Source organism: Sarcophilus harrisii, chromosome 1 (genome assembly GCF_902635505.1).
Source record: "Sarcophilus harrisii chromosome 1, mSarHar1.11, whole genome shotgun sequence".
In the NCBI taxonomy this organism is placed as follows: domain Eukaryota; kingdom Metazoa; phylum Chordata; class Mammalia; order Dasyuromorphia; family Dasyuridae; genus Sarcophilus; species Sarcophilus harrisii.
This window is the reverse complement of record NC_045426.1, coordinates 87,704,010-88,262,121: the sequence shown is the minus strand read 5'-3', so window position 1 is coordinate 88,262,121 and position 558,112 is coordinate 87,704,010. Positions and strand designations below refer to the sequence as shown.

The 558,112-nt window shown below is 39.6% G+C and overlaps 5 protein-coding genes and 1 long non-coding RNA gene across 23 annotated transcripts; 4 read left to right on the top strand and 2 right to left on the bottom strand.

Annotated features, from left to right (window-relative positions):
- Positions 1 to 12,381: 12,381 nt before the first annotated feature.
- Positions 12,382 to 41,110, top strand: IBA57 (iron-sulfur cluster assembly factor IBA57). Its single transcript, XM_003762225.4, has 3 exons — positions 12,382 to 12,817; positions 31,435 to 31,781; positions 36,331 to 41,110. Exons 1-3 carry the CDS (start codon positions 12,477 to 12,479, stop codon positions 36,720 to 36,722), a joined length of 1,080 nt encoding a protein of 359 aa, XP_003762273.1. The 5' UTR covers positions 12,382 to 12,476; the 3' UTR covers positions 36,723 to 41,110.
- Positions 41,111 to 45,190: 4,080 nt separating this feature from the next.
- On the top strand, positions 45,191 to 72,701 carry LOC100915924 (meiosis-specific coiled-coil domain-containing protein MEIOC). Of its 3 annotated transcripts, none has more exons than XM_023498007.2 (8): positions 45,191 to 45,571; positions 53,022 to 53,147; positions 64,113 to 64,276; positions 67,782 to 67,883; positions 68,089 to 69,862; positions 70,283 to 70,417; positions 70,530 to 70,707; positions 72,365 to 72,701. In XM_023498007.2, exons 1-8 carry the CDS (start codon positions 45,503 to 45,505, stop codon positions 72,613 to 72,615), a joined length of 2,799 nt encoding a protein of 932 aa, XP_023353775.1. In that variant the 5' UTR covers positions 45,191 to 45,502; the 3' UTR covers positions 72,616 to 72,701. The 3 variants fall into 3 exon arrangements, with proteins under 3 accessions (XP_023353775.1, XP_023353776.1, XP_031816105.1); XM_023498008.2 differs by lacking the exon at positions 45,191 to 45,571 and adding an exon at positions 50,778 to 51,391; XM_031960245.1 differs by lacking the exon at positions 45,191 to 45,571 and adding an exon at positions 52,118 to 52,805.
- A 21,726-nt stretch (positions 72,702 to 94,427) lies between these two features.
- On the top strand, positions 94,428 to 418,754 carry OBSCN (obscurin, cytoskeletal calmodulin and titin-interacting RhoGEF). Of its 12 annotated transcripts, XM_031960222.1 has the most exons (121): positions 94,428 to 94,666; positions 110,542 to 111,568; positions 123,505 to 123,774; positions 123,889 to 124,149; positions 125,716 to 126,021; positions 127,101 to 127,367; positions 128,312 to 128,587; positions 130,827 to 131,099; positions 139,486 to 139,761; positions 141,127 to 141,402; positions 142,756 to 143,031; positions 146,132 to 146,407; positions 147,766 to 148,041; positions 152,359 to 152,634; positions 155,437 to 155,712; positions 158,582 to 158,857; positions 162,378 to 162,653; positions 164,677 to 164,952; positions 169,629 to 169,904; positions 172,664 to 172,939; positions 176,223 to 176,498; positions 178,885 to 179,160; positions 180,897 to 181,172; positions 181,274 to 181,540; positions 183,446 to 183,715; positions 185,462 to 185,728; positions 187,944 to 188,210; positions 189,101 to 189,213; positions 190,723 to 190,876; positions 192,849 to 193,010; positions 194,692 to 194,796; positions 195,550 to 195,816; positions 196,427 to 196,696; positions 198,435 to 198,701; positions 200,496 to 200,762; positions 201,585 to 201,851; positions 203,039 to 203,311; positions 208,393 to 208,659; positions 210,498 to 210,764; positions 211,603 to 211,875; positions 217,276 to 217,542; positions 222,692 to 222,958; positions 238,949 to 239,212; positions 239,531 to 239,794; positions 240,664 to 240,927; positions 242,823 to 243,086; positions 245,220 to 245,483; positions 245,777 to 246,040; positions 246,325 to 246,588; positions 246,886 to 247,149; positions 250,815 to 251,078; positions 251,373 to 251,636; positions 251,920 to 252,183; positions 254,917 to 255,180; positions 255,479 to 255,742; positions 256,338 to 256,601; positions 259,128 to 259,394; positions 260,558 to 260,824; positions 262,369 to 262,635; positions 266,572 to 266,844; positions 268,903 to 269,169; positions 270,216 to 270,482; positions 271,683 to 271,955; positions 272,845 to 273,114; positions 276,111 to 276,380; positions 280,074 to 280,346; positions 287,488 to 287,754; positions 296,910 to 297,182; positions 298,114 to 298,386; positions 301,014 to 301,301; positions 303,016 to 303,282; positions 307,919 to 309,214; positions 309,893 to 310,171; positions 312,567 to 312,645; positions 313,769 to 313,893; positions 314,639 to 314,836; positions 315,368 to 315,400; positions 316,541 to 316,639; positions 317,593 to 317,811; positions 318,887 to 318,953; positions 320,236 to 320,303; positions 324,591 to 324,713; positions 327,859 to 327,998; positions 329,123 to 329,323; positions 329,770 to 329,852; positions 331,021 to 331,194; positions 331,947 to 332,106; positions 333,914 to 334,030; positions 335,273 to 335,437; positions 337,367 to 337,525; positions 339,642 to 339,819; positions 340,925 to 341,038; positions 341,716 to 341,883; positions 343,229 to 343,331; positions 344,782 to 344,911; positions 346,276 to 346,381; positions 372,594 to 372,723; positions 373,637 to 373,758; positions 377,418 to 377,530; positions 380,686 to 380,854; positions 382,780 to 382,861; positions 385,195 to 385,395; positions 387,978 to 388,038; positions 391,329 to 391,406; positions 393,332 to 393,504; positions 395,073 to 395,099; positions 395,982 to 396,134; positions 397,349 to 397,394; positions 398,419 to 398,499; positions 400,114 to 402,943; positions 405,072 to 405,152; positions 406,422 to 406,532; positions 407,070 to 407,237; positions 408,554 to 408,676; positions 409,506 to 409,673; positions 411,328 to 411,445; positions 413,160 to 413,399; positions 414,285 to 414,508; positions 415,047 to 415,122; positions 415,364 to 415,513; positions 417,465 to 418,754. In XM_031960222.1, the coding sequence occupies exons 2-121, from the start codon at positions 110,551 to 110,553 to the stop codon at positions 417,640 to 417,642; spliced, it is 29,613 nt and encodes a 9,870-aa protein (XP_031816082.1). In that variant the 5' UTR covers positions 94,428 to 94,666; positions 110,542 to 110,550; the 3' UTR covers positions 417,643 to 418,754. The 12 variants fall into 12 exon arrangements, with proteins under 12 accessions (XP_031816082.1, XP_031816011.1, XP_031816003.1 ...); XM_031960151.1 differs by lacking the exons at positions 246,325 to 246,588; positions 246,886 to 247,149; positions 254,917 to 255,180 and having other exon boundaries at positions 276,114 to 276,380; XM_031960143.1 differs by lacking the exons at positions 246,325 to 246,588; positions 246,886 to 247,149; positions 254,917 to 255,180.
- A 10,252-nt stretch (positions 418,755 to 429,006) lies between these two features.
- Positions 429,007 to 465,456, bottom strand: LOC100916708 (zinc finger protein 445). The gene is made up of 8 exons (XM_023498009.2): positions 465,044 to 465,456; positions 461,313 to 461,454; positions 460,500 to 460,576; positions 460,137 to 460,263; positions 459,396 to 459,494; positions 455,595 to 455,710; positions 436,470 to 436,662; positions 429,007 to 430,605 (listed from the first exon to the last, which is right to left on the bottom strand). Exons 1-8 carry the CDS (start codon positions 465,434 to 465,436, stop codon positions 430,466 to 430,468), a joined length of 1,287 nt encoding a protein of 428 aa, XP_023353777.2. The 5' UTR covers positions 465,437 to 465,456; the 3' UTR covers positions 429,007 to 430,465.
- Positions 465,457 to 487,743: 22,287 nt separating this feature from the next.
- On the bottom strand, positions 487,744 to 524,413 carry LOC100933293 (zinc finger protein 420). Of its 5 annotated transcripts, none has more exons than XM_031960108.1 (7): positions 524,194 to 524,413; positions 519,864 to 520,347; positions 509,740 to 509,908; positions 508,898 to 508,983; positions 508,535 to 508,661; positions 507,843 to 507,944; positions 487,744 to 488,540 (listed from the first exon to the last, which is right to left on the bottom strand). In XM_031960108.1, exons 2-7 carry the CDS (start codon positions 520,272 to 520,274, stop codon positions 488,503 to 488,505), a joined length of 933 nt encoding a protein of 310 aa, XP_031815968.1. In that variant the 5' UTR covers positions 520,275 to 520,347; positions 524,194 to 524,413; the 3' UTR covers positions 487,744 to 488,502. The 5 variants fall into 5 exon arrangements, with proteins under 5 accessions (XP_031815968.1, XP_031815952.1, XP_031815960.1 ...); XM_031960092.1 differs by lacking the exon at positions 487,744 to 488,540 and adding an exon at positions 497,436 to 500,234 and having other exon boundaries at positions 524,194 to 524,411; XM_031960100.1 differs by lacking the exons at positions 487,744 to 488,540; positions 524,194 to 524,413 and adding exons at positions 497,436 to 500,234; positions 523,006 to 523,894.
- LOC116422422 lies at positions 507,884 to 509,600 on the top strand. Its single transcript, XR_004233048.1, has 2 exons — positions 507,884 to 507,954; positions 508,584 to 509,600. It is a non-coding gene; the product is annotated as an uncharacterized LOC116422422 (long non-coding RNA).
- Positions 524,414 to 558,112: the final 33,699 nt, after the last annotated feature.

Sequence of the window (558,112 nt, the reverse complement as noted above, 5' to 3'; positions counted from 1 at the left end):
GGCCATCAATGGGGGTATGATATATGAAAATAAGGGAATATTATTGCTATATAAAAATGATAAATAGGTTGATTTTAGAAAGGTCTGGAAAGATTTACATGAACTGATGCTGAGCAAAACAAGCAGAACCAGGAATACATTACACACAGTATCAGCAAGATTGTGTGATGATCAGCTATGTATGACAGATTTAGTTCTTCTCAACTAATCAGTGATCCAAGGCAATCTCAATAAACTTTGGATGGAAAACACCACTAGCATCAATAGAGAAAACTATAGAGACAATATAAATCAACACATGTTATCTTCAGTTTTTTTTTTTAAAAAGTAATTAATTATTTTTAATTAAAGCTTTTTCTTTTCTTTTTTCCCCCTGAAGCAATTGGCATTAAGTGACTTGCCCAGGGTCATACAGCAAGTAAGTGTTTCTGAGGTCAGATATGAACTCCGGTCCTGCTGATTTCAGGGCTGGAGCTCTATCCACTGTGCCACCTACCTGCCCCAAGCTTTTTAATTTCAAAACATATGCATGGGTAATTTTCAACATTCACCCTTGCAAAACCTTGTTTTCCAAATTTTTTTCCTCTCTTCCCCCACCCTCTCCCCTAGTAATCTAATATATATTAGACATGTGTAATTCTTCTGTACATATTTCCACAATTATCATGCTGCACAAGAAAAATCATATCAAAAAGGGAAAAAAAATGAAAAAGAAAACAAAATTCAAGCAAACAACAGCAAAAAGAGTGAAAATACTAAGTTGTGATCCACATTCAGTTCCCACAGTTCTTTCTTTGGGTGTAGATGGCTCTCTTCATTACAAGATCATTGGAACTGGCCTGAATCATCTCATTGTTGGGAAGAGTCATGCCCATTAGAATTGGTCATTACATAATCTTGTTGTTGCTGTTTACAAAGATATCCTGGTCCTGCTCATTTCACTCAGCATCAGTTCATGTAAATCTCTCCAGGATTCTCTGAAATCATCCTGCTGATCGCTTCTTATTAGGATTCTTACAAAGTGATAAGTCAGTTGTCTAATTTTAGCATCATGCTTAGCAGTTCTCTAGTTCAGAGTTCACACCTTTCACACCTTTAAGAGTTCACACATTAGTTCACACATTAGCATTCGAGATTCACAAGTCAGGATTCAGCCGGGAGATTCACAAGTTAGGAACCCACAATCCCACTCTCTCGGAGGAGGAGTCAACCTTTGAGTTCACCCCTCTAAAAGAGCATATAAAAGGATGAGACTCACTCAGGAATCAGTCAGTTGGGGAGATTCAGAGCCTGGATTCAGAGAGAGCTGGAGGCTAAAACTGGCAGAGGCAAAGGACTAGCAACAAGAGCTCTCAGAACTAAGGAAAGCTAACCAGGCTATTTTGGAAGAGACAATAAAGGATTGGATTTTAACTCCTGGCTGCGTTTGAGGTGATTATTACTCAGAACTGAAACTAAGGCTGCCTCCAAAAGCCCCCGCAAGAAATCTGCTTCCAGAGAACGATTATATTTTAGAAAAGAACACTACAGTTTCTTATAGAACAATAATATTCTATAATATGTTCACTTTTTTTCTTCTATTTTTTCTCTTGTGCTTTTTCCTTTTTGTTCTTATTTTTCTCTCCCAACATAATTCATAAGGAAATGTTTTTTAAAAGAATATACATATATAACTTAAAAATTGTTTTTATATGCAACTGGGGAAAATAAAAATAAGTAAAAGAAAGACAAGTTATTTGTCAACCCCCAAAGTTAAATTTCCCTTATAAATTTGTCCATGATCTATATCATCTTTGCTGAATCCTTTTTAGATTAGCCCACCATGGTGTTCTGCTTCAAGGTATCTTTCTTCTCATCCCTTCCCCCCATGCCTCATGGTATTTTTTCCCTCACTCTTTTAGGGTGCTAAACTCCCTTATGAATTTAGCCGGCAGTCAATGGTATATTCCTATCTCATGGTGAATTCCCTTTCTCCTGATTTTGAGTTCCACTGGGGAATTTGTCTTTTCCATTGTTAATTGTTAAAGCCCCTTTCCTTGCTAATTGTATGCTCTCCCAAATCTATTTCACATTTACTACTTTTGGTGCTTATTTTACTTCATTTTGACTGTTAACTTCTCATAAATGTACCTTTTGGCAAAAGAAAAAGCCATTATGAGTTCTTCACATGTGAACTGCTATAGAACTTCATCATTTGGTGCAAGATCTCATCATTTGGGATACCTTCATCCCATCTCATCACCCAGACTATGTAAAAAAATTTCTTGGATTGGGTTGAGAATTTAAGAAGCCCTGTATAATGGACAGAAGTGGACAGAGCCAAAAAGATCCAGGATCAAATTCTACTTTCAATACTCATTGTATTGACCTCTCAGAGCCCTCAGTTTCTTCACCTATAAAGTGGGGATGATAATTATAAGCAAAGTGCCACACAAGGTCATTGTGAGGTTGATGTATTCAAGGGGCTTCGTAAACCTTGTAAATGCCAGATGTTATCATACATCTGCTTTTACCCATCTCAAGGCCAGATGCTGGCCTTCTGTCCTGAATGCTCCCATCCCGTTTTTACTGATCCCACCCCATAAGGCTCCATAAGGTAATTGCTGCTTTCTCCCAGCTCTGCTGAGACTCCAGACCTATTCTGTGGAGCTCAGAGGCTCTGGATAGATCTCCATTCTGTCTCATCACCAGCCTTTCCAAGACCAAGCTAATCACAAGCAATGGCCATCGTTTTAAGATATTAAGTGCTGTATATATGGCCTGTTTCTTTATTTCCAGAGTGCAATGGTTAATTGCAAAATCACTTATTTAGGGAACAATTACTTTTAAATATGAAAAGTATTATGGACAAGAAAAGCTAGTAGATTAAATAGAGCATATATTAAGCAATTGCTTTGTCCTAGCAACTATAGTAAATGTTGAAGATACATATAAAATCAAACAAGATGGTCTTTGCCCTCAAAGATCTTATTTCTAATGGGATAACATATAAAGGGGTTCTGGAAAAGGGAAAAAGGGAACCCACATCAATTTTTTCCCTGTAGATCCCCAAAGTAACTACCTCATTTGGTGAGAATGGGGCACTGAAACTTACTGTAAATCCAAAGTGCTCATATTTTTATTTATGAAAGAAAAAATTAACATATAAACCCAAAATAATTCATTTAACATACTTCTTCCCTCCCTTCCCATATAAAATATACCTCTTTTCTCTGTGCTTACAAAACTTGTTGGAGGTTGGTTTATATAGTTCAGCCCAGGGATTTCACTGGTATAGGGACTTCTCAATGAGGAAAGTTGCTCTATGATGCTACTTGGCAACTGTTTTAAAATTAATAGTCTTACACAATTGTCTAGTGCATAGAGAGGGTAAGTGTGTCAGAGGTGAGACATAAACCAAGGTGTTCTTGCTTCCAAGGCCCCTTTCTATCCCACAATCTCATACCACCATTTGTTTTGGTTTTTTAATCTAGCAATGGGTCATAGGATATTGTTAGTATTCTAATTCTGCTCTCTTCTCTTTGCATTATTTCATATAAAGCTTTCTATATGAAGAAATATCTCGGAGCTTGCATATTTGTCATTTGTAATGATACAATAGTACCCCTTTGCATCCATAGAATTTATTTTGCCTTTCCCCTGGGATTGGGATATGTCTGAGGCTGGATTTGAACTCTGGTCTTCTTGACTCAGGGCCCAGAGCTCTCTGGAAGTATCTAGTGTATGAGGAAAAGAGATAACAGAGTCTGGCTGATAAGACAGTGGACATTTTCCAAGCAGAGCCAGGAAATGTTTTGGGATTTTCTTTTTTCCTCTACACCATACTGCCTCCCTATGGTGGGATCTGAGTAGATTGAAGTTTCTGTTAAGGCAGAAGGAATACATGAGATAAAAATTCAAGATAAAAGGCAATTTTTCTCTTGTGTACTGGAGAATCCAAAGATTGTAGAGGAAGGAAGGGCTAGTGAAGTGTATATATTGGGGTGGCGTTTCCTATTTGTCCTGCCAACACCCTACAAGAAATTCTTGGTCTGTGACAACAATCTACTAGTTTTTTCTTTAGCTCAATAGTTTCCAAAGTGATTTTCAAAGTGAGGTTATCCAGAGGCATGTGGGATGAAAATGGAATTTGTTTTTATTTATTTTATCTAAAATCTAAAATTTATTTTATCTAAAAAATCTACTTTACTAATGTTTACTATATGGATTAATATTTACTATATGAAGTATCTATTACTGATCCATATATATCTGCATTATATTACATACAATATTCAAAATTTCTTTAAGGAGAAGGGTGGCCATTTCACAATATAAAGAGTATCATAATGACATCCTCATTCATTTGTTCACCTTCAGCATAATATAACACATTCAGCTGTAATTAGATTTATGAGTTATTATATAATCTAGACTAAACTATAGTAACTTTCATAAAATGAACAAGTCATTTAAAGCAATTCCAGCAAAGAACAGATTCAAGATAATACTAATAATGCTTTATGCACAATAGATAATATGAAAATGGCAAAACTGGCCCCTGTCCAATTCTTAGTACGAGTTCTTGATCAGCCTCATCACAAGGCAACAATAAAGACAATTTAAAACAGTCATATAAATATCTTTAAAAAATCAAGTATTAATGGACATATGAATTCATATACAACATTATTATCAATGAACCTCACCCTAAGTGTATATTGTGCCTTGCTATTTTATCTAAAAATTGAATGAAGTCATCTCAATTAGCCAAGACACTTAGAAACCAGACATTTGTTGCCAAAAATTGTCAGTTATGAAAACTAATACCTATATACTTTAAAATCATGGAAAGAGAATTTTAATCTGTTTTAAAATGTTATTTAAAATGTCATTGAATTTTGAACCCATTTGCTAAAAATGCAACTGATTAGTTGCAAAAACAAACTAATTGATATGAAATCTTGGAAATTTGTTAAATTACAAGAAAAATCTTTGCATAATTGGTGGATAGGACTGAAAAATGAATTTCGTTATTTATTCATTACAGCCAATAAGTCACTTCTCCCATTTGGAACAGTGAATCTTTGTGAGGTCTTTTTTTTTTTTTTTTTTTTTTTTTTTTTTTTTTAAAGCTACAACAGTCATTAAATATGAGCCAAAAAAATTTTAAATGAACTGATGTTAGTAAAATGAACAGAATCAAGAGAACATTGTATCACAGTAACAACAAAATTATGTGGCAATCAACTGTCATGGATGTGACTCTTTTCAAGAATGCGGTGATTCAAGGCAATTACAGTAGACTTGGAATGGTAAGTGCTGTCTGTATCCAGAGAAAGAGAATTATGAAGACTGAATATGGATCAAAACAGAGTATTTTCACCTTCTTAAAGCACAATAATATTCCATCATATTCCATTTATATACCATAACTTGTTTAGCCATTTCCCAATTGATGGACATCTTCCTAGTTTTCAATTCTTTACCAACATGAAAAAAGAGCAGATACAATTATTTTTGTACACATTTTTTCTTTTTCCTTTCATCTTTGTGGAATATGTGTCAAAAAATATACATAGTTTTATAGACCTTTGGGAACGGTTCCAAATTGTTCTAGAGAATGGTTGAAATTCATAACAAGAAGTCTTGGTAGGAGTGAAAAAAGCTGATAGGTCTTAAGGGTGGGGCAGAAACATTACAACTGGCTATATTAAGAAAGGTGGGCATTCAGATTAGGCTAATCACTATTATAACAATTTGTTGTTACTGAACCATGTCCAGCTCTTGGTGACCCCATTTGGGGTTTTCTTGTCCCAGATACTGGAGTGGTTTGTCATTTTCTTCTCCAATTCATTGGACAAATGAGTAAATTGAGGCAAACAGGGTTAAGTGACTTGTCCAGGGTCACACAGCTAGTAAGTGTCCATGAGATTTGAACTTATGAAGAAGTGTTTTCCTGACTACAGATCTGGCATTTTATTCATGGCACTACCAAGCTGCCCCTCTAACAATTAAGGAATGTTCATTGTTTTTTATGGTATCCATCTGTATCTTGTGGTCTTTGTTAGGGGATTACAAATACCAGACTTACTGCCTTGCTGTCTCCTTAGATTAAAATCTCTGCTAAATACCCAAAGACAGGCAAGGATGTGACATATTTTTGGGGGGATGGCAACAAGACTTGTTAAGCTTGAGAAGTTATAGATACCCAGGAAATATTGGAGGGGGAGTAGGCAGGGTATTGACATAACTTTTCTTTTAAACTAAGCTAATTCAGAGGGAATGCTAGATTTCTGAGCTCAACTCAAAGATATAGAGAGGTGGCTTCAGGCAGATGCAGACTATTATTAAAAAATTAATACAGAATAAAAGCAATTACATTACATTGTCAATATAGTAGAAACATGAGGAGATATTAATTTTGATCTTTTAATGTTTGGAAGAGAGATGGGTTATAAGGAAAAGATGATGCAGTGAGATCTGCAACGGGATATGCAATCCATCCATACCTCTCATTTTGGCCAAAAGGATGGTGAAGCTCTTTACCATCACCACCTGGAAGTTCAGTGCTTGCCTCCCAAGGGGTGCTGGTTACAGGTACAGTACGATCTGCTGGGCATTCTATAGGGATGTGTACATAAAGGGTAGGTATGCTCCAGGGGTGTGTCAAAGAAAAAAAATAATTCTAATACTGTATTCTATAATTCTGGCTTATTTGCATGAAACAATTTTATTTCATTTTTCATTAATCCATGGCCAAGCCATTTTTAGTCTGGATAGAGAGATGTCCAAATTGTCATCATCTCCTATGCTCTTCATAATGACTCTCTATGTAAATAAGATTTTAGTTAACATTTATGGGAATCTTGAGTTAGATAAAGATCACAGTATGTAAAAATACAATCTGGGGTTAAAATTCAGAATTCTTAAGTGACTATGTCACCATCTTATTCTCTCTTGGACCATTCGTTATTCCTAGAGTTAAACAAAGGGGCCACCTCTCCTTCATCAATATAGTTTCCAGAAGTTAATGATCCCTTTTTAAAAATCCCTTTTTCAGGTGCTCCAAATCATTATCGATCAGAAAAATGCAAATTAGGACAACTCTGAAGAACCATTACAACCTCAGAGATTGGCTAGAATGACAGGAAAAGATAATGCTGAATGTTGGAGGGGAATGTGGGAAAACTGGGACACTGATACATTGTTGGTAGAATTGTGAATACATCCAACCATTCTGGAGAGCAATTTGGAACTATGCTCAAAAAGTTATCAAACTGTGCATACCCTTTGATCCAGTTGTGTTTTTATTGGGCTTATATCCCAAAGAGATTATAAAGAAGGGAAAGGGACCTGTATGTGCCAAAATGTTTGTGGCAGCCCTTTTCGTAGTGGCTGGAAACTGGAAATTGAACGGATGCCCCTCAGTTGGAGAATGGCTGAATAAATTGTGGTATATGAATGTTATGGAATATTATTGTTCTATAAGAAATGACCAGCAGGAGGAATACAGAGAGGCTCAGAGAGACTTACATGAACTGATGCTGAGTGAAATGAGCAGAACCAAGAGATCATTATATACTTCAACAATACTGTATGAGGATCAATTCTGATGGAAGTGGCTATCTTCAACAATGAGAGGATCCAAATCAGTTCCAATTGATCAGTGATAAACAGAACCAGCTACACCCAGAGAAAGAACACTGGGAAATGAATGTGGACTGCTTGAATTTTTGTTTTTCTTCCCAGGTTATTTTTATCTTTCTAAATCTGATTTTTCTTGTGCAACAAGAGAACTGTATAAATATGTATACATATATTGTATTTAAGATATACTTTAACATGTTTAACATGTATGAGACTGCCTGCCATCTAGGGGAGAGGGTGGAGGGAAGGAAGGGAAAAGTTGGAACAGAAGTGATTGCAAGGGTCATTGTTGAAAAATTACCCATGCATATATTTTATCAATAAAAAGCTATAATAAAAAAATCCCTTTCTCTAAGAAATGCTTTAACTTTTTGTTCTGTTGACTTTCCTAAGAGAAGTATAGAAAGTATCTTAGGAGAAAATATTTTAAATAATTTCAGTTTTAGTAAAAAAAGGATGTTTTAAATATATATTTCCAGGGATTAGGGAATGAAATTTTCCAAATGGAACTTCCCCAAGTGCTGACATGAATGACCAGTAGTGTTTAGGCAATAACTACTCTTTGGGAATAAAGGTTTTATAGTTTAAGGGGTAAAAGACTGATTCCTTAGATAATAGTATTTATGTAGAACTTTTAAGGTTTGCCAAGCAAATCAATTGATCTTTATTACTCTGTAAGGTGAGTACTATTGTTAGTTCCATTTTATAGATAAGGAGTTGTGCTCTCTGCAGTTGAATTTGAATGCTTGGTAAGTTTAGTTTGGGAAAGGACTTCAATATCTGGTATTTTATCCTGCCAGGTGATCTTCAGAATCTTCCTAAGACCATTTAAATGGAAGCAATTCAGTTTCTCGGCATGGTACTGGTAGACTGTCCAGGTTCCAGATAGTTAGTCTAATACATCTCCTCTTCCCCACTTTCCTTCAAAGCCTCCCAAACATTGACTTAGTTCTGGCAATGTGTGTGTCAACCTCATTATCAATGTATATTTTCCTGGAAAGTGTACTGCCAAGATAAGTGGACTTATCAACAGTGTTCAAAATTTCTCTTTTTGCTGCAACTGATGGCTCCACATACAGATGGAATGGTGCTGGCTGATGGAGTGCCTGGGTTTTCTTGTGTTGGTACGCCAAACTATCATATACAAACAAAAAATCCTGCGCCTACACTCCCTCCACTTTAATTTTCGCTTGTAGCCTTTTCAACCTAAAGAATTTACCATGAGAGCAGTAGCTGACTTGGATGCCATGTCACATTGTTTGAATGACAAATGTATATTTATCAAAAAAGACTATTTTATGGAGAACTCACACAGGTTAAGTGCTCACAAGGTGGTCAGAAAAAGTAATACAAGGTATCTAATGCAAGGACAATCTCAAGGTATCTCTTAAGAACTTTAGAATTGATTGTATGGCATGGGAGACATTGGCACAGGATCGTCCAGAATGGTGTGCCCTCATCAAAGAAGGTGCTGTGCTCTATGAGCGAAGCAGAATTGAATTAGCCCAGAAGAAACGTGAAATGTGCAAAGTTAGAGAATCTACCCCAAATGTTCATGGGGACTATTTGTGTCCAACCTGTGGCAGAGCATTCTGAACTCATATTGGTATGATCAGCCAGTCAGACACATTAATTGACTCTAACAATGATGTAATTTTGATCCTTTTCAAGAACTCATGATAAGGAAACCAGGCTGAGCAAAAAAGTAAACTGAAGCAACAGCAAAATTAACTATCTCTGAGGGTCACCAGCTAGTATCTGGTACAGAATTCAAACTCAGGTCTTCTTGACTACTTGCTCTTCATTCTTATTTATGAGACCACTAAGATGCTTGATAAATAAGGAAATCAAAACAACCTATTATGTTGCTTAAAAGGGTTTGAAGTTCAGTTAAATTTAAAACTACTTATTTATGGATTACAAGGGCTTCTGCTTAGGCTAAGGATCCAAAGAATAAATTTTTTAAATATTACTTTTCTCTGACCTCAAACAATTTAGTGGGAGTGAGGGTGAGAATGACATGGACAACTAACTGGAAGAGTACAATCCAAGGAGGTCTATTTTGATGGTGATCAAAGGATTAATCAAGACAAAGTATCAGTTTATTTTACATAAAATGTTTTTTATGTTTTATATATATATATCTCTCTTTATATAGATACATGCATATATGTAGCCATATATATGTATATATGTGTGTATATATACATATAAGTATATACACATATAAAAAGAGAAAGATGGAGATACACATTATAAACCCCAGAAGAAAAGGGAGTAGTTTCAAAATTTTAGCCATGTCATCATTTGCTTTCAATTCTGGGGAACTTTTTTTTTTTTTTTTTGCTGAGGCAATTGCAGTTAGTGACTTGCCCAAGGTCACACAGCTAGGAAATGTTAAGTGTCTGAGACCAGATTTGAACTCAAGTCCTCCTGACTTCATGCACCTAGCTGCCCCAATTTTCAGAACTCTTAATGTGAAAAAGAAAGTTATGGAACTGAATTCAGAATTCCTTTTTACCATTATTGACTGAATTCATCCTGAGTCAAAGGAATTGATGAAATTTGGTAATTCCTGCCTTCTAAATTTATTTATTTTTTTAATTTAATAGCCTTTTATTTACAGGTTATATGCATGGGTAACTTTACAGCATTAACAATTGCCAAACCTCTTGTTCCAATTTTTTACCTCTTACCCCCCACCCCCTCCCCCAGATGGCAGGATGACCAGTAGATGTTAAATATATTAAAATATAAATTAGATACACAATAAGTATACATGACGAAACCGTTATTTTGCTGTACAAAAAGAATCACTCTGAAATATCGTACAATTAGCTTGTAAAGGAAATCAAAAATGCAGGTGTGCATAAATATAGGGATTGGGAATTCAATGTAATGGTTTTTAGTCATCACCCAGAGTTCTTTTTCTGGGCATAGCTGGTTCAGTTTATTACTGCTCCATTGGAAATGATTTGGTTGATCTCGTTGCTGAGGATGGCCTGATCCATCAGAACTGGTCATCATCTAGTATTGTTGTTGAAGTAAATGATGATCTCCTGGTCCTGGCCTTCTAAATTTATTAAACTATATAAACTCACTAGTCCAATTATGGTCATCTGTAGAGGCAAGGTATAAGAGGACAAGGGAAATTCCTGTTCTTTTAACATCTCTGGAACCATATAAGTTGATTTACATTTTGGAAAATGTCAGATCACACATATGTCATTAAGAGCTCAAACTATTGTTTTCTATGGAATGATATCCAGGCCAAACTGCCTAAGACTCCCTGGAGACAGGGAAAGATGTTAAAGGAGCAGAAAGTCCTCTAGGTATGCAATCCTTGACTTCTCTTACACGGCGATCTTTCCCCTCCGTGGCAAGAAATAGTTAATAAGACTTTTCACATTAAACATTTTAAGAAGAGCTGATTTAGTGCTACAGATATATAACACCACACAAATCTTATTTGCACACTGCAGGAATTCATTACAAATACTTGGGCATGGCAGTTTAACAGCCAAAATAGAATTTTAAATGTTCAAAAGTGCTTAAACAAGATAAAAAAAAAAAAAAAAACCCAACAACTTGGCTATTTAAGAAAATCGATTGTAAAGACAGTAGGGCTCTTACCTAATTTTGCAGATTATTCTTGACAACTAGATTCCATTCAAATTAGCAGCCTTGCCACCTCTTTCCTCTGAGCTTTGGGTTTATCCTATAGACCGTATCATCTGTTTCTCTTCCTAGCTTCATTCAATGCTCAGCCCATGTAGTGTTATTTTTTTTTTTCATTTTTTCATTTTTTATTTATTTATTTATTTATTTTAGTTTATATCTGCTTGGTTGTAACTCTCTCCCTCTTCAAAAAACACCTCTTTATCATCTAGAGATAGTATCCCACCTCGCTATGCCCGGGTTAGCGCCCTGAGGGCAAGCTCTGTGGCTCATTGTCCTTCTATGGCCACCATGTAGTCCGGTGTCCTGTCTTCCACTTAACAAAGGCTTTGGAACTGAATCTACTGGAACTTGGGACTTGGAAAGCAGAAGAGGAAAACGGCAGCTTTTCCAGGCCTTGGAAACAGACTGCAAGAATACGACTGGGAAAATAACGGTTTGGTCATGTATACTTATTGTGTATCTAATCTATATTTTAATGTACTTAACATCTACTAGTCATCCTGCCATCTAGGGGAGGGGGTGGGGAGGTAAGAGGTGAAAAATTGGAACAAGAGGTTTGGCAATTGTTAATGCTGTAAAGTTACCCATGCATATAACCTGTAAATAAAAGGCTATTAAATAAAAAAAAATAAATTGTCAATAAAAAAAGAAAAATATCTTTGCACATATTTTGAAAAATAAAAAGCTATTATAAAAAAAAATAAAATAAACTTTCACATAAAAAAAAAAAAGAATACGGGCTGGGGAACGACGCGCGTTTCTAGGACTGGAACCACAGTTCAAACCCAGGTCTTTCTCCGGAGACGCGCTTCTCTCTCACTCCGGTAGGGGGAGAATGAAATCAACAGGTGTGACGTCAACATAAACGCCGCGGGTGCTGGGCAGACAGGAGAAACGGAGAAATCCTGCTCAGCCACGGAGGTCAAGGAAGGCTTAGGAGGGGAGAGGGCTTGGGGACACGCTGTTCCCCAGCTGAGGGGCAGGAGCGCCCGGAAGCTTAGCCGGCTGACGTGGTGTACACGATTGGCTGGAGGTTTGATTGACAGCGGTAACGATACCGCCCCTCATTGGGCGCCCCCGGCGGGTGGGCGGGCCAGGGCGGTGGTGGGGGAGGGGGAGGAGTGCGGTAAGCTTCTCCCGTAAAGGGCACGGCATTACTCTTCAAGATGGCTGCGGCGGCACTGCTCCGCTGGGCGGGTACGGGCCTCTGCAGTTCCGTGTGGGGACAGCCGTTTGGCACTGGGCTGAGACGCCGCCTGAGCCTGGGCGGCGGCAGTGACGGGGAAGGCAGCGGCACTTGGTTGTACTTCCCGCTGCGCGATCGCGACGCGCTGCGCGTGCACGGACCCGATGCCGAACCGTTCCTCCTGGGGTTGCTGACCAATGAGCTGCCGCGACCGGGCCCTGGGGGCGGGACGGCGTCACCCGAGGCAGCCTCAGCGCGCGCGCACTACGCTCACTTCCTCAACGTCCAGGGCCGGACGCTCTATGACGTCATTCTCTATAGGTGCGATGGGGTAGGCGGGTAGGAACGGACGAGACCATTCGTGCGAGTGGGACGGGGGAGGGGGCAAAATCATTGCATCTATCCTGGGGGGGGGGGGGAAAGAAGGGTTATCGGCGCCTTTTATTAATATCAGAATAATAATAGCTGGCATTTATCGCTTCTGGAGGGCGTCACGCACATTTCATTTGACCTTGTAACAAACCCGCGAAGTAAGGAATCCCGTCCGCATTAATAACGTGCATTTCCTCACACCGATGAAAGGACAAATCTGTCTCCCTAATAATGACCTTAATCACTAGCATTTCTACAGAGGTGACCTGTGCCAAGTCCTGCGCTATAAGCTTTACAATGTCCTCTCATCTGATCCCCAAATTGTGAGGGAGGTGCTGTTATTATCCCCATTTTGCAGATGGGGACGCTGAGGCAAACAGCGGTTTAATGACGTAATGCAAACGGTGAGGGAGGTGCTGTTATTATCCCCATTTTGCAGATGAGGATGCTGAGGCAAACAGCGGTTTAATGACGTAATGCTTAGGGTCTGCCTAACGACATTCTCTGTCAGTAAATATTCTGGTTTAGGGGAAACTGAGACTTAGAGAGGGGAAACGGCTTGGGACCAACGTGGCTCTAGTGTCAAGCCTGGGCGTCCTGACTGGAAGACGCCATGCTGCCAGAAGCGGCAAAATCGTTTCTGTATCATGTTGCGTTCTTATATATATTATCACATTAGAACTCGTAGGTAAAGTATTCGGGATCCCATTTTTCGGATCAAGAAACTGAGTCTCAGGTGAAATGGCTCGCTTAAGGCTCGTCATTGTTACAATATTGTAGCAGCGATCTCATGAATTGCCATTGTTTATTGTTTATATGTTACATCTCGTTTCATGTTAATTACATTCTTCCGAAGCATGTAAGTCATTGTCACTGTATCTTAAAGATCATCCAGTCCCCTTATTTTACAGAGGCAGTGGGGAAGGGAGCTAGGACTTATTAAGGACAATCGGTGAGCCAGCCGCAGTATTATTTCATCCTCACAAGAACCTTATAGGGGAGGTGCTCTTAGCTCCATTTTACAGATGAGGACACTGAGGCAGAATAACTTGCTCAGTCTCACAGCTGATCAGTGTCTGAGGATGAATTTGAACTCGGGTCTGCCTGACTTTAGGCCTGACTCACTGTCCGTTGTACCTCCTAGGAGAAAATCAGAAAAGGTCAGAGACTTGCCCAGGTATCGTGACTAGAACTACAGTTCGGCTTTGCGCTCAGATTTTCCGACATTAGGTTCAGCTAATTCCACTGCACCAGGGGCCAAGTCATCCCAAGTTAATTTTGGCTCTACCCTGGGGTGTGCTGGTAAACTTTAACATATTGAAAAAAAAATGCCCACATCCTACTTTTAAGTTTAGCCTGCATTATTAACATTTCCTCCATCACTTTCTTAAGTTGAATCAAGTATTGTTTGCTAGTTTCCAACATATTAGTGCTCATACTGGAAATTCAGCCTAGGAACTGGCTCCGGCACATAGCAAACTGACTCCCCACAGGACTTGATAAAGCATGGAGATATGAGGCTTGCCCTGAAGTTTCTTATTAATCCAAGTAGCAAGCTTTAATGAATGCCCTCTGTTAGGTCCTTTGAAGTTCTTCCAGCCGAGATTCAGTGATTATGGCCTGAAAAGTGGCCAAGAGGAGGTGAGTCATAGGCAGAGCCCAGAAACAAGAGGGAAGATAGTATCATCCAATTTTGGAAGCAGGGAGGAGGATGTTCTACGTGTGGGAAACTAGAGGAGTCTGCTCTGCGCAGGGGCCACAGGGCAGGGGGGGGAAGGCTGACTTGCAAGCTGGAAAGATGCTGGGGAGCAGGGGCTTGGACTTGGGCTAATGACTGGACTTCTAGTCAGGAAGGACTTGGTGTAGGTTTTGAGGGGCTGTGATAGATGTTAGCTGCTCAGTCGTTCTGCAAATGTCTGTCTAGCGTTTCGAGATGTGCTGGCCACGTGTCCGGCTAAATTCACCGTTCTCCCATCTCTCTTTGGTCTGTTAAATCATCCCCTGGGTCTGATTGCCTGTTTTCCTTTCCTTTTCCTTCATGAAAGTTTCTCTGATCTCCCCAGAAGAAAGTGGTCTTTTTTTTGTGACATCTGTCTAGCACAGCTTATCTGGATCTCTCCTTTGTACCTCTCACTCTTCTCCTTTGTCACTTTGTGACCTCATTTTGGGGTGTTCTTGGCAAAGACACTGGAGCAGTTGGCCATTTCCTTATTGAAATCATTTTACAGATGAGGAAACTGAGGTAAACAGGGTAAGGGACTTGCCCAGGGTTACACTACTAGTAAGTCTCTGAGGACAGATTTGGACTCAGGAAGAGGAATCTTTCTGATTCCAAGCCCAGTGCCACACAGCTGCCCCAGGGGTCTTAGGATTGGGGATTGGACCTTGGACTTTATTCCATTTATTGGCCCTGAGTTTTGTGGTTTTCCCAAGGTCACCCTGCTCATTAGCGTGTGCACACTGTATCCTCAGACCATCCCATCCTCCAATCCCACACACACTCCCCCACTTCCCTCATTGGTGGCCAGTTTTCTTTAGTCCCCAGTGTGAGCGCTTAGGGGCATGGGGAAGGGCTGTGCATATTGAGCATCAGCAAAGTTCAGGGGTTTATCAGTCAAGCACTTATTAAGGGCCTGCTGGGTCCTGGGCACCAGGCAGCTAGGCACCTGTCTGTGCACACTCTTTTAGGGCAAACACCATATGTGCATTTGCTGACGCACCACATGCAGGAACTTTATCTGTAGCTGTTCAGAGCAGCTCCTCCATAATTGTTTATCAGCCAGGCCCAGGCTGGACCCTGGCTCTGATGGTTTAAAGAGGCGCCATCCTTCCACAGGCCTTTTTGTCCACTCAGACTCAGAGCAGTTTTATTGAGCACCCCTGTATGTGCTGGGGAAATAGGATGAGAGAGGATTCTGCCCCAACCCAGAGGCACTGATGATCCCTTTGGGGGAGTAGGAAGAACACTGAATGTAGAAATGTGGATTCCCCTTGTCGCTCTCATGCCCTGTGTAATCATGGTTCCTGAGGCACTTCATCTCTGGACCTCAATTTCATCATCTGTTAAATGGATCTCTCCTTGCTTACATAATCAGGTCATTTATAACAAAAGCTTCTCTTAAAGCTCAAAAGGCTATAGAAATGAGCTCTACTATCAGTATGAACATTATTGCCTTTATTGGGGAAATGGGGTTCATAGATATTGGAGAAAAAATTGCCTGATCAAGGAATAACCCAGATATAGCCTAAAGTCAATAATAGAGTAAGTGCTGGGAGCAGCAAGGATGGGCTCAGAGTTAGCAAGAAAGGCTTCCTGGAAAAGGGGGCTCTGAAATATATGTGAGAGGACTGGGGAATTTACTTTTTACCTTTATAAAGGTTGCTTATTGTCAGGGCCTGATAATTGAAGTCCAATCCCTGTTCAAAACTTTTTCAAGCCCCAATAAAGGGGCTTTTTTTTTTTTTCATCCACAGGAAAAATTGTTTTTTTTGTTTTTGTTTTTTTGTTTTGTTTTGTTTTGTTTTTTTTAGCATTTTTATTGTGTATATTGTGCATTTTATTGTTCTTATCTTTCATTCAAGGGTTTTTTTCTTTTTTCTTTTTTTTAAATTGAAGCTTTTTATTTTCAGGACATATGCAAGGATAATTTTTCGCCATTGACCCTTGCAAAACCTTGTGTTCCAATTTCCTCCCCTTCTCCCCATCTCCTTTCCTAGATGGCAAGTAATCCAATATATGTTAAACATGGTAGAAATATATGTAAATCCAATATAGATATACATACTTATACAATTATCTTGCTGCACAAGAAGAATCTGATCAAAAAGGAAAAAAATGAGCAAGAAAATAAAATTCAAGCAAACAACAGTAAAAGAAGTAAAAATGCTGTGCTGTGATCCACACTCAGTTCCCACAGCCCTCTCTGGGTATAGAGGGCTCTCTTTATTACAAGATCATTAGAACTGATCTGAATTATCTCATTGTTGAAAAGAGTCACATCCATCAGAACTGATCTTTAAATAATCTTGTTCTTATTGTGTATAATGAAATCCTGGTTCTGCTCACTTCATTTAGCATCAGTCCATGTAACTCTCTCCAGACTTCTCTAAAATCATTCTACTGATCATTTCTTATAGAAAAATAATATTCCATAACATTCATATATCATAATTTATTCAATCATTCTTTAATTGATGAGCATCCACTCAGTTTCCAGTTTCTTACCACTACAAACAGGGCTGCCACAAACATTTTTGCACATGTAGGTCCCTCCTTTATGATCTCTTTGGGATACAAACTAGTAGAAACTGTGCTTGATAGCCTTTTGGATATAGTTCCAAATTGCTCTCCAGAATGGTTGGATCTGTTCACAATTCCACCAACAATGTATTCGTGTCCCAGTTTTAAGGGTTTTTTCTTATCATGAAACCAACAACCTTGAATAAGTCAATGCATGAAGAATATAGAAAGAGAATAGTATGTGAATCTCTGTAAAACTTAGTTGTCCTTTAAAAATGTATATTAAATTTATCCAAGTAAGCATCAAACTACACCACTTGTCAATGTCCAGTTCTGAACTTCCTTCTTTTCTCCTCTGTATTTTTTTTTCCCTCTGTATTTGTTAATTGTTTTAAGTTTTTTTCTTCCTCATGAATTGATACACCTTCCCATTAGATGCTTGCCTTTCCTTATAACAAGGGTCCTAGTGATGAGCAAAAGCAATTCATGGGTTAATCTGATTTGCTGATGCCTCCAGTGAGCCCTGGTCCTCACCTCTGGGCCCACAAGTGAGAAGCAGGATTCATTATCCCTCTTCTGGACCGGTGACTGGATGGGCCCTACTTGGAGTGCTTAAGCCTTGCACAGCCATTTCCCTCTGGGTTCTCACACTTATTGTATAAGTTGGTCTTGCGGTTCCACGGACTTTCCTCTGTGCAGATGTTCTCCAGGGGTGATCACTAAGGTCTTGGCTTGTGCCACACAAAACATGAGGGTCCTGGAGTGATAGTGATGGAAGGGACCTTGAGGAAAAGAGGGACAACAGCACAAATAATTAGGCTTGAAAAGTACCAAAGAGAGGCAGCTCCTATTGGTGGGAAGCCATTCTCTTTAACTTTTACCAGTTGTTCCTGTTGTAGCCTCAGGGTCCATCTGATCCCTCAAATGCATAAGTAATCTATAACAATAACATAATCTCCTCTACACATAACGATTCTTCTGATACTTAAAGAAAGCATCAGTTTTCTTCTTCTGTCCCCAGGCCCAGACATTCAGACAAGAGAGATCATTGGAGGGCCAGGCCAGTCTAGGATAAGGCTTCAGTGAAGAGATGGGATTGGAGCTGACCATAGAGAATGGCAAAATGGATAGATGGGGGGTGGAAGAAGTCTTCTTGAGGGAGGAGGAAGGAGAAAAGCCCCATGGAGGAGGGAACACTTTCAGATGTGGTGGGTGCACAAATTAAATTTTTGTAAATATGGTATTTGTTTGTTACAAAGGAAGGCAAATACTAGGAGATAGTAGTGCAGGAAGCAGAAAACTTTGGGCTTTACAAGAAGAGGTATTGGGGACAGGCGAGGGTTTTGAGATAGGAGAAGCTGGGATGGATGAGAACAACAGAGAATGGACTGCTGTGGAACCAGATTGTAGGGAACCTCAAATGCTGGGATCAGGAGTTTATACTTTATTTGCTAGACAGTGGGGTCCACAAAGTTTGAGGAGAGGAATGACGGATCATAACTGTGTTAGAAGCATGTGGAGGGTGGGAAAAAAAGAGGGACTAGAGGCAGGAAGACCAGTTGGCTGTTAGCACGGTCCCCACCAGTGGTACCTGCCAGGGCCGAGACGATAGATGGAAGACATGTGGAAGAAGGAGCCCTGGGCCTGGTCAACTCCCCAAGGTCAGCGCTCAGGCTGTGGCTGACAAAAGAGGCCATTCTGTGGCCAGGATTAGGAAGTTGTGTGCTTGTTTTTTCAACCAGACCCTTGTACAAACTTGTTTTGTTGCCATTAGCTTTATGACTTATGTTTTACTTTTTCCTCCAGGGAAAGTTGAAATTCACTCTTCCCTTGAGCCAGTTAGTTACACTTGGATAATCAATTCATCAACTAGCACATAGTGAATTCCTGCCTGATTGTAGTGATTAAACGGGTCGGACAGTGTTTGATGTGAATAGACCACAGTGAGCCCATGAAAGGAAATGATCAGGGGGCCAGTTCACCATGAGGCAGAGCTTTCTAAAAATGAGAATCTTCCAACCAGAGAACCACAGAAAGTAACTCATTACCAACAGGCTTTATCCTGGGAAGGACCTTAGGGAACTTCTAATCCCATGTGCCCCACTTTAAGTGGCTGAGTTGGGGTCCAGACTTGGATCTTCTGACTTAAAATACATCGGATGATTCCTCTAACATCAGACATACTTATGTTTCTGAATGACTCTGTCAGAAATGCCATGAAATGTCAGGGAAAAAATGGTGTTTTTTCCCACCTTCTCACATATGATTCCTATTCACATCTTTCACTCCAGCCTGGCCAGGCTCAATGTCTCCTCCTGCCCCTCTCTGCCCCTGCTCTGCTTCCAATCCCCTGAAATAGTTGGTCTCCTTTACCACCTCTGCTGGTTGAAACCCTTGCCTTTTTTTGAGTGACAAATAAGATGCCATCTTCTACAGAAAATGTCTTGATTTCCCCAAGCTGTAAGTGATTTTGGCTTCCCTCTCCTTAGATCTCTCAGATGCAGATGCTTTGTGCATCTCCATAGATGAGGATTTCTTATTTCCTTGATTAGAGTTTAAGTTTCTACAAAGTCTTTGAGGAAAGACCTTCAAGTACTTGGAGACAACCCTCAGACTGGCCCTAAATTTCCTTTACTCTGGTCTCAATTCCGTATGCCATAGAAGACATAACATGGTACACTGGGAAAACCTAGAGAGAGGCAGTTCTGAGGAGGGAGGGAGGAAAAGGGGAAGATATCTAAAAAGGCTGCTAGAGATTCATGAAGGCCTCATTAAGAATTTAAATTCCTTAAAGATATCTAGAGAAAAGGATTTCAACACAACAATAAATCGGGATTAAAAAAAAAAATCTAAGGTTATAATGTTGCACTAAATTTAAGATTTTAACATTTAAATATAAGATTTTATGCTTGGGCTAAAAAAGCAGTTTTCTTAGTACAAGATCAGGGTATAGCCATCCATTTGGGCTAGGAAATGTCAAAGTTGTCTTCAAGAATCTGAAAGATCTTCATGTCCAGAAGAACTAGACTTGCTCTTCTCAGCCCCAGTGGGGACAAGGAGGAGCAATGGTAGATTTTTGCTGATGCAGATTTTATTTTTTTTTTATTTTTTTATTTTTATTTTTTTTTTACATGACCAAACTGTTATTTTGCTGTACAAAAAGAATCAGACTCTGAAATATTGTACAATTAGCTTGTGAAGGAAATCAAAAATGCAGGTGGGCAAAAATATAGGGATTGGGAATTCAATGTAATGGTTTTTAGTCATCACCCAGAGTTCTTTCTGTGGGCGTAGCTGGTTCAGTTCATTACTGCTCCATTGGAAATGATTTGGTTGATCTCATTGCTGAGGATGGCCAGGTCCATCAGAACTGGTCATCATCTAGTATTGTTGTTGAAGTATATAATGATCTCCTGGTCCTGCTCATTTCACTCAGCATCAGTTCGTGTAAGTCTCTCCAGGCCTTTCTGAAATCATCCTGTTGGTCATTTCTTTTTTTTTTTTTTTCAAAGTTTTTGTTTTTATTATAGTCTGGCCCTCCAACAGTCTGAGGGACAGTGAACTGGCCCCCTGTTTAATTTTTTTTCCTTTCTTTTTTTTTATTTTTATTTTTATTTAATAGCCTTTTATTTACAGGTTATATGTATGGGTAACTTTACAGCATTAACAATTGCCAAACCTCTTGTTCCAATTTTTCACCTCTTACCCCCCCACCCCAGATGGCAGGATGACCAGTAGATGTTAAATATATTAAAATATAAATTAGATACACAATAAGTATACATGACGAAACCGTTATTTTGCTGTACAAAAAGAATCAGACTCTGAAATATTGCACAATTAGCTTGTGAAGGAAATCAAAAATGCAGGTGGGCAAAAATATAGGGATTGGGAATTCAATGTAATGGTTTTTAGTCATCACCCAGAGTTCTTTCTGTGGGCGTAGCTGGTTCAGTTCATTACTGCTCCATTGGAAATGATTTGGTTGATCTCATTGCTGAGGATGGCCAGGTCCATCAGAACTGGTCATCATATAGTATTTTTTTTTAATTTAATAGCCTTTTATTTACAGGATATATACATGGGTAACTTTACAGCATTAACAATTGCCAAACCTCTTGTTCCAATTTTTCACCTCTTACCCCCCCCCTCCCCTAGATGACAGGATGACCAGTAGATATTAAATATATTAAAATATAAATTAGATACACAGTAAGTATACACATCATATAGTATTGTTGTTGAAGTATATAATGATCTCCTGGTCCTGCTCATTTCACTCAGCATCAATTCATGTAAATCTCTCCAGGCCTTTCTGAAATCATCCTGTTGGTCATTTCTTACTGAAGAATAATATTCCATAATATTCATATACCACAATTTATTCAGCCATTCTCCAACTGATGGGCATCCACTCAGTTTCCAGTTTCTAGCCACTACAAAGAGGGCTGCAACAAACATTTGTGCACCTACAGGTCCCTTTCCCTTCTTTATGATCTCTTTGGGATATAAGTAACACTGCTGGATCAAAGGGTATTCACAGTTTGATAATTTTTTGAGCATAGTTCTGCTCTCCAGAATGGTTGGATTCGTTCACAACTCCACCAACAATGGCTGATGCAGATTTTAGCTTAATTCAGGAAATTCTGCCTGGCTTAGAGAGCTAGACTGAAGTGAAGTGGGCACCATGAGAGCTGGAGCTTTGCCTTTCTCATCAGAGATCTTCAAGCAAAAGCTGCAAATCCAGCTTGGTATATTGGAGAGGGAAATTGTTTAGGTATGATACTAGAATTAGATCATCTTTGCTGTCCTCTGAGGTCCCTTTCCAACTCTGAAGTGATTCAATCTTTGTGATTCCAAAGACCTGGCTGATTGTGTGACTGGATCACCTTGACTCAGTTTTTTCATCAGTAAGATAGAACAGGACTTCTTAAACTTTTTCCACTCACGACTCCTTTTCACTCAAGAAATTTTTATGTAACTCTGGGTTTATAGGTGTATTAAATAGGCATACAAATAAAATATTTATTGATAATAAATCATAATTTTGTGACCCTCACATTCAGGTACACGACTCCATATGGTGTTGTGACCCAGTTTAAGAAGCTTTGACTTAAGAAATTATATACCATATAATTCATAGGCTTGTTGAAAGGGAAATATTTTGTAAATCTTGAAGTGCTATATAGATATGAGTTAGACCATGCTGATCAGAGAGGGAGCTTCCTATTGGAGCTAGAGCTTGAATGGACAGAGAAAATGGGAGGGCCCTTGAGGCAAGAATAATGGGGTATAAGGAAGTTAACTTGTCTGGACTGGAGGGTACCTTGGAGAAGGGGACCTGAATGTCCCCTTGGAGAAGGGGACTCAGAAGGAACTTTGTTATCTGGTCCTACATTCTCATTTTTCATGTGGGGAATCTGAGACTTAAAGAAGACACTTTTCAGAGTTCCTTCAGCCAATTATTGGGTTTATCTCTGGGTTTTAGGAAGGGCATTAATAAGATATGGAGTAGGTAGAAGAGCACCCCCAAGATGGTGAAGGTCTTATGGTTATCAGAGGAGGATCAATTGAGGGGACTGGTCACTTTAGCCTGGAGAAGAGAAGACTTGCTGGAGGGGTTGTGGTAGGCAGGAAAGAGAGTGTCCTTCAAATATTCAGAGGGCTCTCTCCTGGCAAAGGGGATCAGATCAGACTTGTTCTGCTTGGTCCAGAGTGCCAAAGATGCTCTCAGTGTAGCCTTTGTTTCTGATTGTTAGTGGCGGCCCAGAGTAGAAGGGCAGGCTGTGGGTTTCCTCATCCTGGAGGCCTTTAACCAAAGCTGGCCGTTCACTTGTTGGAGATGCCATGGAGTTACAGTCCCTTCAGTCTACTAACTGCAGTTAGTCTGCCTTGCACCCAATGATGGGTTCTTCAGGCATTCTGGGGCACCAGTGCCACCCAGTGGCAGATCCCTGCTTGTTGTTCCTCCTGCTTTGAAGACTGTTGAGCTTTGTATCCTCCATTTAGAATTGCAGCCCTAAGGCCATACTGCTGGAAGGGTCAGAGTATGGACTGGAGCCCTATTTTTCTGACAACAAATCCAATGGATTTTCCCACCACATTATACTTCCTCCCCTAAAATTTTCAATAGCCCGAGGCAGCATACTAAGAAGGGAGCACTCACCAGGAATTTTGGCTTGGAACATGATAAACTAGTCTGTGCCATAATAATAATCATAATAGTGGTGATGATGATGATAATTTTAAATTAAATTAAATTAAATTTAAATTTAAATAGCACTAAATTTAACATTTGTAAAATGCTTTACAAAAATTATCTCATTTGAGTCTCACAACAATCCTGAGAAGTAGATACTATTCTTACTCCTATTTTACAGGTGAGGAAACTAAGGCATGCAGATTTTAAGTGATTTGCCCAGCTAAGTGTCTAAATTTAGATTTGAACTTGGGTCTTCCTGATTCCAAGTCCAGTGCTTTTTCCACTGTCTTGCCCAGCTTTCTTTAATTTTATAACCCTGGGGCAGCTAGGTAGCACAGTGGGTGGAGCACCAGCCCTGAAGTCAGGAGGATCTGAGTTCAAGTTTGACCTCAGGCACTTAACACTTAATTTATAACCACCATTTCCACCTAGGGGAAAATCTTTTTTTTTTTTTAAATTTTATAAGTTTTTATTCTCCATAGTAGCAATGTATAAGATAAATCTACATCCTTTTCCATTCATTTAAAATTTATTATTAGTTTACATGGATTTTATAGCTTCTGTAGATAACTCAAACCCATGTCTTATGTCATATTTTATATCACATTTATTTGTGCATATGTCTTCTTTGCCCCTTTTGTGTTCCGGTGGGTAAAATAAGTATTTCTGTGAATGACTCATTTTTTTTTTAATAACTTTTTATTGACAGAACCCATGCCAGGGTAATTTTTTTACAACATTATCCCTTGCACTCACTTCTGTTCTGATTTTTCCCTCCCACCCTCCACTCCCTCCCCTAGATGGCAAGCAGTCCTATATATGTTGAATATGTCATAGTATATCCTAGATACAATGTATGTGTGCAGAACCAAACAGTTTTCTTGTTGCACAGGGAAAATTGGATTCAGAAGGTAAAAATAACCCAGGAAGAAAAACAAAAACGCAAACAGTTTACATTCATTTCCCAGTGTTTTTTCTTTGGGTGTAGCTGCTTCTGTCCATCATTGATCACTTGAAACTGAATTAGGTCTCTTTGTCAAAGAAATCCACTTCCATCAGATTACATCTTCATACAGTATCATTGTTGAAGTATATAATGATCTCCTGGTTCTGCTCATTTCACTTAGCATCAGTTCATGTAAGTCTTTCCAAGCCTCTCTGTATTCATCCTGCTGGTCATTTCTTACAGAACAATAATATTCCATAACATTCATATACCACAATTTACCCAACCATTCTCCAATTGATGGGCATCCATTCATTTTCCAGTTTCTAGCCACTACAAACAGGGCTGCCACAAACATTTTGGTACATACAGCTCCCAGGGAAAATCTTTTTTGAATTTGTCAAAAAATCTAGTAGAGAGAAAGGTAAAATATCACATCATCATCATCATCTAGCTCTAATTACTTTAGCACCTTTACAGCATATACTATATTTACCTTTAGAAATCTGCATAAAACAGATAGTGCAGGGATTATTATCTTCCTTTTACAAATGAAGGAACCTGAGGCAAAATAGAAATAACTGGCATTTATGTAATTCTTTACAGTGTATAAACTATTTTTATATAAATTGTCTCATCATGGTGAGATAAATAGTTGTTTTATTTTCTCTGATTATAGATTTTTAAAAAACCCCAAAACTTGATAACTGAAAAAGTTTTTAGGGTTGTCCAAAGCCACCCAATTTAGGACTTCTACTTTTAAGAGTCCTTGATTTGCCCAGTGGGTTTTCTCTCATAGAACATTATCCCTGTAGCCCCTGCATTATTAGTAGGTTGTTCATTGAAAGCTGCCATGGTTAAAAAAAAAAAAAAATCATCCCAGCTGGGTAGTTCTCTAATGACATCCCCCTCATATCAAAAGAGGATACCCAAGGAAACCTGGGGACCTTTGCTGCATAAAGTAACTTAGTGACATCCCAAAGATGCCTTTAGCCCATGAGGTTGTGTTCAGAGAAAGAAAGAATCCAAAGAAGGGCCAAAAGGTGATCAGAAAGATTCAGAGTGAGGCCTTGAAAGCTGGGAGCCAAAGAAACAGAGAGGGACAACCCAAGCATCCAGGGGATTTCGAGATCCCTCACCTTCTATCTTGAAACCTAGGAGAGGAATCTGAAGATACAGACCTGTGAACCTCATTCTTATGTATGTATGTATGTATGTATAAAAAGCCCAGGAGGTACAAGTCAGTGCAGACACCCAAGGGACTCGGAGTAAGACCAAGCCGAGACAGAGCTTAGTCCTAGCAGGAACTAAAGCAAAAACTATGAGTACATCAAAGAGAACAATCACTTGGATAAAAATTTACTGTAGATTTAGAGATTTCCTCAACCTCCAAAGAAAATATAACAACTGTAAATGAAGACTTAAAGGGGAAAAAAAAAGATTTTCCACAAGGACTGCATGAATATCGAAAAGAAGAAATTTAAAAATTAAATAAAAGTACTCAATAATAAAAGGAGACTAAGTAAGTTTGAAGAAAGTAGTAAACCCTCCCCAAGAAATGGAATCCCTGAAAATTAGAACACAATAAGCAGAAACCAGTGACTCCATGAAACAGCAAGAAACATTAGAACAAAATCAAAAGATTGAAATAAAAGCATCTAAGGTATCTGTTATAAGAAAACATGTATAATGCAGATTAAGGAGAGATAATTTTAAGAATCAATGGAGTTGGGGCAGCTAGGTAGCATAGTGGATAGAGCACTCTGGAGTCAGGAGGACGCAGATACAGACATTTGATAAAGGTTATACATTTGCAGTTATACAAAACACGTTTCCATATTGGTCATATTGTGAAAGAAAACAGACAAAAAATTAACCCAACAAGAATAATAAAGTAAAAAAAATTATACTTCAATATGTATTCAGATTCCATTACATTATTCAGATTACATATTGAAGTATTCAGATTCCATTAGTTCTTTCTCTGGAGATGAATAGCATTTTCTATCATAAGTCCTTCAGAATTGTTTTGGATCATTGTATTGCTGAGAATAGCTAAGCCATTCACAGCTGATCATTATACAATATTGCTGTTACTATGTACAATATTTTTCTAGTTCTGCTCATTTCACTTTGCATCAATTCATATACGTCTCTCCAGGTTTTTTTCTGAGAACTTCCTGTTTATCACTTCATAGAGCACAATAGTATTCTATCACAATCATAAACAACAGCCTCTTCAGCTATTCCCAGTTGATGAATATCCCCTCAGTTTCCAATCCTTTGCCACCCAAAAAGAGAGCTGCTAAAAATATTTTTGTAATGTAGATCCTTTTTTCCTTTTTATCTCTTTGGGATACTAATAGTGGTATTGCTAAGTCAAAAGTTATATATGGTTTTATACTCATTTGGGTATAATTTACCAACCATACATTAACGTCTCAGTTTTTCCACATCTCCTCCAACATTTGTCATTTTCCTTTTCCGTCATATTAGTCAATCTGATAGATGTGGGTTGGTAGCCCATAATTTTAATTTGTATGTCTCCATTCAATAGTGATTTGGAGCATTTTTTCATATAAAAAGCTTTCATTTTGTCATCTGAAACCTCCATTGTAAAAATTTTTTTGCCTTTTTTATGTCATGTAATTTACCCCATTCTACATCTCCCTTTTCCCTTCCGCCAGTGTATTCCTTTTTCTCTTCCCTTAATTTTATTGCTTAAATATTCATCCCATTATATTCAACTCCATCCCATGGCCTATATCCATATATACTCTTTCTAATTGCCCTAATGATGAGAAGGTTTTTAGGAGTTACAAGAATCATCTTCCCACGTAGGAATGTATACAGTTTAATCTTATTGAATCCCTTTTGATTTCCTTTCCTTTTTATCTTTTATGTTTCTCTTGAGTCTTGTATATGAAAGTAAAATTTTCTATTCAATTCTAATCTTTTCATCAGAAATGCTTGAAAGTCCTCTATTTCATTTCTATCTACTTTCCCCCCCTGATTATAATTTCTTTTGCTGGGTAGGTGATTCTTGGTTTTAATCCTAGGTCTTTTGCCTTCCAAAACTTCATATTCAAGCCCTCTGATCCTTTCTTGTAAAAACTGCTAAATCTTATATTATTCTGACTGTGGCTCCATATTTGAATTGTCTAATTTTGACTAATTGCAATATTTTGACCTAGGAGCTATGAGATTTGACACTAATATTCCTGGGAGTTTTCATTTTGGGATCTCTTTCAGGAAATGATGAATAGATTCTTTCAATTTCTATTTTGCTCTCTGCTTCTAGAATGTCAAGGCAGTTTTGGAAAATAATGTGTAGGCTCTAGGCTCTTTTTCTGATTTATGTTTTTGGGTAGTTCAGTGATTCTTAAATTACTTCTCCCAGATCTATTTTCCAGGTCAGTTGTTTTTCCAATGAGGTATTTCATATTTTCTTCTATTTTTGAAATTCTTTTGATTTTGTTTTATTGTTTCTTGATGTCTCATGAAGCCATTTGCTGCCATTTGCCCAATTTTTATTTTTAAGGAATTATTTTCTTTGGTTTGCTTTTGTACCTCCTTTAGTCTAATTCTAATTTTAAAGAGTTCTTCAATGAATTTATGTATCTCTCTTTTTTTTTTTTTTTTCCAATTTGGCCAATTCTGCTTTTCAAAGTATCCTTTTCATTGGATTTTTGTGTGTGTGTGCTTCTTTTTACCATTTAGCCTACTCTGTTTTTTAAGATACTATTTTCTTCAATATTTTTTGTGCCTCTTTTACCAAGCTTTAATTCTTCATGATTTTTTTTTTTTGCATCACTCTCATTTCTCTTTTTTATTTTTGTCTATCTTTCTGACTTGTCTTTTAATATTCTTTTTTAGCTCTTCCATGGCCTGTCACATTTTTTTTTTTTTTTTTTTTTTTGAGCTTTGGCTGTAGCAGTATTGACTTTCTTGTTTTTTTTCTGAGTTTGTGTTTTGGTATTCCTTGTCACCATAGTAATTTTTGGTAGTCAGGATCTTTTTTCTGCTGTTTGCTCTTTTTCCTGCCTATTTCTAGAACATTTAATTCTGTGCTAAAGTGGAGCTGTACTTCCAGAGTAGATAGGGCACTGTACCAAGTTTCAGGTTTTTTTGTGTAGTTATTTTCAGAGATAATTTAGGAACCTATAAGTTTTAGATTTTTCCAAGATGGTGTGATCTAAAGAGATGTCTGTTTACTATTTTCCTCCCAGCTCTTCAGTGGTTACAAGTTCTGATGTACTAGTATTTCTTCTCACCTGAAACTGAGACTTGGGACTGTGATGCAGATCTGCCTATGGTCAGTGTAACAGTCTTGCCCTGAGTGCCAAAAAAGGGGAATGCTGTAATCTCCTTCTGAGCAGTTGTGTGACCCCTTCCTGTCGGTGGGCAGAAAGGTCCAGAAACTATCACTGCTGTCACTGATTCAATCATCCCAAACCTTACTATTGGTTTAATGGAGTTCAGCTGGCACTGGACTGTGCTCCATTTTCATCTGGTACAACAGACCTTTCCTGCCATCCTTCTTGGAAAATTGTCTTACCCTGTTCTTTTATGGGTTCTGCTACTCCAGAATTTGTTATGAGACATCATTATAAGCTTTTTTTTTGGGGGGGGGGTAGGGAGAGTTTAGGTGAGTCCCTACCTTTTCTCTGCCATTTTGGCTCTATCCCCACACCTACTTAATAAGTTCAGAATTTTTTCAAAAAAATTAAGAAAGAAACCAAAAAAGTTGATTGACTGGAGTGACCAATTGTTATGAAACACCAGAGAGGTAGTAATCTATGAGTTGCAGAATGAGGCACAAATTTTCAGAAACGGCCAATGTGTTTGCTTTTGCTTGACTAATCATGTTTTTTCTTTTAAAAATTGATTTAGTATTTTGTTATTTTACAATTATATGTAACAATAATTTTTAATATTCACTTTTAACACTTTAAGTTTAAAATTCTCTTCCTTTCTCCTTCTTTACCCTCCTCATTGAGAAAGCAAGCAATTTGATGTAGTTTATATATGTGTTGTCACAGAAAACACATTTCCATATTTTACTACTTATTTGTTATATGTGATTGTTCTGTTGATTAAGACTTTTTTAAGGAAAAGCTTTTTTATTAATCATTTTCTTAATTTAAATAATTTATTAAGTTTTTATTAATTTTAAAAATTAGCACATTTTAGTTTTTAGGAAACCTGATTTCCTAATGTTAAGGAGATTATTAAATATAAAAAGAAGTATTATTTCTTCTGTCTTCACTCTTTATTGTTTATAAAGTGTCTCAAATCACCCCAAACCAGCCTTCTAAACAACCATGACCTTTCCTTTATGGTGCAGAAAGGTCCTAAGAAAGTTCAGACTCTTTTGTTTGGTCTCCAAGACCCTCCACAAGCAGGCTCCATCCTATTTGTTCATGTTTAACTTCTCCACATCTTCTCCATGCACTCCTCATTCTGGCAAATTTTGCCGATGCTGCTCCCAAACACACCCTGACCTCTCCCACCTTTGATCCTTTTCTTTTGCTATTCTGTGTGTCTTAAAATACTCTCACTCCCAGGAGGACTTCTTTCCTCAGATTCCAAGTAACTAGATGATACAATATGACATGAAGACTGCTGTCTTGGGATGGGCCTTCTCTCGCTACTCTCAAGGATACTAGCTTGCCTGCTTTTGGGGGGGCAGAGAATTGTATTTTATCTCAGCTCCATATCTTATCTCAGCATAGTGATTTGCAAACACCACGTCCTTATAAATGCCTGCGTGGTTGATTGGGTCAGGGTACAGCAGTAATAAGGTCAGGGAACCTTGCAGGGATGTGTACAGCCAGTTCTTTCCCCTGACCCAGCTCATTTACTTAGAGCAGGCTGTGTACTTTCTGAATTGCCCAGTTTGGTTGGGCTCTCCAGACCACTAGCAGAGAGGAGGGTGGGAAAGGAGTGGGAAGAAAGAAGTGGGTTGTTTGGTATTATGCAGTCAGTTTTCACAAGATAATGAATAGGTAGGCGTCACAGCCTAGAGACATGGCTAACTTCTAAAAGTTCGCTAAGATCAGTCAACAGGTTATTTAAGGTCAAGTAAGAATCCCAAAAGACCAGATATATGGCCACAAAATCAGGCTTGGGCTTCATGGGAAGGCTATTTCCCAGTTTGACTTGCTTAGGGTTCATTTCATCTTGTTCCCCAATGTTTGTGGCTAACCTCTTTCCTCTGCATAGGTTTCACCATTGGACAGCTACCAGTCAATTGCCACCATATCCCACAGAAAAGAGAGCTGAGTTTGAGACATGAGAAATTTTACCTAGCCTCAGACCATAATCCTATCCCAGGCTACAAACTGCATTTCTGATCTTTCCCCCAGGCAAAGGTATTTGTACAGCCCAGACAAAATCTAAAAATTACATTCTTAGAGCTCTTTGAGCCCTTACTATAGTATATGTGACTATATTTATGGCAAAAATCAATCCCTGTGGGTTATAGATCTAGAGCCTGATTTTTCTGGCATTAAAAGTTAGGTACATTTATCAAAAAGAACAACACGAATAATTTTTTAAAGTGCTCGCTTGCATGTTATACTTTGGATAGCTGTCTACCTACTTGTCCGTTTGGTTGTGTGGCTCTGGCCCTGTCCAAAGACTGACTCCTGACCCCATCTCCTAGACATGTTGTTGGTTAAAAAGATCAGATGTTGATGGTTTAGTGCAGTCCATCCCCCTTGCTGGAGTCACTGTTCAGAACCCACATTATACCCACCAGTATGGTGATGGAAATGTCTCCTAATTATGAGGTTGTGTATGTGCTTTATTGATCATTTCCTCTTTGATCACTGCTGAAATCTCTCTCACATTCCAGATATCTGGAGGCAAAGACAGACCTCTGATTCACTCCATACTGAAAACCTCCTCTGATTCCACATCCAGCTGAAAATGATTGCAACATTTTCAGATTTCTGTTAATATTTTGGATGAATGGTACTTTTATCCTGCTCATGTTCTAAAAGCTGATCACTAAATCACCCTTGAAGGCAGGAAGGGTCTTTTTGGTTCACCATTATATGTACTGTATCTTGCACATAGCCATAGCTGCTTAATATCCACTTACTGATTCCTGATTTGAAGCTAGATTATTTTTCTTCACCTTACTCAAAACCTGGTTTCTCTTTTTTTCTCAGACTCCATGAAAGCCAAGAGGAGGAGCCAAACTTTCTACTGGAGTTCGACAGCTCAGTGTCTGGCGCCTTTCAAAATCACCTAAAACTATATAAGATCCGAAGGAAAGTCAACATCAGCCTGTGTCCCAATCTTTCTCTCTGGGCTGTTCTCCCACAAACTGCAGCTGAGGGCCTGCCAATGCCCTTGTTACAGAAAGGGAGCAAACCTGTGGTTCTTACCCCAGACCCCAGAGCAGCATGTATGGGCTGGAGGTTAATCATCGAGAAGGAAGATATGGCCCAGAATGTGGTTCCAGCTACCCAAATTAGAAGCACTAAGGATTATCATAAATACAGATATCAAAAAGGTAAATGAGAACTCCCTACTGGGACAGGAGGAGACTGAGCAAAGGAAAGGGAAATCCTGGCCCACAGTAGCTGAGGGGTCACTCAGACCAGGAACTCTGAACTTTTTTGGTATCAAGGACCTTAGGAAATCCCCTAAAGCCTAGGGTTTCCTTCTCAGAATGATATTTTTAAATAGAGAAAATTGCAAAGGAAACCAAGTATACTGAAATAAAGTTATCAACGTATTTAAAACAAGAACATGAACCCCCAAGTCAGGAACCCTGGACTAGTGGTTAAATAATGATAATCATGATAACTGTGATGATCATGATAAGATTTCTAAAGGCCTTCCTAGCTTTGACATGATGTATTCTGCATTTCTACCCCCAACCTAGCTTCCTCAGTCTTATGTAACCTGATAAAGGAGTTGCATGCCATTTTTAAATTTCTCAGCCATTAGTAATTAAGGGAGGGAAAGATAGAAGGGTTTAATAGATGAAAGCTAATGGGTATAGAAGTCAAGAGCCCTGAATTCTAGTCCCAGCTTCTTGTTTCCCGGTTTTGTGACCTTCACTGTCCCTGTTTGTAAAATGGGAATAATATTCTTCATACCATCTACCTCAGTTGTATTACCAAAACAAGAACACACCCTAAAGATGGCTCATGAAATGAGTTTTTTAGACCTAAGCTGCATGTAACCGCATCTAAGGAGGTCACAAAGTTCCTGCTGCTGTCATTCTAGGAGCTGCCTGCAAGAGCTGGGCGGCCTTGGGGAAGAAGGACACTGGGGACTGGAGTCAGAAGCCTTGGGTTGGAGGCCCATCTGTGCCATTCCCTCATTCCCTTGTCTTTGGGCAAGCTGCTGCCTCAGTTGGGAAGGGGTCCCACTAAACCATTCCTCAAGTCGCTTCTAGCTCTAGGTCTGTTTGCTGGTGCTTGGATAGACTCAGCAGCCCCAGGGGCTTTTTTCCAGAAAGTCTTCCTAGAGACAGACTGTGAGGAAGGCTTAAATCTCGTGTCTAAACCAAAAATAATGAAATGGAAATCATCACATCCTGAAATTGTAAAAGCCTAGCAGTGAGGAGTCCTCAGGCCTTCCAGGGGCATTGGCCCTCCCCCAGGGCCTTCTTGGAGATGGCACCTTAAAGCAGGGCTCTGTGGGGCAGAGTGCTGACAGCACCTGTGCTCTGTTGCCTAAATCTCTGAATATCCGAGCGAAATCTGACCAAGGCCAGAGGCTCTTATTTCCCTTTCCATCATGGACACTGGGCTCGGCGACCCACAACTCCCCCAAAGTTGCACTGGACCAAAGCTGCTCTTCTCCCTTCTCTTGTTTGGGGCACTGGCAGGTAGGCCAGAAGCCCTGCTTTGTACTCTCTCACCCTCTGTCACAACCACTGGCAGCACTGGCATTTCCCAAACCCCTGCTGTGTCTTCTCCATCTCTCTTCTGCACAGTTCCCAGTGACCAGGCTCACTCCAACATCTCCCACTTCTTGCCACATATCCCAATATTCTCCCTGCTTTGTACTGAAACTAAATACCCACCACAAAACTGCCATCAAGCAGGGCGTCAGAGATGGGGAGGTCACTGTCCTGCATGAGATTCAGTAGCTACTGCTTCAGCCATGCCTTTTCAACCCCCGACATCCTGAGCTCTTTTATGATGCTTACTTTGGAAGCATTAGAGTTTCCCCTTAGTGATTATTCTGGATAGTTGCTATTGTGGATGCAGAACTGGACTTGGAGTCAGAAAAATCCTGCCTCAGACATTGACTGTCCCCCTAGGCTATATGTAACCTTACCCAACCTCAGTTTCCTCCTCTAGAAAATGAGGATAGTTTCTGCTCCCATTCTCACAGGGTTATTGAGAGATTCAAATGAGACACTATTTCTAAAATGCTTGGCAAACCTTACTATGTGCATGTTAGCAGTGATGATGTTGTTGTTATGTGTAACACTTGATAGTTTTCAAAAACCCCTTCACCTTTATTTACTCACTCGATCTCACCGAATGGATTGGAAAATTGCTGTGTTGCCTCTGAACCTCTGCTGACAAGAAGACCTAGACACTTGGGGCCCCTTGCTTCTCTAGGATTGCCTCCCACAGTCAGAAGGACCTTCAGCCAACAGAGCTCTCTGCTCCTGAGTCCTGGCAGCTTGAACTGGCAGGGAAACCACAGGCCTAAAGTCCAACGACAGTTTCTGGATCTCAGGCTCCAGATAGAAAGCTGTCTGAGGTAAAGGCAGGGCAAGGGCCAGGCCTCCCTGCCAGTCAAGGGGCAACCACAATCTCCTTTCCCCTTTCCTGTCCATCCTAGAAACACTTTGTCTGTGGGATCAGAGTGATTGCAGTATTTCCTCCACTCAAGTCCCTGTGCCCCACTTGGCCATATACAGATTGTGCCTGTCATCTTGCCTCTATCTTGGAGAAGAGAGAACTTTCAGGGGCCACAGTCTCTGTCTGGCAGTGTTGGAAAGGCTGCTGTGGAGGATGGATTTGCTGTCCTGGCACTTCCACGAGGGCAGAAGGAGGTGGCAGGTGTTGGAGGCAGGAGCCTTCCTAATGAGATCTGAGCTGGGAAGGTGAATGGGGAGTTAGGGGGTTCCCTTTCATGGGGAGACTGGAGAGAGAGGTGAGAGGAGCACTTGTTAGTGGGATGATAGAGAGGATCCTTTTAAAGGCAGAGTTTAAATGAGAGACCTTTGAGGTTCCCTAAAACACTGAGATTCTGCCATCCCTTCTGTGTCTGTAAGCTGTATTTGAGATCTTGAGGTGGCGCAGTGGAGAGAGTGGAGTCTGGAAAACCCAAGCTCAGATATAGCCTCAGACACTTCCCAACTGTATGACCCCAGGCAGGTCACTTACTCCTGTTTGCCTCAGTTTCCTCAAATGTAAAGTGAGTAGGGAAGGAAATGGCAGCCTACTCCAGTATCTTTGCCAAGAAAAGTCACAAAGAGTGACCAATTTAACAATGACAAAAGTTATATGTAATTATAATAATGAATGACTTACATATACAGCTAGATTGTGATTGATGTAAATAATGAATTTCCTGAAGTAGTTGCATTATTTGAATTAATTGCACATTTCCACTGAATTTGAACCAATTACCATATTTTACATAATTATAACTGCAAATAGTGTGGATTCAAATGCGACTCTTTTGAGGGTCCCACTAATCAGGATCAAGATGTATAGGCAGTGGGAGATGACTAAAAACTATTACATTGAATTCCCAATCCCTATATTTATGCACACCTGCGTTTTTGATTTCCTTCACAAGCTAATTGTACAATATTTCAGAGTCTGATTCTTTTTCTACAGCAAAATAACGTTTTGGTCGGGTATACTTATTGTGTCTAACTTATATTTTAATATATTTAACATCTACTGGTCATCCTGCCATCTAGGGGAGGGGGTGGGGGAGGGTAAGAGGTGAAAAATTGGAACAAGAGGTTTGGCAATTGTTAATGCTGTAAAGTTACCCATGTTTATATCCTGTAAATAAAAGGCTATTAAATAAAAAAAAAAAAAAAAAAAAAAGATGTATAGGCAGTACTTACCTTAGGTATCATAAGTATTCATGAATACTTAAAATTGGAGTCGATGACATTCATCTTCTAGAACAGTCTTGTTTGCTAATTGTTTCATATATATGACATTTCAGTAATATGTTTGTATATACATGTGTACATATTAAATGTCTTATCTCCTTTAATATGTGCTTCTCCCAAGTAGGGACAATGTCCTAGACTAATGTATCAAATTTAAATAAAAATAGCTCCCAGTGAGCCACATATTGGCTTAGAAAACTACCAATTAGCATTATCTATGTGGTATTATATTTTTAGTTATTTTGTTGAACGTTCCCCAAATATATTTTCATCTGCTTCAGGACATACTTGGGAGTGTTCCAGGCCATGCTTCAGGCAAGCCTTGAGTTTGACACCCCAGTCCCAGAAACCTCTTTTTTAAAAATCTCATAGATTGAGCATTATGCTAGTCAAACAGTAATAGTAATTCACTCTTCTCTAGCATTTCATCCTCACCAAACGCTTTCTCAGAACTCTAAAACCTCAGGATGTCTCTTTATCTCCGTTACACAGATGAAGAAGCCAAGGCAGGGACAGGGGCAGATAAAATAATTTGGCCTGAGCTGGTAGGAGATGAGCCAGGGTTCAAGTCTTCTGACTCCAACCTTAGTACCTGCTGCTCTCAAGGAGGCAGGGAGGTTTTGGATTTCTGGATTGATGGTCACTCCCTGTGGCCTGCACCATTGTCTAACAGGGCCCTAAACTCTGAGGCTGGGATTTCTCACTCAACTTGAAGGTATTTCTTCCCTTTTAGCTTTTTATTTCATTTTGATCAAAGGCAGCAGGGCAGAGTGGAAAGAATGCTAGATTTGGAAATAACATTATGACTTGTTTGGGAGCTAGGAGCAGCCTCTCTGCCAGCTGGATGGAAGGACCGTGCCAGCCGTGCCTCAGAGGGTGGGCAAAGGGCTGTTCCCAAGGCCGAAAGAAATGGGCTTGTCACATGACTTGGCTTTCTCCTTTGCCTCAATAGGAATTCCTGAAGGGATCAAAGATCTCCCTCCTGGTGTGGCCCTGCCCTTGGAGTCCAACCTGAGCTTCATGAATGGGGTCAGCTTCACCAAAGGCTGCTACATCGGACAGGAGTTGACTGCTCGGACCCAGCACATGGGAGTGATCCGAAAACGCCTTTTCCCTATTAAGTTTTCAGCCTCCATCACAGCAGAAGGCATCTCTTCCGGGGCCACCGTCCTCACCGAGTCAGGAAAGCAGGTTGGGAAGTACCGGGCCGGGGAGGATGACGTAGGAATTGCTCTGCTTCGATCGGAGAAAATCAAAGTGCCCCTTTTTATCAAGACCTCTGAAGGTCAACAAGTGAACATTGTTCCATCTGTGCCAGACTGGTGGCCAAAAGCTAACAAATAGTCCCAGTCCCCGGGAAGCACTGATCGACTCTGGCCCGTGTATGTCCACTCTCCCTCCTGACTTTTTGGTGGTGGGGAGGGAGAGTGTGTCGGGGGGGCTGGCCTTGCTCCTGCAGTGATATCCCTGCAATAATCACAAAACAGGGAACACCATGTGAGGCTCCTCAGGACAAGAGCCAGGGTTCCCCAGGTGAGGACACCAGGGGGATGCTGGCCTGGGCGCCAGAGACATCAGAAAAGCCAGGTAGAATTTGCTGCCAGAGAAGCCCTGGGTCCTGACCACTAAGGGTGGGCAGGGGGAGAGGCCACAGCCCAGGGTTTTAGCTGCAGCATAAGGAACCCCAGCTCAGGGAATGCCACGGGGCTGAGGCTTGCTCTGCATTCTAGCTCCTTCCTGGAGCTTTTAGTTTTATTGTTGTAGAGACCTGCTTGCCCCTCCTTTCCCTGCTGCTGCTGATCAACTTCTGGTTTTCCAAGTGAGTCCCATGGCCTCCGAGGGGCTCAACCAAGTAACCAGGCCATTCACCAAGGGCCTGGGTAAAACTGAATTTTTAGGTAGAATTTGACTAGCACTTGACTCTTGTGTTCATTCTTTGATGAGAAATATCTTCCCTTTGGAACAAAAACAAATAAAACCCCCTCTAGTCCCCATATCTTTGCTGTGGCTCCCAGCAGTTTTGATCCCCCTAGCCAAAAGAGTCTCTGACAGTGAGGTTTCTTTAATGTCTCCTGCTTCTGCTTAATGTGGATTTTTTGATATCCTGGACTCAGGGGACAAGGCAGTGTCTGTCATGGCTGAGCCCAGATGTTACTGCAGACTGAATGGCATAATGGGGATACATCAAACCTGTGTCCTACTTTGGCCAGAACAGTCATCATTTGAACAAAGAAGGAAGAGAAAGGAGGAGAGATATCATGGAGGCGCTAGAGTGTTGTCAGAGTGAAGCCGGGGATAGGGTCTGTTGCCCAGACTCAGTAGGTCAAGAGGGAAATCTGGGCTTGTTTCTTGGAAAGGAATAGACGGAAGCATCAACCAATTTGCTAAGCTATCACCAAGTAAACACAGGAGATAGCCAAGTGGAGCTCCTGGCAACAACAGGGAAGATGCTTGTTTGCCTCAGTTATTGGAAGCCATCTTCTTCTTCATCACATTTCATCGGCAAGAGGCTGAACCTTCTTCATTTGGGGCTGCCTTGGGACAATTCTGCAGCTCTACAATGGTAACTCTCTCCGCTCACCTCAGCATCAGGTGTGAATGGTGGAGCCAGATCAAAGGGTAAAAGATCATCACAGGATTTATTCCAAGCACTTGTTACTGCTTGAGCAGCCCAGAAAGGGGCCTCAAGTCTGAGAGACCTGAATCCAGTCTTTGTTCACTATTTGTGACCTTAGCCCTGTCTCTCCTCTCTGTAAAACAATCCACATTCCCTTCTATCTCTGCAATGGGAGTTCTGAACTTTGTCAGTCTGGTCAAACCTATTATCCCTTCAGAATGTTTTAACTGCATAAAATAAGGAAAACAATTATATTGAAATAGAGTTATCAAAATATTTTTAAAAGAAACCTCAGGTTTTAAAAACCCTTGCTTTAGCTCCAAGTATCTTGTGACATTGAAAATAAGGTTCAGGTATAGTGAATCCTACCAGGAAAGTCCTGAGACAAGGCTCTTGTCTGTCTGTCTGTCTCTCTCTCTCTCTCTTTCTTTCTCTCTTCTCTCTCTTCCCCTTCCAACCCCCCTCCCTTTTCTTTCTGTCTCGGGAAGCTATACAGAAAGAAAACTTCCCAAAGTCACTTCCCATTGGAATGTTCCTCACCTGTTGGGTAGCTCTACTGAAAGAGCTGCTTTCCTAAGATCATCTTCTCTAAGAAACCTAAAGTTTTCTGAGTAGTTTTCCAGGTTTGGAGTTTGCTGGGAAACTTTTGTTCCTTTTCTTTCTGTTGACAACTTCATGATCATCATAAGACAATGATTTAGATTCAGTTGTTTTTTCCATTTCCAGTCTAGAACCTTGAGTTCCTCTGTAGGACACACATACACATGCAGTTTACCCATGAATAAAAGTACTAATGCTTTTTGAAAAAGTTAATTCCTCTTCTTAAGATTAACTTTTATGGTAAGGAGGGTTTTTTTTTTTTTTTTTTGGTCTTTTTTTAATCATTAATCCATGTCTCCTCAAGGGAAAATCCTAACTGCACTTAAAAGTTCCTTGCAGATTGTTTCTTGCCAAAAACTGGGTAGGTCAGCCCAAAACTTTGGAAATCCTTACTTTGATGTTGCTTCCTGCTCAGAAATGATAGAAAAATGGGCAATTTAGAAATGACTTTAGTTATTTCTCCTCTACCCCAGGTGAAATGGGATTTTCATCACCACAAAACCAACTGGCCAATTAATGGCACATCTTCATTGACTCCAGTAGGAGCCCTGAGTCCTAGAGCAGGCCTTCCTCTGGAGGTGGGGACTGGTTTCTTCCCCAGAAATTTGAGAGCGGCTACATTGGACTTTGGATTTAATTTATTTTTTATTTAGATATGGGTGTTTATATTTATATATATGTACATGTACACACACGTATATGTATTATTCATCCAAATGGCAATTTAAAAATATCATTATTTTGAGTCATTTTTTTGTGAAGCAACTTTCTTATATCTGTGAGACTCTCTTGGTGAATGCTCAGTTGTTAAAAAAAAAAAAAAAAAAATCATTTTGTTTGCCTAATAAAAAGTAGTTCTATTAGTAATCTATGTGGACTGACCTGGTGGGAATGGGGTGGGGTTCACCATTCTAGGTTAATTGAGTTAAACAAACACTACATGCCTAAGGTATACAGTAATTAAGCCCTGGAATAGATACAAAGATGAGATAGGACATGTCTCTTGCCCTTCCAGAGGTCACAGTCTGGAGGGGAGGGGGAAAGGAGGAGAGAGGGAGAGAAAGGCTGAAACATTCTATTAAATTCAAGTATTTATTAATGTGCCAAGCATCGATTAAAGTGGGCACTATTGATGCAAATACAATGAATGGAACAATCCCTATTTATTAGGAGGTACACACACACACACACACATAAATACCTCTATATGCCTTTGTAAAGCTCAGTCTATAAGATGTTAATTTTCTGTTCAACAAGTATGCATTAAACACCTACTATCTGCAGAGCCATGTTGAAAATCCAGAATTTAGATAAGACATTGATCCGACCCTCATGGAGTTTAGAGGGAGATAAACAACTATAATATGTAAGACTGGACCTCTTTGATGCAAGTGTGAGGTCCATAGAGGGAGAGGGTTTATTATTGACCTGGGGTAGAGATAGGAAAATGAGGGAAGACTTCCTGGAGTGGGTGACATTTAATTTGGACTTTAAAAGATAGTCAGGAATTCAATACTATATTCACTTTGTGGTATTGTCAGTGCAAAAAGTGAACCAATTTAGCTGGGAAGGCCTGGCAATGGACTGTCATCCCAAGACCATTTTAGGAAATGTCAGTCAACAAACATTAAGCACATTTACTGTCTGTGACAGCACTGTAGATAGAAAGAGAGCAAAAGCATGGAAAAGTGAAGTGTGAACAAGGATCAGCTGAGGAGCTTCTATATAAGTTCCTCCCCATCACTTGCTTTTGTCCATAGGCACAGGCCAGTGCTTTAGCCTTCTGGCATAATAATGCTTAATTAACATTAATTATTAGCTAGTAGGAATAAGCAAGAGATTCAGGTAAGATACAGAATAGAGAGAAATCTTTGGCCCCCATGGGAACCTGTACTTGGAGGTCTGTTGAGTCTCAATTGGGTCTAGAGGGAGAACTAGCTTCAAATCCCAGCTTTGTCCCTTACTAAGTGTGTGAGCCTGACCAAATCACTTTCTCTATGAGTCTCAGTTTCCTTATCTGAAAATCAGGAAAGTTGGAATATATATTTTCTAAGACTCCTTCCACTTTCAAATCTGCAATCTGGCCTGTCCAAGAGAGCGATAGCTATTCCATTAAAATTTTTTTCAAGAAAAATTTTCTAAGTGCCTATTGTATGTGGTACATTGTACTAATTGCTGGGGGAGACAAAAAAGTTTAGATGAAACATAATGCATGATTCATGGAACTGACAGGGGTTAATGAATGTGCCTGGAATATAATAAAGGCTTAAAATTTTTTTTTTAATTAACAGGTTTCCCTGATCTTTAAAATCAACAAAAATATTTAAATGAGGGATCACAATGTATCTATCACCAGAATTCTTGTCTTTATATTTGTGCCACTATCTATTTTCTGTTCCAGCCACTCAATCCCATCTAAAAACAATTTCTTTCGTCATGCACATATTTTAGCAACATTTCTTTTTTTAATCTTTATTAAAACTTATTTTTAAAAATATGCATAGATAAGTTTGCAACATTAGCCTTTGCAAAACCTTGTGTTCCAGTTTTCCCCTCCTCCCATTCCCCTCCCCTAGATGGCAAGTAGTTCAATATATGTTAAACATGGTAGAAATATATGTTAAATTCAATATATGCTCTCATATTTATACACTTATCTTGCTGTACAAGAAAAATCAAAACAAACCGGAAAAGAAAATGAAAATAAAATGCAAGCAAACAACAAAATAAGAGTGAGAATGCTATGTTGTGAATCACATTCAGTTCCCACTGTCCTCTCTTGTAGATGGCTCTCCGTCACAAGATCATTGGAATGGTCTGAATGACCTCATTGTTGACAAGAGCCATGTCCATTAGAATTGATCATCGTATAATATTGTTGCCATGTACAATGATCTGGATTTGCTCATTTCACTCAGTCTCAGTTCATGTAAATCTCTCCAGGCTTCTCTGAAATCATCCTCCTGATCATTTCTTACAGAACAATAATATTTCATAACATTCATATACCATAAATTATTCGGCCATTCTCCAAATGATGGGCATCCATTCAGTTTCCAGTTTCTTGCTACTACAAAGAGGGCTGCCACAAACATTTTTGCACATGTTGGTCCTTTTACCACCTTTAGGATCTCTTTGGGATATAAGCCCAAAAGAAATACTGCTGGGTCAAAGGGTATACACAGTTTGATACCTCTTTGGGCATAGTTCCAGATTGCTTTCCAGAATGGTTGGATCTGTTCGCAGTTCCACCAACAATGTATCAGTGTCCCAGTTTTCCCACATCCCCTCCAACATTCATCGTTATCTTTTCCTGACATCTTAGCCAATCTGAGAGGTGTGTGGTGGTACCTCAGAATTGTTTTAATTTGCATTTCTCTGATCAATAATGATTTAGAGCACCTTTTCATATGATTAGAGATGGTTTCAATTTTTTCATTTGAAAATTGTTCATATCCTTTAACCATTTATCAACTGGAGAATGGCTTGAATTCTTATAAATTTGGGTCAAGCAACAGGATGATTTCAGAAAGGCCTGGAGAGACTTACACGAACTGATGCTGAGTGAAATGAGCAGGACCAGGAGATCATTATATACTTCAACAACAATACTATATAATGACCAGTTCTGATGGATCAGGCCATCCTCAGCAACGAGATCAACCAAATCATTTCTAATGGAGCAGTAATGAACTGAACCAGCTATGCCCAGAAAAAGAACTCTGGGAGATGACTAAAAACCATTACATTGAATTCCCAATCCCTATATTTATGCTCACCTGCATTTTTGATTTCCTTCACAAGCTAATTGTACAATATTTCAGAGTCTGATTCTTTTTATACAGCAAAATAATGTTTTGGTCATGTATACTTATTATGTATCTAATTTATATTTTAATGTATTTAACATCTACTGGTCATCCTGCCATCTAGGGGAGGGGGTGGGGGGTAAGAGGTGAAAAATTGGAACAAGAGGTTTGGCAATTGTTAACGCTGTAAAGTTATCCATGCATATAACCTGTAAATAAAAGGCTATTAAATAAAAAAATAAAATAAAAATAAAAATAAATAAATAAATTTGGGTCAAGTATCTATATAGTTTAGGACCCTTGAATGGTAAAATGTTTTCCCAGTTTATTGCTTTCCTTCTAACCTTGTTTGCATTTGTTTGTATAAAACCTTTTTAATTTAATATAATCGAAATTATCTATTTTGTGATCAATAATGATCTCCACATTTCTTCCTCCTCCACAGGTTTGAGAGGTAAACTATCCTATGTTCTTCTAAATTGTTTATGATATCATTCTTTATGTCTAGATTATGAATCCATTTCGACCTTATGTTGATATACAGTGTTAGTTGTGGGGCAATGCCTAGTTTCTGCCATACTAGTTTCCAATTTTCCCAGCAGTTTTTGTCAAACAGAGAAAGATAAGATCAATAAATTGTGCTTGCAATTTAAAAAGCTAGGGAAAAAATATATTAAAAACTCCCAATCAAATACCAAACTTGAAATTCTAAAAATAAAAGGGGAGATTAATAAAATTGAAAATAAAAAACTATTGAATAAATAAAACTAAGAGTTGGTTTTATGAAAAAAAATAAACCTTTAGTTAATTTAGTTAGAAAAAAGAAAGAGGAAAATGAAATTGCTTGTCTCAAAAATGAAAAAGGAGACTTTCCACCAATGAAGAGGAAATTAGAGCAACATTTCTTAAACCAACATTTTTTCTCTACTCCTTTTAGGCACCAAAATGGCCATCTATGACAGAGGCAATTCTTACATCCTTTACCTGCAGATTTAAATCTTTTTATTTACAAAAAAAAAAAAACAAAAAAAAAAAAACTACTTTTTTGTTGTCCCTTTTTTCTATTTGAATTGGTTAATACCCTTAAAGGGACTGCCTTATACTAGGAATTATCTTCACCTTTCCCTTTTTTTTTTCACTTTCCATATGCAATCAGTTGACAAAAATTGTCAGTTCTGCTACTTCAACATCTCTCTCATCTGCCCCCTTCTCTACTCATATTAGGTCCCCCATCACCTTTAGTTTCAGCTTGCTTGGAGTAGAGGAATACTTTAATTATTTGGATTAATTAGGATCAGTATGCATAGTGAAAGCTCATTCATCTAACTCTAAGAGTTTTGAAAAGTTGTAGGTCCAGGCACTGGAGTTCATGAGAGAGTTGCTGGCAAGAAGTGAAGTTCTAAGGAATGACCTGTGGAACCCAGCCCATTAATGGATCCTCCTGGTAACCATGAGGCAAAGGAAGCAAGCAACTCATCCAGCAGCTGTGCCATACATGGCAGGGAATGTGGGGCAAATGTTAGTAGTACCCGGGACAGAGATGATGGAGAGGAGAATTGGGGAATATGTTTTACCTTGTGTTCTTAGAAGTTTTATCTTTTCAGTAAATTTCTCTTTGTAACAATTGTTACAAATGTTGTTAAGATGTAGCAATCATCTGAGGACCCAACTTACCCGGTGCAAGTGAGAGGTGAAATTAGGACCCTCCGAGTCTGTTTCATTTTTACTGTATCATATTTTCTATTTTCTAAAAATATATTTCATTATACAGATACAAATTATAATTTTACAGAAGTTTAACATTTTTTTAAATTTCAAGTTCCAAAATTTCTCCTTCTTATTCCTCACCCCTTGAGAAGTCAAGCAATATGATACATTGTAAATGTGAAATCATTTAGTATCAAATATAAGCTGGTATTTAAAATTCTTCACAATTTGCTTCCTCTCTCTCCAGTCTTACTATATACCTCACTCTTTTCCAGGCGCACTACAGTCAAGATGTAAGCGCCTATTTCATTTCTTATGGATGCAAGCATCTTATGCATGACGTCTATCTCCCATCTCCTTGAGAAAACTAAGACCCAGAGGTTGATTTGTACCCCGGGGCCAAGTCACTAACCTGTCTTTTCAGTTTCTTTATAAAATGAGACTAACAATAGGACCTACCCCTATCTCGGGGTTATTGTGAACACGAGAGAATATAAAGCAATCTGCAAAGAGCTTTGTGCTAGCTATTACTGCCAAATTATTAAGTCACCGTATAAATGTTAACTCTGCATTGCCCGGCACACAGTAAAATGTGAATCAGTTAATTGAATGATTAAGCCATTAAGTTGTGAAAATCAAAACTAAAACCAAATCTTTGTCAGAGTTTGTCAGTTGCTAAGGCAGAGACAATAGCTTAGGACGTCAGCTCCTCCCCTTTCGGTTGTAATTGTTTAGCGGGGTTGCGTGTGGAGGCTCCCACCCTATGGGCAGAGGGGGAAAGCCCAGGCTGGGGCTCCGACTGCATCCTCTCTCGGTCTGTTTACCTATCCGGACAAAGGGAGGGTTAAACCGCCTCTAAAGTTGTTTCCCGCCCGGAGCTATCAAAGTCCGGCCCGCCTGCCGCTTTCCCGGGGGGCCTGGCGCACTCCCGACCCCCGGGGCTCCAAAGCCTCGGGCTCCAGCCCAGCAACCGCCGAGCTCCCCGCGCAGCCTCGGGGACAGGCGCGCGGGAGGGCGGGAACTTGTGTCCCCGCCTGCTTCCCCGCCTCCTTCTCCTAGGCAACGGGCAGAAACTGACGGGGGGATTCAGTCTAAAGCAAAAGTTGGGCGGGGTCAAGGGAAGAGGAGGTGCGCGCGCAGCCAGACACGCTTCTGCTCCCCCGCCTCCTGGTCCTAGTGGCAGGCAGACACTGAGGCCAGATTGGAGGACCCGGACTGAAGTGACAGGAGCAGGGGTGGGCCGAACTGGGAGAAGAAACGTGCGCGCATCTCCGGAACCGAGTGGGTGGGACTTGAGGCTGTCTGGTCCACGACTTCCGAGGGTCCGCTAGAGCTGGCGGCTGGGGGGCCGGGGCTGATGCTCGGGGCAGGAGGTCGGGGCGAGGAGCGCGATGGTGGCCAACAGTGCGGAGACCGTGACTTCGCCTGCTAGCCCCGCCGCCGAGGCCTGCCGCCCCGAGGTGAGGAAGAGCAGCGGCGGCCGGGGCGGGCGGGCTGTGCGGGTCCTGCGGGCGCCCCTTCCCGGCGGGGATGAGCTGCCCGCTGCCCCCGGTGGCGCGCGGAGGGGGAGGAAAGGAGGGAGGATGCTCCGAGGCCGGCGTGGGCTCCCAAGGTCGGGTTTTGCACCCCGGGTTCGATCTCCTTGAACTTCTGTCTCCTGAAGAATGAACTTACTAATAAATGCACCTGCGCTGTGGGCATTTCTTAAGTGTGTTCCCGGGACTGTGCAAGGTGTGAATTCGAAAACAAAATCGCGAAACTAGCGCAGCCCACGAGAAGTCACGCTTAATCCTCTTTGCACTCCATGAGGCAATTCACCCCCGCTTTGAGACCACTTTTAATTTTTAGCAGGTTTTTTTCATCTCCAGTATAGTATTAGTACAATTATCAGTACATATTCAGTACAAGACAAGAAATCATCAGAGGACTGATGATGAAAAACTCTGGCTGCCTCCAAAGACAGAACTAATGGAGAACTTTGAGTGCATGTTTTTTTTCACTTTATTTTTCTTACTTTTTTGGAGGGGGGGGGGCAACGTGACTAATACGGAATTATGGGAATTATGTTTTGCATGACTTCACATGCATAATTGCTTCTGAAACTTTCATCCATTATCCCTGGCTCTGCCTGCTAGGGTCAGGCAGAATAAGTCTAGTAACTTCCCTATGACAGCTCTGTAACGATCTTTTAGATGAAGGATACTTCTTGTTAATGAAAAACTCTTTCAAAGCAATAAAAGACAATTATGGAATCATAGAGTATCAGCCGGAGAAGCTGATCAACCTTTCTACTCCCATTCCCTTTATTTTACAGAGAAGTCTGAATCCCAGAGTAGTAAAAGTACTGAATATGTACTGATAATTGGATTCAGAGACCTTGGTTTTAAATCCTATCCCTGAGACCCTGATTTTTCTCATTTAACCTTGTTGGGCCTCACTTTCTGCTTCTATTAAGGGAGTTGAACTAGATACCTGAAGTCCCTTCCACTTCTAACTGTATGATCCTGTATGATCAGGCTCTTATTTAATACCTTTGTCATGTCTGGCAGGCAAGCTGCTTCCCCTTTTTGAACTCATTTCCTCACCTGAATAATGAGGGTAGTGATACTTGCCTACTTTACAGGTTTGCTGGGAGAAGCAAATGAGATCATATGTATAAAATACTTTAAAAGCTGCTGCTGTTTGTGTTCTAACAAGAAGGGAGCTTGCCTTAGGTCTCTGAAATTCAGTCAACCACAAATTTCTTCCTGCTTGAAGATTAGGTGTCAGGCTAGTCAGAGCTACAGTGTGATGTTGTGGAGAGAATGCTGGATTTTGGAATCAGGTCTTGGTTTGCCATTTACTAAGACCTGAGTTATTTTGGTAAAAGTTACGTAAACGTCTCTGTCCTAAGGGGATTTTATGAAATGATCTTGGAGGTCTCTGCTCTAAATCTGTCATTGAATGACCTTGCCTTTGTCAGGAAGATTTCTTTTGGTTTCTATGTAACTCCTCACATATCAGCAACATTGTACAAGATTAAGTGAGAGGGGACAGTTGGAGAGGAGTAAGGTAGGAAGTATGCCAGAATCTCTATTTTGCTATCTTTTGGTTAGTTTGTAGTTAACTTTTACATGATCCTTTCTGCAGTTAGGACACATTCCTCTAAGGGTGTTATTATCAGCTTAACAGTTTGCATTTAGGAAAGAAATTGTATCTTTTGAGAATTTCTCCTGCTTGTCTTTATTGTAGACCTCTTGGCTATGTAAAAACTCTTATATTATTACATAGTCTGAGTTAACAGTGATTTTTGAAAGCATCTAGTACAAATGTACTTGAAAAGGAGTCCATTCTGTCACATCTCAGACAACTTATAGTTCCACTGTTACTTGAATACCTCCAGTGATGGGAAATTTACTAAGGCAATTTAACATTTTGACACAACTTAAATTTTTGGCAAGTTTTTTTTTTTTTTTTTTTCCACATGTAGAGCTGAAAACAGCCTCTGTGCAAAATTCACCCAGTATCCCTGGTTCTGCTGGCTAGAGTCAAGTAGAGTAAATCTAATACTTCTTTCATAAGATAGCCCTTCAAATAATAACTATCAATAATAATTAATAACTAACAGTGATTTGCCCTTTAAAACTATATAATCCTAGACAATCAGTCAGTAAACATATATTAAGTGCCTACTGTGTACCAGGCTCTATGCTAAACATTCAGGATATAAATAGATATAAAAGACAGCCCCTGCCCTTAAGGGGCTCACAATTGATTGGGGAAGACACCAAGCGAACAAAACATGTATAGATAAGCTATATATGAGATAAATAGAAAATAAATAGAGAGAGAAGACATTAGAATTACAAGGCCCTGGGGAAAACTTTCTGTAGATCAGTTGTAGTTGGATTTTTAAAAATCTAGGCAAATTGGAAGAGAGAGATGAGGGCATACCAGGCAAAAGGGGCCAATCACTAGATTAAAAACAGTAATTAGTAGGGATTAAGGTGTAAAAAGACTAGAAAGATAGAGATGAAGGGACTGAATTGTGAAGGGCTTTGAATGCCAAACAGGATTTTGTATTTTGAAGTATTATAGATGGAGAAAAGAAGAGGGCCCAGGACAGAACCCTGAGAGACACCTCATGAGGCCATGATCTGGAAGAGGATCCAGCAAGAGGATCCCAGACTGGGAAGGAATGGTCTAATAGGTAGGAGGAGAACTAGGAGAGCTAGATGAAAAATGTCAAAGGTTGCAAAAAGGTGGAAGAGAATGGGGAATGAAAAAAGGCCATTGGATTTGGCTACTAAGATGATCGCAAACTGGTCAGAATGGTTAGTGTGGAATGGTGAGGACAGAAAATAAAGTGGGGTTAAGAAGAGGGTCAGGAGAGAAAGTAGAGGCATCTACTGTAGATGGCCTGTTTGTTGAGCTGCAAAGAGCAGAAGAAACTTAACAAATCTGTGCTTGGAGCCTTTAGGTCACCCTTTAAAACTCATTACTGGAAACAGGTACACATTGGTGAAGGCTCCCTTTAGTACATCCCTTTTTGGGGGACCATGTGACTAGAGGGAACTTACTGTTCTCTACTACCCCTCCTATCCATGAAGACCTCCCCTTGATTCTATAGCCATTTCTTACCTGGCTCACAGGCGTGGTTGCAGATAAAGGTTATTGTAAAGATAAATACCTGCTGGATTTTGCAGTGTTCTTTGTAATGTCGTTATCTTTGATATATTAATAGTTATCTGAGTAAATGAATAAATATATGGTTTTTAGAATTTTAGAAACCTTACAGATCAGGTTTAATTGTGAAAAGTTGGTCTGCTATGGAAGATGATGCCTTTATCCTTTTGAAGGATTACTTGTTATATGACCTTGAGCAATTAACCCCTTTTTTTTCTATCTCTGTAAATAGGGTTAATAATGTCTCTGCTGCTATCTACACTAAATTGTTGGAGTGGTCTAAATGAGAAAATATTAGAATGTGAAAGCAATAAATATCAAAGGATTAGGAATTTTCACACTAATGTAGTTTTACACTTCCTTTGGAAATTGCTTGTGAGGACAGAACTTTATTGGCCACAAAAAATAAAAACCTAGTCCTTTGAATCAGCAAAACTATAGTGATTGGAAAATAGTAGGCTAATACAAAAACAAACTGTTATCTTCTCATTTCCCCAATACAAATCCATCTTCCCTAAGCTCCGGTTTTTACAGTGATTTAAAGCTTATAAAGTACTCCTTTTTCTTGTGCACATCTTATTATCCTTATTTTTCTATGAAGAGACCTGGACTCAGAGTCATCTTGCACTATCAGGATCAGAGATGGGCTTCAAACTGAGGCTTCTGGATTCTAAATTTGATGCTTTCTGTTATATTACACACTGCCTCTCACCATAAGGAATCTACTAGGTTGTTTTTTCTTTATTTCTTTTTTTAGTAGATAATTATCTAGGAGAAACTTTGGTATATGTGTTACTTGGTATAGAAAAATCTCATCCTTTTGAATCTTTTAAAAACACAAATCCATATACATATACTTGCAGGAGCAGACAAGACCGAAGAAAGCATTTAAAAGGAAAGTTGAGCCAATACAAGTTCACTGCTTTAATTTAGAACTTCAGTTCCAGGCATATCTAAAATTAGGTTCCCCACAACATCTGTGGTGGTTGGTAATCCCCTAGCAGCAGTGTTGGAAAAGGAAAGAAGAGGCCCTTTGGGATTTGTTGACATTTCCTTGAGCCTGGTCAGCAATCTTCCTGATTGTCCATAATCACCACTCTTCATGGGAGGTTGGAAGGGAGGTGCTCCTAGAGACAAGCTGATCCTGGTATTATCTGAATAGGGTTACACTGTTTCCTAGAGACTTTACTGAAGTTTGGTATTAATCTTGGATGGGATAACCATGTTGGGCAGTGTGCCTGTATTTGATAGTGTTAAAGGTAAAATGGAGCTTCTTATGCTCTCCATCTCATCACCTTTATATAGTTCTAGGTGTCAGTGCCCCTGCTATTAGATGACTCTGATCAACAAACATTTGTTGCTCTCTGTCCCTTTCCCCTTTGCTTTTTCTTTTTGAGCTGCTGATGTTATATTAGGGAATATTTGTTACAAGGGAAAAAAGCAGGGGGGGGGGGACGGGAATTTATGGCCTTTTTTGTTCTTTCTCACTGCTGCCACCATTTAGGCTTAGTTCCTTTTTACTCTTCTGGAATTCTTCTGGAATATTGAAATAACCTTCAAAACAATTCCCTTGTCCCTCTCTCCCAACTCCCCATCCTATCCCTTCAGCACACACAGCTACCCTGTTTTCTTTGTAATACACAGCCCCAGTCACATATAAAATTCTAGTAGAATCTTAAAAAAAAAAATGCCTTGGCCTTTGGTTCAGAAGTCTCTTTTCCATCTTCTCCAGTCTGATTTCACATTAAGGAAGAGCAAAGCACTCAGAGCCGCTTTAGAGATGAGAAAAGGGAAGACCAAGAGAGGAAATGATTTGCACCTAACCACTATAGAACAGGTTCAGGGCATCTGTGCCAGTACCCATGGTTTTTTCTGCCATGACCAACCTACCTTTATACCCTTGTCTTATGTTGGTGCTCGTGCTGTGGCTAGATTTCAGGTTGTCTTAGGCTGGACTTTGTATCTGGTCCTTGCTAACCTGAAGCCCTTGAGAAAACAACTGAATTAAAGAATTCACATTTTGAGCACTTTTCTTTATATTCAGTTGTTGGATCCCCCTCTGGAGAGGAGAAGACTCCTGGGTCTGCAGGGTCAACTTTAACTAGCCACTTCCTACTAATGTGATTTGGCTTTTGAGCTCTCTGGGCCTCAGTTTCCTCAGTTGTAACATGGGTTCTATTTCTTCTTTGTTCCTATGAACTTGACTGTTGAAGCAAACCAAATAGATAGCCTGCTGTGAGGCCATTTCCCGAGCCTTGGGAATGGCTTGTAGTGCTGATAGCCGTCCTGGGGAGGGGGAGTTGCTGCAGCTCCCAGGAGTAGCCCGGGGCCCGCCCAGTGGCAACGTGAGGGGCAAAAAGCCAAAGCGGGCTAGCCCTTGGGGCCTCGCCGACGGTCTGGGGCGGGGGCCGGGCGTGGTCCCGGCAATAAGGTTCCCCACCGAGAGGGAGCCCCCTGCACTAAGCCACGGTGGAGTCTTGAGTCCTCGCGTGCTTCCTGTTACTGCACTTCTAGGGGACGGCTGGAGCCAGAGTGGAGGCACGCCGACCATAGCCTGGCAACAGTTTCTATAAGCGGAGCCTCTGGCTTGGGGCCGCCACCGCCGCTGCTTCCTGGTATGGTTGTTAGGAAAACCCGGGAGACCCGACCACTGACCCCCGGGGCCAGCCCAGCCCACTCTGCTTGGTCCCCAGAGAGTCGGCCCGCCCCGGACCGGGCTACTGGGAGCCTGCGAGGCGGGAGTCACGGCTTGTTTTGCTTTGAGGTCCCGGCATTTTCGGTGGAATCTTGGTAGTGATTATTTTAGGAAAGAGGAAAGGAAGAGGGAAGCTGTTATGAATGCTTTACAAATATACCATCCTTTGTTTGGGCTTTTGTCCCTCTTAAATCCTGCTGCTGTTTTCTGATGACTGGGGCATATCAAAAGTTTGTCTTCCCCTTGGTACCATGATGGAAGCTGACTAAGTGGCGTGTTGGGCTGCTTTTTAAAAACTCCTTTGGCTGCCAGTGTTTCCTTGCCCTAGGATTTAATGGGTTTACTGGACTTTTGGAAGTCCAAAGGAAGCTAGAGAAACGACTTAAAGCACCTCTTGCTAAATGTATCTACTTTACTTTTGCAAATGTATTCCATTTGGTTGTAATATATTTTTCTATATTTGTGCTGCCAAACTTAATTTGTAGCTTGTTAATTTGCAGGCAAAATTTTTATATTCTCTGGTTTAAAAAAATTAAATATAGTCAATATGGAAATGTGCTTTTTGAATTTAATGCTATTGGGATGGTTTGTTTTTTGTTTTTTTAAAGTAATGCCAAAGAGGCTTTGGCCCAAAACAAAAAAAAAAAATTGCATTTTAACTTTTTGTTATATAAGCATTCCCCTCTTCCCAGGGCATAAATTTGATAATAGCTTTTATTTTCTAGCACTGTTTGCTGAGCTATTTGCAACAAACATGTGAGATAATAAGCATAATAAGATAATAATAGTAAGTTTTCCCTCCTTGGACATTAATGTTATTTTGTTTACTCTTAAGCTCGTGTAAGCATAGAGTGAACGGCCTTGGAGTTATGAAACCCTGGTTTTAAACCCTGTCTTTGGCACGTACTACTCGTTTGGCTCAGGCAGAGATTTCTGTGTGACCCTATACATTGCAGAGCAGAGATAGTTACTACAGGTATTAGGCAGATGGAGGAATTGAGATTTAGCTTGGTTGTGCCTTGGATAAATTCAGTTCAGCAAACATTAATACAAAGATGAAAAATGAAAGAGCTCTTGCCGTCAGAGAATTTAGATTCTTCCAGGTCAAACAGCCCAGAAATCTTAGAGCTTAGTCCCAAATCCCAGAAGTAGAGCTAGATTGCATTTCTCCCATCGTGTTATTTATCATTGCTACTTAGTGCCTCTTTGAATTCTAAACTAGGAAAAAACTTTGGGAAAATTGTTCAGCTTTCTAGAGCTTGGAAACAGGTGGTTGAGAAGATAAAATTTGCTATGAATAATGTACCTGTTAACCTTGAAGTGCTTCTTTTGAAGTGAGTATGTTTAATTGAAGAAAAGAATATGGTGTTCTTTCTGTAATGGTTGAAGTGTCCTGCAGCTTCCTGAAGGTAGGAGGTTGAACTGATGATTTCTGTTCAGGTGACTCCCCATGTTCTTTTTTAACTGCTGTAATTTGATCTTAGGTGATCAAAGTAATCTACATTTGTAGCTGTGCTTCTGGGTTTTGATAGTTGCTTGTTTTTAAACAGGTCAAACCAGGGCTCACGACCTTAAATTCCTATTCATATGGCAATGACCAAAGCTTGTGGAAAGAAACCATGCTGAGTGAGGACATGGTCCAAACGGGGGACTGTTTCGATCTTTACAAATCACAGGTGAGCAAAGACTAATGATATATTTTCACAAGGGTGAAAATTGGCTTTAAAATGTTTATTATGAGCTGTCTAATCTCATAAAATCATTGGAGTTTTCTGTGCTTTAATTGTTCCACTGTATAATCAGTATTATCAGTAAGGTTCCATCTGGCTTTATAACTTCCATTTTCTGATAATCCATTGTGAAATTATATATCTTTTCATCCTGTCTTTTTTAAATTAGGAATTACCTCCTTAAGTTCAGTTACTTTCCTTTGAACTCCTTTTTGCAGTGCCTCATTGTATATTCTAGGAAATTTTATTCACTTAGGGTCATGGATTAAGAAGCTCTCACCTCTTAATTTTAAAATTGTATGATAAACACCCAGGTAATTTTTATATGTAAACATTAACACGTAACCTATGATCTTTCTAATTTTTCTCTACAATATGTATAGACATACGTATTTCAACCTTGAGTATATTTTTGCCCATCTTTTAAGAATTCTAAGGTAGTAATTTAAATATATTTAAATCAGTATGGTGCAATAGAAAGAGCCTTCCCTGTCTCAGTGATCTGAGTGCTTACTTGGCAGGACTTAGCCATGTGAGTCTTTGAAGCCTTAGTTTCTGAATTTGTAAACTGAGGGAACTGAACTTGGATAATCTCTGAAATCTTTTTTTATGTTCATACGTCATTCAAGTTTCCATTTAGTAGTTTGTGTTTTTATGTCACAACTTTTATCATTTTTTTCAGTCATAAGTTTTTCCTGATACCTACCCTACCTATCTCCTTTTTTTCCTCTTATAACAAAACAGAATGTTAGCAAGAAAAATAAATACAAATAACATTTATTAAGATTATCATTTCTTATTATTATTATAAATAAATCTTAATTATTGTTTAATATTTAGATATGTTAAGTACTTTCCTAACAACAATCCTATCACAAGATAGTAAGAGCATTATCTCAGTTTGCAGAGGAAAATGTTTAGGCATATAAAGTTTATTATTTTTCAAAAATTTTGATTTTTTTTTTGCTGAGGCAATTGGGTTAAGTGACTTGCCAGGGTCACACAGCTAGGAAATGGTAAGTGTCTGAGAGCATATTTGAACTTAAGTCCTCCTGATTTCAGGGCTGGTGCTCTATCCACTGTGCCACCTAGCTACCCTGCCATATAAAGTTTAAATAAATATTTGCCTGTCGTCATAAAACTTAAAAATTCCAGAATTAGGATTCAAGTTTAGGTCTTCTGAATCAATAATCAATGCTCTTTTCACATTACTGAGCTGCCTTCTGAACATATTTTTGAACATGTTGGGTGGAGGAAATTGGGCTTAAACAGATAGGTTTTTTTGGTTGGTTTTTGGTTGGGCTTTTAGATTTTACTACTTACCATCCTGGATGTTTACTACTCTGACTTCTGGTTCAGTTAAGTCAGTAAATCTGTGGAAAGTCTTAGATTTGGGAGAATTTATTTTAAAGTTGTGTCTTCAGTGTGCTTAACTTATTTTCTTGGTTTGAATAAAGATTTTTTTGGGATGGGAATTTAAAAGTTTTCTTTACTTAGCCCTATAATCCTCGTACATTCCTTAAAAGCAATGAGCATATTGGTCTTTTACAGCTAAATAATAACTTCCAGCCATTAATTCTCTGGACTTGATCCAGTTTTCTATGGCATTGCCAAGAATATTTGAGAAGATCCCTTAGCAAGAACGTTTACCACTTTAGTATTCATAGTAAGGCTTTATATTTAAACTTTACTTAATAATATTTTATATTGAAACTATGATTTCTGCATTGACTTTAGTTACTTAGCTAATAACTTAGTTTTAGATTTAGTTTAGACTAAACTAAACTATTATGGATTTTTCTCCGTGTGGATATTTCTCTGTTACATGTATATGATTATCTGGAAATAAAAATATATCAGCCTAAAATTAAATCTGGTGAAACTTGGAAAAATTGAAATTTGTTGTTTTCACTGACTTTTCCTTCTCTTTATAAAAAGGGAATCGGCAAGCTTTTGGAAAAAGATTTTCTGCATCAGATCCCATCTTTACAGACACCTGGTCGACTGAACTGTATAGAGAATACAAGCCTATTGTCCATGTTCTTCATTTATTACCGAAAAGGCAGGGGGGGAGGGAAATAGGCATTTGACTTGATAGAGCAAAATTCAACTTTAAGGGCTATTCCCTGACCAGCCCTTCTCTTGAACTATGACTCTCCAATGTAAGGCCCAAGTGGAAGAGGAGTTCCTTATTATTGATGAGACCAGATGATCCTGGGTATTTTTATGTGTACATGATGTGCTGTTCTCATCGAGGCCCAAAACATTACAGAACCTTTTCAGTGAAGTGGTTTTTTTATACATACATACATACATAAATATATATATATATATATATAATATCAAGCATTCAGCCTAACAATCCATATAGGATAGTTAAAATGGATGGAAAATTATGGTGGTGAGGGGGAGTCATGTCATGATAAGATTTATCTAGATTATGATAAATAGTTGGCTAATCATTGAATTACTGCAGCAGTACATATATCTGGGACAGACATAGCAGCCGGACAAATGAAGACTGATAAATGGGAGGGAGAGAATGGGCTGGGTTTTATTTGAAGGACTGTACAGTACTTTTAATCAGTCTGTTTTCTTGTTCTCTAGTACAGTGTCCCACCTTTTTTAACATAAATGTTCTCTTGATAATGTTGTGGACACATTTTAATGATGAAGAAACTTGATCACACAAGTAGGAAGTAAAAGAGCTGGAATTTGAAACTGTCTTCTGACCTAATCCTACATTCTTTCCATTGTACTGAGTTCTAAAGAAGACTCAAAGAACAATAGCAAAGTGCATGGTAGGTGCACATTGGCTATCCCATATTGCTGGTTATTATTGAAATGCAGGAAGTGTTGAAAGAATATAAGAAATGGAGGGAAAGAGGTGGGTAAGTCATAGGATGTGAAAGAGTAGAACAAATGAGATGGCCAGCTTGAGTACCCAGTTGGTTCCTTTGACCTTAGGGAGGACCTCCCTCACTCTAGTAATTGAATTCTTTGAAAAAGGGCTATATATAACATTGCACAAAAATAGTATGAAATGAAGGCGTATATGAGTTCCATGTGCACAAATATGGAAATACCTGTATCAGTGAGAACACAGAGCCAATGAAATATTGAAGAAATTCCTTCCATTTTTATTTATACTAATACAAAATTAGTATAATGTTTTACCATTTTCTTTTTTCCCCACTTAACAGTTTTTAATTTTTTTCAATTACATGTAAAGATAGTTTTCAACATTCATTTTTGTAAGATTTTGAATTCAAATTTTTTTTCCCCTCCTTCTTTTCCCCCTCCCCAAGACAGCAAAGAATTTGATGCAGGCTATACATGTACAGTCACTTTAAACATATTTTCATATTAAGTCATGTAGTGAAAGATAAATCAGAAAAAAAGTAAAAAACCACAAGAAAGAAAAAAGACCAAAAAATTGAAAATAGTATGCTTCATAGTTCTTTCTCTGTTTATGGATAGAATTTTCCATCATGAGTCCTTTGAAACTATCTTGGATCACTATATTGTTGAGAAAAGCTAGTGGATCATCACACAATCTTGCCGTTACTATATGCAATGTTCTGTTTCTGGTGATTTCATTCAGCATAAGTTCATGTAAGTTTGTCCACGTTTTTCTGACATCTGCCTCCTCCTCATTTCTTATGGAACAGTAGTATTCTATTACATTCATATACCACAATTTATTCAGTCATTCTCCAGTTGATGGATAGCCCCTCAACTTCTAGTTTCTTTTACAACAACTATACAAACTATACAAACATTTTTGCACATGTGGGTCCTTTCCCCTTTCTTATGATCTCTTTGGAATACAGACCCAGTAGAGACACTGCTGAATCAAAGGATATGCACACTTTTATAGCTCTTTGGGCATAGCTCCAAATTGTTCTCCAGAATGGTTAGATCAGTTCACAACTTCATCAACAGTACATCAGTGTCTCAGTTTTTTCCCATATCCCTTCCAACATTTATCATTTTCTTTTCCTGTCATCTTATGCTTTATCATTTTCAAAATATTCATTTACTAGGAGAGACAGTATGGTGCATTGGAAAGTTCCTCACTGGGATTGGGTTGAAAGCCTCAAATCCTGTTTGTTTCTTCTAGGACCTTGGACAGGCCAGTAAACTAAAAGCTTGTTTGCATTGTTCTAAATTTGGAGTAGATGGTCTCTAAAGTCATTTCTAACTCTCTGTAAATCCTCTTGTAAACTTAACATCCATCCTTAGGACAGTCTGTGGAGCAGGCAGAAGGTAGACATTCTTCCAATTTATAAAAATGGAAACCAGCTTAGAGGCTAAAAGTGGTAGAACTAGGACTTAGAACCCCAGGGGTTCTCATTCCATAATACCATGCTGGCTTTCAGTAGCTATATAAAAACATAGTCTTTCTGAATGTTTTTTAAATAACCTTTTTCCTTTTTATTCTGCTCTAATCAATTATTTTATTTAATTTAAAAATAATGAATTTGAATAACAAACTAAACTTTATAACTGTTTGATGTTTAAAAAACAATTTTGAACAAAAAGTTATTTGTAACATTAATTTCTTTACTGATTTGATTTGATGTATTGTTAATGTTATATATATATATTTTTTTTAATTGGAGCAGGACTTTTGTCTTACTGAATGCATATTGATGCATATCTTAGACTTGAGAACTCAAAAAGGCCATTCAGTGAATGGAGAAAGGATATAGGCTAGTAAGAAGAAACATCAGTACATTATTGTTTTACTATATACCTGTTAGATGGCGTTGGTGGGCTTGTCCAAGAGCAGTCTCTATGTTCTCAGTGAAGTCATGAGATGTAACACTGTAATTAAAAAGCAACCCAGTCTTAAAGAGAAGTGACAAGAGTCTGAGCCTTTTATATCTTGTCTTTTAACTGATGCCCCAGACAGAAAATGTGTCAGGAATATCTAAAGAGTTTCTAGAATCAAGCAGAACCTCCTCATTTGAGGGTAGAAGCATCACTGACCTGACTCATCCTCTGGGTAGTTCACTAGCTTTACACTCCCTTCTTTATGCAATTACATTGTTAGTGACTGATTAAAGTATAGAGTTCCAAAAGGTGCTAATGGCTCTAACTCTGTTGGCCTTGGCAAACTGTACTATGCCTTCTCCATATCTTAGACACACACCAGTGCCAGCTTAATTTAACCTAAAATACCACTTTCATTTTATCATTCTCCTGCTCAGACCTTGGACGGTTCTCAGTTCCCTACAGAATAAAGTCCAGACAACCTTAATTCAGGACACTTCAAGGCAACCTAATCCTTCCTCCTTCCTTCCCTCTCTTCTTTTCTCTCTACTGTCATTCCTTCCTTTTTAATTTTTATTTTCAGTTCAAAATTCTCTCCTCTCCCACCCATTGAGAAGGCAAGAAAGATGATACCAGTCATACAAAAATTTCCACATTAGCCATATTGTGAGGTGGAAATAAGCAAGAAAAATAAAAGAAAACAATATGCTTCAGTTTGCAGCGAGTCCTTCAGTTCTCTCATTGTGATGGATAGCATTTTTCACTATGAGTTTTTTGGAATTGTCTTGGATCATCACATCTATGGTATCCCTCAGAGCAGCTAATTCTTTCACGGTAGATTATCATCCTAAACTTTCTGTCTCCTACTTCTCATTTTATATTATTGTTCTGTTCAAGCTGGTATATTTACCATCTCCCAAACAAGCCTTATATGTTACTACCTCAGTGCTAAGGCTTCGAAGGTTCCCCTGATCTAGGCTATATATATATATATTTTTCCATTTACTCTTTTTCCAAATCCTATTCATCCTTTAAGGTTCAGCTTCTCATCCTTGATATTTCCTTGTACCACAATATTTATAGAAATATCATGCCATTTAACACTTACTAACTAGTAAAACTCTGGAATGATAGATGTAAAAGGATTTGCTAATCTAATCCAACTCCCTTATTTTGAAGAGGAAGAAACTCTAAATACAGAAAGATTAGGTGGTGATCTGTCCAAGATCTTACATTTGGTGGCAGAGCTCAGACTAATCTGTTTTTTTTTTTTCAGTTCTTTCAGTTGTCATAAAGTCCTTGAAATTAGGGATTATGGTTTCCATACCTCATGTAACCTGAAGAATAAGTAGCATAGGGCTAGGGATTATGGCAGGTCTTTAGTTAAATTCCTTGATTGGCTGATTTTTGTTGGATATTTGACATAACCAGCTTTTTAGTATGGGAATCAATTAATTATTCTTGCAGTTTTATTACCTTTTTTTTTTTTTAAACAGATTTATGTATTGACCGAGGTGGCATAGAAATTCAGCTTTGTTATTAAATACCTTTATTGATAGCTTATAATTTACATCACCTACATTTCCCAATGTGCGCTTCTGTTCCTTTCTAACAGTGAATTAAAAAGAGTAGGAAAAACATTTCAGCAAAACTAAGCAACACATTGCCCAAATCTGACATCACATGCAGCATTCACCACTCATAACCCTGTCCCTTTAGAAAGACAGGTGGAAAGTCCATTCTCATCTCCTTTCTTTGGGGCCAAGCTTGGTCACTCTAGCATTTCACAGCATCCAGTTTCCATTTGTTTGTTGTTCTTTTTGTTTATGTTGCTTGCTATTTATTATTTCTCTGCATTTGTCACATTTGTTTCTCTCTGCATTTGTCACATTCATTGTTTCTGAAATCAAAGTAATTTTCCATTTCATTCATGCAATTTGCTTTGTCTCCAGGTATTTGCTACTGCAAAAAACATTATTTTGGTATCTATGAGAGAAATTTATTTTTTACAAATGGAATCTATTAGAACTGGGATGATCTGGCCCTTAGTTCTACTCTTTGATAGACTCTCCTTAAAATATGTTTTCCAGTGGGATTGTACTTTGTGCAGCCATCCTGTGATTCTTACTTCTAGGTGCTGGTGCCTGCCAGAATCCTCTTGTCCCTGTTCCTTCATCTCTTGTGGAGGTGAGAAGAAGCAGCCCTTTTTCTTTCTAAGGACAAATCTTTGTATAGAGTTTTGATCTGTATTCTTTAACAGATTACACCCACAATCAGCACATTCTTTCTCTACTCTTTAGTCTCTCCCTCTCTACTGTTTCTTTCCCTGGGGAAGGAAAACACAATCCTGTCTCCTTCATTCTTACAATCTTTTATTAAGCTCTGTCTTCTTTTCAGACTATCATTATTGTTTCCCTTTTCCTAGAATTCCTAGAAAAAGCTGCTTCTACTTGTTGCTTCCACCTTACTCTTACTCAGTTCTTTGTAGTATTTTCAAACTCACTTCAATTGAAGCTGCTCTCTTCAAAGGAAACAGTGATCCCTTCTTAATTGCCACATCTATTAGGAGCACTCTCTCTCAAAAGCAGAGCAACTAATAACTTCTTAACTTGGTGTAGTGATGATTTCTCTGCCTTTTGAAAGTCAAAAATTACAAAGAATTCTCTTCTGGGTATGATTAATGGTGACAAAGATGAATTGATAACTGATATAGATAGAAATGATAGGAATCTTTGGGGGAAATGATCATTCCTTCTAAGACTTTGTGGTAAAGAGGGAAAGCTGGGTATAATCTGACATGCTTTCTAGATTTTGGGAGAGCCGATTTCAAAAATGTAGTACTATGTTGAATACCATTTGTAAAAACCTTACTCATTGAGAAATATCCTTGATTCATTTATAGGTGACTCTTATCCAGATTTTTTTTTGTATTTGTTACAACCTAGCTGCTCTCTTTAACCATCTTGGCTCTCTTTAATGGAATTTTTTTTTTCTTCTTTATAATCATCATCTTGATGACCGTGATGTTATGGTCCAGGTATAAGTAGTTCCACTATTCTTGACAGAGGGGGAAAAACAATTTATTGAAAAAGGTTTTTTTTCATAATCTTTTTTTGTTTTTTAAGTCTGTAGTATTTTCATTTTCATCTTTAAATGTGCCTGGGATAACTTTGCTTATTTAGTCTTGCCAAGCTTTTAAAAAATTAATTTTAGGGGCAGCTAGGTGGTACAGTGGATAGAACACTGGCCCTAAGTAAAATCAGGAGGATCTGAGTTCAAATCTGGCCTCAGACATTTAACATGTCTTAGCTGTGCGACCCTGGGCAAGTCACTTAACCCCAATTGCCTCAGTGCAAAAAATAACAATAATAATAATTCATTTTACTTTTTATGGCTTTCTCTTTTTAAACAGTATCCTGTTCATAACTTTCTATCTTTTATGGTAAGATTTTACAGACAAGTTTATATTCTAGCTCAGCTTTTTTTTTTTTTTTTAAATTATTTCCAATTACACATAAAACCAGTTTTTAATGTTCATTTAAAAATTCTTTTGAGTTCTAAATTCTCTTCTTTTTTTGCCCCATTGTTATTTAGGCAGGCAGTTTGATATAGGTTATACACATGCAATCATACATAATTTCCATTAGTCATATTGTGAAAGAAAACACAGGTACCCCTTCCCCCAAATAAAACCCTAAGAAAAATAAAGTTTAAAAAGTGTGATTCAATCTGCATTCGGACTCCATTAGTTCATGCTCTGAAGATGGATAGTATTTTTCACCTGGTTCTTTAGAATTGCTTTAGATCGTTATAATGCTGAGAATAGTCCACAGTTGGTCATCATACAATATTGTTGTTACATATATAATGTTCTCTTGTTTCTGCTCATTTCATTTTGCATCAGTGTCATGTTAGTCTCTTCAGGTTTTTCTGACAGCACCGTGCTCATCATTTCTTATAGCATGACAGTGTTTCATCAAAATCACATACCATAACTTATTTGGGTATTCCTTCAGTTTCCAATTCTTTGCCTCCACATAAAGAGTCTAGCCTAGCCTTGAGTTAGGTAGTTACTTCTCTCCATTTGGCAAGTAAATCACGTGTTTACTGACTGATACTTTTTGGAACCACGTCTTTTTTATCTCAAAATTACCTGAAAGTGATAAAGAATCTAGCTTATTGTTGATTATGGAAAAGACTTTGATTCTGTAGAACAAAACACTACCTTATAGGTTTTTACAGTAACATATGTTATGTTATACATCAAGACAATTCAAGATTCCTTGAAAGATTCGATAGAAATAACATAATAATGATGGAGGAAGCAGATAGTAGAGACATAATCCATAATTTAGTAGGTATGATCAATTGAGGGAAAGGGGAGGGAAGAAATTGTAGAAGAAGATAGTGTAAAAGTGAATTGTTCATCAAATAGGGAAGAGAGAAGAGGGTATTCAGTGCAGAATGAATAGTCCTGGTAGAAGAGATGGAGGTCACTGTGAGGTTGAAGAAAACAGGGTTAGCAGGCCTAACGCATGTGCAGAGATGGGATGGCAAATGATTAAGGTCACATAAAAGAATTTCGGAGTTTATGAAGGAGGATATATTCTCATGGATGATGTTGAGATCAAGGATATGATCTCATGTGTGTGACTGAGGTAAAGTGGACACAGACTGTGAAAATTGAGTAAACTGAGGAGCTGGTAGTTAGAGGGATTAAAGAGAGCATCAGTATGTCAGAGGCCCCTACTCTGCAGGTAGGAGTTGGGGAGGAGAGAATGATTGGAGCCTGGCACACTGGAGGGATATTCCCCAAACATCCAGCAGCCAGAATCTGGATTGGGAGATTAGTTTGCAGAGTAAACTTCAGGCCGCTGAGTAGTGGTGGTGAGTGGAGAGGAAGCAAGGAGCATTCCAACTCCTCTAACCACTGAGCTGCAAATTTGGGGGAGGGGAGCAGATCCACTGGGATGAGAATATCTCAGGAGGGAGTCGGGTCAGGGAGTGCCAGAGCATAGAATTCCTGTCAGGTAACATTCTGGAGGACACAGTGGAAGGGGTAAGCAGATTTGGAGTATGGTGATGAATGGGGTGGAGGCAGGATTAAAGAAATGGTAATAAGGGAAAGGGTAATTGGGAATAGACCACAGGATTAGAATATTGGCATTTCACAATCACTGGGATGAGGAAAGTACAAGGAGTTTTGCAGTATGAGTGTTAACCATTAAAGAATGAATCCAAGCAGAGTATCCTTGGTTGCAAAGGTTCATGAGGAAAGCATATGATTAGTCATAAGACTTGGTTGAAAGAACTGGTTGATATTTAGCCTGAAGAAGAGAACTCAGGGAGTACATGTTGGCAATTATCAAGTATTTGGAGGGCTGTTGATTGAAGAGGCCCCAGAAATTAAAGCTGGGAGCAATGAGAGAAAGTTGCAAAGAAGACAATGTAGACTTGATATTAGGAAAATCTTCCTAACAATTAGAGCTTTTTAAAATTGAGAGATGGAGTCTGAGGAGGGGTAGAAGATTGGAGATTTTTGAGTAAATATTGGACATTCACTTGTTGGATATGTCATAAATTCTGACTTTGTCTTACTGCTCTGAGACAAAAGAACTAGGAATTAGGTTTTGACTCAAAACGAGGAAGAATTTAGTAATGATTAGAGCTATCCAGATACAGATTATGAAAGAATAAATTCTTCTTTAGAATTGTTTGAGTAAAGGCTACATCCCCTTTCAGAGATAATGGAGGTTGGTTGGGAGGTTTGACTCATAACCTCTCACATACCTTTCAACCCTTTGTATTCTGAGTCTAAAATAGGTTCAGAGAGGTCTGGAGAGGATCACTCATGAATGTGTAGATATTAGGATGCAAATTTTGAGTTGTGTGTGTAGGCCTTTTTTGTTCTTTTTGGTTTTTGGCCGTGTGCTACTTAGCTGAGGTTGTAAGGTAGATAGTTTGGATAAATGAAGTGTTATAAATTATCAATGGAAACTTTTTTTAAAAAGAAAAATGTAGTCAATTGCTATAAAGTTCTTTAGTCATCTAAATTAAAAACTAAATTTTCTTTGCCTTTTTAACAAATATAATTTTTTAATCTGCTTAATTTATTTTTTTGTTTTCTTTCAGGCAAACTACAAGAAACAAGGAATGGACACCCAGTTATTCAGTCCTTTGCTGGGTGAAATTGCTAATACACCACCTCTGGAATCTTCAGGTTTATATAGTAACTGGTCAGTTTATGGAGATGACACTAGCCCACCCACCGCCTTTCAAGATTATACCAATAAAAGGTATCAAGTAAATTTGTTATTTGCACAACTGTCATTTCAATTATTAAGTTTATAACTTAGGAGTCATCCTTACCCCTCATATTTAATTATTTGCAAGGCTTGTGAATTCTATTTCTATATCATCTTAATTCAGATGATCACCTATGTAGTTCAAACCCTTGTCACCTCTTGCCTGATCTGTCATCAAAGTCTCCTAATTGGTTTCCCTATTTTCAGTCTTCTTTCCAATCCTTCATATAGATGCCAAAATGACAAAAAACTTAAAGACTCTCTTTTGTTAGAATAAAATAGAAGTCTTGGCCTGGCATTTAAGGCCCTGTACAGTCTAACCCACCACTTCTCCAGCCTTAAAAGTCCTACTATTCCCCTTCATGTGCTCTATGTTCTGATCAAATGGATAGCTATCTGTTTTCTAAATTCAGCATGCTATTTGTTTCCTGCTTTCATGCCTTCACATACAGCATTTCTGCACATCATGTGCTAGAGTGCATTTCCTCCTTCCCTCAGGACCTTCCAGAATCATTCTTTTCTTTCAATCAGCTCCCTTCTCTTTCTGGGATTCCCTGACTTGTGGTGTTCCCTCCCTCCTTGTTTGGATGCTCCATGAGGGCCAGGACTGTTTTGATTTTGGTTTTGTATCTGCAATGCCTTGCACATAGTGGGAACTTAATAAGTATTTGCAGACGTAATAATTGAATTATAATACATCTTTCAACTGGGAATTCTAAAACCTAAGAGAGTAGCCAACAGCCCTTTTAAAATAAAGCCCACTTTTATACCTGTTCTACTTTTATAGTGTTGTCTCATGTGCTAGCAAAGTAGGATAAGTATTTATAGCTGATTGAAATATTAGAAATCATTGTCATCAATGAATTCTTCATTTTAGAAGAAAAAAATTAAAGCCACTAAAGGTGAGGTTATTTCTCAGGGGTCTTACCTACACCACGCTGCCTCAGAAGTGTGCTATTGGTAGACCTGGGGTCATCATGTGTCATCATAATATGTCAGTAACTGTATTCACTTTTTGCATGACCTATGGAACAAAAGGTTATATTTTAGCTTATTTGCTAAGGATATTTTGTGTCTTAAGACCAAAGATTCTGTTAGGCCCAATACAATGCATCAAATTGCTTTGGCTCTTTTGTACCTCTTGAATATTTTTAAACAGCTGTTGTTTTAAAGAGTATTATTGTCCAAATAAAAGTTTGGTCAAATGAAATTGCTTATGTTCTGATTAATCCTTTTTTTTTTTTCTTGCTCAAGCACCATTAAATCTTGAGGATGATCACCTTTTGTGATTGAATACCATTGTATTTTATTGTCTATCAGTAGATGTTAGAATTTAGATAGAGTTTTGGGAGCTGCTGTTGGAAGGCCAGGCACCTGCACGCCCTTTAATTCATACACAAACCTGTGCAGGGTCTTACCTTCTGGGCAAAAGAGAATGCAGCCTTAGACTATTTGAGGTTTTTGAGAAAACACTGGAACCTGAGCTGCTTATTTTTCACGACTGGCTTTGGAGCTGGAGTCTTTTGCTCTTTATCCTGAGGCTGCTTAATTTGTGTTGCCCTGGTCTTCTAAGCTTAGAAAGCATGAGACAGCCACCTTCTTGGGTAGTGTGGTTGTTAAAGGAGTAATATGATTGAAAAGAATTTCTGGAGTACCTGGAGTTCTTAATAGAAACTTCAGGAAGTCTGGGGATTCAGCAACTGAGAGTTAAGTATAGTTGAGATAATGTGGCCTGATTTGAGAACACAGCTAGCATTTTACAAAATAGTTTCTATTTATATCATTTAGTAACTTTGGAACTGACCATATTTATCAAAGGTTAATCTTTCAAGTTGTTTATTAGTCGAGTCATTCAGTGTTACTGACTCTGAATTGGGAGGGGACTTTAGTGCCCACCTAATGTAACCCATTACTGAAGAGCAATTCCCTCTATGACGCACTTCCTGCATAGCACTTATTCCTTTCTCTCCTCTGTTTTCTTCAAGACTAGGCTCCACTACCAGCATCTCCCTTTGCCTGTGACTTGCTTAAACTCTGTACATCAGTCCCTGTCCCTACCCCCTCCCCAGCAGCTCAGTGTTTTCTCCCTTTGTAGATATTTTAAACCTATAGCTGTACCTTGGAAAGATAGCTTTTGTATATCTCTTCTGCCTCCATTACAGCCTCCTTTGTGTTAAACTTGTTTGAGTAAATTATATCCCTCTATTTGAATGTAAACTCCTTAATGTGAAAGACTGTTATTTTGAATCCTTGGTTTGCATGTAGAAGAAATGTAATAAATGGTGGTTGTATTTTTAATTGGGCTTCCCAATCTCTGCTTGAACACTCCAGGGAGGGAATGATCACTACCTTCATGGGTGTCCACCTTGGACAGGTTTTATTGGGATAGCAAACTCACATCTTCCACCTTGTAGTTTCCACTTGTTGTCTCCACTTTTTTCCTTGAGGGATCAGATACAAAAGTGACCTACCTGCCATGTGATAGCTCTTGAAGGACTTGGACTTGCACCGGCTCTCCTGGCTTTTCTAAGTCTTCTGTCCAGGCTTAGCATTCACTTTCCTTCTGCTGGCCCTCACTGGTATGGTCTTGAGACCTTGGTAATCTGCAAACATTTTGGGTACCACCTTCTGGACAGGCTTAAGCTTCGCCCCCTCTCCTCACACCGCTTAATGTTTTTCACAAAATAAAGCACCTAGAACTGAACATGGTAATGCAGATCTGATAGACCTTGAGAAGAGCACCATAGAATTATCGCCTCCCCCTTTTTTTTTTTTTAAAAGATCATCACTTCTCTTAAACCTAAAGTTCTCTCTTCTTTGACTTCTGTGTCACACTCAGTTTGAGTCAAATAAGTTTTGCAGAACACTAAATCCCCCAGCTCTTTTTCTCACAGACACTGTTGTCTAAATATGTCTTCCTCTTATATTTGTGACGGTTTTTAACTCAAGTATAGGATTTTACATTTATTTCTGTTAAATTGCATCTTTCTTGATTTTGGCTCATTTTTCTAGTCTGTCAGGATCTTTTGGGCTTCTGATTTTCTTGTCCAACTTGTTTGCTATTCCTTCCAGGCTTGTGCAGTCTGCAAAATTAGAGCATGCATGTATTGATGTTTTTCTATACGTAATTGATAAAAACATTAAACAGCATAGGGGAGAAGACATATTCTTGAGATACTTTATTTATTAATAGACTTGCATCCAAAATGGATTAATCTATTGATGACATTACTTTAAATACTGGAAGATGGCATGCCTATTTGCTCAGGCAAAACATCATAAGTTTCTTCAACCAAGCCTTGTATGATCCAGTCTCTAGTGCTTTTACCATCCTATATTGACCTACCTTTTGTCCCCTAGAAGTCTTGTGTTTTGTCAGTAGTTTATTAAAAAATATGTGGTATATACTGATGTAAAAGTAATTGATTGTTAGTGATGGTATAGTATTTTGTTTATGGATTATTTCTCAAAATTATTTGGTGCATGTATTTTCCAGGGCACAGATCAATTTATCTTATTCCAAAAATGGCCCTGACACATTTGGATTGGTTTCAAGCATTTTGGAAGAGCCAAATAATTCAGAGCCTGTTACAGACTGGTAAGTTTACATAGAAGTCCTGTTATTAAAGAGATGTTCTGCATATTCTTTAAAGTAATAATATTAATTTCCTTTAGAACTTGACTAGGATATGGATTGGAAGCATGTGGACTTTGATATCTTTTTATAGATGATTGTAACATTTTAGTTGTAGCATATGTAGAATGGTGGATATTATTATTAATAATCATGGTCTTTGTTATAGGAATTCTTTGTCCAGACTCCTTCCTCCCACATGGACACCTACCTTTGATGGTAATTATTCAGGATATCCTCTCAAGAACTCTGTTGAAGATTTTCCAAACTTCATTGAAACACAGAATTTCAATCAAGGGCACTTTCAGACCTCACCCGATATAGAAAACTTACAAAGCGCATTTGATGACCTTAGATTGGTAGAGTCTTGGCTTTCTCCTTCAGACTATTCTAATCAGCTACCTGATAATATTTTCAAAAGTTCTTACGTGGATAATTCAACTTTTAAAGCCAGTACTGTTATTCAACCAAAAGGATTCCCTTTGCAGAATGCAGAATTTAGTCAAAGTGAGACTAACTACAAGAAAATGAAATTAAATAATGATTATGAAAAGAACTGTTCTGATCTTAATTCTTATTTTCAAAGTAAATATAAAGATGATGCTGGTATTCAAAAGGAATCCTGGACACCAGATAGAGCAAATGAGAAGGTAATGAAAATTAATACACAGGAACAAGTGAAGTGCTCCAATGATTTGGACAGTCCAGGTGCTGAATCATATATATTTCATGAAAGCCAATTGCTTCCTAAAATAAGTGAAGATATGATACCTCCTCAGCAAGTACAGTTGTCTATTCCATCTCCCCTGTGCTTTGTCAATCAACCATTTTCTGAAGGAAATTTGTCAACAGTAGTCAACAGAAAATCCCAGGAAACCAGCTCACTGAATGATCCCAGCAACTTCAACTTTATGAGCAGCTTTGAAGATAATGGTTGCCAATTTCCCATAAATTCCAGAGAAATTCCCTTGAAGCCCCTTGACTATGATATGTCTATAAGTGCTGCTTTACCGAATGGAAACTGTCAATCGTTCTTCAGGGAGCATGTTTGGGTGGATGGCAACATGTTAAATCCACTTCCTGTGGCAAATTCTGCATTTGTGAAGCCAATAGTGTCAAGCTGTCAACCTTCTTCTGGAGTGCCAGTTTTGTCTGGTGGCACTCCCATTCACCAGCCTTTGATTTCTCCTTCATATTACCCGCAGACACCACCAGTACCCTTTTTCAGGACGGAAGAAAGGTTACAAATACCAAATGGTGTTCATAATGGTTTGAGATTTCCAAATCCTGACATTAAAAATCAGAAGCCAAATATACAAACAGGATGTTTCCCTCATGATCCATTGGCTCCCAAGGATCATCATTATTGCAAAATTCCTGCTCATTTGTCATCCAGCTGCATGTCGCAGCACAGTGCTGCTAGTGAACCTCCTGATAGGTACAGAATCCGCAAAAAACAGAACCTAGATGATAGAAAAAGGAAGAGGAACTTGATTCCCCAACCTAGCTATGCAGGTCAGAATCGTCAGCAGTTTAATGTTTTCCGAAAGAAACAAGAAAAGAGTAGCGTTAACGTGTCAGATTTTGTCAATCCTTCCTTCCTTCCTGCTTTCCCTTTAGTGTCAGAGCTTAAACAAAACCCTAATTTTACCCCATTTAATCCTCCTCCTCCCTTTATGCCAACAGCTAACTTTACTTTCCCACCATCAGCATTTCCCTTTTCAGAGCTTGTTGATGTTTTTCATTATCGTGACTTTAACAATTTGAATCCCTTCGCTAGTGACTTGTTTTGTAGGGAAGTAACACCACCATGCTTTGCCTTTCCACCACCTTTTAACAAATACCGACCGCCAAGAAATCGGAGTGGGCCTGCCAATGAGCTTCATGCCCAACTGGATGAGTGCTGTGAGCAGTGGAGAGCTCTAGAAAAAGAACGGAAGAAGGTAATGGTGGGTCTTACAGGGATGGATAAGAGTTCGGTCTGCTTTTGTACAAATTGGAACATTTCATATCATGATTCTGCAATCTAGCTACATAACTGATGTGGAAATAGGAAAAAATCCAAAAGAGCATGCCTAATAGAATTTTCCAGTGTCAGGATATATTTTCTAAGATGGGGGGGAGGGGAGACAGACACGTATTCTTTGAATTTTTCCATTTCCATGAAAGTTATGTGTTGTGATAATGCTGAACAAATCTCATCATCTATATCTATCTATATATGATAAACTATATTGCTATAGTTATGTGTCTTTGTCTCTTTGTATATAAACATATACACATCTCTCTGTCTATATTTTATATGTATATGATTTTTTTTCCTTTCCAAATCTCACACTTTAACTATGATCATATTTTCTTAGACTGAGGCAGATCTTGCAAGAAACTTTCCAGGAAAAAGGGTCTCTAGTTCAAATAACACTCCTGTTTCCCGACTTCCTGCCAATCCTTCCCGAGTCGATCGCTTAATTGTGGATCAGTTAAAGGAACAAGCCAGAGTAAGTGTGTACATATATTGATTCAAGTATGTTTTGAAGGAATAGTTGTGGATATTGAATTTAAAATATGTATGATTTACAACCAATTGAACATATACGTATTTTTTTTAAGATTTTGACCTTACTAAGAAAGATGGAAAAGCTTCGTGGTAGCCCTGTCCATGAAAATATATCTATTACTTTGGAACGCCATTTAGAAGCCATTCATGCTACCCAAGCCAAGCGTAAAGATGAACTTATTAATGCTGCTAACCCTCCACCACAAGGAATTCGTTATAATAATGAAAAAGGCAAGTATTCCTTAAGTGTGTGTTTTTAATCTCTTGAAGTGAGCTTGGAATTTTGTCAATTTTAAGGAGTTCCTGGTAGTAAACTTGCTCTCCCAGTACAGATCTGCATTTTATAGTATTGGAAAGTTACCTGGGGCATTTTTTGAATGAATGAAGCTGATTGAATTGTTTCTGCATAATTGCTTAAAAAAAAAACAACAAACATATCTCTGTATCTCAAGGAAATCATAAAAGAGGGGAAAGGACCCACATGTGCAGAAATATTTATAGCAGCCCTTTTTGTAGTGTCAAAGAATTGGAAAAATGAACAAATGCCCATAAATTGGAGAATTGCCAAATAAGTTATAGTGTATGAAATTAATGGAATATTATTGTTCTATAAGAAATGAACAACTTGATTTTAGAAAGGCCTGGAACAAACTGATGCTGAGCTAAATAAGCAGAAGCAGGAATACATTGTATACATTAACAGCAGGATTTTGCAATGATCAATTATAACAGACTTGGTTCTTAGTGGTTCAGTGATCCAAGGCAATCTCAATAAATTTTGGATGGAAAAAACATCTGCATCCAGAGAGAGAGATGTGGACAGTGAATGTAAATCAACACATGCTATGTTCATTTCTTTCCCTTTTTTTTCTATTTTTTTTGTTTGTGGTTTTCCTTATTTGCTCTGATTTTTCTCTCCCAATATTATTCGTAAGGAAATGTATTTAAAATGAAATGAATATACATGTATAACCAGGGTATGTGGGGGAAACAGCCACATCTTTGCTTTCTGATCAAGCGGCCCATTATTGAAAAGTATCAACAAAATCCGGGAGGAAAAAAAAACGCAGAGAAAAATACTTAATGGGCCCCCAAAAAACCCAAGATATGTCTGTTATTATCTTGTTGAAGTACTATGTTGTTGTTTTTACAGGATTTGAGATTTCAGCTTTTAGAAGAAGACTTCCCCTGTTGTTATTGTAGGAAGCAGCTAGGTGGCTCAGTGGATAGAGTGCTGGACTTGGATTCAGTGAGACCCGAGTTTAGATGTGGCCTTGAGCATAGCTGTGTGATCCTGGGCATCTAACTTCTGTTTGCCTTCATCCATTGAAGAAGGAAATGGCAAACTAGCCCAGTATGTATGCCAAGAAAACCTCATGCACAGGATTGGTGTCCTGTGACCCTTTGGATCATGAAGAATAGTTGTTCCTTCAAGTACTCTATCTTATGTTAATCTTTCCCTTCTCCAAACTTATATTGTAACTTAGTCATACAGACTTTAGCCCCTAACTAGTTTTTAATTTCCCTGTGTTAATTTTGTCTCTTTAATTAGATTTAAAGTTCTGTGAGGGCAGAAACAAAAAATTGTGCGTGTGTGTGTGTGAGAGAGAGAGAGAGAGAGAATGTGAGAGAGAATGTGAGAGAGAGACAGAGACATAGAAATAGAGAAAAAGAGACAGAGAGAGAGACAGGGAAAGAGAAACAGAAAGAGAGACAAAGAGAGAGAGAATGTGTATTTATCCCCTATAATATATATATTACTTTACACCTGGGATTTATAACATGGCAAAAAAGTGATGAGAAGGTATTGATGTGTCTTCTCGCTTTAAACATTGCATGGTATATCTCTGGCCTATGGTTCTGACTGGCACTGTCTCTCTGGTCACAGATCTCCTGGCTCTGGCATTGGTCATTAAAGAACTTGCCCTTGCTACAAGGAAGACACGGACTGCTTTATGGTGTGCATTGCAGATGACTCTGCCCAAAACTTGCTTCAACCTGCCCGTGAAACAGGAAGAGATTGAAAGAGTGTTACAGGAACTGTGTCCCCAAAATACTGGTGCCCAGGAGAAAATAATTGTTGAGCTTGAAAGTCATAGAATAGAAAAGGGAAGCAGAGAGCACAAAGTAAATTCTTGAGCTTAAAAATCCTGGAGACAAAAGCACTTTTTTTGTAATTATGAGAGTTTCCAGGTTCTCAGAAAAAAAAAAAAAAAAAAAAAAAACTTAAAAATAACTGATGGATACAATTTGGTTACTGTGATTTCAAAATGCATATTTCTAAAAAAAAATGATGTGGCATTTCTTGTAATATTTCAATGTATTCTCTGAAATGTTGGAACACTTAGGGAAGGTGGAAATGGCTGAATATTTCTTTATTTTCTGATCCAAAATTAATTTCTCTAGCTTTAATCATGAATTGGGGAAAGGATAACTAACCTTTGTAACTGACAGATGATGGCAAAATATCTGAAAAACAGATTTTTCCCAGAATGTCTACAAAGGGTACATTGAGTTTTTAAAAGGTTCTTAAAAATCCATTTGGTTGCCAAAGTAATTTAAGTTTTTAAAGAGATTTTTGCCCTATTGTACCAGAGCAGAAAATTGAAAAATTTTCACATTTTTCCAAATTGATTAATTTTTAAAACTATAAAATGACTCAATTTGAGAAAACGTTTCATGTAATTATGTGGTCAGTTCAGAATTTTTGGCTAGATCATGATCACAGCTGAATCTCTATTTTAACTAGTCCCAGGAAAACAAAAGGATTGAGAAGTTTTGGTATTTTAAGTAGCTTGTTAAAGTTATTATTAACAGGTGAATTAAAGTACACTCAGGATTTGAAATAAAATTTACTAATTCCTTATGATGGATTTTAAAGTAATTTTAACTTAGTATGCACTTAATCAAAAATATGACTATATGTATTAATTTTTGGTACCATAATTTCATAAGCATTCCATGTTTATTTAATGTTTATTTAATATTTTATTTTAATTATATGATTTGTGACTTGTGTTGGTCCCCATTCTCCTCCCTCCCCTTGTTGGTTAAACGTTCCTAATCAGATTTAATGATTTACTCAGGAAATAAATTATTATATGCCTCTACATAATATTGTACACATATACACGTACACACACAGGTATGTGTGTGTATGTATATATGTGGTATCCCCCAAGTCTTAGTGTAGTTTAAAACCTTAATACACTTAAAACTGCATTAAAATTTTGAGAATCCCCTGGTTTATTTTGCATATATATGAACACATATACAGAATACATGGTTTTTTGGGGTGGGAAGAGATAGTTGCAAAATATTTACACAAAGCTAGCGCTGTACTAGGAAACCAAAGTTAACTGATTTGTTTTAAGCATGAGAAGTCATATACTCTTAACTAATTCCCCATATTGTGGCTCAGACAATCAAAAGTGTTATGTTGATACATGTTAATGTGAGTATACAGAATGAGAAATTAGAAGTCTTGTCTACTTATACTATTTAGAACTACTTTAGTGCTTTAACAATCATGTCTTAATATTTTGTTTTCAAAATGCATTTAAAAACCAAGACATATTCATAGCGATTAGAGCATTGGTGAGATTTGGTGATAGACGTTCCAGTTTTTTTTTTTTTTTTTTTAAGTTTTTAAAGGAATTACATTAACTAGTGTAAAGATTTAATTACTTAAGTAAGAGTTCTTCATAGATCTTTGTAAATTTGACACTTTGTGGATCAATGCAATGTTTTTTCCATGTGCTTTGACAAACAGTGTAGTTTTAGATTTGTGAATGTTTCCAAACCAGATGCTGTATGTTTAATAGCAGTGCAGCTGCTAAAGGTCTTGCAAAACAGTTATTTGTGAACTAAGGGAATGTAAAATTCATTATGACTTAGAATACAATTTTAAAATGGTCTTTGAAGTAAAAGCCAATTTTTATAGGTATTTCTGATCACAAATATAATTAATTTTTCAATCTTAGTCCAAATTTTTTTTAAAATGGTGTTGAAGAGAAGTGTTCTAATGTTGTCTATATAGTTTTTTGTGTCCATTTGTGTGTATGTTTATAGTTTTCTGTGTGTCTTTGTATATGTGTGTGTGTGCAGATTATTTGCACTATTTTAAAATTTTCAGAAGGTGATTCATGAAACAGATGAACTATGGCATTCAGTGTTTACAACATTTTATTTTAGGATGGAATTGGTCTTGGAAAATAGCTAGAAAACCGGAAATTCAAAGCAGTGATTTTTCATTTTTATCCAAGATACCTTTTACAGGATACTGGTAGTCAAAAGAGATTGTGGTAATGAATGTATGAGCAAATTAAGACTGAATTGTGATAATTGTTGAAGGAATGTGCTTCTTAATATCTTTATAATATGGTTAATGTGCCTTTGTAATCTAATTTTTTTTTATAAACAAGTGCATTCTTGCTCCTGCTTTCTATTGCTATTTAAAAATATATTTAAAGATATTATAGTGTATTTGCTTTGAATTACATCAATGAGCATATTGGAGTGCACCCTCATTGTGTCTGGTTATAAGCTCTTTTTAACCAAGAGAGGAGATCCAGAGACACAATAGAATTTCAATTGGCTTTGCTATATTGCCTCTTTATGCAGCAAGATAATGAATATGCATGTTAATCGCTATCACTTAATATTTTGAAGCTGTAACAGACTTGAGAATCTTTAGAATTAGTGACTGATCTTTGGTATGCAATGACCCACTTTTGGGGTGCTGGTAACTATAATATGGTCTTTATAATTCATTAGTGCTCAATAATCAATAAGCTATCATAGAATACAGTATATACTCTGTTTGGTTTTTCACCATATAGATAAACATTTGTTTTTGTATATTAGGTAGCAGTGTGGAAAAAAAAACAAAAGTAACTATATATACTCAAGTGGTTTTTTAATCTTTAAAAAGTATAGATTAAGCTGAAACTCTGCATGTTCTGAATTTTTTTTTTAATTAAAAGATATTTCCCTTAAACTGAAAGGTTTTCTCGGGAATATCTTTGCTTACCCTTCATATTCCTCTTGCATTTTGAGAATTGCCATTTATACATAATAGGATTTGTGTCATTTTAGTTACCTTCTTTAAGAGCAAAGATTCTTGGTGCTTGGATTTTACAAACTGAGCTTGAATTTTCTAAAGCATTTTTATAAGTTAGAAATGAAATAAATAATCCAAAATACTCTTGTGGTGACTAATCATAAATATAAATGTTGAACCTCTTTGGAACAAAAGTACCAGTAAATCTGTGATGAAGCCAGAGCCAGTCCAGCAATAATATCAGGAAATGCCTGGCAGTTTTCTTCAGGTTTATTCTAATACCGAGGCCTGTAATCTCAATTACTGAAACTCCCTGCAGTAATGCTCTTCACCCCCCTCCCTTGCTTTAGGAGATGGTTTCATTAATTGTCCTGGCCAAAATACTCCACCCTTGCTATCTGCATTGGGAGGAGGAGACTCTGCATACAGCCAAGTTGACCCTCATCCTGCCCCTGTGCCCGTGAGCACCTGCCAGAGCTGCCATTGTGCCTGCTGGTGCCTAGGAGAACCCAGGGCCCCTTTTGCTTCCTGGGGAGGCCTTAAAGCCTTGGAAACATGAATAACAAAGGTGGGATAATACCTCAGTAGACATGAAACTGGTAAAGATTTCTCCCTACAATTTGTCCAGTTACGTATACTGCTGTAATTAAGCAGTTACTGTCTGTCTGCATCTGACTTGAGATGAGAAATCCTTGGCTTCCACCTGGTGGAGGGGAAAGAGGCCCCAAAGGCCTTTTAGTCCCCTTGCCCAGGAGCCAGCAGCAGAGATGGATTGAAGACTTTCAGTGTTGGGTTTTGGAAAAACTTTAAGAAAAAAAATGGAGCTTATCCCAACTTGTGAATGGATTTCTTCCTGTAATTATGATTTGCAGTGGTGAGGCTTTTGGGCTTTTTCCCTCTTGGACAGCAGTTCTCAAGGTGTGGTCTGGGGATCCCATCACCTTTGGAGGGTCCCAAAGTTGTTTTCATCATAGCGCCCCTAAAGATGTTTTAATTACCATTCTGGCTAATATCAGTAGATAAAACTCACCTAAACGGGAGCTCTTTGTTGGGGGGGGGGGGGTGTCCTCCATTTGTTTTAAAACACGGGATGGATTTCCTGATACCAAAAGGCTAGAGAACTGTTGCTGAAGAACTTGTGAATGATTTGGGGCCTGGAACCCTCAGTTTTCAGGGGGAGAAAATGAGACCTAGAGAGGTTGAGTGGCTCTCCCAAATCATCTGCTAGTGAGAAGCAGGGCTGGGATGCAAACCCAGAAACCTCATGAGCCCTTCTCAGCCATGCCCTGCTGCTTCCTGACCGAGGCCTGGTTTCTGAATGTTTTACTTGGAGAGAACTGTAGCCCTGAGCTTGTTAAGATCTTGATGCACCACTTGGCCTCTGGGCAGCTTTCTCAGTCCCACTTACTGCCATCTGGTCTTTGACAATTAGTATGTCAGTCAGCTTTAAGCATTTCTTAAATGCTCATTGTGCTAAGTACTAGGGAGAAAAGTTGTCAACATGAAACCATCCCTACTCACAAGCAGCTTATACTCTAGTAGGGAGACATATACACTTTTATGTGTGTGTGTGTGTGTGTATTTGTATATGTACCAAGAAATATCTGTGTACGTAGAAATACATGTATGTATATGTTATAAAAGGAGAGGCGGAGAATTTATCCACAGTCACATTGTAATCATTCCCTCTCCCCCCTTCCCTCCACACATGTAACTTAATAGCTGCATTGCTTCTGGTTTGGAGCTTGACTAGATGTGCCCAACTATATGATAGTGACCTCTGTGGATAGTGAATGTGGTGTAAAGCTTTAAAAGCAGAACAGAGCCTTTGATACACATTGGCTGTGTGGTCCTGAGCAAGTCATGTGATTTTTTTTTGGTGGTTGAGATGGCTCTCTGAGAGCTCTAACTAGTCGACAGCTTGCCAGACTGCATTGGCACAAAGGGAGTTCCTCAGGCCAATGATAGCACATTCTGTGTTAAGAGTCAGAATGCAAAACTGGAAAAAACAAAGAAAGCACTGAGTCTTTTTGGGCTCTTAATAATGACAGTGTAAAAAGATAAGTACATTAGGGGCCATTTTTAACAATAATCAATGGAAACTTGGTACCAAGGTTCCTCCTTATTGAGAAGTTGAATTTGGGATGTTTTGAGATGGGAAAGGATTTTAGTGAGGTTAGCTTGGCCAGATTCTCATTTTGTTTGCTGAACAAGCTTTTAAAAACTATGTATGTCATATCTTTGGGACTGAAAGAGATATCAAAGATGCCCCTCATTTTATAGATGATGAACTGTGGTCTAGAAGCTCACATCCATGTAGTAAGTATGTAGCTGACTCAGACTCCAAACTCAGAGTTTGAATCCAAATCATGTTAATTAAGTTATATATGACAAGAGAAACAAATCTGCTTGAGGTAAAAAAGAAAAAAGAAAGTTATGCTGTATGGATTTTAATTCCCAATGGTTTCTTTGTGCATGTTAATAACTGAATAGTTAGCCCCACAATCTGCTCTTCTTCTCCTCCAAAAATCAGGCTATTTCTGGATTATGTGGAAAGAAAGTTAGTGTTGTTTTTATTTTTATGATATATAAAGATTTATTGTGTCTAGCTTTAATAAGTTATTTGTTACAAATATTTTACACCTATTTTGTTAATCTTATTTTATCCAAATAGATTTTACAATGCTTCATAAATATACTTTATAGTACATTTTGAAATTGAATGTTTACTTTGCACTAACAGAAACATGAAGGTATTTAATATAAAAATAAGGGATAAAATTTGTCATCTCCTTGTGTGTGTCTGTTGTTGTTGTTGTTGTTGTTGTTTAACAACCTTAAATATATTATTGAAATTTGAAAAAAAAAATCTTACTACTTCTACCTCTTCTTACTGTTTTCTAAGTAAGTTCTCATGCTATACTGAAACAACACTCTATTCAAATTATTCCAGCGGTTGTTAAAGCAATATCACTTTGGAATGAGTTGCCTTGTCCATTATGTTCATGGCCTTGATTGTAGGAATTCTTTTCCATTTAGAACCTCTCATTTTAACTAGTGAAGCCTTATTTTAAAAAATATAGACTTAATATGATATAGCTTGTCATATATTATGTTATGCTTCTGTAAGTGACAGACTTAAGAAGATCTGTAAAGATGCATCAGTGTAATCTTATCACATTTTTGAATTGATAACTTTTCAGATTTAAATTTGTTCCATAAGTATCCGTGCCCAGTTAATGCAGCTATTGTTAGGGTCCATTTGATTTTGATATTTTATTCTCTGCTATTGTTTCTTATAAGGTTTTTTGAGAATATTTATCATAGAAGTTATGTTTTTGTTAACTTGGCAGTCCTTTAAATTAAAGTATTTCATATCATTAAATTGCTTTGTTGTTTTTTTTTATTGAAAATAGAACAATATTTAAAATAAGAAAAATCAAGAGAATAAATACAATTTAGAAAAAATAATACCTGTCTTTTAGGTATTTTTCTTTTCCTCCACCTCATCTTTAAAATGCCTTCATTTTGAAAATATTTAGGCACAGTTGATTGTGAAGGAAGGGTTTTATAGTTGGTGTTAAACAAATCCATTGAAGCATCTGTGATCTCATGGCAGGGGTCCTCAAACTACGGCCTGCGGACCAGATGCGGCAGCTGAGGATGATTATCCCCCTCACCCAGGGTTATGAAGTTTCTTTATTTAAAGGCCCACAAAACAAAGTTTTTGTTCTTAATATAGTCCGGCCCTCCAATGAGGGACGGTGAACTGGCCCCCTATTTAAAAAGTTTGAGGACCCCTGTCTCATGGTATCCCTTCACCTGTACCTTCGTCCTCCCATCCTGGGTGATTTCTTGTCCAAGTTTTCATACATCTCTTACAGAGGATCCATATGATGCACTGGAGGCTTTCCCACGTATACCTGTCTAGTCCTTGGGTTTTCTAGTCTCTCTCATAACGTATCACATCAATAATCCTTAACAATTTTAGGTTTCAAGATTATGACAATAACCTCTACTTAATTAGCAATTTCATAATTTTCATAAATTTCAAATAAACATAATAAATAAAAATGGATAGAAATCTCATGTAATTTACAGTTGTTTCCAATTTTAACATATACACCAATTTAAAAAATCATTACCTTGTGATATTCTAACTGGATATTCGATTCAAACTATCAATTGCTTTTGCAAATCAATCTTTCTTGTCCTTTGTTTCTAAAATCACCTTTTAAAAAAACTAAGATTCACAATATAGCTAATATCTAAACTTTGGATCAAATTTCATTAAACTTATACATATGTTCAGCAGAGCTGACAATTTTTTCATAGCTCATAATTTTTTCAAATTACCCAAGACACGTTTTAGAAAGCAACATATTTAATCTAATTAGGCATTACAAACGTGATCTTTTAAGCTAAATTACCAGAACTTTGTTTAGTAATTGCAACAAACAATTTAAGAGGAATTCCAGAAAAAGACTTCACTTCCTGCCTGTTTATTTTCTTTGATTGACGTCCACTTTCTTTGTTTTCTTTTACCTCCCCTCAGTTCAGAGTTGCATACTCTCAGGTCTCCAGGCTTTTAAAGTGCAGGCCTGATCTAGATAAAGTTTAGCTTTTTTTCCCCAGCAACAAGCCAAATCTCAGTTCTGCAATTTTTGAAAGAAACCATTACCTTTTGATTGTTTTTCCTAGTTCACACAAATCTTTTTCTCTTTCCTTTATGAATCAGAAAAGGCTTGCAGAATAGGCTGTTTGCTGCCAGGTTTTAAAAGCAGCCAACTGTTTTTCTGTTTTCTCTAAAATTCCCACTCTAAGTCTTGTTAACACAGTACAAAGAGATTACAATTTACATATTCCTTTAATGGGCTTTGATTAGAGTGCCTTTAAAACTGCTTTTACTATTATATCCTCAAATAACAAATTTCACTAAATTGAGGAGTTTATTTTCTTTATCTTTCTCTCACCCCTTTGTCCATGTATCCCTGCTGCAGTCAGGGAATGGAGGAAGAGAGAAGAAAGAGAAAGAGATTCTTTTTATTCTATATACTATCCTTGTTCTAGGGAGGCCTTAATTTAGTTGAATTTGCTTCCAAATTACTTTACACACATACAAATAATTTATCTCAACATTGGCATTATATGTTGGCCACGTCTAAAAACCCATATGAAGTTATCAAATGTGAGGCAATTAAATCCAGTAAAGAAGTTAACACTCATATAGAATTTGTTTCCTGTTAAGCACTTTTGTGATCTTGAAATGACCAAACTTCCTAATCATTGCTCTGAAAAATTAGCTAACCTTATTTCTGCAGCCTCCAACTTGGCAAGAGCTGGGATCCACAGGAAAAAGTCAGGCTTTTTTTTTTTTTCTTTTTAAGATGGGAGTTAAAGGTGTTAAGAAATCTTTCCCAGTGTTCTAACTGCAGCATAGAAGTTTTTCTTTTTGCTGGTTGTATTTTAAATCTTTCCAGGTAACAAAATCTAGCTCACAGAACAGACACGTTGCAGATATTCTGCATAAAGACACAGACATAGACAAAAATGACACAGAAAAGGACCATCCCTTCCCCACACAAAACAGCAATATCTCATCAAGTGCACTCTTTGGTGATATTTTAGATTTTTGCTCCAAAGATTTGGGTTTGGACTGTCCTTCCCCTTTCCTTTATGGGGAGAGCAGCTTCAGCATCATGGCTTGTGATCCTGTAAACCACAGAGCTGACCTCGTCATGCAGAGCGTCCCTGCTCTGTGGTTTCCTTCTAGCTTACTAGGAGTCACCCCTTTCCTTGGATCACTGAGATGATTCCAGGGTCTCCTTCAGACTGAGGACAGTCCAAGGGCACCCCTCCTTTATGTGCACAAATTACCTGTCTCTGCTTCTTTGGAGACTTTACTTCTGTTTCTATTTGAGTCAGGCAGGGGAGAGGGAGACTGAAAGTCTAATCTCAAGGACTGCTGAACCCAGCCTGGCACCTGTCTCATGTCAGAATCCCATCCATCTCTCTGGGAAGTCACAGATCCCTGATAAGTCCCCATAAACTGTATGGGGAGGGTGCTAGACTGACTACTCGGGGGCAACTTCAGACACAAACAGAAAGCCTTCATTCCATCCTTGCAAGGAGAGGGCCAAGCAGCCCAGAATGGTCTGTGGCACATGGTGAAAAACGGAGTGAATTATAAAACAGAAAAAAGACTTGGGTTCAGTTCCCTTCCTGTTGATTTTTAAATTCATTGAATGGACTGAAAAGGAAGTAATCATTGATCAGTGGTCAACAACACTGAGGGTCCTACAGTCTGAGAAATCTTTACCTGGTCCCATTCACATCTGTTAGGCTAAACCAGGCCAAACACCTCCTGATTTGTACCCAGGCAGCCTGTGATCAGACCACAAGGAACAAGGCCAGACCAGCGCTCAGATCCACATCAGGAGGAAGGAGCAGGGCAGTACCTGGCAAGCTGAGTACCTGAGGATTTTTAGGAAGCATAAAGAAAGCACCTGGTTGGGGTCCATCAAAGTCAGAGTTAGAAAGAAAGGTAAGCCTGGGTTTAGAGCTACAAGGAGGAAATGGAACAGAAGGGGCAAGGAGTAAAACTTAAGTCAAGCTACCGGAGCCAACCTAGGAATTCCTACAGAAGGTGAGATCACTTTTTACTGATCATGCCATTCAGAGGATGGAGATTGGGGGAATGGCAGAGTCTGATCGAAGCACAATGTTGCCAGCCTGAAATTAAAATGGAATGTGGTGGTAGACAGAATAAAATGTCATATAAATGATGAAATGTTATGGATTGAGAGAAATCCAGGAAGGAAACTCCAAAGAAGAGAGTAAATCTACAAGTAGAAGTAGAGCATCGGAGAAAGGAATGACCTGGTCACAAGGAATGAAACAGGTGATACAAAATGTAATGTTAAAGGAAATTATAACTAGAGACAAAGACAGGTAAGAAGAATTAATTACCAGCTTAGAACAGAAAGTAATGATTTTTAGCCAAAAATAGACTCCCTGAAATCTGGAATGGGTCAAACATAAGCACTGATTCCATGAGAATAGATTATTTTAAAATACAACCAAAAGAACATGTAAAATGCATACAATGTCAAAAACAACCTAGCAAACAAATCAGTGAAATGAGCAATGAATCGTAAGATTGCCAGGGGGCAGCTGGGTGGTGTGGTAGATAGAGCACCAGCCCTGAAGTCAGGTGGATGTGAGTTCAAATATGGCCTCAGACACTTAATACTTCCTACCTGTGTGATCCTGGGCAAGTCACTTGATCCCAATTGCCTCAGCCAAAAAAAAAAAAAAAATTGCCAGGAAAAAAAAAAGCTTTTATCAGTGTTCAAGAAATAAAAATTTACCAAATCTTTTAGAACTGGAGGGCAAAGTAAAAACAGAGTGTACCAGTCGCTTTCTGAAAGAAAAACTCCAGGAACACCATACTTTGAAGCTAGAGGTTCCAGATCAAAGAAAAAAAATTAACAAATCATCCAAAAAGAAAGCATTCAGGGATCAAAGAGCCACAATGAAAATGATATAAGTCTTGGCAGCTAGCCACTGTACAGAAGATAACAGTTTAGAATAGGATATCCCCAAAGGCAAAATAATAAAGGCTTAGAACCAAGAATAACTTACCTGGAAAAACAATATAATTCTACGGGGGGAAATAAATCTTTAATGAGACAGGATTTCCAAAAATTCCTACTGAATAGAAATTTTGAAATACAATTACAAGAATGAAGAGACAAACACATTTGATCAATTGGAAGTGCCTAGGCAATGATTAATTGTTTCCATTTAACAGTGGGTAGGATGGGGTGAGGAAAAGAAACAAATGTTCTATCAGAAGTTTAATGTTTTAAACAATCATAGAGGAAGTAAAATTAGAAAGAAAGTTATATACTGTTTCCATGGTCTTGGAAAAAGCAGGAAATTAAAGGGAAAGGTGGGGAGAAAATATCCTGGAAAGGAAAAGGAAAAAAAAAAGTGGGGGTTGGAGAATTTATTAATTCATAGTAAGGATGCATGAGATTAAGTTGAACAATTTGTGTGTGTGGGGGGAAACATTCCAGAAACCTCAATTTCATTTGAACCAGATAAAGAAAATTGAAAACACACACACACACACACACACACACACACACACACACACACAGGATTTGGTGCAGAGCGAAAGTCCTCAACCTTTTTTGACATTCTGGTGGAGCTTATGAACCCCCTTTAACAATGTTTTTAGATGCATAAAATAAAATATATAGGATCACCAAGGAAACCAATTATAATGAAATGAAGTTATTAGAATATATTTACAAACAGGTTTATAGACCCTAGGTTGAAATCTCTTGACAGAAATAAATGGAAAGTAATAGGGATATAGGCAAGGATTGGGAAACAGGTCAAGTTGGGATATAGTTAGAAAACAGACTCCAACATGAGTTGGTGGGGCATAAAGCTAGGACCGAAAGGAAAGAAAGAAGGGCAGAAGCCTTGTAAGTAGTGTAGGATGAAGGGGAAAGAAGCAGGAAAAGGAATGGAAATATTTAAATCACAGATCTCAAGTGTTAAACATACTTTCTTTTCATCACCATATTATCTATCTTAAAGGACAATTAATTGCCAAGAGAAACAATAAAAGTATAATAGTGGAAGACATCAATGTACCCTTTCTAGACCTATGCAAATATAACAATGTAACAAAAAGATAAATAAGAATGAAATTAAATTTTTTTTCAAATTTATTTTATTTAAAGAAATAGAATAAGAAGAAAAGAAAAGCAGAAAAAAAAAATAAAACAAAATGAAACAAAACAAAAGAGAACACTGTCATGTGCCCAGCAGAATATCAGGGAGGATTCAAAATATAAAGCAACAAATACAGTTCAAGAAAATATACATGTTAGAAGAAATTATATTCATGATTGTCAGTCTTTAGTTCCTTGTAAATTGTTCTTTTGTTCTCTGCCCTGCACTTTTTTACTTTATCCTTTTCCCCCCTTTTGTCCTCTCTACTATCCCTACTATATTTATATGTACATATGTAGATATATACATACATGCATCTATCCTATCCCTGCTGATTATCTTCCTAACTTTCCATTTTATTACTTAACCTCCCCTCACCCAAGGATCCCTCCCTTGTCTTCTTCCCTCACCCTTTGCTTCCCTGTCTGCCCATCTATCCACCCTTAATTCCTTATAGATTTTGGAGGGTGCTATACCCTTCATAGTATATATGTAGTGTTGCCTATTTAATCCATTACTGATGTGAATAGGTTTCAGAATCACAAGCCCTCCTATCCCTGTATATGCCTTTGTGCCTATTCTTCTTGTGCATCTCATTTGTATGATATAATTACTATTTTTACCTTAACTCTGGCCCCAATCTTTCTTTTGAGCTGCCCTATTCTTGGTGTAGATCTTGAGCATATGCTATACATTTATTCATGTAAAAAAAAACCATAAACAATTCTTTGAAATTGACCTTTGATGTTGGCTCTTATATGATAAAATTTTCTCTTTGATACAAGAGTTTTGAAATTTGGCAATAATGTTCCTATGGTTTTCCACAAAGAATATCATTGAGATGATGATTAGTGGGTTTTTAAAATTATTATTTCTATGTATCCCTCATGTTCTATTATTACAGGACACTTTTCTTGAATTATTTCTTGCATTATTGTGTCAAATTTCTTTTTTTTTTTTTATCACCACTTTCAGGCAGTCCAGTTATTCTTATATTTTCTCTTCTTGATCTGTTCTCCAGATCTATTGTTTTCCTTATAAGACATTTCACATTCTATTCTATTTTTAAATTCTTTATAATCTGTTTTGTTATTTCTTGGTCTCTTATAGCTTCACTGGCTTCTCCTTGCCCAGTTCTAATTTTCAAAGAGTTATTTTCATCTTTGAGACTCTCTATTTCATTTTCTAGTTGGTTAACTTTTTTTTTCATAATCTTCTTATTTTTCTTGGATGACTTTCATTTATTTAATTAGTTTTCCCTTAATGATTCCTCTCATTTGATTTTTAAATCCTTTTTTGAGTTTTTCTATAAATTCTAGCTGGACAGGAGCCATTTCACATTATTTTAAAATTAATTATTTTTAAATATCTTTTAAAAGAAGCTTTTAAAACTAAACTAGTGTTTAAACTTTTTAAACACTAAAGTGTTCTCCTCTGAAAATGAACTCCAATCTTCCCAGTCCCCATACTTTCTGTGATGGGGTTCTTCTTTGCTGGCTCATTTTTTTTTAAAATTATAGCTTTTTATTGACAGAACATATGCTTGGGTAATTTTTCAACATTGTCCCTTGTAATCACTTCTATTCCAACTTTTCTCTTCTCTCCACCCCCTTCCCTGCCTGCCTGAGATGGCAGGCAGTCTCATCCATGTTAAACATGTTAAAGTATATCTTAAATACAATATATGTGTACATATTTATACAGTTCTCTCGTTGCACAAGAAAAATAGGATTCAGAAGGTAAAAATAGCCTGGGAAGAAAAACAAAAATGCAACTAGTCCACATTCATTTCCCAGTGTTCCTTCTCTGGGTGTAGCTGATTCTGTCCATCATTGATCAATTGGAAATGAATTGGGTCTTTTCATTGCCAAAGATATCCACTTCCAATAGAACTGGGATCCTCATACAGTATCGTTGTTGAAGTATATAATGATCTCCTGGTTCTGCTCATTTCACTTAGCATCAGTTCATGTAAGTCTTTCCAAGCCTCTCTATATTCATCCTGCTGGTCATTTCTTACAGAACAATAATATTCCATAACATTCATATACCACAATTTATCCAACCATTCTCCAATTGATGGGCATCCACTCAGTTTCCAGCTTCTAGCCACTACAAACAGGGCTGCCACAAACATTTTAGCACATACAGGTCCCTTTCCCTTCTTTAGTAGCTCCTTGGGGTATAAGCCCAGTAGTAGCACTGTTGGGTCAAAGGGTATGCACAGTTTGATAACTTTTTGGGCATAATTACAGATTGCTCTCCAGAATGGCTGGATCCGTTCACAACTCCACCCACAATGCATCAGTGTCGCTGGCTCATTTTTTTCAAATATTCTAATCATATTATGGAGGATGGGTGCCTCAAGTTTCCCTTCAGCTCTTCCCTCTGACCAGGAACCTCAAACCAAGAGCTCCACCTTCCAACAAGTACCCGAAACCTATCCCTACTGCCTCTGCCCTCCCAGTGCGCTGGCTCCTTCTCACCCAGGGAATGAGAAGCATAACTGGATCTGAGTTCCCAATCAGCGGAGGTCCTCTGTCTTCCCAGAGGCAGAGCCCAACTCCACAAACAGTCCAGGAGGTGAAAGTGTCTGTGGCTCCTGCAGAACCTCCAGTAACACCCAGCTCGCCCCAGGGCTCTCCATCTGGTGTTTCTACCTAACTAGCCTGGAGATGTTTACACTTTGGACAGGTTAATCCCAGCCTGGAGACCTTTTCCTGAACTTCAGGGCCTGCATCAGGAAGCCCCTTGTTCTGTCCCAAGTCGTCTTGATTAAGTTATGTAGGATATATCTCTGTGAAGAATCATGAACGGGAGCAGCATTGAGTTTGTATACTGTTGTTTATAGTACCTTTACAAAAACTGACCAAATATCTGAGAACAAAACCCTTGTAAATGCAAGAAAGCAGAAATATTGAACCCATTTTTATTAAGCACCATGCAAAAAAAAGGGGGCCTTTGAAAAAAGGATTAAAAATTAATCAGAGACCATATAATTGAATCCTAAAGTATTGATGGGTCAAAGAATAAATCATGGAAAATTTCATCAAAGCGAAGAAAGATGGAGACAATATTTAAAAAAAAAAAACTTTTGGCAAAAAGCATTTCTGTATATTACCAACAAAGGCAAAATATAAAAATTCCATTCAAAATAACTACAAAATGAATAGAGGATTTAGGAGTTCACCCATACCTTTCTATACACATGAGAAGCATTTGTTGAATAAAGATGTAATTCATAGGATGACAGATTCGGAGCTCTTAGACACTATTAACTTTCATTTTATAGATGAGGAAAATGAGGATCAGAAGTACAAGTGACTTGGCCAACAACTAGAAAGTAGATAAGGCAGGATTTTTGATTTTCCTGAAACCGAGTCTAGCTCTCTGTTCACTTTCCTGAAGCTTTTCCTGAGCCCCTCCAGCCAAAAGTGCTCCTTTTCCTCTTGGGTGCTCAAATAATGCTCTGTAACTTATATACTCATATTCTATTTTGTATCATAGTTGTTGAGTGCATGTCATCTCCCCACTAGGCTATAACCTCCCAGAGAATACTGATTGAATTGCATCCTTTTTTCTGTATTTCCCTCAGCTACTTTTTGTTTTTTGAGGGGAGAGGGTACACTTTAAGTGACTTGCCCAGAGTCACACAGCTAGTAAGTGTCAAGTGGGTCTGAGACCACATCTGAACTCAGGTCCTCCTGACTCCAGGACTGGTGTTCTTCTGACCACTGCACCACTTAGCTGCACCCCCACCCCAGCCCCCTTTGGCTCTCAGCATTGGACGTTGGCCCTTCTCAGTGGGGTACTATCAGCTGTTTTTTCCCACCCATATGCCTGTTTTTCCCCAGTTGTATTCCAAGTTCTCTGAGGCAACATATACTTATTTCACAGTCTGAGGTATTCAGGGCTTCTTGGTCTAATGTCTATGTTCAGTGTCTGAGTTAGCAATTTGTCATCCACAAATTCGATAACGATGCAATCTGTGCCTTTGCAAAAGGCACAGACCAAATGTCTGAGGCAGTCAGCAATTCCCCACTGTATCTGAGCCTCGAAAAGCCATGAGCCTGCAGTGGAAAGATTAGTCTCTGTCCCATCCTAAGGGAGGGAGGAGAAGTCTCATGACAGGAGCACGCAGTCTGGGTGCCCCAGTACTACTACTGTATCACAAGCATGGAAACTCCCTTGGAGCTCCTACTGCTGGAAGGACTGGCAAGGATGGGAAGGTGGAGGACCAGTCTGTTCCGAAGCCGCAGAGAACAGAGGCAGAGGAACTGGAGCTCTCTGTGCTGCTGGGAAGGGATCTGGAGGATGCATCTGTACTGTTCCACCTTTTGCTTCTCCTCCACTGTTGTTCTCTCTCAGGAGCTAGGGGATGCAATGTATAGAGGTCTGGCCCTGGAGTCAGGAAGACCTGCTTAGCCATTTCCCAACTGTGTGATCCTGGGAAAGTCACTTTAACCTTGCTCTGCCTCAGTTTCCCCAACTGAAAATGAGATAATAAAGGCATTACCTCCCAGGACTGTTGTGAGGACCAAATGAAATAATATTCGCAAAGCACTTAGCAATGGTGCCGGAAACATGATAGGTGCTTAATAAATTTGTTCAGTTTACACATTTTCATTGTTGCCCAGTTTCTCTGAGATAAAGAGTAAACTATGGAATTTCTGCTTTCTATATACATTCTTTTTTTAATTAAAGATTTTTATTTTCAAAATATATGTATGGATAATTTTCAACATTAAACCTTGCAAAACCTTGTGTTCCAAAGTTTTTCCTTCCCTTCCTCTCACACTCTCCCCTAGACGGTAAGTAATCCAACATATTAAAATATCTACATATACATTATCGTAGAAGGGGATAAAATGTGCCAGGGAAAGCTGGGATTTTTAATTACAGCTGGGATTTTTCCTGACCCAGTAGGGATTTGGAGCTTTACAAAAGAAAATTTGTTGATTAATATTTTTATTATTGATTAATTAATTAAATTATTGATTAATTAATTAAATATTATTAATAATTAAATATTAAATATTAATAATAATTAAATATTGATTAATAATATTTATTATTCTATATAGAATAATATTTATTATTCTATATAGAAATGATACATTATATTAATGATTAGTATTAAATAAAGTATTAACAATAATAAAAAATATAATAATTAATAATAAATAACATTTATTATTAATACTTCCCAAAGTAGAGAAAGAAAATATGAATTCAGGCTGGGCCTAAACATGAAAACAATACTAGTAGTTTCTGGGATGTGTTGGGAGGAGATGGGAGAGAAGTAGGAATTAGTCTTTCTGAAGTGATCACTTTAGGCATTTTCAGAAGTTGGTTGATAATTCTCTGGTGGAAAAAATATAACAGTGTACTCACAACACACTTTTATGTTTAATTTCTTTTATTAACATTTTCTCCATCTTTTTTCTCAGTCTAGACAATCAACAAAATAATAAATCAAGCCCCGATTTGTAGTGTTTGCCTATTTCCAAAGTATAAATGCTCCCAGTGAAAACTGGTTACCAGCTCACCACTGAATGTTTTTCTTTTCTCATTGTTTCTCATGTCAGATTTTGAGGAGAATGAGTTGCCCCCAGGAACAAGAGCATAAGGAGTAATTAGAGAGTAGTCTATGCCCAAGGGAAGGCTGGAGGAAGGGGCTGGGGAAGAGTGGAGCTGTCCACAGGAGGATGGAAGTAATCATCTCTCCTCAACAGCCAGTACCTTCACCCTGCCACACATCCTAGACTTTTATCTAAATCATTGATTAAAATACGGAATAGTTCAGGTAGAGCATGCGTCCATAGAGTGTTACAATGGATATCTACTTACAACTTGACTGACCTCTCCATCACTGTACTTTGAGTCTGCCTGTTCCACCCAGTTCCAATTCCTCTAATTATCCTCTCACCCAAGTCTGTGTCTCTCTATCTTTTCAACAAGAATATCATGAGACACTTTACTAAATACTTCGCTAAAATCTGGGTAAAATAGGAGCAGCTAAGTGACACAGTTTTGGAGTCAGGAGGACCTGAGTTCAAATCCAGCCTTGGATATTTGACACTTGCTAATTATGTGTCATTGGGCATGTCATTTAACCCGGATTGCTTTGCCAAATATAAAAATATTATAAAAATTATTATTACAAATAATAATATAAAATAATTATAAAATAATATTATAAAAATAAAATCTAGGCAAATTTTTTATTTGACATCCTCTGACCTCCATTTTACTATGTCAAAATATGAAATAAATGTAATTTGAAACTTGAAATCTCTACAAATCTCTCTGACTCTTCCCTGTGACCATCTCTCCATGGGGATAGGCAATCATCATCAAAGTCTGCCTCTTCGACTTAGTTCCCAGCATCCATTTCTTCCTCTGCTTCCGTCCTAGGGCTCAGCAGCTTATAAATCTTCCTATGATGGCTGTTTAGTAAGTGCTTAGTAATCAGTACGATCACTGTGGTGGGGACCTGGACCCTGGAAGGCTGGACCAGAGGAACCTGAGCTTTGGCAGGACCTGTCTGTCCAATCTTTGAGAATGAGCCTGGACAAGTTCAAAGAGACTCATAACTAGAAGTTGGAAACTCTCCTTTAATCACGACTCTTTGGAAATATAAGATATTGTCTCTTCCAGGATGGAAATTTAGAGGATTTGTATTCAAAGAAAGGGAAACTGAGACCCAAAGAAACCTTGCCCAAGTCCTCCTCACACTGTATCTTGTGCCATAACCCCATCACCTATATCATATTCTAATATAAAGGGGGCTGTTTTATCAGTGCCGTCTTCCTCTTCTTGCCAAGGGACACCTCCTTATCCCAGGAGCAGTGCCAGGGGCCAATCCTTCAATATCCTGGCTCTTTGCTGACAGGTTTATTCTTCCATGGAGTATGGGAGTCAGGCAGGGGCTGGGGAGGAGAATGCGCAGGTGCATGATGTCACACACACAGAGACATACACGAGCAGACATGCTAGTATATATATCCACCTAACAAGCACATTTGGCACTTGGCCTAATACAAGCAGTTGATGTTTTTTGATTTCAGTTCATAAATCTATAGAATATCGGAGCTGAGGAAGGAGATGTTGGGAAGGGGGGAGAAATTGGAGATCTCTAATTCAACCTCCTCTTTGGACAAAATTAAACTGAAAGAAGGGACATAATGAGCTAGAAGGAGAGCATGTGTGTGTATAAATATATTTTATATTCTTATAAATACTAAATATATTATAATATATGACATTATATATGCATAGAAATATAAGAATATACATATGCTGAACATATATATGTTCATACATAAACATGTTTATAAACAATTATGTACATAATATAGTGTGATGTATAGTATGTAGTATGTATTTACATATTAAACTATATATTGAATATATTATAATCTATATTTAACATATAAAAAAGCAATGCGTGATTACATACTGAATAAAACGTGATATATGCTGAATATTCACAGTATATGCAATGTAAGTACATATATATTTTACATTCTGAATGTATTCTAATATATACATATGTATATATGAATAGAAATGTGACAATATATAAGTGCATAGTGTGAGATATATACTGAATGTATACAGTATATGCAATATATATACACACATATATTTTATATTCTAATACGTACTGAATATGTATTATGTATATATGAACAGAAATGTATAAATATATACTGAATATATATAGTGTGATAACTATGCTGAATATATACAGTATTTGTAGTGCATGTAGTCATTTCAGGGATTGAAACACATGTGTGTACCAGAGACACTGCAGATTCATGTCAATCTTTTTTTTTTCCACACTCTCACACAAATCTGAGCCCCTGTTTGGATGTGCTCCATTTAAGATCTTCTTTTCCTAAAGCTCTCAGCCTTCCTTCTGCCTTTCTCCAATCCAAAAGGGCTGTTTAATACCCATCATATCTTGTGTGCCTATATAGGACTGGGACTCCATAAATTCTCATGTATGTGTGAGCTATTCACCACTCAGAGACTTAAGGCAAACTCTGGGTTTGTGAGCTAAAGAGATCATGAGATCATAGGCTTGGAACATAAAAGGAGTTCATCTAGTCTACCCCCCTCATTCTAAAGAGGACAGTTGAGATCCAGAGAGATGAGTTTTGCCCAAGGTCACCCTAAAAGTGAGAGACAGAAATGGGGCTTGATTCCACGTCCCCTGACTCCTAGCCTGATGATCTTTGCACTCTACAGATGTTGATCCTTTGGGTTAGTCCCCAAGATTGGACCTGGGAGCCTTGACTGGTTACATAATAATCCTCCATGGATTTGAGAATGGCTACCTCTACTAAGTAAGAGTTGCCTGAAATCACCATGTTAGTATACATCAGAGGAGGCACTTGAATCCAAGACTTGTCTTGACTCTAAGATTAGCCCTCTATCCACTAAGCTAACCTGTTGCCTCTCCTGAAATGCATAGTTTGATTTGGAAAATTAAAGCCTCTTTCAAATGTAAGTTACTATTATTTGTATAGGTGATGGATTGGAGAGAGAACAGATTTCACAACTTTGTGAACTAATGAGAAGAACCTAAAGCATCTCCTCATGGAGGCCATGGATGTGCCCATTTGAAGCTCTTTGAGAGAACTAGGGGTCTAAGGATATTTCCTGGAATCACACTGAGTCCGGGTCTTCACATCATTTCCTGATCATCTCCAGACCATACCATATTCCCAAATCTGCTTTCCAACTCCCTAGTGTGACTCAAACCATATTCAAATATAATTGAGAAATAGTTAACTAAATAAATCAAAATAAAGATGATGTTGATCTGAGTCACTATGCAGCCCACATGGATCCTTATTATGGTTTAGTGATCACGCATTTCTGTTCGAGTTTGACTTTATTGGTCTATCCCCCAGCTTCTTACACTGTGGCCTGCAATGCCATATGGGGTCTTGTAACTGAAGGTGGGCATCATAAAATTATGATTTGTTATCAGTTATCAGTAAATATTTGATTTGTCTAGCTATTGTGTATACCTATATATATCTATGTAAAAATTTCCTAGGTGTTAAGGGATCAGGAGCGGAAAAAATTTAAGGAGACTGGTCTGGACTATGTTTCAGGGGCAAGGCTTGACCAGAGTCTTTTTGGTTCACTATCCCCTCTCCACTATCCCCTGCTGCTCTTCATAGAAAGCACTTAGTAAATTCCTGTTCATTGATTAATCAATTTACCCTGTCAGAGGATTCCTTGCCATTGATGTCATAGGTCTGGACCAGAATGTGAACATCAGTAATTTCATCTGATTTTTACAACGACTTGTAACATCTTGAAAAGAATATTGACTTTGGGGTCAGAACACCTGCTTCATATTGGGTCACTTCCTAGCTGTGAGACACATCACTTCCCCTCCAAGAGCCTCAGTTTCTTCCTCTATAAAATGGAAGTATCATTGCCTGCCCTGTTTATCTCTGAGGGTTGTTAAGAGGATCAGTGCTGAGCATTCACGCAAAGCCTATCTAAGCCAGAGGTATAATATAAATGTCAGTCCTTACTATCATTTAGGTGAGTGAAGTATCATAAACTCCATTTGTTGGATGAGTAAACTGAGACTCAAAGACAGAAACGGCCTTTCCTAAGCTCACATGGTCTCTTAGGGTTGGGGTTCTTCTAAATCGCCCTGTATCAATCTGTGGTCTAGGAGGACTTCTAAAATGTTTATTAGACTAAAAAAAAAAACCTTTTGAGATATCAGTCTAATCTCCTCCTGTTGTGGATCAGAATTTGAAAGAGAATGTTACTTGGCTAAGGTCACACACAACCAGTAAGAATGACCCTCCAGGCTAGGATTTCTGACTTCAGGTCTCTTGCCTTTTTAACAAGACATCTGGATGACTCACTGGTCTTCTTTCTCCTGCAACCCTCTGGGCTTGGTTCTGAGGGGACCCCTTCTCCCCGCTAGCCCCCATGCTTCTCCCTGTACCCACTGGAACCTCCCCCACCCTCTGCCCTTTTGCCTCCCTCTGTCATTCCTGTGAGGGTGAAATTGGATCCCCCAGTAAGTGACACCCTGGGCTATTTTGGAGCTGGGCACTTGAGGTGGGGAGGGAACACGTCATCCGTCCAGCCCTGCAAGGCTGGTGGGAAGGGGAGGGGTGGTCTTCGCTGGAGCCCTCGGCAGCGGAGCCACTGCAGGGGCTCCCCAGTACAGCTCCCCCATTCCCCGTGTCTCCACTGGGTCTGAGGGAGAGAGGGAGGAGGGAGAGACCCCAGCCCTCTGCTCCCTCTCTCTCTCTCTCCAGCTGCTGCCCCTTTCCCCAAATCCACCTTGGGACAAGCCTCCAGCCCTGACCATAACCCAGACTCCAGGTAAGCAGGGACAAGGAGCGGTCCAGGGAGACCACTGCTATTACAGTAGAAAGAACACTGGGTTGGACTTACTCCTAGAATTCTGCACTTACTAATGGTATGACCTTGAGCAAATGCCTTTTTTGGGGAGGGTTCAATTTCCTCATCTCTATAATGAGGTACTTAAACTCCCCGCTTTTCTAAGGAACTGAGTTTGGCTCTTTGTGTTTGCGAGGTGAATAAGAGGGTTGGGGAAGGGAAGGATTTCTTACATTTGGGGAAACCAAATTGGTCAGAATCTGTAACTTGGGAACAACTGAGAAAGTTCTTGGGACCAAAGTGAGTCTTTTGGCTGTCCTGAGTGTCTGAAGGTCATTGAGGTCTCTCTGAGGGAAGGAACGGAAGTCTTTGGGGGTTCAAATGGGCTAGATTTCACCCTACAATGTGGGACCATCCACACTGGAGCTCTGAGCACAAGAGGGGATTGGTTGACATGTGTTCATGGGACAGGACCAACATATAGGGATTCCCACTTCCTAAGCTTCTGGGGGCAACTTGGATCTTGGCTATTCCACCTCCTTCCTCGCTACAGCTCCCCTCTAATCAGAGAACTGATCTCCTCTCCCCTCTCCCCCATCATTATATATTTTTTCCTCTCCTGAACAAGGTACCTCCCTCCATTTCTGCCTCACTAAACCTTGCCCTTCAGAGGACAGTATAGTCATTCCCATAAAGTATATCTCCGTCCCACACCCCAAGCAGGTTTGGGGAGACTTTGCTGGGCCCTAGACTTCCCTGGTTGGGAGTAGACCTGACAGCTGGGGCTATTTTAGGCATGTTGTCCGGAGAGGGCTGGGGGGGAGTTGACATACAACTCCAGGCAAGAATTTCCTGGCACTTGAGGCCAGTGTTGGGGCTGGGGAATGTTTAGAGGGGCCAGCCCAACCCTTTTCTCCTGAAACTCCCTCCCTTGGACTCCATCCCTTAAAGCTCCTGGGGAAGAAGGGGCAGTGGTCTCAGCCTTTGGCTAAGTTCAGGGATAAGAGATTCCCAATTCTCCATATTTTCAAGGTCTCAGGTCTGAGGTAGGGATCAGTATGTTGTGGAATCTCAGATGGGGGAAAGGATAGTCAGGAAGGTGATGGATATCTATATATAGGAGAATGAATTGATACGATCCAGAAGAGAAGGGTTATGGTTGCCATAATTTTGGAAGGACATTGACGAATGAGCATGTCTAAAGAATAGTGATGAGAGGACTGGCAATCAGATCATAGAAGGGGGGTTGGTTGAAGGGACTCAAAGACAGGGGGAAACAATTGTTTTCAAGTATTTCAAGGATTGTCAGATAGAAGAGGGATTAGACTTGTCTCCCTCGGAAAGCAAAACTAGGAGCAATGGGAAGAAGTTTTAGGAAGGTAAAAGTCAATTCAAGGTCAGGAAAAATGTCCTAATAGCCAGAGCTGTCCCCAAATGGCTGCCTTGGAAGGTCTTCAGGGGGAGCCTAGAGGATCATGTGTCAGGGACGCTTCTGAAGGATGCCTCTACCCAGAGGAGGTGGACTTGATGACTCTGTTCAGGGCCGAGGGTGTCAGCGCCTCATGAAGGTCCCTTCCCAGCAAAGGAATGAATACCTGAGTTAATGCCATGAGACAGGGATGAGGGGAGGGAGCAGATGCAAGTCTCTTCACTGGGGGGAACCACTAAGATGGTGATTTCAGTGGGGAGTTCAAGGGGCCAGAAGGTTGGGGACAGAGGGACACAATGATCCCACCTACTACAAATTGCCCTTAATGCTAATCTTTTCTCCGTGTCAATTGTCTCCAATTTATTTTGAATACACCTTGTTTGCACAATTTTTTTGGCCTGTCCTCTCCCATTGTGGGTCTCTTCTATATTTTTTGGTGTCCCCAGCACTTAGCATACTATCTGGTACATACTAGGTGTGCTTGTTGCCTGACAGACCAATGACAGAGATTGACCTGGGCCTTTGGGTACAATTTCTGGTCTCTCAGTTTTTGTTAGAACTCCAAACTGCTCTTGGACAGACTTGAAGTTGTATGTATAGCAGTATCCAGATGTTGACCTGGTTACCCTATATCCTCCCGGGGCCCAGTACAAAACCTTTTACACAGAAAGCACTTAATGTTTGTTAAATGGAATGGAATCAGTTGAGTTGTTTGCATGTGGATGCAGAAAGAGAGAATGCTTGAAGGCTGACATCAGTCCCTACAGGTGGTGATGCAAACTCTGAACCTGGCAAAAAGGTGGGATGCTCAGAACTTCCAGAGAGAAGAAAGAATCTTCTTGGTGCCTTTGGGCCAGAAGGGAGAGAAGTCTGATAGAGTAAAACAGCACAGATTTGTACCCATGGGACATCACAGACTCATTTTAAGCCCCATCTTACTCCCTGGCTCTGAACAATTCATTTTGCATTCTGGGTCTCAGTTTCCTGATCTGTAAAATGAAGAGCTGAAAGTTAATGGTCTGAAAAGTCCTTTACAACTTGGATGGAAACTATGTGCTGGTACTATGAAATGTGGAAGGTCAAAATGAAGTCAGTATTTCTAGATGGCGTAGGCTGCTGGTTCAATTGTGCCCAGCTCTGTGTGGTTGCTATGGAAGGAAGGAAACACCAGTTTTGTGCCAGGCACTGTGCTAAGCACTTTGCAGATCTCTCCTTCGAGCCTCACAACTACCCTGGGAGCTAAGTGCTATTATTGTTCCTATTTTAAGCTGGAGGAAACTGAGGCAGATGCAGGTTAAACACCTTGGTCAGGTAAATGTGTAAAACTAGATAGGAACTTGTGCCTTTCTGAATCCAGCCCTAGAGGCAGAGCTATCTATGGGCAAAGCAAGAGAATTAACTTTCATTCAACACCATTTATTAGGTACCTAGGATGAGCAAGCCCAATGCTGGATGTGTGAGGGTACAAAGACAGAATCAGAGGTAATTTTCCCTACCACCATCCCTAACCCAGCATATCCACATGATCGTGAATATTAGATCTTCCTTAAGAAGTCTGTATTATAATAGGTTGTAGGGTGTGTGTGTGTGTGTGTGTGTGTGTGTGTGAAAGACAGATAGGCAGATCTAAAGAGACACAGAGGCAGAGAGACAAAACAGAGACACAGAGAAATACACATACAAAGGGGGAGAAGGAGAGAGAGAGAGAGAGAGAGAGAGAGAGAGAGAGAGAGAGAGAGAGAGAGAGAGAGCAGAGACAGGCAGACAGGAGAAGGAGACCATCCTCCTTCTCCAAGCACCAGTGATTAGGGCACTCTGAGGCAATGTTGGTGCACATGTCTTGCTCAACCATCTTTTCTAATATACTGGTTTGATTCAAAGTTCTGTGAACAAAGAGACCACATTCTGATGATTATCATGTTCCCACTCTCTAGCATAGTGTATCTACATATTTGTTGGTGAGTTAAGTCATATCCAATTCCTCGTGAACCCATTTCAGGTTTTCTTGGCAAAGATACTGGAGTGGTTTGCCATTTCCTTCTTCAATTCATTTTATAGATGAGGAAGCTGAGGCAGTAATAAATGGTTGAATTAGGAGTGAAGGGATCCAAAGGAGATGGATTGGACATCTCATGTTAAACTTGATTCTATGGCCTTAGGACAGCAGGTTCTCACTCTGGGTCTGGTTTTTCTATCTTTGTAAAGTGAGGGGACTGGATTGGGTGATTCTAAGGCTTCTTCCAGTTCTAACATCATATAAGTCAATGTACCCTAAAGGGGACAAATGTTGCTTGGGAGCTGGGAGTTGGGAGAACTCAGGTCTATAAGGATATCACTGCGCATCCTCCCCTGAGGATTGAGTTTCCTACTCCAAAAAAGGACTAACAAAGATCACTAAGGTCCCATTCAGTCTAAAGTTCTGGATCCCATGGCCATTTTACCAAGATGAAATCCAAGATCTCTTCCTGCTTAAAAATCTTCTACTCCTATGAGACTTGGAATTGTGTCTTCTATTTCCTTGTTTCCCAAGTTCAGGCTCTGATTACAAATATTTGTTGATCTATGGAGGGATTGCTGGTTCTGATGGACAGATGGATAAACTAAGACTAAAGATGAGTGGAATGGAGTGAAGCTAATCTGGAAAGGCTTCTTAGGGTGAGTTTTTAAAAGAGTAAGAATATGGTTTGATTGAGAGAAAAATAGTATGCTAAATTTTGTGAATTTTTTTAAACCAAGGCAGGATGGATTTTTTAAAAATTAAGAATAAAATCCTTATAATAAGTATACATTATCAAGCAAGATAAATTCCTAAATTGGTCATAACCAAAAATAAATGTCTCATTATGTACTTTAAGTACATCATCTGTCCCCACCAGGATTCATCATTAATCTTCTTGAATCATTGTTAGCCATTGGATTGCTCAGAGTCCTTAGGTCTTTCAAAGGTATTTTTCTTTACAATGTAATTATTGTGCAAATTGGTCTCTTAGTTCTAGAAGTTTACTTCATTTTGCATCAGTCCATACAAGTGTTACTAAGTTTTTCTGAAATTTTCATTTCTTATGTTTCAAAGATATTTGATTATATTCACTTAAATAATTCATTATATTCACATGCCATAATTTGTTCAGCCATTTCTCAGTGGATGAGCACCTCCTTCCTCTCCCCCCATGTCCAATTCTTTGTTAAAACAAAAAGGAATTCTAAAATAGGTCTCTACATCTGGGTTCTTTCCCTGTTTCTTCAGTTGCTTTGGTATGTAGCAAGGTAGAGTTGTCATTACCAGTGTTTTTTTCCATTCAGATTTGGTCTCTCAATGCTTGAGTTTTAAATATGATCTAATGGTTAAGAGAGTCCTGTATCTGGGGCTCAGATCCTGACTTACCAGCAATATGATCATGACAAAGTTTCTTCATCTCCTTATATCTCAATTTTTCCATCTGCAAAGTGACAGATTTTCCACACGGATTTATCAATGAGTTCTAGCAAATATCTAAAGAGAAGTTAATATCCATTCTATATTAATTGTTCTCAAAAACTGAGAAAGGACACATTCTGCTAAGCTTTTATGAGAGAAATAACATTTTAAATAACAAAAACAAGGAAGGATAAAGTAAAGAAAGAGATGAAGGCAAAGTTAATATTAAGAAATGGGAGATGTAGATCTAGGGCGCATCTTGGGGCAAGCTTTCAATTCATGGGCATAATGAGCATGGTAAGACAATAAGGGAAGCTAAGAAGGCACAGTCAGATAGGTAGGAAGAGAACCAGCAGAGGACAGCACCACTGAGACACAGAGAGGAAAGCGGGTGGAGGAGGAAGGGCAGTCAACAGTGTCAAATGCTGCCAAGAAGTCAGGAATGGTGAGAATTGGGAAAGAACCCTTGGATCTGGCGATTAGATCATTGGTAATTCCATAGAGGGCAACTTCAGATAAATGACGAGATTGGAAGACAGATTTCAAGTAGCTGAGAAATAAGAGAAGGGGAAATAGCAAGTGTAGACAGCTTTTTCCAGGTGCTTGGCTGTGAAAGAGAAAAGAGATATATAGAGTGATAGACTGAAGGGAATGATAGGGTCAAGTGAGGATTTTTTAAAGATGGTGGAACCTGAATATGTTTGTGGGCATCAAGGAAAGAGTCAGCAAATAGAGATGAGGGAGAAACAGACAGACAATCAGACAGAGACTAGGGTAAAGAGAGGGAGAAAGAGAGAGACAGACAGAGAGAAGGAGAGAATGAGACAGAGAGAGACAGAGAAATAAAGAGAAAGAGACAGAGAATGAGAGTGAGAGATAGGGAAAGAGAAAGAGACAGAGAGAATGAGAGAAAGAAAGAGATGCAGAGAGAAAGACAGAGAGACAGAAAGACAGAAAGAGAGAAAGAGAGACATAGAGAGAGACAGTGAGGGAAGGAAGAGAGAGAGTGAGGGAAGAAGGGAGAGACAAAAAAGAGATACAGAGACAGAGAGACAAAGACAGAAAGACAAAGAGACAGAGAGGATGATGATTGGGACAATCTTGTAAAGCAGAAAGGAAAGGATGAGGTCAAAAATAGGGATGCTTTATGGAAATCAGCACCCAGGTTCAAATCTGGCTTCAGCCCCTTATTGCCTAAGTGACCTGGCCTAATCCTGGGATTCAGTTTCTCATCCATAAAATTATCTCTAAGGTCCCTCCCAACTCGAAACCTAAACATATGAACTGTAGATTATCACTACTAATGAATATTGATACAAAAGCTTTATTATTGTTCTCATTTTACTGATGAGAGGACTAAGGCTCATTTTACTAATGAGAGATGAAATTTGTTCAGGGTCACAGATATCAGGGCTGGGATTTTAATCCAAACCCATTTTGGCTTCAAGTCCAGTGCCCTTTCCTGGGCTGGAGATGTCTGAAACCTCACAAATCACTTTCCTGGTCCTGGGTCCTGTGAGTCCAGGCTGGAGAGCTCAAGAGCAGCAGGCAGAAGCTGAGCCACATTTCTAATCCAAAACTGTTCATTTGGACTACAAAAATCAGCTGCGGGGGGCAGTTTCAGGGGTGGAGACGTGGTGAGAGCAGCAGCCTGAATCAGGAGAACCTGAGTTCGGACCTAGCCTCAGACACTTACTAGTAGTGTGACCCTGAGGAAGTCACTTAACCCCAATTGCCTAAAAAAACAAAACAAAACTGCACAAGCACAGGACGAAGAAGATGTGGCTAAATGGCCATTTGAGTGAAAATGATCAGTATCTAGTGAACTACAAACTTAGTGCGGATCAGCAGTGAGACATGTCAGTCCCAAACTAGCACAGCCATAGGCTCCATTAATGGAAGCATTTCAAGGTGCAGCAGAAGTAGCGCGAGAATTAATGTCAAGCAATATGGGTTTGAATCCTGCTTCTGTCACTCATTTCCTGTTTTGATCCCTCATTCTTCTCATCTGTAAAATATAAAATTGGACTAAATCACCTTTAGTGTCTCTTGTATTTTTAGCTCTATGAGGGGGAAGGGAGCAAGCATCTATTAGTCACCTACTATTTGTCAGACACTGTGCTAAGTATTTTACAAATCCTATCTCATTTAATTCTTCCATCAACCCTGTGAGGTAGGTTAATTAATTAATTTATCACTATTTATATATTTATTTCATTACCCTTTATCTATTTTATAAGTAAATTATAATTTATTTATTACTATTATTAGCATACCAATTTATGGTTGAAGAAACAGAGAGAGAGAGAGAGAGAGAGAGAGAGAGAGAGAGAGAGAGAGAGAGAGAGAGAGAGATTTCAATGACCTGTCCAGGGTCACACAGGTAGGAAGTATCTGAAATTGCATTTGAACTCAGGTCTTCCTGATTTCCTGTCCCCAGGCTGCTGGGCTGGGACCTTGCTGTCTTTTGTCCGGAAAGCCATATCTGAAGGACTGTGATCAATTCTGGGCATCATATTTTAGGAAGGGTGTTGACAGCTGCTTTATGTTCAGAGGATTGTGACCCAGATGGAACATTCTGTCTGAACACTGGTGGAAAGAACTGGATCTCTTCAGCTTGGAGAAAACTTAGGATGCATAGGGAAGCTTTGGAGGCATCTGGAAGGCAGACATATGCAAGAAGAAACACGTTTGTTTTGTTTGGCTCCAGAAGATGGAAGTGACTTATGAGAATAAAATAAAGATCAGATTTAGATTCTATTAAGGGAAACTTCTTCTAAGCTATCTCCTAGCACTCAGATATTTATGATTTGTGCATTCAGCCATCCTTGTGACTAGGGGCAGTATGATATAGCGGAAGGAGGGCTGGCTTTGGAGACAGCAACGCCCGAGATCAAATCCTGACTCTGAGATAAACTGGATGTGTGACTAAGTTTTTGGTACCCTGGAATCTCAGATACTAAACGTTATAGACAATTTGCTGATCTGTATCGGAGGAGGAAGTTTCCACAATAGTAGTGTGCAGACCAACGAGGAAAAAAAATCCTGCTAACAGATCCCTGCCTCCCTCCTCCCTGCTGAGCCTGGGTATCCCCATTTGCTCAGAGCAATCATACTGAAGAGACTGAAAAGTTTCCCCGATATTACAATGAATATGAAATGATTCATATTTGAAATCTCACTGCTTATGTTTAATAACACTTCGTATAATCATTGGGTAGAGTAGTGGGAGGCTGAAAACCTGGGTGCTAGCGCTGGCTTCTTCAGGAACTAAGTAAGTGGGGTTTTGAACAAGTCTCTTTCTTGGAGGGGATTTTCATTAGTAAAGGAAGGGTTTGGACAAAATGACCTTGAAGCTTCACCCCTTGTGACTTTAATGTGTTCTTGGGGTCATAGAGCTTGAAGAAGCTCAGTCACTGTTTAATTAAGTTTAATACCTGAGCAGAAATCTTCTCCATGACAGCCTGGACAGGTCAAACAAACTCAGGAATTCTCTGGGGCTGGGTAACATATTTTCCAGTCTGTTCTAGTGATAGGAAACTCTCTCCCTGACAAAGGAACACACTTTCTGGATGGGTGGTTTTCATCTTCAGAGCCAGCATGGTAGGGGAAGGAAGGACCCTCCGGGAAGAGGGGACCACAGGAGCATAGCAACAGCAAGAAGCAGGGCGTGAGGGGATGGCAGGGGGTGCAGACTGACTGGAGCATGAAGCTCACAAAGTCATGGGATATGAAGCTGGAAAGGTAGACTGGCACTAGGTGGAGGAGGGCCATGAATACCAACCTGAGCCTGAACTTTATTGGTTAGCCAGTAGGAGGCTGTTCAAGGGTTTTGAGCAGCGTTGAGAAAACAGTGCTGAGGGAAAGGAACTGGCTTTTTGTTATTGTTGTCGTTGTTTGCCTTGAATGTTTTGGCCAAAATGTTCGAATCCTAGTTTTGCCACAATTAAGAAACTATAAATTTTTTTTCACTCTCTAGACTTGGCCTTTTCAATAGCCTTGGTCTTCAAGCCTTCTTCCCCACTCCTTTTATGTTTTATTCTCCAGTAGAATGGGAGCACTTGAGGTTGGAGACTGTTGGGATTTGTGCTTCTATTTGTATTACCAAGACTTAGAACAGTGTCTGGCACATTGTAGGCACTTAAATAACTCTCCTTTTCTCTCTCTCCTCTTTGTCCCTTTCCTTCCCTCTTTCTTCCTCCCTCATTCTCCCTTCTTCCCTTCCTCTCTTGCTCTTTCTCTGTCTTCTTTCTCTTGCTCTCTCCTTCCCTTCCTTCTCTCTCTCTCCTCTATCCTTTTCCCTCCTTGCCTCTCTTTTTCTCTCTCCTTCACTCTGTCCCTGTCCTTCCTTTTTCCCCTTCCTGTCTCTTTCCCTTTCTCCATCCCTATCTCTTTTTCACTATTTTCCTCCTCCTCTTTCTTGTTCTTCTTCCTTCTCGTTCTTCTTCTTCTTCTTCTTCTTCTTCTTCTTCTTCTTCTTCTTCTTCTTCTTCTTCTTCTCTTCTTTCTTCTTCTTTCTTCTCCTTTTTCTCCTCCTCCTTTTCCTCCTCCTTTCTTCTTCCTCCCTCTTTCCTCCCCCCTCATCTCTATGGCATAATTATTTTACCTCCTCATGCTCCAGTATCCTCCTCTACCCAATATGTGTTGATGGAGACATTGTGTGATGATGAGGTCTGTGCACAGGCAGTTTAGTGAAAGGAGGGTATCAGTAGTAAGTTGGCAAGGGGAAGGAGTGGAGGCCTTGGCAGATAGATGAGGGTAGAAGAAGGCCTGCTGGGAGTGTGCTGCAAACCAGGCCCATCCCAATCTGGCAGCTGCCCCATCCCTCAGCCCTGACCATATTCCATCCCCATGCAGGTGATGGATGTCCTTGCTCTGGGTTCAGGTCAGGGGTGCAGAGGCTCAGTATAGCCTCCTGTCATTGGGCCCTGCAGCAGTGTCCAGCCTCCTACTGAGAGCAGAAGCTCCCAGAAGCATTATGAGTCAGCAACCCCTTTTTTAGCCAGCCCAGCACCCCCACTGCAAAGAGCTCAGCCTGCCTCCTCCCTTGAAGGATTAAATAGGATTAGAATGATATGGGAGCAAGCTGTTCTCCCTGCCCTTCCTCCTCCTGCCCAGAGCCTAAAGCTCTAAGCTTTGGTTCTTTAGTAGCAGGGATGGATCACACCAAATCATCCCCACTCTTACCCATTCACCCTCGGGACCCCCAACATGTTACTATGTTGACTGACTCAGAGTTCAGTTTGTGATCAGGATTCAGACTGTATTTGAGATTTTAGAGATCACCTGGAATCACATTTATATTCGTGGCTTCTTCTCTAAACCATGAGCTACATGGATGCTTTTCTCAGATGCCAAATTGGGTTAATTGTGGGTGCTTCAATCAACCAGGCCAGCCCTTCTCTCCAAGGAGAAAGCCAAGGCACAGTCACCCTGGCACCCAGTGGTGTTTGATGTACCACGGCCCTTTTAGATCCAGGGGGGTTTGAATTTCCTAACTTGCCTCTTCTAGCCCCCACATTCCTTCAAGAAACTTCTTCAGACACTGTTTGGCTCTCCTAGTCCCAAATATCTGATATGGAGGCAAGGAGGGAGAGAGGGAAGAACAGAGAAGAGAGGAAAGGAGAGAAAAAGAGAGAGGGAAGGAAGGGATAGGACAGAAAAGAAATAGAGGGAGAGGAGAAAGGGAAGGAGAAAGGGAGAGAAAGAGGAGGAGGGGAGAGGAAAAGAAGAAAGGAGAGAGAGAGGGAGGGAAAGGACACAGAAGAGAGAAGGAAGAAAGGACAGAGGGAGAAATGGTTCCTGCACTTGGGGGCTCCCAATCTGGCGTGGGTTGTCTTTAATAAAGGTAGACTGAGGCACAGACTGAGTAAAATGAGTTAATTCATAGTGATGCATATAACTATTAACAAAGAAGGTCAGTAAAATCATCCACCTCAAGGAGGAGGAGTCCGTCTTTATTGATATACAACAAAAAGGGGTCTTCGTAGATATGTGGCTTTTTGATTGGCTGTATTTAGAAAGATGGGCTGGCAGTCAAATGATTCTGAAAAGCTAGAGGTCAGTGTGGATTTGGGTACTCAGAGAGGCTCCTGAGAAGAGGCACAAGGAACGGGGCGGGGGGGGGGGGAAGAAAGAGAAAGGAGAGGACAGCCTGGAGGACCCCTGGAGAGACTATATGAGTTAAGTCTGGAAATGGATCTGAAATATATTAGCGACCCTGAATGGAGCAGATGATTTGTGATGAAGAGGTGGGGGGAGGGGGCTTCTAGTGGTGTCTCTTCCTCCCCTCATCCCATTTTGGATTGGTTTTGTTTATGGACTTGTAGCCCAGAAGCCCTGAATGCTGATGGGAAGGCCTGAGACAGATCATGAGTCCTCTCTGACTCTAACTTCCTCATCGACAAAAATTTAGATTAAAAATAAGCCCTAAACAACCTACCTTAAAGGGTGATGGTAAGGAAAGTCTTGTACAAGTGGACTTGTAGACTTGTCAAGATGTAAGCTGTTATTCTTACTCCCTTATTAAAGGAATGGTTAGTGACATTTAGCAAAGGCAACTGTGATTATCTAGAACCCCGGCAGGGCTTCATCTAGACAAGGTCATGCCAAATGAAATTCATTTCCTTCCTCTTAACAGGGTTACTGGATCAGTGGATCAAGGCAATGCCGTGCTTATTCATTTTTTAATGAGGCATTACAAAGTATTTCATGATTGTCATGGCCAAGGCTGAGGGATGTGGGCTGGACAATAGAGGCTGGATAAATTTGGAACAAATCTGTCGGCCAGGACTAAAGAATCACAGCTCAGACTTTCAGAATGCCAAGAAGCCCCAATATTGTCTTGTCCAGCCCATACCCAAAAGAAATCCCCTCCACACTATATTCAGCAAGTTACCATCCCATCTCTGCTTGGAGACCCATTGCTTCTCCAAGAGGGCAATTTACATTTGTGGGAATAGCAAGCCTAAATCTGCACCTTCTTCCCATTGCTCCTGGTTTTATCCTCCAAGACTAAACATAATCAGTGAAAATCCCTCTTCCTCCTGATTACCCTTCAAATATTTGAAGATTGTTATTGTGCCCCTCCCTCCACCTTCTCTTGCTTGTGCTAAAAATCTTTTTGGTTTCATCAACTAAATTTCATAATAAATTTCATAACGTAAGGACTTTGCCATCCCTGATGGCACTCTCTGGATGCCCTCTAGCTCAGCAATGTTCTTCTTAAAATGGGATGTCTTGAAGTGAATACAATGATCCAAATGTGGTCTGACTATCAGCTCCCTCTTACTAAAAATTTTGTCTGTTTTTTATGCAATCTAAGATCCAAACTAGCTTTTCTGGGTGCCATATCACATTGCTGGGTTCTGCCCTACTTGTAGTCCACTAAAACTCCATGATCTTTTTCATTCTCTCCCACCTTGAACTTAAGAAGCTGATTTTTTTTTAAAGTAGGGGTTTTGGAGGGATATATTTTTGTTGATACCTTTCCCCCCCACATCATCAGCATCCTTTCTCCTCTGCCTTCCAGATAGCCATTCCATATAATGAATAGCATTTTTTAAAGAAGGAAAAAAAAAAAAAAAAGAAAAAACAGAAACCCATCCAAAAACCAGCAAATGAACTAACACATTGAAAAAGTCTGAAAATATATGTAATGTTCCCTTACCTTCTTCCTCTGCAAAGGAGTGGAGTGGGGACATCTTTTCATATCTAGAGGAATGATTATTAGAGGCTTCATATTATCTAATATATGTATGATGTATCTAATGAAATATTTCAGGTTTTGTTCTTGTATTATTCAACTTTTTGATTGTGTGTGTGTGTGTATGTGTGTATGTGTGATTTGGATGAAGATAAAGATCTATATTTATTAACTTTACAGAAATACACACTTGAAGGGATAGTCAATACCCTGGATGATAGAGTTAGAATTGATAAGAGATCTCAACAAGTTTGAATGTTGAGTTGAATCTAATAAGATAAAATTTTTAGGGATGAATGGAAGGTTTTATTCTGGGTTTAAAACAATAGAATCCACATGTACAAGACTGGGAACTGGCACCAGACAATCTTTCCTCTGAAAGGAAAAAAGATCTGGGGGTCTCAGTGGATTGCAAACTTAATGAAAGTGAACAGTATAGCATGGCATTTTAAAAAACCTCACATAATCCTTGGCTGTAGTAAGAGAACATGGTGTCCAGGATAAAGCATGTTTGAAAGTTTTGCTGTATGCTGGTATAATCAAATCCGCATCTGGAGTACTGGGTTCAGTTCTGGGTGCCACATTTAGGGAGAATCTTTTTTTTTTAAAAAAATAAAATTCCTTATTTATTTATTTAATAGTTTCCCAGACATTTTTTTTTTACAATTTTTTTTAACTTTTGAGTTCCAGGTTCTTTCTCTTTTCCCCACCCCCAGCCCCCATTAAGAAACTACATGTGAAGTTATACAAAAACATTTCCATAACAGTCATGTTGTGAAAAAAAAATTGATATCCCATCCCAATTTTAAAAAGACTTAAGAAAACTCAAATGAGAGAGAGAGAGAGAGAGACAGAGAGACAGAGAGAGAGAGAGAGAGAGAGAGAGAGAGAGAGAGAGAGAGAGAGAGAGAGAGAGAGAGAGAGAGAGAGAGAAAGAGAGAGAGAGAAAGAGAGAGAAAGAGAGAGAATGATTCAATCTGAATTCAGATATAATCAGTTTCTTCCCTGGGTATGGATAGGATTTTTCATCATAAGTCCTCAGGGTAGGCTGTGGATTTTTGTAATGCTGAGAATAACAGTCATTTACAGCTGGCCATCCCAGAACATTGCTATTACTTTGTATACAGTGTATTTCACTTTGCTTGAGTTTGTTGAGAACTTCCCATGTTTTTCCCCAACAGAATTCTGTACATCACTTCTCATAGAACAACAATATTCCGTGACACTACAATTTATTCAGCCATTCCCCAACTGATGGGCATCCCCTCCATTTCCAATTCTTTGCCTGAAAAGAGAGCTGTTGCAAACAGTTTTGCATGTATAGGTCCCTTTTCTTTAGGGAGGATCTTGATAAGGTCCTTGGCTTAGGGCCACACAGCTAGTAAGTATCTGGGGCTGGATTTGAATTCCAACCTTTTTGGCTGCAGACCCAGGGTTCTATCCACTGTATAGTGCACACCCACCATCCTGCCCCCCCCCATTCACTGCATATCTCCCCCAGTTTCTTCAGGAAGAAAGTTGGAGAGGGGTAGATTTAAATTCCATGTAAGGGAATTCCTAACAGGAGATGGATTCTCACAGTAGGATGGGTTGGCTGTGCTGGGGTGTGGGTGAAGACACCTTCACTAGGGTTTTCAAGTGAAAACTGAGTTAAAGATACTCAGCATTGTAGAGCTGACTTGTGGTTTCAGTTTCATTCCATATCCAAGATATAGATAATTCTAGATCACTTTCTAGCTTTGAGATCCTGGGTAAATAATGTTATCCACTGTTTGTTGAGAATGAGAGGAAGGAAAAGGAGGAAGAGAAGGAGAACAAGAAGAACAAGAAAAAGAAGAAGAATAAGAAGAGAAGATGAAGAAGAGAATGAGAAGAGAAGAGAAAATGAAGAAGATGAAGAAAAGATAGAAAATGAAGAAAAAAGGAAGAGGAGGAGGAGGAGGAAGAAGAAGAAGAAGATGATGATGATGATGACAATGACACTGAGGTAGTTGATAGAGAGCTGGCTTCAGAGTTAGGAAGACCTGAGTTCAGATTTGACCTCTGACATATCCTGACTATTGTGACCCTGCTCAAATCACTTTCTCAGTGCCACCCCTCCCCTTCCCCGCATAGGCAATTGTTTAAGATTAAAAATGGCAGAACATTTGCTGATTTGGTTGGTAAAGAGAATTTGCTTTCTTGGAAGCTCCCTACATTGATGAAGTCTAAATTTAAAAAAATAAACTCCTGAAACTCATGCCTCAAATGGAATTCATTATCTTTTCCTCTAATTCCTAATCCCCCACCAATTATTAGTGTTTTCTCAACACCTCAAATGGCCTTATATTTACTTATCTGTATGGAGAATGAAGAATGAAATGGAAGCTGCAAGAGGGCAGGGAAGTTTTGTTTTTTTGCTTTGTATTAGTAGGTCCTAACAATGATGGTATCTTGCGCATATAATTTAAGAATTTTTATAGAATTGAATTTATATAACTTTGAGTTTTACAAAATACTTTGCATTCATTTCATCATTTGAACCTCACAATTAAATCACTTTCAAATTAAGCACTAGCGATATTAATTATTCTTCCCCCTTAATACACGGGGACATTGAGATTTTAGGAAGGTTAAGGGACTTCTTTATAGTCACAAAACTGTCAAATGTTGGAGTCAGAATTCAAACCCAGGGCTTTCTAGACTCTACACCTAGTATTCTTCGCACTGGTCTATCCAACATAGCCCTTGTGGGATTGTCCTGAGGAAAGAAGATTGTAATTAAAGAATGGGTGACAAGCAGAAGGAGTAAATTTGGGTTCTTTCCATTAATCAGGCCAATGTCTCAGAGAGGGATTTAGAAAGGGGGGGAGGAAGCAGGGGAGGGGGGAAGGAGGAAGGGAGGAAAGAGGGATGTATAATTTACTGAAGAGGGCAGAACTTCGTAAAGAAAGAAGGTAACTGGGGGGGAGGGGGGGAGGATTCCAGAGATTGACTTTGCATGATGTCATCAGGAGAGAGAAAAGAGCCTCCCTCTCCGCCCACCCCCATCTCCTCTAATCCTACTCTAGGCTATTGGGTAAACATCCTCTGGGCATCCCGATTAGGGAGATTTGACGTTGAAAGGACCCCGAATTCAGACTCACCTTTCTGCGGCCCATTAACTGAGCTACACAGCACCAATTCTTTCCTTTCTCTCAGTTACTTCACCCCGAAAAAGAGGACGTCGGGCTTGGCTATTGCTGGGGTCCCCTTCTAGCTCTGAGGCCCGTGGTCAGACGTGTCACTTCGTCCTCATATTCACTGCTGCTTTCCTCTTGTCCCAGGAAGCCAGGATGGATTACACCTCCTTCAGCGGGGCGCCCCGCTTCCTCACCCGGCCCAAGGCTTTCCTGGTGTCCGTGGGCAAAGATGCCACCCTGAGCTGCCAGATCGTGGGCAACCCGGTGCCCCTGGTGAGCTGGGAGAAGGACCAGGTGCCCGTGGCGGCGGGCGGGCGCTTCCGCGTGACTGAGGAGGGGGAGCTCTATCGCCTGACCATCGTGGACCTCACCCTGGAAGACAGCGGCCAGTACGTGTGCCGGGCCCGCAACTCCATCGGCGAGGCCTTCGCCGCGGTCAGCCTGCAGGTGGGCGAGGACAGCATGCGGGCGGAGCTGGCTCCCTACTTCTTGCTGCGGCCGACCTCGATCCGGGTGAGCGTGGGAGAGGATGCCACCTTCCGCTGCCGGCTCCAGGGCAGCCCCCCGATGTCAGTCAGCTGGTCCAAAGACGGCCGGCGGCTGGGCGAGCCGTCGTCTCCCGATTTCCACCGCGTGCAGGTGGAGGCTCGGGGGGAAGACAGCTCCCTGAGGATCCGGGGCGCCCGTCCCCGAGACGGCGGCACCTACACGGTCTTGGCCGAGAACCCCATCGGGTCCGCCAGCGCCGCTGCTGCCCTCGTGGTAGATGAGAAGGCCCTGGTGGGGCCCCGGGCTGCGGAGGCCGCGTCTGGAACAACGGCCCTGCTGGCCCACCTGCAGAGGCGGAGGGAGGAGATCCGGGCCGAAGGCACCGGCTTGAGCTCCAGCTTGGGGCGCTGGAGCAGTGGGGGCACGCGCACGTGCACCGTGACTGAGGGCAAACATGCACGCCTGAGCTGCTATGTGACTGGGGAGCCCAAACCCGAGACTGTCTGGAAGAAGGATGGGGAGGTGGTCGCTGAGGGCCGGAGGCACATGATATATGAGGATGAGCAGGAGAACTTTGTTCTTAAGATACTCTTCTGCAAACAGACGGACAACGGACTCTATACGTGCACAGCCTCCAACCTGGTGGGGCAGACCTATAGCTCTGTGCTGGTGGTGGTGAGAGGTGAGTGAGTGGGCTTTCTATACCCCTCCCCTTTCCTTTCCCCCCTACACCCCCATCTTCCCATCCTCCCCTTCCCTTCCCCCCTCTCCCCTCCCCTGCAGCCAGGAAAGAGTCCTGGGCTGGGACTGAAGGGTTAAGTCCCAACTCCGACACTTAACTTCCCATCCCTTCTTTGATTTCCTCATCCAACAGGCTGGATTCATAATACTTATGATATCTCCATCACAGAGTTGGTAGTTGCCTGGCAAAGTTGAAAGCCCCAGAGAAATGGGAATGATCCTTGTCATTTTTATTCCCCTGTCCTTACCTCTTTGCTCTTCAAGCCAAAGCCTCTCCTCTGATTCTCCTCAAAGTCCTTGGTTCCCCTATTCCCAAGTCTGTCCTTCTCCTTAGAGAGACAGAAGAACTGATTCTCTTCAAAGTCCTTGGTTCCCCTATCCACAAATCTGTCCTCCTTAGAGAGACAGAAGAATTGATTCTCCTCAAAGTCCTTGGTTCCCCTATCCACAAATCTATCCTTCTCCTTAAAGAGATAGAAGAATTGATTCTCTTCAAAATCCTTGCTTCCCCTATCCACAAATCTGTCTTTCTCCTTAGAGAGAAAGAAGAATTGATTCTCCTCAAAGTCCTTGGTTCCCCTATTCCCAAGTCTGTTCTTCTCCTTAGAGAGATAGAAGAATTGATTCTCCTCAAAGTTCCCCTATTCCCAAGTCTATCCTTCTCCTTAGAGAGATAGAAGAATTGATTCTCCTCAAAGTCGTTGGTTCCCCTATCCACAAATCTGTCCTTCTCCTTAGAGAGATAGAAGAATTGATTCTCCTCAAAGTCCTTGGTTCCCCTATTCCCAAGTCTGTCCTTCTCCTTAGAGAGATAGAAGAATTGATTCTCCTCAAAGTTCCCCTATTCCCAAGTCTATCCTTCTCCTTAGAGAGATAGAAGAATTGATTCTCCTCAAAGCCCTTGGTTCCCCTATTCCCAAGTCTGTCCTTCTCCTTAGAGAGATAGAAGAATTGATTCTCCTCAAAGTCCTTGGTTCCCCTATTCCCAAATCTGCCCTTCTCCTTAGAGAGATAGAAGAATTGATTCTCCTCAAAGTCCTTGGTTCCCCTATTCCCAAATCTGTCCTTCTCCTTAGAGAGATAGAAGAATTGATTCTCCTCAAAGTCCTTGGTTCCCCTATTCCCAAATCTGTCCTTCTCCTTAGAGAGATAGAAGAATTGATTCTCCTCAAAGTCCTTGGTTCCCCTATTCCCAAGTCTATCCTTCTCCTTAGAGAGATAGAAGAATTGATTCTCCTCAAAGCCCTTGGTTCCCCTATTCCCAAGTCTGTCCTTCTCCTTAGAGAGATAGAAGAATTGATTCTCCTCAAAGTCCTTGGTTCCCCTATTCCCAAGTCTGTCCTTCTCCTTAGAGAGATAGAAGAATTGATTCTCCTCAAAGTTCCCCTATTCCCAAGTCTATCCTTCTCCTTACAGAGACAGAAGAATTGATTCTCCTCAAAGTCCTTGGTTCCCCTATTCCCAAGTCTGTTCTTCTCCTTAGAGAGATAGAAGAATTGATTCTCCTCAAAGTCCTTGGTTCCCCTATTCCCAAGTCTGCCCTTCTCCTTAGAGAGACAGAAGAATTGATTCTCCTCAAAGTTCCCCTATTCCCAAGTCTATCCTTCTCTTTAGAGAGATAGAAGAATTGATTCTCCTCAAAGTTCCCCTATTCCCAAGTCTATCCTTCTTCTTAGAGAGATAGAAGAATTGATTCTCCTCAAAGTCCTTTGTTCCCCTATTCCCAAATCTGCCCTTCTCCTTAGAGAGATAGAAGAATTGATTCTCCTCAAAGTCCTTGGTTCCCCCGTTCCTAAGCCTGTCCTCCTTAGAGAAATAGAAGAATTGATTTTTTAAAGTCCCTTCTCAATCTTAAGAATTTAGAACCACTGGGTTTCATTTCACCCCATCTTGGTTCCCCACCCAAGGAGTTCTCATGCCATAATTGAGATAAAGAGATAACATGATATGACAGGGAAAGCTGCTTATTTGGGAGCCAGGAATACCAGCATTCAGCTCCTGGTGCCTACAGTGGCTAACCATGTGACCCTCGGCCAATTACTTCATCTAGGATTTCTTCTCTATGAAGTAAGGGCAATGATATTTACACTAAACACCTCACAGGGTCATTATGCAGAAAAGAGTATTGTATAAATCTAAAAGAAATGGAAGTTATCATTATTTTTTTTTAGCCCTGTGGGTCACATATCCTGACCAAATATGGGAGGCAATGTAGGGGTGACACTGTTCACCACTGCAGATTGAGGAATCAGGCCTCCCCTCTGCAGATCACATTGTCTGGGGACTATGAGTCACCCTGATGACAAGGGAGTTATTCCCATTCCTCAGGCTGGGATAGGTATTAGGAATGGAGAGGATGAGCTGTGGGTTATTATTAGATAGGGATAGATTCTCTCAGCCTCATATAGAACAAAGAATGTCAGAACTGAGAAAGATCTCAGAACATAGTATATCAGAGCTGGGAAAAATCTTAGGACAAAGAAGGACAGCTTTAGAAAGCATTTTCGAACAGAGAACGTAGAATGTCAGAGCTGGAATAAACCAGAGAACATAGGTCAGAGGGCAGGGCTCCAGAATATAGAACATAAAATGCCCAAGATGGGAAGAGGTCTTGGAATATTTAAGAAACACAGGGCACAGAATGGTTGAGCCTTTGCTTCCTCTGTGTTCCTGGTGTCCTTTTACTGGATTCATCCTTTTTTTCCCCTAGAACAGTGCTATAGGTCTCTTTTCCATAAAATCTTTCCATTTAACCAAATGTCTGTATAATTTTCTGACTTCAGTTTTCATTACTGGTAGTAGTAAGAGGGAAGTAAGGTAATAGAGAAAGAAAGAGAAATCTAGAGTCCTAGACTGGGAGGCAGGAGACCCAAGATCCTGGTTGTATCCCTGATTCCTGGGAAAGTCTTCCTCTTGTTGAGGCCCCAGTTTTCTCCATCTGCCAAATGAAGACTATTCCTTTCACCTTGCCTACTTCTCAGTAATTGGATGAAGAGTATAGTTGAAATAGGGCTTTGAAAAGAACAAAGTGTGGAAAGTACATTAAGAAAAGAAAAAAAAATATTCTTTGGGCAGGGATAGGGTCTGAGGCAGCCTCTTGGATCCTAATTCCTTTTAGCAATCACTCACCAAACCTTAACTATGAGCAGCCATCAAAGTCCATAATCTTGTCTCTATACTATACCATCCCCTGTTCTCTCTCAGTGCTAACCTTCAGTATTTTATTTGCCTAGAGGTAGGAATAAACATAAAGGTGAATAATCAGCCCTGGAAGACCAAGGAACTCTTATATGTCATAGAAAGGAGATAAAGGATAACAGTAATAATAACACATTTTTATGATCTTTTACCCACAAATTGCCCCATGAAGTCAGTTTTTCCCCCCAATTTAACAAATGAAGAAACCGAGGTTCAGAGTGAATTTTTATTAATTTTTTAAGTGTCAGAGCTGGGATTACAGCTCAGGCCTCTGATATGAAGACGCCTGCTGTTACTGCAGCCTCTTTCTCAGTGCCTCTTTGTGCCTGTTTCTCCTTTTCTGCCCCTTCCTCTTCCTCCCTTAGAATGTAGAATGTCAGAGTTGGGAGAAAACTTAGGACACAGAATCTTGGAACTAAAAAGGACCTTAGAATCTAGAATGTCAGAGCTGGCAAGGGCCTTGGAGATCATCAATTATAGCCGCTTTATTTTATCAAGGAAAGCTTCCTGGAGAAAGGGAGTTTTGAACCTGGTCTTAAAAGATGGGTAAGAATTAGTGAAGAAGAAGGGGAGGAGGCAATTCAGAAAAGATGGGAGATACACATAGTGTGTGTTGGGAGACTCATTGGGAGCTTCACTAGAGTGAAGGCTTCTGGATCATGGGGCCTGGAGAAATAGGAAGGAAAGGCTGGATTTTAAAGGGCTTAGAACTCCAAGATGAGACTTGCAGGCTAAGACATTAGGCTCCCCTAATGGGGAGGGGCTTTTTGGCTTATAAAAACCAGTTGTTTTCCAGGGTCCAGCAGGGCAGTAGAAGAAGAGACTGGACTCCAGCTGCATGGGGAGGGATCTAGGTAACAAGCCTCAGTTTAGGCTGAAGGGATGGACTGGGCTGTTGAGGGAGAGAGTGAAACTTTCCTTTCCTGGATGGCCTTCTGACAAAGCACTGTGGGCATCCAGTGTCCCAGGCAGTAGCAGGCAGGAAGGAGGAGCAGTTTAGGGAGCTATGCTGGCAGCAGCACCTGCTTCAGGGAGAGATGAGCTCAAATGCCAAGGGTCGGGGTGAATTTGTGTCTAGAAGAAGGAAAGAGAGATGGGGAGGAGGAATGGAAAGGGAAGGGCCATCTCAAACCGACAGGCACAACCCTGGGCCCAAATGTTTAGGGGCTCAGATCATTACTTCCTTCTCTCCCCCCCCCCTTCCCCCGGGGAAAGGACCCACAGACCAGGGTTTCTCCTGATTCCATCTTCTCTCAGAATGTCCTCTATAATGTGGTTCATTACCCTGGTTTACCTGGGACATGGTCACTCATGAGAAAAATGCATTTAGCTGTTGTCAAACTATTAAATATACATGCAGTAGGGGGGAGAGCCCTGGCCTAAGGGCCAGAACATCTAGGTTCTAGTTCTGATTCTACTCTGTGACCTTCTTGGGGAAATCATTGCAATTTTCTGGACCTCAAATCTCAAGATATCATGCTGGATTAAATCAGGACTTTTTAATGTTTTCTGTGTCCTGGACCACTTTGGCTATCAGGGAAAGCTTATGGGGCTCCTTTTCAGAATCACATTTTAAACTAATTAAATGAAAGGCCAATTTTAAGTTAGAGGTTAATGAAAATAAAGATGAAATTTTTTCCATTCCAGTTCATAGACCCCCTTTGGGGAAGGGGGTTGTCTATGGATTACAGATTAACATCTTCTGGACTAGATTATCTCTGGATCCTTTCTAGCTCTAACATTCTATGTTCTAGATTCTGAGGCCCTTCTTAGGTCTAAAAATCTGTAATCTAAACTCAGATTATCAGTTTTCTATGTTCTAACATATCTTCCAACCCTGGTGTTTTAAATACCCTCTAACTCTGAGAATTGAGTCTAGGGGATGATGTACTCGAATTTTCTGTGCAGGTTTTTAGTTTCTATGAAAGTCATCACAGCTAAGTGAAGTGACAATAGTGGTAGCTAAATTACTAAACTTCAACACACTCCTCTTTGGAACTCTTAGTCTATATATGGCAGCCTGACATTCTGCCATTGTGGGGAAGGGCCCTCTGCCTAAAAGGTAGTTCCCCCCAGAAGCTGGTTAGAAATCAGCAATCACTTGTTATGATCCAATTGCACTTTGAGGTAGGGTTGGATTCCAGCATCCTGCCTTGGGTCTCTAACCTTGATGAAATATTTTCTTTCTGGGCTACCACCATCTCTTCTTGAAATTAGTTTAGGGGTCCTGGGTATTCAGATGCAGGACTCTTTTTCCTATTTACTTTATTAAAATTAATCGTTTTATTTTTCTAGTTATTCATGTATGTTAACTTTTTAATATACATCTCTTTACAAATCATGTTAGGAGAGAAAAATCAGAACAAAAAGCAAAAACCATCGGAGAGAAAAAAAACAGATAAAAGAAGTGAATATAGCATATGTTGATTTACATTCAATATCCATAGTTCTTTTTCAGGATGCAGATGGCATTTTCTATTCAGAGAAAAGATTAATCTAGGTTTGGAATTTGCATTCAACAAGCATATTCTTAAAGAGGGTAGCTACAAGTTTATTACTGCTGAGAACCTTGATTTAAATAAAACATAAGAGAAAAGAAAACTTTTAGTACAAAAGAAATACACAATTAACAAACATAGTAGCCACTATAACAAACAAACAAAAAACATGCAACATACATCATCATCACTCTGAGAAAGCACCAACATCTGAATTCCTTGGCTGGGAGGACTCATGGTTATATAGCTATATAGAGTCTCAAGTGGGAACCATTGGTAGACAAATTTGTACAAGTCTTTCTAGCCCAAATCCTCAAAGTTCCTTTCCATTAAGGAGTTTTTATAGGTTGAGAACAAAGAAGGTAAAATACTAAGTATTCTCATTTGATCCGTGACTCTTAAGATATAGCAACCTCCCAGGTACAAGTTGCTTCATCACAAGAAACCCACCAAAGAGAATATTTATTCCTTCCTTTAGGAGGACTGTATTTTACTCAAGAAACTTGTCAGGTTTCTGAGGTGAACACAGACCTGCAATAAAGGATACTCATTAATTAATTAAATAATAGATGCACTAGAATAGTAGCTTTTCAGCTTCTTTGTGCTTTCCTGCAATTCCTTCAGATATTTGCAAGTACATTCTCATGTTCTCAGCAAAAAGTTACATAGAAGACATGGCTAAGACACACTTAAGATTCCTTACTCACTAAGATTCCTTACACCAGAATTTATTGGGATTGCCTTGGATCTTTTCTCTATTTACTAAATAAACTGTCCATAATTTCTGATTCCTGTTGGGGTTTAACACTTCAGGTTTTTTTTTAAGACCTTTCTGGATTCCTGAGCCTATTTGGCATCCTGGTTTTAGAGACCTCCTGCACCTGATTTCCAATTACTGGTCCTATTTTCTCTGTCTTGCCGTCCACTGCCACCATTGATGGATAATCTACTCTGGTCTCTGCTTCCCGTTTTCCTCCACTCTGAATCTGCACAGTCCAGAATGTGAATGGGTGTTTTTTTGAGCTTTGTTCACAAGGGGCTAGAGAGCATAATATATTAACACACAAGAGGAAGGTCATTAAATGTGGATGCATGAGAAGCCATCCAAATCATCGTCAGGAATCAGCTTTCAAACTAGAGGCAATATCATATGGTGCTTAGAATGCTGGATTTGGAATTAAGGGTTCTGTCAAACCCCTTCTCAAATGCTCAAACATTTCTCAAACACTGATACCAGAACAGGTATCACTTACCCTTTCTATGATTTGGGTTCCTCCATTATCCTCAAAAAGGATAATATGAACATTCACCTCTCAAGAGTGTTGTGAGATAACTTCTGTCAGGTTCTTTGCCAACTTTGAGGTGCTTTATAAATGTGAGCTACTATTATAAAATTAGGCTAAGGACCTAAAAATTGATTTTCCTTTCTCTTGGACCACCAGTTTTTTTTATAACACTGAATATAAACCCTCTTCTCCTCAGAATATCCCCATGTTAAATTTTGGATTCATCCTACCCTGACTTGAGCTCACTGATCTATTCTTCCAACTCCCAGGTTCGTTCTCAACCAATCCAAAGGCCTTCTGACTGACTGGTTGGCAGCTTTGTAGGTTCCATTCATACCACTTCTAATCCCTTGTCAATTTAGAAACAGGAGATTTTGAGTTGGGAGGGAGCTCAAAGATCATCCAATCCAATACCTTCATTTTCAGCTGACAGAGATCTAATTCCACCTCCCCTTCCAGCAAGATATAAACAAGGAAATATAAACAAGTACCTAGAAAAGTTTAGGTCACCTCAAAATCAGTGATTTAAGCTGATATCCAGGCCAGTTCCCTTCACCTTCCTTCCCTGTGACTACCCCATTCCTGAGAGGCTGTAGTCAACATAAGACTATGGGGAAGCTAGAGTGAGGAGTCCAGGAAAGCTTTCTGGTGAAGGGAAATTGATTTTAAGGAGAATTTAAAAGAGAAGGAAAAGCAGAAGCTGTGGTAGGAGTCTGGGTAAAGAGATGGAGGGACCTGAAAGGAAGTTTGCTTAGGGTGCCTAGCCTTGTCCAAATATGAAAGAAAAAATTTGAAACCATTGGAAAAATCAACTAATAGAAGTCTGATGCAAAGGTAGAGCCAATAAGCATTTTAAAATCATTAATTAATTACTATGGGTATTATGCTAAGCAGTGGAGATACAGAAGGAAGACATAAAATAATCCCTCCCTCTGAGGAGCTTACAACCTAACAATTATCACTTGCATGAATGGGAAATAAGATAGGCAGAATAATATATATTTGAAGATCCTTAGGAGACATTCATAGAATTATAGGATTTCAGAGGTCAGAAGGACCTTAGAGATCTTGTTGCTCTTCAGTTGTGTCTGACTCTTGGGGATTCTATTTGGGGTTTTCTTGGCAGAAATACTAGAGTGGTTTTCCATTTCCTTCTCCGGCTCATTTTACAAATGAGGAAATTGAGCCAAACAGGGTTAAGGGATTTGCTCCGGACCATGCAGTTAGTAAGTGTCTGAGGCCAGATTTTTAGCTCACAAAGATGAATCTTCCTTACTCCAGGCTCTATGCTCTACTGCTACTGACCCAAGGATCTTATAGACCAACCCTCCATCTGAACAGAAATTCCTCCTATAATATTCCTGACAGGCTGACATATGATCTCCGGTTGTAGATCTGTTTTGATGGAGAACTTATTACATCCTTGATTTAGTTATTTTCATAACTATTAATTTCATGACTGATCAGTAAGTTTCCTTTCTTTTGAGCTGAAATCAGTCTTTCTATAATTTAATAGCTAACATAATAACTGATATTTAAGGTTTACAGAATGCTTTACATATAACTCGTTTGAGCTTTATAACCCCATGAGAGAGATACTATTATTATTTCCACTTGACAGTTGAGAAAACTGAAGCAGAGTGGGATTAAAGAACTTGTCAGGTGACACAGTCTCTGATTGAGGACTTAAACTCAAGTCTTTCTTATTGGAAGTCCAGTGCTCTATCAACTATATCTAATACTACTTGATATTTGTCCAATTCTTATTTTAGAAAAAGTTTGATTCCTTTTCTATGCAATAGTATCTTCAGATACCTTAAGAGAGTTAATAACAATCTTTCTTTTTGTTATTTTTTCCCCTCCAGTTTAAAAATTCCCTGTTCAATCAATATTTTCTTAGAAATCCTCTAATTAATCCTGGTCATCTACTTCTGGCCACAGCTTGTCAAAGTGCTTCCTAAAATGTGGCATTCTAATTGAATATAACATTCTAGAGTCAGTCTCACCAAGACAAAAGACCAGCATGAGCTCTTTTGGCTGCCAAATTACACAATTGACTCATATTGAGATTGAGGTCCACTTGAATCCTTCACTTAAGATCATTCCATTAGCTATTCCTTCTGTAATTGCAATTGAGTTTTTGGATCTGAGGGCAGGACTAAACATTTATAATAAGAATTCCTATTTCTGCGGCTCTATAAGGCTCATGAAAATTTTTCTTCTTTACAATTCTGTGAGACAAGTAAATGAAATATTATCATTTTACAAAGAAGGAAGAAATATCTCAGAGAAAAGAAGGTATTTGCTGTGGTCATCTCAATAGTACATGTCAAAGCCAGAATTTGAATCTAGGTCTTTTGATTTTAGACTTAATGTTCTTTCTATCGCATCCTGTTCTTTTCTTTCTTTTTTCCCCCTGTCTGGTTGACTCTAGCTTCCTAGTCCAGTCTGTTGAAATATGTTTTGGGAGCGTGAATCTCTCATTCATGAATGAGTAATCCCACTTCTGACTTTATAGTTATGACTAGAATGCTTCAGAAAGATAGTCAAATTGATCCCTATGTGAAGTGTAAGTCTCAGTGCAAAAAGAGGCAATGGTTTGGATTATTCTAAGGTACTGGGCTCAACCAGGAACAGCAGTCAATGTCTTTCTGCAGAGAAGTTGGAATCCACTTTCTAGATACATCCTACCAACAGGTAGCTCCTTCAACATATTTTTAGTCATCCAGCATTTAGTAGGAAAGGATAAAAAATAAAATGGTGGGGTGGGGGAAGAATCATTCCAACAATTGGGGTGTCTCAAAGTAGAATGGGCTGCTTCTGGAGGTAGGGAGTTTGTTCCCCACTTGTGGAAGTCTTTAGGTGGGGGTGGACAATCACTTGGTAGGGATATTGCAGAATGGATTATTGTGTCATTAAGGATTGGACTGGATGACTTCCCAGGTTTCTGCAAGCCCTGAGATACTCTGAGGGCCTGAACTGCGGTGGCATTTGTGGGTGTGGTGCCAGGAATTGAGAGCGATCCTTCGAAGTCATTTGGGACACGGTGCCCTTTGGGGCACAAGGGAAGAAAATCTAAAGGTCATTCAATTGAGAATGGATTTTTCCTTCTCTTTTAAATTCTCCTTAAAATCAATTTCCCTTCACCAGAAAGCTTTCATGGACTCCTAAATGCACCAAGCACCAGTCACACCATTCACTCTAGCTTTCCCCTCCAGACTCTAGGCATTTCTCCCCTACTTATTATCTTCCCTGTTTCATAATCTGTATGACTTTCTCTCTTATATTTCCTTAGTTTCTTAGGCTTTAAGCATCCCTCCCTCTCTTTCTTTGCCCTAGTCCCAACATCTCCCCTCCCCTCCCGTTTTTAGTCTATCTTTAGTCTGTCTCTAACTGGGTGGGCCTCTCTCTTATCTCTTCTTGGCTCTGGGCATCTCTCTCTTATCACCTCCTTCTTTCCCTTTATACTCCCCTCTGTCTCTCAGGACCTGAGAACTTCTCTCAGCGTCTACCTCTGCCTCTATTCCTTCTCCACTTTCTAGCCACTCACATCCCCTTTCGGTTTCTGAGTATCTCCAACATAACTTTCCCAGCTCTCACTCTGAATGTGCATCTGTTTCCTGGATATTCGGTTTTGAGCATCTCTCACTTCCCATCTCCCTATTTTTCTCTGTCTCCCTTCTCCAGTGTCTTCAGACTCAGATTTCTCTCTTCCTCTAATCTCTCCTGTCTCTAACTAAAGGAGTCCCCTCCCCCCCCCAATTTCTCTCCTTTCAGGCTCAGGACATCCATCACTCACCATCCATTTTTATCCTCCCAGACTTCCCCTATTGTCTCTCTTACTCTAGACGCCTTCGTCTTTGATGCTCTCTTCTCTTTTCCTGTCTTCCACTTTTCACAGGGGGCGATGTTCTCCCCCATTTTTTGAGGCTCTTGTCATCTCTCTCACTGTCCATCCCCCAGGGTCTCCCCTCCCTCACTTTAGTCACTAGATACTTTTTCCCTATTTCACTCTGCATATGTGAGATTCCTGACACTGGGGGTGAACTGAACAGAGTAACTCCCCAAATACCATCGTTAGCTGAGTTTAGCAATAATGATTCACGTCTGAGAGAGAGAGAGAGAGAGAGAGAGAGAGAGAGAGAGAGAGAGAGAGAGAGAGAGAGAGAGAGAGAGAGAGAGAGAGAGAGAGAGAGAGAGAGAGAGAGAGAGAGAGAGAGAGAGAGAGAGAAAGAGAGAGAGAGAGAGAGAGAGAGAGAATATCATAGAACTAGCTGGAAGGAGCCATAGAGGTCAGCTAATTTAACCTATTTTATTTAGCATAGCACGAAACTGAGGTTGCCCATGGAATATTCTGTATCTTTTTTCCTGTCTCAAATGAAAAAATAGGACAATAACAACACCTATCTCCCATGTTTGTTATACAGATAAAATTAAATATTTGTAAAGCATTTAGCACAATGTCTGGCATATAGTAGGCCCTTAATAAATCCTTCCTCCCTCCCTCCTTCCCTCCTCTTATCTCTTTTCCTCCCTTTTCCTTTCTCTCTCTTTTTTCCTTTCTTTTTTCTCTCCCCTCCTTCCCCTTCCTTTCCTCCCTTTCCCTTCCCTCCCCTCCTCTCCTCCTTTCTTCTCTGCTCTCCTCCCCTCCCCTCCCCTCTCCTCTCCTTTCTTTTCCTTTCTTCTTTGTCTTTTCAGTTCTGGGGATTCTTCTCAATCATCTGTCTTTTTCTCCATTCTGACTTTACTGACTCCCCAAGCTTCATCACACCCCTCCCCTGCCCTCATTTTGTGTCTCTTCCCCCATCTCTCCCAAGCTGTCAGTTTCCAGGCATCCCCCTGCTTCCTTTGCAGTCTCAGTCTGAAGCTCTGCCTCCGTGTCCTCTTTTCCCCAGAGCCCATTGTGCCCTTCAAGAAGAAGCTGCATGACCTGGAGGTCCGGGAGAAGGAGTCTGCCATGTTCCAGTGCGAGGTGCCCCTGCCGGCCACGGAGGCTTCTTGGTATAAGGAGGAGACCATACTGCGGCAGAGCCACAAGTATCACATCGAGGAGGAGGGCACGTGGCGCCGGCTGACTGTGCAGAACGTCACCACGGACGATGACGCCGTGTACATCTGTGAGATGAAGGAGGGCAGTAGGACCATTGCTGAGCTTTCTGTCCAAGGCAGGTCCCCTCGGGCTGGGGCAGGGGCCGGGGCTGCACTGGGGCCTCCCAGAGAGTGGGCAGCCGGCTTATCAGAACACCCCTCCTCTCCCTAATCCCCTTCTCTCCCTCCAGGCAACATCACCAAGAAGCTCCCAAGGAAGACCATGGTGCTGAGCGGGGACACAGCCATCTTCTGCGTGGAGCTGGCAGACCCGGCTGAGCCCATCCAATGGCTGAGGAACCAGGAGGAGGTCAAGGCTGGGGACCGCATGACCATCACTTCCACAGGCACCTGCCACACCCTGACCATCAAACAGTGCCGCCAGGAGGACGCTGGGGAGGTCGCCTTCCTGGCTGGCGAGTGCAGGACCTCCACCCAGTTCCTTGTGTCCGGTGAGACCTGCAGCAAGGACCTCAGATAGGGGCGGGGAGAGTTGAATCCGGGCGTGGTCTGGGTGGTGGTGGGGAGCTGACTCCCCAGGCCACAGAACAGATCCTGAAGCCAAAGGGAAAAACTCAGGGCTCAGGTTTAGTTCTTGGGGATCATCTGCAGTGTTAGGTTTTTCTGGACACTGATCCCAGAATCCCGCTCTGGATTTGGAGAAGGAAAGACTGAGTTCAAACAGAATCCTGGCTATTTGCAATCTGGCAAGCCTGGATGAGTGACTCTTGGCTTCAGTTTCTCCATATGAGATGTGAGGGGTTTGGATTCAATGGGCTTTAAGGTCACCTTCAGTCCTTGATGACTGAGTGGCACATTGGAAGAACTCTGGCTTGGGAGAAGAGCCTTGCTTTCCATATCTGTAAAATCAGCTCCGAAACTATAATCTTCCATCCGATCCCAGGTCCTACAATCCCACAGCTCCCATCTTTCATCTTCTCTGCTCTTGCTTAGGACAGACAGGATCAGTCCCATGCATTGACGACTAGACCTGGCCATCTACCTGGTGTGATGTGGGGCCTCCCACCCCAACCTAACAACCCTGTTACCAAGGGGTTACCTCCCAACAGGCCTGTGAAGGAGTCAGACATATTTTACAGATATGGAATCAAGCTCAGAAACTGACTCAGTCAGAGGCACATTGCTGTCAGACCTGAGATTTAAACCCTTCTCAAGGGGACAAGCACTGTACTATATTATATATTATTGTATTCCTACTGTACTATGTTGCCTCCCTAGAGCTCTACACTGGCTCCACATGGTTCTTGATGCGACCATTTTGGTTTGGGGCCACGACATTGGTCTCTCCATGTTCCCTTTGGGAATGAGCATATATTAGACTCATTCCCACTAAAATTTTAGGTACTGCTCAGTAGGACAGCATGAGAGTATCAGGGGGATCGTTCAATTTAATGGAAAAGGCAGAAATGTGGGAATAAGGATACTGTGTTTGATCTCAATTTCTTATAACCTTGGGCTTTTACATGGGATTCAGTCTTCTTTGTCTATAAAATGAACAAAGCTTATCATATAGGAGGAAGGTTTGTCATATAGAAGAGGAAACAGATTCATTCTGTGTGGCCACAGGACAGAAGTAGGACTGAGGAGTGGACATCATAAAGAGAAGAATTTGGGGTTAATAGCAGAACTTTTTAATTGTGAGATCAATTCAACAGTGCAATGAGCTGGCTGTTTTAGGAGGTAGTAAACTCCCTATCCATGGAGGTATTCACATACAAACTGGAGGCCCTTTGGGGAAGCTATAGAGAAGATTCTGCTCAGGAGTGGTTTAAGTCTGGTGGTTGGTGGTTGGATCTCCTACTTTGAGACCCTTGGATTCTTCTTTCCATTTCATCCATTAAACATCCCATGGGAATTCCTAAACTGTAAGAAGGGCCCCCTTGTCTCAGTCTCTGGAGCTGATGTGGGAGGGAGTGGGCTGGGGGCTTCCCAGAAGTGACTATGCTTTACACATTTCCTTTCTTTCCTTGTTTGTATGTGGGTGCTCCTCCCTCTAGCTCCCAGGAAGCCTCCTCCACAAGCCCCCTCCGAACCCGTGGTGAAGGCCAAAACAGACAGCTCTGTGACACTTGGCTGGTCCCCACCACAGCTAGATCGGCCTATTGGCATTGATGGCTACCTGGTGGAGAAGAGGAGGCTGGGCAGCCAGCGGTGGACTCGGTGCCATGAGGCAGAGAGAGTCTCCACACTCGAAGTGACTGTGAGTGGTCTGCTCGAGGCTGGAGCCTATCAGTTCCGAGTGGCGGCCGTCAACAGCTTTGGCCAGGGCCCCTACCTTGAGTTTCCAGGAACCATCCACCTGGGTAAGAGAGTGTGGTAGTCCATCATGAGGGGTGCTGGGGGGGAGAAGGGGAGAGGGACAGAGGAACAAAAAGAACATTAAACTTGGAGGCTTGAGCTTCTGGCTCTGTGACCCTGGGCAAGGCGCTTCTGTTAAATGGGGATAATAATCCCTAGCCTGCCTATCCCACAGAATTGTCATGATGAACTTGCCTTGTAAGCCTTATAGAGGCTAAGAGATGGGAGATGGGATTTTTGTTCCTTTCTTCCACCTCTCTACAACCTCAAGTAACATCATACCAAATGCCCCCAAGCCCCCACAACTTCTTCTCACTCACTCCTTTGGCAGCCTGGATATTTGTCAGGTACCCTGGAGCAAAGGCAATCCTACTTTCTCTCTGAGCTGAGATAGGAGGACAAGGGGGGCCTTCTCCATCAGGGGAGCCAGAGGCTGGAGATTGTGCCTAGTCCTAAAGGGGATAAAGAAGAGAGCCCCAATTGAGGTTCTCCCTGTGTTGTAGAGGGTGACTTTAGCCTTCTGAGGGCAATTAGAGAGGCTCGCTTCTTTTAGATTGGGGTTCTTAGCATTTATTACGTCCTAATCCCCTGTGACTGTCTGGTAAAACGTGAGGATGCCTTCTCAGAATCACATCTTATTGCTTATATTGAGAATGGAAGGAAATGCTAAATTCTTATTTAGGGGGCAGTAATTAAGTAAAGAGAGACTTTGTTTCCTATCCAAGTTCACAGGCCCCTTGAATTTATTCACGGACCCTTTGGGAGGCATGATCTACAAGTTATAACCTCTGTTGAAATCTTATTGTGGATGTTCAATAAATAATTAATTCTGTTGATTGTTAAGAATGGAACCTTGCTTTTTGTAGGTGGGGGTCATAGTGGCTTGGATCCAGGTTTTGAAGGTTGGGAAAGGATGTAAATTAGCTGAGATTAGGTAGGAAGAGCAGGATGGGTATGGAGGAGTGAGTCTTACTCAAGAGGACCATTGGTTCTCTGCTTTCCCTGTGTCACCTTTTTGTCCACAGTACCCCAGATTTGGGGTCCTCCCCAGGATTGACCTATGGTCCCTCTCATTTCCCCTCAGAACCCCAACTGGCTGTCAAGACACCCCTTCGAGCTGTTGAAGCAATAGCTGGTGGGGAAGTGACTTTCACTGTGGACCTCACCGTGGCATCTTCTGGTGAATGGTTCTTGGATGGGCAAGCCCTGCCAGTTAGTGACATATATGTGATTCGTTGCAAAGGCACCCAACACTCCCTAACTATCAGTCCTGTTCCTGCCAACTTGGATGGCGCTCAACTCAAATTTGTGGCCAATGGCATAGAGAGCAGTATCCGGATGGAGGTCAAAGGTAGGACTCAAGCTTCCTTCCCAACTCACAGACATACCTGACCTCAGGGAGATTTGCTAGCCAGGGCCTGTGGATTCCTTTTCTTGAACCTCCACTGGGACCTTAGGATCTTCCTGTATCCATTCATTCAAAAGTATTTAAGTGCCTCTTGTGTGCAGACTACAGCTCTGGATGAATAAGGGCATACAGTGCTGTAGTGGAAAGGCCCTTGCATTTGGAATCAGAGGACCTTCTTTGAATTCTTGTTTTAAACTCTTGAGGTTCAGTTTCCCATCTGTAAAATGGGAGTAAAAGTATTTTATTCCACAGACCCTCTGAAGAAAGCATTTTATTAATCTCAAAACAGTTTATAAATGTGAGCTATCACCAGATAGACTTTATCACTTGAGAGACTTTAAAGTTGACAAAATTGAAACTGAGACATGAGGGAGAGGAAATGATGAAAGATATTTCTTATGCATAGGTGTAATGCTCAACTGTGTGAAAATGACCAAAAACTGGCTTTAGTTCAAATCTAATAGATTAAATTTAATTGGGAGAAGTCTCTTACACTTTGAATAGCTGGCTTCACAAGTACAAGATGAGGGTGTTATAGCTAGAAAGCAGTTTGTCTTAAATCCTCCCTCCTTCCTTTTTTTCCTTCCTCCCCCTCTTCCTCACTTCCTCCTTTCCTTCTCTCCTTTCTTTTCTTTCCTTTTCCTCCTTCCCTCCCTTGCTTCATTTCTTCTTACCTGCCTCCTTTCCCCCTTCTTTTCTCCCTCTCCCTTTCCCCTCCCCTTCCTCTTGCCTTTCCCCCGTCCCTCTCCTTCCCCTGTCCCTCTCCCCTTCCCCTTTCCCTCTCCCCTTCCCTTCTTCCCTGACCATCCCCTCCCAACTCTGCCCATGCCCGGCCGCCCCCCCATTCCTAACTCTGCCCATCTTTCGTCTCCCCCGCGGTGTTGCAGCCGCGCCGGTGCGCATCACCAACAAGTCTGCGGCCGTGCAGAAGATCTCGGCCCGACTGCACGAGGAGGCCCGGCTCTTGGCCGAGCTCTCGGACCAGGCTGCGGCCGTGACGTGGCTGAAGGACGGCCGGGCCCTGCCCAGCGGGCCCAAGTACGAGCTCCAGGCCTCCGAGAAGCGGCGGGTGCTGCGGGTGCGAGACGTGGCCAGGGACGACGCCGGCCTCTACGAGTGTCTCAGTCCCGGGGATCGCATCGCCTACCAGCTCTCCGTGCAAGGTGCGCGCGGGGCGGGACGGGCACCGGCTCCGGGATCGCCTCTGAGGTGCGGGCTCCCGCCCTCACCCCCCTCCCCATTTGTGGGAGATCGAGTTTTCCAAGTGGACTCACAGTTGTTTAGGGTGAGAGAGCGCTCCGGACTTGGAGTCGGGAGCCTTGGGTTCGAATCCCAGGTGGGAGACCTTTTTGTAGTGAACGAGGTATTGGTTTTAGGCAAGTTTCTCATCCTTTCTGGACCTCAGTTTTCTCCTCTATAAAATGGGGTTAATAATCCTACGTCATATAATGGGGAGGATTTTATAATAACAATAGCTAACATTTAAATAGCACTTGGTAGGTGCCAAGCATTGACATTTATTATCTTATTTGATCTTCCCCACAAAGCTGGGAGGTCGGTGCTATTATGATCTCCATTTTTACAAATGAGGAAACTGAGGCAAACCACATCAGTCAGATAGTAAGTATCTGAGGCCAGATTCTGGGGCTTGCTGACCCCGGGCTCCCTGCTCAGTCCACTGCCCTGTCTAGCAATCCATGGATTTATTAGAATCAAAGAAAACAAACAAACATGGTGGCCTATATTTGGAGCACAACCCTGATCAGAAGTAATTATATTGATTAAATTGATATCCACTTAAAGAGAGAAATGTCCAAACTGACAGTCTCCTCATGTCCTCAGCCATCCCTTGAATACAGATCATTTTGAAGTCATGTTTTATAGGATTCTTTGAGAAAGAAAATTTCTCCATTGAGCTTGAGCAAGAATTCAGAGTTTGGAAAAAAGCTCCGGGAATAGTTGACTTCATCAAACAGCATAATCTCTTAAAATGGCCAGTCATCCTAGAGAATCATTTTCTAAACCATCCATTTAGGTCAACACTGAAGGCAATGACTAAGATACTTCCTGTTCTAAGCCTAATCTTTTGCAGAAATTCCTATAAGAAAGTCGTAAGCTTATTGGGGGCAGGAAGGTAGCAGGAGTGGAGGTGGGGTGGTAGAGATGGGTAGTGAAGGGCATTATTTCCAAGAAGAATTGGATATAACTGAACATCTCTAGTGGATTTAGACAGGAGAAATACTTGCTTCTCAGTATTTTTGTTGAGAGGCTGTAATATGCTCACACAAGAAAAAGTGACTGAAAAGATACACTATGATATTTTACTTAAGTGGAAATAGTTGCAAAATTAGTTTAATTGAGCATATGGATGCTTAATAATTAACTTCATTCAAAAATAATAATAAGAAGAAAGGAGTGGAATTTTTGTTGCCTGTCAGTCAATAATGTGAGCCAGCTGCTAAAAATAGGATTGAGATCTTAGGCTACTATGGCAGCAGCATCATGTCCAGAGCAGAAGGTGGACTGAAAGACCACCTTCAAATCTGGGAGCCACCTTTTCAGAAGTACATTGAGAGAGCAGAACATGTCCAGAGAAGGGCAACCAGGATAGTAAAGGGGTCTTTCTTATCATTTTGCTTTTTTAAAATTATTATTATAGCTTTTTATTTACAAGATATATGCATAGGTAATTTTTCAGCAAATCCTTTTGTTCCAACTTTTTCCCTCCTTCCCCCCACCCCTTCCTCCAGATGGCAGGTTGACCAATACATGTTAAATATTTTAAAGTATAAGTTAAATACAATATATGTATACATGTCCAAACAGTTATTTTAGTAAAGGGGTCTTAAGCCATATCATATGTTTTGGTTGAAAAAGCAAAGGATATTTAGCCTGGGAGAGGGGAGACTTTGATGGGACATGATTGCTGTCTTCAAGCAGTTGCAGGATTTATCTTAAGGATTTTATCTTAAAATTTATCTTATTAATCTTATCTTTAATCCTTAAAGACAAAGGATTTATCTTTATCTCTTATCTGTCTAAGAGAGAGTAGATTGTTCTGCTGGGTCCCACAAAACAGAATTAGGAGCAATGAAGATGTTACAAAAGCAAATTTCCAACTCAGAATAAGAAAACTTTTAAACAGTTGTTCTATGAGTATGGAAGCACAAGAGATTGCTGCTTTGGGGGAGACTTGAAAGCAAGATTTTGGGCAATCAAGATAAATGAGAAATGCTTCTAACTAATGAGACCATCATTTGTAGTGACTAATCTGCCTGTATCTTTATTTATTTATATTTATATTTCTCTATTTTATTTATCTTTTATATTTATTTACATTTATCTAATATTATCTAATTTCAATTTCTCAGGACACTTACCTTGTTGACCATATGGTTTCAGATCTCGTCCATTTCCTACACAAAGATGTAGCAGGAGGCTATGTGGAAGCTGTGTTGGGGGGCCAGGCCCAGTTTGAATGTGAGACATCAGAGGCCCATGTAAGAGTGTGTTGGTATAAGGATGGCACTGAACTCAGTCGTTCCCAGCGCCTCTCCCAAGAAGACAAGGGAACAAAACACCGGCTGGTGGTGGGCATGGTCACCAGGCAGGATGAAGGCACATATGCTTGCAGAGTTGGTGAAGACACATTAGAATTCAAGCTCAAGGTGTCTGGTGAGTAGTGGAAAAGGAAGGAACAATCTGGGTGAGAGAGCGGGCCCTGAGTATTGCATGCAAGTAGTTATTATAATAGTGCATTAGAAGCTGGCTCATAGAAAAGAGTCCCATTGTCTTTGGTCTTCCTTTCCCTTCCTTTTTCTATTCTTAACTCTTCTCTTCTGCTTTAATTTTCTGCCAGTGTTTTCCTCTGTTTCTCCTACTTCTGTTCTCTTTCTTCCTTTTCTTTCTAGTTCTTGTTCACAGATTCTTATTTTTTAGTATATCCCATTCTGGTGCTTACTATCATTACCACCATCACTACTCCCGCCATCATCACTATCACTACCATCAGCATCCACCTCCTAGAAGTCTTTTAAAATCTTGTAATATGGCACTAAAATAGGCATGATAAAGAGAGCCAAACACAGAGCCTGCCCTTATCCTAGGAGGACTCAAAATTTGAGTAGACCTACTGATTTGGGTATGTTGGGGATCACAGAATTTGAATAATCACTTAATTTTATTTTTAATGGTATTTTATTTTTCCAAATACATGCAAAAAGTTTTCAACATTCACCTTTGCAAAATCTTGTGTTTCAATTTTTTCTCCCTCTCTTTCTCTCTTCCCAATCTGACATAAGTTAAACAAATCACTTAATTTTATAAACTTAGCTCTCAAGAATATTTTATCTCAGACATACTTTTGCTAGTATTTTTGGTATACTGCTATCACAGAACCAGTTATGTCATTATTATCCAACTAGCCATGATTATACTATAAATAGTTGCCTTTCTGATCTGATCTGATTTTGTTATAAAAATAAAACGCCTCTTCCTTATTAATTTGGTTAACTTGGGGAACCCCTGATCAGTAGATTACTATTTTATGTAATGGGGTGGTTATGAATAGAACTTCTGATCAATTAATTACATGCCCCATTCTTCTTGGGGAGATTATAGAGTCTGAAACTTTGTCAGAAAGGGGTACCCCTCATGGAGTTGTCTAATTGTAATAAAACTGTAAGTCCTGATTGGTTCCTTAAAGTCCCTTTATCTTTTTTTTTTTTAAGGTGTCTTGTTTTTATTGTACTGGTACATACTTAGTTCAAGAAAATCAAAGAATAAATCAACAAGACATACCTTAGAAAACATTGCTCAACAGGAACCAAACTTAGCTCTTAAGGCACCCATTTGCAAACATGTTCTTTTTATCATGATATGTAGTTTTCAGTGGTATGCATGTCCCAGATCTAATATTTAAATAAATTTTATTATAATACTCAAATGAGACAATAGTTTTTATATAAATTCTGTTATTTAAAATTACTTTTCCAATGCAAATCATTTTCCTTGTAGTGCAAGTACATAATTAACTGCTTATATAGAAACGATTTTATTTAGAAATTATGTTAACCATATGCAAGAGGTAGCAGACATCTTAGTTTCAGTAAAAGTTCTTGGAGTTCCTTTATCATGGTGTTTCTGTTGAAGTATGAGCGTGGACTTTCAATTGAGTTGTAAAAGGCTCAGTCTCTTTTTAGAGTCCTTTACTTCTGAGATTCTTTGCCAGGCTATTCTCTTCCTTGGATTTCCAACAAGGTGAAGAGAGGGTTGGAGTTTATGGCTTCCAGCAAGGATTCAGAGCCCCATATCCAGCTCCAGGAGAGGTGGCTCTTTCTGACAAAAATATCATATATCCTGAAACTTCCCTAATCACCACCCTGCAATGTTAAAACAGCAAAGTCTAACAATGGTACAGAAAATATAATTTAAATAAACATACCCATGGAGCAAGATTTAAAGAAATCAAACTCAAGTTGATAAAGCCATGATTCAGTGCTTTTTCCCTCATTATTCTTTAAACAGAACAGTTTAATTTTACCCTGATTCTTCTCTCTCCCTATTCCTCCAGGTTTCAGTAAAATGTTTCTTTCTATCTCAACCAAAATGCTGACTATGCTTGGGATTTAGAGTTAAAATACTTCTAAACTTTTTCCTAGCTACCATGATGCAACAACTCAATTGGGTAAATAGATCTGTTGTCACTCTAAAAGAATTGCAAATGTCAGCCACAAGAATTCCAAGGTAGTTAGATAGCTTAGTTGAGTGGGTGCTAGGAGCTGGCTGACACTAGCTAGGTGTGTGAGACCCCTTAGCAAATCCCTTCATTTCTTCCTTAGTTTTCTTCATGTCTATAATGGGGATAATATTCCCATGGTTTTTGTGAGGATCCATTGAGATAATATTTGTCAAGTGCTTTTCAAACCTTAAAGCTTTATACACATTTTTAGCTACTATATTTATACAGTTAATTAATAAACTATCCTGGAAATTACTTTTGTAATTTCTGTGGGCTCTCCTGTTCTCTCTTCTCCCTTGCTTCTCTCCCCACAAATGATTAAATCTGTATTCTGTGTTAGTTTTCTATCTGACAAGTTTCTCTGCCAGGTGACTTTTTTTCCCAAAAAGGGGAAAGTAATTTTATTCAATTTAATAATTAATTTGAAAATTAAATTTGAAAAAAAATTATTCATTTAAAGGAAGGAGAAATCGTCCCATTTTTCAATGGCAATCTAACTGCTATTTCTGCTATTTCATGGAATAATCTCTCTCCCACACAGAATTTGGAGAGTTTCAGAAGCTTGAATTTTGATCCCAAATTGCTTTTCAGAAAGAAAAAATCAACTAGAAACCAAATCCAATATAAAACTTGAGCAGAATCTTAAATACACAGAAAGGGCTTTTAAACATGGGATGCCATTTCCCATCCTCCTCCCCCACTGAAGGCAATATTGACAGCTCTCTCAGGCCCTCAGAGTGGGCCACCAGGGCTCCTGGTTCTTAATTCCTCAGTCTCCCAGACCCAAGACTGCAACTTCCAGCTCATCCACCTTCTTTATAGTCAGCTCTGTTTTTTGGTCCATCCCACCTGTTACTTTGTGTCATCAAAAGTCTTTTCCCAGGACAGCTGAGAAGGCTCTAGAGGGAATAAGAAAAGAGAAACCATTAGAAACATGATCCTATCAGCTGACTGACCTGTCACCTTGGAGCCAGGCTTGGGGGTGGATTGGAAGGTTGGGAGGGTAGGATTGAAATAGAAGGAACTTGACAGGATTGTTTTTTTTAAAGGTAAATGGAGAGCAGCTGTTTTCAATCTCCATGGGAGTCTCAACAAAGAGAAAAAGGGTTTAGGATACAGCATAAAAGACTGAGGTTAGACTTGACTTGAAAAAGGGCTTCCTGGTGGAGGAGATTTTTAAGGAGAAGTGGAGATGATGGAGGAAGGCTGTCAGAGAATTTTCACTGGAGATGAAATAGACAATCAGCTTTCTCATTCTCCATCAGAATATGTTGATTGATTAAATATATTATTATTGACATAGAGGCAAGAGGATGAGCTAGGTGACCTTAGGAGGTTTCTTCTAGTAAGGGTGATGATGGATTGGATGATCCATTTAAAAGAAGACTCAGTTCTCTTGCCTTGTCTGGCTCTGGTTTAATTATTTCTATTCAGTTTGACACACGATAAATGTTTATATAAAGAGCACTGTGACATATATTGGGCAAGCAGCAAGTGCTGAAATAAAAAAGCAAATAATCCCTGACCTGATGGAGCTTGTAGTCTAAGGGGAGGTAAGGATACGACATATATGCAAGTAAGGATGGTTCGAGACAAGGTAGACTAGGAAAAATACAGAACTGACAGAATCAGAATTCCAAAAGATTAAAACAGGCTGGAATGATGACCTCAATCTGATGAAATGAAAAATGACTGGAATAAATGCAAAGTTCTTCACCCAGGGTCCAAAAAGTCACTTGGATCAGTACAGAATGATAGAAATATGGTTAAAAAGTGGTTTAAAAGAAAAAGACTCGAGTGTCTGAATGATCAGCAAGCATGATATGATGTGATATGACATGGCATAATATAATGCAATATAATATAATGTAACATAATATGATATGAGATGACATATCATATCGTACCATAACATAGACTCAGTACTCAAGTGAGTGTGAGACATCAGCTAAATAGCAAATGTTATCTTGGCCTGCATTGACATAAGGCCATGGGATCATAGATTTAGAATTGGGAAGGACCTTTGAGTTATTGATAACAACAAACTCCAGATCAAAAGTTCTATCCATTACACTCCTTGGTCCCCATCACTGGGGTCTATGTCAAAGATGATTCACAACTGAACAGGAAAAGTCTCCCAGTCAAATAGACTTCCCTTTTTTTGCTTCGAGGCAATTAGGGTTGAGTGACTTGATCAGAGTCACACAGCTGTTAAATATCTGAGGTTGAGTTTGAACCCTGGTCCTCCTGACTCCAGGGCTGGTGCTCGATCTTTTGCACCACTATGTGCTGAATTGGAATTTGAACTGGAATCCTCTCACTCCAAATCTGTGGGATCTATGTCATTCTCAAGTACCAGATTATAGTGATTTAAGTTGAATTAACTGTTTTTTTTCTAATAAGCACATTGCTGGATGGTTGTGTTTAGTTCTGGGCACCACATTTTATTTTGTTTATTTTGAATGAAGAAAAAGGCATTTATTAAGCATTTACTGTATATTAAGCTCTATACAAAGTGCTGGGATACAAATAGAAAAAAGCGAGACAGGCTTGGTTCTCAAGACATTTACCCTCTAACTGGAGGCAACAAGGCATGAAAGAAAGTTCAGGCAGATAGGAAGTCCTGGAAACTTTAAGGATGCAGTGGTGGGGTGGATAATGATGATGATAATAATAGCTAGCATTTATATAACACCTACTATAGGATTTGAACTTGACTCTTTTTAACTTCAGTCCCAGTGCTCTATCCTATATACTAGTTGTAAGCCTCAGAGGATGCTACATTTTATGAAGGAGTGTGACAAATTAGAACATGTCTATAGGAAATAATGAGAAGAGGATCGGATCCCATGTTACCTTCATTTTAGTTTAACAAGAATGTATTAAATGCCTGCTATGTGCAAGGGAAAGAAAGAGTAAATGAAAAAGTCTCTGCCTTCAAGAAGCTTGCATTCTCTTGGGGTTGGAGGTGGTTTATAACATTTAAAGAGCTAAATAAATACACTATATTTTGAGGAAGGAATAGCTCATCCAAGAGGAATAGATTAATTGATTTCCCATCATTTTCCAGCAGATAAAAGAGAATCATTAATTTTTTCATGTCTAAATTCTATATTTTATTGTTATATCCCTAAACACAGCTAGCCATAGCTTAGACATTTAGATTCTTATTCCTTGACCACAAAGTCACCACCTAAGTAATTGGGATGTCCTTAGGAGGGAACTGGACAATAGCAATATAAATATTGGCAGATACCCAATGCCTTCTTGGTTTATCCTTGCTCCTCAAGGAAAACAACTCCACTCTATGAGGATTTGTTGACAAAACTGGGGTGTTTAACCTGGGAAACTAAAGGCTTCTTTTGATTTGGGGATCATGATTTCTGTCTTCAAGTATAAAAAGATCTGTTGTGTAAAACAGGCATTATATATATATATTGAGCTGGGTAAAAGATATAGAAAGGCAGAATCGGGCTTGATATAATTGATCAATTGGAACTGTCTACAAATGGAAGGGGCTGTCTTGTGAGGGAGTTAGTTGTCCATTACTGGAGGTATTCTAGTAGATTTTCAGTGAAGATCATTTGTGACTAGGATGTTGAGAGGAGGTTGCTGTCAGAGGTCTCAGAGAGCTCTTCTAACATAGAGATTCAATGATTCTATGAGGGGTCAGACAAAATGCAGGAATTGCATACCTTGAAGTTTTTTACAGTTTTGAGAGGCAGCTTGCATAGTTGATAGCCAGTTGGCTAGGAATAACTGCCTCTTGCAGCTGTGTGATGCTAAGAAGGTTTCTTAACTCCAATGCTCCTAGGCAATCTCTAGACCACAAGCAATATAGAGCAGGTAAGAGGGAGTAGTTTTCTCATAGGTAAGTTCCCTATATGTGTAAAATTGCATTTAAAAATAACAACAACAAAAACCCATATTCTAGGTAATTGTTAGCATTTATCATTATTACTGGGGCAGCTAGATGGCACAGTGGTTAGAGTGCTAAACCTGGAGTAAGGAAGCCTCATATTCCTGAATACAAGTCTGAACTCAAGTACTCACTAGCTGTGTGCAATAATTTAACCCTGTCTGCCTGTTTCCTCCTCTGTAAAATGAACTGAAAAAGGAAAGGGCAAACCACTCTAGTATCTTTGCCAAGAAAACCCCAAATGAGATCACAAAGAGTCATACATACCTGAACAATAACAATAGCATTTAAAAAAATTATTTATTTATTACTATAATGAGCTATTAATAAAATTATTAAAATAAAGTCATTTACAGTTTATTTTATTAAACATTATTTAAAATTATTAAAATAATTTATTTTTGGTTGATTATGAAATGATCATTATTATTTAGAATAACATTATAATGCTTTTTTATTATTATAAAGGAAATAGAGATGGGCAATATATTAGGAAGGACAATGGTTTGATATAATAATAATACCTAGTATTTATATAGTACATCCTTGGGAGGTAGTTCTTATGATTATCATCATTTTGCAGATGAGGAAACTGAGATGCAGAAGTTAAGACAGGTAGCTAGTATCTGAAGCTCCATTTGAACTCAGGGCTTCCTGACTGCATGCCTAGCACTTAATCCATAGTTTTGGCTTTCTTTTATAACTATATATATAAAATAACTTTGGACTAGTGATAAAAATGACCTTTCTGGATCTTGGTCCAGCAAAATGAGGGAATTGGTGTCAAATAGGACTTCTTACTTTTTGTGTGTCATAACTAATTCTTTTTTTTTTTTTTTTTTCCTAAGGCAATTGGGTTAAGTGACTTGTGCAGGGCCACAGGAAATGTTAAGTGTCTGAGGTCACATTTGAACTCAGATCCTCCTGATTCAGTCCTGGTACTCCATTCACTGCGCCACCTAGCTGCCCCATCATAACTAACTTTTGATCAGTCTAGGAACCCCTTTTCTGAAGAATGTTTTTAAGTATATTAAAAAATTACAGAACATCATAGGAAAGGAAGGAAACCATCTTTATTGAAAAAAAGTATCAAAACATTTATTTTATTTTTTTTTATTCTTTTTTTATGCATGGGTAATTTTACAGCATTGACAATTGCCAAACCTTTTGTTCCAATTTTTCCCTCCTTCCCCCATCCCCTCCCCCCGATGGCAGGTTGACCAATACATGTTAAGTATATTAAAGTATAAATTAAATACAATATAAGCATACATGTCCTAACAGTTATTTTGCTGTACCAAAAGAATCGCAGTTTAAAATAGAGTACTATTAGCCTGTGAAGAAAATAAAAAATACAGGCGAACAAAAATATAGGGATTGATTTATAGTCATCTCCCAGAATTCTTTCGCTGGCTGTAGCTGGTACAATTCATTATTTCTCTATTGGAGCTGATTTGGTTCATCTCATTGTTGAAGAGGGCTACATCTATCAGAATTGATCATCATATAGTATTGTTGTTGAAGTATATAATGAAGTATATATAATTGTTGTTGAAGTATATATAATGGTCCTGCTCGTTTCACTCAGCATCAGTTCATGTAAGTCTCTCCAGGCCTTTTTGAAATCCTCTTGCTGGTCATTTCTTATAGAACAGTAATATTCCATAACATTCATATACCACAATTTAGTATGAAAATATTTAAAAGAGCCAAGATCATAGACTCCAGGCTAAAATCCCCTGGGACTCCTAGAACCCTCCTAGCATGAAAGCATATGATCTATAATAATATAGAGATGGAAGAGCCCTGAGAGAGGGTTTAGATTGATTCCTTTGTTTTGGAGGAGGGAACGGAAGCTAGAGAAGTTAGAACTTTCCTGTGATCGTTTAATAGACAATTTAGAAGAATATGAGGGAAACCACTGGAAACTGAGCTAGGCTTATCTCAGCATCTGGCACTTAGTTGGTGCTTCATAAATATTTATTGATTGACTGACTGAGGCGCAGAACATTTGATGAGTGGAACAAGAGTTGAAGACACTGGTAGGAGTTTGAAGATGGGGGCAGTGCTGACTATGATAGCTGTTTTAGGGTTTCCTCTTCCTATTATGTGTGCTGGAGAGAGAAGTGTCTTGGTCCAGGCTGTTGATCCTGAGTCCTCATCCATCATGTAGTGGGATGAGGAATAAGTGAGAAAGAAGCTTTGAAATCAGATCCAGCCTGGTTCTGATTATCTCCATGGTGCCCGCTGGGCTTGCTTTGGCTCCTATCCTAGAGAATGGGGCTGGAGCCACTGCCCTACCTAACTGTCCCAGCTCCTGTGACTGGGAATGATGGTCTAGCCGTGAGAACCACCTCTGGACCTTTCTATAGCAATGACACCTCCTTCCTTTCCTCCCATAGATAAAGCAGTGACGTTCATCAACAAGCCAGCATCACCTCCCGAGGTGATTGTCAGCCCTGGGGGGCAGCTGGAGCTGGCCTGTGAGGTGTCTGAGGCTGGTGGCACTGTAGTGTGGAAAAGGGAGCAGAAAGAAGTGAGGAAAGACCAGAGGACCGAGATCCACACGGAAGGCACTCGGCGGACCCTCATCCTGCACCGGGTGACCCAAAATGACCAGGGCACCTACAGTTGCCATGCTGGGGATGACCACGTCACTTTCAACGTCCGGGTACAAGGTAAGAGGGGGACATAAGAGTCCTGGTTGTTGCTCTTCCTTCCCTCCGGGAAAAGGATCAATCTATCAATTAATTGATAAGCATTGATTAAACCTTTACTCTGTGCTAGAGGTAGTATGGTCCAATAAGAGCTATCCTTGAAGCCAAGCTCATCTCTGGTACATACTGGCTGTGAGATCCTGAGCCAATCGCCTAACCTCTCAGTACCCTGGACAGCTCCCCAAAGACTAAGGTTCTGAACCACATTGGTAGAGGGAGTTTCCTCACTTGAGAAAGTCCTTATACCAACAAAATCAAATCAAAGATCAAAGAAATGAACACAAAGAACTTTCTGTGTTCTTTTCCAAGGAGCTCCCATTCTAATGAAAAGTTCTAGAAACAGGACTCGTTTTGGGCACAGGGATCCTACTCATGGTGAATCTCTTTTTAATCAGGGCTTTCTCAGCTTGTTGCCCTCCTGGGCCAAATCATTCCAGGAACTGAAAGCAGGGAAACCAGGTATTACTGAGAGCGATTAAGCAGGCAATAGGTAGATAAGCATGTGAATAGACACGAGTAGCTCTGGAGTAGGCTGAATATTAAATTCCTCTGAAGAGTCTAATGTCTTTCCTGTCTTGGAATTTCATTTAGCTAATAACTTCAGCAGAATATGCTTCCTTCTCACCCCTCAAACCAATGAAACCCCAATCTGAATGGGAGGAAAGAATAAAAGCAAGGGATTCCATTCCTTCCAGACCCAGTATGTGAGGAGTCCTCTTACACTATTTGTTCATGCATAGCTATGTAAAGTCTTTCAAACATGGTTCTAGCGCTGCCTCTGATCCCCTTTCATTTGTCTCTTTCCCTCTCTGAATTTGTTTCCTCATCTACAGAATGATTGTTGGACTAGCAGGTTGCTAAGTTTCCTTCTGGATCCGACATTTTATGCTCTAGGATCCAAGATTTCTTCCATTTCTAACAATTCTATGTGTTAAATTAAGGTTCTTTCTATTTACATTAAGTCCTTCTCTATCTCTATGATTCTTACTATTTATTGAGATCAAAATGAATAGAATGTAATTATTCCTGTGGATACAACAGGAATGTCCAAAGACATAAGGAAGAGGTGATGAGTACTATAACTCATTATAGAGTTATTATAGAGAGGCAGAGATTAGGAGGCTCAAGCTTCTTTATTCTCCCCTTTCCTATTCTTGAGAAGAGTTTAAGAGTGGGGATTGGCTGGGGGGCAATCTGCTGGATCTTATTGGAAGGACATGAAACAAGAGTGATGTAGGGGGAAGAGGACAGGTAGAAATCTGAATTTTACCGGCTTTCAGGACATTTAGTGATGTTGCCTTTATTCTTTCCCTCATCATCCTCTAGAACCTTCATCAGTATTTTCCAAGGAGCAGCAGGCACAGAATAAAGTGCAGGTGGTGTCTGGGGAAAGCGTTACCTTGAGCTGTGAGGTGGCTCAGAACGAGACAGAAGTGACCTGGTACAAGGATGGGAAGAAACTCAGCTCAAGCCAGAGGGTTCATCTGGATGTCAAAGGCAAGAGCCGGCAGCTGGTGGTGAAGCAGGTGGGGAAAGCAGATGCTGGAGAATACACCTGTGAGGCCGGGGGCCAGAAGGTCACCTTCCACCTCAGCATCAAAGGTAAGTGGACTTTCAGAGTTGCTGAATGCATCTTGTTGCTAATGGCAGCAGTGGGTGATGGATAATCTGGAAACTCCAAGGCTGCTCATTGGAATGCAGCTCTGGGACCACCACTAGGTCCAACACTCTTATTTTATAGATGAAGAAACAGAGTTTGAGAAAAGTGCCTTACCCAAGATTACACAGCTAGTAAGTATTAAAAGCAGAATTTGAATTCGGGTCCTCCTGATTCCAAACTCAGCATTGTGTCTGCTTCCCCACATAGCTATGTCTTCATCCTTTGTACCTCTTTTGCCTTTCCCAACCTAGGCATTTAACCCATTATTAACACAGTCAGCAGCTTCTCTATCCCTTTCATGTCAAACAAATAAGGAAGATAGTACTGAGAATCTTTGCTTTATGGAACACATTTATTCAAGCAAAGTTGAATTCAGTCTATGAGAGTGGAACCAATTTTCTTATTGCCTCCTATTATAAAATTATTAATAATAATATTAATAAAATCAAGTTCCCACTACAATTTTTAAAAACTCCTATCTATTCATTTGAAACTTTCCATATAGAAGGAATTAAAACAATATATAATCTTATGTCACTTCGTCTTTGTATATCCAAGAACTAGTACCTTTCCTGCACATAGTAGGTGTTTAGTACACATTTGTTCTTTTGACTGAATTATAGTTTATTAGCAACCTTCTGATACAGAATGTCCATTCTGGAGAGGATCTCAGAGATCATCTGGCCAAATTTTTTCCTTTCACAAACCAGAAAATTGAAGCAGTGAGATGGTACAGGGGATAGGACCTGCAGTCAGGGAAACCCAAGTTCAAATCTGGTCTCAGACATTTATTTAGATGTATGATACTGAGCAAGTTGCTTTGCCCCATTTTCCTCATCTATAAAATGGGGAATAGCACCTACTTTCCAGGGTGGTTGTGAGTATAAACTGAGATAATATTTATAAAGTCCTTTGTAAACCCTTAAAACACTGTAGAAATGCTAACCATTACAATTATCATCATAATGAATCATTCCTATTAGCCTCTTACTTTTTAACATTTTTAGAATTTTGGGCATAGTTCTGACTCTGAGATTCTCCCTTTCTTTCTCTTATCCAGCCCTTAAAAAATTCTCCCACATCAGGGGGTCCCTCTGATTCCACAATTGTAGTCTGCAGAACTCATTTTTTTAATCTAGATACTGATAGCAGATTTATAGTCTCACATTTCAGCAGGAGGTACCAATTTCTACCATCAGGGCATTAGGGTCTGAAAACTAATCTCTACAACTTTGGTTTCTGTGAAATGAATTAGGATCCTGTATCCCTGATGCTATGTTTCATCCCTTTCACAGAATCTGTGGCTGTGTTTGCCAAGGAACAGCAGATAAAGAATAAGATGGAAGCTGTGGCCGGCAGCAGTGCCATCCTGAGCTGCGAGATGGCCCAGGCCCAGACGGAGGTGACCTGGTACAAGGATGGGAAGAAACTGAGCTCTAGCCAGAAGGTGCACATGGAGACCAAGGACCGGAGTCGGCAGCTGGTGGTACAGCAGGTGGGGAAGGCTGATGCTGGGGAATACACCTGTGAGGCCGGGGGCCAGAAGGTCACCTTCCATCTGGATGTCAAAGGTCAGCCACTTTTGGGAGAGGGAATGGAGTAATGTCTTCTGATTCAGGTGTGTGTGTGTGTGTGTGTGTGTGTGTGTGTGTGTGTAGTTCTACACTAAGATTTTTAGATTATCTTATGTATCTTCTAACTACCACATCTCTGCACACACTTTTACCTATCATGTTTCTTTAATTTATCAAAGCTTAAAACTGCACTAAGACTTCTAAAACGCCCTATTTATTTTATATGAGAAAATCTGATAATCAAAAAAGACAGATATGGTAGAGAGATTTTGGTTGAAAATCTGTGGGGACAGAAGCAGGAGTATTTTTGTCTTCAGAGTATGCTCTAGACCACCTAGACATAAGGGGGATATAGATAAAGAACTGGCAAACAACCAAAAGTCTGGCACAGAGAGAGGCATGTTATGGGAGTTATGGAAGACTTCAATTATCCATACATGTAATGGAATTCCTTCTCTGCTAGAAGAAAAGCCAATCATTTATTGAAAAATTTTTTTTATTTCAGAGGTAGCAGAACCACAAGGGGTAATTTTTCTTGTTCTGAGGTAGAAATGAGGAGAAACTTTGGAGAAAGTGAATATTACCTCTGAGAGTTTATGAAAGAGTAGGAAGAGAAGTTGGGCAAAATGCGAACTCGACTTTAGGAGAATTGATTTCAAAGGGTTCAGAGAAAGCATCCCATGATTAAAATGCTATAGGAAAAGTCAATCCTGGACGGATGAAAAGCATTCAGGACCAAAATTCTGAACACAGACACACTAGAAATGAAAAAGAAAAAAGGGAATTATCAACCAGCCATTAAGCATTTATTGTATATTTATATAATAATTATTTATACAATAAGCATCTACTATGTGCCACTCACTATGCTGTGCTGAAAAGGTTAATGTGGATGCCCAGGGAGATCTCCAACCACCTTAGGTGATAAGAACCTTTATATGAATGAAGGAGGCAAAGGCTTGTAATAAAGGATGACTAAAGAATATTACTGTAAGAACTATGTGCTAAAAGCTCACAATGAATTTTTTTAATTTATAATTTTTACTTTCAGTTCCAAATTCTTTACCTTCCTCTACTTCCTTCCCTACCCATTGAGAAGGCAAAAAATATGACACTTATTATAGCATGAAGAAATATTTATTACAGTATTATACTATGAAGTAATATTTCCATATTAGCCATGTTGAAAGTGGAGCAAGAAATATGCTTCAGTTTGCATTCAGTTCATCATTTGTCTCTCTGGGAGTAAAAAGCATTTACTCACAATAAGTTAAAGCTGATGAGGAACACTAAGAACAAAATAAAGTACTTTTTGGTTTTTTTAGTTGCTCTGTGGAAAAGACTTGGTGGTGTTGGGGTAATAACTGACAACAGAGAGAAGGCAGAACAGATAACATCTTATTTTGATTCTCTTTTCTTTGCCAAGGAAACTGTCCTTTGAAATGGAAAGGACAGAGCAAAAGTTGTTAATAAAAAAATAATAAATAATCAAATAAGTAAACTTTTATAAAAAGCTGAATAGGCAGAAAGAGTGCATATGTCTGTTTTTAATGAATTCAAATTACCTGGAACAGATGAAATATTTTTTCTGGTACTTGAAATACTTGTTAGATATGATTGTTAAGCTGCCATTAATGAAATTTGAAAAGCTGTGGGAAACAGAGAATGTACTGGAGAAGGAATAGAGAAGGGCAAATGGGATTTCAGCAAAACATTTGATAAAGTGTCTCTTGATAGTCTGTATAAAAGATGGGAGAGATATGAATTAGGTATTAATATAAGAAATGGAGACAAACCTGGTTGAATGGCAGGATCTGAAGAGTAGCCAGTATTGATTGATTATCACTTTGGCAGGAAATATTTAGTGGAGTTCCCCAGGGACCTGTGGTTGGCCTTGAACTGTTTAATATTTTTATTTATGACTTATGTAAAAGCATTGATAGCATGTTTATTCAATTTACAAATAAAATCTGGGAAAGATAGTGAACACACAAGATGACAAAGTCAGGTTTCAAAAAAGATTTTGATAGGCTAGAATCATGGGCTAAATCTAGTACATCTTTAAATGTAAAACCTTATCCTTGGGTTCAAAAAGACAAATCCACAAGAACAAGACTTTGGAGGCATGGGAGATAGAGATGAGAGAAAAGTTTAGGAGAAAAAAGATTTAGGGATTTTGATGGGCTGAGAGCTCATTAGAAGTCAGTCAGCAGTGTCAGATGGTAGCTAAGAAAGCTAAATCAATCTTGGGGTGTGTTAAGAGCACTGTATCTCTCAAGAATAAGGAGGTAATATTCTGTCTGCCCTGCCCTGCCCTGTCAGACTATCCTGGAATATTGCATTCAGTCCAAGGTATCACATTTTAGGAAATATAAAATTAGAAGAAATCCATAAGAGAAAACTAGAATAGTGAATGGTCTTGAATGCATTCTATATGAAGATGATTGGAGCTAAATATTGGGATATTTAGCTTGGAAAAGAGAAAAATCTGGAGGAGTCTTTCCCTCATTGTCTTTGACTATTTGCAAGCTACTCAAGTGAAAGAAGAATTAGACTTGTTCATTTGAACCCAGAGGGAATAGAACTAGAAATAAAGAGTATAAGCTGCAAAGAGATAAATTAGAGTTTGAACAAAAAAAAAGTTCCTGAGCACTCCAGTTATCCAAAAGTGGAAGGTGCCATCTTGGGAGAGTGTGGGTTTTTCCTCATTGGAGGTCTTCAAGCAAAGATGGGGTGACAACTTCTTGGTTATGTTGTAGTAGGGATTGTTTTTTTTAGATCTCAGTTGTAGTCTCTGAAATTCTGTCATTCTGTGATTTATAGCTCTGGATTTCTTCTTGTTCTCATCCCACCACCTTAGGGAATTCTGCTGCCCAGGGAATCCCCCTGATCCTACTCATAGAATTTCTAGAACTCAGCTCTTCCTTTTTCATGTAAATATTCATTGTCTGGTAGAGCAGGGCTGCAGTACCCCGGCCCCAAGGTGTCACTCAGGGCACTCCGGCCTGATTATGATTTCTAAAATTTCTATTTCCATAAAGTGAGCCAGTTTCCTGTGTGGTGGGTTCTGGACTCTTATGTTCATCCTTTTTTCCAGAGAGTGTGTCAGTCTTTGCCAAGGGGCAGCAGACAAAGAACGAAGTAAAGGCCATGGCCGGCAGCAGTGCCATTCTAAGCTGTGAGGTCGCCGCGGCTCAGACAGAGGTGACCTGGTACAAGAACGGCAAGAAATTGAGCGCCAGCCAGAAAATATGTGTGGAATCCAAGGACCGGGGCCGGCAGCTGGTGGTGCAGCAGGTGGGGAAGGAGGATTCTGGGGAGTACACCTGTGAGGCTGGGGGCCAGAAGGTCACTTTCCGTCTGGATGTCAAAGGTCAGTAAACTGGAGTAGAGGATGAAAATGAAAATGTCTTCTGATTCAGAGGGTGCATGTATGCATGTGCTTGTGTGTGTGTGTGTGTGTGTGTGTGTGGGGGAGAGACAGAGAAAGAGAGACAGAAACAGAGACAGGGACACAGAGAGAAACAGAGACAAAAACAAGATGAGACACACAGAGACAGAGAGAGAGAGAGAGAGAGAGAGAGAGAGAGAGAGAGAGAGAGAAAGGGAAAGAGAGAGAAAGGGAAAGAGAAACAGAAAAAGAGAGAGGTGAGGGGAGAGGCAGACAGACAGACAAATAGATAAAGAGACAGAGATAGCTGCTGTGAGGAGATTCAGAGGCTCCTTGTGCTGGTCATCTGGCTGGCACAATACCTTGCCAGGCATTCAGTCCCTTGGAAACAGCCCTGCTTCTTTTCACCCCTCCCCACCACAGCCCTGCCTCTAGCCTTAGTATCCCCAGTCTTTCTCTGCCATTATCTAGAAATCCTTGATGCCATGGCTGTGGAAAGGTGAGGAGAAGAAACCATAAGCCAAATGAGGGTTTATTCTAGGGTCAAGTTGAATAAATCAGAAAAATGTAGCAGTAGAGCCTTTTGGCTTTATGGAACTGATGTGCACAAAGATGGAGTCATCCTGTAGAGTATGTCAAGTTGTTCTGCTGTCTCCTATTAGAAAAGCAGATTGTGTTGCCATGCCAAACAATTACTCCCTAGTCCACTGTGTTCTAGTTTTTGATAAGGAATGATGATGGTAGTCTGTTCTGCAGCATGCTGGGTATTATAGAATGACAGTGATGTTCTGTCTACTAATAGTCATCATAAATTCATAGAATGTCAGAACTGTAAGGGACCCTACATTAGTGAATCTTGAGAGAGCTTAAGTGACCAGGGTCACCCAGCTAGTAAGTGTCTGAGGCTGGATTTGAACTCCAGGCCCTTCAATCTAGGCACTCTGGCCACTTAGACATTTATAATGTAGCACATAAGACCTCAAACCTGGGAAGGCTTAAAGAAGTCAGCTGGTCCAGTGTCCTGCTTTTACAAAGGAGGAAACTCAGTAACTGTATCTCTTGTCAGTTTGCCATTTTTTTATGGTGTTTCTTAGAGGGTTATAGAGCATTCTCCCCAACTTCTTTGCATCTCCCTCATCAGAAGGTTCCCCTGATTTGGCTCCCTGTGTCTTCTAGAGCTCACACCTTCCTTCTTTCATCAGAACAACTACGCTGTCTGAGGGAGCAGAATCATAGTCTCGCACTTTGGCGGAGATTACGTGACCTCCAAAACTTCGCTTTCTGAGAAATGACACAGTGACTGTCGTGTGTTTTGACTTTATGTGTCTTCCCTTCCCCAGAGCCCCCAGTGGTCTTTGCCAAGGAGCAGCAGACTCAGAACAAAGTGGAGGCCGTGGCCGGCAGCAGCACCACTTTGAGCTGTGAGCTGGCCCAGGCCCAGACGGAGGTGACCTGGTACAAGGATGGGAAGAAGCTGAGCTCTAGCCAGAAGGTGCACGTGGAGGCCAAGGGCCGGAGTCGGCAGCTGGTGGTGCAGCAGGTGGGGAAGGCAGATGCTGGGGAGTACACCTGTGAGGCTGGGGGCCAGAAGGTCACCTTCCGTCTGGATGTCAAAGGTCAGCTGCTCTGGGTGTTGGGGATCTGATTCAGGTGTGTGTGTCTGTGTGTGTGTGTGTGTGTGTGTGTGTGTGTAACTATACTTGGAACTTTATGCAATTCTTTACATTTTTGTGAAGTGAAGAATTTGGATTATAAAGCTCTCAAATCTCAGTTTCCTTTTCTGTAAAATGGGGATAATAATAACATCTGCCCCACAGAGTTGTGAAAATCAAATGACATAACATACATGAAGCATTTTGCAAATATCAAAATGATATATAATTGTTAGTTACTATTATTATTATCTTTAAGGTCTTTTCCAGCTCAAAATACTATTGTCACCTGAGACCCAATATCCTTATTGACTCTGGGCTCAAACCAACCAGGTCTAATCCTAAAGGCATAATCAAAAGAGGCTCAATTTCTTTCTTAGCTCATCATGTCCCCACCCCAGAGTTTTACTGCAGGAAAGTCTCCAAAATGAAGCTTGTGTTAGATTTCCCCAAATATGGAGAACAGGGTTCCTGACAGCCCCAAGGCACATAATATAGATGCTGGTTTTGGGAAAACAGCAGTCCATGTAAAGATCCAGAAACAAAGTTTTCATCAGCTGCTCCTCTAAAGATAAGCACTTTGCAGGACTGATGGACAGCCAACAGTATGTCCCAGGCCAAGCCCCACAGGGTTATTGGGTTCAGAGTGAATGTAAATAGCAGTTGTTTCTATTCTGGTCAGAAAGTCTGAGGATCTTCCCCTTCTAGATTGACTTTTTTTTGACTAGGTAAATAAGACCATTCATTGCCTCATTTCATACCTAGCCATAATCACTGATTGGACATTTCCTCAAATTGAGATCTGTTAAAGACCTTATCTTAAAAAGACCAAGCTCTTCCACTGCATCCATGGCCAACTCCAGTTTTCCTGATTTTTCTCTGGCCACTGGACCCAGATGGCTTCCAAGGAAATAAATGAGACTGGTGACTTTGCACAGTCCTCCCTCACTTCAGTCCAATTAACTTACACTTCACAGCGTCACCTCCCTGATGTCATGATCACCTCTGAGAAAGAAAGGCAAAGAACAACAACTTGAGCTCAGGAATTCTGGAAATTGTAGTTGCTTCTGGGGCAGTACCATCCTTGAGGGTGGTGCTGCCAAGAAATCTTCCTTCTCTGTCTAGAATATATTAGGAATCAAAGTGCCTAGGGTATTGAAAAATCTCTCTTCTGCAGAAAAGTTTGGGGTTCACATTGTCCTGATATCTCCTGAATCTCATTCTGCCATATCCTCTATTATATGTCACCATTAATTGCCTGGGGAGGGGAAAAGAGAGAAGGACAAGGAAAAGAGAGCATCTTTCCCTCATTTCCTTAATGTACTCCAAAAGAAAACTCTCAAGAGCAAGAGAACCCCCTGAATTGCCTCATAGCTCAAAGGGGCCACAAAGGAAGTGGCAGCTCCTCCAATAAGTCCCTAATGCTTAGTTGCCAATCAACTTCAAAAGAATCTCAGTCATTGGGGACCAAGCAGAAGAGTTCTGGGGTGAGGTGGCTCTCAGTTAGGTCCCAGTATACAGGTCTATCTTCCCTGAGATGTTGAGTCTCAAATGCCTCCAAACAAAGAGACACACTGGATAATCTCATGAAGTTGATACAGGGCTCCCCACCAATTCCACTTACACTATAAGTAGTTGTTAGTCCATATTTTAGATTTATCTTTCTTATGGTTTTCATGCAAAATAAATTAGAGAAAGGAAACTATGTTTTGCCTTTTATAATAGATAAGTAGATAGATGTGTTCAAGCAACATCTTGTTCAAGTTCAAGAAACTGTAAAATGTGGTTAATAACAGCACTTGCTCCCCTGTTGTGTTATAAGGATAAACTATATGTAATACACTTTGTAAATCTTAAAGAGCTGATATTAATGCTAGCTATCATTATGTATTTTACATGCTGGTACATAACATGAGAGGCATAGGACCATTCCAGCATGAGACATCAGCATCAAAGAAGATTTTGTGCTCTAGGAGCAAAGCAGAATTGCAGTAGCTCAAGAAAAATGTGAGACGCACAAATTTAGAGACATCTATTCCAGATGTTCACTATTTGTGTCCAATCTGTGGTAGAGCCTTCTGAACTTGAATTGGTCTGATCAGCCACAGTTGGACACATTGTACATTTACCCTGACAAAATAAAGTCATTTTGGTTCTTTTTTAGAGCCAATCAAACCAACCAACCAACCAATCAACAAAAAAGCAGGACCTCATCTGGAGTGTTCTCTTCTTTTTCTAAAATATGATCGTTCTCTGGGAGCAGGTTTCTTGGGGAGGTTTCTGGAGGCAGCCTTAGTTTCAGTTCAGATCAATAATCACCTCAAATGCAGCCAGCTGTTAAAAGTTTACATCCTTTATTTTCTCCTTCAAAATAGCCCAGTTAGCTTTCTTAGAGGCCTATCTCTCTCCTTGGTTCCGTAGTCCTTTAGCTTTTCCAGCTTCTGCCTCTAGCTCAACTCCGACTCCTGACTCTGAATCTCCCGACTGAATTCTGGCTCTCAATCTCTTCAACTGACTTCTCACTTGTGAATCTCCTGAAGTCTCCTCCTCTTCCTGGAGGCTTCTAGCTAATATAAACTCTCTAAAGATGTGAACCCAAAGATATGACTCCTCCTCTGAGAGAGTGGGATTGTGGGTTTCTGACTTGTGAATCTCCCAAACTTGTGAACTCTAATGTGTGAGCTAATGTGTGAACTCTCAAAGGTGTGAGCTCTAATGTGTGAATTCTTCAAGATGTAAACATAAGCATTGTTTCTACCAATTCTAGTGTCTTAACACCTTGTTTCAAGTTCTGGCTCATAACACTCGTCATCTCAGGCTTTGACTATTGCAACAACATTTTTGTCTCCTTGCCTTAGGTCTCTTCCTTCAGCTCGTCCTCTATTCATTTGACAAAGCAATCTTCCTAAAGCTGAAGTTCTATCATGTTATTTCCTTACTCAATAAACTCCAGAGAGTCCTTATGACCTTTATTCCTATTTGGCTTTTCAAGCCCCTCACAACCTGACTCCTTCCTACCTTTCCAGTCTTCTTCATTCTAGTCCCTCCCCTTCATTTAATCTACAATACAGCGAGTGACACTATACTCGAACCCTACATTTCACCTTCAACTCTGTGCTTTATCACTGGCTGTGTCCCATATCTAAAGTATTCTCCTTCCCCATCTCTATTTCCTGGTTTCTCTCATTTTCTCTAAGACTTAGTTCAAAACCTAGGATTTTCTCAGATTTCTCACAGCTCAAAGGGACCACAAAGGTCCCTATAAAAAGATTTTCTCAGACTTCAACTCTAGTGCCTTTCCTCTGAGATTACCTCTCATTTGCATTGTAAATATCTGGGCTTAGCTATTTGCATGTTATTTTCCCTATTAGAACATAAACTCCTTGAGGGTAGGACCTATTTTTTGCCTTTCATTGTATCCCCAATGTATAATACCTAGTAAATGGTGAATAAATACTGGTTGACTTAATTATAAAACCAGACCTACATAAATTTTTACTGTAGAAGAATACTATCTTAGTGCCTTAATTTAGAGAATTTGAAAAAAAAAAGGACAGAGACAGTTCCAAAACATGTTGGATATCACATAATAAGGGCAGTATTCTTTCTATTAAAAGTAGACATAGAATCATAGAACAAGAGAATGAGGAAGAACCTTAGAAAATATGTAATACAACGACATCATTTTATAGAGAAGAGAACTGAGTACTGGTCCTACAAATAGTTCAACTTCTTTTTGCAGCCTTTTTTTTTTTTTTTTTTTAGAAGTTTATAGCTATTTCCCGCCCTTCTGTGCGACTCCTACCAGCCTACAGGATACTCTTTTAAATCAAGGACATGCCCTTGATCATGTTCTTTCAATCCCCAGAGTTGTAGCAGAAAGTGTCATGGACTTGGACTCAGGAGATATTGATTCAAATTCTTGTCTTTTATACTTACAAGCTATGTGGTCTTAGGCAAAATGATTAACATCACTGAGCCTCTGTTTTCTCATCTGTAAGATGAGGATGCTAAGGGAATGCAGTTAGAACAGTGTTATATAAACTTTAAAGCACTTTAAAGTGAAAATGAGAATTATTATCTTTTTTTGTCCTTTTGTCTGCAAACGATAATAGTCTAGTTCATAAATTATAGCCTCAATTACTATACAGGGTGCAAGTGTTTAATATTGTATTCTGGTCTAAAAATTACTTCTCTACAAAATGTCTATTTCTGGAAAGTGAATTAGTGCTCTATCTGGGCTGTATCTCTGACTCCTGTGTGTTTTGTCTTTTTTTCCAGAATCTGTGGTAGTGTTTGCCAAGGAACAGAAGACTCAGAACAAGGTGGAGACCATGGCTGGTAGCAGCACTACAATGAGCTGTGAGCTGGCCCAGGCCCAGACGGAGGTAACCTGGTACAAGGATGGGAAGAAGCTGAGCCCCAGCCAGAAGGTGCATGTGGAGGCCAAGGGCCGGAGTCGGCAGCTGGTGGTGCAACAGGCGGGGAAGGCAGATGCTGGAGAGTACACCTGTGAGGCCGGGGGCCAGAAGGTCACCTTCCATCTGGATGTCAAAGGTCAGCTGCTTTCTGAATTGGGAAAATCATGCTACTTTCTATTCTAGGGTGCATATGTGCTTGTGTGTGTGTGTGTGTGTGTGTGTGCATGTGTGTGCGCATTTGTGCCTGTGCTAGGGATCTGTATGCATGAGTTAAAAGGTTTAATTATATCCTAGAAACTCTGGGATTGTTAATGTCCCTTCATCCTATAGTTTTTCTCCCTGTCCCCTTATGGTACAGTGAAAAGAACATGAAAAGAACACACTGGATTTACAATCAGAGTATGTAAGTTCAAATCTCAGCCCTGCTTCTTATTGCATCTATAACTTTGGGTAAGACCTGCCATTTGTCTGGACCTTAGACCTGAGTTTCCTCATTTGTACAATAAAAGAATCAGATGAGGTCATCTTTCATGTTCTTTTTGGCTCTACATCCTTGGAACTCTTGTCAATCAAGCCCAAGTCCAGATGCAAATTGCTATAGTGTCCATGCAAAGAAAATCAGGAAAGCAAAAGTATGTGCATAATTTGCTTCATCAATCAATTAACAAATTCTTTTTAGGTGCCTACTATGTTCCAGAAATCATGCTAGATATTAGAAAGACAGAAACAGTTCCTATCCTTTGGAAGCTTACTCTCTGCCAAAGGAGGCCTATATATATAAAATTACATACAAGGGACAGCTAGGTGGGGCAGTGAATAGAGCACCAGCCCTGAAGTCAGGAGGATCTGAGTTCAAATGTTGCTCAGATTCAGACACTTAACATTTCCTAGCTATGTAACCCTGGGCAAGTCACTTCACCCCAATTGCCTCAGCAAAAATAAAATAAAATCACATACAAATATTAAAAAAATAGATACGAGAGAATTGGAGTAGGGGGAGCAAAGGTACTAGTGGTTTTGGGGAAGGCATCAGGAAAAACTTCACATAGAAGGTAAGGATTGGACTGAATTTTCAAAGAAATAAGGGATTTTAAGAAACAAGAATGAGGAGGGAGAGCCTTTCCAGGTTTGAGGGGATATAGACCCAGTTAAAATGCATGGGAATAAGAGATAACTATAGAATGGATGAAGGGGAATATTATAGAAAAGTGGGCAGGGGGAAGAACTACAGCCAGGCGAATGCAGGAGGCAGCTCAAATTGGTTTTGAAAGTCAGTATTAAAATTTCAAGATGAGTGTTTACACTTTGGAAATTGACAATTGCTACAAATCAAGATTTAATTTATTGTTCTGTTGATTTAAAAAATTGATGGAGAAAATGATGATAATACAGATTATATTAAAAGTTGTGTAATTTCTTTCCCTAGAAAATCCATTTGTGCTTTAAGCACATGAAACTTTGAATGCCAGACGAGTTTGTATTTTATTTCAGAGATAATAGGGAGCCACAGGAGTTTATTAAGTAGAGGAGTGACTTGGTCAGGCTTTGCTTCAAGAAACTCAGTTTCAGAGGTGTAAAGAGTATGACTTCAAAATAGGGTCTCTGTCAGAGGTGATGATGGGCCAGGTTTGGTGGCTTTGGGAGCAGAAAGGAGGGAATAAATGGGAGAGATCATGTAAAGATAAAATCAGTGCAACTGATTGGATATGTGGAAAAGATGTTGGGGGCTTTCTGTATATCCAGCTTTCCAGTTGCCTCCTATGATAAAATCAGGCATATATTCTCATACTTGAAAATAAAATGGAAATAGACATCCTTAGGTTTCCTTAGGCAGTTAGGTAGCTTAGGGAATAGAGCACTCATCTTCCTGAGTTCAAATTTGTCCTTAGACACCTGGGTAAGTCATTTAACCTTGTTTTCCTCAGTTTCCTCATCTATAAAATGAGGTGGCAAAGAAAATGGTAAGCCACTACAGTGTCTTTGCCAAGAAAACCCCAAATGGAGTCACAAAGGATCAGACACAATTCAAAATGTATGAACAACAACAATGGATTTCCTTAGAAATCCTTCAAACTTTTTACTAAGAATGGTTGAGAGGAAATAATCACATAACATGCAAAGTGATGTTCTGCCTATTAAAAGTAGACAGAACACAGAATGGCAGAGCTTAGAAAAAAGAGTATTTCTACAAGAGTTAGAAGTGATCTTTAGACATACAATATTAAATTTGGAAGGGACATAAGAACATAGAACTTAGGATATCAGAGCAGGAAAGGATTTTAGAACATAGAATGAGATTGGAAAGGACCTTGGAACATATAACTTAAAATGTCATCTAGAAGTGGCCTTAGAATATGGAATATTAGATCTGGGAGGGATCTTAGAACATGGAATGTTAGAATCTAGGAGGGATCTTAGAACTTAGAGTATTAGAACTGGAAGGGACCTTGGAACATGGGATGTTGGAGCTGAGAGAGACCTTAGAACATGGAATATTAAAGCTGGGAAGCATATTTAGACATGGAATTTAAAATGTCAACACAATGAAAGAACCTTTATTATTTAATGAAACTGCATCTAATTGTACAGAATAGAAAATTTTATAGTTGTTGCTACTGACAGTTCATTTTTTCTTGGAAAACTTTTTTTTAGACGTCTCTAGGGCAATCTTGGATCTGAATTTCTCACAGTGTTCCTCCCATCAGCCTTTGGGAAAATTCTGTGCAGTGGGGAGTCTCATATCCTACCCTTGCAGTCCTTAGAACTTAACTCTTTCTTGCGGCTTCTTTTGTTTGTAGACAGATAACAGAGACAGCTATAATCTCACACTTCACTAGAGAGTGCCAGAGTGTAATATCTGGTCTAAAATTTACATGGAGTTTCTGGAAAGTGAATTAGTGCCCTGTGAATTGACCCCTTGTGTTCATCCCCTTCCCAGAATCCGTGGTGGTATTTGCCAAAGAACAGAAAACTCAAAGCAAGGTGGAAACAGTGACTGGCAGCAGCACCACCCTGAGCTGCGAGGTGGCCGAAGCCCAGACGGAGGTGACCTGGTACAAGGATGGGAAGAAGCTGAGCTCCAGTCAGAAGGTGCACGTGGAGTCCAAGGGCCGAAGTCGGCAGCTGGTGGTGCAGCAGGCGGGGAAGGCTGACGCTGGGGAGTACATCTGTGAGGCCGGGGGCCAGAAGGTCACCTTCCATCTGGATGTCAAAGGTCAGTTGTTCTGGGAGGACCAAGAATTTTAATGTGTTCTGATCCAGGGTTTTGTGTGTGTGTGTGTGTGTGTGTGTGTGTGTGTGTGTGTGTGTTTGTGTGTGTGTTAAGACAGATAAGCCAAGATACAGACACAGAGACGGGGAGAAGCTCAAAATTTTGACTCTGGAGTTACTTATATCCTTTCTTCCCCTCCATTTACATTGTCTATTATTGATTCATTTTTTCTCATTCCCAGGCCTGGACATTCTCATTTTACTATCTGAATTTTTTTCTGGTGTTCTTTCTTGAGTAGATTAGAGTCCAGACTCATAGATTAAATGGGATCTGTTCTACACTGCACCTAGTAGAAGCTGGGCCCTCAGGTGCTAAGTACCCATTACCTTCTAAAGCCCTATCTAGTCCTTCATTACTGAGGCTAATGGGAGGCTAGATTACAAAATGGATCTAAATTACACATTCAGTCAAAAAATATTTAAGTATCTTCTATTTGCCAGACATCATGTTAAAAGCTAAGGATATAGTAGGGGGGGGGGAGACTATACCTGCCCTCAAGAAGCTTACTTTTTTCCCCCCTGCCCAGGGTCACACAGCTAGGAAGTGTTAAGCATCTGAGATCAGATTTGGACTCAGGTCTTCCCGACTTCAGGGCTGGTGCTCTATCCACTGCAGCCACCTAGTTGCCCCCAAGAAGCTTGCATTCTAATGGAAGAGGCAACATATACATAAATAGGCACATACAAGATACAAAGTAGATAGCGACATTTTATTTTTCCATGTGGGGATTATATCTTTGTTGAAACATGCTGTTTGGTGAAACAAACTAAACCATTTGCTTCCAGGGTGGTTATCTCTGACCCTAAGCATACTTCTGGGCTGCCATTCAAAGAATAGCACTTTAATATTGATCTAAGAAAAGACTGAATTGAGTGAAATCTAGTCCAAACCAACAAACTACTATTTACAAAGCCCACACTAGGTATTGGAGATACATAGATAAAACAAAAAGTAACTTTATGCTATATTTCAAAGCCAAGTAAAAGTAGATTTTGAATTCCTCATGGTTTTAAATTTTCTGTACTGTTTTTATATTCCAGTAATTTAGGAACAGGTAAAACTATTATTACTTTTCTTAAAAAAATGATGTTTTGAGAAAATTGGAGAATTTTTATAGAGGAAATCTGATTTTTCTATTGAATTTCATTATAAGACTGGAAATATGTTCCAACAAAATAGACTGAAAACTTTTGTTTAGGAAAAAAGAGGTTAAGCTAATTACCAGCTTACAGACATGCTAATCATTAGAATTTTGCCTATTGAATTCCATATCTCTTATCATGAATTCATATTTTCCTTAAGGGATTTTTTTGGAACTTAATATTTTTAGAATTCTTCATGATTCAACTATTCTGGTTGTCCTCTAGCTTGTCATTGAGGTACCGGTGACCAGGATTTTCTAGAGCAACTTCAAACTCATGAAATCTGATTGTTAAATTTTCATTATGAGTATTTACATGTTGTTGTTGTTCTATAGTTGTGTTTGACTCTTCATGACTCCATTTAGGATTTTCTTGCTAAAGACATTAAGAGTGGTTGGCCATTTCCTTCTCTAGCTCATTTTACAGATGAGGAAACTTGCCTGGGGTCACATAGCTGTGTAAGTATTTGAGGTCAAATATGAACTCAGGTCTTCCTGCCTCCAAGCCTGGCATTCTATTCAATGAGCCACCTAGCTGCCTCTAAAAATTTACTCATTGGAAGTAGGCAAGTGTTGCAAATCAAGGCTTGATTTATTGTTTTGTTGACTTAAGAAGGCGAGAAAAAAGTATTAAGGATGAACCTTTGTATTCTGAACAAATTCAACATAGGAAGCCTTGGCATAATTTAGTAAAAGGAAAGAATTAATAATGCAGATGAACCTTGAAAGTATATTCTGAACAAGTACAGCATAGGGAGCTTTAGCATAATTTAGTGAAAAGACTTGGGTATTTTAGGAAACTGACAATTCAGTATGGGTCAGCAATATGACAGGGAAGCCTACAGAACTAATGCAAGCATAGGCTATATTCTTCACTATTAGAAGCTTAGTATCTAAAATCAGGAAGGTTACAGGGCCCCAGTCCTCTGCCCCTGAAATGTTGGAAATATGTCTAATCTGGGGCAGAGAATGGTACTGGTTATTGTCAGTAGATGGTTTTGAAGCTCTGCTTTCTAGAGCTATTTGCAACAATAGATTTAGGGCACAGTAATCCTTTTTGTACCTGAAGTCTGCGACCCAAAGTTTTATAACTAAGTAATTTGTTTTTGTTAATGTCATGTATTATTCACTCCATTAAAAAACAAAACAAAACTTATTTAGAATATCCTGACAATGAGTGATGTATACATTTTCATACTTATCTCATGCTATTCTTCTTTATTTATTCTATTCTTGCCACTGAAATGGCTCTTTCTCCTGTCTCCATCCATTTCTTTGTTTATTCCACCTCCCTTGCCTAGAATGAACACCTCCCTGCCCCATCTGTTAAAGCCCAGTTCAGGTACCATTTTCCCTGATCCTCTCCTCAGGGGAGGATCTCTCCGTCTGGAAATCTCCCCTAACACTTCCTACAAGCCTTTTCTTTATACTTTGCTCATGTTTTTCTATCAATTATTCCTGTGTCTTCCTCTCCCTGCCATTCTCTCCCTAATTAGATAGCTTTTTGAGAGAAAGAAATATGTTTTATTTATCCCTAGCACCAAGCTACTTAATGACTGAGTGTTTTCCTTTAGAACCCAAAGTTGCCTTTGTTCCAACCAGTGCTACAGATCTAGACATAAGCAATCTGATAGTTCATTTGGATTCTCAGACCTTATCTTTTTCTTTTAGAGCCCCCAATGGTATTTGCTAAGGAGCAGCAGACTCAGAGCAAGGTGGAGGCTGTGGCTGGTAGCAGCGCCACTCTGAGCTGTGAGGTGGCCCAGGCCCAGACAGAAGTGATCTGGTACAAGGATGGGAAGAAACTAAGCTCCAGCCAGAAGGTGCATGTGGAGGCCAAGGGCCTGAACCGGCAGCTAGTAGTACAACAAGCGGGGAAAGCTGATGCTGGGGAGTACACCTGTGAGGCCGGGGGTCAGAAGGTCACTTTCCGCCTGGACATCAAAGGTCAGTCCCTGGACAGTTCTGATGTTTTAATGCTTATTGAATAAGGTGTGGGAGAGGACATAGATCTCTTCTTTAAAAGATCATTTTCACTGCTGAATAGAAGATAGACTGGCTTGAGAAAAGACGTGAGGCGGAAAGATCAGCTAAAAGACTACTGCAATAATGCAGATGTGAGGAACAAGGGTCGATTTTCAAGGTAGGTAGTATAGGAGAGAAGGGAGCATATGTGAAAGATGCTGCAAATGGGAAATTGGCAGGCATTGGCAACAACTTGGACATGGGAGGGAGAGATAGTGAGGTATTGAGGATGATACCCAGGTTGTGAGTGTGGGTGACTGGGAGAATTGTATCCATAGTAATAGAAATATTTGGAAGAAAGGAGAGCATTTTTTGTGGGGAAAGGGGGAAGGTGAATAATAATGAATTCAGCTAAGTTCTTTTATAATGATTATTGTTAAATCTTATGTGATCCTCACTATGACTCCATGGTATTTAAGAATCCTTTCTTTCTGATTACTTGCAATATGTTTTCCTTGATCTGGGAGCTTTGGGTTTTGGCCACAATATTACTGGGAGTTTTCATTTTGGGTTTTTTTTTAAGTAGATGATGAGTGGATTCTTTCCATTTTTGCTTTGCCCTCTGGTTCTAAGATATCTGGGCAGTTTTGTTTTATAGTTTCTGGAGATATGATGTCCAAGCTCTTTTATTATTGTTGTTTATGGTTTTCAGTGATTCTTAAATTATCTTTTCTTGGTCTGTTTTCCACATCAGTTGTTTTTCTTATCAGATATTTCACGTTTTCTTCTATTTTTCACTTTTTGACTTTGTTCAACTATTTCTTTATGTCTCATAGAGTCATCAGCCTCCATTTGAACAATTCTAATTTTTCTATTGTTTTGCACCTCTTTTCCCAAGCTGTTCCATTCTCTTTTTATAAGTGTATTGGACAGTTTTAATTTCTTTTTGAAATTTTTCCTCTACTGTTCTTTTTTGTTTTCTAAAAACTTTTTTTTGCTATTAAAAAATCTTTGACTCTTCAAGGAATTCTTGTTGCGTTTGTGTCCAATCTGCATTTTTTTCTTTGAGAGTTTGCTTGTGAATGTTTTCAAGTAATTGTCTTCTATGTTTAGGTCTTTAGCTTCCCTGTCATCTTGTAACTTTTTATGATTACCTTCCTTTTTTAAAACTTGTTTTCTAACCTGCTTCATGACTTTTTATTAAGTGTTGAGCTCTGCTCACTTCTTCTGGTGGGGCGGGCCAGGAGTGGAGAGGAAATGTCTGGCCTGAGTTTCTGCTTTTTCTCAGCTCTTTTGGGGAGCCTGCAAGTTTTTAATGCTTCCAAAGTAATATAATACAGGAAGAGATCTCTTCACTATCCCTTCTGGCTTGTGCTCTGCAAGTTTCTCACCCAGGTTTGGGTATGTTGGCTTCTGTGTGGTTGAGTTTTAATAGATCATTGCTGCACACAAACAGTGAGAGTCCACTATGAGGTTCTACAAGTTCAGTGTCACTGAACTACTAGATTCCCTTTGGTCTTTGTCACCTGTCTTATTTTTTTTCCACTTCAGGCTTATGTGCTGGACTAAAGGCTAGAACTGAATCTCTATTCTATTTCTGGGTTCAGAACCCCACAACTAAATTTATTTTGTGTCCAGGAGACACGATGTGTGCTTAATCATGGTTACTGTTTCTATATTGGATCTGTGACCTAGGACTGGGTAATGGGTGATAGAACTGCCAGATGGTATCTATACATGCTCTGAGCCAGCCATAGTTCAGAGATCCCTTTCTGCCCAGTGCTTCCTGCCATAGTACTCTCTGTTACCTTTGTGTCCCTAGGCTAGTAATGCTTCTGATCCACCCATTGCTACTGCTGCTGCTTCTACTACCATCATGCTTTGCTCCTGGTCAACTTCTACCCTATTATCCACAGGCCTCCACTGATTCACTGACTTTTTTTCTTGGTTTGCCCATCAGAATTTGATCTGTGCATTTTTAAAGTTTTTATAGAAGAGATATGTTGGGTGAAGCGGATAAAAATGCTGACTCTCACTTCATTTTGACTTCACCTCTCTACTCCCCACATGTTAAGTTTAAAATGACTATGAGACAGCTAGTTTGAGATGTCTACTAGATAGTTGGACATACAAGGTTGGAAGTTAGTAGATAGTTCAGGGTTGGATATGTGGATCTGAGAATCATCAGCATCAGAGATGACAATTGAATCCATGGGAGCTGATGAGATCACCATCGGAAATAGTATAGAGGGAGAAGAGAAAAAGATTCAGGATAGAGCCTTGCAGGGACTTATCCCTAATGGCATGAACTAATTCAACAAAGGGGACTGACAAAGAATAGTTAGGTAAGAGAAAAAGGGAATGATTAATAATGTCAAAGTCTACAAGAAGTAAAAGTTCATTAGATTAGCCCAGGACTTCTTCAACTTTCCCCATTTCCCAGCTCTTTTTCCCCTGAGAAATTTTTATGTGATCTTGAATATATAGATATATAAAATAAGTATACAACTCACACATTTACTGATAAAAACCATAGTTTTGCACCCCCACATTCAGTGACAAGAACATATATGGGGTTACAACTCAACTTAAGAAGCTGGGGATTAGACAATTAGACCATTGGAAACTTTGGAGAGAACAGTTTCAGTTGAATTGTGAAATGAATCACTGATAAAATGAATTTATTTGAATAACTATAGAGAGCTAAGAAGGAGTAAGAAGAGGAAAGGAAGCAGAGACATCAGTTAAAGATGGCCTTCTCATGGAGTTTAGCCACAGAAGGGAGGAGAGATATGGGATGATGTCTAGGAAGGATGGATGGATCAGATGAGGATTGCTAAAGTGAAGAACTATCTAAAGTACTTTGTGGACAGGGAGGGTTTGAAGATACGAGAGAAAGTGAGAATGATGGCAGGGACAGTGTGCTGGAGCACACAGATAGAAAGTATCACTTGTGAATGCAGAGGGCAAGCTTTAGCAAGGAGGACTATCTCTTTATGTGAGATGGGGTGAAGGAAGAGATAATAAATTATGTGAGATGAGGAGGAAGGGAGAAGAGGAACCTCTCACACATCTGTGTGATGAAGCTGATCTCATTTTTCAACAAACCTAGAGAAAATGCCCAACAGATAAGGTGAAGGTCAGTCAGTACATCTGACTCTCAGCCTCTCAAACTCTCAGCCTCCCCTCCTCCATACTTCAGGGGATCACACTTCTCCTCTACAACATTTTTAGAACTGTTCTGATTCTGAAAGGTTTCCTTGTGGCATTCCCATTGGCTGCTGGGAAATTTCCCTACCTCCAGGGGTCCCTTTTTCATATTTCTGAATACATATTTAGAGCATCTAATAGACCGGGGCTGTGGTCTTGCCCTTAAACAGCAGGTGCCCGTTTCTAATATTGGTATAGTCTGACTTAAAAATTATTCACCTCCACAATTTAGTTTTAGGTGACTCAGTGCCCTCATAGAGTGTCTTTGACCCTGTGTTTGTCATTTGCCCAGAGCCCCCAGTGGTGTTTGCCAAAGAGCAGAAGACACAGAACAAGGTGGAGGCCGTGGCTGGCGGCAGCGCCACCCTGAGCTGCGAGCTGGCCCAGGCCCAGACAGAGGTGACCTGGTACAAGGATGGGAAGAAGCTGAGCCCCAGCCAGAAGGTGCACGTGGAGGCCAAGGGCCGGAGTCCGCAGCTGGTGGTGCAGCAGGCGGGGAAGGCAGATGCTGGGGAGTACACCTGTGAGGCCGAGGGCCAGAAGGTCACCTTCCACTTGGATGTCAAAGGTCAGTTCCTGGGCAGTGGACATTGTCTTTTGGGATGAAAAGCAGGGTGTCACTTCTAGGCCTGGAAAGGGCAGCAAATGCTTCATGATACCATTATTTCTGTGCCATATCCTGGGCACTAGGGATCATCTCCTTCTTCCCTCATCCCCTTCCTTTCCTTACATCTCCATCCCTCTGAATCCATGAGAAGATGGCAGCATGATAGAGTGCCAAGAATACTTGGCCTTAGAGGCCCTAGCAAATCGATTCCTTCTGTGCTCTTAAAAGTAATTAGGTGACACGGATTGAGGGTAGAAAACTGGATCTGAAATCCGTAAGATATGATCAAATCTGGTCTCAACACTTATGACCTACGAGACCTTGGACAAGTTATATAACTGCTCATTTTTTCTCAGCAGTAAAATGAGGATAATAGTATTACCCATCTTCTAGGGTTGTAGTGAGGACCAAATGAGGCAATATTAATAAATGCTTATTTCCTTCTTACCTCTTTTCTGAACTGCCTAATAAGCAATGAGGCAACAAGAGCAAGGTCCCAAGAAGCTTAACTCTAATTATGCCATAGAAAGGGGCACTGATGCCCAGCAGTCTCTAGGGCATTTAAGCCTTCTCATCCATGTATACTAGAGAAGTGGGACCATGCCTCTTAAAAAGGGTTTGCCCAGCTCTCAACACATATGATCAAATTTGAATCTTACACATGAGGTACAGTGAAGGAGGGTTCACAAGTGAGAAGATCAACAGAGGCTTCTTAGAGGAATGGGCATCTGGGAGGGGCTCTAAAGAATAGGTAAGCGCCATAAGGGGGTGGGGTGGGGAGAAGCAGGGGATAATTTGGAATAGAAGGCTTTGCAAGGGTCAGTGTGGAAAAATTATCCATGCATAGGTTTTGTAAATAAAAGGCTTTAATAAAACAATTTTTTTTTTTAAAAAAGGATAGGTAAGAACTTAACCTTCCAGGTAGATGCAAAAGCCAGGAGCCCAGGGGACATTTGGGTAGTGTGAGAAAAGCCTGGAAAAGGAGGGTAGCTTGAGTGAGCTCATTCTAGACCATTATGGCCTTTTCTTATAGTGGCCTGAGCCTTAAATCTCTTTCCACATCCTCCAGCTAGCTGCCAAAATTAATTTTTCAAGCACAGACCACTAAATTCCAGTGACTTCCTATTGCTTCCATATAAAAGCTACCTGCCTTCCTACCTGTCCAAAAACACACTCTCTCCATGGTCCAATCACCTTGGTCTACTTGCTGTTCCTCAAACACAAAATTTCATCTCTCATCGCCAAGCCTTTGAACCTTCTGTTCCTCATATCTGGAATGCTTTCTCTCCCAACCTCTAACTATTAGAGTTTTTTTTTTTTTTTTTTTTTTTGCCTCTTTTAAGATGCAACTCAAGTGCCACCTTTTAAGAGGCATTTCCTGGTCCTCCCAACTACTAGGGTCTTACCTCCCCACCCTAATCCTCACCTCTATTTCCTCTACTTATCTGATATGTTATAACTGTGATTTATTGTCCTCCTTCTTCTCCTTTCTCTCTATTAGAATGTTAGCTCCTTGAGGAGAGAGACAATTCTGTAAATAAATTCTTCTTGAGTGATACACTGATCGATCTAACACTTTTAGGCTTCCAGAATATTCTATATAGGTTATCTCATTTGATCTTGACACTCACCCTATTAGGTATGGAATTGCAAGTATGATCATCCCCACTTAATAGATGAGGAAACTGAGGCTCTGTGAGATTCAGATCTCCTCCTACTCCCACAGTCTTTCTGAATGAGAAGAAACTTTCTTCTCTAGAACTCTGTCCTCCAAAAATTATAAAACAAGGTAAAGCAAGAACTATGCAAAGGAATGGTTTTACAGGCATAAGAGATTATAGAAGCAAGGATCTCCTCGGTGGGAGGAATAAAAAAGAGGACTCAGTTTTTCATTATCTCAAATCAGTTTTACTGATGGAGAGGGAAGTAGCCTGTCTCTAAGCTGTTGTCTCTAACTCTGTGTATGGGGTACCTCTCCTCCTAGAACCCCCTGTGGTGTTTGCCAAAGAGCAGAAGACTCAGAACAAGGTAGAGGCCATGGCCGGTGGCAGCGCCACCCTGAGCTGTGAGCTGGCCCAGGCTCAGACAGAGGTGACCTGGTACAAGGATGGGAAGAAGCTGAGCCCCAGCCAGAAGGTGCACGTGGAGGCCAAGGGCCGGAGTCGGCAGCTGGTGGTGCAGCAGGCGGGGAAGGCAGATGCTGGGGAGTACACCTGTGAGGCCGGGGGCCAGAAGGTCACCTTCCATTTGGATGTCAAAGGTCAGTTTCTTTGAATCTGGGGAATCACAATTCCTTGTGATTTAAGTATATATAGATAGATGTGTATGCTTGTGCTACCAAATAGTCTGGAAACTCTGGAGTTGTGAGGCAATTTAGTGCTTTGGAAAAACTAGGAAAAACCCAGGTTTGTTTTTTACAATCTGAACAAATTGATTGATTTCTCTGAATTTCACTTTCCTTTTCTTTAAATCCAGAAAGTTGGACCAAATCACCTAAATCCTAATGTGAATATTAGGCAGGAGCATCTAGGATTTTTTTCTTTTTCAAATTGTTCTAACTTTAGTAACCACCAACAAAACCAGTATTTACAAAAAAGGATTTTTAAAAAATTCTGTATATATATATATATATATATATATATATATATATATATATATATATAGCATGGCTGATCTAGTCCAGTCCCCTCATTTTGCTTGTTGTCGTTCATGGTGTTCAATTCTTTGTACGTCCATTTGGGGTTTTATTTCAAAGACACTGGAGTGGTTTGCCATTTCCTTCTCCAGCTTATTTTTACAGGTGTGAAAACTGAGGCAAACAAGATTAAGTGACTTGCTCAGGATCACATAGTTAGTAAGTGTCTGGAACTGGATTTGAAACCTGGCACTTTATCTGCTATGCCCTCTAGCTGTGCTCCTTATTTTGCAACTTGTGAGGTGATCAAGACCCAGAGACTTAGATGACATGACCAATGCTACCAAATACTAAGGAAGGATTTGAATCTCTCACTCCAAATCCCATGCCCTTTCCACCAAGCTAGGCTTCTTTTCATGAAACTGTTAAAATAAACTCAAAACTTTGTTATTGTAGCATGTTGTAATGCCTGAGGCACTGAGATATTGAGGTAAATGGATAGAGAGCAGAAAGACCTGGGTTCAGGTTCTACCCTTGACACATTCTGACAATGTGATTTCAGGCAAGTCTATTAATTTCAGTACTCCAGAGAGCTCTCTGAGATTGTCACGTGCAGAATAGCTTCTGTCTTGATAGAGGAAGTTTTCCCTTGGAAGTTCTCTACACCAATGAAATAAAGTATGTCAAAACAACAAAAAATTAACTTTAATAAGATAGAAATAGGTCATCTTGTTTGCTTCTTCTCTCCCTTCTTAAGCAGTTTTCTAGGATTAAAAACAATTGTTGCTACTTTTCAGTAAAGGGACAACTAATCAGAAAATCAACTCTGGACATAACACCTATCAAGCTATTACAAAAATACAGGATTTTAAATGAATTTTATTCAATATTTTCCCCAGTTACATTTAAAACAAATTTTATACATTTGTTTTTAAAACTTTGAGTTCTAAATTCTCTCCCTTCTTCCCACCCCAGCTACCATTAAGAAAGTACAAGTAAAATTATACAAAACATTTCCTTAAAAGTCATATCGTGAAAGAAAACATAGATTTCCTCCTCCTAAAAAAAACTCTCAAGAAAAAATAAAGTAAAAATAAATAGAGAAAGGATGCTTCAATCTATATTAAGACACCATCAGTTCTTTCATTGGGTGTGGATAGGATTTTTCATAATAAGTCTTTCAGAGAGTAGTTGTGGATCATTGTATTGCTGAGAATAGCAAAGTCATTCACAGATGATCATGCCAGATCTTGTTATTATGTTGTTCTTAGTACATTTCACATTTCTTGAGTTCATGGATAACTTTCCAGGTTTTTCTGAGAGCATCCTGCTCACCTTTCCCATAGAATAACAATAATAGAACCATATACCACAGTTTATTCATCCATTCCCCAATTGATGAACATCCTTTCAGTTTCTGATTTTTTGCCCCGAGAAAAGAGCTGCTATAAATATTTTTGTACATGTAGGTTCTTTTCTTTTTAAAAAAATATCTTTGGGGATTCATGCCTAGTAGTGGTAATGTTAAGTCAAGCCTAACATGATTTTATAGCCCTTTTAAAATGTAGATTTTTTTTTTAATAGCCTTTAATTTACAGGATATATACATGGGTAACTTTACAGCATTAACAATTGCCAAACCTCTTGTTCCAATTTTTCACCTCTTACCCCCCCCCCCCCTCCCCTAGATGGCAGGATGACCAGTAGATGTTAAATATATTAAAATATAACTTAGATACACAATAAGTATACATGACCAAAACATTATTTTGCTGTACAAAAAGAATCAGACTCTGAATTTTTGTACAATTAGCTTGTGAAGGAAATCAAAGATGCAGGTGTGCATAAATATAGGGACTGGGAATTCAATGTAATGGTTTTTAGTCATCTCCCAGAGTTCTTTTTCTGGGTATAGCTAGTTCAGTTCATTACTGCTCCATTAGAAATGATTTGGTTGATCTCGTTGCTGAGGATGGCCTGATCCATCAGGACTGGTCATCATCTAGTATTGTTGTTGAAGTATATAATGATCTCCTGGTCCTGCTCATTTCACTTAGCATCAGTTCGTGTAAGTCTCTCCAGGCCTTTCTGAAATCATCCTGTTGGTCATTTCTTACAGAACAGTAATATTCCATAATTTTCATATACCACAATTTATTCAGCCATTCTCCAACTGATGGACATCCATTCAGTTTCCAGTTTCTAGCCACTACAAAAAGGGCTGCCACAAACATTCGTGCACATACAGGTCCCTTTCCCTTCTTTATAATCTCTTTGGGATATAATCCCAGTAGTAACACTGCTGGATCAAAGGGTATGCACAGTTTGATAACTTTTTGAGCATAGTTCCAAACTACTCTCCAAAATGGTTGGATTCGTTCACAACTCCACCAACAATGAATCAATGTCCCAGTTTTCCCACATCCCCTCCAACAATCATCATTATTTTTTCCTGTCTAAAATGTAGATTTTTAAAAGAAATAATGTAGAAGCAGTTTTATCAATTTTCTTCATCAATCAATAAGCATTTATTAAATACCTACTGTATGACAGGCACTATGCTAAGTGCTCAGGATATAAAAAGAGGCAAAAGATGGTCCCTGCCCTCAAAGAACTTACAATCTAGTGAAGCTTCATTCAGCATCTTTCTTACAGAAGTGCCATTCTGAATCTATTGGTAAATACACTGATCAATTCTGACTGAGTCACAGAATCACAAGATAAGATCCCAGGTAGAAGAGCTCATATGTATCATCTAATCTGGTTCTTACATTTTAAATAGGGAAAACTGAGATCCAGGAAGAACTTAAAGTCATATTGATACTAGGTGGGCAGTGAAAATGCTGGTATTTAAAACATAGAAGTATTTTTTTTGGCTATTTATTCTTTTAGTATTTTATTTTCAGTTCCAAATTCCCTTCATTCCACTCCTCCCCTACCTATTGGGAAGGCATGAAATACTATATCCATATACATGTGAAATCATGCAAAGCATATTTCCTCATTAGTCATGTTGGGGGGGGGGAAAGCAAGAAAAGTTAAAAAGGAATATGTTTCAGTCTGCACTCAGGGATCCTCAGTTCTCTCTTTGGAGGTAGAAAGCATTTTTCTTGAAATCTTTGGAATTGTCATGAATCATTGAATTAATAAGAGCAGCTAAGTCTTTCACGATTGATTATTGTTAAAGTGTGTGAGTATTCTTGAGGAATGTGTAGGATGTTCAGCTATAGTACAATTTCAGTTCTGATGCCAGGTTTCTATCACTGATATTCATCCTCAACAATCCCATGTATATTTTTTCTTTTACATAGTCAGGGGAAAACTAGATATTGATCAGAATTTGGCCACATAGCCAGAAATTGCAGGTGACTAGGTCCACTTATATTATTTAATAAATTGAGTTTTTTTTAATTGCTAAATATCTCAGGTGAGTCACAGCTTTTGGTTAGCCACACCCTACTTGGCCTGCAGATTACTGTTTGCATTGATACTTGGAGTCTAAAGGACAGAGAAATCGTTAATTCACAGCTCACATTCCAACACTGTATTCAAGTGAGCTTTGGAAGGCAAAGTAACATCGCTTTCCTTCAGTGAGTATGAATAATGGAGTTCCCCATATATAGAATGTCCCAAAAGTCTTAGTGCTCTAATAATAAATAATAAATTAGCTTTAATAGCTGAAAATTGCCTAAGACTTTTGGGTTTCAATAGCATAAAATTGCCTAAGACTTTTGGGACAGTCTATATAGTTAAGTATGAGAGAATGATAGGATTATAGTATACAGAACTAGAAGAGACCTCAGCAGTCAGCTAAAATGAATCCCTTTATCAATTTGCCTAATGAGGATATAGACTTTTTTTTTTTTAAAGATCACCAATGAAGAGGAATCCACTACCTTTCAAAAGCAACCTATTTCACATTTGGATAGCTTTGGGAATATTTCCCAACATCTAAATCTACCTCCCTGAAACCTCTGCCCATTGCTCTTAGTTCTGTCCTCTGGGGCCAAAAAGACTAAGATGGACAAAGTGAGATTTAAGTATCTTATATCTCTAACCTACAATCCTATATATAGAGTGGACTCTTCCAAATTATAGCTACTCTAATACTTGTTGACTCCAGAATTTCCTAGAATTCCACTGTCCTTCTTTTGTCCACTTATTGCCAACAGCTTGTCAGGCTCAACTATAATTTCATATTTCATAGTTCCATTATCTAATAGGATGACTTTTATTCAAGCTTCCAATTTCTAGAAAATTAATTAGTTTTTTGATCTGCTGTATATTTATTTCTCTCCCAGAGCCCCCAATCGTGTTTGCCAAGGAGCAGCGGACTCAGAGTAAGGTAGAAGCTGTGGCTGGTAGCAGCGCCACCCTAAGCTGTGAGCTGGCCCAGGCCCAGACGGAGGTGACCTGGTACAAGGATGGGAAAAAGCTGAGCCCCAGCCAGAAGGTGCACGTGGAGGCCAAGGGCCGGAGTCGGCAGCTGGTGGTGCAGCAGGCGGGGAAGGCAGATGCTGGGGAGTACACCTGTGAGGCCGGGGGCCAGAAGGTCACCTTCCACTTGGATGTTAAAGGTCAGCTTCTTTAGGGGTTCATGAAGCATTCTAATTCCCTTTTGGTTCTAAGTGCCATTAGTTCTAAGTTCCATAAACCTGTCTCTCAAGTCCTGCCTGGCCCTTAGTGTTTCCCTCTCTCCCTCTGACATGTATTCTTTAATTTTTAAAAAGGTTTTTGCTCTTTAGCTTGGATTTTTTACACTCATTTTTTTAATCAACAAAAATCTATTTTCTCTCCTTCCCCCTTCCACTCTATCCTGATCCATACTGGAAAAAAGAGTAACAAAATCTTTATAACAAATAGGTATAATCAAGTAAAACAAATTTCTGCATTGGCTATGTCCAAAAAGTTGTCTCATTCTGCACCTTGAGTCCATCCCTTCTCTGTCAGGAGCTAGAACGTTCATCATCCAACTACTGGTATTATGTGCTTGATTCTTGTTTTGCTCAGAAGACTTTCCATCTTTCAAACTTGCTTGACTTTAAACACAACATGTATGTGTCTTCTTCTTATCTTGCTACTTAAAAGTCTTTGTAACTTTGGTTGTGCAGGGAAGGGTTATATATGATTTTCTGGACTGTACCTAGTAGTATGTGGATACTCAAGACTATTCCAACATAATCTCCAATCCAACACAAATATCCAAGATTTCCCTAATCTTTGCCATCACATATGATGGAGATAGAAAGACCTATTATGGTCTTTCTAATGGAGAGAATGCTAGCAGGACATGCTGGACAGAGTTTCCAACTTGGAGGATCTGGGTTCAGATTGTGCCTCTGGTATTTAATAATTGTATAAACCTGGGCAAATTAAATCAAAACATATTTACTAAGCTTTTATTATGTGTCAGGAACTGCATTAAAAAACTGATTTTTACCAGTGGGGAAAGGCCAAACAAAGATCTCTGATCTCAGAGATATCCCCCCCTCAGAGGGAGGGGGAGAAAACATACAAATAACAAATAGGATATAGACAGGATAAATTGGAACTCATCAACAGAAGGAAGACACTAGCATTTTATAAAGAAGTTTGGGCAGGGGGTTTTGAAAAAGGTGGGATTTGAAGGAAGCCTGGGGAAAAAGTCCCCCTGGCAGAGCCTTGGAAAACCCAGAATCTTCTCCACAGCACAGAGAGATGCTCGAACATTTGAATGGAAAGCAAATAATAATTATTACTTACTATAGCTAGGGAGAGAATTTCAAACATGGGGGATAGCAAGAGAAAAAACCAAAGTCAGAAGTGTCTTGTGTAAGGAGCAGCAAGGACACCAGTGTCCCTGGATCATGGAGTATGTAGAGGTAGTAAGGCATAGGAAGAATGGAAAGGTAGAAAGTTATCTAGCCTCTATAATCCTTAGTTCCTTTATCTAGGAACTAGATAAGGAGGGGAAAAGGAGGGGAAAGAATTTAATTTTTTAAGTCTGTTCCAACTCTAAATTTATGGACCTGATGAAATAGAGCTGAAGTTAGGGAATACTTGTGTTTAGTCTGAGTTCTATACTTATTAGCACCTCCGTCCGTTCTATACTTATTATTATGTGTCTTAGGTGAATCTCTGAGATTTTCATCCTTACATAGGGTAATTGTCAGGAAAGCACTTTATAAAGAATTCATTGTATAAATAAGTGTGACCTTTGATACATCCTGGTTATTTCACCAGAAAAAAGGCACTTAAATCTCATTTTTTCAAGCAAAACTGGACAGCATCTTACTTGAGGCTTCTAGGTAACCTTGGCAACCATAGTGAAATTCTTTCTTCTCACATTTCACCAGTAGATGTCATTGTTTGATGTATTTTTAAGACCTTTAATGGCTACAGGTTCTCACTTTTTCTAGTTCTGTATGATGCCTAATGTCCTTCCATAAACTCTCCATAAAAGAGTCCACTCAATGCACTGGAGTCCTTCTCCTGGTTATTCCAGTTACTAGTGTACAGGGCTATATGAAATGTATCCACTCACATTTTAAAGTTTAATTTTTATTAATAACACCTTCTGATTTGTATTTCTGAGATTTTAATTCTCTTAATAAAAATTGCCGTGTACCCCTGTCAGTATATCAGTACCTATCTATCTCTTCCATGTATTCTCCCCACGTAATCAGTTCACCTTGTAGCTGTAGATATGAGTTAAAATCTTGGCTTCAAATAGACATAAGTTATATGATCCTGGGTAAATTAGATTTGGTTTCCTCATCTCTAAAATGTGCATAATAATAGCACCTGTCTCACAGGTTCAGTGGGATGCTTAAATGAGACAAAGTAAATATAATCAGTAGAGTGGTGTGTTGATGAATTATTAAGATTACTTATTATTCACATGTCTTCAATAATATCAGAGTTCTTCTCTGCGTATAGATCCTTTATCCTCTGCTGATGAATTTCTTCTCATTTACTTAGGTTAGTTGTTGGGTTATGGACACTGTGATAGTCTATACTTCTGACTCAATCAGGTATTCCAGGGTTATTGCCCCCCTGGCAGAGCCTTGGAGAACTCAGAACCTTCTCCACAGCACAGAGAGATGCTCAAATGTTTGAATGGAAAACAAATCATAATTATTATGATTCCTTAGCTTTGAGATCTCATTCTCCATAAAAACAACCAATACTTTGCCATATCCAGACTGTATAGTGAGGATACCGAGAATAAGGGATGCCCATGTTTGGGGAGTCTAGTACTGCCTTTGTTCTGCTCAGGGAGAGGGGACCAGAGGGAAGGTTTTTTCCTCCTAGGTATAATGTTATATTCTGAGGCTTCATGTTCCTCTCCTCCCAGAGCCTCCAGTGGTGTTTGCCAAGGAGCAGAAGACACAGAGCAAGGTGGAGGCTGTGGCCGGTGGCAGCGCCACCCTGAGCTGTGAGCTGGCCCAGGCCCAGACAGAGGTGATCTGGTACAAGGATGGGAAGAAGCTGAGCCCCAGCCAGAAGGTGCACGTGGAGGCCAAGGGCCGGAGTCGGCAGCTGGTGGTACAGCAGGCGGGAAAGGCAGATGCTGGGGAGTACACCTGTGAGGCCGGAGGCCAGAAGGTCACCTTCCGTCTGGATGTCAAAGGTCAGTTCCTGGACAATTTTTATGTTTCTTGGAGACATTTAATCCACCTGGTCTAGTCTTGTCTCCAATTTCTGAAAGACTGGTTTCCATGATATGGCCACTTCTTTCATTAACCCAGACCATAGACTCTATCTCCTTATCTCAAGAGATGGTCTTCAGAAATTGGGATACCCCACCCCCAGTTTCATCACTTTATACCAGTCTCCTGGTGATGAACCCTTCTGAATCTTATTTGGCTGGTCCTTAGAAGTTACTATGAGGTGGTTTAAAACTTTTTAAGTTTGCCCATCATAATAATTTGCTTTTATATAGTACATCAAGGTTTGCAAATTCCTCATGACAACCATGTGAGGTAGGCAGTATAAATACTACAAACGAGGAAAGAGAAAACTGAGATTTTTAATATGTCTGTATCACACAGCAATATGGACTTTATGGTTACAAATCTTGTATTTTTTCTATACTATGTGAGGGTTTTCTGTCCTTACAGAACTGCCTTTGTCTGTGACCTTCAAGAGCTATCTTTTTAAATCCAAGATTATCTCCATGCCATAGTGAGGTATTAGAGGGGAAAGTATGGCATGACTCAGGAAATTTTAGCTCCGAGGCAGATCTGCAAATGTTCATTCAAATAAGGAAAATTTTCCATAGCCCTTGTGTCAGAGGTCTTCAACCCAAAAGGCCTGAGTACACTTTGGGAGATCTCTCAATTATTCATGTGAAGAAAGCATGTGTACAGAAGGGAAATGAACAGGGAAAGCTAAGGTTTAAGAAGGGGGAGACTCATATTTAACTATATATACATTTACACTGAGCTAGGACATATGGGAGAGAAGTGAAGATTAAATTTTGGTTTTTTATTAAAGCTTTTCATTTTCAAAACATATACATAGATAATTTTCAACATTCACCCTTGCAAAATCTTGTGTTCCAAACTTTTTTCCTCTCTTCCTCACCCCCTTCCCTAGACAGGAAGTAATCCAATATGTTAAACACGTGCAATTCTTCTATATATACTTCCACAATTATCATGCTGCACAAGAAAAATCAGATCAAAAAGGGAAAAAAATGAGAAAGAAAACAAAAGGCAAGCAAACAACAACAAAAAAGTGAAAATACTATATTGTGATCCACTCTCAGTTTCTCTCTCTGGGTACAGATGGCTCTCTCTATCACAAGACATTGCAGGGAGGCTGACTGTAGTAACATTCCTGCAGCAATAAAGATATCTTTCTCAGAGTCCCCAGACTCTCTAAGCTAGATAGAGTTAACTCTCAGAAAGAGAAAAAACATTCATAATCATGGCCAACATTTATCTAGCACTTACTATATGCCAGACTTTGTGCTAAGCACATTACAATTATTATCTCATTTGCTCCTCATAGCAACCCTGGGAGATAGGTACTATTATTATTCCCATTTTACAGAAACAGACAAATAGGAGCTGTGTTTTGCCCAGGCTTCCACAACTAGTATCTGAGACAAGATTTGTATTCAGGTCTTCCTGGCTTCAGGTGCAGTGTTTACTCTACCACCTTCTAACTGCTTTTATAAACCCCATACCTTTAAAGAGGGAGGGGAAAGAGAGACAGAGGAATAGACAGACAGAGACACAGAGACAGAGACACAGAAAGAGACACAGAGAGAAGCAACAACAAAGAGACAGAGACACTCAGGGACAGAGATAGAGACAGAGAAAAGGGGAGAGAAAGTCCCTTGAGACAAGACAGAGACATAGAGACACTTGAGAGAAGCAGAGAGAGAGAGTGTGTGTGAGAAAGAGAATGTGAGTTTTCTGTGAGAGATCTACACAGACAGAGACCCAGCAGAGAGATGTAGACCGAGGCAACCAGAGCACAGTGCATCTCCTCAACCCCCCCAGAGAAAGAGAGAACTTTCCGTACTGCTTTCCTTCAGGTTTCTATGCTTTTCCAGACAACAATAGGAATCTGTTAATGACAACCTACCTTTTTATGGCACAAATATATAGTTTGTTCTTTGCTGTTTCACAAATACCTAATTTAGTATTTGATTGCATCTTATTTCACATACTTAACTGAATAATTTTGAGCAATGGGTGGTACATCAATTATTGTCCCCTTTTTTAGATGAAGAAACTGAGGCTCCAGAGAAATAACTTACCAGGGATGCGATATTTAATATTTCAGGGCTGGAATTTGAAATAAGGTCTTCTCATTCTAATCTCTATACTTCTTATAATACATTTCATGTTTTGACTCTAACTGAATTATCTGCTTTGTCCTTTTCATACTTTGGAGATCATATCTACAGAGAATTTCTATTCAAGGAGGGGACTAAAGCAAGTTTCTTACATTTTTCCACTCTAATACCTTTGTTATTGTTTTAAAAAAATAATAATACCTTCTTATTTTCAAAATACATGCAAAGTTAGTTTTCAACTTTCACCCTTGTGTTCCAAATTTTTCTCCCTCCTCTCCTCTTCCCTAGATAGCAATAGGTTAAACAATTTTTCTGTCTCTGTCTCTCTGTCTTTGTTTCTCTTCTCTATCTGTGTATCTCTGTCTGTGCCTGTGTGTGTGTGTGTGTGTGTGTGTGTGTGCCTGTCCGTCTGTCTCTTTCTTCTAAACATATTTCCACATTTATCATGCTGCATCAGAAAAATCAGATCAAAAGGAGTAAAAATGGGAAAGGAAAAAGCCAAGCAAAGGGGCAGTTAGGTGGAGTGGATAGAGCACCAGCCCTAAAGTCAGGAGGACCTGAGTTCAAATTTGACCTCAGACACTTAACACTTCCTAGCTGGGCAAGTCATTTAACCCTCAGCAAAAAACAAAAACAAACCAACTCCTTCCCCCCCCCCCCCCAAAAAAAAACCACAAGCAAGCAAACAAACAACAACAAAAATGTGAAAATACTATGTTGTGACTTTTCACATTCAGTCTCCTTAGTCTTTCTGGATATAGATGCTTCTGTCCATCCCAAATCTCTTAGAATTGGCCCAAATTACCTCATTGTTACAACCCTTTTGTGCCCAACAAATGTTGACGTGACCCTGGGTATATAGGTATCTAAAATAGATATACAAATCAAACATTTACTGATAATAAACCATCATTTTTTGACCCTAACATTCAGCTACACAGCCTCATAAAAAGTTGTGGCCCACAGTTTAGAAGCTATGGATTTAATGACCTCAGAGATTCCTCCCAAATTTTAGATTTTGTGATTTTTCTGAACTGTTTCTTCCTTATGACAAATGCAAGAGAAATTACTTTGTGTTTCAATATTTTTTTTTCCTCCCCAGAGTCTGTGGTGATTTTTACCAAGGAACAAAACATGCAAAATGAAGTACAGGTAATATCTGGGGCCAGCGCCACCCTGAGCTGTGAGCTGGCCCAGGCCCAGACAGAAGTGACCTGGTACAAGGATGGGAAGAAGCTGAGCCCCAGCCAGAAGGTTCATGTGGAGGCCAAGGGCCAGAGACGGCAGTTGGTGGTGCAGCAGGTGGGGAAGGAGGATTCTGGGGAGTACACCTGTGAGGCCGGGGGCCAGAAGGTCACCTTCCGTTTGGACATCAAAGGTTAGTCACTTCAGTGTTTAGGTATGGCTGGAGAGGACTCAATGTAACTCTGAGCTTCTTTTTGTGATTACTAGTTTATCATATATGTGTGCCCTGGAGTTAATGGTCAGAGATTAGAAACAGATTGCAGAAATACTTAGTGGGGAAAGAATAGCACAAGATTGTGGCTATTGTGATAAAAAAAAAAAGGATCTGAGTGTCTGAGTGAATTCTCAGCTCATTAAGCTTCATTGATAGCTATTCTGTCAATCCCATTAAATGGGATAATTGGGAGACTTATTAGGGACAAAAGAGACAAATTTTCTTTTCTGTTGGTTGTACCATTTAGCAACAATTGCTCTCTAAGTGGGGGATGTGATGTTAATGACCCACAAAGAAGATGAAGGAATATCTTTGCATAAAACTTTTGCATCTGAAACCTCATTTATTGTGATGAAATTTGGGGCGAGAGTACAGTAGCTGTCCTTTGGTTTCAGTATTAAATACTGGTACAGGACAGTGGGCCCCAGGACACTTAAAGGAGTGTTCCAGGTCCTGAGGGCAGGGTCCTTGGGCTTCAGGCTTTATACTGTAAGGACTAAGCTGGGATCCCTGATCGTTCATTATTATATGACTGAAATAAATTATTCAGTAGTAAAATTTACCTTCAATTATTCTTGTTATTGGAGGAGAGCTAGGTGACACAGTAGATAGAGCATTAGATCTGGAGTCAGCAAGATTCAACTTCCTGAGTTCTGTGTCGGGTCTCAGGCATTTCCTCAGACATTTCTGTGATGCTGAGCAATTTTGTCTAGTTTCCTCATCTGTAAAATTAACTGGAGAAGAAAATGGAAAACCACTCCAGTTATTTTTGCCAAGAAACTCCAAATAGGGTCATAGAGAGTCATACATGACTGAAAAACAACTGAACAACAAATTGGAAGGGAATTGTGCCACAAATAACTGAAATCAGTAGATAAAAATCCTATTTTAATTTTGAATATATACCACATTACCATATGACAATAATAATGATAATCTCTTATAATATTATTATAATCTATGAAGGCCAGGTGGTATACTGTATAGATAGATAGCTTCAAAGTCAGGAAGATCTGGTTCAAATTCTGCTTGGATACCCATACTAAATGTGCTGGGTGATTCTCAGTGCCTTAGACAACCCAATAAGTTGCAGAGAAAGTGCCAACCCGCATTGTAAAGGCATTTTTCTCATCTGTGTATTGCCTATGTCAGTGAAATCCCAAGCGTAGTTCCTATCCTTTATCTCTATCAGACTTCATAAGCAGAGCATTTTCATTTGTACAATTTCATTGTATCCGCTTGATAGTCCCATGAGATAGACAGGACAGGGTTTATTATACCTATTTGAAAGATGAGATATCTGAGGACAAGAGTGTTAAATGACTTACCTACAGTCACCCTGTTAGTATATGTAGGAGGCAAGCTGCGAGCCCAAGTCTCTTTTGACTTCAAATGGAGTCAACACCATGTTGCCTCCCTTGCCAAAGGAGAGTGATGGCAATCAGAGCCCTAGAAGCTTAAAGGAAGGAGACAGTGTAGCCTGGGGTGCATAGGCAAGGTTTCATAGAAAAGAAATAGCTCTTAGACTTAGAGCAAAGGAAGAAGGGAGCTGAGAGTTCATCCAGTGCCATGCTTGTGTGAAGAGAAAATACCTCTGGTGAAGCGCAGAGATTTACTGTCTAGAGTACTTTGTAAACTCTGAAGTATCACATAAATGTCAGATAGCATGATTATTTAAAAGGAGCCCTACAAAGCATCGTGTGCTACAGTGAGAGCTTTGTCTCTGTGTGACCTGGGCAAGTTCCTATACTCTGGGAACCTTGGTTTCTTCATCTATGAAGTAGAGGATTTAGACAAATTGAGCACTGAGGTCTCTTCCAGTTCTAAACCTATGCTCTCCTGACTTAATATATCAAGAAATCCAGAAATCCTTAACTCAATATTAAGGTCAAGGGGAGCTGGTAAGTAGATTGCAACCAGCAGCCTTGTATCCCGTGCTCTACTTCCAGCCTGGGTTCTAATTCTGGGTGATTTATTGCTCACTCCCTGCGGGACCACAGACGTGGGTTAGCCTCAGTTTCCCCCTCTGTAACATGGGAGGGTTGGATGGATGATCTTTAGGGTCCCTTCTGGCTGTAGCCAGGGGAGTCCCAGATGGTCACCTTGGGCAGCGGCGGGGGGAAGGTATCTCTCTTCTAAACTTCTAAAGTTGGAGACCTTTGACTTCCTGATCCATATGAATTGGGCTGCAGGCCTTCAGGATAGGTCCAGAAAGGTTATGAAAGCAAGAATTTAGAGAAGGAAGACTTTCTTAAAGAATGTTTTCCCTCCTTCCCTATCATCCTTTCCCTTCATATTCCTTCAGATTCTGTGGCTGTCTTTGCCAAGGAGCAGCAGACTCAGAACCAGGTGGAGGCCATGGCGGGTAGCAGTGCGACCTTGAGCTGCGAGGTGGCCGAAGCCCAGACAGAGGTGACCTGGTATAAGGATGGGAAGAAGCTGAGCCCCAGCCAGAAGGTGCACGTGGAGGCCAAGGGCCGGAGTCGGCAGCTGGTGGTGCAGCAGGCAGAGAGGACAGATGCTGGGGAGTACACCTGTGAGGCTGGGGGCCAGAAGGTCACCTTCCGTCTGGACATCCAAGGTTGGTTCCAGAATTGCTCATTGTGGGAGCTTAGGACTGATGAACTTGGAGATGGATGACCTGTATCTTGAAGAACACTGTGATTGAGGAGTGGAGGGCATTTGTATCTGGGTTCCTTGTCCTTGATAAGAGGGACCCAGAGACTCTGGCATTTCCCTCATCACTGGGAACTGAGGCCTCTGGGCCCCAGCTCCTGGGGTGGGGGGGAAGCATCTAGAATGATTATGGTAAAAAACACATTCCCTAAATTTTTAAAAATTTATTTTTTAAATCTGCCAGCGCGAATTTCCTATATAAGATCATGTGCCCCACTTTTGTTATTTGGAAAACTTGGTCATCTTAGTGGCGACTGCTCCATTAACCCTCTTCTACAAGGGAGGAGGTTTCTGAGTCTCTCTTCCTGGTTGCCCTTAGAATGAGCTTACAGAAGGAAGCCACCCCTACTTTCTGGCTCCTAATACTAGGTCAAGGTGGGAGAATCTCAGCTGTTTGTTAATGTATCTCCATGATGTATGGAGATTGCCCCAAGCCTTCCTCCTAGGCTATGGATCCCCTGGAAAGACAACTGGTGTCATTTCTTTTTTTTTTTTTTTTCAACTTTTCTTCTTTTTTTTAAAATTTTTATTTATTTATTTATTTATTTTATTTTATTTTTTTAATTTAATAGCCTTTTATTTACAGATTATATGTATGGGTAACTTTACAGCATTCACAATTGCCAAACCTCTTGTTCCAATTTTTCACCTCTTACCTCCCACAGATGGCAGGATGACCAGTAGATGTTAAATATATTAAAATATAAATTAGATACACAATAAGTATACATGACCAAACTGTTATTTTGCTGTACAAAAAGAATCAGACTCTGAAATATTGTACAATTAGCTTGTGAAGGAAATCAAAAATGCAGGTGGGCCTAAATATAGGAATTGGGAGTTTAATGCAATGGTTTATAGTCATCATCCAGAGTTCTTTCTCTGGGTGTAGCTGGTTCAGTTCATTACTGCTCCATTGGAAATGATTTGGTTGATCTCGTTGCTGAGGATGGCCTGGTCCATCAGAACTGGTCGTCATATAATATTGTTGTTGAAATATATAATGATCTCCTGGTCCTGCTCATTTCACTCAGCATCAGTTCGTGTAAGTCTCTCCAGGCCTTTCTGAAATCATCCTGTTGGTCATTTCTTACAGAACAATAATATTCCATAACATTCATATACCACAATTTATTCAGCCATTCTCCACCTGATGGGCATCCACTTATTTTAACTGGTGTCATTTCAATAGCCTAACTTTTTTAAATGTCAGGGATGGAGACCATCCAGTATGATTTGCCCCTGACCTCCCATACCTGCATCAATGGCGAGACCCCCGTTGTTAAGTTGTGCTCTAACAGGGAGACTCCTGCAATTGTTCCTGAACTGGCCCATTCCCAGTACTAGTGTCCCTTGTCCAATAATGTCGGAGTCAGGGCAGGATCCGTGTGGGCCAGGGTCCGGAGCAGGGGCTCTGAGTCAGACACCTGGGTTCTAATTCTGGGTGATTTATTGCTCACTCCCTGCGGGACCACAGACGTGGGTTTGCCTCAGTTTCCCCCTCTGTAACATGGGAGGGTTGGATGGATGATCTTTAGGGTCCCTTCTGGCTATAGCCAGGGGAGTCCCAGATGGTCAGCTTGGGCAGCGGCGGGGGAAGGTATCTCTCTTCTAGCCTTCGGCACTGTCTCCCCCCCGCAGAACCAGAAACAAAGGCCCCCGAGAAGCCTGCTAGGCGGGAGCCGCTGGTGGTGCGGGAGCACGAGGACATCGTTCTGGCGGCCACGGTCTCGGCGGCCGCGGCCGCGGTCACATGGCTGAAGGACGGGCTGGAGATCCGGCGCAGCAAGCGCTGCGTGTTTTCCAGCGAGGGAACCCGCCACACTCTCACCGTGTGCGGCGCTCAGACGCAGGACAGTGCCGTCTACACCTGCAGAGCCGGCAAAGAGAAGCAAGACTTTTCGGTGCAGGTGGAAGGTGAGGCGGGGCGGGCCGGGCCGGGGCCGGCTCTGGGCCCTCCTGGCGGGGCGGGGCGGGTCCGGCTCGCGCCTCACGCCCACTCTCCCACTTGTCCGCAGAGGTCCCTGTGAAGTTTGCCCGACCCCTGGAGCCGGTGAGCGGAGCCGTGGGGCAGACGGTGGTTCTGTCCTGCGAGCTGAGCCACGCGCTGGGCGACGTGGTGTGGCGCTGCGGCGGCAGGGAGATCCGTTCTGGCAAGCGGTTCCAGCTGGAGGCCGAGGGGCCCCGGCGCAGCCTGACCATCGTGGGCCTGAGGGCTGAGGACGAGGGCGAGTACTGCTGTGAGAGTCGCAACGACAAGACCACCGCCCGGCTCAGCGCCGTAGGTAGGGGGCCTGTGGGGGGAGACCCCGTTCCCGAGGGAGTGTGCGTCCTTAAGGCTCCTTGGGGGGGCCGCTGGGGGCGCAGGGGATAGCGCCTCAGCCCTGAAGTCAGGAGGACCCGAGTTCAAAGCTGGTCTCAGACACTTCACACTTGACGCAGTGGCGGGGGTAGGGGGGGTGGGAAGGGGTGGGGGGTATCTCTCTTCTAGCCTTTGGCACTGCCTCCCCCTCCACCCCCAGAACCAGAAACAAAGGCCCCCGAGAAGCCTGCTAGGAGGGAGCCGCTGGTGGTACAGTGTGACCTGGGCAAGTCACTTAATCCCAATTGTCTCAGGGGGAAAAAACTTCTCGGGATCCACGGCTGTGTGTGATGTTTGTGAGATTGTACCAGTCACATTATAGGCAAGAAGCAATGAGCACAAGGGAAACTAGGTGGAGTCAGGAGGACCCAAGTTCAAATTCACACTAGTTGTGTGACCCTGAGCAAGTCACTTAATTCTGATTACATTAAAAAAAAAAAAAAAAAAAAAGAAATGGAAGGCACAGGTCACCAGCACCAGGGGTGCCTTGTAGCTTGAGGTATTGAAATGTCCGCAGAGCTTTCTTGGATCTGGCTCCAGCTGCCGCAGGGAATGATGAGAACTGAAAGGAATTCACTCACCACAACCGAAATACCAAGTGGGGTTAGGTTAGGTTAGATTAGGGTAAACTAAGTCACTCCCTTTCGGTCCTGTTATCCCTTGGCAGCAGTGCAAGGGCCATGCATATTACCCCGGGGGTTCAACGTCCCTCTAGGAGGCTCTCAGGACTTTGGGCAGGCTGTCTTCCCCCAGGTGTGCGGTCTGGGCCCCTCTCTTCTACCCAAATGATGAGTGAAAAAATGTGTCGAGGAGTGAAAGGAGTCTCCGATTTGGATCCAGAATACTTGGATTCATCCTGTATGTTTTTGTTTATTCTCATTCTCTGGGCTCATTTTCCTCCTCTGTCAGTCCTATGAGCACATAAAATGTGACTTAAGTTTAATGTAGGTGTGTGTGTGCTTACATGTATGTGAGTGTCTGTGTGTGTGTGATTATAAGTATGTCCTTGTGGGGGACTGCAGGAGAAGGCCATGGCAGCAATGCTTAGCTTTCTCACCCCTTTCTTTCAACCTGAGTTTTAGACCAAGCCCTTCATTTGTTGGCTGGGTCTACCCTTGAGGGGTTGGGATCTCAGGCTGGTGCAGACACTCAGGATGCACAGATGGTAACACACATTTGTGTAGTGCTTAAAGATCTATAAAGCCCTTACATCACAACAGCCTTGTAAGCAACTTTGTAATACAAGGGGTCTTATCTCCAACCTACAGAAGAGGAAACGAGCTCTGGAAGTTGCAATGGTTTTTCCCAGGATCACCCTGGTGATCACCTGTAGGTGACTCAATGCTACTCCAAATCACTGGGCAACACTGCTTTTCCTCCTTGTGTCCTTCCCCTGTACCACACAAAGAAGTGGACAGAAACGGGGCACAGTTTCTTGGGCAGGAGTGTGGAACACATAGACTTTACATCATCCAACTTTCTCATTTTATGTGTGGGAAAGACAAGGCCCACCAAGGTTAATGAATTTGCCCACGATCCCTTCACTGTTAAGTAGTGGAACCAGTTCTCGGAGTCTAAATCCACTCTTGTTTCCATACTAAGACACTTATTTGGACAAGAGGAAGAGCAGTTAGATTTCCCTATTCAAATGGAAGTCACTAGTGCTCAACTCATTAGTTTGGGAAGACCCCATGGAAGCAGTAGCATGTTGGAAATTGATTAAAGGGCCAAAGAGGACCCGTTTCTCTCCCTGTCCTCTGCCCTACTTGTTCCCATTGCATTTGCCTTTGCTCTCCATCCCCTCATGGAAGATTTGCTATTTCTCTAGTCCCTCGAATGGTCAAGTTCACATCGGGCCTGATCAACATTGTCTCGGAGGAGGGCCAGGAGGCTACCTTCCAGTGCGTGGTTGCCCCCAGCAATGCTGTGGTGGTCTGGAGTCGGAATGGTGTGAAGCTGGAGCCTAGTGCCAAATATGTCATCTCTCAGAGCGACGCCAGCCACAGCCTCGTCATTACCGCCCTGACCCTGGAGGATGCCTGCCAGATCACGGCCGAGGCTGAAGGGGCCACCACAACGGCCAGCCTCAGAGTCCGAGGTGAGCGACCAGGGGTGGCTTGGTCTGGATGCAGCCAAGTCCTGGGGTGGAGGTGGGGGTGGCTGTTGCTGCTCTTACCCATGACCACTCTCTTTGTAGGCTGATTGAGAAGCTAAGCCAAGCTGCCTGACATCAAGTCTCTCTTCCTCCCCAGTTTGTCAGTCTAATGTAGTCAAATCAGATTAAGGTTGGGCCTAGGGACCTAGATAGGGCGTAGGGAGAGACAGATGACTTAGACAGGACATAGGGAGAGAGAGATTTGTTTTGATCAGACTTTTAATGTATTTAATTCACCAAGTTAATATTTAATAATCATCTTCTGTGTGCCAGGTTTAGGGCTTAATTCTGAGGATACAAACTGAAAAAGGGACATAGTTCCTGCCCATTCAGGAGTTCACACATATGTACAAAATTATCCACACAGTAAATACAAGTATATTTTGGAAGATGATGAAGGTAGTAGTAGGTGGAAGAAATCCAGAAAGACCTCATGGAGGAGGATGTTCTCCAGCTGAGTTCAGTTCTCCTTTGGTATTCCTTCATGGCATGGAGGGCACCCTGAGCCTTTGAAGAATTAGTTTAGTGGATTGTAAACTCCAGCAAAGTTTCCTAATTATCTGGCAATTTGGCAAAGTAGAGTAATAGTTTGTTTCTGGACTTAAGGTAGGAAGAAAATGAATGGAAAGCTTTTATTAAGCATTCATTGTAGACCAACATTGTGATGGAAGTATAAAAAGAAACACAGTCCCTGTCCTCAGGAACTTATATTCTAACTGGAGAGATAGCACCAATAATGAAATGACTGCCAGGAAAGGGAGTTTTGCTTTGGGAAGTCACATGGTGAGTAGAGCATTAGGGGAGTTGGATACATTCTTTCCATTAGCAATGGCAATATTAATTTTATCAATTCTTAGAGCTAGAAGTAGAAAGCAGGATGGGGAGATAGGAAAGCAACTGGAATGTGAAACATGGCTGGGGTTTTGGTGGCCATGAGGATTTATACTAGTTGATTAACAAATCAGAATAACTTGACCCAAGGGCGGGAGGTCCCATATGTAATTAAGCCCCTCCAGGCCTGGTCTGCAGTCACTGGTTGGGTAGAAGGGCAGAAGATGACTTGGGTGGATGACTGCACGGGAGTAGAAGCAGAGCTGGAATGGTTAGATACAGCAGGGAACTTCCCTATCTAGGTATGCTTCAATCTGACCTTGGCCTGGGCAAAGTATGTTGAGCATAGGGGTGACCTCGTCAGAGCTTCATACTGGGTAAATTAACTTGGCAACATTTGCAGGGAAGGAGGGAGGGATTAAGCATGTATTAAACACTTACAATATACCACACACTGTGCAAATACAATCTCATTGACAGAATGGATTAGAGGGTAGGAGCCCAGATACAGAGAGATCAGTTGTGAGAAGTAGTGCAGTAATATAGCTGTAATGGGGGAGAACCTGAAAGAGGATGGTATCGTACATGTCAAAACAGAGATACTTAGGAGTATCCCCTGTCCTCAAAAGGAGTACAGGAGTGGAATAGGGGTGTCTTTAATCGGAAAACATCTTCTGAGTTTCAAGTTTTCTTATCTGTTAAACTGAAATAATTGGACTAAATGATTCCAAAAGTTAGTCCTAATTCCAAATCATTCCTCCTCCTGTAAGTCTGGTTCCCTTGGTATCAGGTGGATGCTTGAGATGACCCCCTTGGGCATTGCTCACTTGACACTTTTGGCTTCCCTCATCCTCCCAGAGGCTCCAATTTTGTTCAAGAGGAAGCTGGAACCCCTGACCGTGGAAGAGAAAGGTTCAGTGTTATTGGAAGTGGAGCTGACCAAGCCTTGTTCTTCTGTGAAGTGGACTCGGAACACCGCGGCCTTGGTGCCTGGGGAGAACGTGGAGATCCGGGCCGAAGGCACGCGCCATAGCCTACTGCTTAAGAACGTCAGCTTCTCTGACCGGGGATTTTTTGGCTGCGAGACGCCTGATGACAAGACGCAGGCTAAGCTCAATGTGGAGAGTAAGTGAGACTAGCTTGGGGGAGGGAGGCTACAAGATGGGTCTGGGACGGAGTAGAGCTACAATGTCTTCGCCTAGGTAATAATGGACTCTGTCTCCTTCCTTCCCGCCTTTCCTCCTTTCTTCCCTTTTTCCATATAGGGTATCCTACCCTTATTTACAGATGCTCTTAAAAGCATTTTTCCCCTTTTCTTTTGCACCTCTGAACCCTCCCAAGATATCTTGGAGTTGACTGGCTAGATTTCTTAAGAATCAGGCCTTAAACCAAAACCAATTTGATTCTTACTGGCTGCCAATAGGTCCTAGTCTAAACCCCATTTGGTCAGAGCAAACTGGGGAGGTCCTGACTGACTCGGATTGAATGTAAATAGCAGTCATTTCTGCTTTGGCCAGAAACCCTGGGGGTCTTTCCTGCCCAGATTTATTTATTTAGATTATTTTCTTTAGACTAGGTGAAAGAGGAGATTCTTTGCCTCAAATGCTACCTAGCCTTAATTACTGAATGGGTGCAGCCTCAGTCAAACTGAGACCTGTTAAAGATCTGAACTCAAAAAGACCAAGGTCTCCCACTGCCTCCAGGGCCATCTCCAGTCTCTTGATCTATATCTTGCCACTGGACCTAGATGGCTCTGAAGGGGAAAGTGAGGCAGGTGCCCTCGCACAGACCTCCCTCACTGAAATTCAACTCACTTGCATGTCATGACATCATTTCCCTGATGTCCTGGTCCTCTTCAAGAACAAAGGACAAACAGGAGGCAATGATGCTTATTTCTCTGGATAATGAGGCAATTGTCATGACCCTAGAGGAAAAGAGCATCTTGTGGGGAAAAAGTCCAACCAAAGACCAGGACAAGTCAGACTAGTTTGGCTCCATAACCAAGGAAGACAGGGAAGAAATTTCTAGTAGTGGCCCAACTCAAGGATGTTGGAACAATGAGAAAGAACATATCTTGAAAGTATTGGCAAGATGAGATGGTTTATGAAACTTCTGTGAGCATTCTAGTCATATACCTTCTTCCATATAATGTGTCCAGGATCCCTCTTCACTTTTTCCACTTAAGGGAAAAAAATGTAGACTTTTTCCCACCCAAAAGACAGGTCTCTCAACTGTTTCCATCCTGAAAACACCACATTTCCCTGACTTTGTTCTCTGAAATCTAGCACACATACACTACCAGATCAAGAAAAACAAAAAATGGAAGCATCCAAAATATATGTAATCAGTCCTTTTATAGTAAATCCCATCACTTCATGATACCCCGCTATAGGAGAGCTATTTCTTATTGTTCAATTGGAGTGGTTTTGGTTAGGACCCATAATTTCATTGGCATGGGGGAACTCCCTATATGGAAGTTTTTCTTACTGAGGGAGACCAGCAACTTGTCTGTAACTTAAGAGTCTTGTGGAGTTGTCCAGGGGCCCAAGGAGTGAAGTGAAGCAGACAACAGCTAGCATGTGTAAGGGGTAGGACTTGAACCTGACACGTTCCATATGCTGCCTCCATAGAAGTTTAACTCAGTTTTAAGTCATTCTGTATTATGGCTATTGCACCAAAGAATGCTGTCTAAGTACCGTCCTTTAGCTATGTAGACTTTATTCTAGATGTCATCTTCCCCATGAAAACACTAGATGTCCTCCAAGTCACAGAATCTCAAAGTAGGAAGGGATTAGCTTCCATCTTGTCCAACTCATATGTGATACTTCCAACAAATGGCCATCTAATCTTTGCCCTATCTTCTAAGGCTGTTCACATACTTCAAATTGTTAGGAAATCTTTCCTTAACCAATTGAAATTGTTTATTATATTACATTTACAAATTTAAGTTAATATAATTATATTTATCATATAGATACTATTAATTATGAACTAAAACAAGCTACCTGTAACTTCCCCCTATTGTGTTTAGAATCTTCTGATCACTTTTGATGAGAACTCTCTCTCATATGCTAGCTTCTTTTTTTCTTTAATCCCTTTACATCCCCCCATTATTTTCCAAATTGACCAGCTCTCCATCTCAAAACTGGTTGTAATTTCTTCCATTCAGTCTTTTGTAATGTGCATCTGTATGATCAAGACAGTTCCCATTGGTTTCCAAGGACAGACAAGTCATACCCAATTCATTTGAAAATTCAAAAGAACCTTTTCCTTCTCAGGGAATTCTCTTTGTGATGTTAGGTCTATCTTTATTCTTCCTCTCTCCTCTTTTCTTATATAGTGCGTCAGATCCGGCTAGTACGAGGTTTGCAGGCCATAGAGGTGCGGGAGCAGGGAACAGTGACCTTGGAGGTGGAACTCTCACACAGTGATGTGGAAGGCAACTGGACCCGAGATGGCCTGAAACTCAAGTCTCAGGATAACTGCTCTATCACAGTCCAGAGTGTGATCCACAAATTGATTCTATCCAACCTGAGCCTAGAGGATGCTGGACTCATAGCCTTCAAGGCAGAGGGTGTCCACACATCTGCAAGACTGACAGTCATTGGTATGGCCATTAGTGATCTTGGTCTTGGGGAGGGATGGATGGTAATGAAGGGGGGTTGTCCACACATCCAGGCCACTTATGGTTATTGGTTAGATGGAATGGAAGAATGTTTCCACACATCTGAGCAGCCCATAGTCATATTTTCATAGCCTTGAGGAAAGGTGTCCCCATATTTATTTTTCTGGTAGTCAAGAGAAATTTTAGGTGATTTGTCTTCAATTTATGGATTAAAAAAAACTGGGACAAGAATGGTTTATGGGACTTTTCTAAAGAAGTTGGGCTGGGTTGGGGGAACTGGGTCTTAATTATAGGAATAGGGACAAATACCATTGGACCCTTTATTTCCCCTAACTTCTTTGGGGGTAGAATAGGGGAAAATATCTACCGAATCATCATTTCTTCCCCACCCTATCTCAGATAATGAGTTGTTATTCTAGAAGCTGGAGTCTTTCAGTTTATCAAATACTAGATTATTATAGTCATTGACTATTGTGTCTTGTGAAGTTAACCTATTCCACTGATCAGCTACTCTATTTCTTAGCCAATACCAAATTTTTGTTTTGATGACTTCTGCTTTATAATATAGTTTTAGGTCTAATACAGTTAGGCCACCTTCCATTGTATTTTTTTTCCCATTAATTTTCATTAATTTCATTGAACTCTTGACCTTTTGTTTTTCCAGATGAATTTGTTATTATTTTTCTTAGCTCTGTAATTTCTTGGCAGTTTGAGTGGAATGGCACTGAATAAGTAGTCTAATAATTTAGATAGAATTGTAATTTTTATTATATTAGCTTGGCCTACCCACGAACACTTGGTATTCTTCTACTTGTTTAGATCTGACTTTATTTGTGTGGAAAGTGTTTTGTAATTCCTACCTTATCTCTCAGAGCTTCCTGTGAAGTTTAGCCACCCCTTGCAGGATATTGTGGCTACGGAGAAGGAGAAGGTCACTTTGGAGTGTGAATTATCCCGGGCCAGCCATGATGTTAAGTGGTTGAAGGTATCTTATGATCCCTGGACATGTTTCTTCCAAAACTCCCCCTAAATTCCTAGCACTAATCATCTACAATGCTCTCTCCCACTGGTCAAGACCACCTTTCTAGCTCTTCCTGGCACTGAATCTCAGGCACCTTAATTAGTTTTTTTAGTTACTTCAATTCTCTTTTAAAGGTCTTTTCATTTATATTGTAGAAGTCATCATCATAATAGTAGATAGTTTTTGCATATATGTGTATTAATTATATATCTATGATATATTATTTAATTCTCACAACAATTCTGTGAGGTAGGGGCTATTATTGTACCCAGTTTACAGTGGAGGAAACTGAGGCAAGTGCAACTAATAAGTGTCCAAGGTCATGCAAGTGGTAACTGTCCAAGGTTGGATTTGAACTCAAGTTTTCCTGACTCCAAGCCCAGTGCTCTATTCCAGGAGTGCTTAAACTTTTTCCACTCATGATCCATTTTTGCCCAATAATTTTTTATATGACCCTGGGTATATAGGTATATAAAATAGTTATATAAATCAAACATTTACTGACAATAAATCATAATTTTGTAACCCCCACTTTCAGTTACACAATCCTATATGAGGTCCAATCTATAGTGGGAAGCTTTGCTCTATTCCCTACATCAGCTATCTCTATTATTATTGTTATTGTTATTATTGTACTACATACTAGGTGGCAAGGAAATATGGGGTGGTGAACAGAGGGCTGGGCTTGGAGTGACCCTGTTCTGTTTGTGTCAGAGGGAAGAACTAGGAGAAATGGGAAGCAGTCAGTTAGTATGTAAGTTTTTTCAGTAGAATGTAAGCTCCTTGAGGAGAAGGCCCATTTTAGTTTTGTCTGTGTATTCTTAGTGCCTGATACAGAGTAGCCACCTTGCAAATGTTTATGAATTGACACTGGCATTTCAAAGAAGCAAATTTGGTATAAGGATAAACTTTCTAACAACTAAGAGTTAGCCAACATTTGATTTAACTCATTAAACATTTTTTATTAAAATTTATTACATTTTTTATTATTTCTTTAAACATTTATTAAGTGCACACATTATCTAATGCTCTGGGGATACAAAGACAAGACTTTTGAAATAGAGCCTGCCCTCAAAGAGTTTCCTTTTTAATGGACTAGGATGATCCTGGAGGTAGGGAGTTCCATCTCACTGGATGGCTTTAAGTCAAGTTTAGTTGACTATTCATTGTAGAGGGGCCATAATTATGTAGGGGTTGGTCTGATGGGCCTTGAATTCTCTGCTAACTCTGGGATTATCTGAGTCTATGAGAAAAGCCAACTGAAGGCCAGCCCTGAGCCCAAGAGTAAGGTGTAATGCTGAAGATAATGGTGGTTGGGAGAAGCTATGTCAAGGAAAGAAGGCTTAACCTTCAGGAAGGTGGGAAGCAACCCGAAGGAGGAAGCGCCATTGGTGGGGTTGGAGCAGGGGACCTGAGTGTTCTGGCAGGTTATGCCTCTCCTTGGTCTAATGTTGATACACCTCTCTCCTCCAGGACGGAGTGGTACTTCGAGCAGGGAAGACACTAGGAATTGTTTCCCAGGGGACCAAGAGGAGCCTTGTCATCCACAAGTGTGAGTTTGGAGACCAGGGTACCTATGTATGTGATGCTGGTGATGCTAAAACTTCAGCCACACTGCAAGTGCAAGGTAAGGCTCTAGATAGGTGACTGTGAGCAAACTGTCTCTTCATCTTCAAAAATAACTGCTTGGGAACAGTGACCCTGTGTCAGGAGGACTTCAGACACTGAACACTTATTAGTATGTGACCCTAGGCAAGTCATTTAACCCCCCAAAATACAGGTAGCAGAATTTATACAAATCATCCTTCTAGGCTTATTGTGATGAAATGCTGAAGAAATATAAGTTGCCTTATTATTATTAATAATAACTACTATAACAATAATAACAGATATGTAAAATTATATATTTGCTTATGGAAACAGAGGCAGTTTATGATAGCAATTTGTAATAGATCACTGCTACCAGAAATTAAAAAGGATATCTTTTTTCCTACTTAGTAGTATTTTATTTTTTCCAATTACATATAAAGATAGTTTTCAACATTTACTTTTATAAGATTTTGATTTCCATTTTTTCTTCCTCTCTCCCTTCTCTCCCCACTCCAAGACAATAAGCAATCTGATATAGATTATACATATACAATTGTATTAATCATATTTCCACATTAATTGTGTTGTGAAAGAAGAATCAGAACAAAAGGGAAAAACCACTAGAAAGAAAAACCCCACAAAAGCAAAAATCATATGCTTTAATCTGCATTCAGACTCCATAGTTCTTTCTCTATTATGAATGACATTCAGTCTAAATAAGAAGAAACCCAGACTTACTAATTAATGCAGATTATGTAAGGAAATGATAGAAGTGATCTGTTCACATAGATCACTGCATATTGAAAAAATGTAGCATTTACAGAATACCTAGAAAGTTACAATCAGGTGGCTAGCATTATACAAAGAATCCTCACACTGGCAGTATAAACCATGAAAATTCAACAAAGAACTTTTGTTGGAACTAGAACATTGTTGCAAAAATAATTAAAGAGGGGGCATGAATCAAAATAGCCCAAACTCTGAGGTTTGAGAGGGAGCCTTGTCCATTGGGGTGGAGCAGAAGACTGTCCAGTCATGCAGAAACAAACCACATCTGAGAAGGGCTTAGGCCAAACTAGGTTCTTGGCCACAGGTGTGTGGCTAAATTCTTCACAGTTGGACATGAAGCTTTCCCTCTGTTTCTGGCTCTCTCATCGACAGCAGCTCTTTCTGGCTGGAGCCATACAAGCACTATCCATGATGGAGAAAGGAGAGAAAGGGAGACCATGTGGTCAAGGAAGAGCATGGAGTCTAGGTTCAGGGAGGGAGAGAGGAGTTGACTTTCAGTTCTTTAACTAAACAACCTAGATGACTTCTAAAGTCCCCTTCAGCTCTGACATTGTGTTCTAATATCCCTTCTGATTCTGATAGTCTATGTTCTATGGTCCCTTCCAGCTCTAACATTCTATGTTACAAGATCATTTCCAGTTCTGATATTCCATGTTCTAAAGTGCCTTTCAGTTTTAACATTCTGTTACAAGAAAAAAAAAAAAAACATAATGACCAACCACAATTCCACATGATTGATGATGAAGCAAGCTAACCATGTCCTGACAAAGAGGTGATGGATTTGGGTGCTGAATGCATTTTTTTTTAACATAGTCAATGTCTGAATTTGTATATTTGCATATTTGTTATGAGCTATCTTTTTCCTTTCTTTCTTTTTTCAATAAGAAAAATGAGAAGAGGAGAAAATAGATTTTTGTTAATTGAAAAAATAAAGCTCAATCTTTAAAAACAAAACAAAAAAAAAACAAAAAAAAACATTCTGTTACAAGATCTTCCATGCTTTCCAGATCTAATATCCCATGTTCTAACTACCTGTCATTTCTGATATTGTGTTCCAAGGTCCCTCTGCCATTTTGGACACTCTGTGTTCTAAGGTCCCTTGCCATTTCTAATACCATTTTCAAAAATCCTTGCAGTTTCTGACATTCTTGGTTCCAACGTCCTTTTCTTCTCTGAAATTCAGCATCTGTGCATCCTTCGTATTCTTATTCTTATTTCAGGGAGGAATATACAGATCGTGAAGCCCCTGGAAGATGTGGAAGTGATGGAGAAGGAGAGTGCAACTTTCACCTGCCAGATCTCCCATGATGAGGTACAGACCCAATGGTACAAGAATGAAGGCAAGATCCGGCCTGGGGATAACATCAGGATGCGACAGGAAGGTAGGGAAAAATTGGGGGTATGAAGTCACTGGGCAGGTGTGGAGGATAAGAGATGGGAAGCTAGAGAAGGTAGGAAGGGGACCATTTCTCAGCTTGTCCTTAATGAGAGGAGGATGAATTTCTTATATCCTCCAACTCCACATCCATTCTTTTCTGCATGAGGGTTCTTAGAACCAGGGTGAGAATATAATTGTTTAAAACCTTAAAATTCCCATTACACCAAGTTATTGGGCAGTCTGGAGAAGAATGAGGGACTGATTCAGGGAATAAGACCAAGAGAGAGGAACCCTCTAGTCTTTTGGAGAATTTGAGGGGACTCTAAATTCTCCTGCAGTACTTTCTGTCACTTACTAATGGGAGATGGGAGCCATTGTAGAAGGATGTTCCAGAATGAAGAGGCAGCTGGATCATAGTGGTAAAATCTGAGGAAATAAAAGCAGAAGAGGAAGGAAACATATATGAAGGGTTTACCATGTGCAAAGCAATGTGCTGGGTATGAAGGGAGAAACCAAACTATAATCCTCAAAAAGCCCACATTCTAAATTAGGGAGATAAGACCTATACCCACACAGCCATACACATATACCCCCATACACAGAAACACACACACACACACACACACACACACACCCCACCATAATCAAAAATAGAACTGGAAATGTGCTGTGAGAGCTCTTAGCAGGACAGATCATTTGTAGCAGGTGGAAGTGGAGGGGTGGGAGGGCTGGTAGTGGCAATGCATTGACAGCTTCCTGGAGGAGGCATCTGAGATGGGTCTTACAGTATTTCTACAGGTGGAGATATATAAGTAGAGAAAGGGGTAAGCATTTGAAACATAGGAAATGCCATGAACAAAAAGATTCATGGTGAAATGGAATGAATAGTTTTGCAGTAGCTAATAGTCCTGTTTAGTTGGAGTGTGGAATATTTGAGAGTGAACAGTGGAAGAGAAGACATAAAAAGCAGAGGAAGAGAAGTTCTAGGTTATGGAGGACTTGGAAGATCAGACTGCCTCATTTGGGCTTTATTCAGTAGGCCCTGGGGAGCCATTGATGGTTTTTGAGTAGAAGAAGAAAAATAAAAGAGCTTCCAATCTTTACCTTTTTATACAAGAAAGATCTCATTTCTGATTTGTGTCAGTGAAGTTTCACTAGTTTTCCCTGTTTTTCAGGAGTCTACTCCAGTGATTGGGTGGGTGGCTGATTAGAGAGGAAGGAGAAGCAAAGGATCTATTATTTCTCTTGTGAACTTTGAATTATTATAATTGATTGTAGAAGTCAAGGAAAGGAAAAGGGTAGTGAGGTAGATTCTGATTGACTCCATGACCCCTTGATTCAGTAAAGTTATTGAGCCCCTTCTTCATAGAGTCAGCCATTTGCTAATATCACCTTGGCTGGACTCTATAAAACCTTAACATAAATTTCCTAGAGCTCTCATAAGGACTTCATGGCAAAACAAAAAAGTGCCGTTAAATCTGCTTATGAACTAAATTTTCAACTTAACTCTAAACTCTTTTGGGCCAGTAACTGGATCTTAAAGTATATGCTAGATGCAGCAAACAAGCTGATATGCACTCAGTCTTTTTTAGAGTACTTTATATGCTAGGGTATCATATCTGTGAGCTGAGGCAGCAGGCAATTACCAAGGCTAGCCTGGACTCTAATATAGTCTTTGTCTCTAGGAACAACCTACACCTTGCTCTACCGGAAAGTTATGGTAGAAGATGCTGCAGAGATCAAATTTGTGGCAGAGAACGCAGAATCTCGAGCCCAGCTGAGAGTAAAAGGTAAGGAGTGGAATCAAGGCAGAGAGCAGACCAGTGTTACAGAATATGTGTCCAAACTAAATCTCTGTGAGTCTACATATGGAGAAGTGAAAGAAATCTACTACCATCCTTAAGTAGGCAATATGTGCCAGGAAAATATCCTGGCAGAACAGATATACTCAAGTGAAATTGGACTCAAGAAAACCCAGATTCAAATCCTGCCTCTGACACTAAGTATTTTATGTAGCTAGTTAAATTAAATTCCTCAACTGGACAACTCTAAGACTACATATATTTTAAAAATTAAATGAATAATTTTCACAGAACAAAAATTTATTTTCCTATCTCCTGCCTACTGAACCCATAAAAAAGAAGACAAAATAATAATAAATATTCATAATCAAATAAAACAATGATTATATGTTATAAATGAGTCACAGTGGAGGGACTTTTCACATATAAAATTACAGGTTTTTGATGTATGAATAAATCTCCCAAGGTAATTGCCAGCTACAAGGAGGCTGTGGGGAAGACCACAGATAAGGAAGAAGATAGAATAAGGAGAGATAGAAAAGAAACTAGAAAGAAAAGAATTTTTGCCATAGTAGTAGGGACTGAAGAGGGAGAAATTAGGAAATGTGAAGTTCTGTGTCCATTGGAGAAATAAGGAAATTGGATGGATTCGTTGAAGAAATTAGGAAAGTGAATGATTTGCATCCAAAGGAGAGAAGCAGAGCTCCCTGAATTCTCCTCCTCTCCCTTTCCTTTCCTTAGAGCTGCCAGTGGTAATTGTGCGACCACTGAGGGACAAAATTGCCATGGAGAAGCACCGGGGAGTGCTGGAATGCCAGGTGTCAAGGGCTAGTGCCCAGGTCCGATGGTTTAAGAAGGACGTGGAGCTCTGTGCTGGACCCAAGTATGAGATAGTCAGTGATGGTATCTATCGGAAGCTGATCATCAATGATGCTCAACCAGAAGATGAGGATACATATACCTGTGATGCTGGTGATGCTAAAACCAGTGCCCATTTCTTTGTGGAAGGTACTAGGGGAAAGTATTGGGCTCAGGTGGTGGGAGGTGGGGTAGGATGAGCTTTCCATTGGACTTTGGGTCTTTGGATGTTAAATAGGGAGGAGTTCCAAGCAAGGCTTGATAAGTATGAGTCTTTTTTTTTTTCTTTTGAGTCTTCCTTTCCTCTCTCTTTCTCCTTCTCCAATGCTTTACCAACCACTCAGACGTCATTGTCAGTACCTGATTTCCACAATTTGCCTCCTTTGCTCCTTTTCCCAACGCCGCCACCAAAATTACCATTTTCTTAGTATGTTAATCTCACCTGTTCAAAGTAACCTTCAGGAACTAAAGTGTTCATGGCTGCTAATTGTTTAATATTTATACTTTGAAAGAAGATGTCTGTCAGCAAAACTTTAACCTAAAGGAATGAATCTCTCAAGGTGGAATTTCAGGCACAATGGTAGTTTAGGGAAGGGTTTTTGTGTTGGGAAAAGAGGAATGTCTGTGTGAGTGGCCATTCTCCTCATTTACAAAGCCAGTCTCATTTCTTAATGTTGACTATGGGAAGATGGAAAACTGTTTCTAGAGAAAGTAAAGTTTGACTCCTCTCCTTCCTTTTCCCTTTTCTTTTTCCCTGAAGAACAATCCATTACCATTGTACGGAACCTGAAAGACATGGAAGTGATGGAACCGGCTCCAGCCTGGTTTGAGTGTGAGACCTCCATTCCATCTGTTCGTCCCCCCAAGTGGCTGCTGGGCAAGACAGTGCTGCAGGCTGGGCGAGATGTGACGATTGAACAAATGGAGACGGTCCACCGCCTGACCCTGCACCGCACCTGCTCCACCATGACGGGCCCTGTGCACTTCACCATTGGCAAATCCAAGTCCACAGCTCAGCTCATCGTCTCAGGTAAGTCCCTCACTTCTTTCCATGTCCCCAGGTCAGTTGGCCCATGCTTGAAGATAATCTGTATCTGCCTTGACTGTCATTCCATTCCAGGCTTACAGAGAGGGGACTTCTGGGAGTTTATATTCTTCTTTTCTTCTGCTTCCTCCTCAGTAACAGCTTGTGAATGTCAGGTCACTCTAATGTTGGGTGTGTTTAGTATAGAAAATCTCCTTTATGCCAGGTGTGGGCATAGATCAATATTAAGTTTCATTCCAACTCAACATTAACACTCTCCCTGCTTCAAGTCTTTCTCTGCTCCAATTTATCCTCCACTCAACTGTCATATTGATTGATCTTCCTAAAATACATACCACCTTAAATAAATTCCCTTTTACCTCCAGAATCAAATATAAAATCTTCTGCCTGACATTCAAAGCCCTTTTTCACTTTGCTCCTTTCTACCTTTCCAATCTTCTACTACATTTTCTTCCTTCACGTACTTCCACATGTTTTGTGACCCAGTAACACTGGCACTCTTGCCATTCTTCAGATATAATACTCCATCTCCTAATTCTGGGCATTTCCCTAGATTGTAGAGAATGTTTATTACAACTGCTTTTTGTAGATTAGAAAAATGAAGCTCATAAAGTGAACTGACCTACCTAAAATTGAATACACAACTTGTAAGCAGCCAGACTTGAACCCAGACCTTGAATCCAGGTTCCATATAATGGTAATGGATTGTTCTTCAGGGAAAAGGTAAGGGAAGAGAAAGGAAAGGAGTCAAACTTTATTTTCTCTAGACATCTAAGCACCAGAATGGCTAAGATGGACAGAGATGAGTGGATGAATAATTAGGAATAGCACTGCCCTCTAAGCTCTTCTTCCTAATTCCCCTCAGACTTCTGTCCCTCTCCTTTTGCTGTAAGATCTGATGTTCTATTTTGAGGTCAACAGAGGAGAATGGTTAACTCCATGGGACTAATGAGGCTCAAATCACAGGCTTAATTTCCTACCTAATTAAGTTAGCTCTGAGCAGCAGCAACAGCAGCAAAAACCAACCAAAAACCCCAGAAACTATTTCCTGACCATAGCCATGATAGGGACATTATCTTTCTAAGGAATAAATGTTTCAAAGTAGTTTCTTCAGTGGGAGTGCTTTTACTACTGATATGAATTGTAGCTTCCTATCTCACTGCAAAGTCTTTATGATGTTCCTTACCCAAAACAATCCCTACCTCACTCCCAATGGTTTTAGAATCAGGGCATCTGGATAAAATACTGACTCTGATGCTTACTATGTAAGTCAAATCATTGAAATTCCCTCGATCTCAGGTCCCTAAGATGAAATACAAGAAGAAGAAGAATGTGATGATCTCCAAGAAACTCTTGATCTTTAGGTCTGAGATTCTATTTCCTGTGAACCTGCTGTGACAGTTACTTAGCTAGGTCGATTCTTAGAATGCAAAGACACAGTCCATTACCAGGTCTTATACAAAGCTTTTGCCTGTTGCCAATAACTGCTGGAATCTATGCTCCTCTGGCATAGTTTTTCAAGAATGTATAGTTTTTAGCTCTAGGTCCCAAGGAGAGTTTGGGAATGACATTAGTGGAGACATAGAATGGGGAAATGGAAGATCCAGAAGGTTTGATGATTTGTCACAGTTATCCAGGTGGATTCTCTCCCCTGTGCCCAAAGGGAGGTGGGTGCCAGGGTCAGGTTCCGAGCCATCTTCATTTCTATCTGGTATGTCTTTAGATATTCCTGTTGTGCTGATCAGGAAGATGGAGGACAAGACTGGCCGGGAGAAGCAATCTGTGGTCCTGTCTTGCGATTTTAAGCCTGCTCCTAAGGCAGTGCAGTGGTACAAGGGGGACAGCCCTCTTGAACCCTCTGACAAATACAAAATGAAGCTGGAGAATCACATGGCAGAGCTGCGGATCCTGAAGCTCACACCTAACGATGAGGGTCTCTATCGGTGCCAGGCTGGTAACACTGAGAGCAGCGCCACAGTCACTGTGGAAGGTGCGCACGTGGTGGGGACAAAGGTACCGGGGGAGGGCAGAGCGGGATGGGCAGAGGACACCCTCATTGGCCACATGCCCTATTCTTCCTGGGGACTTTGGCAGAGAAATTGAACCATCTTGGCCATTTTCCACATCTGCCATCCTGAAATCAAGAGAAGGGTGGCCTTCTAATCTAATAAGCAAGGCTGGCATCCTTGCTTGATTGCACAGTGTCTATATATGGGATGCAATAGCCTTTTGGGCACTTCACTGTTTATATACCAAACTAGGAGTGTCCTACCAGTGTCTGAATAAGTATTTACCAGCATTAGTCAGTTATTTGTCTGGGTTCATGACTGATAATTGCATTAAGCTCAGTGTGGAATAAGCCTCTCTCCATTCCTGCCATGGGTTGCTGATTTCTTGCATTTACAAAGCTCTGACTTGAAGAACCCAAGGAATTTTTGTCCAAGTTCTTTTTCTGATGAGATTCTGTATGTTCTTGCTCCTTGGGCTACTGGATTCCTAGCTTGCTTTTTTTTTAAAAATTTTTTTGTTGATGAATTTTCTTTTCTTTTCTTTTTTTACATCCATGTTTTTTCCCCAGTGATTCCCCCATTCCCCACCTCCAATAGAACCTTTTATTGTGATAATTAAGTTTAGTTTAATGCTTACCTCATTCCATGCCTGGAGTTCACTACCTTTCTGCCAGGTGGCAAGAGGCATTTTGACTTGATTTTTAGAATGATTTCTGATCCCTTTCACTGAAATGGGGTATAAGAGGCTGGACTATGGTAGTCTTTGTATCCTCTGCTTATTTTAGTTGACTTTCCTTCTGTCTGATCCCAGTCTGATTCCTACCTATTTAGAACTTAGGATAGTTCTAAATACTATTTGGATAGTTTCCAAATACTAATTTTGTTAAAACTCTTATTATATCAACCCAGAGATGGAAAAATGAATTTAGGATCCACTGCTGCTTCTCCCATCTCCAGAGTAAGAAGAGTCTTGATATAGATCCCCTAAGAGCTTATTTCTTTTGGGAAAATGCAGGTGTGCCCTCTCTGTTAAGAAGCAGAAAAGGCTAATACCTCTTTTTCCCTTACTTTAAACCTCTGAGTCTTAAACATTCTGAAGAGAGCTGGAGTCCTATCCTTCTTTTTGCAACGCCTCCCTCCTCCAGAATATGGATCTGGATGTCAGTGGCTTCTGAAACATTAGTATGTTATTTTAGCCATAAGCTTAATTATGTAGGTAACCTGTAGTATTGTACCTTCTTCCACACTGTTGTTTATTACAAGGTAGCATTTTTAAGAACTGCTCTCTCCCCCAAAATCCATTGCTTTGAAGCCAACCTGATGATAAGTGTCTGAACTTAGCTTGACTGATCCTCAAGTGAAAGACATATGGTCACAGAACCACAGAACGGTTGGATCTGGAACCTTAAGGAGTCATTAAATGCCAACTGTGCATTTTATAAAGAAGGCCATTAAATTGCAAAATAGTTAAGTAACTTCCCTAATGTTACACAGTCAGTCAGTGTCTGAGTCAAGACTCATTTTCTGATTTCAGATATGGTTCTTTATCCACTATGTCATCTTCTTTGTCCCTCATCACCAGGAACAAATTTTAAGTCTTTGCCCTGAAAGGCTTTCCCAGTGGGTTATCTCTGAAGCACAATGAGGTCTCAAGGAGAACTTGGCAACAGAGGCTCATGAGTCTCTCCAAATTGTGATCTCTGCCCCACTCTAATTTTTTTTTAACTTATTTGGTTTCTGAGTGTCTTCCATGTGTCTTCTCTAACCCTGAATAGCTCGAGAAGTGTCAGTGGTACAGCCCCTTCAGGATGTGGAAGCGACCGAGGAGAGCTCTGCCAGATTCTCATGTGAGCTGTCTCATGAGGATGAGGAGGTGGAATGGCTATTGAATGGAACTCTACTCTATAACGACAGCTTTCATGAAATCTCCCACATGGGAAGCTGCCATACGTTGGTGCTTAAGCGTGTGAGCCTGGCAGACACAGGCACAGTGAGCCTCAAGTCAGCCAAAGTATCACAGTCAGCCCAGCTGATGGTTAAAGGTGAGAAGGAGCTTGTGAGTAAAGTAGGAGAACTACCTCCTGATGGAGCAACTCTGCAAATCTTTAGAACTTTGTCTCCAATATGGCCCCAGCATGCTTTGAGGAAGGAAAGAGTCCTCATGGGGCAGAGATGGCCAACAACCTCTCCTTGGCACAGCTCGAGGGAGGTTCCCCTCACTGTAAATGTGAGATAGCTGTGATGTGATAATTGACATTTATATAGTGTTTTAAGGCTTCTCATTTGACATAACAACCCTGTGAGAAAGGAGCTATGATTATGGCCCATTTTATAGAAGGGGAAACTGAAGTTCACACAGCAATTATTATCAAAGTTAGGATTCGGATTCAGAATTTTCTCACTCAAAATCAGTGATTCTCTTCACTTTTCCCTCTCAGAGGATCTGAGTTTGAACCCTGGCTCCACTACTTACTTACTCTGTGACTCTGGGCAGGTACCTTTCTCTTTTTGAACCTTAGTTTCCTCATCTGTTAAGAATGTGGCTCATTAGCCTTAAAACACTATAGAAATTGGGGATGCTATAATGGATTAGTGAGACAGAGGTAAGAGGAATAGGGGCTGGTAGGGATAGTTTGAACAAGAGTTTGGAGATACAGCAAGAGACTATAAGGGGGGGTGTACTGAATAGAGCAGAAAGGCTGGGTTCCTGGGGGGATGGGCCTGGAAAAGCCTTGAACATCCTCCTCTGTTCAGAGAACCAGGCAAATCCTTTTGTGGATGTGGAGGGAATGGGGAGCAGGGACTCTGATTCAGACTAGAAGGGCAGCAAGCATTTGACAGGTACTCTTTCTCTGACTCTCCAGAGAAGCCTATGGTGTTCCTCAAGCCCCTGGATGACATGGCAGGTGAAGAGAAGGGCACTCTGGCTCTGGAATGTGAAGTCTCCCACCCAAAGGCCCAAGCCACCTGGAGAAAGGACGGCGTGGAGTTGGGCCCCAGTGACAAATATGATATCCTGCACACTGACCGAACCCGGGGTCTTGTGGTACATGACCTTTCTCGAGATGATGCTGGACTGTACACCTGTGACATTGGCACTGACCTGACCCGCTCCCAAGTCAGTGTGCACGGTAAGTGACCCTCATGTGAGACGAGTCAGAAGACCTGAGTTCAAATTAAAAACTCAAATTCTGAGTCTGTCTCTTCATCTGTAAAATGGGAAGGCTATTTACCTGCCTTTCCAACCTAGAGGATGTTACAAAAGCTCTAAGAGAATCAAAAGATCTGGGCTCTAGTCTCTATTAAAATATGCATTAAGACAGACTCTTGAGTGTCTAACTCAAGAGCAATGGCCCCCAAACCAGCCAGGCAAAATATCACTAGAAAATGTTTTAGCCAAAAAAGTACAATGCAATTTAGTCAATGTTAATTTGTGGTTTTCTGAGTCAATGTGTCACCTGTAGGGATCCCCTTTTATTTGAATTTGGCACCACCAGTATAGGTCATTCCTTGTTTCTGGGTTGGTTTCCCTTCTACTTCACAGGGGTAATAGAATCACAGATTCTGTGGAAGGGACTTCAATAGCCATTTGGCTTATTTCAAACCCTTTACTCTGTAACTGAGGAAAGCTAGGTGGTACAGTGGATAGAACACTTGGAAGCAAAAGTTCAAATCCTTCCCCAGACACTTAGTAGCTGTGTGACCCTAGGCAACTAAGTTTCCTCATTTGGAAAATGATCTGGAGAAGAAAACCCCAAAAAGGATCAGGAAGAATTGAACACAACTGAAAATTCAATAACAACAACAAAAGTGCCCAAAGTCACACTAGCAATGCATAACTGTGCTAGAATTTGAATCCAGGTCCCTTGTCTTTAAATCCAGAGATGTTTGATTTTATAAATATTAAAGTAGTATGTAAAAGCTATTGCCTTTATGAGGAAGAAACCCTGCAACATCTGAGTCAACAAATCTTTACAGCTGACACATGAAATCGATGAAGTCTCTGGAAACTGTCATGTTTTATGTTTGAAAGTTTTTAGAACATTGGGTTGAGAATCAGACCATCTGGATTTAAATCCTAGCTCTGCTTCTTGAGTGATTTTAAGTAAAACACTCTTAGGACCTCAGTTTCCCACTGTGCATAAAATGAAGATGGTGTCTCTTTCGGCTTATGATCCATCCTTTGAGGGTCATTTTCAAGTGCTCAGGAAATCCTTTGTTCATTAGGAGAGAGAGCAAAGGAAATCCAGCTAGATTCTGTTTGGGGGCTGGCCCGGCTTTCATAAGTATCTTATGTCTTTTCACCTTGTTCCCCTAGACCTGCACATTGGAATCACTAAACGATTAAAAACCACGGAGGTGCTAGAGGGAGAGAGCTGCACCTTGGAGTGTATCCTGTCCCACCAGAGTGCTGGTGATGTGGGCACTTGGACAGTTGATGGAAAAGAGGTGGGTGGCTCTGGCCGCTTTCGGGCCTCATGCCAGGGTCGCAAATACACCCTCACCCTCCGAAATGCTGCGATGACAGATGCCGGCGAGGTGGTGTTCACTGTCCGTGATCTCACTTCCAAAGCCTCCTTGATCATCAAAGGTAGAATGAGGGGCTCTCTCCTAGAGTCTCTTCTTGTTCTGTTTTGTCTCTTCCCTTACTTTCTCCCCTCTCTTCCTTCACCATTCCTCCCTTCCTCTACCCTCCCAGTCAGCATTTTGTGTCCCTGGTGTTACCTGATTCATTCTCAGGTACAACTTTATCCTTCATGTTTTGAGCACGTGAATTGTGCACTGAAGTGAGGTCCTTGAGGCAGTTGGGATGGAGGCTGGGGCTGGGAGTAGGAAGGTGGACATCTGTGAGCATCTTCATAGGAAACCCTTGCAATAGGTCTTTCACCCACCTTCTCATTCCCCTCCTCAAAGTTTTCTAGAGCTCTTTGGCTGAACTCCAGAATGGCCCCTATCCCATTCTCCTGGCTATTATTATCTAAGATTGTGTTATATCATAAAATCATATAGATTTAAAATTGGAAGGGATCTTAGAGGCTCTCAAGTCCAACCTTTTTACTTTATAGATAAGGGACAGAGAAATGAAGTGTTTATCCAGGATCACACAAGCTAGTAAGTGTCTAAGGTGGAATATGAATCCAGGGCTTTTGTCTCTAAGCCCAATATCCTGTCCACTATAGCAGACACAGTCAAAAGTAATAGTGAAGAAGTTCTCTTGGATCTCAGATTGTCTTGAGTTTGAAATCCTTGATGAGATAATTGTGATTGAGAAAACTGCAAAATATAGAAGGAACTGCTGGGCTAAAATTGATCTATCAATCCCCTGAGGGCAGCAACTCTGACTTGTTTCATTTTTATATCCCAACCTAGCACCAAGTCCAGGCCTATGAACACAGTAGGTTCTTAACTGGCTGTTTTTTTTTTTTTAATTGTTGAGTGATTGAGGATTCAGGCCAACTGAAACAAATACTAATCTTGTAACCATCGTTTCTCCTTACTATAAATAATTCGCAATAATCACTCCTTAAGCTTGTAAATTGGCAAATGGCCATCACTTATCAGTAGATGATGGTTCACAGGGTGATGCTTTCTATCACATTCCCACACTGCAACCTTAAATTCCATGTTATTATAACAGCCCCAAAGACGAAGTGAGAAAGTCAGCCTCCCTTCTGTGCCAAAGATTCTTTCTTTTCCTAATAGTCTTTTATTCTTCCAAACCCATGTAAAGATAGCTTTCAGTATTCATTTTTGTAAAATTTTGTGTTCTAAATTTTCTCCCTCCCTCCCTTGATACCCCATCCCACCAAGATAGCAAGCAGTCTGATATAGATTAAATACCACAAAAAGTCCTAAAGGAACTGAGCATAAAAGATCTATTATGATGATTCCTTCAAAATTATTATTATTTATTGTTATGACTCAAAATTATTTTTCTTTGATTTAAAATTACATTGCTTTTATTTTTATGCATCTTCACTTCTGAATATGTCCCTCTCCTACCCAAGTAATTATCCTTTATAAAAATGAGTAAAAAATGGGGAAAAAACCTAAACTAAATTAAATAATACATCAGCAGTATACATAGGGCTCCACATTCCTAGTTCTGAACTTTGATAAAGAGGAGAGGTGATTTGCTCACTTCTTCTTTAGGGCTCTTATAATTACACAGAGTTCAGTTTTTTCTTTGTTTCCATTTTTATTAATAAGCATTTATTAAGTGCCTACTATGTGCCAGATGTTGTGCAAAGCACTGGTATATAAAAAGAAGCAAAATCAGGGCCTGCCCTAAAATAGCTTACAAAATAATGGGGAAAATAACAAGCGAGCAAACAAATATAAACAAACTATATACAAGATAAGTGATAAATAACATAAGAAAGACACTAGAATTGAGAAGGGCTGGGAAAGTCTTCTTGTTCTGTTTATTTTCCTCTGCATCAGTTCACATAAGTCCTGACTTTCAGTCCATTGCTCTTACCACTCCATCACTCTGCCAGGGATGCAAAGACCACTGGTCCCCTACCAAAGGCACCCAATGGCAAGCTATCCAGGGACTGGTAAGGTGTTTAGCATCGTCTCCTGTGTCTGTGCCAAGGTTACTTGGCAGAGATAGCACCTATGTCAGTGAATGAAGGGGCGGAAGTGTAGAAGAATGATTCTCTTTGCTCCCCAGAGTGATGTTTATTAATACTTTTCTTCTTAATTACATGGTATGCCCATTAGCACATCAGAGTGGCTTTTCTAATAGCAATGAATTGTTTTTGTTTGTATTTTTTATTTCATTCTTTAAAGAAAACTGGGCTGTGCTAATCCCCTAATTAGTAAGTAAATCTAATTAAAAGAACCTACCAGTTTGAAAATGGAACTATCAACATAGGCATAATCTGATTTCTTGGCCATTCCTTGGCCCTACCTGGGTCACATTTACCTCTTCAGTAAACAAAGGCCTTGGGCTAAGGTCCTGTCCAACTCTGAGATCTCTGATCTGAATTCTCTGATTCAGACTTGAGGGACATGAGCTTAGTTGGACTTAGTTGGAAAAGGGCAAGTAACCACCAGTGCTAGCTCTTCCATCTGATATCCAGAACATGGTTGTGCGCCCCAGCCCCAGAGCTCCTTGATTGGCTTAAATGTAAGTCACTCCGGTTGTACCAGATCTTTCCATTCAGATTTATCCTCCTCCTTCCTGCACATATCATAGTTCATTCACCACTTTCTATCTTGTATCTCAGAAAAGACAAAAAGGCATTTGGTGTCATCCTCAAGCTTGAAAAAATTTTCATTTTGACTAGAAAAAGAAGGAAAGGCTTATAACTTATTGGGTGTCAAATGTTTATGTGTCAAATTCTTGGGAGGAATTCTTGGGGAAAAACTGAACAAGATGGTCAGGTGTAGCCAGGCTGTGATTTATTTTGTGGGGCAGAATATGCACGTCAAATAAATCTTGGATTTTGAGTGAAGTTGGAATGACTACCTGCTTGAGATGTACTGATGAACCTTTTTAGATAGAGATCAGCCTAAAGAGCTTCTCAGCTCTCTTCTAGATCTGAGGTTGTGTTGTTCTTTGTGATTTTGGGATAAGATAGTGAATGAAAGACATGGCAACTTCTCAGTAATTCAAGGGCAAAGAAAACTGATTAGTTAAGGCAGAAGTTGGATAACACAGTTTGGGAGCTAAGTGGACATAGTCCACAAAGGAAAAGCATCTCCTCTGAGTCTTAGGAAGCTTTCCAGAGAGGACAAATTTGTAGGCTATACTTAGAAATGAGTCTCCAATGGAACGCTAAAACAGCTGAGTTGTAAGGGTCTAACTGGTCTAAAGGCAGAAGCAAAGTGGAAATAGGAAAAAAGATCCTTCTTGGGAATCCAGGCAAGAGAAACTGGGAGTCAAGAGTCCTGAGTTCTAGTCCCAGTTTTTGAATAAATTGTATGACCTCAAGCAGTCACTCTTCTCCAGGCTTCTTTTTCCTCATCTGTTGTTTGAGGAAACTGGATTGGTTGATCTTTAAGATCTGTCAGTCTGGATTCTGTGTTCTTTAACTGGGGTACATCCCAAACTGTACCTAGAGATTCCTCACATTGAATTGAGGTAGGTTCTTGTACCTTAATACAACATTGTAAATGATTCATTGTCAAGGAAGGGGACTTAGCAGCTTAGTCTCCACTGAGAGATGAGTAAAGGCAGAGAGAGCTCTCAGCTTATCTACACCTCAGCAAGCCCAAGCATAATTCCCTGACATTTAATTCAATTCAACAAATACTTAGTAGAAGTCTGCTCCTTATAGGACTCTATCTTTACTTAGTTCTGTGGTTACAAATATCTGTATCTATATATAGACATTGATACAATGTACCTTATACATTGTACAAAGACAATGATACAATGTGGTGATCCATTTGTTTCTGTTTTGGCCAGAAACCATCAGGGTCTTATTCTCCCAGATTGACTTTTTTTTTTTGGACTAAGTAAAAGAGGCTATTCTCTGTCTCATTTCTTACCTAGCCTTTATCACTAAATAGATGGTTATCTCAACCAAACAGACCAATGAAAGACCTTAGCTTAAAAAGACCAAGGTCTCCCACAGCATCTAGGGCCCTCTCTAGTCTGAGCTGATCTATATCTCTGGAGGAGAAAGTGAGACTGGTGACTTTGCACAGCCCTCTCTCACTTAAATCACCATTTGACTTGCATGTCATGGCATCAGCCCCTTGCTGTTGTGGTCCTCAGAACCAAAGGACAAACAATAACTATATATATATATATATATATATATATATATACACACACACACACACATATATATAGATACATCTGTATGTATACACACATATATACATCCATTTATATACATGTATATTTATGTGTCTCTCCAAAGATACATACATGTATAAACACAGAATTGAGTTATAATCACATAGGCTTATTATCTACATGTAATATACCTAAATGAATATTTCTATATAATCTATAACATGTATGGATGTTTATATTACATGGCAGCAGAGGAGAAATCCAGATAATGTACTCCAGTAGAATTTGGGGAGAGAATAATTTCAGCTGGGAGGATGAAAGAAGGATTTCTGATAGATATAGGGTAGGAATTGAGCCTTGAAGAAAGGGAAAGCATCTAAAAGGAAGAGAGGAGAAGAGAATATGTTGCAAATGGAAGAATCAGACTGGGCAAATTCACCAAAGCTGAAGCAGAAAAGATGAGACTGGGAAATCACTCATCTGGTTTGCCCAACATCTACAATACAAGAAGGGGGATAATGTATAATCAGTGGAGAAAGAGAGGTAGGAACCAGATTCTAGAAGCCCTTAGGGAATTGATAGTTTATCGTCTAGGCCAGGGGTGGATAGCCACTTTTCTGCCAAGGGCTATTTGCCAATTACTTGGGCCTTTCCAGACTAAGGCCAGACATTTCTCACCCCTGCTCTCAGCAATAATGGGCCACGGCAGGACTCAGAGAAGGAAAGGGAGGTAGGGTAGGGTGACATGGTTAGGTCTAGCTAAACTTAGGTAAGTCAGAGGCCACCTGTCCTCTCCCCCTCTCCCCCTCCCCCCCATTCCCCATCTTCTCTTAATAAACTTAGGAAAGTATCTAGCACAGGAAGCCTGAGGCTCAGTCTCACATCTGGTTTCCCACACCCTATTCCATCTCCTCCAGAAAAGCCAGCATCCATCACCAAGCCCCTGGAGGACCAAAGAGCAGCAGCTGGGGAGGACGTGAGCCTGAGCTGTGAACTCTCCAAGGCCGGTGCCACTGTGAGGTGGATGAAGGATGGCAAAGCCATCAGGAAGGGTCCCAGATATGATCTACGCTATGAGGGGTCCCAGGCTATTCTTGTCATCCGCAGGGCCTCCCTCAAGGACTCTGGCGAGTACACATGTGAGACTGAGGTCTCAAAGAGCAAAGCCACCCTCAGAGTGGAAGGTATGTTGCCAAGACTATGGGATAGTTTTCTTCTCTCTTTAAAAATAATGTTTTAGTGGTCCCTTTTGTATTGACCCTGTGTTGTGATATACACCACTCGCCTTTGCTGCCACTCCCACTGGGCTTTCCTTTGTTAAAAAAAAAAAAAAAAAGTCGAAACAATTTTGCTCCACTAATTTGTTCTAGCTTTTTTTTTTTTTTTTTTAATTGGAAGGGAAATAAGAGGAGAGAAACTTGTAATAAAGTCACAAAAGAAAAAAAAGAGGAAAAGGTTGTCACTGAAGCATTTTCAATGCTTAGAAGGGAATTGATGGAAGTTGAATGAACAGCTTTGAAAGTAACATGTTGAACTTATTATATTTATATATACATCTATGTATGTGTGTGTGTGTATATGTGATAAGGTCAGACAGTATCGAGTTTGAAATGAACGTGACAAATTCACAATGGCCATTCTCTTTGCCAAAAGGAAGGTTTATTTCAGAGAATTTACAGACAAAATGAAGAGATAAAATAAATACTAGGAGTGGCAAATATGAACGAATTGGGAGAATATATAGTTAGAAAGAAAAGGAATTTGAAAGAATCCCTTAAAGGAATATACCATGAGGCTGGGTATGCCATTGACTGACAAGTTAGATTCATAGAGTTTAGCAGATTAACCAGAGTAAGGTAGAGTAAAGAGAAAGGCGCCATTAAAGGGAAGGCACTATGATGGAGAGAGAGACAGAGAAAGAGATTACCTTATAGTGGACTTGGTCCTGAAAAGAACTTAACAAAAATCTGCATCATGAGTAAATCTTTTTTATAAGGAAATATAGCCTTGGGGTTTCCCAGAAGGGAATTCAGAGGAAAGAGAGAGGAAGTGCTAAGGAGCTCAAAGTTAGGGGAATCAAGGAGCCAGATGGGGTGCATCTGGCAGACCTGGTCCCAGTTTGAGGGATAGACAAAAGTATTCCATCCTCAAAGTCACATTATACAAACAGAACAGTCTGAGAATTGGCTATTTATGATAAAAGCTGGGTGGGCTTCTTCCTGGTAGGGGAAGAGAATGTCACATCGTGTGTGTGTGTGTGTGTGTGTGTGTGTGTGTGTGTGTGTAGGACTTTGCATTTTTATCTATCATCCTTTATTTACTCTACTTTGTATATGGAAATTTGAGGGAACATTCATCAAATTCAAAAGATTTTGAGTCTATCTGTGATGCAGGTAAGCCTCTTTAGGAAGAGGAAAGATATGCAATCTATACATGAAAGCTCCCATGAGAGAAAAAAATGAAGGGATTTTACTAAATAATATGTAGGAAAGAGATATGTTTTGTCATATGTTTTTTGGGACCAAGATTGGTTATTCCAATGAATTGAAGAGTGCTCTTTAATGTTATTTTCACTTACATTATTAAAATCATTATATTATTCTAATTCTACTTACTTCACTCCGAATCAGTTCTGACAAGTCTTCCTATGTTTCTCCAAATTCCTTATATTCAATTCGAACCTTGTTTTCTGGATGAGAAAATCGAGTCCCAGTGAGAGAAAAGGATTTGCTCTCAAGGTGACTTAGGGTGACTGGCCCAGTATTAGAACCTAGGTCTCTCATCTCTTGTCCACTACAGAGATCTTTTTCCTGGGACACGCCAACAAAACAGTTCCCTTGGCTGTAAAATGAGCGAGTTGGCTAGATAATGCTCAAAGTTGCCTCCTGTTCTATGATCTTTCAAATGAATTATTCTCTAAGATCTCTTTCCTGAGTCCTGGTGGATACAGAAGGATCAGGGAACAAGTAAGGGAGAATGGAGTACAGTCCCCTCAGAACTGCGTCTTGCCTCTCATTTCCAGAGAAGCCCAATCGCTTCACCAAGGAGCTGGCCGATGTGAAGGGCGAGGAGAAGGGCACGGCGGTGTTTGAGTGTGAGACGGAGAAGCCAGCCTCGGCTGTGACGTGGCGGAAGGGCATCATGGAGCTGCGTGCCACCAAAAAGCACGCGCCCAGCCAAGCAGGCACAGCCCTGAAGCTCACCATCTCCCCTCTGGAGAAAGGGGACGCTGACACCTATACCTGCGACATTGGTGACGCTCAGTCCCAGGCTCAGCTTACAGTGCAAGGTGAGAGCGCAGAAACTCGCACTCGTGGCCTTCAGGAGGTAGGCTCTTCCCCAGAAGGGACTCAAGGAGAGCCTGGCGCTCTGCCGCCGTCCTCTGGACTTTATTGTAGCATCCACACAGACACACCATTCTGTGTGGTCACCTGCATTCACATATGTGTTTGTAAATATATATATGGCACCTGAGGTTATAATCATTTGTCACTGACTAGTATTATTAAAGTTTATTAGATCACAGGCGAAAAATCTCTGAAACCTTAGGGCTCAGTTGCAGTTTTCTTCACTACTCATTGAAGGTCTTCATGAGGGAATAGATGATTTGGAAAGTGAAAAACCTGGCTAAAAAGATTGTACCTAAGAACTGAGTTTTAATTTCTGGACCTTGACTTAAAATACAGCAATAGTCAGCTCTTGGGCATGCTTAGAATGCAAACAAGTGTGGATCTGTGCACGCCAGAGCATATTTCTGTAGAACCCCCCTCAAGGTTTGCCTCCTCCAGGCAATCTTTTTGTGTTTATCCTCCCTGAACCAAGCTGATTAGCAAAGGCTACAGACTGGAGAGACTTCACTTCACCATCCACTGCCCATAGCCTATCAGTAGTGCTCATGGCCTTCCCAGGTCAGTTTAGCACAGCAGAAAAAGTGCTAGACTTGGACTCAAATCCCAGATGTAGGGTTGTAGCCATTTCATTTCACTTCCTGAAACTGTCACCTTATCTATAAAATGGGATAAGACCTCCTACCAAAATCAAAGGATTATTTTGCAGAATTTAAACAGAAGAGAAATTATTAATTTTTATTGTAGTTATACTGATCTTCACCATCATTATTATTTTAGGACAAAAAATCCTCATTACCGAGGACCTGGAAGATGTGGAAGTTTCTGAAGGGTCCTCAGCCACATTTCGATGCCGGATCTCACCTGCTGACTATAGTCCTGTTCAGTGGTTTCTGGATAAGACCCCACTACACACAAATGAACTCAATGACATTGATGTGCAGCCAGGGGGCTACCACATGCTGACTGTGAGGCAGCTTGCCCTCAAGGATTCGGGGACAATCCACTTTGAGGCAGGTGACCAAAGGACATCTGCTGCCTTGAGAGTCATAGGTAGGTTGTCCTTGGAAGCCTAGCCTCCAAGACTCATAGCAAATGACCTGGTTGTCTTCTGTGAATCATTATTTCTCTATAGAGACTTTACTTCTTTCCTTAACCTCAGCCTAACCTCAGGATAGCTCTGTGCCATGTCTTCATACTAAGGTCAGACTGTTCTGAGACAGACATGTTTTTTTCACTATACCTAGGATAATCAGTCCTAATAGATTATATTGATTATTTTTTCCCAGGGCCAACTAGCTAAGTATAGACGAGCTTGGCTATTTGGTGGTGAGTTCTTTAGCTATGGGAACTCAAGAAATAAGTCAACAAGCATTAGTTACACACCCGCTATGTGTCAGAAACCGTGTTAAGCGCTGAGGGTACAAAGAGTGGCAAAAGTAGTTTTTGTCTACAAGGAACTTTGTCCATTGGAGGAGGTGAGGGGCCAACCACTATGAACCAACAATCTATAAAATTGGACATAATCTCAGAAGAAAGGCATTATCATTGAAGGGGAGGAGAAAGCCTTCTTGTAGAAGGCAACATTTTAGCTTGAGACTCAGAGAAAACAAAGGAAGTCCAAATGGTCCTCAGCATGACAGTGGCAGAAAAGGGGGGTGAGGAGGCAAAGAATAAGGTAGGGGTTAGCCTGCTTATAAAGTTTAACTGCAATTTGCTATTGTTTATGCTAGTTCCTTGTACTGTGTCCAGTGAGTAGAAACTCTGCTGGAGGAATAATTGCTGTACCAGGAGATAACATGGTTCACTGGTTCACTGAATTTGGAGTTAAGGGAGTTGAATTCAAAGACTAGCTCTCCTTACCTCCGAACTTAAAACAGTTAAATGGTGTAGTGGATAATGCTAGGAAGAGCTGAGTTCAAATCCATATTTAGACACTTATTAACTGTGTGATCTATGTACATCACTGAATTTTCTTTGCCTCAGTTTCCCCATTTATAAAATGGGGATAATAATAACACCTCCTAGTTTTGTTATGAGGATAAAAATGAGATATTTGTAGCAGGCATTACAAATCTTAAAGTATTATATAAATGTTGACTATGGGAGAGAGTTTTCAAAAGATCCAAAGAGATGATATTTATAAAAGCTTTGCAATTAATAGCAATTGTTATTATCCTCAGTTCCATCTATTAATTGAGAGGGATTATATTAGATGATCTCTGATTTTCTCCTGCTGAGATTTATTCAATTTATCCCAGAAATTGAACCAAGTCAGTCTTGATGTATTCATTATTACAAAGGCAAAAAATAAAAGAAAATTAGCAGCCAAATGGAAGTGATAGAGTACAAGAAGTCATGAAGGTAGGGAATCATCCAGAAACTTCATTCAATTTGCTAAATGTCAAGACAAATTCGGATTCTACAATCTCAGAAAGAATCCCTTATTGATAAATTACTTTATCAAGTTATTATTTAATGAGTCTCATCATTCACTAGTCAAACTGGTAGGACTTTCTTTACTTTTCCCAAGCTACTGCAGCTCTAGAGTTCTTGGGAGGGCTTGGGCTTCCTCCTCCAAGTTTCCCTTTTATTATGGGGAGAAAACAAAACAATTCTTAAAATTTAGATAAAACATAATCTATCACAAAATGGGTAGTAATTATATAATTTACAATCATGTTTTCAATTTTAACACAAAACATTTAAAAAGATTATAAAGATTCCTAAATTCTAGCTAAACATTCTGATCAAACAACCTTTTGATTGTTTCTCAATTCACACAGACCTTTCCTCTTTTTGTAAGTCAGGAAAGATTTGAAGTGTCAATTCTTATTTCAGAGTGAAAGCCTTCATCCTGGAATTGTCACTAACACATCCCCTTAAAACTGCCTCTTGAATTTCTTTCTCTTTCCCATCCACCCACCCCTGTTGCAGTCAGGAAGGGAGAGAAGAAGAAAAAGAGGAGACTATCTTTCTATGCATTGTACTCCTATTCCTCAGGAGACCAGATTTTGGGATCCCATTAATTACTAATCAGGTGATTTTTATTTGGTTGAATGCATTTCCAAATTATCTTATACAGAAAATCATTCATCTCAGTATTGGTGTTATATGTTGGTCACATCTACAAGCCCATATAAAATTATCAAGTATGAAGCAATTACATCCAATAAAACAGTTATCATTCATATAGCCAAGCACTTTTACAGTCATGTGATCCTCATAACAATCCTGGGAGGTTGATTTAATTATTATCCCCTTACATAATGTGGTGGCTTTTGTTCTATTGGAACAGGAGTGGGGTTCTAGCTACTTCCAAACCCCCATTAAAAGATTACAAAAGGCTTGACTGCATATTTGCTACATTTTCCCAACCATTTTCCAAATTAAAAATCATACTCAACCTTCTTTTTGTTCTTTTTACCTTTTAGAATCTGGAAAGTGTTAATACTTAATAATTTACAAATCAAGAGAGCTGAATTTCTCTCACAATTTTCATCAACATTATTTATTAAATAAAAACAGCTTTTACAATGTTAATATACATTTTAAACAAATTATTGAAATCCTAAGGTGATTGCATTTAAGCTATGATATAAAAGGCCTGATCATAGTGTCTTAAAGAAAAAAAATGTTCTCTACCTACAGCCTTTAGAAGTTTCTTGTTTGCTTTTTTTTCCCCCTTTGGCTGGCTGCATTTTAAATCTTTCAGAGTAATAGATTCTATCACAGCACAAGCACGACATAGATATTCTGCAAACACAAAGCCATGGACACTGACAAAACAACAAAGCACACAATTAAAATACTATTTTAAAAAGAAAAACACGAAAGACCTACTGACAGGTCATTTTTCATGATCCTCCAGGGTACTGAGGCCAGGCATTGTTTCAAGAGAAAATTCAAGACTTTGCTTTTTGAGATCTTGAAGACCAAACTTTTTCCAGTTATGCAAAAAGAAGCCGAGGGGTGAATCCTGGGTTATAGAAAGAAACTGCCCCAAAAAGCAACAAAGTCACAAAAGGAGAAGAGAAGGGGAAACCAAAATAACTTTGGGGGTTAATATCTGTAGTTTGGTATCCTATTTGTATAAGTAACTATGGGCTTCAGTTCAAGATAATCCTGCTAATAAAAGAAATTCCATAAAAGCCCACTTAAGGACAAGATAATTCTGCCAGTATCTTTCTTTGGGGTCCACTTAGACACTGGATTGCTACCAGGGATATGACCTTTTGCTGGGGTCTATTTACCCCATCAGAAGAATGGCAAACAGATTTTCTATGGAGAGAGAAAGAAAAGATTTGGAGGAGTCGATTCTATTGTGTATACAAAGACAAATAATTTGGTTAATTGATATTGTGGTGATAAGATTTGTAAAAAGACCACCTTGAAAATAATTGCATTTTTATGCTGATATTTATTATAGAAAATGGAAAAAATGGAGAAAATCTATGAACTTGATAAATGAAATTAAATTTATCAACATATTAACATATCAATAAATTAAATTAACATATTCTTTAATGCTTAGTGACTTTAATATGGACATAGTTAAGAACTGTGAAAAATGTGCTAGAAAATGTAATTCAGGAATAAGGAATGAAAGAGAACAATAACTACACAAAAGCCTCACACCTGTACATCATGAATACCTTTTCTTACCGAAGAAATGAAAGGTGTTGGACATAAGTTTTGAATAACATCATAAAAATAAAGTTAATTGTATTTAAAAAATTGGGAAATACATTACTGGTAATATGGGAGCCATTCTTGAATCATCTTTGTATAATAAGAACACTGATTTCTTAGAGCAAAGATAAGATTAATAAAAAATGAGAAAAAGACATGGCATGTAATTTAAACAACTCTGACTTGTTTAGACAAATTACTGATGTTGAAAATGAGAAATGGATGAAGGAAAGGATACTAATACCAATTATAGAAGTTCACACAGAAGTTTAATGGATATGTCAATTCAAGAAACTAAAGGAACTAAAAACCAACTTAGTCATAGCAAAAACTTGATTCACTTGCTAAATAGAGAGATGGAATGGCAAATGAATGGCAATACCAGTTTAGAATAAAACTTGTTTATGAAATCTAATGAAGAAAGATTGTGGAAGATTGTCAGCAGTGCTGCCTTGTAAAATAATAAAAAAATCAGTGGAGTTTTATTGTAAAACAATAAAAAATCAGTGATTTTTTAATCACTAAAAAATTAGTGAGAGACCATACCCTAAGTCATTTAAGGATGAAAATGAAAGGAGAAAAATTGGCAGAAGATAGGAAAGATCTAGATGTGGAGTCTGGAGGATCTGAGTTAATATCATGCCTTAGGCACCTACTAGTCTAATATTGAGCAAGCTACTTTAATCTTTCCTAACCTGTTTCCTTATCTGTAAAATGTGGTTATTAATAGTACCTACCTTCCAGGTTTGTTGTAAGGATAAAAACGAGATATTTATGAACTGTTTTAGAAGCCTTAAAGTGCTTTATAAATGCTGGCTAGTCATGGGAGAAAGTCTTTCCTAATCCTGCCAATAGTTCATGCTGTGTCCTTCATCAAATTATTTTATATTTCCTTATCTATGTAGCAGTAGTAAACCCACCCCCAGGCTACAGCTAAGAGAATATAAAAACTCTTTCAGTCTTATTTCTATGTGTCCCCCTTGAACATATAAGTCATTTAATAAGAGTTTGATGAATTGACTCAGTGGGTCCTGAGGGGTTTTCTATATTTTCAAAAATTGTGGCTATATCTAATTAAGAAAAGTTTAAGTTAGAATAGTAATTATGATGACAGCAAATTATGCCCTCTGCTCTGTTTAAGGTAAAGAAGATGACACTTCTAGAAAAGATTTCCAATCCAATGATTAAAAATAATTTGCGCACTTAGAAATAATCATCAGTTATCTGGAGGATTCCCTTTTGTGGAGCACTTTCTTCTCCAAAGATGATGTATTGCCTGAGGTGTTACAATATTCACAAATGGCTTTCCTCCCTAGTCCCACCAAAGGGGAAATATGTTGAGATGACTTTTGGTCAGTTCTACAAGGTCCTTAAGTGTTTATCTTAATCTAATTTGACCTGAATAGTGCAAGAGAGCCAACTGGGAAGTTCTCTGGACCACTCCCGTCCCCCAACTAAGGACTTGCTCTGCCCAAGGAAAAGGATATCCACTCCAGTTTCTTTGCCAAAAAAAAAAAAAACCCAAATGGGGTCAGCTGAAACAACTGAGAAACAATAATAACCTTTTCAAGATATATAGACAGTGTTCAGTGTGTCTCCAGAATTAAATTTATAAGCTGGGTCAAAGCTCTTAAGGTCTGTGGTCTGGTATAGGGATCAAGATAGGATTAATTCTATCTCTGTAATTCCACAGCCTCCCTGAAGATCATAGGCCAGATGTGATCCAGTTATTATAAGATGTTTCCTTCCTTGTCTTGACAGAGAAACCCTTTGAATTTTCCCGGGAGCTTACTGATGCTACAGTTATCGCAGGGGAGACTGTGACCCTGTGCTGTGAGACCACAATCCCAGACAACCCAGTGCGCTGGACCAAGGATGGGAAGGCCCTGCGGCCCTCAGCCAAGTGCCAGATCAGTCGCGAAGGTTGTGAAGCTCGACTGGTTATCACCAGTGTCAGAGAACAAGATGGCGGGCGCTACGTGTGTGAATTTGGCAAGGCCCGGACCAGTTCCATCATCAGGATTCAAGGTGAGCTTCCCATGAAGTCTGGGGCTAACAGGGCACTGGGGAGACCTGTAAACTGATCTGTCCCATTCATCAAGCCTTCAGAAGATAATCATTTTTTCTCTGGTGCAAAGACTCCAGTCATTTATAGATAATAGGCTCAGTTATCTGAGTGCTTTTAATCAGTGACATGGATGAAGTTATAATGGAGAGAAACATGATGTTTAAAATCTAAAGACCTGAATTTGAATCCCAGCCCTGCTATTAATTCTTTTATGAACTTGTACATAAAAGTTATGTCACTTAACCTTTGTACACTTCAGTTTCTATGAAGTGAGAAGGTTGAACTGGAGGATCTGTACAATTCCATAGAGCTCTCAGGTCCTTGAACCCATGATTTCACTCCATCTGTTATCCCTTAATTCTTTCCTCTTTGGTACCTCCTTGCCTATAAACAGAGTCAGTTCTCTCCTAGCTCCAAAAAACCTACTTCTGAGCCTGTTACCTTCTTCAAGTTATTTTTGTAGTTTTTTTAAAAGGGTTTTACAAGGAAATTGGAGTTAAGTGACTTGCCCAGGGCTACATAACTAGTAAAGTGTCAAGTGTCTGAGGTCCTCCTGACTTCAGAGCAGGAGCTCTATCCTGTCCCTCTTCCCCCAAATTATAAACTTATCTTTTGCTGTGTAAATGATGAAGTCAGAGCATCATTCCTTGTTTGAAGTAAACATGTGACAAATTCACAATAGCCAGTCTCTGCCAAAAGGGATATTTATTTAGGAGAAGAGATTGCAGACAAAATGAAGAGTAAAATAGGCACCAGGAATAGCAAATGTGAAATAAAGTTGGGAGAGCAATAGGGTTACCAAGGAATGGAGTTTGGAAGAATCATTAAAAGAATATGCCATGAGATGGGAGTATGCCATTGATTGGCAGATTTAATTCATAGAGGACTTTAATAATCTAACCAGAGTTAGCTAGAGTAAGGAGAACGGTGCCAGTAAAGGGAAGACACTATAATGGAGAGAAAGACAGAGAGACAGAGACAGCGAGAGAGACAGACAGACAGACAGACAGAGACAGAGAGAGAGAGACAAAGAGACAGAGACAGACAGACAGACAGATAGACAGAGACAGAGAGAGACAGAGAGAGAGAGAGAGAGAGAGAGAGAGAGAGAGAGAGAGAGAGGGGGGGGGGGGGCTCATAGTAGACTTAGTCCTGAAAAGGACTTAGCAAAGATCTTCTTCATGAGCACATCTTATATAGGGGAAATACAACTTAAGGAAGGAGGGGAAGTACCAGGGAAGAATCTGGTAACTTAGAGGAAGAGATCAAGGAGGAGCCAGATGGGAATGGACGTGGCATTAGAGATTACAGGGAGAAAAGCTAATAAAGAGTCCATCCTTACAAATCATTCCATGCAAACAGGATAGTCTGGACTTGGATATGCCGGATAATAACCAAGTGGACTTCTTCCTAACAAGGGAAGAGAGTAAACTCAAAGTTCACATCATAACCCCAGATGAGTAAAACTCAACTGCTCTCAGCTTCAGTTTTCTCATTTATAAAATGGTATAATGATATCACTTACCTCTCAGGATTATGTGTGAAGATCAAATGAGATGATAGCTAGGGTATCCCAAAAGCTAGCTAAATTTTACTGTAATATTTTTGAGACACCTTGTATTTATAGCATTTTGCAAATTTTAAAGCTAAATTACCCTCCTTATTATCATTATTTCCCTTCCACATTCAACTTCTATATTCAGCCTCTCCATTTAATCATTTATTTGGAGTCAGAAGATTTGGGGTCAAATCCTACTTCCATCTTGTGCTACTCATGAGATCCTGGCAAGTCACTTTAAACTCTCTGAATCTGTAACAGTTAGAGATGGGAATGGATGTTTCATCTTGCAAAGACTTGCAAATTCTCTTCTCAACCTCCCCGCACTCTGGCTCTACCCCTCTACTGAGGTACTCCTAACATCATCAACAATTTCCCAATTTCTCAGTGCAGCAGCCCTTTTTCTGTTATTCCCTCTGAACACACTGTTGCACTTGCCTCTGTGAATCGCCCCTTGTTTCTACATACTCTCTCCTTCCATAGCTTTGTTCTTTTCTGTCTCATCCTACCTCCGAGAACATTCTTCTTGGTCTCCCTTCCAGCTCCTTTTTCTCTAGTCCCCTAAATGAGTATGTTTTCCAAAGCACGGGCTTCCATCTTCTTTGCAACCACTCAATGTTTCTGGGGGTGGGCAATCATCTTTGAATAAAGAGAGTCTTTTAATACTTTTGTTGCTTTCTTTCCCTTTCCCTTTCATGGAATTTCAGGGTTTTAATTAGATTGCATCTTCTGTGAGGTGAACTTTGAACCAGGTTATTCTGTCCCCTTGTCAAGAATTGCTAAAACGAGCTCATCCAGTTCCTATTATCAGTCACATGAAAAGAAGGTCAGTTTCCCCAAATTGTCCTGTTAATACGGAATTATGTGAAGCTGAAACTCTTAATCAGCTCATCTGGCCTCCATTGTTAAGTCTCCAGCCTCTGAGATTGTCTTGATTAGCATATCTTTAGACAACCAAACTCCTTGTTTCCTCCACTTGTTCCCTAGACTCAGTTTTCACTCTTCCTCTCCCCTGAGATTTTAAGTCATCCTCCCTAGAAGTGTAATCATCATGATTCTGCTTTGTTCAGTCATAATTGGTTAAGCTCATGAGCTATTTCATGTAATAAATGGCAAGTCTTTGTAACCTGTGATGAATGTCTGACTTAATTGTTTCATGTCAAAATGAAACATTATGCTCTCCCAAATCTACTTCATATTTCTCCTTCATACTACCACTTCACTCAGTACTTTTGAATATATCTTGATCCTATATCCCACAATATTTTTTTACTATATTTTCCCCTGCTTTTTCTTACCCTTCATTGTGAGCCAGATTCATAATCTGCATCCTCTGCCCCAAGCTTGATCTCAGCTATGTCTTATAGATTTACACACCATTGTAGCTGGAAGGCATTTTAGACATTATCTAATTAGACCTCTTCATCTGGCAGATGAGGAAATTAGCTCAGAGAGGGAATATTACCTACCCAAACAAAGTACTGGCAGCATCAAACTAGGACCTGTTTTCTTCTGAGTTCCCTTCCAATGTTCTTGTCCCTACCTTGGCTATAACTTGATGATGTGAAGGGGGATTTGCTGGTTGGGGGGGGGAAGCTCAGCTGGACAGAGATCTTAGACCCCTTGCTGGGGGATCAACCCAGGGAAACAAAGACCTTTTTTATTTTTTTCACTTTTCTTTTAAAAATTTAAATAGGTTTATTAAGGGATGTTTATAAGAAAGTAACAACTATTGATTTGTCATTAAAGAAAAAGGCATGGTTCTGCATGCCATGTAATAAAGATGATGTAAAACATTGTAAGTGTATGCTTTTTTCCACTAGGATTCATAATTTAGTATTAGGGAATCGATCCAGGCAAACAGGAACTGCTTTTATTTCTTTTCCCCTTTTCTTTAAAAAAAAAAAGTATATTAAGGTATATTCACAAGAAAGTAACTACTGTGGATTTGGCATTAAAGAAAAAGGCATGGTTCTGCATGTCATATAATAAAGATGATGTAAAATATTGTAAATGTTTGCTTTTTTCCACTAGGATTCTTAGCTTCAATTTAGTGTTGGGGGATCAACCCAGAGAAACAGGGACCCACATTTCTTTTTTCCTTTTCTTTAAAAAAATTAAAATAGATTTATTAAGGAATATTCATAAGAAAGTAACAACTGTTGTTTTGGCATTAAAGAAAAAGGCATGGTTCTTCCATATAATAAAGATGATGTAAAACTCTGTAGATGTGTGCTTTTTTCCACTAGGATTCTTAGATATAATTTAATGTAGTCATGTCTGCTTTGCTAGAATCAATTAGCTTTCTTTCACAAATGCTGTAAAGAAACAAAAAAATTTGGCATTTTTCTATTCATTCTATAAAAGTTAGAGCCAGTGTTTTTATCATTGCAGGTGACAGATTTTTTTTTTTTAACTTTCCCACTTTAATTAGCTCTGTGGGTCTTTGAATTCAACATCATCGTCTGACACATTGTTATGGAATCTGTCAGTCTTTAGAGACCCAGGAGTTGGCCCTAGTTGCTGCCTGGCTGATTCTGCAACTTGTCAAGGGGAAGTGGGATTTGAAGGGCCAGCGGGGAGTGGTCTGATTGAGCTCTTGAGACTCCCATGGTTGTTCCCCACGATTATTTCTTTCTCTGTAATTGACAGGCTATGGCTTAAGTAAGTTTTGTTTTTTCCAACCATCCAACTTGGAAACTTCTGTAAACTTTCAGGGTTTTGCAGAAATTATGCTAGCTCTACTTCTGCATCTCCAAACTTATTCTTTAGAAACCTGGGCATAGGACTGGGACTCCCTTTCCTCGGATTTTCCCCCAAAGGACTGGATATTCTCCTAGGGATGCCCAGAGTTTTATTCTAGGCTAAGCAGGTTCAGCATATCTTTCAGGGATCCAGCTGGCTAAAGCTAAAATGACATTTTCCTGAGGGAAGGGTATTATAATGCCCAGTCTCTTAAACTAGAACTGCTTTTATTTCTTTTTCCCTTTTCTTTAAAAAAAATTACAGTAAGTTTATTAAGGAATATTCATAAGAAAGTAATTGTGGATTTGACATTAAAGAAAAAAGCATAGTTCTGCATGTCATATAATAAAGATGATGTAAAACAATGTAAAAACATTGTTTTTTTCCACTGGGATTCTTAAATTCAGTTTAGTGTTGGGAGATCAACCACCTTTTATGGGAATGACTGAATGTGAGGGTCAAGAAATTATGATTTATTATCAGGAAAGATTTGATTTGTTTACCTATTTTCTATACCTATACTCCCGAAGTTGTGTGAAAATTTCTCTCACAAAAAGGGATCGTGAGTGGGAAAAGTTTAAGGGACCCTGCCCTGTGCAGCCTTTCTTGGGGGCCTAAGGGATGGACATGAAGTAACAAAGGGGAGTATTTCCAAATGAGAAGAATGTTGTCAGCAAAGCACTGGTAGTGAGAAAACACAGGGCACGTTTGGGGGACGGCGACTATTTGGACAAAACAGCTAGGAGCTAGGAGCTGTTCTTTCTGGGTTCTGATGTCCCCCTTCTCTCCCCTTTCCTCCACCTCAGCTGCACCCATCCACTTCAAAGAGGGGCTGAAAGCCATAGAAGTATCTGAGGGAGGAGCTACCACTCTGCGCTGTGTCCTCTCTGCGGTGGCTGCCCCCGTGGAGTGGCACAAGGGGAGCGAGGTGATCCAGTCGAGCAGCAAATATCATCTGCGGCAGGAGGGAGCCACTCTCGAGCTGATCGTCCGGGACCTGGAGCCTCAGGACAGCGGAGAGTATTCCTGTGTCTTCAAGGACCAGAAGACCACTGCCACCTTGACTGTCAAGGGTAACATCTCTTCAGATAGTTTCTTTGGTAGTGCTGATCCAAGAGCAAAAAAACAAGGGTTCTCTCTGTCTTTCTCTATATATCTCTATCTCTATGTCTCTGAATCAGTTTTTATCTGTCTGTCTGTCTGTCTCTCTCTGTATGTCCCTTCCTGCCTCCATTCCCTCCATTTCTCCCTCTCTCCCTCCCTCCCTCCTTCATCCTTTTTGTCTCTCTCTCCCTCCCTCCTTTTCTGTCTCTCTCTCTCTCTTCTGTCTCTCTGTCTCTTCTCTACTTCTCTTCCCTCTCTTCCTTCCCCAAAAATTTATTAAATAGTTGTACACAGAACACTCTTCTCAGCCCTGAGCAAGATCCAAAGTCTGTATCAGGTATTATTCCTGCTCCCATGAAGCTTACAGTCCAGAAGCATGACACAGATATAAGTAACTATAATAAGCCATGCTCTAAAGAGGCAGCTGGCTGCTGTGAGTGCTACTTGAAGTCAGTAAAACCTAAGTTTGCAAGTCTCTAAATCTCCTTCAGGTTCCTCATCTATTAAATAGAGTCAGTGATAGAACCCACCCCACAGGATTGTTGTGGGAATCAGATGTGACTGCACATGTAATGTGCTTTGCAAACTTCAAAAGCTATATAAATAAATGTTATTAGTTATTATGGGCTCCTTGGCCAGTCCAGGGAGGAATTTTCCTTTGTGGAATGAGGAACTGAATGACAAGGAAACTTTTAGTTCTCTTAGTCTATAAAACTGGCATTTTTCCATTAACTGTTAGCTTAATATGAACCAAAAGTATGAGTGACTGAAAGAGGTCTTATGTCCAGATTATGGAAGGTAATCATCTCTTTATTCTCTGCTCTAGTCAGAAAACTTTCCATAGTATATTTTAAGGGAACATTGACAAATCAAGGCATTTCCAAAGAAGGTTGATTAGGATGGTGAGGGGTCTGAAGACTGTGTCATATGAAAATTCAATCAGGGAACTGGACAGAAGACTTGGTGGATAGGGCAGGCTATGATCCATGTTTTCAAATATCTGGGAGGGCTGTCATGTAGAAAAAAGAGCAGATTCTTTCTGTATTGATCCAGAGAGTTGAACAAAGACTTTTTTTGGGACAGGATTTTCTAACAGAACTGTTCCACAATTGAATTGTGTATCAATAGAACTATCTTTAAAAACAGAAGGGACCTGAAAGATCATCTAATCTAGGCCTTCTTAAATTGTTTCCACTTGTGACCTCTTTTCACTTGAGAAATTTTTATGCAAAGCCAAATATATGGGTATATAAAATAGGTATACAAATCAAACATTTACTAATAATAAATCATAATTTCATGACTTCCACATTCAGTTACATGACTTAATATGCAATTTAAGTTTAAGTTTATGAAGCTTTGATTTAATCAAGCGTCCTTATTTTACAGATGAGCAGAGTTAGGTTAAGGGTTTATCCAAGATCATATAGAAACATTATAGGTGATAAAGAACCTCTTGGACTGTGACAAATCACTTAACCTTAGTCCTGTCTTACAGAGGTGCTATGAGGATCAAATGAGATATTCTATATAAAGAAACAATATACTTGAGATGTTAGGAGAATAACATCTCAAACTGTATAAAACAGTTTGTAAACCTTAAGATACTAGACAAATGCTAATTATTATTATTATTACTGATTTTGTTGTTGTTATTATTTGGGACAAAGATTGGATTGGATCTCTGAGATGCCTTCTAACTCTAAGAAAATGAAAATAGATAAGATGATAGAGTTAATTCAATTTAATTCTACAAACATTTCCTAAATGCTTGTTCTATGTGGAGTGTTATGCTTAATGTTCCAATACAAAGATCTCTTTGACCCAGGTCATGTTCTTAAAGAGCCTAGAATATAAGGAGGGAAAGGATATCTACATAAATGCTCTTGGTACACAAAGGAATCAGATGAGTGCAAAAGAAAGGACCAGACAAAATACTGACAGACTTGAGGAGAGAAAGAGAGACCACTACTAGCTGGAGATATTATGAACATTGCTGCAGGGGAAGATTTCTTTCCCAGCCAGCAATTTTTGGACTCTTCATGTAAATGCCTGATAGTTATAGTAAGTGACACTCTGCTCAATAAGAAATAAGATTAATAATTAAAGGGATGTTCACAAGTGAAATAATGTATTTGGCAGTATTTACTGGTAGGGGGACACAGCAATAATCTTGGTTTTTGCCAAAAAAAATGGGTATGTGGAGGCCCCAAGCAAGTTATCCTTTATTTCCACTGAGAACTAAGCAAGAAGAAACAAATTTATATTATAACAAGATGAAATTCAGTTAGACATCAGCACAAACTTCTTCACCCCTCCAAGGAATTCATCACTAAAAAAAGTAACCTAGGGGAGCTATGAAACCTCTTTTTTTTATTTTTAACAAAGGAATAAAACACTGTTTAAATATCAGGCAATATCCTGAGAAAGCCAGTAGAAAGTTTTGGCAGATCTTTACCTCTTGACCATATTGCATATGTGGCACCTTTCCCTTTCCTGTGATCTGTCTATAAAACTCAAATATGTCAGAAATCTTTCCTCACGTAATACAGTGCCTGCTCCATTGTAGATACTTAACAAGTGCTTATTGACTGGTTGACTGATTGCATTGGATCAATCCATCTTATTAGCCACAATAAGAATTGACACACTAAATATTGCTTCATCTGTCATTAATGCAGTGAGTTCAATTAGTGCAGTGGATTCCATGAGGTGACGATGATCTACCCAGTTCACCAGAAAAACAATCCCATTATTTGCTGATGGTTTTTTTGCCTTCCAAAACTGATTTGTGTGCCCATGTCCACCAAGATCAAAGGCTGAAAAAAAATCAGACCTGTAATCATCAGCTCATCAGAGGTTGGACGTAGTACTGAGACATGTTGGCCCAATTTGTCATCTGAGCAGGTGCAAAAGATTTTTCTACCTGTTTTGTCTAAACCCAAGAGCACAATTTTTCTGGATTTTTTTGAGTAGTCCTAAAAACTGCAGATGACTAAAGCCATTACAGATCCACTCAAAAATGAGTGACATTGTCTTAGTTTAATCATGACTTGATTGAGGCTCCTGGGCAGCTGCTTCCAGAGATGGTATTGCTGAGCCACCCTCTCCATCACTTAGGCCAACAGAACAGAAGAACCAACAACTTCCAGCCTCTTTCCATAAAAACCATTTGGACAATCTGAGTCAGCTGTCTGCCTGGGCTAGTTTGAGGCCTCCCTCTCCATCCAGGAAGCTAGCAAACTTCTTTGAATCGAGATTCTGTGACTGACAATTTCTGTGACTGTGCAGTCTTTGGAGGGGAGACCACAGGGCAGTGATAGTTCCACCTTTCTGTCTTCTTACCCTTTTCTCCTTCCCAGGATCCCTCCTAACAGTTGCCCAAGGCCTACTCTCCAGTTACCCTAGGCCTTCCCTTACCTTGGGGGAAAGAAACTGTTAAACTCAATGTTTCTGAAGTGAGGAGGGTTTGCTGTAGCCTTGCTAAGTGGAATTGTTAAAGAGGGACCTTAATCTGGATGAGGACTGAAATTATAATTGTTGGATTTCAGTAAATTCAATTCAATGCATTTATTAAGTTCCTGGTGTTTGCAAGACACTGGAAAAATGAAAACCCAAATCCCTGTAGTCCAGAGTTCACAGGGATGTAACACACACACACAACACACACACACACACACACACACACATAATATTTGCATATATATGAATCCTTATATATAAATCAAATATATATACATATATGTATACACACACACACATATATATGCGAGTTGGTTTTTGAAGGAAGATAAAGATTCAAAGAGATGGGCCATAGATTGAAGACTTAAAGGAAGCTCAGAGATCAAATCCATACCTTTCATTTGACAGAAGAGGAAACTCTGACTCTAGAACTAGCTGTGTGACTCTGGGCAAGTTACTTGACCCTATTTGCCTCAGTTTTCCCAGCTGTAAAGTGAGCTGGAGGAGGAACCACTCCAATATCTCTGCCAAGGGACATTACTGAAAATGACTGAACAATAGTTACATAGATATTAAGCATCAGAGGAGGAATTCTATAACTGCAGTCAGGAGTTTTTCCATTATACTTCTCTGCCTCTGTAAATGAGGAAGGCATGTGTAGGGAGGAAGGCCTGTTGCAAATATATGGTGGAGAGAAAAGGAGACAGAATCAAGGAAAAATTGTTATTCCATTCTACTTGAACAAAGAATTAGGAAGAAGATCATCTAAAATGACACTTGAATACTAGGATCAAGAGATGGTATTTTAATCTACAGGCAATGGGGAACCATTGAATATTCTTGAACAAAGTTCTGACATCATTAGATCGATGTTTTAGAAGGATTAATTTGGACATCATTTTAGAGTGTATGTTCATAAGCTTTTAAAAAAAAAATCATGATCCCCTCTGGCAGTCTTGTGAAGCATAGAATGCTCTTTTTAGAATAATGTTTCAAAATTTATAATAAAACCTACATAGGGTTTTTTTATGTTAAACATGGTAGAAATATATGTTAAATCCAATATATGCATATGTATTTATACAATTATTTTGCTGCACAAGAAAAATCAAACCAGACTGGAAAAAAATGAGAAAGAAAATAAAATACAAGCAAACAACAACAAAAAGAGTGAAAATGCTATGTTGTGAACCACATTCGGTTCCCACAGTTCTCTCTGTGGGTGCAAAAGACTTTCATCATCACAAGATCATTGGAGCTGTTCTGAATGATCTCATTGTTGAAGAGAGCCATGTCCATCATATAATCTTGTTATTGCTGTGCTACATAGGATTTCAAAGGAAATAATCATCAAAAAATTAAACAAAATATTAAGAACCCCTAATGTATAGAATGAACTGGAAAAAGCAGAGATGATTGTTGAGAGTTAGAAGATTATTACAGCAGGCCAGATCCACTATGCCACGTGTTAATTCCTTGCTTGATTTTGATAGCTAACTCAAACAAACCATTCATTCATCCATTCAGTCAATCATTCATTCATTCAACAAACCTAAGAGTGAACTTGGAAGAATTCATTTCTTCCCCTTTCAAGCTGCCTCAGGTCCAGAAAATCACAGGAGAGGATAGTTCTAAGCTTCTGAACCCTTCATCTGCTACTCTCTCTGGCCTTTTCTGCTGTATCATGTCCTGCCAAACGTGAATCCATCGTCTCTAGCACTATGCTGTTTTACTTCCATGGACAAGTTCTAGGGACTGCCCAGGTTCCATCTTGGTTTCTTGGCCCTGTCTCAGTTATTAGTAGGACTCCCACAGATCCTTTCTTGCTAAATAATGACTTGTGTCATGAACCACCAGAAAGTGTGTACCATGCTTGCAGTGTTTATCCTGGGGATGAGAAGACTCGAGAAGATGGTAGCTGACTTTGTATGGAAGAAGTTATCCCTAAGGAGTAGAAGAAAGAATAATGTCAGAAAGATACAGAAAGATACTCTAGCTTGATACAAGGAAGAACTTCCTGACAGTTACCACTGGCTCAGAGAATCCGGGGATAAAACACTACACATGCTTGAGCTACAAGATGGTCTGGCTTCAACTGGATCCTCCCCTGCCATCATTCTAAAGACACTCTTTCTTAGTAATGTGATCCAAGACACACCAATCTCATTCCTATTTTATGACTTCCCCAAATAGTCTGTGGAGTCATTCAGTCAAGCAACTTTTATTATGCACTCACAAAGAAAGGCAGAAACAGCCCCTTTGTCCTCAAGGAGCTTACTGGCTAATTGGAGAGACAACAAGTGGACATGTTGTTGCTAGAATCTCCCCGGGGCTGTTTGTGGAAGCCTTGGGGCAAGAACATAGGAAAGTAATATTTGTGTGTGGTGTAAAGTACTGGCTGTGTCTTCTTCTATCTTCATATCCCATCACACCCCACTCTTTTTACAGTATTGACAGTAATGCTAGTCTACCAGCTTCAACTTCTTCTCACATTCAAAGTATACTCCATCATCTATGTATGGCTGCTCTTTTCCACCTGGCTTAATGTCACCCTCCATCATCCACTCCCAGGACCCCAGCATCTTCCCATTCCTTCTAAATTGACTAGGACTTATGATATAATAAAAACAATACTCATCAAAGCACCTAGGTTTGAATCCCAATTATACTTGATATTTATATGTCCATGGGCAAGCCATTCAATTTCCCCAGGTCTCAAGTGTCTCTTCTGTATAGTGAGAAGTCTGGACTAGACTCTCTAAAATGCTTTTTGGTTCTAAATCCTTTTCCCTTACACTCTTATTTGAGCATTGGGTGTTCCTTTTCTTCTGTGTGTATTCCATTTCATCTTTGGCTATTCCACATCAGATCTGAATGACGCACTTTATTTCTGAGTATACTCTGGCTGTGCTTTCTCTGTCTTACTATTTCATGGCATAGATCTTTTTCAGGGCTTCATCTTCCCTGGCTACTTTCATTAATACCTCTGTCACCAGCTATGGCATTGATCTTATCTATCACATTGCACTAGCATTAACTTCAAATAACATTTATGAAGTATCTGACATGATATTTGATTGGGCAGAAGTGAGACAAGCAGGGTCTTTGTGAGGATCCCCTTTTCCATTCACTCTATCCTCCCCTGTGTCTCCTCACATCCATCACACATTTCCTTTCTTTGTCTTTCTTCTCTCTTGAATAGTGGTTGTCTCTTTTTGCCAAGTAAATGAGTCCTTCTAATAATAATAACAATAATAAAAATAGCTTCCATTCCTTTACAAAGCATTCCTCCAAACAACTTTGAGGTAGAGAATTTTATAGATGATAAAACCAAGGGCCAGAGAGTATACACACTGGAAATAGCATGGGATATCTGGAACTTCATTCCAATATCAATATAAGCTCATACATTTAGATCTGGAAGGGAATCAGTCCAACCCTCTCATTCAGGGAGGCTTCTTTTCCTTGGGAATGTGCTTCTTAGCCCAAATTCCATGGGTTCCTACACCTGGTAGAGAATACAAGAGGGGTAGATGTGGGCAGAGGGGGACATTTTTACAGGGACATCAGGGATCAGCATGGAACCAGTGGAGATAAGAATCAAAGGCAATCAGAGAGAAAGGCAGTGTGAATTGGCCACCATCCCCATCCCTGCAGTAGTAGACTCATCCCTAGTTTTCTCAGACCCTAGCCTCCTCTGCCTTTCCTTCTATTGTGCTCTCCTCTACTGTTAAACTCCCCTTTATCCTAGATCTTTTCCATTCATTCCCTTTATTTTCTATTCATTGAAACCTAGTTTCCTTTTAAAAATACTACATCCCTTGGAATTCTTTCCAAGACCCCCTGCTCCTTCTCTCACATCTTCTGACCCATAGATAAGGTCAAGAGGAGGAATTCACTGATTCTTCATTCCTCACAACTCTCTTTTGTCATCATCCCTAATTAACTGCCTCTCCTCTGCAGGTCACTCTATCCTGTCTTGGAGGTCCTTGTTGCTGACGATGATGGACCTCCAGGTTACTTTGCTTCCTCTTCACTGAGTTTAATCTCCCAGTCATCATCTTCATCCTAAGCCCTGCTTTCTTTAAATACCTTGATTTCACAGGTACTCAACCTCCCCAACTCTTAGACTTCCTTCTCCAATCTATCTCAACTATATACTTGGATCACACCTTGGAAAACCAATCTTCATTCTACTCACCTGAATTTCCCCAAGGTATTAGAATGTTTAGTTATAACTTTGGATTATAGGCAGTAAATAGTAGTGGTAGGATTCAAATCTAGGGCTCCTACTTCCAGAGTCACCACTCTACTATACTTTCATCGTTAGTAGCACACTTTAGATTTTTCACCTTAGGCAATGGCTTCACCTCTTATAGATTTTAGGTCTATTAAAGCTGGGAAAATATCTTGAGCATCATAAATATTCAAGAAGTGTTTATGGAATAAGTGATGGCCATTGATAGAAAAAAGAGCATTGTATTTGGAAGTGGAAGAGATGTAGGCTAAAATCCCAGCTCTTTTAGGCAATTCACTTTTCTTTCTGGGAATCACTTTCCTTCTTTTTAAAAATTAAAAGGTTAGACTAGATGATCTGTAAGTCTTCTTCAAGCCATGACATCATATTTATTAAGTTCTAAGGTCTCTGATATTTTCTACAATATCTTACAACTCTGACATTCTAGGTGCTACGTTCTAAGGTTCCTTCCATTTTGGACATTCTATTATTCTTTGACTTTTCCATCTATTATTTGAGAAAATTGCGTTCATTTTCCTCCAAGGTATGAAATCAACTGATGGTAATCTTCCCTCCATTCTGTGGTCTTGTGGAGGTATTTAAGAACAGGGAAATCATCTAGAGCAGGGGTTCTAAACTTGAGATTTGAGCCTGTTGGATTTTTAAAATTGGCAATTATATTTCAATACAATTGGTTTTCTTTGTAATCCTATATATTTTGTTTTGTGTATTTAAAAATATTAGTTTGAGGAGTCAAAAATTTTCTCCATGGGGTGCCATGGAACTCCATGACACCAAAAAGGTTTAGTGTACTTAATCTAAATTCAGGAGAGTAGAAACATATATTTGAATAATTAGGGCATATCATGAAGCCCCTGAATTCCCCCATTCCACTCTACCCTCCAAAAGTCTATTCTTATACCTTCCCTGAGGACCTGTGTGCAATCTTTGTGAGGCTTATAACTGATATTTTATAAAACTTCAAGTTTATTTGGATTTATACCTTAAATGAATCAGAATTCTAGTTGTCATAAAAACTAGAAGAAATGATACCAGTAATCTCAGTTACAGAGAGAAAGAACATTTTGTCACTCAAACAGAGGAATCCATTGCAAACAAAATCAACTACACCGATTTATGAGCATAGAATTATTTTGGATAGCAAAAAGACAATTTCTCTAAAATTAAAAGAAAAGAAGAAAATTGAAGAAAAATATTTGCAGCAAAAATATCATCTAAAGGCCTACCATGTATAACTCTCCAATGGAACAATGAGCAAAGGACACAATCAGACAATTTACAACAGTTGAAATACAAAGAGTTTTTGATTCCCTAATAGTAATCAGAGAAATGCAAATCATGACAACCTTACATTCACTAGAATGAGAAACTTGAAAGAGATAACTTAGGGGTTCTTGAAGATTATGTCCACAGAACATATCCTACTTCTTTTTGTTGAAGCAGCTTGATGTTCTGGTCAAAGACTAGCTCTACTTTTGAGGACCAGCTTACAAAGAGGCCCATCATCAGTAGACCATCCCCTTCGGTGTTGAATTCTTTAACCACAGAAACCCAAGAAACAAAGAAAAACTCAAATTGATCCTCAGTCCTATGCCTCCTGTGCTCCTGCTGTGTTGATGGAAGAATAGTATGAAAGGAGAAGAAAGTGTGACCACTCACACAATTTTTAGATTGTCTACAAACTTTAACTTAGCTGTCAGGACATTAAATGTGTGAATAACATCATAAAAATGAAATTGATTATATTTTAACAGATAGGAGGCAACTCAATACTGACGTAGGAATCATTCTTGAATCAGCTAGCTATCTGTGTACACTCAGAACCACTTATTGGAGCAAAGATAGAGAGTTAGGATGAATTAGAAGAAAAAATAAAAAAGCTAAAAAGATAAGACATGCAATTCAATGAACCTAACCTATTTAAATAAATTATTCATAATAAAATATGGCATATGTTTATATGGAGATGAGAGACTTAAGCAAGCACATTCCCATTTCAAGTTCAAAAATATCATCAACTCATGAACTGTGGGATAGCCATATGCTTAGGTCTTTCATCTCCAGAACAACACAGGAGCTTTAGGAAAATGGCACAAGGGAACACAAATTCAGTTTACAGTCTTTCACACAGAAATAATAGTGGTGTAAATCACTTGCCACAAGAAGGAAACCCAAAAAGCTAAAGGGGAGAAAAAGCACATTGGTAGCAAGTTGTTAGATTCAGTATACAAAAGAAAAAAAATTTTTTTAATAAGGACCAATGTAAGAATTTGTCTTGCTTGAATATGCATATTTATTACAAGCATTTTGTTTTTCTTTCTTTTTTTTTCCAGTGGAGAATAGAGAGATAGGAAGGAGAGAAAACATATCTCTTCTTTGAAAAATTAAAATTAAATATTAAAAATAGTTATTTTAAAAAGCAAACATATTAGTTAGCAAATAGTTGATTTGCTTGCCAAGAGGATATATGTGATGGCCAAGGGCAGTCTTAGTTTAGAACAAAAAAAGGATGAAGAATGGCAGAAATAGAAGGTAAAATCATCTTAAAGTTGCACAAGAAACCTAATAAAGCAAAAGCATCTCAAGCACATTTAGGGAAGAAATTAGAAGAACAATAAACAGAGAAAAATATATAAAAGATCTTCAAAGATTTTCATAACAAACTCTTTTCACTATCAAAGTATCATGGATTCATGGGATTAATTCTAAAGACTGAAGAAATACTAATAATAGTTAACATTTACTTAGAGATTTAAAGTTTGTAAAAGCACCTAATATATATTATTTTATTTGATCCCCACAACAACCCTGGGAAGTAGATGCTCAGGCTTTTTCTCTTATTCTAAATAGTTAGCAGCAAATACCCTCTAAATGTATAATTACATGGTAAATTTCCACACAACTAAAAGATGAAAGTAAAATTCAACACACAACTCATTTATATTCCACAGAGGCTTATTGAAAGTTATTAGTTTTGGTTGGCTGGATCTTAGATGATTAGCTTGCCATTTCCTATTAGTATGCACTCAGTTTTTGGTAGATAGTAAAAGCACTAAAATAAATGCTTTCTCATTTATTCATTCACTCATCCATCCATCCATCCAACCATTCGTGGTGAATGCAAAGAATGTTAAAACTCCCAGAATGTTAAAAAAAAAAAACCTCCCAGAATGTTAAAACTTCTAGAAAAAAGGGCATGTTCCTTCAGTTCTATAAAGTTCTTGGTCTTCTGTCGGTCATTTTTAGGCTAATACAAGACCCAACGGCCATATTAGGGTTGCAGGCCAGGTCTTTGGCACTGATGCTATTTGAGATTAGATTGTTCTCATTTCTATGAAGGTAAAGTCATGTTTTTCATACTGCTCCTCATGAGTAAAGGTCTATGTTTTAAATGTTCTTGTAGATTTAAGAATGCTAATTGACCAGGGCACACAATTGTAACTTCATGGATATGCTTTTCTGGGTGCTAATTGACCAGGCTACAGATGTGCAAGCTCACAGACCTTTTCTTGCCCATGGTTGATTTTGCGGGGGAGGCAGTAGGACCTTGTCACACACATTCTAGACCCTCAATGACCTGAGATAGAGGTACCTGTTATTTGTAAAGAACTACATTCCCATAAAAACCAAAACCAACCAAACAAAAAACCCCCTCAAGAATGATGTCAGTAACATTGAGAAATGGCAGCTATCTCAGTATGGGAAAGTATGGTCATATTGGGTACTGATAACAAAATTAAAAATAAAATTATCCTGAAAATAATAAAGAAGTTATTGTTACCTTCACATGGGATTGAAGACTTTTGTAAAAATTCTTAGGGGAAAAATCCTATTGAATTTTTGCCATGTAAACTTGTGAGGTTATAAGCAGCTGTGCTTGAAAGGAAGCCATTAACCCTTAACACACAAGTGAAAAAAAACTGCATTAATTGCAATTGTTTTTTCTGCTTTGAAAAGGAGAAATGGGGACTCCTAAAATGGGGACTTCATTTGAAGTTTTGGTGGACAATCAATGATAATATAAATTATTATACCTCATAATGTTATTCTTCATATAGATGACAAATCCTCATGCTACAAACTACCAATCCCCTGATATTCTTTAAAAATGCACAAATAAACTGTACTTCAGAACATTATCACAGCTGTTTACCATAATCGCTCAGACATAAAGTTAGTCCACATAAAAATCTCAGAACAATATTTTTAATAGAGGCTGCTATCCAAAACATTCATGATCTTCAGACAACATGATTAAAACAAAAAACTTTCAAAATATAAAAAACTAGCAGAATTAATCAACACCAAGTAAAAACAGGAAGTATACTATCATTTCTATCATCCTGTCTGCAGCTAGAATTGTCTAGAAGATGAGCCTGGATTCAAATACTTTTCATTACTAAATTATGAAAATTTATCATTTTATCCACCAGTACAATAATTTGACAAATATCAAACATGAAGGAATTATAGCAGGATAGTGACTTGTTTCAGGATTATTTCTATTTAGTTTCACTGCATAAAAAGATAAGAATGAGTAATAATAATAATAATAATTACCACTTAGTCTCATGATTACAGATAGAAATTAGTACATCTGTGGTCCCTTGGATTACAAAGAGGTCCACTTTAATTGAAATTAGACATAGTTTAATGAAAAATAGCTGCTGAAGACACAAGTGGAGCCTCCATACTTGGACTTCAGAATCACTATCCTGATCATGTATGTAGAGGAGAAAGAAATGATGCTAAAAGGAGAACAAAGTTGGGGAATTTTTCATGGAGCACAAATCAAGAGCTCTGTGGCCATCTGAGAAACCATCCAGCTGCCTCAATTTACAGTTGAGGCAACAGAGGCTAAGTGACTTGTCCAAAATCTCACAGAAAGTAAAATGGCAGAGATGATATTTGGACTCCGGAACTTGTAAGTGCAGAGGTAGTGATCTTCCTAGTATACTATGTACTGCTGGATCTAGTGCACACGGAAATAGCCTATGCTGGCAGCAACAAAAGTAGGAGAGCCTTGATGGATTATTTTGCGATGTATCTAAAGAAAAGGAAGATACTAGAATTAAGCAAGAAGTTTCAGAATTAATTAATGTATAAAAAACTTACTGAGAGACAATCAACTATCAACCTGTATGCTCCCATCTGAATATATTTTTTATGAGAATAGTTTATATACCATCAAGAGCATCCTTGCCAAAGGTTTTAGAAGGATGAAAGAAAGAAAAGAATTCATGAGGACTTTAAAATTTTGAACATGAATGACTGGGAAGATGGTGATGACATTCACAGAACTGAGTAAGTTGGCAGAAGAGGTAGGTTTAGTAGGGGAAGAAGATCATGAGTTCAAATGTGGGTTAAACTGAATTTAGAGAGTAGGATATCTAGGGGTTAATAAAAGACTGGAAGTCAGAGTGAAAAATTGAGATTATTAGTTAGTTTGGAAGCTATTCTTTTTCTTTCTAAATAAAAAGTTTGAGTTTATTATAAAAAGCTACCTACTGATTTCACTTGATTATAATAAATTATTTATTCTGCATTTTGCATAAGTCCCAGTAAACTCGGCATTTTGTCTGCATACTTGGACATGAAGATGTCACAAAATCCTGTGTTTCCTTGTTATCTTTTTTTCTAGTAAATCAGAGAATGGCAAATGGAATCAATAAACTTAGAATAAGGAAAGAAATCGATTAGTGGAAAAGAAACTATCTCTAATAAAAGTATGATACCCAAGATATATAGGAAATTGATACAAATATTAGAGACTCAGAATCATTTATAAATGCTTTTCAAAAGAATTGCAAATTATCAACATCCAAATGAAAGGTTGCATAAAATCACTAATAACAAGAAAAAATGTAAATTATGACAACTTAAATATTTCATCCACAAACCAAATTTTTTTGGCAAAAATGATAAAAGATACAAATGGTCAGTATTGGAAGAATTGTGGACACACTGTTGGAGAAGCTTCTAGGTGATTCAGCTGATCTAGAAACCATTTGAAATTCTGCAAGAAAATCACTAAGCTTCTTAAAAAGTGAGAAATCACTTTTTGACCCACTGCCAAGTATCTATCCCGAGGTTAAAAATAGAAAAAAAAAAAGTCCCATACATGACAAAATGTTCATAGTAGCACTTTTTATAGTAACAAAAAAACCCAGCCTTAAGTAAAAAATAGTGGGTGCCCAGTGCTGTGCAAATTGTGATATATGATATCTTGGGATATTATGCTGCTGTAAGAAATGACAAATGTGAAAAATTCAGACAAACATGGGAACATTTATATTAAGTGTTGAAGAGTGATTGAAGTAGGTCTGGAAGAACAATATACACAGTGACCCCAATAATGTGAATGAAAAGGATACTAAAAGGAAGTTGAATTCTGAATAATTATACTGGCCAATCTTGGGAAGCAGATAATAAAACATATCTATTTTCTTTTGGTAAAGAAGTAAGCTCATGTGCGGAGTATTAAATATATTTCCAGACATGGTTTTTGCTTAACTATTTTTCTTTTTTCACAAAGTTCAGATAAAATGAGGAAGGATATTTTTTTAAAAACAACTATAATATAAAAACAAAATATGTCAACAAAATTTTAAAAAACATTATGTCTTTCTGCAATAAATAGTGAAAAGATATGAACAGGAAGGTCTCAAGAGAAGAAATTCAAAACTACTAACATCTATGTAAAAACGCATCAACTCACTCATAATAAAAGAAATGCTAATTAGATCAACTCTGAATTTCAATTTCACATCCATCATCTGGGAAATTTTTGCAGAGACTGTTGAAGAAACACACCAATGCACTGTTTCAGGAGCTATGGATTGGTACTGGAAAGAGACTTGAAACAGTATCCCAAAAGTCACTGCATTGTTCATATCCTTGATCTGGAGATAGCTCCAGTCAGCATAGTTCCCAAAGAGAAAAGATCCATTTCTACAGAAATATTTATAGCAAAACTTTTAAAAAGAAATTATATCAAAGCAGCAGGAACAAAATAAATGCTTATCAGTGACCAAAATATGTAATGTTAATATAATATCATTGCACTGTAAGAAATGACCAGCGGGATAGATGAGGAGAAACCAGATAAACATGTATAATGCACAATGAAATGAAACAGAACCAGGACAACTATTTATACAGTGATGACAGCATTGAACGAAAAACAATTTTGAAAAACTTAAGAACTCATTATTATTGCAATAACTAATCACTATCTCTGAAGACTGATGATGAAGCATACCTCTCATTTTTTGAATTCTCTCAAGTGTGGACTGATGTACAGAAGGAAACATGCATTTTTGGACATGGCCAATATTGCACAAATTTGTTTTGTTTGTGCAAGAGAGGACTTCTGTTAGGGAGGTGGGAGGGAGTTGGAGTAATTATGGGGAGGCAATGATAATTTTTAAAAAAAGAATAAAGAAAAGATCATCAATAAATATTTAAATACACAGAAAAGAATGGGAGTTCATAAGGAAATAGACATGGAGGATGGTATTGCTAGTTAAATTGAACACATATGAGAAAAACAAGTTGTACATAATAGATTAATGGTTTTATGTACATTTCTTTTTTTCTGGTTTCTTTATATGGAGATGTTCATTTTTGTCAATTTTCTAATTCACAATGAAAAGGTTTAAATGTAGTGATTGTGAAATTAAAGATAAATGTTTGTTCCATTTAATCTGCATTATTAATAAGTTTCACCCATACATCTTTTGAAAGGTGCATTATGGACTTATTTAAATTACCTATGTTTTTGTTTGAAAAATAACTTCATTTAAATAATTTGCATCTCCAAATGAGGAAAAGGAAGAGAAGGAAAAAGAGAAAAAGAAAAGAAGAAAGAAAGAAGACAGAGAAGGAAGAAAAAGAAGAAAGAAGTGGATCCACACAAAAATGATTATGTGTGTTGTTAATAGGAGGGATAGACAGATAGATGGGCTAGTGCCTGGCTGGTCAGAGGCTGGACCCCTCCTGAATAGGTTCTGGCAAGGTCACAAACTGAACGGAGGAGTCATTTGATAAATGCGTATTGGAATAGGTTAGAGTTTCTTTCTTTATTCCCAAACCTTCTTTGGCCTCTTGCCGCTATCGTGGTGGTGGAAGCCAGGTGGTCCTTGCTCCCACCGATCTCGGTAATTGGCCAAATGACTGCCCCCGCATTAATGTCAGTTCGGTGCTCTGAGTGTGTACCTCTCCACTTTCCTTCCCTCAGAGCTCCCTGTAAGGTTCATAGTTGATCTGCAAAGTGCTGAGGCCACAGAAGGAAGCACAGCCACACTTCAGTGTGAGCTGAGCAAGGCAGCTCCTGTGGAGTGGAAGAGAGGTCCGAAGAGGCTCCGGGCCAGCGACCGCTACAGCCTGAGACAGGATGGGGCTGTGTGTGAGCTGGTGATCCACGGCCTGGACGTTGGTGACGCTGGAGAGTATACCTGTGTGTGTGGAGAGGAGACGACTACAGCGAAGTTAACAGTGAAGGGTAAAAACCACATGTTGGAAAAGAAGTCCGTGCTCTGTTTTTCTGCTCAGTGTTACTCTGTCCCTTGGACCACACTATCCGTGCCTCCTTCCGTCCATCCATCCGAGGCATGTCTCTGTGGGCTGCATCTGTTCTCTGGGCTGTCTCTGCCTTGCCCCTCTCCCAGAAGTTTTGTATTCCTTATCAGGCTGACCCATGAGAAGGTCCTGGCTGTGGCTCGTTCTGTGTTGTGTCATTGTGTTTCCCCTCCACTGCACCCTTGTCCAGCCACCTGACTCCTTCCCCTAGGTGTCTCATGTCTGTCTGATCATTTCTCAGCCCTGCCTGCCCAGTTCTCTGAGGGTCTGGAGAACACAGAGAGCACAGAAGGAGCCACAGCCACGCTGCGGTGTAAGTTGAGTAAGGCGGCTCCTGTGGAGTGGAGAAAGGGTCAGAAGAGGCTCCGAGCCAGTGACAGATACAGCCTGAGGCAGGATGGGGCTGTGTGTGAGCTGGTGATCCAGAAGCTAGATGTGGAGGATTCCGGCGTCTACACCTGTGTGAGTGGAGAAGCAATCACCACAGCGACCTTGGAAGTGAAGGGTAAAGACTGTGTGTGGGGGGGAGTGGCCATGGACTTGGCTTTCTGCTAAGGGTCTGCCTTGTCACCCCGTGCACCCCACCTGCGCCTGTCTCTTCTTGCTGTCTCCATGTATGTCTTTTGGGACTTTCTTCCCAGCTGCCCTGTGACCTTGAACAGGCTGCTACAGAAGAAGAAATGGTCTGTGCCCATCCCAACTGTTGCTTCCACAGCTCAGTGCCCACCCTCTAGCTTTGTGATTTTCCTTTGATTCCTATGTCGAGTGATCCCCCAGTATTTTGTGGTGTTTAATGTTTATCTATGTTCATTGTCAAGCTCAGGAGGCAAGTGTAGAGCCTGGCAGCCACAGAAAGTCCAGGCCACCCTATGTTGTGATTGTATTGAGGAGATTTCCCATGGCACGGAGGAAGGGTATAGAGAAGCTTTGAGCCCATCACACACAGCTTGAGTCGGGACGGAGGCTCTGTGTGAGCTGGTGAGCTTCATGAACTAGTGGAGACCAGATCGTTGTTGTGAGGAAGACCATGGTGACTCCAGTTGTAATAAGAATATTGAACATGGGCTTTCTCACTCTTCTCCATTGTCTTCTAATTGTGTTTTAGCTGTTTCTCCTTTCCACCATTCACCAGAAGGCTTCTGCTTGGCTTATGAAAGAAACTTTGCCTTTCTTTGTTTAGCACTAGAATTCAGTGTCTGGGGGTGTAAGTTAATTAAGGTGTCTATTTTCTGGTTTCCTCTCCATCTCTGGCCTCCCTCTGGTCCTGACTGATGGGTTTATTCTCATCCAGGTGACCAGAAAATAAAGGCTGAGGAGATTTGAGTAGTATGGGGCTGATCTCAGGGCAATCTCTCTCCATTTTCCCTTTTCTAGCTCTACCTGCCAAGTTCATTGAAGGACTACAGAGCATGGAAACCACAGAAGGTAGCTCATCCACAATGCATTGCAAGCTAAGCAAGATGGCCCCAGTAGAGTGGAGGAAGGGGTTGAAGAAACTCCGAGTCAGTGACAGATACAACCTGAGACAGGATGGGGCTGTGTGTGAGCTGGTGATCTTCAACCTTAATATCGATGATACTGGAGACTACATCTGTGTGTGTGGAGAGGAAAAGACCACAATGACCTTGACAGTGAAGGGTAAAGACCATTTGTGGGGAAAATGACACATGGTTTGGTTTTCTCCCCTATATTGCCTTCTCAGCATGTACACCCTTTGTTTACCACGGCCTTTCTCTGTATTGTCTCCTTCCCTATGTCCCTTTTGATCTGTGTCTCCTTTCCCAGAATGACCCAAGACTGATTCTCCTCATAATTCCTCCAACTTCCTTCATGTCCAGCTATCTCCCACCTTCCCAAGAGTTTCATGTTTTCCATGTTCTCCATGTCTGTCTGACTATTTCTCGGTCCTGCCTGTCCAATGTATGGGAGATTGCAGAGATCACAAAATGGGTCACCCAGCACTGTGAACTGACTGAGTCAGTGCCTGTAAGGAGGAATGAAGGAAGGTCTGCAGAAGTCAACCACAACTTGAAAAGTCAGAGCTGCTGAAGGATAGAGAATAAATGATAGGATAATCAGGTAGCCTCTGCTGTTTAAAGAACTGGACCCAAATAACAATGATTCATGGAGTCTTGAGGGGTATAAAGTGGAGTGCCTCAGAGATCTGTCCTTGGTCTTGTGCTGTTCATTATTTTTTGTCAATGACTTGAATGAAACAGAGATGAATTGTCTGCCACATGTACAGATAAAGTGAAGCCAGGAGGGGAAATGATAGCAGAAGATTAAATTAAGATTCAGGAAGATTTTAAAAAGCAAGAATGATATCTGGGTCTATTAAGATAAAATCAAATGGAGACATGTGTAAAGTCCTGCAGCTGAGTTCCAAAATTCAAATACTTGAGGACAGGAGGAAGGCAGCAAAGAGAGAAAACAATTCATTTTTTAAAAAATGCACTAACTACAACAAATCTCAGGACATCAGTGAACAGCAAGCTTAATACAATCAGCAGTGGGACATAGGATGCAAAAAAAACCTATTGTGATTTTAGGAGGAGCATAGAATTCAAAAGAAGCTGAAGATAGACCCTTCCCTATCCCTACCAGTCCCTGCCATTTGCAATTCTTGTCAGATCTTGTAGGATATATTTATGTTCACTCTGGGCACCACTGTGGAGAAGAATGTTGACAAGCAGGACCATTAGTAGGTGATCAGGATGAGGAGAGGACTGGAGACCATTTGATACATAGGAGGATCACTTGTAGTTACTAGTTAAGGGAGAAATGGTCTTTTTCTTCATGTACTTAAAGTATGTGTCAGAGCTATGCAAAATTGGAATGGGCTGCCTTGGGAAGTAGTGAGCTCTCCATCACTGGAAGTCATCTAGAAGATACTGGATCAGCTAGGTGGAACACTGGTCCTGGAGTCAGAGGATCTGGGTTCAAATGTGACACTTAGAGCTGTGTGACCCTGGAAAGTCACTCAACCCTGGTTGCCTCCCCCAAAAAGTGGGGGAAAAGGTACTGGATCCCTATTTGTTAGGGATATTATAGAGGATATAGAAATAGACTAGATGCCTTTGAACATCCCTTCCAACTCTAAGAGTCTATGGTAGTCTAAGGCACTGTGTGAGTTGCTAATCCATAGAGTAGATATAGTTGACATGGAAACTGACATGTGTGAGAAGCAGAAAGGGTGATGGTGACTTTGTGAAGTTCATCCTAAATGTATTAGGGTCAGGTGTTTGATCTGATTCCCTCCTGTCTGTCACCCCTCAGTCTGTCACTTGTGGTCAGCTCCCCACTCCTGGGCCTGGTTTCTCACCTGGCTTCGCGAAGCATGCCTTCCTGGGCCCACAGTGATAAGTAGTATTAGCTGAAGTGTTCCATTCATTTTCATCCACCCTCTGGCTCCTTGTGGCATCATGGTCCCCACTGGTTGGCCCGTTCCTAGGCCAGCCCCGCTAATGCTGAGGAAGTCCATTTCTCGGGAGGGGCAGCTCTGAAGTAGCTTCTCTCCATGATTCCCTCTTCAGCTCTGCCCACGCGGTTCTTGAAGGGTCTGAGAAGTATGGAAGCAGCTGAAGGTTCCACAGCCACTCTACACTGTGAGTTGAGCAAGGAATCTCCTGTGGAGTGGAGGAAGGGGCAAGAGAAGCTCCCAGCCAGTGACAGATACAGCTCAAGGCAGGATGGGGTAGTGTGTGAGCTGGTGATCCACAGCTTGGACCTGGATGATGCAGGAGACTACACCTGTGTGTGTGGAGAGGAGAAGACCACGGCAAATCTGAATGTCAAGGGTAAAGATGACATGGGGGGAAATCAGAAGCTAATTGAGTTTTCTATCCATTATTGTCTTGCCACCCTCCCCATCCTTTCTATAAGATTGTCTTTATCTGTTTGCTTCTTCTTCCCCTGTTCTAGTTTTTCTGTGTTTCCTCAGTCCTGCTTGTGACTTTTTCTCAGTCTCAATCTTCTCCATCTTTCTAACTTTCCCTCCTTTGTATCTTTTGTTCATCTACCTTCCATGGTCCATAGGATGCTACAGATTCCATATCTGTCCAACTATTCTTCAATCCTGCTCCATAAATTTTGGGGAGAACTTTGGGGAGTATGGAGACCTCAGAAGTGGCCACCACCACATTGTACCGTGAATTGATCAAAGTGGTTTTTATGGAATGAAGGAAGGTTCTGGAGACATCAGAGACAGTGATAGCACCTGAGGCAAGACAGGGCGAGCTGTAGGCCAGGTGATATATCACTCAGGTGCACTTGGACCTAATTGAATGACTGGGACCAAAGAATAATTAATAATGGATAAAAGTCAACTTGTAAAGAGGACTCTATGAATGTTTCATTATCCATGTAGGGTTTCCCATTTTTATCAATGACTTGGTTAGCCATGTTTAACAGATTTGCAGACAAATGAAACTAGAAGGGTAGATAATATGCTGGATGACATAATCAGAATTCAAATAATTCTCAGTGGGCTGGAGAGTCTTCCACATGGGTTCAAAAAACTAATTGCACAAGTATTGAAAACAAGAGTCATACTATATTTGGTGTGGAAGAAAAAATTTGAAAAGTATGAATCAAAGGGATGCTCAATATAAATCAGCAATATGATATGGTAGTCAAAGAATATGATGCAATTTTAGGTTGTACCAAAAGAAGTCTAGTGTATAGAACAAAGGATGTGATGGTTCCATTGTGTGCTGTTCTGCTCTTTTTACATCTGGAGGAAGGTGCGTGTTGCTATGTGAAACCTTCCAGGAAATACAAATGACCAAGTGAAAGGGATCCACAACAAAGGCAATGAGGACACTGGAGAGCAAATTGTAGAGGGGCCGGCTGAAAAATCTAAGGGTGACTTATTTTGGTGAAGAGATTAGGAAGGAGAGGAATAAGGATAAGAGATTTCAAGTTTTTGGAGACATGACATGGCTGAAAGCTTAAACTTGTTCTTATTGATCATGGAGGGCAGAATTGAAATCAGTAGTATGGAAAGGGAAGGGAAGAATATATACCTCCTTTATATAATGCATAGAGAGTTGGGGAATACAATGGATGAATTCAACTTGGGGTCAGGAAGACTTGAGTGCTTGAAAACTTTACTAGTGACATAACTGGGCAAGTCACTTAGTCTCAATTTCCTCATCTAAAAAATGGGGATAATAAAGGATCTATTTCAAAGGATTGTTGTAAAGACTAAATGAGATACCATACAGAAAGTGCTTTGCAAACTTTAAAGCCATATATAAAGTTGGCTATTATGTATCATACCAAATGAACTATATATAAAGCACTTTGCAACCCTTAAAGCTGCAAATGTTAGGGATGATGATGATGATGATGATGATGATAATGAAATAACTTACTAATGGTTAGATTTGTTCCAAAGTGGAGTGGACTGCCTCACATAATCTTGAATTCTCCATAATTGGAAATCTTCCAGAAAAGTATTGATAGTCATTTTTTAATAATCTGGTAGACAAGAGAGAAACTTGTAGGTATAGAGGGATGGATTGAACTAGATGACCACTGCAGTCCTATTCAACATTGATTATTAGACTCTATGCATCTGTTAGGAAGTTGGTGATTCATGAACTCAATATTGGTGATGTTGGCGACTGCCTGAATGGGTGGAGAAGAGAGTAGGGGTGCTGATTATAAAGTTTCTGAATATAGGACTTCTTTCATTCCCTTTTTTCCTTCTGTCATCCCCCTTCGCTTATTATATCTTTAAGTGCATTGTCTGGTGTCATGAGTTGAATGTGCATTGGGATTCCCAGTTAGGACTGTCTTATACTACCATCACCATAATGAGTTAGACCAATTCTCTCCGGAGATGCTGCAAAACAGAGGATGAGAAATCAAAGTTTCTCCTGAATCGGCAATTCTGAGGCAGCTCCTTTACGTTTCTCCTTTCTAAGCTGTGCCAGCTCAGTTCACAAAAGGCCTAAAGATAATGAAGGCTACAGAAGGCTCCATGGTCACCCTGCACTGTGAGCTGAGCAAGGAAGCGCCTGTGGAGTGGAGGAAGGGGCCAGAGAAGCTCCAAGGCAGTGATAGATACAGCCTGAAGCAAGATGGTGTTGTGTGTGAGCTGGTGATCCACAGGCTTGCTCTGGAGGATGCTGGAGACTACACCTGTGTGTGTGGAGACGAGAAGACTAAGGCAACCTTGACTGTCAAGGGTAAAGACCATGGAGGGGGGAAATCACGTCATTGGTTGGTTGTCTGTTCACCATTACCTTGTCCTAAATTCAGACCCTCTATGAAGTCTATTTTTGATGTCTGCTGTCTTCCTTTGCCCTTTTCCTCAGTCCTCGATGGCACCTCATCCTGCTAGACCAAGAGAAAGCTCTATCCAGAACCCATTCCCATTTCCTATTCTCTCTAGCTTTCGTTTCCCCTCCACTGAGTCCATGTCTAGCCACCCTCTTCCTTCCAGAGAGTCTCATGTTATCCATTTCTGACCCTTTCTCAGCCCTGCCTGCCAAGTTTACAAAAGGTCTACAAAAGACTGAGGCCTTTGAAGGCTCCATGATCACTCTACACTGTGAGCTGAGCAAGGCAGCCCTTGTGGAGTGGAGGAAGGGGCCAGAGAAGGTCCAAGCCAGTGACCGATACATCCCAAGGCAGGATGGGACTGTGTGTGAGCTGGTGATTCACAGTCTTAACCTGGATGATGTTGGAGACTATACCTGTGTGTGTGGAGATGAGAAGACCAAGGCAACCTTGACTGTCAAGGGTAAAGATGATGTGGGGAAAATTACCACCTCATTTGGTTGTCTGTCCAGAATTTCCTTGTCATTATGATAGCTCATTTGTATGTTTGCTGTCTTCTTTTTCCCTATGTCATAGTTGCTGTGTGATTCCTCACCCTGTTAAACCAAGGGAAGGCTCAATCCATAACTCATTCCCATTTCCTATTCTCTCCATCATTCTGTCTTCCCATCCATTGAGTCCACAGCTAATCACCCTCTAACCTCTAGAGAGTTTCATATTTTCTATATGTATTTGACCCTTTCTCAGCCCTGCCTGCCAAGTTCACAAAAATTCTACAAAAGGCTGAGGCCATTGAAGGCTCCATGGTCATCCTGCACTGTGAGCTGAGCAAAGCAGCCCCTGTGGAGTGGAGGAAGGGACCAGTGAAGCTCCAAGCCAGTGACAGATACAGCCTGAGGCAGGATGGGATTGTGTGTGAGCTGGTGATCCACAGAGTGGACATGGAGGATGCTGGAGACTACACCTGTGTGTGTGGAGAGGAGAAGACCAAGGCAACCTTAACTGTCAAGGGTAAAGAGGATGTGGGGAAAAATTGGTTCATCATTTGCTTCTCTGTCCGGAATTTCCTCGTCTCTGAATTCACATCATCTGTGATGTCTCCTTCCTATGTCTTCTACCTTCTTTTGCTCTGTCTCCCAGCTCCTATGTGATAGCTCAGCCAGCTGGCTCGAGATATATCTTCTACAACTCATTCTCATTTCTCATTGTCTCCATATTTCTGTTTTCTCCTCCATTGAATCCATGTGTGCCCACCCTCTTCCTTTCAATGAGTCTCATGTTGCCCATTTCTATCTAACCCTTTCTCAGCCCTCCCTGCCAAGTTCATAAAAAGTCTACAGAAAACTGAGGCCATTGAAGGCTCCATGGTCACCCTGCGCTGTGAGCTGAGCAAGGCAGCCCCTGTCGAGTGGAGGAAGGGGCCAGAGAAGCTCCAAGTCAGTGACAGATACAGCTCAAAACAGGAAGGGATTGTATGTGAGCTGGTGATCCACAGGCTGGATGTGGAAGATGCTGGAGACTACACCTGTGCATGTGGAGAGGAAGAGACTAAGATGACCTTAACTGTCAAGGGTAAAGACCATGTGTGGAAAAATCACCTCTCTGCTTTTTTTCTGTCCTGCAATTTCTTATTATATAATCTGTCAAACCTATATTGTGGTCTGTCTTTATCTCACACTATTTCCATGTTCCTTGTACATTTTTCCAAACTTTTCTGTGAGCTCAGTGGGCTCACTCATGAGATCAATGGCATGGTCCCAGTTCTCCTATTCTCTCCTCTTTTGTTGTCCTGTCCAGTTAGGTCCACGCCTTGTCACAGTCCTATCTTCCTTGATTCTGGAGAATCCTGGGTTTTCTGTGCCTGTCTGACAATTTGTTAGCCCTGCCTAAAAGCTGATGTCAGAGAAAGGATATGAGTTGGTGGGTTAGAGCTAGTTTTTTGTGGTCTTAAAGATTGTTAAAATTTCAATGTGAGCATTTATATTTCAGAAATTAATGATTGCTACAAATCAGAGCTTGATTTATTATTTTGTGGATTATCTAGATTTAAGAAAATGCTATCATTGCAGATTAAATTTAAAAGCATGTGCATACAATCCTTCCTTCCACTCCCATAGAGCCTGATTGTTAAACATTTATAAGCATGCTCTTATATTACTCTATAAACATTACTTGAGATCACCAGGAGTGTACAGAAGACTTAGGGAATGAAGTGATCAACAAACGGGAGGCCTAATGATTATAGGATAATTGATGAAGATGATGATGATGATGATGATGATGATGATGATGATGATACTGATACTGATACTGATACCTGGCATTTCTACAGCAATTGGAGATATACAAAATACTTTCTATCCAATGTCTCATTTGAGTCTCACAACATCCTTGGTGGAAACCACAGAAGGGGTTGCACTGTGTGTAGAAGTCAGAATCCTGTCCTCACTGAACCCCAGAACCTCAGGATTAGAAAGGATCACAGAAACCATTGACTCCCATTTACACCCAAACAAGGATCCCTTCTATGATATTCTTTTTAAAAAATTATAATAGCTTTTTATTTTTTAAATTCATGCAAAGATATTTTTCAACATTCACCCTTGCAAAACCTTGTGTTCTAAATTTTTCTCCTTCTCTTCCCCACTCCCTCCCTTAGAAAGCAAAAATCCAATATATGTTAAACATGTGCAATTCTTCTAAACATATTTCTACATTTCATATGATAGCCTTAATAAGTAGTCATGCAATTTCTCCTCGAAGACTTTTAACAACCCTTACCCAAGACAACCACTTCCCACTTTGGGTGAGTTCTAATTGTTGGAAAGTTCTTTCCTTTCCTTCTAATACCTGGGATAGTGAAGTTAGAGACTGGAGAAGACATCCACAATGCTGAGAAAATGAGAATTGGGTGTTAGAGTAATGAAAGGGCCTTAGATCTTGTTGGGTAAAAGTAGGAAGGCAGTGCAGGTTAGTGAAAAGGCCTAACTCCAAATCCTGATGGTGCTTCTTACTACCAGAGGAGTTGGACCTCAGTCCTTCTTTGGATCTCAGTTTCTTCATTAACATTGGACGAGGTAATCTTTAGCAATTCATTAAATCTATGAATCTTTCTGATCATAGTTTGGTATTAATGTAGAGACATCTATAGTGGAGAAATATAAGAATCTGAGTTATTTAACTGTTCATAATTTTTAATCAGTAACTTAGATAAATCCATAGAAAGTATACAAATCATATTTGTAGATGTAATGAAGCTGGGTGGGATTAAAAAAACATCCTTAGAATATAGTCAGGGTCCAAATAGTTCTTGACAAGCCAAAATGATGGGTAAATCTATTAAAATGTATTTTATCTAGAGTCCAATTTTATAAAGTCTTGTCCTTGGATTCATAAATTCAAGAAAGCCACATGAACTTGTCTTCCTGACTCAAGGCCTGGTATTCTACTTACTGTACCACCTCAATGCCCTGGATGAGACAGGAATGTACAATGATTCTTATGAAAAAGTTCTGTCACATATGGAGTCTTCTGATGAATAAGTCACTTTTAGGAAGGACACTTATGTGCAGAACTATGAGTAAGTAGAGTGATCAGGATGATGACAGAACTTGAAGCCATATTGTGGAGAATAATTATAGAACTTAGGAGTATTTGGGGATAAATAAGTGGTGCAGTAGGTGGTGGGTCAGTCTGGGGGGTCAGGTAAACTTCTCTTCCTGAGTTCAAGTCTAACCTCAGATACTTACTAAGCAAGTCACTTAATCAAGTTTGTCTCCGTTTCCCCATCTGGACAAGGAAATAAAAAAGCCTTCTGGTGTCTCTGAAAACCCCCCAAAATCAGATGTGACTGATTGGATTTTTGCTTTCTAAGGGAGGGAGTGGAGAAGAGAAGGAGAAATACAAAGAGTCAGATGTGACTGAAAAATGACTAGACAACAAAAGGAAAGTTTAGCTTAGAAAAAATTTAGGGAGAAGTGTTCTTTGTCATCAAGTGTTTGAAGAACACGTGGAAGAGGGACTTTATCACATTTGGGCTGAGCTAAAATTGGTGAGGGAAGTTTCAAAGACAGAGTTTGGTTCGGTGTGAAGCAAAATGTGGGAACAATCAGAGCTGTGTGAAAGTAGAATAGGAAGCTTTAGCAGGTAGTGAGCTCTTCATCACTGGAAGTCATCAAGAAGATGGCCATTTGTCAGAGATATTATGGAGGATGCGAAGACAGATGAGATAGCCTCAGAGGTATCTTCCATCTCTGAGAGTATGGAATAGGGTAAGGCTCCGTGTGAGTTGGCAGTCTACAGAGTGGACATGGTTGACCTTAGAAGAGAAGACCACAATGTACTGATTGTGACAGTATCTTGAATGTTAGGCATTTCATTTATTTCTTCCATACTATCTCTTGATGTTTTTGTCCTGTCTCTGTTAACTAAAAGGCTGACGCTAGGGCTGATTTACCCTGACCATATTAACATTTTCACGTCCCCTTTAAGGATAGCATTTCCTTAGGTAGTGTTGTATAATATAAATTGGATTGCTCAGTATGTTTCCTGGTCCTCTATATCTGGCCTCCTTGTGATATTGGAGTTCCAGCTGGTTGACTGATCCAGTCCCATCCAGGTTTCCATTGAGTAACTGCTGAGAAAATTCAAATTCCCCCTGGATAAATAACCTTGAGCAAAGCTCTATGTATCTCCCCTTTCTCAGCTTTGCTTGCCCAGTTCATAAAAGGACTGTGGATCATAGGGGCTAGTGAAGGAGGCCCAACAACACTATTGTGAGCTGAACAAGGCAGCTGCTGTGGAATGAAGGAAGGGATGGCTCCAAGACAGACACAAATACAGGCTGAGGCAGGATGGAGCTGTGAGACATGAGCTGAGGTTCCACAGGCTAGACATGGAGAATGCTGGAGATCACACTTGTGTGTGACAGTCAAGACCACCTTGACTGTCAAGGGTACATTTGATATAGGAGAACTGTTTGATTGTCTGTCCGGCTTTGCCTTATTTAGGCCATCTATGATGTCCCATTGCTGTGTATTTTCTCTCTTTCTGTCCTATCTCCCAGCTCCTCTTTGAAACCTCATTCTGCTGCTGGAATGAGAAGGCTTTATCTATAATTCATTCCCATTTTTTATATTCTCCATTTTTCTGTTTTCCCCTTCATTGTATTCATGTCCAGCCATCCATTCCCCTCCAGGAAATCTCATGTATTTCATATATATCTGACCCTTTCTCAGCCCTCCCTGCCAAGTTCACAAAAGGTCTACAGAAAACTGAGGCCATTGAAGGCTCCATGGTCACCCTGGGCTGTGAGCTGAGCAAGGCAGCCCCTGTGGAGTGGAGGAAGGGGCCAGAGAATCTCCAAGCCAGTGACAGATATACCCTGAAGCAAGATGGCATTGTGCATGAGCTGGTGATCCACAGGCTTGATCTGGAGGATGCTGGAGATTACACCTGTGTGTGTGGCGATGAGAAGACCAAGGCATCCTTAACTGTCAAGGGTAAAGATTGTATAGGGGAAAAATCACCTCATTGGTTGGTTATCTGCTCACCATTACCTTGTCCTAAATTCAGACCCTCTATGAAGTCTACTTTTGATGTTTGCTGTCTTCCTTTGCCCTTTTCCTCAATCCTCAATGGCACCTCATCCTGCTGAACCAAGAGAAAGCTCTATCCAGAACCCATTCCCATTTCCTGTTCTCTCTAGCTTTCTGTTTCCCCTCCACTGAGTCCATGTCTAGCCACCCTCTTCCTTCCAGGGAGTCTCATGTTGTTCATCTCTGACACTTTCTCAGCCCTGCCTGCCAAGTTTACAAAAGTTCTGCAGAAAACTGAGGCCATTGAAGGCTCCATGGTCACCCTGCGCTGTGAGCTGAGCAAGGCAGCCCCTGTGGAGTGGAGGAAGGGGCCAGAGAAGCTCCAAGGCAGTGACAGATTCAGCCTGAAGCAGGATGGGATTGTGTGTGAGCTGGTGATCCACAGGCTGGATGTAGAGGATGCTGGAGATTACACCTGTGTGTGTGGAGACGAGAAGACCAAAGCAACCTTAATTGTCAAGGGTAAAGATGATGTGAGGGAAAATTGGTCCATCATTCCATTGGCTGTCCAGAATTTCCTTATCCCTGAATTCACACTATCTGTGATATCTCCTTTCTATATTTCTATCTCCTTTTACCCTGTCTCCCAGCTGCTTTGTGATATCTCAGTTAGTTGGCTCAAGAGATGCCTTCCCATCCTCATTCTCTCCATATTTCTGTTATCTCCTCCATTGAACCCATGTGTAGCCATGCTCTTCCTTCCAGGAAGTCTCATGTTGTCCATCTCTGTTTGACCCTTTCTCAGCCCTCCCTGCCAAGTTCACAAAAGGTCTACAGAAAACTGAGGCCATTGAAGGCTCCATGGTCACCCTGCGCTGTGAGCTGAGCAAGGTAGCCCCTGTCGAGTGGAGGAAGGGGCCAGAGAAGCTCCAAGGCAGTGACAGATTCAGCCTGAAGCAGGATGGGATTGTGTGTGAGCTGGTGATCCACAGGCTGGACATGGAGGATGCTGGAGATTACACCTGTGTGTGTGGAGACGAGAAGACTAAGGCAACCTTGACTGTCAAGGGTAAAGACCATGGAGGGGAGAAATCACTTCACTGGTTGGTTGTCTGTTCACCATTACCTTGTCCTAAATTCAGATCATCTATGAAGTCTATTTTTGATGTCTACTGTCTTCCTTTGCCCTTTTCCTCAGTCCTCGATGGCACCTCATCCTGCTGGACCAAGAGAAAGCTCTATCCAGAACCCATTCCCATTTCCTATTCTCTCTAGTTTTCTGTTTCCCCTCCATAGTCCTTCAAACCCTCTTCCTTCCAGAGGGTCTCTTTGTCCTCTCTTTCGACCCTTTTTTCAAACCCTCCCCAAGTTCCCCAAAGGTCTAAAGAAAACTAGGGATTGAAGGCTCCATGGTCACCCTGGGCTGTGAGCTGGGAAGGCAGCCCCTTAGGGAGGAAGGCCGAGAATTCAAAAATACAGATATCCCTGAACAAAGATGGCATTGTGCATGACTGGTGATCCCAAGGCTTGATCTGGAGGATGCGAGTTAACCTTGTGTGGGATAGAAGACCAAGGCATCCTTAACTGTCAAGGGTAAAAAGTTGTATAGGGAAAAATCCCTCATTGGTTGGTTATCTGCTCCCATTACCTTCTTCTAAATTCAGACCCTCTATAAGTCTACTTTTGATGTCTGCTGTCTTCCTTGCCCTTTTCTCATCCTCAAGGCACCTCATCCTGCTGGACCAAGGAAGTCTCTTCCAGAACCCATTCCATTTCCTATTCTCTCTAGCTTTCTTTTCCCCCACTGGAGTCCATGTCTAGCCCCCCTTCCTTCCAGGGGTCTATTTTTCATCTCGACCCTTTCCCAGCCCTGTTTAAGTTCACAAAGTTCCGAAAACTGGGCCATTGAAGGCTCTGTTCACCCTGCACTGTGAGCTGAGCAAGGCAGCCCCCTTGGTGGAGGAAGGGGCCAGAGAAGCTCGCCATGACAGATACAGCCTGAAAGGATGGCTTGTGCATGAGCTGGTACCATTGACGGAGGATGCTGGGTTACACCGTGTGTGGGAAAGGAAGACCAAGGCTTTAATTCAAGGGTAAAGTTGTTAAGGAAAATCATCATTTTGGGTTACTTCCAATTCCTTTCCTAAATTACCCTTAATCTCTTTTTATTTTCTTCCCTTTTCCCTTTTCCCAACCTTTGGATATCCGTTAAAGGGCTCAAGAACCCATTCCTATTTCCTTTTCCTTTTTGTTTCCTCCATGACCATGTTGCCCCCTTCCTTCCAGGGAGTCTCATGTTCATCTGTTTCTCAGCCCTCCTGCCAAGTTTCAAAGTTCCGAAAACTGGGGGCCATTGAAGGCTCCATGGTCACCCCTGCGCTGGGGCTGAGCAGGGAGGCCCCTGTGGGGGAGGAAGGGGCCAGAGAACTCCCAAGGCAGTGACAGATTCAACTGAAGCAGGATGGGATTTGTGTGAGCTGGTGATCCAAGGCTGGAATGGGGGATCGAGATTACACCTTGTGTGTGGGAACAGAAGACCGCAACCTTAATTGTCAAGGGTAAGAGATGGAGGGAAAATTTCCACTTTTTGGCTGTCCAAATTTCCTTTCCTAAATTAACATCTTGAATTTCCTTTTTATTTCTTCTCCTTTCCCTTTCCCAGTCCTATACTCATTGTTGGCCAAGAGCCTTCCCCATCCTCATTCTTTCCATTTTCTGTTTCCCTCCATTAACCCAATTTACCACCCCTCTTCCTTCCAGGGTCTCATGTTGTTCTCTCGGCCCTTTTCGCCCTCCCCGAAGTTCACAAAGGCTCAACTGGGGATTGAAGGCCCCCAGGTCACCCTGGCCTTGGCTGGCAAGGCGCCCCTGTGGGTGGAGGAAGGGGGAACTCCAAGGCAGTGCAGATTGCCCTGAAGCGGATGGGGTTGTGGGCTTGACCCCGGGCGTTGGAGGTGTGGGTCACCTGTGTGTGTGGGAAGAAGATAAGGCACCACTGTCAAGGGTAAAGAATGGGGAAAATCCTATGGTTGGTTTCTGTTCAATTATTTCCTAAATTCAGACCCTCTTGAAGTCTATTTTTGATGTTCTTCTTCCCTTGCCCTTTCCCTCATCCTCATTTTCCATCCTGCTGGAAAGGAAAGCTTATCAGAACCCATTCCATTTCCTATTCTCTCGTTTTCTTTTCCTCCACTGTCCATGTTCCATCCCCTTCCTTCCAGGTTCCCCTTTTTCTTCTGATTTTTCCCCTCCTGAAGTTCACAAAGGTCTCAGAAAACTGGGGATTGAAGGCCCTTACTGCCTGGGCTGAAGGCAGCCTGTGGGTGGGGAAGGGGGCCCAGAGAACCCAAGCCAGTGACAGATACAGCCTGAATCAAGATGGCATTGTGCATGAGCTGGTGATCCACAGGCTTGGTCTGGAGGATGCTGGAGACTACACCTGTGTGTGTGGCGACGAGAAGACCAAGGCATCCTTAACTGTCAACGGTAAAGACCATCTATTGGAAAATCAGCCTGTGGTGTCATTGCCTGTCCTTTTTTTGCCTTGTCACTGAACTCCAATTCAACCATTCCCATGATCTCTCTCCTTTTATACCGTTTTTTCCATATTTCTTTAATATGATTTGTTATCTGGTCTGTGCCAACCTAACAGTTTGTTCTCAGAAGGAAGTATCCTTGTGCAAATCTCAGAATCCTGTGCCCAGTACCCACCCTCTCTACCTTTGTTTTCCTTTTTGTTGTCTTTGTTCACTGGCTGCTCGTCTTCTGAGGAATCTCATGCTCTTTATGTGTATCTGTTCAGCCCTTCCTGCCCAGTTCCTACAGGTTCTGGGGGCTGTGGAAGCCACAGAAGGGGATAAAGCCATTCTGAGATGTGAGCTGAGCAAGGCAGCCCCTGTGGAGTGGAGGAAGGGGCCAGAGAAGCTCCAAGCCAGTGACAGATACAGCCTGAAGCAGGATGGCATTGTGCATGAGCTGGTGATCCACAGGCTTGATCTGGAGGATGCTGGAGATTACACCTGTGTGTGTGGAGACGAGAAGACCAAAGCAACCTTGACTGTCAAGGGTAAAGACCATGGAGGGGAGAAATCACTTCACTGGTTGGTTGTCTGTTCACCATTACCTTGTCCTAAATTCAGATCATCTATGAAGTCTATTTTTGATGTCTACTGTCTTCCTTTGCCCTTTTCCTCAGTCCTCAATGGCACCTCATCCTGCTGGACCAAGAGAAAGCTCTATCCAGAACCCATTCCCATTTCCTATTCTCTCTAGTTTTCTGTTTCCCCTCCACTCAGTCCATGTCTAGCCACCCTCTTCCTTCCAGAGAGTCTCATGTTGTCCATCTCTGTCTGACCCTTTTTCAGCCCTCCCTGCCAAGTTCACAAAAGGTCTACAGAAAACTGAGGCCATTGAAGGCTCCATGGTCACCCTGGGCTGTGAGCTGAGCAAGGCAGCCCCTGTGGAGTGGAGGAAGGGGCCAGAGAATCTCCAAGCCAGTGACAGATATACCCTGAAGCAAGATGGCATTGTGCATGAGCTGGTGATCCACAGGCTTGATCTGGAGGATGCTGGAGATTACACCTGTGTGTGTGGCGATGAGAAGACCACAGCGATTCTGACTGTGAAGGGTAAAGACAATATGGATGGAAATCAGCCCCAGCTTCATTTTTGCTCATTGTTACTTTGGTCTCCAATCCCGTGGCTTCCATAAGTCCATATTCTCCGTGCCATCACTTTTCTTGTTTTTTCCATGTAGATCTCTGTGTATGTTGTCTGCTTCTATATTTCCTTTGCTTACCCCATCCCAGTACCTTTGCCACACAAGGTTGTCCCAAGAGAAGACCCCAGGTCAATGACATTTCCTGTTCCAGTCCTCTCCAGCTTTAGTAATCCCCTCTCTTGTATGTATGAACTTTCCTACCTCTGCAAGACTTGTGTTCTCTGTATGTCATGTCTTGTCATCTCATTGTTTTATGGTCCGTCCCATGTATGTCATTCTGTGTCTGGCTGTCCCCTTCCATGACTTTCTGTTCTGTCACCTTGCTATCATCCTAATGCCCAAGAGCTAGATGGGTCAGCATCTCATTCCTTGACTGCTATTCCCCATCACTTGGTCCCCAGATACTCCCTTTGTGTTTTCTCATTCAAAAATGGCTCTTGGCCACTCATGCCCTGACCTCAGAGGAGACTCACATTATCCATGTCTGTCTGAACATTTCCCAGCCCTCCCCAGCAAGTTCATAGAAGAACTCCACATCACTGAGGCCACAGAAGGGACTACAGCCATACTACACTGTCAGCTGAACAAGGCGGCCTCTGTAGAGTGGAGGAAGGGGTCACAGGTGCTTCAAGACAGTGACCAATACAGCCTGAGGCAGGATGGGGCAGTGTGTGAGCTGGTGATCCACAGGCTGGACATGGAGGATAGTGGAGACTACACCTGTGTGTGTGGAAAGGAGAGAACCACAGCGACTCTGATTGTGAAGGGTACATAGAAATATGCTAGAAAATAACTTGGGCTCAGAAGACCTGGGTTCATATTCTGAATCACTTATTTGATATGCGACCTTTAGTAAACCTTAAAGCTCAATTTCTTTTTCTTATCTGCAGAAAGGGGATAATTATACCATAACCTAAGATGGGTGTTGTGAAGAAAGTGTTTTTTTTTTTTAATTTTTATAACTTTTTATTGACAGAACCCATGCCAGGGTAATTTTTTTTACAACATTATCCCTTGCACTCACTTCTGTTCCGATTTTTCCCTCCCACCCTCCACCCCCTCCCCTAGATGGCAAGCAGTCCTATATATGTTGAATATGTCGTAGTATATCCTAGATACAATGTATGCATACAGAACCAAACAGTTTTCTTGTTGCACAGGGAGAATTGGATTCAGAAGATAAAAATAACCCAGAAAGAAAAACAAAAATGCAAACAGGTTACATTCATTTCCCAGTATTCTTTCTTTGAGTGTAGCTGCTTCTGTTCATCATTGATCAATTGAAACTGAATTAGGTCTCTTTGTCAAAGAAATCCACTTCCATCAGATTACATCTTCATACAGTATCGTTGTTGACATATATAATGATCTCCTGGTTCTGCTCATTTCACTTAGCATCAGTTCATGTAAGTGAAAGTGTTTTTCTTAAACAATGGCTTTTTATTTTCAAAATACATGCAAATTGTACACAGAAATAACAAGATTATAGGATAATCAATTCTGATGGACGTGGCTCTTTCCAACTATGAGATGATTCAGATCAGTTCCAATAATCTTGTGATGAAGAAAGCCATCTACATCCATAGAGAGTACTGTGGGGACTGAGTGTGGATCACAACACAGCATTTTCACTCTGTTTTTTGCTTGCATTTTTTTTCCTCAAGTTTTTTTTCCTTCTTGATCTCATTTTTCTTGTGCAGCAAGATACCTGTATAAAGATATTGGATTTAACATATATTTTAGCATATTTAACACGCATTGGATTACCTGCCATTTAGGGGAGGGAGTCAGGGGAAGGAGAGGAAAATTTGGAACACAAGGGTTTGCAAGGGTCAATGTTAAAAAATTATCCATGCATATGTTTTGTAAATAAAAAGCTTTAATAAAAAATGCATGCAAAGATTGTTTTCAGCATTCACCCTTGCAAAACTTTGAGTTCCTAATTTTTCTCCTTCCTTTTCCTGCATCTCCTTCTCTAGACATCAAGTAATTCAATATAGTTTAAACATGTGCAGTTCTTATATATATATATATATATATATATATATATATATATTTCCAACATGCTGCATGCTGCACAAGGACAGTCAGATCAAAAAGGGAAAAAAATGAGAAAGGAAAAAAAAGCAAGCACAACAAAAAAGGTAAAAATATTATGTGGTGATCCACATTCAGTTCCCACAATTCTCTCTCTGGATGCAGATGGCTCTCTCCATTACAAGTCTATTGGAATTGACCTAAATCACCTCTTGTTGAAAAGAGCCAAGTCCATCAGAGCTGAACATCGTGTAATCTTCTTGTTGCTGTGTACCATGTCTTCTTGGTTTTACTCACTTTGCTTAGTATCAGTTCATGAGTCTCTCCAGGCCTCTTGAAATCATCCTGCTGATCATTTCTTATAGAACAATAATATTCCATAAACATATTTATACCATAATTTATTCATCCATTCTTCAGTGGATGGCATCCATTCAATTTACAGTTCCTTATCATTACAAAAAGGGCTGCTACAAACATTTTTGCACATTTGAGTCCTAGAAAGTGTTTTTTGAACAAAATGCCCTAGATCTGTTTGTTACTATTACCAAACTATACATTTGCTCAGATGTATCCATAGGTTGAATTCATAACTGAATAGAAAGCTTGGGCAGCAACAGGTAATGATGGCTTTATTCAGGGGCTTATTTAGGTGGAGATAAGGGCAGGGATTATTCCCGTTGTGGCAGTAAAAACTCTGGATTTGGAATTAGAGCATGAGAGTCCAGTTCTTTGCTCTACTACTTATTTCTTGTCTCTTTATCTTTAAAATGAGAGGGTTGTGTTAGAAGACCTTTAAAGTCCTTTTCGACTCTGTTTTCGTTTAGTCACATTTTTTAGTTGTGTCCAACTCTTTGTGATCCTATTTAGAGATTTTTTGGCAAAGAAGTAGTTTGTGATTTTCTCTCATTTGACAGATGAGAAAACTGAGGCAAAGAGGGTTAAATGACTTATCCAGAGTCACACAGTTAATATTTTAATTCAGGAAGAGAAATCTTTCTGACTCTAGGTCCAGCACGCTATCCACTGTTCTATCTAGCTATCTTCCTTGCCATCCTATGACCCTATGAATTCTACTCCATTTCTGCTCAATTTTACAGAAAAGGAAACACAAACCCAGATAGAAATGACTGACCTAAGGTTAATAGGGTCTAGGCTAAAACCTTTGGTTCTGATTCCAAACGTCAGTGGAATAAATTTTCTATTCTGAGGGCGTGAGATACACTGACCACTTGCCCTGCTTCTCCTACCTGCAGCCCAGAAGGTTGTGTTCCGGAAACCCCTGAAAAGCCAGCAGGCTGAGGAGGGTGAGACTGTGACCCTTCGGTGTGAACTCTCTAAGTCTGAAGCCCCAGTGATCTGGAGCAAAGGTGGTCTGGAGATTCAGACTGACGAGAGGATCCAAGTACGCCAGAAGGGTTGTATCTCTGAGCTGCTAATCAACCATCTGCAGCTAGAGGACACAGGTGACTACAGTTGTGACTGTGGGGACCAGACCACCAGTGCTACCCTGACTGTCAAAGGTGAGCATAACCTGCTGGCTGTGGAGGAGAGCTTGGGATCAGGAGGAGACCCTGCTCTGGGCACCTGGGTTAGGAGAAGACGAATGTGGAAGGAGGGAGAGATGGGAGCCCCGGTACTAGCACTTGGACTGGGAAAGGGTGGGACCCCCCAGGTCAAGTTAAATCAAGTTAACCAACTTTTATTAAGTGCTTGCTTTATACCAGGCACTGTGCTAGATGCTGGTTATCAAAGAAAAGCAAAAACTAGTCCCTGTTCACAGGTTAATGAGGGAGAAAAGAGGCAAACAACTATGTAACAACAAGATTTTTTTTAAGGAAGATACTTCTCAGAGGGAAGGCATTTAGTTTTGAGAGGGACTAGGAAAGGCTTCCCACAGAAAGTGGGACTTTAGCTCAAACTTGAAGAAAAGCAGGATGCAAAAGCCAGTATGCAGGCATGAAGAGGGAGAGAGTTCTAGGTATGGGGAACAGCCTGGAGTCAGTAAATGGAATATCAAGTTCAGTGTCACTGGATCCCAGAGTATGGAGGAGGAGGAGTGGAAAGGCAAGAAGGGGTCCACTCTTAGCCAGTGAGCAGAGGGAAGAAAGGAATTCCATGGAGAAGGAGGAGTTGCCTACAAAGGAAAGTAGAGAAGTGTATAGCTATGTGTGCCATTAGAGTGAACAGTACAGGAATTCCAAAGACAACTCATCATTCCATTCTGTTCCAATCAAATCAATTCAACAAGTATTTACAAAATGTCTACGGCGATGAGAATATGGTACTGGAAAAGGACTTGAACTCTTTGATATTTAGTCACCCCAAGTCACCCCAACTTCCTGCATGAGAAAGAATTAGTTAGGAACAGCTTGACTAATAATAGATCAATCAGTGTAGTTGATCAATAAGCATTTATTAGATTCTTAGTACCAGCACTTGTCCCAAATACTGGGAATACAAAGAAATGCAAAAACAATCCCTGTCATCAAGAAGCTTACATTCTAATGAATATAAATCATCTATATTCTGGTAAATATAGGTAGTTCAAAGTTTGGAAAAATATGGGCTCTGTGGCTGGCGTGTGTGGTGAGGGAAGGTTTTCAGAGCTCCAGGGAGGGCAGCCAATGGGGCACCAAGTGAAAGACTCTGGGATCTGGTGACCTTCTTTCTGCACCCTTCGTAGCCCTGCCTGTAGTGTTCCGTAAGAAGCTGCGGGCCCAGGATGGGGAGGTGGGCTCCACCGTTCGGCTGCACTGTGAGCTCAGCAAAGAGAATGCAAGCGTGGAGTGGAGGAAGGGAGCCGTACAGTTGTTTCCCTGCGCCAAATATGAGATGGTGCTCCAGGGAACTGTGGCTGAGCTTATCATCCATGATGCTGAGCAGGAGGACACGGGTGACTACACCTGTGACACGGGAGACCAGCAGGCCACTGCTACCCTTACAGTGAATGGTGAGCATGATACCCTCTGGGACCTTCTCCTTCCTCTTCCTTGTGATCCACAAAGTCTCTTTAAACTTCACACTTAACTTCTGCTTCACTTATCCTTACCCAAAATTTGTATTTCTCTATACTCATTGCTGTCTAAGCCTTTGGATTTTGAGATAAGGATAAAGTTTTCCATGGTCCTATCCTTATCTTTGCATCCCACTCATGTCCTTTCTTCCTATCCATATCTATGGGAGTAGGCCTGCCAGTTTACCCACCTTTCCAATCAAATCAGCCCGAATCACTTTTCCTAAAAGGCTTTCCTGGATGAACCCTATCTACATTCAATCACTTTTCCTCAGTTCTAGAAGACAAGTTTTACTACAGGCATACTGCCATTTTCAAAACTGAAGTATTTCTAAAAATTTTGAATAAATCACAGAATTCTAGTAATCACAGAACACCTAGGCTAGAAAGGTGCTAACCTTCTAATCCAACTCCCTTACTTTATGGGGAAGGAATAGAAATTTCATGTAACTTCGCCAGTATTGACATGGGTTATGACAAAGATGGAAAAAAAATCAAATTTGATCAAATAAAATCCTATGTTCCCATTAGTTTATTTGCTAATCTTAGAGCTATTTGAATGACTATTTCCTGAGTATTGTGAAGCACAGAAACACTGAGTTTGGAATATTTCAGGCCTTAATGTCCCTAGTACAGTGGAGAGAGAGAGAGCACCTACAACTTCACAATATTTATAAGAGAAATGGAAGGCAAGAACCTTGCCCTCTGAAATCTACAGTCTAACTGTAATACAAAGTAAATAGATAAGAAGCAACGTAATATCCATTACAAAGCAACAATATGAACACACAAAGAAGAGTTTAGTGTTCTTCCACTGCCATCTTTTTATGGTTCTTTGATGTGGTTCCCACACATCAAGGTTTCCAGATCTTAGGTTCTAGAAAACTGTGCCATTAGTTTCTCGAGCAAGGCAGGGAGTGGACCTTAGGTTCTGGAAAACTGCCATCAGTTTCTCGAGCAAGGCATGGAGTGGACCATAGGTTCTCAGAAACTATGCCATCAGGGATTGACTACCAGGGAAAGAACTTAACCTGATTAATTTGGAACCACCTACTGAGGTGTCAGAATTGTGCATTATGTCACTAGTGGGAAACACCGACATTCAAGATTATGGATCTTTGGATTCTAGTATATAGTCTAAACCCCTTGGTATTTAATGGAGGTAAACTAAAAGAATGATCACACAGGAATGGAATAAGTCCAGAAGACTCTTTAGAGGAGATGAGTTTTAGAATAACTCTTGATGGAAGTAGGACTATGTCTGGTATTTCAGGTGAGAGGTTGCAGGATGAATTAGCAAAATACTTGGAAGAAGAATGACAGGTAAAGGGGAGGAACCAGCGTAGTGTAAAGGGGACACAGCAGTTGAAGAAGGACTTTGAAAGGCCAGGCTGGGATGGTGCAGCTTAACCCAGTGCATGGGATCACTTGAGGAGTCTCTAAGCTAACCCCCCCCCCTACCCCTTTGCCTCACCCCATAGCGGCCAAGCCCAAGTTCAAGACCCGCCTGCATAGTGAAGAACTGGAGGAAGGCACCACAGCCCGCCTGCATTGTGAACTGAGTGTGTCCCAGACCACTGTTGAGTGGAGGAAGGAGGGCGAGCTGCTCCGGCCTGGCTCCAAGTATGAGATGAGGAAGGAAGGCAGTGTCTGTGAGCTTCTGATACATGGCCTGGAGGCCAAAGACACTGGCGAGTACGCCTGTGTGGCTGGTGATCAGAAGACCCTGGCTACAGTCAAGGTGAAAGGTAAACTCCACTTTTTATAGGAGTAGCCTAGAAGGGGCGCACTAAGGGGCCATTAATCATGGAAGGTCAGAACTGGAAAGGACCTGAGAACATAGAATGACAGAGCTAGAAGGGACCTAAGGGAAGAGAATGTTAGCTATGGAAGGGACCGAGAAAAGAGAACGATAACTATAAAAGGGACTGGAGAGAAGAGAATGTTTGTTAGTCATGGAAAGGATTGGAGAGAAGAGAATGTTTGTTAGTCATGGAAGAGATGCAGGGGTCCTCAAACTACGGCCCGCGGGCCAGATGCGGCAGCTGAGGACTATTATCCCCCTTACCCAGGGCTATGAAGTTTCTTCATTTAAAGGCCCACAAAACAAAGGTTTTGTTTTTACTATAGTCCGGCCCTCCAGCAGTCTGAGGGACAGTGAACTGGCCCCCTATTTAAAAAGTTTGAGGACCCCTGGATCATTGGAGAGAAGAGAATGAGAGAAGAGAATGTTTGTTAACTATGGAAGGGATCGGCGAGAATGGAATGTTTCTGACCACCACCATTCCCATTTTATGACTGAAAAAACAGGTTTCACTTCTAGCCAGCAACTGAGGGGGGCCCTAGCCCCAAATCTCCTGAATCCCAATGCAATTCTCTTTCCACCAGACCATGCTGCCTCTTTAGTCAGCCATGTCACTGAACAATTATTTATTAAGTCCTTGCTATATGGTGTATGGATGCTGAGCCAGGGTAGCGAATGCCTGAATTCAAATCCTGCCTCAGACTGGTATTGGCTGTAAGACGACCCTCAGCAAGTCATTTAACCACTCTCTGCCTCAGTTCCCTCAATTATAAAATGTGGATAATAATAGTGCCTATCTCTTGGACTGTTATGAGAATTAAATGAGATAATAACTATAAAGTACTTTGCACAGTGCCTGGCAGGTTGTAGTAGGCACCTAATAAATTCTTCGCTCACTTTCTAATTGCTGTGCTTGAGTGAGCTTCCTTCCCCTTCCAAATTTCAGTCTTCAAACATACCCATGTCTTCTCCATCCTTAAAAAATTCTCACTTGACCCTACTACCCTCCACAACAGAGTCTCATATTTTTCTTCCTTTTCATTGTTTAACTCCTGGAAAAGCCACCTACTCTCATTGCCTTCTCAGTGCAGTGAGAAAGGGGTTAAGGGGGGAGAGAGAATTTGGCGCTTGAAATTTTTTAAAGTTTAAAATAAATAAATAGCATTTGGAAAATTTAAGAAAAAAGAAAAGACCATTTACAAAAGGTACCTCTACCTCCTCTTCTTCCTCTTTTCTCTTAAGTATGACCTCATCATTCAACTGAAATTGCTCTCTCCAAAGTTACCACTGATCTCTTATTTGTCAAATTCAATGACTTTTCCTCCTTCTTCCTTCCTGATCTGACTAGAGCTTCTAATCCTAGTGATCACATTCTTCTCCTGAATGCTGTATCTTTACTAAGTTTTTGTGACAGCTCTAAACTCACTCTCTCTCTCTCTCTCTCTCTCTCTCTCTCTCTCTCTCTCTCTCTTCTCTCTTTCTTTCTCCTTCCCTTCCTCCTTCTTTCCTTCTCTCCCTCTGTCTCTGTCTTCTCTCCTTCCCTTCCCTGCCTCTATTTTTCTTTTTCCCTCCCTTCTTCTCTTCTTCCCTCACCCTTCTCTCTCTTTTTCTCTGTCTGTGTCTCTGTTTCTCTTTTTCTGTCTCTGTGTCTCTCTATGTGTGTCTGTCTCTTTGTCTCTCTCTCTCTCTTTCCCTCCTTATCTCCTTTCCTCCCCCTCTCTCTGTTTTTCTTTCTCTGTGTCTCTGAATATCTCTCTTTCTCTCTTCATTTCTTTCTCTGTCTCTCTGTCTGTCTCTCTTCTCCCTCCTTCGGTTGATCTGATTGCTCCTTCATTTCCTTTACTGTTCCTATACTGTAATATACTCCTACTGTATGACCATCATATACCCCAAGGTTCTAACCTAAAAATCCTCTCTCTCTTTGCTCTCTTAGTAATCTCATTAGCTCTAGAGTGATCGATCACTTATTATCTCTAGACAGAACTCTCCTAGTGTGACATATCTAGACCTAGTTGCATAAAATCAGTCCCATATTACCAACCACTGTAGGCATTAAAATTCAACATGTCCAAATCAGAAATCATTCTCATTCCATCCCCAATATACCTCCTTTCCAACTTCTTGCTTTTCTCAAATGACCACCATTCTTCTAATTACCCAGGTTCATGACCTTAAAGTGATTCTTGATTCTTCTCTCCCCTTCACCCTCACATCCAATCAGTTGCCAACCTTTGTCACATCAAACTCCATACATAACGTCTTTGGTATTAATCCTGTTTTCTCCACTCTCATGATCACCACTCTGCTTCAAGACTTTGTCTCTTCTCTCCTGAATGGTAGCAGCTACCTCCTAATTAGTCTCTTTGCTTCGAACCTCTCCCCTTTGCAATTCATCTTCCACGTGGCTTCCAAAGTGATATTATTAGAGCATAGATCTGATGATATCACTCCATATTGCTATCTTCAGCATTTCATTTTTGAGAGCCTTTCATACCTCTTGAAATGACTCCCTACTCTATGAAATTTTAAGCTATCGTACTGCAAAGGTCTTTTTCCTAGATACTTTTAAGTCCATTCTCAAATTAGTGTTTCAACTAATGGGTGGATTTTTTTTCCATGTTTAATTTTCTTACCTAAGAATTCCCTATATCAATGACATCAGATGTACAATCCCTGTATCTTTCCAAAGCCATATTTCCATGATACTTTCCATTCCATGAAGCATCAAGGACATCTCGGATCAAATTTGCTCTTTTATCTTAAAATTTTTTAGTTACTTCATTTCTTACTCATACATTATACATTTATGTTTAGAGATCTGAGTTATATCTCTGACTTCTTGGATACTATCACTTGTGAACAATCTCCTGTTTTTTGCTATTATATTTCTCCTTCTTTGGTATCTGTTCCTCTCTATGGTATTTGTTTAGGTTTTTTCCTTCTCCTTCCCCTTTCTTTTTTCAACAATCATTCTCAATCAGATTCTTAGGACTCCAGGAAGATTTCTATTTATATTTGCCCATCTGAAGTATACTCCACATCCTGGCTATTCCTTCATCTTAAGCCATGGTCTAGAAATCTAAATCTTATTGTCAGATACCATTTTCTTAACCAGCTCTTCACTTCCCCAAACCACTTTTCATTTTGGAAATGACAGTAATGAAAACACCATAAGTGCTCTAAGATCTTCATTTTCTTGACCAAGAGTTAAATTCCCCTAATATGCTCATCAGTTTCCTCTGGTTGGAATCACTGGTCTCCAAATGAATTTTCAAGAGAGGAAAATGTTTATCAGGTTTGTTGTAGGAGTCAGATTGCTATCTCTACGCACTGCTATGTGACCACGAGCAATGAGGAATTTGCAAGGGTACAACAAACAGATCCTCCACCACCTTTGGGAACTTACTGTGTTTACTGGTCTTCTGTCCAATTTTGTGATTTCCTCCAAGTTCATGCAGCAAGATAAAGAGTAAGAGGAAAAGTGATAGGTAGTGGGAATAATCCACGGTTGGACTTTGTCAAGGCATGATCTGTGGTGCATTAAAGGATTCGAGAGTAAAGGACAATGTAGAGTAAAATGGGCTCACCAAAAATCAATATTAGGACGAGAGGAGAAGATAGCCAGAGGAGTGGTTGATGTTCCGGGATAGTACTAAGGGAGAAAAAGCTAAGCACAGGAGTTGGTAAAATTTCTTTGGAGTTAGGGGCTGCCCTCATGGATATTCATTAATCATCTGAGCCACCTTTATCTGTATATCCCCCTTCCCTCTCATGGGTGAAGGAGTTGATCTAACCAGTTTGTATCAAAGGTGGAGATGCTAGAGTAGATTGAGGAAGACTCTCAGTGACCATCCCCCTCTCCCTTTGTCCTTCACCCCAGAGCCTGAAGTGACCATCGTCAAAGGACTGACAGACATGGAGGTATTCGCCGATGAGGACGTTGAGTTCCGCTGTGAGGTATCCAGGGAGCAGGCAGGAAACGTGGAGTGGAAGCTTCAGGGCCTGGCCCTGCAGACCAATGAGATGAATGAGATCTCAGTGGTGGGAGGCCGGACACACACACTGAAGCTGAGGAATGTCACGCCAGAAGACACGGGAACTATCTCCTTCTCTGTGGGTCGCCACACATCAACGGCTGAGCTCCTTGTCAAAGGTAAATGGGTGGGCCATTCCTGGGAGAAGGTGGGGGGGGGAACCAGGACATGGAGAAACAGAAACTTTCAGCAGTGTGATCAAGGGGTCAGCTGTTGTTTTTTGTGTGTGTGTTTTCCCCCTGAGGTAATTGGGGTTAAGTGACTTGCCCAGGGTCACATAGCCAGGAAGTGTTAAGTGTCTGAGGTCATATTTGAACTCAGGTCCTCCTGACTTCAGGGCTGGGGCTCTATCCACTGCACCACCTAGCTGCCTCACTTAGTACAGAATATTGTACTGTTTGCTGAGGGAGATTTAAGGTTCAGATTCAGTATAATTCCACAAGTATTTTATTAAGTGCCTACAGCCCACAAGATCCTTTTCTGGGTATTGGCAATAACTAGGATGTTTATTCACAAACTATGCCCTAGAAGAGTTTACATTCTACTAATAGCAGAAACATAATATTTCTTAAGTGAGTATGCCACAAATTAAATTGTGATGGGACAAAGGAAAGTTGTGAACTTGATATCCTGGGATATTGAGGAGGGAGAGATCCCTTTTAGCTGGAGCCTGAAGGAATGGATGAGGTTAGGCATTAGGAAAGGCTCTGTGGAAGAAGTAGCCCCTAAACTGGACCTTGATGGAAGAGGATTTCAGTGTATGGAGATGTAATGAGGGAGAACTGAAGTCATGGGGAACAACCTACACAAACAGTGCTGTGCTAAAGCTTGGGGCTGATTGTTAAATTTTCAGTATGAATATTTACACCACAGAAATGGCAAACACTATTGAATCAAGGCATGATTTTTTGTTTTGTTGATTATCTAGACTTGAGAAAGATATGGAGAAAATAGCAGACGTGCAGATTAAACTTAAAAATGTGTTGTGCATAAATTCCTTGTCTTCCCTCCCCCTCCAAGCTGGTTGTTAAATATTTACCAGCATATCCTGTAAGTAAATGCAGCACCAAAGAGATGAAACTAGCTAAGGAGAACAGACAGAGCATCAAATGACTCTCAGTTACTTCATTTCTAAAATGGGCAACATAAAAACTATACTACCTCACTTAAGATTATTATGAAGACAATATTTTAAAACCTTATGGTATATTGCAAATTATAGGTCTATAGGGAGAAAGATTTAAATCCTAACTTGGATGCAACCTACTCTGTGAAGGACTTTCTCCTTTCTTCCAGGCAATTACGGGGTTCAGTGGGTAGAACATCAGACTTGGAGTCAGGAAGTTCTGAATTCAAATTTGACCTCAGACACTAACTGTATGACCCTGAGCAAGTAATTTTACCCTGTTAGCCTCCATTTCCTTATCTGTAAAATGAGCTGGAGAAGGAAATGGCAAACCATTCTAATATCTGCTAGAAAAATTCCAAATGAGATAATGAAGAGTGGGACACAAACAAAATGAGTAAACCCCAAAAACTATATAAATAGGTCACACTATATAAATGCTGGCTGAAAATGGTCTCTTCTCAAATTTCTAGCACTTTGCCTGAACCCTATCTTTGTACTTATCTCACTCTTCCCTACATCATAGTCAATAAATATTTATTAAGCATCTACTATATTCCAACCACTGATGTTTAGGTATATCTTTAATCTCTGTGAGATTGTCTGATTCTTAAAAATTGGTTGTATATCCCCAGATCAAGGGATTTATCTTTGCATATAGTAGGTGCTTAATAATTGTGTATAGAATGAAAAATGTTCATTGAGTTGGATAGAAGATATTCTTCCTAAGAATAGAATTCATAATTTGCCCAGGGGAAGGGTAAGCAGAGGAGAGAGCAAATGATTCACGAGGTCAGGGAAAGCCCAAGATTTGATGTCAAAAGGTCCAGCTTCAAATCATAGCACTGTCTCTTCCTGGCTATATGACCGGAATATATGACCTATCACCCCTCTCTAGACCTCAGTTATAAGCCTTTCTATAAAATGGGGGGACAGAGGGGATTGGACAGAACTAGACCAGATGTTTTCTAAGATACTCAAGGGACCCAGAACTCCATGAATCATGCACTTAAGGCTCCCCGTTATTCATAGTCCTTCTCCTTGCTTCCAGCTCCACCTCCTGCCTTCTCTGAGAAGCTGCAGAACATGGAGGCCAAGGAAGCCTCCTCTGTCACCCTCCGCTGTGTTCTGGCCTCTTCTGAGGCCCAGGTAGAGTGGAGGAAGGGTGGGGAGAAGATCACCCCCAGTGCCAAGTATGAGCTCCAGCAACAGGGCAGCGTCCACACCCTGAGGATCCACCACCTCACCCCTGATGATGAGGGTGAATACACGTGTGAGAGTGGAAAGGAGAAGACCACAGCAGCTTTGACCATCCAAGGTAGGACGGGGACCTCTGGAGCAAAAGGGGGCAGAGAAAAGGGTCCCATGGTCTGTGTGCTCCTGGTTCTCTATACATTTGTTTGCATGTTGCCCTCCCTTTTAGATTGTAAGCTCCTTAAGAGCAGGAACTGTCCTTTGCCTCTTTTTGTATCCCTAGCACTTGACACAGTGCCTGACTCACAACAGGTGCTTAATAAATGTTCATTGATTGATTGATTGACTGGACAGACCTAGAAGGACTTCCATTTAAGGCTAAGCATAGGAAGAAGTTTATCCCAAGTAGAAAAATCCTAACAGTGGAAATATTTTCAAACCACTTAACCATTTTCCAAAGTACTTTTTCATTCATTATTTTATTCTGTTGTATTTATCAAGTGTCTGCTTTTGTGGCAAGCTCTATGCTAAATTCTTTATAAATATTATCTCATACGTTATGTTCACTTCTTTTTTCTGTTTTTTTCTCTCGTGATTTTTCCCTTTTGCTCTAATTTTTCTCTTCCAACATGAATAATCAAGAAATATATATTTAAAAAGTTAATATGCAATAATAACAAAAAATATTAAAAAGTATTATCTCATTTGATCCCCATAATAATCCTGGAAGTTAGGTTGGGAAAGAGAACATTCTATTAACAGCTGAGAAAACAGCAAGTTGTTGGGTATTTTATCCAGTTACACAATAATCGATTAAAATCTGCTGCTTACTAACTAGGTGACCTTTGAGAATTAAGTTATTTATTCCAAGTATCAGTTTCATCATCTGTACAATGAAAGAATTGGGCTAGATGATGTTCAATGTACTCTCCAGCTCTAACATATTATAATGATAAGATTCTGTATCCCAGAGTCCTTTGTAGAATGCAGGAAACAGTGGATCTTCTAGCATGGGCTATATATATGCCCAGGAGGGCTATGGAGTCAGTGGGTGCTGGTGATCAATCAGATCCTGTCCCTTCTCTGCTTCAATCCTGTCTGCAGCCAGAGTATCTTATCTTTGTTTCTTCTGTGAGTGTGACCCAATATGTCTGTCCGCTGCATTCCCAGCTTCCCCAGCCCTCTTCAAGCATGAACTACAGCCCCAGGTGGCCTCAGAGGGAGCTGTGGCCATTCTGCGGGCTGAGCTCTCCAAGCCCGATGCCCCAGTCTTCTGGAAACGGGGGTCCGTTCGACTTCAGCCCAGTGCCAAGTATGAGATGAGGCAAGATGGGGTGATAGTAGAACTGATCATTCGAGACCTGCAGCTCTCAGACGCTGGCAGCTATACCTGTGACTCCAAGGACCAGCAGACAACAGCCACTCTAAGCATTGCAGGTGACCAGGCAGTGATCTCCCCTCCCTATTTCCCATTTCTCTTGTATTTCAGGGACCCTGCCTTCACCCTCTTTGTACTTTTCTTCCCTTCTGCACACCTCCATGACCCTATCACCAAGGGAATCCAAGTCTGGTTTTAAAAGGACATGTTTTTAGGAACTTAGCCCACTTTATTACCTTTCCCCTTATTAATTATGAGTTCTGCTAGGGAACTTATATGTTATTGCTGAACTCCCTTTTGGAACTTAGCCTGCTACCAAGAGTGTAATAAAATATTTAATGCCTCTTGGTTTAGAAAAAAATAGGACATGTTTGACCTAGAGCCTTTAAATTTTTAAAGACCAGAGACCTTAGAACATCACAACATCATAGAATGTCAGGGCTATAAGGAAACATATATACATACATACATATATATTAACAGCTAAACATGTTAAGTCCAAGGTCACATAGCTAATAAATCAAGATCAGGATCAAAACCCAAGCTCACTCTGAAAACCCCCAGTGCTTAACTTCTCAAATGCATGTGACTTTTTTCTTATGTTAGAATGAATTATTATTTTTTTCCTCTAAGATCTTCCAAAAACCCATAAGCAATATAAAATCAATTGGCTGTTATAGTATGGTTTTTAATTCAATCAGTTAAGGATATTGGGTGGGATAGGACTAGGTGGGAATCATGGGAGGCTCTAGGAGTTCCTATTTAGGCCATATAGCTATGTAATTTTGGGTTTTATTATTCTCATCCATCAAATGAGAAGGGTTAGACTGAGAAAGATTGGTCTCTAAAGCACATCTCCTCTGGCTCCATCTGTTGTTGTTTGTCCTCCATCAGAGAGGGGATGCCATGACATGCAAATGAATTGAATTTGAGGGAGGGAGGGCTGTTCAAGGTCACCTGCCTCACTTTCCTCTCCTGAGCCATCTGGGCCCAGTGGCCAGATACAGATCAGGATGAATGGACCTGGATGCAATGGGAGATCTAGCCTTTTTAAGCTAAGGTCTTTAACAGGTCTCAGTTTTATGTAAAACTGTATGCAAAGGAAACGTGGCCTTCTCCTTGGAGAGTCTCTGAGTTGATGGCAAAGATCTAATCCCTGACCTTAGAAAGCTAGTTCTCAGATTGAGGGGAGAAGGGATGAGTGACTTCCTACCTGCCTTAGAGAGTTGATGTCTTGCTCTCTGTGACCCCCTCCCCAGCGCCTGAGGTCACCATTGTCGAGCCCCTTCGGGATGTGAAGCTGTGTGAGGGGGAGGATGCCAAGTTTGTGTGCCGGCTCTCGAGGGCCCCGGGGCAGGAGGTCCAGTGGCGCCTGGGTGGCGTGCCCCTCCAGTCCAATGAGATGAACGAGATCACCGCAGAGCGTGGCACCCTCCACACACTCACCCTCCGGAAGGTGACCGTGGAGGATGCTGGAATGGTCAGCTTTCACGTGGGGACCAGCAGCTCTCAGGCCCAGCTCTGTGTCACAGGTCAGCCCCCTCCGTGGGAGGTCCCTATTGTACTCTTAAAACTCCCTGGAATACTATCCCCCCTCTTGGAATGGTAAAAGGAGCCCTGGGCCCCGAGACCTGGGTGCTAGCTAATCTGCTTGGCTGCCTCTGGTGTCAGCTTGAACAAACAACCTCTCTTACATTAATCCTCCATTTTCTCATGTGGAAGAGCGGGGCTTAGACTAAATGACCTCCTGGTTTCTATCTGAGCTCCCCTAACCCCAACCTGTACTTACCCAGCTGCCTTCTGATGCCTTTGCCAACCCCTTCAGCTGCTTTTCCCTAATAACCTTTCTAGTCTCCCTTCGACGTCCACACTCTCCAAACCATGAAGATCTGGCCATGAGGTTCCCCATTAGCCAGCTGCATAAGGTGGTGGCCCATTGGGCCTGTTAACAGAGGCAGGGATCCAGAACAAAGGAAGAGACTACCCAAAAAGTATGCTTTTCCCTTCATACTATAACAGCAGTAAAAGATGACTATTTATAATGCTTTAAGGTTTACAAAGCACTTTACACATATAACCTCATTTGAGCCTTACAACAGCTTTAGGAGTAGATACTGCAGGCACTGTTGTTTTTTAGAGGAGAAGAAAGCTCAAGTGGTTTTGGTCACCAAGTGTCAGATGCAAAATTTAAAAGCATGTCGTTCCTGCCCAGGGTTGCATGGTACTACTGTGTGACACAGGTGAAAGGATGGATGGGGGGATGACTGTGCAGGTGATGGAGACAGAGTCTCCAGTCTGTCCTAGTGGATTGAAATTCTCAGATATATTGTGGAAGGGCAAAGGCCAGGACTCACTGACCTAAGCCACAATAAAATTAATTTTTTTTAAATTAAACTGACCCGAACTGGAAATTCCCCGCAGCAATGACACCTGTACATTTCCAAGAAGAACTCCAGGATGTCACTTCAACAGAGGAAGGCACAGCCACCCTACATTGTGAAATTTCCACACCTGGCACTCCTGTGGAATGGAGGAAAGGAGAGCAGGTCCTGAAGGCCAGTGCCAAGTATCAGATCCGCCAGGTGGGCACCCGGGCTGAACTCATCATCCACACCTTGGAGGCAGAAGACGTTGGTGCTTACACCTGCATCGTGGGAGACAAGCAGAGCACGGCCACTGTCTCCATGCAAGGTTCAATGGGAGCATGTGGGAAGGATGGGGTACCAGCTCAGAATTCTTAGATGGACATTATTTAGGAGGGCATATCACCCTACCCGAGACCAAATGAACCTCCTTAATACTCATCTCTGGCATCTGAGTTCCTCAAAACCTGTCTACAAAAAGACACAGTTCCATTGAGACCACTTAAATATACAACGTGTCATATTTAGGCTACACAACTGGTATAGCCTGAGATTTTGCCTGTTTGGAAGCCCCTACGTAACATTTTATGGGAGACTATAGTTGTCCCCAAGTTGTTAAAACTGAAAGAAACCTCATTAATTTTAAGGGAGAGATTTTTTGTGTTTATGTTTTTAGAGAAGATGGATATGAAATAAATGTATGTAGAATAAGGGGGAATCAGTGGGTTCAGTTTTGTTTAAACTTTTTTAAAGCTGTAGACAAAATCCCATATCAAAGTTTTTTTTTTTATAAAGCTGGCTAACCATAAGTCTGGGTGGAATGAAATGTCTTAGTAAGGAATTCAAATTCAGTTCAAATAAGCAAAGTACCTACTATGTGCCTGATGCTAGAAAAGATACCAAGTTGAAAAAAAAAAGGCATAGTTCCTGCTATTGAGAACCTTAGATCCTCCCAGGGGATAAATTCATAAACGCAAATACCATAAAAAAGGAGAGTACAATGGGGCCATAGGGGAGACACAGACCCAGTGCTCTAGGAAAATGTGTGGCCAGAGAGATATAAAGAGCCATGAATCTCAGTGGGCAAGGAGAAGCAAAGAAGATAAGTAAAGCTAATTTAGATCACTGGATATCTTGAGGAAAAAATGGATTTCTGTAGTGTTTGCTTCAATTTCCATTTGGATGGGCCAGAAATGTGCTCATTTCTAATGAAAGTCAACTCATAAAGTAGACAAAATTGAAGGCAGTTGCTAACTTGTGAGTGCAGTGGTTAGAGTTCTTGGGCTGGAGTCAAGAAAACTTGAGTTCCAATATGGCCTCGGATGCTCACTAGCTGTGTGATCTCAGGAAGTCATTCAACCAGTTTTCTGGTTTCCTCAGCTATAAAATGGGGATAATAATAGCATCTATTTTCCAGGGTTGTTGTAAGGCTCAAATAAGATAATAATTTTAACGTGCTTAGCCCAGGGGATGACCAGGTGATTCAGTGGGTAGAACTCCAATCCTGGAGTTCAAATCCAGCCTCAGTTACTTACCAGTTGTGTGCTCCTGGGCGAGTCACTTAATCCATTCTTCCCACCCCCTCAAAATAATTAAGATAATTAAAGCTTAACACAATGCCTGGTGCACAGTACACACTATATTAGTTATTATTATAGTGTCGTTCTGCCTGTTGAAAAAATAGAATATTTGCCATATCTATCTATATCTTTCCTTCTGTCTGTCTGTCTGTCTGTCTATCTATCTATCTATTTAATTCATAAGTTCCCAGAGGCAGCACTCTCAGCTCAAGGAACAAGTTTGTCAGTAAAATGTTTGGCACTGTAGTTAGCTACAATTCCCAAAGGAATTACCAGCAAGAAATCAAGGATCTGAAAATCTTCCTTCAAAGCCCTTACGGAGGGCAAAGAGGATTTAGAAGTGACCTGCAGAGAATTTGTGTTGCTTGTGTTTCTGCCAATATCAAGCAACACTTAAATGTATCCAAAGAGTACTAATGTCATTTCTGGAAGTGAAAAGACTGGAGAGACGTATCCTCATTCTCCACATTATCAGGGAAAATGGATGGAAAGCCAAAAGAAAAAAAAATAGTTTCAGGAAATAAAAAAAACTAACGAATATGAAGGGAGCCGAGATGATTGCCTGTGGTCTTTCAGTGATGGCAGAAAGCAGGAGACCTGTACTGAAAAGGGCAAATGTGGCAACTTTTTTATAAATGGAAGGAGACAGAGGACTCAATATATGCCAGCTGATTTCTATTCTTGGTAAAATTCTAGAGCACATCATTAAAGGGATAGTTTGTGAGAATGTACGAAGAAAGGGGGGATCATTGAAAAACCAATGTGGTGTAAGGCTTTTGATTAATAGATTTGCTTGATGGGTTGGACATTTTTACAAGGAGATGAGCCTTTAATTGGCACTTTGGTTGTATTTGCCTAAGAAAGATATGGACAGAAGTAAAAAAAATCTGGGTTTAAATTCTGCATCTGACATTTATTAACTGTGAGACTTTGGACAAGTTCTTAAATTTATCAAGGCCATGGTTTCTTCACCTATAAAATGAGAGGGCTGAGACATTTGACTTCTGAAATCCCTTCTGGTTCTAAAATTGTAATAAGAGGGAGCAAAAGCCCTGAAAGTTTCTTCTATGGAACACTTTTAGACACTGGGGAAAGTGTAATTGAAAAGACAGGAAAAGGAATGTTGCTGATTGGTTATGGACTATTGTAAGTCTTTTATGTGTTTCCTGTATTATTTATGTGTTCCTATAAATCCTTTGAAGTGGTTGAGCATTTTCCATTTTTTACTCGATATATACATTGCTACCTTGAATGCTTACATAGACTCTGGGGATCCTTTTTTTGGATACCTAGACTAGAGCTATATTCAGAGATTTTCCTTTGGATGAGGACATAATGAGCCAAGGAGATATTAATCTTTGGATTTATTCCAAAGATTGAACCTAGTCTGTGTAAGCCAGAGCAAAGGGCAATGTGGCATAAAATTAAGAGTTTGGACAAAATGATTTCTAAGAACATTCCCTACCAACTCTTGAGCCTATAACCCTATAAAGTTTTTTTTTAAAAAGCCATACTGATCTAAACCAATTCCAAGTTACATATTTTGGAGTCTTTTTTTTGTATGTGTGAGGTAATTGAGGTTAAATGACTTACCCAGGATCATATAGCTAGTAATTCTTAAGTGTCTTAAGTCTTCCTGACTCCAGGGCCACTGCTCTATTCACTATACCATTTAGCTGCCCCTAAAGTTATATATTTTGAACAAATGTTCATTGAAATGCACTGAACTAGAAATTCCCTCCAGCAGCAACACCTGTTCACTTTCAAGAAGAACTCCAGGATGTCACTTCAACAGAGCAAGGTACCGCCATCCTGCACTGCAAAATTTCTACACCTGGCACCCCTGTGGAATGGAGGAAAGGAGGGCAGGTCCTGAAGGCCAGTGCCAAGTATGAGATCCGCCAGGTGGGTACCCAAGCTGAACTCATCATCCACACCTTGGAGGCAGAAGACGTTGGCGCTTACACCTGCATCGCGGGAGACAAGCAGAGCACGGCCACTGTCTCCATACAAGGTTAGACTGGGGTGGTGAGAGGTGGGAGTTGGGGAGGGAAGGGGGGCAGTGTCACAAATTCAATGGTTTTGGATGGATGTGATATCTGAGGCAGGTAACATGGTTTTGTTAACATTATTTAAGGACATTAACAGGTAGCACAGTTGGGCTGACCAGTGGTCTACCTGAGATTTTTGCTTCTATTTGAGGTACTGAGGAATATTTTTGTGAGAGAATATGGTTGCCTTCCAAGTTGTCACCCTCCAAAGATACTTCATGAACTTTAGCAGAGAGTCTCTGAATCCATTATATCTAGTTTTGGTGGGTGGAAGACACATATGAAATTTAGAAAACATGCTACGGTAAATTGAACTCCTTATGAAAATATACTCTTCTATGCCAACAATTCTTTTAAAAGCCTTGATAAAGAACCTTGTCCGTAGTTTATGGAAAGTCTCTAAACAATTAAATCCACTGCTTTTCCCTCAGCTATTTACTAAGAGCCCACTGCTCTTATGCATTTCGCTGGGGATTAAAAAAATAAAATTTGGCACAATCTCTGACTTAAAGGAGTTTAAAGTCTATCAGGGAACAGGGGTGGGGAGAATATAACATGAAAAAAATAATGCCAGAATGATGTGATGGAGCCAAAGGTAAGAGCCATCCAAAGTATTCCACAAAAATCTAAGGAGGAATAAGTCAGTGTCTACTGGAGGCACATCAGAGAAGTGTTCATAAAGGAGATAGAACCTGACCTGGGTCTTTAAATTTAAGAGAGGAGAATTTCAGCAACTAGAAATTACTTTGTAAGAAATACATTGCAGATGGTGGTTAAGAGACTGCTTTCTTCCTAACAGTATGGTAAGGTAAGTGGCATATATTTTTTCCCCCATTTTATAGATGAGAAAACTGACACTTAGGGAAAAGAATGATTTCCCTAGGGCCATTTTGTTAATAAACATCAGAGCCAGTACTTGATCATAAATCTTCTGATTCCAAGGCTTTTTCCGCTTTTTCCACTTTTATACTTTTCCACTATACCATGAATTATCCATATAGAGCAGGGCCATTGGACAATATCCAAATGGACAATTATCTGCTTATAGAACTCAAACAGTGGGAGATTGTTGTACATAGCTTTCAGCTCATCATTGCCTATGGTTGCCTTAGCAAATGATTTTGCAGGCTTTAAATAGCCCATAGACCAGACATTCCCAATCCCTCATCTGCCTCAAGAATTCTTCATCTAGGGTCCACAGGTCCCAAAGAAGTCCACTATGTGTTTTCTGAGTTGTTTGTGGATTGTGGTAAGTTCTTTTACCTTATTTTGCATTTATTGTGGTTTAAAGAAAAGACTGTTCTGAATTCAGAATATACACTGTAACCCCAAAGAGTCTGTGATTAGAAGTCAGGGCAACAAGGATTTATTAAGTGATTCCAATATGCCAGACACTATGCTAAGTGCCTGAGGTACATAGAATCAGAAAGAAAGACTATTCTGCTCTCAAGGAGCTTACATTCTAATTCAGAAAGGTAATACATAGAAGGAAATTGCAACATGGGGATCAGTTTCAGAGAGTCCAAGAACCTTAAAAAATTATTTTGATAATTGTAATTCATTATATCTAGTTTCCTTCATAATCCCATATATATTTTATTTTATGCACTTAAAATGTTTCTGAGAATGGTTCCATAGGCTTTACTAGATTGACAGAGGGGGGTCCATAACACAGTAGAGGGTGAGAACTCTTCCTCTAGAAACTAGTCCTCTTATCTTTTTAATGCTAAGGAAAGAACATGTGTCCAAATCATTGCTTTCATAAACTTTTCTGGGTAATAAAATGCCAATCCAGAGCAGATGCACTGAAGCCTCAAAGGCTCAGTAAGCAGGCAGACTCAATTCAACAAAACTAACCTCCCTATCAATCACTCAACTAGCTTTTATTAAGCACCTTGCTATGTGCCAGGTACAACGCTATGTGCTGGGCTACACAAAATGAGACAGAAATCTGCCCCTTTCTCCAGGCATTTTGACTGGAGAATAATAATAATCTGAGCTAATGTTTCTAAGACCTTTAGTGGTTGACTTATATTCTACTGGCTACCATTTTTCTCTGCTAGCACAGATAATGAGTATTTGGCCACATATGTCATTCTTATGTCGATATTGAAAAAATCTTTTGACTCTTCGAACTCTTTATTGCCCTTTATGGGCATTATCTCTTTAATCCTCAGTCCTCAGCCCTGTGAAAGAGGTGGTTCAGGAGTTATTATTCACATTTTAAGGATGAGAAAACAAGCCCAGAGTGGGGAAGTAACACCAAATGGCAGAACTAGGATATAATCATACAACTTTGAGTCTTTCCAATTTTCCAATCTTTCCAAATCCAATCCACTCCAAGGAAGGAAAAAAAAGGGCCAAAGGGGACACGTGAGCCCTTTTCAAATAGAAAACAGGAACAGACTTGTTTGGGAGTAATTTGGATGGCAGAACTTCAATTGGTGGTCGGAAGTTATAGGGAGGTAAATTTGGGCTTACGCTGAGGAAGTACTTCCAAATAATTAAAACTGTGCCATAATGGGAGCAGCTGCTTGTAAACATAACAAGTCACATCTTTATAATGCTTTAAAGTTGAAGAAATACTTTCTTCCACTTAAGTTTTTGAAGTAGGAAAGTCCTGCAAGTATTGACATCCTTCCTTTATAGATAATAGCAGTTAGCATTTCTGTAGCACCTACTATGTTCCAGGCACTGTGCTAAGCATTTAAAAAAACAATAACAGATGAAGTTACCTGCCTACAATCACAGAGACAATTTTTGAGACTGGATTTGAATCCAAATACCCTTATTTTAGGCCCAGAGCTCTTTCCATGACATTGTGCTAGTGCTGAAGGCATTCTTACACTGGAGGTGGGTGTGAGTGGGGAGAGGAGGGTGGATTAGGAGGAGGGAGGGCAGCTAGATCACTTGGAAGGTCTTCTAGCTTGAAGAGTCCTAGAATCCTACATGGTAGTTTTGTGGTTTGTCTGCTTGAGAATTCTAACTCCAGGGTACCATCCTCTACCCCACCCTCTGCAATCAGGGGTGTGTGTGTGTGTGTGTGTGTGTGTGTGTGTGTGTGTGTGTGTGTTTGATGACAAGTAAGGGCAGCTTCACACTGACCTGAGCAAAATAAGTTTGGATGTCCAAATTATGCGTTCTGCAGTGAGTACCAAAGGCAAATATAAGTAATCTAGTAGGTATTTGTTGAGTAAATGAATGAATGAATGAATCCATGAATCACTTCAATGAGTATTTAAGGACCTACTATTGAATCAGAATGGCACTGCTGAGACCCTGCAGACACAAAGACAAAATAAAATAGTCTTTGCTGGTAGGAAGCTAACAAAGCACTGAAAAACTTTATATTCTCCTGGATAGTATTACTCTTGGTTAACACAGATGACAAACATTTGACCACATATGTAGTTTTATGCAAATATTGTTGAAACCCTTTGATTCTTGAAACCCTTCAGTGTGCTCATGTGAAGCCTGTGAAAAGATCCCGATTGTCAGATCCCAGATGCTTATAGTCCTGTTCCCTCTGTTCATTCATTCGTTCATCCACTCATTTACTTGTTCATTTAGCCAGCGTCTATTGAGTGACTACTGTATGGAAGGTCACATGTCAGGTACCAGCCCACGCTCCCCTTTGTTCTCACTCTGTCACACAGAAGAGGAATTCCGGCTAGTGCACGGTTTACAGAATGTCGACGTCTTTGTGGGTGAGGCAGCCACCTTCTCCTGTGAGCTGTCTGCCAGGGGCATCGGCAGGGCCCGCTGGTGGCTGGATGGGACTCTGCTCCAAGATGGTCCCTTCAGTTCAATTTCCGTGCACGGCGGGACAGTCCACACCTTGACGCTCAGGGACCTGGGGCCCCAGGACTCAGGGACCATCACCTTCCGGGCGGGGTCTCTTGTATCCTCAGCTAAATTATTAATCAAAGGTATTTGGTCTTTGGAGGGGGATCCCCCCACTCCTGCCTCCATCCCCTGAGTGGCCTTCATGCTAGTGCTTCTGCATCAGGTTACTGTTAAGAACCTCCTCGCCTACCAACCATCTGCATAAACCTCCTCTGGGTTGTGTTTTCTGTCTTAGAAGACCTGGATGGAACTTTAACTTAGAAACACAGTGGGGTGATGAAAATAAATAATCTCTAGCATTTTTATGGCACTCTAAAATTCACAATTATTTTACATTTACTGTTTCCTTCAGTGCTTCTAATAACCTTGGAAGGGCAATGCCCTTACTCTTCCCATCTTACAGATGAGGGAACTTGGGCTGGAAGAAGCAAGATCAGAGCCAACACCTAGCAACCATCTAAGAGGCATTTAACTTCAGCTCTCTCTAGTCCAACACTGTGCTTTCCTCTTTGTTATTCTCTTTCCCAGTTGCTTTATAGCAGAGAAGGAAAGGTACAAGGTTCAGTGGAAAAGAGCACTGGGTTTGTAGTCAGAAGACCCTAGTCCAAAATCTCAGCTCTACCACTTAGTTTCTAAGTGACTTTGGGCATGTCCCTTAACTCTTTGAGACCCAGTTTTTTCATCTGGAAAATAAGAGATGAATTAGATGATTTTTAAGGTCTCTTCCAAAGTCTACATGTATACTTTATCCACTGAGGGAGGGTTAAGGTGAGATGGGGAGGAGGTATCACCCTTAAGGTAAAAGTCCTCTCCCTCCTAACTAGAAAGCACCACTGATGTTTCCCCATCTCTTCTTCTCCCAGATAAGTACATTTCTAATTCCTTCTACATGTCCCCTCCTGTATTCCCATCAGATATTACAGTCTGTCTAGTAAGAGTTATTACTCCTAGTTAGCTTCTTGGTCTTTCTAGCACCAGTAAGAAAACAGGACTAAAAACCATTACATTGAATTCCCAATCCCTATATTTTTGCCCACCTGCATTTTTGATTTCCTTCACAAGCTAATTGTACAACATTTCAGAGTCTGATTCTTTTTGTACAGCAAAATAACATTTTGGTCATGTATACTTATTGTGTATCTAATTTATATTTTAATATATTTAACATCTACTGGTCATCCTGCCATCTGGGGGAGGGGGTGGGGGTAAGAGGTGAAAAATTGGAACAAGAAGTTTGGCAATTGTTAATGCTGTAAAGTTACCCATACATATAACCTGTAAATAAAAGGCTATTAAATAAAAAAAAAAAACAAGAATACAAAAAAAAAAAAAAAAAAAAAAAAGGAAACAGGAAACCTGGGTTTCAAGGGACAGGCTATCTGAGACAAGCTATGGCTTCTTCTACCAATGTCAATGCTTTCCTGACAGGCAAGAATCACAGTCCATGTTAATTGCTGACATAGCTACCATTGTTCTGTTTTTTCATCGGCAGAGGAACATGTTGTGTTGTATACTCAGGGAGACAGAAGGCAGATTAATATGCAACTTGACTTCAAGGAGGTCTTCTTTCTTCTTCTTCTTCTTCTTCCAGAAGCAATGGGGGTTAAGTGACTTGCCCAGGGTCACACAGCCAGGAAGTGTGAAGTGTCTGAGGTGAAATTTGAATTCGGGTCCTCCTGACTTCAGGGCTGGGGCTCTATCCGCTGCACCACTTAGCTGCCCTGAGGTTTTCTTCTAATTAGAGATAGAGATATCCCTATACAGGCTGTATAGGGATATCAGGTTTTATTTGTTCATTCAATAACTATTTGTTAAATACCTGTTATGTGCAGAGTACAATGGTTACCAGTGGGGGGTATATTAGGATAAGTGAGATGTGATCTCTGCCCTTACGGAGTCTATGATCTGGCAAGAGTCATATAGCACCTTTGTAAATATGCAATACTATAAAATCATGATTTCCTTTTCTACTTTACTCTGAAGTTTGTTGAAATGCTGTCCTTACAGTGCTCTTGTATTGTTGGTAATGCACAGTATTTTATAATATTTCATAAATAAAAAAACAGAGGTAAAATGACTCAGCCGAGTTCACATCCCCAGCAAGGGGCAGGACTCACCCTCTTGTCCATGGTTTCCTGACTGTAAATCCAATGACCTAAATGTACAAACCCCAAGACCTCTAGTTTTACTAGTATGGGTACTCCCTTCTCTGGCTTAGATTGAAATCCACCCCATCCTTCCTTACTGGCTCATCTGAATTATTTGCTGAAGCAAACGCAAAAACAACACACACACACACACACACACACACACACACACACACACACATGATCCATCGCCTGCCGGCCATCCTTGGGCTGACAAGGCTCTCTCGGCTCTGATTTGGGGGCCTTTGGACAATAGAGCCCCAGTCACAGCCAAGTGCACACACCAATAACCCACCCTTTTGTGACCGAAGTCAGACCCAGACGGCAAAGCCTTTCCAGCTGGATGGGGTCAGCCAGAAGCTGTGCTGCACCTGCCTCACCCCTGAGAAACCAGAGTCGCCTCTACACCCTAGTGAGAAATTGAAGATGTTAGCAAAGGGGCGATAATTTCCCAATTAGTGTAACGGGCACGATGGGTTAAACATGTGTTGTAATTTTGGCTGTGTGCGCTAGAGGGCACTGCCGAGCTGCGGTCTCAGACCCCAGGCTGTCTTTGTCAGTTTGGTCTTTGGTCAGACCCTTCCCCATATGTGGAATTCGTCACCCCAGTTTTCAGCCCCAGTCTGAGGAAGGCTCTTTTTCACCTTCCCAGGAATCCTACAGAAACAGAACTCTGAAAGAAATAGGGCTCCACAAGGTCCATCCTGATTCATGTTCCTAATGCTACGGATAGAAAATTGCTTGACAGTGTCTGTAGAGGAGCCCACTAGTCCCCCGGAGCACGCCTGACTCTGGGAGGTTGGGACAGGGGGCCAGAACGGATTTCCAGCACCAGTTTGATCCCAGCTGCTACTGCCTACTGTTATGGTGGAATTTTAGAATCGTGGGATCCTCCATTTTAGAGCCAGTGGGAGTCGTAACAGTCCTCTAAGCCCAGAATATCAGAGTTCGAAGGGATCTCAGAGGCCATTTAGTCCAGCTTCATGTGTGAGCAAGGTTCCCAGTAAGAGAGCAGCTACCTTTTAAATTAGTAGGAGGATATGGCTTTCAACCCCATCTATTCTGACCCAAATGCCAGTATTATTTTTGTTCCATCACACAATATCTGAAGTCTAAACTTTGATTCTTTCAGTTTCCTTTCTAAGCGCTCATATATCATTCCTTTAATAATGTTTTCTAGATTTTAATCAGAAATTGAAATCAAGCTCATTGGGCTATAGTTTAGCATACTTTACTCTGTTCTCTTTTGGGGGATGTTTGTGCTTTTTTACCCCGTGACATCTCTTTTGTTTACAATTTCTCAAAGACAGTGGCTCAACAAGGACATGTCAGTTCACTATGCCCCAGTATAGGAATAATTTAATCATATTTACACACAGCTAAATGCAGTATATCTTGGGTTCCTATTCCCACTTAGAAATTTTTGTTCTACTCAGATGGAGCAATATGGCAAAATATTTCATTACATGGTACTGATTATAAGTATTGTAGGAATTCTGAGATGAGGAAGAGCACCTATGATCTAGGAGGGCCAGAGAGGGCTTCTTAATGAAAGCAAGACTTGAGCTGAGCATTTAAGAATTGGTAGGATTTAGATAAGTGGAAAGAAAGGGAGAAATACAAAATACACATACATAGTACAAATACTCAGAAACATTTTATAAATTTTGTAAATACAAAAACACATAATATACATATACCATAGAGTTAGGAGCTGGACCTCAGATTGCATTAGTTTCCCCCCCCCCACACTTAATAGTATTTTTTTCAATTACGTATAAAGATAGTTTTCAACATTCATTTTCATAAGATTTTGAATTTCAAATTTATTCTCTCTCTTTCCCTCCTCCATCCCCAAAATAACAATCTGATACTGATTACACATGTACAATCATAATAAACATTTTCCCACATTAGTCATATTGTAAAAGAAGAATCAGAACAAAAGGGAAAAATCATAAGAAAGAAAATATAATGAAAGTCGTATGTTTCAATTCTGCATTCAAACTTCCCAGCTCTTTCTCTGGACGTGGATGGCATTTTCCATCATGAGTCTTTTGGAATTGTCTTAGATCACTGTATCTCTGAGAAGAGCTAAATCAGTCGTAGTTGATTTTTGTACAATGTGGCCATTACTGTGTACACTGTTCTCCTGGTTCTGCTCACTTTACTCAGAACTTGGGTTGCATTTGCCAATGCAGATTGGCACCTTCTCTACAACATAAAAGTTTTAGAGAATTGCCTAGAGCATAGCATTGAGAAATTGACTTGACCAGGGTCACAGTTCTGCCTTTTGAGGCCACAAACCTCACAAACCATATTGGTCTGAAAATAAGCCATATTCTCCTCCTAAATATGACGAGTAAAATCTGAATGTAGTCTATAATCATGTTAATTTTCAATGAACATCTATATTTAAATTTTTTTTTATTATAGCTTTTTATTTACAAAACATGTGCACGGGTAATTTTTCAACATTGACCCTTGCAAAACTTTCTGTACCAACTTTTTCCTTCCTTCCCTCCACCTACTCCCTTAGATGGCAGGTAATCCATACATGTTAAAAACATTAAAGTATATGTTGAATCCAATATATGTATATATATTTATACATTTATCTTGCTGCACAAGAAAAATCAGAACATCTAAATTGTTTTCTTTTCAAATAATAGTAGTAACTATGTTATCTAGAGCACTTGACTTTTTATTAAAATTCATTCTTTACAATTAATCTAAAAGAAAGAAAATACAAACATTATTGTCTCCATTTTCTAGAATAAAGGAAAGAAAGCTCACTTTGTCCAAGTGGGAGAACTAGAGCTCAAACTTAGGTTTTCCTGATTCTAAACTCAATACTCAAGTTGTGATCTATATTCAGGGACTGCATGTATTGAGACCAATAGAATGTTAATAAACATGTACACAAAATTAATTCATTGGCAGAGGATTTTCCACATACAATTCTGTGTACAAGTTTGAAAATAGTCCCAAGGAAGGCCAAACACACTGATTATTGGCTAAATGGACAGAAAAAGGTCCTGCAAGGTTGCCATTAATAGGAAACTTTCCAGCATTTGCTTAAGGGGCACTCAGGGCTTGATGGATGGGGTAGTATACCCCTAAGCCTTAGAGCCTGAGAGGTTTCTTATCAGGATAACTCAAACTAGGTATGCTGTCCATACCTTAGAAACAGATGAACTGATATGATGTTAGCTTTGGGATGTTCCAAGTAAAGTGGTAAAACTCTGTCCAGATTGGTGGTGCTGAAGAGTCAGATGAGGAATGATTATTCAACATTCTACTCACATACTCCTGATGGCAAGAGACCCTTATTATCCAACAGCCCCATTGTTTAATTTAAGACACATTTAAGTGTCTGCTAGTTAGAAAATTCTATCCTGGTCAGTGGAGGAGATAGAAAATTAGATAAAATAATCATACTGCTTATAATCTAGTAAGCTCCATAAGTTTGCCTGCTCCCTTGCCTGCAGTGATGACATGGACTTAAAATTTGTATTTGGATCTCTTTAGATTGGAAGGGTTTCTCTGATCTTTAAGTATACACTGGCTCAACCTCTTTGATTATGGCATCTCAGCATCTAGGCTCCCTTGGTTCAGAGAATATAATACCTTCTCTAAGAAAAAAACCCTGTCATGGTCTGTGCCATGGTCCAGAGTTTCAGAGAAATGCCCCACAAAGGAAAGAAAAAAAGCTGGAAAATGCATTCCATTTTCCTAAAGTCTGGTGCCTGATTTCCATTAGTCTTATGCTTACTTCTTTCAAGCTTGGGATGTTATTGCTTGGCCAGCTCAAGCAATCTATCTGATTCATCCATCTCTGCTTTAAAAAAAAAAATGAAACAAACAACAACAAAAAAAAAAAAACACAACCTGGGACTGTCAGCTGCTTTTATCTGGGGACCATGGAGAGCAGCCCTCCAGGATCCTCCCCTTGGCCTCCCTCCCATACCCCTGGCAGATAAGCTGATGAGCTTATATGGCATTTCATCTTGTTGATAGCAGCAATGAATGCTGGGAAGCTGGGAACAAACAAGCTCTGGCTCCCTGCAGGGAGCAATTAACTGTAGGACTAGAGTAGCAATAAGCCTTTGGCATTATCTAGGAGCTGAAGTTATTCTGCAGCTGCAGAATTCAGAACAGTGCAGTTGCAACCATGATAATTGGAAGACCATATGTACAAGGGAGCTGCTGTGATCGATCACAGTAGTCCTAGGGTCCTGGATTTCTTTCTTTCTGTCATTTCTGTGTCTCGGAGCCAGAGAAGACTGAGAATTGTCCTGGGTATATATTTATTTACTGTGCGCATACAAACACCATTTCTCATGTCTGTCTGGGGCATTTCAAGCAAGCAGTATGGAGATTTGGGTAAAGGGGCATCACTCTCATAACAAGACCAAAAGCTAAGCTGTTTGCTGCTTGTCTGAAGTTTCCTTCTGAGGACATTTCCTTTTCCATAAGGCCATACCTTCTTCAAAGGTTACAGGCTTGAATGCCCTGGGCCATACAGGCAGATTGTGGTTCCATTTCAAATAGAGCTAGACTATCCACTTTTCCTGGACCACAGCAAAGATAGGATTACAGCAAAGCTGAAGCAGAAGGCATGTTAGTGTGAGATGAACAGTAAGATAAACTGGAAAATATCAGTTTACTGGGGAAGGCATCTTTCAAAACATGTCATGTTCTTAATATTATCCCTAAGAAATGTAAGATTTTATAAAGGCCCTTGCACCTAGTGCCATGCAAGAGGAAGTATCTTTGAGTCAACTTTTCCTGGAGAGCTGGGAAGAGTCTTTGTGTAGGAGGAATTGGTAAATTATAGACCCCATATCTGGAGATCTTGTGGGCCCTTTCTCCTAATCCAGAAGGCACCACCTCATATCCTTAGTAACTCTGCCCAGCACACGCTTAGAGCTTGCAGCTAGCTCACCCCGCTACTAAACCCACTAACTGTGGCTAGGCACAGGGCTCCCCATCATTTGCAGCTGTCTATGGAGGGGGGAGGGAGGTGGCCACCCCACCCCACTAACGCATGTCCTCCTGACATATTGGCCGACAGATCCCACCGTCGAAGTGGTCAGTGCCATGAAGGACCTGACCGTCGAGGAGAACAGCATGGCCGAATTCATATGCCAGTATTCCCGGCCTGTACGGGCCACGTGGAAGATCAATGAGCAGGAGGTCCGTGTGGATGGGCAGCGCATCCTTGTTGAGCAGGATTGGAATGTAGCCAAGCTAACCATTAAACCTGCCCTCCCGTGTGACAGCGGCGTCTATTCTTGTGAAGCGGAGGGCACCCGCGTGGTGGCTCTGCTTGATGTCCAAGGTGAGGCGTGCCTGCAGGCTTGGTCAGGCGTAAGCCCACCGCGGGGCAGGAGGGGCTGGCCCTGGCTGGACTTAGCCAGAAGAGCCGGGTTCTCATCCCCCAGCTCTGCGCCTTTATAGCTGGCTGATCTGGGATGCATTCTATAGAGATATGTGTAGATTATGGATAGATGTTAAATCTATAAGGCTCAGTTTCCTCATCTGTAAAATGAGGGGACTGGACTAGATGAGATTTTTTTTCCAACTCTAAAATCTTTATTTTCCTGTAATTTGGCAAAGTTTAGTTGTAGCACCTGCTGTTTTAAATTTATGGAGAGGGTGAAATGGGGGAACAGAGAACTCCTTAGACTGAAGTTTTCCACAGGCAGAGCTCTGGGGTACATGCTGGAGAGAAATAGAAAAGGGGAAAAACCCAATTGATGCTGTCCAAGGGTGCCCAGTATATGATCCTCACTCTTAGTGGTACTCCAAGTCTAATGGTGGACATATACAATCTCCCCACTCTGAGGGTAGTCATCTATTAATTCAACAAATATTTACTGTATGTCTCAGAAACTGTGCTAGGTCCTGGGAATACAAAGACGTAAGCAAAACAACCCCTGCGCTATAGGAGTTCTCATTTTACTGGGATGGGAATGGAGAATTCAGAATGCATAAAGATAAATATGTAGGAAATATTCAAAGTAAATACGAAGCAAATTCATGGGGAAACAACTGAAAAATCAGGAGAAGACTCATAAGAGGGATGAGCCTTGAGAGAAGCTAGGGATTCTCAGAGCTCAAGACAAGGAATGGTGGGAGGGTCCGGCATTCCAGGGATGGGAAATGGAATGCCATGTACGGAGAACAGTCAAGTCAATTTGATGGAAACATGGAATAAGTAAAGAAGAGAGATGTTGGGGCAGCTAGATGGCATAGTGAGTAGAGTACCAGCCCTGAAGTCAGGAGGACCTGAGTGCAAATCTGGTGTGACCCTGGGCAAGTCACTTAACCCCAATTGCCTAAACAAAAAAAGAAAGAAAAAAGAAGAGAAAAGTTTGGTGAACCTAGAAAGAAAGGCTGGAGCCAAGATGTAATAGGCTTTGATAAATATCAAACAAAAGGATAGATCCTAGAAGTAAAAGAGACCCAGTGGAGTTTTTTGAACAGGGGAATAACATAGTCAGACTTGTATTTAAAGAATATTAATCTGGTGACTGTGAAGAGGATGGATTAGACAGAGGAGAAACTTGAGACAGGGTGACCAATTAGGAGGTTACTGCTATAGTAGTTTAGGCAACATGTGATAAGAGTCTAAAGCTTGTGAGTGGAGACAAATATGAGAGACACGAGGAGGTAGTAAGTACCAACCAGCCTCGTAGGACAGCTTAAACATCCCCCTTTCCTCTATCCAGTCCTTTATTTCCCTGTATCCATAAGGATCTTCCCTAGGACATGAACTCATTCTATGACCAGTAATGATAGCTCACATTTATATAGTACTTCAATGTTCTTTCCTCATAACCTTTAGGATATTAAAAAAAATCATTTTCCACATAGGAAACCAGAGGATCTGAAATATATTTTATGCATTTAAAGAAAACAATTAATAGGCTATAATCCAGGACATGAGATTAGCATGTGGGGCAAGTAGAGATACATATTTGTCTTTATCCATACAAAGTCTTTATCCATACAAAGGGGTCATGTGTCTAGGACTTAAAATTTTATAAAGCATTTTCTTTACAATAGCCCTATGAGGTAGGTGGTATTATCAGTACCATAATCCATTTTATGGACTAGGAAATAAAGGCTCAGGGAGATTTCATCTTAGTTCTCATAACTGCTAAGTAACAGATCTGGGACTTTTACCCATGATTCCTGTCTCCACGTGCAATGCACCTATTATAGATCCTAGTCTCTCTCCAAGATTCATCTCAAAGGCTTCTCAGCAACTTAAAACTAAACCTGAACTAGAAATTACCAGCAATGGTCCTCAGGCCTCTTCAGCTAAGTGTGTTCTCATCCTTTCTGGAGTAGCCATCAAAAGCTACCAAATTTAACTATCCACCAAACTTCAGTTTCCCTGATCTATAAAATGAAAACAGTACTACTTGCACTGCCTACCTCACAGGGTTATTGGGAGTAAATCATTTTATAACCTTAAAAGGATAAGCAAAGTGGAAATTATATTGCTACTCCTTTTCAGCAAGGAAAAACTTTTTTTTAACATGGTACCAATAATCTTTTTGGCACAGCTTAAACATTCCCTTTAATTTTTCCAGCTCTTTATTTCCCTGGATCCATAGGGACCTTTCCTAGAGCAACAACTCATTCTATGGTCAGGAATGACAGCTCACTTATATGGTGATAGCTCATTTATTTGATACTTTGAAGTTTCAAGGCACTTTCCTTGTAATCTTTGGGATACTTGGAAGAATCAGCATGTCCATTTTACAGAAGGGAAACCTGAAAATCTGTTATGTCAACATAGAAGAAGCAATGGTAAAGGCAAAAGATGAGGCACTTCTTTGTGTATCTTTTCTAGTTTCAGCTCTTGGGATATGTTTATTAAGTATGTACTATGTGAAGAGTACTATTCAAGTGAAGAAGGGTCCTTAAGGAAAGTCATAATTGTCTCTCGCCCAAGGAGAAAGGATATATGCAAGGATAGCTGTAATACATAATATTTCCTGATAAGTGTATGAAAAGAGTGCAGACTGTTATGGGTGAAATGACTGAGGAAATGAAGGTTCAAGTTTCTAAGCATATTGATTTATTAAGCAGTACATGACAATTGCATACAAATTGGGATAGATTGAGATGTATAATTGGGAGAAAACTCCTTTGATTAATTTTATCTTAATATATAATTTTTATTTATTTCTCCCCATTACATACCAAAACATTTTAAAATTTTTTTAAAGTTTTAAGTTCCAAATTCTATCTCTCCATCCCTCCTTGAATTAATTTTAGACAAATCTGATAGACATGGTCCAGCTTCCCAGCCATGTGAGGCTAAGTTCAAACAATGTAATAAAGTTTTTCTTCACAATTCTCATAATTGAATAAAATTTTCTCACAGGACAGAAATCTGATTAGACCATAATTGAATAGAATAGAAAGGGAACTCAGCTAGATCCAGAATTGAGTCACAAAAGGGAGTCAGTATGGTTTACTCATTTGCCACAACTCCCTGAAGACCAAAGTGTTGTTGAAGTCTTAGGGTAAGAAGGCTTCCTGAAGGAGATGGCCTTTTGTTTGGGCTTTCAAAGATGAGGCTAGAAAGGCATTCAAGGCACTGGAAACAGTAGGAGTAAGTGCATGGAGGTGGGTTAGCATAGAGCATATTCAAAGGGTATAGAATCACCAGATTTAGTCAGAATATAGAATGTATGAAAGCACATGATATTATTCTTTTGTTTGTTTGTTTTTGTTTTTTTGCTGGGGCAATTGGGGTTAAGTGACTTGCCCAGGGTCACACAGCTAGGAAGTATTAAGTAGCTGACATCACATTTGAACTCAGGTCCTCCTGATTTCAAGGCTGGTGCACTATCCACTGCGTTACCTAGCTGCCCCACATGATATTAATCAAAGCTAGAAAGATAAACTGACATTTAATTATGAAATGTCTTAAATGCAAGAAAAAAAGAGTTCGAACTTTATTTGGTAGGCAGCTGGGTACCATGGAAGGATTTTGAACATAGGAGTGACTAACTGTATGTATAAGGAAAATTAATCAATCCTTGCTAAAAGATTGGTTATTTAAATGGCTTTAATTAATAATCTACCACATCTTGCTCTTTGAGACCAGAGTGATGAGTGAAAAGCATAAGGATTAGGAAATTGTGGATTAGGAAATAAAGGCTCATGGAGATTTACTTTTAGTTCTCATAGCAGCTGAGAACTGGGATTTTCACCCATGTCTCCTGTCTCCAAGTGCAGTATACCCATTATTATAGATCCCAATCTCTCTCCAAGATTCATCAAGGGAGGGTTCTTAGAGATACCAAAATATTTTAGAAAGCATACATCAAGACAAATTAGGAACTGATGGGCAAAGCTAACTGGCAATAACTTTGGCAATAAGGTCTTCAGGCCACAGCAGACAGAAGATAAGTATGATATCCCTGATTGGAGGGAGGAGGCATGTAAGTGAGAAATTTCTGTAAGAAAAAGTAACAGGGGCTGTAGTCAAGAAGAGATATATTGAGAGCCTCAACCAGGGAGGAGGTGGTGGAGAGAATGGAAAGAAAGAATCAATGAGACTTGGTGACTGATTGGATTTTAAGGGAAAGGATGCATCAAAGACAATTGTAATTCTTTGCATGGACAACTGGGAGGATTGGTGGTGCCATTGATTAATATAAAGAAGCCAGAAAAAGTAGGATAAAGGGATAAGAAGATGAAGTTTGTGTTAAATATATTGATCTAGAGACATTCAAATAAAGATGTCTAGTAGATAATTGTAACTTCCAATCTGGAATTTGAGAAGGGGGTTCAGAGATAGTAATGCAGATGTATAGGAGTCATTTGCATTGAGACAAGAGTTGAAGTTATGGGGATGGACAAGCTCACCAAGACAAAGGGTTTAAAAAGAGAAGGGGGATACACACACATACATACATATGTGTGCATATGTGTTTTTATTGGTTCTTGACATAGGTCTAAACTCCTCTGTTGCTATTGATATGGAGAATTCCTAGATGATGAAAGCCCCTCTATCCATGCAGGTTAGGACCTGCTCTGCAATTTATCTTAGTCTTTCTGGCTTTGAAGCCAGTTTTCTATTCACTACTCTATTATACAACACTCTGTAACCCCTAAGATACAATATGTGTTAGATGTCATTACTATTATTGTTATTATTATTACCCACTTACTGACCAAACCTGAGACAACTTCCTCAGAGTTATTTCTCAAATGGTGATAATATCTTTGGACTTTGCCTAAGTCACCTCTGTAACTCCTTCCAGATGAACCCCAAAACTAAGCCTCAGAAAGAGACTTACACAGTAACTGTCAGAGTTACTCTTCCAAGGACACACAACACACAATGCTTGCTGAATTGATCAAGCTCCCAGGGAATCCCATAAATTTGATATTCTAACTCTGTGGGATATTCTCTGACCATTCTAAATCACCAACAATCTATTCTTGCAAAACTCAGTTCTATGTCCTACATAAAAATTCTGCTTCCTTCTGGATGTAATTCCCCACAGATGTTTTCATTAGATGTCAATATTCCATTCATCTGTATGCTACTGCTCTTGCCTTGTTATTAGTCTGTCCCTGATGGCTTTGCTGTTGCTTACAGTAATGTCCCCAACAGACTGATACAAGCTAGCTCTGACGAGACAGTCTGGTTTCCTGTGGACAGAGACAAAGCAAATTGACAGCCCTTGGATTTTGAAAAGACCCATAACCTAATAGAATAAGGGGTTTAATAATTGAAGACATTGAAAACATCTTTTCAGCCTAGCTCTGACAGTTACTGTGTTAGTCTCTCTCTGAGGCTTATAGTCTTGGGCTCATCTGGAAAAAAATAGGGGGTTGGATAAGATAATCTCTAAGGTCTTCTTCCATCTCTTAACCCTGTGATGATAAACTATCTTTTAAGTTCTAAAATCAATTTCTAAGAGTCATAAACACAGTGCTTCACACATGAAGAGTTAAACCTTTTGAATTCCATGAAAAAGCAAACTTTCATTTTATTTTAATTAAATTTATAGTCTTCAATTAACAAGCATATATTTTGTTCCCTTCCAGCTGCACAATCCCTGAGGAGATTGAAAAAAATCTTCTAAGAAATAAACATAGTCAGGCAAAACAAATTTCCATACCAAGTTCAAATATGTAATATCATTATAAAGACTGAGTTTCTCCTCTCTGCTCTCTGTTAGGAGTTTATTTAAAACTGATCCTCTAGAATTGTGATTTAGGATTAAATTTTGAAGTTATTTGTAAATTTAATCAATTGTAAATTGATGGCAAATTGTAAATTAAGTTCCTTGAAAGTATGAAATACTGTCCCCAAAATTAGGGGAAATACAAAGTTTAGATAAGACCTAGTTTTTATCTTCATGGAATTCAGTCTAGTGGGAGGATGTCACATAATCTCCAATAAATTTCATACACAATGGTACATGATCACAGCATCAGAAAGGATCAGACAGAGTGCTATATGAAACCCAGGGTAGGTCTGCTACAATCAAAGGTTTCCTGGAAGAGGTGACATCTGGGCACAGATAGGAATCCAAAAATGGGGGGCTGGGTGAGAGCATGCTGCACGTAAGGGGTAGTGTGAGCAAAGATACAGATGCAGCAAAGAGTGGGATGTTAGCAGTAGCTGGTGAGTATCCAATCTGGTTAGACCCTAGGGGTCATGGAGGAGTGTTGTATGAAATGAAAAAGTAGCATTAGATTGTGAAGAAATTGCAATGCCAGGCTAAGAAGTATGAAAATGAGTCAGATAACAAGCAGGAATCATTGAAAAGTTTTGAGCAGAGAGAGGATGTAACTAGATACTTGTTCAAGGAAGGTAAGTCTGGTAGCAGCAGAATCCATCTAGGAAATTATATTTAATAAGCAATTAGAGATAAAGAATAAATGCAAGGTCTCTCTGTATGGATACTAGAATAGTATGAAGGGAGATGCTGGTATTTTAAAATAAAATGTATTCCCTATAGATAGTAATGCCTTTCATCAATTCATGCTCATTTTATCTCAGTGGCCCTACCAGCCATCCCAGGTTTTACCTCATCCTTCCCATATTAATCCTTAAAGTACATCTCTGACCATTTCACTCCCTTCCTCAAAGTCTAGAGTGTGTAGCTCCTTCTCACATCCAGGATCAAGCCCCAACTCCTCCCTGTGGCATTAGCAAACCACCTAATCTCCCCTTCCATCCTAACTCCTGGCTTGCAAAGGGACTCTGATCCAATGGACTATTTAATCCAACACAAACTATTCAGACTCTAAAGTCTCAGATGCTTCCTAGCAAGTTATTTAACCTCTACCTGCTTCACTTTCCTAAATGCAATACAAGGGGAGGATCAAATGGCATAGTATCTATAAAACCACTTAGCAAATTGCCAGCCATGTGTTATTGTTATGTCTGATTCTGTGATCCCATGTAGGGTTTTCTTGGCAAAGATACTACAGTAGTTTGCCATTTTCGTTCTCCAGCTTATTTACAGAACAGGAAATTGAGGCAAACATGATTAAACGATTTTCCAGGCTTATACTGCTATTACTTGTCTGAGGCCAGATTTCAAGTCAGGTCTTCCCGATTCCAAGCCTGACACTATATCCCCTGTACCACCTAGCCACCTAGGCTGACACATAGTAAGTGCTATATAAATGCTAGTAATTATGGTAATGACCCTGATGATGATGTTGGTGTGCTGGGTCTAAGGCATCATACTGAGTAGTATTATAGATACAAAACTAAATGTGGTGCAGACTCCACGAAATGACAGGGAACTTTGGCCCTCATAGTCAGTCCTGCTTCCATAGCTCCGTTCCTCAAGCATCACAGTGGAAATGGCCCTGGACTTCTATACCAGTTCTGCCATTAATAACAATTAAAGAATTCCAGTATGGGAAGGGATTTCAGTGACCTTTTCAATTCATACTTGAACAAGAATACTCCCTGCAATCAACTTAATAAACAGTTTACTAGCTTTGGCTTGAAGGCTTCCAATGAGGGTTACCCACTATTTCCCCCTCACTGCAAAGCAGCCCATTCAACTGCAGGATAGCTCTATTAGGAAGATTTTCCTGCCATGAAGCTTCAACTTGCCTCATGTTCCATACCCCTGTAAGGCTTATCAAGGACTTTATTTACAACAGCCCTGTGAAATCGGTGTGTGGCATGGCAAAGACGTGCTTGAAGTCTAAAGATCTGGCTTCACCTCCCTGCTCTACATCTTTCTGAGAGATATTTTTGGTGTAATGCAAAGAAATAGCACTGGTTTGGAGATCAGAGAATCTGGGTTTCAGTCCTGACTGCCGTTTTCTTTGTGACTTTCATAAGTCCCTTAAATCTTTCAACAACTAGTTGAATTCACAAATTCAATTCAATTCACAAATATTTATTAAATTTATTAAATGACTATAACATGAAAGAAAGGCAGTGGAGACACAAAGACATATGATCCCTGCCTTCAAGTAGCTTATATTCTGGCTTATTTCCTTATTCAGAAAGATTAATCTTCTAAAACACAGTCACTCTTTAAACTAGATGATGTCTAATATTCCTTATAGCTATACTCTTGGTCTTCCCCTCTGTGCTCCTCACATTCTTGCTCTGTAAAATTCTATCTCATTTGAATGAAATAGAATTTCTAAAATCTCTTGCAAGTCTCTCATGTGAGCATCATGATCCCAATTTTAAGATGTTTCAAAGCTGAAACTCATCATTTAAGTAATTTAGATCACATAGTGATTGATCCAAAACTAGGGACTGCTAACTCCAGGTCTAGTATCATTTCTACCATATATTCCACACTTATCTACATTTTCTTATATTCTTCAGAGGAACTGGGCAATCATTCAATGTGCTCACTTTTACCAAAGTTAGGAGAAAGGTTACACATAACCATCATTATGTAATTACAGGTACCTTATGTTTTAGAGCTCTGGAGTGTATATTAGCTAACTTAGAACCTTAAAATATGGAAGTCCTAATCTGAAATAGTGAAAAGAATCTTGGAGAACTTTGATGGCTTTGTGATATTGGGCAAGTGACTTAATCTCTCAACAACAAATTCAGTCCAGTAAATATTCATTAAGTAGTTAATATATTCAAGTGAAAGGTTCTGAAGCTACAAAACCAAAAAGCAAACATTCTTTGCTCCCAAAGAGTCTGTCTTCTAAATTCAGTATCCTTAGTCAATATATTAACAAGCATTTATTAAGTGTTGTAATTAAGTTGTAGGAGGGAGTCCCTGACCTCAAGAAGCTTATATTCTTTCAGGAAAAACATGTCATTCATAAAATGGCAATAATGCCTTCTTAGCCTACCTCACAGAATTATTGTTAGGAAGGGGATCTATAAATCTCAAATCACTATTGAAATGAGAGTTATCATTACTGTTCACTTGGGACATGTGACACCTCCAATGAGCCAGGTAGGAATTCACCATTTGGCCAATTGTGTCTCCTTCCTCTCAGCCAAGAACACCATTGTCCGAGGCTTGGAAAACGTGGAGGCAGTGGAAGGAGGAGAAGCCCTGTTTGAGTGCCATTTGGCCAAGCCAGAGGTTGCCAATCACAGCTGGCTGATGGATGATGTGCCTGTGAGAACCTCAGAGAACATTGAGATGGTCTACTTTGAGAATGGCCGGAGGCACCTGCTACTGTTAAAGAACCTGACTCCCCAGGACAGCTGTCGAGTGACCTTCCTAGTCAATGATATGGTCACATCTGCTTTTCTGACTGTCAAAGGTATTGATGTTGCAGGTGTATTTCGGCTATGATGTTTGGCGAGGGGAAGTGGAAAAGATGGGGGGTGATGATCGGGCCTTTATGTTGGTTTAGAAATGGAAGAGAAACTTTTCACTTAACTTAGAGGCAGGGGCTGTAGAATGAATTACTTTTAAAAATATGACATGGCAGAGATACACCCAATCCTGGTGAGGGGGTGGGATACAGGGAAAGGAAACTATTTCAAATAAGCAGGACCAACCTTAAATTACTGTCCTAGTTCCACTTCTCAGATCGGATCAGGAGTCCTAATACTATAGAAAAGACATGAGTGATTTTCTCTGCATTGTGATATTTATGATCTTGGCTCTTTGGGGTAGTTGTAATTGGCTGATGGAAAAGATAGTTTAGGTGGTTCATGCACCAAATCATTGTTACCAGCCCACTCAGCGGCAGGTAATTCAGATACAAATTCTTAATATGGACGAACCAGCTAGACACACAGACACACCCAGTACAAACATATTTATATACCTAATACCAATATTCACACACCAACAATCTGTGCAGACATACCCAATCCAAAAAATTCACACCAATTAACTTCACAGACAGATTCTACTAAAATGCAAACATACACAATCTGGCCTCAGAGACATTCCCCTCCCAGCAAACATAACCCAGCTGGCCATATAGTCTTACTCAATCACAATATGGGCACAATTTCTTGAAGCTTCATTGAATTGGGCTAGATTCTTTTCCAATCCCAGGACTGCCTTCTAGGAGTCTCTCTTCTAGGAGAAATACCCTCAGGGCCCAAAAGAACACACATACAGACTTCTCCTGCCCAGCTACCTCACCTGAGCTCTAAAGTTCCATGTGGAGCCCTAGGGTTGGATGTCAACCAGTTCTGCTCATACCAGCATCACCTAAAAGCATATTTTCACCCTAGGCTGGCGTCTGGAATTCCTGGAGTCTTTGCTCGATTTGGAGGTCAAGGTTGGCAGCAAAGCCACCTTTGGCTGCATGCTCAGTGAGACAGTCCCTGTCAATGAGGTGACCTGGTACATCAATGGCACCGAAATTCAGCCAGATAAGGACTGGACAATCCAAGTTGATGGCTGCCGCCATGTTTTGCTCCTCAGGAATGCCCAGCCACACCATGCTGGGGAGGTGACCTTCGCGGCAAGAGATGCTGTTTCCTCAGCCAAGCTGTCTGTGATCAGTAAGTGGGAGAAGGAAGAATTTAGGGAAAATGCAGTCATGGTGAACAAAACAAGACCATAGAATTGGAAGGGACCTCAAAAATCACCTAATCCAACCTGAATCTGAGCAATAATCTATATGGCTTTCCTAACCAATAAGCATACTCCCTTGGCTTAGAGACTTGGAGCTGATGGAGGACTCTATAATTACCCAGGCCGCACATTTGGTTTATAGTCATAGAAGCTTACAGCTAGACTGGACCTCAGAGGACATTGAGTTTAGGGCCCACCTGGATTAGCATTCCTTTCTATACCACCTTAGAAATCCACTATAATATAAGTGGTCATTCAGCCTCTCTGCTTGGAGACTTCTAGGAACAGGATATTTACTCCTTCCTTCCTGAGGTACTAAGCCCAGACTATGAGCTAATTGAAGCATGAAAACTCTAGAGATCACTGATCTTTTATCATAATGAAGAATACAGGAAAGTTTTCCTAGTGAGGATTTAACAGGCCTTTGGGAAGTTTGGACTAAATTAATTTCCAAGTCCTTTCCAAGCAAGGAATTCACAGTTTATAATAACAGACTAAGTAATCTGAAAATTCATATGTTCAAGGGAATGAAAATCCATATGTTATGGACAGCAGGTATTTTTATTTATAATAATGACACAGTACACAGATTGTTAGCTATTGAAATTTATATTTTTAGTAAGAATACAAAACCAGTTTAATCTGCTTTATTCATACCCAGCTGCACAATTATGAGTCTGGTACTACTTGTAGATCAATTCCTATCAAGCTACATAATCAAAAAATATTAAAACTGGGAGGCTCCATAGAACACAGAATGTAAGAACTGAAAGAAAAATTATTTGTCTGTGAAATGTTAGAACCAGAAGAGACATTAGAACATAGCAAATGGACTTTTTGAATTGCCATTGTGGCTTTGGTGATCCTCTCAACCAAAAAGTTCTTAACTTTTTTTGTTATGAATCCATTAGGCAGTGTCTGGTGAAGCTTATGCACTACTTCTCAGAATCATGTTTTCAAATGCATAAAATTAAATATATAGGATTATAAAAGTAATCAGCTACTACATTGAAATATAATTATCAAAATATTTTTAAAACAAGTTCATGGATCCCAAGTTAAGAATCCTAAAACTAGGCCAACTCCCTTATTTGGGGAGGTAAGGACACCGAGTCTGAGAAAGGAAGCGATTTATGCAATGTCAATTCACTAGTAGGTGATAGAGAAGTATTAATGAGAATTCCAGTATTTAATAAATTAAAGTGTTCTTGAGAATGATAGGATTTATTAACTCAAGGCATATCCAATTTCTAAGTCCAAGTTTTCAGATATGAATAGCAATCTTCAGCTTTGATTTCAGTCAGTCAGTCAACAAGCATTAATTAGTATCCCTTTCTATACCATTTTAGAAATCCATTATAATATAAGTAAGTAGTCATTCAGTCTTTCTACTTGGAGTACCTCAGATGACATGATATTTGTAAATTTCTTAACACAGCTTCTGGCACATAGTAGTTGCTTAATAAATTCATACATCATCCCTCCCTCCCTCCCTTCCTTTTTTCTTTTCTTCCTCCCTTCCTTCCTCCCTTCTTCCTTTCTTCCTTCTTCCTTCCCTCCTTCCCTCCCTTTTATCCTCCCTCCATTTCTTCCTTCCTTCCTCTCTTCTTTTCTTCCTTCCTCCCTTCTTTTCTTCTTCCCTTCCTTTCTCCCTTCTTCCTTCTCCCTTCCTTTCTTCCTGCCTTCCTCTCACTTGAGTACTGTCTGCCTCAGTTTCTCAAATATAAAATGGGAATAATAATAGAACTCACTTCACAAGATTGTTATGAGAATCAGATAAGATAATCTTTGTAAATTGTGTACTACATAATAGGCACCATACAAATGCGTATTCCTTTCCATTTTCTTTCAGTTTCTCTCCCCTCATAGCCACCCCATATGTCTAAACCCTTCTCACAAGGCCCCTATCAATGCCAGATTGTAGTGGAATACCTGTAGAAATGGTACCTCAGTCAGATTTCTGAGTTATCAAGTTTTCTTTAATTAAAATTTCTTTCCAATCACCAGAAAAATAGCTTGATAGTGAAGTAAAAATGATAGTTCACATTTATATAGCCTTTGTGACTTAAGAAACCCTTGGTACATATTGTCACCACTCTGTGAATTAGCTCTGATTATTGTCATCACCATACAGATGGAAGACAAAATGAATTAGTTGTCTAAATTAAATCACTAAGTGGCAGAGCAGATACCTGAACCTGATTCCAGAGCCATGGCCTTTTTGTGGGGCCTTGCTGTAGGGCAGCCAGATGGTGCACAGGATAGAGTGCCAGGTCTGGAATCAGGAAGACTCAAATCTGGCCCCAGATCCTTACAGGATGTCTAACCCTGGGCAAGTGGTCTCAGTTTTCTCATCTGTAAAAATGAATTAGAAAAGGAAATAGCAAAGCACTTCAGTGGCTTTGCCAAGAAAATTCCCAAAAAACTCAGGATAAGACTGAAAATGAGCAAAGAGGAACACTATAAAAGATTCTGCTTTGAACCTCCCTCAGATTCCCTAGGCACCCAGCCTTGCAGATGACCTACTTTACATGCTCTTCTCTGTCACCTCTAGGTCTCCCTGACCCTCCTGAAGATGCTGAGGTTGTAAAACAGAGTGGTCGCTCAGTAACTTTGTCATGGGCAGCTCCAGCGAGTGATGGTGGTGCTGGCTTGCTTGGGTACAGGGTGGAAATGAAGACAGCAACAGGTGAATGGCAACTTTGCCACAAAGACTTGGTCCCAGGCACCGAGTGTGTAGTGAGCGACCTGATCCCTGGGGAGCCCTACCGCTTCCGAATTGCAGCTGTAGGTCACGTGGGTGCAGGAGAGCCTGTGCACCTGCCTCAGACGGTGAAGCTTGGTGAGTGACCTTCATCTGCCTTCTATCCTCCTCCTTCCCCCTTTTTCCTCTCTGTCCTTCTATTTGTCCTCTTTCTTCTTTACACCAATTGTATTGTTCTTGTTTAGTTGTTTTTTAATTATATCCAACTCTTCGTGACCTCCCTTTGGGGGTTTTCTTGGCAAAGACACTAGGGTAGTTTTTCCTTTTCCGGTTTATTTTACAGATGAGGAAACTGAATCAAAAAGGGTTAAGTGACTTGCCTAGGAGTCACATTGCTAAAAAGTGTTTCAGGTCAGATTTGAACTCAGGAAGATGAATCTTCCTGACTCTGGGTCCAGTATGCTATTAAATTCCAATTCTGCCCCAGTTTAAATCCCATATACTTGCAATGTAAACTCAGTTATCTCATCCATAAAATGGAAATAACAATAATCCCTTACTTTGACGGAATGATAATTCCTCACTGCTCCTTCTAGACTTAGTCTTTTGGGGTCTTATGGGAAGACTTTGATTTTTGACCAGTCTCTTGCTTCCTGATGATCTCAAAGCCCTTCATATATCCAAGATTCCAAAATGCCCCCTGGTTTCTACTTTGGAGCATGTTGAGTAGAATACACTGGGTATCTTGCTTTCCTGTCTTATTCTTGGTGCCATAGTCAGAATCCTATAAACTGATCAGACCACGCTTTGGTTCAGCAATAAGGAAGAAAATGTTTTTGGAGCTAGAGTTTTGAAGAAGAGTTTGAGAAGGATGCTTGATCCCCACCCTCAGAATGGCCCTCTCTTGAGGGAAATGGCACATTTCTCCTCACTACAGTGGGGATACTGAGTGATAGAGTGGAAACAGTATTGGGTTTGAAGTTTAAAAGGCTCCTAGATCTGCCACCATCTGCTTTTGACTTTAGGTAGGTCATTCTCTTCTTTGAGCTTTATTTTACTCCTTTACAAAATTAGAGAGTTAGGCTAGGCTAAAGTTTCTTAGTTTTGATCCCCTATAAGGTCTCATAACTGAATGTGATGATTATGACATTATAACCTATTATCAGCAAATTTTTGATTTGTATATCTACATAGGTGTTTACCTATTTACCCAGGGTCATGTAAAAATTTCTCAAGCCAAAAGGGATGACAAGTCAAAAAAGTTTAAGAAGCCCTGAGCTAAACAATCTCTAAAGTCTCTTCTGAGTCTAAATTCAATGTTCTCATAACCTTATACAGCCTTTACCCTCAGGTCAGTCTTGAGAAAACATACATGTGAAAAAAAATGTACCTGGGGTACATTCAGTTGAGGGATGGACAGAGGAAAACCCAAATGCCAGGCGTAGCCATGCTAGGGGAGGAGATAGCCTGTCTCCAAAGATTATGTAGTCCTCCTCCAGCCACCTTGGTAGGGTAGAAGATAAGAAATGGCCACCTGATCAGAATAGTTTAGTGGGTGATCTTACCATCCAGTGGTATGAGCCAGTGAAGGACAGAAATGATTGCCATAGGGAGGGAAGTATTCCCCAATCCATGTGTGCCCCAAATACTTAATAGGCCATTCCTCTTGATATTTATTCTTCACCATATTTCAAGGATCTAGGTAAAAACTCATACTATATTAATTCTTTCATAGATGGGAAAGCCAATGTCTGTTTAGCACTATTTGAGAGCCTGTGATCCTTCCCACATGACTTAAGCTCCCAGGATCATTATTCATAGTATCAACACCACTGATTATGTCTCCTTGCAGAGCCTTTAGAGGCAGTCGCCTCAGCCTCCATAAGCAAGTTGGTGGTGGTCGGTGAGGAAGCTTGCCTGGAATGTGAGGTAGCAGGTGAGATCCAGGAAATAACCTGGAAGAAAGGGAATGAACTGATTCAGCCTGGGGGCCGCTATGAGCTCATCTCCAAAGGCAAGAAGCAAACGCTAGTGATCCATGGTTTCCGACCTGATGACCAAGGCTCCTACACTTGTAGCTCCACCAGTAGCAAAGCCCCTGCCACTGCATCTTTTGAAGGTATATCTGGGAGTGGGGGTGGGGAGGGAGAAGGCAAACAAAAGCAGGTTGAACATTATAGAAGCATGCAGGAAATTTATCCAGTCATTCATTTGCTCATTCAGGCATTTGGTAATCTACTCATTCATTCATTTGAATGCACTTGTATTCTTTCATGTATTTATTCATTCATTTGTCCATTCATTCAGTTATGAATTCCTTCATTCACTCTTGTATTCAACACATATTCACTGGGCATCTGTTAAATAGCATCCAACTCCCAGAGTTGTTATGAACATCAAATTAGGTGATATTCTTAAAGTATTTAACACAATTCCTGGCATATAGTAAGTACCTGATAAATTCCTAGTCCCTTCCTTCATCATTATGTACAAAACACCATGATAAGAGCTGGGGAAGATACAAAGAAGTTGACATGGTCCCTGCTTTCAATGGGATCATGGCCCAATAGAGTAGAGAAGATATGAACAAAAATTACAACGGTGCAAGGAATGTGAAAATATATCGAAAGACAATGTGGGAAGAAATCAATTCTATTTGAGGAAGAGCAGAAAAAGATTGATGAATAGATGACAGCTGAGCTGGACAGCATAACTTAGGGGGGAGAACATCCAAAGACATAACTTTTAGTCCTATTTCTTCCACTTAGTATGTTACTTTGTGAACAAGTAATTTCTCTGTGACTCAGTGTTATTCATCTATAACATGAGGTTGTTAATCTCTGCCCAATATAATCCGTATTAATCTTCACTAGTTGTCTGTGAGATAGCTGTGAGTCTGTGATTAGTGATCCTATTTTACAGATGGAGGAGCTGAATATCCAAAGTCCAAGTAACCTGCCTAATGTGTCGGCAAGAGAATTGGAACTAAAAACCAGTTCTCCTGCCCCTCAGACCATGAGTCTTCCCATCCTATCAAATTATCTCTGCCTCCTTTGTCCTCCACCAATGTCCCCTGAGTCCAATCTCTATGTTTCTTCTGCTTCTCCCAAGGTTTGTGGCTCTTGAGTCAGAGGGATCAGATTCAAATTTTTTTTAATTCATGAGTTCTTATAGCCAAAGAATTCCTCAACAAGTGAACAGCCGAATTCATGGTGATGTGCCAATTTGTTCTTAGCTAAGTTTTTCCTGGAATAGCAGAATCCGTCTATCATTAGAATAACATTTGGTGCCTTGTCCAATAAAGTATCTACCTTATCTGGAAAATGCCCTTCTGGCATTGTTTCAAGAAGCTAAGATCACCTCCACACCATACTGAGGCATAATCTAGCAATTAAAAAGCATTTATTGGGGCAGCTAGTTGGTATAATGGATAGAGCACCAGCTCTGAGGCCATATTAAAACTCAGATCTTCCTGACTGCAGACCCAGACTTCTAACTACTATGTGATTTACCTGCCCCACTGGTGGATTCTTAAGAATGACACATTGTGAAGGTCCATAGCTTTGCCCTCTTTTCATTGATAGCTTTAGAACATCTCCTCCAGGAAGCTTCCTCAGATTCATTACAGTCAGGAGGACCTGAATTCACATCTGGCCTCAGACACTTAACACTTCCTGGCTATGTGACTAGGCAAGTCACTTAACTCCAATTGCTTCAGCAAAAAAAAAAAAAAAAAAAAAGAAATCTGAATTTCTAAATTCAGAAATTTAGAAGTGCCTAATCTGTGCCAGGCCTTTCTAGGCACTGATGATAAAAATAAAAAACTGAGAAAAGTTTCTGCCACTGAAGAAATTGATTTTTGTAAGGGATGGAATTCCACAGATTACCTATAGATACAGCATATTCACAGATAACTAAAATAAACAATAGATGCAGGACGAATACTCAGTAATTGGAGAGACACTAATAGCAGGGAAAATCAATAAAGATCTCTTGAAGGAGCTTGAACTGAAACATGAAGCAAGTTTGGAGTTTGAAAGAAAGGGAGAATGAATCTAGTCTCTTCAGAGGCACAGAGGAGATGAAATCTACTGTGCAGGGAACACATTGTCAGGTTTGGCTGGAAGGAAGGGTCTATGAAGAAGAACAGTGTGCAATCAATATGCCTGGAAACCATGGCTAGAACTAAATGATGAAGGGTTTCAAATGCCAACTAGAAGAGACTGTAATTTAACCCAAAGGCAATGGGGAGCCACCGCTTCTTGAGCAGAAAAGTGACATGGTCAAACATACGTATGCTTTTGGAATATCAATCAGGCAGGTTTATGGAAGTGAGATATAAAAGATGCAAGACTGAACGAAGAGAGACCAATTAAGAAGCTATTTCTGTAGTTCTAGTTGGAGATAATGAGGTCCCAAACTAAAGTGGTTGTGCTGAGAGTAGAGAAAAGGGGAGAGTTCTAAGACATGTTGAAAAAGGTTGAGTTGACAAAATTTGGCAATTGATTTTTTATGAAAAATGAGTGAGAGAGAAGAATCAAAGATGATCCTTAGATGAAGAAACTAACTGGATCATGGTGATAGCCTTCATGGAAATAGGGAACTTAGGAGAAGGGAAGGAAATAAGCATTTATAATGTGCCAGGCACCTTGCTAAGTTCTTTTATAAATATTACCTCATTTGATCCTCACAACAACCCTGAGAAATAAATACTATTATTATCCCCATTTTATAAATGAAGAAACTGAGTCAGAATAAGATTAAATGACTTGCCTGAGGTCATATAGCTTATAAATGTCTGAAGCCACATTAAAACTTCCTGACTCCAGACCCAGCCTTCTATCTACTGTCTGACCTACCTGCCCCACTGGTGGATTCTTAAGAGTACTACATTGTGAAGGTCCATAGCTTTGCCCCCTTTTCAGTTGTAATTCAAGAACCTCTCCTTCAGAAGCTTTAATTTCTGACATTCTTACTGCCAAACGTATCTTCATTCTGCATAAATCTGGTCACATCCTTGCTGATCAAGACCCTTCAGTGGCTCCTTATGGCTTTCTAGCTAAGATTCACACTCTTTAACCTCATCTTTAAGCCCCTTCCCAATCTGGTACCACTTTACTCATCCAACGCTATTCAATTCAATTTAATAAAAATACTTATTAATCAATTATTATATGGAGATAAAGTACTGTGCTAGTCACAAGATATACAAAAATGGGATAATGGCAGTTCCTGCTTTTGAGTAGTTTGTAATTTATTAGGGGAAATATATGAGAAAGTATAATACAATGTTAATGGGATAGGAACAAAGAAGTGAGCCAGATAAAGATTCCCAGAAAATTTGAGAAGAGACATTTATGCAATACTCTCCATCCCAGCTGGACTGGAATGCATGGTACCCACATGGCTGCACCTTCCCTGACTTTGTTCACTTTGTTCTCTATATCTGGAATCCCTTCCTCTTCTTCTGTTGAACATTAAAGCCTTTCAAGTGTAGCACAAATGCTACATCCTCCAAGAAGTCTGTACTAATGTACCTCTCCCCATTCTCCCACTCACTGGCCATGACTTTTGCCAGCCTAGAACTTCAAATAGCATTTGGTTTGACTTTTTTGGTGTAATTAACATGCACCTTTTTGAAAAAAGTTTTCTATTTACATAACATATTCCATTAGACTGAGCTGGGAGGGTATAGGTCATGCTACATCTAAAATGAGCTTCTCCCATCTCCAGCAGAGGGCTTTGTACAGTAGACACTTGATAAGTGCTTGTTGACTTTAAATTGAATGTCTTATTCCCTCTTTTCAACTGTAAACTACTTGAGATCAGGATCCTGTCAGGTCTAAATTATACAAATTATCCCTTCTACATTGCAACTTTCTCCATCACAGTTTTGATATATTGCAGGTCAGCATAAAAAATTAAATGGGATTTGGCGGGGGGGGGGGGGGGGGGGGGGGGGGAACGGAAATTTTGCAGAAGCTCTACAGATGATATGCAAAGGCCAGAAGATGACATGGAAAAAGTTTAGAAATTTAGAAGTGCATAAAATATATTTATTGCATTATAAATTTTATATTTTAATTTCTAAATATACTCAAATTTCACAATGTGGTCATATAAATACCCCATAAAAGAAAAAATTCAAATTTCTGTGATACAAAGAGAGGACCCAAAAATTTTACACAGATTTTTTTGGATTGCAGAGATACCACACCACTAACCCCATGATATGGAAAGGATAACTGTATATAACCTCTAGCATTAAACATAGTGTTTTACTTAAAATCTATATAAAGGGGTAGCTAGGACTTGAGTTCAAATCTGGCCTCAGATACTTAACACTTCCTAGCTGTGTGATCTTGGGCAAGTCACTTAACCCCAATTGCCTCAGCCCCCCCAAAAAAATCTATATGCAGATTTAAAAGTGCATGGAATTACACTTTAAAAGCTTATGAAATTAAAAAAAAATCTACCTGCTCAGTAAATAGGTAATGCTGTCCTATCTATATATTCATTTTGACCAAGTTTTGCTGAGTGCAAGACTATGCTGGGTGTTATGAGAGACCCCAAAAGAAAAATAGAACATGATCCCCAAGTAACAAGGTATATTCTCCCATTGGTCCCACAATTTGGGTAGTTTCCCAAGAGGAGGAACTGCTGAATTGTAGGCACGGTACCTCATGCGCTAGGACGCTTTTGCTGAGGGCTTCCCCATTGAGTGACTCCCCTCTCCCGGTGCTTGTTCTCCCCAGTGGCTGTGTTGCAGAGCCCAGAGGCAGAAGCCCTGACCGACGGCCTTGCCCAGCCCAGCTTGCCCCCAGAAGCAGCCCAGGAAGGTGACCTGCACCTGCTGTGGGAAGCTCTTGCCAAAAAGCGCCGCATGAGCCGGGAGCCCACTCTGGACTCCATCAGTGAGCTGCCTGAGGAGGACGAGCGGCTGCAGAGGCTCCGGCGAGAAGTGGAGGAAGCCGTCCAGGATTTCTCCGAGGGCTACTCTACTCCCGATGAGCTGGCCCGCACTGGCGAAGCTGACCTCTCACACACCAGTTCTGATGACGAGTCCCGGGCTGGCACGCCATCCCTTGTCAGCTACCTCAAGAAGGCAGGAAAGCCCAGGGACAAGGCCCAGGTCCCAGGCGCTGCCGCTGCAAGCAAGCTTGGGAAACCGTGGCAGCAGGCGGGGGCTGAGCCCGTGGTCACCCCTGGGCTGCCCGGCGACCTGACTACGGAGATCCTGGAGGACCCATCCATGGACAAGGCTGCCATAAAGATACAGGCCGCGTTCAAGGGTTACAAGGTGAGAAAGGAGATGAAGCAGCACGAGGGGCCCAGCTTCCGGGACACTTTCAGGGACGTCGTGGTGGAGGCAGGAGGCTCCCTGCACCTAGAGTGTGTGGCTGTCAGCAAGACGGACATGAGGACCTGCTGGCTCAAGGATGGAGTCGAGCTGACGGATGGCCGGCACTACCACATAGATAGCTATGGGGATGGCACCTGCTCCCTGCTGGTCACTGGCCTGGAGGCCCGGGACGCCGGCCGCTACACCTGCCAGGTGACCAACAAGTTCGGCCGCATCTCCCACAGCGCCCAGGTGAGCGTGACAGGGGCCGCCGTGACCAGCGGAGCCGAGAGTGAGGCAGAGAGCTCATCGGGCAGTGAGGTGGACGACGCTTTCCGCCAGGCTGCCCGGAGACTCCACCGCCTGTTCCGGACCAAGGCCGCCTCGGAAGTGTCCGATGAGGAGCTGTTCTTCAGTGCAGAGGAGGGCAGCGTGGAGTTGGAGGAGCCCAGCGACCGACAAACCTACCGGGAGGATGACCGCTACATCTACATTCGGTTTGAGACTGCCACTGAGGCCCGCCAGGCGACCACCCGCTTCCAAGAGATGTTTGCCACCCTAGGCATCCTGGTGGAAATCAACATCCTGGAGCAGGGGCCCCACAAGGTGGAGATGCGCATCATGAAGGTGGCCCAAGCCCCAGCCAGCCAGCTTGCCTACCCTGCGGCTCCCAAGGAGCACCCCTCGACGCTGCTGACCTCGGACACAGGTGGGTAGCTGGGGAAGGTCCTGCCTCAGTGGCCAGGGGCCTCCTCTCCAACCAAAGCTCACCCAAGAACTGGCCAGATTAATGAAGTCTGTTCTCCCCAGTGTTTCCCAGATCCTGCCCAAGCATTCTTCCCATCAACAATGGTCCAGAAGACTGAGATGGCTACTGTGCTCCCCTGAAATTCTGGACCCATCAAGGCCCTGAAACAATCCCTTCTTGAATTCAGGGCTTTGCAGCCCCGATCATGTTAAGGACATGTGTTCTCTTATTCTGTTCTTAGAGCTCAGAACCACAAAGAGGCAAGATACAATGTGCTCTCCCCGATTCTCTGTCCTTTCTATCTCAGTACCTCACTTAGTGCTTGCTTTTCCCCATTCTGATGCACTTATGTAATAGTGTTGTATAGTTATACTCATAATAGAGTATGATTTATACATAGTATATAATAAATAATACATAGTATATAATAAAATATATTTTATATACATAGTATATAAATAACTAGACCATGGACTCCAAGAAGGTAGAGACTTTGTGTTAATACACTGCATTTAGCAGATACTTAATAAATGTTAGTTGCATTGAGCTATAAAATTCAAGTGGCCTTGTTGGGGTAGAGGGAGAGCTCATGGGAATCATACCCTTACCCTTAATCTGTCCCCTTCCTCCTCTGCTCAGCTCCTATGTTCCTGACGGAGTTACAGAACCAAGAGGTGCAGGATGGCTACCCCGTCAGCTTTGACTGTGTGGTGGCTGGCCAACCTGTGCCCAGTGTGCGCTGGTTCAAAGATGGCAAGGTGCTAGAAGAGGATGACCACTACATGATCAACGAGGACCAGCAGGGTGGCCACCAGCTGATCATCACGGCTGTGGTACCTGCCGACATGGGTGTCTACCGCTGTCTGGCTGAGAACAGCATGGGCGTCTCTTCTACCAAGGCGGAACTCCGTGTAGACTGTGAGTCGTTGAGTAGGGGTGGGGTGGAGGGTGAGGAGGGGAGCCAAAAAAGGGAGCGTGGAGTGCTATCAGGACACAGGAAATTAGAGGCGGAAGAAGAGAATAGAGCAGGTTGCAAGGAAAAGCTCTGGGACGAAGTTAGACTATTAGGAAGATGCCTTGTCCCCTCCATTGTTCATTAAATGAAGGTTTCATATGATTTAGAGCTGGCAGCAACCTCGGAGATCTTCAAGTCCAATTCCCACTGTTGAACAGGTAGAGCAAGTGACCTTTCTCAAAGTCACTTAGGTAATAATTAAACAAATCATCATTCAAACACAGTCTTTCTAATTTTCTAAATCCAGTGCTCTCAATGACTATAATTATAAGTTAATTCAACTCAGCAAGTATTTATTAAATGCTTACTTTGTGCAAGTCCCTGTGCTAGAAAATACAAAGACATGAACATTAATAGTTCCTGATTTCAAGAAGCTAATTTTCTACTTTAGGGATATAACATATAAATATGTCATGTCCATATGTAAATGTATAAAATGTAAATATGTAAAATATACAAAAACTACATAGTCTATATAGTATAAATATATGTAGATACAGAGCTCATGCATGTATAGTAGCACATATATAGTAACATATATATATATATATTACATTATGTAAGTATAAAATTATTTGTACCTCCATAAAACTCAAAGAAGGGCTGTGTGCAGGAGGGAGCACCTGAGTGAGGGTTTGAGGGAAGCCAGTAACTAAGAGGCAGAGAAGAGAGAGCACATTCCAAAGAGAGGGGACTACCCCTGAAAGATGGAAGGTCATCTGAAACAACTGGAATGGAAAGTTATGAAAGGGAATGATAGGAAATGAGACAAGAGAGCCAGATGGGAGCCACGTTGTGAGAGGCTTTGGAGGTTTTGTTTTTTTTTTTTTTTGTTTTTTTTAGAGAAAATAGGGACCCATTACAATTCCTTGAATGGAGGAGTGGCATGATGAGAATTACATTTTTGAAATATTAATTTGGCAGCAGCCTGAAGGCTAGATTGAAGAATGGGGAGAGTGGAAGCAAGGAAACTATTTAGGAGACTATTGCCCAGGCAAAAGGTGATGAGGGTCTGAATTAGATAGACATTGAGCTTTGAGAATGGACTCTATACTACTGCTTTGCCTGACATTAAAAGCTTTTTATCTATCTACCCTACCTACCCTACCCTACTATTACAAGCTTATCTCACAACTTTCCTACACATATTCTGTACTTTAGTCTAAATGGAGTTTTTATAACTTCCCAAACAAATCCTATGTTCTCCTACCCCTCTGCCAGTACTATGCTGTGTCCTATGCCTTTTGAATTTCTAGCCATTCTTTAAGGCCCAACTAGAATTCTTTCTCTTTCAGAAAGTCTTACTTGATCTCTCAGTTGGTAATTATCTTCCCCCTCAGACCTCATGTAATGTACAACTTACATCATATAAAACTCTAATGCCAAGCTTCATAAATTGTGAGTCGCAACCCTATATATAGGGTCTTATAACTAAATGTGGAAATCACAAAATTATGATTTATTATCAGTAAATGTTTGAGTTCTATATCTATTTTATATACTTAGAGAGTTCTTGGGCAACAAGGGGTCATAAATGGAAGAAGTTTAAGAAGCCCTGCTCTAATTCACTTATCAAATAATATTTAATTAAATTCAAGAAATATTTATTCAGCTTTGTTTTTTAGTTTTTATTGTTATTTTCTACTGGCTCGTAGGAGACATACAATGTTTATACAAGTTTTTACATTCAATAAGGTGTCTACTAGGGGATAAGGTATCTATCAGGGGATTCTTCATATGTAGAGATGACTATGATATGTAATAATACATGATTAGTGTGTCAGATGCAAAATACTGTGTGAAATTGAAGGAGAGAACAGTTATTTCTAACTATTTAGGGAAATCTTCCGAGGAGGCACTAGAAAAGGCTTTCAAGGCTGAATGGTAATTCAGTAGGTGAAGAAAAGGGGGGGAGGAAGACATAGGAAGCTGAAGTGGGAATGTAAAGGGAATGAAAAGTAGACTAGTTTGTCATGTAGAAAATATGAAGGGAAGTAGTATGAGACATGATTAATAGCTTTTCAAAGGGCTAACAGCCTAGGTGCTCAGGTCTTATAACAGGTAAGAGGGAGAAAGATGGGACCCAATGTAGCTGTTTTGTACTATTTTTCAGTCCTGTGAACCAAAAGACCTCAAGACAAAATTGGGGAATGCCAGCTTTGGGCAACCTTGTATATGAGGCTAATTCCCCAAAAGCAAAAACCTAAAAGGACTGGCAAAGATCTAGATAGATAAAATGGCACCGCGATTCAAGTGTCTGGCTCTTACTCAGGGGTTTCTTTCCTTTCTTTCCTTCAGTGACAAGCACTGACTATGACACAGCAGCCGATGCTACAGAGACTTCTTCCTATTTCAGTGCTCAGGGTTATCTGTCCAGGTAATAAACAGCTTGCTTTTTATCCAAGGAATATGGGGCTGTTGGGACAATGGAACAAACACCCCAAAAGCAGGAAAACAAGATAATGGAGGGTTTGAGTGTAACTATGGCATATTACAATGAGGATAATAAAAAGGAAGAAGCAGAAAGGAAAGAAAAGGGGAAAGGAGAATAGGAGGATATTCCACCATTTTAGTTTCAGAGATGGATGGATTGTCAGAAGAAGACCTTAAAACAGAGAACACAAAGAAAGAGGAGGATGATTTTGGATTTGTTCTCAACTATCCATTAATTATACCTGTGATTAGGATCCTAGAGATTTATAACAATACAGTAGAAGAGACTACAAAAATGTTCAGGGAGAAGAGAGTCTAATTTCGACTATTATCCTCTTACCTGATTCTAGCTCTATTTGTCTGTTCTAAATATGACCATGGGAGTGCCATTCACTTCAATTATTTGTTCATTCTTATTTTGATGCATTTATGAACCTAGTTATGCTGGACCTTCCTCCACTGTCCAAGAAATCACTGTCCATCACCACCTCTTCATGTCACACATTTCTTATTCACTTCCTCTCATTAGGCCACCATGGGCAGGGGAAGGAGACTTTCTAATGGACTGGAGGTCTCTTGTGTATTCTTTTAATTCATTCTAGATACCAGTGCAATATTCAGGGCCACAGAAAACTAGTGCATTTCCTAGTGGCTAATGAGCTGGTGATGGGTTTATTTCTAATTTAGGTGAACTGGTCCTTAGGTAGCAGTCAGTCAGTCACCAGAATTGTATTCATAGTTTTTCCATCTTGGTAAAATCTGTTGGCTTGCCCAGCCTTTGGGAAACCAATGTTACCTCCATGCCTCAGTGATCCATCAGAGGAAGATTTGATTCATTCATTTAACAAATATATGTCTCAAGGTCAGTTAAGAATTTATCCCTGACTATATGGTTAAAATTCCACAAGTTTTTTTACTCTACTCTTATCACCCCTTCTTCAGTCATATCCACCCTAGCCACCCCAGCTTGAAACCAATTTTCTATTTTCTTTCCTCCCGGGTTGGGATGGGAGGGGACACTTCTCTGGATTGCCTTCTGTAACTCTTGCTAACAAATCATCCATCAGCCGAGAACAAGAAGGTGCAGAGTCAACTGCAGAAGAAGGGCAACTGCCCCAAATTCTAGAGGATCTCCAAGACATCAAAGTGGCCCCTGGTGCCCGACTGGCTAAATTCCACCTCAAGGTGAAAGGTAAGACTGGAGCCTTTATGGTAGGGAGTAGTAAGGGAGGTTTGGTCTACCCAAGGACTCCCAGAAAAGGGTAAAATGGAGAGGGGAGTCTTAGGGGTCTGGCTATCTGCTATTGATAGATTGAATTTTGACCATCTGCAACCTTCTAGTCCAAATATAGCAGATAACTCTGACCATGTTCTCACATGAACTGTGCTCAAGGCTAGGCTGATTTGTAGATGAAATGAGAAAAGCAGTTTCTCCACTCTCTGGAGTGATGCAAGTGAAATCAGAGAAATCCTCCTTATCCCTAAAATCTCAGTCTGGCTTACCCTGCCCTAAAATTCTACCATTCTTATTTTGTAGACTATCTGAGCTGAAAGGAAGCTAGAATGCAGAATGTTCCAACTGAAAGGGATGTTCAAGCTCATTTATTCCAATACACTCATTTTTACAGAGGAGGGGATTGGAGTATAAACAAGAAAACCTATTTGTCCAAATAGCCAGCCATTATTATTGTTCTTAATTCTTTCTAATGATTTTAATGGATGATTATTGATTGATTATAGTAACCCTAGGAGGTATTAGGGAAACTGTTGACAGAGGAGAGGAAGGTCTGTGTGTCCTTTTCTACTCCCATTGTTCTGCTTTGTTGAATATCCCATGGCTGCCACAGCTCTTAGACTTAGCTCTTCTCACTAGGGCAGTATTTTTAACAGGCTCACTTCTCCCAGATATGGACCCTGAGATTTCTTTCTCATTTTAGGGTACCCAATGCCCCGCCTCTACTGGTTCAAGGATGGTCAGCCCTTATCTACCTCCTCCCGGATCCGAAAGACCGATAAGAAGACAGTTCACACTCTAGAAATCCTTAATGTGACAAAGGAAGATGCCGGGGAGTATTCTGCCTACATCAGAAACATTGTGGGTTCTGCCTATTCCTCTGCCCGGTTGCTGGTCCAGGGTGAGTTAGCCAGTCCCGATGCTTTTAACGCCACCCGTGTGGGGCCTTTGGCCTGACATGCCGCTGCCACTGAGAGAGCCCTGTTTGGCAGCCCTAGGCCACGCTTGGAGTTGTGTCCAGCTCTTCATGACCCAGTGGATCACAGCATGCCAGGCCCTTGTCTCCTACACCATCCCCTGAAATCTGTCCAAGCTCACGTCATTGCTTACTGGCCATAGGATTTCCTCGGCAAAGATACAGAAGTGGTTTGCCATTTCCTTCTGCAGTGGGTCACCTTTTGTTAGAACTTCCATTATGACCAGTCCATCTTGCATGACCCTTCGTGGCATAGATCATAGCTTCATTGAACCACACTAGCCCCTCTGCCACAAAACAAAGCAATGATCCATGGGGTGAGGGGGTGGGGTGTTCATTAAATCATGCTACTTCCCTTTCATCACAGTACCCCACCTGCACAACTATAGGGAAAGGGATAATTTGGGAGATTCATATTCTTGACTATATTTCTTATTCTTCTGTGTTACTGTCAAGGTCCCAATGAACCAGAAAAGAAGATAGATTCAGGTAAGAAGAAAATCAAATGGTCAAAGAAGATAGTAGATTTCATTCTACAAGTATTTATTAAACACTAATTATGTGCAGGGCCTGTGAAAAGTGTTGAGAGAGGTATACAATTTAGAAACAAAGTCTCTGCCCTTGTGCCATTTTTAATCCAGCAGAAAAAAGGGAGAGCAATCAGAATAAGGAGAGAGATAGGGATAAGGTTTTTATTCTTACTCTCTTTATATTCCATGGCTAACAATGCAGAGTTTGGGCCATCCATCTGTTACTCCTCTCCCTCCCTCCCTCCTCCTTCCCCTTCTCCTCCTCCTCCTCCTTCTTCTTCTCTTTCTCTCTCTCCCTCCCTCCAGCTCTCTCCCTTCCTTCCTCTCTCTCCCTCCCTTCCGCCTTCTCTCTTCCTCCCTTCCTCTCTCTCCTTCCCTCTTCTCCTCCTTCTCTTCCTCCCTCTCTCCCTTTTTCCCTCCCTCTCTCCCTCCCTCTCTGTGTCTCTCTCTCTTCACCCATCTTTTCATTGCCTTTTGAATAACCTTCCACTCTACACACACACACACACACACACACACACACACACACAACCACACACACATACACACACACACACAAATAATAAAAGATAGAAATGTAAGTAAGCAAACACAAAGTCATGGTACTTCAGACTAGCAGTACAAACTAGGAGTTTAGTGGAGGGAAGATTAATCAGAGCCAGGGGGACTGGGGAGAACTTCACAGAAGTGACTTGATCTGAGCTTTCAAAGGTAGGAGTAGTGGAGGTATAAAATTCCCTCCTGGATTTGAATAGAGAACATTATCTTTGCTACTGAAGCTTGGAACAAGGGGAAGGGTATAAGGGGTAAGTAGATGGCACAGTGGGTAGAATATTAGCCCTGGAGTCAGGAGGATCTGGGTTCAAATTCAGCTTCAGATATTTGGCATTTACTAGCTGTATGATTCTGGGCAACTTACTTAACATCAACTGCCTCACCAAAATTAATTTAAAAAAGAAAAGGAGGATGTGAGCTGAATAGTCAAGGAAGGCTTCTTGGGAGAGGTAGAGCCAGTTGAGGAAAAGTAAAGCCATTCCATGCTATTCATTGGTCTTTTTCTTAGAAGTCTGACCTTTCTAACACCTGTTTTTCTTTCCAGGTCTTCATGAACAACTTGTACCTCCAAGGTTCTTGGAAAGATTTACCAATAAGAAAGTAAAGACGGGCTCTAGCATCACCCTTTCAGTGAAAGTTGAAGGTAAAGGAATAATATGAAATCCCATTTCTATAACATTGTACAGATTATAATTATTTTCTTTTTAGCAGCTTGTAGAGTAGATAGCACATTTTTTTAATTTTATAGAACTGAGTCTCAGAGAGGTCATGGGATTTTTCTAGGATCACACAAATAGTAATTGATAGTCTTATCTATATAGAGTCCTACCTATTGATCTCATCCCTGTGATCAAAATTCAAGCAGAGTCTGGATAACTGGGCCAGAACTGGAGAACAAGATCTTTGTTCTCTGTCTACCATGCTTTCTCATCTGAAGCCATCCTAGTTGTCTTGTTTAGGACTTGTCTGCTTTTCTATGGCATTCCTGACTCCAAACCAAGTCTTCTACTCATGATACTATATGCTCCTTAAAGAAATAAAAAACAACTTAAGTAGGTTCCCACAGTGGCCAGATAAGAGTAACTTATATAAAGCATGAACACTAAATATTGTTCCAACCATAGTCACAATCAATAAGCATTTATTAAGTTACTCTTATCTAGGCACTGTAGGAATCTACTTGATTTGTTCTTTATTTCTTTAAGGAACCTATGGTATTTGAATAGAACACTTGGTTTTGAGTCAGATGATCTGGGTTTAAATTCTGGGCAAGAAGCTTGATCCTTTTGTGCCTCAGTTTCTTCATTTATAAAACAAAGATAGCAATCTCTGTGTTTGCCTGACTTACAAAGTTATCATCAGGATCAAAGAAGATGTCTTCAAAATATATTTGTAATTAAATTCGGTGTTCATACCTAAGCTATGTCAACATAATAAAAATGACATTACCAAAATTAATATACATTTTTAATGCTATCTCAAATTTTCAGCGGGATATTAAAGAGAACTCAATGAAATAATAAGAAGATTCACTTGGAATTGATTTGAGTTGCTTTGATGCCAGGGGAGTTATTCTTTCATATGTGTCTCCCACAGGGCAGCCTCCTCCAACAGTGAACTGGCTAAAGGAAGAAGCCAATGAAGATGTCCTCTGGATCCGAGCTGACACTCCAGGTTATAAGGTTGCTAGCTCCCACCTTCAGCATAGCCTCATCCTCCTAGACATAAAGAAGCAACATGAGGGCTCTTATACATGCATTGCCACTAATGGTGCCGGACAGTCCATCTGCTCTGCTACTCTGAAAGTCACAGATGGTGAGTCTAGAACCCCTGGAGAGTGGAGAGAAGTTGATTCTTCTGATCAGAGGATCGGAACTGATTATTCTCTGGTCAGCTCAGATAGCCAGGGTCAGCAACAACACAAAGTTATTAGGGCAGGTGGAAAACCAGCATTCTGCCCCAAACCAAGAGAATAATGTGGTATCATGGAAACAATACTCAGTTTGGAATCAGAGGATTTCAAAATCCTGGCTGTGTCTGATTTTGAGTAAAAAATTTCCACATTTATAAAACAAAAGTAACAATCTCTGCCTTTGGCTGACTTAATGAGTTATGATCAGGATCAAAGAAGATATTTTCTGAGTACTTTGTAAACCATAAAGCCTTATAAAATGATACCTAGAATTATTTATCATGAAGACAAGCAGTGAAAATGGGTCTCCCATCCCTAACCAACTACCTTGTTCATGTGGTACCTCACCGCCCTGAAAATGATGCCTCAGAAATGAGTTGCACTTCATGGCTGGCCTAGGAGCAGCTCTTCATTCTGGGCAATGGGGAGGAGAAACATGTTGATACTCTTGCTTCTTTGTTTTCCCCTATACCCCCCTACAAGGGCACTCTCTATTTGGAGGGACAAACAGGGCTGCCCCATAGGAAGGAGGCTCTGTCTTAGGTAAGAGAAGAATGCACATGGCAATTCCCATCAGTGTTCAAGCTGTGCACAAATGTGGTGCCATGTCTACTCAGCCTTCCTCAGGGTGAGAATTTATGATTGACTGTGAGCTAAACATGAACCAAAAGCACAACGTGGCTGCCAAGATGCTAGACATGATCTTAGGTTATCTTCAGAGAGGCTGTTGTCCCACATGAGAGAGATGACCTGTGCAAATGCTCTGTCTGCAGTGTCATGTCCAATTCTGGAGCCTCATTGTGGAAGGGCATTTAAGTTAGAGTGTGTTTTGAAGGGGGTGTCCAAAATGGCTTCATCCTCTGAAAACCAGAGGGGATGAGACATTCTTGTGATCTCTGAGAAAAGCTTAGCACTCTATCTAGGTCTCAGCTTCCTCACTAATGGTAATAACTCCTTATGGTCTCCTTACAACTCCAGAGACAGATGGGATGGCCAAAGGACAGAAGAAAGTCAAGGAAGCCCTCATTTCAAATCTGCTACAGGGGTAAGTGACAGCCTGAATAGGAGACCATGGTCATGTTAGGGATGGCTCAACATCCTGGAAGTACATGACAAATAATCTTTCTTCCACTATCTTGTCCAAGTTGTGATTCTAGGGTGGAAGATCCTTCAACAAATCATTTAAGCTCTTTAGGTCTCATTTTCCTTGTCTGTAAGGCAGCTAGATGGCCCAGAGCACTGAGCTGGAGTCAGAAAGAGCTGAATTCATATCCTGTTTCAGATATTTCCTGGCTGTGTGATCCTTAGCAAATCACTTAACCTTTATCTGCCTTAGTTTACCCAGTTGTAAAACGGGGATAATGATTTGCATGTACCCCCTAATGTTGTTGTGAGATCAAATGAAGTAATATTTATTAAAGTGTCTAGAGAGTGCCTGGCACATAGTAAGTGCTTACTAAGTGCTTGTTTTCTTTCTTCCAACAAAATTAGACACCTGGACAAAATGATTCCTAAGTCACTTCAGTTTATAACATAACATTTATATAGATATACATGAGTATGTTATATATATATATATATATATATATATATATATTAGATAGAATTCTAAAATAGTGAAATATAGAATACACATGTATATAGTTCTTGTGAATATACATATGTAATTACATACTACATGCATGAGTTATATTATAGCTCGGTATAGAAACTGTACTGTCTAGTGAGAACAACATTGGACTGGGAATCAGTCCTGCTGTTTCATTAACTAAAATTGTGTCCTTAGACAAATTACCTTCCTCATTTAGCTCTTAATTTCCTCATTTATAAAATGAAGGGTTGGACATAAAAGTCTCTAAGGAGCCTTCCAGCTCTGACAGTCGATGTTATGAGATCTCTTCTAATAGCTCTCCCATCTCTGATATTCTGTGCTCTGAAAGTCCCTCCCAGCTCTGATATTCTATATCCTAATATTCCTTTTGCCTCAAATATTCTGTGTTCTAAGAAGCCTCCCAGCTCTAAGATCCCTTCTGTCTTTAAAGTCTATATTCCATGAATCCTCAAACATCCTATGTTCTATTCTATGTTCCTTCCCACTCTGACACATTCTATCTTATAAGAATGTTTCTGATTCTAATATTCCATGTTCAAAAATCTTTCATAGCCCTAACATTCTAGAGTTCTATGACTTTGATTGGGTGGGAGAATTGGAAGGAATTAGAAGAGCACAAAGTACATAAAAATGTCTTTGATTGATAGAATTAATTGTGATGAGATATCCAGTTTTCTAGTCCCTGAATTTTGCTCACTTCTCTTTATTCTTACAGAGCTGGAGCTGGCTTGGTTCAGACATCAGAAACCACAGGTTTTAATGAGGTTGATCGACCAAAGAAAGGTAGGAAAAGTGATTGACATTTTTTACCTGGGCTTCTAAGTAGTTTTTTTACTGCTGGAACCAGCAGGATTTGGTCAGTCCATCAACAAATAATAGCAGCTACTATTAATAATAGCTAACACTTATATAGAGCTTTAAGTTTGCAAAGTGTTTCATGTATATTATGTCATTTGTTGAACACCTGCTATAATTATATATCTTGAACAATTCAGTCTATTCAGCTTCTGCTCTTTGCTGGGCACTGTGCTGAGAACTACAAATATTAAAAGGAAAAATGACAGTGCTTGAGAGCTGACATTTAATTGGGTGGGGGAGGGGAGAAGCATATAATGTGTGAAAGTAAATATGCTACAGGGTAGAATGTGATTGGAGGAGAAAGAGCTAAACAAAATGACCCAGGAAATCAAGGAGTTGGGAGAATGGAGGAGACAGCTCCTAAGCTGAACTTGAAGGATAAGAAAGATTTATAGAGATGAAGCCTTGCACATAGCATTAACTTAATAAATGCTTATTGGAGTAAATTGAGTTCTAGACATCTTGAGAATGTCATCATCCACACCATCTTCAAATCCAATGACATTCAACAAACACCCATTAATCACTAGCAATCTGCTAGACTCTTTGAAGAAGATACAAAACTTTTATAAAACAGTGAAGTTCACAGTCTAGTAGGCATCTATTCAAGGCAGAGTAAGGTATTGCCTTATATGCTGAGGATATAAAGATGTATAGAAACCATCCCTGCACTTCAGGAACTTTCAGTCTAGTTGCATAGTTAGGATATATATGTAATATTAGATTACTTGCCATCTAGGGGAATGAGGGGAAGGAGGGGAAATTTTGGAACTGAAGGTTTTACAAGGGTCAATGTTGAAAAATTATTCATGCATATGTTTTGAAAATAAAAAGCTTTAATAAAAAAGAATATATATGTAAAAAGTGGTAAAAAAATATGAGATAGCATAGAATAACTGGTCACATTGTGGTATAGACATTGAGGACTATAATTGCTTAGAGAAGTGAGGGAAAGATGTTCAGGGGCTGGGGAACTCATGGAAGATTTTGTGAAAGAAATGATACCTCAAGTTGGCTTTGGAGACTCAGAAGAATTTAGAGAAGTGAAGTGAAGGGAAAGATATCCTCAGAAGCAGTTTATGGAAAAGGATCTGGGTACTTGGGCTGAAATAGAAGAAAAAAATGATAAAGATGAATTAGGATCATAAAGAAGACCAGAGATTGAATTAGAGATGAAAAATTAGGAGAATTTAAGGAAAAATCGAATGACTTGAGCCAAAAGAGGAAAGGGACTTGAGCTAAAGACCAAGAACCCAAACACAAGATCTAGAGGAAGAAAAGAACATGAATGGAACATAAGGAGGAGAAACAAGGATAGAAAGAAAAAGTGAAGAACCTGAGGAAAAGGAGAAGTTGAAGAAAGAAGAGTCTCACCAAAGAACTCAGAAGAGGAGGATACGTGAAGATCTTTGGTTAAGGAACACTGGTAAGACAGTTAAGGCACAAGTGAGAGAAGGATAAGTGGGGACTAAGGTTGGAGACTGGAAGGTCCAAAAGTGAAGATCTCTTTGTGCAGTTGGCTACAACAGTCCACCAGGAGGGCTGCTAGCAAGAAAGACAAAGGCCAGGAGCTCACTTTCAGTATGTCAGGAATGTAGGAAGAATATATCAGGGCTCCACGCTGAGCATAGGATGCTGATATTTCTGTCACAGCCTGAGCCCAAAGCATAGTCTGGCCTCCCTCCTAGAGATGAACATAAAGAAATACTTCTTGACTCTCAAGGTTATAATAATGTATTATTTGAATTCCATGATATATGGGAAATCCCTTCTGCCTCTTCAAATTATTTTTTTGTTTTCATATTATGTTCCTTTTTAACTTTTTAAGAAAAGGAATAATACATTATTATAACCTGGAGAGTTATTTTTTGTTGACTGTCTAGACTTAAGAAAAAGATGGAGAAAGGTTCACAATACAGATTAAATTTAAAAGTGTATTGTGCATACAGTTTTTTCCCAGAGGTCTGGTTGTTAAATATTTACCAGCACTCCACTGAATATCTTTCACTAAGGGTCAGTAAAAAAAGAAATAATAATAACAGGAGAGAGACAATGAGAGAGAGAGAGAGAGAGAGAGAGAGAGAGAGAGAGAGAGAAGAAGAAGAAGAAGAAGAAGAAGAAGGAGGAGGAGGAGGAGGAGGAGGAGGAGGAGGAGAGATAACAATATCCCTTAAAATAGATATCTTATTGATCTTCACAAACTTGTGAAGTAAATACTATAGTTATTATTGGCCCCATTTTACAAAAGAAGAAACTGAGTCTAAGAAAGGTCAAGTTACCTGTTCATTGTCCCACAACCATTAAGTGTCTGAGATGGAATTCAAACCAAAGTTGTTGGGGGAATTCCCATAGGATATAGATATAGATGCTATGGTTCTGTGAAATCATGTCTTCTTGACATTGGATCCATCATTCTATCCATTACGAATCCTTTGCCACTGGTGATTTTCTGCTGAAGGAAACTGAGGCATTTATTTGTTGATAACAATAGTAGTCAGTAACAATAATAAAGAGGCCTTCTGTCTTCCTGGGACTTATATCCAAAATGTGAGAAAATCTGCTAAGATTTGTTCAAATAAATATCTGCTTGACTTTTCTGGTGATTCACATGGGCCCAGATGACAGTGCCAGAAGGAACCTAGGAGTTATTGCCAATGATTATGGAGTCTTGGATGAGAAAGTAAAGGAGCATCCAATGGTGTTTTCATCTCTGCTGCTGACTGAAGATAAGGGATTCAGAAGAGAAAGACATGTTTGTAAAGCACCAGTTATGAATATGGTTCTTGAGAATGGGATTTGGATTTCTGAATCTTTGCTTAAAATGCTTAAAATGTAGCAATACAGAACACTGACCAGGAATGTATATACAATGAGGACTAGTTAGAATATAATTTTCTAAATCCTTGAAAAATTAAATAAAGATCTTTAAAAAGGAAAGAGAAAGAAAAAACTATTCATGTATATCCATCAAATAGGATATAGATTGATTGTGAGATTATTTTGTTTTTGTGTTTGTATCCCCTATGTCTGGCACAATGCTTGGCACATATTTGGTGCTTAATGAATGTTTGTGAACTGATTGAGTAAAAGAATATAACTGGCATATGTCAGAAGCAGAACTCACACCTAGGATTTTGGATTCCTGTCATTTTCCTATAATATCATGTATGCTACCTTTCATTGTAGGTAATGGGAAGCCATTTAAGGTTTCCAAACATGGCTATGACATGGGCAATGTGGCATTTTAGAGAGATGATGACAATTAATATAAAGTAGAATAGAGGGGTTTGAAAGATGCTCCTTTCAGGGAGAATGCTGAAGAGATTGCTTCACTAGTTCAAATGATAAAAAGCAAGACTAAGGAGGACAGTAGGAATGGAGACTAAAGGGCCAATGTGAGACACCTTGCAAAGAAAAAAGCAGCAGGACTTGATGACTAACTCTTTATGGAAGAACCTTGGAGTTAAGAGGAATCTCAGAAGGTGTCTGATCTAACCTGAACTTGAGCTAGATCCCTACAACAGCATCTTAGATTATCCTATCTCTGCTTAAAGACTTCAAGTGATGCAGAACCCATTTCCTTCAAAGAAAGCAAGCCCATTCTACTTTTGGACAGCTCTTGATTTTAGAATTTTTTCCTTAAATCAAATCCCAAATTACCTTTTTATAACTTCCAGCCATTGCTTCTTTTTCTGACCTTCTTGACCTTTATGGTCAAGCAGAATGAGTGTGATATTCTGTCCATATGACAATCCTTCAAACCCTTGCACTTCAGAAAAAATAGAAGGAATCAAAGATCACTGAGCAAAGCTTTTTTCCCTTGAGAAAGAAAGAGAAGTCTGGCAGAAGAAGTTGTTATAGGTTAATAAGTGTCTGAGGCTGAATTTGAACTCAAGAATATGAGTCTTCCTGGCTCCAGGCCCAGCACTCCATCCACTGTGTCACCGACCTGCCCTAGTAGAGTTCTTCTAAAACAGAATGGACTACCTTGGGAGGGAAATGATTTTTCTTTCTAGTAGTCTTCAAGCAGAGACTGGGTGACTAGTTGTTGAATATGTTATCATGGGAATAAGGATAACACTAAAGAAATTCTACTGCTGAGGTCCTTTCTAATTCTTTAAAAATATCTCTTTGAGAATCATTAAGTGGCTTTAAAGGCTGAGAAACATTATTCTGTCTACCCTAATGATCTCCATGTTTTTGCATCCTCAGGAGAACCATCGGAAACTGATGAGGGCCGAGGCCATATTTCCCTTGCTGATGTTGGAACTGAAGAATTCCTTCAGAAGTTGACATCCCAGATTACTGAGATGGTGTCTGCTAAAATCACTCAGGGTGAGTCAAGTGAACACCTTCTCCATGTGCCCACTGCTTCAGACTAGCCTTAGGACCTTCTTTCCTAGGAAACAAGAGACATCCTAGTTTTTAATTACTGAAATGGGACCCATAGGTGGTAGGAGTAGAAAAAATAATAGAGCAGAAAGAAAAATATATTTCCTTCCTCCTCCCCCACCAGTATTGAATAGAGTTGCCATCTGTCTCACAAATAACCAGCCATCCAAAGCAAATGAATCATTTGTTCTTATTAGCAAATTAATCTTGTTTGTGACCAGTTCCTAATTATCCCCTGTGCCAATAATTTCTAACAGTGAATCACCCAAGAGCCCTTTTATATTTGACCTTGGAGTTCATTATTTTGTATTGACAGGAGCATTTTTAATTTCTACAATGCATAAATTCTCTCCACTAACACAACTAGCAATCTATCCATAACTTATACTCTTAGCATTACCTGAAGTTCAGAAAGATTAAATTGATTTGCTTATGATCACAGCTAATTGTCATGGTTGGAATTGGATTGATATTTTCTTGATTCCACCACTTATTCATTACCACACTTCCTTTCTCAAAGTACATTATATTCATTTTTCCTTCATAATAAAGTTAACTTGCCTAATACTATCTGGCTCAAATTCATATTATCAACTTTATTATTCCCTGATATTTGAGGGAACTGTGGGTACTCCTTCTAGTGGTAGAAATTACTACCTATCCATCCTATGCAATTCTGGACTATTTCTTCCTTTCTTTTCTTTCCTTTCTTAAATAATCCATCTCTGGACATGCCTCTTTTCAACAATGAGATGGCTGAGGCCAGTTCCAATAATCTTGTGATTAAGAGAGCTATATCTACACCCAGAGAGAGAACTGTGAGAACTCAATGTGGATCACTCTTTTTCACTCTTTTTTGTTTTTGATTGCATTTTGTTTTCTTTCTCATTTTTTCCTTTTTAATCTGATTTTTTTGTGTGCAGCAAGATAATTGTATAATATATATATATATATTGCATTTAACATATATTTTAACATGTTTAACATATATTGAATTACTTGCCATCTAGGGGAGGGGGTGGGAAAAAGGGGAAAAATTTGGAACACAAGGTTTTGCAAGGGTCAGTGCTGAAAAATTATCCCTGCATGTTTTGAAAATTTAAAAAATTTTAATTAAAAAATTTTAATTAAAAAATTAAATTAAAAAATTTAAATTAATCCCTTTCACAGGCTAGAGATTTAATATGTCAAAATGTCAATAACTTGTGATTTTGATGGTGCAGAAACCACGTTCATTAATTCAGATTATAATGCATATAACTAATAGGTCTTGAGGGCTGACTACAGTTTCAGACAAGTTGTAACTTACCTATGATCCCAACTTGCCTATGATCCCATAGCTATTAAACCCATGTCTTCCTCATGACAAATCATACATTTCACTCAATTTGCCATGCCCTTCAAATTTGTTAATATTTCTTGTATATATCAATGCCATACTTGTTTTGTTACCAATGAATGAATTCTTCACAAATCCTTCACAAATTGTTACCAATTTGATTAATCCAGCATCTATTCCAGTCATACTTGGCTCTGATTTTGTCTTTTAAGTTACTTTTTGCATTGTCATTGTCTTGATATCAGTATTTAACATATATGGACTTAATAACATAGTATCTAAATACCCAAAGAAAAAGGTTAATTCAATTGTGGGAGAGAATAGATAATAAAACTGTAATAATGGCAAATCTTAATTAATTCCTTTCAACCCTAGACAAATAGAACCAAAAAATTAAATAAAAAATAAATTAAGAACCTGAATAAAACTCTAGAACAACAGAGGTAATATATTTTTGGTGATTGATGAATAGGAATAGAAAAACATTTACAAAACTTTCAGTTGTGTATGACAGCTTTTTAAAATGACCATATATTAGGGGATAAAGACATCACCAAAAATATAGAAAATCATACAAGTTGTTGTCAGTAATGTAATGTAGCTTGCCTGCTTCTCCCATCCTGGAGAGTTTTCCCTTACCCTTTAGATTATATATAATTTTTATTCTTAGGAAACCCTGGTGTTCTGTTCTTCATATCCAGATAGTATCCATGTGTTAAACACATGAGCTTTTCTGATAGGGAACAACTTAATAGACAATTTCCCAAATGAAAATAATAATAGCTACCATTTCTTAAAAGCTCTTCTGTCTCAACAATCTAACGAAGATAGGTGATACAAGTGTGATTATCCCTACACTAAGATGGTAAAATTTAACAACTAGAGAAGTTAAAAGGTCCAATGTCATCTAATTAGTGAATGTCAGAGCTGGGGATTGAATCCAGGTCTCTTGATTACAAGCCTTAGGGATTGATTGATTGTATATGTATCCTCAGGCACCTGCCACAGCTCTTAGCACATATTTGTTTGATTACTTATTACATCAAATTTTGCCCTTGATCTTCCCCCACTCTCCCAAAAATACTACTTTTTCAAATACAATAGACCTGGGTCTTTGCCTGAAGAAGAAAGAGGAAGGAAGAGAGAGAGGGAGGAAGGGAAAGCAGGAGGGAGGAAGAAAGAATAAAAGGGAAAAAAGGAAGGAAGGAAGGAAAAAAAGAAGGAAGGAAGCAAAGAAAGAAGGAAGGAAGCAAGGAAAGAAGGAAGGAAGGAAGGAAGGAAGGAAGGAAGGAAGGAAGGAAGGAAGGAAGGAAGGAAGGAAGAAAGGAAGGAAGGAAGGAAGGAGGAAGGGAGGGAAGGATTTGTGAAGAATTCATTATATGCCAGGCAATGTGCTAAGTGCTAGGGATATAAACATAATGAAAAAAAATATATTACCTTCCCTCGAGGACCTACATTCTAATAGTGGAAGACAATACACAAAAGGCAGAAGAAAAGCAGATGGGGAAAGAAAGAAAGGCACCTAGCTTTGGACATGGTCTTGAAGTCCAGAAGCCAGGAACAGAACTGTAGGGATAACAAACCAACCTGGCCCTTGCAATAAAAAATAGATGTCTTGGAAGGAACTTGACTATGGCAGAGGGTTGGGGATGGACCTTAAGACTACTAGGAAGGGACACAGAGCGGCTTTCTTCCCTACCTTTGGACCTGTTGATGATCTCTTCCTTCTTTGTGCCTTGATTGTTTCAGCCACTCTCCGTGTTCCTGGAGGGGAGAGTGATGATGAATCCAAGACCCCTTCCCCATCTCCCCGGCATGGCCGGTCCCGACCTTCTTCCAGTGTCCAAGAGTCCTCCTCTGAGTCTGAAGATGGGGATGCCAGAGGGGAGGTAAGTCAACTTTGGGAGGACCAGATGGTTTGTCCTAGGTCAGTCAGTCTCAGAACTGTTTTTGTCCATTAATGGGACCCTTTACTCTGGTGAATGCTGAGCTCCTCTGAACACTGGCACAGGGCTGAGATGGCAACAAGAAGTCTAAGTCTTATGAAACTTCAGTCATATGAGAGATTAGGACCATCAGATATAGCCCAAGGAGGGAATCTCAGAATTCATCTTGTCCAAAAGTCTCACTTTACAGAGAAGAAACAAAGGCCCAAAGGTGGAAATGAAGAGGATCATGAAGAGGATCAGCTTCATTAGCTGGTAGAGCCAGCATCATAACTCAGGTCTCCTGCTCCCAGGCCCAGAATTCCCTGTTGTTTTTTTTTAATTTTTTATTTACAAGTTATATGTATGGTTAATTTTACAGCATTGTCATGGACAATGCTGGAGGACTGGCTACCATGGAAATAAAGCAGAACTGGACATTGTTCCCACTGGAGAGCACCAGTGATTCTGGGGTCCCCTGATGATGTGAATGAATTCTTCTAGATTTACAAGAAGCATGCTGCCAAGTGAATATCTCATTGCCCCCCTCAGGCTGAGACCCCAAAAAGGATAGGACCAGAGATCAAAGGGCACTCTGTGAGCAATTAACTTCCATGGCAGACCAACACCAAAGCAAATTTTTATTTCCCACAATCCTTTTGATATACAAAATATTGTATGGTGCCTTGGGCACCCTAACCAAAATGCAGTTCCTGTAGTGCCATAAATGGGAAAGCTTTTTTGAGAGGGGAACAAAAGAGAAAATAAAATGACCATTCCTTTAAAAAATGACAATGACAGATGATAATAATGATGATGATGACTACAATGATGTTTATAACAGTTAATGCTAATTTAATCTAGATCTCCTTCTGGTCTCACAACTGCACTGTGAGCCAGGCCCTCTGGGGATTATTATACCCATTTTATAGTTCAGGAAACTGAGGTCCAGAGAGATTGTTATTTGCTCAGGCCCACATGTAGTAGGACTCCAACTCAAATCTCCAATCCTAGATTTAGGAACCCTGGATGGGTTCCAGGCTTCTTCATCCCACTCACTCCTTTTCTTGATGTCCTACTCTTCACAGATCTTTGATATTTATATGGTCACAGCCAACTACCTACCCCTAGGAGCAGATCCAGAGGCCATCACATTAAGGGAAGGCCAGTACGTGGAGGTCCTTGATTCAGCCCACCCACTCAAATGGCTGGTTCGGACCAAGCCGACCAAGTCCAGTCCTTCCCGGCAAGGCTGGGTATCACCTGCTTATCTGGACAAAAAGCTCAAGGTAAAATTCTTATAATAGGCCACTAAGGGAAATGGAATGAAGTAGAATGGGGGAATTTTCAAGTCCAGGGCATGATAACTCTAATTACAGTTTTTGCTGGAGCTCATAGTCTAGCAGGGAGTTAATATGCATATATCTATGGCTATAATACATGATGAGGGCATTTGGGCTTTGGAAATCCTCAACACCCCAAGGAAGCCTTACCTCAGAGTTCCTGCCTGAGAGAGCTCTGCCCTATGCTTTTGAGGAAATTTATTGTCTGCATCATCCATCCATCCCTTTTTTTTTTTTTTAAACTGAAGAGCTTCTCCCTTTCTGGTGCTCTGTTCCCTTGCTTCCCACCCCTAGTGTCCTATTTTAGGCTGCTCTCCCTAGACTTTCCAAAATTCCTGGTAGGCTCCAAAGCCTGGGCAATGCTGAGAAGATTTCTCATTTTTTCTCATCAGCTTTCACCAGAATGGGCAGCCACTGAAGTGCCAGAGTTCCCTGGAGAATCAGTCTCAGAGGACGAGTATAAGAAGAGGCTAAAGTGAGTGGAGACCCAGGCATTTGTTGGTTGGGGCATCAGGAAATAGCCTTCCAGGATTGAGTGAACCCTCTCATTAGCTCATTTATTTGACTCACTCATTTATTCACTCACTTGTCAATTCAATAATTCTTTCACTTCCACTAACTAATCTGTTCATTCCCTTAGACTCCCTTATTCATTCATTCATTTACTCATTCCTCTTTTTTTAATTCATTTTACCATTCACTTATTTACTCATTATCTATTTACTCATGAATAAATGTTCAAGCATTGAAGCATTTACTGATACAATCCAAGCAAGCAAGGAGCCTATTTTCTAAAGGGAAAATACTCCCTACAAAAGGGACCTAGAAATTGAAAGATGGCATAAACATGGCAGAATGGTTTGTCGATGGTCAGAAAATGATATGGAAGTCTGATTCTAGACAGGATAAGTCAATCATGCTCACCATTCATTCATTCATTCCCTTTGATAATTGCTTTATGAATGAAGGAATGCAGTATGATTCATTCATTCATTCCCTTAATCCAAAATCATGTATTCAGCAGGCAGGTACTTTTGCAAAAGTACAAAAAATATGGTTCTTACTTTTGGGGTATAGTTGGGTAGTTGTGGTTAAAGAAGAATCTCATACATACAACTCTAAGAAATAATTACAGAGCCACATGTAAGCCAGGGCTTCCTCCTAAGGATCAGGAATGTCTATTAGTGCTGATAGAACAGGGTCATAGAAAAACCAACAACAAATGTGCCTTAAGCAAGCATTATATGCAGAAAATTGTGCTAGGTCCATAGGAGAAAGGAAATTTAAATAACAGCCCCTGGCCTCCAAGAGCTCATACTTTGATAGGGAAATAGAACACCAACACCATGTGAGGGGCCTGATCCACACCTGAGAACATCTGGAAATTATCCCAGATTATTATTCTCCTTCTCCTTCCCACACCCCACCTTCCCTGCTCCTGTGGTTCCTCCCCTGGACAGGACTCTGTATCATGGGCTGGGAAAGAGAACACTATGCTTTGGGCCCGTGGAAATCCACAGCTCTTGAGCAGAGAGCCAGGAGGAGAGAGAGACCGCTTTGGAGCTTAGAGGGCAGGGAAGGAATGGGGCTCTCTGCCTTGCTCTCATTCACTTCTCCCCTCTCCTTGGCTCTGTCCCTCACAGTGTCGTCATCCAAGATCTGCTGAGCTCAGAACAGGATTTTGTCAGTGCCCTCAACTTCTTGCAGACTCACCATTTGCATCATCTGGAGTCCAGCCCCAGTGTACCTGCCTCTGTGTCCAGCCAGAAGCCCATCATCTTCCGGAATATAAGTGACATCGGCCACTTCCATGCCGAGTAAGTAGTCTGAGCTCCAGACTGGACCCATGATGTCCCCATTCCTTCTGCCGGACTCCCCACCTCCCCCAAACACTTTCACAGAAGGTTGACATTCTCTGTTCTCAGGTCCCTCCCAATTCTAATATTCTCTATTTCTGGTTTGGACATTCTGTGTTTTCGAGGGCAGCTCAGTGGTACAGTAGATAGTGTTGAACTTGAAGTCAGGAAGACCTAGATTCACTTAGTCTATTTGAGTCTCTTTGTATAATGGGGACAACAATAGCATCACCATTTTGGAGTGTTGAGAAGATCAAATGGAATAACATCCAGGAGGTCTTTTCTACCTTTAAAAGTCTGAGTCTCTGTGAAATGAGTAAAAGAGAGGGAAAATGTTATTCCCCTTCCTTTTTCCTGACCTGAAAGGACACCCTCTGATGAAGACTTATAGCAGCCAGAAGCACTTGAGTGCTTTAAGGACCTAGCTGACTTGTCGAGCTCTAGGGACCTACCTTACCATATCTAGAGTAAAGGAGGGGGGTCCTGTCTTGGTAAGACCAGAGTCTGACCGATGACCAACCTGGTCCCAACCTTCCTCAGTCCTTAAATGTGCTGACCCAGTCCTGGACAAGTGCCCCAATATGTGGTGTCCAATCCATGGTTCTATGGGAATGGATAGAATTGAGGAAGCCTTTAAAGAGCTAGGGAGGAAGGGGAAACCTGAGGAGCTGACTAAGGCCAGCCACCCCTAAGCCTTCTTCTCCCTCCTACAGTAGCTTTCTCCAGGAGTTAAAGAAATGCGACACTGATGACGATGTGGCCATGTGCTTCATCAAGAATGAAGGAGACTTTGAAAAGTACATCCAGTACCTGGTGGGCCGCGTGCAGGCGGAGTCTGTGGTTGTCAGCAAGGCCGTCCAGGAATTCTACAAGGTCAGCTGGGCCTTCCAGGCCCTTCAGTAATATTTATATTATCCTCTGAGTAGAGTGTTTGGGAAGGAAGTGTTTTGTTCATCTTAAAACACCGTAGAAGTGGAAATTATCCCTATATTTGGGTCCATCCTATATTTCCAGACTTATCTCCTCTTTATTAGCTATCTTCTCTTCTAGCCAGCTCCGATGCCCAGCAAATAGTAGTAAGGTTTCTCACCTCTGCACCTTTACCCTCACCATTCATCTGCCTGGAATGCCTTTCTGTCTCCCTTCCTTGTTCTGCCATTAGCAAAGTCACTCTAGCTGCATGACCTTGGAAAATTCCTTCCCAACTTTGAGCTTCAGTTTCCTCAAACATGAAATAAAAGAGGTAGAGCAGATAATCCTCAGAGTGTATTCCAGCTCTTAGAATTCTATGTTTCTTTAATTCTGTAGCATATGTGCTACAGATGTATATAGTATTTATGTATATATGTAGTATTGTAGTATGTAGTATTTAAATTTGAAGTATAAAATAATTGAAATCTTATACTTCAAATCCCAGTTTCATACCTACCTTTATCTACGAAGCTTTCTTCAACACTGTGGGCCAGGAACTAGTCATGTACTCCTTTCATAACCTGGTGAAACCTATGGACTCTTTCCCAGAGTAAGGGTTATGATACTTCAGATGGCATATGTAGAATTATCAAGGAAAGCTATTATATTACAATACAATTGGGTTAAAAACAAATGTTGAAAATTGTTTTTATGTAATTGGGAAAAATAAGATATTAAATTAAAGATAGGATTTTTAAAAAGAATTGGCAAAATATAAAAAATAAAAATTTAGAGCCAGCCCCCAGTTTAAGAATCCTTGTTCTAGGCTTCAGCAAGCTCTCCTTCCTCTGAACCCTTAAAACACTGTACCCCTCATATAATGGTTATCAATACTAGCTTTATGCCATTAATTATGATCCAATTCACATGAATTCAATGAACATTTATTATATACAAAATTATTGTATGCAGGGACCTGTGTTCAGAACTGGGTTTCTAGTCTGTTTCTTTCATCATGGCATTTGAAAAATCGGTATATACCCAAATAAGGATGACATAAGGTTGGTTACAAAGGGAAAAGATAGCCCCAAACAAAGTACTTGGGGAAAATTTGAGATTGGAGAGATCAGTTTCAACTTGAGGGAATCAGGGAAGGCTTTGTGGAGGAATGGAAGGACAAGAGGGATTTTAGTAGGCAGAGATAAGAAGTGTAATCCAGACAGGGGAAACAGCTCTCATGAATGTGTGGAAATGGGAGATAACATTTTGAATCGAGGAAATAAGTCCAGTTTGCCTGCAGTGTAGAATGCATGAAAAAGAATAGTATAAAATAGCCTGGATAGGCAGATCAGAACCAGACTGCAGAGGACCAGGGTGATGACTATATATAGTGTATTCTAAGGAAGAAAGAGCTTCTGAAAGATTTTGAGTGGGTTAATGACATAGATGTATACATGCATGTGGATCTCATCTCCCAGAAGGTTTGTACCCTTCTTGAAAGCAGGACTATCTTAGATACTTTGTATCTGTCACAAGGGTTCTGACATAGTAATTTACATATTTGTGTGTAAAAATTCACATATATTTGTATATATGAATATATATATATGTATAGTGCATATACACTGGACAAAATACATATTTTTTATTTTTCTACAGATAATTATCAAGCACACATTGCTCAATAACAAACCCAATCTGGTCCTATGCAGTTGGGATCATTTACTTTTTCTCCTTTAAGCCAAATGTCTTCTTGTTCTCATTACAGAAATATTCTGAGGAGAAACTTTCAGGAGCAGATCCTTCCCAACCTCCTTTGCCTCCCCTGCAGCATTACTTGGAGAAACCCATCCACCGGATCCAGCAATATCAGACTATTATCAAGGTGAGTAGACCAGACTCTTTGGTCTGCAGTTCTTGGGTCCTAGTGGGAGAGACCCTTCCCTTTATTATTATTTCAGTGATATTCAACTCTTCAGTTCATTTTACAGATGAGAAACTGAGGCAAATGGGGTTAAGTGACTTGCCACAGCTATTCAATGTATGATGCCAAATTTGACTTCAGGCCTGGCCTCTATCCACTGCTTCACATAGCTGCCCTTGACCTTCTCTTGTCATTGATAAAAACTCAGAGGCCGTCTTTTATGGAAGTGGAAAGGGCTGGTTTTGAAATTAGGAAACCTGTGTTCGAATCCCAGCTCTGACACTTTATAGCCATCTCTTCCCCTCTCTAAGGCTCATTTTCCTTATGCCTTGCAGGGATGGTTGAGCTTGTTGTTAGGGAAACATTTTGTAATTCTTGGCCCTTTGGCCCTACACAAATGGGAATCATTATTGTTGTCGTTGTGATCTGTGTAAAATATATGTAGAATTAGGGGATTATTTGAGTGGATGCTACAGATGAATCTTGAGCTTTTTCTGAATAGAGAAAAGGACTCTGAAGTTTTGCTGAATTCCAGTACTGATACTTCCCAGCTGTTCTAAACCAGAAGTCACTTTTTCTCTAAGTCTTATTTTCCTCATCTGTAAAATGGGAATGATCGTCCTTGGACCACCTATCTTGCAAACTAATAACTTAAGCCATACAGGAGACTACATAATACTGTGGAGAAAGAGCTGATGTGGAAGCCAGGAGGACCTGTGTTCAAATTTTGCCTCTGATATATATTGCCCTGCTCATTTAAGCTAAGGAAAATCACTCAAATTTCCTAGTGATTTAGGTCTAGTGTTGAACTTGGATAGAAATGGAGGTCACTGACCTGTAAATAAAGTTCCTTCCAGACACTTTACTGGCTTGATTTTAAAATGTAACATTATTTATGTTTTCCTGAATTTTCATTTATTATTTTCAATGTTTTTCAGTTTATATTTTAATTTGTGTGTCTGACACTTCTGCTCTAGGCAGCTCTCTAAGACTAAAGGAAAGGTTGCAGGAAAGGTTGCAGAAAAGGTGCCAACTTGTGTTGTAGAAGAATTTATCTCACTTTAGAATTCCCTATAGCAATCAAAACATCAGTCCAGTCTTGGCCTGGGGCCAAGGAGCAAAGTTCATATGCTTATTCAAGAAGATTCTTGACCTATAATATTGACTGAAATATACTGCTCTAACTGGTTTTCCCTCTTCTAGGAGCTGATCCGGAACAAGGCACGAAATGGGCAGAACTGTGCCCTCCTGGAACAGGCCTATGCAATTGTGTCTGCCCTCTCCCAGCGAGCCGAGAACAAGCTTCATGTCTCACTCATTGAGAACTACCCTGGGAATCTAGAGGCTCTGGGGGACCCTATTCGCCAGGTCTCTTGGACTGGACTGGGCTGGACAGGGTTTGGGGCGACTAACCTAGATTTCGCTCAAGGGCATAATTCATTGTTCTCCATCTAGTCCAGAGACATCGTGGGCAGGAGAGGATAAGCAGGAAAACTCAGCATCTTGCAAAATCCTGCAAACCAGGACTTATTACATGGGCCCAGCTCTAAGACTGGGCAGCTGCTAAGGCAAGGCCCTAGGCAGTTATGGGACCAGGATATGGCTATGAGATGCTGAAGAGATGCCAGTCTTTCCCCGTGCTCCCTCCTGGGCTCTGATCTTGCCTCCCAGAAGCATCCCTATATGTATGTGTGCATGTATATGTATGTGTACACATACTTGTGTAGTAGAGGCGGAGGATGCAGTATCATACCTTTCAGTTCAGCAACATTTATCTAGTCTCCACTGGGAAAGACCTAGTGCTGGCTCCTGGGAAATATAAAGATGCCTTCAAGGAGACTGCAGTCTAATATAGGAGTGCATATGTATGTGTGCATTTGAATTATTTATGTTGCACATATAAACAGGTATATATGACAATCTCTGGGTCTCAATTTCCTTCTCTTTAAAAAGATGGAACTGGAATAGCTAACTGATGATATCCCTTACATTTATAAAATTTTAGTCCTATGTTTGTGTACATATATAGTCATATTGGCATATGGCACCCCACTCTAGCTTCAATATACGTTTCCATCCTTATTGAAGACTAAGATTTTTACAGAGAATTGGGGACTGGTTTTGCTTTTTCTTTGTATCCCCAGTATCTCTAGTGCTAAGCACATAAGGCATATAATAGGTGCTTAATAAATACTTAATGATGGATGGATGCATGTACTGGATGCTCCAGGCCAACTAGACTCTTTGCCATTCTCAATACAAATGCCATGTTTTCCTATCGTCCACCTCTATGCTTTCACTCAAATGATCCCCATCAAGTGGACCTAGAATTCCCTCTTCCCTCTTCTTCTTCCCTCAACACGTTGAGTTCCTACTTAGCCTTGAAAGCTCACATCTTCTAAGAAGATGTCCCTAATGGCTGATGATAGTCCCTCCCAGAATTTATCTAGGTCTTGATCTGCCCCTTTTGTAATGCACTGTGCACGTAATATTGTACATTTTGTCTCTGTGCTTTGTCTGATCTTCCCCTGGTAGGTTAAAGCTTCATATAGCGAGGACCACACTTGTCTAAACTTTGTATTTCCCCCATTGCCCAGCAGAGGCATTTAGTTATACTAAATAATTAATAAATTTAATAAATAAGTAAAATGAAAGGTAAAGTAATACATATTAATAAAATTATAAATGAATAAAAATAACTAATAAATAGATTTTAGCTGCAGGGAATACCTGTGGGAATACATGTATATGCATAAACTTGTCCATATGCATATCATATGCTTATCCTTATTGCTGGAGGTAATTTTTTGAAATTATTTACTGTATATTTAATTTTTCTCATTGTGAACCTGAATTTTAATAGAACAAACTGGGTAGAGGACGAGGATGGGGGATTCTGATTTATCATCGTAAGAGCAAGGAAGTAGCTGAATTAATTAGTACTATGAGGTCTAACAACACAATATTTAATCATTGGGTTACTGATATGTATGCATGAGTACCTGGCCAAATCCTCTAAGTGTTTACTGTTTAATAATTTGAAGATGCTAAGGCACTGTTTGGTTGTGTAGGGATAATGGAGTGTTATTTAGTCATTTGAGAGCTGATAGGATCCCTGGATTCACTAAACACTGAAATGATATTTCCTTGGCTGTTTGATGACTGATGTGACTCTATTCAGACTCTATTCTATGATTTAAGGGTGGATATGGGCAGTGTTTGGTTGTAAGTGGTTACCTGGTACACGTGAGGGAATTCTCTGTTCTAACCCTTAATGTCCCCACTGTTTACTCACAGAGTCACTTCATCGTGTGGGAGGGGGCTCCCGGAGCCAGAATGGGCTGGAAGGGCCACAACCGGCATGTCTTCCTCTTCCGGAACCACCTGGTGATCTGCAAGCCCAAACGGGACTCCAGGACAGACACCTACAGCTATGTCTTCAGAAACATGATGAAGGTATAGATTGCTGAGGCTTCTTTCCCTGCTGTGGTCCCCTTTCTCCTTTCCCAGTCTAATAGGTCAATGATGTTTTGCATCAATAATGCATATTGACAGTTTCGATAAATCAGTCCTGGGCCAATGCATGGCATCTCTTGCCCCTTTTATCCAGATATAACAGACTAAAGTCCCCAGGGAATCAAAGAGACATATTCCAGACCAAGCTGCAAAATCATATCCAAGACAACTTTTGAAGGAGCAAGATGGGGCTGGGGAGCTCAATCCCCAGTATTTATCCACCCGAGAAAGCTTTATTTAGCAGGCACTCTCCCAGACTCCATGCTGGAAGAACACAGAACACAGAATGTGGGAACTATAAGAGACCTTAGAACTTAGATTGTCAGAGCTAGGAGGAATCTTAAATTATAAAATACATTGCATAGAATGTCAGGGATAGAATGGCCCTTAGGGACCATCTAGTCCAACTCCCCTGTTTTACAGAATAGGAAACTGCAGCCCAGAGAGAGGAAATGACCACCCCAAAATCACAGCACCATAAAGGGCAAGGGCAGATTTAGACCTTCCTATATAAAAACAACATGCCATCCCTGCAGGACTGGGTAAAGTAAGGCAGCATTCTCAGGGAACATTAGCTGTGGCTTATCTTAGAGACAAACAAGAGATTAAAAAACACTATTACTGAAGTTCACAGAATCACAACAGGTCAGAGATGAAAGGAACCCTAGAGATGAGGTGATCTTCTAGAAATGAGCTGGTCTCCCCTCTTTTCTACACAGGAGAAAATAGCTGATGATAAAGCTGGGACTCAAACTCAGGTCTTCCTAATCCACAAGACGGATCACTTTTCCCTATATCACAGCTACATCAGCTCCCCCTGCCAAAACCAACCTTTTCCTGCCATATTTACCATCTGTAGGACATTGGGCTTTATCTTTCTAGGCTTCTATTTTCTCATCTATTAAACGTTAAACAAGGTGGTGCAGGGGATAAAGTGCTGGGCCTGGAATCAGAAACACTTATCTCCCTAAGTTCAAATCTGACTTAGACATATATTAGTTGTATGACTCCGAGCAAGTCACTTAACTCTGTTTGCTTCAGTTTCCTCATCTGTAAAATGAGATGGAGAAGGAAATGGCAAACCAGTCCAGCATCTTTGCTAAAAAAAAAAAAAAGCCCCCAATTAGATCATGAAGAGTTTGACACAAGGAAAACAACTGAACAACAAAAAGTTTATGTGTGTGTGTGTGTGTGTGTGTGTATATAAATATACTCACACACACATATATATATACACATACAAATCATATATATGTGTGAATACACATATAGATATTGGCAGTTAAGTGACATAGCATATAGAGCTTTGGACCTGGACTCAGGAATGTCCAAGTTCAAATGCAGCCTCAGATATTCATCAGCTGAGTGATCCTAGACCAGTCACTTAACCCTGTCTCAGTCTGTTAAATGAGCTGAAGAAAGAAATGACAAGCCACTCCAATATCTTTGCCAAGAAAACTCCAAATGAGTTGGACAATATTGAAAAATAACTAAACAACTACAACAACAAAACAAGATGGTCTCTAAGGTCTAGGCGAGTCAGCTAAGTACTTACTGAGTACTAAGTAAGAAAGTGGAGTCACTTCCTCAGAAAATCCCAGATTCCTTTGGTGGTCATTTTGTGTCATAGTGAATAGAGCCCTGGGCTTGGATTCAGAGAGACCCAAGGCTCACCACATAACCCTGGGCTAGTCCTCTATGAGTCTCAGTTTCTTCATCTATAAAATGGGGATAACAGAAGCACTCACCTCACAGGGTTGTACTTAGGACTGAATACGATAATATATAAAAGTGCTTTTCAAATTTTAAAGCATTATATAAATACCAGCTGTTACTTTGTCCAACCTAGGTCCTCTTGTCTCTCTTGGAGACAGACAGAAAGAGACAGAGGCAGAAAAAGAGTCCTGAGGGAGAGCAGAGAGTGGTGGGCCAGGCCACCTAGAATGGGATGTAGGGCTTCAATTAGAAATCCCTTCAGGCTCAGATCCCCCTAAAAGAAGAAGAGGGAGAGAAGGATCTTTACTCCTCGTGCTGACCCTGCTCTCCCCAACTTTAGCTGAGCAACATCGACGTGAACGACCAGGTGGAAGGGGATGACCGGGCCTTCGAGGTCTGGCACGAGCGGGAGGACTCGGTTCGCAAGTACCTGCTGCAGGCGCGCACTGTCATCATCAAGAACTCCTGGGTGAAGGAAATCTGCGGCATCCAGCAGCGGCTCTCCTTGCCTGTCTGGAGTGAGTGGGGAGCAGCATGGGGAGGCGGAGGGGAGCCCGGGGCTCCATGGAGAATCCACCCTTCTTGGAGGGTGGGCATTGTGACTTAAATTCCCTCATGTCCCCCTTTTGTGGAATGGCCTATTGTGGAATGACTGAAATCTCATGGACTTGTTTGATCCCACCATGTTGAAAGATGGTTGAGTCTGTGCTGGGATAAAACTATCCTGTAGTAGAAACAATGCTAAGTTTGAACCAAGGAAACCTGGGTTCAAATTCTCATCTCAGCTACTGTAAGATCTTAGGCAGGGCATATTACCTCCCTGTGCCTCAGTTTTCTCATTTGTAAAATGGGAATAGTAAAACTAACACTTTCACTAAAATTGAAAGCTAAGTCACAGGAGGCCAAGTCTCAGCATATCCCATAATGCTAGAAGGCTGAGTCTATACCTTAAAAAAAAAAAAAAGCAACCTAGTAGGGGCAGCTAGGTGGCCCAGTGGATAGAGCACCAGCCCTGAAGTCAGGAGGACCTGAGTGCAAATCTGAAATACTTCCTAGGTGTGTGACCCTGGGCAAGTCACTTAACCCCAATTGCCTCAGAAAAATATAATAATAAAGCAACCTAGTTAAGCCTAGAGAGGCTTATTAATCTAGAAAGCCAGCCATAAGCTAACGTGCTTATATCATGCACACCTACTAAAACACTCATATATCCTTGAAAAATGAAAACAAACCTTGGATGACTACTCTCCCCTGATTATTGGAATACAGAATGGAATGGAATACAGAAGGGACCTTAAGACTTTAAAATGTTGTAAGAGACTATTGTGAGCATTGGACAAAAGGAAGCCATTGTGGCTGGAGAATATTTTATCTCCATTAGGGAGATGATTGAAGTCACATATTCTAGATGGAAGGATGGATGAAGTGGAGGACAAAGACAGGGAGACCAATTAAAAGGCAATGGCTCCAGGTTAGAAGTCTTAGTGTTGCTCTTTTCTAAAACAAAAATGACTGACTCAGAATTCCTCATGGTGACTGTGCATGTCTGTTGGTGGACTCTTAAATTTATTTCCTAAAAACTGCATACCCCCAAGTGTCCTCACATCCCATGTGTATTTTTAGACCCTCCAGACTTTGAGGAAGAGCTAGCGGACTGTACTGCCAAGCTGGGTGAGACTGTCAAGCTTGCCTGCCGGGTGACAGGGACCCCAAAGCCTGTTGTCAGCTGGTACAAAGGTAAGAAGACTCTTGGGTAGGGCACTGGGGAAGAGGGGCTTTGGGATCCCCTGTCCTGGAGTCAGGCAGCTCAGCTCCATGACTATGACCTTAGATGCCATAGTACCTACTTATCTATTTCACAGCATTATTGTGGAGAAAGCACTTTGTAAATTTTAAAGCACCACAACAGCAAGATCCTTAGCCTTTGTTTGTACCATGGTCCCCAGGCAAAGCTTTATCATAATCATATTTTTAAATACATAAAATAAAACATATGAAATTACAAAGAAAATCAATTATGTTGAAAGTTATGAAAATAAATTTCTAATTCATAAACCCCAAGTTAAAAACTCCTAGCTGTAGGAACAAGAATTACTATTACATCATATCATGATCACAAAAGTGGTTAGAAAGTGTTGCATGCACAGCAAATGGGAGGAATAGTGATAAAGGTAAGTCAGAAGCCCCTGGTCAGCTAAAGGATCTTCCAAGGCTTCACATTTCTCCAAATAGAAAGAGCTCTAGACTTATGATCAGAAGATCTAGGACCCGTACCCCAGCCCCGCCACCAACTAATCATGGGATAAATCCTGGTCATTCAAAGCAGGCTTCCTTTAGTCCTGTCACCCAGCAGATGTCCATCCCCACCCCAAGCTGCTGGGACATGATGGCTGCTCTTTCTCTCTTTCTGCCAGACGGGAAGCCAGTGGATGTCGATCGTCACCATATCTTCATAGAAGACCCCGATGGTTCCTACGCCCTCATCCTGGACAATCTGACGGGTGTGGACTCGGGACAGTACATGTGCTTTGCTGCCAGTGCGGCTGGCAATGCCAGCACCCTGGGCAAGATCCTTGTGCTGGGTAAGTGGACTGAGGCTCCTGAACGATGGCTGCCAAAGAACTATGAGCTGTGATGGCAAGAGCTCTGGAAAGAGCCTTTGTCCAAAAGAGACATGTTGATCTAAGGCAGGGGTCCTCAAACTTTTTAAATAGGGGGCCAGTTCACTGTCCCTCCGACTGTGGGAGGGCCAGACTATAGTAAAAACAAAAACTTTGTTTTGTGGGCCTTTAAATAAAGAAACTTCCTAGCCCTGGGTGAGGGGGATAATCGTCCTAGCTGCTGCATCTAGCCCGTGGCCGTAGTTTGAGGACTCCTGGTGGCTACAATTTCCCTCCAAATTTGATTTGTAAAAACCCCAAGTGTAGCCCATACTATTCTTTTTTTTAGCCATGTTAACATGCATAAATACATTTTATATATACACATATCATATAGATACAATGTTATATGCACTAGGTAGTGCACTATATATCTATGCATCTGAATATCGATGCGAATTATCAAGTATAACCTCTCTAGATGTTCATTGCTAGATAGAGAATTACAAAGTCCAGAGCTGAATTCCGACTTTCTTAGGTTGTAACCCATTATATGGGGGCAGGGGAAAGGGAAGGTGTCCTTAGTCAATGATCCCCAACTCAGTTACTGTTCACCTTTGGAACTCAGTTTTCCCTTTTATAAAACATGGGGATTGGACTAAATGAGCTCTAAGGTCCCTTCTGACTCTGAAAACCTATGGTTTCTTGATTCCAAGAGACTTCATATTAGCCCATATTTGGATCAAAAGTCTACCTCCTCTGTTAATATGCAAATGCTGAAAATTGCAACAATCATAAGAAGCATTTGCTAAAAAGCCTACTATTGAAAAGCCAGACATGAAGCTGCTGCCCTTGAGGGTCTTACATTTTATGAGGGGAGAATACATGCATACGTGTGTGCACTGTATGTATATATATATATGTTTACCTACACCTGTCCACACACAATAACATGTATACACATGTGTGTCATCTCAATCTACCGCATATACATGTTACATGTATGTGCACGTGGATGCATGTATGTATTGTATGGAGCAAGATCATTTGAGAATCATTCCTTTGGGCTAAAACTTGGTAGTAGAATGCAAACATCCCTGGCCCAATTAGCACATTAAATCTTGCCCTGTCACATTCACCTCAATGTCCTGAATTTTGTCAGACTTTTTCCCAAGCCCATCTTTGGATGGGGGATATGTAGTGAAAGCAAGAAGACACTGGGTCCTGAAGAAGGGAGAGAAGAGAATTCAGTGTTGGGTGATAGGGGACCTGCAAAGGGGGAATTTGAGAGGGGGAAGACAGGCTTCATTTCTCTCTTGATTTGCAGTCCCTCCACGATTTGTGAACAAAGTCCGCACTGCCCACTTTGTGGAGGGTGAAGACACACAATTTACGTGTACCATTGAGGGAGCTCCTTACCCACAAATAAGGTAGGTCTCAAATGCCTACCTTTGGAGGACCAAAGGGATGGTCGTCAGCTTTTTCTAGATTAGCGGGGAAACCAGTTGAAAAGAGAGGGTAAGGTAGGACAGATAGTGGGCACAGTATATAGAGCACCAGCCCTAGAGTCAGGTGGACATGAGGTCAAATGAAGCTTCAGACACTTGACACTTCCTAGTTGTATGACCCAAGTCACTTAATCCCAATTGCCTCAAAAAAAAGAGAGAAAGAGAGCAGGGAAGATGCTGTAATATTGAAAGGAATTCATGATTTCATTAAGATGCAGATCACAGCCCCTCTCCACCTTCCCACTTATCTATTTCACAGCATTATTGTGGAGAAAGCACTTTGTAAATTTTAAAGCACCACAGCAAGATCCTTAGCTTTGTTTGTGCCATGGTCCCCAGGCAAAGCTTTATCATAATCATATTTTTAAATACATAAAATAAAACATATGAAATTACAAAGAAAATCAATTATGTTGAAAGTTATGAAAATAACTTGCCCTTCCATAAATTATCTATAGATGGTTTAAACAATTGGGAACTTTCCTCTAGTTCTTTAAATACCTAAGGGTAACCAGTAGAGTGCTAAATTTCTTTAATGTTATTCCTCTGCTACATGTCTTTGTCCAAAGATGCCCTCTCATAAAATACCAGTGTTTCTTTTCTATAATAACAGCTTTTTGTTTGTACCCATACACACAAAGATTGTTTTCAACAGTCACCCTTGCAAAGCCAGATTTCCAAATTTTTCTCCTTCACCTAGACAGCAAGCAATCCAATATAGGTTGAACATATCTAGTTTAGTATTTCTTTTCTTCCTTCTACATCTGAACCATCCAGAAGGCAGGTCAGGAGCTGCTTCACAGAAAAGATATCTTTGAGTTGGAAATGATTCAGAGGTAGGCAGTTCCAATGGGCAGTGGAGTATAATAATAATTTCATTTTAATTAATTTAAAGGCTCTCTATGAGATTAAGATTCCTTAATTTCAGTGAGATACAAACTGAGGGGGACAAAACTTAAACTAATAAAATGAGGCAGGAATGATATGGGGTAACCCAGACCCTTCACCACATCTTGGCCACTAGAATTCTATGATCCCCTTGGAGTTCAAAGGGGATCACTTTGGACTGGAGAAAAAGGAGCACTTGAATATCCAGTGGAGAGTATATAGAGACCTCATAGTTCCTGAGATTATGAATGATCTCAAGATAAGGACAGATCAATATCTAAATGAAGCAACAGTACACGGCAGGGTGGGAATTGACATTATGAGGTGGGAATAGCAAGATCAGCCTGGCTGAAGCAAAAGCCTGGGGGACTTCATCTTCATCTTCCCCAGTCTCAGATTTGGGTGTGGGCTTGCAGTGCCCTCAGCTGTACCCACTTTGGACAGGTGTCAGTATGGACTAGATCTCATGGCTTTCTATCTACAGGTGGTACAAGAATGGCACTCTGTTGACTGAGAGCAGCAAATACCAGATGTTCAATGAACCCCGGAGTGGGGTGCTGGTACTAGTGATCAAGAAGGCTTGCAAGGACGACATGGGACATTATGAGTGTGAGGTGAGTATGGGAGACTTTCCAAAGCTCTCCATACTTCCCTGGAGGCAACGCCCTAGAGTGAAATGTGCAGTGGCTGTGGAGCAAGAGGAACCTGGGTTCAAAATGCACCTTTGATGCTTACTTCCATTTGTGACACTGAGCAAGTCAATTTTCTTGGGCCTGTTTTCTCATTTATAAAATAGGAAGGTTGGATAATATGACCCCCAAGGTCTCCTCCAACTCTGTGTTTATGATCTAATAATTATGATCCTGTCTTCCCAGGAATGAGAGGGTAGGAAAGACAATTCTGTGACAAGTCACATTTAAACAGCACTTAATCTTTAAGTGTTTTCAAATCTAGGGTCTCACTTTAGCCTCAAAACCATCCTGAGGAGAGTGAGGGGTGGTAAAGAAGCCCTATATGATTATCACACTCTGAATTTAAAACTGAAACCCAAGCAGAGAAGTTACCTTTCCTAAACTTAACTGTAAAAGCTAGATTCAAATCCAGGATGTTTTCTTCTTTCAAAATATGTCTTGGTGACCCCAACAGACCTTAAAGGGTCAGGGGTTCTTAACCTTTTTAATATCATTTATGGAGAAGTCTCTAGATCCTTCTCAGGCTAATGTTTTTAAATGTATAAATCAAGAAAGGAAGAAAACAAGCATTTATTAAGCACTCACTATGTGCGAGACAAATAGGATATACATAGGATTACAATAGAAACCCATTATATTGAAACACATGGGAAGCCTGTGTGACTGTGTGGGTTTGTGGGTTAGCAGCAGATCTAATAACTGATAACTAGAGCTGTGATCCTAGGCATTGAAGTGGAGCAGTGGATAGACAGAGCTCTGGGCTTAGAATCAGGGAGACTCATTTTCCTGAATTCAAATCTGGTTTCAGACTCCTAACTTGCAATGTGAACCTGGACAAGTCACATAATCCTGTTTGTCTCAGTTTCCTCATCTGTAAAATAAATTGGAGAAGGAAATGGCAAACCACTCCAGTATCTTTGCCAAGAAAACCCAAAATGGGGTCACAAAGAGTTCGACACAGCTGAGCCCACCAAGCAGTGATGAACATAAATGATATTTCCAGATCTCCAACAGCTGCATCATGACATGAAAATATGGTTCCTATCGGGGACAAAATTACAGCTTCTATTAATACTATTGTGATTTTGTTACCTACATTTATCACTGAGAAAAATGCTAAATTTCACTTAGAGATCAATGAATACATAAAAATGTCACTACTTTTGTCCCATCCAAGTTCATGGAACTTGAAATCTACCCCAGAGTCCTTCAGATGTCCATATGCACTCAATGAAGAGTGCCTGCCTTAGGGTGATTTCTAACATGTTTCCTTTGAATATTTATAGCTATCAAACAAACTAGGATCAGCCCGCAGTGGAGCCGAACTGTTTGTGCAGAGTACTTCCTTACTGACCCAGGAGAAGAGAGGAGAACAGGCTATCACTATTGAAGGTAGGACTCCTCCCGATACTCTGTTCCATAAGCATCCTGCTGCACTCCCCTTTCCATCGGCTACAGGTACTGTGTTCGCCAGTTCTCCTATGAGGTGTCTCACCCATGGGATAGCCTCGGGATTATGTGATATGAGCACAGGGGCCCTCACTGCTTCCTATTAATATAGCCAACTGCCTACAAGCCCACCCTTGCAGTCCCACTCAACTCAACTAATTCTTTATTAAACTGTTGGGCTTCAGGTGCCATGTCACAGGATGGGAATGGAACAAGAAAGTTCTTAGTCTTGGTTTATGGTTAAAACAGGAAAACACACAAGTGATAGATACCATGATGTCACATACAGTCAGTGAGCAAGCTTTCTACCTACAGGCCTGATATCTGCCTGTGAAGTAATGTATCCATCAAATGTAATTCAAGAATCAGTCTACTGTGACCTTCCAAATCAAGAAAGGCATCCTGGAGACTGAGGGCTCTGAGGTTCAAGAGGGAGAGATATTAATAACTGAGAGTATTGAGGAAAAGCTCATGTATAAGAGGGTATCTGAGTTATGCTTTAATGGAAAAAAAGAGATTTTGCCAGCCAGAGGCTTGCCTTTCAGATATGGGAGACACTACTTATGCAAAGACACCAAAAGAAGAGATGGAGTATCATATCCTTGAAATAGCCCAAAGGCTAGCTTGACTAGAAAAGAGAATGTATGAAGAGAAATAATGTGAATTTAAAATTGGAAAAGTAGGCGAGAACTAGATTGTGAATGGTTTCAAATGCCAAGCTAAGGATTTTGTATTTTATTCTGGAGGCAAAGGAAGCTGTTGAAAATTTTCGTGTTTTAGGGTGACATGATCAGATCTGTGGTGTTTTAGCAATGTCACTTTGGCTGTTGTATAAATGGATTGGAGAAGGCTAGGACTGGAGGCAAGGAGCTTGATTAAGAAATTATTGGGAAAGTCTCAGTGAAAACTAATAAAGGAGATTTCTGGGAGTAGCATTGACAAGACCTGAAAACTGACTGGGAGTTGAGGGAGAAGGAGCAATCACTGATGACTCCAAGGTTGTGGGCCTGGGTAACTAGAAAGATGGCAGGGTCATCAGTAGGAATAAAGAAGTTCAAAGAAGAACTGGTTTTGAGGGGAGAATAAGTTCTGCTTTGGACAAACATAGAGTTTGAGATGTTGGTAGAATATCTAAAAGGTACTGTGACATATTCAACATGTATAGGACTGCTTGCCATCTAGGGGAGGGGGTGGAGGGAGAGGGGGGAAATCGGAACAGAAGTGAGTGCAAGGGATAATGTTGTAAAAAAATTACCCTGGCATGGGTTCTGTCAATAAAAAGTTATTATAAAAAAAAAAGAATATCTAAAAGGAGATATCCAGTAGACCATCAGTAATACAGTTATCTAGATGGTATAGTGGATACAGTACCAGGACTACAGATAGGAAAATCTGAGTTAAAATCTGACCCCAAACACTAGCTGTGTGACCCTGGGCTAGTCATTTGATCTCTTTGCCTCAGTTTCCCCATCTGTAAAATAAACAGTACCTACCTCACAGGATTGTTGTGAGGATTGAATAAGATAATACTTATAAAGCACTTAGTACACAGTAAACATTATATAAATATTAGTTTTTATTACCCAGCACTTAGCATAGTGTTTGGCATATAGCAGATAATAAATGTTTATTAATTGATTGATAAATTAATATGGACCTACAGTTATAGAATGTATAGCTTTGGGAGTCATTTGCACAAAAATTTTAACTTAAACTGATGGGAACTGCTAAGATTACCTAAAAAGAAAGTTGTAGCAAGATTATAGAAGAGATCCCTGGACAGAACCTGGGGTGATCTTCCCACTTAGTGGGAGGGAAGAGAAAGATGACACAGAGCAAAAGAGACTGAGGAAGTGTCAGACAGGAAGTAAAAGGTCCAGGAATCAATTGAAGCAATATCACAGAAGCCAAAGGGAGGTTTGAAGAGGGGAATAATAGGGAGAATAAAATAACTACATTTGTAGCAAGATGAGTTGAAAGATACCTAGAGTTCAAAATAGAGCAAAAAATAATAAGTGTGGGGCAAGTAATCAAGGAAAGACAACAAGACAGACACATATCAACCCCATTGATGTTTATGGTAGTTTCAGGGACAGCTAAATGGTACAATGGATAGAGCAGCAACCCTGAAGTCATGAGGTCTTGAGTTCAAATCCAGCCTCAGATACTTAATACATTTCATCTGTGTGATCCTGGGCAAATTACTTAATCCCAGTTGCCTCAGAGGAAAAAAAAAGATATTTATGGTAATTACTTTACAGGGGAACCCCCTGACACAAGGCCAGGAATTACTATGTCACCTTAGACAGCTGCCATATTGGAAAGCAGATTTAGGATCCCAGAATAATAGAGTAAGGATATTCAATATATGTATAAAAGAAAAGCCTATTGCTAGAACCCAGAGCACTGCTCAGGAGAAGAAGCCCATGTAGAAACTCCAATGCAAGGTCTTGGGAAACATGAGAACAATAAGTACTAAAGAGACTGTATAGGGAAGTCTTCAAACAAAGGTTAGATGACTACTTATAAAGAATATCATAGATGGGGACGCACAAGTCAAATGGGTAGTTCCCTTTCAATTTTATGATTCTATGAAAATTCTGTGCCTTTGGAGGGAGTGAGCTTCCTATCACCCAAGTGTTTTAGCATAGGCTAAACCACCTAATAGGGATTTATCAAGGATCTTTCTACATGATCTACATGATCCCTAAACATGAGTTGCCAAAAATTTACCCTCTTTACAATTAGGACTGGGGATCATGACCTGATTCCACATTTTCTAGAATCTCTCTCTTTGCTTTTTATCTGAAATTTCTCTGTCCAAAATGATCTCTAAAGAAGTTTGAACCTTATTATCATAAAAGTAGCCAAAAGGGTTGCCTCTTGGGCTAATGAGTTTTCTTCATCACTGGAGATTTCTAAGTGAAGGCTGGATGTTTTTGCTCAATCAGAGAAGTTGGATCTCTGATGTCGCTTCTGGCTGTGATTTTCTAAAATTCTTTGGTTCTGTAAGGACACAGGGTTTATGCGGGTTTTCTGAAGTACGGGAATGATTTGGACAGAAGGAGTTGTCTTCACAGACAAAATGGAAGCATGTCAGACAGAAGAGAATAATAATAGCTGAAATTGATATACCACATTTAAAATTTGCAAGGCATTTTATGTAGATGATCTCATATAATCCTCAAAACAATCCTATGAAGTAGGTACTGAAAATAACATCCCTAGGCTCCCAAGGACAAGAAACTGAGACTCAGATAGTTTAAGTGATTGTCAAAGAGGGAATAAGATCCAAAGTGACTCCAAGTCAGAACTTCCCACCATCCACAACTGCCTTACTACAGTTAAGTAGATTTAGATTTGGTTGATGGGCAGTTTTAAAGAATTACCCTGAGCAAGTACATTGCCCTCTCCAGACCCGTTTTCTATTCTGTAAAATGAGAGTGTTAGACTACATGAGATCAAGTCGCCTAAGGTCCCTTCTAGCTCTCACGGTCCTATAACCTTTAGCCTTTCTTTGCGGGTACATTATTGAACTGGATATTCATTCAATAGTGCCCTTGAGCATTACCGTTCAGTCATTCTCCACTGGCCAGAAATCCTTTTACCAGACTTTACACTGGGTTAGTGCCTCCAGTATGGAAGCCGGACACTAGCCTTCTGACCTCCTTTAGCCTGTAATTGAACACTTCCTCAAGCTCCTTCCAAAGGGGAGTAAATGATATCTGCTTGGTTAACACACAGAGTGCCCGCAAATTTGGACAGAGATTTGCTAATACATGACTTAGAGAGAGCATCCTTTGTGAAACGTTTCCATGACAACCCCTCTTCATGGCTTGGATGAATCCTACCGCCCACCTATCTCTGTGGCCCTGCTCCCAGCATGGGGGACACACATGCACTTCACACCCATCTCCCATTTACTGTCACTTCTAATTTCAGATCCCCCTGAGCATCTCTGAGCTCAAGCTGAGTGCTTTTAGACCACGTGATCAGAAGCAGTCTCTGCTGGTGATTCAATATAATTCCATACTGTGATAGTAGATTTATGATCAGAATTAAAAAAAAAAAAACTTATGCCATTGGAAGGGCAGCAGGAGTCACTTTGAGAGTGACTTTCCCAAACCAAAAAGTTAGAGACACAGCAGCTGACATCCCTACAAAATCCATCTAGGGAAGGGTGTGTGATGGGAATAATGTTGTTTAACCTTTGGGAGTGGCAAGAACACAGCACACCCCACCAACATCACGGGCAAGGTCTAACTGGGGACGACGTCCTGTGCAGATCACCATTTGTTGTTGTCTCCTGTTTTCAATGCATCACTCATCTCTGTGTTTCATAATTCTGTGTGAATAGCTGGTTTAACCCATTAACCCAAAGGGATCTGTGTCCAAGTATGGAATAAACTCCTGCCTGATCTTAATGCTTCAAGCATATTAACCTGCATATCAAGAAATCCTGCTTTGCACAGCTGCCAGTTTCCTCAACTGCCAAGAACATTGAAGTGATAAACTAGGGGCAAGATTTATTCATTCATTCATTCATTCAATAAACAATCATTAATTATTTCTTGTATATATAAGGAATAATATTAGATCTCAAGGAAATTACAAAATATAGGTAAGACAGCTTCCATACTTGGGAAGCTCAGAATCTAGACAAAAAGATTAAGCCACATATAATTATACTAAAAATACTTCTCATATGAGAAGTACATTAGAGATTTGCCCTCTTCCAAGATCAAAACAGTCCATGTGATCGAAAAGAATCACTTTGAAAGAGTTTGATCAATTCATTTACAAATCAGAGACCTATTACCCTGATTCTACTTTTCACATGAATTCAACTTCGAATTATAATTTTCACCCAAATCCTATTGTTTTATGAGCATTCTACTCAAATCAACCACATCCTTTAGAAGCTCCCAGGATGGTGAATATTTTTCAATAATGTATGACCCAAGGATGGTATTTAATTTGGATATAGTCCATCAATAATGACCTTAAAAAAAAACCAGGGGATTGTCCATACTAAGAAGCAAGACTTAGTCTTGATGACTAAGAAATAAGGACAGATCTCCTGATAACAACCCAGCATCTATTTAGCCCACATTACATGTCCCTATTCATGGGCCCTATTCATGGGCTCTAATGATTGGAAGTGTTCAAATTACATATTATCATTGCAGGGGTGGGAACTTTTTTCCTACCAAGGGCCATTTGGCTATTTACAACATCATTTGCAGGCTACCCAAAATTATCAACTTATAGAACTCAAGCAGTGGGAGGTTGTTGTACTTAGCTTTCAGTTCATCATCACCTGCAATCCATTATGCAAATAATTTTGTGGACCTTATATGGCTAGCAGGCTGAACATTCCCTACCCTGATTTAAGGAAAGGTACCAAAAAGCAATCATAATCACCCAAAGATCATTGGATTCCATTGGAACATAGAAATAATTGCATAGGTCATATCTTGTTAGCCAGAACATAACAACAGTCAATGAGAAGAATTTCATGATCTATAATTAGTTTTTTAAAGGGTATTCATATTAGAAAGTATGCATGGCAAAGGAAGGGAGATATTGTTTCCAATTAGCTTATTTTAACAGAGATCAGTAAAGGAATAAAATAAGGATGAGTAGGATCCTGGGAAATATGTTTTTCTATCACCTATATCAATAGAAATAATTTACCACCATCAGAGAGGTAGGATAGTTGACTATAGATTTAAATTGTTAGTAGCTGCTGTCTTTAAAAGGACATCTGTCTCTCTCCTATTCTCAATCAAAGATAGAAAATCCGAAGTATCATTTGTACTTTTTTCCTTTCTTAAAAAAAAAAACAGTCCTATCAATGGGAGAAATAAAGCCCTCTGATGAGCTCATATCAGAATCCCACAACTTCTGGCTGAAAGGGCACCATGCCCTCCGATATAGGCCTGCCTTAGAGAATAGGCTCAGAAGGTGTTGCCAAGGAAGCAGGTGTTTCTGATTTCGTGGCACCGAGCCATCATCATTCAATTATTTGCTGTTCAATGTGCTCAAGATCTCAGACACCTCACAGTTTGACCCAACACACAAGAACATCCCAGGGACTTATATAACACAGGATAACTTAGAAATTTACAAGGAAAAGCATCCCTTGCCCAAAGAAATATTGCTTTTCCATGAACAGAACTCACTTGTACTCTCCCTTTCTCCCACTCCAAGATAAAAAAAAAAAAGCTCTGCAATTGCAGTCTGTAACAAACAGACGTCATAAGGTCAAACTCTCCTTTTTATCCATGATTTAGAGACAGTTTTAGAATACAGTCCTCCTTAAGGCAATAGGCAACAAATCTCCTTTCCTGCACTCCTAGCTAAATTGCCCTACCTCTATGATAATGATAGCTTCTTCCCACTGATGTGGTTAAGGTTTTATCAGGCTGCAGGCTTTAAAAGGGGAAGAAATTATACCTGGCAATTTGACCTCCTGCTACTTTTCCCTCTCTCCCTCTGGATTTGAAGCTGAAGTGCTTATGTCAGGAAACACTTACAGGTCTTCTTTAGAGCAGATCTTACTCATAGTCATTTGAAAGTTTTTAATCTAGATTTCCTTTGAGGCTTGCATTAATATTTTCACCTGCAAACTCTGATAGAAACTACCAAGCTGGAAAGACTCAGACTACACTAGAGTACTATCATAGGTAAGTTCAGAGAGGCTCTCCATCAGGCCACCAGAGGACTAACATTTTTTGGCCATAGAAATTCATAAAGCCATCTTCTAAGGCTTGAAATGTCTACATTCTGTTTCAGTGAAGGATGTACCCTATGCCCACTAAATCCCAGATCAATAAAGTGCCTTCCCTTGAAAAGGGAGCAAGTCTAACCCCTACAGGGAGGGAAGCATCTCTTCTTTTCTCAGAGATCAATAGAGATCTTTTCTGCTACTGACCTGAAATATCCATAAAGTGTTCATTGTTCTTAAGTCACCTTTACTACTAAAAGAAGGAGAGAGATTTTCACTTCCTTCTTTCCTTCCTTCCTCTCTTTATTCTGGGACAAATCATAAGGAACAGTAAGAATGGGGAGAAAAAAGAACATATACCCTTCCATAATTTTTCCAGGAAGAAGTCTTTCCTCTTCAGCTTTCTCCTCTTTCTCTCCCTCCACATTTCCCAGCTCCTGACAAACCCTAAGAATAGAAACCAAGTAAGATGGAGAGTTGATTCTATCATATCTACAGAACCCTAGGCAGTCAGAAATGAAAGTGCCCTTATAGGTCACCTAAGATTGATCACAGTATCAGAGATGTAGAGCTGGAAGGGACCTCAGAGGTCATCCAGGGCAACTTTTACATTTTACAAGTCCAGAGAGGATTTAAGTTTTGTTCAAGGTTATACAACCAGCAAATTTACTCTACTTTTTATACAGTTAAAATTTTTCTACTTTTCTAGTTGTTCAATTGAATTTGGGGGGGTTTCTCTGAGCTTGGTACTTATTTTCTGTAAAGAAAATCTTTCCTTAAAGAAACCCATAATTCTGTTCTATTAATAGTAATTTCGTCTATTTGAATAGCATTTTACAACTTATGATGTACTCTGAAGCACATTTCCTGGCTATATCCTCACAACAGATTCATTTATCCCTATTTTATAAAGGAGGAAACTGAGGCCCAAAGAAATAAGTTATTTACCCAACTATGTGTCCACACTGGGACTCAAAACCAAATTACTCAACTTCCAAACCCAATATTTTTTGCAATGACACCATTTTAGTATGGTGCCATATTCAAAAGCTAGATGACCTTCTATAAAGAAAAAAAGTCTCTTGTGGATAGCTCCTTTTTTTGTCCTGTGCTTTTCCAATTTGGAAACCATGGGCTATGAAACTAAGAAAAAAGACTCTATGACTGTGATACCATGTTCCCCAAGGGTCCTAGAGACTCAAAAAATGTTCAAGTGAGAAGAGATTCTAGAATGCAGAGCTTAGCGATAACTTAGACTTGGAAGGGGCTTTAGAATACAAAATGGGACCTTAGATCATGGAATACAAAATGTTAGAATTGGAATATTACCTTAGGGCAATAGAAAATGAAGACCTAAAGAGAGCTTAGAATGTAGAACATAGAAAGTAAGAGATAAAAAGGGCCTTAGAACATAGATTATTAGCATATCAAGAATTTTAGAGTTGGAAGGGATCACAGAACAAAGAATGTCAGAACCAGGGGAGGACTTGGAATATAGAATGTATGTGATGGAAGGAGATTTAGACCATAAAATGTTCTAGAGTTTAGAGATACCTTAGAACATAAAGCATATAATATTAGAGCAAGGAGTCATCTAGTCCACATGAATATGCACACACACACACACCAATTATATAGAGAAGGAAATGGATGGCCAGCAAGATCAAATGATTTTATTGAGATCACACTGGTAGTAAGAGAGCTGGGATGAGAACCTTGGTTTCCTAGTCCCAGCCTAATGCTATTTTCCCTGTACCACATTCCTAATAGTCACACATCTCTGGCACTTAATGGTTTACAAGTGCTTTCCAAAGAACTGCCCCGTGAGGTAGGGAGTATGAAGACTATTGTTCTCACTTTGCAAATGATAAAGGAGTTACATGACTCGCCCACGTCCCACAGGCGGCACGTGTCAGAATCACCACAGAGCTCGTTAGAATGAAGAAAGCATGATGGGGATGACCCATGCTTTCCCTCCAGTGTCCTTGGGTCAACTTAACAGTTAGCTCAGTCCTCTTAGCTTTGGCCTTTCTTTAACCCCTTGCTGTTCCTACTGTTTTCTTTGTAGTCACCGAGCAAGAGACTAAAGTGCCCAAGAAAACCATCATCATGTAAGTGCTGACGTTTTCTTCACCTCGGATTTTGCTGTGCTGTCTCTGCATGCTCACTAACCTGCCTGCATTCTCCCCCGCCAGCCTTGCAAAGCTCATGCTACTATGATGCAGTGATGTTCTGAGGCAAAGCATTGGAGCCACCCATCTTCAGGGTGGAATTCTGTGCTAGGAGCTCACTAGTGATCCATCCTAGGGAGAGGACATCAGTGTTGGTCTTCTTATCATAGAATCTCAGAATCACACATTATGGTCTGAACTCTCACAATCAGGCTCTCTTAAAAGCTTAAAATCCCAGAATCCTTCAAATCACACTTAGAAGCACTCAGAATCATGGAATCTAAGATTTTTGAAATTATAGCATTTCAGTATAGAATCACAGACTCTCAGAGCTAGAAGGAAACCTCAGAAGCCATCCAGAGCAGAAGTGACAGAAATGTGGCCTACAGGCTAACTCCCCAGTGAGGCAAGAACCAGATTAAAATGTAATTTTAAAATATTTAACAAAATAAATAAAAATATAATATAAATAACATGAAAGCTAAGTCAGTATGTAGCTAGTAGGAACCTTATATGTAGCTTCCATTTCTATTTGAGTTGGGCTTCACTGATCTAGACATTTATACATATATCTATAGACATAGATATGGCTATATATGTTTATGTCTAGAAGTTCCCTCTAAATACACGCCAACAAGTGCTCATCCAGCCTCCATTCAGAACCTCCTGTGATGGAAAGATCACAACCTCTTGACATAAGCACTTTCTACTTTGGGACAGTTCCATTTGTTAGAAAGGTGGTGTTTTTTTTCCATATATAGAGATGAACTCTGTCTCTTTGCAGCTTCAGTTATTCACAATTGAACATGTCTACTATATCACTTTTCTGCTTTAGACTCCAAGAGAAAATAGAGTCATGGCTGTTTAGAAGGAAGAATATAAAATGCTAACACTAGAAAGGGCCCTAAAAAAGCATCTGATTCAAGTCCATTTTACACATAATTAAACTGAGGCCTAGAAAGGAGAATATTTGTCCAGAAGTGATGTGAGTTAGTATTAAACTCATTCACACTCTCACTCCAACTCCTTTGTGACCAAAAACATATGTTTGTGAAATGAACCATGGTCATAGAACGATTTTTTTCCCTTTCTTCCTTGAGGAGGAAAGAGAACCAGTTCATTGAGGTTTGCCAGCTTCAACCAGATTGAGAGATGACTCTTCAGGTCATGAAAGACCCTCGCCCTGGCCACAGCATTCTTTGGAGAATGAAAAGGTCTTTGCCCTTGTTGCCATGATCATCATGGGTTTAGCATCCCATGGATTGGACTATTGTTTCCAAAACTCCTTGGTCTTTAGCTCCAATTGTCCCAGTTGGAGTATCCCACCCCTTTTTGATACTCTCCAGTTCTTCTTAATAACAAGCCTGGCTCCTCTGGAGCTGACAGTTGTGTGGTCATATTCTTGAGAATAAAAGGGTCCTTAGAAATTATTTGTTCAATGCTATATTTTATAGAGAAAATGCAGATTCAGCATAGCGAAATGACTTAGATTAGAATCTTATACCCCCAGAGTTGGAGGCATTAAGAACACAGAGCATTGATTGGGTCCAGAATGATCTCACAATTCATTCAGACCAAGTCCTTGATTTTTCAGAGAAAACTTGAGACCTAAGAAACTTAAGCACCATATAGTGTTCTTTTCCAAGATACTGGAATAATTTGCCATTTCCCTTTCCAGCTCATTTTACACATGAGGAAACTGGGGCAAACAGGATGAAGTGACTTGCCATTGGTCTCATAGCTAGGAAGTATCTGAAGCTATCTGAATTCATGAAAACGAGTCTTCCTGACTCTAGGCCAAGTGTTCTATCCACTGTACCACTAGCTGTCCCAAGATAGCTAATATCTAAGAATATCTAATCATCAATATCTAAGAAAAAGGAACAGTTTATACTGAGTCAGTTATTCTCTCTCTCTACAAGTGCCTGCGACCAAATCCCTCCTAATCCAGTGGGAATACCTGTGCCTAAAAGAGAGTCTCAGTTATTTCTTTGGGTACAACAGTCAGATCCGGCCAGTTTAATTCAATTCAACATACAAGGCCATGCTAGGTACTGGGAATACAAAGACATAAAAAGAAAAATAGTTCTTATCCTCAGGAAATTCATATTCTACGGAGAAACCAAGAGGAAATTCCAAACCTGGGGTAGAGATACAGAAAATTCAATTAAATTCAACAGTTATCAAACATCTACCATATATATGGTCCTTTGCTCAGTGTTGGGTATATAAAGACTTGTAAACATATATGAATATATGTCTAATATAATGCATACATACATGAATATGCATATATATATACATACACACACACACATGCCTAAACAACTTTTGCCTTCAAAAAATTTAGAGTTTACTGGGAGAGGGAGAAGCAAAAGATACACATAGATAACCAAATAAAAGATAATTGAGGAGTTAGTTAACATTAATTATTAGGAATGGGAGACTGTCTTTTCTTAGATAAAGAAAGATTGGCATAACAGCTGAAACCTGAGCTAATTCCTGAAGGACTCTCAAAATTCTAAGAGCAGAGGTCACGGAGTGGCTTTCAAGGAGAAACCTTCTTTCCCCCTGATGTCCGCGACTCCACCTGTGACAGAAGTATCTCAAATACCGAGGCTAGGAGAAGTCTCCTTTCAACAATTCAGTTTGACAGCTATTTATTAAGAATTTACTGTGTATAAAACACTGTGCCAGGAGCTAGGGACACAAGAACACAAATGAACCAATCCCTGCCCTCAAGGGGATTACATTCTATTAATGAGTTGATGATGTTGACAGTGAAAACTATTAACCAGAAGAGAGCTTTAGGCATGTAAAGGAGGAATCAAATTGAATACATACATTGCCTATTTTAAGATCATTTTGAACATTTGATTTGAAGCAATTCATAGCAATCTGTAGAAGCACTGAAGAAATTGAATCCAAGAGTATTTAAGGTTCGACTACTTGACTTATCCTATTCATTTATTCATGAATTGCTTATAAGTATTATTTATTAAGTATTAGTATTTGTTGATGCTAATATTCATTTTTATTACCTGGTAGCTTGCTACCTCTGGGTAGCAAGAAAAACAAGACTTTAAACACAGTTCCCCTGATTCCAGGTCCAATACTTTTCTTCCCCATGAAGACACTTCCTCATGTGGAATAAATGATTTGCGACCAGTTTCTTGGTTCTTGATTCCTCTCTCAATGGTAATTCTAATTTCCATTGCTGTGGTGCTCTAAGACTTAAAAGTATTTTCCATATAGAACCTGTGAAGTAGGGAGAGCAAGGATTACTGTCCTCATTTTTCAGTGATGGGAGTGAGATGACGCAGGCAAGAAAACTGGAGTTTGTATCTTGCCTTAGACATTTTGTTGTTGGTCAGTCATTTCTGACTCTATGACCCCATTTAGAGTTTTCTTGGCAAAGATACTGGAGGAATTTGTCATTTCCTTCTCCAGCTCATTTTACAGAAAGGCAAACAGGATGAAGTGACTTGCCCCAGGGTCACACAGCTAGAAAGTCTCTGAGACTGGCTTTGAACTCATTTTTCCCTGACTCTAGTGTAGAGCTCTATCTGTTGTACCCCCTAGTTGTCCTCTAGCTGGGTAATCTTGGGTTAGGAACTTTACCTTGATTTTCTGATCTAGAAAATGAGGGGAATTAGACTTGATGGTTTCTAAAGTACCTTCCAGTTCTGTGCATGATGGAGCCTCAGAGAAGACTGATTGAAATCTCAACTTTGACATTCACTAGTTTTGCGATTCTAGGCAAGTTATTTTCCTCTCTAAACTTGTTTCCATATTTATAAAATAAGAGTTTGTGCATAATTAGGTCCTATCCAGTTCTGACCTTGTGTGATTCTTTGATATTATGAGTCTAATCATTAATAACCAGCAACGAGTGAGGATGTGACAAAGAGAAAGATCCAAAGACATGTTCTTTTGGGAACTGTATAATAATCCGACACTGAAGCCACCAAATTGGAAAGAGCTGGATTGTGAAATGTGCTGACAGTAAGCTCTAAGGACCGCAGAATAATTGTCCATCTAACCAGAGACTTAACCAAGACTTTTTGTAGAAGTGGGAGTTCTGTATGGCTGGGAAGTTTCTCATGATACTCTCTCTGCTCACCAAACTAACCTTCCATTTGTCAACAACAGCATGTGTGTGTGTTGGTGATTGAGGCACTTAAGAAAGCCTTTTTCTTCCTCCATTTCCCAACATTTTCATCATCAGAGAAGAGACGATAACTACAGTGGTGAAGAGTCCCAAGGGGAGACAACAGACGTCCCATAGCAAGTCTCCCTCCCGCTCACCTTCCCGTCGTTCAGCCCCCCAGACCCCAAGGTCCAGCATGCTGACCCCAGAGCCACTTTACTCTTCAGCCAGCAGGCAGCAGGTCCTGAGGCCAGAGTCCGAGGCTGTGAGGACAGCCATCATCCCAGAACTGTATGTCACTGAGGTTGGGGAGCACCATGCAGCAGCTTCCAGAGCTACCATTGTGGAAACCAGGATGGGAGAGCAGAGACCTAAATGGGTAGAAGTGGAAGAGATCATTGAGGTCAAAGTGAAGAAATCTGACCAGAGGAGTGCTTCTCCATCTAGGCCAGAGAAGGACCACGCAGGAGTACTGACCATCACCCTTCCCAGCCCCAGGTCTCGGTCTTCCCCTGAAGAAGACCCTAACACAAATAACTCAAACAATACACTGATGGCCCAAGCTAAGTTTTCCTCATCTACTGATGATCTCTCAGATAGACCTTCTGTGATGGTTGGAACAGAAGAGGGGGGGACCCTGGAATCAACTGAAGACCTCAGCTTTCCCTGCAACTCTGAGGGACAAGGTGATGGTACCCATATTGTTGACCTGGCAGAAGGCCAGGACTGCCTCTGGGAGGGAACTGGAAATGACCCTTCAGCAACTGTTTCCCCAGAAGAGGCTTGTGTGGGAGAGTCCTTTGTGTTTTGTTTTGAGACTAGTAATACTGGAAAGGATGAGGAAGTTCTTTCCCCAGGAAGCCCTCAAGCCGAAGTCCTTGACCCCAGTGAGCTACCCAGCTCTTGGTCTGCTGAGGAAGAGATGGTTACTGAGGAGGACCACGAGAGCCCAGTGATAGAAGAAGAAAAGAAGGAAGGGCAGGAGGAGGAAGATGACGGGGACACCATTATAACTGATGAGCCAGGAGAGCAAGATGTAATTGATATCCAAGGCCGTGACACCAAAATCCTCACTCACAATGGCAAAGTACTGACACTGGCAGATCTTGAAGATTACGTTCCCCAGGAAGGGGAGACCTTTGGCTGCGGGGATCATCCCTCCACTACCACGGACGACAAACCCTGTGAAATCTCTGTGCTGCAGACTGAGATCAATGAGCCTACTATTGGTCAACCCATCTTGCTCAACGTGGGTCGACCAGTGTCTCCAAAGCCCTCTCCAGGCTTCTTTAGCAAATTCAAAGAACATATTCCCCAGAGTGCATTTCTGTCAGCATCCAGGGTGATGGGGATGCAGACCATGGGCCCCACCAATATCTCCTTCCATGTGAGTGAGACACATGTGGCAGCCACACCCAGGCCCCGTCCCACAGGTCCCAGCTCAGTAACTGTGGGAGCTTCTCCTGGAAACCAGCCACCTTTCCCAGCAAAGCCATCCTTCTGTACCAAAGTCCAACACTCCGTCGACCACAACCAGCCCAGTTTCCGGACGGAAGTGTCTGCTCAGACAGTCAGCTTTGGTACTGTTGGCGAGACAGTCACGCTGCACATCAACCCAGATAGTGATGATGCTTCCCAGAGCTGAATATCCCTGGAACATGGCCCCCAAATTTCTTTGCAAAAAGCTACATGAAAGAGGGGTGGTAGGGGAGAGCCATCTGTGAAAGCACCAAGGAATGGGATTGGGAAAACAGAGTAAAGAATGTCCATATGAGACCCTAGAAGGACAAGGACATTTCTAAGCATCAATGGGAACACTCCATCTCTACTCACGCAATCAATAAACTACAAAGCTTCAATAGCAGCCAGCGCACATCATTCCATAGTGAAATGAAGAAGAAGAGCGTCTTTGCACAGCTGAAGGAGGACACCATGTTTATACACTAAACATATACAGTCTATGTGTATTGTAGGAGACAAAGGTGACTTCTTAAATTCTCCCTTGGAAAGAAGTCGAGGGCAAATTCCGCCTTCCCGCTGTGCCATAGAGATTAGGGCGTCCTCATTTAAGTGCCAGTCAAATCAACAGGTATTGACTGCTCCTTCTCCATACCTGGCCCTATCTCTTGCTGACTGTTGCAGAGTTTCACATTGTTTACTTTCCTAATGGCTGGTACCTCTCCTCATCACCTTGAGCCAGCATGTCAAAGCCTTTCATGAACCTCTCAAGCTTGTCCTGTAGCTAAATGGCTTCCAAACTTGAATCCATACCTCTGCAGAGTGGAAACGTACAAGGTTGCTCTTTTTAAAAAGCTATTACTTCAAGGAATGAATGCACCAAAACATGGGAGCCAGTATAGTCTAGTGGATAGTGTAGAAGAACCGGTACTCTATTCAGGCTCGTGAAGTGACTTTGCTGAGTCACTTAATCTTTATAAGCCTCAATTTTCTTTCTGTAAAATGGGAAGAGTCATGACTTCTCTCCCCACTCCACCTCCATTCCTACTTCAGTAGAACAGCGGCTGTAAGGAACTGAACATCTTTTGGAGGAATCACATCCAGCAACATTGAAGGACAAATTTCCCAGGCACTGACCTGAAAGCCCCTCAGTTCCTTCTGACCAATCCTTGAGCTGAGCGCCCCTTTCAGAAGTCCAACACGGACAGTTCCCGGTCACTTGGGCAATTCAACCAACAAGTTGCCTTTGCTGGTTTCTTTTTTCACAACAGAAACTTTGCTATGAATGAAATCAGAACACCAAGAAGTGCTAAGAAAACCCTCCCCAACAAGGAATATTTAAAGAATTTGAAAGTGTGAGAAGTCAAAATGAGTGGGCGTGATTTCTTTTTGCATCCTCTGTTCACTAAAGTTATGCATTTGATAATTTTTAAAAACAGCTATATTTATCAGTAATTTTTATCAGAAACACATTTGCTACCTGACCCAGCATTACTATATAGAGCTGCTTGAAGGTATCTAGGCAAGGATTAAGAGGCTCTTCTCTTTCCCTGGAATAGAGGATGGCTAAGGCAGATTCTGGTTAATCCTTTAGAGGTCATCATAGCTTGTTTTACCCAAAGGCATGAAGGGGTATTGCTCTGCAAAAGACTCATTCTCTCTCCCTTGTCCCCCAACCAAGGTGCCAAAATAAAGTGCTTCCTGCCTTTTAGCTAGAAGGTAGAAGGAATTCCCCTGGTGCATTTTAATGAGTGTGACTGCCCTCATGATGTCTGCCTGTGTTCTATCAAATATCATCTTAGCCACCCTTTCTAAGATACACCTTCAACATGGTTGGAACATTGGTCTGACCCTTAGGAAAAGTATCTATTTCCAGCACCTTCTAAAATCGATCCATCCATCTAGTTCCTGGATCAATAGTTTCATCATTGCAGATAGTCTTTCCATTCACACAGATTCCTATTCCCTCCACACAACAACAGATGGGATTCATGAATTACCATGACTAAAAGAATCCATCCCATAGTGGCTAACTTCTGAACTTTCTGAGGCTGCCTTTTGAGCAACAGAAAAATAACTTGTTTCCAGGCACATTTAGATCAGTATTATTTCATATATTCGGAATACTGCCATAAGCCATGAGTCCCAAGAATACATCTCAATTCCTTATCTGTCCAGGGAAAATCTACCTTTCTGCAGATATCTAGGTAGACAGCCTCACTATCCTGCCCAGTATCACTGTCCCTCCAACCTTTTTGACCCCACCAGTTTGCTTTATGATTACAGCTGAACATTAGCCCAAGATGACTTGCATCTGCTAGACTAGAATAAAAAGGAGTCTGGGTAGAAAGGAAGAGACCATTCTTTATTTATTCTCTTTACCTTGTATGGTCCTTCCCCTCCTCTGCTCCCCTTATGAGTGGGGGAGAATGTTGAAATCAGAGTCTCCATGGCCCTTGGAACATTAAGCAGCCAGGTACAGTAATGTTTTGCTTCAAAATGTAGCATTGTTTACTCATTGCATTTATTTATTCACATGAGATGGGTTGTTGATACAACTATATGCCCTGGGCCAAGTAGGAAAACAAAACAAAACAAAAAAGTTCCTTGTGTGGCTTAAGGGGCTTTTTAGTGATTTCAGGCTTGTATGAACACCTCATCGAAGTACAGAAGTAAAAAGAAAAGTCCTTAGCTAAGCTGAATCTCTATTATAAAAATTCCTGACATGTGGTTATCTGGCCCCTGCTGAGAGACTGTCAATGACATGGTCTAGTCTAGCAGAAAGAACCCTTCTCTTAGGTACAGAGTCTTATCTCTGCTATTACTCCCTATACAATCTCGGATAAAGTCCCTTCCCCATTCTGAGCCTCAGTTTCCTCATCTGTAAAATGAGAATAATGATACTTGCACTACCTACCTCACAGGGTTGTTGTGAGGAAATTACTTTGTGAACATAAGTGCCATAGAAATGGAAGTTGTTATCATCATCATCATTATTATTATTATCGTATTATTACCTCCTGAGGCAGCCCATTCTACTTGGGGACAGCTTGTATTTTTAGGAAGTTTTTCCTCATATTGAGTAGAAATCTGTCACTTCCCACCCCCATTTGTGGTTTTGCCTTCCAAGGCCAAGCAGAAAGAATGTGACAACCTTTCAGATACCTGAAGAAATCTAAGGGGGTTACTACTCTACAATGGGACTAATAAAAATGGAGACTATGGGGGAAGGGGCTGTAGTGCTCTGATTATCAGGAGCCAGTACACACAGCACGGGAGAGGAGAAATTTCAGCTTCTGGAAGAGAGGGGGGAGGGAGGAGAGAGAAAAATACAAAGATGTGATCTGATGCTTGATCTCATTTCAATAAATGTCTTGCATCCTTTGTCACTGTTTTTGGCTCTTTTTCCAATCCCTCCACAGAGCAGCTGCTACTCCCAGCTGTTCTGCAAGCCACAGAAAATGTTGTTTCAGTCTCAGTCCAAGCAGAGTGTCTCTCTTGGGTTTCCAGCATTATCCTCGTTTCACTACATCAGTCCAATTACAGAGATCCAGGATTGGCGCAGTCAGAGCAGAGATGGGGAATAGGAGAAATTCTCCTCGGTCTGGTGAAAAGGGTACTGAGCTTAGTGTCAAAAGACCTAGGTTTGAGCCCAAATCTGTCACTGTGTGGCCTTAAAAAATAATTTTTCAACCTGAATCATCCATGAAATAAAGATGATGATACCTGTATTCCCTCCTTCCTGAGATAGTTTTAAGAGAAATGTTTCTGGAAACACTATGGGGATATGAGGTGTTAACATTGTATATTCTTTTGGCTAAATTCTTCAGTTTATTTGGGTTTATAGCTAAATACAATTAATTATTTTTTTTAAAAGTGACAGAATAGATAACAGGAGTGGAGAAGAGTATTTTATATTTTAAAAAATGAACACTAAGGTGGCTCAGTGGATAAAGTACTGGCCCTGAAGTCAGGAGGAACTGAGTTCAAACACTTGCTGTGTGATTCTGGGCAAGTCACTTTAACCCTAATTGTATCAATAAAAAAATAAGATATATTCATTTAAGAAAATCTAAGAATCAGAGAAGGGAATCAATCCACCCATCACATTTATTAAACTATTGTGTGCTAAGTACTGGAGATCCAAATACAAAAGTGACTCAGTCCCTGGCCTCAAGCAATTTACACTCAACATAGAAGATACAAGATGTTTAGAGAAAAATATATATGAGCTACATACAAAATTAATACAATGATGGCAAGAGACAATAACAATTTCAGTAATCAGGAAAGCATCATAAAGAAGGTGACCCCAGTTGAATCTTGAAGGGGGGGACACTCCCAGGCAAGTCTTGCCAAGTTTAGGATTCTTTAGTTTATTTGGATCTGTAGCTAAATAAAATTAATTATTTAAAAAAAAAGTAACAGAATAGATAACAAGGGTAGGGAGGACTTCTTTAAAATACTGTGTGGGTAAACTCCCAAACTTTCCTAAGGTCAAGGGGAGAGGGGTGGGCTTAGAATTGGAAAGGACTGGAAAAGACAAAGGAGCATCAGCTGGGGGAGCAGGCTGTGCAACAGGATAGAAGGAGAGGAGAATTTATGTAGAGAGAGAGTCAAGTATGTCGACTTGGCTGGAACTTTAAATACATGATGAGAAGGAAAGAATAAATCAGCCTGGAAAGATAGGCTGGACCCAGGTGTGAAGGACTTGAAAAATCAAATGGAAAATTTCTATTTTATCCTTAAAACAGTGGGAGCCACTGAAATTATCTGTTGGGGGCAGGGAGGTGGGGTGGAGAGATGGAGATCATACCTTCTCAGCACAGCAGCACGTTCTCCCCAGGAGAGGGGATTAGGGCACATCTTACCTTGATGAGGTTTTCATGTCTCCTGGGGAATAGTAGAAATTAAATTGAACAAGCCATTAAAGGAAAACTTTTCTTATACTTTGTATGGTTTTGGAAGTGGGAGATGAAGTGTGGCGATCACTTAAGGGAGAGAAAAGCCTGGGAAAGGGGAATTAAGTCTCATTCTTTGCTAGAAAGCCATGACTTCCTCGATAGCTATCTTGGGGACTTTTGTGTGGACTAAATTCCCAAACTTTCCTGAGGTCAAGTGGAGGGGGTGAGCTTAGGACTAGAAAGGACTGGGGAGAAGGAAGGAGCATCACCTACCTACTCCCTACTCATGACTCCTGAATCATGCTTGAGGCCTGGGGCCAGTGATCCCCTGTGAGAGGCCAAATTTCAACAATCTGACTAAAATAGAATTGAAAGGGAGGTCAAGAAACTAGGGCTCCAGCTGCAGTCCCAGTCCTGAGACTTAATGAGGAGCTTCTTTTCTGCTGTAAAATGATGGAGTTTTGGGCAAGGCATTTTTTAATATTCCTCCAGCTCTAATAATCTATCAGTCCTATCAGTCTTTGAAACCTGGGCACCATTTTTCCATCTCAGCTCAGTCTCAAGAAATTGTCCTTTGTAACTCTACCAAGTCCTTAACCGTTGCTGGGGCCTCAGTGCCTTCTGCCTTAAAACAAAGGAGGTGACTCAGCTATCTGTAAGGTCCTTTGGCCCTCCAGTGTTACACCCATCTGCTTGGAAAGTGGGGAAAACCAAAGTTCTTGTTGTCATTTATAAGAAAGGTCCCATCACAGGCCCAGGTGGAGGAATCTGTCCAGGCCTCCCTTGAATGTGCTGACCAGGAGATCCAGAGTGCCTTGAGGAGGCTGGTGGAGACATTATCATTAGGTCCAAGCTCTGAGGTCCTTCTACCTTGGGTCTCTTTACCTTTGGACAATAAAGGCAAGTCTGTGATCATCCAGGAAACAGCCACACAAACCCGGAGGGAGAAAGACCAGGGTATGTCTGCCAGGCCCTGGTGAGAGATGTAGAGACAAGTAAATGTCTAGAGCCCTGGCAGGACATTTATCCTGTTTGTTCTGGGGAGCACAGGCTCCTTTGTGGCTGTATGTATTTGGATAACACAGTGGCTAGTAGAATCATTATCCTTGTAAACATTTTGAAGGTGAGGTGATTCCAGGTATCATCTCCTTTCAGGAAATCCAAAAGTAAATACTTTGGAACTAAGTTCATTGACAGCAAGGTCTTTTTTGCCTTTTTGCTTTTGGGTGCCCAAGAACTAACAGAGTATTTTACACATAATCAGTGATAAATAAATTGTACTATATTGATTTAAATGGATACAGCACAGACCCAGCTCTCAGAAACTAAATAATTCATGTAGAGGAATAAGAATAATCATGGTAACCTCCTATTTGAAATCTTTACTATTCCTGTTGCCTCTAGAATAAGATAAAAATGCCCTAGCCTGTCACATTTTATCCCTTCATTTTCTCCCATTCTGGCCAAACTGATTTATATTGACTATTTCCCCAAATTGGAAATTCCATCTCTCACCTCCCTGAGAGAAATGTACTCCCACAGCTGCTCCCTCTTCTGCCATGCTTTTCCTGTTCCCCTACTCATTAGTACTTTCTTCCTATCCAGTTTACCTTATATTATGTGTGTCTGTGCTGGATTTCCTCCATCAGAATAGTAATTCCTTGGGGAAAGGGAATTTTTTTGCTTTGTCTTTATATCTCACAAACCTAGTGCAATGCCTTGTACATGATAGACACTTCATAAAATGTTAGTCAAATTGAATTGAATAAGGAAGAATAACCCAGAGACTGGGAGGAAAGTGAAATAGAGATTTAGTGTAAAATGCTATTGAAAAAAGCTCAGAATGGAGAGATTGTCCATCTATGGGCCTGGTGACGGATTTAGGGAATAGATGGTTCCTGGGACAAGAATCTTGAAAGAAGAGCAGAACTTCAGTGGATGGAGATGGCAAGAATGGGGAAGGAACATCAAGGGGCAGAAAGGTTGGGTAATTGAAGTTCAAGTCAAATTAGTGACGTTAGCTTGGCTATTTCATTAAAAACTTTAGGACCCATTAGGACATCATGCCTAGAAGGCAGTAATATGGGGACTTCACGGAGTGCCCCCTTGATGAGGGGCTCACAATGAATCCCAAAAGAACTAGAGCCACCATCTTGGAAAACAATTACTAAACTGGTGCCACATATGAAATCCCCACCTCTGAGCTCCCCATCACCACAGCCTCCAGCTTCCCAGCATTTATAAAGGGAACACTGCACCAATGGCATCACCTGTCACCCCAGGATCTTAAGCAGGTAGAAGCCCAAACCACCTGGTATCTATGGCTAACACATTTTGACATCTGCTCCTCTAATCCCAATGATTTCTCTTGCTTCCTCTATTACCTTTCCCCATACTCTCCTTCCTATCCATCTCAGTCTTGTCACTTCCTAGTCCCTTTCTACTACTGCCCTTCCTTTCTAATGTGCCCCCTGAAAACATTTGATCATTAACAAACATCTTCATCCCTCTTCCTTTCCTAGTCTTTCCATCTTCTTGAGGATGGAGAAAATTGGCTCCTTCTGGAAGACACAAAATTCTTTGACACCTTCTACTTTGCTGATTGCTTTTTCTCTCACATACCCCAACACACGGAACCAAGAAAGAGATTTGGTATATTCCCTCCTATCAGACCTTCCTTTTGCCATCATTATTCAGCAACCTATCTTACTCACTCCATCTGTTTGAAAAGCATCTAGTTCAGATATAATACTATAATCTGCTAACTCCCTGGTCACTCTTCTTCCTTTCTCAAGGGTTTAGTACCAAATTCATAGGCTTTTTCTCCAACTCAAAAACAATTCCCTAATAGTCCTCACTCTTGGGGACTTCAAATTGCATAATGATGCCCCCTTAAATCACTGGTCTGTCATTTCATTAATCTACTTCACTCCTAAGACCTACAAGTTCACCCTATGAAAGAAAAAAGAAAGGAAAGAGGAAGGGAAGAGAGGAAGGAAAGAAGGGAGGGAGGGAAGGGAGGAAGGAAGGGAGGGAGGGAGGGAGGAAGGGAAGGAAGGGAGGGAGAAAGGAAGGAAGGAAGGGTAAAAGGGAAGAAGAGAGGGAGGCAAGCAAGGAGGGAGGGAAAAAAGAAAGAACTGACTCTACAACAGAGGTATCAAACATGTGGCCCACAATACTCCCAAATGCTACCCCAACCAGATTAAAACATAATGTGAAATACTTAACAAAATAAATAAAAGTACACTAAAACAGATAATATTAATATGTAGTTTTTCTAAGTCAATATGCAGCCTGCAGGAATCTTTATGTACAATCAAGTGGCCCATGTTTTTATTTGAATTTGAAATTACTGCTCCAGAAAAATCTGAGTGAGGAGAGACCACATTCAGTGAATGGTGATGAGGGAAGGCTTCATGAAAGAGATGGCATCTGAGCTGGTCCTTGAAGTAAGGGAATTTTTTTTTCAGTGGATAGAGATGAACATGTTTTTTGGTGTTCTAAACATGGGAAATGACCTTCACAAATACACAAATGGAGAAGAGGGAAATTTGAGACATGGAAAGAGCATGAAGTCTAACTTAGCTGGAACAGAGAGAGCATGGAAAAGAGTAAAGGAGTGATACATCGAAGCTTGAGATACTGAACTTAGAAATCCAGGCTCAACCACAGAATCAAGGTTCCAGGGTGTTCCAAGGATGCCCTTCCCTTCCCTGAAATACCTCTGAAGTGTCTAAGAAAATCTGCCTGCTGTTTGAAGATTTGGCTAGGCCCAAAATGTCATTCTGATAGACCCCACTCTAGGTCCACCCAGGACTTGGGGCTGGGAGTGAGGGGCTCATTTCATCCCACTGTCCACGGGGAAAAAACAAAATCCTTGCCCTAGATAACTGTCAAACTCACCCATCCAAAGGAGAATTCAGCTCTCCCATCCCCTGAGACCCAGTCTTAGTATATAGGACAGATAAACAGAAGGGGAACCCTCGTGTACTGGAGAGGTTGTTTTTGTTTTTTTTAAACACTAACTGCCCTGCTTTCTTAGCTTACCAGGTTGGGCTGCTTCTCCTTCCTATGCAAGCAGCCCTCAGCCTCCCCTATCCCCTTGCTGCATGGGCTTTGTGACTGCCGTTTTCCACCCAGCTGGGAGGCCTTTTTCACTTCCTCCAGAGTGCCTGCTTGTGTTCTGGGTGAGTGAGGCTGCTGGAAGGCTGACTTTCTAATTAATGGGGTAAGAGGGAGGCTCCTTCAAACCACAGCTAGAATAATTCTTACCCTACTGATCTAGGATGGACCAAGTGCAAACGCTTTCCCTCCCATGCTGCTATTGACTCTTTTTAGGCTAGTCTCCTGTCACTTAGGAAACCAGTCACACTTTATCTCACCAGCATCTTTAAGGGAATGGATGGATTGATCCACATAAGTGACATTTCCAGATAATTATAGTTTTAACCATCAGTGCCTTTTTTTGGATCACATTAACCATCTAAAGGGGATATATTTTTCAAATGGATATAACTGTGTTTAAAACAAAGGAAACTGAATGGTGTAACTCATTTATTAACTCAGGGTCATGATTAACCTAATTATAATTTTCATCTCTTTTTATATAGAGGTAGCTAGGTGGAACATTGGGTAGAGTGCTGAGCCCAGGGTCAAGAAGACCTGCATTCAAATCCATCCTCAAACACTAGTTAAGTGGTCCTAGGCAAGTTGTTTCCCCTCTGTCCAGTATCTTTACCAAGAAAACTCCAAATGGTGACATGAAGCATCGAACGTTACTGAAAATGACTGAACAACAATAGCCAGAATGGCAATAGCCCCATCAATATGAGGATCATACTTCACAAAGTCCAAATTGCCTATAATAGGGATCCAGAAAGAAGTGGGAAAAGGTTTCTAAATTTGGAGGAAAAGTTCAGTTACAAAGCCTATGCATTTCACTTCTGAGGAAAGGTAGATCCATGTTGATATTTACCTTTTATCTAATCTGTATCTCTCTTGCATATGCTTTTTTGTTTTAATGTTGCCTTACCAATGGGTAAGAATACAAGCTTCTTGAGGGAACCATATTTTTGCCTTTCTTTGTATCCTCAGCACTTAGTTCAGTTCCTAGCACATAGTCAGAGCTTCATAAATATTTATAAAATAAGGCATCAACTTTGATGATGCTAAGAACTGATAGTAGACGGAGAAGAGAGAAGAACTTATAAATGTCTAGATAACTGGGGTTTGTTGTTGTTCAGTCATTTCAGTTGTGCCTGACTCTTGGTGACTCCATTTGGCAAGGATACTAGAGGGGTTTGCCTTCAAACAGGGCCAGATGGCTTACTCAGGGTCACACAGATGGTTAACTGTCTGAGCCTGGATTTGAACTCAGGTTTCCCGGCACCAGGCTTGGCTCTCTGCCTCCTGCATCACTGCTTAAAATAATCCTAAATACCTCCATAGACCCTGACGCCACTGCTATATACAAAAAACGGCTGTAGTATAAGTGGAAAGTCCACTAGTTTTAGAATCACAAGAACAGTATTAGAATCTTCATTTGGTGGAAACTTAAAAGCCATTCACCTAAGTCCTTTAGAGGTATTTTTCCTTTATAAAATGGAAATAATGATACCAGCCCTCATCTGATAGACTTGTTGTGAGTCTCAAATAATGAACATAAAGTGTTCCATCAGCTGTAAAGGATTAAAGGAAAGGAAACAATAATTTGTTAAATGCCTAATAAATAGACAGCAGACAAATATTACCTCATTTAATTCTCTCAACAATCCAGGGAGATAAGTGCTATTATTATCCTCATTTTACAATTGGGGAAACTGAGGCACACGAGGTTAAGTGACTTGCCAGACACAGCTAATATCAGGACAGATTTTGAATTCAGGTCTTCCTGACTCTGGGACTAGGGCACACTATCCACTGCACCACCCAGTCTTGGCACAATACCATATGAACTGACAAAACTGTAGATCAACTAAGAGAGGTACATCTATTCCTTCATATGAGAGGGCCCTCTGAAAATCATTTAGTAGTGCCTTCCATCTCCAGGACGAGTCTCCCTTATGCTTTCCCAGAAAGAATCTCACTACCAGCTAATAGTGTAGTGGTAAATGTTTAACAACCAGCTCTCCAAAGAGGGGAAAAAATTTCTTCACAGCACATTTTTAAGTTCAACTTGAATTATTAACATTTTCTTCTTCACTTTTTTTTCTTTTTTTGCTGAGGCAATTGGGGTTAAGTGACTTGCCAGGGTCACACAGCCAAGGAAGTGTTAAGTACCTGAGATCAGATTTGAACTCAGATCCTCCTGACTTCAGGGCCAGTGCTTTATCCACTGCCCCACCTAGCTGCCTCATCTCCTTCACTTTGTTAAGATTCTACAACCAACATAACAATAAAGCAAGACTTGATCACAGTATTTTCCAATTTCTGAGGTATAAATGCTCACTCAGAAAATTTCACAATCGCTCTCTTTATCCAGTTTGAGCTGTGCCCACCCTTTAGTCTCCCATCTCTTCTCCCCTGTAGCCACTTCAGATTTGTTAAGTTTGTAGTACCTCACACCCCTCAGACTCTGGAAAGTGATTCTAACCTTTTCCCTGTCCTTTTTTAGGAATGTATCTCTACCCCTTTGGAACAGTTTTCTCCAGGAGCTCCCTGGCAGCCCTCTGGATCAGGTTCAAGCTTTGTCCCTCCTGGGCCCACGTCATTTGGTCTCATATAACCTTATTATCTCCATCAGATAGGGCATGTGATGGCTCTGGAAAGCTACCCCATGAAGACTGGAGCGGCCCCCAGCCTGCCCCAAGCACCAGCAAGAAAGAGGAGACGGCGGCAGCCAGTGGCCCCCAGGAGCGTACCATCCCTATTCGGTAACCACTACTCCCAGCCCAGGACTGATTGTTCTTTTTTGATCTGGGGCTAAGGCTGAGAAGGGGGGATGCCGTCGATAAACTCCTTTGTTGTCCTTCCAGCATGCTTCCAGAAAACTGGAGAGGGAACAGAGCACAGAGTATTTGTGGCTCGGTTTGCTTGGAGAGCTGGCTCTGCAGAAAATATGGCAGGGTCCCCAGTCCCCCCAGTCCATGTGCAATGGAGGACATGAGATTATTCATTCAGTTCAGTGACAGTATATGAAATGTGATAAACACCTTTCATGTGTGAGCCCATTGGTAGGTGGAAGGACTCAAAATGGTCTAGGAGTGATTCTCACTTCTGCCCACCTTCCCTTTTCAGGAGCTGCTTTAGGCTTTGACTGCCTGACCCCAAGATTTTCTCCTTTTTCTGTACCTCTCCCCCTTGGCAGAGACAGGGAGAAAGGCTGGGTAATCCAGCCTGAAGTTGGACTCTTGGGGAAGAGCAGCAGATCTAATGGGGAAAGATGTGAGGAAAGGCTTAAGTGAAGTTTCATTGGGAATAGGGGTGAGGGAAGGAGACTTAAACGGGGGTCTGTTGAAACAAAACAACCTCGAAATAGAAAATAGGGTTCCAGGGGGATGGAACAATGGGTCTGTGCTGAAAGTTAGTCTAAGAAGCGATTCGAATGGTCCCCTGTTCCCTTAGTACCCACAGTCCACTGCTCCCCTGTTCCCAAGGTCAGACTCAGCCTTAGGACTGGGTGATCACGCTGACTTTTTGGCTTTCCCCTGCAGCAACAGACCTCCCCCTCGCTGCCATCATCCACTTGTCACCACTGACTGTACTATTTCTCTGGCGGGTTGAGGACAGGCCAGGCTTGATAATAGGTCTCGGAGGCTCACTACATCTCTGTCCTTGTGTCTGCAGGATGGAGGGTACAACCTGGCCAAAGAGCGAGACTGAGGAAGCCTGGGATATCCATAGGCACATCTATGTTGAGACTACACAAAGGACCTGCATCTATCAGACTGGAGATGGGAGCATCACAAGTAAGGATGGGATGGGGGTGGGGTGTTGAACCGCCTTCTGTCTCGGGCCCTGATTGTCTCCAAGTCTTGTTCTATTGACCTTTGATGACTCAAAGATAGTTCTTGTCTCTCCGGTTGGATAGCCCATATGGTACAATAACAAAATTTAATGTCAGAATTTAAAGGAAACTTAGATCATAAAATATCAAAGCTGGGAAAGACTTTAGACCACAGAACGTAGAATGTTAGAACTGGAAGGGCCTGTAGAATACAGAATGCCAGAGCCATATGAGATCTTAGCATATAAAATATCAGACTTAAAGGATAAAGAAGGGAGGAAGGGAGTTCTTTAGAATGTAAAATGTAGAATGTTAGTTAGAAAGGACCTTGAAACATGGAATGATAAACTGTAGAATCTTAGATCTAGAAGTAACCTTAAAAACAGAGACTATAGGATAGAATGAATCTTAGAGATAATCTAATCCAAACTACTGATTTTACAGTTGGGGAAACTGAAGTACAGGAAAAGGAAGTAACTTGCTCAAAATCATATTTAAGTAACAGCAAAACCAAAACCTGAACTCCTCTGCCCCGACTCCCAGGTCCCCTGAACCAAATAGCCTCTCTCCCATAAATCCTTATTTCTGTTCAACAAATTCAATTCAATTGAACATTCATTAGGCAGCTGGGTAGCATAGGGGAGAGAACACTGGATCTGGACTTGGGAGGACCCAATTTCCCAAGTTCAAATCTAGCCTCTGAGTCTTACTAGCTGTGTGACCTGGGCAAGTCGCTATTTGCCTCAGTTTCCTCGTCTGGAAAATGAGCCAGAGAAGGAAATGGCAAAATACTCCAGTATCTCTGCCAAGAAAACCCAAAATGGAATCACAAAGAGTGACATATGATTGAAATGACTGAAAAACAACAAGGCGATATAAAATTTAGCTATGGAGATCCTTAGAGATCATCTGGTCCAGTTCTTCATTTTACAGATAAGGAAATCATAAGAAAGTACCAGAGTCAGAATTTGAACCCAAGTCCTCCCTTCAAATCCAGTGTCCTTTTTACATTACTACTACACTGTAACTCCCTCCTACCACCACCCTAATGATGACAGTGTTTCATATTTATATAGTGCTGTAAGGCTCACAAAGGGTTTTCCTCACATTAACCCTGTGAAGTAAGTAGTATGATTATTATTACACTTATTTTACGTATAAGAAAATTGAGATTCTGAAATACTTGTGACTTGCCAGTATTCTATCATTATTTACCATTAGTTGTTTTAACCTACATATGCCTTAATTATCACACCCAGGAGCTTCAGGGTTGCTGACATGATGGAAAGAGCATTAAACTTAGAACCAGAAAGTCCGAGCTTAAATGTTGGTTCTGCAACTTCACTTTGGGCAAATAAAATTTCTTCTTCAGGCTTGAGTGTCGTCACCTATAAGATTAGGGAATTGAACTAGATGGCCTTTAAAGTCTGTCCAAGTTCTGACATTCCACATTTTAAGGTCCCTCCCACCTCTGACATTCTATACCCCAAATCCCTCCCTCACCATTCTATCTTCTAAGGTCATCCAGTTCTGCCATTCCGGTTCTAAGCTGCCTCTTAGTTCTAACAATTTATTAGAAGGTAAGTTAAGGACATGTTCTGTAACTGTAGAAAGGGGATTCAAAGCACAGAAGCGGCCAGTCTTACATTTTCCCCTAAGGGTTCCAGTACTTCCAGCTAGCTTAGCCCCTGCCCACCTTGTGTTACAGTAGAATTCACAGTGGAACCGCAGGCTGGAGTCAGAAATATTCAACGCACCTTTCCCTGGAATGAGTGTGGGTATATGTGGCATCTCCATTCACAGAGAGCTCAAAAACAAAATGGTTGTTAAGGATTCTCTTGATCTCTTGAGAGAGGTGTTTGTTTCACTGGGGTCCAATGACTTTAAGATACAGGTAGGAGGCCAGACTGAAAGTAAAGTGATTTATTAGCAGGCTAAGAAATCTTCTCTCATTGATAACAAATTCAGATTCTTGGGACAGAGATTTGATTTCTATAACTTTTCAGACCCACTCAGCAGCATTCTATAACATCTTAGGATAGAAAAGTAAAACAGTTCAGAGGAGAAGGAGCAGCCGAGAAAGAGATGGATCAGTTAAGTGAGAAAAAGGCATCATTTTGAATGCAAATGATAGAATTTATCATCAAAATAAGAGCATGCTCCCCATCTAAGAAGAAGAGATAAGGGGAAAGGCCAAAAACTCATTCTGTTGTTGTCCATTTTCGGAGGGGATCAAAATGACATCACTGTGTTAGGGACGAGCCACATGTGGCCCATCGTTCCGAGCTCATGTTGGTCTGACCAGCCGCAGTCAGACATATAGGAACTCCATGTATCCACCTGTGGCTGATCAGACCAAGGGAGCTCGGAATGCTTTGCCACAGGTCAGACACAGACGGTCCTCATGAACATTCGGGATAGAGTCTCTAGCTTTGCGCATCTTGTGTCTCCTTTGGGCCAGTCTAATTCTTCGCTCATAGAGCCAGCACCCTCTCTGGTGAGGGTACGCCATGCTGGCGGGTCCTGGGCTGGTGTCTCCTGTGTCATACACGTTCTAAAGTTCAGAGCCCCCGAGAGTGTCCTGGTGTTGCTTTTTCTGAACGCCTTGTGAGCACTTGCCCTGTGGGAGTTCTCCATAAGATCACTTTTTTTGGTAAGTGCTCGTTTGGCATTTGGACAGCATGGCCGGCCCCATGGAGCTGCACTCCTCGCAGCAGAGTTGGAGAAAGGACCTCAGTGTCTGCTATCTTTCCTATCAGGTGATCTTCAGAACCTTGCTAAGGCAGTTCAGATGGAAGCAAAGGTAGAAGTGGTAAAGTGGCGTGGAATGTCTTTTGATTCACACATAAATTGGATTTAAATGAGGCAGAGTTGCATGAAATCATCAGCCTCACTCTCCTTTCTAAAGCCATCATTGTCCAGTAGCAAGATAGAATCAGTACAACTGGGGAGGGCTCGAGGTGCAGGGGATGACTTTGGTGTCTTGGATGTCTAACCAAGCTCTAAGCACTCCACAACACCTGCTTCCCCTGCTTCTGTGACCATTGAAACCCATTATCACCTGCCCGTTCCCTTAGGGGGAATCTGTACATGCCGGGGTAGACACCCCCTAACTGACCAGAGGGTTTGAGACCCTTTGGTTACCCTCACCCTGGTAACTTATACAATGATAGGAACGGTCCTTTTAGACCAACTGCTGGGTCTGTTATCCAATTGTTACGGTAACAATTACCCGGGTAAGGCCGTCTCCTTTACCATTTCCTTGCATGGGAACTGGGGACTTTCTCACATTATAATGGTCACCAGGCAATTGGTCCATCAAGGTATAATGAAAAAAATCATTATTCTCTCTTCCCCTAGGGAGTTAACCCTCAGTTTTGGGTGAGTTTGAAAATCACCAGTCTAAGTCAGGGTGCTGGAACTAACAACCTCAAAAGGATCCTTCTCACTGGAATCTTCTGCGATTCTCACAGACCCCCTCAGCCCACAAAACTGCAGGACCCTGATGGTCTGGTTTGCCTTCTTGCATTGACACTTCTGCCCACCCTCACTCCTTCTCCTTGTGCCCCTCTCACACAGCCACTCAGGCTGGACTAACCAAACTTCATGATCTCTCTCCAGAACCCCCTTCTATGCAGGTGACCATTGAAGACATACAGGCTCAAGCCGGAGAAACGACAAAGTTCCAGGCAATCATTGAAGGGCATCCCCAGCCTACAGTGAGCTGGTACCAGGTAAGAGCCCAATCTTCAAAAATGACTCTCCCTGGAGAGTGTCACCAGGGCCCAGAGCAACGGGCTTAGATGCTTAGGGGGGATGATAGAGAAAAGTGAGGGCATACAAGCAACCAAATGTAACCCTAGCAGAGGGACCGTGCTGCAGTGCAGAGTATTGGATATGTTTGGACTCAACCTGTGGATTTCTGCCTTGGCCAGATTCTGTTAAGAATACCATCGTCAATTGAAAGCTGGCCAAGGCATTGGCTAGTGGGAATGTTTGCAGAAAAGGGTAAGCAGGATAGGAAGGGCCTAGAACAATAAGCCATTTAGGGATCACCTAAAGAAAGGGAGAGCATTCAGCCTAGAGAAGAGAAGACTTAGGGAAGGAACTAGATTCCTTTTCTCAGCTTTAAAGGGCTGTTACAGAGAAAAGGAATAATTTATTCTACTTGGCCCCAGAGTGCTGAACTAGGAGCAATGGGGAAATTTTCCAAAAGTCAGATTTTTATTTCATGTAAGGAAAATTCCTGGCAATTGAAGCTATCCCAAAGTTAAGTTTAATCACACTTGGAGGTGATGAGTTTCTCCTCACTAGAGATCTTCGGGAGTTAGGAGAAACACTTTGTGGTCCCTTCTGGGTTTGAGATCCTATAACCCAGAGCCCATAACTTGGATTTCAAGTCCCATCTCTGACACTTGCAAACCATATGATACAGAATCTTTTTTTTATTTCTCTGAGCCTCAGTTTCTCCTCTGTAAAATGGGAATAATAATTCTTGCCCAGTCTTGTGTCAGAGTATCTTGTAAGGAAGACAAAAAGAGGAAAAGGCAGGTTCCCAGCCTGAGGATGCCCAGTCTACATTTATCAAGGCTAAAATTAAACAGAAACAGCTAGAGGACACAGCTAAGTGGGACTTCAGGTCTGGAGTTAGAATGACCTGAATTCAAATCCAAGCTCAGACATTTATGGCCCTGAGCAAGTCACTTAACCCTATTTTCCTCATCTGCAAAAGGAGTGGGAGAAGGAAATGGCAAATCCAGGATCTTTGCCAAGAAACCCTAAATAGAGACACAAAAAAGAGTGGGACACAACTGAAATGACTGAACAATATTAAACAATAAAGATAGTATATAATTACTATGTGAGTACTTGGTGGTATGGTAGATACTGTGTCAGAGTTTGAGTCAGAAATATCTGAGTTCTTAAAAGACCCTGCCTTTTAAGACATTTTCTATCTGTGTAACCCTGGGTCAATTATGTAACTGCTCTCAGCCTGTTTTCTCATCTGTAAAATGGGCTTAATAACAGCACCCACACCAGCCTTCTGAGGTTTGAGTAATATACCAAATATAAAGTGCTTTGTAAATCTTAAAAGTCAACTCATATAAATGCTACTATAGCCAGCAAGGGCTTTAGGAGCTCAAGGGAGAGAAAGATTCCCACAGGTGGGGGTGTTCATGAAGGAGGTGAGATTTGATAGGGCCTTGAGGGATAACTGACTCTAATAGAAATCATTTTTATTTCCATAGTGTATTAAGGTTTGCAAAGCACTATCTTCACAATAATTTTGTAAGTTAGGGAGTCTGAGAATTAGCATTCTCAAATTATAGAGAAAGTGAACTGGTTGTGTCCATGGTCAGTCACCCAGCTAGCTTGTAAGTGCTAAAGGCAGGTTTCCCTTCCATCGCTCTGACAGAAGACAGGGGCAGAGAGCCTAGCAAGTGAGGTGGAGGTCTGAGTCTTGCCTTTTGGGAGGACACTGAAGAAAGCAGCCTGACTGTCCTGGAGAAAAAGAAACATCATGAAGCATGAGAAATGGGTCAGAACCAACAAAGTGGGACCAGAAACCAAAAAGCCTTGAACACCAAGACCAGAAGTTTAAGCCTGGTCTTACCCTGGTCCAAATCCTCATTTATTACCCATCTGGACCATAACAGCAATGTCCTTCCAGATCTTGATGCCTCCCATCTCCTTCCCTTGAACTCTGTCCTTCATATGCTACTGGGATAATTTTCTTAATGCAAACAAATAGTTGCTGCCATGCCTTGGCTCCAAAACCTACATTGATTTCCCGTTGATTACTGAGTGAAGTTCAGATTTTAATCTGGTCTTTAAAACCCTACACAATTTGGTGACATCCTATTTTTTTAAAGCTTTACATGCATCTCCTCCATATATATTAGCCTTTAGCCAAACTGGGCTTCCCATCTATGGGCCTTTACTTCTACAATTCTCTGTCTAAAATATCCTCCCCTTTGTCTGCTAAAGTCTTATCCTTCTGTGAAAGCTCAGCTAGAGTGTTACTTCCCCTAGGAAGCCTTCCTTCCTTGAGCTCTTTTTTTTGATAACAATCTTTACCTTCAAATCATATCCAGCCCTGGGTGGCAATTATATAATTGTTTCTTATAGCTTTCTGTGCTTCTGTCTTATTCCCTACTAAACCTGAGTTCTGTGAGAAAAGGGACCAGATCTTATCTAAAGTATACATTCTTCAACTTCTGCACATAGTAGTCAATGAATAAAGGTTTGCCAGACTTGTGTAATTCTGTTTGACAATCACTTCTTAAACTCGTGCTGGGTTTAAGGCTCTATGTTAGGTACTTGAAGAGATATAAAGGTAGGTACAACACAGAACCTGCTCTCCAGGAACTTACAGTTCAATCAGGGTAAAGGGACCAAGATATAAAAAAGAGGGAGATCAGTGAAGAGAAAAGGTCTCACCAAAGAGCCAGGTTAAATTTGATGAGGAGGTGAGAAAGAGGGGTGAGAAAATGGGTGGGAAAAGGTCTAAGTGAAGCCTTGAAGGAGTGGAAGAATCCCAACTAGTAGAAGGTGGGCTAGGAGAGGAAAGGAGGATAGTATGAGGAAGCCAATAAGAAAAAAGATATCGGTAAAAACAGGACAGGAAATAGGTCAGTTTGCTGGGATTATTTGGCTCAAGGAGGGAGAAATGTAAGATGCAAATGACTAGGTAGGTTGGAGCTAGGCTGTGGAAGACTTTAAATGCTGGTAATAGTTTCAGTTCTTATACCACCGAATCCCTTAAGGAATTCAAACTCTAGCTTTCCACAGGTTTGGTGAACTCTGGGAATGTGTAAATAGCAATGGAGCACTTGCTGATGGGAATAGAGAAAGAATGGCAGGACTGATGTTGACTTCATACCCCCAGGGCAGCACCTTGCTGACCAACAGTCCCCGAGTCTTCCAAGAACAAGAAGGCACCAACTACTCCCTGGTCTTGAAGGACATTACCCAGCAGGACGCTGGCATCTACACCTGCTTGGCCAGGAACGTCGGTGGCGAAGTCTTATGCAAAGCAGAATTGCTGGTTCAAGGTGGTGAGTTGGCGGATGGGCAGGCAGGAGCGAGTGGTTAAGTGCCAGGGGAGGTCAGCCCTTCCCAAGCAGATCAACTGAATTAAAGCAGGAGGAGCAAGGCTGGGAATGAAAAGGAATCCAGAGCCAAGGGCATAACTGGAATCAGTTGTATGAGGCAAGTGGTCAGCCAACTCCCATCCTGAGGCAACAATCAGTAATGCAACTCAGCCCTCAATGCACATGGAGCCCAATGGATTCCCACAAGGTGGCCCCTGCTTCTGGTGAACAGAATCCCTTACCCAGAGAAGCCAAAAGTTAGATAGAACCTCAGAAGCTATTGTATCTAAGTGGATATTTCTTCTGATAAGGGATTATCTAGTCTCCTCTCAAAGATCTCCACTGATGGGGAATCCACTCTCTATTTCTCCCTCTTGAGGCTACTTTTTTTTTTTAAATGGTTGTACCTTTTGTGTTTGTACAATTCTCATCTTTTAAAAGTTATTGTTTGGGTTTGGCATTTTACAAAGAGCCCGAAACCTGTCCTCCTGCAGCTTTCATGAACCATTTTGCTCTCCTCTAAGACCAAACAGAATTAATCTTGTCTCTCTTCCATATGACCATCTTTCAAACTTGACACCAGCCCTGGCACAACCCATAAGATGTCTCTCTGAGTGGGGCTTGCCACCGTCGTAATCACCTCCTCTTTATACTTTCCATGGCCCCTTGACAACATCAATGTCCTTCCTAAAAGATTGCCAAATCAAATTATATTCTCTAGCTATGATCTAACTGAAGCAAAGCAAACAGAAGCATTGGAACCTTCAGTCTGGACATGGCATCCTCCTTAATGCAGTCCAAGATCACATGAGTCTTTTGGACTCATTTGTTGTCATTCCATCCATTCTAAGTGATCTCATTACTTCTTCGGTCTTTCTCTTGCCCCAGAAAGAACTTTTAAAAGAACTTTTAATTGTCTTTAGCCTTTATCACCAGATTCAATTGATTTTGGATGCTAATACACCTGACATTTTCAACATTCACTCTTGCAACACTATGTGTTCCATATTTTTCTCCCCCTATTTCCCATGCCCCCCTCCCCTAGACAGCAAGTAATCTAATATAGATTAAACATGTACAAATTTTCTAAATGTATTCCCACGTTTATCATGCTGCACAAGAAAGATCAGATCAAAAAGGGAAAAAAGAGAGGAAAAAACAAGCAAGCAAACAACAACAAAAGTAAAAATACTATGTTGCACATTCAGTTCCCACAATTCTCTCTCTGAGCGCAGATGGCTCTCTTCATCACAAGATTAATGGAAGTCCTGAATCACTTCATTGTTGAAAAGAGCCACGTCCACCACAGTTGATCATCACATAATCTTGTTGTTGCTGTGTACAGTGTTCTTTTGGTTCTGCCCAGAGACTTGAGTTCTAATCCTCCTTGTGTGGCCTTGAGCAAGTGAATCCCACCTCCCCCAGCTTCAATTTTTCTTCTATAAAATGAGGGATTTTAAGATTTAAAGATTAAATTTAAGATTTAAAGGTCCTTCTGCCTTTATCATTCTATGATCTGTTTTCTAAGGTCCTTTCCAGCTTTTTAACATTTTGTCTTGTCTATTCAAGACCGCTTTCAGTTCTGACATCCTATGATTGCTATGGTTCCACATGGTGACGGATAGTACCAAATGCTTCAGAAAGCCTGAAGAGGGCACAGACCTGACAAATTACTGGCTGTGGGACAGAGGGAACCCAGTAATGTGGCAGAGCAGTTCTGGGGCTTGGGACCCAAGGCTGGGAATGGATTGAGGTCCTTGCTCATACAGCCCACAGCCCAGTAAGGTAGCGATTGTTATCTGGAAGTTAGATGGGGAGAAAAGAAAGACTGTAAACATTGGTGCCCAATTCCCTGTCTTACGGAATTTCTTCTGTTTTATTCAACCAAGGTGAAGCTGAGCAGGGAGCGGAGAGACAGAGTTACCGAAGGAAACTCCACTCCTTCTACGAAGTCAAGGAAGAAATAGGAAGGTAACGAAGGCCCAGACCTATGAGTTTCATGGAGTTTCTGAAATGCTAAAGGAGCTGCCTCCATTAGTAAAGGCTACTTTTCTCCAATTAGGAAGGATGGTGGGGTTCCTTAAAAACTTCCCTTCTGACAAAGATACAGGGCATGGATACACAGGGAGGTGGAGAGGGGGAATATGGTTAGAGAAGTTAAATTCTTATACAGTCAAAGTGTGTTTAGAAACTTAGGTTCAGGGGCAGCTAGGTGGTGCAGTAGATAGAGCACCAGCCCTGAAGTCAGGAGGACCCAAGTTCAAATCTGACCTCAGACACTTAACGCTTCCTAGCTGTGTGACCCTGGGTAAATCACTTAACCCCGATTGCTTTAGGAAAAAAAAAGAAAAGAAAAGAAACTTAGGTTTAGGATAAATCACTATCTCAGCAGTCATAGAAAGAGCCTGGATGGGAAGCCAGGAGACTTTGGCCTCAGTCCCCTGTCCGACACTAAACTGGTGTTATGGAAAGAGTCAGGATTGCTGAATGTAAGTTCAGGCTCTGACCTTGAAGTTTGACTTCTGAAATTATCCTTAGCCAAGGAGTTGCCTGCTCAAGGACTCAGTTTCCTCTTCTGTAAAATGGAGTCAGATTAGATCCCAAAAATTCTGTCTACCACTAGCATTCTAGGTCAGATCAGCTCCCTGGGACTCATTTTCCTTATCTGTAAAATGTGAACAATAAAGTCTTCCCAGTTTGCTTAATGGAAGTATTATGAAGGTCACGTGAGATGAGGGATATAAAAAAATGCTTTGAAAAATGCAAAATCCTATAGTGGAAGAAATGTATGTATTCATGATTATATATGCATTTAGATTAAGATCCCCGAATCTATGACAGAATAAAGAATAATTTACTGTTTTCAATCTCTTCTGGCAAAGGTAATATAATGCTGGTTTTGGAGTCAGGAAGATCTGAGTTCAAATACAACCTCTCACACTTACTAGCTACATTATTATGTACAAGTCACTTAAGCCCTCTGAACCTCAATTTCCTCATCTGTGAAACAGGAATAATAGTGTCTATTGTACTTAGATCACTTAACTTCTTAGTGTCCCAAGCAACTCTCTAAAATTGTCAATGGTATGGATTACACATAAGGAGCTTTCTACACCAACTGAAATCACAGCCCCAAAACCCCAGCAATCTCATGGGGTTGTTGTGAGGTATAAATAAGATTATATAAAGTGATTTATAAGTTTTAAAATGCTATAGAAAGGCTAGTTATTATTACTAAAAGAAGAGTTTTGGTTACAGACAGACAGATTTTAATCAGAGACACAAGAATACATCTTTGTTCTTTTTAAAACATTCATGCACTCAAATTTTTTCTATAAATATTAACTGCCTATTATATACAACATCCTATGCTTTGTGCTAGAAACATAAAAAAAGATATAATCTCTATCCTGAGGACTGAGCTTACAATCTAGTGAGGAAAAGACATTGTTGTTGTCCAGTTCCTACTCTTCATGACCCTTTTGGAGTTTTTCTTGACAAAAATATTGGAGTCTTTTGCCTTTTCCTTCACCAGTTAATTACAGATATGGAAACTAAGGCAAAAAGAATTAAATGAAGTGCCCAGGATGGCATAGCTAGTAAGTTATCTGAGGCCAGATCTGAACTCAGGATGATGAATCTTCCTGATTTCTGACTCAGCATTCCATTCACTGTACCACCTAGCTACCCAGAAAAGACATAAACACAAATTATTCATAATGGGGAGAATGAACTAAAAATACAAGGTAAAGGTCCAATCAGACACCTGGGAGCATGACCAAGGAAGGCATCGTGGAAGAAGTGGTACCAGAGCTTTACCCTAAAGCAAAAGAGACTTCAAAAGACAGAGATTCAGGCTGAGAAGGAGAAGGGGTCAGAGCGGATCCCATTCTAAACATGGGGAACTGAGAGAGCAAAGATACAGTTGTGAGAGAAAGTAGGATGTGAAGACAGGTGGAGAAGATCTGCTTTGGGTGTGAGTAGAGAGTACATGAAAGGGAACGGGTGGGTTGGAACCACATTGGGTCAGAGGCCATACTTGGGAAGTCAGGGTCAGTGCTCTACATTTTATTCTGCAGGTAATGGCAACGCACTGAAGATTTGGAAGTGAAATAGTGATCTCAAGAAGCAGCAAGAGAGGTGTGGCACATAGGATCTCTTTAGCCAGACTCTCTTGTCAGGGATGGTTTCAGACCACTTCTCCAGGGCAACAAAGGGCTGAACAAGACAGTCCCTCAGCTCCTTTTCCAGTCCAATGACCTGTAACAGTCCCAGCCAACATTATCTGATCTCTCTTTGCCTAGGGGTGCTTTTGGCTTTGTGAAGAGGGTTGAGCACAAAGGCAACAAGGTATCCTGTGCCGCAAAGTTCATCCCCCTTCGGTCCAAGACCCGGGCCCAGGCCTACCGAGAGCGGGACATCCTGGCCACCTTGAACCATAATCTGGTCACCCAGCTCCTAGATGAGTTTGAGACCAGGAAAACACTGATTTTGATCCTGGAACTGTATCCTTTTTCCATTGTTGCTATGGAGTTTTCCTCCATAGTAGGTTCTGTCTTGTATTATAATCAAGCACTGGATTTGCAACCAGAAAGCATAAGTCAAATCCTGCCATTTATTCATAATGTGACTGTGGGTAGGTAAGTCACTTCAATTTTCAGTTTTCTTTCTCTATAAAATAAGGGGTTTCGACTAAATGATCTTTGAGGTCTTTCTCTGAGCATTCCCAGCACTGACTTTCTTTTATGTCTTAAATACAATCTAATTCAATTCAACAATTCAATAAACAAACATCAAACACTTGCTATTAAGTACAGTACAAGACACTAAACTAGATACTGATTGTATAAAGAGAAAAGAAATGATTTATGTCCTCAAGAAACTTATACTCTATTGGGAGGATTTATGGACGCATAAGTAAATCTATGGTTAAAAAGGAAAGAATCATTAACAGTTGGGAGGATTAGAGAAGGCCTCACGTGGGAGGGATGCAGGACCAGAACCAGGTGTGTCTTAAAGGAAATTAGAGATTCCAGAGTCAAAGGAGGAGAGAATGATTCCAGATGTGGGAAGAAAGACAAGGATGAGGAAATGGAATGTTGTGCATAGGGAACAATCAACAGGTCCCTTTGAGCACTGCCATTCTATTAACACTGTTTTCTGTGACTCTAAATGGGGAGGGAGATACATGTGTCTCCCCACATTCATGGGGCTAATTGAGGCAAATCATATCCCTACATGCCTGATGTGTGTTTGCAGATATGAAAATAAAACATGTTTTTGGTGTTATCTTTTTATTCCTAAAAATCAAAGATCTATTAAATTGTCAATCTCCTCATGCTGCCCTAAATTGAAATTCTCTTTATAGGATTGGAAATTTGGGCAAATCATCTTAAGTTTTGTCAGAAAATTCTTCTGCTTTCTTCCAGTAATGGTATCTTTGAGGGTCAGCTATGGTCTTGTGGTAAGAGCTCTGGGTGTGGAGCAAAAGAACTAGATTCAGATTCTGACTTGGTCACTTCCTAGCTGTGTGACTTCGGGCAAAGGCATTTCCTTTTTCTGGTCTTCAGAGTACTAGGTTTGGAAGCAACCCAGTAACAGTAATCAGAGTACTAGACCTGGAGGCAGCTCAGTAACACAGTAGTCAGAATACTAGATTTGGAGGCACCTCAGTAACACAGTAGTCAGAATACTAGACCTGGAGGCAACTCAGTAACACAATAGTCAGAGTACTAGACCTGGAGGCAGCTCAATAACACAGTAGTCAGAGTACTAGATTTGGAGGCACTTCAGTAATACAATAGAGTACTAGACCTGGAGGCAGCTCAGTAATGCAGTAGTCAGAGTACTAGACCTGGAGGTAACTCAGTAACGCAATAGTCAGAGTACTAGACCTGGAGGCAGCTCAGTAATGCAGTAGTCAGAGTACTAGACCTGGAGGCAGCTCAGTAACACAGTAGTCAGAGTACTAGACCTGAGGCAACTCAATAAACAGTTGAAGACCTAATCTTAAAAAGGCCAGGATCTCCCATTTCATCCAGTACCATCTCCACTCATCTTGATCTCTATCTGATCACTGGACCCAAGTGGCTCTGGAGGGGAAAGTGATGCAGATGACCTTGCATAGCTCTCTCTCACTTAAATCCAATTCACTTGCATGTCATGGTATCACCTTTGTGATATCATGATCCTCTTCCAGAATGAAGGACCAACATGGTAGTCAGAGTACTAGACTTGGAGAGGTACTTGTACTTGGAGAGTACTAGTACTTGGAGAGTACTAAACCTGCAGTTAGGAAGACTTGAATTCAAATCCAACCTCAGATATTCATTCAGTTGTATAATCCTGGGCAAATCATTTAACCTGTCTTTCTCATTTTCCTCATCTGTAAAAATAGCTGGTTCGTTCAAAAGTGGGTTGTTATGAGGATAAATTGACATAGTATTTGTAAGTGTTTAATATTGATATTGATGAAATACTTTGCTAACCCCAAAGTACTAAATGGCATATGCTAGCTAATAACTTCTATTAAGATGACATAGTTGGATGCCATTACCTCAAAAGTCTTTTCCTGTGCTAAATAATACAATCTTAGAAGTCGCTTCATCTCTCCTGTGCCTTGGTTTTCTCAATTTTAAAATAAGGACTTAGCCCTAATTTCTTGGCAGAGTTGTTTGTGGGTATAAAATGAAATGATGTGTCAAGAATTCTTTATTAATCATAAAACACTATAGAATATCATCTATGTTTATTATTACTACTACATCACTTTTGAATGAACCATGTCACTTTATTTTTGTTCTTTACTCATGTCTGACTCCGTGTGAGTCCAAGGGGTTTTCTTGGCAAAGATATTGGAGTGGTTTGCCATTTCCTTCTTCAGTGTATTCCCATTTTACAGATGAGAAGCTGAAGCAAAATAAGGATTAAGTGACTTGTCCAGGTTCATATAGCTAAATTAATGTCTGAGAGCTGGCTTTGAACTGAGACCTTCCTGGCTCACGACCTGGTACTCTACCTGTGCACCACCTAGCTACTTCAACTTATTCTCTTACTACATCCTGATTTTCCTTGACCACAGTCTCAGGTGTTCCTCTGAAGAACTTCTGGACCGCTTGTACAAGAAGAATGTGGTGACTGAAAATGAGGTAATAAACTTCTCTTGGTCAGCTGTGGCTTTCTTCCTCTCCCTAGCTCATTCCCTCCTCGCCCACACTAGTCTCCTGAAAGCCTCGGCTGAGGAGATGGAGAAAGGAGGAGTGGGCAGGATGACTCATCCGGGAGCTGCCATCTCATGGGGCCATTAAGCTCCGAGTGGGTGGTTCCACGTGAGGTTGCTTTGCAGCCCTGGCTCTGAAACCTGGCGCGTGGAGAGAATCCAGTGGCTCACGTGGGGTTTGTTCTCTGTGTTCTCTAATGATATCGTTTGTGTTGCTTTTGAGATGTTCATGGAGTGCTGGGATGGAACAGGGCCAGAACACAATAGGACAAGGAAGCTAGGAAGCCAAATCCATGAAAAGAGACAGAAGTTTGAGTTAAGGGACAAACTAGGCAGGATTTTATATCTAGGAATCTCAAATCCTCCCTGGGATTGATGGAGACTCACGTGTGCTTTTAAAAGTTCAGCTACCCTGAGACTCTCTCAAAAAGATTTTATCATTGTAGAATTGGCTAATATTAAAGTGTTATCAAATATAGAATTATCTAATACTAGAAGCTTGATAGAACCACTGTACCTAAGATGCCCAGAAAAGGGGAGATATAATATATGTACGCACAACTTATCTTATCCAGGTAAAATTTCTTATCTGGGCAAGAATCTTATTTATAAATCCTCCCCTACCAAGAGATTGTCTAACCATAGTTTAAAGACTTCCAATGAAAGGGAACTAGCTTCTTCCCATGGCAACTCACTTGACTTTCCAGCAGCTGTTAGGATTTGTGACTTGATTTACCATGAAATAAATACTTAGGGGACATAGAAAGGTCATTTTGTGTCTTTAAAAACAATCTGTGCATGTCACAAAACTTATAGTTTCTTCATTTTTACTAATGAAGACTGATATTTCTACACACCATAGTAGATGGTCTTCATGAGAAGTTTTGGCCAAACTTGTCACCTGGGAGACTGCTTTCTGACAATGAGCCAATGAGCATTTGACTTGACTAGTCTTCAGATGACAGACCCATGGTCCATCTCCTGGGCACAGACTCAAGGATTTTCTAGTCTGTGAGTTTATGCTTTTAGGATTCAGAACTGGACATAAAAGGAGGATGTAGAATACTATAAAGCAATATTTCAAAATATCCCTAATTGTACTTTTCTACATGTTGGCTGCTTACCTCTAGTCTAAATTCTGGAGAAAAAACTGCTTTAGTTGACTCAGAAGTTGTATTTCTTCAGAGTACAACTAAATCAGGATGAAGAAGGGTTGAAAGATGAGGATGTAAACCAGTGTTTGGATATTAAAGAGTGGAAGAAAATAGATAAAGGGAGAAGAGAAGAACAAGATACTCAGGACCACTAAATCTATATAATATGATTTTATTTTCTATAAAGGGTGAATCTGTGTCTCTTGAAGAACTAATTACCCTTCATATGCTATAAAATAAAGAGAATTCACAAGTGCCAGAAAGTGTGAGAAAATTTACTCAACCCCAGAAAGAAGAAATGCATTGTAGTAGTCAATAGCATCTTGCTGAGGAGTACAGAAGCAACTCTATGTCCTTTTAATATGACTAACCATAAATCTTAATTTCTTCTTAGGATATATATATATTTGGAATGACTGAGGGATTAATCAAAATTTATCAATCCTGATGGCCAATGTTCACTTAAAGTGATTCATATAGGAATGAATAATATCAGAAGAAATCTAAAAAAGATTATCTGGGTGTGGGTAGAAAAACAAAAGGATTTAGAGATATAAGACATTTCCATCTCTGTTCCTGATTAAGGGTTAGGACCTTAGAAAAGAAAGAATGACATGGAAAAGAAGCATTTGGCTAAAAATATACTAGCAGAGAACTAAATAAGAATTTATGGATCTGAATCATGGCTAATGATACAAAAATGATGGACCCTTGACCAGGGAGAGAATGCATCTAATATAGATGGGAAGAAAATAGTTTTCCTGCCCTAACCAATAAAAAGTTTGAGACACATAGTTTCTGGGTAATGAATCTTGTTATTAATTAAGGTTAGCAAAAAATTAATAAAAATAATGGTCATTGGGCCTTCTCTTGTGAACCAAAGATACATCATTGTGATCTATTGTTGCTCATAAGCCTTTGGAAAAGTGGGTATTTCTGACAAATGATTGATTGGTTAAATAATTAACGAAAAGGATGAATATTATAATGAGAAGGGAATTCTGAGGTGTTAGGGTATATGACGTTGTTTATTACTCTCAAACTATCTCCAAACCAGGCAATCTAGACAAAGTATCCACCTCCACACAAATGAAGAGGACATATTGGACTTCCCCCTTGGGTGGATTCTGAACAAGACTGAGGAAAAAGTTAATCCAATCTCATTATTAGTCCTATTCTTCTGATGCTGATTTGACCTAGCAGAGAATGAAGGAAGGGAAAAGTCATGGCTTTCCCTAATATTAAATAGTTATTGCTATGAGAGAAATGATTATTATTTCTCTCACTGGAGAAACTAACTGATGGTATCAAGAGGACTTGGAAAGAAAAGAAAATGACCAAGTGTTACTGAAGAATAAGAAACTATGGAGAGGAACAGATGAGAGTCAGAGCTGGATTTGAATTCTGCCTCACAGCTTACTGGCCACCAGACTCTGGGCAAATCACTTAATCTCTCAGACTCTGTTTCCTCATCTGTTAAATGGGGTTGATGGAAATAATAGTACCTTCTCTCCAGTATTGGTGTTAAGCAGGCACTGTGCTATGCACTTTATATGTCACTGATTCTCACAACAACCCCAGGAGTTAGGTGCTGTAATTATTCCCATTTTACAATTGTGGAAACTGAAGCAAATGGAAGTTAAGTGACTTAACTAGGATGACACACATAATGACTTCAGCTGTTTCTACTGGACCACTTAGAAGAGGAGGAAAATATGGGGAGAACTTTGGAGGAAAGATAAAAGGGGGAAAACCAGAAGGCTGTCCTGGAAGGGTGAAGAATGAACATTGCCCAAAGCTGGAATATAAGAGGGATATAGTTACATTGGATTACTGTTTTATCCAATTGCATATTTGAACCTGATACTGGCCAACAAGGAAAAAACCGATGTGGGAGAGGAATTGAGGGGAATCTTGGGAGAAAGCAAACATGTTGTTTTAGTTCAAGGGAAATAGGAAATATGTCTTTTTAAGTAAACATTGTGTTTTCTAGGTGCACGGCACTAGGCTCTGCACACAGTCATTCCATGTTCAATAAACATGAGCTCTGTACCTTTGTTCCTAGGTGAAGGTATACATAAAGCAAATCTTAGAAGGCCTCCAGTACCTCCATGACAATGACATCCTGCACTTGGACATTAAGGTATGGCCTCAAGGCAAGACAACTTTCCATTAGCCCCTTGATAGGTGAGGAAATGAGAACTGACAGGGTCTTGAAAAGTCCTTTTGGAGGGCTAATGGGAGCAGACATTTGGACCATGAGAATGAAAAAGATCCCAAAACTCACTTAATCCAACCTTTTTCTTGTAGAGAGGATGTACCTGAGGCTCAGATAGGGGAAGGAGTATGTCCAGGCCACGCATCCAGAACATCTCAGAAAAGGGACCAGGGACATGTGTGTTTTATTGTCTGGGTCGTTGCTCCCAACGACTTCTCCAGTCTGGAAAATTGTTCTAGTAGAGTACTTAGAGGAAAGAACCTTACTGCCTACACTTGGACCTTACTACTACACATGGGTCAAAGCTTAAGCCTCCTTCTCCATGAATGCTGGGTATATCTGTGGGAAGGGGTGAACCTGGTCCTTAGAAGTAGGTTTTCATGCCTTTCCCATGGTATCTGACACCCAACATGCCACTTAGAACAGAAATTGGGAAATGCTTTAATTTCTTTTCTTCCTTTTTTCCCCCCAAAACTAGAATGATTTACTTTTGTACTTGAAGTTTTCATTTTGATTTCTTGAAACGTATTTCTGAAAAACAGGCTTTTAAAAAGCCCATTGTGTTTAAAATGTGTTTTAAAAAGCCCAATTCATTCTGACTTGAATGTCCAGTAATAGGCCCAGCCCAAGACTATATGGCTCATTGTTTGGGGTTTAGAATACATGTAAACAACAATTGTTTTCTGTTCTGATCAGAAACTCTTGAGAGTCTAACCCTTCGGGACTGATATCTTTGGATTGGTAAATTGGTCATTTTTTTTTTCAATCCTTATCTACCACTTAATCATTGAATGGGGTGTGGGCTCAGACAAATTGAAACCTAGGAGAGACCTTAAATTAGACAGGCCAAGGTCTCCTGCAGCATCTTGGGACATCGTCAGTCACCTCCACCTTTGTCTTGCTACTGAATTCCAAAAACTGAAAGAAAGAATGAGGTTAACTGCGAAGCTCTGCTTTCCTGAAATCCAAGTTAAGACATCATTTTATGATGTCAATGAAGGTGTTCCTGAATTAAAAATGAACAATCACATCTATAAAATGTATACAATACTTAACTGGGTGCTTCACTATATTAATTATTATGAAGAAAGTGCTTTGTAAATTTTTTAAAACTATGTAAAGTCTTTTAATAAGACTACTAGCTTGGACATTGGCTTGTGAAAATTACTTTATGTAATTAGATGTGAGCTATGTAGCATTATAGAATTTAGAGTTACAAAGGATTTCACAGATTAAATCTAACTCTCCTTCATTTGACATGTAAGGGAACTGAGGCTCAAAAAAGGTAAAAGTGTGATACTCAAGACCTGCAAGCTAATAAATAATTATACTTTTATTTTTATTTTAAAGCCAATGTTAATCAGAGAAGAAAGGCACCTTACAGGCCACCTCACTGAATCTGCAGCCCCCCCATCCCCGAACAAAAATCTCCATTACAATACCCCCCAACAGCAGATCATCCAAACTCTATTTAAACACTTTCAGTAATGTGGGGCTCACTATTTAACAACAACAACAAAAGCTCATCCTATTGTTGGAAAGTTCTTAGAGCAAACAGAATTTTGCCTCCCTCTAAATTCTACTCACTGCGTATAGGTCTGCTCTCTGAAGCTAAGCAGAAATGATTTAATCCCTTTTCCCTGTGACAACCCTTCAACTGCTTGAAGTCTGTGACCATATCATCCCTGAATCTTATTAGTCCAGGAGAAACATCCCCACATCCTTCAATCCTCATATGGCATGTTTCCTCACCAACTTTATCACCTTCCTCTGAATGTGTTGCAACCTGTCAGTGTCCTTTTGAAAGTAAGTCATATTACTGACCTTCTCTTCTCTTTCTCTGTTATCAGCCTCCTAATATCCTAATGGTTCACCCAAGTAGGGAAGACATTAAAATCTGCGATTTTGGTTTTGCCCAAAAAATCATCCCCTCGGAACCCCAATACAGCAAATTTGGCTCACCAGAGTTTGTCTCCCCGGAAATTATTGCCCAGACCCCTGTGACGACCACATCAGATATCTGGTGAGAAGCAATGCTTTGTATTCGCTGAAGAACTACCAAAAACAGGAAATGAAGAAGAGAAAGCATCTCTTGCCAGGGTTTTCCCCTTGTGGTTTATCTTTAATATAATTTAATTCCCCTGTGATGGCACAGCTTCCTTTGAAAAGACGAGGACATTCAACTATAGCTCCTTGTGTTACTCATTAACAATCTCAAATGAGTGGATTTTCATAGTGCTTTTATAAAGCCATAGACAGAGCTAAGAGTATTGCTGAAAATGTCTGGAATAACTTTGATCCAAAGCATGAATCTCCTGCATGACCTCCCTAATTATAAGGTCATCCAGCCTCTCAAAATAGGAAGTCCTAGAGGCAGCTCTAGATGCCTTTACATCCACTGTCTTATTTACAAACATCATCAACAGTGACTAGAGGGTAGCAGTGGACTGCGTATTGGCAAGAACATAGAACTTGTGTGTCAGTTGTCTCCCCTCCCTCTCCAACAAGAAAAAAGACCAGAACATACAGTGTTCCCATCACCTCAGAAATGGAGTATACTCCCACTCAGAAGCTACACAAGGACAGATGTGCCCATCACCTTCACCTCCCACCCATCCTATAGACTTTGCAGCTTTGCCAGGAACTTATGCCCAGGCTTATCTAGACTCAAACCCAGCATGATGCGATTCCTTTGGCCAAACTGAGGAGACGACCAAGTCAGCAACCATCAGATTTATTCGTGACTCAGCTCAACACAGCTAAGGGAGCTTCAGAGCCTGACATCCCCTCCCTTCTCCCAGTTCCCTGTTTAGGACACATCCCCCATCACATCCCACTTCCTTCAAATGGTTCTACTAAACACTCATTGCCTTGACTCCACTCTACCCTTCTCTCATCTCATGGTTGTAGATAGCATCCAAAAATAAGTTCCAGCATTTCATTTTCAAGGGGACTGGGGATGGGATTTAGTTGTTCATAGGCGTAATTGAGCTGCTACCAAAACCTTTAGAAATTATTGATATCCTTTTTTAAAATATCATATTTATTTCTGGACATACCTGTTGTATGCCCAAGCTTTCCTTTTAAAAATAAATAAATAATTTAAAGATAGTGAACTAGTCTAACAGCAAAAGCACCATTCTATATACTCATATTCTCCACATCTTAAAAAAAAAAAAGCAGGGCATTTAACAAGACTATTCATTGAGTTTTGGCTACTTTGCATCCCACCACCATTTCTCCCAACCTGCTCTCTTGTCTTATGGCCTTATTATTAGGGGTCCTCTTCCAGAATTAATTGGTACCAGTTGTTGCTTCCTGATTGAGGCCATCTTATCCTGGAGCACTCATATTATCCCATTTCAATCTTTAACCTCAAGATATTAATCATTAATATGGTTGCCCATTCGCTTGTTCTATCTGGTCCTGACCTGCCTTACTGATTCTGCTTCTGATAGCTATGAATTTTTTGGCTTCCATTGGCTTATGTGTTGCTGCTCTCATTTCCAAGTTTCATGTGTGTTGTGTTCCCCTGGTCCCTTCAGGCCATCCTAAATCACCATGTGACATTGAACTTTTGTTTTTCTACAGGGCTGTTGGTGTCATCACCTACTTAAGGTAAACCAATCCTCTGCCTCCTAAATTCTCAATCTCTTGTCTTCCAAAATCACCAATCCCTTCTCTCCTGATGTCCCCTCTCTCGTCTCTCTCTTAAGTGTCCAATTCCTTGTCTCTCAAGGCTATCAGTCTCTTTTCCCACTGAGAGCCAATTCTATCTCCCAAGGCTTCCTCCTTTCCTTTCCTGCTTCTTCAGAAAGAATAAGCCTGAGGTAGGATGCCCATGGACATCTAGATTAAGGACAGTGAGTGAGTGTAGGGAGCCTTATATTACTACCATCCTTAGAAATTAATGTTGGGATCATAAGGGGCAGAAACAGTCTGGAACTTCCAGGAAAAAAATAAAAGGAAAGTGTAAAGGAAAAAAGAAGAGTCTTGATCCTGACAAGTGTCATCCTTAAGTTATTATCAGCTAATACTATTTTCCTCACTTTACATTTTAGGAAGGATTAATCCAAAGGGCAACTGTATTGAGGCCAAGAACAGGACTGTATCCTGGAAGGATTTAGGATATTTTTGTTTTTTAAGGGTCTGGGAATGTTGGAAAGAAGGTAATTCTGGGGATATGGAAAGATACCAATGTCACACCTTGCTGAATAATGGAAAAAATGGTCCCTAGTGGCTAATGTAAATCCCTCCCTAAGGTAACCAAGAACTCTGTTCATCAAAGAAACCAAACTCAAGGCATTCCTTCCTCAGGCATTGTGAAGGGCCCAGGCCACCTGCCTCAATTATCCATTGAGTTCATTTCAGGACATGAAACTAGAGCTCTCCTCCCTACTTATAGTCCTGGTCTGGTCTCTAAACGTAGACAAGGTCCATTTGTGCCTCTAAATTAGTTTAATGCTAATGGCAAAACTTCCCTCCCATTTTCTACTTCAGTTTGACCTGCACATCCCCATTTGCTGGTGAGAATGACCGGGCAACTCTTCTGAATGTACGGGAGGGGAAGATTTCCTGGATCATCCCCCAGGCTGTCCACCTGAGCGAGGAAGCAAAGGACTTTATAAAGGGGATTCTCCAGCTGGCACCAGAGTAAGAACAGCGCTCTGCATTATCCCACATGACTTCACATTCCAAATTCTCTCCAAGCTAGGTTCAGAATCAGAATCCTAAAAGCAATTGGATGTTATAGCTGGGGAAGACCTTAGAACTTAGAATGTCAGAAATAGGAGGAACCATGGAAGACCAAATGTCCGAAATGGGAGGAGCCTTAGAACTTAAAATATCAAATTGGAAAGACCTTGGAACACAGAATGTCAGAAATAGGAGGGATCTTGAAACACAAAATGTCAGAAAAAGGAGGGACCTTAAAACAGAATGACAGGCAGAGGTGAAAGGAATTTAGAACATAGGTTATATAATCCTAAAGCTGTAAGAATCCCAGGAATATAAACTATCTGAGATGGAAGATCTTAATAACAAAGAACCTGGAACATTAGCCCTAACTGGCTATTAGAATCAACACTGGTTATACTGAAATGTATTCTTAGTACCAAGAGTGTTGGGTTGGGAGGGACAAATGCCTAACTCAACTTCCCAAGAGGAATCAAGGGTCTCAGCTCCCTGTCCTTCTGATGTTATCTTTGTGTCCACGGTGTCCACTATGTTCTATGAAAACTAAGAGAAAATCACCTGTGACTTAGAGCCAGGACCACTTTTGACTCTTACAATAGATTCTCAATTTGACATGACCTTGAATCACAGGCTGCCTAGAATGGGCATCTTATCTCCCTTGCCAATCTATAAAGACAGAAAAACTACCTGAGATCATAGATTTAGAGCTAGATGGAACAGTAGAGAGCATCTTTTTGTGGATGGGGAAACTGAGGCTGAGAGGGAAGAGATTTACCCAAACTCATTCAGTAAGTAGTAGAACTGAGATTTGAACTGAGGCGGGGTTCCTTGATTTCAAACTTAGTATTCTTTCAACTTCCCACTACCTCTTTCTACTCCCAGAAGAGCCCACAGAGCTTTCAGCAGAGTAGGCTCAGTAAATGTTTGCAAATCAATAATAACAAGGCACATTTGTATAGAGCTAAGATTCACAAAGCATTTCTTCACAATGATGCTCTCAGGTAGATAGTACAAGGATTATTGTTCCCATTTTACAGGTAAGGAAATTGAGTTTCAGAGAATGACTCCATAGGGATCACATGTTAGTGTCAGAGCTAAGATTCAAACCTAAATCTCTCCTATATTTTTTCTGTCACACTAAATCAACCAAATGTCCTTTCTTTGGTTCCTAGGGCAAGACCTAGTGCTTCCAAATGTCTCACTCATCCATGGTTCATGGTAAGTTGATTTGACTTGGCTTTTACTCCCTTCCTTCAAATGCCAGATCTATCACAGATACCTAGAAAGAGACGAAGGGGAGAGGCACTAGTGGGAGCAGAGTTGGCCCCAGGGCAAGAAGGAATTCCTGTCTCAGAGGTCTTTCTCTCCACTGGGGCTTGCAGAGGCCTTCCCCTTCAAGATGGCATCCACAGAGAATAATATAAGAATAGGTTGATTTCTTTTTGAATCATCAGAACCAAAGCAAAGACTAAAGATTCTTCAAAAGAGAGAAAAACACAGAGGGGGGAAAAAAGAGGAGGAAGAAGAAGGAGGAAGGAAGGAAGGAAGGAAGGAAGGAAGGAAGGAAGGAAGGAAGGAAGGAAGGAAGGGAGGGAGGGAGGGAGGGAGGGAGGGAGGGAGGAAGAAGAGGTTGATAGGGAGGGAAGGAGGGAAGGGAGGGAGAGAATGAAGAGAAAAAAGGCAAAAGAGGGAGAGAGAGGAAGAAAGAAAGGAAGGAAGGAAGAGAGAAAGAGAAAGAAAGAAAGAGAGAAAGAAAGAAAGAGAAAGAGAGAGAGAAAGAGAGAAAGAGAGAAAGAGAGAGAGAGAGAGAAAGAGAGAAAGAGAGAAAGAGAGAAAGAGAGAAAGAAAGAGAAGGAAAGAAAGAAAGAGAAGGAAAGGAAAGAAAGGGAAGGAGGGAGAGAGGGAGGGAAGAAGAGAGGGAAGGAGGAAAGAAAAAAGGAAAGGGAAGAGAAGGAAAAAAATAGAAAGACTAGCTTCTCTCACTTTGTTACTTTTAGTAAATGGTTCCACTCACCAGCCTGTGGTCTCAGGACAGAAGTGGCAGAGTGGGAGGGTCCTAAAAAGTTCAGCCTCCAAATACACTCAGTTTCAACACTGTGACACTCCTAGGTTGAGACCCTGCGAGTGTCCCAAGATACTCATATTCCCCTCAGGTTAACAGCCCGTGCCAGCCCTGGGGCCTCCCTCTCTAGAGCCAGCTAGCGTTCACCATTGTCGGGTGTTTGTTTTTTTTTCTTTCCAGATGCCCTCGGTTCCTCTGGAGGAAGCTCACTTCATTAACACCAAGCAGCTGAAATTTATTGTGACCCGAAGCAGGTGGCAGGTCAGTTGTGTCCTCCCTGGGGCATTACATGGCTAGCCTTTGGTGCTGTCCCTTCCACAGGCCTGGCCAGTGCCCAGGAAAAGGTCAGAGGGTGGAGGGAACTGAAGTTTATTTTCATTCTCATATTCAGAATGAAACTTCTCCAGTTTACTGCATTGTTTCATGGGCTAATCCCTTAAGTGAAGGGAGAAGAGAATGAATGTTTATTTAGCAATTACTATGTGCCAGGCACTGTGCCATGGGCTTTACAAATATTATCCCTTTTGATTCTCACAACAGCCCTTCGAGGTAGGTGCTATAACTGAGGCAAAGGGGCTCGTTGCCTTGCCCAGGGTCATACAGCCAGTAAGTGTCTAAGGTCACATTTGAATTCAAATCTTCCTGACCCTAGGGCCGGGACTGCATCCGGTGTGCCACAGGTCACAGCCATCAGGGCGGGGGGGGGGGGGGGGGGGCCCTCAGAACAGAGAGCATCACCCCTGTAATGGCTGACAGATAGAGAAGCCTCAGGGCTTTACAATTCTGAGCTCATTTGGACACCGAATGCGAGTGCTACACAGGACTTTGGGACAAAAGGTATTGGAGTCCAAAGGTACCTCCCCAAGGAGGGTGAACTCCCTACAGAGGCCACAGGAGCCTCAGGAGGCACTTTCCAGAGATGGGAACAGACTAGCAAACTGTTAGAACATGAGGTCAGGGCTAGAAAAGACCCTAGAATGTGACACATTGGATGTCAGATCTGGGGAGGCCTTTGGAATACAGAACCTAAGAGCCAGAATGGACCTCAGAACATGGAGTATAGCCTGTGAGCACTAGAAAGGGAGAACAAAGAATGCCAGAGCTGGAAGGGGGATTAGAGACCCTCTAGACATAGGTGGGGGCAGCCAGGGAGTGCCAGAGTGCACAGACTATCAGGCCTGAAGTCGAGAAGACTGTCTTCTCAAGTTCAAATTTGGCATCAGACACTTACTAGTTGTATGAGGCTGATCATTTGCCTCAGTTTCTTCATCTGCAAAATGAGCTGGAGAAGAAAATGCCCAGTATCTCTACTGTGAAAACTCCAAATGGGGGCATGAAGGGTCAAACATGACTGAAACGACTTAGCAGCAGGTAGAGAGGGTGGGAGAGAGCACGGGCTGAAGCTGATGCATGCCCCAGGGGATCTGAGAAGCCATCTCCTATTTTCATAAAGGATGAATCTGAGATCTCGAAGGGCAGAGGGGGCCTCGTACTGAGCCTTTTTCTTTCTGTTTTGAAGAGATGGGTAATGAAGCAATATGTGATGGACTATCTTATCCAAGACCCTCATTTTACAGATGAGGCCACAGTGAAGGGATTTGCCAAAGTCACCCAGGTCACAGTGAGATTTAAACATAGGTCATCCTCTCATTTCCTGGGCTAGGAATGGTGGGAGGTCCCGCTCAAAGTGTGAGCACGAGAGTCCCCTCCCCTCACTCTTGGCCATCCCATCCTTCTCACCCACTCTTTGCAGTAGCAAAGATTGAACCAGATTTCCTTTGATATTTCCAAGCTTAACAAAAGCCTTGGATTTCCAAGGGGTTTCCAAGTTCTACTTTTGGTTGACAGCCCCTGAATTCTTCCCTTTCCTCCCAGCGGTCTCTGATGTGCTATAAATCCATCCTGGTGATGCAGTCGATCCCAGAGCTCCTGCAGGGCCCTTCGGACAGCCCATCCCTTGGCATCTCCCGGCACCTCATCAAAGAGGCAAGCTACTCCACCAGCAGCTCCTCCTCAGACAATGAGATCGCAGCCTACTCTCGGGCCAAATCCCTGCCTCCTTCTCCAGGAACGTATTCCCCTGTCTTGCCCCCCAAGAGTCTTCTCCGAAGCTCCGCCAGCCTCCCTGAGGAGGGTGAATTCCTTACAGGGGCCACAGGGACCCCAAGAAGTGCCAACCAACAGAGTGGCAGGCTGTCTCCTCGAGCTCCCCAGAGGTTCTGGGGGCAGCCTGTGTTACTGAAGTCAGCCTCTGCTGACAGTGTGACCTCCAAGGAAAGGGGAAGTGCGGCTATAGGGGCAGCCTCATCCCAAGAAGGAGACAGGGCAGCAGCCAAGGGAGCCACCTGCGTGCCCCGGCAAAGTGTTATCAAGAGCACATTCTCCTGGCAGGCCTGCGAGGCTGCCGAGGGTACACCTCCTGTCCATGACTACAGGAAGCACTTGGAGCGGGCCCGGCGGAACCTTCTCAAGGGCTGGTACTCCAAGGGAGCCCTTCGGGGCCTGCGGGAGCCACTCCTAGAACATTATGAAATGGAGCAGGAGGAAGCCCGGGAGTCCCAGCTAGGCCCACTGACCAAATCACCATCTTTTGAGACGGCTCTCCGGCTACCCGGCTCCACCTCCCGCGTCTCCAACCGAAGCCATTCTTTTGATGACTATAGGCTAAGAACCAGCAGCCCCTTCCCAGAGCTAAGTGAGGGGAACGAGCAAAGCAAAGAGCTAGCTTCTGGTGATACTAGTGGGGCCCACTCCCCTGCTGGAGGATCCCCAAAGATCAGCCACTCAGAAAGCCCTACCATCCCCCGAGCACCAACCAAAAAGCAAGAAATCATGGCAGGAACAGTCTCACCATCACAAGCTGCTTCATTGCCTACCTCATCAAGCCAAAAAGAAGAAGTCCTAAAGGCTAGGCCCCCTCTGCCCAAAAGTTCAGGTTCAAAAGGAGCAAGCACTTGCCAGGAAGGTCAGTGCCCTCCCTCATCTGTCCCACATTCACAGATGGCTCGGAGCTCGCCTTGGGAGGATGGATTAAAGGAGGGTTCCTTAAAGAGTTCAAACCCCTTTCTGTTCAGTGATTCCACAGCCACTTTCCAGGGTGGTAACCATCCATTGGTGATCCCTAACTTGCAAGTAAGCCCAGGAGCAGCCACTGAAGACAAACCCACAGATGAGACTCTGAAGCACTCAAACCCATTTCTCTCCAGTGACCTGGGGCCCAGAAGTTTCCCAACCACAGGCTCTGGACCCTCTGCTTCCACCAGTGATGAGGGTGAGCACAAGTTTGGATCCCTAAAGCAATCCAACCCATTCTTATATAGCAAACCAGGAACAGCCCTACAGGAGGGCAGCCAGCTCATTGGAATCCCTGGAGACCCCCTAAAGAGCTCCAATCCTTTCCTTTACCATGAGCCTGGGTCTGCTCTTTCAGGGGACAGTGCTGCATGGGATACTACCCTCCTACAAAAACAGGGCACTCCCAGTTCAGCCTTACCTAGCACCCACAGGGAAGGGCTACTGAAGATATACAGCTCCCTCCTCCCAGGCCAGCCTCAGCCAACAGACTCCCCCAGGCCACCAGCCTTCCAACTCCAAACCAGCCCATCCACAGGTTCAGTGAGTCAACTCCGGGGCTATTCAGCATCTGCTTTTCCAGGGGACACTTCCCCATCAGAGGCTATTGGAGGTTTGACTTCCAAGAGCGAATATTTCTATAGTGCCACAGAATCAGCATCCTTAGAGGATGTTGTAGAAAAAATGGTAGATTTGTCCAAGGAGATGACAGTCCTTGCTGATACAGTGTCTGACCAGCAGGGCCCAAAGGCACAGGCTACACCCAGGAAATTTTCCTATGGAGAGCGTGGGGGCTATGTAGGAATTGGGGGCTATGGCAGTTTTGCTTTTGGTGGAGAGGGAAATGTGCTGGGCCAAAGGCCCTTATGGACCATCAGAACCTGGACTGAATCAATATCATCTGAAGAACCCGAGGAGGTGATACTGGAGAACACTCTATCTGAGACAAAGTCTGCATCCCTCCCTGAGATTGTGGGAACTGGCCAGGGTGCTGAAAAAAAGATTGAGAAGGTTGCAAAGAAGGAGACAGGGAAAGAAACTGGAAAGGGGTCAGGGGAATTTCTCTCATGGGAGGAATTTGGCAAAAGCTCCCAAGTCTCCTTGGTGCAAATCAAAGATCTTTCTGAAGACTCATCCATGGGAGACAGAGTGTCTCTAGACATCTCTGAAGTGGAACCAGCCTACCTAAACTTGTCTGATTTGTATGATATCAAATACCTCCCCTTTGAGTTTATGATTTTCAGGAAGGTCCCCAAAGCAGTTGAAAAAGAAGTCCCAGCCCAACTGGAAGTGGAGAGCACAGAGAGGATGGACTTAGAAGAAACATGGCACAAGCAAGAAGAATTTGGACTCTTTCCCATTAGAGCTACTGGGCAACAGAGAAGTCTAGAGATAATGGAAGACTTGGACCCAATGGAACTCATGAGTAAGGACACCAAGGGCCTTATAGACACTAATAGGAAGAAGAGGAAATTCTCCCCAACCAAATCTGGATTCTTCAATTTCTCTGGGAAATACCAGCCTCTGGATAACCCAGTTGAACACAGTCTAAAGAAGAAAGTGAAGGCTTCAGTAGCCCATATTTCAAGAATTCTGAAGGGCAAGCCAGCATTTGAGCAAGAAAGGCGAGAAGGTAAAAGCTTCTTTTTACCTGTGACAACCACTTGGTTATTGGGGGGTGGGAGTGTGAGTTCTTTCAGGAACAGAAATTTCATGATTAGGGCTAGAAAGCCAAGAGAAGGGAAGGAAAATGAAAAAGAGATTTCTAAGGCACAGCCAGCAGAAGTAGAGAGATTGGGAGGAGGGGAAGGTTTCAGAAGGAAAATGACAAATTCCATTTTGGACATGTTGAGTTTGAGGCAGCAATGGGCTACCTGGGCAGAGATGCCCAATAAGTAATTGGTAACATGAGACTGAGAGTCATACCTTATAATGTTGATGTGAGACTCAAATGAGATAATGCACATAAACCACTTTGCCAACTTAATAATCCCATACAAAAGTCAGTTTTTATCAGGATCTACTGCCTTAGGCTCCAGACTCAGCAATGATATTGAAGAGCTTGGAGACCTCTGGAGAAATAGTTCACATACTAGATCCTAATTACACAGCCTTCCAAATAATTTCCCTCAAGCCAACCCTGTGAGGTTGGTAGTACAAATATCATTACCCCACTTCGGGCCAGAAAACAGACAAATCACATTGAAATGTATCTCTTATTTTATGTCCTGCTTTAATAGTCTTGTGAGTGCTTTTAAGGTAGAAGGTCCCAGTGCTGCTAAAATCTGGTTACATTATTCCATTGGGGTAGAGTCACAACAGATTCTATACCTTCTTGCTAACATACACATATTCTTGATAAAATGCCCCCTAGCCCCTCCTGAATACCCACCTTGTGATAGGTGATGGGCTCATGTCCTCTGCAGGGAAAGGTCTGGATTTGGGGTCAGAGGTTAGTGGCCTGACTTTGCCACTTGCAATGTATCTGATCTCAGGGCCTCAATTTTCTCATCCAGAAAATTAAGGAGTTTGATTAGAAGAATACCACCCCTTCTCTAAGGCCCTTCCAGCTCCTTATTCTAGTGATGAGCCAAGCTCTCACACTTAGCTAAATTGCTCCTCACAAGACAGACCCACAATCCATCACCTGGCTGGTGTCCAAAGCCTTTACAAAGTGCTGAGATCTGCTAGACATTGGTCTCTGCCAACAGTCCAAGAGTCCAGAGTCGTCTTCAAGCTACAGCGATGCTCCAACAGAGCATACATAAAGACAGAAAAATAGGACTCATTTCCATACAGCACCATAACACAAGGGATCTTTGAGGTCACTTCTCTCTGGAGTATAGGAAGCTCTCTCTCTCTAGAAACATTTAAATTTATTCCTGCTCAGAGATAAAGGAATGTAACCAGAATGTAACCAGATCTAAATTATAGGACAAAGTTTTATGGCAAATGGAAGCCCAGACTTTTGGGGCAGAGGACATAATTTTAAAACTTTGCAAATATATGTAAATAAATAAAGTCATGGGATTCAGAACTTAAAGGGATCTTGAAGATCATCCATTGTAAGTTTTCCGTTTTTCAGATGAGGAAAATTGAGGTCCAGAAAAGGAAAGTGACTTGCCTGAAGTCTTATAATCTCTATTAATAAGGCTGGATTTTCTTCAAGGATTTCAAACCAAGTACCAGTTTCCTTGGGTCTTATTCAGCCTCCTCTCCCCTGCTTCCCTGCCCCAAGTATACTATTTAGCCATTTACCCAAATGAATAACATGTCTTAGAAACGAGCAGTATGTATGTAGAGCAGTGGCACAAATGGATACTATGACCACCATACAATCCAATTCAGTCCAAGAGATATACTTATAAAGACATTGAGCCCTGTGCTGAAGTTCTAGAAGAGACAATGGTTGGATGAACTATGTTCCTTGACCTCAAATACTCACAGTCTAGTAAAGACTTAAGATACAACACATAGCCATTATAATGCTGCATTTTAAATGCATATAGTTCCTCAAAAAAGAACTAAGTGAGGTCCTAGATAAGGTCCTTCCAAACAAGGAGACTCAAAAAAAAACTTTCTTGGAAGAAGGGATTCTAGAGTTGGGTTTTAAAGGCTGGGAATAATTCAACAAAGCCAAAGAAGCAAGAGAAAGTATACTAGGTTTTGAGAATAAAGACAAAGGAAAGGAAGTGGGAAGAGAAGAGTCTATGTTAATTTTATCCCACTACTCTAAGCAATTTACAATTTTCTCTTGGCAGGCCTGGAGGACGAAGAGGCTTTTAAGAAGAAATCAGGATTGTCATCATTCAGACTCTCTGGAATAAAAAACAAAGATAGAGGTATGTGTTTGGGCCACTTAGAGATTTCTCCCTCCCTGAACTAATTTTTTTCATTGATCAGTCAAGTCTTCATGGAGCATTTACTATGGAAAAATTTCAAATAATAACAACAACAATGGACATTTCCATGATATTTCAAAGTGTACAAAGTACCATTCTTGCAGCTCTATGAGATGTGTTTCCTTTTTCATAGATTAGGAAATTGAAGTCATATAGCTAGCAAATGGTGAAGTTGAGATCTACTTATGTACTCCTCCTGTGCAAAATGTCTGTTCTGGAACAATCTCTGGACATCATCTTCTCCTCCCTTCAGTCAAATCTGCTTTCAGGGAAGGTTCTGAGGTCACTTCCAGACTCCCCAATGTGAATGCCAGTCCCTTTGTCCCCTTTCTCGGAGTTATCTTAACCAAGAAGACCCCTGAATAACCTCATAGCAGGTATCAGCCTCATGGAGTAGCCCAGCAAAGAGGATAATCTGTTTTCTCTGTATGTGAATCTTTGAGTTATCTCCTATTGCATCTGTAGGATAAATAGGAGAAGGGAACTTGTCAGTCAATCCATAAAGATCTAATTTCTACCCTTGAGGAAATCACAGTCCAGCTGCAGAGAGAGAAGAAAGTTAGCAAATGGAAGTTTAACCAATAATACAAAAATATGTCCTCTGTATGTGTCTCTGGAGAGATCAGCATAGGTGGGAGTAATCAAGAAAGATTTTGTTGAACCGAAATTTAAAGGATGGGAGTGGGGAGATTTGGGGGCAAAAAAGGAGGAACACACTCAAATTAAAAGAGTAGCATGAGTAATCAGTGCCCAGAGGAAAACGATGACTCTTATATGGTCAGATAATTGCTGGGTGAAAGGGAGTATTTTTGAGCACTTAGGATCCTCCAGAGTCTACTCTTAGCTTAACTTACCAACTTAATTTGCCATTACTCCCATGTTCTTCATGGGACATCACAACTCACTTTGTTTGCCCCTCTCTAATGGATTTTACTATATAATATTGTTTATTTATGTTGGTGTAATATGTCTCTATCAGACTGTGAATTCTAGGAGAGCAGGTATAGTGCTTTATCCAATTTTTTTATCCTTTCTTGTGCCCATCACTGAACTTTGCACATGGTAAACATTAAATAAATTTTTGTATTCTATTGTATGGTAATCTTCATTTCAAACTTATGATCACGTCAGTCAGTCTTGTCTTTGAAGGCCTTTGTCCACTGGTCCATATCCCAGAAATTATCTGTGTCTCTGTTGGTCTCTCCTCAGCACCTTTATTTGTAAAGGAGCTCACAGATGAGGCTGTCATCATGGGCCAGTCCGTTACACTTTCCTGCCAAGTTTCTGCTCATCCAGCTCCACAGGCTGAATGGTTCAAAGGTATAGTTCTACCCTGGGCCTTGGGAGATGGGATTCATCCTTTAACACACAGTCTAATCCCTACATTAAAGAGTGGAGCCAAGAGAAATTAGAGCTTAGAACACTGCAAGTCAGAGCTGGAAGGCACCATGGAATAGAGATTGCCAGAACTAGAAACAGTTAGAGACCATTTGGTCCCCCCTCTTCATCTTAGAGATAAGAAAATTGAGTTTCAGGAAGGTTATTTGATTTGCCCAAGATCACACAGCTAGTTCATAAAGGAACCCATGTCTCCTGGCTCCCAGTCCAGTATTCTTTCCACTCTGCCATGATCCATTCCCACATGCCAGATTGAAGAGCCAACCAGTAGACTCTACCATGAAAGCTCACGTGAACATAATTTGGCCAATGAGGTATAAGATTAGCATCTTTTAACTCAGGAGCAGAAGACGCCACAGGATCCCAAAGAACTTATTACACATCTTTGTCATCTACTTTTTGGAACCCCCCTCAGATCTATTTCCCAAACTCAACTCTTTGGTTCTATCTCCTTTGTAGATGGGGTCCCCATTCAGACCAGTGGCAGGCTCCTCATCTCCTCAACACTCAAAAACTTCCAGCTTCTAACCATACTGGTAGTAACTGAAGAAGACCTCGGAGTTTACAAGTGCACCGTGAGCAATCCCCTGGGGATGGCATCCACTACTGGAGTCATTAGAAAAGCAGGTCAGTATTAGCTCTCTTTCCTCTACCCATACTGCACCTCCTGGTTTCCAAACTTTTCATGGAGAATTCCTTATGTGAAAAAGAATTGTACTGTTGGGGTCTACTGGATGAGAAAATACATGATGACAAAAATACATGATGATTTCAGGAACATGTTTAAATTACTGAAGGAAATTTCAATGAAGCATTTAATAGCTAACCCCTTACTATGTGCCACGCACTAGGCTAAGTGCTGGGGATCCAGATACAAAAATGAAACAATTCCTGCCCTCAAGAAGTTTAAATTCTAGTGTATGAAACAATAACTTGTTAGGAGGGAGGGCAGAGAAGGGGAGGAGGAGAAGGAACAGCCAAGAAATGGAGTTATGGCCTAGGAAATCACAAAGGCAGTGAGTGAAATAGCAATATCATCTACATGCTTTTAAAAAGTAGTGATACATCTATATGTGAGATACATTACTTATTCCAAGTACAGAAGATATTTATTATGTCACACTATATATTTTGTAAGAGCTAATAGGAAAAATGGTAATAGTTGAGGTACATATGGATTTTTAGCTCCTTTGCATCTCAGCATCTCAGGGGTCTGCAGTCCACAAGCTTAAAGCCTCTAACTTCAAGACATTCTCCTGTGAAATGATTCTAGGAACCTTTGAATGGTTGCCAATTCTTCATTCCTGAATAGACCTACTGTCCAGGGAGGGCTTCATTCTACTCTGTATTTGAGACTCTTTCTGCCTTATCAGAATTTTCCCTCTTAGAATCCTCCAAAGTACTCTCATTTGCCCTAGTTAGCATCGTGGAAACCATAGGATGGGGAGAGAGTGACAAATTGATTTGCATTTGAGATGACCCTGGATTCTGAAGAGAACACACCTCAGTGCCATAACCAAGAATTCTGATGCTGGGGGGAAATTCAGCTGAGGGATAAAAAAGAAGATTGCCTATCCCATCCCAATATCTTGTATAAGGAAGAGGAGGTTTCTTATTTCCCAGAGAATCTAGTCCCTGCTAAGGAGCTAATTCCCAAGATGAAACAAGGAAAAGGGAAGTGGGAGTCTTAGGTGTGGATAGAACTGAAATCCCCAAGGGTAGCAGTGCACAACACGGAGATTGTGAAGGACCATGAGGTATGAGGATAGTGGATGTGCTCATATCCCATGACAGTCTTGCAGTCAGCTTTCCTGGGTCTCATGCTTCTTCATCAGCCTCCACTGCCTCCACCCTGTATGTCAGCATCCTGGGACAAATTCCTTGTCACAGTGTCCTAGTTACAGCTCTGGACACCTAACTTCTCGTATGACTCTCTGTGACAGAAATACCTTCTTCTCCCCCACGGCCGGACATTGGAGAGATATATGAAAATGGAGTACTCTTGGTCTGGAAGCCCGTGGAATCCCACAGTCCAGTGACTTACATCATACAATGCAAGATAGAAGGTAATGTGAGATTGGGTTTTGGTTCATTCTCATCTCTCCCTCCACCAAAACACATCTAAGCTTATAATGAAAACACTAAAGAGCGTAAGCCTTCATGGTGCAGAAACAATACGGCTCAGCTTTGTGACGACTACACATGGAAAGGGAAGCCCAGGCAGGAAATGCAGTAGCATAGTGAGAGGAATACATCCTAGAAATCAGGGGACTTAACCCCAGCTAAAAGCTCTATGATCTTGAACAAGTCACTTGACATCTCTGAGTTTCTTTATCTTACTTGATTTAACCCCTCAGAATCTTCATCTACAAAATGGAGATACCAATACCTCTCCCTCCATACCCTCCAGGGTTTTGTGGGGCCAAATAAGATAACATTATCTGTATATGAACATGGTTAACAAGCTCCATAAAATATAAGATAAAATGACAAGAATGATTCTGTCCATTGCTAGCTTAAAGAAAGGCTTTGGAGCCCATCCACAACTTTCAAGATACTTTCCTAGTATTTTAAGGCTGCTTCTAAACTCTGGAGTTCAATCCTGGCCTCTAGTATAATGTCATCCTCAGAATCCAGAGCTTGGGTTGTCCCAGGACTTAAGCCTGGGACTGTCACATTCCTAGGAATGACAGTAGGATTATAGGAAGAATTAAAATTCCAGGTGCCTTCCTCTGGTGGAAGTCTCAAAGTGTTTCCAAAGTAGTTGAACTATTGAATCTCAAAATGCCCTCTCCCATCTCTCCCCTCCTTGCTGAGCAGGCCATATGTAGCCAAAAAAGGACAGCATACATACTGCACCAATAGCTCCAAACCATTCTCTTATGATTCACCCAGGAAGAGACTGGATCACACTGGCTTCTGACATCTTTGACTGCTGTTACTATGCCAACAACCTCTCTCATGGAGGAATGTACTCCTTCCGAACAGCCTGCGTCAGCAAAGCAGGCATGGGACCATACAGCAGTTCCTCAGAACGAATCCACATTGGTGATCATCAGATGGGTAAGCAGAGACAAAAGGGAGTACAGAATTAGGCTGTATTAAAGAATTGCAGCCTTTTTAAAGGAAAGAACCATTTTATAAGACTCCTAGAATATTGCTTTTTGAAGAACTATATTAGACACATATTTACATCATAAGAGATTTTTATAATAATTTCATCTGTCCGACTCACTTTTTGAACATTTTATATAATCAATGTAATTACAATAGAAAGTTTCTGGATAATAATTATTTAGCTTCTATATCAAGCACTCAACCAACAAGCATTTATTAAGCACCTAACTCTTTGAGTTATATTCTAGGGATAGAAAAACAAAAAAATGAAACTATCTCAACTCTCAAGGAAATTGTAGTGTATCAGAGGAAACTATGTACCCATAGAAGACATACAGATTAAATACAAAATGAAAACAGATAATTAAATATGAGGTGGCTAGGGAGGGAGTCAGGGAGATCAAGGAAGACTTCATATAAAAGGTCCTTGGGACTGCATTCTGAAAGAAGGGAAGTATTTTCTGAGGATGAAGCATGGAGGGAGTGCATTATAAACATGGAAGACAGTCATTCTCAGTACAATATCTGATTTTGTATTTCTTTAGAGAGATGTTTGGTTCAATTCAACAAACATATTATTTATATGAATTGCTGGGGGAGAGACAAAGTTCAGATGAGCTATGGTTTCTTCTATCATAATGCTCACAATCTGGCAGAAATATAAGGGATATGTATAATAAATAATGATGATACAAAGCATCACAAGATAAGGGTATCAGAGAGGTAGAAAACCAAATGAGAGATGGGGGTCCACGGTGGAAAGGGCATTGCTCAAATCTAGATGCTTACGTGATACTTTCGCAGGTTGATGAGATGAGTCAACCTAAAGGACAAATTCATTTCCTTACCCTGAAAGCTTTGTCTTTAAAGAGCAGAGAGAGTATGAATGTTGATGGGATTATGAGTCATACCTTTCCTCTGGTCTTTAGATCACACAGTCTTGCTGTCAACAACTCTGTGCAAGAGAAAAAGTGAAGGTATCTCCCTCTCTTCAAGGTGCTCTCCTTTTTACTCCCATTCATTCATTTATAAAATACTTATTAGTAAGTAAATTATATTAGTGAATTTATTAATCTTCATTCACTCATTAAATGACTACCTACTATTAATAGCTTCAGACAGGAGAGAAAATACAGAGACACAAACATCCCTGACCTTGGAGAATTTTTTCCAACTGAGTCCAAAGACTAGAACATGGGTAACTATTGAAACACAATTCAGGATCAAATGTAATTGGCATTATATGTTCAGTATAATACATAGTTATATAACCTGCTTTGTGAATTGAGAGAGAGCAGGTACTGTAGGAGTTCAGAGAGAGAAGAAGATGCTTGAGGGTTGAAACACTCAGAGAAGGCTTTGTGGAGGAACTGGAGCTGGGTTAGATATTGCAGAGAGAGAGAACAAGATAGAGGTACAGGGCTAGTTAATCCTAGGGGAGGATTCAGGACCCTGTCAGCCTACAGACTGTTGAAACAGGATGCTTCCCTTTGCAGACTGTGAATGTAATAGGAGATGCCAAACCTGGAGCATACCAGCACTAGGGTTTTGCCACCAATTTTGTCTACCTTTGCCCAATGTGCTTCCCTTTGTCCCTCAGGACCAGCCATCATCCCAGATGTGTTCCCAGGAGCCACCAAAGACAAGAATGAGAAAGTCGTTCAAACTCAACCTCTCTCAAGCCAGCAAACCTATGCCTTTCAAATGGAAATACGGAGGTAAAGAGGGCAGTAGTAGAGAAATGGTAACAAGTTATTAAGTCAGCTAAATTTAAGAAAAGCTCAATACTTCAGCTCTCCTATTGTAATATGTCCTCCTTAATTCCAGCTCTCTATGCAATTCGCTATTTCTGTCAATGCACGCCATTCAGTCACACAGACTTGAAATCTCAGAGTCATCTTTGACTTCCTCCTCTTTCTCACCTCTACTTCTTATCAGTCATCAACTCTGTCCTAGAATCAGAGTATGTCAAAGCTGCAAAGACCTTAAAAGGATGACATTTTGGAGCTGAGAAGCACCTTAAAACAAAGAGCATGAAATGTTTAAGTCGGAAGGAACCTTAGAATGTAGAATATCAGAGCTAGAAGGATCTTTAGAACATAGAAACTAGAACAGTAGAGCAGCATGGAACCTGAAAATCAAAGGGCATGAAATGTCACAACTGGAAGGAATCTTAGGACACAGGACATAGAAAATCAGAATTAGAAGGGATCCCAAAACATAGAATGTCAGACCTAGATTGGTCCTTCAGAATGTAGAATTTGACTATCACAGCTGAAAGAGAGTTTAGAGACCCTCAATCCTCTCATTTTACAAAAGGAAAAACTGAAATCCAAGGAGAAGTGATTAGCAGAAGAAAAAGGAGAAATAGGATTCTTTTATCCTCTGTTTTATGTTTTGTTTCTTAGACATCATAAAACTATCCATCTCTTCTAGACCCTGCAAAAAGAACTCCTTTGCTGGTAGCAGCTATTCTAAAGACCCTATTAACCCATCTGACTATGAGACTGAATATTATGGAAGAGAAGCATGGGACATTTTGAAAGACCAGGCTAAGAACAGGATTGTACATACCATAAACTATAGGCTTCCATATATAACCGTGGACTTCATAGAGGTCATTGCTGTTGTTCAGTCGTTAGGCCTGTCCAACTCTTTGTGACCCCATATGGGGTTTTCTGGCATAGATACTGGAGCGGTTTGCCATTTCCTCCTCAAATGCATTAAACAAACAGGTTAAGTGACTTGCCCAGGGTCACATAGCTAGTGAGGGTCTGAAGCCAAATTTGAACTCAGGTTTTCCTTACTCTAGGTCAGCACAATATGCACTGAGCCATCTAAGTGCCTTATATTGTGGAGCTTAGACTGAAGAAAAAAATCTTGGAAGTCATAAAAATAGTCCTATTCATCTTTGTAGCCTTCCTTTCATCTGACATGGTCATCTAAGTTTAGAGGTTTAGATGTGTTCAGATTGTTGAATTCAGTTGAATTGAGGGTTCTTGCCCCTTTATGCAAAGAAAGCTGGGCAGTGAATAAGTAATAGAGTTATGAGAAGTCCTATAATTTGTTGTTATCTACTGCTTTGGAATAACATCAAATAAAAGTGTGTACTTAGAGATAGAAGATGGGATTTTATGATTTCATTAAAATGTATGAACAAAGCATGATAAATGTAGAAATACATATATATAAATATATAAGTATTGAGCATGTTTAACATATATTGGATTACTTGCTGTCTAGGGGAGGGGAAGGGAGAAAGAAAAATTTAAAATATAAGTTTTGCAAGGTTGAATGTTGAAAACTATCTTTGCATGTATTTTGAAAATAAAAAAACTATTAGCAATTGACAAAAAAAAGTGTATGAGCTAAGAGGTTGAGGGCAAGAGAGTAGAAGCGTCTCTCTCATCAGAATGTTTCTTGTTCCTACAGGGGTCGTTTCAGTGTTGTACGGCAATGCAGAGAAAAGTCCAGTGGGCGAGTCATGGCAGCAAAAATCATCCCCTATCGTCCCGAAGACAAAGTGGCCACACTCAGAGAGTATGAGGTGCTGAAGGCCATCCACCACCCCAATATTGCACAACTCTTTGGAGCCTATATCAGCCCCCGACACCTGGTGCTCATCTTGGAGTTCTGTGCTGGCCCAGAGCTACTTCACAGCTTGGCTGAGAGGTGAGCCCAAGCTAAATGAGTTAGAGGCCTACTTTCTTTACCAATTTTGACCGGAAAAGTTTCTAGGAACTGGGAAGCAGCCTTCTCTTGAACACAATCCACTTAGTAAACTTAGTTAAATTTAATTAGTTAGAATAGATTTAGCTCCTTACCACAGATTCATGGAATGGCAGAGCTGGATAAAACCTAAAAGACCATCTAATCCAGAGATTTTTCACCTGGAATCCATGAACTAAGGCAAGAGAGTAGAGCTATGAAACAGTGAACTTGGATGGGAAATTTTTAAAATTTTAAAATATATGTTTTGAAATTTTTATTTTCACTTACCTTTGACTGGAATTTAACTTTCCTTTAGATGTAAATAGAGGCATACATACAAATCACAGCATTATTAGACTTTCCCAGACTACCAAGAGTTCCATGATAAAAAAATAATTAAGAATCCTTGTTCTAGTCCAACTCCCTCACTTTATAGTTGGAAAAACTAAAGCCTTGAGAGGAAAATTGATTTGTCCGCGATCATTCAGTAAGTAGTATAACTTGATCTAAGCCCTTGTTCTTTCACATCCATATCTGATACTCTCTCCAAGTTGACCCCAATCAATTTACACAAAACAGTGGTGAAATCACATCTCCCAAAATTCAGCTCATTCAGGAAAGTCCTCATGTGAGGCAAGAGTTAATTATACAATCTAGACCCATAGGATTTAGAATGAACTGGCTTTTAGAGGTTATCCAGCCCAACTCCCACATTTTACAGAAGAAATTTCATTCACCCATTTGAATTGGGTGAATTTCCCAAGGATACTTGGCAGACTTAGTGATACCTAAAACACCACCAAAATGGAAGCAATTAACATTGTTTCACTGTGCCCACCATCCTAGGGCAACCTATTCCGAGATGGAAGTGAAGGACTACCTGTGGCAGATCCTCAGTGCCACTGAGTTCCTCCATGCCAGCCACATCCTGCATTTAGACCTGAGGTCAGAAAACATGATCGTCACTGAGTACAACTTACTGAAGATCCTCGACTTTGGCAATGCTCAGTTCTACACACGAGACAAGGTCCTTCCCACGGAGAAGTTTAAAGACTACATTGAAACCATGGGTAAATGATAGGGGATGGGGTTGATGTTGAATAAAACTGAAAATAAAGTTTCCCTTTAGAATTCCTGAACTTGCTGCAAGAGAAAATGCGAATTCCTCAGCAGGGAGGTCTTTTATAATCCTTTCCCAGGCTATCTTCTCAGGCTTATTTCCACATTATTCCCCTTTACACTTTCCATCACCAAGTCAAGTTGGCCCTGCTTGCTGTTCCCTACACTTGACATCGCATCCTTTGAACGTTCTATCCCTTGTGCCCAGACCAAAGTCCTTTCTCATCCTGCTTGTTGTGATCCGTTTCATCAAGTGTCAGCTCAGATGCCTCGTCTTCTGAAAAGTCTTTCCTGGTCCCCCTCAGATAGCCCCATATATGTTCATCTGTTTATATGTTGTATCTGTTCCCTCCCCCCCCCAAAAAAAAGCCTTTTGAAGGCAAAACTGGGTTTTTAAAAATCTTTCTATCTCTATCATTTAGCATAGTACAAGTATAGTTTTAATAACTCTCTAGTTACTCCATTGCCCAATTTCTGTTTGTCCTTTAGCTCCTGAGCTCTTGGAGGGGCACGGAGCCACCCCACAGACAGACGTTTGGGCCATCGGTGTTACTGCTTTCATCATGTGAGTTGGGAGAGGGGAGAAGTTGTCTGAATTTGGGGATTATGGGAGAGATCCACATTCAACCTGTTCTGTGTCTGAGTCTGCTAAGGGAACAACGGGGAGGGGGAAGGTTTCATAGAAACCCCCCCTCATTTTTCACTCAACTTGTCTCTGGTGACCCAGGAGTCCAGAGTCCTTAGAATCCGGACTCCTCTGTCCCCAAGACAAGCAACTGATGCTGCTTTCCTCTCTCTTTGCCCAGGCTGAGCGCGGAGTACCCTGTCAGCAATGAGGTGACCTGTGACCTGCAGAAGGGCCTGAGAAAAGGGAAGATTAAGCTGAACCGATGCTACGCTGGCCTGTCGGGAGGAGCGGTGTCCTTCCTCCAGAGCACCCTGTGTGCCAACCCGTGGTAAGGGGCCCACTCCCCCTCATGTGCTGCTTCTGTCTCCCAGAGGAGAGCACAGAGCTTGTACCTCCCGGCATAATTCTTCCCTATGGATAAACAAGTCAATTCAATTAAGCAGCAGACATTAATCTACTCTTTCTGGGTACAGGGAAGCTTAGCCCAGCCTTGGAAGAGATGTGCAGGTTAGATACGGCCGTTCTTGCCTTCCTGAGCCACAGTACAGAAGGAGGATAACACAAACACGTGCAAAAAAATAATAGTAATTAACCATCACAAGAGGAGTTCATCAAAGAAGTGTAAACAAAATTGTATGGGAGGTCTACCTGGCCAAGGAAATCAGGGAAGCCTTCCTGAAGGAGGTGGCATTCGAGCTGGGTGCTAGCAACTGGGAGGGATTCAGTAGTAAAGATTCTCTCTTTAACAGAAATCTTTTTCTTGGGCCTGTTGTAGATACCAAAGAAAATATATTACATATACTGAAAGGAAACACATTGTACATACTGAAAGACATATATTGTATATACTCAAAGGAATATATTGTATATATTGAAAGGAAATACATTGTATATACCAAAGAAAATATAATGTATGTGCTTAATGGAAAATAAAAGCAAATCAGACAGTCCAAGGCATAAGGAGAGATAACAGAAAAAGAAGTTAAGGCAGTCAGGACATTTCATGAAAAGTAGACAGCCTGAGTCAAAGCATGGAGGCAGGAAAATGCTCAGGACTTTGCAAGGAACAGAGAGGTCTAGTTTGGCCAGTAGTTCCCCTAGTGTGGAAGAGATTAGTCTGAGAGAAATACCAGAGGACTATGGAAAAGGCAACTGGCAAGGGAGTCAGCGTTGCAGCCTTGCCACCACATTGCTTTGTGATTCTGGAGGTGAGCCGCCTCATTCATTTACCCTCCCCACCTCCAAAATGGAGAGGTTGAACCGAGTGATCTCCAAAGAAGGAAGTCCTCCAGTTCTAATAATCTATGAAGTAAGATAAATCAGTGCACACCGGAGGCAGACTGCTACCATTTTTGAGCTGCAGTCTCCTTTGGTTACCACAGAATCTCTAAATGTAAGGGCAGGGTCAAGAATTAACCATCTGAGTAGCTGAAGGCAGCAAGAATCAGCGTATCATCATTGAAACCCACACTGTACCAAGACTTGGAGTTAAGGACTTAGCCATTTAATTCAACAAACATTAATGAAATGCTTCCTAAATATAAAGTTCTACGATGAACAAAAGGGAGAGAAAAATGAAAAATGGCACAGCTCTGACTCTCACTGAATCCCTAGTAATGGCTATAACACAAAGGAAAATAACTATCACCATACAGGGCAGAATAGTACAGAAACAAAGAAAAGATCCGGGCAGAGCTGTAAGAAGTCTGAGAATGGGGAAATCCCTTTCAGTGGGAAAGGTTCATCCAGAGGTATTTTATAAGTGCCTACCACGTGCCAAGCAGCATACTGGTTAATGGGATACATTACACTGTCTGAATAAGACTATGCCAGGTGATGGGCGGCTGCCACTGGAGACCAGACCTCAAACACCCTGACAGCTCACCCCAGGGAACCTTCCCTAGAGGAAAGCCTAGTGCCACAAACCTTGTCTTTACAAACAGAGGTCCAAAGTTGTGAATCCCGACTCAGACTGCAGGCTCCTTCAGGAAATGGACAGTCTGGCTTCCTTTTGTATCCCCAGGGTTTGGCGCTGTAGCTGGCACATAGTAGGTGCTTCATAAATGTTGATTAATTGATTCTGCTGCTTACTGTCTATGGGACCTTGTGTAAGTTCTACTTAACTACTCTGGGATTTTATTTCCCCATATGTAAATTGAAGAGGCTAGAACTCTGATATATTTAAGCTCTCAATCCTCTGATCCAGAGAGGAGAAAGGACTTGAAAAACAAGGGGGATGTGGAAATCCGGATTCTGAACCTTTACCTTTTATGTTTTAGGGGAAGACCCTGTGTTTCCAGTTGTCTTCAGTGTCCCTGGCTGACCAAAGGGGGCTTGGAACATACCCAGCAAATGTCAGTGACTTTTTCTACCCACCGGCTAAAGACTTTTGTGAAGGAGCGGGAAAAGAAGCGAGCCCTGCTCTACAAGAAACACAACCTTGCCGTCCTCCACTAAGTGTCCCAGGTAGCACACACCTGGAGACTTGGAGTATGATAGAGCAAAGAATATTGTTTTGAGTGCATAGTTTAATTTGGGGGTTGCTGTTACAAACTCACTAGACTCCACAACTCTAAATCTACACAGAACTTTGTCCCATTCCTGCTCCTGGGTAGCCAGTGCATCAGGCAAGAACTCTGAGCTCTGGGGTGGTTCCTCTGTCCAACTGTTCCCAAAATTGGTCCTTCCAAACTGCCATGACTTCTCTTCTAATCAGCCAAGTCAGCAGGGGCTACAGGACACAGATCTTAGTTAAACGTCCCTTGAAAAAGTTGAATTAGAAAAAGTTGAGTTGAGATGAAAGTTAAGAAAAGAGTTGAGATAAACTCAGACAAAAATGCTACTTATTTCAGGACAAATTGGCTGTGGAAATGGAGATTTCTTTGTGTCTTCTAGACCAGTGCCCCAGTTGCCTTAAAGGAAAATTTGAGACTCTGCAAGCAGCCAGAGCAATGCTACAGCAATATTGTACCCATCAGTAGACTCTTTCCTAATTCAGGTTAGGAACTCCTTATGGTTAATCTTGTTATTTTCTATAGTTTCATTTAGAAATTCAACCAGTTCTTCAGCATCAACATTTTCCTCCAGGAAATCAGAAGAACTTTGCCAATTTACTACAATACAACAAATGTTATTAACTACCTTTTGTGTGCAAAGACCCTTGTTTGGACCCTATGATGAGATACAGAATTTAGATAAGATATAGTCCCAGACTCTCATGAAGCTCATAAATATAATAGATGAATAAGAAACATACCCAAATAACTATACTTTTTCAGTGTTCCATGAAAAATGCATCAGAGAGGTGCAAGTACCAAGGAGAATGTCATTGCAATCTTTCCTGTGGGCTCTTTGGTTGAGGGCGCCAAGCTAGGGAAAGTGGGAGGGGAGAAGAGGGAGCTAAGTGGTCTTCCCCTGGGGGGGAGGGAGAGACCCAGCTAGCTCCTACAGAAAAGTCTTATGTCTTTATGTTTTCCTAAGGCTCTCCCCTTAAAATTTCTCCTAGCTTCCAAGATGTTTTGTTATGGTAAATAAAGAACTCTGTCAAAATAGTAAATTGTGGCTTTAGATCTGTGGTTTCAAATTTGTTGTGTATGTGTACTATTGCTATTCTTACTTTTTTTCTTCTAACACATTAATTACAGAAATAGCCAAATAAAAGTTACCATAATATAACTTAGGGAATAATACAGGACTAAGTGGCTCAAGGACCACTCTCTTATTCCCTTGTCTGCAGGGAATAAGGAAGTTTTTCCTGCAAGGTACTTTTGCAAAGGCTTTACAAGAATATGATTATAACAATAGTATTTTGCAAGGTCTGATATTAGCATTATTGTAAAAAGGTTTAGTAATCTTATTTCTGAGAAATGGAAACTGGGGCTCTCAGACTTTATTTTAATAAACTGTTTCTGGGAGACTTCCAATATATATTTCCCTCACAGTTTTAGGTGATTTGATTTTGTGAATCTTTCTTATATTGCAACTTTGGAAACTGAGCAAAAGAAAGTAGGAAGGGATATTAGCCAAGGGATTTGGCGTTTTAGAGCTGGAAGAAACCTTAAAATCATCTTGACTATTCCCTTCATCTGATAAGGAAAATCAAGAGAAAGAAAAGAAGTTACCTCAAATCTGTGGAAGTGGAAATGAAGGTGGAAATGATCAAAATTATATCTATAATATCTATGTCAAGCACTATGATTTAGATTTGTTGGAGCTTCCCTACTTTCCAAGGTTCCCTGACTTGGAAGCTGAGGCTGCAGCATCAGTCAGACCCCTTGACATGCCAATAATCCCCTATACTTGTAATCACTAATAATCCCCCATGCTTGCAGTTGTGAATGAACCAAATCAGATGTCCCCACTGTCCCAGACATACCAATCCTGGTTCTGCATCCCTCTGAACAACCTATTTGAGTGAAATGGGAAACGAGGACTTCTCAGAATAATAACTGGGTAATTTAAGACTCAGCTCCAAGGGTCTGTTAATCATTAAGGCTCCTAGAAGAAGAGCAAAAGACTTGATAATCACCTTGACCTTTACTTAACCACTAGGAGAAGAACCTGACTAATTATTTAATGGCCTGGAGATATTCAAGAAGTTTCCAAACTGGCTATCTCTATTTGTTGTTTGAGGAAGCCTGAGGTAAACTAAGACTCCTTGGTTACTCTAGAAACCTTTTAACCCCTCTGGCTTAATCTATTACTTACCTCTCAATAAATCTCCTTATTTTGAGGGATTATGTGGTTTCTCATAAAATCATTAATTAAGGTTGATTGAATTTACAATCTAAATTTTAGTTGATGAAGGTCTGATGGATCTGGGAAAAATAAAATTATTTGTACAAACCTTACAATAGAGTACTCATACCAGCTCAAATACACCTGAAAGCATTTGCAAACATAAATTTACCACCATAAACTTAGGCAAACACACCTGCAATAAATCAACTATATTGGCTTGACTAGAATTTAACAAACCTGTTCTACTTCCATCTAAGCAGGCAGTGAAAATTAACCAGATGAGGGGAGGGAGTCACGGGTTCCTGTGGTTTTTGACCACATCACAAGTCATCTCTTGGCCTTTGTAGAATTGGCTCTCCTCCCTCTGAGACTCCAGTGAGCAGACTGCCCACTTCCCGGGAGATTCTAATAAAGCTTCTGTTCTTCACTTTGAGAAATCTCTGAGTAGTCTTTTTGAGTTAGGGGTTGCCATCCCACACATTAGTGACCCTAACTACTTAGAGACTGTTTATTCAAGACTCAAGAAGTCTTGAGTGTTGTGGTCAACTGGCTGTGATTTTCATTCTTAAAAATCTTACCCCTGACTAAGTGAGTAAGCCCCTCATCTGGGAAAGGAGGACTTCCTTGCAAGCTGCTTCCCTCACTTTGAATTTAAACTTGTTTGAATCCTATCCTTCCTATCTCTAGCCTGCTCTGTTCAGATCTGACCACCCACAGGTTAGAGGCGGGAGTGACAAGAGACACCACCAGAGAGTTCTTTAAAGTTCAACCCCTGCGTCTGGCGAGTTCCCTCCCCTTCTTGTTGCCGCCTTAGTTGAGCTCACTATTCTTTGTGAGGAAAACTGTGGGGTCCTCCAGTGACCAGATTTGTCTTGGATCATTTTGATAAGGATAGCCTTTCTTACATTACATACCTCTGTTAATTGGTCCCTCTGCATACCTCTGTAACTGTGAGCCTCTGCTAAACCAGTAACGTTAGGATTGTGTAGGATTGCTTTGTTAGAGTTGTGACTGAAATTATCTTAGTGAAACGCTTGCATTTATGATTTAAGTGATATTGAAGTGGTATCATTTATCTGTGTGAAAATTGAGAGATAGAGCAAGCATATCCTGAAGCTTTGTTAGTCCACCCCCAACAGACATGAGTCTTTAAATTATATAAGAAACACAGTTAGACTGCCCCTCATATTGCCAGACTTGGGTGCCTTTCACTAAATTTGACCCAAAATTCTCCTGGCCCTGTTGGGGTAGTTTTAATAATATCAAACTAGGATATTTAAGGCAAAAATTGATGAATAAGTAACCCCAGCCTCTTGAATGGGAATGGGATTGAATGGGATTATTTCAAAAATTTCAGAAGCAAAAAAAGAAAAAGTATAAATCAGAACTGGAATCAATGAGGAAATGGATTAGAATGTTTGAAAAAATCTATCTCTGTTGGCCCACTACCAAAAATAAAATCATCCTTGTCAAAATACTCTGCCCATTCCCTAGCTTCCAAGTTCCCCTTCAAGCTGCAGATCAAAGTTGTCCTGAAGATACTAACATTCACAATCCATAGTTTCAAGGCTTGGAAGCATGAGGACTACAAGCTATTGCCAACCCCAAGGAAGAATCTCATAGGCTTTGCCGAGCATTCTGACTCACTTATATTCATATATCAAGATGATATCAAAATTTGTATCAATTCATGGTTCCTATGGTTGAGAAAGAGGAACTAAAAACTAGTACCAAAAAAGTTGGCTGGAAAGAGCCAGAGAAGAATCTTAAGATGCATTGGGATACAGAGTGTCAAAATCAAGAGCCTTGCCGACTTGTCCAAATTACGGGTGACAAGCTCCTGGAAAGCCACACCCTTTGCGTTCCCATTGATTTAACAAAGGTCCAAGATACCAAGCGGGACCTTAGGGAATGTTTCTCCCTGTTTCATGACGGACTCACTCAAGGTAACATGCCTCCCGCGAGGAGTGACACAAGAAGGGGGACATTCAAATCATGTCTGTTCTCCTTATGACTCCAGCTGGGATGTCTCATTGCTCATAGAGGGGCAAGAAATGTTCATCCTTGTTGACACTGTAATCACACTTTCAGTTTTAAACCCCTCTGCCTTCCCTCCTCCCTTCCCCAGGAGCCCTAAGTCTGTCTTAGTTGTGGGGCTTGCTAACAAGACTATTGCAGCCCATATCTTTGATTGAGCTTCTTCCCTTTTTTAATCCTTTAATCCTACTTCCTGAGGTTCCTAGTCAATCACTAGGGCACACTTTGCTCCATAAATTTCAGGCTGCCATTTCTTTTGATATCAAAGGGACTCCATGTCTCTTATCCCTAGTACTTTGCCCCTCCTCTAAGAAGTCCCCCTTCCTTAAGTCTTTTTCCATTTCCCTTCTGACCATTCAGCTCTTGATCAAATTCCCTCCAGTGGGCTCCGGATGCTGCTAATATTGGCAGTAGTGTTTCACCTATTGTTGTGCAGTTGTATCCATCTAAAGCCTTACCCTCAGTACATCAGTACCCATTTAGCACTGAAGCCATTGAAGGAGTTTGGCCCCTTATCAATGTCTACTTGTCCAAAAGCCTTCTTATCCCCTGTATTTCTCCCATAAACACAACCATCTTGCTAGTCCACTGGTGACTCATTTATGATTTCTGGGAAATTAATGCTATTGTGATACTCCCAAGCACCAGTCATCCCAAACTCTCACACTCTGCTTAACCTTGTCCCTTCTTGGGCAACTCACTTCACAGTAGTCACCCTACATCTGTATTGCCTTTTTCTCAGTCCCCATTGCTCCCAAAAGCCAGTTCATTTTTTCCCCTTACTTGGGAGGACCATCCTTTCCTGTCCTATTTCTCCCAGGCCTGTGACAATATCTTTCCATTAGATTTATAGGATTCTGCCCTCCTTCAGTGTGTTGATGATCTTCTTCTCTGTTTCTTCCCTCACAACATTTTTGTTTAAAACTCATATACCTTCTTAATGATTTGGCAGCAAGTGACCATAAGACTTCTTGCAATAAACTCCAGTTTGCCCTCCCCTCTGTAAAATGTCTGGATATCACCTCTCTGGCTCCAGATGCTGTCTCAACTCATCCCACTTTAAGGCTATGTATGACTCAGTTTCCTGTGCCTCACACTAAGTACCAGCTGTGTACTTTCCTTGGTCTGGTAGATTATTGTGTCTCTGGATACCTGGTTTTTCATATGCTGCCCATACTCCTTATGGCCTTCTAAAAGATTCCATACTGACGTCCCCAGTTCTCTCCCCTGATGTTCAGAATTTCTTTGATTCTTTTAATGTAGCCTGCCAATTTGAGTTGCCCACCAACTTAAGGTTTCCCCAACTATTTCCTCCCATTAAACCTGTTCACCTCTGAGAAAGTGTACTGAAAACACGGTGAAAATCCTTACCTCATGGGATTCTATAGTAGGACCGAACAATGTAGCCAAAGCCTCCCAGACTGTCTCCATGCAGTGGTGGCTTTAGCTGTCTTTGTCATTGAGAATATTGATCTTGACGTTCCCTTGACAGTACATATTCCCTGCTATTGAAACACTTCTTTATTCACATTATATTCAGCATTTGTCCTCCTGCAGACTAACCAACCTTGAAATGACTGCTATCCAAACCTAAATTGACTATCAAACATGTAAGGACACGCAACCCTGCCCCTTATCTACCCAAGGTAGAAAACAAGGATGAGACTTTAGAGCATGTATGTGACATTTATCTGGACATCTTGCTTCCCCCTGGAAGGACCTGAAAGAAACTCACTTTGAAAGAGCAGGCTTTTGAAAAGATGCTCCAAGTCATTATTAATCAGAGAAATGCAAATTAAGACAACTCTAAGATACCACTACACACCTGTCAGATTGGCTAAGATGACAGGAAAAAATAATGATGATTGTTGGAGGGGATGCAGGAAAACTGGGACATTGATGCATTGTTGGTGGAGTTGTGAACGAATCCAACCATTTTGGAGAGTAGTTTGGAACTATGCTCAAAAAGTTATCAAACTGTGCATACCCTTTGATCCAGCAGTGTTACTACTGGGATTATATCCCAAAGAGATTATAAAGAAGGGAAAGGGACCTGTATGTGCACGAATGTTTGTGGCAGCCCTTTTTGTAGTGGCTAGAAACTGGAAACTGAATGGATGTCCATCAGTTGGAGAATGGCTGAATAAATTGTGGTATATGAATATTATGGAATATTACTGTTCTGTAAGAAATGACCAACAGGATGATTTCAGAAAGGCCTGGAGAGACTTACACGAACTGATGCTGAGTGAAATGAGCAGGACCAGGAGATCATTATATACTTCAACAACAATACTATATGATGACCAGTTCTGATGGACCAGGCCATCCTCAGCAACGAGATCAACCAAATCATTTCTAATGGAGCAGTAATGAACTGAACCAGCTACACCCAGAAAAAGAACTCTGGGAGATGACTAAAAACCATTACATTGAATTCCCAATCCCTATATTTATGCCCACCTGCATTTTTGATTTCCTTCACAAGCTAATTGTACAATATTTCAGAGTCTTTTTGTACAGCAAAATAACGTTTTGGTCATGTATACTTATTGTGTATCTAATTTATATTTTAATATATTTAACATCTACTGGTCATCCTGCCATCTAGGGGAGGGGGTGGGGGGGTAAGAGGTGAAAAATTGGAACAAGAAGTTTGGCAATTGTTAATGCTGTAAAGTTACCCATGCATATACCCATGCATATTAAATAAAAAAAAATTTAAAAAAAAAAAAGAAAGAGCAGGCTTTGACTGGTACATTGATGGATCTAGCTTCAGAAATGAGAAAGCAGAACTAGTTACTGCCACATTACTCCTGCCACAGAAGTGGATGAAGCTTCGTCACTACCCGATGCCCACTGAGCACAATAAGTTGAACTCAAGGAGGAGGTAGGGCCCGTGAACTAGAAAAATGGAGAAAGATTAACATGTACATAGCCACTCTCCCTTTGAGGAGCACAGGATTCTGAGATGCTTTGGAAATTTAGGACTTCCTCACTTATTATTAAAAATCAGAACTAGGTTTCGCACCAATTAGGGTGTCTGTTGTTTCCCCAAGCCATGGCAATAGTTAAAATTCCAGGGCACAGCCTGGACAACAGTGGCCATGCCCATGGAAACGACTTAGCCGACCAGCAGTCAAGACGGAGACTTTAACTCTCCAAGTCCCCAAAGGCATAGTGACCATAGCACAAGTTTCCCTATCACTTTGCCCAAAGGCATGTCTAAACCTCTTAGCCTAACAGAAGAAGAAACAGCTTTAGCCCAAAAAGGACTTCTTAGGGATCAAGAAAAACTCCCAAAGGAAGGTTCAAGCTTGTTAAGGCTCCAGGACTGTGGATCAGCTCAGTGCTCTGGGAAGAACCGCCCCGTATCCACCTGTCACATCTCCAGAGGTCCACACCAGCCTCCCGGACTGGAGAATCCCCTGGTGACCTGGCCTTGAAAACAGAGCCAAGTCTGAGACAGCTGGCATCCAGAGCAGTCGCTGTTCCCAAGAGCTCCGGACAAGTCAGACCACAGCCACCGTCTACCGGGAGCTGCTATGCCGGGCTGAGGTCTGCAGTTAGGTCTTCTGCGGCTCAGCCTTTTCTTTCACCTTATTACTGCCCTTAGTGCACAGTCACAGCGCTCATGGGAGTGGAAGCTTCTGGCTTCTCATCTTGATGAGTTTCTTTCTTCTTTTATTTTTTCGCAGTGTTCTTATCTCAATCCTATAGGGCTCACAGTTTTTGTCTTGATGATTTTAGATCCCCTCACTCCAGTCGACAGGCATAGGTCTCTCTGTAAATCACCCATTCAAGGACCCAATTCAATGGGAACTTAATTGAACTAATTGTTAGGCTTGCTACTCTAGAGGCCCTGATGGCAGCTGCCCCAGTAGAAGCCTGGATCACAACCCGGATGGGAGGATTCTACTTTCCCAGAGATAGGAGGTCAGTTGAGATACTCCAAAAGTCCCTACTCCACCCGAGGCAGAAGGCCAATTGTTCTCCTCCAAAGCATACTCCTGGGGCCCACAATGCAATCAATACTTGGGCACATGAGGCATCCATCATAACAAGAAATAAAGAACCCAGCTGCAGAATTTAGGACCCCTCAAACCTCAGAACATTACCCAAGGGGTCCATTAATTACACTCAGAAGTTTCACTAGAAACTCAGGCTCTGATCTGCATTCTGGGTACCAGAAATAATGTGGATATCCACCTCAGAACATTAAATCCCAGACAATTATTTGACTTAAGAAAATTCCTTTTAGGATTACACATATTTAACCTATATGAGATTGTTTGCTGTTTTGGGAAGGAGGAAGAAAAATTTGGAACACAAAGTCATCTCTTTCAAAAAATGAATGTCAAAAATTATCTTTATATGTATTTAGAAAAATAAAATACTATTGAAAATATTTTTTTTAATTTTTAAAAATAAAAGGCCTTTAAACGCTCACTTAATACCTTATGGGGAAATCTGTGTCTCCCAAAGCTCCATTCTAAAGACTTTATCCCACACCGGAAAAAAAAAAAATTCAGATGTGAAATTTGAGACCACCAATCATATTTCACTCCCATAAGCCTCTCCAATTGGCATGCAAATTAATTTAAGCAAAAGCAATAACTAATCAGATACAGCAAAGTCATTGCAAAAAACTTATTCTCTGATCAAAGGTCCCAGTTTCTGTGGAGCTAGGCCATGACCGGAGTCCCTGCCTCCTGGAAGTTCTAGTTCCAGAATAACGCAAGTAAAGAATGTCTTCAACTTGAAGACAAAAACAATCTATAGCACTCTTAGTGTAGTACTTCCTCTGGGTTCATTCTCCAAATTCTCATAGGATGAACAGGTTAGGTATCCCAAAAGGCACTGACCACTTCTTGGTCAGAATTCTAGAAGTTAACCCTAAGTTGGGGAGCAGGAGGAATTTAGAACTATTATTCACACGTGCCCAGTCTATATGCTTAGCAATATGGATCCGCCACTATTTGTGTTAAAAATCTTGACAATATTGCACATAGAATTAAGAAGAGCAAAGAGTAAGATAATACAATCACCTGGGCTTTTTCTCAGGTTTAGCCATTTTTTTTCTTCCAACCATACTTCCTGATATCGAACTGCCTCCTCAGTGAAAGATTTCACTCTATTGTATAGTGACTGTCCAATTAATTCACTGGCTGATTTTGTATTTCTGCAGGTTAGACCACAAGTCAAAAAAAGAAAAAAAGGACCATTTATCCAAACAACACTGGAACTCAAGATACTAAGTACTGAGGTTCCATACTAAGTTTCTCCATTTCATAAAGATTTAGTAAATAAAAGCATACATTTAGTTCCTGCTTGATATAAATAATAAATTCTGTTAAGTGTTTTATTTAAATCTGTAGCATCCTATTATATTTAATTGAAACTATTTCTAATCATATGAAAAGGTGCGCCCAATTACTATTGATCAGAGAAATGCAAATTAAGACAACCCTGAGATACCACTACACACCTGTCAGATTGGCTAAGGTGACAGGAAAAGATAATGACCAATGTTAAAGGGGATGGGGGAAAACTGGGACACTGATACATTGTTGGTGGAATTGTGAATACATCCAGCCATTTTGGAGAGTAATCTGGAATTATGCTCAAAAAGTTATCAAACTGTGCATACCCTTTGGTCCAGCAGTGTTTCTACTGCTATGGAATATTATTGTTCTGTAAGAAACAATCAGCAGGATGATTTCAGAGAGACTTGAAGAGACTTACATGAACTAATGCTGAGTGAAACGAGCAGAACCAGTGTTATGGGCCAGAACTCTGAACTTGAAACAAAGGATTCTTACAGGGTGCAAAGTCAGTGGAATTGATAGAGACAATGGTTATCTGGTTTAGTATGGTTCAGTATGATTGATTTAATCCTACAACAGATAATGGTTTCCTAGTGATATAATGATTGGTGTATACTCAGTGTGGAGCATATAAGCAGGGACTGAGAGCCACAGAGGAGAAGCTTTCAGAGGGCAGAGAAGACAGGTGGGAGCTTAAGCTCCTGGAATCAAAGGGAGAAATTCAATTCAATCATAGATCTTCCTGGTGGTTGGCCTGGCCTCCCGCACTTTCCCCACTGAGACCAAGCCGGTCTGAAAAGCTCTCCAGAAAGCTACCCAGCCCCAGGAAGGAGATAATTAAGGATCTGGACTTTAACACCTGGCTACTCTTGTGGTGATTACTAAACTGAAAAGAAAGCTGCCCCAGAGACCCCCAGGAAAACCGAACAGAGAACATTACAACCCAAGAGACCATTGTACACAGCAACAACAGGACTATACGATGATCAATTCCGATAGACATGGCTCTCTTCAACAATGAGAAGATTCAAACCAGTTCCAATTGTTCAGTCATGAAGAGAGTCATCTACAACCTCTCAGAGAGAGGCCCGTGGGAACTTAATGTGGTTTACAACATAGCATTTCCACTCTTTCTATTATTATTTGCTTGCATTTTTTGTTTTCCTTCTCAGGTTTTTTTCTTTCTTTCTAGATCCAAGTTTTCTTGTGCAGCAAGATAACTGTATAGATATGTATCCATATATTGGATTTAACATATACTTTAATATATTTAACATGTATTGGACTACCTGCCATCTAGAGGAAGGGGTAGGGGAAAGGAGGGGAAAATTTGGAACAGAAGGGTTTTGCAAGGGTCAAAAAAAAAAAAAGAAAAGAAAAAAGAAAAATTAAATTTAAAAAAATGTTTAAAAAACTAAATAAATAAATGATACTATATATATGTATATATATATATGTATATTTAAAATATGGTAATTGGTTCCAGTTCAAAGTAAATATGAACATTTTCTAAGCAAGTTTTTAATCTTTTTGTTAACATAATACCAGAGGATAAAAAAGATGTATTTCTGATTCAGATTTATTACAAAGTAGTAGAGAAACCAAAATTTTAGAAATAATTATGGAATATTATACCACAATATTGTACTACATTGATGATATGATGGAAATGTCAAATTTATTGTCATTTAAATTATTTTAGCAGCATCGCAACAGAAACTGAGGAAACAAAGATTTGAATTTCTAAGCAATTCTGTTTATTAGCAAGGCTAGCAGTTACACAACAAATTGGGTCCAAGGTTTCTCAGTAGGCACAAGGACAGCATTTGACAGTTAACAAAGATTTCATACAGTCAATAATGAGGAATCAATCAACTTACATAATCTTGAGTAACATGGGTGTTCTCTCTAATTGATCAGTTTTTTACAAATCTTGTAGTGATTTCAAAAATATCCTGGTACATCCTACAGTTACTACCAAAAAAATCACAAAATATATAAAATATCTTGTGATATTTCCCAGAACATACTGTGGTCAAGTTGTACCATTACTCCTCAGAACATTTTATACACATTGTTTTATGTAACTTTCCCAAAATTACTGATCATCATTTCAATTCCCCCATGTTATATGATTTATAGCGAAGCAAGGCCTAGCTCACAAATGGAAGATAATCACAAAATGAAGTATTTTGGATTCTACAGAAGCAAAGAATATAATGTCTTCTCTTTTTTTTAATTTTTGCACATATGCTGATAGGTACAGAGAACTTTATCCACACATTATTAAATGTATACGTTCACATTCACATCTAATGAACCAAGTATAGTTAGACGATGTAGGATACTATCTAAAATCAGTAAGGTTTTAACATGCAGTATTGTTGTTCTTGAAATATCTTTCAACAACTGAGCTAAGCTAACTTGAAAATCAATCTTCAAAAACAACTTTAATCACTTACACTTACTCAACTGCCAAAGATCCAAAAGCAATCAATATTGTAACCTCTCAATGCTCAAAGATTTCAAGACTGATAAATTAGTATTGGTTTTAATTTAAAATCTCCTTCTGCATAATTTTTATGCCAATAAAAGTGCTAGGCAATCCTTAGACACTTTGAATCCTGATTGAGATTTTTATTAATTAGAAGTATAAATTCTGGAAGTCATTTTTTTCCAGAAAAAAAAGTCTCTTTCATGCTCATTAAGAATTTGTTGATTAGTGTATCTACTTTTTAAATTTATTTTTTTCTTAATACCAATATTTGCAGTTAAAATTTCATTACCCAAATGGTTTCTGTTTTCTTTTACTGCTCTATATAAACCTTAAATTTTTGTTTGAATAGATGTTCTACTAATTCATTCCAATTTTCAGTTTTTACAATGAAAATGCTCTCCATTTCTATCACCATAACTACTAATTCATTACAATTTTCAATTTTTACAATGAAAATGCTCTCCATTTCTATCACCATAACTATTAATTCATTACAATTTTCAATTTTTACAATGAAAAGACTATCCATTTCTATCACCATAACTAATATTTCTTTATAGTAGTTTACACACAAAAAGCCTTGGTGTTATATAATATTCCATAGACTGAAGCATTCTGATATCTCATAGTATTTTAGAGTTACTATGATGATGCTTCACAATAACAGCAAATTTTTGTTCTAATGTAATAACAAATCTCTTCTTTTTAGCATCGGCAGTGTTTCCATCCGAAGGAGTCTTCCTTTTGCCCATCTTGCCAAAGGATTTTTTTTAAAACAACTTGGATAATATGGTACACAGCAGCACGTAACACGCACACCTGCAGATAAGCAAGTACAGATTGAAGACTGTTAAACCCTTCACTAGTAGCATTAATTGAATTTTAGCTCCCATTAACTGCAACCTGCTATCATTTTATAATTCATACTAAATCAAATTTTACATTACTTAAAGTTACATTAATTATGACCTCGCTAGAGATAATCTATAGCCCCAGGGACAAGTTCTTTGTTTCCAGCATTTACTCAGCTACTTTTCTAAGCTTTTCTCAAATGGCTGTAAACACTCAAAAACCACACAAAACCCAGAACACACACAAAACCCAGAAAGGGCAAAATCTGAGAGTAGTTTTGCTACTACCCTCATTAAGTATGCATTTAGAATTAGAAAAGACCTTAGAGGTCTTCCAGTCCAATACCCTCATCATTTTACATAAGAGGAAATGCACGGCTAGAAAATCACTCAAGTAAAATAAAAAAAGAGGCAAAGCCAAGATCCGAACACACCAAATCCTCTAACTCCAAATCTCTCTTTTCACTTTGCTATTGCCACCTTCCAAATTATTAACATTATTATTACTTCTCATCTGAATTACTAATCTCCTAATTAGTCTCTCTACTTTTGCCTCTCTCCTACATCATAGCTATAAACCAAGTTACTCTTCCTAATTTATAGGCTTAACTATGTTTCTTCTCTGATTAAAAAAAATTTTTGTACTTAATAGTATTTTTTTAATTACATGTGAATATAGTTTTTAACATTCATCTTTGTAAGATTTGAGTTCCAAATTCTTTTCCCTCCCTTCATCTCCTCCTTACACTCTTCAAGACAATAAGCATTCCAACATAGGTCATACGTGTGCAATCATGTTAAGCATATTTCCACTTAGTCATGTGAACTAGTCATGTGAACCTATAAAATAGTGTCGATGGTTCTTGACTGATTATAGAATAAAGTTCAATTTCTTCTTGCTGGCATTCAAATCCCACTTTATTATCTGGCACTTACCTACCTTTCTAATCTTCTTTCTTACCATTTCCCTATATATGCTTTGTTCTACTTCAACTGGATTCTTGTTGAATGTGCTTTGTTTGTGCTTCCTTCTCTTCATGCTTTAGTTTGAATGTTCTTTCTAAAACTATTTTTTTACTGTCCCTTTCTCCATCTTGACTTGTTTAAATCTTTCCTGTTCTTCAAAACTTAGCTCAAATGTTATCTCATCTAGAATGCCTTCCTTAATCTTCCGATTTAGGTATGATTTCTCTTCTTTACACCCACAGAATCTTTTTAATATTTCTCTTCTGAAATTAAACTGTCACCTTTTATGTCTATTTGTAAATGTCTTGCACCTTTAAAGACAGCACTATTGTTATGTTTTATTTATATTTGTATCTATCAAGGAGTTCTCTGCACAAAGCATTGCATGTAGGGGTCAATAAATGGGTCACTTAAAAAAAAAAAAAAAGCTTGAATGAAGTTTGGTTATGGGCAACCAAGATGATACCACCTAATCGTGTGTGTGTGTGTGTGTGTGTGTGTGTGTGTGGCTCCCATTTACATTTCCCAGTCTCTATAGTCCAAATATAACAATTTTAATTCAATATGCAACTAACTTCCAAATATGACCTTGAGAATGAGAGAAATCACAATGGAAAAAGAACATTTGATTTCTCTTCAGAGATTTAGGTTTAACCTTATTCTGATAACTACCACTCATATCACCTTGGGGAAACAATAATCTCCCTGGACTTCAGTTTCCTCATCAGTGAAAAATGAAGGGAATGGACTAGATGGCCTCTGAGGTCCTTTCTAATTCTAGATTTATAATCTAAAATCTATTTTATTTATAACCTAAAATAAAATACTCACTGAACTCTTCAAAAGAAGAGCTGACTTACTGAATGAAATTTAAATTTTAAAAATTACATTACCCAAACTCCTAGTAACTATGTTGCTCTAATAAAGATCTGCTCTTCCTTCTGTCATCTTCAATCATGCATTCCCAGCAAACTAAAGGAACTTTCTTTTGTTCTCTCTGGAATGCCTGCTCCATAATTAACAAATATTCCTTCATGTTAAATCTCTTCCTATCTTTCTTCTCCCATACCCGGCTTCTTCCTGGTAACATTACTTCCCTAATCGCCTTTCTAATACTGGCATTTTTTTTTTCATGCCTCCTAACTCACTGGACAAGTGAAGTTAAAAAACTCCTTGTTCTCCATTGTTACTTCCAAACTATTCCTCTTCCATATACAACCTCTCCTTCTTTGAGATTCAAGATAAACAAATTTATCACCTAATTCAGACTCTGGTGGCTGCTTTCAACAAAACCCTCCTTCATCAGAACATTTAATGAGATCAGTGCCTGCCTCATGGTCTTTCTCTCCTTCCTATCTCCTGCCTTCACAGTAGGAAATACATGTGTGTATGTGTTTATGTGTGGATTCCTCCTTAACATCTCAGTTCCTAAATTACCATGACCCACAATTACATATATAATTATATCTGTTATTGCCATTGCTCACAAATATTCCATGTTTATGAACTCCAAAAATCCTTTTTTTTTAAAAAATTCCTTTTAAAACATTTTAAGTTTTCATCAATTCACCTATGTCTTGAAATTCCTAGCTCTGTTCTTTATCATCACTATGACTCTAATTCTTTTCTCCTTTCCTTGGCTTTTAACTCAGCTACCCTCTCTTCCCTTTCCTGCATAAATCAATTAAACTCTAGATATACTATTTTCTGCTCTTGAATTCCTCCACCTCTTATCCTATCACTTATCATGACTTGCCAAACTTTAACCTTGACTTTCTCCTATCTACCCCCTTCTCTCTTTTTCATGTGCTATTGAAGGGATCTAAATAAAATCATGAAACCAGGTTGATTGAACTTATAAATATAAATTTGTTGTCTAATCTCAACTGGGTCCTCATTTCAGCAAGGCAACATTCAGTTTCTCTCAAACAATTCACTATCCCTCTTCTCCACACAGCTATTCTAAACCTTATTTCTCCTCAAAGTTTCCCACATTCACTCTTCCCCACATTCTCCCAACTGCCTCATATTTCACTAAAAAAAAAGGGATGTCATTCACCAAGGCTCTCCCCGTACCTTCTTCTTCATCTGAAAAGCCACAGTCACCCACTACAACCTGGGCCATTGTCAATCATTTTGACCTTTATCTTACCACTAGCTTTCAATGACTGTGGAGGAGAGAGGCTGATGGCTTTCAGAAGCTCTGCCCACCCAAACCCAATTCATGTCCAAATCAAGACATCAAGCTCATGAGGTCACTGGACCTCTTTGAAAATCCAATTCATTCGTGTGTCACGGAGTCATCTCCCTGATGTCATGGTCCTTTTCAAGAACGAAGGACAAACAACAACTTATGTGAATAAAGCTGGCCTGGAATTGGTCAGTTGGAAGACCCTTCCTTCCTTTCTTTTTTCCCCCTCTTTGCTTTCCTTCTTCCCTCCCTCTGTCCAGATAGGGTATTTCATCCTTACCTACATTTGCTCTTAAAAGTACTTTTTTTTTTCTCTTTTATACCTCTAAACCCTCCCAAAATACCTTGAGGTTACTAGTTAGATTTCTTTCTCAAGAACCAGGCCTTAAACCAAAATCAATCTGATTCTAGTTGGCTACCAAGAGGTCCTAGGCCAAGCCCCATTTGATCATTGTTTGGGTCCCGACTTACTCAGCTTGAATGTAAATATCAGTCATTTTTGCTTTGGCCAGAAACCCTAAGAATCATTCTCAGATTCAATCATATATTCATTCATTCGTTTAGATTTTTGGGGGGTAAATGAAAGAGGAGATTCTTTGGCTCAATTACAACCTAGCCTTAATCACAGAATGGATAATTAGTCAAACTGAGACCTGTTGAAGACTTAAGCAGAGGTCTCCCACTGCATCCAGGGCCATCTCCAGTTGTCCTGATCTATATCTGACCACTGGACTCTGTCTGATAGCTCTAGAGGGGAAAGTGAGGCAGGTGCCCTTGGCCAACCCTCCCTCACTTCAATCCCATTCACTTGCACATCAGGGCATCCCCTCCGTGATGTCATGGTGCTCTTCAAGAACAAAGGACAAACAACAAAGGATGAATATCATTCAGTCATCTTCCTCCACTAGGGTTTCCTCCTTCTCAAACAATGAGGCAACCTTTTTTCTTGTTCAAACCATCCCTTCTATACACACCCTTGATTACAGCCTGTCCCATCTTCTCCAGCAGATTGCCCCCAATACCACCTCTACTCTCATTTTTAGTCTTTCCCTTTCTATTGGTTGCTTCCCAGCTGCCTGGGTCTTCCCCATTTTTAAATATTCCTCACTTGGTCCTACAGCCTCTGTAATATCATCCCATATTTCTCTTTCCCTTCCTAGCTAAACCACTTACAACCCAGGCCTCCCTCTAAATACAGTATAGTCTGCCTTTCAATCTTATCATTCAACCTCTCTAAAAGATACCAGTGACCTAATTACCATAGGTAATGGTCTCTTCTCAAGCCTGAAACTCCTGGACCTGTGGGTAGTAGTCTTTGACACTGTCAATCACCATTTCCTTCAGGATATCCTCTTCCCTTTAGGATTGTGCCTAATCCTAATTCCTCCTAATTCTTTTCCTATCTGTCCTAACCCTCTCTCAGTTTCGTTTGCTGGTTCCTCATCTATGCCATGCTCTTTAACAGTGGATGTCACTAACATTCTGGCCAAAGCCCCCTCCTCTTCTTACTCTATACTATTTCATTTGGTGATTTCATCTGCTCCCATGGGTTGAATTATCATTATCTCTATGCAGATAATCACTATATCTTTCATTTCTCTGCTAAGCTACATGTATACCCCCCAATTGCCTCTTGAACATCTAAAATTGAATTGTGCTGAACCCAGTTCATACTGACTTCAGGAGCCAATTGTTAAATTTTCTGCGGGAGAATTTGCAACTCAAAACAGCAAAAGCTACAAATCAGAGCCAAACATTTATTAGCACATCATTGCACTTCAAACTCAATGTTATTAAAAACATCCAAAAAACAAATAAACCCTTCCTTCCTTCTAAACTTCTCTTTTATTGTCCAAAGTCCTACTATCCTCCTGATCAAACCAGGTCCATTATCTCTGTCTCACCTCTGACTCCTGTGACCCCCCCATATTTAATCCACAACCAAATTTAGTCATGTCTACTTTCACAACATCTCTCAAATTCATCTCCTTCTCTCCATTCATACAGCCACAATTCAAGCCCTCATCATCTCTCACCTAGACTACAAGTAGAAGGCCTTCTAACTGGTCTTTCTGCTACAAGTATTTCCTCACTCATGTCTTGTAAATTAGCCATGTCTGACTGCTCACAATCCCATTTATGTTGTTATTGTTTTTAGCCAAGATATCAGAATGGTTTGACATTTTCTTCTCAAACTCATTTTACAGATGAGACAACTGAGGCAAATTGGGTAAGTGACTTGCCCAGAGTCACACAGCTAGTAAGTATCTGAGGTCAGATTTGAACTCATAAACTCCTGACTCCATAGCTGGCACTCTATTCTTGTATCACCTAGATGCTAAGGTGATTTTTCTAAAAAGTAAGTGTGATCATGTCAACCCATTGCTCACTGAGCTCTAGCTCTATAAGGCCTCCAAGATCAAAACTGAAGTCTTCTATTTTGCATTTAAAGATCTTTAAAAGCCTATCCTGGGCTGCTTCTTGCTCTTTAAACTACAGAAATGGAATCAGGGTCATTGCTACAGTATTTTTAAAGCTTCATGGAAAGAGTAGTGTCCTAGAGACCTGGCCTTAGAACCAAAGTTCTTCGCAAATATGAACTCATCTAATACTCTAATCTAGCTACTGTCATTATTCCCATTCCACCATCAAGGAAACTGAGGCGTGTGACTTGCCCAGAGCCATGTGGCTAGGTTCTGCAGAACGATTTGAAGTCAGGTCTCGGTGATTCCGGGTCCAGCACTCTACCCACTGGGCCATCCAGGTGCTGCAGGGCCATGGGTTCTCCAGGCAAGTCTCAAAAGCCATAAATTGCAGGGAAGCTGCCAGCCGGTCCTGGCGCAAGGAGTTTCGCAATCTGGGAACTTCCTATATAGCAAAGAGATCACAAAGTCAGTCCCTGACTCTTTTAAGGTTTACAAAATGATTTTCTTCTACTTCCTTCACCTCACCAACCCCCCAGAGCAATCAAGTCACCCCCCAGCATTCAGTATGGGGGAAAGGAACCACACAGACTCCAGCCAGCTTTGCTTTCCTGCTCTCAGCTTTTCTGTCCAGGACATTGAGCCAGAAAAGGAGGGGTCAGAATCCCTGAAGCCCCCAGGGGTGGGGGGAGGAAGGCTGCTGACTTCCAGTGAAATGAAGGGCCTGTCTTTATCATCAGAAAAGATGTCTCTGAATGCCATTCCTGCCTGGCATTGGGAGGGAAGTCTCTGAATCAGCAGATTCTAATCAATCTCAGTTCTATACTATTGTGACATTAGCCAAGTCATCTCCCCTTAAATTTTAGGATTCTGTTTCAAAGAAAGCCTCTAAGTGCCATATAAATGAAGGGTAAATCAGGGAGCAATGGGTTTAGGAATATCTCTCTCTACAGCTCTCCATTGTTTTCAGGATAATACAGTACCCCGCACTGAGTATTTAGAGCTGTCCACAGCCCAATGTTAGCCCCTTCACACAATCTGCAGGCCACCCCTTACTTCCCTGTGTTCTTGCAATGTTTGAACTGTTCTCTCTTCCCTACTGCCCCTTGGAAGCAGTCCTAGAAGTAATACCTCCTACCCTACTCCATAGCATTTACTCATTACACTAAGTCCATTTGGTATTCACTTGGATTTGAATAGAATGTAGAATGATTATGGCTCCTAATTATGGCTCCTACTTTGGAGTTTATATATTTTCATTAGTGAGAGAAAAAGTGTGATTTTGGGGAATCTACCATTTCAAATCTCTGACTCAGTCCTATCTTCCTGAGAACTATAAATGGAAAAGCTTCAATGGCCTGAATACAAGAGAGAAATGAGAATAAAATTCCTCCTCTGATACCTAGTATTCCAATTCCTTTTCTAAAAAATGAAAAACTGCTTCATTTTAAACTGTTCTATTCATCTATTTTGTTTCTTAAAGGTGTTCGATTAATAGACATTTATTAAATAATTATGCAGAACTCTATAGTAAGCACTCAAAATGAGGAAAGAACCTTTGAAATTTCCCAAGTATGCAAAACAAAAATAGTGTTATAAATCCAATCATACTTAAGATAAAGTATCATGAACTTTAGGTAAAATAAGCATAGATCCTAACATAGAACTCAATAAAAATGAAGTAGGTTCCATCTTCCCTTTGTTAAGGTTTGCAGGATAAACAACCTAGTCATGGAAATGATATATATATATATATTTCTCTGTTCTTCCATGTTCCAACAGCCATTATTTAGCCATCTACTTAAAAAGTACCATTTTTCTATATTAGATCTTCTCAAACTTCAGCTTTATTCCTTTGATTTGAGTCTCTCATATTAGTTATATATAACTCTTCTCCTTAACCCAGCCTAATAAACACTTGTCTATTCTGTTCTTATCTCTCACCTGAAGAGTTTCTCTTCTGACTTATATTTATCTAAAGTTTGGGGATTGGTTTTTTTTTATCTATTTTCAACACACTTTGTCTCTGCCCCCATTTTTTATTAACTTCTACATTCTATTCCATCATATTCCACACCCCTTTTGGAGGTCTCCAAACCTGCTGTCTCACCTCATGATTCCCAGTGATTTTCTTTGTTGTGCCTCATGCATTGCCCAAAAGTACAAGTGACATTTGCATTTTCCATTTCTTAGGTTAGAGAGTTAGACCAGATTTCAGAATGAGATGCTGACACTAATGCAGGAAATTTCTGAAGAAGCAAAGTCACCTGTCACAGCAGCACTACAACAATTACAAATAGATGTTCTATAGCAACCTAAACTTGACAAGGCTTGTAATGGAGAAGAATAATCAGAAAGACCATGGGAAAATTCCACTGGGAAGAAAGAGAAGCAAAATGTCATGCAAGAAAAAGTAAAGGACAAGAAAGGGGACATCAAGAATGTCAGACATTTGAGGAAATTTTCTATCTTGGTTCAGACCTAATCTTAGCAACATCAGAAAGTGTCCAATGGACAAAAATTTTATAAATGTGGCAATGAATTCTATCACTTAATGCCTCATTCAACATCAAAAATCCATACTAAGGAGAAACCTTATCAATGTAATGAATGTGAGAAAAATCTTCACTCTTAAGTTTTAACTTTATTGTACACAAGCAGATTCATTCTGGGGAAAAGCATTATAAGCATAATGAGTGTTTAAAAAAATTAGCCAAATTTCAAGCTTTTGTCAATATGAGAAATTTCATACCAAAGAGAAAACTTGTTTATGGGAATGGGGATAAGCCTTTATTCTAAGCTGTACCTTTATCTATCATTAAATGCACACAGGGGAGAAACCATATAAATGCAATGAATGTGGGAAAAACTTCAATTAGAGCAAAATTCTCATTGGACGTCAGACAACCTATAATTTGTAAGAAAAGCCTTACAAATATATTGTGTATGGGAAAGTCTTCAATGAGAACAAAAATCTTATTAAACATAAAAGAATACATACTGGAAAGGGAGAAACTATATAAATGGAATGATCATGGAAGAGTCAGCTAGTAGTCTTCTCTCCTTTAACATCAGAAAATACATTATAGGGAAAAATCTTCTGAGCTGCTTTACTCAGTTTATTAGAGCACAGTATAAACTCTTTGCTATATTATAAGCTGGGGGAGAGATTATTTTTTTCCCTGTCTGTGTAATCCCACATAGCATCTTGCACATCACAGACAGGCAACTTTTGTTGAATTCAATACTGTTGAAAAAAGTTCCCTAGTGACAGGCCCTCAACCCCAAGCAATCATGTTACAAATGTGTCCCACTGATCATGGAGCCAATGATGAAGGAGATGGTGTGGATGGTTCAACACAACTCATCTACATCTCAGAAAAAATGAAAAACACCAATTTCTGTTTTGTGACTTCACAAATAAATAGGCAATTTTAAATTCAAGACTGAGACTCTGTTTTATAGACATTTGTCCTTTTTTCAACAAATTTATTCAACCACTTATGTCAGGTTGATTCCTCCTCCCTCTTGTCTCTTGAATTTGCCCATTCATACAAACACATTACTCTGTATTTATATATTTCCTATCAGGTTTTTAACTCAGGACTGAGACATTCTCCTAGTTGTAGACATTTGTCCCTTTTTTCAACAAATATTTTCAATCACTTACATCAGACTGATTTCTCCTTCCTTGTCTTTTGAATTTGCCCATTCACGGAAACACATTACTCTGTAGCTATAACTAGCTTCTTAATTTTGCCCTCATCACCATCCCTGATTATTATAACAGCAGGCCAGTTCATATTCCTTCAATCCATAACTATATTGGGCTCTGAGATGCCTTCCATTTCAGGGTCTATAACCTCAATACTCTAGAAAATGTATTTATATAACTCATCAAGTACCATGTCTCCAGGTAAAAGTTTCCTGATTTTGAAGATCTGGTTGGATGTAGAAATAATGACTAATAACACTGTCAAGTACATGAAATGACTTATCAAATTATTATTGCATCTGGTATTTTAAAGTCTGAAGAGACCGTAAAGTTATTTGGCAAGAGAGGAGAATTAAGAGAATGAGGTTTTTTTTTCTCTCTTATCTAGTCCAACTTCCCACTTAATATCAGAATCTAGCCTCTACTGGAATATGTGTAGGGATGGGAAGCTCATTACTTTACAAAACAGTTTATTCCATTATTGGACATGTCAACTGAGAAATTTCTTCCTAATGCTAAGCTGAAATCTGTTTCTTTATCTTCCAGCTTTAGGAAGTATACACAGAATGTGGACTTTGGGGTGTACTGGCACACCTGGACATAAGCTAGCCCATTATCTAAAACATTTAGTTCTAGATCTGTCTTCTGGGGCTACACAAAATCATTCCCACCTCCACTCCTACTTTTAAATATTTGAAGACAGCTATGATATCTTTCCCAAGTCTTCTCTAAGGCTGACAGCACAATTGATTTCTAGATCTCTTAACTTTTCCTTATGTAATTAATTAACAAGCATTTATTAAGTACCATATGTGTCACGTTCTATGCTAGGTGTTGGATATACAAGATCAAGACTGAAACAGTATCTATTCAAGGGGCTTACATTCTATTGAAGAATATGAATGTACATATAAAAATATAATACAGAATAAACATAAGATAAGTGTTTAATAGATTATGATTTCTAGATCCCTTGCCATCCTTGTTGCTTTCCATTTGTAATCAAAGCATTATAGAACATGAAAGGACTCTCCTCCTTTTATGTGGATACTAAGTCATTTAGGCTAAGATTTTGCATTAGCCTTCATTTAGCAGCTATGCCAAGATATTTACCTGTGTTGGGCTTTGATAAACTAAAAACTTGAGATCTTAACACAACATCATTTTCAACCATGTCTGTCTCAGTATGTATTTAGTCAAATTGACTTTTTTAACCTAAGGGCAATACTTTATACCATTTCATCTTTTTGATTTTTCACTTTTTCTAGTCTGTTATGATTCTATTTCAATAGGTCTGCTATTAAATACAAATTCTCCAAGGTTAAGTATAGCAAGAATGTTTTAAAGACAGAATTCCATTTGGAACAGCCACAGACAAGTAATTATTATTTGGTCTTTCCTACAGTAAAAGGGCTTGAGTAATGTTTCCAATAACTTGGTTATCTCAGAGGAGAGAGTTTTCCCTGAGGTTCTTTTTTTGTTGTTGTTGTTGTTGTTGTTGAGAAAAAAAAACAAGGGTTTCAATATGAAAACAAAGAAGAAGAATACATTTGAAAAGGCAAAGGAGAATGCTGACCTCTAACCAGAAGATTGCAGGAAGAATGTGCTACAGAAAAGAAAGGGAATAAAAGAACATTGGACATTTGCATCTGGGTAAACAGGAGACAGCTGGAATTTTTTTAGCTGTTCATCCTCTGAAGAAATAATGACATTGATAACTGACATTTGATATGCATCAACAGTTGCTATCAAGAGAGATCACGTCTAAAAAGGGTCAGAAGGAAATGTTAAGAATTTGGGGAATACTTACTGAGGCAAATATTTTTAAACCAAAGTACAATAATAAAGAGATCTTATTAAAATATAGGATATCCAGTCACACAGGGGTCCTAAGGAACACTGTTGGGGAGGCACACTATTGTTTTTGATTACAAGGGATCAAGGACCCTAAGAAGCAGTATCATTTAGGGCTGCAAGCTCCCTTCTTGGACAAGGACCAAAGCACAGACAGGAGACCAGTGACCACACCTCTCCCCAGATCATACCTTGGAAGTACCAAAAACTTCCAAAACCCAAGAACTAGCTCTGAAAACAGCAGTGTGAAAAATATTGAAGCTTAGAGTGGTTCCCCAATCCTACTATCCTGAGAATAGCAATGATATCAGAAACAACTACAGCAAAGTCTCAAAGAAAAAATATGTGAATCAGATACAAGCCAAATAAGAATTTCTGGAAGAGTTAAAAAAAATTACTTTAAACATTAAATAAATAATAGAGGAAAAAGTTGAGGGGCAGGAGGTGAGAGCAATGTTAAGAAAACTATGAAAAGACAAATTTATAAAAGAAGCACAAAAAATATTTCAGGAAAAAACAAAACTGCTCAAATAGGAAAAGACGGACCAAAGCTCACTGAAGAAAAGAATTCTTTAAAAATTAGAACTGGACAACTTAAGCTAATTAGTCCATAAGACATGAAAAAAACAGTAAAATGGAGTGGAAAGGGATTTTAAAATAGAAGACAATTTGAAATTACTTATCAGAAAAGCAGCTGACCAAATAGATCCAGGAGAGATAATTTAAGAATTTTGTGAAAGTAATGATCAAAGAAAAGAGTCTATCAAGAAATTATAAGAGAAAACTGCCGCAATATCCTAGAACCAGAAGGTAAAAGAAAAATTGAGAGAACTCATCGATCATTTCCTGAAAGAGATCCAAACATGAAAACTCCCAGAAATGTTATAGCCAAATTCCAGAGCTTCTAGATCACCATTCTAGAAACCATTCAAATACTAATCACACTTAATTTAGCAACTATCATATTATGGAGCAAAAGCTTGGAATGTGATGTTTAGAAGACAAAGAACATAGGATTACAACTAAGAATGATTTGCAAAATTGAACACAATCCTTCAGGAGGGAAAATGACATTTAATGAAATAGATTTTCAAATATTCCTGATAAAAGAACCAGAGATGAACAGGAATATTTGATTTCTAAATACAAGACTCATGAGAAATATAAAAAGTTAACCATGAAAAAAAAGCATAAGGGATTCAATAAGGTTAAGTTATTTATATTCATTTTTGGAAAGATGATACATGTAACTACTAAGATCTTTATTCATATTAAGGCCATTAGAAGTCTACATAGAAGAGGCCATGGGTGTACATTGATTATGTTGGAATAATCTCAAAAAAAGTGAAGGATTGAGAACATGAGATGCATTAGGAGAAGGGGAAAGAGAAAGGAAGAGTGGGAAAACTAATCTCACATAAAAGAGGTACACAAAGAAGGATAAACAGAAGAAAACAGGATGAAGGGAAATATTCAGTAATCATAACAGTGAGTGGGATGAATTTACCCATAAAATTGAAACATACAGTAAAACAGATTAAAAATCAAAATTCAACAATAGTTTATAAGAAGCATTTCAAACAAAAAGATACACAGGTAGAATAAGAGACTAGAAGAGAATCTATTATGTTTCAGCTGAAATAAAAAAAACCCATGATCTCAGACAAATCAAAAGCAAAAATTGACCTTATTTAAAAAAAGATAAGCAGGGAAACTATATCTTGCTAAAAGGTATCATTGACAATGAAATAATACCAATACCAAACATATATGCACCAACTGGTATAGCATCCATAATTTTAAAGAAGCAAAATGAGTTACAGGAGGAAATCAACTAGTGAGATACTTCAACTTTTCTCTCTTAGGCTAGATAAATCCAACCAAAAAAAAAAAATAAGAAATTAAGGATGTGAATAGAAATTTAGAAAAATTGAATATAATTGACCCCTGGAGAAAACTGAATAGGAATAGAGAGGAGTATACCTTTTCTCAGTGATACATGACATATTTAAGGCAGCTAGATGGCACAGTGGAGAGAGCACAGGGCCAGTCAGAAGGATCTGAGTTCAAATCCAGCATCAGACACTTAATACTTCCTAGCTTTGTGACCCTAGGTAAGGCATTTAATCCCAATTGCCTCCTTCAAACAAAAACCAAAAGCCAAAAAAAAAAAAAATCTGATTATGTATTAAGGCATAAAACCTCAAAAACAAATTCAGGAGAGCAGAAATATTCAATTCTTTTCAGATCATAATGCAGTAGCAATTACATTGAGTAAAGGGCCATGGAAAGATTTAAAATTAATTGGAAACTAAATAATCTAAATATAAAAAATGACTAGGTCAAAGAACAAATCACAGAAGCAATTAATATTTTCATTAAAAAGAATAACAACAATGAAATCACATGCCAAAATTTGTAGGAAATAGTTTTTAAAAAATACTGAAAAGGAGATTTATATCTCAATTTACACATAAATAAAAGAGAAACAACAGATCAATGAATTGAACATTTAACTTCAAAAAAATGGGGAAAAAATGAAAAACTCCCAATTAAATACAAAAAGGAAATCCTGGAAATCAAAAAGATTAATAAAATTAAATGTAAACTAAAAAATCATTGAACTAATAAAATTAGGAACTAATTTTATGAAAATATATAAAATAAACCATTGGTTAATTTGATCTAAAAGAAAGAAGAAAGTCAAATTACCAGCATCAAAAATGAAAAGTGTGACTATACCACCAAAATTAAAACAATTATTAGGAGTCATTTTCCCCAATTATATGCCAGAAAACCTTACAATCTAAGTGAAATGGATAAACATTTACACAAATATAAATTGCCCAGATAATAAAAGAGTAAAGAGACTTAAATAATCCTTTCCTAGGAAAAGAAAATGAACAAGCCATCCATGAACTCCCTAAAATAAGATAGAATTAACTAATGAATTCTACCAACATTTAAGGAATAATTAATCCCAATATAATATGAACTATTTGAAAAATAGGTGAAGAAAGAGTCCTACCAAATTCCTCTTATGACATAAATATGGTTTTGAAATCTAAAGCAGAGAGATAAAAAACAACTATAAACTTATTTTCCTAATGAATATTAATGCAACTATTTAAATAAAATACTAACAAGGAGATTTTAGAAAACAAAAAATCATGTAATTATATCAATAGATCCAAAAATTTTTTTCAAAAAACTACAGCACCTGTTCCTATTAAAAACACTAGCATAGTAACAAATGGAGTCTTTCTTTAAAACAAAATACATAAACTAAGAGAGAGCAAGCATTACCTGGGGATAAACTAAAAGACTTCCCAATAAGAGCGGATGTAAAACAAGAGTGTCCGTTATCATCCTTATTATTCAATATTGTATTAGAAGTGCTTGCTATAGCAGTAATACAAAAATCACAGAATTCAAGTTTGTAGCAGTTTAAAAATAACATTTAAGATACTTTGGAAATCTAGGCTTCATTTATTGTATTTTAAGTTCATTGCCACTCTTCTTGCTACATGTATTTGTGGAAGAGAGTATACCAGGTATACTCAAGGTATAGTCAAGGTAAAATAAGGAGGTCTAGTCTTCAAAACAAAACCAAAAAAAAAAAAAACCTTACCCTATCAAAAAAAAGTTAGTGTCGTGACCTCTTCTTGCTGAAGCAATGATGGCATTTTTTCAAAATGTTTACTGAACATTCCTTTAATACTAATTTTTAAGATTTGGCTAGGAGTTTGCCATATTCTATGTTCTTCATTTAAAAAAAAAAACAGAGACACTTGCCCTTCCTTAATTCTGTGGTACTTCCATTTTCCCACAAACTTTCAAAGATAGTTGATAATGTGAAGTAAAAATTACACATTTTTATCCAAAGTGTATCACAGATAATTGATGAATTAAGTATTGCTTCTCAGAGAATAAGAGAACCAAAAGGTTGAGTTTTCGTTTCCTTGATGGAATTCTTCCTCCCATGATCATGTGGAAGGAGATTTTTATAGTGGGGAAAAATAAAGAAAAAAATTCTACAAAACTTTATTTGTGATGGGGATAAACTAGAACCTTACCCAATAAGATCAAGGTAAAGCAAGGATATAAATTATTACCACTGTTATTCAATGCTGTACTAGAAATTCTAGCTATCACAATGAAACAAGAAAAATAATTGAAGGAATAAGAATTAACAATGAAGAAACAAAACGATCAATTTTTGCAGATGATATGATATTCTACTTAAGACAACCCTAGGGAATCAACATAATATGTGACAATGGACAAACCTCTCTCAGTCATGGTTTTCTTATATGCATATTGGGAATAATAATGGCACCTAATTCATAAAGTTGTTGGGAGGTTTGTGGGTAGCAACTCCATTTTGTCTATAGTCCCTTTATCTTGCCCCTCAACCTGATTTTGTGTTTTTGCAATCTCTACCCTTCCTGGGACTTTCCTCTCACAATTATAAGATACAGTGAAATCTGAAAAAGAATCCTGTTACCAGTTCCAGCAACAGCCTTATCCAATCCTGAGTTACCCCTACCCAATTTGGTTTTTTTTTTTTTGGCCCAAATTAAAGCCTATAGAAGCTTTGTCTTTTTTGTGCCTATGTAGACGAGGTCCTTTGCTAATGAACTCAATATATCCTCAGTTCCTAAATTTTGAGTTTGAGTTTGGTTCTAATTCATGAGAGTACCAACAATTTTATCCACAATAAATGGGTAAATGGCACTGGGATTTCCAGGGAATGTCAGTTTCCTCCACTAGGATAGGTCTTAATGGGTCATTTCTTAAAAAGCTGAATTGGCCACATGGAAAAGTAGGTAAAAAATTCATTGAAGAAAATAATTTCTTAAAAATTAGACTTGGGCAAATGAATACTAATGACTACGTGAGATATCATGAAAAAAATTTATTTTGAGGCAATTGGGGTTAAGTGACTTGCCCAAGGTCACACAGCTAATAAGTGTTAAGTGCCTGAGGCTGAATTTGAACTCAGATCTGAGATCCTCCTGAATTCAGGGCTAGCTGGTTCTCTATACACTGCACATCTTGTCCCAAGATTTTTTTAAATAAAAAAAATGGAAAAAAATAGAAAAAATGTGAAATATTTCATTGAAAAAATAACTAACATGGATAACAAATCCAGAATAGATAATTTAAGAATTATCGGACTACCTGAAAGCCATGATTCAAAATAAGAGCCTAGATATCATACTTCAAGAAATTTATCAAGGAAAACTGCTCTGATATTCTAGAACCAGAGGCTAAAATAAACATTTAAAGAATTCACTGAGCACCTCCTGAAAAAGATGCCAAAATTAAAACTCCCAGGAATATTGTAGTCAAATTCCAGAGTTGCCAGGGCAAAAAGAAAATACTTCAAGCAGCCAGAAAGAAACAAATTCAAAGACTGTGGAGTCACATCAGAAAGCTTGGAATATGATATTCAGAAGGCACAGGAGCTACAATTATAAATGAAACAGTATAATTCTTCATAGGAAAAATGGATACTTAATGAAATACTGAACTTTCAAACATTCCTGATGAGAAAATCAGAGCTGAACAGAAAACTTGATTTTAAAGTACAAGACTCAAGAGAAGCATAAAAAAATTAACAGGAAAGAGAAAACATAGGGTATTCAATAAGGTTAAAGTGTTTGCATTCTTATACAGGAAGATGATACTTAAAATTCTTAAAAATGTTATTATTAAGGCAGGTAGAAGGAATATGCACTCAGAAAGTGCAGGGGCAGGTATGAGTCAATTATGATGAGATGATATCCAAAAAAATTAAGGGGTGAGAAAAAAGGATGCACTGGGAGAAAGGATAAGGGAGGGGTAGAGTGGGGTAATTCTCTCATATGAAAGAAGTATAAAAGAATTATTACAGTGGCAGGGAAGATGGGAGGACCAGAGATAAATATTTGAACTTTACTTTGATCTGAATTGGATGAAAGAGGGAATAATATACATTCTCAGTTTGGTATAGAAATCTATCTTACCCTACAGGAAAATAAGAGGAAAGGGGGGATAAAAGAAGGAGGGGCAGAAAGATTTATAAAAGAGAAGGCAGATAAAAGAGAAAGGAGGGGGGTCAGAAGCAAAACACTTCAGGAAAAGTGATAGGTAAGGGAGGGAAGAGGGAGAGAGAAAAAGAAAGAAATAGGGAGAAAATAGGATGAAGGGAAATACTAACTGTGAATGTGAATGGGATGAACTCACCCATAAAATGGAAGTCAATAGCAGAATGAATTGAAAACCAGAATCTTAAGTTATTTATGAAAAACACTTTTGAAGCAGAGATACACACACAGAGTGAATTCTATTAACCTTCAGCTGAAGTTTAAAAAAAAAAAAAAAAAAAAAAAAGCAAGGATAGCAATCATGATTTCAGACAAAGCAAAAGTAAAAATACATCTAATTATAAGAGATAAGGAAGGAAAATACATCTTGCTAAAAAAAAAAAAAAAACTACAACAGGCAATTAAATATTGCCACTAAATATAAATGCACCAAATGGTACAGCCTCCAGATATTTAGAGGAATGACAGAAATACGATTCAGAAAGGAAGGGAGCTGCTGAACTGCTTCACCCCGCACCCCGACTCCCTGGGATCTGGCACAGGACAAGGGGAAAGGATGGCTTCTTCAGGAAACGAGTGGTCATTTTCACTACGGATCCCCAAGTAGGGAAACAACTGGGAACGCGGGTCTGTTGAATACTGCTACACTTCTTTCTTACTTTAATAAAGATTAGTGCTTCTCAACTGTCGGAATAAGGGAGTTACTCTCTCAAACTTATCCAACCCATCTGGACCGAGCCACACAAAGCGCCAAGACAATTTAAAGAGCCCCGGCTACAAAATACTATCCGCCTCCAGAGAAAGAACTGGAATCTGAACACACGTCAAAGGATACCATTTTCACTCCTTACTTTTTTTTTTTTTTTTGTCGGGTTTTTTTTTTTGTCTGTTTCTAGCACAACAAAACTAACACGAAAATGATCTGCACGTCTGCACACTCATAACTTATATCAAACTATTTACCAACCCACAAAATGGGAGGGCAGCAAAATTTTAAACTTTAAAAAAATAAATTTAATGAATGTAAAAAACTGATCTTACATACATTTGGGGGAAAAAAATAAAGTTTGTTTTTTTAAATCTTAATACACAATCCCCACCAACTTGGTGTCTATCATTACTCTCATCCAGCCAGTCCTATCTCAGAGTACTACTTAAAACTTGCCACCGAGATTCAGCTTCCTAGAGCGACCCATAGCTAAAGCGCATGCGCGAGCGGTGACAACCGGCGAGGCGCATGCGCATGTAATATTCGACCGGTAACATGGAACGGAGCGCATGCGTATGGGGGGGGTGTGTGACTCGAGCGGTGACATCGAGTGGAGCGCATGCGTGGGTCGTGCCGCCTGTAGCGACATTGGGCAGAACGCATGTGCGAGAAGTTGTGCCTGTCAGAGCGCATGCGTGAAGGGTGACATCAGACCGTGGCCATTTTGCTTTTCTATTACTTTGAGGACGTAGTGGTCACAGTTATGAAGTCACCTTCCCAGGGCAGTGCCAGAGACCCAAATTTCCAAAGCGAGGAAGTCGCTGGACTCCTTCGTGCCCCGCCCCCTGCTCCTGTGACCCCGGTAGGACGAGGAGGAAGGACTTGCGGGAAACGAAGGACCACTTTGACAAGGGGCGTACAAGGGAGGAGTGCGGGTCTGTCATGTACCGCCCTCCCCCTTTCTTAATTTAACGAGCGGTAATGTTTCTTATTTGTCGCTAAGAGGGCCGTTCCCATTTGCGGGGCCATCCCATAACTCAGTCTTTAAGGCCGCTTGGAAAGTAAGCCAAGCTCCTTAGACATTTGACAAAACTTGGAGTAAGCTTAAGTTGCCAAGTTTGAAGGCCCAGCCCTACCACGGGGTTGAAGTGTGCCCTTCTCGGGCCGTGCCAGTGAGACGGCCAGTGGCAGCTCACACGACCCTCCGGGAGGCGCGGGCGCCGCAGACTGAGGACGCTGCCGCTCCTTGCAGGTAAGCCTTTTCTCGGGCTCCGTCCCTCCCCTCCCCCACTGCGGCCCGCGCTGCAGCAGCAGAGCGGCTCCAGGGACCTGATCTCGCCACGCCTTGTTCCCGCCCTCCCGCCCTTTCCCGTGCCAGGAGGACGCAGGCCCCAGAAGAGATCCCCGCCGAGGTAGGGAAGACCCGAGGGAGAGAGGCAGGGCCCTTAGCGAGGCTTGGTCCAAAAGAATATTCAGAATTCGTTATGTACAGTTAGGTGCTAATGAAACTGAGAACCAAAGAAATGAGAAAGTTTCAAAAATATTTAATGCACACGTTTTCGGACGACCAGATAGAGGGCTGAGTCCCCCAAATTCAGAAAAAGAAGTACATCTAGCTGTAAAGGAGCTGGGGAGGGGAAAGGAGGGGGAGCCTCCTGGGCCTAATAGATTCACAGCAGCATTCTATCAGACATTTAAAGAAACATTTGTATCCACACTTCACAAATTCTCCTCAAATAGCAGTTTCTTATGAGACAAATGCAGTCTCACTGCCTAAAATAAGGAAAGATAAAATACAGACACCACTATCGTTAAGGAAAACTGACTAAAATTTTTAGACAAAGTCCTGTCAAGGGTCAATAGCTACAGTGATTTATCCAAGGAATGATTCATAATGACCCAGTGGACTCAAGAATGGCTCAACAGTAGGAAAACAACATAATCAGTATATTAAAAGCCAAAACATTTATCTTAATAGGTCCAGAGCTTTTGACAAAGTACACCACTTTTTAATAAGTGCTAAAACCTCTACAAAGTACAGACATAAAGGGACCTTTTTTAATTGTGAAAAGTATCTTATCTAAAATCAAAAGCAAGCATCATATATCAGTAAGTATATACTAAAGTCTTTTCCAATAAATACAGAAGTGAAACAAGAATGCCCATTCTCACCACTATTATTTGGATGAAGTCCTGGACATACTAGCAACAACAATTAGATCAGAATAAGAACAACTAACAGATTTATAACCTGCTGTGTGCCAGGCACTGTGATAAGTTTGTAACAAATATCTCATTTGATCTTCACAACAACCCTGGGAGTCAAGGGTTGTTACTATCTCCATTTTACAGTAGAAGTCACACAGCCAAGAACTGTCTGAGGTCAGATTCCTGATTCCAGGTTCATTGCTCTATTCATTGCACCATCTACCTGCCCAATTATTTAATCTGATCTTCACTACAACTGTATAAGTAGATGCTGTTATTAACCCCATTTTATAATCAAGTAAACTGAGGTGAACATTAAGTAACTTGTCCAAGGACACATAGCTAGTAAGTGTCCAAGGCTGGATTTGACAAACTTGGGTCTTCCTGAATCCAAGCTCAGCTCCTTATCTGCTGCATCACCTACTCCCAGAGAAAGAAATTAAAGGCAGAAAGATAGGTAAAGAGGAGATAAAACTATCCCTGATGTCCCACTTGGAAAACCTTAGGGAATTAGCAGAAATACTACTAGGAACAATAGCTTCAGCAAAGTTGCAAGATACAAAATAAATCCTGAAAAATCATTAACACTTACTTTTAATAAGAGTATAGCCCAAAGAACAAAAATAGAAAGCAAATATGCATAAAATGTGTGATTAGTCTGTCAATGCACACAAAGGACTTCTAATCCTTTAAGTGCTCCTTTTAAAAAAATTTCATAACAAATTGCTAGAGGAATATTCAGTGTTCATGGATAGATTGGTCTAATAACTCCTTATTTGGTTTTTTTAAACTTTATGGAATGCTAAACCAACACCTTGCATTAATCCACAGTACATTCTAAATAGATAGATAACCTTAATATAAACGATCAAACTACAAAAAAAATTAGTAGAGAAACTATATCTATACATAGATATATCTGTAGATATATCTAACTATAAATATATATATTTCACAGCTATGGGTAGAAGATGTACTGATAGATAACCAAACAAGATAGAGGCAGTTACAAAAGATAAAATAGATAAGTATGATTATGTGAAACCAGAAGGCTTTTGTACAAATAAAATTAATGCTTCTAGGATAAGAAAGTAGGGGAAGAAGGAAAAAAATCTTTGCATCAAAATTCTCTTGGCATCCATAATATATAAACAGGTAGGTGTGTGTGTGTGTGTGTGTGTGTGTGTGTGTGTGTGTGTGTGTGTGTATTTCAATTAGCTATTCCCCAACAAATAAATACGGGGTGTGGTGAAGTGGATAGAGTGCCATGCCTGGAATCAGGAATACTAAACTTGATAATTTCAAATCTGCCTTCAGACATTTATTATTAGCTGGGTGATCCTGCGCAAGTCACTTCACCCTGTTTGTCCCTGTTCCTTATCTATAAAATGATCTAGAGAAGAAAATAACAAACCACTCTAGTATTCTAAGAAAGCCCCAAATAGGATCACAAATAGTGAGATGTGACTGAAACAGCTAAACAACAATAAATAAATGGTCAAAGGATATGAACAAATAGTTCTCAGAAGAATTATAGAGTATTCACAACCATATGACAGAATGCTTCAAATCACTGATTTAAAAAAAAAGGAAAAATGCAAGTCAAAATAATCTTGAGATTTCACCTCTCACCTTGAAAATTGGCAAAAATGACAGAAAAATGACAATAGTCAAAGTGAGGTGGTAGAATGGCAGGCATTCTGTTAAATTGTTGGTAAAGTTGTGAAATGGCACAACCTTTCTGAAAATCATTTTGGAATAAAGTGATTAAAATGTTCATATCCTTTGAACTAGAGACTTCATTACTATTTATGCCTCAAGGCATAATATTTATTATGACTTCATCAATAAGAAGAAAGCCCATATATACACCAAAATATTTACAGCAGCACTTTTTATAATACCAAAGAGCTCCATGTTCTGCTGTATACATGGAAATGTTCTTTTTTCCCCCTCATTTTGTATTTGTTTAAAATGAATTCAGTTTTTAAAAAATTAACAGCAAAAAATTTGGAACAACGTCCATCAAATGGGGGAACAACTAAATGAGTTATCATACATGATTGTATTATTGTGTTGTAAAACATGATATATGTGATAAATATAGAGAGGCATGAAAAGATCTATGTGAACTGATACATAATGAAGGAGAGCCAAGAAAATAATATATATATATATATGATAATTACAACGATGTAAAAGGAAAAAATAATCAAACACCAAAAAATCATAAATGAATGTAACAAAATTACAAAGATCAAATATGACTTGAATGAAGAGATTGAGAGGATGCTAACCTCTTTCTTTTGAGGTGGAAGGTCCACAGGTTATATATATATATGTATATATGTGTATATATATATATATATATATGGATTTTTTTTCAAATTTCAATCAGTTTGCTGACTTTTTTTGTCCTTAAAAAGTACTATTTGCTATATGGGATGATTTTGTGAGAGAAAGATTTTAGGAGTAACTGGGATGATATAAAAAACAAAACATCAATAGAATCTTATCTTTTTAAGAAGTTAATGGAATCTTCTATGCAGATGATGTTTGAACAGTTTCTTCAGTAATCAACTAAGGTTCCATTTTTAAATGAAGGCTTATAAATCATGATATTTATAGAATTTCATCTGACTAAGAATTATCCAGTGGCTAGGAAAATTCAAGCTCCATCCCAAAGCTTTCCTTTACAAATTACACTGACATGCAATCTGTTATGTATGATATGGGACAACTTTCAACAGAAGACTATTATACATTAATAATCAAAGTAATCCTCCATGATGTGAATTTTGTGAAGCTTTGAATGTTCTATTATGATAAAAGGATTTCCCATATTCATTTTGCTCACAGAGTTTCTTTCTTTTATGTGCTTTCTCTTATGTACAAGATACTGGCATGTAACTGAAGGCTTTCCCACGGTGCTGGAGAAATCTATCATAATAGGTTGTGGACTTTATTCAACCACCAATTCGTGTATTTAGTGTGCATCTTTACTTTTTGATACTATGTTGGATGAAACATTTGTGGGGTTTTTTCTTTTGAATTGGTTTATTTATAATGTTACCTATAGAGTATTTCATCATTGTGAATTCCTTGGTGACCAATGAGGGTTCTCTTACATATGAAAGTTATACCATACTTATGAATCATATAGCTTAACATCAGTGAGGATTCTATTGTTGAATGGCAAGGCTATAATTTAAAAGTTCTTTCACAATCACTGCATTTATAATATTTCTCCCTACTGTGGGTTATCTATCAAGGAAAGCCTGAGACTCTCCTAAAAGCTATGCCACAAATAACACTTATGTGGTTTCTGTTATGACTTATCTAGAATAGAAAGCATGACTTACAGATGAAGGCTTTCCTAAACTAACATTTATTTCTCCCTGGTACTCAACAAGTGTTTTATTCTTTAAAAATGTCCCCACCCTCTTCCAACTACTTACTTTTCCTCATTGTGAATTACATGATGATTAACAAGGGTTATGTTCCTTGTAAAAAAAAAAAATTCCCACATTATTTTCATTCATAGCATTTATAATGTGAATGGTGATCAATAAGAGTTTTCTTACAGTGAAAACTATCCCACACCCATGAAGTTTATCACTATTAATTTCTTGGAGTTGGATGTTTAGAGCTATGATAAAAGTTTCTTACTCATTAATTTCATCATATTCCTCCTCAGTATGGGTTAACCGATGTCGAGAATAGCCTGAGTTCCACATAAAGGCTTCCCCACACACCTGACATGTATATGGCTTTTTCCTGCTATGAGTTCTATGATGTACTAAAACATATGACTTACGAATGAAAGCTTTCCCACATAGATTACATGTGTAGGGTTTCTCACCAGTGTGAATTCTCGCATGTTCAATAAGGCTTCTATTTCTTGTAAAACTTTTCCCACATATTTCACATTCATATTTTTCCTTCTCTCCAGTATGAATTTTCTGGTGATTAGCAAGGGTCCTAGTTCTTGTAAAAGTTTCCCCACAATCATTACATTCATATACCTTTACCCCAGTGTGAATTCTCTGGTGAGAAACAAGGCTTCTGTTCGTTCTGAATGATTTGCCACAATCTTTACATTCAAATAGTTTTTCCTTTGTGTGAACTCTCTGATGTTGAGCAAGGGATCTGCTTCTTGAAAATGTTTTGTCACACTCATTACATTTATAGGGTCTCTCTCCAGTATGAATTCTCTCATGATCAACAAGGTTTCCTTTTCTTGTAAAAGTTTTACCACATAGTCCACATCCATAATGATTTGGCCTACCTCGGATATTTACATGTGGACTAAAAATTGGCATGTGACTGAAAGGTCCCATATACATATTATGTTCATACAGATTTTTATCACTGTGTAGTAGCTGATGAAGAAAAGAATGGGAAATCCCACCAAAGCCTGTCCCATAATTAATAAATTGTTGGGGATATTGTTCACTTTGTGATGGAATAGAAAAATGTTGTTCAAATATCTGATTTTGACTAGGCCCTGGCATGAGACTGGAAGCTATACCATCCTCATCATATCTATCAACTCTCTCCTCATTCTGTTCCAAGTGTTCATCATAATTATAGACTTCCTCTTGTTTAGGAATGCTTTGATGCGTATTAAGGTTTGAACTAGTATGTGCCCCCAAATTCTCATCTGTCTCACCTGTGGTAGTTTTTGTTTCCTTCACTGTCATGTACTCAGAATCTCCTTCCTCTACCTTTACTTTCACCAATGCGGGGTTTTCCCGCTGTCTTTCCCGCCCAGCCTTCTGTTTACAAGATTCTCTAACCTCAGGTTGATCAGAAACATTGTTCTGGACAGTTCCCAGTGATGCTGCTGGTGATTCTTCAGAAATTTCTTGCTTGATGTTCACCAACTTCTCTTTCTCAAATTTGACTTCACCACCTAGACAAAAAGAAATTCAAGAAAAGACATTTGATTCTCTTGTTAAGGAATAGGGGAAAAATCAAGTAATACTAAAATATTCCATTATAATAGGAGTGTGCGGCTTTCATCCCCACCTCAAAAAAAAAAAAAGCTTTAAGAAGCAAAAAGTAAAAAGTATCCCACAGGAAAACTGGGACATTGATGCATTGTTGGTGGAGTTGTGAATGAGTCCAACCATTCTGGAGAGCAATTTGGAACTATGCTCAAAAAGTTATCAAACTGTGCATACTCTTTGATCCAGCAGTGTTACTACTGGGCTTATATCCCAAAGAGATCATAAAGAAGGGAAAGGGGCCTGTATGTGCACGAATGTTTGTGGCAGCCCTCTTTATAGTGGCTAGAAACTGGAAACTGAGTGGATGCCCATCAGTTGGAGAATGGCTGAATAAATTGTGATATATGAATATTATGGAATATTATTGTTCTGTAAGAAATGACCAACAGGATGATTTCAGAAAGGCCTGGAGAGACTTACACGAACTGATGCTGAGTGAAATGAGCAGGACCAGGAGATCATTATATATATATATACTTCAACAACAATACTATATGATGTCCAGTTCTGATGGACCTGGCCATCCTCAGCAATGAGATCAACCAAATCATTTCCAATGGAGCAGTAATGAACTGAACCAGCTACGCCCAGAGAAAGAACTCTGGGTGATGACTAAAAACCATTACATTGAATTCCCAATCCCTATATTTATGCCCACCTGCATTTTTGATTTCCTTCACAAGCTAATTGTACAGTATTTCAGAGTCTGATTCTTTTTGTACAGCAAAATAACGGTTTCATCATGTATACTTATTGTGTATCTAATTTATATTTTAATATATTTAACATCTATTGGTTATCCTGCCATCTGGGGGAGGGGGTGGGGGTGGGGGTAAGAGGTGAAAAATTGGAACAAGAGGTTTGGCAATTGTTAATGCTGTAAAGTTACCCATACATATAACCTGTAAATAAAAGGCTATTTAAAAAAAAAAAAAAAGTATCCCACAGGTCAGCCTACTCCATTTATACATGAGGAAAGTCACACAACTAGTCAGTGGGTAAGATGGAATTCAAAGCCAGGTCTTTTTTTTTAAGTTTGATTTTTTTTTTCTATTACCAGTTTTATCTATTTGTTTTCCCTCCCACCTCTTTTTTTCCACTTAAGGAAAAAACAAAAATAAAAATATCATAACAAATATGAAGTCAGCCAAAATAAATTTTCACACTGGTCATATCCAAAAAACATATGCCTCATTCTGCACCCTATTTCTATTATATCTCTATCAAGAAGTAGATAGCTTGATTCATGACTAGTCCTTTTTAGATTTTTCCAAATTATTCATCTTTACAGTGTTGTTATATAAATTGTTCTCCTGATTGTTCTCATTTCCCTCCACATCAGTTTAAATAAGACTTCCCAAGTCTTTCTGAAACCATCTCCTTCATTTTATAACACAATAATATTCCATTCACTTTCATATATCATAATTTGTTCAGCCATCCCTTTAGTTTCCAGTTAGTTCTTTTCTACCACAAAATATATTATAAATATTTTTATACATTTGAGCCCTTTTCCGGTGTTAGATCTCTTTGGGAGTATAGCCTAATAATGGTATTACTGGTATATAAGGATATATATAATTTTTTTGGATATAGTTCCAAAGTGTTTTTCAGAATGGCCAGATCAATTCATAACTCTATCAACAATGCATTAATGCACCTCAAACTATCCCTTTAAATAATCTAGTATAATAATGTCCTCTTCTCCTGACTAATATGTCTTCTCTAGATTTTGGTGCTACTTCTCCCTTTTGGTTTTTCTCCAACATCTCAGACTGTTATCAATATCCTTTCTCAAATTCATAGCATGTACACAAAATGTGGGTATATCCCTATCCTATAGGGCTCTATCCTAGACTCATCCTCAGTGCCTCACTCTACATAGTTAATGAGTTGCCAAAAATTTACTCTTTAAATTCCCACACTGTATCTCTTACATCTCTTTGTTTTTAAGTAGCTGCTACTCTCATTTATCCCTTCATCACCTCTCACTAGGACTATTATCATGACTTCCTATTTGGTCTACCCATTCCAGTAAAGTGTTGGTCTGACCATATCAACCCCAGACTTAATAAACTCCAGAGGATCCCTGTCACTTCTAGGATAAAATATAAACTCCTTTGGCATTTAAAGCACTTGACAACCTGTTCCCTTCCTAGCAGTCCTTGCCTTACTCCCCTCCACACACTCTGGTCCAATCACACTAGCCTACTTGCTATTCTATCTCTATTATCCATGCCTTTGCACTCATTTGTGTGCAATTTGTGTGTTCCTATCTCTGCCTTTTGGAATCTCTGGTTTCCTTCAAGAATTATTAGGTACCCCCTCTAATAGAAGTCTTTTCTTGATGATCCTCAGCCTGCTCCCCCAGATGCTATTGACTTATCAACCACATACACCTTTTGTCTATTGTCTATATATACATATATACATATATATATATATATATATATATATATATATATATATGTTGTCTTATGCCTTGCCATATTAAACTCCTTTAAAGAAAGGACTGATAGAATATTGTCTTTTACCCCCAGTGCCTGATATAGTAAGCAATTAATGAATTGATTGATGAAATAATGTGAAACAAGGATTACCAAATGTTTGCAAATAATGATAAAGGGAATGCTAAGCAAAATAGTAACTCCATTTTGTTAGTATTTTAAAGTTTAAAGTTTACAAAGTGCTGTCTATTCAAGGAAACTAAGGATCAGAGTAAAAGTGACTTGCCACAATCGCATATCTAATTTAAAGTTGCAGAGCCAACATTTGAACCTGGGAATGTAGAATGGAAGGCAAGGGGATTATACAAATGTCTAATAAAGGGCAATGTGGGTTTTGAAGTCAAAAAAAGAGACCGAGTTTAATCTTTTGTTGGCACTATGCCATGATGCCATGCTTAACTTGTATGACAGAATTCATCTGCCACAAGAACAGGAACCTTATGGTTTAACTTCCTTCTTGATTTTGTTTAGTTAACTATTTCTCAAGTATTAATTCATATCTTCCAAGTATCAATTCTCATAATTTAATGATTTTAGTAAAATGAAAAATTATAGTTCCTTTTTCTATTATGCTTTGTAAACCTTAAAGTTTACCTTTTTAAAGCAGCTATGAAACACAGTTGGTGAAAGTACTGTGGTTCCCATTTTGGAATTAAATAATTAAGGTCCAGTATTTGTCTAAAGAAACACAGCAAGTTGTAGATCGAAGCATACCATTTTCACTTTGCTTTTTCTTTCTCATTTTTTCCCTTTTATTCCGATTTTTCTTTTACAACATGACTAATATGGAAATATGTTTAAAAATGATTGTACATGTATAACTTACATCAGATTGCTTGCTATGTCGGTGAGGGGGGGGAGTAAAGGGTGGGAGGAAGAAATAAATTTGGAACACAAAATCTTACAATATTGAAAACTATTATTACATGTAATTGGAAAAATAAAATATTATTGAGAAAAAAGAAAAGAAACATAATGAGTAATTGTCAGAGCTGGGATGTGAAGCTCCATGCCCTGTTCTTTTTCTAACATATTTAATGCCTCAAAGAAAAGGAGAAAAAAAGTCGTTTTCCTCACTCACTTGCACAAGCAATCCCCTGATCTCTGTCCCGATCTTCCTGCAGATTCCCAGATACTTGCTCCAGCTTAGAAATCACAAGAGGTTTAGGAAACGGATATGCTGTTCAGAAGGAGAAAAAAGGGAGTAAGCTAGAGCATGGCATCACATTTTTGTCCCACAGTGTGATCTCATCCCTATTCCTTCAGGGGAAAGAGCAAGAAAGAAGTAGAGTACTCAGGAAAGAAGGTCTGGAGGAAGGAGAAGAGGCCTAGAAAAGGGGTTCAAAGACTTTTTTTTTAACCAAAGAAAAAAAAGTAAAAAATCTAGGCCTTGATATACAATTATGCTTTTCTCCTCTCCTTAAGAGGATGGAAAAACTTCCAAAGTATAAAAATCTAGATTGGAAACAATGAGGTAATTTTCAGCTCACCAACTGAGATAAGTTTAGCTTTTTACAAAAACACCAAGAAGGATTGTAAAAAGAAAAGGGGTGACTAGTAGGGTGCTGAGTCAGGCAGATAATTAGAATATTGCATACTTCCAACTCCACAGAAGCCCAAAGGAAAAATTACTAGAAAACAGGACACGAGGATCCTCTGCCTCACTGCAAAGGGATCATAAAGCCACGCTTGCCTGGAAAGGCATCCCCTGAGGTTGAGGATTGGAACCACGGGACTCTCAAATGCTGATAAAAAATAAGCAGAAGACTACACTCATTAACAGTTACTTCAGCTTCAGGCAGGAGAGAAGATAATGCCTTACCCAAAGATGCTACGTTCCTATAATTCTCCAGCATCACATCCCTGTACAGGGCCTTTTGAGCAGGGTCCAGAGCTGCCCATTCTTCCTTCCTGAAGTATACAGCCACATCTTCAAACATCACTGTCTCCTGAAACAATATTTTCCTGATGTCCTAAGAACTATCCCACACTCAGTTCCTATGTGAAGAGCATAAAGCTTAAGTGACATCTGTTACTCTGAGTACATGTGAGAACCAGTGAGAAGGAAAGAAAAGTCCACAAGCTCAAGCTTAGCTGCCAGCGAAGTACACTTGTGTCTGGGCCGAGATCAGGGAAGGAGCTTTGGCTACAAATCCCAGGAAGAACAAAGAGAAGTGTAGCTTACCTGAGACCTGGTTTTCATCGATAGAGCCACCACTGCTTGGTCTCCCCTACGGGCAGGAGCCTGAGCAGCAGGAAAAACTGAAAAGAGAAGAAAAAGCATAAATGAGACTAAACGTGCAGCTTCCTCTTCCCTCCCTCCATTCTAATTAAGACACAGAAAATGTAGAAATCCATAAAGAAATCTATCCCAGGTTCTTTTGTGAATCAAAAATTATGTCTCTTGCGGGCACAACAGTATTCCCTCTAGCCTTGGGTGAAACTGGGTGAATGTGAGGAGAAACTTTGGTATACAGAACACCCATTGAGATTGTAAATAGCAAAGCCAAAGCTCAAACCAAAACTCAATTTTAAAATAATACTTTGACTCCATATAATTTAATAGGATTTAGAGCTAGGAAACACCTTAAAGACTATTTAGTCCAAACTCATTTTAAAGTGAGACCCAGAAAGTATAAGGATCTTTCCCAAGGTCCCATAGGTGGTAAGTGCTAGTGCCAGATTTAGAACCCAGGTCCCTCTGAATATAATCCAGTGTTCTTTCCACCACAACTATAATGAGTTTCAGCATATTTTGCCCAATAACTTAAATACAAGGAGTTTCAAAAGGCATTGTCAAAAAACACAGAAGATTGCTTTAGAAACTCCTTTGAATGAAGACCATCCTTAGGGAATCTAAGTTGGAAAGAGTGCATAAGGAACAATGAAGCTGGCCTGCAGTTAGAATAGGTAATAAGAAGGGAGAAGGCTCCAAAATATAAAGGTGGCCCATTGGACCTGTGTCAGAATAAGACATTGGACAGGGGATAGCAAGTACCATTTAGAGGATCCTTGAGGTGGAGCATCATTGCGTCACAAGCAGAATCCAAGTGGTTACCACAGAGAGGTGGAACAGAAAGGGTTGCCAGAGATGCTGTCCCTGTCCATGGCACATCCTGTCCTTGGGCATGGGCTGAGACCTGGAGACAGAGAGAGAAAGCTGGGCCTGTAAGGCAATCCTTGTAGGAACAGAAACCTAAATCTCAAAGAAGTAACCATCATCCTTGGGGGATACAGGACTAGGAGGAAAGGAACTTTGCTCCTTTTCTGACTGTTTCTTAATCTCCCTTAGTGGCTCATCACACATTTTAACTAAGGGTGTTCTCCCAAGATCTGGCCTAGGCTCTCTTCTCTCTGTTCTCTTGAATCAAAAGCATGCCGTGACTTCAGACAAAGCAGTTCACCATGAGCTACCAAAGTCAGAGGAGGCAATCCCAAAGTAGGAAAAGAGCCACAATGGGCAGGACTTCATTCTAGCTTTCTCTCTTTAGTTTATCCTACTTCTAGCTTACTTGTAAGTTGTTACATATCTCCCATATTGGATTGTAATCTCCTTAACATCAGGGCTTGTTTTTTGGTCTTTCTTTGTAACCCCTGCTCTTAGCACAGGGCTTGGCACAGAGTAAGTGCTTAATAAATGTTTATGGGCTAATAGACTCAGAAAAAAATGGAGAGAAAAGGAGAATACATTCCTGATGAGGGAAATGGCTGATACAGAATCACAGAGGTAAGAGGACACAAAACAAAGATGGGCAGCAGTGAGTAAAAGCAACATTGCCTCCAATTTCTATCACACTTTAAGTTATAGAGTACTTTGTTCATAAGATCTTGTGAGAGTATGTTCTAATTAATAGTAAAAGGAATCTTAAAGATCATCTAGACTAATCCCCTCATTTTGCAGTGAAGAAGTTGAGGCAGAACGAAAGACCACTAGGTTTGGAGTCAACAAACCTAGATGACTTCTCCTATAAGGTTCACAAAGATTAAATGACTATGTAAAGTTACATAGATAGTATAAGTTTTATCCCCATTTTAAAAAAGGACAAAATCTCTTGGAAGGGAAATAGGCTGTCTAATGTCACACAAGACATTCACACAAGAATGAAGTGCTCAAGTGGAGATGTGAACTCCAGGAGCCCATTTCGAGATCCAGCTATAATTCCATTACATCATTCTGGCTCTTCAGGAGGTGTCTATTTATTGCAGATTTTACATAAGGGAAAACTAGGGAAATAAGAATAAAAGGGTTGGTCACAGAGTTCCAAAGACCTTGCTAATGAGTGTGACTTAGAACTGATATAAGAATGATAAATAGAAAAGAAGACAGAAATCTATGAGGAGATCACTTATAGGATACCAGATGTAAATACTGATTCAGACAAGGACAGTGGCAGTGGGGATAGAAAGGATGAGTTCAAACTAAAATAACAACAATGAAAAAAACTTGCTGACTAGGTGATCATGAAAAAAGCGAGATAGTTATGGTTTTGTGGAGAGAACCTTGGTCTTTGTTTTCAGAACAACAATTCAGAACTCCAGGCTCAGTGCTTTAATCATAGTGCCACCTACCTCAGAAGACTTTGATTTGAATCCCCAACTCTGCTACTTACTAGCTTTGTGACTATGGACAAGTCACTTCGGGTCTGAGCCTCAGTTTTCTCATTTATAAAATGGATACCTACATTATTTGCCGCAAAGACAATGGAGTATGTATGGTGCTTTATAGATTACAAAATATTAAATAACTATCACCTGATATTACAGAAAAATAAAAGATTACACTAAAATTTAGAGGTTAAACTGCTAGAAAAATAATGCTACCATTTATCAGAAGTAAATGTGGTAGGTGAAGCTATGGAGAATGGCTGAAATTGTTAAGGGAAACAGAATTAAAAGAAATAGGAGGGCAAGAAGCCAAGTACTAAGCCTTGAAAACTGTAAAAAGAGGATAAATCAGCAAAGAAAGCAAAAAAGGTAGGACAGTAAATGGTCCTGAAAACCAAAGGAGAAATTTTGAGAAGCCAGTAATCAGTCAGATTCAAAAGGAGCAGAGACTAATAAGGACAATGAGATGGAGGGGAAGCATTGGCTCTGACAATTTTTCCAATCTTTTTGACTTTAGGGAAATAGTTTGACAGGTGGAATGGAAGCTATTTCCAGTCCTTATATTTATCTACTTATCCAGTTCATAAAGGGAAGATTCCCTAATATGTGAAATAATGAACAAAAAGTCTGGACTGAATAATAACCTGTTTATTGTACGCATCTATCGAGCTTTAAATTTTGAATATTGGCTCTGAAGAATTAATGTGTATTCAGACCACAGGCCAACTCAATGGTATCTTTGCTCTTTGTTGCTATTTGCTAAATACCTCAATCACCAGGTTGAGTGAGTCCTTTTCACTATGAGTCCTTTTGTCCAGATTTCCCAGTGTACTGTGTGTAGAGAGCCGAGCCCTTTAATCTCTGAAAACAAAAACTTAAGTCTCATAGAGACTCCAGCCCATGGCCATGAAATGAAGCAAATCATCTACCCATTTCATATTTCTTCCCTCAAAAAATTGTAATGTTTAAGTACAAATCTATGAATGAAAGTCAAATATAATGTCTTGTATAGATTTTTATTTTTAAGTTATAAAACTCTGGCCCTTGGTATAGAGTACCTATACTGTGTCAGTGAAGAAAGTGTCCTCAGATATAATCACAAATCTTTCAAAACATTAGAATTTTTTATTTGATAGAGTGTATAATAAACATAGTTTTGGGCAAATTCAAGATCTAATGTTCTATAATCTAAGGGCCTTCCCAATGCTGACATTCTTTAATCTCTATTTCAATAGAATATAAACTCCTGAAAGCAGAGACTATTTTGTCTTCAAATCTCCAGGGGTACCCAAAGTTTATAGTTCTTTAAACTTTAGTAAGTGCTTAAAAAATTCTTGAATTAAATCCCAATGTCTTCCATTCACTGCTGTGACATTTCAACAAACTGAAATTTTAAAGTGCCAATAAGTTAGGGCCCTGAACTAGGCACTAGATACAGCCAGACAAAAAAAAGGAATTAATCTAAAGTATAACACCATTCTACTGAACAGACACAAGGACAAAGATTACTAGATAACAAAGTAATTGAGGAAGAAGAAAACACTCTACTTCTGACATGATAGAGACCTATTAGATATATGGCAGAGAGAGGAAGAAGAGTCCACAGCAGAGTCACAGGCTGAAATCTGAAAGTAGAAATTCCCATCTTGGGGCAGTGAATCAAAGATGCAAAAAATACTTCATGTGACTGTCCCTAAAATGATCAAGAAATAATGAATTGAGACAGAGATAAAAACATTTCCATGGCATTTCATATTTCTCAGTGTATTTCAGATAGAAGTATTATCCCCATGATTTGCCCAGAGTTGCAATTATTAAATGGGATACAGTCAGAACTAGAAACCAGGTCTCCAGACTCTCAAATTGAAATGCTCTTTTCATCAACCCACACAGGCCACTAATGCTATCTGGGATTGGCAGTAACCTGGGAAGTAAAATCTACTGTGATTTATTACTATACCTTAAGGTAAAAAGGAAATGTTCTTACTGCATTTATAGGTTCTAAGGGCTTAGATCCTGGCAGAATAAATGTCATTAAATGGATTACCAGGTAGGCATTGTTTCCTAGCAACTCCCCACTCTTTCATCCCTTCCCCTTCCTAAGGTCCCAATTACCATTCTCACCTTTTCATCAAGGTCATTCTCTATATCTTTCACAAGAGCCACAACCTCTTCTCCACGCTCTGGATGATGTAATTGTACCCAGGACCGGGTCTCTCCAGGTAGGATGGTCAGGAACTGCTCCATCACCAGACGCTCCAGGATCTCTTCCTTCGTGTACATGTCTGGCCTCAGCCAACATCGACAGAGCTCCCGTAGTCTGACCAGGACCTCATGGGGCCCTGAAGACTCTGCATAGCGCAGCTGCCTGAAGAGCCGACGGGAGAGTTCCTGGTTAGGGCTGCTGTTGTCCAGATAAGATTTCATTTCATCCTCATCATCTTCCTTTTTTACCGTCAAAAGCCTTTCCAAATCGAGACTTGTTTCAGTCCATTTGTCCTTTTTTTCGGGCGTCATCCCTACTGAGTTGTCCTCAGTTTCTCCTCAGGATTAGAGTGGTGAATTATCTATCAATACATCAGGAAACATTGTTAATTCAAGAAAATGGTCATGTTTAAAAACTCAGGTAAACAGAGGGAGATCCTCATTATCTATCTCTCTACTACAATTCTCCAGACAGACAGAACTTTGAAAGCAAATCTCATCACACTAGACATTCCCTTCCATACTCTCCCTGATAGGTGAATGGAGAAAAGAGAAGGAAAGTTGTATGTGAGATGAAGAGAGTAATATATAGAAAGACTGGAAAAGTTGGGATGAAGTAAAGGATTTTAAACATTAAGCTGGGCAGTTTGTTTATATTTTATTCCCAGAGGCAGTGGAGAGCCAGTGGTGTTTTTTGAGTAAAGTTTATTTGACACAGATCAAATCTGCATTGAGAGAAAATCACTTGCCCAACTCTATTGAGGTCAGAGAAAAGTAGGAGAAAAATTTAGGAAAACCATTAAAAAGCTTAGGAAAGAATCAATGAAGACCTTTGGAAGACAGAGTCAAATGATAGAGATGTTATGGGGTTTGAAACAGACTACATAAAGTGAATGAGAGTGGGGAATTAAGCATGATAGCATAATTTTGAAGTTGGAAATCTAAAAGAATTAGTGGCACTTTTTACAGAATTAAAAAATTTTGAAAGGGGTTGTTTTAATAGAAAAGATAAATGCTATACTGGACATGAATTTAAAGTGCCTTTAGGACATCTGAAATATCCAATACTAAGCACAGTGTTCTATAAACCCAAAAATCCCAGTTCCTCAAGTAAGGATTCACTATCTGACCAAAAAAAATGATGAGAAAGTAGAATTCATTTTGGCAGAAATTAAGTTTAGGCCAATAATTCAAACTATATGATAAGATAAATTGCAAATTGATACATGGCTTTGATGTCATAGGAACTAGCATAAGCACATTAGAGCAGCAAGGAAAAAAACTGACTCAGATCTATTGAAATATTATTTATGAATAAATAGATAATAGAGAGGATCAAACAAAATAAAATGGATAATTTTGATTACATAAAATTAAAAAGATTTTTCACAAATAATTCCAATAGTTAAGACAATAAGGGAAACAGTAAGAGGAAAAAACCTTTGCACCAAATTTCTCTGATAAAAGTAATTTCTAATATTCATAAGAATGTAAGATCCATCCCCCAATTAACAAGTGGTCAAAGCATATGAAAAGGCAATTTTCAGAAGGAAGAAACTCAAGCTATAAACAATATGAAAATTTGACAGAGATATAAAACAAAGAAACTTGAGATTCCACCCCATATCCACTACTTTGTCAATGCTGACCAAAAAACCCCCAAAAACAAATGCTGAGGGGGAGAAAAATACATACTATAACAATGTAAATAAAAAATGAATTTGGAAAGACTTGATAACTTAGTGCAATGATTATCCATGATTCCAGAGAGCTAATGAAGAATGTTTCCTCCTGCCTCAAAATAGATATAGACTAACATGCAGAATGAGGAAACAGTTTTTTGGACATGGAAAATATGGGGATTTGTTTTACTTTACTGAACTTATATGATAAAAAATGTTTTATTTTTTTCTCATAGGAGCAGAGATGAGCAGGGGAAATGTTTTTAAAAATAAAGACAAAGAAAATTTAAGCTTACCATTTAGAGTTGTGAATTGCCTTGGACCACTAGATTTTTTTACTCATATGTCTCCCTGCTAGGTCTCTGTAAGTGCCATTTCTTCTACAAAGATAGTATGTGAATTAGTGGAAGAATGGATTCACTTTATTATTTCTGCTTTTGCTTTCCATTGAGTAAATGTTAATGATTCTTGCTTTTGCCTTCTTGCTTAGTAAATGTTTCATGTTTAAGAATCAATGGTGTTATTCCTAGATCTGATAGCTTACAACTCAGGGAGGAGAAAGGGAAGAGAAGAACAAGATAGAATTTGGAACTTAAAACTTTTAAAAATTGTTTTAATATGTAATTAGGGAAAATAAAACATTTTTAAAAGAATCAATATTGTTATTGTGATTGATTTTGTTAAGGGGGCTCATGGGCTATAGTTATAACAACTCTTTTCATAGTAACCAAAAACTGGAAACTAAGGGGATGCACACCTACTAAGGAATGATTAAATTATGTTATAGGAATGTAATGGAATATTATTGTGCCATAAGAAATGACAAAATTACAGTTTCAGAGTAAAATGAGAAAACCTCTATACAATAATCCAAAGTGAAATGAATAGAATTAGGAAAACAATTTGAACAAAGACAACATAAAGAAAAGCAACTTTGAAAGACTTCACAATTCTTATCAATGCCATGATAAGCATAGTCCAGAGGACTGAAGATTTAAAAAAAAAAACAAAACGGAAAAGTGAAGGGCTTAAAGTGTAAAATATGAAACATACATTTTGGACATGGGCAGTGTGTGTTTTTTTTGTTTTTTGTTTTTGCTAAATTGTGTATATTTATCATAAGTTTTGATTTAAAGGTTTTTAAATTGCTCATTGAGGGGAAAGTAGAAAAGATATTAAATGCTTTAAAAATAAATAAATAACAGTAATGAAAGCTGAAGCTAGTTAAGAAATTTGAGTCATCTGCATAAAGATGAAAATTAAACCTATGGGAGTTGATGAAGTTACTAAGAGTTTATCCTAAAACACATTGTCCCCTTCAACAGAAGATAAACTCCTTTTGAGTACTTCTGTATGTGTATCCCCAAATACACTGCCTGTGCTTTAAAAACCATTCTTGATCTGTATTCAATTATGCTTTGTATTTTAAAAGCTGCCAGTTATTGACCTGGGGCTGAAATTCCTGTAATCCCTTTTGTTCTCTCAATTCTACCTTCCTCCCAATCAGTCTTCCTCAATATTTTTGGTCCCAGGAAAATTAAAAAATTACTGAGGTTCACCCCCAAAAGCTTTTGGTTATGAATTATAGCTATCAATATTTGAATAATTAGAAATTAGGTACTAGAAATTAAAACATCTTAATGTTATAGTTTCATTCTCAGTGAGAGGGGAAAAGGTAGATTTTTGCTGAATAAAAAAAAATTAAATTAAAAACATTTCGACCTTATGGACTCTCTATAAGGGTGTCTCATCTTTAAGAACTGCTAGTCTGGAACTACTCCAATTTATTAACTTTTTCATGTAACTCTGTTGCCTGTTTGTCTTTCCATCTAAACCCCTCTCAGGTTAGTCATATCCAGGAATAGAAAGGAAGGCGCCAAGGGGATAAGGAGAGGACAAGGGAAAAGAGAAGGATGAGGATGGAAAGGGGGAGTTAGAAGAATCAGTCAATAAGCATTTGTTTATTAAACACTATATGCAAGCCACTTGCTAAGTGCTGGAAATAGGGCAAAAGAGAAGTCTCTGCTGTCAAGGAGTTCACAATCTGATGGGGGAAACAACAAGCAAACAAATATGTAATAATGTACACATAGGATGAATAGAAAATAGTTAACAGGAAAGGCAACAGAATTTGGGAAAGGGGATTTTGATAGGGACCTAAAAAAAATCCAGGGAAGTCAGCTTGGAACTGCCAGAAAAAATTCTGGCAGCAGAGAGATGGGAGGGATGGTGGAAAGGTAGGAGGGGGCTAGATTTGAATGCCAAAAAGAGCATTTTGTGTTTGCTCCTGGAGTGACAGGGAGCCACTGGATTTTATCGAGCTCGCGCCTGCGCACAAGGCGGTTGGGGGGAGCAGTGGGAGGGGCAGAGGGAGGGGAGGGAGGGGGGCGTGACATGGTCAGACCCGCGCTTCGGAAAGTCATTTTACTGGCTGATTGGAGGACCAATAGGAATGAGGAGAGACCTGAGGCTGGCTGACTCACCAGCAGGCTACAGGAATAATCCTGTGGTGGCAGTGTCAGAGGAGAGAAGGGGGCGTATACAGAGACGTTGCTAGGTTGAAATCAACAGCCCTTAGCAACAGCTTGGATATGGCAAGTGAGGGATACTGAGGAGTTAAGAATGACAGGTTGACACCTAGATTGGGAGCCTGCAGGACTGGGAGGATGACATTGCCCAGTACAATAATAGGGGATTAATTCTTTTTAGGGGATGGAAGGGTACGGATTAGGGAGAAAGAGAAACGAGCTCCGTTTTGGAAGTGCAGAGTTTAAATGTCTATGAAACGGTGGGAGAACTAAAAAAAAAAAAAAAAAATCTACTCCCCCCTAGTCCCTGGGACCCCACCCGCACCCCCCAGTTCCTAAGACTACTGCGCCAGCCCCAGCCCCAGTCCCAGCCCCTGCCTTAACCTCAGCTTCTATCCCAGCTCCTGACCCAGCTCCGGCAAAGCCGAGAAGAGAAAAAAAACAGCCTCTTGCCAGCCAGCCCCTCCCCCGGGCTCTCCTTTCCCCGTGCCCCAGGGCTGAGATCCCCGGAGTCCCGGAGCCACGGAGTCACGGAGCCCCGGAGTCACGCAGCCCCGGAGTCACGCAGCCCCGGATCCCGGAGTCCCAGAGACCCGGAGTCACGGAGTCACGGAGCCCCGGAGTCACGGAGCCCCGGAGCCCGGAGTCGCGGAGCCACGGAGCCCCGGAGTCACGGAACTCCGGAGCCCGGAGTCCCCGAGTCCCGGAGTCACGGAGTCACGGAGCCCCGGAGCCCCGGAGCCCGGAGTCCCAGAGCCACGGAGCCCCGGAGCCCCGGAGTCCCGGAGTCACGGAGCCCCGGAGTCACGGAGCCGCGGAGCCCCGGAGCCACGGAGCCCCGGAGTCACGGAGCCGCGGAGCCCCGGAGTCACGGAGCCCCGGAGTCCCCGAGTCCCGGAGCCGCGGAGCCTCCAGCCCTGTTCTCTCACTCACGGTCCCTCCGGAAGCTATAGGATGCTTCAGTCAAGCGGCGAGAAGCCCGTGCGCGCTCCTCAGCTCGCTGCCTACTCCGCTCGCTCTCCGCTCTCTCTCCAGCTCCTATCTCTAGCGAGACTGGAAGGTTCTGGTTCTCAGGCAGCCTCGTTCTGGGGAAAAGCAGGGGAGGCGGGGCGGACTAGGGAGGAGGCGGGGGAGGAGGGGCGGGAGGGGGGAGCGGGGGCGGTGGGAGAGGGACCCGAGAGCTGAGGCTTAGAAGTGAAGGATGCTGGGAGGCTGAGGTGAGCTGGTGAGCATCTCGGGGATGGAGGCTCCAAGGTAGGGACGAGAAGCCTCGGTTTTGAGATTAAAGCTCATCGATTGATTGATTAGTCACTTGTAATTTAGACTGCATGAAGCAGGCTAGTAACGTGAAATAAGCCTGGAAAGCTATATTGGAGCCAAAGAGTTAAAAGTTTTAAGGGTCAGGCTGAGCTGTTTTATTCTAGGAATGACGGGGAACCACTGAACATTTTCTAGCAGAAGGATGAAATATATCTTAGAAAAATGGATTTTGACACCTGTGGAGAGGACGCTTGGGAAGAGGGAAGCAAAGAAAGAGGGTGAATAACACTGCACTAAGCTAATATAAAAACATTCAGTTCTGCCTGTTCATCACCCTACAAACTCCCCAATATTTCAATGCTGAAAGGAATTGCAGGGTTGAAAGAGACTTAAACATTTGTCATCTAGTCCAGTGTATACCTGAATCTACGATACACATAGGCGACTGGCAAGCACAAAGCATTTATTAAACACTTAGCAAATATCTGTCAATCACTATTCCCCAGCTAAGTGTCAGGGATATAAATACATACAGAAAGAAACGGAATCCTTTCCCATCCCCTTCCCAGTTTACAAACTAACGGAGGAAGACAGGATCGTGGACTTAATAGCTAGGAGAGAATTTCCAGACCTTCTAGTCCAGACCTTCATTTTAAAATGAACAACAGGCTTCTATGGATTAGATTCTCACAGTCACACAGCTGGTATATTTCAGTCAGGATTTGGATTTTCCTGCCTTCTAGCTTCACACCACCATTGAATCATACTGCCTCTTAAATAAAGAGGTCTCCCAAAAGATCTTATTTGATCCTCACAACAACCCTCAGATGTAGGTAGGGCATGTTGCAGATGGGTGAAATTACTTTACTAGGATCTCAACAGCTGCAGAGCTAGAAACACCGTGTTCCATTCAATTGAGCTCCTAGAAAGACTAATTAAGTAGAATAGGGAAAAGAGGGAGCTAGGAAGTATTGATTCTTATTCCATAAAGGCAGGTACTTTTGACTCAGTCTAGACTTTGCTTCTCTGATACTCAAATCAGGAATCTCCATCTCTACTTACAGGCTCTCACTCTTAGTGTAATTTCAGTTTAACAAACAGCTAGGTGGTGCAATGCAGGGCTTCTTAAACTTTTTCCACCCACAACCCTTTTTTGCCTGAGAAATTTCCACACAATCTTGGGTATACTTATTGATAATAAATAATTTCACAACCCCAAATTCAGTTACACAACTTCATATGGGGTTTCAACCCACAGTTTAAGAAGCTTGGGAATATAGTACTGAATCTGGAGTCAAGAAGACGGAATTTGAATTCCAACTCAAATACTCACTACCTATGTGAACCTCTCTCAATTTCTTATCTGGAAAATGGACATAATACCCACTGTGCAAGGTTATTGTAAAGATTAAATGAAATAAAGTTTGTAAAGCACTTTACTAGCTTTAAAACACTCTATCAATGTTAGTTATTATTGAGCATTTACAGTATGCTAAGGTAGTTAATAGATAACATAGGCTATATACTCTCACTAACTTTAAATCTAATGAGAGATAAACTCAAATACAAATTACTCTGATATACTATAAGAAAAATGGGGCAACTAGATGGTGTAGTGGATAGAGCACCAGCCCTGAAGTCAAGAAGACTTGAGTTCAAATCTGGCCTCAGACACTTAAACACTTTCTAGCTGTGTGACTCTGGGCAAGTCACTTAATCCCAATTGCCTCAGCGAGAGAGAGAGAGAGAGAGAGAGAGAGAGAGAGAGAGAGAGAGAGAGAGAGAGAGAGAGAGAAACGAACCAGAAAACTGAAAAGAACTATGTGAGTGCTAAGACTGAGATTCAGAAAAGTTTCAGAGAAACTGTAAGAAGAAGACTTGTATGAAGATACAGAATGAAGTGAGCACAATAAAGAGAACCATTTCTATCAATAACATTGTAAATACCAACAATTAAAAAAAAACTTTAAAACCTTGATGTGTGCAATGAAAAACCACCAATCAAGGGGACTAAGAAGAAATATACTATATGTATTGGTAGGGGAACAATCCTCGCTTTCACCATGGTAAAGAAAGAACTTACTTTCATCAGGGTTCAGGACTGGGATTCAAAGAGTCCTACTCCCACTTCAGATCAGTAGCTCAAGAGGTAAAGGGAAGTACTAGAAGTCCAATCTAAGTCTATTATATAGATAAATGGTAGGATGCTAACAGGAAAGGATGATTCTAAGAGTGATTACAGGATACTTTATTAGTGGTTCATTGATATTTAACACTATCATAGACTACTGGTGGATGTGAATAAAAACCAGAGGCCCATGGTACAGTCAATTATGGAAGTCAAAAGACTAGCTATGATTGCTCCAATAAGTGGGGATTTGTTTAGGATTTTTGTAGGGTTCTTAAGGGCATTCCCCCTGACCATCTGCTTTGTGGTGGGGCTTATGTCCAGTTGCAGGATAAATGAAGGAGGACAATCCATTGTTCTGAACTTGGACTATTTTGATGGTGATGGCCTTTTTGTCAAGAAGCACAGTAAGAGATGATGTTGTATAAGCATTCAGCAAGTGATCTAGTATATTTCCTCAGTAAATTAGAACTATTACATGAGTAAGTACCAGATGAACCTCGGTTATAAAATCAAGCCTTCCAACTCTGGGATGCCATCTTCCATCTCTCAGATTGGCTAAGATGACAGGAAAAGATAATGATAAATGTTGGAGGGGAGGTGGGAAAACTGGGACACTGACACATTGTTGGTGGAATTGTGAAATGATCCAACTATTCTGGAGAGCAATTTGAAATTATGCTCAAAGGTTTATAAAACTGCATACGTTTTGACCCAGTAGTGCCATTACTGGATCTGTATCCCAAGGAAATCATGAAGGAGGGGAGAGGACCCACATGTGCGGAAATGTGTGTAGCACCTCTTTTTATAGTAGCAAAGAATTGGAAAATGAGTAGATGCCCATTAACTGGGGAATGGCTGAATAAGTTGTGGTACATAAGGTAATGGGATATTATTGTTTTATAAAAAATGATGAACAAGCTTATTATAGAAAGGCCTGGAAAAATTTACATAAACTGATACAGAGTGAAGTGAGTAGAACCAGAAATACATTGTACACAAAGTGCAATGATCAGCTATAAAAGACTAGATTCTTCTCAGTGATTTAGTGATCCAAGGCAATTCCAGTAGAATTTGGACAGCAAATACCATCTGCATCCAGAAAAACAACTTTGAAGATTGAATGTAAATCAATGCATGCTATGTTCACTTCCTTTTTCTGTTTGTCTTTCTCCCCCATGGTTTTTCCCTTTTGTTCTGATTTTTCTCTCCCAACATGATTCATAAAGCAATATGTATTATAAATATTTTTTTAAAAATTCAAAATCTAAGAACTGTTCTTGCTGAGAAGTATTGTTGTTTGTCTTTCGCTCTGGAAGATGACCATGGCATTGGAGGTGATGCCATGACATGTAAGTGAATTGGTTTTAAGTGAGGGAGGGCTGTGCAAAGTCATCAGTCTCACTTTCTCCTCTGGAGCCAATTCAGTCCAGGGCAAGACATAGATCAGGATGACTGGAGGTGACTCTGGATGCAGTGAGAGACCTTGATCTTTTTAAGATGAGGCAATGCCCAATCAGTGATTAAGTATAGGTAAGAAATGAGGCAGAGAACGGCTTCTTTTACCTAGTAAAAAAGTGTGTGTGTGTGTGTGTGTGTGTGTGTGTGTGTGTGTAGATTTTTATATGAGAAGAGAAGAGAATAGGAAAGGAGATATGTTGCCCAATTGGCCGGCTCCAGTTGAGTCCCCAGTGGGGCAGCTTCTACTCCCATTCACAGAAGTTGTATGTCCTTCATTCTCAAAGAAGGCCATGAGATCAGGGAGTTGATGCCAATTCAAGTGAATTGGATTTAAGTGAGGAATATTAAAGGAAGAATTTATCTTTCAGATCTATGACTAGGGGAAGAATTTGCTAATTACATTACATTTTAAAATTTACACACAAAAAAATTAGTGTTGCTTGTCAGATTGCTGTTTCAGAAAGCACTGCAAGTAGATACCAGGGATGAACAGCTTAATAGGATCAACAGTCAGAGCCTTCCAATAATTTTATATTACAGTTTAGGAGAGTGAGAGGAAAAGAAAATAAATATTGAAAAAAAATTAATCAAATTGTGGCAATTAGGGAACACTTTTTTAAAAAATTCATTTTTGTTATAGCTTTTTATTTACAAAACATATGCATGGGTAATTTTTCAACATTGACCCTTGCAAAAACTTCTGTTCCAACTTTTCCCCTCCTTTCCTCCACCCCCTCCCCCAGATGGCAAGTAGACCAATACATGTTAAATATGTTAAAGTATATCTTAAATACAATATATGTATACATATTTATACAATTATCTTACTACACAAGAAAAATTGGATTTAGAAAGAAGGTTAAAATAACTTGAGAAGAAAAACAAAAGTGCAAGCAAACAATAACAGAAATAGTGTAAATGCTATGTTGTGGTTCACAGTGTTCTTTCGCTGGGTGTAGCTGGTTCTCTTCATTACTGACCAATTGTAACTGATTTGGATCCTCTCATTGTTGAAGAGAGCCACTTTAGGGAACACTTTTTGAAAGAGATAACGAGTTTTAACTTTTGAAAGAGTCACTCTGTTTGGTGTTTGTAAAGCATTAGTTCTAAACTTTTCCCATCCACAAACTCTCAAAGCTAAATATTTATCTTACCTGTTCTTTGTTGTGGTGGTTGTTTAGTCATGTCCAACTCTATGCGACCCTATGACTTTTGTTCATGAGATTTTCTTGGCAAAGATAATGGAGTGCCTTGTCATTTCCTTTTCTAGTATGTCCCCATTTTACAGATGAAGGAAATGAGGCAAATAGGGATTAAATGATTTGTCCAGGGTCACATAGATAATAAGTATCTGCATCTGGATTTGAACTCAGGTCCTCCTGCCTCCAAACTGAGTATACTATCCACTGTACCAACTAGCTGCCTTTAAAACCAAAGTTCTCTAGGGCTCCATTAATTCTTTTTTTTTTTTTTAAACCTAGGTTAGAATTTATTTTTTATTTTTTTATTTAATAGCCTTTTATTTACAGGATATATGCATGGGTAACTTTACAGCATTAACAATTGCCAAACCTCTTGTTCCAATTTTTCACCTCTTACCCCCCACCCCTTCCCCCAGATGGCAGGATGACCAGTAGATGTTAAGTACATTAAAATATAAATTAGATACACAATAAGTATACATGACCAAAACGTTATTTTGCTGTACAAAAAGAATCAGACTCTGAAATATTGTACATATCGTTATCTCCTTAATCTATATAACAGATTATACTGTAGATACAATTGTATAAGCTATCTCCATTTATATAGATGAGAAAAATGAAGTTCAGATCAGCCCTTATGGACTAAATTATTATCTGGAAATAACTTCCAGGACCATCATAATCAGCCCTAGTCTCTTTCCTGAGCTCCAGTTCCACATTGTCAACTGCCTATAGGACTCCTTCAGCCAATTGTCCCATAGATATGTCAAATTCATCCTCCAAATGATGATCTTTTCCTGTAAATTCTCCCTAATTTTTCTATTTCTATCAAGGGCATCATCATTCCTTAGAGTCACCCTGGTTTATAATCTGAGAGTCATGATCAACTCCTCCCTTTCCCTTATTTCTCACATCTAATCATTTAGCAGGTTTTGAGGATTCTACCTCCAAAACATCGCTCCATTCAAATGGCTAGCACCTTAATTCAGGCCCTTATCACCTCCTTCTTGGACTATTGCAAAAGCCTCCTACGTGTTCTACCTTAAACCTCACCCCTCTACAAACCATCCTTCACAAAGCAACCAAAATTATTTTCCTAAAGCAAGAATCTGAATATGCATGTCATTGCATGCATTTAAAGCCCTAATATACCATACCACCACTAGGATACAATATAAACTCTTCTTTAAGTTTCCACTAAGTTCTCTACTCTTCAAAACCTTTCACGATCAGACTCCAGCCTATTTGTCCAAATTTATTACACGTTATTCCCCTTCACAGACCCTGCAGTCCAGCCAAACTATTCTTGTTTCTTCCACATAACATTCCTGTCCATCTTCCTAAAATGTTCTTCGTCACCTCTTCCTCTTAGAATCCTTAATATCTCCAATTGCCTATTCAGTGTTTCAAAATATATCTTCCATGAGCATCTTAAACTCAGCATATCCAAAACTAAATTTATTACATTTCTTCTCTCCCCCAAAAAAACTTTCCCCATTTTGAATTTCCCTTTTTCTACTGAAGGTACCATCATCCACTTAGTCATCTTGCATTATATTCCATTGCTCAATTTTCCTCTACTCAAACATCCACAACTGTTGCCAAAACTTATCATTTCTATTTCTACATTATTTTTCACATTTGTCCTCTTTGCATTTCTCATTGAGCTACCATTCTGATTCATATCTTCATCACTTCTTAACCTGGATAACTCCAACAGGCACCAAATTGATTCCTGCCACAAATCATTCTCCTCTGTAATCCGTCCTCTACTCAGCTGCCTCAAAGACCTAACCATGTCACTCTACTCAAAAAAGTTCAGTGAATATTACCTCTAGCATTAAATATAAGTTCCTCTCTTCAGATTTTAAAACCTCTTCATTCCATGCCCCCAACCTGTATTTCCAAACCTAGTATACAGTGTTCCCCTTCCCAAACCCTACAGTTCAATGAAACTGCCTTTCCTGCTGTTCCTTACACAAGATCCTTAAATCTCCCAACTCCAAGCCTTTGAATTAACAGTCCCCTATGTTTGGGATGCACTTTCACCTTACGCCTATGATTTTTAAAAAGCCTCATTTCCTTTAAAAGTCTGCTCAAACAATACATTTTGCATGAATCTTTTCTCAATCTTCCCCCCAAAAATTATCTTGTATTTATTATTTTGCATTTGTAAGCTGGGGATGGCATCCGTACCCATGTGGGCAAAGTCTAACTGGACACCCACACAGCATATCTCTCCTCCTTCTCTCTTTTCCTCTTCTCCCCTCTCCCTAGGACTGTCTAAACAAAAATGATACTACAATTTTGTTTTATCATTCCAATAGTATTTTTATTTCCCTAATCTTCTATTTCTCTAATTTTAACATTATATCTTTGAGGCTTATTTTCAGTTTGCACTTTTGTTGGTTCTCTTTGAATCATCTGGTATATAATAAATGTTTCAATTTCTTGATTGATCAGAGTAGCTAAGTGTTTTACTGTTAATTATCATTACAATATTGTTGATAGTTTATACAATGTTCAAGTATGAATATTTTTAGATACCTTTTATTAATTATCATTTTATTATCTGTATTTTAAAAATAATGTTCTTATAAATGTCTCTTGTAGACTTTGTTGTTCAGTTGTGTCCAACTCTTCATGACCCCATTTAGGGTTTTCTTGGCAGTGATAGTGGAGTGATTTGCCATCTACTGCAGCTCATTTTACACATGAGGAAACTGAGGCAAACAGGATTAAATGACTTGCTCAGGGTCATACCGGTAGTAATATCTAAGACCATATTTAGATTCAGACTCATCTTTCTGATTCCAAGACCAGTGCTCTATTCACAGAGCCACATAGCTGCCCCTTTTAGTCTCATGCACGCTATCTACATGCATATATTTTGGATGCTCTTATTTCCCTCTTTTCAAAAAGTTCTCTATTACTTTGAAGATTGTTTCCACATAGGTTCATTTCAATGTAATAATTGTGCCCTCCTCCAAATTAGTTTATCTGTGGTTATGTTGTACTCTCCTTCAATAGGATGCATGTTTCAGGGATGGGGATAGGGAGTGGGAGGGTGCCAGAATCTCAACTCCCTAACCCTCCTTCCCACCCACCTCATCCCCACATACCTTGGATATCTCATTTCCTAGCAGGCTGCACTCATTTTGGACTTCTTTGAGTTTTGTTCCATGCCTCTACAGCCTTTTCCAGTTTTCTTTTCTATTACCTTTCCCCACTAGAATGTAAGCTTCTTAAGGGCAGGAGCTCTTTTTTATATATATATTTTATGTGCTTGGCACATAATAGTAAGTTTACTGATTGAGATGGTCACACACTTGATCACCCATTTCCATGATCAGGAATTGTGAAATTCTTTCAAACTACCCTATGCTTCACTTCTTCTAAACCAATTTTGTATCTTCATTATGATGACTTCTATTCCTTCTATCCCTTGGTATTCACTCAGGCTCTGGTTTTACTTTCCTTCTTTCCCAATCTATATGCTAGTTAATCAGTTTTATCACTTGCTCCTACCTTTCCTGCTTTGCCAAACTCCATTCTTGGATTATTCCATCAGTATCCTCTGCTCCCATTCTCATATTAACTACTAGAGTTGTGGGGGAGAGGGGAAATCATACATATATGTTGATTGGGTCCACTTACAAATTTGTTATCTGTTCTTATTTGGTCATTCACAAGGCAAACCTTTCATTTTCCCCTAATTGATTCTGTCATACTCCCAATAGCAACCATTCAAACTTTCTTTCCTCTACCTTTTATGTGACTTTATTGGGAAAATATAGGTCATTTTTCTTCATGTCTCTTTTCTCAAACTATAAATCAGCAATTTATTAAGACCTACTATATGAATACAACTAGAAAGAATGAAATAATCTCGATTCTAAAAGCAATTAAGTTTTCCTCAGGTTTTTTCTGAAAGCCTCTTGAACATCCTCTTCTATTCTCTGTCCTATTACTCTAGTCTCTGATGAAGAGATAATCATTCTCTATGTATACCTTTGATCACACCCTCTCCTCAGGCAGACAGCTCTCCCCAAATACTCCTGCTCATCCCCAATCACCACTAACATCTAATATTCATTCTTCCTATCCACTGATTCTTTTCATCATCCTCACAAAAAAACAGGACTTCCCTTATCCTTAAAGAATCCTCCCCTTAAGTTGTCGTTCTGGCAAACTATTTTCTCCTCCATATGATAATTATAAAATATTTTCAGTTCTCTAGTCATGGTCAGAGAAATTTCCTGGGAAAGGAGGAGGAGGGATATCATTGGAACACTATCAGTACTATTCCATTAGGTCTAAACCTAAAGGCATCAACTGAATTATCATGGATATTACAGGGCAAAACTCCCTCAGCTCTGATTTTAGGTAAAAGTCAAATTCCTTTTAGAATAATCAGTCACAACTCTGAGATACCACTTCACACCTGTCAGATTGGCTAAGATGACAGGAAAAAATAATGATGATTGTTGGAGGGGATGCGGGAAAACTGGGACATTGATGCATTGTTGGTGGAGTTGTGAACAAATCCAACCATTCTGGAGAGTAGTTTGGAACTATGCTCAAAAAGTTATCAAGCTGTGCATACCCTTTGATCCAGCAGTGTTACTACTGGGCTTATATCCCAAAGAGATTATAAAGAAGGGAAAGGGACCTGTATGTGCACGAATGTTTGTGGCAGCCCTTTTTGTAGTGGCTAGAAACTGGAAACTGAATGGATGTCCATCAGTTGGAGAATGGCTGAATAAATTGTGGTATATGAAAATTATGGAATATTACTGTTCTGTAAGAAATGACCAACAGGATGATTTCAGAAAGGCCTGGAGAGACTTACACGAACTGATGCTGAGTGAAATGAGCAGGACCAGGAGATCATTATATACTTCAACAACAATACTAGATGATGACCAGTTCTGATGGATCAGGCCATCCTCAGCAAACGAGATCAACCAAATCATTTCCAATGGAGCAGTAATGAACTGAACCAGCTACACCCAGAGAAAGAACTCTGGGTGATGACTAAAAACCATTACATTGAATTCCCAATCCCTATATTTATGCCCACATGCATTTTTGACTTCCTTCACAAGCTAATTGTACAGTATTTCAGAGTCTGATTCTTTTTGTACAGCAAAATAACGGTTTCATCATGTATACTTATTGTATATCTAATTTATATTTTAATATATTTAACATCTATTGGTCATCCTGCCATCTGGGGGAGGAGGTGGGGTGTAAGAGGTGAAAAATTGGAACAAGAGGTTTGGCAATTGTTAATGCTGTAAAGTTACCCATGCATATAACCCGTAAATAAAAGGCTATTAAATAAAAAAAAATAAAAATTAAAAAAAAATAGAATAATCAGTCATACAGTGGAGATCCACATTACCAAAAGGGTCTCATAACAGGTAGAAAATTTAGTCCAAAAATGAATCCAATAGATCCTATCATCTTATAATGCTATGTATGACTAACATTCAAAGCATAGGAAGCAGCTCTTGGCACTTTCCCTTGAATTTTGGAGTACTGGTTTAACAATAATTCAAAATGTTATATTGTATTCAGTCCTCAAAGCAAAGCAAATCATGGTCCCAAGAAATTCCACCTCACATTGCAACTTCTGTCACTTACAACTCAGAGCTGGGTACAGTTGTTTTTCACATTAACAGCAACATTCGTTCACAATAAATAACAATTAGTTTAAAATTTTTATTCTTAGTACTTATTAAGCACATGCTTTTGTTGTTGTCCAGAGCATTTCAGTCCTAATCCTATTTGGTTTGTTTATTTTTTTGGCAAAGACACTAGAGTGGTTGGCCATTTTTTTCTCCAGTTCATTTTACAGAGGAGGAAACTGAGCCAAACAGGTTGAAGTGGCTTGCCCAGGATCACAGAGCTAGTAAATGTCTAAGTAGGATTTGAACTCATGAAGATGAGTTCTCTACCCACTACCACCTAACTGTACCTATTAAGCACATGAGTCCTTTCCAAAAGCTTTCATTTCTAGCTAGCATAGTAAATAGAGAGCAAGGAAAAGTGAAAGGTTTGCCTTGTTTTGGAGTAAGGGACCAAATATGAGTAGATAAATTTGAAGTGTACTCAATCAACACATGTAAGCATCTCACACAGCTCGTAAACATCTAGGGCTTGATTTGAACACAGGTGTTCCTGATGTGAGACCCTACTTAAACTTACGTTTTCTCAGTTTGCTCAGTTTGCTCATCTGTGAAATGGGGATAATAATAGCAAGTACCCCTTCCAGCATTGTTGTGAGAATTAAATGAGATTATAATTATGGAGTCCTTAGTATATTACCTGGTACTTAGTAAGTACTATATAAATTTATGTTTAGTTTAACACATCCTGATTAAAAAACCAATCATTAGAAATTAAGAAAATAATTACATTCTGAGGTTTTACACACATAATGAATGCATGATAACTTACTCAAAATACGGAAAGTTAATTAGCCTGGGGATAATGTACTATATATCCACTCCTAAGGCAAAAAAGAAAAAAAAAATTTTAACTGGGGTCTATTGATGCAGAGTTGCCTCAAAGATAGAGCTCTGATATATCCCAGTTGAGATAGTATTCATAGATTTCATAATCAGTAGTCAATTTATTACACAAATTGTTTCTACATATAAGCAAACTTAAGCCATACCTCTTTACTGTGAATACAAATAATTGTGAGTATGGAGGGAGGGGCAAGTCAATTGCTCTGTAAATCAATTTACTGTTTTAGAATTTACAGGCTCTTATTATTTATCTACAGATTCTTGCAGTTTCTTTCACAGAGCTGATAAGATTTTATGACCTCGTCAAGGCCAAAAAATCCAAGGGACTGTCAAGCTCACACAGAACTTCAGAAATAATGAAGCTTTCCAATGATTTTTGTGTTTTTCCTAAACACCAAGTTATTTTTTTTACAAACAAAACTATATCCACCTGAAGATAGACATCAATTATAAAAACATTATCTTCCAGACAAAAGAAGTAACAGCTTTAAGAAGTAATAGCTCAAAATCATAATGTCACAGCATTCAGATCAAAAAAAGGAGTTAATTTAATGATACAAATGCTTTACACTATCAGCTTGCTGCTGTTGAGTCATTTTCAATCCAACTTGATATTTTCTTGTTAGATACTGGAGTGGTTTGCCATTTCCTCTTCCAGCCTTTTTTTTTTTTTTTTTTTTTTTTTCCATTTTTTTCTTTTTGTTGTTGTGAATAAGGAACTTGGGCAAATGGTTAAATGACTTGTCTAGGGTCACTCAACTAGTAAGTGTCTGAGGCCAGATTTGAACTCATTAAGATGAGTCTTCCTGATTCCAAGCGTGTGTATCCCACCTAGATGACCCACACTATAGGTATTATTCCACAAGTTAACAGTACTTCTATACAAGAATTTCCTAAAATAGCAATGTAAATATAAGTGCGCTTACATTAAAACAATATTACTTATTTAAAACATAGACACAAAATTTGATTGCTCATCCATTAATGTTAACCAGTGGAAGGCACCTCTAAATTATCTTATATGGGAAAACATTCCATTCATCTACCAATTTTAGCATTTTTTACAAGTTGCATTCAGGGAACAGTGTGAAATACTTTTGCTTTTATAGCAACAAACATGTAGCACCAACATATTATTCAAAGAATATGAATAATAAATTCCCCAATTAAGAACTTTACAAGTATTATCTCATTTGATCCTCACAAAAACCTTGGAAGGTAGATATTATTATTATTCCCATTTTATAGCTAAGGCAATTGGAGGTTAACTTGCCCAAGATCACACTCCTAATAAGTGTGTGTGGACAGATTTCAATCCAGGAGTTCCTGACTTTAGGACTGTACTCTAACCTACACATTGCACCACCAACTTGCCTAGTTTATAAAGCCATTATGTTCTTTCTGTCTCTGTCTTTCTGTTTCTGTCTCTTTCTCTCTCTCTCCCTCTCTGTCTACTTTTGTGTCTTTCTCTTTCTGTCTCTCTGGTTCTCCTTTCTCTGCCTCTGCCTCTGTCTCTCTGTCTCTTTCTCTACCTGTCTCTCTCTCTCCCTCTCAGTCTTTGTCTCTGTATGTGTCTTTCTCTTTCTGTCTCTCTGTCTCCCCTTTCTCTCTGTTACTCCTCTCTCTGCCTCTTCCTCTCCCTCCCTCCCTCTCTCTCCTTCCCTCCTTCCTTCCTCCCCTCCTCTCCCTCTCTCTCTCTCTCTCTCTCTCTCTCTCTCTCTCTCTCTTTCTCTGCCTTTCTGTCTCTTTCTGTCTCTTTCTGTCTCTCTCTCCATCCCTCTCTCCATCCTCTCTCTCCCTTTCAGTCTCTGTCTCTGTATGTGTGTCTTTCTCTTTCTGTTTCTCCTTTTTCTCTATTACTCTTCTCTCTGCCTCTACCTCTCTATCTCTTTGTCTCTTTTTGTCTCTCTGCCTTTCTGTCTCTGTCTCTTTCCCGCTGTCTCTATGCTCTCTCTCCCTCTCAGTTTCTGTCTCTGTATGTGTGTCTTTCTCTTTCTGTCTCTGTTTCTCCTTTCTCTCTCTGTCTCTCCTCTCTCCTCCTCTGCCTCTGTCTCTGTCTGTCTCTCTCTGTTTCTGTCTCTGTCTTGGTCTCTGTCTCTATCTCTTTGTTTCTTTCTCTCTCTCAAATACTATTTCTTTGATTCCCATCACACACCTTCCACGAGTAAGGGGAGAAGGTTTGAACATTACCCTGCATTTTATTTTCTAACCCTTAAATAAACTTGTATGTGTTATATATTATAGTTAGCTATGTATCTGTTATATCCTCCTATAAAACTATAAGCTCAGGGACTGTCTAATATAAATTTGCATTTTTCAAATGTCTAGCTTAGTCTTCTCTCCACAGAGCAAGTATATAAATCAATTACTGAGGCAAAATCAGTCAATAAATATTTATTAAGCACCAAAAAAATAAAACTTTTGGCAGAAAATTTCTTATTTTTTTCTCCCTTTCTGCTTTGACCAATGAAACCAAAGGATGACACTGGCATTACAGATAAGTGAATGAAAGGATGATTGTGCTCTTGACAGATGAAGATAGAACAGTGGCTGGAAATGTCATATGCCCTGTTAAAGTTCCCTTTTCTCTATCTAGAATAACTACAGTCTTAGGATCTGGTACCTCCACAAACCATCTTACTATTGTAATCAAGGAAGATAAATATTTCTTAGCCAAATTTCAATCACAACTTTTATCTAATTGGTGGACAGAATTGAAAACTTTTTATCATGATTCAGTAAGTATGGCCAATATTCTTCTTCTTTTTAGATCTATCTTTGTAAGGTCGCTTTTTCACCTACAGCAGTCATTAAAGCAAGTATAAACTGAATTTAGAGAAAAATCTTTAACTCACTATACTAAAATGTAAAATCAAGATTCTCAAACATAAAGAAACATATTCAATCAAGATTTCATACTGCCAATAAATTTAAAATTATTTCATCTTTATCTCATCCTTGTAAAATATCTATTTTGTTCATGTTTTATGATGTATATAATATACTAATACAATATTTTATTTATATAATTTATAAATATAGCTATATTGTGAGGTACTCAATAATTTTTTAGTGATAGGAGTATGTATATGTTCAAAAAGTTTGGAATCTTCTTCTCTGGAGAAACATATATAGATTAGAAGAAGGTAATTCATCATAAGACTTGGTCTTAAAAGACATTTCTTTTAAGAACTTCTATTTCCTTTTGTTCCTATTCACTTAATTTGAACTTCTACACTCTGTAAATAACCATGTCACTTAGTCCCAAGCGACCTTACATCTAGAGGCATGTCCAAATGATTAATATGGCTTCTCTTTCTCTGTATATGTGTCCTACTACAAGATGTGTGTGTGTGTGTATAATGTGTTGGTGTGTATTTCCCACTACAAGTAAATGATTTGATCTATTTCCCAAATTATTCTCTTCTAAGATTGTGGCTTCCCGGAGAGTTTGATCACTTTTGGATAAACTATTAAAACAGAATTTCTGAGTCTACAAAGGGGAGGACCAGACTCCAAATTGGTTATAGGATTGCTTATTCCCAATAATCTGGTTTACTTCAAATATATATATATAACTAATAGATGTAGGGCTATAATTTACTACTTATAAGATATATTTATTATAAATTGTGATATTAACATTTTTATCTACTATCCCATTTCATTAAGGCTTAATCAGTTTATTATTCTCCCTCTTTATGTGAGTTTACTTCTATAAGCCTGCAATTTTAGTTCCCTATTTCACTCTTGTAAGTCCTCACCACCCACAGGAGCTTATTTATGAAGCATTGTTATCTCCTGGTTATTCCAGGAAATCTAAATTGTTGCTGTTGTCTCAGGTTATGCATAATTCCCACACTCCAGAGTCTGGCCAATAGTTACTTGATAATGCCCATCTTGCTGCACATTATGTCATTTTCTTTGCCCTTTCCTCTTTTATGATTATATATGATTATCAGGAGAGTCCCTGGTAACTGAAAAGCCTTAGACTCCCTTAAATGGCAATTGCTACCCTTTCTGATAAGCTGATCATGCTCAGAACTCTGTTGCCTGAATTTCTGTTATTCTCAGGCTTCAATCACAACAAAATCTACTCATAATTTTATAAAAATAAAGATCATTAAAAAAAAAAAAGAAAGAAAATGTTTTCTACAATGTCTATTTAGTAAGTAGCTCAATTTCAGGCCAGAAAGTAAAGTTTTAAAATAAAGCACAAGTGAGTGGAAAATCATCTTGGTATCAAATATTATTGATAAAAATCTGAGATTTTTACATATGGAATTTACAAATATTTAAGAGCAGGTGCTATTCCCTGATAGATAGATAGATAGATAAGCAGTCAGAGTATATGGTTAAATAATTTTCCAAGGAAAAATGTCAAATTGTCAATGACCATTTCAAAAATAAAATTTAAATTAAAACAACTCTGACTATTCACCTCCCACTTTGCAATTGTCAAAGATGATAAAAGATGGAAATAGTGTCAGAAGGGTTGTGAAAAGACAAGCATACTAATTCACTATTTTTGTAGCTGTAAACTAGCCAACCACAAAAGAAAACAAGTTGGAATTGAAAAATGTCTGCTTTTTGACACAGAGATCCCACTCCTAAGCATGAAGCACGCATACCAAATAAGTCAAAAACAAAATGAAAGATCTAATATACACTAATAACCTACAGCAGAAAAATGTCAATTGTGTTACAAAAATTAATAATAATATAACAAATACTGGTCTAAAGTCTAAAGTCTGTTTTTTTAAATAGAAGATCTATTCAGTTTCTCTTCAATAACTGATAATCAATTTGAAGAAACAGTTTGATCAAAAGTGAGAGTATCTTATCAAATTAGGACTCGGAATATGTTTTTTGTTAATAAAATGTTAAGAGGTTTACCTTTTGTTTGCTACTGTCAACATTAATGGTGATCTTGTTTAATAAATCTAAAAAACACTAAATTTAAAAATGTAAAAATCTGGAAAGTGAAGACTTTTGTTTCACAATAAAATTAGAGTTGGGAAGTGCTTTCAATCAATAAGCACTTACTTTGTGCCAGGAGGTTTTTCAGACTTGGCTGGAGAAATGTTGCTAGTTTAAACCTTCTTCCCAAGCAAATAAGTGTACTCCTTAGGTATTGCAGTTGGAATTTGGATAATTTTCTCCTTACTCTAGACCTGGTACTATATCATGCTTTCTCTCATAAAATGATTAATCTTGATTTTTTTAAAGTACAGAAAAGCCTTTGAAACTTTAAAATATTAAGTATAATGTATTGTTTTTTAATATAGATTCCTTTTTTGCCATAGTAGACCACATATGAAAATATATTAAGGGGCAGCTAGATGGCACAGTGGACAGAGCATCAGTCCTGAAGTCAGGAGGACCTGAGTTCAAATGTGACCTCAGACACTTAATATTTCCTAGCTGTGTGACCCTGGGCAAGTCATTTAACCCCAGTTGCCTCAGGAAAAAAGAAAAGAAGAAACATTAAAGCAAAATGAACCGATTTATACTATGGCCACTATGTCCTGAACAATTACCCTCTTTCAAAGACAAAAGCTTGAATTCACATGAGTTTCAGAAACTTAAGAATTGAGAGTGATGAGTCCATGCTAAAATTGAGAAGCAAGCAACAAGTAAAAAATAACATAAACTATCAATGCTTCTTAAACAGACATTAGGAAAAACATGAAAATGTTTTTATGAATTGATAGAATGACAAAAGCAAAGCTATAGCAATGTCCATAAGAACTATGACAATGTAAAACAAAATGAATGCTAAAAAGTAGCCAACTTCAGATTAATTGGTCCTAGAGAACAGATAATAATATAATTTATTATAAATGAAGAGATGGATGATCCATTGTGCTGACATTGATGTACACCTGTGAAACCTGGACAGTCTGTCAGTACCATGCCAAGAAAATGAATCACTTCCATTGGAATTGTTTTGGAAGATCCTGAACATCACCTAGCAAGACAAGGTACCAGACACTGAGGTTCTTTCCCGAGCCAAACTGCCAAACATTCAAACTCAGTGAGTTGACCATATTGCTGGAATGCCAAACATACATTTGCTTAAAAGACTATTTTACATAGAACTCACACAGGCAGGTGCTCACATGGTGATCAGAAGAAGCAATACAAGGACACTCTCTCTGAAGAACTCGAGAATCAATTGTGAGACATGGGACAAAATAGGAAAGATTATCTAGTATGACATACTTGCATCAAAAAAGGTTCTGTGCTCTATGGGTGAATCAGAATTGCAGTAGCTCAAAAGAAATATGAAATGCTCAAATTTAAAGATTGCTCCCACTTTACTGTTCATATGGATTATTTGTGTCCAACCTGTGGTAGAGCCTTCTGAACTTGTATCGGTCTGATCAGCCACAGCTGAATACATTGTACCTTACTCCAATCTAGTGATGTCATTTTGGTCTTCTTGAAGAACTACTCGACTAATCAACCAGTCCTATGCAGACTGCCCAGGTGCACACATTTTGGGTGGTGACTGTTTGTTGCACCTCATAATCGATCTGTTCTAGTTTCTCTCCAACACTGGATTTGACTCTTCAGTTCCAGTAACTGTGGTGGGATTCAGTCAAGGAGACTGGATGGAAAAAAGATGAAGAGATAAAATGGTTATAATTTCAGGCACATAAGAGACCCTGAAATTTCTGGGAAAGTTTCCACCTCGACCTTCCCAAGAGGGATGTCAAGGCAGAATCCCACAAACTTTAAATTCAAAAGTGAATTTCTCTTATTGCAATCATGGGGTTGGGGCTATCCAGATTATTACTTTGGTGATAGAAGAAAAGAAACTAAAGCTACTTTGAAAGTATAATAATAAGTGAAATTCCAAAGTGGGAAAAAAAGAAAAACTGCAGTCTGTAGTTTAACTTTATTTGGTACTTAAGAACTGCTTTTTATTAACTCTTCTTTTGACTATGAAAAGAGAAATACTTGTTTAAATTAGGGAGCAATTTGAATAGAAGTAAAAATTAATTTGGGAGAATATTTTATGTTATCACTATATATTTTTTCTGTAAATGATATGACAGAACATAATTGTTTAGGTAAATTAGAACTAAAGTTATATAAAAGCAATTGGAATGAACCATGCATTTGTAAGTTAAAAAAAAAAAGGAAAAGTATTGGAATTTAATTGGTATTGTATAATATAAACTTGTGCTAAATTTCAAAGGAGAAATTCAATGGAGTGAAGAAGATTGGTTCCATAATCTTGGATATGATTGGAAAATAAAGCCTAGAAAACTGAAAAAGTAGAAGAAAGGTGCTGGCTCAGAATACCAAAAGGAAAACAAGAAAGGCCAATTTTGAAGGGCTTAAAGTCGTTATTTATGACAGGAAAAATACAGAAATATTTTTGTAATATGGATTAGAGAATAACATGCCAAATTCTGTCTTTGAAGGACCATCAGGAGGTTATATTTTAATTATGTGAGGAATATAAAATCCTGATGGGCACTAAAAGAGAGGGGTCTGAGAATACAAAACTACTACTTTAAATATTTGGCAGTAGACTAAGTGAAAGTAGTAGGTCCTGTAATTTGAAATGCTAGTAGGGACCCTCAGAAAAATTGAGATTTTGAATGTCACTATTAGTGATTATAAATCCAGATTTTATTTAACAGATGTTTGTTCTGAAATTAAATTATGTGGTCTCATTTACAGTGAGATATTCTCCTATTAGGATAATTGTGGTAAATCAGAACTTAGTGCAAAATACGTTTGATATTTGACATGAAGGCACTTGGAAAATCTGACTTCAAATCTAGTCTCAGATATTTATAAACAGTGTGTGACCTTCAGTAAGGCATTTCATCTGTATCTTCATCTGTAAAATGGTATAATAGCACTTACTTCCCAAAGTTATTGCAAAGATCAAATAGAATAATTGTAAATTACTTAGCACAATGCCTGGCATATGATAAACACTATATTTTAGCTATTATATTAAATATAATTACTCTATACTAGTCTTGAATGCAATCAGTATAAAATGCCAAAACTCATAAAATTAAGTTATTTCCTATATAAAATAATCTGGAGATGCATTCAACTGAATCGGTATCATTTGATTGGCAATAAGTATCGTTTCATGTTTTAACTACATGGTAGTCTACATATGATTATTATGTTTCTAAATTTTTCTTACTGTGAATTTGGGAAAGCACTGTATAAGAAATGCTGTTAAGAGTATGATATAATTCTATCATTAGAAAATTTAACTCCCTTTTTATCTAGATGTCATGAAATTATTAATTATGGTTTTTAGAAGTTAACATGTTAAAAGTATCAAGTATTTCATTGAGTATAGTTTAAAAGAGAAAAAATCATAATTACTTTGTAGAAAAAGTTAAAAAAAAAAAAAAAAAAAAAAGAGGGAGACCTTGTAAAATCTCTTTATTTGTAAAGGGAAAGACCTTGTAAAATCCCTTATCTATATAAAGAAAAATGCTGTAAAATCTCTTTATCTGTAAACTTGTCAGCTTCCTTGCCACCTTCTATTTTGGCAAGGTCATAAAATCTCAAAAGTCCTATTAAAAAAACTTGTTAAAGTATTGTGAAATTCTAAAATAATTAGTTTACTAAGAAACTGAGATTCATTCTTCTATCATATTCATTATAAGATTGGGAGGAAGGGGCCTTCTAAGTTTGCTTATACTATAGAAGTGATTTTTATGATAAAATTTATTATGAAAATTGTGCAATTATATCTGAAATAGTTTAAGTTGAAGTTTTATTTTGAGCCAACTTAGTCTCAACAGATTCCAATCTTAAAGATTTGTTTTTGCTTTAGGGGTTGATAAAAAATACCTTACAAAATGGATAATCTGTTAGTCTGAACACTTACAGTAAGTAACCAGTGTTTTTCTGAGTTTTGAGTAAACTATCATATAGTCATTATCTATGTGGAATTTCAGGATGGAATTACTTTCTTAATTTCTCAAAATTGATTTTTATACTAGGATGAGTTTAAACTCAAGAAGAAAATAAAAAGGAAAGCATATTGAGGGATTAAAAAAAAAAAAAAAAAAAAGCCCTGCAACATGAAGTTACTGCAACAACATGAGAGGGCTAATTGCTATCTGAGGTAAAAATCTCTTGGGACTGTAATTTGATATTGCTCTGAGTTTTGAATGCAGGCATAATTGAATGATCAAATTAGTCAATCCGCTATTCAAGGGAAATGTCACCAGCTGCTCAAAGTGGTGTGATCTGAGAACTGTCACAGGTGAATGTCTGCTGGAAAAGTGAGGGGACAATCCTGCATTGGTGAAGGTAAAACTCTCTCGACTCTTGACTCGGTTTCCTCATCATGTTTGAAAAGGAATGCTTCCTACCTGTTTAATCCTGAATCTGGCTAGGATGCTTTATGTTTTAACAATATGGAACTTTGCTGCATGTTTGGCTATTCCAAAAATTAGCTATGATTCTTACTTGAAATGAAACAGAACTAAGGGTGCGTTATCCTATTACACCTTTTTCAAGTCACTCTATGTCCCTATGCTTAGGTCTGGAAGAAGTCCTTTTTTTTCCAATTCAGCAAGAATTCATTTAATCATTTCAGTAAGAAGTCTGTACAATAGCTAGTATTATGTTAGACATTAAGCATATAAAGAGGGAAATTAATTTGCCCATTTCCCCCACATTTTTTCAATTAACTTATTTTATTTTTTCCAATTATATGTAAAGATAGTTTTCAGCATTCACTTTTATAAGATTTTGAGTTCGAAATTTTTTTTCTTCCTTCCTTCTCTCACCCCACTCCAAGATAGCAACCAATCTGATATAAGTTATATATGTCCAATCATTTAAAATATATTTCCATATTAGTCATGTTGGGAAAGAAAAATCAAAACAAAAGGGAAAAACCAGGAGAAAGAAAAAACAAACACCCCTCCAAAAAAGTGAAAATTGTATACTTTCATGTGCATTCAGTCTCCATAATTTTCTCTGGATGCAGATGGCATTTTCCATCCCAAGTCTATTGAAATTGTCTTGGATCACTGTATTACTGAGAGGTAAGTATGTCATAGCTAATCATCACATGATCTTGCTGTTACTGTGTACAATGTTCTGAAGGAACAGTCTTGATGTTACAACCACATTCCTCCCTCCTTCTTTCACAGCAAATCTCTAACCATAACAGTAAAACTTAATATTTTTTATAGTGAATCTCATTGTTGCAATATCCTACCACCTCTGAACTACTAAAATGGGATGTAAATATAAAATACCTTATTGGACAGCCTATTTTTATGTTTTCTCTCTAGTTCTGTTGCTTATAAGATTAGCTTTAAAGTCTGAATTGGCTTTCATCACATGAATTAATTACTGGAAGGCAAATCTAATTGGATTTTGTTGAGTTTACATAATTTTATTGTCTTATCATTAGCAGACTTTAGCAAATTAATTGAAGAATCTCCACAAGTGACCTGAAATCTAGAGAAATACCTCTACAAACTACTTTAACCTATCCATAAATGTTTGAGAAACACAAAGGAAATGCTTATCAGAGAGATCATGGATTTTGCTAAGAATGGACACCCTTAAAGCCAATTATATTGGATTTCATTATTCACCCTAATGTTTGCTTACTTTGTTAGTTCTGTATGTGTTATGGATGTTATCTATTCCACAAGCTGCATATCATTTCTGCTTGGAAGCTGATACTGATTTGGGAATTAGAAATTACAAAATGGGATCGATCACATCCATTATTTTGCTAAGTCCTTCCATCTTTTCCCCATCTGATCCTTACCTACCTTAGTTCTGCTTTATTGTGGCCCCCATGGGTATCACAACAACCAAAGCTCCTAACAGATGTCACAACTTTCCCCAAAAAACATGCAATGCAATGTGTACCTTTCCAATAACTCTGAGACATCCTGGAGACCCCTGGAAAGTCCCTCCATTTTTTACCCCTGTGTATTAATAAAGCATTCCCAGACCTCGTATAATTGTAGTACCATGAAGACTGTCTATGTGTGTGCATTCTCTGGTTGGTTGCTATTTGCTGAACTTCATAATAAACTTCCCTCTAACTTTGATGTTTAGTTTGACCCCATACAACCAGTAAATTACTTGTATATAATCCTAAAACATAACCATCAGATGATACTTACCAGTATCTGAAATAGATTACCCCACACTCACACTTTAGGGTAAAAATACATCAAATTCAACATGGAAACAAGCTGGGTTGGAGAGAGGGGTTAAGAGGGAAAGTAATATCATGAAGTGAATAGCCAAAAATAAAACAAACTTCTATATCCTGAAGAGAGAATTAAAAGGAGGAAAAACAACTAGAATCTAAGGGATTTGATTCTTTTGAAGAACAGTTGAACATACTATAGTCTATGAATCTTATGGAATATTATTGTTGTCAAAAATGATGAAATATAATTTCATTAAGTCCTGATTTGAACCGATATAGAATGAAATTAGAAGAATCAAAACAACTTATACAATGACACTTTGAAAGACTTGAGAATTAAAATCCAAGTCAACAGCCAGAAATATTACCAGAGGCTAATCCTATGATTAAATAATCATGCTATCCATTTCCTAGCAGAGGTGGTGTACTCAAAGTATAAAAGGAGACACATTTTTTGGACATGGCTATAGTATGGATGTTAACTTACTATGCCAATTTAGAGAGGTTCCCCCTACCATTTTTATTGGGAGGTAGAGGGGAAAGGTGTCTAGTAATGATGTCAAAAAACAAAGAAAAAAAAAAGGCCACTGAAACATTTAAAATAGTGCATAAAGAATTTAGACAAGTATGTAATGGAATGAAATGGAAGAGATACACGATTTTAAAACTTTTTGTTGTTGTTCTGCTCAGTACATGGAAGTGCTATTTGGGGGTTAAGTTCATAGTAAAATGGAATTTGGAAGTGTGTGTTTCACGGGGAAAATGAGTTGTTTTAGAAATCCTACCCAAAGGATATCCAGTTTGAAATGTTCCAATATGAAATTGATGATGCATGACTGGCACTCAAGTGAGAGATTAGGGTAGGACGCACAGTTCTAGGTAATTTGCATCAAAATAATTAAATCTAAGAAAGCTGGAGAGATCACCAAGTGTAGAAAGATGAAAGACCAAGATAATGCCTTAAAATGTACAAGGGGTGGGGGGAGGGAGGAGATGGAAGAGGAGGAAGTAGAAAGGGGTGGGGGCAAGACTGAATATAAATGATGAACCAATAAGAGACTGAGGAAATCAAACCAGTAAAACAGAGTGAATGGTATATCAAAACCCTCAAGAGCATTCAGGAAGATGGGGTAGTCAAATGCTGCAGAGTAAGCAAGAATAAGGAAAGAGAAGAGACCATTGAAATTTGACAATTCAAAGAACATGGATAACTTAATAGACTGCTATTTAGGTTGGAAGTGGGAGGAGAGGAAGTGGAAATAGAAAGCAAACAGGAAATTTTCTAGGAATTTGGATTGAGAATACAGGATAGCTTTAAGAGACAGTAGCGTCCATCTAAAGGTTAGTTTTAAGAATTGAGGGGGCCTTTTGTAGGCAGTAGATTAAAAAAAAAAAACAGCTCGCTAGTTACAAGCAAGCTGAAAATTGAAGGAATGATTACAGGAATGGCCTAATAAAGGAGGTAGGAAGGAAAGCCATGGGGGGTTGCAGAGGATGAAAGTGGGAAGAGGCTGGCTTTAGGGACGTTAAGAATCTCTTTATTATAGACTAAAGGAGAAAATGGGGATGTCAAGAGACATTATGATGTAGAAAAGAAGCTGACAGGGAATGGTATATAGTTTAAAATATATTAAAAATGTCATGTGGGGAGAGGGCTAAGTGGAAGGAAGGAAAGTGTTATGAAAGGCTTGAGAACCATGCAATAGAGCAGAGCTTCATAATCTTTTTCCAATCACCACCCCTTTTCACCCAAGAAATTTTTATATTTGGTAGTAAGATAAGTATATAAAATAGATATACAAATCAAACATTTACTGATAAATCACAATTATGTAAAAATAATATCTCATATGCAAATTTGCTTTCATCTTTAATAAATGGTAAAATTATATATATGACAAAGAATTGTTTTAAATCAAACTTCTTCACGATTATCAGTAAATGTTAGATTTGCATATCTATTTTCATGCAAAAAGGGGTCAAGAGTAGAAAAAGTTCAAGGAGCCCTGCCCTACGATTATTGTGAAGACCACGTATTTTAAAATCAGCCGGAGTCAGGAATTCAGGTTAGGGGAAAATCGTCAGTCTTTATTCTCAGTGAAGAAAGATCGGAGGTGGAAGAGCATGGGCAATAGCAATGTGTATAGCCGAGTCAAGAAGCTAGCTAGACCAGCAGCCACACGACCAGCAGCTAGGAGTATGGAACCCAGGCCAATCTCTCCCCGCTTCTCTTCCTGTCTCCACCCACCAAAATCGTCATTTCCTATACAACACATCAGGACTTGCACAGAGTGTGGGCAGGGACCATTCTTTATCCAATCATGTATATTAATAGAGTATAGCCCAATTACTATTTAGCCTCACGTACTTGGGACCTCAGTGCATCAACTCAAACCTCAGCCCATTACAGATCATCTCAGGAAAGGAAAACTCTGAACCAGTAATTGAACTCAAAGTGCTTGAGGAATGATTTGGGAACTGGTAGATAAAGGCTACCTGGAGTCAGTTGGAATAGTGAACTTAAAGTTGGTGACAGATTGGTATGGAGTGAAAGTCCAGAGATAACAAGATTGGCAATGATTAGTATTGATTCACTCTATAAGACCAGGTGGGTGGTAGTGGGAGTGAATTAAGGTGCAACCAAAACTAGAAAGGCTGGCAAAGGGTTTCAGTGGCTTCTGGGAAATAGTTCTCCAATAAGGGCCTGAAGACAATTATAAAACACAAACTGCTCACTGGGACTATTTGGGGGTCAAGAAGCATGAAAAGATGGTGGAGTAGGTGTTAAGATTCCATACATATTTCAAGAGAAAGAGTCTTTCCAGGTCAAATAGGCCTACATGGAAGGAGGCAGAAACCCTAAAATGTATTTTATCAGTTTTAAAACTCCCAATGAATTGTTACATATTCTTATACTATTCTACAAAATAAAAAAGCAAAAAACTATTACTAGATCAGAAGCTCCACCAATATTTTGATTACTTAATATACAGGCTGCTGGGAATTTAATTTTCATATAATACATACAGCATAAAATTGTTCAATTTTCCTAACATGTTTCTGATAAACACACTACACTAATTTTTACCTCTATACACATTTCATTCACATGTGATATGTGTACTTAAGCCTCAGTTGCTATAGCTAATAACTGATATGTAAATAGAGATGATTATGAAAAATCTGACAAGGCATAAGAAAAAGTTCTGTTTAGGACCAAAAAAAAAAAAATGGAAAATTCTTGAAAATAAGTCAAAGAATGCTTTTGTTTACAAATTTAATTTCAATAAATGTAAATCTTGAATAATACAGTGAAAGTATACCATTTAAAATAATCATTTTTTTTAAAATGGCCCATATAATATAAACTTTGTTAGCATTATGTTCCAATTCCCTGAAATGACTCAGATGGGAAGGTCTGAACCTCTCAAAGAAAACACAGCAGTCAGTAATTTCCCAAGTCAAAACTACAAAGCATATCATAAGACTGAAGATAAATGCTAATAATGAAATTACTAAAGAATAGCATTAGATGAGTAAGGGTCAGAATGAATAAGAATGCCAAGTCAAAGGGATGAAGATAATAGCCAGTACTCCCTGCTATCAATCAACCCAGTCTTTAAATATTAAATTGTATTTTTGATATTAGAGTAGGGCCAGAGTATAAGAGACAGAATTGCCCCCTCTAACACATCTCAACCTCACTTCCTCCAAAAAAATAAAAAAGATCTCATAACTCCATTCATACAAATTTGGACTTTTCTCTAGGCTGAAAAACTAATTATGTTTGTAGAAAAACCAATTCAACCTCTAGTTGTTCTTTTCATTGAGTTTCCTTTCAGATTAAGGAACAATTCTTTCCTTCCTATGTTCACTCCACACACACACTCCTATACCACAGATTCCCCACACCATCTATCCCCAACCTTTGTATTTTGAAATTTCCTGCACCCCAAAGAGATATTAAAGGTAAAGGGGCCTGTATGTACAAAAATGTTTGTGGCATCCCTCTTTGTAGTGGCTAGAAACTGGAAAATGAATGGATGCCCATCAATTGGAGAATGGTTGGGTAAATTGTGGCATCTGGACGTTATAGAATATTATTGTTGTATAAGAAATGACCAGCAGGATGATTTCTGAAAGGCCTGAAGAGACTGACAAGAACTGATGCTGAGTGAAATGAGCAGGACCAAGAGATCATTGTACACTTCAATACTATATGAAGATCAATTCTGATGGACCTGGCCATCTTCAGCAATGAGAGGATCCAATTAAATTCCAATTGATCAGTGATAAAACAGAACCAGCTACACCCAAGGAAAGAACACTGGGAAATGAGTGTGGGATGTTTACATTTTTTTCTTCCCAAGTTATTTTTATTCTTTCTAAATCTGTATGCAGCAAGATTTAGAAATGCAACAAGAGAACTGTATAAATATGTATACATATATTGTATTTAAGATATGCTTTAAAAAATTTTCCTGCACCAACCCATATATCACTTAATAGATATGCACTAGTGAATTTTCAGATATTCTCAACGTGTCAAGAGTACGATAGAGAATCTTTTAGAGACTAAAAAAAATTTCCTTTGCAAAGTCTAACTGAATTGTCCAGTATTATACAACTTGTGTCAAGAGGGGAGGATGGAAAACAAATCTCCCTAACATTACTATCATATTACTTTTTATGATTTGCTTCAACTAAAAGCAGGCTTGAAATTTCTTCCCTAATTTTCACAAACTTTGCTCTTGAGACAAGTTTCCTCATAGATTCTTGATTGTGTACTCAAGGAAAAGAGAAAATCTCCTTCAAGAAAGAAAATCAATCATAAATCCTCCCTACCCAGAATCACCAATGACACAGCTGAGATTTCCTTAGCTAAGATGTCTTTTGTAGTCATTGCTATGAAACTACAAAATTTTTATTTTACAATTTACCATGTAGCGTGCTTTTTCTGGTGTCGAGATAAGTTTGAGCTCCATCTGAACTTTTTCCCACATTTTTTACAACTATAGGGTCTTTCTCGGGTATGAAATCTGTCATGCATAAGAAGCTGAGATTTCTTGGGAAAGGCTTTCTCACATATATTACATTTATAGACTCCCTCTCTAATGTGGAACTTTTGATGAGAGGTAGGACTTGAGTCCTGGAAAGAAGTTTCCATATTATCATTTTCGTAGGATTTCTCCTCCGTGTGTATTTTTTGGTGTATGCTAAGTCCTGAGGCACAGCTGAAGGACTGCCCACACTGATTACATTTATAAGGTTTCTCATGATCAGCTACTTGTTGGTACTCAGTAAATTTCTGATTGAAGGTTTTGTCACCTTGCTGATCTTGAAAGACTTTCTCTTCACTATGAATTGTCTGGTGATCAATTAATCTGTCTTTTTGGCTGAAAATTTTTCCACATTCTTGACATTTAAATTGTTTCATTCCAATGTGACTTCTCTGATGTTGAGTGAAGTTTGACTTCCATCTGAAGGCTTTCCCACAGACGCTACATTTATAAGGTAGTTCTCCAGTATGAAGTCTTTGATGTACAATAAGTGAGGATTTCTGAGAAAAGGTTTTTCCACACTGAGTACAATCATAGCAATTCTTTGTGATGCAATTTTTCTGATGAGCTTTAAAGATATGAGTCCTCTGATGGACAATAAGGTATGGCTTACAACTGAAGGCTTTCCCACAGTGACTGCATTTATAAGGTTTTTCCCCTGTGTGAATTCTCTGATGATCAATCAGGGTTCTCTTCCGGGTAAAAGTTTTCCCACATTCATGACATTGGTAAGACTTCTTTTCAGTATGTTCAGTATTCTGGTGCTGAATGTCTGATCTATGATTAAAAATTCTCCTTTGATCATTACCTTCATCATGATTCTCAATATGGCTTCTTCGATGTCGAGAAAAGCCTGAGCCCCACCTAAAGTCTTTTCCACAAATGTTACATTTGTAAGGTTTCTTTTGGTTATGAGTTCTCTCATGAAGAAAAAGATACGACTTACGATTGAAGGCTTTTCCACACTTAATACATTCATAAGGTCTCTCGCCAGTGTGAATTCTCTCATGCTCAACAAGGCTCCTGTTTCTTGTAAAAGTTTTCCCACAGTCTTTACACCTATATGGTTTCTCACCAGTGTGAATTCTCTGATGATCAAGAAGGGTTCTGTTTCTTGTAAAAGTTTTTCCACATTCTTTACATCTATAGGGTTTCTCACCAGTGTGAATTTTCTGGTGATCAAGAAGGGTTCTATTTCTTGTAAAAGTTTTCCCACAGTCTTTGCAGTTATAGCATTTCTCCCCTGTATGAACTTTCCTATGTTTATTAAATGCTGATATGTGCCTAAAAGTTCTGTTATATCTATTAGTTATATAGTGTTTTTTCCCAAAGTGGCCTCTCTGATGAATAATGTATTGAGAAATTCTAGTAAAGCCCTTTCCACATTCTTGGCATTCATAGAGTTTTGGTCCAGTATGAATTCTTCTATGTCGAGCAAAGTTTGAACTCCACCTGAAGGCTTTTCCACACTCTTTACATTTATACGGTCTTTCCCGGGTATGAAGTCTTTGGTGGTGGTCAAGATGTGAGCGATGACTGAAGGATTTGTCACAGTCTTTACATTTGTAGGGCATATCTTTACCTTTTATTCTCTGAACTTGACCAAGTTCCGAAGTATGACTGAATGCTTTCCCAACTTCATCATATTTAGAGGATTCCTCTCCACTGTGAGTTTTCTGATGTTGAACAAAGTCTGAACTATGTTTAAGATATTTGCCACACTCATCACATTTGTAGACTTTCTCTATTTGGGGAATTTTTTGATGACTAACAAGGTTTGAGCTTAAATGTCTCTGATAATTTTCCTCTGTTTCCTCTGCAGTTGTTACATCTCTGTCTGCCATATATTTGGAATCTCTCTCTACTCTCTTTATCTCCAGAGCCGATTTCCCTCCCTGCTTCTCTTTCCTGTTCTTGTGTTCATTAAACTCTTCAAAATGAGGCTGCTCAGGAATACTGGTCTGGAGACCTCCCTGTGTTTGAGATAATGCTTGAGAATCTTCTTTACCAATCTCCTGCTTTTCAACCAACTTCTTGACCTCATTATGGGGTTCACCACCTAACGCAAAAGGAAATTCAAAAATTGTTACTTATACTCTAATAAGGGATAGAAAACTAAACAAGACAGAGAGAGAAAAGGGGGGGGGGGAGAAAGGGGAGAGAAAGCTTTTTATAATATGGGCAAAGAATAATATAAAGCATGGAAAGCTCCAAAGGACAAACATTTTGGAAGAGATTTTATTATTCAATTAAAACTATTTGAAGTAGATATTGGTATGGGAAAAAATAAGATTCAATCCACCTTTTACATTCAGTTCAATGCAATAACATGAAGAACCTACTATGTGCCAGGCACTGTGCTGTGTTGGGGATACAAAAGGAGGCAAAAGATAGTTCCTGACCTCAAGGATCTTACAATCTAATCATCATAGATGACCATAAATTCCAAGTGGATGGATATACAGTCATTTATAGAATAATTTAGAGAAGATAAATCTTAGAGAGATATAATCTAATAGCTTTCTTTGCAGGGGCTGTAGCTCCTGCCTTCTCAGCAGCTACAACTACTGATAACTCAGGTTAAAAAAAGAAAAAGAAAAAAAGCTTTCATCACCAAAGTCCTTGCCACTGTCAACTCAACATCAGTAACTGATATGGTTTTCTTAATGGAAAAAACATTTTAAAAAGATGTATTACCATCTGATTGACCACTGTACCCTAAGGACCTTTCCATAAGGCATACAGTAAAACTTCCTCTATGTGTTTTCATAGAATATGAGTTCTTTAGTGAGTAGACCCAGGGAAACATTGTATACAGCAACAGCAAGATTATATGAACATCAATTCTGATGGACATGGCTCTTTTCAACAATGAAACAATTCAGTCTGTTTCAGTGATCTTGTGATGGAGAGAGCCATCTACACCCAGAGAGAGGACGGTGGGAACTGAATGTGAATCACAACATAGCATTCTCACTCTTTTTGTTGTTGCATTTTGTTTTGTTTTTCTTTTCCTTTTGTACAGCACGCTAACTGTGGAAATATTTATGGAAGAACTGCACATGTTTAACATATATTGGATTACTTGCCTTGGAGTGGAGGGAGTGGGGGGAAGGGAAGGAAAAAACTTGGAATACAAAGTTTTGCAACAGTGAATGTTGAAAACTATGTATATGTTTTGAAAATAAAAAGAATAAAAATAAATTTAAAAAAAGAATATGAATTCCTTGAGAACAAGCAAGGTATCATCTTAACATTTCTGTTTATGTGTCCAGTGCTTCATTTATTTATTTATTTTGCATTAGGCTTAGGATCTAAAGTTTTTTCATTGACTCATGCAGTGGAAAACTGTGGGGTTATATTAAAAATGGGAAAATGGGGGAGAAAAGTTTGGAAAACAAAGTAAGTCTTATACTCTGTGGTGGAGAGTCGGGGAAATATGGAATAGGGATAACCAAGAGTTCATAAATAATGAGGATACAATATAAGAATAATGAAAATGACCATTTCTTGATCACTTTAGGATTTACTAAGTGCCTTCTATACAATATCTCTGGGTGTGGCAATTGAACTGAGAAACTAAGTCAGAACAAAGCTATTTATAGCCAAAAGCATTCAATTTGCAAACAAATCAGGTCTTTAACTCCTCAGCAAATCCTGCAAAAGAATTGCAAAGACTTATAGTTTAGGGAAATTGAAAACAGAACAAAAGGTAGGCAGGACATCGGATCAAGTTGTCTAACTTTTACTGAAGGAAAAGAAAAGATTTTTTTCCCTATTGCTGATTGTTTGTGTCTACCTGAATCCTCCTGCAAGGACAGTTACTGGTTGAGAGATAACAAATTTCCTGATATCCACCTATATCCTGCAAGGACAGTTAGCAGGTTTCTTTGACATAAAGATAGCACAGTGATTTCAGGAACACTGAACTTTTAAACTTAACTCAGAGGCAAAGAAATATGATTTAGGCAGTTGTACAAAATGTCAGTGCACAAACAGTATAAAATTAATTACAAAACAGAATTAATTTGATTTTCTCAATCACTTTCTGGTGCAAGTTTAGAATAGGCTTTAACATCATAGTAAGTAAAATAAACTCAAAAGGAGTGTAGACAGAAGGCAATAAAGGCCCACTTATCAAGAGTGACTAACAAGCCATTTTCCTGTAGCCAAGTAAACCAAGAATAAGGATTCCATCAGGGACTACTTGGGGTGGGTAGCTGTGTCTCTCCTATAACCTGTTGGTTATTTCATAAGTTTTTCACAATTTCTTCTGAATGGTTAATATATGACTAAGACTCTACCTCAATCTGGAGAAAGGAGCTGATCTCACTTGTAGCCTGAACTAACCTCTCCATTTCAAGTGAGAATTTCAAACTACTTGGAAGATTCATCATGAACTAATTTGAGGAAAGAGATTTACATGTCCTCAAAGTCCACAAAACCAATAAAATTCATCAAATTTAAAATACCATGAACAAAAGGCCAAAGTAATATAATGATGATCATCACCATTAAACTACATCAAGTATCCTTATATCCTTAATAACCCTTTTTATCTTTTTAATCAGCACATTTCATCTTAAGTGCCAAATGTTCCAGATAATCATGTAGTTCTTGGAAACATCTTCTTTTGGATGTTCAGGAATAGATCTTATACTTAGGACAGCTCTGAAGAGGGCACCTCTCTGAAGATCTGCTTCTCTGATTCCAAGTTACTGCAGAGATTACGTAATGTAACCTTCAAATTTTGGTTTTACAATAAACTAAGTGTTCATGTTGAAAAATTTGCTCAAGCTTTATGGTTCTGGTTTTATGAACAATAGTTCTATAAAATTAATATAAAATTAAGAACCCATAACTTGCCAAAAACCTCAGAGAATTTTAGTTATTACTTACCACTTGCTCTTTCCATCTTTATCTAAATCCAGTACCAGATATAGATACTGCCAACAATAGGCTGAAGGAAATGTCTTAAAAAGAATCTATAAGGGCCTAATTTATAAAATATGAAATGTGTATATGAATAATATGAATATGAAATATTTATTTAAAATATGAAAAAAGATTATTTAAAATCTTTACAATTATAAATGCAACTTCATATGGAAAATCCTTAATCCAATTTTTTTTATTAATTAGAAACATTTAAAAGCCAATTATATACATTTAATATTCTAGTTCTTGGAGAAATGGCTAATCTTACTTTTTTCAAAGCTTACCAATTCCTTTAATTAGAAAATGTTTACATCTTTGTCTTATTAGAAAATTTTTTGTATTTATGTTTTAATTCTGTCCTCCTCCCCCTTTAGGAAGATGTCATCCTTATTACCAAGGGGGTGGCAAATCCAAGAATTCTTTTACTTAGTAGTTTAAAATATGAAATGGCCCACAATTTAATATTAAAACAATAAGATGTGCTTTTTTACTTGTATCCTATTATACTAACTCAGATGTTAAGTAATTAATAGATTTAGTATTGAGACAACAAAATTTTTGCAATGAAACTGCACTAATTATAGAAATTTGCTATATAAGGAAAAAAAAAGGGCCTGATTATAACATTAAAACTATTCCTCCAGGCTGAAGCATAAGGATAAAAAAATTATTTAACATATATAACAGAATAAAGCGTCTTTAGTTCTGTTTGATTTTAGGTAAGAGTCATTGTTTGTTTGTTTGTTTTTATTATTAAAAATCATGTAATTATTCAAGTATCAAAGCCAGGCTTAGGATTAGCCATGGTAAAAATATTCAGGGGAATATTCAAAACATGGCGAAATTGAGTCTTCTACTACCCTCTACACTGTGCCAAGGCTGTCCCCTCAACTTTTCCCAGACACAGATATTCACCTGCAGCTTTTCTAAGATCATACTCCCTTTCAGCAGCTTGGGCATTACCCTCAAATGATGGATTAGTGATCATTTAGACATTTCTACCTGAATTCAAAATTAAGAATTATATCAAATCACAGTCCCAAGAGATTTTACCTCAAATAACAAGTTTCACTCATCATAACTTAGGGCTAAATACAGTTATTATTATTTCACTCATGTTTACGAGGTCTTTTTTTTTTTTAATCACTCAAAATCCTTTTGTCCTTGAATTTAGACTCATCCTGGTATAAAAATAAATCATTAGAAATCAAGAAAATAATTCCATTCTGGAATTCTACAGAGACAGTACTATTGTTTACTCCGAAACCTGAGAAAAATCTTTAAGACTGGACTAAGTTGGTTCAAGGTATAATTTCAATATATACTATTCCAAGAGTAATTCTATAATTTTCATAGTCACAAATCACCACATAAATCACCTTTATCCTACAAACTTGTTTTTCTCCCCTCTTTTGTAACAAGTGTTAATAGTAGAAAAGGGGATCCCATTTTCTCAGTAATTCTCTCAAAATTCTATATTTTCTGCCATTTAGGGGAGGGGGGGGGGGTAAGAGGTGAAAAATTGGAACAAGAGGTTTGGCAATTGTTAATGCTGTAAAGTTACCCATGTATATATCCTGTAAATAAAAGGCTATTAAAAAAAAAAATTCTATATTTTAAAATTTTACAACATTTAGCAAGTTCCTCCATAAGATATTATGACTTTGCCCAAATATGTGGTCCTAAAAAACTTGGCAAGTTTATAAATGAGATTTTATAAATTCTTTCCCCCCCCCCCCTTCTTCCCAAAAATGTATTCTCAAAAAATTTATTCTCCCCTTTAAACATATCCAATTAAATGTTTGATAGATTTAAATATTATGAAAATAATTATTTAAATGTTATAAAATAAACTAATAATTTATAATTTCACAGCATCCAAATCAAAAGTTAAAAGTTCACATTTCATATCATGATTTCCCAAAATTCACAATAAAATAAAATTTAGAAATACAATAACATACATATCATGTATTTAAAATATAAAACAAAACACTGCCAGTCATAACATTAAATTAGTAAAATGAATTTCCAAATTCTCTTACACAGAAAACCATCCATCTTAACATCTTTTGCATTTTATATTCAGTGCATTAAAGAACAGTAAAACAAAAAATCTGATCCAATTATACTTTTAACAAAACTTGTACAATTTCTAAACATACTGTTTTATTGGCAAATATTAAATGTCTTTCCATTTAAGACCTGATTTATTTATAAAGGGTCAAATATTCCACTCATCCTAACAGGAGAACACGTATCTCATAAAATTATATTAGAATAAATTCAATTACAGCTGGATCTATATGTACAAGTGATATCATACAGCAGCTCAATTTTCCCAAGGGCCATTACTAATCACTTCACATTATAGGACTACTTTCAGTTAAGTCTGGAAAAAATTTAAAGTAGGAAAAAATCTTATATTCTCATCCCCCTCTTTTAGGATCCAAGAGGATTTTACCAAAATACATCCTAATAGTCCTTTTCAAGGATAGAATTTTAGTATGCCATCTTCAAATAATTCCATGTTGAAAATATGCAAAAAAACAAACAAACCCTACAATTGTAGTTTCTACACCATAAATAATAACTACAAAAGAAATTAAAAGAATAACCACATGACATTTTTTAAAAATCATTCTCATCTCAATGAGAACAAAATCTCTTCACAGTCAATGCAAACAGACTACAATTTTAACTTTCTACCCATTCTCATCCCATCCTTAATTTTTTAAAACTCTCTCCCTTTAGTGGAATTTGATTAAAACCCTTTAAATTTGCACCTGTCCTGTTTCTTTTACATTCTGATCCCACACTACTCATATCCTAGACTACCTCTAAAACTAATCTTCACTCTGCTGAATACTTTTTGTTACAATTTAGCACACATCTTCAATACAGAATACCAGTCAATTTTAATATTGTTACCTTTAGGGTTTTAGAAAGACTATACTTTAGTACCTAGATAATTTGACTGTTACATCAATTTACAAAAAAATATAGCAGTAACACCAAAATGTTCTTCCAGATTAAATTTTACTTACTCTTTTGTTGCTCCCTGATTTAAATAAGCTTCTCTTTAGACATACTTAGGGAAAGAGTTAATAATAGTTCTTTAGTATCACATAAAATTAAAGTGCAAATTAAAATCCTTTTAATCAGTGAAATAAACTTCTTTAATACTAAAACAATAAATCTGTCACTCTCCCAGGAAAGAGTGATATAAGTGCTAAGTGCTGTTCCTTTGTAACTTTCATAAAGTCTTATTCTTATTTTTTCTAAAAAGAAACTTTTAAATGTTATCCCAAAGCTCAATAAAATATTTCAGCATTTAGAAAAACATTTGGTTTTTTTTTTTAAAAAAAACATTTTGGAAATTCACAGTAGAAAAATTCCATTTCAATCACAAATTTAGTCTCTAATCTGAAGATTGACAGGATTCCCTCTTATTTGTGTCTCTTGTCTGTCTTCTAACTTGACCATAGTTTAGAAAGGCAGAGTTTTTTTTTAAAGAATGTTTTTATTATTTTTCTCAATTACATGTAAAAACCATTTTTTTAACATTCATTTTGTACTTTTTGAATTCCAAAATTTCTCCCTCCCTCCCTCCCTTTTGCCCTCCTTGAAAAGATAAGCATTTGCTATGTCATACAATATATTTCCATATTAGCCATGGTGCAAAAGAAAACACAGACTAGAAAGAAGAGAAAAGAAAGTTTTAAAAGTAAGGTTCAATCTACAGTGAGACTCTTTATCAGTTGTTTCTTCAGAGAAGGATAGCATTTTTCATAAGTCCTTCAGAACTTTCCTGGATCACTGTATGGCTGAGAAAAAACTAAGTCATTCACAGCTGATCATCGTATAATATTGCTATTACTGTGTGTACAATATTCTTCTGGTTCTGCTTACTTCACTCAGCATCAGTTCATATCAGTCTTCCCAGGTTTTTCTGAAACCATTTTATTCAACACTCATATAATAATATTCCACTACAATCATATACCACAACTTGTCCAGCTATTCCCCAATTAATGAGCATCCTTCCAATTTCCTTTTTTTTTTTTTTTTTTTTTTTGGTCACCGCAAAGAGTTGTCATAAATACTTTTTTACATATAGGACCTTTTCCTAGTTCTTTGATCTCTTTGATATACCAACCTAATTAAAAGCAACAAACCTAATAGGGCTAGGTCAAAGTCCTTTGGGCATACTTCCAAATTGCTCTTCAGAATGGCTGAATCAGCTCACAACTCCAACAGCACATTAGTTTCCCAATTCTCCCACAATTCCTCCAACATTTGTCAATTTCCTTTTTTCATCATATTAGCCAATCAGAGAGGTGTGAGATGGTTCTTTGGAGTTGTTTTAATTTATATTGCTCTAATCAATGGTAATTTAAAGAATTTTTTCATATGACTACAGATAACATTTTCTAGCCTCCAAATATTTCAATACAACGAATAATAATAATAATAATAATTCTTATTTCTATGGAATTTTGTAAATCTTAAAAATACTTCACCTACCCCAGCCCAGTAAGGCAGACAGTATAAATATCATTTAAGGGAAGAATAAGCCAAGCTTCAAAGGGGAACATTTACCCAGATTCAGAGAGCTGAGTGTCAGGTCAAAACAACAAGTCCAAAGCTTTTTTCACTGTGCCACAAAGTCTTAGAGGCAAACCCGCAGGATCAGTAAGAGGAAGAAATCAAAGGTTTTCCTTCTCACCTGCATGAGTATTTTTCAGATCTACTTGGTCCGGAGTTTCCTGAAGGTCCCATGATACCTCCTCCAGCTTGGAAATCACAGCAGGTTTGGGAAATGGACGTACTGCTCAAAGGTAAGGGAATGAAGGAGGATCAAGAAGGGAATTGCATACTTCTCCCTTGATCCTCTATCTTGAGGATCCAGGAAGTCTATGGGAGGAAGGCATTAAGGGAAAAGAAGGGACCAAGAAAGGAAGCTGAACACTATGTGCTCCCAAAGAGCAGGGAAAAAAACTAGCCCAGTTACCCTTTTTTCCTGGGTGGAGAGGGGAAGAAGCCTGGGAATTATCAGAATGGGAAAATCTGCAGAGGTAACACCTTAATAATCTAACAGACCATTAGCTCCCATACAAAAAAAAAAAAAAAAATGACCTCAACAAAATGGAGGTGCTAAGGAGGATGGAGAGCCATGCAGACAACAAGACTGATGTATTGTATACTTCAAATTACGCAGATGTAACTTCTATGGGAAATGTCTCCAGGGGAACAAGCTAAAAAGATTTCTGTCTCATTGCAAAGTGACATAGAACAAGCCCTGCCTGGCAATCCTGGTGAAGGGGGAGTCAGAAAGTGTGACTTCCGAACATTATAAGCAAAGAAGCAGGTATCAAGCAACCAGTGACTGCTTTAGGCAGGAATGGGGAAGGGTCTTACCTAGAGAGGCCAAATTCCGATAATTCTCCAGCATCACTTTCTTGTACAGGGCCCGCTGAGCAGGGGACAGATGTGGCCATTCTGCCTTACTGAAGTATATGGCTATATCCTCGAACGTCACAGAGTCCTGAAACAAACCAATTCTGTCGTCCCAGGGACAATCCCACCATCTACAAAAGGGCACGAGAGGCAATATCTGTTTCTAAGGTTGGGAAGAGACCCAGAAAGAAAAATTCGGAACCCTGTCAGAGATCACCAGTCCTGAAATGTCAGAAGGCTGCTTGCTGTGGATAGAGAAATCCCAGGACAAGGGAAAGAGCTACAGTGACAATCTCAGCCTGGACAAAGAAAGCTACAATTTACCTGTGATTTGGCTTCTGGAGACATGGCCATCATCTGACCTGTGCTCTCCTCTTGAGGAACAGCAGGGATTTGGGGAGTTGGAGGAACTAAAGAGAAAGAAAGGGGCATGAGGGAGACCCTTGCCCAGGAAGTTCCCCCCCTTCCCCCCCCATCCTTCCACTAACAACCCCAGCTCAACAGACACAAAAAGAAATAGTCTTTCCCCAAGGTTTTAACTGTTTTGGAATTAGAAATTAGAAAACAGAATCAGTTCTTAAGTTTTCCCTGTGTACATGGCAATGGTCACTATACCATGGAGGTGGGACAATGGTTTGGAGTGTGAATGAAGCCAGGGAGCAGAAAAAAATGACCAACGCAGCTAGTAACTAACAAAGCTGAGACTCAGGCATAAACCAAAACTCAGGTCTTTTCAACCAAACTGGTGCACAGAACTTACAAGTGGAAGATCTAGAAAGAATCCTTTCAATTCTTTCCTTTTAAACTGAAGCCCACAAAATTTAAGAGATTTCCCCCAAAGTCACACAGGTAATAGGTGATGGGTCCAGATCAAAGTCCAGGCCTTCTAGTGTGATTCTGGGTCTCCAACATAGTTGAAATAACATCCCACCCCACTCCCAAGAAGCTGAAAAGGAATGATGATAAAAAAAGGTACAGGTATACTTACCTTAGAAACTTCTCTAAATCAAGATTCTTCTCAAGGAAACATGCTGGAAAAAAAAGTGTAGAAGGAAAGACAGAGCAAGTGTGGGGCAGTGTAAGGTGAAGAGAAGCTGCTACAAAGAGAAGGATGGAGGAACAGGTCAGTTGAGGTGGGACCCCAATGTGAGGAACAGTGAAAATACCATTTGGAGGATCCTGAAGGTGGAACATCCCTGTGTCATAATCAGAGTCCAAGTAGGTCCTGTGTGAGGAGTAACTCCTGAGGGATGGAATAGGATGTGATTCCTGTGCTGCTCCCAGAGATGTAGTCCCCATCCACAGCACATCTTGAACCTGAGCTTGGTCTGAGACCTGCAAACAAGGGGGTACAGTTGGGCCTGTGAGTTAATAATCATCATGAAGGAATCTGAATCTAAGAGAAGAAACCACCATCCTGGAGGGATGAAGGGTAGAAAGGACAGCACTCAGAAAACAAGTAGGGAAAATCCTTCTTGGATCACAAAGGTGTGGGGTATCAACCATGCTTAAGGCATTGGAAGGATGACCAAGTGCTTTCCTTTCCACAGCCCTGGGAGACTGGATTCCAAAGAGAGTGAAAGGCATTTTCAAATTCATCTAGTTTAACACTAAGGTACAGTACAGTAGAAAGTGCCCTGAAAGGGGAGAGACATGACAGCAGTGTAATAAAAAGCGAGCTCCCCATCCCAAATTTCTCCAAGCAGATCTAGAAAAGGACCAGATAGCACCCCAATGGTCAAAGTCAAGAATCTTTTGTGTGTTTCCTGACTGGCATAGGGAAACAGAAATCTAAGGACACTGGAGACAGTATCAGGCCAGAAGGACACCGCACTGGTGCAAGATGTCCCACATCCATCCTGGGCACTGGACTCTTCACTGAAAAAAAAGCAACAGGTGCTAACTGGCACCTCTGTCCCTTACTACCCAACACAGGCTCAAACATCCAGGGCATATTGAAAAAGGGACCAATGCCCAGTATTCCAGAATCCAGATATTCCAGAATAAAGAGCAGTGGCAGACCCTAGCCTGTATACCCAAGTAGTCAAGCTAAGTCCCATCCAGAATCAATCAGCTCTGTGTAGCTGACAGTGGGAGCAGAATGCAGTTTCAGTTCCAAATTCTGGCCCAGCTAGAAGCCTGCAAAGGAATAATCGGCACAGGAATCCCATACTAAAGCAGAGCTGGCAGTTCAGTCTCTCTTAGCCAGTAGAGATGTCCAGCTGGCTAACAATGGCCGAGTCCAGTAACAGTCCACTATTTCTTGGACCCAAACCCAGATCAGGAATTTGCAGAGCTCAAACCAGCAGAAAATGATCATACTTTACTCCTGAATTAGTCTGCCTTGAGATCCTAGACCAACACAATACTCGATACTCCAAGAAAGTAGTAGCAAGGCTAATCTAAACTTTCACTTCAGAAATGGACAAAATACCAGCCCTAACATAAAATGCTATTATGTAGACAGGGTAGTTCAAGTTACAAACCTAGAAAAAGAAAATTATTCCAAAACAGTTACAAGTAAATCCTCAAGGAAAAACAAACAAACAGCATAAGTACAAATTCAATTAATAATCTAGAAGAAATAAAGAATTAAAAAGGTTTTTAAAAAGGTTTTATAAATGATAGTGCTAGAGGGGAAAAAAAAAGATATATGGAAGAAAGAATTAGAAAGGGAATTAGGTTGGCACAAGAGGTACAAAATCTTGTAAAAGCAAAAAAAATCTCTAAAAACCAAATAGAAGCCAAAGAGTCCATGAGACAAGAAAAATTAAAGTCAAAAGAAAAAGAAAATGTAGGTAGGGTATCTGATAACAAAAACAACTGACCTAGAAAACAGATTAAGGAGAGGGACAAAAGTAAGAATAACTAGATTTGGGAGGATTCTGGGATAAAGTCAGAGTAAGTCAGAAAATTCCAGGCTCTCCAGATTTCCCCCTCAAACAATACAAAATTTTGCCTCAGGGCTAATACAAACCCAGTGAAAAGCAAATAAAACACATCCTTCTTGGGACAATCTGCAAAGACATGAAGACCCCAGGACCAGGGTTTTAACCAGTATGAAGTGTAGACACCTTCAGATTATATCTGCAGAAATAGCCATAGGGAGCCTACAGCCACAACTACAGGAACTTTCACCTGTGGGACAGCCATGAGGAGTTGGGGGGTCTGAATCTGGGAAGACTGAGGGAACATCTGCTGAATAGGAACACCAGGCCCAGTTGTGCTGCAAAGACTCAGCCTATGGACAAAAAGAACCAGCTTACCCAGAGAGTGGGCCAGAAGGTTGCTGGCTACAGGCACTTGCAAGAGGGTGGAGATTTTGATTTGTGATTCCAGGCCAGCGGGGAGACTGAAGTGAATCCAGAGGTACCATTCTCTTCCCCACTCTCACCCCAGGATTAGAGGTATTTACCCTAATAGTCATCTTTTTTAAAAAAAAAAACAAAAAATGAACAGGCAAAGAACTCAACCATAGAAACTTTCTATGGGAATAGGGAAGACCAGGGATCATCTTCAGAGAATGACAGGGAAATTTAAAAACCCTTTTCTACCCCAAAGAGTATTGTTAAATGACTACTTGTCCAGAAAGAATTTACTGAAAAACTCAAAGACTTTAAAAATCACATGAGAGAGTTTGAGGAAAGCTAAAATAAACAAATAAGAGCCATCCAAGAAAAACAAGGAAACTAGAAAATAAGAAAAACTAGAAAAGGAGATACAAAGTCTTAAGGAAGAAAATAATTCCTTGAAAAACAGAATGGGCAAGGGGAAACCAGTGAAGCTAAAAATGGAAAAAAACAGAAAAGAATGTAGAGCATATTAGAAGAAAAACAACAGATCTGGAGAACACATTAAGAAAATATAAAATTGAACTACCTAAACCTATGACCAAAAATACAATATGACACAATAATATAAGAAATAATCAAATTGTCCTAGAGTGACAGAACATGAGGGGAAAATAAAAATAGTAAAAATCCATTGATTAACACCTCAAAGAGATTTTACAAGGAAAACACATAGGAATATTATTGCTAAATTTTTAAACCCCCAGATCAAAGAGAAAATTTTACAAGAAGACAACAAAAACAATTCAAATATGCTGGAGCTACAATTAGAATTGTACAGGATTTATTAGCAGCCACAAAAAAAAAGATTGCAGGACCTGGAATGAGATATACTGGGAATGAAGAGAATTAGACATGTGGCCAAAAATATTATAGAAAGCAAAACTAAGCGTAATATTGAACGAAAAAAATTGGACTTCAACAAACTCACGGATTTTCAGGACTTTGTCACAACCAAATCTGAACTCAATAGAAAATTTAAAGATTAATTTCATCATAAGGGAGGGAAAAGGACTCACATATGCAAAAATGTTTGTAGCAGTTCTTTCTGTGGTAGCAAAGAATTAGAAAATGAGTAGATGCCCATCAATTGGGGAGTGGCTAACCAAGTTTGGTATATAAAGGTAATGGAATATTATTGTTCTATGAAAAATAATGGGCCAGCTGATTTTAAAAATCTAGAAAAATTTACATGAACTGATGCTGAGCAAAACAAACAGGATCAGGAATATATTGTACACAATAACAGCAAAACTGTGTGATGATCATCTATTAAAGGCTTGCTTCTACAGAGGTTCAGTGATCTAAAGCAGTCCCAGACTGGACAGAAAATGTCATCTGTATCCAGAAAAAGAACTAAGGAAACTGAATGTAAATCATCACATGCTTTGTTCAATTCTTTTTTTCTGTTTTTTAAATTTCTCTCTTGGTTTTTCCCCTTTTGCTCTGATTTTTCTCTCCTAATATGATTCATAAAGCAATATGTATTTAAAAAAATAAAATGCAAAAGATTAATTTCAAGGAACTCATCAAGGACAAATTGTTCATGTTTCTTACATGGAAATGTAAGTCATATATGTTTAAGATGTTTAAGACTGACATCAGTAAGTGAGTAGTTCAAAAGAAAGATTGGGGCAGACCTGAATATGATGTGATTCTAAAAAGCAAAACTGTCCAGAAAAAGGTAAAAACAATAATTATGTTATACAGATGAGGTACAGAGAAAGAACTTAGAGGCATTAGAAGGGAGAGGAGGGCTGGTAGTTCTGAAAACCTAATCACATTGGGAATGAGTTCAATAGGGAAAATTTCATTCATATCACGAAAGGTCTAGATCTTTCCAAAATTTATAAAGAAATAAGGGAGAGAGGAAATAGAATAAGGTAGGGTACAGAAGGGCATTTAGATTTACAGAAATGGGATATGGTATGTCTATTAATGGGAATGGGATAAAGAAGGAAAGACAGAGGAAGAAGGCAAGAGAGGGATCCATGGATAGAGAGAGATTAAGTAATAGGCAAGGCAAGTTAAGGAAAGGAATTAAAGTAGAAGAGTTAGCAGGGACAAGAAATAAAAAATATATACACAACCTCTATAACAAGGATCAGAAATATAATTTATTAGAAAAAAAATGTAGGGCTAGTAATCACTGATCTCAGATTAAAATCAAACTTAAAGATTCAATTAAGAGAGAAATCTACTTTATATTTCAGCCCTATTAATATTGATATAAATGCATGTTTATATTATACATAAAATACCTATGCTTAATTGCAGCCTGTTTACATTACATCAAACATATTAATATTGTTTTAGATGCATGTCTACATCTAAATGTGTATGTATGCATGCGGATGTATAATATGTGTATTAGATATATGTATGGGTGTGGGTATGAATATATATGTGTATATGCATATTAAATATACCCAGTCAACTATAACCTGCTTAGGGGAGATGGGAAGATGAAAGGAGGTAAAAAGAATAAAGTAAAAAGTACACTGCAGAGAACAAGGGAATAACATACAAGGAAGCAAAGAAAATTGGATAGTCATGAACATAATCTCTTCTATTATTATAAACACTTTCTTGAAATGGAAATTTATTGTGACATATTTTGAATCCTCCCTGGTGTTCTGCTGGGCAAATTACAATGTTTTATAATTTGTTAAAATTTCTTTTTCTGTCTTTTATTTTTTTTTATTTTGTATTTAGTTTTAAATTTTAAAAAAGAATAATAATTGGTTATCTGAAAGCCATGAACAAAAAAAGAGCCTAGACATCATATTTCACGAAATCGTTAAAGAAAATTGTCCAGATCCCTTAGAAACAGTGGGCAAAGTGGAAACAGAAATCTATTGATCACTTCGTGAAAAAATTCAAAATGAAAACTCCCAGAACATTATAGCCAAAAGCCAAACCTTCTATATAGGTTATAGAAAAAATACTAAAAGTAGGCAGAAAGAATTCAAAATAATAAAGACCTATAGTTACGATCACATACATTTGAGTAGCCACCACTATGAAGAAAAGGAGAATTTTAAATACAATCTTCTAGATGGTAAAGCATGTAGGCTTACAACTAAGAATATCTTACTTAGAAAAAAATAAGTATAATATAAAGAGTAAAAAAATTTTTTTTAATAGATTAGAGCAAAACTTCTTAAACTGTAGGTTATAAATCCATATGGGGAGTTGTGAAATTATGATTATTAGTAAATGTTTGATTTGTATCCTACTTTATATACCTATATATCCAGAGTCACATAAATATCTCTCAGGAGAAAAGAGGTTACAAGTGGAAAAAGTTTATGAAGCCCTGGTTTAGAGAACTTCCAAAACCGTCTGAAGAAAAGATAGCATTCTAGAAAAATTCTGAAGTTCAAACAAAAGCTGAGAGAAATATAAAAAGGTAAACAGGAACAGACAAGGGACAAAATAAGAACAAATTCCTTATAGCCTAACATGATGAAATACACGTGTTTCCTTTGAATGCTGATTATCATCAAGGGTTACAGAGTCTAATTAGAAGAGCAGGAAGTCCATTTTTTATGTCTTGCTGGTCTTAAAAGAAGAATGGAAAGAAAGGAAGGTAGCACACTAAGGGAGAAAGGAAGGTTAGAGAAAACTACTTTATATATTAAGAGTAATAACTGCGAGATAAATATCAGCTATGATTATTATTGGGAAAAAGTCAAAGATGCCTCCAAAATTTGGAGGCTGATGGTCAGAAGAATGCTACCACTGATAGAAATAAAGGTGAGAGCAAAAGCTGCGAGGGAGGCTGAAGTCCCTGAGGGGAAAATATCAGGAGGGACAGAGATGCAGATAGTAAGACTAAAGCCTCAAAACTGCAGGAGAAAAGGAAAGACTAACAGAGAAGGAACTCTACACTTGGTTTTGGTAATTTGATGGAGAACTATCCTTAGGAACACTTGGATTTAAATCCCACCTTTCTGACACTTACCAGCTGTGTGGCTCAGGACACTGTCATGTCAACTCCTCAGGGGTCTAGGCAAAGGTTCCCTAACTTTCTTGGTTCAAGGTGCCTTACTCAGTGTCTCAATAATTTTTTTCAGTGTTTCTAGGCCAAAAGAAATACTCCAAAATTCTTTTTATTAAGTAGTTTGGTCAGAAATTTAAAATATCCTGCAGGGTCTGCTGTACTCTTTAGTCTGCTTCCTGCAAAGACTGGCAACTTTGAATCTAGGCAGCTCTAAATGGCAAAAAAAGGAGCTAACCTACACAGGGAAAAGGAATCCCTTCATCAATGAAATACAAATCTAGTCCCCACCCTTACTGAAAGTAGGAACGTTTCCCTTGGCTAGCAGACACACAGAGGATGTTTTTCACCATTTCATAAGTGTGTTTCAATATGACTGGTTTCCTATTGCAATTTTATGTGTTTTATTTGATATATTTAAAAATATCATTCTGAAAGGGATCCACATGTTTTACCATATTTTCAAAAGTGTTAATTGTGATCTAAGATATTGAGGGATTGAGTGTTTTAAAAAATGAATTTATAGACCACTCATTATCAGGACAAAACGAAAAACAAGACAGGAATCAGACAAGAAAACAAAATATCAAAATTTTCAAATAAGTAGTTAAGATGTGGGCATATTTGAAGGGAGGAATTGTCTACCACATTAGGTCATTCGGACAAAGCTGAGAAAAAAGACTGCTATGTTTTTTCTTTTTCTTTTGGGGGAAGGGGGCAAAAGGGGAAAAAATAAATGCTTGATAAACTTTTAAAATAATGTTTAAATTAAAAAATAAATATGAGATAGATAAAAACCTATTAAAAGCATAAACAATATGGAAAATGAATGCTATCCAGAAGGAGGTTTTCCAAGGAAATCAAATTTGCAACTGAACTAGACAAGTTTAAAACAAATAAAAGAAAGTCCAAATCTTAATGAATTCAGGGTAAAATTACAAAGCGAAACAGCACTTGTATGAAAAACTTTTACTGCAGGAGAGAGTCCAAATAAAGTCAGTTCTATGACAACTAATAACTCTTTGAATCACAAGTAATGTCAAGCCATTTTATATACTTCCAGTACTGTCAAAAGTTAAAATAAGAAACAACATCTCCATTGCCCCCAAATTTCCAGTATTTCCAGAATTCAAACTACAACTCTAGCAGTGTATTCTAGATCATGATTTCCATTGCAAAAGAAATTTCCATATTTCAAAATCAATTTAATTGTGCAATTAAGGAGCTTCTATCTAACCTTCAAATAGAAGTGATTAATCTGCAAACTAATAACTTGCTAAAAGGTGAAATTAAAAAGAATATGATAGAATTCTATAAATACTTTCCAGTGTTCAAAGACTGATATCAATATTTGACAGCATGTATCTGTGTGAAGACATTTTCAAAGATGAAATATGTAAAATCTCATTGTAGAACATCATTAACAGATGAACATTTGCAATGGAGTTTGATAGGCAACACTATTAGGACTCCAATTAAGTGAAATTTAATCTTCCCCCCCATAAAAAGTTCATTCCTCACACATCAGCTGACCAAGATTTAAAAAATTATGAAAAATTTTGAATTTCATCAATAAACAATTTGTTATACGGGTACACATGTAATATTCTCAATTTTGTCTCTCGGCCTGCAAAATCTAAAATATTTACTATTTGGCCTTTTATCAATAAAGTTTGCCAACTTCTGCATTAATCAAGCTTCCTTTCTGAGAAAGCTGAAACTCTTTGAAATGTGGCTAACCTAAAAAACAAGTTAAGGATAGCTAATGTAAGAATCACCATGAAAGTCACGATTTTCAACCAAAACAAAAACAAAACCTTGAATACTATTACATTTTTAGGGAATCATAAATGAAAACTGCCCTGATCCAGCAGAACTTAAAAACAAAGTAAAGACTGAAAAAAATTCATGTACTACTTCTTGAAAAATAAACCAAAAAGAAATCACAGGAAATATCATGGTAAAAAATCCAGAGCTTCCTGGTCAAAGAAAAAATACTGCCAGAAGGAATCAGTTTAAGGACCAAGAAACCACACTGGGATGATACAAGACCAGGCAACATCTTTTATAAATGAGAGATTTTAAAACAAAATATTCCACAAAGCACAAGATATATATTTACAAATAAGAATATAACCTAAAAAGCTGGGCAATAAGTGGTGGGAAGGAAGGGGGAATGTTCTTTTAATGGAAAAGAGAACTGAAAAGCATGTTTTTATTTGATAAAAGATATACATATACACATACACAATAAAATATACACATACACCTATATAATGTATAATACAACGCTAACATTGTATTAGACTGAGAAGACACAAGTGTCCCTTTCAAAACTAAAATGTCTTCAAAGACTGAGTGTTAAATAAGACCAAGAACATAGGAATGGATTAGCTCTTTTCTGAGAGTCTGAAGAGAGAGAAAAGAAGTAACGGTTACGAAACAAAACAAAACATTCATGTAGAAAAGAAGGGCAAAACTTACTATTTCTCATAAACAGGGAATATGACAACACCTAGCACTTTTATATATTGCTTTAAGCACTGCAATGTACTGTATAATTATCTCATTTTATACTCACAACAACCCTAGAAAGCAGGTTAACTCCATTTTATAAATGAAGAAACTGAGGCAAAAAGAGATTACATGTGGGGAGAGTGCAGATCACAAGGAAAAAGGAAAAAAAGAGTTCTCATCAACTGCAGAATGGCTAAACATATTGTAGTCTATGAATGTAATGGAATATTATTGTGCTTTTAAGAAATGACAAAAGAGATGATTTCAGAGAATCCTGGGTAGCTATGAATTGACCTAGAATGGAATTAATTTGAAAAGAAGTTAGCAAGGTCAATCACATAATGGAAAGAACAACCACAAAACAATAGAAAATGAATGTGGCAAAATTACAAAGAATAAGCTTGATTTCAAAGAACTGAAAGAAAACAGCTTGTTTCTTCCCTAAACCTTTGCAGAAATGAAGAGACTGGGATTCAGAGATAGAAATGCTGCATTTCTGGACATGAATAGTATATGGATGTGTTTTACCTGACTATGCTTATTTGTTTTAAGGATTTTTATTTTCCCTGTTCTTTCAATTTTTAAATGGAGGAAAGCAACTAACAGTAATGATGGGGGGAGAAAAGGGGGAAGATATAGCTACAATTTTTTTTTGTTTTAAATGCACAGAGAGGAACAGAAATAGAGTCTGAAATTTTCAATACAAGACCATTTGGGGGTTCTGCTGTGGCAATGAAATAATGGGAACCTTTTGGAATGGACACAGAAGAAAGATCACTCAGAGCATTAGGAAAGGAGGGTTATGGCAGAATGGGGACTCCAGGCCAGTTCCTATGAGGAAGATAAGGGAGAGCAAAGTTTATAGGGAAGATTAAACCAGCTTCAGGTCTGGGAGTGGAAACCCAAATCTTAGGACAGTGAGTACTTTATTTAGAAAAACAAATTTAGTACAACAAAGACTTTCATGAGGCTCTGTTTTCGCCAAGGAAATTGAGTATGTTTCCAGATAATAGTTTGCTGTTGCACTTTTTATTTTACCCAATGCTTTTCTTACAACCCTAGGAAAGTGGTCAAGGTATTTTCCTCCTTCCACATATGAGGAACTGAGGATATCTGTGAAGGAACTGGAACTAGAAATCAAGTCTTTGATTCTGAACTTTGATCCCATTAAGTCTTGTAGGCTTCCTCATTGCTAATGCTACTTGAGATGAGCAATAGCATGGGAACTAAATCAGCTTTCAGTTATGGCATTTTTTGGCAAGAAAGGCAAGAGCCATCATATTCCCAAGGCCTGAGGGCTCAGGCCTTGACAGGAAAACAGATGGTTCCAGATGTGGTGGGCATCAAATAGAGCCATGTACCTCCCTCCCCTCATCTTTCCCCTCCTCTCCCCAGTCATGGACTTAGCTCCCCTTCTCACCTCCCTTTCTTGATCACTGAAGTGACTCTCAAGATCTTTCACAAGAGCCACCGCCTCCTTCCCATTCTCTGGGTGATGAAGCAGAACCCAGGTCCGAAGGTCACCAGGCAGAATGGTTAGGAACTGTTCCAGAACCAATCGCTCCAGAATCTCTTCCTTTGTGTGGATGTCTGGCCTCAGCCACCATCTGGAAAGCTCTTGGAGTCGGACCAGGGCCTCTTGGGGCCCAGAAGTGTCTTGGTAGCGAAGCTGCCTAAAGAGCTGGCGGAAGAGTTCCTGTCCAGAGCTCACATTTTTCTGCAGATGGGATTTCTGTCCCAAGTTATCATCTTTATTCTTCATCAACACATGTTTTCCTGAACCCAAGGTAGTTTTAAACAAAGCCTTCCCTCCTCTGGCAATCATGCTCATTTAACAAGGATGTCTTTCTTTGAAAGGAGGCCAAACCCTCAAAACTTCATTAGGATTGGATTGACAATGTCACCTACAGAGAGAAACATGAGAAATAAGTGAAAGCAAAAAGCTGATCAAATGAGAGAACTAAAACACAGAGCATTGCTACGAAAGGAATACAACATTCAAGACAATCTCCTGCTTCCACTCTCCTCCAACACATAACCCCACCCCTGAAAGTGACAATTGTTTTAGAAAGGAGATATCTCTTTGTCCAGATAATCAAAGTGGTGAGGCGGGAAAAGCAATGGATCAAGAGCCACGAGGAGCTCGGCTTCCCCAGCCACTTACTACCCATGGGACTTTGCACAAATCAATTCACCTCTACCCGCTTTAGTTCCCTCATTTGTAAAATGAACTCTAATCTATAATCTAGTTTTATATTAAATTTTGTATTTTATGACCAGCAGGATGAATACAGAAAGGCCTGGAGAGACTTACATGAACTGATGCTGAGTGAGATGAGCAGAACCAAGAGATCATTATACACTTAAACAACAATATTATATGATGATCAATTCTGATGGACGTAGCTCTCTTCAATAATGAGAGGATCTAAATCAGTTCCAATTGATCAATAATGAATAGAACCAGCTACACCCAGAGAAAGAACACTGGGAAATGGGTGTGGATCACAACATAGCATTTCGACTCTTTCTGTTACTGTTTGTTTACATTTTTGTTTTTTTTCTTCTCAGATTATTTTTACCTTCTTTCTAAATCCGATTTTTCTTGTGTAGCAAGACAACTGTATAGATAGGTATACATATATTAGATTTAACATGTACTTTAACATATTTAACATGTATGGGACTACCTGCCATCTAGGGAGAGGGCCTGTGGAGGGAAGGAGGGGAAAATTTGGAACAGAAGTTTTTGCAAGGGTCAATGTTGAAAATTTACCCATGCATATGTTTTGTCAATAAAAAGCTAAAAATTGTGTATTTTAGTTAGTGAACAGCTTCATTTTAATTTGACAGCAACTAGACCTTTCTAGGTATATTTTTTTGCAAGCACATATCCAGAGCTTCAGCAGAAAAGCCTTATGAGTACAAATGTAATCCAATTCAACAAATATTTTAAAATATCTTTTTATGTGACAAAGTCATCTTCGTGGTAAAAAATTGATAAAGCTAAAGAGTTAGCACAATCCTTACCCTCAAAAACACGCACTCTCATGAAAAGGAAGGCATATAAATGGAAGTAGAATCTTAATCCTTCCATCCAAAACTATATATCTTCTGCCCTTTTTATCTAACTTCCTAGAAAAGGCCATCCATACAGGTAACTTCACTTTCCTCTCAATCTCTTAACCCCCTTATAATGTGGCTTCAGATGATATCATTCCAAGAAATCATTTTCTCCAAGTTATCAATGATCTCTTAGTTGCTAAACTCCATGACCTTTGTTCAATCCTCATTCTTGACTTTTGACATTATTGATCACTGTCTTCTCTTTCATCCAGAAACACTGGTGCAGCTGTATCATGAACATCATGCCTCATCTCCCAGCTCCGGGGCCTTCTCTCCACCTCCAACACTCCTGACTCTTGACCTTCCTCTGGCTTCAAGTCCCCACGAAAATTCCATCTTCTACTTAATATCAGTGCCTTCCTGCTGTTATTTCCTACCTATCCTGTATATAGCTTGATATGTTTGCTTTGTCTCCCCCACGAGTTTGTAACTTTCTGAAGGACAAAAAATCTTTTGCCTCTTTTTTGTATCTACAGCACTTAGCAGTCCCTGGCACATTGGAGGTGCTTAAATAAATGTTTACTTATTGTCTCTCCAATTTTAAAACTAAGCTTTTAATTTGAAAAAGAAGACCCAGAAAATCAGCCATGCAAAATTCTTGGATCATATATATGATAAATGTGTTTCTTTCCAAATAAGCTCATTAGCCAGGTCCACCAGAGATTATCTAAAAATCCTCAGAATTCAATCATAATGTTGAACCTAGACCTTGGAAAGACCATAAAGAAAGTCAAAAATACAGATGGAAGAGATTTAAAGATCCTCTAATCTAAACTCCAATTTCACAAATGGGGAAACCGAGGCCCAGAAATATAAAATGATTTGCCCAAGATGACAAAGCTAGTAAATGGCAGACTAGTCTCAAATGTGGCTATTTTGACTCCAACTCCAGGATTCCTACCACTACCTCCACATTGGGCCCAGTAAAAACAAAACTTTGCTAAGGAAATTCAATTCAATAAACACTTGTAGGGGGCCTACTATGGAGAAGGTGCCATGCTGAGCACTGATATGGAAAAATTCGAAATCTACATTAATTGCTCAATCAAATGTAAATGTAATAAATTATATTTATTATATAATATCACAATACACAGAAATATTTTCTAAGATCCCTAAGATCTCTCTTTTTAGTTTCAAATCTACTAAAGTCTGCAAGCTCCTCCTCTATAACAACTGCTCTCCTGGAAACACAAAACTCATATATCAATTTCCATAACTGCTTTGGAATTCACTTCAAAAGGAAAGTTTTTCTCCAGTTACACTATTGTTGGCAACAAACTCTAAGGAGCCTACTGGCAAACAAGAATGTGGCCTTTTGTGTACCAAGGGAACAGTTCTTTGCTGGGTAATTTATGTTTTCGGGATTACTCTGTTCCGATTTTTCCTCGTCTAGCCTGTTCCACTGATTTACTTTTCTGTTTATTAAACAGTACCAAATTGTCTCCCCAGCGTTCAGCATAGGATTCCGCAAACGGTAACTACTTCGTGTTTTTATTTTCCATTTATCCGAGTCGTTTCGATGATGACTGCTTCATCATACACCGAGGTCTGCACATTTATCTTGTTCCATTACTTATCATGATATTCCATGCGATTTTTAAAAATTGTCACTCTCTGGTTCAACAAAATGTTCCTTTGATAGTCTGGCTGGCCTAGCCCTAACTACAAAAGTTTGCAGCGTTGTACTTATTACACTGACAAAGCTTCGTGGCCGAATGCATCTTAAGCTATTTATACTGGCAAAGCCCAGACCAGATCACGGCATCCTCCGGCTGAAAAGGGGGCGGTGGGGGTGGGGAGGAGGGACGCAGGCCCCCGACCAGACAGGAAGCGCAGCGGCAATTTTTAAGCCTGGGTTAAATAGTCCGTTCTTATGCAACCCCCTGAGAGGCAGGCGCTCACCCTCCCGGGGCTGGGGCTTAACGTTAACGTCGGGCTCTCGCAGCCGCAGCCTCTCACCAGCGCGCCGCCGCCAAGTCACGCTGGCGGCGTGGGTCCAGCGCAGAACCGCGCACCTAAACTCTTAACCGAAAGTGAGACGGAGCGAGCAGAGACTACTTTGGTTCTCTCCTACGCCCGGGGCCTGGCACGTGGAAAGGGGGCAAGCGAATGGATCCCCCGAACCGAGCCTTTCTTCTGGGCCGGAGGGTGTGGGGGGAGCACTGTTATTTACTTAGGGAGAAGCCTCCAGAAACCTTTTTTTTTTTAACTTTCTTAAGTTCTAGCCCGCACTTGACCTTTCAAAGGTCTCGCTTTCCGGCCCACCTGACTCCTCCTGGGGCTATTTTCCTTTCTTTACATCCAAACCCGGGGGGCACAGGGAGGGCGGAGGAGTGGGAGGGAGGAGAAAAGGGAAAGTTGAAGAAAGTGGGGAGGAGTAAAGGGAGGGGGAGGAGGGGGACAGAGAAGGAGAAAGGAAAAAGAAAGTGAAGAAGTTGGACCTAGAGGAGAGAGGAAGAGTGGGGAAGGCAAAGTGAGGAAAGGGAAGGGGACATTGAAAGGGGGCCCCCGCGGAACTCCTCCCCGCCCCCAACTCCGGCCCGGGCCAGGCTGAGCCGGGGGGCGCCTCCCGAGGCCCCCCCACTCTCTCCACCCCTCGCTTCCCCGCCCTCCACACTCACCACGCTTCCCAGACCCCCAAGGCGAGGGTCGCGACTCGGCCACGGAGTCTGGGACCGACGCGAGAAAGCCTCAGGACGCGGGCAGGAGGGGCTGGAAGGGGAAGTGAAAGCGAGCCGGGCGCAGCGAGAGGGCCGCCCCCGGGCCTGGCCCGGCTCCCCCGCCCCGCCCCGCCCGTCCGCGGACCCATTCCCGGGAGGCCGGGGCAGGGCGGGGGAGGAGGGGCCGAGCGGGGCGGGGCGGGGCGGGGGAGGCGGGCCGGCAAGGGCCGTCCGACGGGCCCCACGCCTGCAGGAGCGAAAACTTCCCCGGAGAGTTTGTTTTTGTTTTTGTGACTGCCGGCGAAGCCCCCTCATTTCTTCCTAAGGAGGAGAGAAATTGTACGTAAGTTTGGTTAGTCGTAGTTCCTTTTGCTCGTGCATTAACAGATGCTCACAGATTAATACACTTGCTTCTCAAAAGTTTTTCTAAAACTTCTACACACTTTTGTATTGCGGACACTGAAAAGGAGCCTGTGCCTTTCCTCTATTCTTTATCTCCGATCTATCCCACGTAAGTCATTTTGGGGCATCTGTAAATCGAGCTGGAGAAGGAAATGGCCAACCATTCCAGGGTCTTTGTCAAGAAAACTCCAAACGGCGTCACCAAGAGTCGGACAAGACCGAGAAGGCTTTTTCGGACGGGTCTTTTTCATGTTTGTCTTCCCCATTAAGCTGAGAAACCCTCTAGTGCAGGGACTACTGCACTGTGTTTTATTTACTTAGGGAGAAGCCTCCAGAAACCTTTTTTTTTAACTTTCTTAAGTTCTAGCCCGCACTTGACCTTTGTCTTTGTAGCTTAGCGCATAATATATTTAATAGATATTTATTCAGTAACTGACCATCCAGCTTGGGAAATTCATCAACATCCAAGCTGATACCCTGCTCATCTGGAGACGACCAATCTCTTCCAATGTCACTGACTATACATCGTCTTTAGATGACTTACTCAACTCCTTCACAGGTTTGTCCCCTACATCTGAAGGCAGCAATTTTGAGTATAGAAAGGACCGTCCACAAGCTAAACTACTGCACTCTGGACAAGTAGTTCTCAGAAAAGAGAGTTACACGCTTGAACAAATTAGCCCAAGAAAAACTTTTTTTTTTCTTTTCTTTTTTTTTTTTATTTAATAGCCTTTTATTTACAGGATATATGCATGGGTAACTTTACAGCATTAACAATTGCCAAACCTCTTGTTCCAATTTTTCACCTCTTACCCCCCCCACCCCCTCCCCTAGATGGCAGGATGACCAGTAGATGTTAAATATATTAAAATATAAATTAGATACACAATAAGTATACATGACCAAAACGTTATTTTGCTGTACAAAAAGAATCAGACTCTGAAATATTGTACAATTAGCTTGTGAAGGAAATCAAAAATGCAGGTGGGCATAAATATAGGGATTGGGAATTCAATGTAATGGTTTTTAGTCATCTCCCAGAGTTCTTTTCCAAGAAAAACTTTTAAAATTGATTTTATTATGAACTTGACAATCATTAACCAAGGACAGGAAAGAGAACACATATGAAACCGTGAATCTATCAGAGATTTTTTTAAAAAGCATATGTCAAATTTAACCTTATATTGTCCTTCTTGTATACATCTCTTCTGAAATTCTTTCTTTTCTCTTCTATGTGTTTTTTCCCCCAATGTCTTGCTGCTGGCTTTTTCTTTTTTCTTTTCCTCTATCTTTATTCTATGAGCAAAGCAGAACTGTAGTACCATAAAAGAAACACGAAATGCACAAATTTAGAGACATCTCCATTCCAGATATTTATATGTACTATTTGTGTCTAACCTGTGGTAGAGCCTTTCAAGCTCATCTTGGTCTGTTCAGTTACAGTTGGACACACTGTACCTTGAACCCAACATAGTGATGTCATTTTGGTCCTCTTCCAGCACAAAGGACGATAATTATATTTTTACTTCACTACTACTATTCCCATTTTCCCTCCCCAAATAAATGTTCTCCCTTATAATAAGCAAAACATTTGTTTGCATATCGTGTTAGTAATATGTAAAAATGTCCAGCTCAATACAGTCCTTCACCTTTCCACCAATAGGAAGGAAACATGCTTCATCATCAATCTGAAGTCATAATTGGTCATCAGATTGATCACACACATTCATTAAATCTTTCACATTTCTTGTCTTGTACAATATGAGTCAGTGGACAAATTGTTTTTCTGATCCTACTCATTTTATGGTATAACTTCCAGGTCTTCCCAGCTTTCTCTGAATTCATCCATTTTTGTTATTTCTTACAACACTATACTATTTCATTACATCACATTCTTTAATTTGGTTAGCCACTCCCCAAACAATGAGTATTCTCTTTTTCAATAACTTGCTATCAAAAAGGGGGGGGAGGTGTTATGAATATTTTTGTGTGGGGACCCCTTTCCCTCTGTATTTGACTCCTTTAAATGGAGTATAAAACCAGTAGTGGTATGATTTGGTCAAAGGTTATGCATAAATTAGTGACTTTCAGGCTATAATTCCAAATCATCTTCTAGAATGATTGAATCTGCTCTGATAAATTTTAAAAAAACTCTTGAAGATGGAGAGAACTTTCCAATAAGATCACATTGTCAAAAAGCACAATTTTTTTTCCCCACCTTATGAACAAAAGTGATGCAGAATCAAATACAGTTCCTCACACAGATACTGATGCTTATATCAGCAGAAAACTTACAAACCCAGAGGCTTGTGTACATCCAGAATGCAGCCAAGGTGCCAAGAACTACATTCACACTCCAAACAGCAGATCTGAGATTTAGTTATCTGTAAAATTTATCTTTATAAAATTCATTCTTCAGTGAATCTCACTAGAAATGTGCATGGATTCGACTTGTGGTTTTGTGCCCACAATTTAGTGGCATGGGGGTAATAATTACCACATAACTATTCAGAAACATTCATTTAGAGAGCATTAGCTGCTAAGTTAAGTGCTTGGGAATGAATGGGTAGCTCACCTTTTCAATCCTGGGAATTAGCCTCATGCAGCTGAAATACCTCTGCCTTTTAGAATTCCTGGCTTAACTGAAATCTCAGCCCTAGCACTTCAGCACCAAGCCTTTTCAAACGCTTCCCTGCCCCCAACTCCTAGATCTTCCCTCTCAGCTGGTGCCTCAGCCCCAGGACCTGCTCCAAGAATTACTCAGAACTCAGATAAATGGACTTTCAGCTTCTTTAAAGGGCTTGAGCTCACTTTCCAGCCAGTAAACAACCATACAGCCTACTCCCAATTTCAAATTCCCTTTTAGGTATCATTTTCCTCCAGCAAAATGTAAGTTCTTTGGGAGCAGAGACTGTTTATATACCTCCGGTGCCTGACATATAATGTGTCTACTAAATGGTTCATATCTCCTTGTATCACTAAGAAAAGGATTCTTAACCTGGGATTCAGGAATAAATTTCAAGGGAACTATGAATTTGAATAGAGGAAAATGACATCTTAATTTTTTTATTTAATTTCTAACTGAAATGAAGCATTTCCTTCAATTATGATTTTTAAAAATCACTTAAATCATTTTTAAAATGGTTAAAACCATTACAAAATGATTTAAAATTATTTTTTTAAAAAAAACATTTAAAACCATTATTTTGAAAAAGGGTTCATAAGCTTCACCAAATTTCCAATGGGTCCACGACATAAAGGTTAACCCCTGATCTAAAGTTACCTTGAATCTATAAAGAGATCTGTGTGTCTGTGTCTGTCTCGTCACACACACACACACACAACACACTGGTAACTGTAGTTGAGGCTTAAGGAGGATATAGTTGTTGGATTAGAAAAGCACTAGATAGCTACTTTGCCCTCTGGGTCTTTTAGGAAAAGTGACATTAACCTTCACTGCTCTAAAGAGAAAGGAAGTATACAGCCTTTTAAAAGTATTTCTAAAGAGAACAAAGAGGGAAAGAATTGCCACAGGCCACTGCCTCCACAAAAGTGACTCCAGATTTCTACTTCTTAAAACCTTTTTCCAACAGAATTCTGCTAATCCATTCAGTTTCAAATATTCCTTTTAGTCCCAATTCATTTAATCTATTCTCTGCTATAGAGAAGCCTATATAATACATATCAATAATAATAATAACTTTCTGGGTTTCTTTTGATGCCATAGATAAAATTAGACAATTAGAAAAATAATCTTTTTATGTTTAATCCATCATAGCTTCTCACCAAGTTTCCCATAAGCAAATGAAATATATACAGACTATTAATGAATTAGGTTGATTACAGTATATTTTATTATTGGCTTTACAGACTAAGTAAACAGTAGTATAAAACAGAGTATAAAGAAACTGATGCAGCTCTTTTTTGTAGTGACAAAGAAATGGAAACTGAGTGAATGACCATCAGCTGGGAAATGGCTGAATAATTTATACTATATTAATGTTATGGAATATTATTGTTCTATAAGAAACGATCAGCAGGATGATTTCAGAAAGGCCTGGAGAAACTTATATGAACCGATACTAAGTGAAGCAAGTAGAACCAAAAGAACATTGTACACAGTAACAACAAGAATATGTGATGATCAACTATAATGGACATGGCTCTTTTCAACTCTGAGGTGATTTAGGCCAGTTCCAATAGATTCATGATGGAGATTGTTATGCCAAAGTTCCCTTTTAATGTGGTGACCAGTTCCTCCAATTGTCCTATTTCTCTATTCTGCTTTAGGTTATAACCTTCCCCTCTTAATGTTTGAGATAAAGGTTTTATAGACACTCCTTAATGTTTGACAAGATAAAGGTTTATCCATTTCTAGATGTCATTAGAATATCAGTAATGCCATTGTTCTTGTTATTCCATAAAAAGCTTGTCTCCTCTAGCCCTGGGATCAACATGGATGGATTAGGCGCAGTATTTCTCTCCATTTAATAAACTATTGAATTGATCTCTAATTTCTGTCTTGCTCAGTTTCTTCAGCATTACAGAGATAACCATCTGGATCCAGAGAGGACTTTGGGGACTGAATGTAGATCACAACATAGTATTTTCACTTTTGTTGTTTGCGTGCTTTTCTCTCTCTCTCTCTCTCTCTCTCTCTCTCTCTCTCTCTCTCTCTCTCTCTCTCTATCTCTATCTCTCTCTCATTTTTTCCCCCATTTTGATCTGATTTTTCTTGTGCAGCATGATAAATATGGAAATACGTTTAGAAGAATTGCACATGTTTAACCTATATTGGATTCCTTTTAGTAATCCAAGTAGGGACAAAGTGGGAAGAAAATCATAGAACACAAGGTTTTGCAAGGGTGAATGTTGAAAATTATCTTTGCATGTATTTTGAAAAATAAAAAGCTATTATTAACCAAAAAAAAAACAACTATAAACTGATAAATTTTGGAATTGATACATGTTTTCCCTAGAGGAAGAGGGAAAAAGAATGTCACAACTGTAATTCAAGGTAAAAATAGCTACATTCTGTTTTCTTCTGTTCCAAGTAACCCTGACTTGAGCTTCAATCAGTCCTTTCCTGAACATCTCACTCCTTGTTGGAGATAATGGCAATAGCCATTCCAACAGTCCCCTATTATCTCTTCATCTCATCATTTCTTAGAGAGAGATTTAACATGCTCCTTCTTTTGGTGATCTCCAAAATTGAAGTCACATGGACATAAAGGCAGTAGCAAAGACTCTGCAGTTTCCTTGCTGCCACACTTTGTCACCTGTGATGGATCATTCATTGTGGAAGCATAGTGAGCTAGCCATACTTAACCCTTAATGCTTCAGAGATTTCAGTTCTTCCTCTTCCTTCTGGTAACAGCAATCACTAGTCCTTAGATCAGAACATTGGGCAGAGCTGCAGGGTCTGTCACAATCTTTTCAAGAGATCTTGAATGAGAGCATTTCAGGAATGGAGAACAAACAATGGTGGTTGGAATGTTATGTATGGGAGACAAATGTTAGTTGTAATACAGGGCATTTGTGTGAGTAATGTGAAATCGGTCCTTAAAGATAGAGCAGAGTCCAATTGTTTCAGCAGGTAAATGCCAGTAATAGGAGCCAGTTGTTCTTAGACATGTGACTAAAGTAAAGAGATAAATATTGGATATGTACAAGTGGGAATCATCTGAAAGATGACATTTTAACCTAGGATAATACCTGACAATAAAAGCATACTGAGAGAAAAAGTTGGAACAGAAGTTTTTGCAAGGTTCAATGTTGAAAAATTACCCATGCATATATTTTGTCAATAAAAGACTACAATAATAAAAAATATATAAAACAATGGTCATCAAAACCATTTGGTACTGGCTAAGAAATAGAGTAGTGGATCAGTGGAATAGGTTAGATTTACAAGATACAAATTAATTTTATAGGAAGAAATGCTTAGAAAGGTGAGATAGTTTGCGTAGGAACACATTACCTATATTTTTCAGAACTTGGGTTCACATTATTTACTTGGATTTACAGTTCTCTCCTCTAAGACAGCTGGATGGATTGAGTGCCTGGCCTAGAGTCAGGAAGATCTGAGTTCAAATTCAGCCTCAGACATTTGCTAGCAATGTGACCCTGGGCAAATCACTTCAGTGTGATTGCTGCCTCAATTCCTCATCTGTAAAATGAGCTGGAGAGGGAAATGACAAACCATTCTAGCATATTTATCCCACTGAACAACAACTCCACTCTAAACCCCAGCAATTTTTTTCTCATTTGTTTCAGTGTGTTTGTCCTGGCCATCATCCTAGTATGACCTCATCCCTAGAATGTACTCCTTCTTGCATCTAGAGTCCTATTTCATAGAATTCCTTACTTCTTCCAAGAGACAATTCAAGGATGACTTTCTATGCAAAACTTTTCCTGATCCCCTCAACTATTATTTTGGTCTCTTTAACTACCTTTTATTTATTTTGTATTTATTTATATATACACATGTTTTCCCTGGTAGGGCACAAGTTCGTGAGAGCAGGGATTGTTTTATTCTATTTATTTATTTTGTCTTGGTAGACCTATCTAGAAAGTGTTTAATAAATATGAGTTGATTGCTCTTTACTAAATCATGCTAAAATTAGATTATCTCTATGGAGATTATATTTTGGAATTTCATGACCTCCCCATCCAGTTGCCCCCCTCCAATATCTCATGGACCCTTTTAAATGATATGTTGGTTCCTATCCAATAACTATTTTGCTTAATCAGGTCTTTGCTACCTAAACTCATAAGATTCTTTAGTAAGCTAAGATGCCAAAAATTCACATTTACAAAGGGTGTGATCTCTAAGAGAATTAATCTCCACAGTATATCACATTCCTTATATTCAGTTACTTACTCCTTCAATAAATATTTATAGAGCATTATAATGAAAAGCCCATAGTTATGAATATGGTGCTAGTGAAAGATAACCTATTCTTTGAGAACCAACCAGCTAGAAACAGAGAGTCTAACAACCAGTATACTGGTCACTAAGTGATAACATCTTCGATCATGACAATCCAAGAAGTAAAAATTCAAAATAGTCCTTAATCCTGTGTGGTAGAATCCTGAGTGTAGAATGAATGGTGGAAAGAATTGTGGACCTGTAGATCCAAGGCTGGAAGAGAATTTAAGAGATTATGTGGCCTCATGTCATGATTTTACATTAAAAAATTAATATTTTATTTTTCCCCAATTACTTGTAAAAAAAAACCATTTTTAACATTAATTTTTAAAAAGTTTTAACTTTCAAATTTTCTTCTCCTCTCTTTCCCTTCTCCCATTATTTTATATTTTAAGTGATACTGAAATGAAGGCTCAGTTATGTTATCAGTATTAAAACTCAGTTTTTAGGGTTCCAAATTTCTGTTGTACTATTCTGCTTCCCAGGAACAGAATTGAAGTGCTAGGAATTTAATAATTCTTAAACATCTATAAATGTTAACTATACATAGTCTTAATTGTGGGGTTTTTATCCTATGATAAATGAATTAAAATTATTGGAAAAACTGAACCATACGAATATTTGTATGTCTAAATAAAACCTAAGGCAAAGGCCTAAATAAGGGAAATAGCTCCTTAGTCTCTCCTTAGAGAGGCAAAGCAAAGGAGTTTATGGAGTTAGTTTCATCATGGACCACTGTGTTTATATATGTGTGTGTGTATATATATATTTCAGCAAGCAATCTGATATACATTATACATGTACAATAATTTTAAATATATTTCCATATTGGGTAAGAAAAAGTAGAACAAAAGGAGTTAAACTATGAGAAAAAAAGAAGCAAAACAAAAAAAGTGGTGAAAATTGTAGACTTTGATCCACATTCAACTCCATAGTTCTCTCTCTGGATGTGGATGATATTTTCCACCCTAAGTTTACTAAAAAAGGGAAGGGTAAATGGACAGAGGTGGTAGTAAGAAGCAAAACACTGATGAGGAGGGAAGGGGGAAAGAAAAGAGAGAAAAGTATAACAGGAAAAATAAGATGGTGGGAAATACAGTTAAATAATTTTAATTGTGAATGTGAATGGGATGAACTTTCCCATAAAACACAAGCAGATAGCAGACTGGATTAAAGGCCAGAATCCTACAATATGTTGCTTACAAGAAACAATTTGAAGCAGATACTTACAGAGTAAAGGTAAAAGACTGGAACAGAATCTATTATGCTTCAGCTGAAGTAAAAAGAAAAGACAAAAACAGAAACAACAACAACAAAACAGATATAGCCATCCTAATCTCAGATCAAGCAAAAGCAAAAATAGATCTAATTAAAAGAGATAAGAAAGGAAACTACATCATGCTAAAGGGTACCATAGATAATGAAGTAATATCAATACTAAACATATATGCACCAAGTGATATAGTATCCACATTCCTAGAGAAGTTAAGAGAGTTGCAAGAAGAAATAGACAGTAAGTCTACTAGTGATTTTTAACATAATTCCAGATTGCTCTCCAGAATGGTGGCATCCAATCACAATTCCATCAACAATGCATCAATGTCCCAGTTTTCCCACATCCCCTCCAACATTCATCATTATTTTTTCCTGTCATCTTAGTCAATCTAAGAGGTGTGTAATGGTATCTCAGAGTTGTCTTAATTTGCATTTCTCTGATCAATGATTTGGAACACCTTTTCATATGACTAGAAATAGATTCAATTTCTTCATCTGAAAATTGTCTATTCATATCCTTTGACCATTTATTAATTGGAGAATTGGCCACTGCTTTATAATATAGTTTTAGGTCTGGTGCAGCTAGTCTACCTTCATTTGCATTTTTTTCATTAATTCCCTTGAAATTCTTAATCTTTTGTTCTTCCAGACAAATTTTATTATTTTTTCTAGCTCTGTAAAGTAATTTCTTGGCAGTTTGATTGGTATGGCACTGAATAAGTAGGTTAATTTAGGTAGAATTGTCATTTTTATTGTATTAACTTGGCCAACTCATGAGCACTTGATGTTCTTCTAATTGTTTAGATCTACCTTTATTTGTGTGGAAAGTATTTTGTAATTGTGTTCATATAGTTCTTGGCTTTGTCTTGGCAGATAGACTCCCAAATATTTTATATTATCTAGAACTATTTTAAATGGAATTTCTCTTTGTATTTCTTATTACTGCATTTGGTGATTAACATATAGAAAGGCCATTGATTTATGTGGATTTATTTTTTATTCTGCAACTTTGTTAAAGTTGTTCAAAACTAGTAGTTTTTAGTTGATTCTCTACAACTCTCTAATTATACCACCATATCACCTGCAAAGAGTAATAATTTTGTTCCACAATACCTACTCTAGTTCCTTTAATTTCTTTTTCTTCTCTTATTGCTAAAACTAACATTTCTAATACAATATTGAATAGTAATGGTGATAGTGGGCAACTTTGTTTCACCCCGATCTTATTGGGAATGCTTTTAAGTTATCCTTATTATTTATGATGCTTGCTGATGGTTAGATAGATGCTACTGATCATTTTAAGGAAAACTCTATTAATTCCTATGCTCTCTTAGTATTTTTAATAGGAATGGTGTTGGATTTTATCAAATGACTTTTCTGCATTTATTGACATAATCATATTATTTCTTTTAGTTTCATTTTTGATACAGTCAATCATTTCAATAATTTTCTTAAGATTGAACTAGTCCTGCATTCCTGGTATAAACCCTACTTAGTCATAGTATATTATCTTGGTGATAAGTTGCTGTAATTTCTTTGCTAACATTTTATTTAAGATTTTTGCATCAATATTCATTATGGAAATTGGTCTATAATTTTCTTTCTCTATTTTGATCCTACATGGTTTAGATATCAGCATCATATTTGTGTCATAAAAGGAATTTGCTAGAATTCTTTCTTTCCCCATTTTTCCAAATAGTTTGCATAGTATTGGAATTAATTGTTTTTTAAATGTTTGGTAGAATTCACTTGTAAATCTATCTGATCTTGGAGATTTTTTCTTGAGAGTTAATTAATAGCTTGTTCAATTTCTTTTGTTTTTTTTAATGGGACTATTTAAGTAATTTATTTCCTTTTCTGTTAATCTGGGCAATATACTTTTTTAAAGTATTCATCCGCTCATGTAGATTATCAGATCTATTGGTATACAGTTGGGCAAAATAGCTCCTAATTATTGCTTTAATATCCTCTTTACTGTTGGTAAGTTTACCCTTTTCATTTTTGATACTGGCAATTTGATTTTCTCCTTTCTTTTTTCTAATCAAGTTAAATAAAGGTTTGTCTATTTTGTTTGTTTTTTCATAAAGCCAACTCTTAGTTTTGTTTTTTAGTTCAATAGTTTTCTTACTTTCAATTTTATTTTATTAATTTCCCTTTTATTTTCATAATTTCAAATTTAGTATTTAATTGGGCCCTCCCAATTAAGTTGTTTTTAGTTAGTTTGTTCTTTTTCTAGTTATTTTAGTTGCATGCCCAATTCATTGGTCTTCTCTTTCTCTGTTTTATTAACTTAAGTATCTAGAGATATAAAATTTCCCCTAAGAACTACTTTGGCTGCAGTTTTTTGGTATGTTGTCTCATTATTGTCATTCTCTTGCATGAAACTATTAATTGTTTCTATGATTTGTTGTTTCATCCACTCATTCTTTAAGATTAGATTATTTAATTTCAAACTAATTTTTGGTCTATTTTTTCTTGGCCCTTTATTATATGTAATTTCATTGCATCATGATCTGAAATAGATGCATTTACTATTTCTGCCTTTCTGCATTTGATTTTGAGGGGTTTATGCCTTAATACATGGTCAGTTTTTGTATAGGTTTCATGTACCATTGAGAAAAAAAATATATATATTCCATTCTGTCCCCATTCAATTGTGTCCAAGAATCTATCATACCTAACTTTTCTAAAAATTCTATTTACCTCCTTAACTTCATTCTTGTTTGTTTTGTGATTCAATTTAACTTAGTTCTGACAGAGAAAGGTTGAGATTCCCCACTAGTAGACTTACTGTCTATTTCTTCTTGCAACTCTCTTAACTTCTCTAGGAATGTGGATACTATATCACTTGGTGCATATATGTTTAGTATTGATATTACTTCATTATCTATGGTACCCTTTAGCATGATGTAGTTTCCTTTCTTATCTCTTTTAATTAGATCTATTTTTGCTTTTGCTTGATCTGAGATTAGGATGGCTATATCTGTTTTGTTGTTGTTGTTTCTGTTTTTGTCTTTTCTTTTTACTTCAGCTGAAGCATAATAGATTCTGTTCCAGTCTTTTACCTTTACTCTGTAAGTATCTGCTTCAAATTGTTTCTTGTAAGCAACATATTGTAGGATTCTGGCCTTTAATCCAGTCTGCTATCTGCTTGTGTTTTATGGGAAAGTTCATCCCATTCACATTCACAATTAAAATTATTTAACTGTATTTCCCACCATCTTATTTTTCCTGTTATACTTTTCTCTCTTTTCTTTCCCCCTTCCCTCCTCATCAGTGTTTTGCTTCTTACTACCACCTCTGTCCATTTACCCTTCCCTTTTTTAGTAAACTTAGGGTGGAAAATATCATCCACATCCAGAGAGAGAACTATGGAGTTGAATGTGGATCAAAGTCTACAATTTTCACCACTTTTTTTGTTTTGCTTCTTTTTTTCTCATAGTTTAACTCCTTTTGTTCTACTTTTTCTTACCCAATATGGAAATATATTTAAAATTATTGTACATGTATAATGTATATCAGATTGCTTGCTGAAATATATATATATACACACACACATATATAAACATTTGAAGAGCCATCATGTGGAAGAGTAGACTTGTTTTGCTTGCAAATCACAGAGGAGCACATTTTGGCTCAATATTGGAAAAAAGATCCTCACAATCTGAACTGTCCAAAAATGTAATGGAATATCTTGAGACAGATATTAAGTTATCCACTAGGAAGGTTATCACAAGGCTTTGTTAGAAGTGACTTTTTTAAAATAAAATTTTGAGTTCTAAATTTTCTCCCTCCCTATCTCCTTCCCTAAAACAATAAGAAATTTTATATAGGTTATATATTTGCAATCATATAAAACACATTTTCATACTAGTCTTGTTGTGAAAGGACAGAGCAAAAGAAAAAACTACTAAAATAGTGAAAATAGTATAAAATGGTATACATCTCATTCAGACTCAGTTTTAGAAATGACTTTCAAGTAGAAACAAGTAATGGACAGGCAAAAGGACTTTAGAGGAAGCTGTCCTATTTCTAACATTTGTTCTTTACTATATTGATTTAGAGACTTCATTTCATCATAGCATCTAGGAGCTGAAATTCATGAAGTCATCCCAGATCAAGGATCCCTTCCATAATGCTTCTGAAAGAAGTTATTTGATTTTTGCTTGAAAACATCTAAAGATGGAGAACTTGCTACCTGTGAAGGAATCTCAGTACATTTTTTAAGGACAACTCTGGGTTCTTTTTTTTTTTTTTTTTTTTTACATATTTATCATGCTGCACCAAAAAAAAAAAAATCAGATCAAAAGGGGAAAAATGAGAAAAAACCAAGCAAACAACAACAAAAAAGGTAAAAATACTATGTAATGATCCACATTCAGTCTCCATGGTCCTCTCTCTGAATGCGGATGGCTTTCTCCATCACAAGTCTATTGGAATTGATCTGATTTGCCTCATTGTTGAAAAGACCCACATTCATCAGAGTTGATCACATAATCTTGTTATTGTATACAGTGTTCTTTTGGTTCTATTCATTTCACTTAGTATTAGTTCATGTAAGTCTCTCTAGGCCTTTCTGAAATCATCCTGCTGATTGTTTCTTATAGAACAATAATATTCCCTAACATTCACATACCACAACTTATTTTCAGCCATTCCCCAACCGATGGGAATCCACTCAGTTTCCAGTTCCTTGCCATTACAAAAAGCGCTGTTACAAACATTTTTGTACATGTGGTCCTTTTCCCTTTTTTATGATCTCCTTGGGATACAGACCCAGTAGAGATAGTGCTAGATCAAAGGGTATGCACTGTCTGATAGCCCTTTGGGCATAGTTCCAAATTGGTCTTCAGAACGGTTGGATCAGTTCACAATTCCATCAACAATATCTTAGTGTGCCAGTTTTCTCACATCCCCTCCAGCATTTATCATTATCTTTTTTTTATCATCTTAACCAATCTGAGAGATGTGTAATGGTACCTCAGAGTTGTCTTAATTTGCATTTCTCTAACTAAGCTCTGAGTTCTTCTTAATGACTATGCCAGCAAAGCCCAAGTTCTAAGTGGCTAAGTATGGTCATGGTTAAAAAGCAAAAAACTGGCAATCAATCACCCCACAATCAACTTTGCCTAATATTGAGATCCATCATCACATAAGCCAACTAACAGATAAATATTTTTGGTTACATTAATTCATGAAACCACAAAAGAGTGGAGGAGGAGCAATCTGTATTGGTGGAAAGAAAATTCATATAGATGAAATAGGTTTCTGTTTGATATAAGGATCAGCATTGCTAAGGGCAGAAAGCTCATCCCCATCCATTTGAGACATTGGGGAAAGATGGCAAGCAATGGAAGAATTACTTGGATAAAAAGGGTTACTCCTGGCTAGAACTGAGTTGAACCAATGGGCAAATGAAACAGCAACCAATACTACTGGGCTTATATCCCAAAGAGATCATAAAGAAGGGAAAGGGACCTGTATGTGCATGAATGTTTGTGGCAGCCCTCTTTGTAGTGGCCAGAAACTGGAAACTGAATGGATGCCCATCAGTTGGAGAATGGCTGAATAAATTGTGGTATATGAATATTATGGAATATTACTGTTCTATAAGAAATGACCAACAGGATGATTTCAGAAAGGCCTGGAGAGACTTACATGAACTGATGCTGAGTGAAACGAGCAGGACCAGGAGATCATTATATACTTCAATAACAATACTATATGATGACCAGTTCTGATGGACCTGGCCATCCTCAGCAATGAGATCAACCAAATCATTTCTAATGGAGCAATAATGAACTGAACCAGCTACGCCCAGAGAAAGAACTCTGGGTGATGACTAAAAACCATTACATTAACTTCCCAATCCCTATATTTATGCCCACCTGCATTTTTTATTTCCTTCACAAGCTAATTGTACAATATTTCAGAGTCTGATTCTTTTTGTACAGCAAAATAACGGTTTGGTCATGTATGCTTATTGTGTATCTAATTTATATTTTAATATATTTAACATCTACTGGTCATCCTGCCATCTGGGGGAGGGGGTGGAGGGGTAAGAGGTGAAAAATTGGAACAAGAGGTTTGGCAATTGTTAATGCTGTAAAGTTACCCATACATATAACCTGTAAATAAAAGGCTATTAAAAAAAAAAAAAAAAAAAAAAAACAGCAACCAAATAAGAAATGTACACCTGTCCAAGAAAAATAATTGAAAGCAACTAGAGAAGCATGGTTTATTGGAGAGATTAGCATTCTGTAGTTAGGAGCATCAGATTAAGAATCAGAACCTTTGCTTTGCTACTGACTACCCATTACTTTAAACCAGTTATATGAATCCTCTAAGAGTTTTCATAAGGGATTTTAAAGATGCTCCTGAAGATACTTCCTAATGTGAAACAGAGAAGAGAGCACTGATTGTGGAGTCAAAAAGAACCCAGGGTTGTCCCTAAAAAATGTAATGAGATTCCTTCACAGGTAGTAAGTTCTCCATCATTAGATGTTTTCAAGCAAAAACCAAATAACTTCTTTCTTTGCTTTTTTTTAAAAATAGCTTTTTATTTACAAATTATATGCATGGATAATTTTACAGCATTGACAATTGCCAAACCTTTTGTTCCAATTTTTCCCCTCCTTCCTCCCACCCCCTCCCCAGATGGCAGGATGACCAATACATATTAAATATGTTAAAGTATAAAATAAATACAAAATAAGTATACATGTCCAAACCGTCATTTTGATGTATAAAAAGAATCGGACTCTGAAATATTGTACAATTAGCCTGTGAAGGAAACCAAAAATGCAGACAGACAAAAATGGAGAGATTGGGAATTCTATGTAATGGTTCTTAGTCATCTCCTAGAGTTCTTTTGCTGAGTGTAGCTGGTTCAGCTCATTACTGCTTCACTGGAACTGCAAATCACTTCTTTCAGAAGCATTATGGAAGGGATCCTTGATCTGGAATCAAAACACATGCATAGATAATTTTCAACATTCACCCTTGAATTTCCATTCCTAATTTAGCAGTAGTGAGTTGTAAAATTCTCCATAGATCTTTAAATTTAATAAATAAATAAATAAATGGAGCTATTGTTAAGTTCAACATAAACTATTAGAAATGGAATCAAAGGTAATGTAGGGTAGTAGAAAGGGCACTGGCTTTGGAATCTACAGAAATTAGGTTTCAAATGTAGCCATCTCACCTCCTATGCTACCTTGCCACCACTACTACCTCTCTGGTCTTAACTTCCTCATCTGTAAAATTAAGATTTGGATGAATTTAAGGCCTTTATAGCTCTAAAAAACACCACAAAATTCTAAATTTATTCCTTACTACCTGGAAGTCAGGAGAGCACTCCCGAATCACACACTATGCAGGGTCAGTTCCTTCATACGCAGACTATGACTACAGGAAGTAGCCAATATAAAATGTGTCAACTCCTTCCCTCAACTCAGGGAAAGAAAACAAGGATGATTTATGTTGCTAAGGACTTCACTACAGTGTCATCTTTGGAATCCATATTATAGAATTTCCTTATAATTTCTTCCATTCTATAATAAACCTCATAGAATCCTAGAATCTGGAATTAGTCTGGTCCAATCCCCTATTCATTATTCATAGTTTAGAGAAAGGAAAGGTTCTGACTTATTCAAAGCCTTCCCCCACCCCCCTCTATCTTTGGCAGAGGCAATTGGGGTTGAGTGACTTGCCTAGGGTCACACAGCTAGGAAGTGAAGTGTCTGAGGCCAGATTTGAAGTCAAGTCCTCCTGACGTCAAGGCTGATGCTCTATCCACAGTGCTCCCTAGCTGCCCCTCAAAGCCTTCTTCTCACAGGGTGTGAAATGAAAAAGTCTCTAACCTCTGTTTTTTTGTGGACAGATAGAATAATGGTAATGGTTCCAATATGGAAAGGGGAAAGCCCTGTCATGCAATCTCTCTTGGCCTCAGTTTCTTGTATATAATACAAAGATGTTAGACTAGTCTCAAGGGTTCTTTCCTCTTTCTTCTCCAAATCCTATTGGTCAATTGCCCAGGCAATCCCTTCTTTTCTTTTCTTTTTTTTTTTAAATTAAAGCTTTTTACTTTAAAAACACATATATAGATAAATTTTCAACATTCACCCTTGAAAAACCTCGTATTACAAAATTTTCCCCTCTCTTCCTCCTGCCCCCTCTCCTATATGGCAAGTAATCAAGTATATGTTAAACATGTGTAATTCTTCTATACATATTTCCATGATTATCATGCTACACAAAAAAAATCAGATTAAAAAGGGGAAAAAAATGAGGAAGAAAATAAAATGCAAGAAAACAACAATAAAAAGAGTGAAAATACCATCTTGTGATTCACACTCAGTCCCCACAGTCCTCTCTCTGGGTACAGATGGCTCTCTCAATCACAAGACCATTGGAAATGGCCTGAATCATCTAATTGTTGAAAAGAACCATGTCCATCAGAATTGATCATCGTCTAATCTTGCTGTGTACAATGTTCTCTTGGTTCTACTCACTTCATTAGCATCAGTTCATGTAAGTCCCTTCAGGCCTCTCTGAAACCATCCTACTGATTGTTTCTTACAGAACAATAGTATTCCATAAAATTCATATGCCATAACTTATTCAGCCATTCTCCAACTAATGGACATCCACTGAGTTTCCAGTTTCTTGCCACTACAAAGAGGGCTGCCATAAACATTTTTGCACATGTGGGTTCCCTCCTTTATGATCATTTTGGGATACAGGCCCAGTAGAGACACTGCAAGATCAAAGGATATGATAGCTCTTTGGGCATAGTTCTAAATTGCTCTCCAGAATGGTTGGATAAGTTCATAACTCCACCAACAATGTATTAGTGTCTTAGTTTTGCAACATTCATCATTATCTTTTCCTGTCATCTTAGCCAATCTAAGAAGTGTGTAGTGGTATCTCAGAGCTGTATTAATTTATAGTTCTCTGATCAATAGTGATTTAGATCACCTTTTCATATGACTAAAAATGGTTCCAATTTATTCATCTGAAAATTGCCTGTTCATATCCTTTGACCATTTATCTATTGGAGAAGGCTTGGATTCTTATAAATTTAAGTCAATTCTCTATATATTTTAGATCAGTTCTCTATATATTTTAGAAATGAGACCTTTATCAGAACCCCAGTTTATTGCTTCCCTTCTAATTCATGTCTACATTGGTTCTGTTTGTACAAAAACTTTTTAACTTAATACAATCAAAAAGCAGTCCCAATTTTTGAACATTTTTTATGGCTAAAACTATTTAACAAACACCCAAAGTTCACCTCTGCCACTTTACCTTCCTATTTGACTATTTCCTTGATAATACCAAATTTCCATAAATGGTAAGTGTCAGTTAAACACAACCAGTGATTTCATGATGATGCAGCTTCTCTCCACGTCCAGGAATGTATCAAATGATAAAATTAGGATCTACCTGTATAAATCTGGGACATGTAACTTCTAAAAGCCTATCTTTTTTTCTTCTAAGAAATACCTATATACACACTACAGCAGGTCATTTATTCCTACTTTACAGAAAAGAAAATTAGGAATCAAACTACTTAAGCCCAGTCCTAGTAGCAAAGCTAAGATTTGAACCTTGGACTACAGATCTTTGCTATTCAACATTCTGTTAATAATCTTCTTTTGTTGACATTGTATACAGTAACTGCAATATTGCATGAGGAAGAATTGTGAATGACTTAGTTATTCTTAGCAATACAATGATCCAAAGACAATCCTAAAGGACTCCTAATAAAAAATACTACCCACCTCTTAAAAAACAATTGATGTTTTCTGAATACAGACTGAGGCATACTATTTTTCACTTTTTTTGTTGTTCAAGTCTTTGTGTACAAAATGACTATATGGAAATATTTTACATGATTACACATGTATAAACTTTATCATATTATTTACTATCTCAAGGAACAGGGAAAGGAAAGGAGAATTTCAAACTCAATTTAAAAAAAAATGTTAAATTGTAATGGGGAAAAATAAAATTTTAAAAATATATACAATTTCAAAAGAAATCTGCTAAAAACCAACATTTACTAAGCAATACTCGAATATATAGTTGGACATTGTTAGAAAACACACAGTATGCTATTGGAAAGAAGACTAGCTCTTGAATCGGTAGGACTGTGTTCAAATCTCACCTCTAACATTTGCCACCTTGTGTGATCTCAGACAAGTCACTTATCACTTAACTTCCTAGAGCCATTTTCCTTATCTGTAAAGTAAGGGAGCTAGATCAAATAACCTCTCAAGTTCTTAGTAGTGCTAAATTATGATACTATAAGGGAATAGTTTTCTAATTCTCAAGATGCTTTCTATCTGGAAGATATTGTCTTAGCAATTCAGATTGTGAGGAGGGATCCATGCATTTTCTGGTAGAATCGAATGTAGTTATAATCAGGAAGAATTTAGCATAGTTCACTGCACAGAGTAACTGTCTAGATGTCTTTGGAAAGAAAAGTTTCCTAACCAAGGAATTTATAATCTTTTGGGGAAGCAAAACACAAGAATTACAAAATAACAATTTAATATATGCACTGAATATATAAATGCCAAGGAAACTAAAGGATTGGTCAGAGTCCAAAAGTATACAATTTGACAAAAGAAGAATGGTTGAAGGGGAAGGCCTTGAAAAAGAAATTCATTTTGAGTGAGATCCTGAAAGATGTCACAGATCTAGACTGGAAGGGATATGCAAAGGAGTGAAATAATTCAAAGGATGTAGCACATGAAAAGGCACAGTTGGGATATGGTCAGTCTCAAGACAGAGAGACAACTAGGTTTGAATTGAAGAATGTTGTAATAGCAACAACAAAACAAACTATTTCAGGAAATACAGTTTTTCAAAAATTACTAAAGTTCATAACTGCACTAAGACTTTTTGGGACACTGTATTTGGGAATGAAGGGATCAATCAAAGTACTTGACTTCATTAGTTCATTGTGCTAATGAATTAAGTGAATTGACTCAAAGGATTTTTCATGTATATGGATTCTCTGATGCACAATGAGATATGAACTCTAACTGAAAGCTTTCCTACATTCATGGCATTCATAAAATTCCTCCCCAGTGTGGGTTCTCCCATGTACAGTAAGGTGTGAGTTACGACAGAAGGCTTTCCCACACTTTTGATGTTTATAGGGCTTCTCTCCTGCATGGATTCTTTTTTTGTCTAATAAGGTTCTGGCTCTTACTGAAGGCTTTCCCACACTCATTACATCTGTAGGGTTTCAAATAAGACTTTGTCTCTGACTGAAGGCTTTCCCACATGTTTTACATTCATAAGGTTTATCCCTAGTATGTATTCTCTGATGTACAATGAGCAGTGAGCTATGACTAAAGACTTTCTCACTTTCATTACATTTAGAGGATTTTTCTCCTGTGTGGATTCTTTGATGTTCCATAAGAGATGAACTTTGACTAAAAGAAATAACACAAAAATTACATTTATAAGGTTTTTTCCCAGTATGGATTCTATGATGGGTAATAAAGGTTTGAGCTGTCATTGAAGGCTTTGCCACATTCATAGGGCTCATTGCCAGTTTGGATTCTCCAGTATACCATAAGGTGTGAACTATGACTAAAATCTTTTCTCACAGTCATTACATATATAAGGTTTCTCTCCAGCGTGGATTCTCTGATGCTAACTAAGATCTGAACTCTGATAAAAAACTTTTCCACAATCACTATACTGAGAAGGTTTTTCCTTTGTGTGGATTCTCTGGTGTGCAATAACAAGTGAACTATGATTGAATGTTTTTCCACATCCATTACATTCATAGGGTTTCTTCCCAGTATGAATTCTCTGATATTGATTGAATAAGGCTTTGGTTTTGATTAAAGGCTTTCCCACACATATTAGATTTATAAGATTTCTCTCCAATGTGGATTTTCAGATGCTGAATAAGTTTTTGCTCCAACTAAAGGCTTTCCCACATTCAATATACTTATGGAATCTTTCCTCTGTGTGGATTCTCTAATGTCAAATAAGTTCTGAATTCCAATTGAAGTATTTTTTCACATTCACCATATTTATATGATCTCTGTCTTTTAAGATGTCTCTGATCTCTGAAGAATTTGGAAGTAAGACTTAACTTTCCTCATACTCCTCATACATCTTACCGCTCTTTTCTCAAGGACCTGTGTTGTTCTTAACAATAGCTTCCAAGTAATTTCTCTCCTCTCTTTTTCCTGTCATGTACTCTCACTGCCTCCTGTGTCTGTCATTCCCTTCAGTGGCCTTTCCAAATATGGACTCCTGAGGTACATTCTTTTGGATACAGCCTTGTTCTTGGGTATGATTCTTTGAAAATAACCCCCTCTGAAATCTCTTTGTTGAAGTCCTCATTCTTGGTCTTGGCAATGTCATCTAGCCAAGAAACAGAAGAAAATAGATGTCATTTCTTCCAAGTGCTCTAGAAATGCATAGCTTGGATATGTCAAAATTGGCTTTGCAGAGAGAGTCAAGTTTAAGCCAGGAAGTTAGAAAAAGAAAAAAATCAAAGATGGATAATTAAGGACTCATAAGAAAAATCAGGGAGAGGTTAAAAAAAGAGAAGTAATATATGAATATTTAGGTGAAGAACAAAAATGGAAATGGGTCAGAGGGATAATCCATAGAAGGAAGGGGAAGTAGGGTAACCTGAAAGATAGAAAATTACAGGTAGACAGGTTCTTACCCTATCTTTCCCATTATACTAGACTAGAAGACTAGAATGACTTAACTTATTATAGTTTTACTAGCTTCAGAGGCATATATAAAATAAGATCAGTGTCCTTGATAAATTTTCAACAAGTTCTTTTTAAAGTTCAGTACATACAACTGTTCAAGTTCTCAGAAATATATTAGACTCAAAAGTTTATCAAGACAACATTTTAAAAGCAAAGATAGAAGAGAAAGAATAGCTGGTGTCAGAAGTAATAGAGTTTGTATCACTTACTGTAATAGGTTTCCTTTGGATCCATTTTGTCCACAGATCTATGAACATCCAGGTTCCATAATTCCTATCCTTACTTAGGATTGGGGATCATGGCAGTTTTAGGAAACAGAAATCCTGCTTATGAGAAAAAGAAATAGAAAAGAAAGGTTAACAGAAATGTAGAGCTGTTATGGAGGTTCATCATTCAATAAGAATTTAATATGTACTTATTTATTGAACTTAATATTATACTGGGGGGCAAGGGCAAGAATAGGAAAGGGAAACATCTAAGATATATTACCTACTCTCAAACAACTTTACAATATACTTAGGAAGAATTAAACACATAAATCAATAATGAACAGTATATAAAGTATATAGAATATACTTTCATATATATATCACACATATATAATAAATATATATTTATAATATATAAGTATAAATAAATAAAAATATATAATAAATGAACAGTATATAAAGACAGCATATAATTAAGTGTTAAATTGTGTGACACATATACTGAGAGCATTAAGATTACAATGGGAAGGGATAGAGCAATCAGGGAAGATATTTATTGTGAGCAAATAGAATGTAAGTGGAGCCTAGAAGAATGGATGAGTTTGGCTAAGCAGAGTGGAAAGTGGGAAAGTGCCTTCCAAATGAGAAACAAGGAATTAATGGAAGTTTCTGAAGAGCAGTTTTTAATAGAAGAATTTATTAGGAAGTACTATGCAAGAAGGACTAGCTTTATCACAGCTATTGTGCTATATGGAACAAAGGAGCCAACAGAGAAATAGCTGGTTAATTTAGGACTGTACTTCCATGAGGGAAGAGATGACATAGGAAGCCTGTTAAGGACTATGCCTAAGTGTGAAGAGGTAGGTCAGTTTTTTGGAAAGCCCCCACAGCTGTGAATCATAACATACTTGAAGGAGTGGCAAAGCAGCTTTTACTGACGCAGATGTTGTTTGTGAATTGGGATTGAAATAAACTGGAGGCAAGAGAAAAGAGGAAGGAGGTCAGAGAATGCACCTGCCTCTCCGTTTCCTTGTAACATTATCAGCCTCTCACATGAAGGGATCTATTCTGCTGGTCAGAATTAGATCCTCAGCAGCCACTAGCAGATAGCTCCCATAACAGAAGTCAAAAGGGTGAGTCTGCAAATCCTTTGCCCTCTCCCTAGTTCTAAGATAAAGAGGTAAGAAGAGGAGATGACAGACAACAGATGGAAACCATATAAAAGAATCATTTACATTGTGATAAAGGAGTCCCATGAGGAAGGTTACCAATGAGGAGACTCCTGAGGAAGGCAGGGCAAGTGAGAGAAAGGAAGGAGTGCTAAGCTGGGAATGACAAGTATCATATCAGTGATGTTAAAGGGAAGCATCATTGAATCAGATTCCTTCATGGAGAGGAGCCAAAAAACAGAGAAACAAGCAATTCTGTGAAGTTTTTTTTTTTTTTTTTTTTTTTTTTCCCCAGAGCAATTGCTGTTTCTATGCAGGAGCTGAGCCCTGGAGACAAAAGAATCACAGAATGTTAGAAAGGGAATTTAGAGATCACTGAAACCACTAACAATCACTTTAAGATGAGGAAGCTGAGGCCTGAGAAGTGAAATGGCTTATTCAAGGTCATGAATCTAGTTTGTGGCATATTTGGAATTTAAAACCAGGTCTTTAGACACCCCAAATCGGGAGTTCTTTCCTTTATACTACACACTGAGCTATAATTAAGCCTGTGTGACATTCAAGGTGGAACTGGAACCTTTGAGAAGAAATTATAAGAAATGATCAGTAGGATGTGACATTAAGGGACCAGAATCTCCTCAAATTCATCCTTACCAACCTTCCTCCCCATAGCTTTGATGTTAATTCTTACTCTGACTCTGAAATCTTCACTTCCACAAAAAAATATAGTCTCACTCTGATTCACTTAAGAATGGAGCGACTCAGAGACACTCAGAAAGCAATTCTGAAAATATTCCTGTCATCTGAATGTCTACATCTAGATATAATTCTTTTTATCACATTTTTTTAAAAAGATAATTGAAAACATTTTTTCTTACAGCAAATGAAAAAGATTTTATGCAAATAAAATAACTGTAGCTAGAAGATAAAATCAAATGAGGAAAAAAATGTTTGTATTAAATAACTGACTTAACTCTGATATCCAAGATATGATGAGAATATGGCTAAGACTCTAGAAAAGAAGTGATCAAAGTATATGAACAGTTTTTAAAAGAAAAATGTAATCCATCAACAACCATATCTTTTAAAAAGCTTAAATCACTAATAGAGAAATGCAATAAAAACAGCTCTGAACTTTTACCTCATGCTCAATAAGTCAGTAAAGGCAAGAGAGAATCAACACTTAAAGGGTTATAGGAAAAAAGACACACTAATTCATTCTTGATGGAGCACTACATTCATCCAACTATTCTAGACAATTATTTGGAACACTTAGAAAATTTAAAAATCTATTTATACTCTCTGACCCCAGGATACCAGTTCTGGGCATATACTTAAAGGAGCTCAAATAGAGAAAGGTCCCCTAAGTGCCAAAATATAAAAAGCATCACTTTTTGGAATAGCAAAAACAACAGGAACACTTGGGAAAGCACTTGGCAAACAGATGAAAAAATTGTGATAAATGAATGTAATGGAATAGTAATGAAAGAAAAAAAATAAGCATAAAGAAATAAGAAAAAACCATGACAATACTAGAAAGGATTGATGCAGGGCACAGTCAATAGAACCAAACAAACAATATACACAATAAATGCAGTAATGTAAATGCAAATAATATGAAAAGGCAGTTGAATGTTGATATACTGCAGAGACCAACGCTGGACCAGGGAATAAATGATTAAACACATTTTTCTCCTCTTGGTAGGGGTTGATGGTGATGAACAAGGGTGCAGAATAGGGAATTCATAGCCATTCAAAGTGAATTTCACTTAATTGTTTTCATTTGCTTCAAAAGTGGATTCAAAGGAAGTGGGCTTGTATCAGGATATGCCTATAGTATAAAAACCAAAAGGTTATCAATAAAATTTAGGGAATAGAAAAAATTGAGAAGAGCAACTAAAATTATGAACCAGATAAAGAAATCACCTAAAGTTAAGCAGAAATGCTTAGAATTCTTCAGTTAAGAAAGAATTACAAATAGAAAATAAGAAATAATAATCATAGCTTATATATCTGTGTTGTACCATCAGGCTAATAAAGTACCTTCTTCACAAAAGTTCTATGAACCTTATTTAGCCTTATTTTTCAGAGGAAGAAACTGAGATTTGAAAGTGACTTGCCCAGTTGCCAATAGCATGTATATATGCACACACACACACACACCCACACACAATGACTAATTATCAGAACTAACATTTGAGCCCAAGTTTTCGGATTCAAAGGTCATTGTTTCTTCCATTTTATCAAGCTTCCATTCACAAAGGAATATAGATTTGTTTTTCAAATTCCAAAGTATTACCACTAGTAAATACAATTTTATGCTTGAATGAAATATTTTTAGGAAGATTAAAATATTACTAACAGGTAGTAAACATAGGATCTAACTTTAAAAACTTTGGGATTATAGGCAATCAAATCAATTAGTAACCCTTTATTAAGCTCTTACTATGTATGTGCCAGGCATGGTCTAGGTGCTGGGAACAGAAATATTAAAAAAAAAAAGAAAGAAAGAATCAATTCCTACTTTAAAGGAGCTGATATTTTCTTCTGGAGAATACACAGGATAGAAACTATCTGTAAACTACCAGTCAAAGCAAATGTATTAACATTTAGGATGACTACGTAATATAAAGCACAACTTTGAATGTTGTTATAGAGGCTGAAGTCCAGTGCATAGATGTGGAGATAGTACAAATCCTGCCACAGACATTTAGTGGCTGACTCTAGGAATAATTCTTAATCTCATTACCTCAGTTTCCTCTCTGTAAAATAGAGATAACAATAGCACCTACCTCTTAAAAGTTGTTAGGAGGATTGATTCAGATCATAATTGTAAAATGCTTTGCAAATATTTTTTTAAAATAGTTTTATTTTCAAAATACATGCAAAGATACTTTACAACATTCACTTTTTTTTTTTTTTTGCTGAGGCAAGTGGAGTTAAGTGACTTGCTCAGGATCACACAACTAGGAAGTGTTAAGTGTCTGAGACCAGATTTGAACTCAGGTCATGCTGACTTCAGTGTTGGTGCTCTATCCACTGAACCCTCATAGCATTCACTCTTGCAAAACCTTGTGTTCCAAATTTTTCTCCCTCCTTTCTCCCTATCCCCTCCTCTAGACAACAAGTAATCCAATATATGTTAAACACATGCAATTCTTCCACACATATTTCTACATTAATCATGCTGCACAAGAAAAATCAGATCAAAAGGGGGGAAAATGATAAAACAAAAAGCAAGTAAACAACAGCAAAAAAGGTGAAAATACTATGTTGTAATCCACATTCAGTCCTCATAGTCTTTCTGGATGCAGATAGCTTTCTCCATCACAAGTCTATTGGAACTGGCCTGTATAACCTCCTTGTTAAAAAGAGCCATGTCCATCAGAGTGAATCATCACATAATCTTGATGTTGCTATGTACAATGTTCTTAGTTCTACTCACTTCACTTAGTTATCAGTTTGTGTAAATCTCTCCAGGTCTTTCTGAAATCATCTTGCTGATTGTTTCTTATAGAACAACAATATTCCATTACATTCATATACCATAACTTATTCAGACATTCTCCAACTGATGAGCATCCACTCAGTTTTCATTTCCTTGCTACTACAAAAAGGGCTGCTACAAACATTTTTGCACATGTGAGTCCTTTATCATTATGCTTTGCAAATCTTAAGGAAATATAAACACAATACTTACCATCATTATTTATATTATGTCCTGTCAAATTCTAGTCGTGTTCCTAGTTTGGGAGAAAAGGGTTGTATGTGAGGCAGTTGAGTTTAAGTAACTTTCCCAGGATCACATAGCTAGTGTTAGGTGGCTGAAGCTGAATTTGAACTCAGGTCCTCCTGACTCTAGAGGCATTGTTCTAGCCACACACTATCTAGCTGCCTCTAGGTTTTTTCAGTGCTGAAAAATGACATCTATAATTCATTTGTGTGTGAAGGAGGGAAAAATCCATAAATAACTTTGATGTAAAAAAAAAAAAACTGGATCCTCCATATTTGCTCAAAAGATTTTTTTTTCCATTTTAGAGAAACTGGATTTTTGATAATAGGAAAAGAAAACAAAATTAAACTTTTAAAAAGGCATTAAGAATATTTCCAGTTCATACTCTAGATAAGCTGAAAGCCTTTGCTTTGAGCCTATCTTTATGACAACAATGTTAACAACAGCAGTAGAAGAGGAGTAAAATCTGAAAGCAAGTAAGGAGAAAGTAACCATTCTTAAGTTAGAGATCTGACAACATTTGTTTTGTAAAGTCAGGTTTAGATTATTTGTGAGCAAGGGGACGGTTTTATTTTTAGTGGAATTGTCCTTGTAGTGTTACAGAATTTACAACTGAAATGAGACTTTTAAGATTTTTTTGTCAATCTTCATTTTAGAGATGCACAAGCTGAGGTTCAAAGGGTAGACAGACGTCAGTTGACCAAATGTCTAGGGATAGAACTGCACAGAAAGGTCTTTTAAAGTCTAAATCTAGTGCTACTATTACAACATGCTGCCTGTTTAGGAATAAAAGACAGGATCAGCCTTACTTTACTTCTAGGAAGCAGCAAATGCCATCCGAGGTCTAAACATTCTTTCCCCTCACTAGGCGCAAAGATTCAAATTCCCCAAAAGTTCGAATCTTGGACGAACAAAACGCCCTTTTAAGACGGATAACTCCCTGGGAGGGGAAAGGGGAAGGTGGCTGGCCTCTACTGAGTTCTCTTCCAGTGGTTTCAAGGAGAGTTCTGGGGGGTAATGAGGAAATCGAGAGCCCAGGAAGCACCATGAGAGGTGCATACATGCCAAGTAAACAGCTGCAGTCAGTCTGTGTGGTGACAAGTTCTGGGTGTTTTCAGGGTATCACAGTAAAATTGGGAAAATCCCCAGAGAGAATGTTCACTAGGGGAGGAATTTTTTTGTACCACAGAATCTCAGGAAGATCGTTTTCTAGGATCTATTGATGTCTCAAGGAGACAAAAAACCCTATGGTGTGCTGCATGAGCCCTGAATTGGAAGAGGGATATCAGGGGAGAGCCAGAGTGAACTTTGGTGCTTGGCTCACTACTAGGAAGGAGCAGCAGTTGGGACTCTATGAAGTGCCCAGGGAAGAAAGGTGGTCAGTTGTGGTAAAGGAAAGAGCCCTGGAATCAGAGAAGAGACCAGGGATCAGCCAGACAGTTCACCTGTTTCCTCAAATGGAAAATTCGGATACTCGCATTGCCAACTTCGAACTTTGCAGGGTGAACTTTTATTAATCAAGAGGAAAGGAACTTAGAGTTTATTATCAATTTGGTCAGAGGGAGAGAGGAGCTGAAAAAAGGATTGGGGGAGGTGAAGCTATGACCACCTGAATGAAGGAGTGAGGGAGGGAGGATTAGCTCCTCCCAGAGCCCTCTGTGCAGCCTCTCCCCTGCTCTCTGTTAGCTTCCCTTGTGCACCTTCTGCAGCATCCCACTTCTCCCGCCCTCCCCTCCCCCCCTCCTACTCTTGCCCCAGGGATAAGGGAAGGTGCTCCCGGACTTTGTCTTCAGGCTAGGACCTGCTTCGGGGGCTTCCACCGCCTTGACCCGGTTGGCCTCAGAACGCAATATCCCCCTACCATCTAGGAGCTGGGGCAGGGGGCCGCGGGGTCTGAAGACACACCGGGGTGGTGGGGGAACGCGGGGATTTGGAGAACAATGGACAGGCTGGAAGCGAAGCGAATTCTGGGGGCAAGGGGGGCGGTAGGAACTGGTAGGCGGACTCCCTTGGGTCTCTCTTTGGCGGCCTGCATCGATCTATTCCCAGGGGACAAGGAAGAATAGGGAAGAGGGAGAGGGGAAAGGGGAAGGGGAAGGTGGGGGAGGGACTGCAACCAAATCCAAGCCTGGCCCTGCCCTCCTGGGGTGTCTGCTCTGCGGGATGTCCACTCCGCGGGGTGTCCACTCTGTGGGGTGTAGCTGCAGGGAATCTGTCCAAGGGATGTTAATTATTCACTTTCTTGTACTGAATAATGTTATCTTTTAGCTATAAGTAAGTCATTTTTATATTCATCATTGTGAACTATTTCATTCATTCATTATGTACAATTATATTCATGTTCTTTTAGCCATAAATACAAGTTATTTTCTTCATTTTAACATTCATCCATATTAATTAATATTTTCCTTATCTCATATTCAATCATATTTGTCATTATTATCCTATCAGCTATAAATAATATATTCATTATTTTTATCATTTTATATTCATTATTTCATTTGTTATATTTCGTTCTAGTCATATAATTTTTTCAGCTATGAATAATATATTCATTATTTCAGAATTTTATATTCATCATTATGAATTATTCATTGCATCATATTCAATTATATCCATCGTTTTTCTTTTAGCTATACTGTTCATTATTTTCATCATTTTTGTATTCAGCATTATGAATTAAATCCATTCATTACATTCAATTATTCATCATTTTAAAAAGTTAGAAATAATATATTCATTCTTATTTTCATCACTTTTTTATATTCATTATGAATTCTACTAATCCATTCATTATATTCAATTATTATTGTTATTGTTAAGTCATTTTCAGTTGCACTTAACTTTTCCTGATTCCATTTTGTATTTTCTTGGCAAAGATACATGATTTGCCATTTCCTTCTCCTATTTTACAAATGAGAAAACTGAAACAATCAGGATTAAATGTCTTGAGCAGGAGCACACATTTAGTTAAGTGAGTCCAAATTTAAACGCAGAAATATATGTCTTCTAGATTCCAAGCAGAGTGTTTGATCCACTTCAACACCTAACTGCTGCCTTCATTTATTATATTTATCAGGCCAAGGATTATTATAATAATAAGGCCAAGGTCTCCCATTATATCCAGAACTATCTCCAATCATCCTGATCTCTGTCTGGCCACTGGATCCAGATGACTCCAGAGGAAAAAGTGAGGCAGGTGATTTTGCACAGCCCTCCCTCTCTCCAATTCAATTCACTTGTATGTTTTGAAGTCACCTCCCTGATACCATAGTGATGTCTCTGAGAAAAAAGTCTCTGGGAGTGGGAGCTGCCTATTGAGGACTGAGCAATACAGCTTCTTTCCTTCCTTCCTTCCTTCCTTCCTTCCTTCCTTCCTTCCTTCCTTCCTTCCTTCCTTCCTTCCTTCCTTCCTTCCTTCCTTCTTTTCCTTCTTTCCTTTTCTTCCTTCCTTGCTTTGCTTACTTGCTTCCTTCCTTGCTTTGCTTCCTTCCTTCCTTGCTTTGCTTGCTTCCTTTGCTTCCTTCTTTCCTTTCCTTCCTTCCTCCCTCCCTCCTTCCTTCCTTCCTTCCTTCCTTCCTTCCTTCCTTCCTTCCTTCCTTCCTTCCTTTCCTTTTTTCTTTCAATGCAGCTGTAATAATGTTAATAATCACTGACATTTATGTAGCATCAGGCTCTTTATAAATATTATTTCCTTTGATCCTTATCCTGGGAGATTATTGGTAGTATTATTCTTATTTTACAGAAGCAGAAACTGAGGTTAAGTGACTTGCTCACGGTCACACAAGTAGTAATAATCTGAGGCTGGATTTGATCAGATTTAATGTGCCACTTAGCTGTTTTTATTTTTCCTTATCTTCCTTTTAGACAGCTTAAATGACAGCTTCTGCATAAGGAACTTCCTGGCATACTGTCCCTCCATCCCCACTTTCTGCCATATTCTCCAAAGTTACCTTCTGCTTAATTTGTTTAAACTTGAATATACTGTGGAACCACATCATCTTTTATTTTATGAAATGCTAAATAATATTTTGATGACATTTTACTCTGAAGATCAAAGACTTCTGACTTCTAATCTGAGTGAAAAATCTTAAAAGTCTTTAACTTTTAATGCCAAGGCAACATGGTCGGGATCTGGAAGGAATTCTCCCTGAGGTGATGTTAACCTTTTTGTATTTCTCTTCAGTGAATCTAAAACCCTAAAATTGAACTTTGTACCCTCACTTAATTGTGAATATTTGGTATATAAGAAGATATTGGTTGTGGGATAAAGAATTTCAATTAACAGGGAAACCCCTTACTAATTTCAATTTTCTCCAAGCAGGGATCTGGGAATCAACAGGTTTCCTCAAACCTCAAGAAGGCATCAACACAAGCTTCCTTTTCGTCCTGATCTTGTTCCAGATCTTCAAGCTATCTTCTGCTGACAGTGGTACAGCTCCAATTGATGGGTGGGCCCTTGTTCTTTTTCTTTTTTTTGTTTGCGAGACAAATAGGGTGACTTGCCCAGGGTCACACAACTAGGAAGAATTGTGTCTGAGGCTAGATTTGAACACAGGTTCTTCTGGATGGCCCTTCTTGAAGTCCATTTCCTTGACTCTATAACTGTCCTCCCATTCTCCAGAATCTTTCTATTTACTCTTGGAGTGAATTGCCACTGTGGGGATTAAAATTATCCTACCTACATTAAAGAGACTGAGGCAGGGCTCTGAGCCAATAGCACTTTATTAAAGGGTCCATGGTGGACCCTCTAATCTCTAATAAAGTGGACCCTAGATCTTCCTCACAAACTGAAATGCCACTTCCCTTAAGGCTATACTTTTGTAGGGTTATGGTTATGCTAAATATATAACACCAATTTCATTGGTTAACATAAACTAAAATATGAATATGAGCAGCATCACAAATTGGGTGATCTAAGTGGTCATAAGATGGTCAGTGGTCAAAGATGGTCACCTACTATTGAACAAGTGATTGGTCCTGAGGTAAAAAACTAATTTGGGGGGACTTTCCATCTAGTTGTAATCTCACAAGGCAAAACAAGGGAGGAGGGCCTTTCATTAACTTCCTGTAGTTAAGCAAGTGAACTTAGAATCTGCAGTTCACAGCTCTGGCGCCTTATATATAGAACTTTAATATGATTCTATCAATTGATTAATACTGATTGGAAGAATACGGGCCCCAAATGAATTATTGTCTTACCACTTATCATCTTTTAAGGATCTAGACATTTCATTTTAAGATGTTTCTAATCATGAACTTGAACATATCAATTTATTTTAAAATGAGCATGACATATACCTTACAATTTTAATGATTACTTGCCCAATAACTCCCAAAGAGTTCTGGAGTTGGGGGCTCCCTAGTTTTTTAATTCTAATAGTTTAGCAGTTTCCTATGTGTGAATGGGGAAAAGACAGAGATAAATTAAGCCCTTATTTATATAAGGACATGGTCTTGGCCATATTCTTGGCCTTTTTTATATGCAGATTCATTCAGTCCAAATTAGCTTCGAAGGTCAGATTTACATAAAAAAATATATATATATTTCATAATCTGAAGGTACTAACACCTGGAGGTGAGGATCAAGTTTGCCTTTCAAAAATTTATCTGTGACAATTAGGCAGTGTGACCCTGCCTAATGGGATGTGTCCAATAGGCAGTTGGTGAAAAAAAATGAGCCCTGACCTGAGACAGGAATATGATGAAAAAGAAGATGGAACATGACAGAATATAAAACTAGGGAGCTCCATTTTAATAAATTTTTAAGATGTAGCATCAAATGCCTCTCCCTCATATTTGGGCCATAGAAAGTGACCCCAGCTTTTAAGTACTTTGTGGTTAAACAGTCACTCAAAAATAGCATAAAGCTCTATGAATGTGTTTCTTTTTAAACCACTGAAAGAACTTGTTAGTTCAAAGCATTTAAATAGTGTAACAAAATAACTGACAAAAATATTCCCCAGAGATACATTACATGGAGGATGTAGACAGAAACACATAGGAGCAATATTGGTGCTCAGGGAAAGTGAGTTAGAGATGTAGGGTAGGGTGGGTGGCAGAGGAGAGAATATAGGAAGGGGATTATAGACTAATATCTATAGGGATGTAGTCTCTTGTCCTGATAGGGCTGGAGAAGGGACAAGGTGGAACTGAGAGATCAGTCCCCAAACTCTCTGCCCAAAGTTACATAGCTAGTCAAAAAACAAATCCCAAAATGGAGTCACAAAGTAGAAAACACCTGAAATTGACTAAACAATGGTTTAACCAAGGGGTGGTTCTGGCTATACTTCATGGGACATGTCTAGGAACAGTGGACCACAAATGTTCTAGTTCAGCAGAAAGGCATGATAGTTTTGGATAATACACAAGACTTGAGTATTCCTTTGATCACAAATGGTTGGCTATGTCAGAGTTGTATCATAGTGGGCCTGCCATTAAGCCAAGAACTTTTAAAGCCTATTCAGTAAACCTTAAAGTGAATGACCCTGGGCTTTACACCCCTCTCTGCCAAGATTTCTAATGAAAACTTGTCAAAGTCTAATCTTTATAATGCTTGATCATAACAGACAGAATATATACTGGCCTAGGTGGGTTTAAGGCTAGGTTGCAAAGCTCTAGCTGTTTAGTTCTTCATGTTTCCATCTTAAGCTTAGATAATTCTGAGATCATTTCCAGTTTTGGAGACAACTTTGTAAATTCAAGAAGTGGGTGATAGGTTCTGAGCCACTCACTAATCACTACTACAATGATTACTGCAGGAAAAAAAATACTGTCTTCAGGAGGGGGATCCCAAGTCTTCATCAGCTGAGGAAGACAATATAGAATGGAGGGGACTGTGTAATTAATGTCGATTTAGGAAATGCTTTGTTTTGCTGTTTTAAGCATCATTCTCCTAGGATACCATAATGATGGTTATAGTAGAATCTGAGAGTTATAAGGGACTTCAGTGGCCACCTAGTCCAACTCATACACAAAAGGAACTTCCATTATAATATCCCCAATAAGTAGTCATTCAGCCATTGCTTTAAGACTTCCAAGAGGGATTCCAGAACCTTTTCAGACAATCCATTCCACTTTTGGACAGCTTTAACTGGGAGGAGATAGTTTTTTACATCAAAATTAAATTTACTTCTTTGCAATTTCTACCTATTGCTGCTTCTTTTGCCTTTTAGAGCCAATGAGACTAAAAGGGCTTCCATATGCAGCCCTTTTCAATACTTGAAGATAGCTATCATATTCTCTCCACATGCCTAGTTTCTTCACCTAATCTTCATATAATATAGATAATATATAGAGATAATATATAGACTCTTCACAATCCTGGTTACCCTCTTTTGGACACTTATTAACAATTTTAAATCACAGCATCCACATCTGACCACAGTACTCTGATGAGG

Bases quoted from the DNA above. Each gene is read 5' to 3' on its own strand.
- IBA57 (XM_003762225.4), top strand. From the start codon at position 12,477: ATGGCTGCGGCGGCACTGCTCCGCTGGGCGGGTACGGGCCTCTGCAGT. The intron at 12,818-31,434 runs GTGCGATGGGGT...TTTTTTTCTCAG, and splicing joins TATGACGTCATTCTCTATAG to ACTCCATGAAAGCCAAGAGG. The intron at 31,782-36,330 runs GTAAATGAGAAC...TTGCCTCAATAG, and splicing joins TAAATACAGATATCAAAAAG to GAATTCCTGAAGGGATCAAA.
- LOC100915924 (XM_023498007.2), top strand. From the start codon at position 45,503: ATGGTGGCCAACAGTGCGGAGACCGTGACTTCGCCTGCTAGCCCCGCC. The intron at 45,572-53,021 runs GTGAGGAAGAGC...GTTTTTAAACAG, and splicing joins CCGAGGCCTGCCGCCCCGAG to GTCAAACCAGGGCTCACGAC. The intron at 70,708-72,364 runs GCAAGTATTCCT...CTCTGGTCACAG, and splicing joins TCGTTATAATAATGAAAAAG to ATCTCCTGGCTCTGGCATTG.
- OBSCN (XM_031960222.1), top strand. From the start codon at position 110,551: ATGGATTACACCTCCTTCAGCGGGGCGCCCCGCTTCCTCACCCGGCCC. The intron at 198,702-200,495 runs GTGCGCACGTGG...AACCCTGAATAG, and splicing joins CGCCACAGTCACTGTGGAAG to CTCGAGAAGTGTCAGTGGTA. The intron at 246,589-246,885 runs GTAAAGAGGATG...ACCCTTTCTCAG, and splicing joins GGCAACCTTAACTGTCAAGG to CCCTCCCTGCCAAGTTCATA.
- LOC100916708 (XM_023498009.2), bottom strand. From the start codon at position 465,436: ATGACGCCCGAAAAAAAGGACAAATGGACTGAAACAAGTCTCGATTTG. The intron at 460,264-460,499 runs GTAAGCTACACT...ATATTGTTTCAG, and splicing joins CGATGAAAACCAGGTCTCAG to GAGACAGTGATGTTTGAAGA. The intron at 430,606-436,469 runs GCAAGTCACACG...GCTTATCTGCAG, and splicing joins ACCTAGCCACATGGCTCTGG to GTGTGCGTGTTACGTGCTGC.
- LOC100933293 (XM_031960092.1), bottom strand. From the start codon at position 520,274: ATGAGCATGATTGCCAGAGGAGGGAAGGCTTTGTTTAAAACTACCTTG. The intron at 509,909-519,863 runs GTGAGAAGGGGA...CCTTGTTTGCAG, and splicing joins TCAGTGATCAAGAAAGGGAG to GTCTCAGACCAAGCTCAGGT. The intron at 507,945-508,534 runs GTAAGACCCTTC...ACCTTTGAGCAG, and splicing joins TCGGAATTTGGCCTCTCTAG to TACGTCCATTTCCCAAACCT.